The following is a 564,299-nucleotide window of genomic DNA, read 5'->3' as shown; positions in this document are numbered from 1 at the left end:
AAGGAAGAATGCAGATGGGACCAGAGCCGGTGATCCTTGGTAAGGATTAGCACCATGTCATGATGAGGAGAAACTGAGACCCAGCATATGGCTTCTCTAGTCTGTTGCACATGGCGGGTAAAGCACACCCCACAGAGTCCTGGGGAACATTCTTCGTCTCACATGCCACCAACACTTTCCTAAATTCTCCAGGTCACACATTATTGCTATCACTTTTCAACTCTCATGATGTGTTATTTTTACATCTGCTGTGGCAGTTGGTGTGTCCTGCCTTGGAGATCTGCTTATTTGTGCACTTTGTCTTATTCACCCTACTAGACTTCTAAGGATGGGGACCACAAGCCCTGAGGCATGAGAAAAGGAGATTAATAAAGTATTTGCAGACTTCAATACAGAGAAATTTCTTCCACTGTAGTAGAAAGCAGAAATTATATTCTATTCTTAGTAATCCCAAGGTGACTCACAGGGTGATTTACACACGTGTGCATGCACATGTTCTCAAGAAATACTGCTGATTGTTGAAGCCAACCCTTGAAGGAATTATATAGTCCCTTCCATAATATTTCAGTTTAAGAGGAAATTCCAAACCAAATGGAAATTCAAACCACAAAAATAAAATCAAGATTGAAAAAAAAAATCAAGCATTAGGTACCTGACACATAAAAACTCCTAGGTCAGTGTCTGACGTGTAGTAGATGTGTTGAATAAATGTTAATATTATTCCATGTTTCCACGTTCACAGGGCAGCCAACAGAGTAATGTGTTCTGAGATAGTGCATCTGGAAGAGACTGGTTAGATACCTTTCTTTAATTAGATGTTACTTGGGGTAACAGGCAGGAATGGTTTGTCCTTGTGGCCAGGTGGGCAGGTCCTTGTGGTATTGGGTTGCCAGATGGGCATTCTTGAACTTAGCAGATACTGAGTGTAATCCCCACACATTGTGCTGAAATGCCACAGGCAGCCAGGGAATGCTTCATTCCCCAGTGGTGTGGGGGCTGGGGAGCAAAATAAATGTTGCAGTTTTTCTGGGCATTTCTGTGATAATCTCTCACCCAGGGTCATTATTTTGAGGGAGTCAAGAGCACAGATTTGGAGGATCTTTCTTTTTAAGAGATACAAACTGATCTATTAACTGATAAGATGGCATGAGTTCTAATGTTTGCTTCTAAATAATCCAATAAATAAGGATGGGTGAGCATACAGCGGCAGCAGGGCCCCGTGTTGATGACTGTTATAACCGGTGTCTGGTATGTGGCCAATCATGGCACTTGTTTGTGGTGCTCTTTTTTTTTTTTTTTTGTATGTTAGAAATGTCCCATAATAAAAATTTGCTTTTGTTTTTTACAGCACAGATTTTATAGCATGGCAGACCTGGGTTCAAACCCCCTCTCTGCTATTTTTTTGGCTGGGTAATCTTGTCATTTAACTCTTCTCAGCCCACTTGTCACATTTCTAAAGTGTAAATAAGAATAATTCCTGGTTCATAAATTTGTTGCAAGTATACAAAGCATTTAGGGCAAAGCCTGGGACGTGGCTGGCAATCAGCAATGCTACTAGGGGTTTACTGGAGCCTAAATGTGCTAGTTACACGAACTCTTAGAGACAGTCGTGGCTAGAACTTGCAACCCTAGCTGCTGGCAGATGGCAGGCCTGCCATCTTGACCTCACTGGGCCTGCCACGGCTTTGATACTTGATCTGGGGGTCTGGGGATCAAATGATAGGCTCCAGGCTCTTTACTAAAACCCCTAAAGTGCATTTCTTTTATTTTTTTGATTTTGAAAGTGACAAGGAGAGGAGGGAAGAGGCAGCGGTAAGGTCTGGTGATGCCAGTTCTCTTGGCTGTAAATGTACTGGGTTCACAGCTCTGTTGTCAGTGTGAGCGGGTGGGTGGGTGGGGGGTGCAGACTAGGAAAGCAGATCCCTAAAGTACAATATCAAGGGAGTGGGGGATCCCTTTTGATCCATCCTCTTGTTTTCTATACTCCACTTTCAGCCATTAGCAGGCAGCTGGTATTTCACAGGCTGTCCTAGGATCCGGGGTTCTGTCTACCTGGGCACATTTCAGGCTTGGGCTGGCAAAGCAGCCCCATCAATTTTTTTGCAGAGGAGCATGTGCTGGAATAAAGAGAGTGAGATCACAAGGAATTCATTAGCATCCCAGATTCTTCTTCTTCTTCTCTTTATGCCTCTTCCCTACCCTGATCTCCAGGCCCTACCCCCCAGCAATGTCTTTTTACCCTGTTGAGTAGCTGAGGGAGTCTGTCAAAGCCAGGTCAGAAGCTTGCCTTTTCTAAAGACACAGCGTTCAGCCCTCACCAGATGGGAACCTGTCAGCACCACAGGCAGATAATTATCCTTTCAGCAGTGGGAGGCCTTACCATGAATGGAAATTCAGACACTTGCTGCAGCTGTGGCCTCACAGCCAATCGGGGAGGCTGTCCGTGCACGTCAAGCAAGTGAGCACTACCTGGGTCAGTCTGTAGGATGGGTTGCGCAGTGGAGGTGGCAGGAGTGGGGTGTAGGGCAGATGAGGGCTCCTTCCCCATGAAGCAGTGATGAACCTGCCGGACCCGCATCTGAGATCCCTCCTTGGAGATCAGCATAAGCCAGCCCATCCTTTTGGCCAAAACTCAACTTGGCTACCTCCTCTCTGAGTATCCAGAACTCAAGGACAGAACTTAGGATGGACTGATTTTTCCTCATTTAGTGGAGGAAAATCCTAATAAGCAGGTGGCCAACGATGGGGGCACACTGCCAAGAAAAGTAATGAACTCCCCATTACCAAATAGGTATTCAAGCAGATGCTAGCTGTCTGCCTTCCAGGAATACTGCAGAGAGATGGCCTGACATGAGTGGGAGTTCAGCTCCTATGCCCTCTGTCAAAGATTCAAAATAGCCAAAGTAAAACCAATGAAGCACTGAAGCAGTAAATAGGAAAAATTTATTGTGCACACACCAAAAAGGCACTTTGCAAACTGGGAGCACTCGAACCAGAACATGGAATGAGGCTCAGGAGTATATTACTGTAAAGCAGCTTATTATAGTGACCAAGCAGTGACTGTTCATTCTTCACGCCAATTGGTTACAATACTACAACTGTCAGTGGTTCCCTCATATCAATCTGGGAAACAGTTCAAGTTTTGCTTATCATTTCCAGAGGCACAAGCAAGAAATAATCCAGGTCAAGTTAGCCTTGCAAAATAAGCTAAATTAAGCTTTGCCTGCATGACTAAACTGGTTTTGTCTGCTCAGGGAGCCTTCTAGGCTGGTCTATCCTTGATTTTAACACCTCCCAAAGTCTTCTTATCTCTGTAGGTTCTCATGGGGACATGAATATGAATTTGGAGTTGTCACAGGTCCAGGGTTCAAAAACTGGCTCCATGGTTAGTTGAATGAATATGGGTAAGACACTTAATGCCTTTATTTAAGATTAATTATATAGGCATATTTTATTTTTCTGATGATGATCATTGTAAAAAAAAAACCACCTAATTTATTATGGATACTTTCCATCACAATACATAGTCTTTTCCTTTCTTTTTTTAAGATTTTATTTATTTGAGAGAGAGCACAAGCAGGGGGAGCTGCAGGCAGAGGGAGAAGGAGAAGCAGGCTCCCCATAGAGCAGGGATGCAGGGCTCGATCCCAGGACCCTGAGATCATAACCTGAACCGAAGGCAGACACTTAACCAAGTGAGCCACGCAGGCACCCCCGGTATTAAATTTTTTAAATCCAGAGTGTAGGTTACACTTAACAGCACTTCCCTGTTGGGACCAGCTATGTTTTAAGTGCTCAGGGGTCATGTGTCACTAGTGGCTACCAGATAGAAGAGGGCAACTCAAAATCTACCTTGGTTCTCCTTTGACTTGCTGTAACTCTGAGAGTTTAGTCTGCTTACCAATTTCGGCCGTCATTGCAGACTGGACTCTCTTGTCGTGTTTTATGCAATCTCCTCTTTCTCATAGATGTCACCCTAAGTACCATAAATGCAACTAGCTCTGATTTTCTGCATTTACCACAGCTCTGGTTTTGCGGGGCCTGGGGTAAGGTACCCAAGAAGTGTGTTTTGGTTTTTGTTGTTGTTGTTAAAGATTTTATTTATTTCTTCATGAGAGACACACACACAGAGAGAGAGAGGCAGAGACACAGGCAGAGGGAGAAGCAGGCTCCATGCAGGGAGCTCAATGCTCCTGGGACTCAATGCTGGGACTTCAAGATCACGCCCTGGGCCGAAGGCAGCCGCTCAACCACTGAGCCACCCAGGCATCCCAAAAGAAGTGTGTTTTGATTGACATCCTTGGGAATCCAACCATGAATAAAGATGATGGGCTTCCTTCTTCTGGTTGAAATGCCCGTGAGAGGCTTAGTACCTCAGGACCACAAAGGACACTCCAGAACCTCAGCTGTCCTTGCCATATTATTGGCAGTGGGCGAAGTGGAAGTGCTAATGCAGAGTTCTGGTCTGAGGCAGTGGGGCCTGGGAAAACCATTTCCAGTGCTAGGAGTTCATCCTTTATCCTTACAATGAGATGTTAGTTTCTGATGAGGGAGCAGAAGGCAAGCTGAGGATAAAGCACCAGCTGACACCCTGCAACCTTCCCAAACTCCCCTGCTCATGGGTGGGATCTGTATGGCATTCCTCTGGGAAACTTCCAATTCTCTTAATGTTAATGCTTTGCTAGAGGGAAAAACAAACCTAGCCTGATAATAGCAAGGCTTCCAGTGTCTTAAGGTCTTCTTTGGCTGATGAAAGTCCTTTTGGACACCTCCCGTTTTCTTGCCTCATATTCTATAATCAGCCATTCCTCACAGTCCCAGTGCAGCTTCTCTTCCTGCCTCTGTGCTTTAATAAAATCACCTTTTTGCACCAAAGATGTCTCAAGAATTCTTTTTTTTTTAATTTTTTTTATTTGTTTATGAAAGTTACAGAGAGAGAGAGAGAGGCAGAGACATAGGCAGAGAGAGAAGCAGGCTCCATGCACCAGGAGCCTGACGTGGGATTCGATCCCGGGTCTCCAGGATCGCGCCCCGGGCCAATGGCAGGCGCCAAACCACTGCGCCACCCAGGGATCCCCAGGTGTCTCAAGAATTCTTTCTTGGCCATTGGCTCCAGACCTCACCTACATTCCGTAACTACATCAGTTTCCACCCTGGCAACCTGGAAGCACTATAAAACTCAGATGAAAAAAAAAAAGCAGATGATAACTGAGATATTGAGAAAGTGTTTTTGAAAACTAAGATCAATCAATAAGAAGTATGGTGTTACTTGTAGTGAACTCCACATCACGTTCGGGCTGGAGCTGGGGCAGGGGCAGGAACAGCCAGCAGCGTGTCCCTAAGGCCCCCACGGGTATGAGCCCAGCTGGCCCTGCCTTTGAGACCTGAACGTGTGAGAGTGTTTTGAAACCTGTAAAACCCTCTACAAGGGATCCTTTTGTTCTGAGCGAGTGTGGAGGTGGGAGAGGAGCCACGTACATGCCACACGGATGAGACGCTTTGTCTTACGGGGGTGTAGGAAGTCCACCTGGCACGGGAGACCTGCTCTCTGTTCAGCTCCCTGTAATTGCTACCTGTCAGATCTGTACGGTTGCCTGAAAGGAAGGAACAGTCAGATGGAAGGAACAGAAAGGGCCACTGTGGTGGATATTTCTTTAACCATCAGATCCCAGTAGCAGAACAAGCAGAAAACCTGGAGAAGGCCCGTGGGAGCTGCTTTGCTCCTCTGAGGTCTCAGAGGCAGTTCCTTCCTCCAAGGGCCTTGTGGGTAAATCATCACTAACAAAGGAAAGGAGAAATTCTGTAGCTTTCAGGCACTTGATTCTAATCCGCCCTGGGCTATGATCCCACCCCACCCACTCCCCTGGAGTGTTTATATTACAGAAAGTGATTTTCCCCAGGAACTGAGAATCTGAATTAGGAAGGCCAGGCCAGGAAGGAATTCATTCAAGAAATGCTCCCAGAAAAAAAAAAAAAAAAATAAAGAAAAAAAATAAAAGAAATGCTCCCAGAGCCTCTGGCACTCTGCTCTGCATTTCTTCATCTTGTGTCCTTTCTTTGTGCAGTGGGCTGACTATGAGTCATGTATTTGGGTGCTGAGCACTGAGAATTAATTTATGCCTGTTTTTGTTTTTGTTTTTGTTTTTTTGCCAAATAACCAAAAACCAGCAGACCCAGCCATGGGGCCTGCATGAGTGAGAAATGCTTCCGTGTCTAAACATCCAGTGTCCTACTTCTGGAAGCTGCCGAACATCACCCTTCTTCCCCGAAGGAGAGGAAGCTGAAAATGGGAGAAATGAGGATTCTAAATTTGGGGTTTTCTGGTTATTCTGAGATCCCCTCTTGAGCCAAGCATGGAGGCTATCCCACCTTCCCTGGGGCCCGTTAGCTTGCAGCCCACTTGAGCTCATGGCCTACAAGGGAGCCACAGCTGGACTCGGCTTTATGTGCCTTTGAAAGACAAGGAAGGCTTTTCACCTTTTTGTTAAGAGTCTGTTTTTTTGGTTTGTCTCTTTTTTGCTTTATTCCTTTGTTTTGTTTCTTAAATTCCACAGGTAAGTGAAATCATGTGTTGTCTTTCTCTGACATTTTACTTAGCATTATACCCTCCAGATGCATCCATATTGTTGCAGATGGCAAGATTGCATTCTTATTATGGCTGAGTAATCTTCCATTGTATGCCTATACCACATCTTCTTGATTCACTCATCTATCAATGAATACTTGAGTTGCTTTCATATTTTGACTATTGTAAATAATGCTGCAATAAACATAGGAGAGTGCATGTGTCTTTTGGAATTAGTATTTTTGTATTCTTTGGGCAAATTATTACTGAATCCTATGGTAGTCCTATTTTTAATTTTTTTAAAAAGATTTTATTTATTTATTCATGAGACAGAGAGAGAGAGAGGCAGAGACACAGGCAGAGGGAGAAGCAGGCCGCATGCAAGGAGCCCGACATGGAACTCGATCCTGGGACTCCAAGATCATGCCCTGGGCTGAAGGAGGCACTAAACTGCTGAGCCACCCAGGCTGCCCTCTATTTTTAATTTTTAAAAAACATTTTGTTCATTTATTCATGATAGACACAGAGAGAGAGAGGCAGAAGCTCAGGCAGAGGGAGAAGCAGGCCCCCCATAAGAAGCCCGATGTGGGACTCAATCCTGGACCCCAGGATCATGCCCTGAGCCAAAAGCAGATGCTCAACTGCTGAGCCACCCAGGCATCCGCTTTTTAATTTTTTGAGGAACCTCCATACTGTTTTCCATACTGACTGCACCAGTTTGCATTCCCATCAACAGTGCATGAGGTTTCCTTTTTCTCCACATCCTTGCCAACAGTTGTTTCTGGTATTTTTTATTTTAGCCATTTTGACAGGTGTGAAGTGATACTTCATTGTGGTTTTGATTTACGTTTCCCTAATGATGAGTGATATGTCTGTTGACCATTGTATGTCTTCTTTAAAGAAATGTCTCTTCATGTCTTCTGCCCATCTTTTAATTGGATTATTTGTGGTTTTTTGGTGTTGAGTTGTACAAGTTCTTTATATATTTTGTATACGAAGCCTTTATCAGATATGTCATTTGCAAATATCTTCGCCCATTCAGTAGGTTGTCTTCTGGTTTTGTTGATTATTTCCTTTGCTGTGCAGAAGCTTTTCGTTGTAGTCCCAATAGTTTATTTTTGCTTTTGTTTTCCTTGCAAAAGCAAGGAAATATCTAGAAAAATGTTCCTATGGCCAATGTCAGGGACATTACTACCTATGGTTTTTTATGGTTTTAGGCCTCACATTTAGGTCTTTAATCCATTTTGAGTTTATTTGTTTATATTGTGTAAGAAAGTATGTCTAGTTTCATACTTTTGCATGTAACTGTCCAGTTTTCTCAACACCGTTTGTTGAAGAGACTATCTTTTTCCAATTGCATATTCTTACCTCCTTTGTTGAAGATTAATTGGCCATATAATCATGGATTTATTTCTGGGCTCTCTATTCTGTTCTATTGATATATGTGTCTATTTTTGTGGTAGTACCGTGCTGTTTTGATTACTACAACTTTATAGTAGATCTTGATATCTGGGATTGTGATACCTCCACGTTTGTTTAGTGTAATCTGTTTTCAATTTAGGTTTAAAGGGAGCTAGAGCAATAAACTCAGTGTGTCAGCTAATCTCTTACAAAACAGTCAGGCTTGGGTATTGAAACTTTCAAAACTAATCACTCAAGGAAGTTTTTAGGGGTTGATTTCTGCAGGTTGAATATCCCTTTCTCATATTCCTTCCCCACCCCCATAAAGAACATGAAAATAAGTTAGTGTTGAAAATAAATATAGAAAACTAAGAATGAAGAGTGACAAGAAGTTTCAGTGCCTGTTTTGGTCATAGTCATGAGAGCCTCTGTTGCAAGGATGCCTGTCAACGCCTGTCCCCATCCTGGGGTAAGTGGGAGTCTTCCTGAGAGGAAGACGCTGCCTTCTGAAGAGGCCAACCAGCAGAGCACCTCCTTCTGGTGGAAACCATACCCAAACATAAAGGTAGCAGAAAGCACCAGAAAATCCTCAATCCCCCAACTTCTCCCAGCCCCTCTCATAGTATGTCCCACTAAAGTTAGTAATTAACAAGGAAAAAAGAAGCAAAGGTCTTCAGAGCACTCACTATTTGTCTCCAAGTGCTGGAATGTTTAACCCTCACAAAGCCTGATGAGGCAGGTGCTACTATTTTTTCTTTCTTTCTTTCTTTTTTAAAGATTTATTTATTTGAGTGAGAGAGCACTTGCACATGTACAAGTAGGGGGAGGGGCAGAGGGAGAGACAGAGGGAGAGAATCTCAAGCCGACTCTCACTGATGGGGAGGGTGATATAGGGCTTGATCCCACAACCCTGAGATCACGACCTGAGCCGAAACCAAGAGTCAGATGCTCAACCAAATGAGCTGCCCAAGTGCTGTCAGGTGCTACTATTTTCCCCACTTCATTTAACTGATGCTGTAAGCGAGCAGAGACATGGAGTAAGCTCACAGAAGAGGCATGTAGCATCACCAGCATTCAACTCGGGCTCAGTGGCATCAGAGCCCTGTGCTTACCCACCACAGGTGCTAGCTCTGAGAACCAGCAGCCTGGGCTCTCCTGCTTTCTGTGTGGTTGTGGGTCAGTGAGTCATTCTCAGCCTTCGTGGCCTTCACAGGCCTCGGTTTTTCCCTCTGTGAAACTAAGCGATTGGGGAAGTGGACAAAGCCATTCTTGTAGCCTGGGCTCCTATACACAAGAAGACATCAGGTACTGTCTCTAAGTTGTGTGGCCCAACTTGGGGAGAAGCATCCCAAGAGGGTGCATTTCTAAAGGGCTATTAGCTAGTGAACTGGGGGTCAGTCACTCCATCTGTGGGGCCTCAGAGATTTAAAACTTCCACTTGAAACCAAGGCAGTATTGCCTCTTCTGACCCAATTCCACTTCTTGGCTGGGCTTTGAAGTTTCCATGGAGGACAGGCTCCATAGGGTCTTTGATAGAGGGCAGGTCAAGATGTGGAAGGTAGGAGAGTGGGCCAGCCCTGGCTGCAGGAGGAACCCAAGCTGAGGAACCCAACAAAAGGCCAACTGACTTCTACTGACCTCTGCCAAGTTTTAATGACCTTGCCTGAGTGACCTAGTTAATGACCCTGAGTGAATTCCCTCATGTACTTTGCACCACTGTGGTTTCCTTAAAGGTTAGAGCTAACAACAGACCTGCCTTATAGGTGGATGATCCAGATAAAACTCATAACAGGTTGCCTGGAACATACCACTTAGTAAATGTGAACTGCTACTTAGTAAACGTGAACCCTTTGTCACCTCAGAGGACTAAGGTCAATAGATTGGGGCTTTTGTAAGAAAGCTTTGCTAATGCCCCATTTCATTGGTTTGGGTTCCTTCTTCACAACGAAGAGGGTTGAGTCCTTGTCTCTGGAAGCAGAAAGAAAAGCAAAATGACCTGGGGAGATTTTGCTCAGTCCATAGGGGACTTGGGAGAGAAGAGCCCCAAGGAACAGATAGGGGTGTAGGCAGCTCTAGAGAAGGGACAAGGTGCCTGGAGGCAAAGTACCCTTTCGGCCTTGAGGAGAGGCTCATGGAATGACTTTCTGTTCCTTGGGAGAGGGAGTCAAGGTAAAGGGCTCTCTCCATGAGGCACTTGATTGACCATATTGGAGTTTGTTGAGAGCTGCCCCTCTGTGAATTCAAAATGGGATCTAAATGAGGGGACTGGGACACCTGGGTGGCTCAGTAGTTGAATGTCTGCCTTCAGCTCAGGTGGTGATCCTGTGATCCTGGGGTCTTAGGATCAAGTCCCACATCAGGCTTCTCACAAGGAGTCTGCTTTTCCCTCTGCCTATGTCTCTCATGAATAAATAAATAAAATATTTTTAAAAATAAATAAATAAACTGAGAAGACCGTAGGGCAGGGTCAGTGGAAGAGAGACAGGATTTGTTACTTCTGAGGATTTTCAGACTTTCCTCAGCTGGACACAGTGAGCCTGATATTATCCCATGGTGGTGAGTCAATCTCTGAATAAAAATCTTTGAAGAGAACAGACTAAAGCTGGAAGGGAAGATTGTATTGTATGACTAGGAGTGTATGATGAAACACGATTGGCCTGCATTTAGGTATTTCTTTTTCAGTGCTTTTAACTTGTTGGAAAACTGTGGGTATGATTTTAGCTATCTTTAGGGACCAAATGTAAAAGTGTCCTCCAAACATCCGAAACACCATCCCCCAAAGACTTTCTCTTTGGTATCAGCCGTTCAAGTGAGGATTCGGCCTTCCACCTTTCCTTCTGTCAAGCCTCATTGTGGCAAATGAAGTCATTGGTTGTCCTCCATTCAAGAAGAAAAATAGCACAGAGGCAGGGCCTTGGGTTCTGTAAAGCCTTATGGAGATCACTTCCAAGTCGCGCTGAGGGGGGTTCCCCAGTGGGGGGGCAGGGAGCCAATGAGGGGGAGGCAGGAGCAGTGAGGACATTTGCAAGCTCTTGGGACTATGTAAATAAACACCTGAGATGCTCAGAGTTTCAGGAACCAAGGATGAGGATCTGAAATCATTGTTTTTCCTCTTTTTGAGGCTCTCTACAGGCCTAGGGAGGACTCTGTTTACCCCATGGTCAGCTTCCATATTTAGCTATGGTCATGTGGTTCTGGTGCTGCTCTATGCTCCACAGAGAACAGCCTCAGATGGAAATCCAAAGCCCTGGTTTTGGGGATCATCTAGGCAACTTCTTAGCTATGTGACCTTAGGCAAGGCACTTAATGGTGCCTGGCACATGGTAGGTACTTAATGAGTATGGATTCAATTAATTAATAAACAATAGGGACACCTGGGTGGCTCAGTGGTTAAGTGTCTGCCTTTGGTTCAGGTCATGATCCAAGGATCCTGGGATGGAATCCTGCATCAGGCTTCCCGCAGGGAGCCTGCTTCTCCCTCTGCCTATGTTCCTGCCTCTCTCTGTGTCTCTCATGAATAAATAAAATCTTAAAAAAAAAAAATAAACAAACCAGTAAACCACCTGTTTGAACCTCAGTTTCCTTATCTGGGAAATGGGGTAATAATGCTTCCCCATAGGCTATGATCATGGAGGTAAAATTGCTTCCTAGAAGTGTTTTTCCAGACTTCCTTGGGCTTCACACGAATCACCTGAGGAACTACTCCGAGTGCAGATTCTGACTCAGTAAGTCTCGGTTGGGTGGGCCTGACGTCTGCATTTCTAGCTATTCCTTAGGGGATGCCTATATAGACCACACTTAGAGTAGCTAGGCCCAAGATTTTAAAGTCCTTGAAATTATTAACCTTACTTACCTTCTCAGCCCATAGAGCCTGGACAGACTCTAAGGCTAGACTAACCAATTGATCCAGTGTGCCCATCCTGGAGGGGTGTCCTGAGACATGGGATGCTCTGTGTTAGAACCAAGAAAGTCCCAGACTAGAGCAAGATGGTAACCTAGCAGGATAATGGAAAGGAAGGGCTGCTTTGGTCTGAGCTGCTTATGTGAACTGGGGGGAGAGGGGGGTAGATAAGGCTGTTTGCTAAGGAGAGGAGCATATTCCCTATTCATCCAGGGAAGTTGGATGACTTGGCCCACATCACAAAGCTTCTTGGGGACACAAGGCTGGGATTACAGCTCCCACCTTCCGACCAGCTCCGTAGTGCTTTGTCCAGTAGTCCTTGCTGCCTTCTCCAGCACATTCCTTCTTATTTGGTGAATGCAGCATGTTTATTTATAAATAAGTTTGTTTGGAGCCTAAAATCTGGCAGAGCTGATTTAGCTGTGAAGAGTTCAAATCTTTCCTCTCTTTGTTTTAGTGTGCTTAACTGTGTTTTGTGAACGAAAAAAATGCCAAGTAATAAAAGCACAATGAGGCCGCTAACGTGGTTTGCAACGCATCAATGCAGCAGCCTCATCATATGCAGGTTTATTTTGTATCTCTAGATACTAGATTGGAAACCCACGAAGTTTACTTCCAGGGATTTACAAATCCCAAATAAACAAATAGCTGGGATCTCTTTCCAGACTTTCTCCTGGAAGTAGGATGGAGGTTGGGAGATGGACCCCTGATGGACAGGTTGCTCCTGTGCTCTTTAATGCAGGTCCTTAAAGGAGATACTAGTCATCGGACCAAGGCAGGAGTGGCGATTTGCAGAATGTACTAAAAACTCTTGGCACTTTATTTTGCACACTGCGGAAATCGTAGAAGAAAGTTGCTTTTTATTATTAACACTGAGTGTGAGTTCAGGTGGGTTTTTGTTGAGAGGTGGAATGGGGGATAAAGGAAGTGGAGACAGAGGTAGAGAGAGACAGAGAGAGGTTGGCTACATTTTCTCTGTGACTCTACCTGGTGTGGGTTCCCAATGCCAAGGAGTCTGCCCACAACCAGAGAAGTGATCAACTCAAGTGTTGAACACTGTGGTTCAGTGTGGTTGGCTGGCAGCTTTTGCCACTGCCTTAAGCCTGAGCACAGCAACAGCTTTATCTGATGTTCTTAGCAATAAAATGCACACATGTGTGCACATACATGGATGCATGCCTAAATGTATATATACACACACAGGGATACTGTACACACACAGGGAGCCCTGTACACAAATGTAAAAGCTTGCCTCCAGTGGGCCATATAGAACTTTGAATAGGGATCCCTGGGTGGCGCAGCGGTTTGGCGCCTGCCTTTGGCCCAGGGCGCGATCCTGGAGACCCGGGATCGAATCCCACGTCGGGCTCCCGGTGCATGGAGCCTGCTTCTCCCTCTGCCTGTGTCTCTGCCTCTCTCTCTCTCTCTGTGTGACTATCATAAAATAAATAAAAATTTAAAAAAAAAAAAAAAAAAAAAAAAAAAAAGAACTTTGAATAGTGACCAAAGGACATTTTCAACCTTGTGCTCCTGGCTGAGACCTGAAGAAGTGGCCTCCAGCGTCACAGGCCTGTAGGGGTTGATGGCTGGGCTCATATGCATTCATGTTCTAGAATCAGAAACCCTGGGACTTCACTGGACAGGTCCATGCATCTGAGGGCAGTGGATTAAAGGTGGTGCTCTCAGCCTGACCTCAGGCCCTCCTCATCCCTGGCCTCTGTGTTCCTCTTCTTTCTCTCACGCTGACTCTCTTAAGAGTTGGCCTTGCTGGACTGTCAGCCAAACAGTGGAAGGTTGATCACAAGACCTCTGGGTCTCCTTCTGGTCACTCATTCTCCAAGTAAGCCCCTTTCTCTGGCTACCCAGCTAACCTGCTCTAAACCTTGGAGTAAAAGTCCTGCATCCATGAGACACTTATTTTATCACAGATCCTAAGGGTAGCTGGGAACCAGCATTAACTCTGTGAGATGCCTGGCTCTGTATCTCGGGAGCACTGGACTGTGTTTTGGCTTGAGAAGTCCAAAGACTTTAAATATCCAGTGACACATCCTTAGCTCTTTTTGCTGTAAACAAACCAGGCCACCTGCTGCCCTTACCACTGTCATCGCTGGGGTCAGTCAGGCTTGCTCTGACCTGGCCAGAGGCATCTCGAACTTTCTCCAGCTATAGTGGTTACTGCAGAGGCCTCACCAAATCCCTATACCTTTCTTCACTCACAGTGCTCTTTCCTTTTAGGAATCCAGAACAGTGGGCAGAGCTCCCACTGGGAAGAAGCTTGCTGGAGTTTGGGAGCCAAGCAAATAAATGGTGCTGTGCCCTACATTTGGCCATGATAGGAACTGCCTTGCTGGCCCTTTTAGACACATAAAGGTCATAGATGCTTTGCTCGTCAGGCAAGGGCAAAAATCACCCTCCTGCCGGGCCGGGAGTGCTGGGAGCCCAGATCATTTTAGCGCCTGGCTGCTCTTCTCTCATTAAGACAGTTCAGTTACAGACCTTTCTGTCCTTTAGAAGCTTGGAAAGAACCCTATTCTCTTGGCTGCACTGTCTTTTTTCTTTCTCACATTCTGACCCTCCCCATAGCTCTTCCTTGTCTGGTTTATGTATATATATATATATATATATATATATATATATATATATATATCAAGTGTTTGGAAATGTCTGGTTATTCGCAGACTCCCTACCCCCCACCTCAGGAGGCCTTGTACTGAAACCAACTTCTTTCTTTTGCAATGTCACCCGGCGACGTGCATAAAAGGACGTGACTACGACGTAGAGACAGATTTAACATTTATTTGCTGCTGATATTCTTTACTTTGAATGAGGTTGAGCTATAGATTTTAATTTTAAATGCTCTTCAGAAGCAGCCCCAACTCATCCCTGGGACAGAATTCCCTTAAAACCAAGGTTAAGTTTGGGAGCCTAAAACACTTTTTTCCAAAAGCTTCCGGCAGAGCTGGGGAGATAGAAGCCACCTTCTAGGTCAAGGTTTTCCATAGAAAGTCTCTCCTTCCCACGCCAGCTTCCTCTTTCCCATCCATTCCAGCAACTTTGCTCCTCAACAGAATCCAGCTGAAGTCCCCTGCTGAGTTTGTCTCCAGAAGCCCTCCTGGTACCCGGCTTCTTCTCTTTAATGGCTATAAAAATCTAGCTCAGAGGAGGAAAAGTACAAGTCTGGCAGGCCCTGCCTTTGAAGGTACTTCCTGGTGCTGACAGCAGGACGAGCCAGGGAACATGATGGACACCAAATGTGCCTCAGAATCTAGAGCCCCCACAGCCGTGGATGCAGCCGTGGCCAGCACAGCTCGCCAGGCCAAGGCTGGGCCGCAGTTGGGGTGAAGCCCATGATGCGGGCTGCACACACGTTCGATGCAGACGGACTGGTTCTCAGCAGAAAGGGTAATTCTAGGGAGTAAAGCCTAAAAATGCAACTCCTCCCCACACCAGTTCTTTCCTCTCCTCCCATTTGGCTTTCCTCGATGACGACACACCAGCCAAAGCCATGGCTGTGTTTCACAGATGGCCAGAACTTCTTCAGACTTCCAGAGCCACCGAGGCTGGGGCAAAATATACTGCATCCATAGCCATGAGGACCAGCTCTGGAGTCTATGGACCCTGCAAGGCTGTGGCCCCAATCTAGAGTCTTGTTCTCTGTGTCATAGGGAAAGGCCTTAGGTGACTGGAGCAGGGCATCTGGCCACCTCCAGGTGGGAGGGGCCTCTGGGATCCACGGAGGAGACCATTGAGAGACCCAGAAGGGGAGACTGCTCCCATCAAAATGGGATGAAATTAGTTGTTGTCCCTTAAAAACCTCTTGTGGTTGCTTTTTTGCCCCTTGCTCCAGGACGTGGTATGTGAAGGCCACACTGTGGCTCTGGCACCATAAGCCACGGTTTCATCTCCATCTTCACAGGGGATGTTCAGAGGAAGCCAAGAAAAGTCACTTCTTTGCTTTGACTGGTCTTTTTTTGGGGGGGTCCTGGGGTCTTCTTTCCTATCCTTCCATGGAGAGACCTGGTGCTCTCAGCACTGCTCAGCCTCCACAAAGCCCTCCTTTTCATGGCCCGAGGGCTCGACCTCCGTGTAGGTGGAGTGGTTGGGGTGGTTGCGGAATTTCACTGCTGGCCAGCGGTGAGGTCTCCGCTGTGGGGGGCATGACACAGAGTCAGCAGGCATGGCCTCACCCACCTGGGACCCCCCCCCACTCCCATCCCAGGGACAGTGCTGAGCACCAAGACTCTCTTTACAAGGTCTGAGGTGAGGGGGCTACTGTGAGCCAGTGGAGTTAAACCCCACTCTGCAGAAGCTTCCCTCCTACCGTGATCCCTCAACTGCTGGGAGCCTTGCTGCGTGCCCAAGGAATTTGGGAGGAGATCATTTTACCCCTCACAGCATGGACTGCAGGACACAGGTAATAAGAGCCTTAGCAACATCCCAAGTGGAACCCTGAGACTGTGAAAAGTGAGGCAGTGGGTAAGAGAAGGAATGATCTGGGAGGTTCTGGAAATGGCAAGATAACCCTCCAGACAGTGCAGGCCCTGCAGCAGAGTCAGCTGAGGAGCTGAGTTGGCTGGGGAGCTGATGAACATGCACATTCCTGGGCCCATTTCAGACCTGCTCCATCAGCATCTCTGTGGCTGGGGATCTGCAGTCGTCTGGGTGATACCCAGTGGGGCTAAAACTCAAGGCTGACGGGTGAGGCCTTACAAGAAACAGGGGTTTCTAACCAAAGAGGAGGAGGCTACCTGTGCCTGAGTGAGGCACTCAGTGGGCCTGTGATCCTCATGTGGGAGGCTGCAGGCACAGAGGCAGCAGCACTGGACCACAAGCCAAGCTGGATCATGGGCTCAGAGCAGGGGATGGGAGCAGGTGCTTGAGAGAAATGTGGCCAGGAGCATGGCCCAGAGAGAAAGGAGCTGATGGGATGCCTTTGTAGCTCAGTGGTTGAGAGTTTGCCTTTGGCTCAGGTTGTGACCCTACGGTCCTGGAATCGAGTCCCACATTGGGCTCTCCACAGGGAGCCTGCTTCTCCCTCTTCCTGTGTCTCTCCCTCTCTCTGTGTCTCTCATGAATAAATAAATAAAATCTTAAAGAAATAAAATAACAAAATAAAATTTAAAGAGAAAGGGGCTGGCTTTTACTCCCCAGGCTATACTTGAACTGGCTCGTCCAAATTCTGAGACATTCCAAACCATAGCATCCTCAGTGAAAGCTCCCAGAGAGCAACTCTTATGATTACCAAGTCTCAACAGTTCTAACCTAAAAACCCACACAGCAGGCAAAGAAGCAGAGATCTGAGTTCCACTATGGCTTTGAATGAGCACCAGGCCTGGAATTTGGGGGTTGAGAGACCACCAAGCATTAAAGATTGGCTGCACAATTCCTAGTGATTTCTTTCTTTCCTCTGGAGAATCTTCTGATTTTCACAAATGGGGGTGGGGGGCAAAAGGCAGATGGACAGGCTGTTCAACAGGATGAAAGGGGTGCACCCTCCTGGGGGAGTCCTGGGGGCTACAAGGACACCAGCCAGTGCACAGTGTGCCAGGGTGGAGTCAATGAAGGTCCCTCAGGAAGGAACAGGAGTCAGGCATGTGGGCATGAGGGATGAGGTGGGGCCAGGCAAGCACCCCGTGGCCGGGGGAATGCTGATGGCAGAGCTATGGCCAAATGCTACACTGACCTCAATGAAGAAGAGCGCAGCATTGGAGGTGGGGTGGCCGTTGATGTAAATCCCAGCTAGGATGATGGCTGCCACCAGGAGGACCGCCAGCACGATGCCTACGATGGTGCCCAGATGCACAGGAGGGCCCTTTGTCTTAGGGGACAGGTTGTTCTGAAGGCCTGTGGAGAGACCAGCAGGGTTGGGGGTGGCTACAGGGGAGCAGGGGAGGTGGGAACACAAAGTCCCAGGTTGTGACAAAATCTCTGAGGGGAAGACCAGCAGAACCTTTGGGTCTGCTTATGAAACATGTACATAGGTAGAGTGGGAGTGAGTAGAATCATGAGTATGTCATTAATGTTGGACTTGGCAAGGTGCCGGTGGTTTTCCAAGATCACTTAAAAGTTGCCCAAATGTTTAATAAGGATCATAAGAGAAGTTCTATCCAATACCCATGCTACTTAAGTGCTTTTGGGGAGTTCTCAAAGGTTATGTGATGGTGAAGAGTTTTGGATCTGGAGTATGGCTACCTGGTTCAAATCTAGGCTCTGGTACTTACTAGCTGTGTGACCTTGGACAAATTACATAACCTCCCTGTGCCTCTGCTTTCACTTCTGTAAAACAAGGATAATAATGACCACCTAATAGGGTTAGTGTTAAAACCCTAAGGTTTAAAACCAGATCATTCAACTGCTGAAGACCAGGGCTGGTATCTCGGATGACCTCAATAAGTATTAGCTATTTTGATAACAAAGTGACAATATTTTCATCTGTCACTGTCTCCTATCAGGCTGTGGCCTCCTGGAAGGCAAGGACAGTGTCTTACTCACCTCTCTGTCCTTAACTCTTAGAAAAAATGGCGGGCCCCATGGTAGGAGCTCAATAAAAGAGTGAACCAGGTCCTCTGAGGGCTAATAAACCAGCAGGCAATCTCTGAGAACATCCTGAGCATTTGAAATATATCCCACAGAGGACACTGAGTATTGCCATAGACTATCAAGCTGGAAGGTCATCCAGTACTACCCCTTTCTTGTATGACCAGAAATACAGAGAGTTGAATTGATTTGCTCCAAGGACAGAATCGGCCAGTCACTAAGAAACTATATTGCCATATTACCTCGAGTGGCTACTTGCTTTTTCTCCCTACCCTAAAGGGATGTGGAGACAATAAAGCAGAAAAGATAGAGGAGCATATAAGTAAAAGAAATATCAAATACTTTTTTACATGGCTAACGGGTAGAATGGTAATCAACAGGAAGTGGGGACTTTTAATAGGACATTGCATGCATCCCAATCAGTGTTCTCCCCTTCCCTTCTTCTCTGCAAGCAGAAGAAACCCAAGAGAGAAACTGCTGGGGCACTCCAGCACATGGTTAGTGCCACTATCTACCAACAGGTGGGACAGGTGAGGTGACACGCCCTGAGCTAGCCGCTCTATAGTCAGCCCACAGTGACCCTGGAGATCTGATGATCAGTATTTGGGCTGAGTGCATGTACAGAGCGAGAGGAATGTGGCCCAGCCCCTACTCCTCACTGCCGCCCTAGACACAATGCACACTCACACCTGCTGCCCACAGAGCGGTAATGGCTTCATCTCTGGTGGAAGACTGCATCAAACCCTGCTGTCTCAATGGCCTCTTCTCCTCTGCAGGAACCCAAGATAACAATCCCCAGTCCCTAGAGTTGGAAGGTATTTTCATCTCCACTGTGCAGCGGTTGTAGCAAAGGCCCGAGCTGGCTCTGGATGAGGGGCAGGAGCATGGGGCCATGTCACATCATCAGAGAGGAGACTGTTCCTCACAGTTAATCTTGGGAGCAAAGGACCCCAACTTCTGGTACCCTATAAAAAGTGGGGTGGATGGACAACTTTTGCGTATGTTTTGCCAACCTGGGCAGGGAATCAAAGGAAACTGGATGTGGGAGAAACTGGTCTCTAGTCCTCATTGACTGGGAGGCCCATGGGGACAAGAGTTGAGGCCAATGGTGACAGGCCCCACGCTGCCGTGCCTACTAAGCCCTTCCTTCCTCCTCTCACTTCTTTCAGGGCAGTGACCAGTCCAGACAGATCTCTGGAGGTTCCTGGCTGATAAAAACTGTCTAGAGGTAAACTGTTCCTTCAATCTCATGGGCCCAGGAGCCCAGCCCAGGGTCTGGAAGCTCAGGTTGCTGTTGTTGCAGTCCTCCCCACCTCAGAACAGTAACAAAAAGGCCAGGTGACTGCTGCACCCTCTTCTGGGGGTGGCAGGGGGCTTCCAAGAGGCAGTGGGTCTGATGCGGAGTGGCAGGTAGCTCTGTACTCACCGTCGTCTCCTCCTGCATAGGGATTCAACTTGGTATCATCTTCAAAGAGAAAGAGAAGGTGTAAGATTAGTGGAATCATTATGGCTTTGGTTGCTGTAGGTAGACAGGACTTGAGGGAGATTTAGTCCAACCTTGCATTTTATGTTTGTTCTTTTTTACTTTTTAAAGATTTTATGTTTAAGTCATCTGTACACCCAATGTGGGGCTCAAGCCCATAACCTTGAGATCAAGAGTCTCACGCTCTATCAGCTGAACCACCCAGGCACCCTTAATCCTTCATTTTAGAGGCAAAGAAAGGGAAGCACAGAGAGGGGAAGGTGACTTGCTTGAAGTCACACAGCAGTGTAATTGTAGAAGTCTCCAAACAAGCCAACTTTTCCTAGTCTCCTGTTCTTTCATTCAAGCAATATTTATTGGATGTTTACTACTGAGTTGAGCACCTGGAGTAAGCACTGGGGGGAGACATGGTTTCTGCCCTCAGGGAATTAACAAAGGAGGGAGATGGAGTGAAAATTAAAACTCAGCATAATGAAGCTCTGATTGGGGGCCTCACCCAGACAATGGGTGTCAAGACAGAGGGGTGAAATACGGGGCTGGGGTAAAGGGTTCCAAACAGAGGAAAAAACATGAGCAAAGGCCCCAAGTCAGCAGTTGGGAATAAAAAGCACTGCAGTGTAGTTGGAAGGCAGAGAGGGTGTGAGTGGGGCACGGTGAGAGATGAGGCTGGGGGTGGGGTGGGTGCCTGCAAAGCCAAGGTGAGGACCTTGCCCGTTTTCCTAAGGGGAACCAGGAAGCTGAGGAAGGACTGGGAGGGGTAGGGTGGTACCACAAGTGCGAATCCGCTTGAAGACCTCCTCTGGTGCACAACTTGGAGAAAAGATTTCATGCCTGTAACTCTTTCTACACCACCAGGTGTGTGTCCTGTGGCTTCCTCAAGAAGTTCCACTGGCTGACCCTTCCTGTGAGTCTTCCCCACAGATTCTTGTGGGGAACAGCAAGCAAGAGTTCCATGTCAGGAAAATGCTCTAAAGGACTGAGGCTTACTGCTTCAAAGCCCCAAAACACGAAACAAATGGAACAATCCACAATTTATAGCTTGTACATTTTGTGCCTCTTCCCCTCCTGCACCTCCACCACCCATTTTAAAGGCCTTTACTGGGGGCACCTGGGTGGCTCAGTTGGTTAAGTGTCTGCCTTTGGCTCAGGTCATGATTCCAGGGTTCTGGAAACATGATTCCTTATGCTTCTCCCTTTGCCCCCTCACCCTTCTCATGCTCTCTCTCACTTTCAAATAAATTAAAATATTTTTTTTTTTAAAAAGGCTTTTTTCTGGCTTCCCTTTTGCTCACAGATGTTCAAAGCTCTTCACAATTTGTTCCCAGTCTTCTTTCCTCTTGTTCTTCTCCATGACTCAACACCGTGGCAGTGGCCATAACGAAGCTGCCCAAGGCTCCCCAGAACTTGGAGACCTCTCAGACCTCTGAACTATTGAATAAACTTTTCCTCCTGGAGGGGATGCCCTTCCTCTCCTTCACTATTCCTTCTTCAAAAGTCCCACCCCTGAGGGGAGCCTGGGTGGCTCAGTCTGTTAAATGTCTAACTCTTGGTTAACTTGGTCTAACTCTCAGGTCTGAGATCTTGAGATGGAGCCCTGTGTGTTCCTTGCTCAGTGGGGAGTCTGCTTCTCCTTCTCCCTCTGCCCCTCCCTCCACTGTGCTCTCTCTGTCTCTCAATAGATAAAAGCTTAAAAAAAAAAAAAAAAAACCTCGAAGAAATATATTTTTTGTTCAGTAAAAACAGGATAGAATTCCAGTGTTCCTAGCCACAAGGGACCAATTCCCCCTGAGAAGTGAACAGTGGGGATTCAAAAATTTGAAAACATTTGGGGAAAGGGGAAAATTGGCTTTCTGCTAATTGGCAAATGTTCCGGGGGGACTCTGTTTTCATTGTAATGAGTTGTATTATATGTACACGTGTGTGGACCAGAGTCTCTGCTGAGTTTATAAGGCTCAGAAAAGATGGCTGATAAAATCTTGGTTTTTGTTAATTTACCTCAGTAAAAGCCCATTGGAACTAAAAAAAAAAAAAAAAAAAAAAAAAAAAAAAAAAAAAAAAATCCCCCTCTAGGGGAAAGAAAACCAGGTGGAGGGAAGAAAATTAGAAAGTAGACTTCTTTGAATACATCTGCTTCTATAGATTTTACTTTGGAACCATGTAAAGCAAAATTTAATTACTAAATAATTATTTTAAAATCCAATGTAAAAAACACCTCTAAAAAGCCAAAGTAAAATGAAACGAATTTGTAGACTTATAACAGAAAGACGTTTTCTTTTGGAATTTCAACAAACAGGGACTAAAAACAACTCTGAGTCTATTTTGTTACTGCAAGATGAAAATAATGAACTGGCTAATCAAACTGGCCAACATCACCCTCAGCATCATTGGAAAATTAACTTGATTCAAATCCATCTGTTCCACATCTAGACCACTGAAAATCCACCATAGCCCCAGTCCACATCTACCACTGGCAGACAAAAAGACTTAGTGCCACCTACAGCCAGTCCCTCCCACAGTGACTGAAGGTGACGCTGTGCCCACAGCAGCTTTTCTCCCACCCACCCAGGGCTGGTTCCCAGCTGCCATCTTGTTGGGGGTCCATGGAATGCAAACTGGCTCCCTAATCAATGGATTGCAGTCATAGCCCAGAAAGACTCACACAGTGAAGAAATGAGTGTGACAGGTACTGAAAGAGTGGCTATTTTTTCTGAGTTAGTTGTCAGCTTCTATTTTTTCTGAGTTAGTTGTCACTTCTTGCTGTTGTCATTGTGTTCTACTCTGTTCAGCTGCTCATCACATGAGCCCTTGTGCTGCACACAGTTCCTCTGGGTGAGGGCCTGGCTCTCCTTGTAAAAAACACACAGGCTCTGTGGCAGCTGCTGCCACCCAGAGATCACGCTGGTTCTCTTCAGTGGGTGGCGCTCAATTGCAAGTGAACAAGGTTTAAAATCCAGCCCCCCTACCTCCTGCCCCCTTGGCCCTCTCTGCTCCTGTGCTTGGCTGGTGCCAGAGGAGTCCGTGTACCCTCTAGCAGCCTGCTCCCACTAACTCCTCTGCTCTCTGGCTCTGCCCTGGCAAGGCGGGTCACTTTTGGCTGTATCCCTTTCGTTCACATCTCCCTGTACCCCAAGACAGGCCATGTGAGATAGCCTTTAACTCCTGGGCTGGATTACCAACTTCCCATCTCTTCTTTTTCCTTTTTCATTTAATTCATTTGAGAATATATGCTCTAAATACCTGCACCGTATCCTGCTCCTTGTTAATCCTGGACAATATCAGAATAATGGAAGCTACCCTATCTGCCTTGCATTTCACCCCTTCACTATTTTTTCCAGTCCCCCGGATCCACAAAGACCTTTAAAATTTTTTTTCAGCACCAAGAAAAGCAGTCAAGGGGCAAGATCGCTGCTTTAAGCCAGGTGAGACCTGATTCCATCTTTTCCTGGCAGTGTGACCCTGGGCAAGTCACTGACCTCCCTGAACCATAGTGGCTCCTCTATAAAATGAGGTATGACAGTATCAGCATGAGGATTGTTAGAAGGACCAAGTGAGTGCTGATGCCTGCATAATGTTAGCACCCTACCTGGCACATGGTCAGGACCCTCAAAATGTCAGCTCGCCTATCATTTGCTCCCTCCTCTAGGACTTCCCTCGGCCAGACCCATGGGTCTGGTTCTCCGGGTCTCTAGGCTGCAGTGAGAAAGGTAGGAAAGAATATTCCACCGTGGAAAGAATATTCCACCACTTATTTCTCAGGTAACCCCGAATAACTGACTTTGCCCCTATGGGCCCATTTCCATATATCTCTGATGGGCTGAATAATATCTTAAAATATTTGCCTTGGGATACCTGAGTGGCTCAGTGGTTGAGCATCTGCCTTTGGCTCAGGTTGTGATCCCGGGGTCCTGGGATCGAGTCCCACATCGGGTTCCCGTGGAGAGCCTGCTTCTGCCTCTGCCTCTCTCTCGCTATCTCTCATGAATAAATAAATAAAATCTTTTTTAAAAAGAAAGAGAAAGAAAGAAAGACGGACAGACAGACCAGGCAAACTTTGGCTCACATCTGAGTGTGGACTGAGTTCATACCTGCTACAGGGCTGATAAGACCTCACAGGCTCTGTGAGGACTGCTATTACGATTACCTGAGGTGGCCTACAAAGAACAGCTGGCCCTGGGCGGGGATGTTAGCTTTCCCCTTGCCACGGTGAATCCCATCCCACAGTCCTGCCGTGGGCCAGCACTCTGGCTGGAGTCTGGGTATGGAGTCCACTTGCTCCAAACCCGGCCTTGCCTCTCACTAGCAAGTGACTCCAGCTCTCCAGGCCCCTGGTCCCTCATCTGTGAAAGTCGAGGCAATTCCTGTTCCCTGAGAGAATCCCTGTCCAGGCAGCTGTGATGCTCCAGGGTGGTAGCCCTGCCCCATAGCTACTCTCCCTTGTTGCTCCCCACCCAGGCTCTGGCCTCACCTTCAGTGGTGAGGCTATCGATGAAGAGGGAGGAGGAGGTGGTGGTGAGGTCGCCGTCAAATGGACTGAAGGAGCTGTTGGGGGAGGCTGAGTCGTGGCCCTCGTCCTGGAAGTCCTCACACGTCCTGCCCTCCGCCTGCAAGAGAGACCCAGCCCTGCAGCCCCTCACCGGCAGGCAGGCTACACACAAAATAGCCCTCAAATGGGAGGATGGAAGGAGCACCTCCATCCCTCAGGTGCCAGAAAACTTAAGATTCCAGTGCATGGTTCAAGTGTGGCAAATGAACCGGGGAGAGGCCCTGAGTGCATCTGAGCTTTCCACTTTATCCTGAAAACGTCTTATCTTCCAAGGCAATTTATCTGTCAGCTGCTTCGAATCCTTCCTCGAGGAAGGAGCCGAGATGCCAATCTTAAACAAATAAAGCAAAACCGTACATCCACCACAGCCAATGTCAGAAGTGGGCTGCTAGACAAGATTTCTTTTCGGGCCAGAGAAAGCTCATCCAGCCTTACTAATAACAGCAGTGCTGAGCACACAGTGTGGGGTCTGGGGGCTTATGTTTTGAAACTTTCATATCCCACCAGTTGTGAGAGGCAGGTCAAGTCATTAAATCTTTCTCTGCTCCAGTTTTCCTGCTCTGAGCAGGGGTGCAGTGGGTGGGGTGGGAGGTGGGGAGGGCACTGGCCCCCAACTCTTGGGGCTGTTCGGATTAAATCAGAGCAGGTGTAGGGCAGCATGCAGTGAAGTGCTGGGCATACCAATGTGCTCCTATGGCAAGAAGGGAGGGAAGGGGAAAGGACGCATGGGTGAATGGACCTGTCTTTGCTGGTACAAGGTGTAAGAAGAATAGGATGCTCCCCACCCAGAATCAAAATATTGAGCATTCTAGAAGACTCCATCAATGAGAAGGAACCTGTATGGGATTCTAAATGGGAGGAGGTGCCTGGAACAATCCTCCTCACTCCCAGGAAAACCTGCCTCCCTGAAAAGCCTGAGGGCTGGAGCCACGGCAGCTGCTCCGAGAATGTCACCAGCCTCCCAGAGGATCCAGCTGTGGCCAACACCATGCCCAACGTACCTCTGCAAGCACCAAAAGCGCTCCCAGAGAGCTGCCTGCCCAAGACCAAGTCACCAGAAGTGCTTTTCTTAGGAACCCAGAGAACTCTCTAAAATCTCCCAAGTCTGATCTAACTGGCTCAGAGCAGTCTGAGAAACAAGTCCCAGATGGAGAGGAGAATTTCACCAAGAGCCAAAGATGCCTTGGGAAGAGCTACTGGGGGAGGGGCCTGCTGGCAGCCCTATCTGTTCCCCACAGCTGGACTCACTGAAGCTTCTTACCTCCTGGGCACAGCCATAGGCCAGCCACTCCTGGCGGTAGCGGTCAAAACCACTGGAGCATCTGCAAGGGGACCAAAAGGTAAGAAGTGTGATGGATTGACAGAGAAGCCCTCCCCTTCATTCCACTCTGCCCCCCCCCACCCCAGTTCATTAACAGCTCTCCGATGATGATGGCAAGGAGGGGGCCGATCTCCCAGGGCTGCAGTGATCAAGACCACTGGGCAGGTGCCCTCCTCAGCACCAGGCAGCTCTGGGATCGCAAGCCAGGCCCCCTTCCCCAAATACTCCTTCCTCAGAAGGAAGGGAGGCTGTCTGTGGCATCTCCACTCACCCCCCACCCACCTCCCCAGGACCAGGGCCACATCTGTCCAGATGCGTGTATAGGGAGCTAGAAGGACTGCACAACCTCAAATGAACTTTAAGATCCTCTTGGCTCTAGGCTGCTATGAAACTGCTGAGAATCCAGGGAATTCACACAAATGTCTTCTGGGGAAAGTCTCGCTTATTCACAGATAATCCTTGTCTTTCTTGGGGGAGAGACCTAAACTTGACAAGCAGAGGCTGGGCTGAAGGTGGACATCTGCAGATTTAGCCCATACCTCCTTGTGTGATCATTAAAGGGCAGAAATGAGGGTCTTGTCAGAGGCTAGGAGAGATGAAAACCTGGCTGGCCAGCATCCCAGGAAAGGACACTGTGCAGCTCCGCTGGGCTGGAAGATGCCAAGAACTTCCCTAGGGAAGGGGTGGGGGTATGAGAATGAACCAGAGAATGTTCTCCATGCTCAAATTTCCATTCTTCACTCTGGTGCCAAGGGAATCCACTAAGCCCTACTTAAGCTCTGGGACATCTGCATGGGAGGGATAATATCATGAGCCACCAGTGCTGAGAAAGGATTCATGGCTAGTTAATTTTCTTCACCAGCAACCGCCCACCCATCTGCCGGAGACCTGGTGAGGCGGAGGATTTCTGAGCACTGTCAGTGTTTTCTTCTGAAGATGCCTCCTCAGGGTCTGAGATGCTTCTCCTGCAGCTGGGACAGCTGAACTAAGCCATCCTCCTCCCCTGACACCCCCCGGTCCTTTGTGCCCACTACTTTGGAGCACAGAGGATTAGGGGGTCTATTGGGGGCTGGAAACTAAAGTTTCTTTTCAAGCCAAAGTAACTGCTTCTTTCAAGGACTGAGTCTTTTTTTTTTTTAATTTTTTATTTATTTATGATAGTCACACAGAGAGAGAGAGAGGCAGAGACACAGGCAGAGGGAGAAGCAGGCTCCATGCACTGGGAGCCCGACGTGGGATTCGATCCCGGGTCTCCAGGATCGCGCCCTGGGCCAAAGGCAGGCGCTAAACTGCTGCGCCACCCAGGGATCCCAAGGACTGAGTCTTTGATATAGGTCTAAGAGCATCACATTCTAAGCCCTGAGCCAACCAACCCAGATGCAGAGAAAGGCATGAGACATGGCCTCTATTGAGTGCCTCCTGAATGCCAGGTGCTGCCCCAGCCATATGCTACTCCTGTACTATATCATGGGACCCTCACGGTGATGCTGTAAAGCAAAGATTAGGGCCTTCATTCCCTCAGCCAAATCCTGGAGTTAAGGCCATGCTGAGACTCCGGAGTGGGCCCTTGGGGTTGGGGCTGGGGATGCAATGTGGGATGAAAGGAAGATACCATTACCGTAAGTGAAATTGTCTAAACCAGATCCAGCCCCTGGGTAAGGAGGGGAAGCTCTGGGAGGCTGCGGAAGGCAGAGTGGGTGGCGAGGAAGGGGAAGCTGAGAACCCACAGGGTGATTGCAAGCAGCTGTTGGTGGGAGACACCCCGGTGGCCAGCCCCTCAGCATCAGCCCTGCCCGCTGGCTCTTTAGGGACCTGGGGTCAGCTCTCAGTTGGTGCCGAGGCTGCAGAGAGCTGGCAAAGAGAGGGCCGTGCTAGGGTGAGCCCAGGCCCATGGGCATTGGGGGACAGGATTTCAGCCCCACATCAACCTCACTTGCTCCCTGCCGGAGCTTCTCTGTCCCAGAGCTGACATGACCACAGCAAAGGCAATGTCCACACTCAAGGCCTTGCCCTCCCCCACCCCTTGCCCTCTCCCTCCTTCATTAAACTGTCATGGTCTCTGGCTTTGGGCGTATGTTTTAAATGGGGATGTGTCAGTGTGAGGGTTCTGCTTTCATCTGACCCATTTTAAAGTTCTCATGGCTCAGCTCTGGCTGGACGCTGAGTCATGTGGTGGCAGCCAGCCCCAGGATCCCAGGGCTCATCTGAGGTCATCTGGGCTATCTCTCCATGCTGAGACAGTGGCTCGGAAACGTGAGAGTGCATTAGAAGGACCACGCTGCAAAGCTGCGCTCCAGGAAGAAACAACGTGGGTTCTACCCTAGGTATTCTCTCTGAGGTTCCATGCCTTTTGAGCACAGAGCCTTGGACACTTTGCAAAAATACTCTTTGGTAGGTTGAGAAATTAAAATGATGGCATATTCCTCACCCATCTTTCCCCAGGTCACATACCCACAGGCCATTTTACAGGGAAAATAAACTAAGGCCCCAGGAGAGTGAATAAGAGCACAGCTGGTGGGAAGAACACTCAGGAGCCCCTCTCCTCCTGGCCTGGGCTGTGTCCTGTGCTGGGCAGGCCGCCTGTGAAGGCAGAAGCTTCTATTTCTGCACCGGGATATTTGAAAGCAGCGAAGGAAACGCTGACAGATGCACCACAGCTGCAAGGAATGCGGAGACTCTGTAATTTGCAATTTGCAAGATTGCCCTGGTAGGCTCTCGGAGTTCATAGGGCTTCCCACTCTCATGAGAGCTCGAGTCCCCACAGAAATGGTTTTTTTCCCCCTCCTGCTATTTATCTTGGATGGATGAACAGGGCTCAAATTGTGAGTCTAATCTGTAAGGAAATGATTTCAGAACAAGGAGTGAAAGATGAGTTGGATTTAAGAACTTTATCCTTGAACCCAAATCACATCCAGAATTTCCCGTTTCCAGAACCAAGCTAACACAGCTTTGTGGCCTGCCCTAACCTTCCACAGATGCCCACAATTTCCATACCCCCGGTTTTCAGGAAATCCCATTACAGCCTGACAAAGATCTTAAGGTGATGTATGAGGGTCACAGGGCTCTCCTCCAATGGCAATGGGACTCTGGAACTGGCAGGTCTCACACTGGTTTGCAGATGAGGTGCCATGTTGAAATCCAGGCTCCTGGGCTCCCCTCCCAGAGATCCTGATACTGGGGGTCTGGGGTGGGCCCCAGGAATCTGCATATTTAACACGAGACCCAGCTGATACTGGGATCCTCCCAGCTATGGACCATTCTTCGAGAAGTGGTGCTGAGGGATGAACCAACCCTTCCAGCATGTGAGGAGAAGCTGCAGTAGATGGGATCTCTGAATGGTCTTCCAGAAACTTAGAAACTGGGACCCTGTAGTATAGTCCCCTTGATTGGTCACAGGCCTCAGGGAAAAATTCACTCCTGTGACATTCTAGTCCTCGGGGGCACAGCAGACTAGCTAGAGAGACTCTCATGTTGGCAGCTAGGCCTGAGGCACTGGGAGGGGGCGGGGCCTCCCTCTGTCCCTCCCCCACAGCCCACTCGTGGGAACACACCTCTGCAGGACATGGCACCAGCTGCAGTTGAAGGTCAGGTCCGAGGACACACAGGCGTCACAGCTCCGATGCTGCAGGCAGGCTGCAAGAGAGAAGGCGGTTGTTATCCCTCAGCAGCACACCCTCCCCCATGGACCTCCATGGACCTCTGAAAGGCACAACTCTCCCAAATGCTGGGCCCTTACAGGGCTACGAAGTCTTTGTGTAGCAGGGACCCTCGTGGTCATTAATGTCACCCTCACTTGAGCCCAGCCCTGATTCTTCCATCTTTTTCTCCCTCCTCCCCTGTCCTCCTCCCTCCTTCCATAACCGGGGGGTCGGGCCCTGAGCTGATGCTGAGGATTGCGCAGTGAGTCCCGGTACCTGCCTTCTTGGGCCTTACAGTCCTAGGGGCAGACAGACACCAAACAGATCATCAAACAGACAGAACTACGTAATTATCATTGTGATGAGGCTTGTGAAGGAAACTTACAGGGGCCTCGAAGCATGGACCAAGGGATCTCACCTAGTTTGGGAAGTTATTCTGCTGGGCTGTTGCCCGCAATTACAGGGGTGAAAGGATTCTTTGTCTTGAGATATGTGTGACATAAACATCGTGTACGTTAAGGGTGTATGACACACTGATTTGATACCTTTATAATGCAATATGATTGCCATTGTAGGGTTAGCTACCAGGCTGCTACCTCACATGAGTATTATTTCCTCTTGTGGTAGGAACAAGTAAGAGCTAGTCTTCTAGCAAGTTTAATGTTTATAATATGCTTTTGTTGGCTATAATCACAGAAAACGATGTTTAAGATGTTCTGGTTTGCCCCCTCCCCAACCAGTGCTAGCTGGGAGCACCCCCATTCCCTCACATTTGGCCCATGTTGGGGGGATTGGCGCCAGAAATCCTCGCCTGGCCTGTCTCTTCCTCCTCACTCACCTCCTCACTCACCTCCTCCCAGGGAAGCCTGAGCACTGCTGTTTGTGGGGGTAAACCAGGCATTCATAATTCCATTCCTTTCTTCTCCCTCTCCTCTTGGAAGTGACCTACCCTGGGATGGGAGGTGGGGGACCATGTGGATCTCTCTGCTCACTTGGGTTCACATGTCACTTGGGGAGTTCCCGAACCTCACTGTGCCTCAGTTCCTCATTTATAAAACAGGGATCCTGATGCTCTCTGCTTGGTACATGTGCAGTGAGGATGAAATGAAGTAACACTGGAGAGGGTCTGTGACAGTGTGGGCCATATGCTGAGCCCAGTAAGTGCTGCTAGTGATTGACTGTGTGATCTTACTCGTTCTCTGCAGTGTACCTACCAGGTATTCATCCACTCATTCATTCATGCATGCCTTCATTCATTCTTCCTCTTTTTAAAAAAAGATTTATTTATTTCAGAGAGAGAGAGAGAGAGAAAGAGAGTGCGAGCCTAGGGAGGGGCAGAGGGAGAAGGAGAGGATCCTCAAGCAGACTCCTTGCTGAGTGCAGAGCCCAACAGGGGCTCAATCCCTAGACCCGGAGATCATGACCTGAGCTGAAATGAAGAGTGGGACCCTTATCCAACTGAGCCACCCAGGCACCCGCCGATTCATTCTTTCAACAAATATTTATTGAGTGCCTGCCACAGGCAGACACTGTCCCAGCTGCTGGAGATGCACGGATGAACAGGGAAAGACAGACAGACCAGCTGTCTGGGTGGATTCTGCAGTCTAGCACAGGAGATGGCCAACAACACACAGACAACAGAATCTAGACTAGGGTTTCTGGCAGTGGGCTGTGAAAAAAGTGGCACAGGATGGGGAGGCAGGATGGCCATGGAGGTATGTTCTATTTGGGGAGGTTGGCGAAGGCCTCTGAGGAGAAATCATTTGGGCAGAGATTGAGAAAAGGGAAGAAGCAAGCCTGGAAGAGGAGAATTCCAAGCAGAAAAGACGTTGAACGTAGAGGTTCAGGAGGAGCATGTTCTAGCCATGTTCCCAACAGCAGCCATAATGCTAATGGGCTGGGCAGAGTGGACAAGCTCTGGAGCATAGGCATGAGGAGGAGCCACAGCTGGGGCCTGGCCTGGAGCAGGGCTGGAGAGCAGAGGAGTTAGTGGGAGCGGGCTGCTAGAGGGTACACGGACTCCTCTGGCACCAGCCAAGCACAGGAGCAGAGAGGGCCAAGGGGGCAGGAGGTAGGGGGGCTGGATTTTAAACCTTGTTCACTTGCAATTGAGCGCCACCCACTGAAGAGAACCAGCGTGATCTCTGGGTGGCAGCAGCTGCCACAGAGCCTGTGTGTTTTATTACAAGGAGAGCCAGGCCCTCACCCAGAGGAACTGTGTGCAGCACAAGGGCTCATGTGATGAGCAGCTGAACAGAGTAGAACACAATGACAACAGCAAGAAGTGACAACTAACTCAGAAAAAATAGCCACTCTTTCAGTACCTGTCACACCCATTTCTTCACTGTGTGAGTCTTTCTGGGCTATGACTGCAATCCATTGATTAGGGAGCCAGTTTGCATTCCATGGACCCCCAACAAGATGGCAGCTGGGAACCAGCCCTGGGTAAGTGGGAGAAAAGCTGCTGTGGGCACAGCGTCACCTTCAGTCACTGTGGGAGGGACTGGCTGTAGGTGGCACTGTGTCCTTTCAGTAGAAGAAGAGCTCTCCAGCTGTTTGTGTGCTGCTGTATCCAGGGCACCTAGAACAGCACCCGGCACGTGGTAGGCAGTTTACAAATGTTTGTAGAATTGATGGATTGGCAGTTTGCTAGCCCTGTTTTACAGGAGACGGAACTGAGAAGACTTAGAGAGTCAGGGAGCTAGGGGCGGCAGGTCTGGGTTTGAACTGAGGTCTGCGGGAGCCAAAAGCCTGAGCTCTTAGCCTTGAGGTCCCAGTGGGGGCTTCCCTGCCCCAGCGCCCACCCTGAGTCTGTGTCACCTTTTCATGTGTCTTCCAGAAGAGTGACCAGGAGGAATCAGCCACAGAGTGCAATGGCTTGGAGAAGGACCATCCATATTTCTGGAAGAATCTGGCTAAGTCCTGCCCTACCCAAAGGTAAGGGAGAAATCCTGCATGGGGGTGGGGGAGATGCAGAGTTTTCTCAGGCCCAAGTTAACCGGCCTTCCAGGGGTTCAAATCATAGCTTTGACCCTGCATAGGTCCCATAGCGCTGACCCTGCCCCATCTACTGTACCCACATAGGCAACCACATGGGAGCCCACAGCCTGCTCATTCCCAGTGGCTCTGGAGGCTCCTTAAAAGGCTCTAGGCAAACTGGCCCTGAGAAAAAAGCCTGGGAGCCTCGGTGGGGTATGAATACAACCCACTGACCTTTATTTCTCATCTGAATTTCAGATGTCCTAAGTGCTATTAAATGCTCACAAAATTCACTGGAGGGGTGGGAAGTGGCTGAAATGTACAGACAGTGTCCCAGAAATGATTCCCACGACGCTTCACTTCCGCCCAGGCAGCTACCCTGCCCTTGGATGTCCTTGCTCCTAAGTGCAGTTTATTCGAGTTCTAGAACTTGAGGTTTGCCCTTAGCAGTCCTTGAGGAACCCCTGCTTCTCAGGCCTGGGTCTCTTCTGCATAGAAAGAGGACAGCTGGGGTAGGGATGGGGCTGTGACCATCAGGGGGTCCTAGTTGTGTGACCCCATGGTGTGTGTGTCCTTCTTCTTTCCCAGGGGAAGACACCTGCTGAGTTCTGCTGAGACAGACCTAGTGTTCAAGAACTTTCCTCCTCCCCTTTTTCTTTCTCCACCCACCCTGCTTCCAGAATCTCCAGGGAAGAAGAAGGGAAGGCAAGGCAAGAAATGCCCCAGAAGGCAAGGAGAAGGGGTCCCTGGAATGGAGTGCCACATGGAGTGCCCTGGGAGAATACCTGAAGGGAGCCTGCTTCTCCCTCTGCCTATGTCTCTGCCTCTCTCTGTCTCTCATGAATAAATGCATAAAATCTTTTAAAAAAATAAAAATGCAAGAACAGGGGACACCTGGCTGGCTCAGTCTGGACAGCATGTGGCTCTTGATCTCAGGGTCATAAGTCTGAGTCCCAAGTTGTGCATAGAGATTACTTAAATAAATAAATAAACTTTAAAAAATAATAAGAAAATAAAAATGCAAGAACAGGAGTGTTGTTCTCCTTTCCCTCGCTCTCCCCAGCTGCCCTGACCACATCTTGAATAGCATCCAAATCCGATCCTGTGGGGTCCAGGGCAGCAGCTGGGGCCTCGGCCATGGTGTGCCCTAAACTATAGGTGAGTGGGGGGGAGAGGTGGGGCAGAGGGCCAGAGCCATGGTTCTTGGAGGACTGCTGGCTAAATTGCCTTATTCCCTCCTGCCTCTGGACTCTGGCATTACTCCTCATCTAAGGAAAATGTAACCAAAAAAATGTAAGGACCATTTCATTCAGTTCCTGGATTATCTTTCCTGGGGGCTCAGTCTAAAAATTTTCAGAGGTACATTTATCTTGGGTTTTAATTGTGTGTTAATAACAATAGCTGTCACATGTCAAGTACAAACCACACCTCTGGACATGCCAGTTAGTGGCAGAGTTGCCATTAATGTCCTCAACTCTACCTACTGTGGTTCTGACTCTTACCACAGCTCTGGGAGGGAAGTGGTGTAAGGCTCATGTGACAAATAAGAAATGGCAGCCCAGAGAAATTAGGTGGCCGTACCCACACGGGGGTCGGTTGTGGGCCCGGGAATGGAATCCAGATTGTTTGACTATGAAGCTCGTTCCAGGACAGTGGAATGCCCTCCCTCGGTGGGAGCACACTCTACTCACTTGGCAGTGGGGTGAACTCCACGGCTGATGTGCTGGTGACCTTGCTGGGGTCCAGCTCCACACGGTGGTATTCGAAGATGGTCCTTCGCCGAGATTCTGAAACAGAGGCAGAGCCTGTCGTCAGGAGCATCTCACAGCCAGAGGCCTCCGAGGCTTGTACCTGGAGCCTGACAGGTGGGCAAGAGATTGCATCGAATGGATGGGGGAGTCAATATGCAGTACTGAGGGTGGGAAGTAAACTCATCAACCTGGGACAATGATCTTGAAGCTGAAGGGAGTCAAGAGGACACGAGTTGACCCTGGGAGAGCGCTCTGTATTGTAAACAGGTTAAACTACTCAACACAGAGGCCTGGCTACTCCTGGGGTCAGGGCGTAGGAGCTCTCATGCTTCTGCGTGGCTCTCTGCCTTTGCAGATGCTGTTCCCTTGGCCCATTATGTTCTTCTACCCCTTCTCTCCTTGTCTAGCTTATGCTTCCTGATCCAGCTCAGGGCCACTTCCTCTGAGCAGCCTTCCTTAGCTCCTTCCTCTTCTTTACTTAGGCCGGGAACCCTGCTCCCACTGCACTCCCCATATGTGTGGTCATGAGGGTCTATCTGGGTGGTGGGGCCATTAGGCTGTGAGCATCTTGTCTTGAACCTGACCCACAGCAAATGCTCCGCAAATGTCTGCAGATGCACAGGCTGAACTTGGAGAAACTTTTCCTTCATAGGTGGAAGCCAGAGCGAGGTTCAGAGCCTGGGGCTGGGCTTCTGTTCTTCCTCAGTCCCTGCAGGAACTCCCTACAGGACATCAGTTTCAAGAGATCTGAGTTCTGATTTGAGTTCCGCTCCCAATCTTAGGGCCCCAGTTTCTCTTCTGTGATGTGGAAAGACAGAAACCCCTGTTCCAACACACTTGGGAGGAAAAAAGTGTATTATCAATGAAAAGACTTCTAAAATGACAGTCTGAGATGCTTTGATATTTCCCACTGCACCCCCACACCCACCCAAGAACCAGGACTTAGGGTTGGTTTCTTTAGGCTCTGGAAGGCTGACAGCCAGCCGTTGAGCTTTGTGAATGAATTTCCCTACAAGGAGGAGGGGTCATGTAGTGCTTGGCCTGCCCAGTACCCCATCTTCCTTTTGGAAACAGCATTCCCTTTGGGGGAACCGCCCCTAGCCCACTCCTACAAGTGATCTGCACTGGAGCTACCATCTTCCTCCATGACCCTGCCTCCCTGGCTACCCAGTGATTGGTCCAGGGCTGCGTATCTGATGTAAGCTGGACCAATCAGAGACCTTCCCTCGGACTTTTCAACTGTAACCAAAAGGTCCTTTGCTTCCTAGTAATGAAGCTGAGAAAAATGCAAGCTCCAAGTCCATGGATGGCCATAGGTCCAAGCTCATACGCGAGCCTCATGAAGTAGGACATACTGGTGGCTTTCCAGGCTCTGGTGTCCCAGGACCTGCCCTGGTCCCTGTCTCCCTAGCTATCAGTTCTTCCTTTGATTCTTTGGGCTACTTCGTATCACTTTTTCCACTTAAGCTAGTTTTAGTTGGGTTTTTGTTACAGGAAGCCCAGAGTAGTAAGGACATAACTCTCTCTCAGCTGAAGATGGTTTGGAAGAAGCTTCCCCAGGGTGCCAGCAGAACTCTTCAGGCCCAGTTGTGAAAGGGAAGGCATCGTGTGCAATAGCTGGGTGGCCCATCCCCCAGCCCTCCTCCTGAATGAAGAATCTGCTTAAAAGAACATCTCATCTACATTTCTATCATTTATTTATCCTCAATCTTGGAATCAATGCCTCCTATTAACCCAAGATTGAACCCCAGTTGGTCTGGTGTTAAAAAGTTCCTGTGCTGCGTGATGGAAGTGTCAGCCCCTGAAACATTCTCAAACACAGAATGTCCTGGAAACATTCTATGCAATGAATGAGTCCTGACTGTGGAATTTGCTGATTTCCATGCTGTAAATACTTCCTGCGCTGATCTCAAGCTACCAATTTGGAGTCACTGAACACAGCATTGGGAAGAGACGTGGTCACTCTACTCTTGTGACTGCACAAGGGTCCCTGGCACACCGTATTTCTTCCCGGTTTCCTTACAGTAGTACTCCATATCCGCGACTTCACTTTCCTGGTTTGTGACCCATGGTCAACCACGCCACTCACCTCCCTCCATCTCATGTAAGCATTTTATCATCTCACATCAGCACAAAAGAAGGGTGAGGATGGTACAATAAGATATTTTGAGAGAGAGAGACTGCATTCACTTAACTTTTATTATATTATGTTGTTATGATTTTATTATTGCTTTGTTTTATTGCTAGTTATTGTTAATCTCTTACTGTGCCTACTTTATAAATTAAATTTTATCATAGGTATGTCTGTATGGGAAGAAACATAGTATATATAAGGTTCAGTACTACCCATGGTTTCAGGCATCCATTGGGGGTCATGGAACGTGTCCCCACGGATCAGAGTGGGGGCGGGGGACTACTGTATTTGTGTTTCTAAAAGGGTAGAAGAGAAATATTTACAATGTTTCTGTAAAAACAAATAATTAAGCCAAATGCCGAGTAATTGTGTGCTTTTTTTTTTTTCCTAAGCAACCCTAAGTCTGAAAAGGAAAGGGCTGAGAGGCAAGCCTCATAAATATCAGACAGTCACTGCCCAATGTCTACAGGATTACCAGGGTCCTAGGGAGGAGAGACTCCTCCATCAAAAGCTGAAGGAAAAAAAAAAAAAAAAGCTGAAGGAATGAGTTCACAGAGCCCTGTACACACACACACACACACACACACACACACACACACACCCTTTTTTTTTTTTTTTTTTTGTATAAGAAAGGCCTGTAGCCAAGCAGGAGTGGGGTCTGGAAGAGATTGGGGTGAGGAAGGTCACCCTTCTGCAATTCATCTGCTCCATTTCTAATCCAAACAAAGGCCCATATGCACTGCAGGCCCCTCCCTATGTGACACCAACTGCTATGGGAAGGTGGCCTGGGCTTTGAGTGAGCCTAGGGAATGTGGGACATGTAGATAGAGGATACCTGGGCAGTCTTCAACAGCTCTGTCCCACCCACCACCCTCAAGGGCCATCCCTCTTTCTGAAAAATTACTTTTTTAGCACTACAATGTAAGAGTAAGAAAACAAAGTGAAATTCCAGGTCTTCCAAGGGGCCTAAGACCATGGGGTCTAGAGTCTATGTAAACCTTTCTTCCTTTCTCTGCTTCCTCCTTCAAGACCCTGCTCAAGGGACACACCCTTGTTAAAGGCTTCTCCACCCTCCTTGGGCTCAGTTAGTGGCCTTTCCTCTGAGCTTCACAGCCTCCTGCAGGATGTCTAGTGTCACCTGTTACACCACTCCATCAATATTGACTTTGCTGGCCACCTACCCTACCAGGCTGTGAGCTCCTCCAGGGTGGAGCCTGCAAGTTATCTGTGTCCATCTCCCAGCCCCTAGCACCAGGCCCTGCATATAACAGGACCTCAAGGAATGACTGAATGAAGGAGTGTTCTGTAGATAGTCACAAAACCTCAGCAACTTATTACAGCTTTAGCCTACAGCCTAAAGCTAGAACACCCTTCTGCCTCAGCCCACCAGACTATGGTCTTTCTCAAAAGGTCAGCCCCCAATGGGCTCTGCAGCCAGACATGCCCTTTTCTACCTTAGAGCTCAAAGTAGGGGAGAACCAGCTTTCCAGATTTCTCCACCTGCAAGGAGGTAGAGAAGAGCTTACTCCTGGGATCGGAAGGAAGGTGAAATGCGAGGGACAAGTGGAGTCAAGGTTGGGCATGAATGGAGACATGAATTTGTCAAGGAGGCTGATTTCAGGGATGGAGAAACATGAGGAGCAGCCAGAGAAGGCAAGACTCCCAGCAAACCTCACACCAGAATCTAGTGATGGGCCTCCCCACCACCTGGGCTGGGGAACTGGAGTTGGGGGTGTAATTCAAGTGAGAATGCAGCCTGACAGGGCCAGATGCACTCCAAAGACCATTATCTCCCTACCTCAGGGCAGAGGAGAAGACTATAGTTGGAAGGGGGATGAGGGTGGGTGTACGGAAATAGACCTCTGATTAAAAATATTTGCTCACTTCAACTGCCAACTTGTACTTGTTTAAGTGTACAGCTTTGGCAATATTTTTATTTCTCTATAAACAGAACTCTTCATATCCCTGCCGGAGTTATTTGCTTTTGGATTATCTCGCCAACATCTGGGGCTCACCCAAGGATGATGACGTCCATCTGCATGACCAACAGATCTCTCCGGAACCAAGACAGAGGCCGCCCCAAAGCCACATTTCTGGCATCTTGAGACATTCTCTTTTGATCTCTGCCTCCATTCGTCAAAGATTCGGAAATACTAAGGTCCAGACACAGAAAGCCCTGATGCCCAAACAAGAAATGTTAACAGCTCAAAACAGAGGTTTGCATGTCCCATTTTGTTTCAAAACCAGACATCAGTGGGGAAGAGTTGGATTGGTCAGAAGAAATCAGACTGACGAGCCCTACCACGAACTGCCTCCAAAATGGGTGGTTATGGTATAAAAAAAATATAAGATAGTAGTTTCAGGATAAGTTTTCAATTTTCTCGTTCATGTCTTTCTTTGCTCATTTGACTATTCATTCAATAATCATAAGTTGAGCCCCAGCAGGGGACCTCAGAGGTGGGCACAATGAGGGTCCTGTACCCCAAGGGGCAGGCCACAGTCTGAAGCCCTGAGAAATTAAATACTCATTAACTGGTTTCACTGATTCAGAACCTCTGTCAGTTTTGACATTGGCCACACTAAAATTGCTTTTATACTGTCCATGAAAGAAGGAGGTTTTTTTTTGTTTTTGTTTTTTTAATTTTTATTTATTTATGATAGTCACAGAGAGAGAGAGAGGGAGGCAGAGGGAGAAACAGGCTCCATGCACCGGTAGCCCGATGTGGGATTCGATCCCGGGTCTCCAGGATCACGCCCTGGGCCAAAGGCAGGCGCCAAACCGCTGCACCACCCAGGAATCCCAAGACGGAGGTTTTTAAAAGATAAGATTTGATTTATTTATTAGAGAGAGAGAGAGATAGCAAGAGAGAGCACAAGCAGGAGAGAAGGAGAAGCAGGCTCCCTACTAAGTAGGGAGCAACATGGGGCGCCTTTCCAGGAGCCCAGGATCATGACTTGAGCCAAAGGCAAATGCTTAATCAGCTGAGCCATCCAGGTATCCCTGGATGACTTCGTTTTGTTTTGTTTTTTTAAGATTTTATTTATTCATGAGAGATACAGAAAGAGAGGCAGAGATATAGAGGGAGAAGCAGGCTCCCTGTGAGGAGCCTGATGTGGGACTCAATTCTGGGATCCCAGGATCACACCCTGAGCTGAAGGCAGATGCTTAACTGCTGAGCCACCCAGGTGTCCCCAAGAAAGAGTTTCTTAAACAAATGAATAAAGAAAATTATATTGACTTTTGGGGGCCCTATGGCCAAATAAAGAGTGTATAAGCTACCCTTGTGTGTTTTGCCTGCCTCTGCAAAAAGCTGCTGCTAATTGCACATAGATCTTTTCTCTGCATCAAGCATGCTCTGCAGACGCTCTGCTGCAAAGCTGGTATAACAGTTCATGTAAGGAAATAATAGCAAGGAAAACTCTGGCTGTTTGCAGCATCTCCTTCTCTCAATCCCAAAAGAGAGACTGCGATGAACTCCCCCTACCTTTCAACAAGGGTGGGAATAAAATGTTTGGAGCCTGGGGAAGGACACAGTCCCGCAGACCAGACTGGGTTCAGTAGCTCAGGGATTCTGGAATAGTGGGAAACCAACCTGTACTTCTCCTAGCATTCCAGGCAGGGAGGAGCTTGGGTACAGAGACAATGATACCATCCATTCTGGTGGCAGTGTCCCAGAGAGGCTTGGACAATGGGAATATCTTGGTAATAATAGGAGCTGCAGACCAAAGAGCTGCCTCTGAATTTGTGTCTCATTTAAGCCATAGTTATTTGGGATTTCCTGTTATTTGCAGCTCAATCTAATCCGAACCAATACCCTACTTGTGGGTTGAATAGCAGACCCAGAGGAATCTGACCTCCCAGCCACATAAAATCCATCACTCCCCAAAGCAGAGGTGGTGGCCCATTTAAAAACCCAATGAAGGCCATGGATGCTGTCCCAGAAAAATGCATGCATATGAATATGCTCCACCCACACTCCAATACTCTTCTTAAAGTCTATGCCAGGAGCCAGGCTTAAAAACCTCTGACAAAGAGAGATGCAATTAATTACCAAAGTATTCCCTCCACCTCAAGCAGCATCAGGCCCCTATTCTCACTTGGTGATCACCAGAGAGCAGAAGTCAAGGTCCAGTGGCACCCACTCTTGCACTATTCCTCATTTTTTGACCACCTGCTCTTTTTCAGGCACTGAGCTCAGCGCTGGGGCCATGGTGAGCCCCCAAGGAGCTCTCACGACCAGCTGGGGAGAAGGTGCCCAAGGAAACCATGAGTTCTGCTGCATAGAGGAGACAACATCTGAGCTAGACTAATGGATTAAAATTTTGCCAAGTGTCAAAAGGGCTGAAATGGGTGCCATTTTATACAAGAACCATGTCATAGAGATGTGGACAGCCCTTGGCATGGTCTGGGGAACAGGGCATGCAGGCCAGTGATGCCCGGATAGAGAGTGGTGGACAGAGAGTGGATAGGCTGTGCCAGCTGCACAGGACCTTGAAAGCCACACAAAGGATTTTGACTTCATGCTGCAGGCAACAAAGAGCCAGAGAATGACATGATCAGATCTTACAATGACAAGAAGACATGGGGGTAGGAGGAAGGAGATGAGAGACTGGGAGCTGCGGGGCTGTGTCTGGGGGTCATATGCTGGCATTCCCTGGCAGGCAGAGCCAACACCTCAGCAAACAGCACCTGGAGTCCTGAATCCAGCAGCTCCCACAACAGAGCCCTGCTTCACGGAGCAGGAGGGACTGCCCTCCTGTTATTGCAGGTGGGCTTTGCTTCCTCCCCGCCCTTCTTCCCGCCTCCCCACATCTCCCTGGCTGGCTCTAAAACAGCCTTTTATTCCAGAATCATAGAGAAACCTCATATGCAGACAGTCCCTGGGGGATCTGGCTTCCTCTAATTCACCCTTGTACCGCAGCTGGATCCAACACACATTTCCTGAGACTCCGCCAGGCCGCAAAACCCTGTGAGAGAGGCACCAATGAGACCGCCACAGGGCTCAATAATCCACCTGGGCGGGGGAACTTGGCCACTCAGAACAACCTGGGATGTGTCACACAGGGCTGTGGGGGTTTGAGGAGCTGAAGAGGAAAGGATTCACCCCTCCAACTGGAATGGGGCAGGTTAGATTTAGAAAATCTCAATGGTCAACCCCAGGTTTAAAAAAACTGGAAGATCTGGGTTTCAGTTCTGTCTCGGAGCTGTGTGATCACAAGTAAGTCACACTTCACAAGCCTCTGAGCCTCTGTGTCCTCTTTTAGAAAGTAAAGACTTCACTTGCAGTGTTGGGAGGATGACCAAGGAAGATACTGTAAAGCTCAGAGCCTGGGGATGGGATCATAATCAGTGTGGTAATCAAGCCTCTAAAATGGTCCCCAGTGACCCCACCTCCAAGGTATTGACACCCTGTGGAATCCAGTCTTGAGTGTGGGCTGGACCTAGTGATTCGCTTCTAACCAGTAGAATATGACAAACATGATGGGATGGCACTTCTAAAATTAGGTTACAAAACGACTGACCTCTGTCTTGCCCACCCTCTACTGCTGTCCTGCTTGCCTGCTCTGGTGGAAGCCAGGGACAGTGTTTCGAGCTGTCCTTATGAGGAGGTCCACATTGAAGGAACCGAAGTGGGGCCTCCGCAAGGAAGTGACTCCTGCCAACACCCATGTGAGAACTCTTGGAAGCACATCCCCACCCCAATCAGTGGTTGAGATGACCATAACCTGGCAAGCACCTTGAGAGCAGCCTGGGCAAGATCCTGAACGAGGGGACCTGTGCTTTGCTTCCTGATCCACAGAAACTCTGGGCGAAACTCTGGGCTGATAATATGTTTGCTGTTTTGTTTTTTTAAAGGTTTTATTTATTTATTTCAGAAAAAGAGAGTGCTTGTGCACGTGCAAGCATGAGTGAGGGGAGGGGCAGAGGGAGAAGCAGGCTCCCCACCCTGAAATCATGACCTGAGCTGCAGGCAGATGTTTGAGCCACCCAAGTGCCCCTATGTTTGCTGTTTTAAGCTGCTAAGTTTCAGGATACTTTGTTATGTAGCAATAGCTAACTAATACAATCAGAGAGATTGAGACTATGTAGCAGCCGGCTCAGTACAGGCCTTAACCAGCCAGTTAAGAGCAGATGCTGTCTGTAGAGCAATGGATCAGGGTCTTGCCAGAGCACAAAGTGTTCATGAAGGTCAGGGAGGGGCAGGTGGAGTGGTGGGAATTTATCTTGCAAGCTCCTTGCAAGAGTAGTCACTGCAGCATTATTTGTTGTAGTAAAATGGAAAACAGCTGTAAAGCCTATGTTCAGGGGTTTGGTTAAATTAAGGTACATCTGGGGCAGTCCCGGTGGCTTAGCGGTTTGGCGCCCCCTTCAGTTCAGGGCGTGATCCTGGAGACCCAGGATCGAGTCCGGCATTGGGCTCCCTGTATGGAGCCTGCTTCTCTCTCTGCCTGTGTCTCTGCCTCTCTCTCTCTGTCTCTATGAACAAATAAACAAAATCTAAAAAAAAAAATTAAGGTACATCTGTGCGACAGACTATCTAGTAGCCATTAAAAAGAATCAAGTATGGGCTGATATGGAAAGATGGGCAGGATATACTTCGTTCAAGTGCAGAACAGTGGCATCCTATGCCAGCATTTGTGTTAAATATCCAAACGTATGCTTATAGCTCTAGAAATAACCTGGTAGCCAGGTTGCCTCCAAGAAGGGAAACTGAGGACAGGGGTCAGGTATGGGAGAGAAACCTAATTTTTCTTTTCTTTTTTTTTTTACCCATTGCCCCCCCAAACCTAACTGTTTCAATACAAACTTTTGTATCTTTTGAGTTTTAGGCCAGGCACATTTATTTGTGTAAAAATATCATTTTATAGATTAGGATAAAGAAGAGCATTCATTATGTAGCAGGAGAGTAATTCATGTTAATGGCAAAAATCTCAAAGATGATGTGCACAAGGGTGACGTTTGGGAAACTGCTACTACAGCATGTGATTTCTTCCTCACTAGCTACAAAAATCACATGAAAGTATTGTGGTCCTGGCATCTGACCTATGACACACAGGAACCGGATATCACGTGCCCCTATTTCTACACTGTTTGCTACTGTACCAGATGTCTTGCTGGATTATAAAACACTGCATCGTCGTGTGCTGAAGACTAACATAGTAAGATTCTAGTACAGGACTCAGACTCGATGTGCCAGACATTGGACCAAACACTTCATGCACAGCATTGAGTTCATCTTCACAGTAACTGTAGAAGGCAAGGACCACTTATATCCCCAACTACAGATGAAGAAATGAACTTAAAGAGGATAAGTGACCTGCCAGAAGTCAGATGCTTAGGGAGAGTTTGGACTCCACTCCACGCTTCCGATTCCAGAGCCAAGCCCCTAACACTGTACTGATGGAAGTGTGCTGGATAAAGGCTTATAAAGTGAGCCCTGGTCCTTTCTCTCAGAGTTCTGTTAAGGACAGAGGCTCCGCTCAGATGATGAATCCCTCCATGACTTCTTCATTGTATCTCAGTAGCACCCAGAATATAGTGTATAGGGGTGCCTGAGTGGCTCAGTCCATTACGCATCGCCTTCAACTTAGGTCATGATCCCGCAGTCCCATCGAGAGCCCGGCATCTGGCTCCCTGCTCAGCAGGGAGTCTGCTTCTCCCTCTGTCACTCACCCCACTCACGCACGTGCACTTGCTCTCTCTCTCTCAAATAAATAAAATCTTAAAAAAGAAAAGAAAGCATAGTGCAAAGTAGGAACTCAGAACACATGTGCTGATTGAATTCAACCAACAGATGTAAGAAAGTTCCTTTGCCTGGAAGCCCTAGAGTTCCCAGAATGGTGGGGCCTTGCCTCTCTATAGGAAAGCACTTGGTGACTCTGCACACATCCTCTCATCCAGCCTGGTATGGCCAGAGTGGAGTTCAGAATATCCCCCAGTCCCATCCCCCAGTAGACAGAGGACTACTGCATACACAGCACAGCAGAAGAGGTCAGGTTCAAAAGTATCTGAGCCAGGGCTCTAAAAACAGTGGATGGCATGCCTGCAGGGCCTTCCCCAGAAATGTGAAGCCAAGACTCTGGTGGGGGTGAGCAGCAGGTTGGAAGCAGGAGAGAAAGATCTGTGACCCTCCAAAATATCAGAACTGGAGAAGGACCAGGAAGGAAAAAGCACCATTCCAGCTGTACCTCCACTTTACAGAAGAAGCAACTGAGGCTAGAGAGATCTGATCTGCTGAAGGACAGTTAACTATGTGGCTCAGACTGGCTTCCTTTCCCTGAAGCCCTCTGTGATGCTCCTATCACCTGGGATGGGGATGCAATTATGGTTGTGTTCTGGGAGCCCTCAAAAATCCTAATTTGGTGTCTTTGGAGACTTTCTAAATGGACTGGGTGCTGAGTGGCTCCCCTCCCCATCCAACAGAGCAGTACTTTCCACTGGTGGTTTCACTGGGGGGAAAATGGTACCTCGGCTTTAATGAAAAACTATTAGAACTCATTATGCTCCATCTTCCCTTGGTTCCTGCTCAGCTCTCTGCCCTCCATCCACCCCCTCCATTGCCAATTCCCACCCACCCACAGCCTGGGGCAGTTGGAGCTCAGTCCAAGCCCTTTGAGAGCTCTGCTGGATCCCTGGGGACTCACCTGGTACATCCGGGGATGGGTTGAGAATCATGAAGGCGTCTGATAGTCCTGCTTTGACGGGGTGCTGGGAGGAGCTGATTTCCAAGACGGACATAGGGATCTGTAGCGGGGGGGGGGGGGGGGGGGGGAAGAGGCTCTATCTATCCCTGCCAGCCTATACCTCCCCTCTGAGCTCCAGATGCATCCGCCTGCTCATGGCACCTCTCAGAGGACTCAGAGACATCCCAAATCCAATGGGCCCGCATCCAAATTGCAAGTCTCCCCCATTCCATCTCCAGTAGATTTCCTTTTCTTCTTTGCTTTTAGTGGATGGCATCTCCATGCAGGCCAGAAACTTGGGAGTCACTCCCTTTCTTCCATCCATGCCCCCCTCCTCCTAACACATCTCCAAAGCCTATTAATTCACTTGCTCCCTGGCTCTTAAATCTGTCTAGTTGTCTCCGTCTCACCCCATCCTACTCCAAGCTGGCAACATCTCTCTCTCCAAAATATCTCCCAGCCTTCCCTCCGGGCCCCCAACAATCTGTTCTCCACTCTGAAGCCAGAGTGACCTTTCCCATAGGCAAAGGGCCCTATCTTGCCCCCTACTCTCTCCCCTCCAGCCTTGCTATCTTTTTTCAATGCTTTGTACCAGCCATGCTCTGTCCTGCTACAGGACCTTTGAACGTGATTTTCCCCCTCTCTCCTCTTTGCTTCCTTAACTCCCATGAATCCTGCAGGTCTCAACTCTTTTCCTTAGGGAAGCCTCCTTGATCTCTGCTGAGATAAAAGGCCTCATGAAAAAAAAAAAAAAGCTTCATGAAAGGCTCTCCTGGCTCTACTTAGGAACACTTGTCTTAGAGGTGATTCTACATTTGTCCGTTACTGTCTATCTCCCCAACCAGGCCTACATCTCCACAAGGGTCAGGCCTATGGCCCTCTCATTAACTGCTGTATTCCCCACACTGAGGCCAGTGGCTGGCACATTGCAGGTTCTCCACAGATAGTTGCTGAATGAAGACCCCAAGACCCAGCCATCTCTGCGGCTACGCTCACTCACCTCTTTGTAGCCAAATACAATGCGGCCGTCATGGTGCAGAGCTGCTTGGAAAGTGAAGCCGCCCTTGTCTTCCCGGCCTTGGAGGTACACGTGGTCCCACTGAACAATAAAGACTGTCCCTGGGGAGAAGGCAGAGACCTGGCTGGACAGGGAGGCAGTGCAGGGAGGAGGGCCTGCAGAATGGGGATGGTTGGGTGAGGGTTGGGTGCTCAAGGGACAATCTGGTGAGAGTGAGACAATACAAGCCTATCATGTTTGTCACCTCTGCTAAGAGCCAAGCACTTTTCTTTTGTTATCTCATCAGACCCTGCTAGGTCGCAGGCCTCTTGTTCCCAACATACAGAAGAACCGAATGCAGGGAGGTGGGGTGGCTGCCTGGCTATGTGACTGTGGGCAAATACCTTGTCCTCTCTAGACTTTGGGCTCCTCTAAAGGCAGGGGGACAAGCGAGCCCTGGAGCCAGGTGACTTAAACTCTGAGATCTGGTCTCACCATTGTCAAAGTAAGCGACTGTCGAATTATCGGAGTAGCCAGGGTTGAAATTGGCCATCAGAGGCGCCACATACTGAGTAGCTGTGAGCATCCGATGGATCGTGTCGCCCATGAAGATGAAGCCTGGGGTGGGGATAAATGCGGAGAGGTCACCAGAGAAGGCCTAGAGAGCAACTTGCATTCTTGTGCAAGGAGGGAGAGCACAGAGGGAACTGGAAGCAAGTCTCCTCTGTTCTCCATTTCCACCTGCTAGGCTCTGGGTCTGGTGTGTATGCAGCAAAGGGGCTCCCAAGCAGAGAAGGCTCTCCCTGCCCCTCTAGGGGGCCACAGACTCCCACCTCTCCCAGTCCCTGGGAAAGTACACGGGAATCAAAGATGGGCTCCTCATAGCAGCAAAGAGTCTGGTCCCAAGAATCAGGCTCTCAGGGAAGTCTCCTCCTCTCTCTCATTCATAGGCTCAGAAGCATAGGGACCACAGGGATTGCCCACGCCGGCCTGAATTAGCCCTGGGACACACACACACACACACACACACACACACACACAAGCAAGTCAGCCAACATCAGGGAGGTGGCCCAACACACACACTGATCTCCCTCCTGAGATAGGGGTCCCAACATAGCCCAGTGTGGGATGTGGGACCCTCTACTGTCTGTCTGTGTACCCCTGCCTCCAATGAACCTTCCCAGGTAGGCCCCTGGGGTTCTGGCTGAGATCTCCAAACCTCCCCCAGTCCCACCGACAGACACAGCCTTACCTCCAGTTGCTATGGTGATCTGCCGCAGAGGATGCCCATAGAAAGGAAAATCAAAAGACAAGACCACTCTCTGCAGGCATAAGAGAGAATCAGCATGGGCAAGCTGTAGGCCAGGAGGTTGGACACCCACACTGCTGCACGCTTGTTTGCACAGGATCAGGGACAGGCAGGTCCCAGACAGGCCCCCAGGACCACAGGTTGGCACCTTAACTCTGGCCAGGCCCCCCAGGGGCCCCTGAAAGGCACTTCCCAGATCATGGACCTTAGGCCACAGTCATGCCCACTATTGGGCACAGGGCCTTGGCCCCCAGCCTCCCGGCCCAAGGCAGTGCTGCCAGGGACTGGCATACTCACCGAAGCCTGCCGGTGGGTGTTGGAGAGGATTCTGTGGACCTTCACTTGGCTCTGGTTGGCCTTGGCCACGTCCACCCACAGCTCCCGGCTTCGGGGCTCGCTGGGGCCATACAGACGGGACACATAGTAGTTATGGTTGTCCTCCTGCCACCACCCAAGACAGAGACCACAGCAGCTATGAAGACTCAGCCTGGCCAAGAGCCATCCTCTGCCCCTCCCCTGCATGGACTTCTGATTCGAAGTCCCAGCCCTCCCTGGATCTGGGGCCTCCAGGACTCCTTTAGGCCTGGATGTCCTGGGCTCCCCTTGGCCCCAGACCATAGCTCAGTACCAGGCCCATAGTCAGACCCCAACAGCTCTGGCTCCAGCCAAATTCACACCTGCTATACCCATGCTCAGCCCTTCCATTCCCAGATATGCCAGGGGGCTTTTCCTGCAGCCCCTGAGTATGCACAGAGCATGCCCAAGGCAGAGCTGAGCTTGGAGCATCAGCAAGAAACAGACAGGGCAACCCCAAACAGAGCTCTCGTCTTCAGGGAGCTCCCAGACTGAAGGGAGACACAGTCACTGCCCTGAGGTTACCCTGCTTAAGGGGAAAAAAAAAACAAAAAAAACCTGGATCTTAGAAGCCACCAGTATAAAGATGGAGGCAGAGGGGTGTCTGGGACAGTCAGTCGGTTAAGCATCCAATACTTGGTTTCAGCTCAGGTCAGGATCTCAGGGTTGCAAGATTGAGCCCCAAGTCGGGCTCTGTGCTGAGCAGGGAGCCTGCTTAAGATTCCCTCTCTCTCTCTCTCTCTCTCTCTCTTTCTCTCCCAACCTCCCTTCCTTTGTCCCTACCCACTCACCCTCAAAAATAACTAAATAGATAAACGAAAAATAAAGATGGAGGCAGATCCTTGATCTTGGGGTCATCCTGTTAGTCTGATGGAGGAAGCAGGCCTTATGCAAGTAGAACACACAGACATAGGCCCTTAAGCAGAGGGAGAATTCGGGGCCCACGCGACAGTCGCCAGAGGGCTGAGAAAAGGAAGAGAAGCAGCCGTGGTTCCTTCAAGACATTTTTAACCTCTACCATGAGCTCGACGTGGATAAAATAAAGAACAAGCTGAACACAGCAGGCTGGGAGTTAATTCTGTAAAGTCTCTCCTGCACAGGAGGCATTTAGGGCCAGGACTTAAAAGAGGACAGGAATTAGTGAGCAGAAAGGGTGGCAGAGCCAGGGAGGAGGCGATGTCATAGCATTTTGCCCATCTGGGAGCACCAGCCATAAGGGGGCAGGAGGCAGAGAAGGCTGGTTCACTTGGCTGCGGCTGCAGAGATGGGGCTGCTGACCCGTGAGGAGGCCCGGACGCAGTGGGTCATTAATCAGGCTGTCCAGTGACAGTGGCTGCAGACACAGCAGAGCAGACCATGTTCTTCCTGCCAACCTGCCAGCTGCCCAGCCGGCCCTTGCCCTGGGCCCAGCATGAACAGGGACGAGGGATGCCTGTTCCCTGCACCCGCCAAGAGGCAGACTCTGCTCTTTTGACAAGTGACACGCTCTGGGGACCTGGGGTCAGGGCAGGGTCGGGAGAAGATGAGCAGAAGGATGGTGTGGCGGGGGAGGGGGATCTCCCCACCGCCACTGCCTGGTTCCTCCCCTCCAGCCTCCAGACAGCCCACACTTCCACCTACCCTCGGTGCAGCTGTCAAACAAATCTAAAGCACGTGCAAGGCCACATCACTGTGCTCACAAGCCATCTGGGGCTCCCACTGTCCTCCAGACAAAACCCAAACCGTAGTCTCATCAGGAGTCAGCTCCAATTTCTCCAGCTTCACTGCTCTCGCCTTCTCTCATTACCCTGTACATCCTTGTGCACCCACTCATCAGCCCAGACTCCCCTCAGGCCACCAGTGGTCACACATGCTGATCCTCCTGCCTGGAATGACCTCCTTGCCTTCCTCCCCAGGCAGATCCCCACTTTGTCAATGCTCCACTTAAACATCACCTTCTTTTTTTTTTTTTTAAGATTTTATTTATTTATTCATGAGACACACCACACACACACACACACACACAGAGGCAAAGACACAGGCAGAGGGAGAAGCAGGCTCCATGCAGGGAGCTCAACGTGGGACTCGATCCCAGGTCTCCAGGATCACGCCCTGGACTGAAGGCAGCGCCAAACCGCTGAGCCACTGGGGCTGCCCTAAACATCACCTTCTTATTGATCTTCTCCCACTACTTGCCCTATGAGGACGTCTATCCTTTGCAAATAGCCCCCACCATCTGTGGGGGATGGGAGTTCTCAACCTCTCTCTCTCTCTCTCTTTTTAAATGTAGGCTCCAGGTCCAGGTGGGACCTAATGCAGGACTTGAACTCACAATCCTGAGATTGTGAGTATGGCCGTCCCAAATTCCTGGGCTGTCTCTATGGGTGAGGGGGAAATGAATGGCCCCACAGAACAGAGCAGGGGCTAGCTGGTTCTTTAGTCCTTATGCATGCCCTGCAGGTTTGTGTCCACAAAAAAGTATGTTCAAAGGGCACCTGGGTGGTTCAGTCAGTTAAGGGTCTGCCTTCTGCTCAGGTCATGATCCCAGGGTCCTGGGATCCAGCCCCACACCTGCTCAACAAGGATCCTGCTTCTCCCCCTCTCTCTGCCCCTTCTCCCCGCTTGTACACATTCTCTCGCTCGCTCTCTCAAATAAATAAAATCTAAAAAAAAAAAAAAAAAAGATATGCTCAAGTCTTAATGCCTATGAATAAGACCTTATTTGGAAGTAGAATCTTTGCAAGTATAGTCAAGGTGAGGTCAAATTGGATTAGGGTGGGCCTTAAATCCAATGGTGGGTGCTCACATTGTTTTTGTTTGTTTGTTTGTTTGTTTGTTTAAGATTTTATTTATTTGAGAGAGAGAGAGAGGCGGGGAGGGGCAGAGGGAAAGGGAGAAAGAGTCCTGAGCAGACTCCCTGCTGACTGCAGCGCCTCATGTGTGGCTCAATCTCGTGACCCTAAGATCAGGACCTGAGCTGAAACCAAGAGTTGGATGCTTAACCAACTATGCCACCTTATAAGAGAAAGAGAGATTTGGATACAGACACAAAGGGGTCACGGGGAAGAAGGCCATGTGATGACAGAGGCAGAGATTGGAGTGATGTAGCTTACAAGCCAAGGAACACCAAGGAAAGCCAGGAGCCACCAGAATAGGCAAGGCAGGATTCTCCCCTTGAGCCTTCAGAGGGAGTATGGCTTTGATGACACTTTGATTTCAGACTCCCAGCACCCAAAACTGTGAGAATAAATTTCTATTGTTTTAAAACACCAAGTTTGTGGTGATGTGTTATAGGATCTCTAGGAAACTAACATATAGGCTCAAATCTACGTGTTGCTGTGGCTCAAGGAGGGCACCTCTGAATTGTCTCCCCCTTCCATATCATCACCCTGCATAGAACATTCTATGGCTCCCCAGCTGCCTCAGAACAAAGACCACACTCCTTACCATGACCTACAAAGCTCTGTGCGGCAGACTCCTGACGTACCTATCCAATATCCACCACCACGACCACCCCGACTTCTTTGTTAACAGAACATTGGACCTATAGCAAGCAGCAAAGTAACCAGCTAAAAATCCTCATTCCCTGGATGTCTTAAGGGTTACCATGTGATATAGGCTGGCTAATAAGATAAAATGAAGACTCTCCTGCAGGTCACGTTTGACTCTTTGTCCCTCTTACCTTTGCTCTTCTCCTTATTCCTGCCTGGAATGCAGATACGATGGCTGGAACTTCAACAGCCATATTGTGAGGATAAGAACAAGAGCCACAAGAACAAGACAGAACCTGGGTTCCTGATGATATGTTGGAGAGATGCTCAGTAAGTCCTTGGATTCAGCTGTCTATTACACAAAAACACATAGTCTGGCTTCCACCTACCACCTCTTGTGCCCCTGACACATAGTCTGGCTTCCACCTACCACCTCTTGTGCCCCTGCTCTCTGTGCTCCAGCCCTGCTGGGCTTCTTCAGCTTCTGAAATTACCAAGACTGGTCTGCCTCAGGGCCTTGTACCTTCTGCACCTCAAAACCTCTTTCCCACTCCATTCAGGAGCTGACTCCTTCTCATCCTTTCAGTTCAGCACTCACTAGCTCAGGAGAACCTCCCCTCATCACACCCTGGGTTTCTCCCTCTCAATATGTTGCATACTTGTGATGATTTAGTTGTTTAGACTTATTACCTCCACCCCTGCCTTTCCTGTGAGACCATACATTCTTCACAGGTGAGATTTGCCTTTACCTATGATGGTTAAGCACAGAATATTGCTCAATTGGAGGATCTGTTGATGAATGAATGGTCACAAAGCCTAGTCCATCAAATGCCTGTTTATCCTCTCTCTGTTTTACTGCTACCACCACACATCCTGGTGACCTGAATGGGATCGTATTACCAAACAAAGCAGGACAGCAGCCAAGAACAGACACTGGCAGGTATGTTGGGAGTCAACCAAATGCAGCTCCCTCCTAGGAACCTGAGCAGACCTGTGTTTAAAACAGCTGCTTGGAAGCTTGGAGAAGGGTCTGGTTTCTATCACCTGGTTCCTGGGACTCACCTGGTGAGAGCTTTCACCAAACCTCTAGGCATGAGAAATGAGGGCCCCGGGCAGAAGCCACGCTCTGCAGTTGGGAAGCCCAAACAGATGCTAACATGTGTCTGCTGCCTCAGCTAAGATGGCAAAGGGTGGGGTGACTGGGGACCCATCTCACTGGCCCCAGCTGAAACCAGGCCAGTCTTACTCAAAGGCAATGGCCTCTCCTCCCTCTGTTGTTTCTTAGGTTTTTAAGTAGCTGGCCCCACTGGAAGGTGACGTGGGCCACTCTTTAGTCATTGGTTAAAATCTCTTGCATCAGAAGAACCAGCGTGGGTCTTTTTTGGGGCACAGGGCTAAGGGGACTGTTTCATGTTCATCTTCTCACCTGCAGAACCTACCTAGTGTAAGGCTTGGCACCTGGCATATGGTAAGTGTTAGGATCTGCCTGCTGAATTAGTTCAGTCACAAGGATCCCGCGGCTGAGGGGGCCCGAGGCTGTGCTGAGAACATGTGGGGTGGTGACCAGGACATCTTCCCTCAGTGCTGACAGAAGGTGATACACAAGCCACTTAGGAAGGACCAGCTGCCTCCTCTGGGAATCCAAGTCTACGGAAAGCATTCCAAAGCTGGCACGTCCTGCACACAGGAGGAAGTCCCCTGACTCCTCAAGCTCTTCCCTGAGGAATTGAAGCTAGCTAGGGAGACGCTTTCCAAGCAAGGAAGAGAAACCCTGGCTCCCCCTGGCAGCAAGTGTAGGACATGGGTGACTCTGGGTCACCAGGGCATTGTCCTAAATGTGACTGCTTGTCCACAGAGAGGAGAAGGAAGACCTTACATGCATCTGGCTTCAATAAATATACACTGGATGGGTGAAAAGGAGACAAGAATGGAAGTGGGTGTGGAGAGAAGGAAAGCAGCCCTGGTTTCTGACTGCCAGGTCCCTGAGGGCAGGCCATCTGTCATCTCTATCGCATGGTAGGTCTCTAACTCCTCATTATAAACCTTTCTCCTGACACAATTCAAACAGCTCCTCAGAACCAAAAGGACACTAACTAGAGGAGTCTTGTTCATGGGGTGATCTGAGCACCTTCCAGGGAGACCCTAGGCAGTTCTTTACCAGCATAGACGGTGAGAATCTGAATGGGAAGAGAGAAGTGGGAAACCCAATTTCTGGGAGAATTTTCCCTGACAACACCCAGGCTGCCGTGGTTTTCTTCTATAAAGTCAATCACTGCCAGCTTCTTCTTCTTCTTTTTTTTTTTTTTTAAGATTTTATTTATTTAGTAGAGAGAGAGTGAGTGAGCACAAACAGGAGGGGGAGAAGGAGAAGCAGGCTCCCTACTACACGGGGAGTTGGATGTGGGGCTCGATCCCAGGACCTCAGGATCATGACCTGAGCCAAAGGCAGAAACTTAACCCACTGAACCACCCCGATGGCCCCACCTCCAGCTTCTTGACTGACTGTGGGGGCACTTCCCATTTGTTACTGCAGGTCCTGCTCCCGCTGCTGCCAACATCATCAATTTTGATATACGAAGTCCACCCATGACAGAGATGGATAAATGCTTCCCCCAACCACTCTCTCTTTCTTCCTTTAGTTTCCATTAGGTACATGGCCATCCAGCTAAGACTACGTGTCCCAGCCCTCCAACAGCTAAGTGGGGCTACGAGACTACGGCCAGCCAATGGAAGACCAGCAAAACAGTTGTCCTCAGTAGGAATGGGCTGCCATCGTGGACCACAACTGAGAAGGCACATGTTGCAGAGCAGCAGGTAGCAAGATAGAGGGAAGCTGAGTTCCCAGCACCATGGAGACACTACATCGATCCCTGCTTACTTATACTCACACTATTACATGTAGAAGAATAAACTCTCACACCCCTGTCCCTCATCAATTTAACATTTATTACAAGAACTGAATCTGTATCCTAACTAATACAAGCAAAGTCCCAAGAGGAGACCTCCTTAGGCCTGTCAATCTGAGGGCTTCTTCACTGTAATCCATATACATGCGACTCCTAAAGGGATTTAGGGGCCATGCCTGGGCTGTGAACTCATCCCAGGAATTCACCATCACTGCGTCACACCTGCTGTCTTTGGGGCAGTCCTGTTACCCCTGAGGCTGGCCCTCCAGACCCTGCGGACCTGGAGGCCAGAAGCTACGACAGGGATAGCCTAACATTACAGAGGGTCAGGGGGCGTAGCCTGAGCCAGACTATTTGGCAAGTCCACCAAAGGGAATTGTGTTTCCTTGAAATGCGTGCAAGAAGCCCTGGTCAATAATCCATATTCATTCTGGGAGGCAGCACGATGTGGATTTCAAACATTTTTGCTCATGGAATCCTTTCTTCCAATTAATCTTCTGTGGAAGCTCAGGACATAAATCACATCCAAGTATGGCCATTCCGGGGGAAGGAAAGAAGGGCCTGGAGCCCAGCCTGCTGTTACTTCCTTCTCCACCACCCTCCAACCCACAGCAGCTTGTGTAAGAAGCGCCTCTGTGAACCCTTAGGGTTCCATGGGGTGCACTTTGAAAACCACTGCTCTAGGATCAAGGGCAAGGGCTGTGGAGTCAGACCCAAGTTCAAACACTGGCTCCGCTACATAGTAGTTAGTGCCAAACATTACTCTCCTCTCAGCTTCAGTCCCTCGTCAGTAACCTCCTGCACAGAGTTCTTGAAAGGATTAGACAAAACAGAGCAATGTAAAGCTCTTAGCCCAGTGCCTGGTCCACAGTAGGTGTTCGCTAAGTAGGAGCTATTACAATGATTTTGTTGGACCTTTCCAAAAAAGGTTTTGATTGTGGAGGCTGTCTCCTCCAAACCAACCCCAGCTCCGTCCTAAACGTCTGCTGTTACAATGTCTCTTCTGCCTCAATTATTCATGCCTGGAGCCCGCCAGGCACTTCATTTCTGACAGCGGGGCAGCATTTACCTTGGCTGAGCTCAAGACGTTTCTGGACAGGAGCTCAGGCTAAGCTGTCACCATCGACCCATCAACTGCCAGCCAACTGGCAGGTGAAAATGCTGGGGCAGGCAACCAAGGGCACTCTGCAGGGCCTGCTGGAGAGATCTGGCCAGCCAGGCTTTTCGGGACAGTGTTCCAGGCAGCTGGGCCCAACCCAGGAGGTGCTGATGGGATTGCTAGGGGAGGGGGCATCCCATTCTCTGACTCCACCAAGCCATGGAGACTTACAAGACCCATAGGAATGTTCTCAGATCCCTGTTCCCCAAAAAGTGTCCCAGGGACCAGCAGCATCTGCATTACCTGGGAGCTCACTGGACATGCAGAATCCCGAGCCCAATCCCAAACCTGCTGGATCAAAATCCAAATTTGAACAGGCTCCCCAAGGGATTATTTTGCACAATAAGCTTTGGAAAGCACTGGTCTAGAAACACCCCCTGTCTGGACCAATGTGCCAGGCATTCTCATCCATGATGAGACAGTGCTCCAACCCCTGGGCTCTTGTCCTGCCTGTGCCATTCACTAGCTGTGCAACTTGAGGCAAGTACTTCACCTCTCTGTTCCAAGACAGTATCAGAAATATTTACCCCCTCAGGTAGGTGGGTGAATTAAATGTAAGGCCATAGGATGAGGTCTGCACTGAGGAAGGGCTCCTGTAACACTGCCTTTTATTATTATTTTCCCTTACCTCATATATCCACATAATAACCTCCATCTGCCCTCTGGAAGTATTCAAGCCTCAGGTTAAAATAAACCCACACAGAATACCTGTCATCACGAAGTACAGAAAGCAGGTCCATCCTGGAAAGGGAGGGACCCAGGCCAGAGAAAGGGGTATTGGCATCAGTGCTGAGGGCCTAGCATAAAGAGGTGTCAGGATGGATGGGACTGACCTATGAAAGCCCTGGAAGTGGGGGGTTGGACCAGGCTCAGGAAGAGAGTGAAGAGCAGCTTTCTTTTTTTTTTTTTAATTTTTATTTATTTATGATAGTCACAGAGAGAGAGAGAGGCAGAGACACAGGCAGAGGGAGAAGCAGGCTCCATGCACCGGGAGCCCGACGTGGGACTCGATCCCGGGTCTCCAGGATAGCGCCCTGGGCCAAAGGCAGGCGCCAAACCGCTGCGCCACCCAGGGATCCCGAAGAGCAGCTTTCTAGACAAAGCATTTCTCAATGTCCTCAACAGGAAACGGAAGAATCATCTTATCCTGACACTGATTCAACATGAGGAGGAATATCAGCCAACAGGGATTTTTAACAGCATAAATATATATCATATCACCACACAGAATCAGGACCAGGCAAACCAAAAACAAAAACAGACCTCCCCCATCCCTCATCCAGTCCCATGATGGCATATTTCCTTCTAGCCTTTTCCATATGTGTAGAACTTCACATGGTTATAATACTGCTGATCATCCAGTTGTGTGGACTACTTCTGTCAGGTTTCATGATATCTAAACATGGTCTTTTAACCATCACTTCTGGGATGCCTGGGTGGCTCAGTGGTTGAGCATCTGCCTTCGGCTCAGGGCATGATCCTGGAGTCCTGGGGTCGAGTCCCACGTTGGGCTCCCTGCGTGGAGCCTGCTTCTCCCTCTGCCTCTGCCTCTCTGTGTCTCTCATGAATACATAAATAAATAAAATTTTTAAAAACCCATCACTTCTAATGGCTTCCTGGCCATCCACTCAGAAGGAATCCCACAATTTTCTTAACTAATTCCCTATTTTTGGGCATTCAGATAGCTTCTAATTTTTATGCTCTCATAAATATTCCTGTAATGAATTTATTGATGTACTTTCCACCTCCAGGATGGTTTCCACTGCTTTAAAACTTTAGTTATAAAGCTTCTCAAACCTTACTCAGCATCCAAATCATCCGAGAATCAGATTCTGATTCAGCAAAGCCTGGGTTTCTGCATTTCTTTATTTTTTATTTTTTTAAGTTATCTCTACACCCATTGTAGGGCTGGAACTCACAACCTTGAGATCAAGAGTCGCACGTTCTGTGGACTGAGCCAGTGAGGTGCCCCTGAGCATCTGCATTTTATTTATTTATTTATTTATTTATTTATTTATTTATTTATTTATTTTAAGATTGTATTTATTTATTAAAGAGAGAGAGCACAAGAGGAGAGGGAGAAGCAGGCTCCCTGCTCAGCAGGGAGACCAACACGGGGCTCAATCCCAGGATTCCTGAACTGAAGGCAGATGCTTAGCCACCCAGGCACCCCGAGGTTCTGCATTTCTAATACATTCCCAGGTGTTGCCGAGCCTGATGTTCCCCCACCAAACTTGGAGTAGTGAGGCTATGAAGCACAGCACCTGAAGTGCCAAGGCCAGGAAGACATCTGTGGCTGCTAGCATACTCTTTTTACACTTCCAGGTAAGATCTAGGGGAAAAGTACTACCTTCCCCTGCCTGCCTTTCTGGTTAACTTTCAACCAATTAATTCATCTGATTTCTTTTTAAGATTTTACTTATTTATTCATGAGAGACACAGAAAGAGAGGCAGAGACATAGGCAGAGGGAGAAGCAGCCTCCCCGCAGGGAGCCCCATGCAGGACTTGATCCCCAGACCCGAGATCATGCCCTGAGTTGAAGGCAGACACACAACCCCTGAGCCACCCAGGCGTCCCTCACCTGATTTTTAGAACAACTCCACGAGCCATTCTCAGTTCCATCTTACCTCAGATGAGGCATGTGAGGTTTGGAGCAAAGATGTGGCAAGGACACCTAGTATCTACTGTACCTGGGACCACAGTAGGGTGACCAGCTGTCCTAGTTTGCCTGCTACTGCAATTTCCCAGGATGCTGGATGTTCACTGTGAAACCCAGGACCATTCTGGGAAAACCAAGATGACTGGCCGCCTAATTAGACCAGAGCCTAATTCAGAGTCAGCTAATGTTTATCATTCCTGACCCTGTGCCAGGCCTTTGTTATAGACTCCTATAGGACATCTTTCCAATTACATTTAGACAATAGCATCCCCATTTGACAATGAAGAGAGGTTAAGAAATTTGCCCAACACAAAAAAGACAAATGACCCAATTAGAAAATGGGCAAAGCAGCAAAGGACTTAAGTAGACATTTCTCTGAAGATATACAAATGACCAACAAGCCCATGAAAAGATGCTTAACATCATTAGTCATTCAGGAAATGCAAAGCAAAACCACAATGAATACCATATTAGATCTACTGGGATGTTATGATTTATATAAAGAAAGACAATAACAAGTGTTGGCAAGGATGTGGAGAATTCTAAATCTTCAATATGTTGCTGATAAGAGTGTAAGGTGGTTTGGCTATCATGGAAAACAGTTTGGAAGTTCCTCAAAATGTTAAACATAGAGTAGCCATATGACACAGCAATTCCACTCCTAGGTATATGGCCCAAATAGTTGAAAACAGGTCCTCAAACAAATACATGTACATACATTCACTGCAGCACTATTCACAGTAGCCAAAAGGCAGAAATACCCTATCAACAAATGAATGAATCAGCAAATTGTGGTATATCTGTACGATGGAATAGTATTCAGCCATAAATAGCTGATGAGACTTGAAAACATCATGTTAGGTGGAAGAAACCAGCCACAAAAGATCATATATCATGTGATTTCATTTATATGTGAGACATCCAGAATAGGTAACGAAATAGAACACAGATTGGTGGGTGCTAGGAGATGAAGAGGGGTAGGTAGGGAACAACTGTTTAAAGGTACAGCATTTCCTTCTGGGGTGATGAAAATGTTCTGGAACTAGGGGCACCTCCATGGCTCAGCCAGTTAAGCATCTGCCTTCAGCTCAGGTCATGATCCCAGGGTCCTGGGATGGAGCCCCACATCGGGCTCCTGCTCAGTGAGGAGTCTGCTTCTCCCTCTGCTCCTCCCTTCACTTGTGCTCTCTCTTGCTCACTCAAATAAATAAAAATAAAATCTTTTAAAAAATGTTCTAGAACTAGATAGAGGTGATGGTTGCACAACATTGTGAATGTATTAAATGTACTTCACTTTAAAATGGTTAACTTTATGTGGGCACTAAGGCGGCGCCGCCAGTTAAGTATCCAACTTATGATTTTGGCTCAGGTCATGACTCCATGGGTTGTGGGATTGAGCCTGCTTCGGACTCCATACTCAGCAGGGAGTCTGCTTGGGGTTCTCTCTTTCCGTCTCCCTCTGGCCCTACCCCCATTGTGCGTTCTCTCTCTCTCTCTCTCTGTCTCTCTCTCTCTCTCAAATAAATAAATCTTTAAAAAATAAAATGGTTAACTTTATGTTATGTAAGTCTCACTTCAACACAAAAAAAGAAAGAAAAAAGCCAACCAACCAACCAACCAATGAACCTGCCCAAGGGAAAGGAAAAGGATCAACAAGAACTGTAGGAGGTGGACGTCCTAGGGCTGCGCAGCCGGGGGGGTCTTCAGCACCCTTACTGAGCCAGGAGGGGGCAAATGGGGAAAGGATAAGATCAAAGAACTCATCACATGCCTCGCATTTTGCTTCTGAATATCAACCCCGTGAGATCAGTATTTCCCCCTCCATTTGGGAAATTCGAAGCTACCAGGGGCTTGCAGGGATTCCCAATGCTGGGTTCATTAATCGAGGGGCTAAGCATCCAGCTCAGGGTCATACCAGGGCCAAGACCAGGACTGCTGGGCTGTTTCCACAGTGCTGGAGACTGGACACCTGCACTCCACCTCCCACCTCCCCAAACACCCCTTCTTCTTCTTCTTCTTCTTTTAAAAGATTTTATTTATTTATTCATGAGATATACCGAGAGAGAGAGGCAGAGGCAAAGACACAGACAGAGGGAGAAGCAGGCTCCTCGCAGGGAGCCCAATGTGGGACTCGATCCTGAACCCCAGGATCACGACCTAAGCCAAAGACACATGCTCAACCGCTGAGCCACCCAGGTGTCCCCCAAACACCTCTTCTTCTTACAAAATCTCTTATCTTCTCTCTTCTCTCTTCTCTCTTCCTGGCCTTCCCCTCCCTCCATCCACCTCACACACCACACACAGGATTCTCCAGGTGCGGCCTCCCCACCTCATCCCTTCCCCTGAGCCCACTGGCATGATCCTTCCATGAGCACTGCTTGCTCTTTGGCTGTCTGTGCTATTAGTCTGTCTGTGCCATCTTGCCCAGGCCCCTCGATCTGGGGAGGCGACCTTCTAGAAGTCTCCTTTTAGGAACTGCAAACTTTGGGAGGTTGTAGAAACCAGGCAGGTATTGCACTCATTTGTCCCTCTTGCTGTCCATCATCTTGGACCCCATGGGGCCAGGGTCCCTCAGCATTCCTGGGCCCACCATGGGGGGAAAGAGCGGGTAAGTTTTGCTTGGCCAGAGAGGAGAGGAACTTAGGGAAGCGGGACCCTAGGGAAGACTGGAGGTGGGAGGAGGGAGTCTTTCTTACCATGGAGAAAATATTCTACTAAAGGGGAACCTCCAAATGTGAACATTCTCAAGCTTGGTTCCTCCCAAACTCTGGCCTAGATCTGAAACACAGAACCAAGAAAACCTTGGACTATGATTGGCAATCCAGGATGGAAGGATGGAAGAACTTTCTCCAAGTCTTCCTTCCCCTTTCCATCTTCTCGGAATAAACTGAGCCACAACCCAGGGTCTCTGACCTAGCACTGTAGTTCCCCCCAAGCCCCAACCCACCCCTCAAAAAAGTTCCCAGTGTTCCAGGGCCTCAGAATTGGTCTTTGTGGAAAATCTCTGGAAAGCCTGGTCCAGACAAGAGTCTTATTTTCACTGGGGCATGGTGGTAGAGTGGGCATGAGATTATAATCTAAGGAGAAGACTCTGGCCAGGGCCTCAGAGCTGTCAGCTCACCCTGGGAGTGTGGGCTGGATGCCTCAAGGTCTCAAAACAAGATCTGAGTTGGACAGAGCATCGTGGCAAGGTGGCCAGCCTAGGCTGCTGGGCAGAAGGGGCTGAGCAGAGGATGCCGGTCAGGGAGGCTGGGCAGAGGGGCCAGGTGGGAGGGCTGGATAGGGAGTCTGGGCAGGGATCTAGGAAGAAGAGACCATGAAGAAAGGCTTGGGCCAGAGGGGGCAAGACAGGAAGATGGTCAGAGGGACTGGGCAGGGAAGGTCTAGGATCAGGGCTGGGCAGAGGGCCCGAGCCAGAAGGGAAGCCCACAGCCAGGAGGGTGTACTGAAGAACAAAAAGGAAGATGAGAGGACTCTGGGGTAGGTGTATGGGGCAGCAAAGGGAATGGAACCCCAGCTGCCAGGCCCTCAGCCCCTCAGTATGGCCCTAGAGCAGAGGCGTGAATCAGGCTGTGATAGATAAGTAGCAGAAACGTTTTCCTGGTGATGCTCAAAAAAACCTTCTGAAACAGACCAAACCAAATATGCTGAAATATCCTCTTCCCATCACTCCCCTCTTGCCTAGTCCAATGCCACCAAGTCTTGGTCTAGATCGCCTTTCCTCTGCTCAAATAGACCCCAGCTCTCAGAGACACTGAGCAGAGACTCAGGAGAAGCAGGTGTCTCCAGGGCCCTTTACTGGGCTCCTGAGTGGCTGAGGCTACCTACTGTCCTGGGCAGAGTGGGCACACAGCCTGGATGTCAATTGGGCAGGGGGTGGGGCTTGAGGCCCAGCTGTGAGGTGATCATCAGTGTCCCCCACTGAACACTGCTCAGTGCAAGGTCTAGGGGGTTCCAGGAAGGAATGGAGCACAGGCCTCCCTGAGGCCCTGGACATGAGACCACTTGGGTCACAGACAAGCACACACATGTGGCATGTGTAAGCACTGCTGTTCTCTCTCTCTCTCTCTCTCTCTCTCTCTCTCTTTAAGATCTTATTTATTTATTCATGAGAGACACAGAGAGAGAGAGGCAGAGACACAGGCAGAGAGAGAAGGAGGCTCCATGCAGGGAGCCCAATGTGGGACTCCATCCTGGGACTCCAGGATCACGCCCTGGGCTGAAGGCAACGCTAAACCGCTGAGCCACCCAGGGATCCCTGCCGTTCTCTTATGTGTGTGGGAACCCAAGAGTCAGTTGAGTTGGAGTCCTTGGAGGCACTGAGTCCAAGGATAAACCCCAGCACTACGTCTTCTCTTCAACAACCCAGTCTTCCAAGGCTTCTGGGGATGAGGAAATCCCTGCTTCCTATGCTCCTTCAAAGGAGGTGCTCCTACTGTGTGCCAGGCCCTGGGGGCAGAGTCATAAAAGTCTTGGGTCTCAGGGGGCTTCCATTCCAGGGAGGAGGACAGGCAATATAAACACAGAAATAAATAATTTGGTGCAGGAAGTGATAAGTTCTATGGAGAAAAAGTCTATTCCCTCTGCAGCAGTCACAGCCCTGCAGCTACGAGAAAACAGCTGTATCTAGAGCCTTCTCTATATCAGGCTAAATGCCCGCAAGCTCCTTCAACCATTCTGGATTCCTCTGGTTTCCAGATAACCATCTAACTGTCTAACCATCTAGATAACCATCTAAAACCATCTAAAAGAGCTTCAGCTTATGGTCAGGCCAAGAAATACCCCATATGGTCTCTAGCGCCCTAGCACTGGTTCCCAGGTTTCTGTGGGTTTCCATCAGTTTCCATTAACGCAGTCAGCTTTCCCACCTCCGTCCTTGGCAGCCACTTCACACTCCTGACTCATCTCCAGCCCACGAGCGGTGAGGAGCCCCACATCTTTTCCTCATGAACTGTCGCTAAGCCACATCTCTCCCACCTTATTTTAAACCTAAGTGCCAAGATTTATATTTATCCTGGTAGTTTCATCTGGCACGAAGCCGACTATCACTCAGCCTGCCAAGGCAGTCTTCTGGATCCCAATCTGACATCTGAACTCTCTTTCAGCTAAGGTAGACATCTGATCCTCCTGTCTCACAGGCAGAGCTGGGCACAGAGGTGTCTCCTGCCAGGTGGGGGCTTGCTCCCTCACGTGGACTCTAGATGTGTGGCTGTGGAGGGGGCCACGATGCTCCAGGGATGGCGGAAGTCATGTAGTCAAGTACAGCCACGTGGCATCTGAGAAAACTTCATGTTATGCTGATCATTCTAGTAACTGATTTTAAAATTGGTTTGAAATAATACAGATCAGAAGTTCCCACACTTAGGTGACCATCAGAATCACACAGGAACTTTTATTTTTTTATTTATTTTTAAAGATTTTGTTTATTCATGAGAGAGACAGAGACTTAGGCAGAGGGAGAGGCAGGCTCCCTGCAGGGAGCTCAATGTGGGACTTGATCCCAGGACCCCAGGATCACGACCTGAACCAAAGGCAGATGCTCAACCACTGAGCCACCTAGGAGCCCACATGGGAATTTTTAAAGAAATTAACTCCCATGTTCCATCTCCAACATTTCTGAACTAGTCATCCCAGGGTGGAGCCCAAGAATTTATGTGTTCCTTTATTTTATTTTATTTCATTTATTAGAGAGGGAGCACAAGGACGGGGAGGGGCAGAGGGAGTGGGAGAAAAAGCAAGGAGCCCAGTGCGGGGCTCCATCCTAGGACCCCAGGATCATGACCTGAGCGAAGGCAGACACTTAACCAACCAAGCCACTCAGGCGCCCCTGTATTGTTTTTTAAGTTCTGGGAGAATTATTAAGTCTATACTGGCTCTTAATGATCCCCATTGCCCTTTCTGGATGTCCACAGACAATTGCTTCCAGAAGTCCACATTTCTGTGGCTCTCTTCTGCAAGATCCTCTTTGCATGGACTGACTGGGACATGGCCCTTTGACCATGGGATCTGGCCCAGAGCAAGTACCAATTCTTTAACTGATGCCCCAATAAAGCTGGGGGGAGGGAAGTGTGTCTGGCGGCTCCCTTACCCAGGATTTCTCTCCTGCCCAGGCCTTCTATGGCTCCCTGGTTCTCCAGGATGGAGAAAACAGGGCAGAATGGGAAGAGAGTTGGGGTTTCATTCTCTGAGGTGCTACCAGGTTCCTTCTCAGAGAGAGATTAGGTGAGGCAGGGGGGCTCTGACCTCAGGTACAACATTTAAAGTGGCACCAACAAACTCAGCCATCAAGCCAGAGAATATCTAAATGCATTCTTTTTTTTTTTTTAATTTTATGATAGTCACACAGAGAGAGAGAGAGGCAGAGACACAGGCAGAGGGAGAAGCAGGCTCCATGCAGGGAGCCCAACGTGGGACTCGATCCCAGGTCTCCAGGATCATGCCCTGGGCTGAAGGCGGTGCTAAACCGCTGAGCCACCGGGCTGCCCACATTCTTTTTTTAAAGGTTTTATTTATTTATTTATTCATGAGAGACACACAGAGAGAAACAGAGACACAGGCAGAGTGTCAACCACTGAGCCACCCGGGTGTCCTAAATGCAATATTTTAAAATAGAATAGAAATGAATGCAAGAAAATCCATAATGAACCAAATATCAAAATTGTAAATAAAGACAGGATCAGTAATAGTGCCAAGCCATGTCAGAGCCTGAGGTAAAAAGAAAAAGAAGTCATTGAAATGAAGCAGAAAGAGGGAGAGTTCAAAGCATTTATGACCCTGCTCCCTCCCTATGCCTATGTCTCTGCCTCTGTGTGTGTGTGTCTCATGAATAAATAAAAATAAATAAAATCTTTTTTAACTAACTAACTAAATAAATAAAATATCCTAAGACAGGGGCACCTGGGCGACTCAGTCATTTCAGCATCTGCCTTGGCTCAGGGCATGATCCCAGGGTCCTGGGATCCAGCCAGGTGTCTGACTCCTTGCTCAGTGGAGAGGCTGCTTCTCCCTCTCCCTCTGCTATTCCTCCTCCTCCTCCACTCCTGCTTGTGGTTCTCTAACTCTAGCTTTCTGTCAGATAAATAAATAAACTCTTTGGAAAAAATATCCTAGGACAGAAAAGATATCACTTCCATGATACAAGAACACAATGCTTTTTTTCCCTTAAAATGAGAAGAAATCAGAAAATAATAAAGAGCTCTTGGAGATTAAAAATATGAAAGTAGGAAAAAAGATCAGTAACATTAAGAAAATAAGGTTGAGGGAGGCACCTGAGTGGCTCAGTGGTTGAGCGTCTGCCTTTGGCTCAGGTCATGATCCCGGGATCCTGGGATGGAGTCCCACATTGGGCTCCCAAAAGGGAGCCTGCTTCTCCCTCTGCCTATGTCTCTGCCTCTCTCTGTGTCTCTCATAATAAATAAATAAATAAATAAATAAATAAATAAATAAATAAAATCTTTAAAAAAAATGGTTGAGAAAATCTCCCAGAAAAATGGACCACCACCACAAAGGCAAAAGGATGGACAATAGAAGACAGAAGGAAGTTCAAGGGTCAATCCCTCAGATGGACATTTAATCAAAGGGAATTAATAGAAAAAGAAGGATAGTCAGAGAGAAGAATTTCAAAGAAATAAAACAAGAGGACTTTCCAGAACTGGTGAATGCAAGTCCTAGGTTGCAATACTGCATCACACATCCAGCACAGCAGGAGAAAAAAAGAGCTAGAGGCAGGACAAATCACTGCACCTTCAGAATGCTGGGGTTCTACCCTCAAAAGCTTCCAGAATGGGGGGAAAGCAGTTATAAACAAAGAACTAGAGTAGGAATGACATCAAACCTCTCAACAGTGACACTGGAAGCCAGAAGATAATGCCTGCAAACTTCTGAAGGAAAATTATTTTTAATCTAGAATTCTCTATTCAGCCAGACCATCAATCGGTGTGAACATAGAATAAAGGCATCTTCAGACATACGAGCTCTCTAAAGAATTTTCCATGTAACCTTTTTCAAGAAGCTAAACAAACAAGGGGGAGAAGCAGGAAAGAGAAGGCACAGAGTTTCAACCGGAGAGAAAATAGGGCACCCAACAGGAGATAGATATGGGGGTTCCAACCTCAGAGGAGAGAGGGGTCCCATGGTGGACAGGTGGGCGAGTGAGCCAGCAGCCAGCCCAGGTCGGGGCAGGGCCACAGGAGGGAGGTTTCCAAGGCTGGGGGAGGGAAGCAGACAGGTTGGACCACACTAAAAATTCTATTTGAGGCCAGTGGATATATAAAAATATATAGCCAAGGTAAGTAATTAAGAAAATTAAGCAAACGGGGGTTGGGGCAAGGATCCAACTTTTGGAAAACCAAAAATTATACAGGAAAGTAAACAATGATATTTTCCTGCTTGGATGAGTGGCGAACAATATTTACATGATTATCATGATATAAAGCAGAGCATATGGATTTAACAAAAATATTGAGAGTAGGATGACACTCGAGGGAGTATATAAAAGACAAATCTTCATCTACACAACAGTTAGTCAACAGATAATGTCTAAATGAGTTAATCAAAAGGCAACAGCATAAGTAAATTACTTAGAAATATGGTGGTAACCACCAGGAGAAGCAGCCCCCAGGGGCGCCTCCAGAGCAAGGGGCGGGCAGGTGCGGGGGGGGGGGGGGGGGGGGGGGCCGAGGGGCCGGGCTTTCTGCAGAGCTTTGTTCTCCGTCCTCAGCACGATTTGACCTTTTTGACTATCTGCATGCACTTCCTTGAAGTAAAAAGATCGTTCTTGAACATAAAATAAAGGAATGTATGCCAAGAAGCACATCCTGTTGTTGCCTCTTATGTCATAATTTTTCTGCATCCTAGGAATTCAGTCTCAGCTATCGATGCCTACACGTGTGGCCAGGGGCACGCTCACACTTGTGCGGTCACATGCATTCATCACACATACTCAGAGACAGCCCACGGTGACAGACACACAGGCAAGCGTACATAATACACAAAAATTCTCAGACACACGTGCAAACACACGCACACATGGTGACAGATTCACCTACAGACACAGAGGCCCCCATCAGCCTCCTCTAAAGAAAGCCGGTTGGGGGGGCGGGGGCGGGTAGACAACGCTCCTCTGAGCCTTGACCCTGCTGGCCTCCCTTCACCACCACCTCACTACTGCCCCAGGCAGAGGAGACTCTCCCTAATTGCCTTCTCTATTCTGTGCCCTGCCTGGAGGCTAAGCAGCCTGAGCCTCTGCAGCTGTTAACCCTTTGGGGCTACGCAGTTTGTAAATGATGCAGAAATGGGAAGGGGGGGAAGCCCCGGTGGCCCAGCAGTTTAGCGCTGCCTTCGGCCCAGGGTGTGATCCTGGAGACCCAGGATCGAGTCCCATGTTGCATGGAGCCTGCTTCTCCCTCTGCCCGTGTCTCTGCCTCTGTGTGTGTGTGTGTGTGTTTCATGAATAAATAAATAAATAAAATCTTTTGTTTTTAAATAAAATCTTTAAAAACAAAAAAGAAATGGGAAGGGGAGAAGGATCTGAGCTGGCAGCTGGATGTGACTCATAAGGCCACCTTCATCTTAGCAGAGGCCTCAGGCAGTGTCAGGAACCCTGTGCACATGGTGTGCATCCTCAGGCGAGTCACTTTACCTCTCTGGGTTCACAAAAGGGTAGGCAATCTATGAAGCTCAGAGATGCAAAGATTTTATGCTCCAAGGCTGGGCCCTGCTCTCATCCCCTCCCCTGGGATCCACCTCTCCATGCTGACATCCAAGGACTATCCCAAAGGATATGTGATTTATGCCTCTGGCAAGTACACATAGGGCACCTGGGGGGTCCCCCACCGCCACTTCCCTCCCCTTCCACGTTCCCCCAGCACTCACCACCACCCTGGTCCTGTTATCTGGCAGTGTGTCAATGGCCAGGGTGCCCCCACCCGGGTCTTGGCTCAGCTGGGTCCTGTCCAACTCCGACACCTGCCCAGGGCTCTCCCGGGCTCTCCGACTCCAGCCCTGTGTGGACCCCTTGGCAGCCGATCCAGAGCCTCGGCCTGCATCCTGACCTGGGAAAAGGAGACAGAAAACCGAGTGCCAGCAGTCAGACCAGAGGTCCAAGGAGAGGACCGGCCCACTTACTCAGCAGAGGCCCCAACACTGTGCCATCACTGAATACCTGCCCGGGCAGGAGATACCCCGCAGGCACTGAGAGCCACGGCTAGCTCCATGCCACACACTCTGCACACAGCACACCTTTCGTCCCTCACCCCACCCTTCGCAGCAGATATGATACTTCCATTTTGCAGACGGGAATCAGAGGCTCACAGAGGTTACAGAACCTCACACACGTTAAGGATGGAGATAACTTCTGAACCTCCAAAGGGGTAATTCTTCTCAACCTCTGCTGCACACTAAAATCACTGGCGGAACTGTAAAAATTCCTTGTCTGGGTCCCACCCCAAAGGTTCTGATATAATTGTTCTGTGGTGTGGCCCGGGCATTAGGAGGCTTAAATGATCCCCAGGGGAGCTTTTGAGAAGCCCTGAACCAAACTCTGTAGACAAGGGTGAGAACCACTTGCTCTGGAACATTCCTAACCAGTTCCTTATTTCTTAACCAGAAATGGCACATAATCTCACCTTCCAGGGGACTCCAGGGACTAGAAGCCAGAAAGTAGAGTTCTTTTTAGTTCAGGGCTTCCCAACATTAGCACTATCAACATTCTGGACTGGAGAGTTCTTTGTTGTGGGGGCTATTCTGAGCATCACAGTCATGTCCAGCAGCACCCTGGCCTCTGCCCACTAGATGCTAATAGCATCTCTTCCCAGATTGTGACAGTCGAAGATGTCTCCATTGATGCGGACCACTGTTTAGCCCTGTGACTACCTGCAAGCCCTTGGGTGAGTCCCTTTCTCCATAAAATATGGAACTTAGCCACCATCAAGGATGGCAAATAGGTTTCATCTCAAAAGTCATCTCCAATCGATTAGTGACAGCTAGGAGCACTCTAATTGAGACAAACTCGGAAGCTCCATCTGTGTGCAGCAGGAAAGATTGTCATGATCAATTAACAATGTCTGCCAGGGCAGGGGATTGGAAAACGGCTGCACACAGGCCATTTAGCAGCCATTCCTAGACTCACTGTTCTCTTCTGTCTCCTTTAGGTCATTAAATATATTCTAAATGTCAGAGAACCAGGCTTTGCCTTTTGAGAAAGATTTGTGTCTCAAAAGATGTGTCTTATATCGTCACTGCAATTGTCACCACTATGATGGACATGTATATGGGACATAGATCACCAGAGATATGGATCTGATATTTCCTGTGATATTCATCAGCTTCAGGCCCACCCTGGGTCACATGTCCTTCTCCACTTCTGCCTGTGCCAACCCCTCCCCAGAGCTCCTGGATGTAACCCTCTCTCCTAGATCCCCCAATGGTATAACTACATGCCTGTCTCCCTGGTAGACCAGTTCCCCCAGGACCCTCCCCACCTTCTGCAAAGGTGTATCCTCAGTGTCTAGCAAACAGTAGATGCTCAATCACTGTACAGTTGAGGACATAATACTGGAGGTAACTCTTGGGAGCCAGCAAGGACAGAGGTTGAGACAAGGCTTGGCCAGCACCAGGCCTGGGGCTGGGGCCAGGACTCTGCTGTGGGGCCCTGGTTTGTCATTAGACATTTTATCCAATTAAGTCATTCTTGGCTGCTGGTGCCTACTGGGCCCTTGCCGGCCCCTTCTCCCTTCTCTGCCCCTAATCGCAACCAGATGCTCTGGAGAAGGTGGGGAGAGGAGCGGTCCTGGGGCCGCTATCCCTAGTTGCCCACTGGCTGAGATGGGCCTGATCCCAGAACTGGGAAGGCAGTTTGCCCACGGCTCAGACCCCAAGCCAGGGCTCTCCTGCCCCTCTTGGGTGGGGCCCACAGCTACCTCTGGAGATTGAACTGCTTGTGCTGGGCTGCAAGCAAGCAGCCCTCGGGCCTGGGCCAGAGCCAGAACAGGAAAGGAACGTGTGCAGAGCAAGTGGAGGAGCTTAACTGGTCTGCAAAGGGATGCCGGGGATTGGCAGGCATCATGATCCTGCAGCTGAGACAGCAGGGTACTTGCAAAGTGGGAGTCCTGGGTCTGAGAAGAGGGCTGGGAAGTGGGGGGCCAACCAGATGTGGGGTCAGGGAAGGTCCACCTGCACCCACAGGCTGTGTGACCTTGGACCCATCCATTTACCTCTCACCCTCCATTTCCTCATCACTAAAATGGGGATGCCAGTCATGCCTATCGCACAGGCTGCCATGACCATGCAGTACAAAACTCAAAATGAGAAGGCTTTATAATCAGAGAGCTCAGGGCCTAGGCCCATGAAGGCAGGCAGGGAAGGGGATGGAGAGGATGGGAGGCTGCCCGGGAATCTGCCCTGCCCTGCCCTAGCCCTGAGTCTGACCCTCTCAAGCCCCACCACATCTGTCTCCCTGCCACCCTTCCCCCTCCCAGTTAGCTACAGGATATCACCCCCTCAGCCTGTGGCAGGAGCCAACACAGCTGCTTGCTCACATGTGTGTGTAGCAGCCCACGTGCCTGTGCACACGGACTTGCCTAAAAGGTCCCAGCCCTCCTCTCCATGTGCGCAAGCGCTCACGCGTGTGTCGCAAAGCCATCCAACCCGCGGCCACTCTGCTCTACTTTCTGTCCTGGGTTAGAGAGCTTCACTTGCTCCGCACCCATTTCACGTCCCCGCAGGTGAGTACACCTGCCTGTGAGTGATGGCCAGAAGTGCCCAAAGCGCTCTCTTGTTCATCTGTCTGCTTGTTCATTCACTCATGGCCCCACGTCGCCTGCCGTCTAGTGGGCCATCACAATAGCAATAGGGAGAATAAAAAATTACAGCTAACTTTTCAAGAATGCTTGCTTGGTGCTAGCACTCTTCCAAATGTTTGAAATCCATTAACTCATTTACTCCCCACAGGAACCCCATGGGATTGGGGTGGGGTTTAGATCTATTGTACAAATTGGGAACTAAGGCGTGAAGGTGTTAAAGAATCTCCCAAGGTCATGCAACTAGGCCATGGCAAGATGTGCACAGGGCACGCTGACTTCAGAGTCTGCTCAGGCCATGGCAAATGCAACACGAGGTGACCGGCAGTCCTAGGCTGTTTCCTAAGGAGCAGGGAAAGCCCAGGGAGGGACTGGAATATAAGATGGGACCACTGGGCCAATCTTGGGAGCTGTACTAGGAGACTATGTCCCCTGGCACGTGGAGGGGCATCCCAGCAGTACGGCCCAGACCCCTCCTTGTGCCACTGCCCTGCTCTAATGCAAGAAGCCACAGGTTGCCTTCAGGAGGTCATGTCGTGCCTGGCCAAACCAGCTTCATCCCACCCACCACCCAAGCTTGTCATTCCTGCCCCACAGCCACCACTCAGTCCAGTAGCTACTGTGGCCTCCACTTTTAACGACCTTGAGACTAGCCCTTGAGCTAGTCTCCCACATACCTGCCAGGGCATCCTTTCTAGAGGACGAACTTGATTCCATCTCTCCAGTGCTTCCAGCTCACCACAGCCCTCGAGACTGGATCTCTGCCCTCTCCTCCAGCCTCCGGTCTCCCTAGAGTCCTCCCCGGGACCTAGTCCTGCTCCCTCTGGCCACAGGGCCTCACACATAGGGCTTTTCCAGCCAGGACCATTCTGCTCCAAAATGAACCCTTCTGATGAGTTTTTGCTCATCCCTCAAGTCCCATGAGATGGTACCTCTTCCCAAAGCATCCCCTGACATCTCTCCCCTGTCACCCCAAATGCTACGTGCACCATCCCAGCCCTGATCCTAACATGTAGTTGCTGCCTGCAAATCTGTAGACTCCAGGTACCTGACACAGCACAAATGCTTAGTCAGCACATATGGAGGACAGAGAGAAAGAAGGGAGGGAGGGAGGGAGGGAGGGAAGGGAAAGAGGGAGTCAAAAAGGGGAAAGGAAGGAGGGAGGAGGAGGGAAGGGAAGGAGGAAAGGAAGACAGAGAGGGATGTAGGGAGGGAGGGAGGGAGGGAAGGGAAAGAGGGACTCAAAAAGGGGAGAGGAAGGAGAGAGGAGGAGGGAAGGGAAGGAGGAAAGGAAGACAGAGAGGGATGTAGGGAGGGAGGGGGGGAATCTTCAAAAGCTCAGAGTACTTGAGATCCACAGGCTGAGAAAACCCTTCCCCTGGAGCACAGGCCCGCTAGAAACTGCACTGCAATACCACAGCAATTAAAGAACAGAGGTTTGGAATCATACAAGCTCGAGGATGAACCCTGAATCTACTACTTACTGACTGTGACATTGGACAAATTATGTAATCTCTCTAAGCCTCAGTTTCCTTACCTGTAAAATGGGGGGTCTTTAATAAAATAACATATGCAAAGCACCCAGCAAAGCCCCCCTTCCTTCCCCAGGATTTACATGAGGACTGACTTCCCTAGGGGCTTGAGAGTCCCCAGAGCCTCAGCTGAAATCTTGCATCCCAGTTACAAAGCCCCCAATGGCATCCTCTTGCTGGGGAAACCCACAGAGGTTCCCACCAAGGACACTTCCCTGGGGAGAGCGAGGGAGTCACAGGGAAATGGCAGGAAGGGACACCAAGCAGTCAGAGGAGAAGAGGAGTGGAGAGAAGAGCTTGGCTCTCTATGAGTTTCCCTTCAAGGGAGAGGGAGAGCCCAGGGTTCGTGACCACCTTGGATTCACTCATTCATTCAACACATTCACTGAGACCCTACTGTGTGCCAGGCATTGTGCTGGGTGCTGAGGTAACAACAGTGAACAGGCAGACACAACCCCTGTGCCCATGAAGATTCTAATTGGAAAAGACATGTGAATGAATGAGTGAATGAATGCACTTGATCTTAGCCAAAAGTCCGAGAAGCGATTGAATGAATGAAGAATGTGGCAAATAAGACAAGGCGACACGGTGATGAGTGCTCTAAGGCAAACCAAAGGGTTGGGCTTTGTGGCTACACTGGGCAGAGCCATCAGGGTGGGCCTCTCAGAGGAGGTGGCCCTTGAGCTAACCGAGACCTGGAGGAAGAGAAGCCAGGTACTTGAAGCCTGGGAGGGCTGGGCCTGAGGAGAGTGAGAGCAGGTGCAGGGATGGCGGGAGACATCTGATGGCCACTGTAAAGAGTTCAGATTTTTGTCTCCGTTTGCTTGGAAGTGCCTGGTGGGCAAGAAGGAGGCTGAAAGCAGAATCGTGACTAGAGGGGCCCTGGACACAAGCTGGTCCAAACTCCATTTTATAGAGGAGGAAACCAAGATACCGAGAAAGGAAGAAGCTGCCAGGGTCACCAGGGATTAGTGGTGGGCCTGATCTCCGGCCTCCCAGACCAAAGACATGGCCTCCAGCTGCCTCTTTCTGTCTGTTCCAGGCAGCCCTGGTTCCTCTCGGGCCAGACCTTGCTGCCCCTGCCATACCCATACCCCGTGCATCCTAAGGCCAACTTCCTGTGTGTCTACTTGTCAGCCTCTCAGTGGCCTGTCCTCACCTCCCGACTGTATCTTTGGGTCATTCATCTTTCTCCTGCTCCCATTCTAAAGATGGATGAAGTTTCAAGGCTCCACCAAACCAACCAACCCATCAAGAGGGAGGGGAGACCTCACTTGCGATCCTGAGGCCCTGCAGCCCAGAGAGCTTGGAGCCTTGGGGTTGGATGGCACCCCGTCATATCCTGCTCCCCACTGCGCTTTCACCACCAGGCTCAAGGGCTCCCCCACTGATCTGAGCCAGGCTGTCCCTCCTTAATGGCCTCCCACAGAATGTCCTACTCCCCCATCTCTTCCCAGAAGACACCCCCTCGCCCCCCCCTGCCCCCACCCCCTCCATCCCCCCCCCCTCCACACACACTCTTCCTCCAAACCAGCCAGACCCGGTGAAAAACACCACTGGACTGAGAGTTAGCAGCTGCCCCCTCCACCCCCACCCCCTGCTTCCTAGAGCTTCCCTAAGTCCAACCCATCTCTCCTGCTGCAGAGAAAGTCCTTTTTTTCCTGGCTGAGTCTCTGGCAAAGCTGAGAAGACACGGTGTCCTCTACTTAGAGATTTGATTCAAGTCTCTGCCTGCCCCTTCACTTTCTGGCCTCCCCAGGTGTCTACTACCCCAACCTAATTCTGAAGAGGCAGTCCTAAGCCAGGCCCCAGGCTGGCCACCCACCCACCCCCATGGACACAGGCTCCTGACCTCCCAATTCCCCTTCCCCAAACCTCTCCGTGGTTCTTCCAATTTAGTCTGGGGCCCAGAGCCCTCCCTCATCATCCCAGTCACATTCTGAGTTCAAAAGATCTCACCAGGTTTGGGGCTGCAAAGGACCTCAAAAACTGACCTGTCCCACCTCTTCCTTTATATATATATATTTTTGAATGACCAGTTACCCACATATATTAACACAAATCTGAAAAGGAAAGACAACCAAAAAAATCTCTCATAATCTCACCACCAAGAGTCAAAGATTTTGCTCACAGCCTCACTTTCTAAGTAGAGAAATAGGCCCAGAGAAGGAAAGTAACTTGCTCAAGGTCACACAGCAAGTGAGATGCCGGGACAGGAAGCTAAGTCTCCAGCCCTTCTCTGTGTGGTCTACCTGAAAACTGGTGCTTCTGTACCAGCAGCCTCTTGCCACACCAACTTCCATTGCTCTCTGCCCACATTTCCACCCTCAGCACTCTTCCCTACCCTCCTCCTCGACAGGGACTCAGGCCTGTCTCAGCTGCATCCATGGACCATTAAAGTCAAGAACGCTGTCACTGATGCTGTGTCTGATGCTAGCACACCCCAGAGACACAGCAGCCCAACTACAGCATCTCCCTGAACAACCCCGTGCCCCTGCTCTATCCCATTTAAAGGACACTTATGTCAGTGAGGCATAATGCTCTATCTTCCCAATTCTGTCAAGAGGCTAGACTGCAAATTACCCACCTCTCCAACCCCTGAGAAGGTCTGGGTGTTTGAGGAGAAAGGAAGGGAATGCAAAATTGCATGCTGAAAAATGGTTCTTTTATGAGAGACTCAAGGTAGACCTAAGAAAGGACTTCCAGGCAGGAGAGATGACTGTGAACGGGTATAGGGGAGAGGAGTGTGCAAATAGGAGCCCTCCGCTTTCCAGAACCAGGGCAGCTAACGGCCAAAGTCCACCAGGAGAGCAGAGCAGTAGTGACAGGAGGAGGTTCCTGGAGACTGGGGAATGGGGGAGCTGCAAGTTGCTTCTTCCTGAGCCCAGGACTATTCTCCAGGCTCCAAACAGGGAGAGGAAGGCAGTAGGACGGCTGCTACAGAGCTTCCTCTGGGAGAGATGCTGGGTCTCCACCACCCCCTGGCTGCTCCCACCCAGCCCCTAAATCAGAAACGGACTCAGATCCAACCTGGGTCAGCTTGGGGCTGGGGTGGAGAGCCGGATGGAAGGGAAGAGGAGGCAAAGCTGGGGCAGGGGGCACCCCAGATTCCCCATCTCATCAGAATTCAGCCTCCCTCAGTGCGGCCAGGGGTCCCTATGACTCCCCCACCGTCCTGTCTGGAGCCAGAGCCCACTGCCATGTGTAGCCCCCTCTACTGGGGTCCCTCCAGTGTCCTTCCAGGAGGAAAGGAGGAGTGGGGGGCGTCAGGGACCCATGCCTCCAGCCTCACTCGCACACCCCATGTGTTTAAGAAAGTGGGTCCCTGTCCACCTGCCACAGCCCACGGAGCTCCTGGCCCTCGGCGGAGTCCCCGCGGCCCCCCCACCCGGCCGGACATCGCCAGCCCGCGGGGACTTGCCCTGTGCCCACGCCCGCCCCGGCCCGCCCCGACCCACCCGGCCGGTCCTACCTGCTCCGGGCGGGGGGCTCAGCGCCCGGGCCGCCTCCCTGAGCACCAGCACCGCGAGCCACAGCTCTGCCCGCATGGTGGGCGCCAGGACGCCCCGGCCGCTGCGGCCCCGGCCCCCGCCAGGCAGGCGCCCGGCTCGGGCGGCGCGGTCCCCGGGGCTGGCGCGCCGAGGGCTGGGCGGCGAGGAGGCGGCGAGCGAGCGGAGCGGCGGCCTCCCGGAGCGCGGACGGGGACGGGGACGGGGACGGGGACGGAGACGGGGACCGGGACCGGGAGGGGGCGGGGCGGGGCGGGGGCGCGGCGCCTCCCGAGCGCTCCCCGAGTCTTCCCCGGCCCTCCCAGCCCTCCCGGAGCGCTCCCCCGGGCGGGAGTGGTGCAGGGGGGGGGGAGCTGGGGGCGGAGTAGGGCAGCGGGCGGGTGGCCCCCACCCCGCACCTCAGCTCCTGCCTCCCTTCCCTTCCCCTCCCCTCCCCTCCCCTCCCCTCCCCTCCCCCACCCCCTGGGAAACCGCGGACTCGAGACGCGGGTGGGAGGGGAGAGCCTCCCCCGGTCCAGGCAGGCGCCCTTTCCCGGGGCGCTGGACTCCCGCCCTACCGCACCCCTGCCCCCCGGGTCTCCCCGGCTTCCCGACTTTCTGGGCTGTTCCTCAGAGTTCTGGGGGCTTGTGATGCCCATCCTCACCCCTGGAACGTCCCCTAGCCGCAGAGACACCCCACCACCGCCCAGCTTCTCTCGCCGACAGAGGCCCGAATTCCACTCTCCTCCCCAGGACTCTTCTCCCTTTTTCCCCGTCACGCCCCCCCAGCCCCCCACTCCCCGTTTCCAGCACCATCTTGCCCACCAGCCTAACGGGGGGGGGAGGGGGCCTGGCTTACCCCTACTTTAAAACAGCCCGGACCTCCCCTCACCCCCAGAAGGTAACGGAGACCACCCTTCTCTCTGGGGACCCCAGGCCTGCTCAGGGTCCCAATCAATCCTCAAAACCAGCTCCAGAACAAGAAGCCGTCTCACCCCACCTGCCACCACCTTATGACAGCCTCTGGGGAGAGATCACCTTTTTTTTTTTTTTTTTCCCTTTTCTTCCAGGACAGAATAAAAATACCCGCAATTTAGATTTAATAGACGGCAGGGAATCAGGTCAGGACACAGAGGTGCCTGTTCCCCGCCGCTCCCCACCACCACCACCCCTCCCGCCCCCGACCTACTTCGTGCGATGACAAGGAGCTGGGAGCCCTGGAGGGTGGGAGTGTGAGGGGTGAGGGGCACTTGGTTTCTCAGGGGCTGGGGCCTAAGGACTGGACAGTTGCAGGCAGGTAGCGGATGGACGCTGAGAGCCCTCGAGGGAATTCCCCAGGAAGAGGGACCCGGGCGGGTACAGAAGAAGGAACAGTGTGGGCTGGGTGGGTGGGTGGGGGGGTGGGGAGTTCCCTGACACTGGGGACAAAGACAGGACCTGAGAAGGGAAACAAGAACTAAAGACTCCTCAATCTCTCAGAATCCCAGCTCCTCCTTCCTCTAGATCCAGGAACGACATCCTCCAGCCCTAAACGCTAAGTCCTTTACAACGGGACAAGGCAAGGCCGGTCTGTAAGTTCTTCCTGGTGTCTAATTCAAATCCCGATTTTGCCGACTCTCTACTAGGAAGAGGCCTCCGCCTCCAGCTGCGGCTTCTTGCTGCCCTCTAGCGGCCACGTGGCGAGCCGCGGGCTGGTTTGCAAGGTCTCTTTAAGGGCTCAGATTGAAAACAGCAGCTTGGAAATAATTCGAAGAGAGTGACGTGTGAATTTTTTTTTTTTAACGTGAGCCTCTAGAACTTGAGTGTACATCAGAATCACCTGGATGGCTTATACACATTTCTAGGCGTCACCCCCGAGTCTGATTCAATACTTCTAGGAAGAAGCCGAGAATCTGCATTTCTAACACGTTCCCAGGTGGTGGTGCTCGTCCTGGGATCACATTTCAAGAGCCATTGCTTGAGAATTCCTGCTTCTTGCACTCTCGTCTTTCGTGCACCAGTTGTCGTCTGCCCAAAAGAGAGGTGGCGAAGGCAGCGTCTACATAAAGTATTGGAGGGGGGAAAATTTCACGGAGACAAAGAACGTGTAGCCCAGGCAGGGAAAACTGAAAAACTCTTGCCAAGGGGGCACCCGGATTTGAACCGGGGACCTCTTGATCTGCAGTCAAATGCTCTACCACTGAGCTATACCCCCTCCGCTGACGTCTGGCTGTAGTAGCTTCTTAGTGCTATAGCGCGCAGGCGCCGTGCCCGAGCTTCTCAAAAGAAAGGTTTGATGTTTACAAAAGCTGGAAATTATATGAATCTCAAAACATTACTCGCCGGGACACAGAACTTGTTTCCCGAAGCTCTGGACTACAGATCTCTACTGACGGTGTAAGCAAAACGCAGTTTGGAAATGTGGGAGGGGAAATCCCTCGAGATCCTTCGCGATCCCTGGTTTCGGGGACATTCCCTGTGCCGAGGTCCCCCTCTCCTGCCCCGTCGGAGCCCCGGTATTGCTTCTTGGCGCCCCTCTCTCCGTCCTGCACTCTCAGGCAGGCTTCTCTGCGCCTTCCTTCCCCGGCCCTCGGCCCCAGCGCTGCCGGAGTCCACCCGGGCTTAACCCGGAGCTCCTCGCTCTCGCGCTGCTTCCCACCTGGAAACACACACGCGGGCGGAGCGCGTGGTTCTGCGGGGCCAAGACTCCATCCTCGCCTGTCTGCAAAAGGGGGTAGCAGGGCCCGAGGTGACACCCCCTCGTCCCTGCCAGGGCACTTTGAGAGATGGACCGAAGGACAAAGAAAAACAGGAAAAGGCCAACAAGGAGAGGGGGCACCCGGATTTGAACCGGGGACCTCTTGATCTGCAGTCAAATGCTCTACCACTGAGCTATACCCCCAGCACGCTGACTGCTCCTTATTAGAATGAATTTCTGTAGTGTAAGGGAATATTAAATTGCATTTTTATCTGAGGTCTGTATCAAAGCGACCTAATGAAAAGAACCAAGAATCTGAATAGAAATGGCTAGAATTGCAGAGTTCTTTCTCCACCCTGATGCCTCCGGAAAACCACAGGATTGAGAAATCCTGGGCCTTCTACAACCGTGTCCAGACTGTCCCCAAGATATCTACCGCCTGACTTGGGAAGGAGAGAAACCCATGGACTCCAGGACCATCTCAGGTCTAATGGGGTAACAGCACTGCTCCATGTGTACAGATGGACAGCCTGGGTTTCCATCCTGTCTCCAGCTCTACCTAGATTGGACTCCTGGGTCTCTAATTCCTAAGGGCTCCTCCTCCCCTCCTCCAGGAGTCCGCATCAAACCACTCGCACCCTTGGACCCAGGTGGAGCCAAAAGATCCCAGCCTGGCAAACCAGCAGTCAATTACCTGGCAGAGGGTGGTAAAGCCCAGGACCGAAGAGCCAGCCAGTCCCCTGGCCAGATGGACTCTTGAGGCGCTACCCCCTCCATTTCCAAGGAGGATTTCCCCTTACCTGAGAGCCCTGTACAAAAACCAAAAGCCAGTTTGAAGCACAGATAGAAGAAGCAGGCAGAAATAAGAAGTGAGCAGTTTTCAATGGCATTTATTACACTTGTATTAAAAAACTCTAAAACAATGAAAAAATCATTACAAAAGACCATCGAGACAGGCACACTGTGGAAATTGAAGACGTTTGGGAGGCGTGGGATTCACACTGGAAGGACTGGAGGGCATAGGATGGGACGGCTCACCACTCAAAAGCTGTGGTCAGAGCCAGCATCTCAGAGGGAACAGAAAGGCAAGGAAGAGTGGAACTCCCCAAAGTGCAAGGGACTATTCTGCCTGGGATGTCCCATCCTTCTCCTTCTCCCTTCCCACCAGTGTTTGGCTCTCCCCTCCTTCCCCTGAGCCTGTCCTTTCACCTTTCTGGAATCTCCTTTGCTCAAAGATGGCTAAGGGGCCAGAAAGCTGGGGCAGGAATCAAGGGATGGCGGGGGGTGGTCCCAGGAAATAAAGACCAATTCCAGGTGTCTCTTAACTCTGTCACCCATTTTTTGCCTCGAAGGGGTTGGGGGCTGAGGGGATGGGGCTTCACTTCCCGAACCCTTGATGTGCCCAACAGCTTGCCTGTGCCTCCAAGGACACCTGTTTCCACTGAGTGAAGAGCAGCTCTTCTGCTGTCCCATCTGCAGCAATTCAGGGTGGGCAGCCTAGCCACTCAGTGGCAGGATTGGTTGGACTGTGGCAATCTCACTATCCATTGCTGTCCCAGCAGCCTTCAGAGAATTGTAGAAAAATAATAGTCACTTGGGTCTTCCACCCATGAAGGCCAAGCAAAACCCCCAAAGTTTTTGGTTAGCCTCAGGTCAGGACATCAGTTGGCGGTGGCCTGAGAGTGCATCCACTGGAGCCCCGCAGGCAGCCTGCAGAGAGGAGGGAACACGACAAGGATCAATATATCCTGTGAGGATGATGGCCTCCAAGGCCCAGCCCCAACTCAGAGCTGATTGAGGGGACCACCAAAGTTTCACCCAATCTCCCAATCAACAAATATAAACCGACTGAGTACCCACTATGCATCAGGTCCTATGCTAGGAGCTGGGGTTACTGGTGAAAACACAGACATACCCTCTGGGGCTTACAGTCTAGCAGAGGAGATGGATATAGGTTGGGGCAGGGAATGGCGAGGACACTACGAGAAATGTGTGGGTCCTTGGGCAGACCTGCCTAAAGTCTCCAGACACCTAGGTCCCCAGCCTGCTGTGATCCCACTTGAGAGAGAAGAGGAAAGAGATTTTTTTTTTTTTCCAGGCCTGATTCGAAGCTCTTTCTATGTGATCGTGACCTCACTCCATCACGTCCTTCAGCAGCTACTTTCTTGGTGGCCCCTTCCTGGTACCTTATCTAAAATTGCAACATTTGTCCACATACTTTCAATCTCCCTTTCCTACTTGATCTTTTCCAAGCCTCACCACTTTTTAACTTACTACCAATTCTTCTTAATTGTTTATTGTCTGCTCCCTCCCACTGGCGAGTAAGCTCCATGAGGGCAGGGAGGTTTGTGTTTTGTTTGCTGCTGTTTCTCCAGTGCCTAGAAAAGTTCTTAGCACAAAGTTGGTGCTAGATACATGTTGAATAAATGATACCATTTGCTCTCTCTACAGAAACTCGAAGAGGGAGTAGGATAATCATTTTCCTCCTTACAGATGAGAAAACTCAAGGTTGGAAACAATCAGTGACTTCTGTCTGGAAGACTTGTCCTTCAGGTCTTTCCATGACTGCTCCTCTCCATTCCGGTCTCGGCCCAAAGGTCACCTCCTAATAGAGGTTGTCCCTGACCACCAGGGCTAAATCAGACCCAACCCTGCCCCATCTATCACTTTTAATCCAATCTCACTTCCTTCATGGCACCTCTCAGCACCTAAAATGTTTGTGCTTAGAGAGAGGTGACTCTCCCCCTACTAGAATAAGCCTCCTGAGAGCAGCCACGCTATCTCGCTCACTGCTTACCCACAGTACCTCAGCTGTTAAGTGAGTGCTCAACTGACTTGGCCCAGGAGCTAACAGTGAGCTAGATTCTGACAGGAGAGAAACAGGAGAAGGTTCTGATGGTCAGCTGTTCATTGGTTGGGCCAGACCCTGGAGGTCCAGGTGGGGCAGACACTAACCCTTCCCCGGTGAGGGCACAGCAGCCCTGTATGTGCCATGGGTGGTCTTTTATTGCGCTAAGAGTGAGGAATTGAGAGATCTCCACGGTGGTCATGGAGTTCTTCATATCCTGCTTGTTGGCAAAGATCAGGACCGAAGCGTCTCGCAGAGCCTGTGGACAGAGGAGCCCAGCCCTGGTCAGCCTGCCAGGCCTAGCCTCCCTCCGCCTCCCCCCCACCCCCATGAGTCCTCCCTAGCTCCTCTGCTGTCTCTGCAAGAGAGGCCCATGTCCAGGTAGGAGCGGGATGGGGCAACCACATCCACCAACATCAACACCTCATGGAATGCCTCCCCACCAGCTCATGTGATCTTTACAACAGTCCTATGAGGCAAGAATTTGGTGATCCTCCTCATGTTATACTTGGGGAAACTGAGAGAAGTGAAGGGACTTGTCTGGGGGCCCCAGGGTGGGTGAGAAGTGGGATCACACCTGAACCAGCAGTTCTGGCTTCTGCAATCAACTGTGCTGAGGGCATTATGGCCCTTCATCTAGGATAAACTAGCTGGGGTAGCAGCTCACAGACACTGGGGGATCAGGAAGGAACCTCAGAGAGGCCAAGTGAGTAGGCTGAGGTCACACGGCTAGTCCATCAGGGTCTCTCCCAACCTCAGGGGCCTTACCTCATGGGCCAGCATCTTATGCAGCTCCTCTCGAGTGGTCAGCAGCCGGTCCCGGTCCGTGCTGTCAATCACAAGGATGATGAACTAGCCAGCAGAAGGGAACTGTGAGTGAGTGGTGGGCTTTCTCTCAGATGAAAGGGTCTCCAGCTCGCTGTGATCCCTGACCTCTCATGTTAATTACTTCCTCCATCCAGACAGTGGGGGAACATAGAACAACTCAGATCATGTACGCTAAGCCCTGGGCGTTCATGACTGCATTCAGGTCCCACCACAACCTTGTGCAACTGGGACCAGTATTAACCCCATTTATAAATAAGGAGACGGGGGTGCAGGGCTGTGTGGCTCCCTCAGTTAAGTGTCTGCCTTCAGCTCAGGTCATGAGACCAGGGTCCTGGCATCACCATAAGACCAGGGTCCTGGGATCAAGTCCCGTGTGTCAGGCTCCCTGCTCAATGGAAAGTCTGTTCTCCTTCCAACCTTCCTCCTGCTAGTGATCTCTCTCTCAAATAAATAAAATCTTAAAAAAAAAAAAACTATAAGGAGATGGATTCAGCAAGATGATAGATCTCGCTCTAGGACACACAGGTGGTGAGTAGCAGTGCTGGAATTCACACTCAATCTCCATCTCACTCTAGGAAGAAAACCACTGCAATCTACTGCTGCCCTGGAGACCCAGGACCTACCCCATGCAGCACATCACACAGAAAGCTGCCAGCAAGCAGACAACGCTGCCAAGAGGTATTCAAAAATTTTAACAAAACATTGTGCTGCATTGAGTACTTGAAACATATGCATTAGCTATTGTTTTATTATTTAATATTCACAACAGTTCAGGGAAGTCACTCTTAGAGTCTCTACCTCACAAAGTGGGAGAACCAAGGCTCAGAGAGGTTAAGTGATTGGCTCATGCCACACAGCTACCCTTGAGGCCCCTGTGGCCCCAGTGCTGCACTCACCTCCGTGTTGGAGTAGTATGAGTTCCAGGTAGAGCGCAGAGCCTCCTGTCCCCCTATGTCCCACACGAGGAAGTGTGTCTTTTGCAGAACAATCTCCTCCACGTTGCTACCGATGGTGGGAGATGTATGGATCACTTCATTCATCAGGCTGGGATGGGGGAGAAGACACCAAACACTCAGCTCACCCAGCTCCCAGCTCTGGCCCCTCACCCCTACGCTCTAGAGAGTCAGGCTGCCTCTAACTCAGAACAACTTGGCCAAGGTTGGCCAAGGCTCTGGGCACAGGGAAATGCAGGCAAGAGTGAAACCAAGTCCTAGCCTGGTGTGGAAACCCACCCCCCAGAGGGGAGGCACATTAGAGCAAGTGTCCTCAAACTTTCATATGCAGTTGAATCCCCTGGGAGTCTTGTTAAAATGCAGATTTGGATCTAGTGAGTCTAGGCTGGGGCCCAGTGTCCTGCCTTTCCTACAAGCTTCTGGATGATGCCAGTGCTGTTGGTCTGTGGACCATGCTTGAGTAGCAAAGGATTGGGAAAAGAAGGCAGATACAAGCGAAGGTTATTGGAGAGGTGCTTTCTTTAAAAGAGAAAGCACTCACATATTTATATGTAGGGAGTGCCTCTGGGAGACCTGGGCATCAGGGGGTGGGCGGGAAACTTTTCACTGTATGTGCCTGTAATGTCCAATGTTCTCTGCTTTTCTGGTTTAAAATAAACATTTACATATATTTCTTTTTCAGGAGAAGATTTTCCTAAGTCATCACTTTCTGGAAGCTCCAAGGGGGGAGAGATGCCATCCAGATGGCTATTGAGAAAAACTCCGATGGATAATTACTCAGCCAGATTCTGCTAGATTGGGAGCTACAGAGCTCAGCCAGACTCAAAACTGGCCCTCCCCTTTGGGTTTGAAGAAAGGGAGAAAGTTAAGAGGCAAAGATGGGGTGCAGGAGTCAGAAGGGAGGGACCTGCCGCTAGAGGGAGCCAAGAGCAGGGAGGCAGGAAGAGAAGTCAAGTTTCTGAAAGCTTGGCCTGCAACCGGGTCTGAAAGGGTCCGGGGTGGTGTAGGGTGGATGACAGGGAGCATTGGGGTTGCCCATACCGAGCAGGATTCGAATGCCAGGCGAGGGGCCACAGAACTGAAGGACCATTATGCCAGGAAGATCACACCAGCTTTCCACCCCCATCACTACTCCTGGCTACTGGAAAACCAGGGAACCCAGGGAAGGGCTCCAGTGATTGGTCCAAATGTCTGTCAGTCTGGTGGGAAGATCCAACCGACGCCCCCCACCCCACCCCTTCCATCAGAGAGTCACTTACAACTGGTAGAGAATGGTGGTCTTTCCTGCATTGTCCAGTCCCACGATGATAACCTTGTGTTCTGGAGGCATCCAGGGCGGAAGGGCAAGGTCAGGGCCAAACTCAGTGTCCAAGGGACTGAGTGCCCCACCGGGCTTCCCAGGAAGGAGATGGGTGTTTCCAGAGAGCTAGGAGACCTCTGCCCACTGGACCACATCTGCTGCCCTGCACCCCTCCCCGACAAAACTCCACCAGGACAGGTTTCCTTCCCCGGGGGCGCCGGACGCCCGCGCCACTCCCGGACAGTGGAAATGAGAGCTGCCCCCGCCTCCCTCGCTCCACATTTCCAGAAAAGCGGCTGTCCGAAAGATCCGGGGCGCCCTGGGCTTGCCAAGAGAAGGGGCCCTGGAGGAAGAGCCGAGCGCGAGGTCGCAATCGCAGGAAACCGGCGGCAGCTTTCAGCCAGGAGGACGGAGGCTCGCCCAGCCCTGCGCCCCGGGGTGCCCCGAAGCGCGCCACCGCGAGGAACCGGCGAGGAGTGGACGGGGAGGGGGGCAGGCGAGGGGCAGAGGAGACCGCGGAGTCTGCAAGGAATGTCCACGCAGGACCCTCGGAGCCCGAGGTCCCCCAGCGCATCCGCCCCAACCCCAGATCCGGGGAGCCCCAGGTGGCAGCCGGATGAAAGCGGTCGCTTGAACGCACTGTGCGCCCTTTACCCTGGTTCCCGAAGATGCCCATCAACTTGGCGATCAGTTGTCCCATGGTGCGTCTCAGGCCAGAGAAGGGAAAGACTCAGCGACCCTGGGGGGACCCCGCTCGAGCCAGGGTGCTTGGAACCCCGCCCCCGGGGAGGGCCGAGCGAGTTTTGCCTACCAGATCACAGAAGCCCAGCGAGTCACCTGAGGAACCTGGGAATCCCCTGGGACCCTGGCCCCTCGCAAGTGCTATGAATGTCACAATGACAACGAACTGGCTATTTGTCTAGAGGCCTGGAGGTGCATGGAAAATGGGGTCCAGACTCCACATCTCCTCTTTGCTTGGAGAAAACTCCAGAGGTTCTCTGGGTGAACTGCTCCCACCCCATTACCCCCCATCAAGGAGGCCTAGCACAACGACCCACTCCCAGGGCCCAGCTCTCCCTTCTCCTAGTGTCATGTCTGAGGCACTAGACTGAAGCAAAACTCTACCTTCTGCACTTGCCAGCTGTGTGGAGTAGACGGCTCACTGATCCTCTCTGAACTGAGAGAATGCTCCTACCCGCAACAGGTCTCTAGTGGTTTCACTAGTAGGGGTCTTGTAGGCCACTTCACTCAAGGTGAGTTCCCTTAGGGAAGGGCAGGGTCTCCCTTTGTCTGGTAGGTCCCTTGGTGACAGGCAACTCCTAGGAATAAATCAGTACTGCTTCTATGACTCATTGGCAAACCGACTGCTCAGGCGCAGCTCCCAGACCCCGGGGACGGACAACTGAAGGTATGGATGCAGCCAAAAGAGAGATCTCAACCAGAGACCCTACAGAGGGGGTACCGGATGCCATGAGCCAGCAGAAGAGAACATGAGCCAAGAGAGAGCCAGGCTGGAGGAGGGGACTCTCGTGAATTTCCTTCTTTGTTTAAACTGGGAAAAAACCAGAAAACGAAAAGAGAAGTGAAAAGGCAAGCCAACCTCAGGCTGAAGGGGCAGTTTAGGAGAAGCCAGTTATCACATGGAACAATCAACTCCTTCTGCCCCACTGCCATGGCCCACCTACTGTGCTCCTCTCCACCAAGGGAACAACACCTACTCATCTCCGTGCTTCTGCCTCCCTGACTCAGCACAGCCCTATTCACCTTTGTAAAACACAGTCTGTCACTCCACAGCTCACAAACCTTCAATGGTTCCCTAATGCCCACTGGATTCAGATCAGCCACACACACCCCCTTGACATTCAAGAGTTGGTGAACAGCCCCACCTGCCTTTACACGTGATCTTCCACATTCTGCAGCTACTGGTCCTTACCCACAGACGTCCAGCTCCTTCCAATGGTGCTTTTGCTTCTGTGTTTCCTCCACCTGAATGTCTTTCACCTTTTCAGAAAGGATTCCTAAAAGCCTTTAACTCCCTGCCATAAAAGCCACCCACTTCCCCAAGCCCTGGCCTGGTTCTCCAGACAGGTAGGTGGGGCTTTGCTCTACCCTGAGATTGTAGACTGGCCTGCTTCGGCCAATCAGCTGTGAGGCCTGGAGGGTGGGGTTCATGTCTTGTTCGCTTGTGTTCTCCCCTGCACATTCCTGGCCTGGTCCAGTGCCTGGCACACAGTAGGAACGTGTTGCTATTGGGGAGAAGTACAAGGAGTTATGCCATAGCCTGAGAAGTGGTGTTTGGAACATTAAAAAAGAAGTGTGAGCACACGTTGAAGAGGAATGAGGAAGGCTGGGAAGTGAATGGAGAGAAGAGGGAAAACAGTTGGCTAAATAAGGAATTCTCATCCCAACCGCCTTGGTGCTTGGAGTTAGAGGGAAGAAGAATTGTCTACCAGAGCCCATTTCAGCCCAGGGAAGGAGTGCCGGGTGCGATAGGGTGGGGGCACAGAAGGGTGCTGGGGAAGCAGCAATATTTTAAGCACTTTTACCATCTGTTTCCGGGGTGGGGGGAGGAACCCCCTAGTGCATCCTGCACCCCCCCTCCCCCGAACTATCACTACGAATTGCAGAATTGAAAGTGACATTCTGCTTTCTGGAACATATTCAGTAAATAGACAAGAGCTGCCTCTGCTGCCAGGCCTGGTGCCTGGGTCCTAGGGGGCACTCATTCATTTATTTAACAAATATGAGTTAGGAAATAGGCCAAGGAGACAAAACAGACCCAGTCTGGGTCTTTTGGAGCCTACGGTCTAGTGGGAGAGAGAAATATACACGTCAAAAAATAAAACCAAAACAAACCCCTGAGAGACAGTAGGTAGGAAGGCCTGATTTAGAAGGGAGTCAAGGCACATTTTTCTGAGGATGTGATTATTGGAGCTAAGACAAGATTTTTCTGTAGGGTACCAGCTGGAACACCCATTCCTCCTGGGCTATAGAGGTCACACCCAGGACTGAGGCCTCTCAGACCTCAGCTCAGAAGCTGGGCAGAAGCTACTAGGCAAGGAAGGAGATGAGGGGTCCCAGATAAGAGGGGTCCCCAGTGCCTCAGTTCCCAACTCCCTGAGGTGGCTGTGATGGTAGTACCAGCCTCTCCAGACCTAATCCCAGTCAACTTCATGGTTGTTGAAATCCTCACATGCTGGGACACTTGGGTGGCTCAGTGGTTGAGCATCTGCCCTCAGCTCAGGGCATGATCCCAGGGTCCTATGAGTAAGTCCCACATTGGGCACCCCGTGGGGAGCCTGCTTCTTCCTCTGCCTGCATCTCTGCCTCTCTCAGTGTCTCTCATGAATAAATAAAATCTAAAAAAAAAAAATCCTCACATGCTGACAACCACCAACGTGCTAAATGCACATCAGTTGAGGGCTTGTGGTTACCAAAAGACAAGAATCTTCTTGCTTCATCTCTCAAGATCTCCAAGCCACCTAGAAATGCCCCCGCCTGCGAGTTCCGGGCAAATGCAATTTCAGGCAGAAGGCACACGAAGAGGAGACAAACATATATTCAGACACCTGCTTCTTCCTCCCCAAGCCTCCTCCCCTTGCAGATGCTGCAGCAGGGCCATTAGCACGAGACCCGAGGCTCACAGGCACCACAGAACCTGAACCCCAAAGACTGGAGTTCAGGTCCTTGCTCCATAGCCATGTAACTATGGACAAGTTGCTTAGCCTCACTGAGCTTTATCTGAAGTTAATAATCCCTGCCTTTGATTCCAAATATCAGGCTCCACCCCCAGTGGAGCTCTCTGCAGTTCCCTGATTCTCCAGACCAAGCACCCAGCTGTCTTCTGCTCTTCTCTTGGGTGTCCTCCCACAGGCACCATAAACACTCTGTGTCTAAAAGCTAGACATTGTTTCTGCCTCTAACCTGGGTTTTCCACCTGCTTCCTCTATGTCCAGGAAGACCATCACCCACAGCCATCCCCAGACACCTCCCTGTCTCTCACTGGCCGCCTCCAATTGCTCTCCAAAAGCTCTGGATTCTAACTGCTCAATGTTTCTGGCAGCCACTGCCTCCTTTCCCATCCCACAGCTGTGGCCTAGCGAAGCCCCCCTTATTTCTTACCCAGAGTATTTCAGTTGGGTCCAGGCTAAGCCCTCCCAATCTGTGCTTCCATCCGCAACTGAGGCAACTTTGCCATTGCTGCTTACAATCCTTCAGTCTCTGCACACCAGCTTCAGGACAAAGCCCAAACTCAACACGACAGTGATCTGCTCTTGCCGACCCTTCTCGGACCACCACCTGGAGAGCACACTTTGCTGGTGAAGTGCCAGGAACATGCCATGCATGTCACCTGCTTCCTTTGTCTTCAACACTTCCCCCCAGGTTAACTACTAACCAGCCTTCCAGACTCCACTCAAGCCTCACCTCCTCCAAGAAGCCTCTCCTGGCCTCCTCAGGTTAAGGGAATTACCCTTCTTCCAGGCTCCTGCAGGACCCAGGACTGCTCACAGCAGGAGAGCTCTCTGTGCTGTCCTAAGTTGTCTGTGGCTGCCTTTTGGACTTATGCCTAGTACGTGGTAGGTGCTCAATAAATGCTCAACGAGTAAACACGGGATTAAAGGGTTGATTCTACTGAAAGGCAGTGGGCTAAGAGTGCTAGACTGGGAGGCAGAGACTGGACTCCAATTCCAGTAGTCTTTGCCATCAAATGCCTGAGGCCTTGGGCCTACCTAGTTCCTTTTCTTGGGTCTGCTAACCCCTCACCTGGAAGGTCTAGATGTCTGGTGCCCTTTACACACCACACCACACCCACACCCTTTTGGCAGAAGCATTCAGGTGAGGGACCCAGGAGCTCTAGTCATCCAGGTCCACCACCCCAGAAACAATAACCAGGAGAGTAATGGTTTGAGTGCCCTGTGAGGCATTATAGAGGTGACAGCAGTTGACAACTGCCAGGGGTCCACATCCTGCCAGCTGGTGATGACAGGAATTGACATAGTCACCGGCTGACTTTCTCACTCTTGATGTTCTTAGGCTGGGGCTGGGGGATCCCACATTCTCTGACCGTCCCCCTAGTAGACCTCTTGGGTTCCATAAAGCTAGCTATCAGGGGCATCAGTGGAAGGAGCCAGGAGCTCAGCCACTCTCTTAGGAGGTATCAGGCACCAGCAGGGCCACAGGAGCCAAAAAACAAGCACACGTCTTTAAGACATTGTGCCAGTGAGTCTGGATCTCACCCACTGAATAATGCCTGTGACACCCCATTTCTCCACGTTGGCTGTCTTTTCTGGCTTAACTTCTGGGGAAACGGGGAGGACTTGGGGCTGAATGGGAAGCTGCAGCTGAAACTGGCCACACAGCTCCCATCAAGCGTGACCGCAATGCATCAGAGAGCTGCAAAACAAAGCACTGTTTCTCCTGTTGAATAAGCAACTCGGAGCCCAGCTTCTCTGTGCACCCACCCCTTCACACTCCCCCACACGGAGGCAGCTCCCACATGCCCAGGCTGGCAACCGGGTGGCAGGAACAAGGAACCAGGCTCAGGAGGCGGCTGCAAAGGACAGGACGGCGGTTTTATATGTGGCAAAATACTTCTGGGGGGTACAGACGGACAGACAGACAGGTAGGGGCACAGGACACCCGACAGGGATGGGGAAAGGTTGGGCAGTGGTGTCTTCTAACCGGTAAGTGGAAGCTGCACCCCACCCCAGGTGGGGGGTGGGACAACATTGGCACAGGAGGTGGCGAGACGGGCATGAGGTGCCCGTCCCTGAGGCGGGCAGCTGGGCAGGGCCCAGTCCTCGTTGGCACAGTCGGCTCTCTCTGGCCCAGCTGGGTGCTGGGGAGGGGCAGGGCTGCTGGGCTGTAAGGATGCTAGGCAGAGGAACACTCAGGAGGGAGGTGGGCAGAGGAGGGACCAAAGCCTCTCCTGGGGGGAGTGGACAGGGGTAAAGGATGGGATCACAAGAGGCAAATACAGAGTAGCAGCAGCAGCCAAGCCCCCCAGGGGAGATCCGAGGTCCCAAGGCAACCCCCCGGGGTGTTGATCCCCTCTTGGGCACCAACCCGCAGGGCCTCTCCCCCGGGGCCTCCCAGTGACAGTGAAGGGGCAGTTTTTTGGTTTCAAAATGAGGCGGAGAGTGTTCCATGGGTGCCACACCCAAGTGAAAAGGGGTGGGGGGCTCAGACACAGAGGGGCCCCCTCTTCTGATGGCAGTAGGCAAGGGACATCATAGGCAAAGCTCATTCCTGGGGTAGGCGAAGGCCGAGGCATGAAAGTGGTGGGGTGGGTAGCAGTACCTCCAGAGAGCAGGCACTCCATTTGATGCCTGCCGCTGTCCATTCAGACTGCTCCCCAAGACAATCCCCATGGGGCTTCCAGTCTACACCTTTCACCCACCAGACAATGCTGCCAGAAAGCTGGGAGAGGGATAGGCATGGTGAAGGAGCCTGGATCTGGGGTTTGGGGAAGAGAGCCCTCATGGGAAAGAGTCTGTGGTCTCCCTCTCCAGGAAAAGCCCCCTCACCCTTCCCAAATACTCCAGGTGGGGAAAAGAAAGGGCTACCCCATTTAGGACCCTTATTTAGAGCCCCAAGTAGAAAGAGTTAAGGAAGTGCACCTTTTCTCTGGGAGTGAGGGGAGAGCGCCCCCTGACGTGGGAGAAAGGGACACTGCAGAAAGGTGGGTATCCCCTGATCCATCCACAGCAGGTTAAGTGAAAACCTACAGCGAGGCTTAAGGGAATCCCAGGAGCTGGGATGCTACCACCAAAGAAAACCCCCAACAACGAGCAAAGGCATCTGAGAGGGAGACAGTGCCCCCTGGAGGAAAGATACATCCCTGGTGGTGAGCCCCTTGGTCCCTCCCCTCCCAGGGCTCAGAGCCCTTCCCCCCACTGCGTGGACCCTGCTTCTCAGCGGATATAGACACCTCGCCCCCAGCCTTCCAGCTCATTCTTGTTGCGCCCCAAAACTGGACCCCCGCCCTCTGCGCAGTAGCGGGCCTTATTCCGGCCACGGTTCCGGTTGTCGGTCAGCTCTTCTTCGTAGTCTTCTTCCTCATCCTCCCAGGATCCCTGTCGGGCGGGCGGGGTGCTGCCCCCTGCAGGGTCTCCAAGCCCTGGCCCCTCGGAGGGGTCAGTTTCCATGTCCACACATGAGTCTCCCAGCTCCGTGTAGGCAGAGTTTCGGTTGCCAGGGGTGTCGGCATCAAACGTGTCTTGGCGAGACAGTGCCCGCAGGGTGCCCACCCGGCCTGGTGGGTGGCTGCTGGGGTAAAGGCCTGGGGGCTGGCCCAGCTCCCCGGGGTACTCGTGCACGCTGGCGTGCTCCCCGGTGGCCCGCTCCAGCGACTGGTCCCCGGAAGCAAGGTAGGGTCCCTGGTTAGCAGACGGACAGCACACACCATGCAGGTCAGGCAGGGGTGAGAGAGACACAACAAAGCAAGGCAGGTTAGTGATGGCACCAAGACACCCAGTCTGGCTAAAGGAGTTGGGTGCTGGCTCTAGGGGATGGGCAGCCTGCCAAATGGCTCTATGGCCCAGCCAGAGGACAGACCTCAGGGCATTTGCTCCTCTACTGGGACAGGAGGCACCCATCCTTCATAAGGCATGAGGAGGCATGAACTCTTCCAGTAATCATGGCAGAGAGCCCATGAATAATTAGTCACTGCTTCCTCAATGCATGTCATTAATGCTGTCTTGGGCACTATAATCATTAACACCTCATTAGCATCCCCACTCGTTAGTGGTTGATTGGGTTAGTCACTGCCCCAGTTTTCCAAATATACTAGGGGGATTTCAGCTTGAGCTCACTAACCCCCACTCCTTCAACCCAAACCAGACCCTATCATAGGTTTCCAGAGCCCCATACTTCCCCCATCCATTCCCCAGGTTGATAAGATTCCTCTCCTGCCCCCAGCAAAAAATCAAAGCAGCAGGCTGGGGAAAGCTGATGGGTCTCCACCCCCATCACCACCACCCTCTCCCCAGAGACAATGAGGTGGCCCAACATTCTTAGCACCGAATGCCACATAAAGCTGATCTGATGGTCACTGCCATCGTGGGGAGGCTGGGTGGGGTGCCAGAAGGCCTGAGTTCAAGTCCCATCCCCTGCCACTTCAAGCTGTCTGACCCTGAGCAATGACTATCCTCTCTATGGCCCAGTTTCTCTGTGGTGGTATGATGAGGATTAAACCAGCAGTTTCCAAGCTGTTCCCTGGAGACCTGAGGTGGCGGAAAGGGCACAAAAGTGCTTCAGGGGTCCCTATGGAGGTGAAATGGAAGCCAAGCCACCAGCTCCCTCTGAGCAGAGCAAGGACACTTTATATACTGGGATTCCTTAGAGGTTTCAATGAACAAATGAGCTGTTACTGAAAACAAACCTGAAAAGCAACGGTCTTAGAATGACTTCATGGCTTTCTCCCGGCTCTTATCTAGAACCAAATACTTAATGGTGTGAACTCAGAGATGGGAAGCAGCTGCCAGGGCAGGCACCCATAGAAGGGCCTTTCCTGGAATCTGTTTCACTGGGAGAGAGATGGAAGGTAGGGCATCAATTCATAGAAGATGCTTCATCCTGGGTACCCTCTGAGGGAAACTCCCAGGATTAGGGCTCTAAGAGAAGGGACAGTCTCTCTGGGTTTAATGGCCCTGCTCTGTGGGATTGCCTGGGTCAGACAGCCCTTGCTCTGTTGAGTCTAAAATGTTGGGTAAGGGGGCACGTGGCTGGCTCAGTTGGTAGAGCATGCAACTCTTGATCCTGAGGTCACGAGTTCCAGCCCCACATCAGGTACAGAGATTACTTTAAAGAAAATGAACATAAAAAAGTAAATAAATTAATGGGTGTGGAGTCCAGTGCATGAAAATATCAGTCTTCCTTATGTTTTCTTCCTAATTATTTGTCTTATAAGGCCGGAATCAGGCCTCATAGCCAAAAGCCCCTAAGGCAGCAGGTATAGTCCTATGAGACCAGGCCCAGGAAGGCACCACCAGCCAGCCCCAATCCCATCAAAAACCACAGACACCAAAGGCTGCCACTCACCACATTTTTTACAAAATAAAGCTCTTCCCTTCCTTCCCCGTGTTCCCTGAGCTCCAGTTCCGAGCCTTGGGCAGGAGGGGAAACAGGTAGGACACCTACATGGCGTGCTCCTGCTGCTGGGGCACCGACCTGGCCCGCTGCGAGGCCTCCAGCCCGCCCCAGAAGCTGAGATTTCTCCTGAGGGAGGTGAGCACCTGTACCTGGAGGTTGGAGACAGGGGCAGGGCTGGAGGCCAAAGCTGCAGTAGCCATGGTACGATTCAGCAGCGGATTGGGCGGAGTGCTGCTGGGCGGGTGTGTGGCCTTCCAATAGGCTTCCAAGTATTCGGCCAAGTGCTCGCAGGCATCCTCCAATTGGTTCTCGTCCAGAATGATGTCAAACATTTCCTGCGGAGGCGGGGTTAGGGGCAGGGCTGGGATGAGCTGGGCGTGATCAAGGGGGTAAGGGTGTGGCCTGGGTGCAGTGGGTGGAGTCAAAGGGTTGAAGGACAAAGTTAAAAAGAAAACCTCTAGACTTCCAGAAAGAGGAGGACTCTCAGATATGTACATTGGCAGAACTACAAAAGGTCTTGGCACCCAGACAGTCTGAGTCTCCAGGGCTGGAGGCCGCCTTGACTCCCCACCGGGAAGCAGGCCTTCCGGGACTCTTTTCCCAGAAGAACAGTTGGCACCCATTGACCCCACCCCGGTGCTCCTGGCCACTCTGTCTCTCATGCAAGTCAGAGGAAACAGGAGAAGCCAAAATTCCTCCCTTTCCCAGGGTCTGAGCACTCACGGGGGGACACTGCGCCAGCTTCTCTGAGGCCGCTATTTGGACGTTGAGGTGTTTGGACTGAGACTTCCCTCGGGATTTGATGAGCCTCTGAAGTACCTAGTTTGGGGGGAGAGGGGAGGAGCTGGAGGGACTGTGCGATGTTCCAAGTCAGACAAGTAGGGCCTGGTTGGAGCCAGATGACTCTCAGGCCCGGCCACGTCTTCTGAAATGACCTACCAGTCCTGCGTCCATCCTTCCACAATGCTCAGGCTCTCTCCAAGACTCATGCCAGCCTTTCCTGTGAAGTGGCTATTTGAAAAGCAGTGATTTGCCTTCCTGATCTCTCTCACCTTCTTTATAGGCTTCACTCTCCAGGCTGGCAGCCCCATGTGAACAGCAACAGCCATCTTTGATAGGACACTTGCTGCCAACAGCCACTATTCTGTGGTTTCCACATGATCAGATCATTTAGTCCTGACAATAACCTCATGAGGTCACCACTATTATTATTTTCATCTCTATAGCAATAATGACAATGGTAATAATAGCTAAACAGAAAGCCATGACCTTAACTAAATGATCAAAGGTAACATTACCAACAACACAACAGACACCGCATGTCTCCTGATGCAACACCCTCAGAAAGATACCGTCGCTTTGGTGATATTTCCACCAACAACAAAAAGCCTCAGCCTCACACAAGGAAACATCAAGCAAATCCAGCTTGAGGAACAGTCTACAAAATCAGTGGTCTGTACTCTTAAAAAACATCAGTGTCAGAAAAATCCAAGAAAGAAGTAAGAATCCTAAAAAGAAGGGTACCTGGGAGGCTCACTTGGTTAAGCGTCTGCCTTGGGCTCAGGTCATGATCTCAGGGTCCTGGGACGAGCACCCCCCCCCTCAGGCTCCCTGCTCAGCGGCGAGTCGGCTTCTCCCTCTCTCTCAGCCCCTCCCCCTACTCATGTGCTCACAATACTCTCTCAAATAAATATTTAAAAAAAAAAGGAATGCTAAAGAGATAAAGCAATTAAATGTAACACTGATCCTGGATTGAGGGAGAAATTGCCATAAAGGCCATCATTGGGACAACTGATGAAAAATGAAGGACTATTGAGTTTGGCAACTCTATGGTCATTATATAGCTAAATGTCCTCGTTCTTAAGACGTTGAAGTATTTAGCAATCAAGACATGATATCTACAACCTACTCTCAAATGATTCAGAAAAAAAAAAAGTACATATACACATATACATAATACAAGAAGATAAAATAAATGTGGCAAAATACTCAAAATTAGTGAATCTGAAGAAAACTGAATAAACTTTAAGTGGCTGCATTGAATGGTGTGTGAATTATCTCAATAAAGCTGCTAAAAATTAGTGAATCTGGGCAGCCCGGGTGGCTCAGCGGTTTAACGCCACCTTCGGCCCAGAATGTAATCCTGGAGACCCAAGATTGAGTCCTGCGTTGGGCTCCCTACATGGAGCCTGCTTCTCCTTCTGCCTGTGTCTCTGCCTCTTTCTCTCTCTCTCTCTCTCCTGTTTCTCATGAATAAATAAAATCATCATAAATAAATAAATAAATAAATAAATACATAAATAAAATTTAGTGGATCTGAGTGAAGGGCATTCAAAGAATGGTAGTTCTTGGTACCATTCTGGGAACTCTTCTCTAGATTTGGAACTATTTCAAAACAAAAATCTTAAAAAAAAAAAAAGTCTATATTGCTTAGTAGGTCCTAGGCACTTTGCACGATTAATTCATCTATTTAACCCTCACAACCACCATGTGAGGACCTCTATTTTGCAGGTTTGGAAATGGGCACAGAAGAGTTAGGTGACTTGCCAAAGGAGCACAGAGCTGGGGAGTAGCAGTACTGCTGCATTAACTCTGCAGACACTCCAGCTTCAGAGTCCCCACCCCGTACCTCAGCCAGTGCCCCTGGGAGAAACAGAAGTATCTGTTACTTTCCAGCTCACAAAGTGTTTTCATATCCATTATCTCCTTTGATCCTTTCAACCACCCCCAGGAAGTACTTCCATCCTATCATCCTCTTTCCACTCATTAGAAACTCAGGACTCAGAAACGTTAGGGTAACTGGGTGCTCTGCTCATAGGGTATGTCCACGAAGTGGTAACAGTTACCACCCTCAGTTGTCCGTCATGAATTAGAGAGAACTCTGGGCTCTTTACATCATTACCTCAAATCCTTTCAACAATAACAAGGGAGGGATCTGGATGCCCATTTTATTTATTTGTTTGTTTATTCATGAGAGACACAGAGAAAGAGGTAGAGACATAGGCAGAGGGAGAAGCAGGCTCCCTGCAGGGATCATGACCTGAGCCAAAGGCAAACGCTCAACCACTGAGCCACCCACAGGTGCCCCTGGATGCCCATTTTATAGATGAAGACATTGAGGCTCAGAGGCTAAATAAATCCTGCAAATATCCCAAGCTCAATAACAAAACCACCATCAAACAAAATTTAATGAATGACTAAGTCAACCAAAGCAAACACTGGAACCCAGGGCTGTCTTCTCACTTTATTTATTTTTATTTTTATTTTTTAAGATTTATTTATTTATGATAGACATAAAGAGAGAAGCAGAGACACAGGAGGAGGGAGAAGCAGGCTCCATGCTGGGAGCCCGACGTGGGACTCGATCCCAGGACTCCAGGATTGCGCCCTGGGCCAAAGGCAAGCGCCAAACCGCCGAGCCACCCAGGGATCCCTGTCTTCTCACTTTAAATCCTTCCCCTAAACTCACCCTCCATATTCCTCAAACCTCCACTAACGTCAAGGAGGGAAAACTCATAGAGCTGTGTGTAAAAAAGAAGTAAATCAGTCTTCCTACCGATTCGTCTCTGTCAAGGTCCAAGCGAGGACAGTGCAGCAAAAAGGGACAAAATCAAATGACAGAAAAGACCTCCCAACTGCCAAGTAGTTGGGTGACACTGCGACAAAAAAAGCACAGAATTATTTCACTTTTCTGGACCAAGGGATAGGAGGTCAAGCAGAGCAGAGCCAGGGGGCTGGCCTGCATGACCCTAATAATGATATTTATACTAGCTAAGACATGATGAGACACATGATACCAGACCTTTGGCTAAGTGCTAAGCATTCACATTAGGTTCAATCTTCACAATGTCCATTTGATAGAGTTTTACAGAGAAGGAAAATGAGACTCAGGGAGATTCGGTCACACAGTTAATAAGCAGTTGCTAAGATTAAATACAGATTAAACCACCCAACTCCAGCACTCCTGTCCCCACTAGGGTCAGGCTCCTGCACCCACCTTTGGAGAGGTGATCTTGATGTAAACAATGATGGGAGCCAGGGAGGTCTTGGAGAGCTGGGCTGGGTGGTTGATGGTGTCAGCATCCAGGGCAACCAACTGAAGGGTTCGGGCCAGCTCGAAGATTCGCTCGATCTCGCTCTGCACCTCAGCTGGGGGACACGGAGTCATGGGGAAGGAGGAACGTGGGGAGTCTCCCCAAGAGGCAGTGGGCAATCACACACTTCTGGAGATGCTCCCCCCCCACACACACACACACACACACACACACACACACACACACACACACGACTGGGCCCGGAAGTGGGGTGGGGGTGGGGGGATGAAGGGTGGGCTCACCCAGGCTGGAGCGTGTGTTGGAGCGCTCAATGATGATGTGTTTGCTGGGGTTATTGAGGACTGAGCGCTTAGCCAGAGAAATGTCTGCCGTCACACGAGTGATAGAAATCCTGAGGGATGGGGCAAGGGGATTGAGGGGTGGGCTTGAATGCTCTGTCCACTCCCCAGGCTCCAGACCTGCCTCCTAGCCCTAGGTCCATGGAGGCCCAGGATCATCATTCAGGCCACCCAGCCCATCCCCAGCAGCAGAGGATCACAGTGGGATTGGGGAGCCAGCTCCCAAGGTCTCACCTGCCATCAAATCGATGCTTCAGGAAGTCAAATAAAGCTTTCTGCATCATGTCTGTAACCTGAGGTTGAGGGTTGGGGATGGGGGTGGGGGTGAACAGTCAGATATTTAAAGCCACTCAAGAAGGGTAGGTTGCCAAGTATTTACATCCTTATATTCCATTTTCTTTAATTCCCGAGATAAATGGGCCCCTAGAAGAGGTACAGTGTTCCTTCTGGGTCTGAGGAGCCTCCAATGGGGTCTCTGATTCCAAAAATAGATTCTCTGGGAGGACCCTTCTGGGGGGTATCTTGGGGGAGGGGGACTGGACCCTTCTGAGTAAGTCTCCCTGTGGGTCAGGCTCCTCTGGGGGGCTTCTCTGAAGGTCTGCAGCCCTCTAGGGAGATACTCTGTGAATCTGGGCCCTTCCAGGAGATCTCCCTGGGGTCTGAAACTTTCCGTAGCATCTGTCTAGAGGCCTGGGCCCCTCTGGGTCCACTCCCCTCTAGGGGCTCCTACCTCATAGCCCTTGAGCGACGGTCCCACCAGGATGATGGGCCTCATGGAAGGTACCACGTCATAGGGGGGCACATGCTCTGTCTGAGGGGGAAGCAGGGAGGGGAAACCCCAGAGTGGAGATGGCATTAGCTCCTCTTCTGCAGCCTCCAGGCTCCCCCATGCACCCTTTCCTCCCTTGCTCCCAGAGCCCAGATGTGGGGGTCGAGGTCAGGGTGGGGAGGGATGGCCAAGGAGAACCAGGAAGGGTGAGGGAAGTGGGGGATGGGTGGGGAGGGCACAAGAATGGGTGTTAGAAGGTCCCACTAGCTCATCCCAGGGGGTGCAGAGGGGGACACAGAAAGCTGTGATACTCACCGACTTCTGCTTCTGTTTGGCTGGGTCCAGAGATTGCCAAGAGTGGGGAGGCAGGGGAGAGAGGGGAGGGCACCCAGGCAGGGGCAGAGGGCAAGGAAGGAGCCAGGACAAGAGAGGGAGGGAGAGCGGACGGACGAGGAGAGATAACAGGGCATGCGTGTTAGTGACAGACAGAGCCAGAGAGAAGGGACGGGACCCCATGCCAAGGGAGAGCCAGAGATGGCCCTAGACCAGGCCTGGGAGGACTGTCAGTCCAGTGAACTTGGGACTATTTGGACATACCCTTCTCCTTTCTGGGTCTTGGGAAAGATCTGAGTAGGGTGACAGCCCCTAATTTGGTGCCCATCTCCTGCCCCTAGTGCAGTCCAACCTGCTGGTTTGAAGGGCTCCTTACACTGTCCTACAGTGCAGCCAGTAGACCCCGTGCCCACCCTAGCCCCATGGAGTCCAAGAAGGACAAAGAAGGGTCTCCATTCCACTCTTCCCATCATAGGCAGGGGTGGAGGGCAAACATGGATTATCTCAGCTTCATCATCACCAGACCCTGCTTCCAGGGGTGGTGGGGTAAGGTGGTATGACCTTCCAAGGGAAGGGGTGCTTCAATTGCAAGAAACATCCCTTCCTGGGGGTGGGCCAGAGCGCGGCTGTGTGCAGAGCTGGATGTGCCCATTCTTGCCATTCCACCCTCCCCGCTCCTTGGCAGGAGGCCCTACTCCCCATGGAATCTGGCCGGTACCGCATCCGAATCCTTTCCAGCCCCTCCCCCTGCCAAAAAGCTGGGCCCTGACCCTCTGCCCTCTTGCCAGAGCCCAGCAAGAATTACCTTCTTGAAGAAGGGGATGCGTTTGCCATGGGGTGGCGGGGTGGTGACACTGCTAACACTAGTCTTGGCAGAGCCGCTCTGCTCCCCGAGCTCTGCCTCCTCGTCGTCTAGCTCTAGGGGGTCTAGTTCAAAGGCTAAGTTAGTCATCTCATTACCTGGACCGCAGTCAGGAGAGAGGAGGGAGGCGAGGTGGGGAGGAGTGGGATGGACATGGAGACACAAGTACAGAAGGCAGGGATGGGATGGGGGAAAAAGAAAGAAGAAGAGGTGAATGGAACAGAGCCAGGAGAAATGAATGGGGGTGGGGCAGGGGAGTCAGGCAGAGAGATGGAGCTACCAAAGAAACGGGAAGGAGAGACATGAGAGAATGGGCGCTGACAGGCCCAGCTTGTGGGGTATCCTACTCTTCACGGAGGGGGTACCGTTGGATGTGTTTGGAGGACTCAGGACTGGGGTGCCCCCTACTGCAGGGAAAGGAGGGGACAGACAGTGGGGAGACGACCCCACCCAGGAGCCACCCCCCCACCCCCACCCCACGATTCCCTAAGGTGGCAGCAGCTCTTACCACTGGCAGGGGGTGTGGGGCGGCGGGTGCCAGTCACCACGTCTCCTAGGCTGGAGCTGGAGTTGTCACCTGATTTGCTGTGTGGGCAGAGAGGCAAATGGAGCTGTGAGCAGAGGGGTGGGCGTGAGGTGGGGGAAGCCTGTTCTCTCACTTGCTGCCTGCCCCCCACTCCCCTGGAAATTCTCCAGCCCCACTGGTGACATCACAGGAGGCTGGGCCCTCAGGGCAACGGGTCAATCCTTGAGGCCCAGTCCCAACTGGATGGTCTGTCGGCGTTCCCCAGCTAGACACCTGGAGCTGAGGCGGTTCTGGCGCAGCTTCTGTTCCTGCAGGAGGCGCAGGCTGTCCAGCTTGACAGGGCTGGGGATGAAGCCAACCTCACAGCCCTCCTTCACCAGTCGCCCAATCCACCAGTCATTATTATATTTCTGCAAACAGCAATAGCAGGTGAGGTGGAAGAGAGCAAGAGAGAGGTTGGAGGGGCAAGCCAGCAGTCGCCCTTGGGAGAAACCACCAGGGACCTGCCAAGCTGCCCAGGGGGTGGCACCTTCAAAGAGCCAGCCCCTGGCACAGCACCCAGTTCTCAGAACAACTCCATGACCTGAGTTCTCTTGGGCCATGGACCACCCCAGCCCCAGCACATCCCTGTCCCACCATACACCCACCCTCCTCTGGAAAGATAGCAAGAGGAAAGGAAGCTGACACCCACATGTGCCCACACACTGCCGCTCCACTGACACATCTCATCACAAACGCTCTCAACAACCGTGTGACCTAGGCATTGCCACCGCATTTACCAACACAAATCAGAGGCTCAGGGAGGTAGAGATTTGTCTAAGGTCATACAGCAGATTCAGCCAAGCTCTGTTGGGTTCAGAAGTCTTTTTCCACTAGAGCTCTGGCTGTCCCTCTCCTGATACCCACTACCCTGCCCTCCTTCCAGATATGAAGCGCTCACTCCACCTCTTTGATGTGCAAAAAGTCCTTGGGCTCAAAGGTGATGGCCACTCCCTGCACTGGCACTTCATCCCCTGGAGATGGGTTGTAGCCGACATTTGTCCGCACAGCAAATGCCACCGGCTTGGTCTAGAGGTGAACAGGGAGAATGACAACCAGAGGGTTAAGTCAAGATGTACCATCCTGGGGTAAGGATGATGTGAAGGTTTGTTTTGTTGATCATTAACAAGTATACTGAATGATTTAAGTAGTTTTCCTGTATGTGCATTAAATTTTACAATAAAAAACAATAGAATTCAGCCTTCTTAAGATGGAGGGGGCCACTGAGGATGGTAGGTATTAGCCTGGAGTGACACCCAGAAAGAATATTAGTAATAATAATAATAATAACAATAATGACAGCAGAGCGTCTGGGTGGCTCAGTTAAGTGCTGCCTTTGACTCAGGTCATGATCCCAGGGTCCTGGGTTCGAGCCTCATTTTGGGGTTCCCTGCTCAGTGAGGAGTCTGCTTCTCCCTCTCCCTCTGCCTCTCCCCCTGCTCATGCTCTCTCTCTCTCTTGCTATGTCTCAAATAAATATAATCTTAAAAAAAAATAACAGCAGCTATGGTTTACTGTGCTAAGTACCATGTGACATATTTTACAAACATTACCTCATTTATTCATCACAAAAATCTTAGGAAGTTAACTACTAGGGGCATCTGGCAGGATCAGTTGGTGGAGCATGCGACTCTTGATCCCAGGGCTGGGAGTTCAAGCCCCATGTTGAGTGTAGCAATTACTTAAAAAAAATTTTTAAATAAAATCTTAAAAAATAAAAAAATTTAACTACTATTACTATCTTCATTTTAATGAATGACGAGACTAAAGTTCAAAAAGGTTAAGTGGCTCTCCTGAAATCAGACGGCTAATGAGGGTTAGCCCAGGACATTTGATTCCAGAAAGAAGTAGAGTCTCAAGTTCCTATTAAGTGTGGCAACACTATTAAGCACTTATTACACTATATAAGAAGGCAAATAGTATAGCCCGCATTTTACAGCTATAAGACAGAGGCGCATCGAGGCCCTGGGGTACACCAGCTGAGGAGTGCCTGGGTCAAGACTAGTCCCTGGGTCTGTCCAGGCCATCTCTAAGGCCTGGGAATGGGGGGAAATAGTGCCAGCACAGCCCCTCGACTCTCTATTTCTCACCTTAGCTTTCTCGAGCTGGGCTAATGCTTGGCGCTCTGCCTCTTTCCTTAGGGCTTCCCGGTCCTCCTCCAGAGACACGTCAGAGTCCGATGGTCGGCTGGTGTAGGACTCCGCCGAGCCCTGAAAATGAACCAGGCTGGCTCAGGGCCTGCACTGCCTCTCAGTTCCTGGGCCTCGGAAGGCACAGAGGTACCACCCATCATGGATGTCTCGAGCCCCAGCCAGCCTAGTGTGATGCCACACAGGCTAGGAAAAGGTGGTATGAGATGAGAGGAGCCAGGGACTGAGATTGGCAGGCCCCTGGGAAAACTGTGGCCCTAGGAAGGGTGACAGCAGCAAGCAGGGGGTTAAAGTAGGTCCAAGGACAGCTGCCTGGGGCCCGAGGGAGGGGTGTGTGTGGGGGGGGAACCTGATAGGGGCACAACGCAGGGGAGGAGTGCCAGGGGACGAGGCTCCACTCCCTGTTCCTCCTTCCCTCCCTGCCCCCAGCACCAGCTGAGATAGATTCAGAAGAAGCCCAGAGTCCTTCCGGGGATGGCAGTCACCAGCAGAGGCCTGAGTTCTCTGTGCTGTTGGCAGTGGGCAGCCTGCTCTGCATGATGCGGCCACCAAAAGTTTTGCTATCTTTTGCTCAAAGGTGAGGGAAGATAGAATACTACTTCCTTGGCCAGAATCAGAGGAGCCCCAACCCTCAGGCTCTCACAAGATCCTAAAGAGAACAGAAGATTCCTAGGGTAGTGCAGGCAAAAGAGGCAAGTTAAGAGCAGGACATGGGGCAGGCCTCTCTCCATGCCAGGGCTGCTGGCTGCGAGGGTCTAAGCAGGCCCAGGAGTCTGGCTATGCCAGGAAGCTGGCCTTGACCACACTGACCATCCCAGAGCACAAGAACTCCTTCAGGGATGCAGGCATATGTGTAAGACCCAAAGTGTCAATTAACATGCTTATTCACGGACGTGCTTGGATGTGCAACTTCAAGTGAGTTTAGGAGGGTGTGTTCTCTGGTATGTGTTGGGTATGCATGACTACATGCATAAAGGTGCACACAGGCACAGACGGGGGGCACCCTCGGTGTCAGTATTCCTGACAATGTGCGGCACATGAGGACAGAAGCCAGGAGGTGTGAAATTGTGTGACTACACAAATGTGGTGGTGTTGCTATAAGGGCAGGAGATGATAGGGAGAAGGAGCAGGACTACAGACATGTGGGGGTTCTTTCCTGAGGCCCTGCAAGGGTCACTTGGCCAGGAATGCCCATTAGCTTGGTATGGAGAAGACATAGGAAAAGAGGGAAAACAAAGTCCCACCTCCCCCAGAGGGCCCCATCATTAGCTAGCGAGGTTGCTCACTCCTTTCCCAGCCAAATCACAAAAAATGGGAGGCTTGTGAAGGTGCAAGCCTGGGGTAGGGGTGGGATCACTAATGGAAGATGGAAAAGAGACGAGAGTAAAAACCAGCTAATTCACTACTCTCCACTCCTCCTGACGAGAATACTAAGAATCAGGAAGACAGATGCCCAGAGAGCCAGAGAAACAGACCCAGAGACAGAATGGCGGAGAGGCATTTACTGATCCTTACGGACCCATGGGCGCACGCACTCACAGGCGTGTGCGCATATACACACAGACATGCACAGACATGGACATATCAGAAATGGCAGGAGCAGGGAAAGAGTGAGGAGGCAAAGAGACAGGCTGGAGTGAGGGCCCCCCCATGAGCTTTCCCTTTGGGGCTACTCCCACCCACCCCGACTCCCACCCCATCCCTAGCTCACCACTACGAGGGTCCGGCTGGGCGCCTCCATCACAGCGCCCTCAGTGCCTGGCCCTGCTGGCCTAGGGGGTGGCCCAAACTGCCTGTTCCCCCAGGGGGCTCAGGTTACAAGCAGAGTTGCTACATGTGCAAACTGCTAGGGTATATTTAGCTCAGAGATGTGGCAAGGCCTGCTCCCCCACTCCCTGCCACCTACGGGGGTCAGAACTCAGAACTGAGAGGAGGAAGGACTGGAGGCTGGGGTCTGACCCCCTGGGGTGGCAAACAATGGAGGAACCAAGGCTCTTTCCTGTCAAGAAGAGTTACACGGAGCACAGCAGCACAGCGTCATTCCTCCCAGCACTGGCCCTGGCCCAGCCCTGCAACAGGAGGGATGAGGAAAAGACTGAAGAAAGATCTTCTTGTCTATGTACTTAGAAGATGCTGGGATGAAGGGCTCCTTGTCTGACCCTCTCAAGTCAGGCCTGGGCTCACATATGCCAAGTGTTGTGGAGATAGAAGAATCAAAAAGGGCCTCACTCCACAATCTGCCGTGGATCTGCCGGGAACCACCCTCATTCTCCAGCCCAAGGGGGGCTGACCTCCCTACTGCCCTATGCTCTCATATGCCCTACCCATTTCCTCTTCAGCATCCGCCCTTTCCTTGTCTGATCCCAAGCCTCCCTCGCCTTTTTTGGGTACCAGGTTTTGTTGAGATGCTCTGTAGTCATAGCAACCACATGCCTCTCTGGCTGCCTCTCCCTGAGCCTGAGATGGCCTGGGGTTGACAGTAAGAACAGAGAGGAGAATGGCATCTTCCTGACTGGGAAAAGAAGACCCCAGAAAGCTATTCAGCCTCCTTCAGCCAGGGGTGCTACTCTTTAAAACCCCCTCCTGCCCTGGCCTCCTCCAACCAGCGTACCTTCTCTCAGCATATTCAAGAACAGTTAGCTGGACGTGAGGAGGGCGTTTCCCTGACCCATACCTCACCAAAGCTCCAGGGACCCAAAGGATGTGGTTCCTCATTTCTTAGGCTCTGCCTCTACCCCACGCTGTCACAGGTTCTGGGGGAGGACATGGAAGCAGACAGCCGGCAGGGGGAGTGGGTGACAGCCTGAAGCAAGCTAGGAGGAGGCAGGCCAGGCTGTCCCTGAATGAGATGACGCAGGCAGGCAGGCAGCAGGGGCTGGTGCCTGAAGCTGGGGGAGGGGCAGGGCGGGGGCTGAGGGAGTGGGTGCAGGCTGACAGTTTGTGCAGGAGAGGTCACGGGCTAAGGGTGAAGGGATGGTTCCAGGCGGGGGACAAATGACACAGGGGAGGGTACCTGGAGAAAGCCTCAGACTCAGCTACCAATGCTGGTCTCCACCAACCAGCCACCTCCTTCATCTCAGCCCAGCCTCCCCATTACCTGGCGGACAAAACTGTTGGATGTCGTATCCGAGGACGTGCTCCCATCTGACCTTTTGAACCGCCCTTTCCTCTTGCTGTATTTGCCCTGGAAAAGCCAGAAAGGGACAAGAGTGGAATCAGAAAGGGCCGTTCCCAACCCTCATCCCATCAGGCCCCGAGCTACAGCCAGGCCTTGGGAATATCATTCCCTGATCCGAAGAGCCCACCCCCCATCTTCTTCTAGAGATGGTACAGCCCGAGGGGGAGGAAGGGCCCAGACCACAGCCCTGGGGTGGGGGACAGTGGGAGAGAGCCTTAGGAAACACACATGAAACCCCCAAACCAAGCCAGAGAGTCTGGGAACAGGGAGGCGCTGAGAAGCTGGAAGCTCATTAGGCAGCAAAGCTAATTAAGATGCCGGGCAGGCTGCAGAGGCCTCCGGGGAAGGGAGAGGCTGCCTGCAGTGTGAGGCAGAGGGAGCTGGGGAAAGACCCCTCCTTCTCCCCATCAGCTGGAGCAGAGGGGGGCTGAGTGTGCCTGTGGCCCCCAGAGTGAAGGGGAATCACCAACCCGAGCCCCAGCTTGGCTTTCCCTGAGCCCGAATCTTGTCTTCATTTTTCCGCAGAGTGGGGAGGGGAGTGGCAGCTCTCAGTTCTTGGGAGACCCGAAACTACATTTCAGGGGAGGGGATTGTGGGGGGGAGGGGCATGGAACTGTATTTGGAAAGGAAACATCTAACCTCAACCCAGCCCAGTGTCACAGGGAAGGGGTGGAATTAACAGCACCCCCCCCCAACCCTGGCAAGACTGTTTCTCAGCCCCCTCTTCATCATCACAGTGGTCACACCTCTCCTCAAAGGGGGAGAAGGATCAAGCTTCCACTCTCTAACCCTTAGCTGCCACTGCCCATGCCTGGTGCCCATGGTACCCACCGAGCTGCATCAGTCATAACGCCCCTTGGCTCTGCCCCAAGACAAGCTTAGGACACAGCCCCCAAAGTCCCTGGGGTAGGCCCACTCAGTCACACTGGGCTCCTGGCTTGGGTAGAGTGAACACTACCTGACCTCTGGAGCAGCCACACATTCAGGTGTTCCCAGGCCACCTATCAAGGGGGCTGCTTCCTCGCCCTCCCTAACTCACATACACACTTGGCCCAGGCCAGTCCAGAGTTTCTCTGCCAGAGAAGCTAGATGGGGTGGGAGATGAGGGTTCAGGCCCTCCACGCTCTTGTCCCCAGACTCAATCCTAGAGTTTCTTTGCCAGAGAAGCTAGATAAGACATGATCAGACTGGGGACTCTGGTTCCTCAGACCTGAGTACAAGGAGCATGGATAGATGGGAGAGAAGGGTACCCAGGAACCCTTCAAAAACCCACCCTCTCATCCCCTTCTCTCAAACCAGACATATCTCCAACCTCTAGGATTGAGGATCCCTACAAACTTAAAAGGATCCTCCTCCACCACCACCACCACCACCACCACCCCAGGATGGGAAAAGGGAGTGGCACCCAGAGAGACAAGGGACAGCTGAAAGGAAGGCCCCAGTCAGCTGCCTCCCAGGCTCCAAGGGGCCTGGGGTGGAGAAAGGAGGTATTTTTAGGTCTAACCTGACCCCCCCACACACCAAGCTCATCAACCACATTATCATGGTGGTTACAGTTGCTCCAGGCTGGTCACAGCAAGAAAAGAGTTAATGGTATCCCAGCCTTGGGGTGCTGCCAGATTGGAGAATGGCCTTGTCCCAGATAAATCCCTTGACATGACCACCCCAGACCCTGACCAGTCACCCCCAGACTCTGCTTGTCACTCCGTGGGCATGCACCATATCCAAGAATGCCCCTTCCTGGGGATAAGTCCAGGAAAAGTGTGACTGGGGGAGGGGCGGCAGACACCCTCTCCCCCCAAACCCCAGGTAACACAGCCTCCTCCCTTCCAGGACAGTGAGTTGGCATCCATCCAACTTTCCAAACTTTGGAGGCGTTTTCTAAGGCTGGGGGGGGGGGGGGGAAGATAACGTGGGTGTTGGGAGAGGGAAGGTGGTCCAAAAGGATGTAGCTGAGGTGCTACATAGCCCGGGGCCTAGCCCGGGGCCGACCCCTTCCCCACCCTCGAAGGCCAGCGTCTGCGGCTCCGAAGGCCTGCTGGCACCGCCCTGACCCCCGCCTCGAGCCAGCTCCCAGGGCCACCCCCGCCTGGCGCCCCCGAGCGTGCTCTGCGTCGCCCCCTCTGCCCGAGCTCGCTCTCTAGCCTCCGTCAGCCCCCGGATTCCCCGCCAGCACCCCCACTCTCAATCCCTGCAGCAGGTACCCCGAGCAGCGAGGACCCTGCCGCGGGGGAGCCGAGGCGTGGTGACAGGCGGCCCGACCGCCCCCTCCCCGCTCCGAGAAACCGCAGCCCAACTCCCGGCCAGGCGCCCATCGATCATTAGCCGGCAGGGACCGGGGGTGCGCAGGCGCCCCTCGCCCCTCGCCGCCGGGCGCATAACTCCTTCTTGCCGGCGTCCCCCGAGCCGACCCCCCGGGGTCCGCGGGAGCGGCCCCTGCCCTCGGGCCCGGCCGCCACACCTCACCTGCGGGCTGGGGTCGAAGACCTCCATGGGGATCTCCTGGGAGGGCGGGTAAGGGCTCCGGGACATGCTGGTCTTCTGGACCATGGAGAGGAGCCTCTCCTCCGGCCGCCGGCCCGGCCCAGCCGGGCGCCCTCAGCGCATGAGAGAGGCCGTCGGGACCGAGAGCCGCGCAGCGCAGCCGGCGCCCGCTCCAGACACCTGGCCCGGCGTCCGGCTGCCCTCTTGCTGCCTCCCGTCCCTCCTCCGGCTCCCTCCGCTGCCGCCGCCGCCTCCTCCGCCCCTGAGGGCTCAGCATCTCCCCCCGCCCCCTCCGCTCCCACCTGCCCCGCCCTCCGCCCGCCCTCCCGCCGCCGCCGCGGCCCCGCCCCTCGTAGCCCCTCCGGCGGCTCCGCGCAGACAATGGGAGGGCGGCCGGAGGGAGGCACGCCCCTCCCGGCCCTGGAAGGGGGTGAGCGGGGCCTCGGACTGGCCCCGGGCGAGAGCGGCCTGCGGCGGGGCTGGGGGGGGGGGGAGTGAAGCCCGGCCTTGGGGCTGGGGGCGGGGGCTGCGGTTTACCAGTGGAGGCTGAGCAATGATGGAGGTGAAGCGCGGATTGGCGCCCCCCCCCACCCCGTTCCGTCCCAAACCGCTCTCCCTTCACAGGTCGGCCCATTCCACTCCAGTTTGGGCCGCCGGAACTTCCCGATCCCGTTGATCCTGGGACCCGGCTTTAACTCCTTTCTCCCCGGTGTGGGCCCAGGCTGCCTTGAACCAAACAGAAAGGCCCCTCTCCCGCAGGACGCTGCCTTGGGAGGCTGAAGCTCACGCTGATGCTGGGGTGATGAGAATGTCCAAAGGCAGTTCCAACACAGACAGCAACCAGAAATCCCAGGGACCCAGGAGTCCTTCTGCCTTTGTCCCTCATATTCCCCCCAGACACTTCCAGAAGGCAAGGTCCCTGTTTCTTGGAAGAGAGAGGAAAGAAGAAGAAATGTGGGAGCTGAGAGAGTGGCTAAAATCAGATCTAGTGACTTTTGACCTAGAACTGCCCCCCCCCCTTCATCCTTAATTTGGGGACAAATATCCAAAGCCTGGACCCCACTCACCACAACCTATGGAGAGAAAAGTAGGGCATTCTGTCAAAAACTGGTATTGGGGCACCTGCCTGGCTCAGTCCATAGAGCATGTGGCTCTTGATCTCAGGGTGGTGAGTTTGAGCTCCACCCTGGATACAGAGATAACTGAAAAGAAAAGAAAAGAAAAGAAAAGGAAAGGAAAGGAAAGAAAGAAAGAAAGAAAGAAAGAAAGAAAGAAAGAAAGAAAGAAAAGAAAGAAAGAAAGGAACTCTGGTGTCAATTTGGTTCAGGCTCTTTCTGGTCACATGGTCCTGGACAAGTCACTACACTCCTATAAAATGGGGTTGCCGGTACTGTAGTCTTTGTCACCTGGGATTCTTAGGGAGATGAGGGAGAATGAAATCAAATGATGGACTGCTTAGGTGTTTGGAGATGCTGCAAGCTGCTGAGCAGAGGTCTCTCATGGCAGGAGGAATTGTTATCTCTCTACCCTACCCCTTACCCTGCTCCTCAAACAGGAGGTGAGAAGTAAAATGAAGATTTGCCCAGGTTCAGTGACCCTAATATAAAGGCCAGCCTCCTGTCTCCTCCTGCTAGAGGAGAGACTGTGGGATGGATACACTGACTCCTTTTCCTCACCCTGGGTTCTACAAATGGATGGGCAGCTTAAGCTGTTTCTCTGATCACATTGAGGGAGAGTAAGAATAAAGCACATCAGCTTTGTTCTATGAACAGATCCAACCCTGAGCGGGGTTTTGATCTGTCCCTTGGGCACTAGAAAGCTTGGTACGACAGAGAAGTCATGGATATTGAAGTCAGAAAGACCTGGAGTTTCAACTTCTGCCACCTCACTCAGCTATAAAATGAGGATCACACTAACTGTAGTTTTGAAAAAGTGGCAAGTTTTGCTTCCCCTCCTCTCTTTCCTCAGCTGCATTTAGCACCCAAGAAAGTTCAGATGATAGAGATAGGTACTCAGCTAGAGCCAAGCAGAGTTAGACCCAGAACTCAGATCTAGGTCTCTTGAACCCTAGAATATTCTCTTTGTTTTTTGTTTTTTTTTGTTTTTTGTTTTTTTGTTTGTTTGTTTGCATTGGGTGTTTCAGAGCAGGAGAAAAGAACTATGGATGACCCTGTCATTCCATTTTTTTTGTTTGTTGTTTAACTTTGACAGCTATTCATTTACTCGGCCAATGCACTATTTCTCAAGTGTTTATTATATATGCAAAGCTCCATGTGAGCCCAACGAGACTGGTTCCTGTCACCTAGAAGCTTGTCTTAATGCCCGCTTTTGCAAGTTAATACATATGGTTTTCACGACGGATTACAGAAATGAGGATTAGGTACACTTTACAAAGGAGCAAACTGAATCGCCATGAGATTAAGGACCACAGTGGCGCAAAAACATAAATATCTTTGGTGGGCGCCTGTGTGGCTCAGGTCGTGATCCCATGGTCCTGGGATGGAGTTCCACATTGGGCTCTCCACACTGAGCCTGCTTCTCCCTCTGCCTGTGTCTCTGCCTCTCTCTGTGTGTGTCTCTCATGAACAAGTAAAATCTTAAAAAATATATATATGTATATATATATATATACACACACATTATGTATACACATATATACATATATATATATATCTTTGGTGATCTATCCTGTGCTGCAGCGGTTTCCCAATGTACTGGAAGAATGAATAAAAGGTTGCTCTTGACTGATATCTCCCCTCGTTATCTTCTCTCACTCCACTAATTTTTTTTTTCCGCTAAGAAAACATCATTCCTAAGAACCCAGAACGCCCGCAAACAGGCCGCTCTAGCCCGACTACGTCCCGCCTGCGCCATCCAGCCGTGACTTCCGGCTTCCAGTACCCACGTGACCGGCCCCCTTGCTGCGCATGCCTCTTAGGAAGTCGGACTATACCACTTTGCCTCACCGAAAGGATACATTTTCTGTGTTTTTAGGTTTAAAACCGACTCCCGAAACTAGACTTCTGCTGTCTCGGTCTTCACAGAGGATAGGATTGAGTTTAGAGCGTCAGAGGATGAGAGGACCGGCGGGGAGTAGGGGCTCAAGCGGAACAGGGGATGGGCTCTCCCCCTCGCAGATAGTGGGAGGAGCCCGGCCAGGGGGAGTTCTTTCCTTTCGGCGCTGCGGCCGCAGCCATGAGGTGAGGCCGCGCGGGCCCCTGATTTTGGTTGATCCTTAGTGTCGGCGGGCGGCGGGGTTTGCTCCCCTGGCCCTGGGTGGGAGAGATGAAGTGGAGGCAGCCCTGAGGCAGCCGGTCCCGGAGCTTGGGGCTGGCCCGAGCGCACTAGGCCCCGGCCTCGGCCGGCGGGGGATGGGGGCGGGGGGGTGCTTCCCGAGAACGCTAGGCCGCGGGAAGGGTGGGCCCCGCACCCCGTGTGGGTTGCGAGCGACTTGCCGGGACAGTGGAAGGGCCGCCGCAGGCCGCAGGGACTAGGCTGTGGCCCCCTTACTCGTTGGGCGCCCGGGATCGGGCCGAGCTCTGCTTCCATGTGACGTAGGACAGGTCTCGTCCAGGCCTCGGGCCTCAGACTACTTAAGAGTGAGGCGATGCCTTCCACCCCGTGGGCGATTCATAAGAAAACTCTTAGGCTAGCGGGACGTAAGTTTATTAGTGTGATAAGACGAGGGAAACAGGCCCAAGAACCCAAGGGCTAGACGAGCAAATCAGACCCTCCGAACCCAGCCTCGGGTTCTTAAACGCCTGTTCTAGAGCTCATTACCAGAAAGAGCATAAGCCCCCTCTTCATCCCACTTTTATCCATAAATCTCCTTTCCCAGAGGAGAAAACCGAGGCAGAGGAGTTAAGGCATAGCTTGGTCTATGTGTTCGTTCCAGGGCGGCCAGTTGCCCCTGCAGGAATGCACAGCCCAAAAATCTTGCTATGGGAAAGATTTCTTAATATGGGGGTGGAGGGAGGGATGTTGTCTTAAATACTGAATGCCTGTACACATCCACCTCCCGTGTTTTATCCTCAGGACGTTAAAAGATTGGAAGGCAGGTTTTGCCAGGGAATGGCTTTCCAGGGGCTTGATCATGTTTTCTGTTTGTCACAGTATGCTCAGGCTTCAGAAGAGGCTTGCCTCCAGTGTCCTCCGCTGTGGCAAAAAGAAGGTCTGGTTGGACCCCAATGAGACCAATGAAATCGCCAATGCAAACTCCCGTGAGTTCTTGGGATCTTCACTCTGCCCCTCTCATCCTTCATGAAATGGAAGCTGTCACGTTTTTTTTTAAGAAATATTTTATTTATTCATGAGAGACCGGCAAAGGGAGAAGCAGGCTCCCTGCAGGGAGCCCAATGAGGGACCTAGGACCCTGGGATCACAACCAGAACCAAAGGCAGAGGCTCAACCACTGAGCTACCCAGGTGTCCCAAGATGTCATAGTTTTGTTGACGAACTGTGGAAAGCTCATAGTCTGGAGTCTTCAAAAATGAGGATCCCAGAGATAAAGAGGTGTCAGTCATGCAGATAGCAACATAGCCCTGTTACTTCCATGTAATACTGTTACAGAAAAATATGTTCAGTGATCTTCGTTAAAGATAGGCTTTATTCAGGACCGTTGCTGCAAGTGTAGGGACTGCTGCAGTGGGATTTTACAGTGGGGGATGAAAGTTGCAATCAAGTCTGAACATAGCACAGCCAAGTAGAAATTTTTGGCCAAGGAGAGTGGTACGAGGGTCAGCGGGTGGAAGATTAGTAAGAGGAAACTCTAATGGTAAGGGGGTGGTTGTTGCTAAAGACAGGCCAGGGGGATCTGACCTCACCTGGGCAATGCTGGTGGATGAAGAACCTGATCTTGTTTCAAGGGTATCTGCTTAAATGGACTTAAACAATGACCTTACAAAACGCAGAATTTACAAGGAAGTGCACTGGCGGGCCTGGGAAGTGGTTCCAGGACCCTGATGAAAGTTTGGTCAAGCAAAGAATGTTGGTCGGTACCAGGGAATTTCTTAACCAGTTTGAATTTATGGCATTGTGACATGTGTTCAGAATATCCTAATCTTGTCTTAGCCCAGTAGCTACTAGGGGAGTCTGGATCTGAAGGACCAGGCCGTATCTGTACACTGTTGATCACATATCCCCAAATACATATAATTTGAGTGTGCTGTAAAACATTTAGAAAAAAATAGAACAAAAGTGCAGTTTTTTTGTTTTTTAACAAAAGAGAAATAAGCAGAAGTTACAGTATTTGTATCATTTTGAGACCACTGGGCCAGGAATGTGAGCGATGTCTCTGCACTGTCCTGTTTGGACACTGGGTTGTGACTGGTATTTGGGGGGCCAGCTCACTGACTAGATACATTGTTTTCCCAGGTCAGCAGATACGAAAACTGATCAAAGATGGGCTGATAATCCGGAAGCCTGTGACTGTCCATTCCCGAGCTCGGTGCCGGAAAAACACTCTGGCCCGCCGGAAGGGCAGGCATATGGGCATTGGTAAGCGTGTTCTTCCCTTTTCTCTGAGACTTAAATTAGAGTTGCATGAGTCTAGACTGGGTTATATCCAGGATCTTTTTCACTTCCATTTTGTCTCCCCTCGAGTCCTTTTCTTAACTCCATGATACCTGCTGTGTTTTCTCTGTACAAATCAGAAAGTTGACACTAGTGTTGGATTTGAAGGTGTTGGTAGAAAGAGGTCACATTTATTGATCAACTACACTATGCCAGGGATTCTTCTGGGTACTTGAAAATGTTATTCAGTAAATCCTAAAAGCATTTTCTAGGGTTAGGATGATTTAGGGAGACGAAGGTCACACCCCCTTTAAAGCCCCCTCCAGCTAACCATACTGCCTTTGTGTATGCCCTGTAGAGCACACATTACTCAAGGGAGTAATTGCCTTGTTGGTGCTTCCTTAAAAATGGATAAATGAAAAATGCTTAGGGTCGTCTTCTGTAAAGTGAAAATGAGATGAAGTGCTTGGCAAATGACTTGAGTGAATTGTGAAGTGTTTTGGAAATCGGCAGCTATCGTTGTGACCAAGCAGCTGGCTCTAGTAAGGGCCTTGAGACCCAGGAGCACTGCAGTGGGCTTAACTCCCCTTCCCTGCAGGTAAGAGAAAAGGTACTGCCAATGCTCGAATGCCTGAGAAGGTAACGTGGATGAGGAGGATGAGAATTCTACGCAGGCTGCTCAGAAGATACCGTGAATCTAAGAAGATTGACCGCCACATGTAAGCACGCCCTCTCAGGCCCACTGAGAACCATGTAGTGCTTTGACAGCGTGTTCTCTGCTCTCTGCTCAGGCCCACAATCTGTCTCGTTGGCCTGGGAGAGGGAGCCACATGTCATAGGCCTTTCTAAGAAAGGTTTTCCGTTCTGTTGTGTTGGTGTCCGTGTCCCACCCATCTCCCTACAACATCAAGATAGCCCTAGAATTGAACCTAACTTTCCAGGCAAGCTCTTCCGTCTGGAAATTGCACAAAAAGTTTTGATTTGGGGGAGACAGTCCTTGTGGAATAGAGAGGAAAGGAACCCTGTGTACTTAGGGACTTTGTGTAGATGATTCCGTGCCTGACCAGAGCCTCTGCTTTCTACCCTGCAGGTATCATAGCCTGTACCTGAAAGTGAAGGGTAACGTGTTCAAGAACAAGCGGATTCTCATGGAACACATCCACAAGCTGAAGGCAGACAAGGCTCGCAAGAAGCTTCTGGCGTAAGTTTTTTTTAGCAATTGGCCTCTGTCGTGGGGGTGGGTTCTTCTAAGACCTTTAAAATACGCTAATGCCTAATTTTGACTTGCACATAGTGTGTCCAGAGTACAGCCATTGAGTAAGAAATGTGTGCTCCTGTTCTGTCCGGACCTGCCATCATTGTGGGGCAGGGACTGTGGCTTCGTTGTGAAGCAAGAGCTTTTGGTGGCCCCTGGTACTCATTCTTCAAGCTGACTAGGCTCAAAGGGAGAGATCTGGGCATGTGCTCCTGTCTCCCCAGCAACTCATTTATTCTCAGACTGACCTGTCTTTCCTCTTCCATCACCCAGTGACCAGGCTGAGGCCCGCAGATCTAAGACCAAGGAGGCCCGCAAGCGCCGTGAAGAGCGGCTCCAGGCCAAGAAGGAGGAAATCATCAAGACTCTGTCCAAGGAGGAAGAGACCAAGAAATAATAAAACTCCCTCTCTCTTGTCTGTACATAGTGGCCTCAGCATGAATCAGATCAGTTATTCAATAAAACAAACCTTTATCTGCCTGTCTCTTTTCAAAGTTTCTGGCTGCTTGGTGGATCTTCACCATTGAGAGGGTCAGAACTAATCACATGAGGATTGGGGTGCAGGCCCTTCCCAGGGTGCCTATTCATTTCTTCCTTGGCTACTGGCCTCAGGTTTCTTTGTGCCCGTCCATGGGAGAGATGGGATTTCTTCCTTTCTTTTAAGTTGGGTTTAGGACCTAATCTAAAGGGAGGGAAAGAATGGCTATTACTCTGACCTCAAATACTGTGCTTCAAAACTGGGTGGGTGACATGTCAGAAGTGGTCCCAAATGTTGACTGGGAACCAACATAAGTTGTCACATTGTTTAAGAAGTGTCAAGATGGTGGGATGTGTGGGTGGCTCAGCAGTTGAGCGTCTACCTTTGGCTCAGGACATGATCCCAGATTCCTGGAATCAAGTCCCTCATTGGGCTCCTTGTATGGAGCTTGCTTCTCCCTCTGCCTGTGTCTCTGCCTTTCTGTGTCTCTGAATAAATAAAATATTAAAAAAATCAAGATCGTAAGCATGGGGACACCTGGGTGGTTCAGTGGTTGACCATCTGCCTTCAGTTGAGGGTGTGATCCTGGGATCCAGAATCAACTCCCACATTGGGCTCCTTACAGGGAGCCTGCTTTTCCCTCTGCCTATGTCTGCTTCTCTGTCATAAATAGACAAATAGTAAGAATGTATTTCTCAACTGTCCCCTGGTGTCCGCAGTCGAAGTCTTTTCCTACCAAGAGGGGTTTTAAAAAGATTTAATTCACAGGAAACAGGCAGACCCCAGGATCACACCCTGAACCAAAGGTAACTGTTCAACTGCTGAGCCACCCAGGTGTCCCCCCAAGAAGGATTTTTGGGAAGTGTGGCTGGCTGGCTCAGTCAGAACATGCAACTCGATCTTGGGGTTGTGAGTTTGAGCTCCAGGTTGGGTGTAGAGATTACTGAAAATATTAACCGTTTTTTGGTTGATACCCATCACATGGGGCACAAAGGAAAAGGTTTTTCTCAGCAGAAATTGGAATGAACACTTGTCAGAGTGGTTGTGAGTTGCTTAATGAATTTGTATCCCTGTTTACTGACCAGGAGTAAGTTCTATTTTGCCACTTAGCTGGTAGTAATAATAAATGCTTCAGTGAAGGGACGCCTGGGTGGCTCAGTGGTTGAGTGCCTTCTGCTTGTGATCCCGGAGTTCTAGGATCAAGTCCCACATTGAGCTCTCTGCAGGGAGCCTGCTTCTCCCTCTCCCTATGTCTCTGCCTCCCTGCATCTCTCATGAATAAATAAATAAAATCATAAATGCTTCAGTGAAGTATCTGCTCTGAGCCACGGGCTGTGAGGCACTTGACACTAACATTGATTCTCTAATCCTAACTTTTTTTTTTTTTTTTATTTATGATAGAGAGAGAGAGAGAGACATAGGCAGAGGGAGAAGCAGGCTCCATGCACCGGGAGCCTGACGTGGGATTCGATCCCGGGTCTCCAGGATCGCGCCCTGGGCCAAAGGCAGGCGCTAAACCGCTGCACCACCCAGGGATCCCTAATCCTAACTTTTTTTAAAAGAACTTTTTATTATTTATTTATTCATGAGAGACATGGAGAGAGACAGAGACACAGGCAGAGAGAGCAGGCTCCATGCAGGGAGTCCAATGTGGAACTCCAGGATCACACCCTGAGCCGAAAGGGGATGCTCAACCACTGAGCCACCCAGGTGTCCCTAATCCTCCTAACATTGTAAAGTAAGAGTACTCTCCATTTTGCAGATGAAGAAGGCAGTGATGTGCTGGGTTCACACAGCCTGCTGTTTTGGGGATGGGGAAATGGATTCAAGATGTTTAGGATGTAAAGAGGACTTGGTAGACATTGTGGGGACTGAGGGAGAAGTGGCTTTGTCCCAGGCCTCAAGCTTTGGGAAACTGGGCTGGTGATGCCTTCGGAGGAAGGCATGGAAGGAGGTTGGAGGAACCAACTGGGTTAGGGAGAATGGCTAGAAGAGCTTTAGATATATTGAGTGGGCAGCAGTTTGAAGGACAGATGTCCAGGTGGGAGGTGTCAGCCAGTCAAATAGGAGTGCCAGAGGTCTAGGTTGGGGGAAAAAGTTGCAGAGAAGGGGCCACCTCCTTTAGTTGTCGGCACAGCTAGGACTGGCATCCTGTCCTGGCTTCCTCCCTGCCCTCCACCCCTCTCCTAGGAGCAATGTGAAGGCCAGCTAGGGACTTGAAGGAATGTGCTAGACAGATGTTCTTATCTGCACTTGCAGAGGAAAGAGGGAACTAGCATGTTCTTGGGGATACCAGACCCCTCCTACTCCTCCTTTAGTGTCCTGTCCAGTGAGGACACTGTGGGTCAGGTGGGTAACCCAAGGCAGGGCAGCCCAGACTCAGTAAGAAATATTCAGAGAAATTTCACCACCACCCATGTGCATCAGAACCTGAGTTTTGGGTTTCCTGTCACCACTGTAGCAGCCTGTGTGAACTTTATCCTTTAACTCTTGCTGTCATCCTTTGCCATTCCACATGGGGGGAGGCTGTGGCCTAGAAGGGGGAGGACCTTGGCCAAGTTCCCAGCTTGGAAAATGGGACAACCTTCCCAAGCTGGCTGGACCACGAGAGAAAGAGCATTGAAGGCCACCCCCCTTCCACCCCTCCACCATGCCCCCAACACCCACACCCACCCCCTGCATCCGGACAGTGGAGGGATGACAGGAAGAAGAAAGAGGTTACCAAAGCATGAGACCCTCCCCACCAGGCTTCCTGAGCTCGCAACATGAAGCCGGTTCCCCCAGGGACCAGGAGATGGCGCTGTTCTCTTACAGGTTGCTGCAGGGGTAGGAAACTGCCTTACTTTCGGGGTTGTTTTGGAAGGAGTTGGGGTGGGAGAGAAGGGTGCTGGGTTGTAGGAGCCTATCTCTTGGGAAACCTTGGGTTTAGTCACTTCCTTCTGAAGTTCACCTCAGACCTGGAGGATACATCTTTTTACCGTGGGCCTCCAATCCCTTCCCAGGGGAGGGCCAGGGAGGGCCCCCTTAGCAGGCAGATCCCCTAAAGTAAGCACTGGAGGATCTCTTCCAGGTTCTGAGCCTAAGGAAATTCTGATGGGAAGATAGATCTATTCTCTCAAGATCATACAACTGATCCCACCACGTAGTAGTTTTGCATATCATTTTTTAAAGGGGCTCATGGCCCTCAGGTAAAGACTCCCTAAGCAAGTCCAGTTCTATTTCTGGGAGAAGAAACAGGCCTGGAGAAGCCAATGACTCCCCAGAATCTCAGCATGGAGTGAACACTAGCACCTGCCTTTGATCCTCCCAACGTGGGAGGGTGTGATTCAGAGTAGGCAGCCGTGGAGGTAGTGCTTGCAGATGCTCTAGGGCCACGAGCAGCAGAAGGGGGACAGGGTCCTTAGCCCCCTGCCCTGTGCTCTCTCTAAGGCTAAGAGAGAGACCCAGGCTAGCTTCCTGCAGGCCTAGGGAGAGCAGAGGCTGGAAGTCCACTGCTGCCCTACTGTGCTCCTCAGCAGATGGCCCCAGCCCATCCCAAGCACTTGGGTGGACGGTGTCAAGGATGAGAGGTGAAAAAGGCTGACAAGGCCAAATAGGGTGGTGCTAGCAAGACGGGTGAGGTTGCACAGGGGTCTCACTCTGTGCATCCACCCCCTCTCTTATATCTGTCTCTCTGCCTCTTGTCTCTGGCTGCCAGACTCCCTGTCTTTTTGCATCTCCCCAGTCTATCCACAGACCATCCATGCCAGGTTAGTCTCAGGCTGAGGTGGAGGGAGGGAGGGCACGCGTGGGTCAGACAATAGAGCCAAATGGTGAGCTGGCACCTACAGGTTCCTGGGCATCCTCTGCCTCAGGCTGGTGGTGTTGCTGGCCCAGCCACCCCGAGAGTGGGCACAGAGGAGGGCAGAGGCTATCGTGGGGGCACCAGCTGTTCCCAGCCCCCAGGCTGTGAGCATGTTGTTAGTGGTTCAGCCACCCGAAAAAGCTGCTGTACTCAGCAGTGCGGCAAATGGGCCAGGGAGGAGGGGGGGTCCAGGCCAGCTGCTGGCTGGTGGCAGGCACAAGTGGAGTGTGCAGACTTGGCTGAAAGGCTCTCACTCTCTCCAATGGGGTGGGCTTTCGATCTCTAGACCCCTGAGCCCAGCATCTTGGGGTGTCTCCGTTTCCATCTTGTGGGGTTAAGGTACTGAGGGACCCAGGTGGGCTCTCTGGGGGGGGTGGGAGTAGATCCCATGAGGGTACTGGGCACGGCGGCAAGCTCAGGGCATCAGTGGACGTGGAGTAGCTCTTTGCCAACCTGGGAGGCAAGAGACATGATTTCTGAGACCGACTTGGTCACCAGTTTGCTGGGTGATCTTGGGCAAGTTACTGGTCCACTCTCGGCCTCAGTGTCCCCACGTAAAGAGGCAGGTTTGGGAGGGATAAGCTGGATAACCTTGAATATGCTGCCTAATAGCTCTGTGCCTCAGTTTCTTCATCTGTGCAAAGGGGAGAGTACCACTTTCCTCACTAGGTCATGGAGAGGATTACATAAAGTTCCTGGCCTGGCTCTTCAGGCACGGCAGGTGCCTATTTAGGTGAGTTCCCCTCTCTTTAAGCCACTGGACTGGGTTTGTGACCCCTTTTCTCCTTCTCCCATCAGAGGTCCTAGGAAGAAGTCCTCCTCCTCCTCCCGCTGCTCACCCACCAAGCTCTAGAGCCTTCCCTGGGTGAAGGCACCCAATGAAAGCTAGGGTGTCTGGCTCTACCTGGCCAATCTTGCTTTGGGGGTGGGGGGCTGGAGGGCGGAACACTGGGGGGCCCATCAGGAGGGGCGGTACCCCCACCCCGCATTTTGGCGTTGCCCTGGCACCCCCGCAGCCCGCCTCTCTCTCCCTCTGCGGTCTGCTCAGCCTATAAATAGCGCAGGACGTGCTCGCCTTGGCGATGACGCGGCCAGGCGGGTGGAGGGGAACGAGGGATCTCTGCGGAGCAGGTGGGCGGCGGGCACTGCTGCGGGAGGGGGGCCCTACAGGCCCCTTCGTGCCAGGCTCTCGATGACGGCCGTGATTGAGTCATCTCAGGGCCCCACTGGCGGCGACTGTCCCCGCCGCCAGCCTTTCTGCCTGCGGCTTGGCGGGTGGCGGGGGCGAGGCTGATCTCGGATGGTCTTGGAGGGCACCCTGGGTGGGCAGAGCTGTGTGGATGCATAGTTGGGTGCCTGGCCCCTGCCGACGCAGATGTGCCTCGAGCCACAATGTGACTGTGACCGCGGCCCTACCCTCTCCCCTTCCAGCGTCTGGCGACATCCCACTCCACCCCACCCCTGCCAAGCTTTTCTTTTAAACTCCTCCCCAGATCCCCATCTCAGGCTGCTGAGGTGGGAGGGGGTGGGAAGGCATGGGGACCCCTGCGAGTGCGGGCCAACCCCAGCACCCCTCCCCTCAGAGATCCACAAATTCTTCCCCCTCCAGGCTAGTCTCCTTTTGGCACCTCCAGCCCCCGCCCCAGTCCTTGCACCTTTCCATCCTCTCTCCCAAGCAGACACACAGAGCACACAGATTGGGACAAGAAACATTTATTTAAGGGTCTGGGGGCTCAGCAATGCCCCAGCAGACCCATCATGCAGCCTCATGTACAGTGGGCATCGGGCCCGCCCCTGGGATATTGCTGGGGTGGGGCCTCATGGCAGCAAACAGGGCAGTGTGGCTTGAGCCCCCCTCCGAGGGGGGAGAAGTGGAGCAGGGGCCAGTGGGTAGGAGGATGTGTCCCTCCCACTGTATGGGAGGGTGTGACTGTGCCCAGGGTGGGGGCTGGCATTGGCTGGCACGATCAAGGGCACAAGAGGAGGCTCTGAGCTTGGAAGGGGAGAGGGAGGTTGGCACCAGAGAAAAACAACCTGTAAGGGAGGGGTCCTCTTTGTGTGCGCCCCCTCCCCAGGGTGCCTACCCCCTCCTTTCCTGGTGGTCAAACAGAACTGTTGGCCTGCCTTAACCATCTTGCACTCCCTCTTCCTCCCAGGACTCTCTGTCCAGGATAAGGGTGCAAATTCGGTCAGAAGGGTCCCCTGCACTGAAGGAGGGGTCCCAGTGCTTCCTGAAAAGCCCAGAGGGAGAGGGCGAGGAAGAGCAGTGGCCTGGTCAGCCTTGAGGCAGGACTCCTGGGGTGGGCCTTGTGATACCCAGGACAGGAAGAAGCACAGGCTCCCCTGGGTGGCCAGCCCTGCCTCCTGCCACCAGGGACTTCTAGAGTCCTGACAGTGAAATGGGGGTCCTAAGCATGGGCTAGTTTTTTGTTCTCAGTCAGGTTTCTGGGTGCAAGTCATTCTGGAGTGTCCCTCTCCAATGGATAAGGGTACCATGAGGCTGCTCTGTGGTGACTGTTCTCCTTGAGGAGACAGTCTCTGATCTACCACACTTTCCCCAGAACTCGGCCCTCCCCTCCTTTGTCCGCCCGTGGTTTCAAGTAATGGGAGAGATTCCCACAGAACTTTCCTGAGAATTGATGGAGTGACAGAGGTGGTGAAACCAGCAGGTGGACTCAGGATCCTCCTGCAGTCCTAAATCCCCTCCCACCGCCCCCTAACCCCCCTGGGGCGGAGGGCTGAGGCACTCGGCCCCACTTCCTTCCAAAGGGACAGCCGCAGGGTCACAGGCACATAGACCCAAGCAGGGGCTCCGCGGGGAGAGGGCAGTGGTGTCAGGCATGCAAAGGTGGTGTGGACATGGGAAGTGGAAAGGCCCTCTGGACAAAGCAGCAGGAGAGTTCCCCAGGAACACCCCCGTCCCCAGGGCTGCACTCAGCATGGCAACTGGGGAGTGGGGTCTGGGCAGTGGCTGGACCTACCTGGAGCTTCCCTGTTCCCTCCCACTGTCCCCTCCTCCCTCACCCTTAAGTCCAGGGGAGCAAGCCCCTCGGGGTACCTTGGGATCCCAAAAATAAAACCTTCCTCCGTGCAGAAGGCTCCCGAGTCATGGGGAGTGGCCCCTAGGAAAGGTGGAGGGAGGAAGAGTGTGGGCTGATGCCTGTTCCTGTTCCCGGGGCCAGAAGCAAGGGCCAGGCATGGGCAGGGGTGGCAGCTGGGTTCTCTGGGCTCCGCTCAGATCTCGGTCAGGGCGTCGGCTGGCACCAGGCCCCGCTTCTTGCCGCTGCTGACGCGAATGAAACCGTCAGCATCCTTGCTCCTGCCCACGCCCACACAGATCTGAGTGGGAGAGATGCGAGCTGAGTCCTGGCTCTGCCTACAGCCCTGGCCCTGAGTCCTGCTGAGGGCTCCCAGGGGGCCACCCCAGGGGATGATGGGACCAGGAGCAGATGAAATTGGAGATATCAGCTGGGGGGAAGGGAGTAGATCTTATCAGGGTACTGGGCACGGTGGCAAGATCAGTGGACTTGGAGCAGCACTCTGGGGCTGACCTTTGAGACCAGCTGGCCTAATGCCCCGGCCGAACACCCATGTCACAGGGGAGGTTAAGGGGAGGAAAAGGGCTTATCGGGGGGTTTACACAAGCCAGAGGCACAGCCAACATTCAAACCCAAGCCTCTGGACTCCTAATCTAGTGCTCTTCTCCTCCCCCAGGCTGTGTCTAACCAAACTCAGCCCCAATTCCCAGCGGGGGATGAGAGGGGGGCCCTGCAGTCCACCTCTCTGACCTGCCTTCCCTCCTGCTGTCAGGCTACAAGTGTCCTCCTCCAGGGCATTCACCTGTGCCCCTGCTGCCTCTCTCCCTCGCCCACCTCTCCGGCTGCTGCAGGGCCCAGGCACTCACCTGGTTCTCCTTGAGGCTCATGTACCCCTGTTCCTTGTTCCCAGAGAAGGGCTGGCAGCAGCGCCAAACGTTCTCACCTGGCCTTACTCGCTGCACAAAATTGGCTGGGAAGAAGCCAACCCGGTCGCCAATCTTGCCCTGGGGATGAGGCTGGCAATGAGCACCAGTGCCACCCCCTCCCATGTTGCTTCTTCTAGACTTGATGCCCATTCCGAGTCAATGCCATCAAACACCAGATCCTGGACTTCCTGTATCTGAACCCCCAGTAAGGTGGCTTCTGCACTTGGAAGGGCATGAGGTGAGCAGAGGGACAGGCTGAGGCAGGGAGGGTCCAAGGGAGAGCAAGTCCCAAGTGCTGGTCCTAGGCTTGGCTAGGGCCCAAGGCTGAAGGAGGGGAGGTCTTTGGGCCTGGAAAGAAGGTGAGGCAGTGCCCATTGAAGGTGGGGAATGGGGGAGTGCCTACCAGGGTCCCTCTGCTCCCCACCCAGCCAAGTCACCTTCCACCAGTCCTCGTTAGAGTCATCCACCAGCATGATCCGGTCCCCAGGCCTGGGAGGACAGAGCTGGGGTCGCAAATGGGCAGGAGGGATCTGCCCTTTCCACATTTTAACCCTCTGGGGCCCCCAGATCCCCAGCACACTCCCACCCACCCCCTGCAGCTGGGGGAGCTGTTCTTGACACCCTCGGAGGACACTGTGACCACAGGTATAGCAGACAATCTCTAGGGCAGATCCTGGGCAGGGGGGCAGGAGATATGACATCGGCACCAATCCCTTTTGGACTCTGAGCATTCCAGTTCCTCTCTGGCCTCAGCTGCCTCAAGCATGCCAGGAGAAGGTTCCCGAAGGTCCCCCTCACATTCATGTTCCAAAGTCTGGGAGCAGCGCCCTGAGGTTGGAGCCAGGTGGCTGCCCAGTGGGGCCAGACCACAAAGAGGACTTACTGTAGAGCCAGGTCATTGTTCTCTTGGGGCAGAAACTTGTAGAGCGCGACGTAGGAGTACATGGGCCCCACGTCCTTTCGCAGAGGGGGTTTGGGGGGCTGCGGAAAAGCTCTGGGTCAGTGGTGGGAGGGTGACACTCTCCTCACTCCACCCCCCCTTCACTTGCCCTGACCTTGCCTACCCTGGGCGGGGGAGCTAAGAGGTGGGACACAGGGCACCTGGGTCCATGACAAGGAGAGGTCAGGTTCTATCTTCTGTGTTCATCCTTGGGGGACTGGGTCAAGGAGGGAGAAAGGGAATACTCCTCTGCCTGCTACTCCCTGGAACTGCCCACTCTTGGGGAGTTAGCACAGGACTGGGCACACCAGGCACCGGCTCAATGCGGGGAGGGGTCATACCCCCTGCCTTCCTTGCGTACTCACCCTGGCATTGCCCATCCCCGTAGACGTAGGATAAATGAAGGAGCAGATACTCCCACTCACCATGCTCTCACCCACCTAGGGGTCAACGACAAGGAGACGTGACATCCCCTTCCCGTCTGGCCTACCAGGGCTCAGTCCCAGCATAACCTCACCTGCTGTCCGGGGCTCTTCTCCTCTGGTCCTGACCCTTCACTCTCGGCCGGGGCTGTGAATACTAGAGATGCCAGGGCAGGGCCAGCGTGTGAGGCAGCAGGGAGTGGCCAGCCTGTGCTCCATTCCTGCCCCTGGGCCCGCCTCCACTCACCACTGTCTCCAGGGCCCTCCTCTGAGCTGCGGATGCTGCCTTCCCCATCCTCAGTCAGCTCATCCCGCTCACTCTGGGGACAAGTCAGGGGTGGGGGGAGGGCTCAGCCCCTGGAGCCTTGCCCTCAGAGACCCCTGCCCCCCCAGGCTCGCCTTTGGTGCCTGACATACCAGGCTCCGCGTGGGGGACTCAGAGGTACTGCTGAAGCTGGAGCGATTCATCAGTGCCAAGGAGGTGCCATAGCGCAGGGTCTCGTAGACGGGGTCTACCTTCCCGCTGGCCCCTGCCAAGGAGCCACCCTCAAGGCCGGGCACCCGGCTGCCACCCTTGCTCTGCCCGGAAGCCCTGTATCACTTTCATTCCCTGCCCCGTCCCACCCCCAGACCCTCTCTGCCTGCACTAGTCTTCTCCAGATCCCCTTGGAATAACTCGCCATCCTGCGCATCTCTGGACACTTTCACTATCCCTGCAGATGGGGACGGTGCCTACTTTTTTCTTAGTCCCTATCCTTGCGGGTTCGGGCATTCATGAGAACAGTAATGAATCGATGACTTGTGTGATTATCCATTTCATGTCCAGCTCCCTTACTAGACCATGAACTCCACCTTCTTCCGTGCCTTGTCCCCATGTCTAGCACAATGACTAACACTTAGTAAGTGTTCAATAAACTGTCTGTTGAAGGATGAATGAATGAATGAATGAATGCACCCTCCATTCAGGACAAGGGCATTCAGAAAAGGGAAGTGCCAAGAACTAGAGGTGCCCATCTAAGGAATGTGTGGGTTTCTCATCACACCACAGCGGGATGAGGGGCAGTGAGGGGTGGGGGACTCACCAGTGGGTGGGGACTCTTTGCTTGTGACACAGGCGGGGGGTGGCTCATGCACAAGGAGCGGAGAGCTGAAGTTGCGACGGAAGGAGGAGGACTATGGCAAGATGGGCAGAAAGAGGGCATGAGGCTGTCACAGCCCACCAAGGACTTGTCCTTCCCCCAGCCCAAGGACCACCCCACGAGTGAAACCAGCCTGGATCAGGGGAGGCACTCATTCCCCCCACATGCCGGTGCTGGGGGGCACCCACAGCCAGCCACCCCTGCATGAACCCCACTCACCGCCTTGCCTGGGCATTGCTGGCGGGAGATCTCCTCGGAGCACCAGAGGTGGACGCTGACTTTGCACGTCTTACACCGCAGACCCTGCTTGGAGTTTCCTGAGAAGAATTTGGGTTCAGCAAGAAGGATTAGGCAAAGGAGGATACATCCAGGGGCATGGGGCCAAGGGGGCAGGCTAGGGCATCGGACAGAGGAAGTGAGGGCATCCACACATGTCAGCCTCGAGGCCCAGGGCTTACCCTTCAGACACCCGCCATGTCAACTAGCACTGAAGCCTGCATTGCTAGTAAACAGTGACCCTGGGCACCCACCCACCCCAAGGTTGCTCATGTGTCCGCACAGGGTGAGGGGCTCAGTTAGGATCAAGGGCCCTGCATAGCAAGAGCCCGACATGGGGCTGTTCCCTGGCCTCCTCCTCCCCGCCCCCACCTGGGCCCCTCTCCTTGGCACCTCAGGCACCTACCCACAATGAGCTGGTGGCAGAGCTCACAGGGGCTGGCTCTCTTGAAGATGTGTTCCTGGAAGCTGTGCAGTCTGACCGGTTTGAGCGGTGCCAGGGGCCGCGGGATGGGGCAGGGGGAGGGGGCTGGGGGAGGGAGGCCCCCATCTGTAGATGCCGGTGGTGGGGAGGGAGGGGGCAGCGGGGTTGGGGGGGTCAGCAGCACCTCAGTGGGGCACTTGAGCTCAGAGCCTGAGCGAAGGAAGAAGTTCTCCACGCTCTTACTTCGGAGGATGGTCTTGAGGGAAAGTGAGCGCTTGAACCGCTGGAGCTGAGAGAGGAAGCGAGGCTGTAAGTGGAAGCCAGAGGGGACTGGCTGGGAGCCAGGATATGTCCTTGGTCAGAGGCAGCCTGGAAGTACTAAGAGAGAGGCTGCCATGTTCCAGAAGGTGGTCATGATTCCGGATACCTACAGGAGCCAGGTGGGAACCTCCATGAGCAAAGGAGTCCTGGCTGGGCAGGCCCACCAGCCACACAGCAGCTGCTGGGGTTCTCTGGACAACTGGGCTACTCTACATGCCAGCCTAGTGGGGCCAGGTTTGCCAGCTTTTCAAAAGAAATCTAGACTTTTCTGCATATTTGGGTAGAAACAAATTCAGGAGGTTGTAGTTCCTTTTTTTTTTTTTTCATTGCAGAAATGGTAGTGTACTATTTTTCCTACGCCTTGCTTTTTTTACTTAACAGTAAATCTTGGAAATCATTCCATACCAACATATAAAGAGTTTCATCATTCTTGTTTATGGCTACACTGGCTATCACTATATGGGTGTACCATTTACTCAAGTTTAAAAAAATAATACTTTGGGGGCCAAACAGATGCTGCGGGTCCCCAGTTTTTCCACCTGTGTTCTTGAACAGGCTGGGAGGGGGGGAGGGGTCATCTTGGGCCCTCATCCTCAGAGCTGATTCCCTGTCCAAAGTCTCTCTCCAGGGCAGCCCAGGTAGCTCAGTGGTTTAATGCTAGCCTTCGGCCCAGGGCTTGATCCTGGGGTCCCGGGATCGAGTCCCACGTTGGGCTCCCTGCATGGAGCCTGCTTCTCCCTCTGCCCGTGTCTCTGCCTCTGTGTGTGTGTGTGTGTGTCTCTCATGAATAAATAAAATCATAAAAAAATTTTTAAAAGAAATCTCTCTCCAGCCCCTCCCCCATGCCCACCACATCATCTCCACAGCCCTGTCCCAGTTCAGCGCCACAACCCCTTGCCTCCCCTTGCCCATCTTCCCCTGCTCTCCATACAGCTGCTGGCGAGGTGATCCCTGGCCTTGCTCAAAACTTTTCCTGGCTCCTCAGGACACAGCCAAGGCCCTTGCCCCGGTCATGAGATTCAGCAGCTTGGCCAGGCCTTCCCTTCCGACCCACACCATCCACCTGCAGCCCAGACACGGGGATTCTTGAACTCATCCGTGTTTATTTCTCTGAGCTTTTTTGATGTGTTTGTCCTCTTCTTTGCCTGATCCACTTAATACCCTCTTTATCCTTCAGGGTTTCCAGTGATTTCCTCCTCTGGGAAGCTGTCTCTTCTTCAGCAGGAACTCCATTTAGCATAACCACTCCCTCCTCTGGGGCCCACTGCACCTAGTACTCACTTCCGCTATAGATCCAATCTGGTTTACATTGTCATTGTCATTGACTTCTTACTTCCCCAGGAGACTGGAACCCCTTAACGTCAGGGACAGTTGAATCAAATCCCCACTTATTTTTTTTTTTATTCATTTATTCATGAGAGACACAGGAAGAGAGGCAGAGACCTAGACAGAGGGAGGAGAAGTAAGGCTCCATGCAGGAAGCCCGATGCGGGACTAGATCCCGGAAATCCAGGATCATGCCCTGAGCCAAAGGCAGACGCTAAACCACCAAGCCACCCAGGTGTCCTGTGGCTGCAGTCTTAAGCGGAGCCCATGTTCTATAACACAGGGTCAATTCTGCAGGGAGGCCAGAGTTACTTCCATTGCTCACTCCAACCCAGAGTGAGGTCTGGAAACATCTCTACCCAGATCCTTGAACCTCTTCCCTCGCCTCTCGTGAGAGCCCCCTTACCCCTGCCCACTCCTTCCCACAAGTAATGGGTAAAGGGGGCCAGAGGCCTGGCTTCGGGCAGGGAGACTCGGTCATGGTTCTCAGCTGGCACATGGAGCAGCCTGTGTGGCCCCAGGGAGTCCAGCAGGCAGCAAAACAGAAGAAGAAGCAGAGAGGGAGAGGGAGACGTTTGGGCAAGAGGCAGGCCCCTGTGTGCCAGCTGGGAGGCCAGAGCCTTGAGGTGTCTGGCACACTGAGTTGCCCAGCTCCTTCCAAACTCGGCTTCCTGCACAGCACTGTGGGCTTCTTTGTGTGTCTGCGAGAAGTGGGGCCCTGGGCCCCAGACATCTGGGTGTTAGGGCAGAGGTGGAGAGCCAGAGGGAGGATTCATTAGAACATAAATGTATTCTATGGGCCAGTGTGGCTCTGGGGGCTCTCACAGGCCCAGAGAGGTGGGAGAAGCACCCACTGTTCTGCCCCAGGGCCAGAGCTTGGAGCACGGAGGGATCTGGGAGGAAGTGCAGGGCGTGGACGCAAAGCTACGCCTACCGCCTGAGGGCAAGTCACTGCACTTCCACTCTCTGAGCCTCAGTTCCTCCACATCCAAGAAGAAAGAGACTGGACTAGAGGCCCTCTAGGCAATACATGGTTCTGGGTCCGAAAAGAAAAAAGGTAAACTTCACACTATAATGAGGGGCTGTCATTGCCAGAATATTGGGATGGAGCTAATGCTTCAGATGCAGCACCTCATCAATCCTGGCACTACCCTCGGAGACAGTGATGACCGATGACCATTGCCCCACTTTGCAGATGAGCTCACGTGCACATAGGAGTTAAGTCACCCACACAGGATGAGTCCTCAGCTGGTAAGTGGCAGAGCCACAACCTGAACCAGTGGCTCTGACTGTTGAGCCCAAATAACCAAGAAAGTCCTGCTGCTCTGGGCTCTGCCTTAGCCCTGACCCCCATCCCTCCGCTACGCCGTGGGCTTGTCCACCAGGTCAATCAGGACATTTAGGGTTGGCAGGAACCTGCAAGACTGGCCATCCAGAGTAGTCCCCAGCCCATACTATCATCCCACAACGCCTCTGCCATGTCCCCTCTAGATAGTTGTCTGACTCTGTTGGTCACCTCTTGTGGCAGGAAGCGCACCCTCTCCTGGGACAGTCACTCCATCTTTGGGCAGCTGCAATTGCTGAAAAGTGCTTCCCTATATAGACCTGAAACCTGCCTCCCTGAGATCTTTCTGCCTATCGGCTCTGTTCCTACCTTGGCTCTGTTCCTCCCTTGACGACTCCTTATATACAGCAGTCCTTCAAACACTTGAAGACATCAGTCATGTTCCCCCCACCCCCCAAGGCTGTTATTTCTATAGTAATTCCCACAGGATGAGATTTTAAGCCTCCTTACTCTCCAGCCTCTGCCCTTTCCTGGTCTTCCCCTGGCCTCAGTGCCAAGAGCCACCTCTGCAGGGTACAGAGATCCCTGGAACAGAATGTTCCCCAGCACTGGGGCAGCCCCACTTCTGCTCACCGACTGCTGGGCTCTGCTGTGCACCCCAGATCCCAGGAGGGCAGAGAGGCAAGAAGGAACAACCTATCACCTGGGATGGCTGGCAGATGTCAAGGGTTGTGGCTAGACAGCAAGATGGGGGCACCTCTGCCAAATGGCTTGATGCCTGTCCACTCAAGAGACATCTGGCTTGGCTATTCGAACCTCATTTCGGCTCAGCCTGGCCAGGTATTCGTACCCTTGGGACTCCTCCCAGGGAGGAGAGGGTCCTCCTCCTCTCTTCCCACGGAGGGTTTTTCCCTATCTGCCATCAGCTATCTTTTCAGTGCCCCCAGTAACCATGGAGAGAAGTTGCCATGGACCCTGGTAAGCTGCCCCACCTGGATCCTGTTCTCTCCAGATGTACCAGGAGCTTGTCTGGCTTGGAACCTGGACCACCAGGCCTGTTCTTCTGAATCCCCTCCCAGAGGCTGGGCCTGGCCTGCCTGTCTCCTCCCCACCTCCCCATATACTGGATGGTCCCTTCATTTCCTCAACTCCCCACAGCATCTCCTCACTTCCCTCCAGCTCCTGAAAGGGCACTAGGCAGCTGGCAGTGGGTGGTGGCGGATGTGGCACAAGCTGACTCAGATGGCAGAGTTGGCATGGCAGGGTCTTCCCAAGGATGGCACCAAAGGGAATGATGGTACCACCCGGTGGTAGGATGGCATGGGGACGCAGAGATGGCAGTAATGACACCAAGGCGGTCACTGAGTAGCTTGGGTGCAGGGATATGATCCAATCTTGGTGTGGGCAGGAGGCTGGACTTAGGCTGGCAAGAAGGGCCCCCTCCAGGGGGCCCCAAACACTGATTAATAAGCCTGGAATGTTGGCTTCACTATCTAAAAGACACCAGCCCCCTCTGTTGTACCTGCCTCAAACTGAGTTTGGTAGGCCATCATCACTCCCCCTTCCCCCTCCCCAAGCCCTATAGTCTGGAGACCAAAGCTTCCTTGGGACAGGTTAAGGTGTGGAGAGCTAATGAGGCTGGCAGGGCCCTGAATCTTCTCCCTGCCCACCTCTGCCTTCCTGGGTACTCGCACTACCTGCACCCAGAATCCCCAGCCCAGCCTCTGTTGTTAAAACAGTCCTTCACAAGGGTGAGATTTAGGGGAGGAGGGTGAAGGGGCAAGGCAAGGTATGCAGTCCCCCTCCAGTGGCCTGCTCTTGTGATCTCCATGGCTCAGGGTCAGAGGTGATAGCACTGGACAGTCCTTGGGCTGGGAGGAGGGAGGTACAGATCTGCCAGGCCTGACCTCCCCCTGCCCACACAGCTGAGCTTGCAGCCTGTGGGTTTGCTGAGGCAGCACTGCCCTGGCTCCTGACTGCTCTTAGAAAGCTCTTAAGAAGGGGGTGGGGGGGCGGGCAGCCAGACCTCCTGTGGGAAGCAAGGCAGGGGCCTGGGAGACCCCCATGCTCTTAGGAAGCAAGCAGGGAAATGTGTCTGTCTGTCCCGGGGGACTAGAAGGCAACTGGGAAGGCCAGGGATATTGGCGCTCAGGATGGGGCTCGGCTCCTGAGACCCTCTGCTTTAAAAAAAGCCAACACAAATATTCCAGGTAATATCCTCCCACCCCAAGACCTCACTCCTAGTTGAGATGTGGATCTTTGAGAGGGGGAGTTAACTCTGTGCTCTGAGAGAACCAGAGTCTCATTCTCAGAAGGGAGCAGAAGAAGGTCAAGTTCAGATCTGAAGACCGACATGGAGACCAGTGGGTCCTTCTAGTTTAGGGGTGAGGAGCTCCCTGGGGTGCCTCCGCCAGGCCCCATCTTGTACCTACTGATCTACTCCTGGTCACTCTCTAGATGACCTTGACCTTGAATTAACCTCATATCCTGAGGGGTGGCCTGGACAGAATTAGGAGCAAGAGGGGTATTGGAAAGAGCTATAGATGAGCACTCCACACCAGGAAGGAGCCAAAGACCCAACCCATTTTTTTGGTCTTCAGTGCCCCCCTCCTTACAGGAGCAGGTGGGAACAAAAAACACCAGGGTGCAAGGGAGAGGGAAGGAGGCCTCGGCCTGGAGTCTGGGGAGGAGGCAGGGAGTGCCCTTGACACAGCCTCTTTTTTTCTCTCCCCATCCCCAGCCAGCTCAGCTCAGGTTGCTCCCCGCAGAACTTCTTGCGGGTCAGCCTTGAGCGTTTAGAACTTGAGGAGGAAGTGGACAGATTAGAGGTTGGGTGGGCGTTAAATTTAATCGGTGGCCTCCCCGAACCCCTAAAGCGCTGGGAGTCTGGGCTCTGCCTGCCTTCACTGGGGAATAATTTATTCATTGTGACTCCCGCAGGAGTAACAATCATACATAATTAGGGTTAATTATGACATTCATTAATTACGATGACTTCTCTTTTTCCTTCCACCCACCCAACCCCCCCGCCCCGCCCCCTGTCCCGCTCCCGAGGTGGGGGTGGGGCTGCCCGTCCTGCTCGGGAGCCGCAGCACCGTGCCCCGGGGCCCGCCCGCGGTGGCCAGCCTGCCGCAGCCCCCAGCGCTCACCGGGAAGCTGCGCACCCCCGGCCGCGGCCTCCCGGCCCCGAGCCTAGCCTGGCGGGGCGGGGGGAATGCAGGGCTGCGGCGGGGCCGAGAGAGTCATCCGGAGAGACTCGGGGTAAACACACATAGACGCCGAAAGGAAGCGGAGAGACCCCCGGACAGACAAACAGGTTGTGGAGACATTTTCCGAGAGACCGGCGGAGAGCGAGCTACGGGCCGAGCTGCAGACAGGGGCTGGGCGGGCGCGGAGGGGTGCGCCTCGCACGCACACACCAGCGCGTACACCGGCCCACACCCGCTACACACCGCTACACACTCCCTCCGCCTTCGCTGCGCCGATTCCCTCCAACAAAGCCGAGTTACAACCTCCCCGGAGGGTCGCGGCAGGCGTCCGCTCCTCGCGCGCAAGGGCGTGTCGTGCCTGCGTGCCGGGGGCTCCCCGTGGCCCCTCGTCGCGGACCCACTCGCCCCGGGCGCCGCGCAGAGCCTTAGGGATCGCGCGGGTCCCTTTGGCGGGTCCCGTTGCCGTGACCCCAGGGCACCCGAGCCCACGGTGGTGACCGCGTCGGGGAGGAGGCAACCAGGGCTGGGGGCGCACCGGGCAGGGGTCCGGGCCGCTCGCTTCCTGAGTTACCTTGGTTTCCTGGAGGGCTGAGACGGTCCCCGGGGGCGTGTGGGTGGCCGCGTCATCCGGTTCGTTCTCCTTCTCGCTCATTTCGGTCATGGTTGGGGGAGAGGGGAAGAGAGGGTGCCAAGACCCGACGGGGGCAGGTGGCAGATGGCAGATGTCTCCCTGGGACCCTGAGGCCCTTCTCCAGAGACTGCCCCCCAGTGAACCCCAGGAAAAATCCGCCCAGGCAAAGCGACCCCCCCACTCCCGGGAGCGGGCGGAGAAAGTTGCCGGGCTGGCCAGTGAAGAGGGGTAGTTACACGGAGCCGCGGGAGCCCGACGACCCCGGGAATGAGGACCGAGGGTCTGCAGAGGATGCTGCTCGGAGCGAGGGGAGGAGGGAAGTGGGGACGCGGGGATGAGCTGAGGGAGGGAGCGACGGAGCAGTCCGTGTCCGGCCGGCCCCGCCGTCCTCTGCGCCCGCCCCCCATCCCCTTCCCCTCCCCCCGCCGGCCCCGGCCCCGCACCCGGAGGCCCCTCCGCCCAGTCCTCGCCTTCCAACTTTGATTTAGGAGGTCGCCTGGTCCCTCCCCCTGCCCTCGGCGGCTCCCCCGCGCCGCTATGCAAATCAGGTTCTCCGCTATTGGCTGCCGTGGTGGCCAGGAGGGCGAGTTGGGCGGAGCCTGGGGGGGGCTCGACCAGATGGGGAGGAGCCTGAAAGGGAAAGATGTGGGGAGGGGGTAGTTTTACACCAAAAGACCCGGAACGGGTCCGAGGGGGGGTGGCGGGGGGGGGGGTTGGGGCGTGACAAAGTCGTGGAGAGACTTGGGAGATCAGAGTCCGTATGGGATTGAGACGCACAGGAAAAGGTCGGATCTGCAGAAGGATAGTTGAGAGTCAGATCCAAGTTAGGACTTTCTGAGAGCGAAGTAGTGGAAGAATGTGGACCCTTCTGCCCCATTAACTGGATCGCCTCTGCCTTGAGGACTCCAAGTATACACATCCCTGGACTATAAGGGGATGTCCTCATAGTCCTCAAGGAGGGGACTCTGCTCCTCAAGCAGAGAGAGGACAATTGAACACCAAACGTCAAAGGCCAAGCCTGACAGTCCCTCCTTTGTGGATGGAAAGCAAGACAACTGTCTTCCTTTCCAGGCTTGGTGTTTGGAATTCAGCAGAGAAGTGGCCTCAGTCTCCATACCTAAGGTCCCCAAAACTCTTCAAGACACATTCTCCTCCTAGAGATCCTACTACAAATAGAGTTAGATGGGGAGGGGGGAGGTTGGGAGAGGTGGAGGGAAGACGGTTCTTACTCTCCAGGTTGCCCTCTGTCCACTTGGCCCAAAGGTACCTCTTTATGCATGTTGCTTACCTGCCATTTCCCCGAGTCCTCCCTTACCGCCAGCCTTCTCCCTGCCCCTTTTGGCCCTGACCAAAAGTCTAGCTTTATCTCTTGGCCTGTCCAAAGAAAGGAAGGTAGGTTGGAGGTTGAAGGAATCCTTCCTTTGCTGTGGTTGAAGAAACTTCTGGATTGAAGTCTGGGTGATACGATGGCAGGGGGTGGGGGTGCGGTGGCACTCGAGAAGGTTCTGCCTTTATGGCAGCTCTAGGGAACAGAGGCTGAGCCCTGTGGCCTCTCTCCTGCCGGCCCTTGCACATAGCCATTCATGCCATCTCTGTCCTCCCAAAGTGAGCTCACCATTGGAGCACTGCTCAGGTTACTGTGTGCAGGAGTAGAGATTTATTTGCCAGTAGCAGAAGTAGGACACGGGCAGAAGTGAGGGTTTGTGGTTGTGGGGGCTTAGTCCCCTCCCCCTCCGGATCCACTCACATCAGCTGCAGACTGACTCTGAGCACCAGCTTTCCTGAAAGGAGATTCGAAGGATCCTGGCCTCAGCCCTCAGACCAGTCTCCCCAAAGGCCCATTCATTAGCCAGCCTTCTGCCAATGCCCTCTGAGGTGAGGGCTGCCATCTTCCCTCTGGCCCAGCCCAGATTAGCCCAACATCCCTCCCTGGGCACTCAGACATAGGAGTGCTTGATGCACCCTGAGGTAGGGTCATCAGGCCCTCCATCTAGCCTGGGCGGGAGCGAACAGGGGCCTTTTCTGTGCTGGAGACCTCCTGAGGGGAGGTATGCCTGTTTCCCCCCAAAGAGCAGAGATTCTGAGTTTCTTAGACTCTAATACCCGTATAATCATGAATTAATTGTGTGATCTTGGGTAGGGAGCAAACCATTTAAAGCCTTGAATTTTTCATTAGCAACACAGAGGTAATGTCTACCTTACCATGAGAAGAATGGCTGAGGTAGCTCCCCTTCGCCCAGGGAAGATGACAGGGCAAGTTGTTTTCTTTCTTTCCTACTTTCTTCTGAGAGATCCGTCCCTTCCCAGGGCTTTCCCTGGGGTAGAGAGAAGAAACGGCTTCCTCTTTCACTTTCCTGTTAATTCATGTGGGAACCACCTCCAAAGGAGATTCTGACTAGACTTAGGGGAAAATTTCCAGGGGAAGCAGCGCTCCTGGTGACCCAGGAAAGCCAGGGAAGTTGGTGGGCCCTGGGGCCCATCTGGCTTAGGCATCAATAGCTCAAGATGGGGCAGATGTGGAGGAGACAGGGGGCTGCATCTCATGACCTCTGGATGTCCTTTCTGGCCTGCAGCCTTCGTGTTTCAGAGCAGTCTTTCATGAACTAAGTCTGAGTCATTGCTTCAGTGCTGACAACTCCCACTGCAGTGACTGGGGACAGGGCAGGAGTTAGCCAGGCTAGCTTCTGGAGAAGGAACATGATCCCATCTCAGAGTCAGAGGGCAGAGATGAGGAGTGGGCAGAACCAAGGGCAAGATGCTATAAAAGGGTAGGTAACAGTCACACCCAGGAGGGCTCCCTAGACCTGAAGTCATAATAGAACTTGCTGGTGCCTCTTAATGGGACTGCGGAATGAGTGAAAGTGGGTGCTAGGCTCTTGGGAGCTTGGGGACAGAGGGAGGGACCGGATGACTCCAGATCTGCAGGCAACACAATATCCAGCACATGAAGAAAGACTGGTTCTCATCCTGGTCTGAACTTTTCTTCCTGTCCTGAGACCTTGGGCAGAGACCTATCAGTCTCTGAAGGGACTTTGTTTTCCTTCTTTTTCTTTTTTTTTTTTTAAATGTTTATTTATTTATGATAGTCACACAGAGAGAGAGAGGCAGAGACACAGGCAGAGGGAGAAGCAGGCTCCATGCACCGGGAGCCCGACGTGGGACTCGATCCGGGGTCTCCAGGATCGCGCCCTGGGGCAAAGGCAGGCGCCAAACCGCTGCGCCACCCAGGGATCCCTCCTTCTTTTTCGATTAGCACAATTGGAGTAGTAGATTAGGTTGAAATAGGGAGTTGGAGTAGAATGGGGGCAATAATTGTATATCTCTTAGTGTTCTTTTGAGAACTAAATGAGTTAACATATGTAAAGAGGTGGACAGAGTAAGGACATAATAGTTTTTATCTATCATCTATCTATCCATCTATCTATCATCTATCCTATTTATTTATTTAGAGATACTTAATCTTGAGCTTGTAGGTGAGCTTCAGGGAGTTCATGAATCCCCTGAAGCTATGTAAAATGTTGGAGAATAAGCATTTTCTGGGGGGTAGTCTAGAGCTTTCACCTTCTCCTCAGAGAATCTAAGATCCCCAAAAGACTAAGAACCCCTGGCCTGAATGACTCCCAGGGATTCCTCTACTCAGATTCTCTGATGGCAGGGATTGCTTCTCCTTCCATAAGGACCGACCTATTTTCTCCCATCTTCAGTTCAAGCCTCTGCCCCCACGGGTTGCCAAGGACAGCCCAAGCTGAAGCCATGAGAGGCTGGTCTCTCTCTCCAGTTTTAGAATTGGAGCTCCTAGGGTAAAGGAGTCTGTCATGGTTGAGCTCAAGTCCGGTTCTCATCTCCCAGCTGGGGAGAGGAAGAGGGCCCAGGCTCGGTGGGGCTGGGGATGCAGGGAACACGGTAAGAGGCCTGGCCTTGCCCAGTCTCTCCTACCTCACCCTGCTGGCCCACCGGGGCCCCAGAGACAGATACTGCTCTAATGAACAAAGGCCTATGGCAGGCATCGGTAATTATGATTTTATGGAAATATAGAAGGCTCTTACGCAAGTGCCTGACACACTTCCTGGCTGTGGCATCTGGGACAGCCAGGTCCCCAGGGGCTGGAGGAGAGCCCTTCCACTACTCCCTGCTGCCACCAACCCCTGGAACTCAGGACACTGGCATAGAGCCGCCCTCCCACTGCCCGTGGCACTGTCCCTAACACACTCTGGGTGAGCTGTTCCCTCTCTCTGTGCCCCAGGCTCCCTGGAGGGGAACAACATGGGCTCCAGTGTGTGCATTCCCTACCCCCCCCCCCCCAGCCAAGCTGAGGCTGTCCAGGAGACATGTTCTCATGTGAGTGGGATAGTGGCATTGGGGTTATTTCCCTCTCTTCCATGAAGACATCTTCTTGAAAGAGATCTCCTATTTTCTTTCTTTCTTTCTTTCTTTCTTTCTTTCTTTCTTTCTTTCTTTCTTTCTTTCTTTTTCTTTCTTTCTTTCTTTCTTTCTCTTTCTTTCTCCTTTCTTTCTTCTTTCTTTCTTTCTTTCTTTCTTTCTTTCTTTCTTTCTTTCTTTCTTTCTTTCTTTCTTTCTTTCTTTCTTTCTTTCTTCTTTCTTTGATTTTATTTGTTTATTTGAGAGAGAGACAGCCCAAGTACAGGGAGAGGCAGAGGAAGAGGGAGAAGCAGACTCCTCACTGAGCAAGGAGCCCAAAGTGGGACTTGATCCCAGGACCCCAGGATCATGACCTGAGCCACCCAGGGGCCCCTTCTATTCTGTTTTTTTTTTTTTTTTTCTTCTTGGGGCTGGGGCCATAGGGTGGACAAGAGTCATGGGGTCAGGAGTCACAGCCCCTGGCTGCACCCTCCCAGGGCCCTGTACCAGTTTGTCCCCACCCCCCACCTCACTACCTCCCAGGGCTCTGATGGTGTCCTGAAGCCACAGCTTGCTTTCACTAGTCCATTCCCCCTACCCACTCACAAAGCATCTGTTACCAAGGTAACAGCAATGTCATCACTTTGGGGTGAGCCAAGGAGGTGGAACCCAGTAGACTGGTAGAGGAGGGTGCTGTTAGGGGTTAGAATTTTGGAGAGGTAAACAATGAAGGGCCCCCAGACTCTTAAGGAGGATCTTTGGTGCAGAGTGGCCCAGGCACAGACTGGGGCGGAAGGTTGTAGAGAACTGATGGAAAAAGAGGGAGGATGAAGTCTGGAAGCAGCAGGATCCAGATATTAGAGGTGAGGGTGACTCTGGCTTGCGATGCTGGAGAAGCGTGAGGGTGGTGATGCCAAGGCCGAGTTGAGGCAGAGACAATGGAGACTGCCTTTAACTTCTCCCTCAGGGTCCAGCTTGCTAACTTGTCCTCGGGAGAGGGAGAGGGAGAGGCGAGCTGGGAGTGTCTAGACCCAGCTGAAGCAACCCTGGAGAGCCTGGGACCAGCCTGAGTCCACACTGCCCCCTACAGATTGCACAGAAAGCAGCGCAGGGTGGCCTTCAGGGAGGGGCGTCTAGGTGGCGTCTTTGAAGGCCTACGTTTGACACATCTATTTTTTTAAAAGATTTTATTTAATTGGGATGCCTGGATGACTCAGTGGTTGAGCATCTGCTTTTGGCTCAGGTCATGATCCCAGGGACCTGGGATTGGGTCCCTTGTCAGGTTCCCTGCATGGAGCCTGCTTCTCCCTCTGCCTGTGTCTCTCTCTATGTCTCTAATGAATAAATAAATAAAATCTTAAAAAAAGATTTTATATAATTATTTGAGAGAGAGCGCACTAGCAGAGGCAGTGGGAAAGGGAGAAGAAGCAGGCTCCCCGCTGAGCAGGGAGCCCAACTCCATCCAGAGACCCTGAGATCAGCACCTGAGCCAAAGATGCTTAACTGACTGAGCTACCCAGGTACCCCTACATTTGACACATCTACACCATGAGGTCCTATGAGGAGCCTCAAGTGGCTCTGGGCACCAGGGGCACCTGAGCCTTGCACTGAAAGCCTTCATGTAAATCCTGATCCATGCGACACCTGGGTGGTTCAGTGGTTGAGCATCTGCCTTCAGCTCAGGGTGTAATCCTGGAGTCCGGAGATCCAGATCGAGTCCCACATCAGGTTCCCTGCATGGAGCCTGCTTCTCACTCTGTCTATGTCTCTGCCTCTCTCTGTATCTCTCTTAAAAAAAAAAATAAAAATCTTAAAAAGAAATGGATGAGAGTGGACAGACAGCCCTGAGTGCTGAACCTGGAATGGATTTTCCTGTGAAAAGTGGCTTCTCAAGCACGCTCACTGGAGCCCAGCTGAGCAATCCAGCAGTCCACTGGAGGCATGGGGGTGAGGTTGGGGGTTGGAGGAAGGGGCGGGAGAGGAGGCAAAGTGGTTCAGTCAGAACTCCAAAGGAATTTAGATACATGGCTCTATATTAAATGTTTCTGCAAGCCTTGCATTTGACTCCAAGAATATCCATGCTGGTTTTCCTGCCAGAAAAACTGATTTTAAGCACTAACTGTTCTGTGCTAATGATACCCTGGAAGATGGACCATGGTTCCCCAGGGGTTTCCATGGCCCAGCTTGAGAATGGTGCTGAGAACAATGGGGGCCGCGGAGGTTCTCCCCTGGGGAGTGGCTCAGTCATTCCTGTGTCTTAGGGAGACTCCGCTGGATCCCAAAGGCAGCAAAATGGAAACAAAAAGCTGGAATAGTGAGCTTTTGGGGTCCTCTGGCCAAAGGCTTCACCATGCGGATGGACAGGAAGCAGTCCTGTGTCTTGGCCTGGGTGGACGGCAGGTGTGAGGTGACTCAGGTTCCAGCTCATTCTTTACTAGTTCATTAACTTGGACAACCTGCATCCCTCTGGTTTCCTAGTCCATAAATGGGGATCATCTTACTTCATGGGATGGATAGAGTGGGTAGCGGGACTGGGCCTCCTCCTCCCTGGATCAGACATCACTAAATCCTCAGGGAAAGCTGCTTCTCTGGTCAGTAATGCCTTTCTTTCCCTCTTTGCTGCAGCCTCCGCAGGCTACAGGCTAAGCAACCCAAGGGAATTCCCAAATCAGGCAGGACCCCTGAGGCTGGCACTCCTGCTGAGACCACAGGTCCTGCTTCCTGCCCCCCTATTTCCATCATTAGCACACCCTGCCCGCCCCACCCCTCATCTATGAAAACCACTGCAGCCCCACTACTGTCATTCCTATTACTCATCCTCAGGGTTCATGGCCCAGGAGTGGAGTGGGAAGTATTTTGTCCCCATATTGGAGCTGGAGAGCCAGGGCTCAGAAAAGCTCCAGGTCACTGCCATGCCTGGAATCCAGGTTGCTGGGTGGGATACTTCTTTGGGACTTGTTGAATGAGTGAATGAATGAATTCATAAATGAGGAACGCTTCCCCCATCAGCCCTCTTTCTTAGGGGGAGGGGTAGACTTCATTCTTTAGCTCTCCAGGTTGGAATGTTGCCTGGAGATTCATTTTTAAAATTCCATACATATTTATCGAGCAGAGTGGGGCATAGTACCATGATTAAGAGCAGGGATTGTGACCCAGAGGGCCAGGGTTCAAATCCTGACTCTATCCTCTATCCTCTCCTGTCAGCTGTGTGACCTTGAGATAGCTACTTAACCTCTCTGAGCCTCAGTATCTCCATCTGTATACTGAAGGGAAGATGATAAGGGAATAACAGAAAAAAAACCCCTGCAAACTACCTTAGAAGGTAGATCTGTTGAAAAGCACTCTATGGTTGTACTGAGCAGTTTATTAAATAAAGACTCTCTTTACTTATAAATGTTAAATAAGTGTTAAATAAATAAACCCATATGATGTACTAGGCACTGGGGATGCGTAGAGAAAGAGATAGCTACATTTAGTAAGGGCTCAATTGTTATCTCCATCGGTTTTCACTCTAGCCATATGGCTTAGAGGTTCTCATCAGCCCCTTTTTAGAAAGTTGCCAGCCACATGAAGCTCAGAAAGGTTCTTATTTGCCCAAAGCCACACAGCAGTGCTTGAACTCAGAGTCTATCTCAAGACACATACTTTTTTTTTTTTTTAAGATTTTATTTATTTGACAAGGAGAGAGAGAGCACAAATAGGGGAGCAGGAAAGGGAGAAGCAGAGTCTCAGCTGGGCAGGGAGCCCCACTGGGTTGCATCCCAGGGCCCTGGGATCATGACCCAAGCTGATGGCAGATGGGCAACTGACTGAACCACCCAGGCGCCCAAGACACATACTCGTAACCCCAACGTCGGCTTGCTTTTTAGTCCCTACCCTCAAGGGGCTTCCTGCTCTGATGGGAAAACAGACATTGGACCAAGTGCTCAAAGAATAAACAGCATGTCAGATGCCCACTCTGAGGGATTTGGAGAAGGGCAGAGAAAGGACATGGAGAACATAAGCACCGGGTGGCTGGGCTGCAAGAAAGCTAAGAAGCAAACAGTCCGTTTGCAGTGAACAGAACGTACTTTTTCCAAGGTGAGACTCCTGGTGACAGAGGGGGAGGCTCGGGAGCAAAGGATGGGGGCTCAGAGTCACGCCCGGGCACTGTCTTAACTCTAGGGGGCGCTCTTCCGCGCGGAGCGGGGCTCCAGGACCCCGCGGCCTCGCCAGGTGGGGGCGTTCGTGTACACAGGCTCGCAGACCACACGGGGACTGCCACGTTCCTGTTTATTTATTTATTTATTTAGTAAATTTTTTAAAAAGCTTATTTATTTATTCATGAAAGACAGAAAGAGAGAGGCAGAGACACAGGCAGAGGGAGAAGCAGGCTCCACACAGGGAGCCCGACGTGGGGGACTCGATCCGGGGTGTCTAGGATCAGGCCCCGGGCTGAAGGCGGCACTAAACCGCTGAGCCAGCCAGGGTGCCCAGGTTCCTTTTTAAAATCATTTAGCTGACAGCTTATGACCAAGACCTTTTTTTTTTTTTTTTAAAGATTTTATTTATTCATGAGAGACACACAGAGAGAGGCAGAGGCATAGCAGAGGGAGACCAGACTCCCGGGCACGGAGCCCGAACGCGGGACTCGATCCCAGACCCTGGATCAGGTCCTGAGCCAAAGGCAGATGCTCAACCACTGAGCCACCCAGGTGCCTCTAGGACCCGGGACTCTTTCGGGGTAGTGGAGGTAGCAGGAGGTGCCTGAGCCCTGGATGGGGCAGGATTCCGTCCACCGAGGACTCTGCCCCGGGTCCCTGCACCGAGCCTGCGTCTCCCTAGTGAGAGAGAGAGAGAGAGAGAGAGAGAGAGAGAGAGAGAGAGGCAGGCTCCAGCCTTGTAGGCACTCCATAACATTTGTTGGGTGACCGCATGGATGGATAGATGAGGAACACGTCTCCCAGCCCCTCTTCCTTCGCTCCAACTCTCCAGGTTGGAATGTTGCCTGGGGATAGAAAACAAAACAGAACAAAACATTTTGGTCCCAGGAGAAGGACGCTCAATTGTTATTTCTCAGCAATTTTTACAGCTAAAAATTTGCTTCCTCACTTTAGGGAACCCAAAGGGTATTATTATTAGGGTTGGGTTATCCGTGGCATAGAAAATGACAGAGCGATTGGGGTGGGGAAAAATCCATTAAAAAAAAAAATCTCCCTCACAAATTCTCTCTGAAATGATCTGTGTGTGTGTGGGGGGGGGGAGTTTCTGTGACAGTTATGTCTGTATCTCCCAGGACTGGGCTCTTGTGGGAACACTGAGGGTCCTTGGTGGTGTCTGCCACCCCCCCCCCCCAATGGAGCCTCTGAGGATTAAGCCCTGGGATCAGGGATTAGGGGCTCCCAGGTGGCTCAGTAGGTTAAACGTCTGTCTTCTGCTCAGGTCGTGATCCGGGAGTCCTGGGATTGAGTCTCTCATCAGACTCTCCCCAGGGAGCCTGCTTCTCCCTCTGCCTGTGTCTCTGCCTCTATCTGTGTCTCTCATGAATTAAAAAAAAAAAAAATCTTTAAAAAAAAAAAACAACCCTGGGATCAGATGCAACTGCACAGAATTTCCTTTAATCCTCGCTACCACACTGAATAGGAGAGAGGCCTCCTCACTATTTTACAGAGGAAGAAAGTGGGTTCAGGAAGGTAACATGCTGAAAGTGCCCCTGCGTTGAGGGGCCTCACACCTTGCACCTCCTAGGGCCTGAGACTTCTCTGAGAGTGGGGGACCTGGGCCAGAAGTTTCTTAAGGCCCCTCTGGCCCGAGGATGGGTCATTCGACCCTGTGCTGTGCTGGCACACAGGGCACAGTGAGAGTGAGGTGGGGGCTGTGACTGGCCAGGCTCCATCTGCCTCGAGCCTGGCTTTTTTTGCCTTAGAGAGAGAGCCAAAGAAAACCAGGAACAGGCCCAACACCATCTGGATGGGGACAGAGCACAGAGACTCTGAGATGGGTGGCAGGAGGGAGTAGCCAAGAGAGCTGGGGAGAGGCAGCCTCAGGGGGGAAGGGGGAAATACAGAGAGCTTTGGGGGTAGAGGCCGAGTGGTGGGGGATTGGGTTCTGGAACTGGAGTCGCACCTACTCCCCTGACCAGCTCTTCACAGTGTCCTCATAGGAGGCCCATACCAGCCTCTACCTTTTCTACCTCTGCCCCTATAACAAGCCTCCACTCACCTGCTCATCTCTTCTGCCCACCCCTACTGCCCCTACTCCCTGCTCACTTTAGGCCAGGGCCAAGCCCTTTTGGATCTCCTCCTACTGCTCTTCCCCTGGCCTTCCTGGAATCCTGCTCTGTCCAACCTTGGAGGGTTTTGTGGGGGCCTTCTGGCCTTGAATCCAACTCTGGGCAATGGGTAGGTTCTCAAAGTCTTGGGGATCTTATCATGGGGATCTTGGGGCTTCAGGCTTCTTTGGTCCCTATTGGCAGGCATGTTCCCAACCCCCTTTTCTCCCCCCTTCCATTTTGTCTGGCTTCATGGGAGGAGAAAGCATGTAGAGGACCAAGAGCCAGGTACCTGGATTGGAGGTGCCCTGCCTAGTGTTGGGGGGGGGTACTCTTTGGCTTTCTTTCTCCCCCAGAATCACAAAGCCTAGTTAGCTAGGGTCACATGAGGTCAGGCCACATCATTTCTATCTTTTTCTTTCTTTCTTTCTTTCTTTCTTTCTTTCTTTCTTTCTTTGTTTGTTTCTTTCTTTCTTCTTTCTTTCTTTTTTTTTTGTCACATCTTTAGAGGCTGTGTCTGCTTTTTGCAAGACCTTCACATCTTTAGAGGCTGTGTCTGCTTTTTGCAAGACCTTGGTCTGTTTATACCAAACACAGTAGTGTGGGTGGGGTGGGCATAGGGGGCCTGGGCTGTCTGTGTACAGTGACAACAGAGGCTGAGTGTGGGGAAGAAGCCGTCCCCCAGGCAGACCTTATTTGTCCATAAACACAGTCTGCCTCAAGCCACCAGGCAGAGGAGGAGCAAAGCCATCACCAGATTGGGACTTCTGTCCTTCTACTGCCCTGGGAGGGGGCATTCCCAGGCACAGCCCTCCTCCCTACACACGAGCTCCCCCTCCAAGCACCACCCGGAGTTGTTTCCACAGCAAGCTGGACTGTTCTGTAAACCATAGTCCCCTAGCCATGCAGCCCTCAGAAAAAGGACAGGTGTCCTGCTTTCTCACACCTGTGGCGGGGGGATGGGGGGAAGGGGAGGCCAGTGAGAGTAAAGGCCCTTTGTAGTTCCATGTGATTCCGTGTGTCTACTTGTCCTGTCCCCTGGAGCAGTCAGGCTCCTCTCACAGGGTCGTGAGAGGGCCCAGGCCTGTGGGGCTCCAGGACTCTACATGGCTTATGGATCTGGGGCCAGTCTCGAAGCCCAAGCCTGCCCCTCCTTGTCCCTAAGCCTCTTGGGGAGTGGTGGGGAGTGGTTGTCCATCCCTGGGACTTTGTTTTGTGGCACCACCACTTCTCCTTTGAGTTAACGATTGGTGGAGAGCTCTGGGGATGCCATTTCTTGGTTCCCCTTGCCTGGGCTGCCTGATAGGTCCTGTGGTTTCTAAAGCCCTGGGTGCTTAGCCAATAGAAGGTTCCTGGCCTTGCCCCACCCTTTTGTGAGTTTGCTTCTGTGTATAAAGGCTGGGGCCCCAAGTGGACAGTCCAGTGGGTCCAGCCCAACCCAGGCTGAGCTCTCTGTCACACAGCTGGCCCTTCTCCCTCTCCCAAGATGCTGTTTTGGCACAACCAGCCAGATCACCTGTGGCCCAGTCCCGGGGAACTGTACCCAGGGCCACCAAGTGGCTTGCTCAGGTAAGGGCCAGAACCCCTTCCCCCAGCCTCCAGGGAAGGTCCTGGTCTGAGTTGCATGGACAGATAGAGGAGGGAGATGGGCTTCCTGTGCCTGGGTTCCTTTTGGAGAAGAGAAGTGGTCATATGGTTAGTGGATCCTGGAACATCTCAAAACACCCTGACCACCCACCCTCTTGAGGTACTTTTCTTGGGCATTTACTTGGTATCAGACAAGCCCTGAGATTGCAAACAAGTAATTGATGGCTGATTCTTGGAGATGTTTAGTAGGATCTGGAATTTGCCCCTTAAAGGAGGTCTCCCAGAAGCCAGAGAGTTGAACCAGGGACTCTGAGGCCCTGGCTGCTTCTGGAGTGGCTGCTACAGAAGCCTTTGGTTCCCCAGAAGGTCTGGCTGAGAGCAGCAGAGCCCCATAGGGGATGAGGTGGATGGGGCAGAAAGACACCAGTGCTCTCCTATTCCCGGCAGGGAGTCCCTGCCCTTGCCATACCTGAAGCAGGAAGAGCTGCACAACATCCCCAGCTCTGAGCCTCCCTGCCCCACATTCCAGTATGTGCTCTGTGCAGCTACGTCCCCAGCTGTGAAGCAGCAGGAAGAGACCCTCACCTACCTGAATCAGGGTACGTGGGGCCTAGGGAAGGGAAGGGCTCAGCGGGGCAGCAAGCTCTGGAGCTGGGCCGCAGTGCGAGATGGGGGTGGACAGGCTCCATCTCTACCCCAATGGGGCTCACACATCCCCTTGACCTCTCTCAGGCCAGTCCTATGAGGTGCGGATGCTCTGCAGTCCCAAGCTGAGCGATGCCACCCAGTGGGCCCAGCTCTTGAAGGTAAATGCATCCCCTTCCTGAACTGGCAAGGGCTTGGTGTGACTGTCCCTCTGGGCAGGAAGCCAGTGTCATTGCTGTGATGTCACTGTCAAGTTAGAACCCTCTCCATCCACCTTGTAACTTGACCTTCACAGTGGCACGGTGGTAGGGAGGAATTGCTGAGGAGAGGCGCAGAGAGGTTAATCTCAAGGACATATAAGTAGCAGATCTGGGATTTAGAAATACATTTACATAGCATTATTCACATACAGTATTCCTTCTCTCAAAAAAAATTATATATTTAGCTCCCATGCATTGCCAGAAACCGTTCTGTGAGCTAGGGATGCAACAGTAAAGAAACAGATGTGGTTCCCTTCCTCAGGGAGCTTGCATTCTACTGAGACAAACATGTGATTACACAAATTTTATGCAATGACAAATTGATTTACCAATTGCAATTTGAAAAGTGCAGCAAGAAAAAAAATAAGTAGAGTGACAAGGAGTGGGAAGGGATTCACTCCCCCATCTTACAGATAAGGAAACTGAGGCTCAGGACCTCTAAGTTACTTCCCTAGTTTCACAGCTTGAGGGTGGGAGGTGGGCCTCTGGACACAGACCTAGTGATCTAAGTTCTTCTGTCCCCGGATGGCAGGAAGCAAGGTGGGGTGAGGAGGGCAGGATGGTTGGCCTGCCCCAGCTGTGGGAACTGGTTCCCAAATGTCCAGGCACCCTCTGACCTGTGAGCCATGCTCTTCTGTGCCCACAGAGTGTGGTACGTGTGGTTTTCCATGACCGACGCCTGCAGTACACAGAGCAGCAACAGCTGGATGGGTGGAGGTGGAGCCGGCCAGGGGACTGCATCCTGGACATTGGTGAATGGGGAGGGACCAGAAACTCTTCAGGGCTACTTTCTGGCTCAGAAGGCCTTGTGGATGGGGAGGGCTGAGCCTTGTTCCCCACTTGCCACCTTGTGCCTGCAGATGTGCCGCTGTCTGTGGGAGTGATAGAACCCCGAGTGCTGCCCTCACAACTCAACATGGTGGAGTTTAATTGGAACCCAACCAAGAGGACCTCCCTCTTTTTGCAAGTGAGTCTGAAGCTGGGACTGGGAGGAGGCCGGAAGTCAGATGGGGGTGGTAGTTGGGAAAGGAAGATGAGTTCGAGTTGGGGTGAGGGAACAGTAAGAACAAATTGCTTACAGAAAGCACCTTGAAGATCAGATATGGCTAAATGTTTATTTTTACTTTTAAGATTTTATTTATTTATTCATGATAGACACACACACAGAGAGAAAGGCAGAGGCACAGGCAGAGGAAGAAGCAGGCTCCATGCAGGGAGCCAGGCGTGGGACTTGATCCCAGGACTCTAGGATCACGCCTTGGGCCAAAGGCAGTGCTAAACCGCTGAGCCACCCGGGCTGCCCCAGATATGGCTAAATGTTTATTGAATCTCATCGCAGGGAAGGATTTGTTAAACCTTAAAGCAATGAAAGAAGCTAGGAAACTCAGAACAGAACTTAGCTTCATAAAAAGTAATGGTCTGCAATACATAGGCAAAATTAAAAGAAGACATCAAATGGGAAAAAATAATTGCCATATGTGACATATAATGCATATATCCTCAATATATAAAAAGTTCTAATGTATCAATAAGAAAAAATAGATGAGGGGCATCCCTGGTGGCTCTGTGGTTTAGCGCCTGCCTTTGGCCCGGGGCATGATCCTGGAGTCCCAGGATCGAGACCCACATCAGGCTCCCTGCATGGAGCCTGCTTCTCCCTCTGCTCGTGTCTCTGCCTCTCTCTCTGTGTCTCTCATGAATGAATAAGTAAAATCTTAAAAAAAAAAAAAAGAAAGAAAAAAATAGATGAAAGCTCAATAGAAAAATAGGCCAAGGATATAAGCAGACATTTTATACACGAAGGATATAAACTGCCAATCATTGTAGAGAGTTCAACCTCAGAAAATGCTAATTAAAATTACATATAAAAAAGGTTCTTATTGGTGAAGTTTGGGGAAACAGACACCCTCATATCCTGAGAATGCAGATTAGTGTGTACTCATTCTGTGGGTAGAGTGGCACTTGGGCAAAATTCATTAAAGTTTGGGTTCCTAGTCTTTTACCTAGTCATTCCATTTCTTTTCTTTCTTTTTTATACATACAATTTTTTAAAAGATTTTATGCAGGGAGCCTGACATGGGACTTCATCCCTGGTCTCCGGGACCACACCCTGGGCTGAAGGTGGCACTAAACCGCTGAGCCACCCGGGCTGCCCATAAATAAATAAAATCTTAAAAAAAAAAAAAAAAAGAAGACCCTGAGATCATGACCTGAACTGAAACCAAGAGTCAGACGTCTAACCCACTGAGCCACCCAGGCACCCACCCCCTAGTGGTTCCATATCAAGAAATTTATCTGAAAAAAAAAAAAAAGAAATTTATCTGACAGCAGTGTTCAATAAGTACACAAAGATAGCTCTAGTACAAAGATGTACTCTTTGACTAGCTCTTCATAGCAGCGTTCTTTCTCATGTTCAAAGATTTTAAACAATCAAAGCATCCATTGGAAGAAGATTGACTTTTACCTAAGTTTGACTACAGATGTATACAGGAAATTATGTAGCCAGAACATGATAAAAGAAACTGCTTTCCTATAAGTAAAGAGAAAGTAGAAGACAAACTTGCATTTAAAGTTTGATTTCCATTGGATAAAAACAACATGTGTATGTATACATCTTACTGTACTTTTTCCCTTTTTTCTTGCCCAGAGAAAAGGGAGAAAGAAAGGATCCTTCAGTGTTAACAGGGATGTATTCCTTACTCTGAGTCAGAGTCCTCCATCTTTTCTAGGTTGAATAGGTTTCCCTTTATAATCCAACAGTATTGTCAAAAGTTACCTGTGTGTCCCTCTTTTGAGTGTTCATCATGGTCTAAGCACCTGGACTGGAGTGGAGGTCAGGTGGATGTGGTACAATTTCACTTCCCCCCTTCCTAGTGGGACCTTGCCCAGGTCACATGATCTTTTTCTCCCCACCTGTCAAGTAAGATCCTTTAACTGTTCTTCGCAAGATTGTGGGAGAGCTGGGGCACCTGGGTGGCTCAGTGGTTGAGCATCTGCCTTTGGCTCAGGGCGTGATCCCAGGGTCCCAGGATCGAGTCCTGCATTGGGCTCCCCACAGGAAGTCTGCTTCTCCCTCTGCCTATGTCTCTGCTTCTCTCTGTGTCTTCATGAATAAATAAATAAAATCTTAAAAAAAAAAGATTGTCGGAGGACTATAGTGGGCAGTGAAGGTAAACAGAGGGGAAGATCTGCCAGGCAGTACACAGAGGCCACAAGCTGTGTGGAGTGGCAGGGTGGGAAGGCTTCCTGGAGTAGACTGTTCTATTTAGCAAATAAAATACAGGACACTCAGTGAAATTTGAATTTTAGATAAAAAACTTTTTAGTATAAGAATGACCCATGGGGTGGGGAAAAGAATATCGCATGAAATATTTGGGACATATATATATACGAAAAAATTATTTGTTTATCTGAAATTCAAATTTAACTGAGTAGCCTGTATTTTAACTGGCAACTCCACCCTGGAATGGGATATTTTGGCTTAGATGAGAGAAGGCATTGCTTTCCAGGTAGAAGATTCTAGGGAGCACTGTACAAGTGTATTGGGGTCCATAATTAGGCTGGCTAGGTGGGTCAGTGTGTTCATTGATGGGTGAGAGAGAGCAGCCTCACAGAAAGGCTTGACTTGACTTTTTAACATGCTCAAATGCGAGAGTCAGGAACTTTGCTTCTCGGCCCAGAACCGTGGGGAGCTACTGAAGAATTTTGAGCAAGGGAAAGAACCTAATAAAGTCATGCATTCAGAAGAAATTCTAGTTGGGGATGGAAAGTTGCTGCAGTAAAAGGCTGACAAGTGACAAGCAGGTTGACAAGCAGGTAACAGGTTTTTTTTTTCTTTTTAATATTTATTTACTCATTCATGAGTGACAGAGAGAGACAGAGGCCAAGGGAGAAGCAGGCTCCATGCAGGGAGCCCAACATGGGACTCGATCCCGGGTCTCCAGGATCACACCCTGGGCTGAAGGCGGCACTAAACCGCCGAGCCACCTGGTTTGCCCCAGGTAACAGGGTTTTTTTTTTTTTTTTTTTTAATTTTTATTTATTTATGATAGTCACACACACACACACACACACAGAGAGAGAGAGAGAGAGAGAGAGAGAGAGAGAGAGAGAGGCAGAGACACAGGCAGAGACACAGGCAGAGGGAGAAGCAGGCTCCATGCACCGGGAGCCCGACGTGGGATTCAATCCCGGGTCTCCAGGATAGCGCCCTGGGCCAAAGGCAGGCGCCAAACCGCTGCGCCACCCAGGGATCCCTAGGTAACAGGTTTTATGTGGACTTTCTTGATTGTGGGTGGGACCTGCAGTCACCCTGCTTTCTCTTTTCTTCTTCACTTCAGGTTCACTGTATCAGCACTGAGTTCACTCCTCGGAAAAAAGGTGGGGAGAAAGGCGTCCCCTTCCGCCTCCAGATTGACACTTTCAAGCCCAGGGACAAGGAACTTCCCCCTGAGCACCTGCACTCAGCTGGCTGCCTCATCAAGGTGTTCAAGGTACAGGCAGGTCCCTTCCCATCCTTCTCAGGACTATCACCCTTGCTTGGCTGGCTGGGTGGATGCCAGCCTGCAGTCCCCTTCTCTCTCTACACGGAGGGATGGGGCTGGAGCTCGTTCTAGAGCCTCTTCTGTAATGAGCAGTGGGCAGGTGAAGGGGGTGCCGCTGAGTTTTCCTTGTCACTCTCCTGTAGCCCAAAGGAGCTGACCGCAAACTGAAAACGGACCGGGAGAAGATAGAGAAGCAGCCCCTGCAGGAGAGAGACAAGTATCAGGCCGCCTGTGAGAGGACGGTGTTTGTGCAGGTGCCACGAGGTGGTGGGGGCCAGAGAGGGGTTTGGAGGAGAGATCCTTATTGTACACGTGGGGAAATTGAGGCCCGAGGGCTGTGGCTGCTCCAGGATCATCACAGTGCCCTGTGACTCCACCTGTTTCCTTGCAAGGAGGAGCTGCACAGTCTGCTGGGGACTCCGGCGCTAACGCCTTCCAGCCTGGGCTGTCTCTCCCGCACCTGCACCTGCCGTGGCCCCACCTACCTGCTGCCCCCTCTGCCGGGCCACCCCGCTCCGCCCCGCTCCCTGCCGCGCTGCTGCTGGCCAGCTGCTCCTGGAAGCTTTGCGGCTCCCGCAGCCAGGCCTCGGCTAGTGTTCTCTCCTGCTTCCAGGGGAGTCTGGTCTGCTTGTCAGGGACTCCTGGGGCAGGGACCACGCCTGGCCCAGCGCAGGCCCCTGTCCGCTCTCGCCGAAGGGCTGAGGGAACGCCGAGGCTGACCCCGGTGGCTTGTTCCCCACAGTGCTCGCCGTGGCCAGATCCCGGCACTGGGCCCTACTCGCCTCTCACCCCTCTTGCTCTGACCTCTCCCCACTCCTGCAAGCTCCTGTCCCCGGAGAGGTGAGGTGGGAGGGCACCTCCCAGCCCCCCGGGGGGGGGCGAGCATGACGCGGAGAGCGCCTCAGCTCAGCGGTCCGGGGAGGGGCAGGATTGGGGGTGCGGCGGAGGGCAGGAGGCTCGGCCCTGTGCCCTTCGGGTTATACGCGGGGTGACCCAACAAGCTCTGCAGCCCAGGGAAGGAGGGGGCGGGGGGAGCGGGGCTGGCCGCGTTGCCGACTCTCTGCTCCCCCACAGGCTCTGCTCCTCCCCACCGTTCGCCTTGGACGCCTTGGGGGGCAGCCCGGCTGAGGTGCGTCTTGCTTTTCCGATCCCCCCCACCTCTATCCCAGAGCCTTCTCGGGCTTCACCCTCCAGAGTGGGGTGGCCCTGCCCCCTGGCGGACAGAGCTTGTATGGCCACAGAGGACTGGGCACTTGCCACCGGTAGGCTGAGCCTCCTGAGTGCTTTCAGACCTGCGGCCCCCAAGGGCAGGGCTGCGTTTCTCCTACCCCTGTTCTCAGTCCCTAGGCCCACGGTGATACCAGGATTGCCCTCTTTATGCCTCAGGATCTGAACTCTGGAGCCTCCATCCTGGAGACGCAGCAGTGGTTGCACCAGCACCGGTTCTCCAGCTACTGCCGGGTGCTGGCCAATTTCACTGGTGAGGCTGGGGTCTGGCAGGGACCTTACCTGTAGGGGACTGAGGGCAGGACACTCACACAGGGATCTGCCTATGGCCTGGCTTGCTGTGTGTTCTTCAGCTGACTTCTATTTAGGACTGAAAGTTGCCAGGCACTATGCCTGCAAGGCTCTCTTCTCCTGTATTATCCCATGTAATTTATATAGTACCCATGAGGATAGGGCTCAGAGAGGTTAAGTAAGTTGCCCCAAGACACACAGCTAAGAAGCAAATGGCAAAACTGGGATTTGAATCCAAGTTTGATCCCCATGTCTGCACATACTTAAGGCTATTTGTAGACTGATGTTGGATTGTGTCCTTTGCCACCCTTGATCCCAGGCCTCTTTCCCCCAATCTGGTCCTGTCTGACTCCGCAGGCACTGATCTGCTGAAGCTTACCCGCCAGGACCTTATCCAGATCTGCGGGGCTGCCGATGGGATCCGCCTTTTCAATGCTCTTAGAGCCAGGTGCTGGGTACTGCCAACCAGGAGCCCTTTTCCTCTGTAGTGGCGTTTACCAACTCAGCTAATGGTTGTGTCTCATGGCATGTTCAAGCTGGAAGGTACCTTAAGGACCACTTAGTCCCACACCCTCTTTTTAAAGAGGAAGGAACTCAGGCCCAAGGACAGTGACCTGAGGTCACAGAGCAAGGCTGGCAGGGATGCGCTGAAAACTTAGGTCCTGTGATCTTTTTCTGTAGCCACCTCACTTGCATTACTCGGAGGATAGAGATGAATTTTTCTCATCCTCTCTTCCCCCAGGGCCCAGCATTCATTAAATTCGTGGTGACCTCCCTGGAGACCTGGGGAGTGGGATTCCCCTCCTCCCCGCTAGGGAGGGGGGCTGTTAATTTAGGTAGGAAGTGTTGATATGTAAACTGCTTTTCTGACCCAGACCCATTCGTCACCGGCTGACTTTGTATGTGACGCAGGAGGCCTCGAGGCGAGAGAATGAGGTTCCTAAGAACCATGACTCAGGTGAGGGTCTGGCCTCTGTTTCCAGAAGGCAAGAGATCCAGGTGTAGCTGCATTAAACCTTTTCTGGCCTGAGGAGAGGATGATACTCCATCATTCTTGGGATCCAAGGATGCCCTCCTTGGCATTCCCGTGTCTTCCACGACCAGATTAGTCCTCTCCTTCCAAGATGTATCCTAGGTTTATTCTTTCATGTTCTACTCCCCAACCCTGTCTGACTTTGTCATTCTGTTAATATGTAGGATGAGAACATTGTAATCTTATTGTATTTGGGTTTCAGCCATTCATATGTAGGTGTCTCACCTTTTTAAATTGGGGCTCCCTACAGTCTGAGGCCTCCCCAAAGCTGAGGAATAGGTGAGGATTAAGTGGATTTATAAGCCTCTTTCCTTCTTTATTCCTTCCTGAGCCTGTCCCCCAAGAGGCTATCACCTTGCACTCTCCTTCCCAGTAAAGGGCACCCCACTGATCCCTGCCCTGTGCTGCCCACACCCCCAGGCTTTTATCAAGAGATCTCTCTAGATGAACTCAGTGCTGTGGAGCTGATGGGGAAACTGGCTGAGCTCTTGGCCCTCCCAGCCAATCAGATCCACCACCTCTTCCACCAGGGCCCTGGGGGCATCCTCATTCTCCTCAGCGACCAGGTAAATAAGTCATGATTCTCAGTCAGGCCCCACAAGGGCCTTCATCACTCTTCCACCTCCAGCCCAGTTTCCCTCTTCCTGCCCTGGCTTATTCTGTTTGGCTCTGAGAACAGAATTGTCTTTAGTGACAATTTCCCTCCTCCCTTGCAGGTGGTTCAGAATCTCAAGGATGAATCATACTTTGTGGCTGTGGTGAAAAAAGGTAGGGGTTTTAGAGAGAGAGAATTGTGTCTGGCAGAACCTAGAAAGATTAAGATTCCTCGAAGGTATGTATATGCTGGCAGTGGGGTGCAGTGTGTGCTGTGTCCCAATCAACTGGTAAACATCTGAGTGCCAGCTTTGTTGATGTCAAAGGGACAGATTCATATAGCTGCAAGGCAACTATTTACCGCTCAGGAATAAAACCCATCTGAATAAATGCATCTTCACGAGGGAAGAAATGTTCCAGTTTCTATGTCCGGGGATTTATTATTTTTTTAAAAAGATTTTTGTTTATTCATGAGAGACAGAGAGGCAGAGACACAGGCAGAGGGAGAAGCAGGCTCCATGCAGGGAGCTTGATGCGGAACTCGATCCGGGGACCCGGGGAATCACACCCTGAGCCAAAGGCAGACGCTCAACTGCTGAGCCACCCAGGGATCCCTGTCAGGGCATTTATTAAGAGGGTCTTTTCTGCCCCCGCCCCAATCCTATAAGGCAGAAGATGCTTCTGGGCATCACCTGGCACAGAGCACCAGACCAGTTGGCTTGTGGTTCTGGTTATTCAGATGCTTGCCCTCTATCCCTCCTACAGGATAGAGGTTTCCTCAAGACGGAGATTCAGTTGGGGGAGGAACACTTGGGTGTGGCCGATGCCCTGCAGGCTGCTTGGTTTGGGAGTGGCAGAGGTGGTAGCTGGCCAGTCTTATCCCAGTGGTGCTCTTTTCACTGCTTGCAGTGCAGAATCCAGATGGCTACTACCTGGTTCTCACCTAGGCCCAGGGACATCCCACTGCAAGAGTTGGAGACTGATGCCAGCCTGGTTCTCTGGGGCCCCATGTTCACCAGAAGCCTGGTTTAAATCCTCAGCTGCTTCATCAGGCTCCAGGTGGTGTCATATCCTACCCCTAGAGAGGCAGGGAGCCGCCCTCAGGCTCACATCTCTTTCTGCTCAGCTGGTCAAGCCTGTGAGGCATGAAACCTGCCAATATGGAAAAGGCACCTTTGCCCCAAGCAGTGCTGCCTAAACACTGGGTGCATCGACTCCTGTTTATTTAAAATTGTATTCACCTCTTTTTCTTGAAATTAAAAGTTAATTTTTAAAGGCACATATATATTTAATGTATTGTTCAATGCTTATTAAACTTTCTGGGTGTTTTGGTCCTCTTGGGGAAATGTTCTCTCCTTAAACTATAGACTAGAGCAAGGGATGGAGTCTCAGAGGAATAGATTAATCTGGCTGGATTTTTTCTTTTCTCCAACTAGTGTGGGCACCGAGCCTCTAAAAAGCCCATTCAACTATCAAATTACTATGCTTATTTAAAACTTCTAGAGACTTAGAGCTCCAGGGTGGCTTAGTCAGGTTAAGCATCTGCTTTCTGCTTGGGTTATAATCCTGGGGTCCTGGAATCGAGCCCTGCATGGGGATCCCTGATCAGTGGGGAGTCTACTTCTCTCTCCCCCTCTGCCCCTCCTGCTCATGCTCTCTAAAATAAATAAATCTTAAAATAATGTAGTGGTATTTTAGGTCTTAAGAAATCTTTCCCTATGTTAAAGTCATAATTTCCTATGCATATTTTGCAAAATTAAAATTTTAATTTTGCATTTCACTTTTAGGTCAATAATTGACCTGAAACTGATTTTTTTTTTGTGTGTATCCTTTTCCATGTAGAAAACCAATTTTATATTAAATTAACTGTTTTAAAAAGTGAAAATGCAGGGGCATCTGGCTGGCTTAGTTGGTGGAGCATGCGACTCTTAATCTCGAGTCATAGTTCCAGCCCCACGTTGAATGTTGCGATTACTTAAAAATAAAATCTTTTTTCTTTTTTAAAGGGATGAAGTAAAGAGAGAACTATTTAGGGTAGGGAATTTTATTTTATTTATTTATTTTTTTAAAATTTTTTTTTAAATTTTTATTTATTTATGAAAGTCACACAGAGAGAGAGAGAGAGAGAGAGGCAGAGACACAGGTAGAGGGAGAAGTAGGCTCCATGCACCGGGAGCCCGATGTGGGATTCGATCCCAGGTCTCCAGGATTGCGCCCTGGGCCAAAGGCAGGCGCCAAACCGCTGCGCCACCCAGGGATCCCTGGGAATTTTATTTTATTAAGATCTTATTTATTTGAGAGAGAGCGAGGAGTGAGCATGAGTGGGCATGGGGGGACAGGGGGAGCAGAAGACTCCCTGCTGAGTAGGGAGTCTAATGTGGGCTCCATCCCAGGACCCTGGGATCATGACCTGAGCCAAAGGCAGACACTCAACCGACTTGAGCCACCAGGTGCACCCCCTCGGAATATTATTAAAAATCTCAAACACTGAGGAGCACCAGGGTGGCTCAGTTGGTTGGGTCTCCAACTCTTGATTTTGGCTCAGGTCATAATCACAGGGTTGTGAGACTGAGCCCCAGGTTGGTGCTCTGCATTCAGTGGGAGTCTGCTGGAGATTTTCTCTCTCTAAAAAAAAAAAAAAAAAAAAAAATTAAGTAAGTCTTAAATTTCAAACACGAAAACAGAAAACTCACATGTATGGAGTGGAAGACAAGCCAAGATGCCCTCTTAAAAAGATCTGTTTAATTCCTCATTGATCATTTATCTCAGCACTGATCACATGTGGCCTATACTTCCATAGGGCTCCCCATGGGTGTTTCACGACAGGGTGGTTAACTTCAGACTGAAGTTCAGGTTGCTGTTTTGGCTCCACTGCTCATCTCCACCAAAAGGACAGGAACCCTACTGGATTAACCTTTGTGTATGTGTCTCAACCCAGGAGCCTCTTGCACAGACTAGATACTGAACTTTGTTGACACGAAGGGCAAAAAAGCAGGTAACAAGTATCTACCATGTTGTCATTATCTTTTTAATCTTCATTCTCTAAAAAAGTAGGTACTGTTATCCTCATTTTACCAATGAAGAACGGAGACAGAAGGGTCAACTGGCCAAGGTTATTTGGATGGAAGTCAGGCAATCTGGCTTGGAGTTGTTTTAGCCATTATACTACTCTATTTATTCCTTCCTAGTCAAGGTGAGGGCATGCTCTCACAGGGGACTCAGTTGAACTGCTGCTGTCAAATGAATTAAAACAAAGGTTTTTAGAAACTCTGACTTAAAAAAAAAAAAGAAACTGATTTATATTATGTCTTCTGTTTTTCTTAGATACAGCTGTTCAGGGTATTAAAGGCTATTAAAAAGGTTATTAAGCCTATTAAAATAATTAATAAGGGTATTGGTTAAAGAATATTTTAAAAATATAAGGATGCTGGGCAGCCCCGATGGCTCAGCGGTTTAGCGCTGCCTTCAGTCCAGGGCATGATTCTGGAGACCGGGGATCGAGTCCCACGTAGGGCTCCCTGTGTGGAGCCTGCTTCTCCCTCTGCCTGTGTCTCTGTCTCTCTCTCTCTCTGTGTCTCTCATGAATAAATAAATAAATCTTTAAAAAAATATAAGGATGCCAAAAAGAAGTGCCTTCATTCGGCCTCAGGAGCCTCTGTAGTTCTAGGGTTCAAGGAAGTTAAGAATCACAGCTCCGAGTCAGGCTATTTCCACAGCAAAATGAAAAGTCTTCACAGCTTATTTCCTTTAATTACATCATAAACAAAATTAGAACATACAGGAAACAGTAATAGTTACATAACAATTTACTTTATATATTTATATATAAAAAACATTTTTCTTTTAGTCCAAAGATTTTAAAGCAAAAGGAATCCTCTACTGCCACCTTGGATTTTAAATAACCCTCCCTCCCCCCCCATCCTCAAGCGCCAAAAGTATTGGGTGGAAGCAGTCACTTGGACAGCTAATGGAACCTGGTGTTCAGTCACCAAGTCGGGGACTGTGTGTCAGCCGCAGGGACCAGCTGAGTGCTGGTGCAGGCCTAGTGGAGAAACAAGAAAGCAGCAGTTCTCACGCACTGAAGCACTCCAAAGCAGAGCTGAAGGAGGCTTAGGCCACAGCAAGTCTGGGATCAGACCCTGCCATTCAACCATCCTCTGCCTTCTGTCCCCTCAGGGGAAGAGGCGTCAGAGGGGGTCAGTGCAGGGATGAAACAGCCTGGTTTGAAGGTAAGAATTTCTCTCCCAGCACCATTTGCCCACCCATCTGTGTCCTCAGGCAGAGTCCAATGGGCAGGGGTTGTCCTCCCTGCTGTCTGAACTCTGCACAGGTCTGTGCTCTCAGTGTCACCAGAAGGTGGGCAAGGCTGGGGAGAGCGGCCAGGAACTGCACTAGGCAGGTAACCTGGAAACAGTTCCAGGTAGGAAAAAGGAGGCAGCTAGGGTGGGAGGAGGCTAAAGGCTGAGTCATTAAACAGGAACGGAGAAAGGCAGATGCAGAAGGTCTTTTTCTCCCCTACCAACAGTAGCTTGCAACCCTTCGTCCTGGGAAGTCACAGGCCCTCAGGGGCCAGCTCCCACAGCAACAGTGGCAGCATATGAGAAAACACCCACACAGCTTCTGCTGAGTCCCGGCCCCCGGTCTTGTGTGTGTTAGAGGTTAGCATGTAGTTTGGGGGTAGGGTGAGGAGGGGAGTCAGAGAAACAATCTCAGGCTCACCTCCTTCCTGCACTTATTAGAAAGTAACAGTCATCAGAGAAGCACAGGTAAGAAATTATTAAGGGCAGGAAAAAAATATGTAAACCCAGAAAAGCAGCAGCAAAGGTTTCACTTTTTACAGGTCTATCATATAGCATTAGGAAAGAAAATCATTCAAGTCTTTGGGGGGTGTGGGGGGAGAGGGGGTGGGCAGGTAAAGTATTAATCAAACCATGCCAGTTAAAGACTCCTTTTCAGGTTAGGATTTCCTAAGACTTTCGGTTGTCATTTACTAGTGCCATTAAAAAAAAAAAAAAAAAAAAAGAAAAAGAAAGGAGAAAGAAAGAAAGAAAGAAAGAAAAGAAAGAAAAACAAAACAGAAGTAATGACTCCAGGGGCTTAGAAGGGTTAGGCTAAGGTAAGAAACACATGTATATGTGTGAGCAGCAGTGTGACACAGATTTGAATTAGTGAAAGTTAGTAGTAAGCAATAGTGACAAGCAAAACTTAGTGGGGCAAAGATTTCTTCTACTTTAATAAAAAAGTCATCGCTTCAAAGATTTCCCTGGGTTCTTTGGGTATGGCAGAAGAGAAAGGGTATGTGTCTGGACACCTCTCTTGTCCCATCTCTTCATGGGGTAGGGATTCTCATTTACTGCCTTCCAGCCCTTGCCCTGGTGAAAGCCATGCCCAGAAGCACTGGTGGTTCTGTGAGGGGTGCCAATCCCCATCTGGGTGACTCTGGGTAGGTGCCTGGTAGGCAGAAGCCCTCCTTGCAGTGAGGAAGGTGTGGAGTTTACTGGATGGAGAGGAAAAGTGAACCTACTCACATATGTGAGGGAGGTGTTGCTACATATTTGGGACAGATACCTGTACTTGAAGCAAAGTGCCCCACTTCTAGAACTGATTCTTTCCTTTACTTTGAATCTCATCTACCATTTTCCCACCCCAATTCTTCAAAACAAGATGCTGAAAAACAGAAAATAGACTTGATTGACACAGTTCTGGCTGTTCATGCCCTAAAAGGGCAGTGAGACACCTTGGCTGAGGAAGCAGATACTCAACACTATGAACCAAACTCCACCGAGGCCTTACTCAACCAATGAGGCAGAGTCAGAAGCAGCACAATATGGAATTTCTCTTAATACCTCACATGTGAGCTTATCCAACACATTTTTCTCTTACAGAAAATTAAGTGTAACTCTGTTGGGCTCCAAAGATTCACTCAGACTCAGCTGAGAGGTTCTTACTGACCTTCTTAAGGGTCAAAGCCTTCAGAGATGCAGATCTGATGTTCCTAATAAAAATGGACAAACAGGTAGACTTGCCTCGTGAAGAGGAGCTGCAGAAGCTCTTCATGCAGAAAACTCACTTGCCTCAAATGGTAGTTTCTGGCAGGCAGAGTTTGTCTCGAGTGAGACGGCAAGTTTAGAGAAGCATGTTCTTTGCTGGAGAACCAAGCTGTTAAGTTAGGGCACCTGGATATATCAAATACAGCCAAATGTTATTCCCAAATTACCTGGGTTCATTATATCCTACCAGCATGGTCTTATATAGTTTCCTGTATCTTCCAATATTACAATTAAAATTTATGATAGATAGGTGACGAGGGGTTTAGACTCCATATTTCCCCTCACCCTCCTGCTGCTTTAGGGTTCTTTGTTCGAAGGGAGGGTTTGCTTCAAGACTTCCAATCAAACATCTTCCTCCTCTTATCAAACAAGACTCGGCTAATTCACACTGCCTGGGCATGAGGCAGTTAAAGATCCTAGAACTGGTGGGCAGATAGGAAGGCAATCTTAAAAAAAAAAAAAAAAGGTATTGGAAGCTCAAAGCATACCACTGAAGAGTCCAGTGCACAATGCCAGGATGCACAATGGAGATGGTTAATCTTAAACCATGCACTCAAAGAGGGGAAGGCAGGATGGGCCCATTTCCTTTAAACCCTTCCTCTCGCATTGGTAGCACCTGTCACAAGCAGCCTGTGACTTTCAGCCGAATAAACATTAAATGGCCAAGGGTCAACCATGATCCACAAGTGTTCCTCTTCTTCAAAACCACAGTCACCTAAAGATATACTGCCCACACAAGTAGGCAGGCAATACTCTCTTCCTTCTGGTGCCACACTCATACTTCCCTACAACTTCAGACCAGGATAAGTTCCACTGCACATTTTGTTTAACCCCCCATGGCATGAATGGGCTATCAAAAAGGTAACAAAGCATTTTAAAAGGCAATAAGGAGAAATAAAGGAACCCGACTGCTGTAGCATTAGAGCTGTATTGAACAGTTCAAAAGGCCTATAAAGCCCAAAATAAAGCATCATGAAAATATATGCCAAATGTCCCTATAAATATGTGCTATAAAGAATACATAAAGTTTCTGACTTATAGGTCTGCTATGTCAACCTGATGTGGAAACAAAAAAAAAAAAATTTAAGAAATACTCTTACATCCACTAAAGAGCAGAATAGGAGGATTTTTTTTTTTTTTTTTTTTTTACATAGAGCACAATGTGCTTTCATATTCCAAATATTGGGGAAAAAAGGATGAAGCCAAATCCCCTTATTCTTCATACCCAACAGCTTGATTTCAAATTTGGTAAGCAAACATTTAAGACCACTCACTGAAAAATGGCCCAAGCCATACTATAGCTACTATATTCAAGGTTGCCCACAGACTTTGCTTAGATTAGGAAAGGACCCAAAGAATAAATCAGTAGCACCACTGGGAGTGAGATGGAGGCTTTAAATAGAAAGCAAGGATGAATATAGGAAGAAAATGGGAGTAGTGCAAAAAAAAAAAAAAAAAAAAAAGCTGGAATCACCTTGATGGAGCCAACGTAGAGGTCAGAAAAGATACTCACATAGCAAATGATGCTGTAAAATGTAGAGGGAAAGGCTGCTTAGAAAGAGGTAATCTGGATGTTTAATAATGTCCTCCACAGACACAGCAATAACCCCTCCTGGCTACCTGCAGGTCTATGCAATAGCTCTGAGGGTATCTTTTGACTTCTCTCAAATCTCTTCATTCACCCTGTATTCATCATAGAAGGCAGAGTCCTGGGACTCTGGAGTCAGATGAATGGACCAAGGAGTTTTTCCTAAACCTCTGAAGCCTTACTGAATTTTCAAAAGTGTCCTTGATAGTAAGAGAGGAAGCATTATGTTCAGATGGCAGAGCCCTTTCCACCTAACCAAAACTTACCATGTTCTGGGTTCTTAAGGTCCTGGTACATTTCATCAGCTGGCGTAGATTGCAGACTGGCATAAAATCGTATTTCCTTCCATGCTTGATGGGCCTGAAATTTTCTTGCAAAAAGAACAAGGCCTGACCACATACAAGCCAGTGCCACACGCTCCTTTTCTCTCTCACTGGACTCTGTTCTTGACCCAGACAGGAGTGGGTATGCTCTTTGAGTTGAGAAATGGCATTTCCAAGATGTTCATGTCCTCGTGAATAGGGTCTTTTACATTTATGTACCTTTTAAGTAAAGAAGTGCCTTACTAGCCTCAACTGTGGGCAATTTAAATCCATACTCGCTAATCAATCAGTTTTATGGTTAATTTGTTCAGGCAATACTAAAAAAAAAACTTAGTATGTTAGAACAGATGGCCCCTAAATATTTCTCTTCTTAGTTTTGTTTGAATGAGTGACCTGGGGATCTGAATATTATTAACCACATCTGGAAGTGTGTGTATGCATGTATCTTTGTATAGGTAGAGTATAATCAGGAGAATGAATCTCACTTTTAAAAAGTATATTCCTAGGGCAGCCTGGGGGGCTCAGCAGTTTGGCGGTGCCTTCGGCCTGGGGCCTGATCCTGGAGACCCAGGATCAAGTCCCGCGTTGGGCTCCCTGCATGGAGCCTGCTTCTCCCTCTGCCTATGTCTCTGCCTCCTCTCTCTCTCTGTGTCTCTCATGAACAAATAAATAAAATCTTTAAAAAAAGTATATTCCTATGTCAACTATACTCAGAAAATTCTTTTAAGTATATTCCTCATGTGATAATTTAGAAAGAGGGTAAGGAGAAGGGGGAAGGAAAAATAAAAGTAATTTGAGCTTTTACAAGGGAATAATAAAATTGATTTGGATTTAAAATAAATTTAACATGCGAAATAATCCTGGATAGTACAGATTTCTAGCACTCTTTCATCAAATTGCTTGTGGAGACAGAAGTCATACTTTATTCCTACATATGCTGGTAGAGCCAGCATCTGCAGTGTTATAACAAGCCTTTTAACAGCCTGGATCATGTAGAAGATCATGAGGGACTGCACAATAAGGTCCTAAAATACCCCCCTCATCCAAAAGAAGAAAGTTGTCCTATTAAATATCACACAAAGTTTCTAACTTTGGGGTTTAGATTTAAATCTACTTCTTGCTCTTCAGAAACTCATTTTATTTCCCTCATCCTTTATGACTTTTTTGGGCATAAGATAAGGAAGCCTCTTCTTTGACTCTGAGTCATGGTCACTGAATACCTGCCTTCAGCTCTGCTGAACATGCTCAGCAGAGACACTGAACACCCTTCTCCTTTTCAATGTTTTCTTTCTCCAGCCCCAAAGTGTTCACCTGGTTATCCCTGCATTTCATTCATGGGAAGTCTGGAGCACAAGAGAGAGAAGGTTGACAGGTTTTGAAATGGTTCTGGTCCTTCATGGTGCCAACATTCGAGATAGACCATCAACACCGACATACGGTTGACCAGCTGTTCTAGGGTCATTCTTCTATCCCTGGTAGGCTGGAACAGGGGGAAAAAAGAGAAACTGACCAACTAGACTGCATAGCAACTCTAGTAGCATTCCTGCTATAGCAAAACCACCTCACAGACACAAATCAGAGATGCTACTGCTCACACTCAGATTCCAGTGAACATACGACCTGTCTGAACTTGGGTTGGGGGGCTTTCAGCTCAGTTTTGGGATTCACCATTCCACTGTTTACTAGTAACACATTTCTCTTCCCTTATTAAGTTAGTGGCGTCTGATGGAAGGAAAAATGTGCAGGGAGAATACTGGGCCTATCATGCGTATTATTATATATCACAAAGTAGAACAGAAACCAAAAGGCAACGTTTGTTTTCATCAAAATAGTTTTAGCTCAATTTCTTCTTATAACATTTCTTGTTTTTATTATGGTTTCCCTTCAGACTGGCAAAGATTCAGGCAGGGTCCCCTAATGATAAAATTTAGAATTAAAAAAATATTTATTGATAATGTCTCTTTTAAAAATGTTTGGTAACCCCAACTAATCATCCCAAATGCATACTGTAAACACAACAACGGCAAAAGAGTAACAACTGAGTGTGAGTAAGCAGACAATGAACAGGTGAACAGATGGAGCCAGAATGCAGGAGGGAGCGACAAAGAATGGAAGACAGGTGTGCAAAGTGTGCTACAGACAGTGACAATTTGAGTAAGTCATCACATTTGGACCACAGCGATTTCGGGGCAACCACTTGGGAAACCTCTGGGCCAAATACTGAGAACATAGGAGGAGGAATGGATGAGCCTTCTTGGTGAGCATGCTCGGCATGTTGGCTTAGGGACAAGGAAGCACAGAAGCTCTGTAGTCATCTCCTGATGGACGGCTACCATTTAGAGGATGCAAAGAAATTTTCTTTCTGGTCCCTGGATACAACAGATATTGTTTTTCTATGCTTTCCTTGACCCTGGAGGACTGCAGCTGCTGTTCCAAAACCACCATAGAAACCCCTTCACAAAATGAAGAAACTGCAGGAGCAGTAACGCTGGGTTTGCTGGAATGCCCCCTTCCCTCCACCTTGCCTACTATTTTCTTCTTGGCATGTCCACTGGGAATGGTTAAGTTTTACCAAACCACGTGATAAAGCCAGCATGGGCTTCAGTCCCCTGGTCACAGAACTTGAATGGGTGGAGGTGAGGGTGGGTATGCATGTTATGTGTGGCTCTGGGGATCTGGACGCTGCCCTCACTTGATAACCCTTGCCCAGAACACTGGGGTTGCTTCCACTGGAGACTCCATTGTAACTCTAGAAGTGTCATTAAATACTCAGTTCACCAAGGTTGACCACCTCCATTGTCATAGGATGATGCAGCATCTGCAGAATCGCTGTCTGCTGCCCCCTACTGATGGGGGTGGAGTGACAGGTGCGAAGTAGGCGTGGACTTTAATATTGGGCAAATGGGTCTGAAACAAGACAGAAACATTACTGAGAGAGAGGGCTTAAACAGAAAGAGCAATGTTGCTTTTCAGGAAAAAAAACAAACAAACTAAAAAATCCCCAACAAACCACAGGGGCTGAGTGAACATGAGAGCGAGGCAGAGGCTGAGTACCAGTCAGGATGTTGAGAGGCCTGGGTTCTGCTTTGTAGCATTTCAGGTTATTCTAAATTACTAAGTAGCTCACATAAACTTTGGTATCTGCTTTTTAATAATAAAACTGGGGAAAAACTTCAAACTAATCTCTTAACCTGTCCCAAAGGGATTGCTAATTGGATTCCCAAAGTTGAAAGAAATTATTCAAGCTTAAAATAATTTTTTCCAAGTCATTGTGGACAATGTTTCTTCTGATATTTCTTTAAAAACCTCATTATCCTCTTTTAACAACACACTGCTAGTTTTTACTACATAAATAGCTTCTGAATTCCTACAATACTCAAGGCACTGTGCTAGTTATCTAGGGGGTATAAAGATGGTCAACATGGAGATCCCATTCTTACGGAACTTAATAGTCCAGACATAAATGGCTAAATTAAAATGGAAAAGTACTAAGTGATTATTTGAAGAACAGATAAAAAGTCTTGAGGACTCTAAGATGGAAGAGATTCTGCACAACCAGGCAAGTCTAGGAACCCTACTGTAAGGAGTCCACGGAAGAGGCTTTGGTTGGCCTGTGGTTCTCCTCTTTCAGTGTAAAGGGAATATGGCTGCAAGGCCTCCCCACTGCAGTTATGCTCTCAGTCTTCTAGGTCAGAAGGAAGAGGAAGAACAAAGGTCAACTGGAACTCAAGATGAGATTTGGTGTTCCTTTATGAGTCAGATGCCATATGGTCAACATGAATGTTTGTAGACACTGGTTGTAAGGGCCTCACTAAGCACAGTGCCTTTCCCACAGCAGGTATGAAGCAGATGTTCCAATAAATCTGTTCTGTTGAAGTGAATAACCTAACATAGAGATTCATCCATCCTTTTATAACCTCCTTGCTGGCAACCTGCCTTCTGTTTGACTATCCATGGGTCTCTTTAGTATGGAGGATGGGGGCTAAAAGAAAAGGTAAAAAAAAAAAAACAAAAAAAAACCTACTTAATACACTTGTTGTCTTAAAAAAAATAAGAAGCCCAGCAAAAGGGTTTGATGTGAAAGGAAATACAAATTAAATTCTTTTTTTTTCAAATTAAATTCTTAAATCCCATTTAACTCAATATTTTGTTATTCCTTTCTTTCCTGAATCTGGCATGTGTTTTTGACTCTGGGTATGTTAGTAAGCCCTGGACATTACAGGAGAGACTCTGCTGGGAGGAGACCTACTTTCTTCCCCTCAGTGAACATTTTCACACTAAATTTCCATCTGGAACAACAGGTAAAAACTATCTATCCTACCCTTAGGTTTGCTCTCCATTTTTTTTTTCCTCTTTGCTAAATGTCCAAGTAAATATAAAAATCACAGAAATCTAAATCTAAAACAAAGGCAAACACAAAAAGGAAATGGAGGACAGGAAAAAATAAAGGAAAGGTGCTAAGAGCACAGAGATGGAGAGTGTGCAGCCATCTTTACCCTGAGTCTCTTGATCCCAGCCCGTGTGATTTGCTGGCAGTCATAGAGTTCTATCCGCTCAAGGCTGTGACAACTCTTCAAGTGCTCGAGGGAAGCATCTGTGATTAGTGGGCAGTTGTCCAGTTCAATCACCTCCAGCTGGTCATGGGCGCAGGCCCCATTCCCCAGGTGACGAATTCCATCGTCTGTGATCAGCTCACAGTGAGACAGACTCTGCAGCCAAATAGAGCAAGGAAGGACAATGAAACATCTCGTGTCTTTCTTCTAGCCACTGGCCTGTGTACAGCCAGAAAGGAAACCTTCTGGGTTGGACTGTGATGTATACAAAGCCATCACAAGATCTATATGGTGAAATGAAGAAAGCAAACTAGAGTTGCTGGGTTTCTGCTTTTGACAATCAATACTGACATTTTTGCGTGTGATTCTTTTTTTGTGGGGGAGAAGGGGCAGAGGGAGAGGGAGAAACAGAATCTTAAGTAGGCTCCATGCCTGGTGTGGAGCCTGATGCAGGGCTCGATCCTACAACTTTGAGATCATGGCCTGAGTCGAAATCGAGTTGGACATTCAACCACTGAGCCACCCAGATGTCCCTCTGTGTGTGATTCTTTTTTTTTTTTTTAAGATTTTATTTATTTATTCATAGACACAGAGAGAGAGGCAGAGACACAGGCAGAGGGAGAAGCAGGCTCTATGCAGGGAGCCCAATGTGGGACTCGATCCCGGGTCTCCAGGATCACACCCCAGACTGCAGGAGGCGCCAAACCGCTGCGCCACCGGGGCTGCCCCCTCTGTGTGTGATTCTAAACATACTGTGTGAATTCATGCAATGACTGAAAACAGTTCCTGAACAAGATACGATATCCACCCCCACATACAAATTAACACTTTTCTACAGGGACAAGAGGGGTTCAAGCTTTTCTTGAACACAATTTTCTGGAATTTGGACTAAACACTGAATACCTGATACAGAGAAATTCCAAAATAGTTAACTAACTGAAGATGATTCCTACACCTGTTAAGTGTGGTCATCTCTTCACATAAACCTCTTTATCAATTTTCCTTAAAACCCTGGTTCCTCCACGTGAAACTCAGAACCCCTTGTCCCAATTCTGGGTAGTAATATGTCATCAAATACACACAAAAAATGAGCCTGGACACAAAATAGTTAAGCAGAATGTTTTCCCACAGTGTTACTGGAAACAGTAACAGAGAACACCCCCAGTAAAGCCATGACTAATTCTGTTTTACAGTACCATTTAATGTCAGGCTGAAGTAAACTGTATTTTGGGCCACCTTGTCTCCTGGATCTTTGAAATTTATTTAAATTTTTATTTACTTATTCGACAGGAGAGAGGGAATGCATAAGCAGGGGGAGCGGGAGAGGAAGCAGCAGACTCTCCACTGAGCAGGGAGCCCAATTCCGGGCTCGATCCCAGGACCCTGGGATCATGACCCAAGCTGAAGGCAGGTGCCCCCTGGATCTCTGAAGTTTAACATCCTTCAGGGTTAAGTGTAATTCATGTGGGAGAGAGAACTCATATTCTCCATGTCACTTTTCAATCTCCAAGTACATAATCCTTGGTCCTCTATAAGTTGGCAACTTGTAGAAATATGTTTTACCGGGATCCCTGGGTGGCGCAGCGGTTTGGCGCCTGCCTTTGGCCCAGGGCGCGATCCTGGAGACCCGGGATCGAATCCCACGTCAGGCTCCTGGCGCATGGAGCCTGCTTCTCCCTCTGCCTGTGTCTCTGCCTCTCTCTCTCTCTCTCTCTCTCTCTCTCTGTGTGTGACTATCATAAAAAAAATAAAAAAGAAATTTAAAAAAAAAAAAAAAAAAAAGAAATATGTTTTACCCAAAATGGTAGCCAGACACCAAGAAGAAAATAAGAGCTAGGTTTTGACTAAATCCAATGAACACATAAAACTTTTAAAAAGTCAAACTTACCAATACTTGAAGTCGAGGACAGTGTATAGAAAGTTGGATTAATGTGCTATCTGTTATCTGAAAGAAACACATAAGTTTATTATAGATATAATTCCAGAAAAGCTTCACGGCTGTACCTCATTCTTGAATACATTGTATTCTAAACTGGTATCCTGATATTAATCGTAAAATAAAAGAATCTTAAGATTGAAATTTTATTTGCTACTTGAACCTGTTCTTTGAGAACCTATCCAGGCAGGTTTGAACATATCTAGTCATCTGTAGTCTTCATCTTTGAACAAGTCTGTTGAAAAATCTTTTGTTTTGAAATGAATGAAAATCTGTCCCCTTTTAACTTCTACCCACTGGACTTTGTTTTACCGCCTTAGAACCACCACACAGAAAAGAATAAGAAGACACTGCTCCATAAAAAAAATTAATGTGGGAATATCCTCAAATTTTTAAGAATATATATTTATCCTATATTTTATAAGCCATGTCACAACTCTGATTTGATAACCTGGGAGTCAGGTATTTTCCTGAAGGTGGCAGAAAAGGGGCTGCTGGAATCTGAGTCAACTATGAACATAGTTCATAGAAGGAGGAACTCTTTTTTTTTTTTTAGAAGGAGGAACTCTTGAAAGAAGAACAGTCTTTTATAGTTATCTTAGGCTGGAAAGTAAATCAGTGCTTCTTTACAAATGCTTCTCTTACTCTGAAATGATGATGATGATTATACTGTACATAGCTTCACAGGGGCTAAGAAATGGTGGAAGATGCAAGGCACATGCATATCACTCAGGAGTAACACCAGAGAGGACACAGAGGACACTCAGGCATGTGCAAGAGATAGATGGATGTCAGTAAGTTTTAATTTATTATTATTTTTATTTTAAAAAGATTTTATTTATTTATTCATGAGAGACACTGAAAGAGATAGGCAAAGACATAGGCAAAGGGAGAAGCAGGCTCCATGCAGGGAGCCTGATGTGGGACTCCATCCCAGAACCCCAGGATCATGCCCCGAGCCAAAGGCAGACACTCAACTGCTGAGCCATTCAGGCGTCCCAGTAAGTTTTAATTTAGTAAGAACAGTTGCTAAGTGGTGTCTGGATAATAAGTAATTTAGAAAAAATTAACTTCTATAGGTACTAGGAATATCTTTATTTTTATCATTTTTTAAAAAAAGGGCAGTGCCATATTATCAATGTGATGGGGCTTTAATTATTTCTTAGTATTATAACCCTATAGGTCTAAGGAAACATTTTAATATCTTTATGGTCTCAATGCTTGGGCTTGCTTTCTTTCCACTGGTAACCTTACCGATGGCATGTATTTCCCTACTTCCTTACCACATATACCATGAGTACTTCTGCCTAGGAAGCCTGGAGGACACCTCAATAAATGGAGCCAGCAGTGCTGCCAGATACTACATTAGGGTAGGGAACTGAACGTTCTCATGTACCTGTATTATGTAAGTTTTTTCTTTTCTGTAAGTTTCTACCATATTGTATCTCTCTCTCTCTCTCCTTTTTTTTTAAGATTTATTTATTTGAAAGAGAGAGAAAGAGAGAGTGCAAGTGGGGTGGGGGTGGGGGCAAAGGGGGAGAGAGAGAATCTCAAGCAGATTCCCTGCTGAGCAAGGAGACCAAGCAGGACTTGATATCATGACTCTAAGCCAAATCCAAGAGTCCAATGCTTAACCAACTGAGCCACCCAGGTGCCCTATCAAATAGTATTTCTGAGTAAAAATCCACACTCTTACCTGAACACACTCTTCCAGGTCCATCTTTTCAAGCTCATGGCAATTCTACAGAATATAAAACGAAACATTATAGCACCAACACTTAAAACACGGGAAAAGGGATGCCTGGGTGGCTCAGCAGTTGATTGTCTGCCTTTGGCTCGGGGCGTGATCCTGGGGTCTCCCATTCATGTCTCCCATGAATGAATGCAAAAATCTTACGTTTCAGAGTTGGTGTCACTCTAATGTCACTTTCTGCCTTAGTCCATTAACACATTTTATTTATTTATTTATTATTACATTATTTTTAAAAGATCTGATTTATTTTATTCATGAGAGACAAATAGAGAGGGGCAGAGACATAGGCCGAGGGAGAAGCAGGGTCCTTATAAGGAGTCCGATGTAGGACTTGATCTCCGGACCCAGGATCACACCCTGACCCTGACCCGAAGGCAGATGCTCAACTGCTAAGCTACCCAGGCGTCCCCCATTAACACATTTTAAAAGGCCTTGATCACAGTGGAAATTTCTCAGTTATTCTACATTTGAAATATCTATCTAATCTCTTACAAGTCCAAGGGAATAAATTTTCTGAATATTAATACCAAGCTAATACAGATCCTTCCAACCGTAAATAATTTAATGAAAACTATTCCTTTGGAAGAATGGAAGGTAAGCTTTGTGTCCTCATTTAGTTATGCCACATGCTGCCCCTCACCCATTAGTATTCCACCAATCTGCATGAAAGCAAATGTTCCTTCTTATATTCCATTATACTGCTTAAAGACAGCATAATTTTATTTTTTATTCACTTTCTAAAGTTTTCATTTATTTGATAGAGAGAGAGAGAGAACATAAGCAGGGGCAGTGGGAGAGGGAAAAGCAGGTTTCTCCCTGAGCAGGGAGCCCGATGCAGGGCTCGATCCCATGACCTGAGTGGAAGGCAGACACAACCAACTGAGCCACCCAGATGCCTCAAACAATCTCCATTTAAACTCAGGCTTCTATGTTTCTTTCAACGTTACTCTCACCCACCAGTCGCATACCAAATAACCAAGAAATATTTTTTTTCATGAAGCATTAGGAAGGCCCTGTGTAATTTACCATTTAATGAAAATGTGGCAAATCAAGTCTCATGAAGGAGCATCATGTTCTCCAAAGCATGGCTATGTTTCCAGAGTAGTTTGTGTTATACAGGCTTATAGCTGCAGCACAAGAATGCTCAGGCACACCTGCGAGAGAAGTTCCCTCATATCCCACACCCTCAATTCTACTGTCATTCCAATTTTCCCTCATTGCTCACTGTTCTGGGGGAAAAAAAAAATCCCACACCAAACCTACAGGACCAGGAGAAAATACTTACCCTGGCCAGAGTGGTAAAGCCTACATCTGTTAATTGAGAACACCTTGCCACTTCTAATATTCTGTTAAAAAAATACAACACAAAAGTGAAAGTCAATCCTGTGTTCCCTGAAAACTGGGTTTATTAAAACAGCAAGAAATTAAGAAAACAACCTCCTGTTCCCTAAGCACTGCATGATATAGTGACATTAACAGCCAAGTGTATACAGATCTTGCCATTCATTTTCATGGAGTCATCATAAAGTGGTCCTGTAAATAACACATTTCAGGGTGATGCAATCAGAATAATATAATAGAAGCTTGTATTTAATGCCAAAATGCATGAAAAACGCACTTAAAAGCCTTCTTGATGGCATACTGCTAACCCCCAGAGGGCAGCCTGCTCCTAGAAACCAAAGGAAATGGAGATAAATACTCTGTTTCAATTAATCTGTTGCTCAAGTAAATTATTCTCTTTCCCTATTTTACATGTAGGTTCACTCAGATTTAAATAGCTTTTAAAAATGTATGACGGGACTGTTAATTACAGTCCTGTCCCAAGTATGAAATTCCATACTTATGAAAAAATGCCCTTAAGCTTCCTGCCTCCGCCCACAGGCTCTCAGGGAGGCCCAGGGCAGAGCAGGGCTGAGCTGGCAGCCTCTTTCCTCCTCAGGGACTGCTGAACACCAACCGAAAGCCCAACCACAGGAAGAGGATCAAAAGTAGCTCTTTTCTGTGAAAAGTTTGGTGGCGTCTGCATGATAGTACCAAAGAACATTTTTATGTTTGCTTACAAATTGCTTACTACGTGAGCTGAAACAAAGTTACAGTAAAAGAAATCATTAACAATCAATTAGAAACGGATATTTAATGGGAAAGCGTGATCTGACTGAAACCTAACTTTTGATGTTTGAGAATCGTTGTGTTCAAACAATAAAATAAACCATGAAGGAGTAAGGAGCTGAACACTCCTCTCTTTAAAAGAGAAAAAGGTAATGTGTAATATTCTTAGTGAGGAGTCTGGCTACCTCCTCAGCTCCAAGCCTCTGATATTATTAATTTTGACCAAGTCTATGATCAATCAAGGTGTTTTGATAATCTAGGCAAATTAAATTTTCTTTTAATAATTATGGTTAGGCCCCTAGCCAGGTGATAATCAAAAACTTTAATAAAGTTATATGGGTTTACAATGATTATTATATGTGGTTTCCTGGGTTCTGGAGCCAGACTGCCTGGGTTTGAATCCTTGCTCCTGAACTCACTAGCTGTGAGACCTTGAACAGGTTACCTGACTGCTCTGTGCTTTAGTTTTCTCATCTGTAATGGAGATAGTAACAGTGCTTACATGCTATTTTGAGGACTGAATGAATTAATATTTGCAAATGACTTAAAACAATGGTTAACATATCTAACATGTTAAGTACAATAAAGGTTCTGTTATAAAAACAAAAAAGGTATATGGGGATCATGCCTATTTATTACAAAACAGCATGTTATGTGCTTTTATAAAACCAATATGGGTTTGAAACCATATGCATGGTAATATGGCATTCTTGGTAAATATTCAGCCAATCCTATATTTAGACAAAGAGGAGGAAACATAGAGAAATAAGGCTTGCTCTAAAAGACTATAAGCACAAAGGAAGTTTTCTTGCAGGGCTGTTTTTTCTTTTTAAATACTTAACTATGTATCTGGCATCATTACCACAACAAATAACCACAGGGTAGGTAGGCCCTTAAGAACTTTCTCCAGAAAAAAAAAAAAAAGAACTTTCTCCAGAAAGGAATTATATGAAAGTATTAAGAGAAAATAAAATGCCTTCATTTCATTTCTCAAGTAGTGAAATAAAATGTTAATTTTATTCTACTATGGATAGCAAGAAATAGGAAATGGGGGCTATCACCCCTTGGTTTAAGCCAATTACATGTAATTAAATGAGGTACAAAGCAAGCAGGTGAGCATCTAAAAGGGCAGCAGCCTTGTAGTGTCTACCTTAAAAATATCAAAGTTCCAAGAGATAAATTTGGGTGAAGAATGCCTTTGTTCCTTTCCCCAGATTTTTTGAGCTAAACAAGAAATGTTTACCTAAGCCGTGGACAGTTCTGACCTAGAGCATTCAGGATGGCATCTGTGATGTTGGAGCAGCCGGAGGCACAGAGGGACTGTAACTTATGGCACCCTCTGCATATAGTAATGAGACCTTCATCTGTGATTTGCTAAAAAATAAGAGCAAAAAACCCCCCATAGATATTAGTAACTCAGCAGAAGAAAAATAAGGAAAAAAAATGTTATCTCTGAAAATAAGCACGAAAAAGAAAAAAACAGATCTAATATTAATCAAGCAGCAGACCTAAAAGAAAATGAACACACTTTGTTCCTCATTTTCAGTTCCTTTTGATTTACTTTGTGAGAGAATCTGCTCATTTTTTTCCCCTTCTTTTTTTAAGTAGACTCCATGCCCAACATGGGTCTTGAACTCACGACCCTGAGATCAGGAGTCACACGAGACTGAGACCGCCACGCACCCCTGTGCTCATTTTTGGTGTAAACGGAAGAAGCGCTAATGAGGTTCTTTTAACCTAATGAGACTGGGAACAGCATGAGGTACATCATAGGGTAGATTCAATTAAATTACTTTAAAACCTAGAAAATAGATAAAAACAGCAGTACAAACATATTTGTAAGTCCAAAATTGACACTGATATTAACTTACTGAAAAAATAAAACTGTGGATGACAGTTGCAACTTTGTATCAACCACAGATCATTTCATTTTTTCCATTTATCTATCTTAGTTGTATAATATAAAGAACACCCTAATTTATGGAGATAAACATCTGTATCCAACTCAAATATAATTTTATATGTTTTATATTATTCTAAAAAAAGAAGGTCACACCAATATGTTATGCTAAAAAAAAAGATGCCACTTATAAACACCTTAACATGTTGGATATGATTAGTACTTCAATTTGTCCTGCTAGATTCACAAATTTTGTGTAAGCCTCAGAATAAAGCTCACTTGTCATCTCTGCTTAATAAGTGTCCTTAGGTTGCCAGGACAACTGGGAAAAAAAAAATCAAGCTTTAAATATTCACTGTTTAAATCAGTATATTCTCAATATTGTATAACTGAAGCAAGATACAGATTTAAAAAAAGGATGCTAAGGCAGATACAAGATTTATCCATGAGGATAAATTAACAAGGATCAACACATGTGGAAGTAACTAAAAAAGTGCCATGCAAGTATGATGTACAGTTATTACTAAATGAGGATAATTGAAATGTAAAAGGGGAGGCAGCAATCAATAAACATGCATATGTATCAGGTCAACGAGAATTTGTGTCACATAATATTGGGAAAATATTGTAGGGCTGTGTTGCTCTTTGCCTCTTAATGTTTTCAAGTCTATAAGGGATTACTGAAGAAGAAAGTCCTATGTAACAATTCTTCAGATTCTAAAATAAAACTTACCAAACTTTTATGTTTTCAAATTAGACAAGAAAAAGAGAATGACCAAGAATGTACTTCGGTCATGTCAACAGTTTTGGGCAGAAACGTGAAGTCTTAGGAATAAGAATCATTGCATCACATTCTACAGAAGGAATGACTTATGTCCTAAGATCTGGGTGAAGGGAAAGAGTAAAATAGATGATAGAACTGGTTCTTTATGATTACTGGCTGTGATTTCTGTCTGCTGGAAGGATCAAGGAAACGAAACTAAAACAGAAAAGGTTAGGTATGGTATGTATGTATTTATATAGTTGTGCAAATGTGTATTTAACATATATCCACACAAATATATACAGTCTATCTATGTGTGTGTGTAAAATCCAAAGATGCCTGAGAACAATTTTTTTCCTATCACTGTAAGATGATGGTTTCATGTGTATAACAGTTGTGTAAGCTCTTCCTGTCAGGCCAAATATTTCAGTTTCATAAATGAAATTAGGCAAATTCTGAGAGCAATGATGGCAATCAGAATTAGAAGTAAGCAGTGATGAGAATTAAAAGGAATGTCATTCCTTTAAACTCAGTCTTCAGGAGGCCTCCCAAGCAGATCATTTATCAGTACCATCCCTTAATAAGGGCTGGATGGGGAGGTTGCTTCAATTGCACAAAACGTGGCCTTTTATGTGTCACCTTTAAACAACCGCTATGCTCTTAAGTTTCAGGTGATCATACAAGAAGGGGAGGGTATAATGAACAGAAGTTTAGCAAAAACAAGGAAAACCCTCATCAATTTTTTTTATTGCTATGAGAGGCTCTCATTCCAAGGCAACAGATATTTGTAATTTTTAAGACAAGAGAGAAAAGCTAAAAGTGTATTTGTTGTCAATGTTCTAGGACCCTGAATAGTTTCAGCAAATTCTATGTACAAAATGCAGGGCTTTGGGGATAGACCACCAAAAGTTGACAGTCTAAACAAGCCAAATGTGAACTACAAATACTACTTGGAAATTAATTTAGAGAGTACATTTTGCTTGTCATCTGTTTAGATCAGTGGTTCCCAATAGTTATGACTGAGATCTTATTGGCATGACTGCAATTAATTTACCAAAAATATTCTAAGTACTAAAGTCTGTGAATAATTCACTTCTAAAAGTAGAAAAGAAAAGGAGTGGAGTTATAGTTTGCTTATTTGGAATTCTGCATGAGGTATCTTTATTACCTATGTCAAAACCCTCAGGAGTGAGTATCATTAAGCATGCAAAGAATCATCTGTGTGTTTACTGTGTCCCCAGGGCTGAGGGGGAAAAACCACTGATCTCGATGACTGAAGCTCTTACAAAATATTACTGAAATGAATTACTGAATATAAAAGAATTGTGGGAAGTGCTGCTTACTAAGCAAGTCTGCAAGTTCAAAGTCACCAGTTCAGGACAGTGTGCACCTATGTACTTGAGAGCTTCATCTTCTAGCTACAAAAATTAAAAAGAGAAAAATTATTACAAACATCATTTCAAGGGATAAAGATTTAGGACTATATATATACATTCTAAATACAGCCAACCAAGTTTCAAAGGAACAATGAACCAGAAGCTGTGATCACATAAAGGTGTAATTCATATCATTAGTATGGCTATTAGTATTTTTCATCAGTTCCAACCACATCAAATTCATACAATCACTAAATCAAGAAAAAGATAAACACTGCCTAATGTTTATGGATTTTTCTTCTGATAAATATGCCTCATAGCATTTTGCTCAGGGATTATGAAGCTAAAATAATTTTCACACTTCTATACTTCCTATATAAAGTTTTTTAAAAAGAAACTTTTGGGAGCATGAGCTGAGAAAGGAATCCGGTTTATCTCCTGCTGGAAGATCAGTGCCATGCATACAGTGCTGAGAACAGATGGCAAGTAATTGATTATAATGGTGCATCCCAATCAATATTTTTCAGGATTCCATAAATAACCAGAAGCTCAAGCTGTTGTTTTAAGGCAATTTTACTTCCAAAGCTCTGTCTCAAACAATGGAACTCCTCCCACCATGGTGAAGGAATAAAGGCCCTTTTAACAAAATCCAAGGAATGGTTTCAGTAATCATTAATAAAATAATGTTACAAGAGCCTAGCCCTACTTTGTGTCACTTCTAAACTCATTTTTGATTTTTCCTTCAAATGCTGCAATGTCAACTCCTCTCTCTCTCTCTCTTTATTTTTATCACAGTAAAATAGGAAAACAGTAAACTTTTTAATGACAAAATATGTTGGAATTTGTAATGTGACTGGCAGGAAGTAAACATCAACACTATGAATTGTAGGATCTGTACACCTGGCACATTTAACCTGGTAGTTAAACCACTAGCGAAAACTGCTAACTAAGACTGCCTTCCTTGTCTCTCCAGTTCACAGTCTCAGGCAGTGACAACATGGCAAGTTTTCTTTTCAGATTAAATTGTGTAATATGCTTCCTGCCCATGGAGCATGCTCAGTGAGATTTTATCTCCCCACCTCGCCTACCCTTAGAAATTATCTTCCATCAGATGTTAATTCTTTTCATACATATTTTTTACTCTATGGAAGACACTTTAATTTTTGGTAACCATGGTTTTTTTTTAATTTTATTTATTTATTCATGATAGAGAGAGAGAGACAGAGACACAGGCAGAGGGAGGAGCAGGCTCCATGCAGGGAGTCTGATGTGGGACTGGATCCTGGGACTCTGGGATCACGCCCTGGGCCGAAGGCAGGCGCTTAAACTGCTGAGCCACCCAGGCTGCCCGGTAACCATGTATTTTTGATTAATAATATAGAACTACATATTTCTTCAGCCAACATCTTTGGGCTGCCTACAAAGTTCCTGGTTCTTCTAAAATTTACAGGCATGACATGGAGTATTACCTGTGTGCAGCCTTTTAAGAATAAAGCCTTCAGACCCCCACAGCCTCTCACTAGTGCTTGGATGCCATCCTTGGTTACTTGGTCACACCAGGAAATGTTTAATTGCTCCAACAGTGGACATCCCTCACTGAGGACAAAACAAAATGAAACAATCTTATGACTAAATTCAGTTCCAAAGGCACCAAAGTCTCATTTTATTGGCTATTTAGGTCAGGGAAAGGCTACAGCTCCATGCTTTCCCACAAGAATAATTACATTTACTTAACATAGATTTATAATATAGGCAATTCAACAACAACAAAAAAGCATATTTATCAAGGCTGGTGGAGTTCATGTGGGACTTTATCACTATGGCAATCAGAATTAAAAGGAAGTGGTGATTAGAATTGAAAGGAATGTCATCTCAAATCAGCTAAACAAGCATAAAGCACAATATTGTTTTTCAGATGTATTAGACTGTTATGGAGATTTATCCTTTGCAAATGTATTCTTTTTGCACATATCACACGTTTAAAACATCTCTGGGAAAGAAATAGGAATTAAGTGACCTGTCAAGTTAACAGAGTAATTAGTGAAGTTTAGATTCATATTCCTTATCAAATAATTCTATTACTTGTCAAAGTAATAATGAAGACGTTTAAATTATTTAAAAAATTATACAGGATCCATAAATTTTCCTTATCTCTGAAGTCTCTAGGGTACTGTCTCCATAGACTAAATTTAGGATATATTGTGTTTGATCTCTGCCTTCTATCAAATACCAGTTTCATCTTTGATTTCACATTTGAGCTATGCAAGAATCCCAAGCGCAAGGTGGAAAATATTGCTTTAATTGTTTTATAGAATGATGGTGGGGGATCTTGTTCAAGTCCATTCTTCAACATTAACAGTGTGACTTCAGGCAAGTCCCTTTAGGATCCTGCCTGAACTTCTCTTAATCTAAGATCAGCCATAGCCTATATTCTCCCCAAATGGATGCACTCACTTCTATAATAGCACTTATCACTATGATATAACAACATGTTTATTATTTTTTCTCCTACTAGACTCTGAGCAGCTCCTAGGCAGTAACAATACCTTATTTAGTGACATCCCGAGGTTAATCACATTACCTGGCATTCAAAAATGTTTTAGATTTTCTTTTTTTTGTTGTTGTTTTAGATTTTCTTATCTATTACATGTCTGTCCTATATGCCTCACATAGTTTTTAAATACATGAAATTATTTATGTGAAAATATTTTATAAGCTATAAATGTTGTATTATCCTACTTATTATCCTACATGGCAAATGGCCTTTGATACACATGTACTCAATATTCATAGGAAGGTCTAGAAAAAGCCACATTTCTAGGTTACTTACACTTAACTAAACCTACATTTCTTCTTTTAATAGCTTAATTTTTATTACTCATGAAACATAACCAATACATGGGACTATAGTAACTTATAAAAGACTGATAAAAAAGTAAAGGTACAAAGAGAATGGACATTTCACCTTCCTTAAGGCACACCTTCCGTAATGTACTTTAAAAAGCTGTCATTTTTATAAGACAAAAGTTGTTATTAAACACTGGCAACTTTGTATGGTTTGGCCTAATATTATCAAACAATGATAATACTGTTTAATCCTAACAACAGCACAATGAGATGATAAGGAAAAGTTCACAAGGGTTACATTTGTCAATCACCTGACTCCACAGAGTGCTGCTTTCATCACTAGCTATAATGATATGTGGCGTTTTGGGGAGTGGGGGAGAATCAAACCTTCATAGAAATCTAATCATTTATGGATACACTGTACCAGTCTGTTCAGAATCCTAGTTACCTCTAGTCATTTTACCCTGAATGTGTCCTGTAATTTGGGCAAATGATAAAACAGAAGATCTATTCTGAACTATAGTACATACCCATAAAACAGTTTTCTTCAATTCCAACTTTATTTCAGTTATTTGAAATGAAAAAAAAAATCAGTATTCTGATTACTGGACATTCTTGTTATAAGAAATTTACCTCAGAGCTTTAAGAGACATGTTTGTTATTGATGTACAGGAAGCCAAGTCAAGGTGCCTGAGTTTGGAACAGAACTTGCTAAGGCTAGTACATGTACTGAAAAATGGAAAAAGGAAAAAATAATGAATAAGCAAACAGGAACACATCTTCAGTAAATCATACACCATTCTTATTAAACATATGTGTGTACATAAGAACTGTAAAATTTCCATACCCCAAATAAAAGCAGTTATAAATTCTGAGACCTTTCTTGCTGAGAAACAGGCAGATGCCATTCACAAAGAAGAAAGGCTGTACTGCATAGGAGAATCTGCATGAGGGGATGATGGTGCTTGATTCTCATTTGGAAATGTTTAACAGCAAACTACCTATGTCCTCACAGGAGACCTATGTGCATTTTGCAAATACAAAAATACCAGAAAGCTAGCTAGTACTTGCTAGCACGTGGTGCAACATGAAGATGAAAGCTCTATCTCTATTCTTTATTATTATTTTTAAAGATTTTATTCATCCATTCATGAGAGACAGAGAGAGAGAGAGAGAGAGACGAGACATAGGCAGAAGGAGAAGCAGGTTCCCCACAGGGAGCCCGATGTGGAACTTGACAGGGGACTCGGGAAGACACCCTGAGCGGAAGGCAGACACTCAACCGCCACCGAGTCACCAAGGCGCCCCTCTACTCTTTTTTTTAGATTATTTATTTATTCATGAGAGACACACACATCAGGGAGCCTGATGCTGGAGTCTATCCCGAGACCCCGGGATCACGCCCTGAGCCACAGGCAGACACTCAACCCCTGTGCCACCCAGGTGCCCATCTCTGCTTTTTCACTTAAATCTCTGCTCAAGATAACTTTTTGCATGGCAGTAACGAAATGGCTGGATTTTTGCAAGGTATACTGAGGATGGACCAGCATCAAGGCTCAAACAAGCTAAGTTATGTAATATTACTACCTGTCTTTATGACTTTTTTAAAAAAAAAAAAGATTTTTGAGAGTGAGCAAGCAAGAACAAAGGGGAAGGGCAAAAGGAGGCAGAGAGAGAGAATCTTTAAGCAGACTCCCAGCTAAGCGCAGAGTCCAACATGGGGCTTGATCCCAGAAACTTGAGATCCTGACCTAAGCTGAAATCAAGAGTTAGCCACTTAACCAACTGAGCCTCCCAGGCCCTCCCCTCCCCCTTTTGCATTGGCTACAATCTCCAACAGAATGTGATAGAAATGGTGACATATAACATCCTCACCTTGCTTCTGATGTTAGGGTAAAGGACTTAGTCTTTCATTGAGAAGTATGATGTTGGTAGTAAGTTTCTTCATAAATGCTTTTGATCAGATTGAGTAAACTCCCTTCTATTTCTAGTTTGTTGAGAATTTTTAAATTATGAATGAGTGTTGGATTTTGTCATGTATTTTTTCTGTATCTGCTGATGTAGTAATGATCTACTGTTACTTAAAACAAATTACCCCAAAACTGAGCAGCTTAAAACAAGAAAACATTTACTATCATAGTTTTTGAGGGTCAGGAATACAGGCACAGGCAGCTTTAGTAGAGTGCCTCTGACTCAGGCTCTCTCACAAGGCTGTAATTAAGCTATTGGTCATAGTTGCATTCATCTAAAGGTTAACTAGGTGTCAATTCCTTTCCAATCTTATTTAGGTGGCTACTGGCAGACCTTAGAAGATCCAATTCTAAGCCCACTCATTTGGTTTTTTTTTTTTTAATTTTTATTTATTTATGATAGTCACAGAGAGAGAGAGAGAGAGAGAGGCAGAGACACAGGCAGAGGGAGAAGCAGGCTCCATGCACCGGGAGCCCGACGTGGGATTCGATCCTGGGTCTCCAGGATCGCGCCCTGGGTCAAAGGCAGGCGCTAAACCGCTGCGCCACCCAGGGATCCCTGTTTTTTGGTAGGTTTCAGGTCCTTGCTGGCTGTTGGCCAGACCTGAGTTCCTTGCCATGTGGCCCTCTCCACAGGGCTACTCAAAACAGGGCAGCTTGCTCCCCCGAGAGCCAGAGTCCTGAGAAAGCACAGCAAGATAGAATCACAGTCTTCTGGTAACCTAATCTCCAAAGTGACATCCAATCTCTTTTGCAGTCTTCTATTGTTAGAAATGAGTCACTAGGTCCAGCCCACGTTCAAGGGAAAAGATTACACAAGGTTGTGAGTAGTAGGAGGTAGGGGTTACTTGGGGGCCATTTAGAGGCCACCAATTGCACTGAGATGATCATGTGGTTTTGTCCTTTATTCCAGGCAGCAGTAAATCTCACCAGCTGCCTATTTTTATATGGCTCACAAGTTAAGAATGGTTTTGGTGTTTTAAATGGTTGAAAAAACATTTTTTTTTTTTAAAAGATATAGTTTGGGGCAGGCCCGGTGGCGCAGCGGTTTAGCACCGCCTGCAGCCCAGGGCGTGATCCTGGGGACCCTGGATGGAGTCCCACGTCGGGCTCTCTGCATGATGCCTGCTTCTCCCTCTGCCTGTGTCTCTGCCTCTCTCTCTCTGTGTGTCTCTATGAATGAATAAATAAAAAGATATAGTTTGCAACATGTGAAAATCATATGAAATTCAAATCTCACTGTCCAGAAATAAAGTTTTATGGGAGTACACTTATGCCTATTTGTTTGTGTATAATCTATGGCTGCCTTTGTAAAACACTGACAGGGTTGAGTAGCTGTGACAGATTAACTGTTTGGCCTACAAAGTCCTAAAAATATTTACTTATCTGGCCCTGTACAGAAGGTCTGCTGACCTCTACTTCATTCTACTAATTACTGAGATATTATATTAATTGATTTTTAGATATTAAGGCACACTTGTATTTCTGGGATAAATCTTACTTGGTTATGATTCAAAATCCTTTCATATATTACTGGATTCAGTTTTCTAACACTTTGTCAAGTATTTTTGCAGTTCTGTTTCTGAGGGATAACAATCAGTAGATCCCCCTTTATTGTAATGTCTTTGGTATGAGAAAAACATTGGCCTCATAGAATGAGTTATAAAGTACTTATTTCATTTTATGAATCAGTTTGAAGATTGGTATTATTTCGTCTTTTAAATATTTGATGGAATTCACCAGTGAACCCATCTTGGCCTGGGCTTTTCTTTATGGGATGCTTTTGAATTATGCACTGAACTTGTTATGGATCTGTTTAGATTGCCTTTTTTTTTTTTAATACGTCAAATTTGGTAATTTGTGCCTTCCCAGGGACTTGTCTCTTTCATCTCGATTGTCTAATTTGTTAGTATAAAGTCTACCAACTGAGCCAGTCACACACCAGTCCCTGATTTTAAACCTTTCTTTTCTAACATACACATCTGAAACTGTATTTTTCTCTAAAGTATTGCCTTTGGTACAGTCCACAAGTTTCAAATGTTGTATTTTCATTTTTACACAGCAATACATATTTTATAGTGTTCTTAGTAACCTATTCTTTGACCCATATTATTCTGAAGGGTGATATTTAACCTTCAAATTTTCCATATATGTTATTGATTTCTACTTTAATTCACTCACTATTATTTCAATCTAAGTTCGTTGAAAGCATATTTTAGTGTGTCTCACTGAATACTCTAGGGGCACTTGAAAAGAATGTTTATTCTGGTACTCTCTGGTATAGCATTTTGTTAAGTATCAATTAGGACAAGTTCATTGACAATACTGCTCAAGTACAGAACTTTACTGGTTTGTCTACTTATCATTTACTATTTAATATCTTTCATGTACATTTTTTCCTGAAGTTTATATCATCTCCTATTTATAATAACTACCCCAAGTTTCCTATGATTAGTGATTATAATAGTATCTCCTTTTTCATCCTTCAATGTCTATATTATCTTTAGGTTTTCTTAAATTCTAGAGCATATTTGTACTTGCTATGTTTAAAATTTATTGGTCGGGCAGCCCAGGTGGCTCAGCAGTTTAGTGCTGCCTTCAGCCCAGGGCCTGATCCTGGAGACCCAGGATCGAGTCCCATGTCAGCCTCCCTGCATGGAGCCTACTTCTCCCTCTGCCTGTGTCTCTGCCTCTGCCTCTCTCTCTCATGAATAAATAAAATCTTTAAAAAAATAATAATAAAAATAAAATTTATTGGTCAATTTTATAATCGCTATCATAATTTCTGGGTCTATTTCTTTCTTTTTTTAAGATGTTATTTATTTATTCATGAGAGACACAGAGAGAGAGGCAGAGACATAGGGAGAAGCAGGCTCCATGCAGGAAGCCTAATGTGGGACTCGATCCCAGGACTCCAGCATCACGCCCTGAGCTGAAGGCAGACACTTAACCACTGAACCACCCAGGTGTCCCATCTGGGTCTGTTTCTACTGACTAGTTTTTCTTCTGGTATCATTTAATGCCTTTTTGCATGCCTTGTAATTTTCACTGAATGCTAGAAATTCTGTATGCTGAGTGTCTAGGTTTTGTTGCCTTCTGTAAAAAAAAGAATGTTGAATTTCACCTTAGCAGACAGCTGAATTAGTTATGGATCAATTTGACCCTAATTTTTTTCTTTTAACCTTTATTGGGACAGGTCTAGTCTAGTTTTACTATCAAGGTGTGATGTTTCTGAAGTTGCTTATTAAATGTCCCAAGGTATTCTCCATTGAGGGTAGTCAGAACTTCTCCCAGCCTTATTTTAGCTCTTGCCAGAGAGCTAATTTTTCAGTTTACAGTTTTCCAGTAATTGTTCTTTCCTTATTAGATGTTCTTTGACGGACTTTGTGGGGTCTCAATATGTGCATTTACAGTTTACTATTCAGCTAAATTGATGCAGATTTCCTTTTTTTCTTTTCTTTTTTTTTTTTTTTTAAGATTTTTTTGATTTGAGAGAAAGCATAAGCAGAGAGGGAAGGGCAGAGGCAGAGTAACAAGTAGACTCCCTGCTCAGCAGTGAGCCTGGACATAGGACTCAAACCCAGGACCCAGGGATCATGATCTGAGCCAAAGGCATATGTTTAACTGACTGAGTCACCCAGGCACCCTCAATGTATATTTCTTTTTTTTTTCTTTATTTATTTATGATAGTCACAGAGAGAGAGAGAGAGAGAGAGAGAGAGAGAGAGAGAGAGAGGCAGAGACACAGGCAGAGGGAGAAGCAGGCTCCATGCACCAGGAGCCCGACGTGGGATTCGATCCCGGGTCTCCAGGATCGCGCCCTGGGCCAAAGGCAGGCGCCAAACCACTGCGCCACCCAGGGATCCCTCAATGTATATTTCTATGCCCTTTTTGAGTAGCTCCCCTGTCTCAAGACAAAAATTCCAGTTACTTCTGTCTCCCGGAGCTCTGATCTCTGACTCTTCAAATCAGCCAGAATTTAGTTCTCTGCTTGGGCTCCTTCTCCTTATACCATCATCTGGAAAATACCACCAGGCAGAAAGAGTGGTCATAGGGTTCACCTGATTTGTTTCTCAGTCCTGTGCTGCATATTGTCCAACATCTCCAACTGGTTCTTTGCTATGATTTGTATAGTTTTATAGTTGTTGATGGCACGAGGACAGTTACTATCATGGCAGAAGCAGACGTCTCCACCTTTTATTGAAGTTTGTGTCATTTTTCTTTTATATTGTGCTTAAAACGCTGTGTGTGTGTTTTTTTTAAAAGATTTATTTATTCATTCGTAAGAGACACTGAGAGAGAGGGAGACACAGGCAGAGGGAGGAGCAGGCTCCCTGAGGGAGAGCCCAACATGGGACTTAATCCCCGAACCCTGGGATCACGCCCTGAGCCAAAGGCAGATGCTCAAACACTGAGCCACCCAGGCATCCCTAAAATATCGTGCTTCTAAAGTCACTAGAACAAGTAAAAATCTGAACTGACCAGTGGTTATTTGATGATTTTAAGAGATTAAGTTTTTTTATAGGAGTGATGAAGTTAACATTCATATATTAAAAGCTTTTATCTTTTAGAAATATATATTTACAGATTAAATAATATAATGTTCAGGCTTTTTTCAAAATACAAAAAGTTTGGGGATACAGATGAAACAAGATTGGCCATAAAGTGGTAATTTCTCAGTTTTATCAACCTGAAGCTGGGTGATGGGTTCATTATACTATTTTGTCTACCTTGGTATATGTTTAAAACATTTTGTAAGAAACCAAAAGTCAGGGACGCCTGCGTGGCTTAGCGGTTAAGTATCTGCCTTTGGCTCGGGGCATGATCTGGAGTCCCGGGATTGAGTCCCACATTAGGCTCCCTGCATGGAGCCTTCGTCTCCTGCCTATGTCTCTGCCTCTCTCTCTGTGTCTCTCATGAATAAATAAATAAAATCTTAAAAAAAAAAAAAAGAGGAAATCAAAGGCAGCACAAGTAACTTCTCTGTGTAGTTATAGCTCCATTTGGTATGATTGGGTTCATGTGTTTTATTTTGTTTTCAGTGTTTAGGGACTGCTTTGATTTCTTTTTGACTTAATTTATATTTTAATTACGTAAAACATTTACACAGCTAATAAAGTAAAACCATAACACATGATATTTCAGAGTCTCCCTTTCATCCCTGTTTTCTCTCTCCCATAAATCACCTTTTGATTCATTCTTTATCTTTCCATTCTTTTTAAAAATATAAAAAGAGTAATATTTGTTTACATTGTCTCCTGGCCCTATAAAAAGCATATTTTTAAAAAAGATTTTATTTATTTGAGAGAGAGAGAGAGAACATGTGCAAGTGGGAGCATGGGCTGGGTGTGGGTGCAGAGGGAAAAGAGAAGCAGACACCCTGCTGAGCAGGGCTTGATCCCAGGACTCCAAGATCATGACCTAAGCTAAAGGCAGACACTTAACCTACTGAGCCACACAGGTGCCCCTACAAAAAGTATCTTATAAAACTTCTTTGCAGTTTGCTTTCTTAATAGTATGTTAAGATCACAGAATACTACAGATCACTTCAGAATACTATATATTCTTTTCATTCCGTTTAACAGTCTCCTTCCTATGGAATGACATTTGGATTGTTTCCTGTCTTTTGCTACTTCTTATTAGAAACAGCAAAAATGAATAGCCTTGTAATAAATTACATTACATTTTTGTCAATTTATCTTTGGTATATAGGATAGCTAGAAAAAAGTGTAAATTTTATGTCACTTGTCTAGATATCAAAGTGGTCAAATTCTTAATTTCTGTAACATTAAATATTCAAAAGCAAAAAATAAACAGGTAATTTATCTAAAATAAACGTAGGCTACTGGTAAAAAGTCATAGTTAGGGGAGGCGTTAGATTCATTTCTCATGTTAAAGGTCAAATCAATTCACAGAAATAATACTTGTTAGAATTAATAACCACAGTAGAATTAACAACCACAGTTGTCTTTCAGACACTTTCTTGTATTAAAAGTTAACAATGCTGTGAGCTCAAAGAAAGGAATGAAATAAACTGTACCCTGTGTCTGGAGTGTCTTCCACTTGCCTTCATTAAGCAATTCTAAAGATCCCATCTCCTTCCGGAGGCCTTTTTGAACAGGAACATTCACTGAATAATCCTAGCCCCACCCTGTATAAACAAGCTTCCTCAATGGCTTCACTTCATAATAGGCAACAATTTCCCTATGTAATTTTAAATGTTATTTGATACATATTATTACCAATAGATACCCTGGATTGAATGGGTTTTATGTTTACCTTCCTTGTCTATTTGTCTGTGATAGTAAGCTTTCAAGGATAAAAGATTGCTTTCATTTATATTGTAACTGACACAGACACAATATATTTAAAAGGTCATTTAATAAATGCTCTCAATATTGATTATTACAAGCTGTTTAGTATGTGTTTAAGATTTTATAACTTTTTGTAGAATTATCTGTTTACCCTGTGTGTTTCTTTCTTAAGATTTTATTTGAGAGAGAGAGTTTCAGAGAGTGAGCCAGCATGGTTGGGGGAGGGGCAGAGGGACAAGCAGACTCCCTGCTGAGCTGGAAGCCCAACAAAGTGTGGTTAGATCCTAGGATCTTAAGATCTTGACCAAAGCCAAAGTCAGACACCCAACTAAATGAGCCACCCAGGCACTCCTGTTTACCATGTCTTTTGACACGGTAAAGCTACTAGTGTCTTCTTGAAATATAAGTAGTCCTAGTAATTTATATCATTAATATCCCTACTATAAAAAAAAAATCCCTACTTCATATCCATGGTCTTTAAGTTTCACTTTAAGTATCAAGAAAGAATTTGGGTCAGATTCCAAAACACATTTCTTATGCCATTTCTATTTTAATGTTTTTTCCTTTTAATATATCTTTCTTCTGTAAGACTAAAATGAAATTTACTAAATATATTTAATAGCCCACATTTAAAGCTAATACAGACAGGACACAAGAAGCTATGACTTACCCTTCTAAAACACAAAATACTTACGCATCTGTAGTCTTTGTACAACCATTTAGATTCAGTACTTCAATGTTCCTACAATTTTGCGCAAAAGTCCTTTACAGGAAAGAAAGACAGTTAAAGGTTTGAAATGAAATGGGCATAATTCTAGGCATTACAAAAAATAATAAAAGACATTACTGTCTGTAATATTGGATACTGGTACAAAATTAGCTCACATTTACAAATAAATTCATTTTTAACCATAAACTTTTAAACATTGATCTTTGTTCCAACCAAGGTTAAAATTACCCTAACTTTGAGCCAACAAATTAAAAAAAAATTTTTATTCAAAGCTCCAAAGAGCCATTTATGATATGGGGCTTTGTTTTATTCTCAATACATCCCAGTATTGGATCTTTTTGTGTTATAAGCTATGTATGTGTGTTTGGGTTCTGAATAGCTTCAGAACATGAAAATCATTTATATTCAGTTAAGAAGACCAGTTAACCAATAGTGATGTTCTTACCTTAATGCATTGTCTCCTACTCCAAGACACCCACGAAGACTTAACTTTCGTAAAAAGCCCCCACATCTTTTTGAAATATTCTCCACTACCCGGCCCTGTAAAAAAAGACAGGTAAACAAAACAAAACAAAAAAGTAAGGCACAATATTGTTTTTGAAGAGAACACATCCTCATTTTTTTCTTTTCTTTTAAATTTTATTTATTTATTCATGAGAGATACACACAGAGTGAGGCAGAGACATAGGCAAAGGCAGGTCCATGCAGGGAGACTGACATGGGACTCCAGGATCCTGTGCTGAGCCAAAGGCAGACGCTTAACCGCTGAGCCACCCAGTGTCCCACATCCTCGTTTTTCAATAATTTATAAACAAAGAAGAGGCTTCTTGTTTTCAAAACCTAGTTAATTCAATAAAGAAATTTATTTTTTTTAAAGATTTTATTTATTTATTCATGAGAGACACAGAGAAAGAGCCAGAGAGAAGCAGGCTCCATGAAGGGAGCCTGATGCAGGACCCGATCCCAGGACTCCAGGATCACACCCGGAGCCGAAAGCAGATGCTCAACTGCTGAGCCATCCAGGCATCCCACAATAAAGAAATTTCAACTTACTTTGAGAAAGCTTTACTGATCAACTCATCTACCTGAAAAAGGCTTAAACCCTACATTGTTTATTTTGTTCAATTTGGAAGATACTCTGTAGTTGAGGAAATGGTGTTCTGTACTTCTCATGCCATTACAAACATATTTTAAAAAGATTTTTTTTTAAAGATTTTACTTATTTATTCATGAGAGACAGAGAGGGAGAGAGACAGAGAGAGAAGCAGGCTCCATGCAGGGAGCCTGATGCGGGACTCAATCCAAGGACTCTGCGATCACGCCCTGAGCCAAAGGCAGGCATTCAACCGCTGAGCCACCCAGGTGTCCCTAAAAAGATTTTATTTATTTACTTGACAGAGAGACAGAGCATGAGTAGGGGGAGTGGCAGAGGGAGAAGCAGGTTCCCCGCTGAGCAGGGAGCCAGACATGATCCCAGGACCCTGAGATGATTTGAGCCAAAGGCAGACACCTAACCGACTGAACCACTCAGGCACCCCACTCACACCACTATATTAATGCAGACTGTCCTCTTGATTAAACTGCAGCTACTGAAGGATATTAGCTATCTTTATTACTGCTGAATCCTTGCCAAAGTGTTTACTATATCATTCTAAACACAGCAGAGACAAAATGGACACTTAACAGAAGCTTGCAGAATGATTTTGTGGGTCATGATTCTTTAAACATTTATATCCATGAAGATTAGACAACTGTGAAAAACTAAGAATCCAGCATAATGTCAGTGGGTATTACTTTAAAAGCACTTTGTGTAGGGATTCCTGGGTGGATCAGTGGTTGAGCACCTGCCTTTGGCTCAGGTCATGATCCCAGGGTCCTGGGATCAAGTCCCACATCAGGCTCCCCACAGGAAGCCACCTTCTTCCTCTGCCTATGTCTCTGCCTCTCTGTGTCTCTCATGAATAAATAAATAAAGCTTAAAAAGAAAAAAGCACTTTCTGTAGAAAGGAAAGTTTTCTTTCTTTCTTTCTTTCTTTCTTTCTTTCTTTCTTTCTTTCTTTCTTTCTTTCTACCACAAAAATAAAAACAAAAATTTTTAGCCTAAAAATGCTAAATAATTTAGTATTCCATCAGTAAAGTATTTCTGCTTATCCTCAAAACATTGCAGGTTCCCAAGAAGTTCAGATACACTGAAATTAATACTTTCTCTCTCCAGGGAAAGGAGATTTATATGGTTGGGGCTAATCTGTTCCATGCTGTAATTACATCCTAACATGAGAAATGGGGCCACACACCACATAATTATACCTCAATATCCCTCTGGAAATCAAACAGGTCAATTCGCTGCCAGTTACTGCCATCCAGAGCCAGAACATTCCAGGCCTGTTTTGAAGAAAAAGAGACAAAATGAGCAGTCACTCAAGGGAGAAACCCAGCACTATTCAAGTTTACAATTCAAACTAAAGATTAAAATAGACTAAAAAATTTCTCAACTCCCCGCCATTAACTCCCAAAAGGTCTGCTTTGTTTCTGATTCCTACTTTATCCAATTAGATTATCTTATAAATTAGTGGATACAGAAACAAGCAGCTGGGGGGCGGGGTTGGGAAAGGACAGGTTGTGTGAAGCATCCTAGCCAGAAACTCCTTTCTAACTGGAAGATTTAGTTTCTAATCACCAAATAAGATACTTCTGCTGATGAAAAACAAGTCTCTTACTCCATCGTTCAACTAGGAGCAAGATGAGGTGAAACCACAGAAAGAGTAAAGTACTCTAAATATTGCTATGTTCAGTACACATATTTGCTATCCATAGCATCACCTGGTCGGACTTGACACTGATATGCTGACCTGGGACTTATAAAAGAAACTCTCATTTCTCCACATACACAACAGAATCTTATTGCTCTCTTCAGTTACCAATTTGCTCACTGAGGCATGTTTTTCAATTGGTCATCCCTCCCTCTAACTCAATTCAGCAGAAATTTTGTAACAGTGAACGTTTAAGACTTCTCACACATTTCTTCCTTCAGTTAAGCTAAAGAGAGTCAAGAATTTCAACTTTTCAGGATTAGAAAAAATGACTCCAATAAGTCTGAATTTGTTATGTATCATATTTTAATGATAAAGCCTGTAAAAGTTTTCCCTATTAAAGTGTAAACAAAAGTCTTATTGTAGAGGTACAAACTTAGAATATTATTTCTTTTTTTTTATTTTATTTATTATTATTTTTTTTAATTTTTATTTATTTATGATAGTCACAGAGAGAGAGAGAGAGAGAGAGAGAGAGAGAGAGAGAGAGGCAGAGACACAGGCAAAGGGAGAAGCAGGCTCCATGCACTGGGAGCCCGACGGGGATTCGATCCCGGGTCTCCAGGATCGCGCCCTGGGCCAAAGGCAGGTGCCAAACCGCTGCGCCACCAAGGGATCCCCAGAATATTATTTCTTACTACAACATATCAAAATGGAGCCAAGACTGAGATACTAAAAAGGAAACTGTGGATACATTCATAAGCCCCAGGGTAAGTATCACACAGCCAGAAATAGACCAGGGGTATGAGGGTAAATATAGTTATCATTCTGGAAATCTTTAAGGTTTTCTCAAGAGCTCAATGTTGCTTTTCTTTCTGTGGTCCTAATGGTTCCTTAAATGGCTACCTGTGGGAGATAAAACTTTCAAAGATTATATGTTTACTAGATTCTTAGGCTAAGTATACTTCTGGTTTGATTTGATATTTTTCACCTCCTTACTTTCCCCCATAAGGAGGAAACACACACCAAACTAAGACTAAAGTTAGGAATGACAGGTTCCTTTCTGGAGTTTTTTTTTTTTTTCTTTTAAAAGCTAATTCAAGGATCCCTGGGTGGCGCAGCGGTTTGGCGCCTGCCTTTGGCCCAGGGCGCGATCCTGGAGACCCGGGATCGAATCCCACGTCGGGCTCCCGGCGCATGGAGCCTGCTTCTCCCTCTGCCTGTGTCTCTGCCTCTCTCTCTCCCTCTCTCTGTGACTATCATAAATAAATAAAAATTAAAAAAATATTTAAAAAAAAATAAAAGCTAATTCATTACATACTTCAAATACAGAGAACAATAGCATAACTATTGATGTACTAATTCTCCAGATTTAATGAAAATTGGTGTTGTGCTCTCCTTTAAGTTAAAATATTAATGGGGAAAAATATTAATGGGGAAGAGGAACTTGAAGTGAAAACAAGTAAAATTCACTAAAATCAACATCCATGAGATGAGACTGCACCTAAACAAACAGATTTAGACACTAGTCTGGGCATTTTGTTTCTCAATGAAGACCTCAGCTTCATGTGGCGATATAAAGAAAACCCTATTCATTTGTACCAGCCATGTCTACAGCAACCATTCATGTACAAGGGTCAGGAAGTCATGAAGAGAAATCATCAAAATACTACTGATGGTTTCCAAAGTAGCTGATATACTGATTTGGTATGGCTGTGGGATGCAGAAATTATGTTAAAGTTAGTAAGACAGTGAATTTTCTACGGCAAGTTTTGTGGGGTTTTTTTTTTAGAGGAGTAGTGTTGGTTATTTGAAATCTGGACACACCTACAAAGATAAATACAATATGGTATAACCATGTTACAGATCCAGCACTTAGGACTGTATCTCATATACAGCAGCTTTTCAATAAATGTTTCTTAAATGAACAAGCAAAAAACCATTTTTTAAGTTTATTAAAAAATGATTACATGTGCTCATTCACTGTAAGTAAATCATTATATATCTGTATTACAAAAGAGAGTAGGAATGGTTCATAAGGCACTTTTCTCACAACACAGAACCCATTCTTCATATTAGTGGCAGCCAATAAGTTTATGATGCTCCAGTTTTGTCACAACAATGTCAACTGACAAAAATAGATAATAAAAGTGAAATTAAAAACTGACTTTGAGAATGGAATCTGGTTTGTCCTATAATTAAGTAAATTATATTCTAGCTATTACATTTTGAAGAAAGCAATATGGGGAAATAATAGAATTAGAGCCTTCAGCCTTTTGTGTGTAGGTGCATATAAAATGAACTAGGAAAACATAATGAACACTATTTTATTACAATTCTGAGTAGAGTCTAACCCTTTGATTTTAATACTTATTCCTTTAAAATGTTTCTTCTGTTAGCATTATACAAATAGTTAAGATTTCCAAAAAAAATTAGAGACAGTATATATTATAGAATCCCACTGTAGAATTGCATGGGTTTGGGAATGTCATGCACAAAATACCATCTTCTGAAATGTAACATACAACTAACATCTGAAGTAAATGGTTTGCCTCCCACAGAGACATAGCAGCATCATCAGCATCAGGAAGGGGTCCCCCTATAATCATCTCAACCATTCTTACCCTGGAGACCTGAGCACAGCGACACAAAGTAACAACATCCAGAAAAGAAAATATCCTAAAAGAGAAGGAGACAAACTTGATTATATGATAAGGTACTTTCTCTTGATTTTTACCTATAAATAACTGTGTTAATACATGCATAAAAAGGGAGACATTCTTTTAAACAAACACAAAAAGCTGGAGCAACTTACAACATAACACGGCTCATATAAAGCATCGAGGGAAAAAGTAATCTTATTTGAAAATGTATGTGTCTGCTTCGGCAGTGCATATACTAAAATTACTTGAAAATGTACATATAAGTACCAAACAAGTTCAATTACTTACATCAAGGGATAATAAAATACTTCTCATTGATACAATTTGTTAAAAGTAAAAAAAACAACTTTCAGATTTCTGGTAATCAAAAGAAGACTAGGAGAGGGATAACTTTATAAAGAATTTTACAGGGGCCCCTGGGTGGCTCAGTTGGTTAAGCATCTGCCTTGGGCTCAGATCATGATGGGATGAAGCCCGGAGACTCCCTGCTCAGCGGGGAAGCCTGCTTCACTCTCTCCCTCTGCCTGCAGCCCCGCCTACTTGTGCACACGCTCTCTCTGTAAATAAATAAATAATCTTACAGGATTTTATAGTTATGAAGAAAAAAATTAAATAAATAATATAATAATACCTAAAAATTAGTAACTGTTAAATCTTTACGTATTTAATTCTAATTTAGGAAATTATAAAAACTCATCTAATCACTGCTGGGAAACACTGCCTAGAATTTTTCTCAGTCTTACAGAAGTGTTTATTTTGAAGCATTGTTATTTGAAATAATTGATTTGCTTAAAGCATGATAACTCTCTACACTTAAGCCACCTGTAAAAAAAAGGTCACTTCTGTTTAAAGCCCTTTTTACTTATGAGCACCCTTTAAAGGTCATTTTGATCTGAATAATAAGCTAAACTCTTCTGCAAGTGTCAACAAGTGTGATATAGCATGTGATTCAAAGATTTAAGTAAATTAAAGTTAATTTTGCCTTAAGAATTTTATAAACTCCGGGACGCCTGGGTGGCTCAGCGGTTGAGCCTTTGGTTCAGGGTGTGATCCCGGATTCCAGGGATCGAGTCCCACATCAGGCTCCTTGCATGGAGCCTACTTCTCCTCCCTCTGCCTGTGTCTCTGCCTCTCTTTTTGTGTCTCTCATAACTAACTAACTAAATCAATAGAATTTTATAAATTCTTTGAGATTGGGCAGCCTGGGGCTCCGCGGTTTAGTGCTATCTTCAGCCTGGGGCCTGATCCTGGAGACCTGGGATCGAGTCCCACGTTGGGCTCCCTGCATGGAGCCTGCTTCTCCCTATGCCTGTGTCTCTGCCTCTCTCTCATGAATAAATAAAATCTTAAAAAAAAAAATTCCTTGAGATAACTGGAGATACCTAGAATGTTACAAAATGGAGGTCAGGAATCTCTCCCTCCCCCTCTGCTTCTCAACCCCCTCATGCTCCCTCTCTCTCTCTCTCTCTCTCTCTAAAACAAATAAATAGTATCTTGGGGCGCCTGGGTGGTGCAGTCAGTTAAGTGGCCAACTCTGGTTTTGGCTCAGGTCATGGGATCCGGCCCACCTCGGACTCCATGTTCAGTAAGAAGTCCACTTGAGAGTCTCTTTCCTCTACCCCTTCATGCTTTCCCTCTAAAATAAATAAATCTTTAAAATAAGTAAATAAAATCTTTAAAATAAAAAATATTCCACTGTATCTGTATATATTTTGTACATGTGTCCATAGAGGGAAACGCTGGATGCCTTTCATGTTCCCATGAGGTGGCCTTGCTAACCACCCTGATGACTGTTTTTTATAGAATAAATCTCCCATCTTCTTCAATATAGATTACTAACCACTCCCAAATAAATATAGATATCCCCAACTTAGGTACCTCAATTCCTAAAACAAAACATTTTGAAAAACAATTAAAAAAAACATTTTTCTAATGCAACAAACATTTCTGAGTTGCTGAAATGCCCTTGCTTATTCCTCTCATCAGCTATGTAAGTACCTTTATGTGGAGTTTCATAATCTAAAGATCCTGTTTCTGCAAATTCATCACTAATCCCTGAGTAATTTGTATAAATATAGTATTACACCTCTGGGGACATAGGTAAGCAGCTTTATAGGTGAAACAGCAGGCTGGAAGCCAAATGCAGACCTAGGAGACTCTCTGAAGCGCACATCTCAGTAATCCGAATTCCATTCTTAGAATGTACTGACTGGGGTTCTGAATATCAAGATCCCAAATGAGTTAGGTTTTCACCCGGATTTTGACATTACAGTACATTAAAATGAGAGAAAGACAGAAGTCACAAATAGTCACTATGCTTCTGTGTATTCAAGTAAAAAGAGCTTGGTCTCTCCAGTCCTGATTTGGCTCCCCAGTAAGAAAAATGATAAGCCTCAGTGCTGAAGTCCCTTCTACCACTCCATAGTAGTCCATCTAAATGTCTGCTATTATTTTGTAAACTTTGACTTCTACTTAAGAGAAAAGAAAAGCCTAATATAATTGGTGGGATAAGCTGCCAGGGCTTTAGCCAGAGTGATGGTTTTTTTATGTTGGACTGGGAGGCTCACAATGAGCATTTATTCTTCCAAATATCATAATCTTAAATTTAAAAAATCAATACATGTATAAATGTATATCTATAGCATTTATATAATAAGCCAACATAATAAACCACATTATGGGATGCCTGAGTGGCTCAGCGGTTGGGCATCTGCTTGATCTCGGGATCAAGTCCCACACCGGGCTCCTTTTGGGGAGCCTGCTTCTCCCTCTGTCTGTGTCTCTGCCTCTCTGTGTGTCTCTCATGAATAAATAAAATCTTAAAAAAGAACAAAACTACATTATACTGAGCACCTTCCTGCTTTTCAACTTCAGTCTAAGTACCTGAGATCACGCTGGTGGTGGTCCTTTTCTCTACATTATAACCCTTTACATAATTCCTCCTAACATACCCATGTCTATAACCAGAATGGTTAAGTGATGCATGATAACAACACTTCTTGTGGTGGGCATTTAGTAATATGTGCAATTGTCAAATCACTGTTATATATTTTTTTAATTTTTATTCATTTATGATAGTCACAGAGAGAGAGAGAGGCAGAGACACAGGCAGAGGGAGAAGCAGGCTCCATGCACCGGGAGCCCAATGTGGGATTCGATCCCGGGTCTCCAGGATCGCGCCCTGGGCCAAAGGCAGGCGCCAAACCGCTGCGCCACCCAGGGATCCCTACTGTTATATTTTTTAAAAAAGATTTTATTTATTTATTCATGAGAGACACAGAGAGACAGGCAGAGACACAGGCAGAGGGAGAAGTAGGCTCCATGCAAAGAGCCCGACTCGATCCGAGGAATCCAGGATCATGCACTGAGCCAAAGGCAGGTGTTCAACTGCTGAGCCACCCTTTTTCTTTTTTTAAAAGTAGGCTCCATGTCCACTGTAGGGCTCCAACTCTTAACCCTGAGACACAGAGTTGCATGTTCTACCAACTGAGCCAGTCAGGCACCCCGCCCTGATAACCAGAATGGTTAAGATCAAAGAGACAGAAAACTAAGATGAAATGAAGGGTCTGCTATTGTCTAAGGATCCTCTTGATTGCTTCAATAAGTCTTTCCCTATCTCTTATCAAGAGACTATTAAAAAACTGGACTGGCTTTAGACTGCCCAAGTTTAAGCAAAATAGACCTTGCCTTCCCCACCCTTGATAAAGAAATAAAGAAAACCTGGAAGAGGGGATCCCTGGGTGGCTCAGCAGTTTGGCACCTGCCTTTGGCCCGAGGTGCAATCCTGGAGTCCCGGGATCGAGTCCTGCATCGGGCTCCCTGCATGGAGCCTGCTTCTCCCTCTGCCTCTCTCTCTCTCTCTCTGTGTGTGTGTCTGTGTCTATCATAAATAAATAAATGTTAAAAAGAAAAAAGAAAACCTGGAAGAAAAAGACACTGAGACGTTATGTGGAAGAAAATAGGGTCTAATCATATGTAAAACTCATTGCTGTACAAAAAAAGAAAACAAACAAACAAACCCAAAACCTTACTAAATCCCTGGAGGAGAAAACGGGGGCCGGCTGTTCAAATCAATACTGAAAATAAATTTTAGGATATGGTTACCTATAGTATGTTTCTCTAAAAAGCCAACTTTCTTTGGCTACACAGTCTTATGACAAATATCCCAAACCTTCTTGAACAACACCTAATAAAATTCTTATTTAAAAAGTTAGGGCAGCCCGGGTGGCTCAGTGGTTTAGTGCCACCTTCAGCTCAGGGTGTGATCCTGGGGACCCGGGATCAAGTCCCATGTCAGGCTCTCTGCATGGAGCCTGCTTCTCCCTCTGCCTGTGTCTCTGCCTCTCTCTCTCTCTCTCTCTCTGTGTCTCTCATGAATAAATAAAATCTTTAAATAAATAAATAAATAAATAAATAAATAAATAAATAAATAAATAAATAAATAAAATAAAATAAAATAAAACAAAATAAAATAAAAGTTAAAAAGCATAGGGGCACCTGGGTGGCTCAGTCAGTTCAGCGTCTGGCTCTTGATTTCAGCTTAGGTCATGATCTCAGGGTTTTGAGATCGAGCCCTGTGTTGGGCTCCACACTGGGCATGGAGCCTGCTTAAGATTCTCTCTCCCTCTACACCCTCTTCCCTCTCTTAAAAAAAGAAGAAAATCACCTGTGCCCACCAAATTACCTAGATAACCTTCAAACCATCCTGAAAATTTACGAATTCGGCCTGAGATGTAAAGAGAGACCAGCTGGAACGCTACAGTGAGAAAAGTTCGCGCTTCTATCAAGGTAGGAAGACGGGGGAAAAAGAAATAAAGAAACAAAAGGCCTCCGAGGGGGAGGGGCCCCGCGAGGAGCCGGGCTGAGGCCGGGGCGAGTGTCCCCAGGACAGGAGAGCCCCGACCCGGAGAAGCAGGAGCTGCACCAACCTTCCCGGGCGGAAAGGGGCTCGCAGGGAGTCGGAGCAGGACCCAGGAGGGCGGGGATGCCCTCGGGCTCCCGGGGACACTAACAGACACCTGCGAGCGCAGGAGAGTGCCCCGAGCTCCCTAAGGGCTGCAGCGCGCACGGCGGGGACCGACCGGAGCAGCTCGGAGGGGCTCGGGAGCGGCTCCAGGGAGGGAGCTGCGGGGCGGGAGCGCGAATCCACCAGCGCAGGCCCCGGAGCACAGGGCGCCGGGACACAGCCCAGGATCCGGCCTCCCCCGGGACAGGCAGAGGCCGGGAGGGCCCAAGACAGCGAGGACGCTCCTGCCTCGAGCTGAGCAGATCAGTGGCCCCGCCCGGGAGCCTCCAGGCCCTGCGGACGGAGAACCGAGAGCCCCGAGCCCGAGCCCCGTAGTTCCTGCGGAGGCTGAATCCAGGCTTCCAGAGTTGCCATAGCAACTGCGACTGTTCCTCCTGGGGCCCCACGGGGTAAACAACCCCCGCTGAGCCCGGCAGCAGGCAGGGGCAGAGCAGCTCCCCCAAGTGCTAACACCTGAAAATCAGCGCAACAGGCCCCTCCCCCAGAAGACCAGCTAGAGGGACCAGTGATACTCCCCCGTGTTCCAATACAACTTGTTTTTGGCCACTCTGCACTGAGCAAAATGACTAGAAGGAAAACCTCACTTCAAAAGAAAGAATCAGAAACAGCCCTCTTTCCCACAGAGTTACAAAATCTGGATTACACTTCAATGTCAGAAAGCCAATTCAGAAGCACCATTATACAGCTACTGGTGGCTGGATAAAAAAACAGGACCCATCTATTTGCTGTCTACAAGAGACTCATTTTAGACAGAAGGACACCTACAACCTGAAAATAAAAGGTTGGAGAACCATTTACCATTCAAATGGTTCTCAAAATATACCCTAAAAACTACAGAACACTTCTGAAAGAAATTGAGGAAGACACAAAGAGATGGAAAAATATTCCATGCTCATGGATTGGCAGAATTAATATTGTGAAAATGTCAATGTTACCCAGGGCAATTTACACGTATAATGCAATCCCTATCAAAATACCATGGACTTTCTTCAGAGACTTAGAACAAATTATTTTAAGATTTGTGTGGAATCAGAAAAGACCCCAAACAGCCAGGGGAATTTTAAAAAAAGAAAACCATATCTGGGGGCATCACAATGCCAGATTTCAGGTTGTACTACAAAGCTGTGTTCATCAAGACAGTGTGGTACTGGCACAAAAACAGACATATAGATCAATGGAACAGAACAGAGAACCCAGAAGTGGACCCTGAACTTTATGCTCAACTAATATACGATAAAGGAGGAAAGACGATCCACTAGAAGAAAGACAGTCTCTTCAATAAATGGTGCTGGGAAAATTGGACATCCACACGCAGAAGAATGAAACTGGACCACTCTCTTGCACCATACACAAAGATAAACTCAAAATAGATGAAAGATCTAAATGTGAGACAAGATTCCATCAAAATCCCAGAGAAGAACTCAGGCAACACCCTTTTTGAACTTGGCCACAGTAACCGGAGAAAGACAAACAGTGTATGTTCTCATTCATTTGGGGAATATGAATAATAGCGAAAGGGAATATAAGGGAAGGGAGAAGAAATGTGTGAGAAATATCAGAAAGGGAGACAGAACATAAAGACTTCTAACTCTGGGAAATGAACTAGGGGTGGTGGAGGGAGAGGAGGGTGGGGGGTGGGGGTGAATGGGTGACGGGCACTGAGGGGTACACTTGACGGGATGAGCACTGGGTGTTATTCTGTATGTTGGTAAATTGAACACCAATAAAAATTAATTTATAAAAAAATAAAAAAAAAAAAGAAGAAGAAGAAGTTAGAAAGCATACAATGGTCCTGGAGAGGTTTTAACTGGATAGTTCTATTCATATAATGGGGATATCTATAGGTATAACTTTTTTGGAGTACTTTGACAGTGTCCATTAAAATAAAAGACATATATTACAACCTGTAGAAGCAAAAGGAATAAAACTGGTTTATAGAATGCTCATGGCAGCATTATTTGAAATAATGAAAAGTTAGAAAAAACCTTAATATAAATAAAAATGCTTAAATTATGGTACAGTCCATGAACTACTGTACATAGCTGCCTTTTGAAAGAATGGGATACATGAACTGACCTAAAAAGAAGTCAATGATTATTAAATGACAGAAACAAAAACAAGTTGTAGAAAAGTATTTATACCATGTTTTCATTTTTGAAAAATATAAAATATGGATAAATGAAGATGCACATTTAAGTATTATACATATAATGTATCTGGATATAAGTGGATATATCTACCTTTGGAGGGGGAGAGGAGGCTTTTGTGTGTGTGTGTGGGGGGGATATTGAAAGAACAGGGATTAAAGAAGCCAGCTGTTTACCACTTTGTATTTTTCAAAGTGTTGGGTTAGTGAGTAATTTTTTAAAAAAGATTTTATTTATTCATTCATGAGACACACAGAAAAAGAGGGGCAGAGACATAGGCAGAGGGAGAGGGAGAGGGAGAAGCAGGCTCCATGCAGGAAGCCCGATGTAGGACTCGATCCTGTTACTCCAGGATCACACCCTGAACCGAAGACAGATGCTCAACCTCTGAGCCACCCACGCATCCCAGTAGTTAGCGAGTAATTTGTATTTTATTTGTTAAATAATGTTTAAAGGCCCTGGACAAAGATCTCTGGCCACATGATGTGTTAATAAGGCCTGCTCTGAATTTAAAGTTTTTTTTTTTTTTTTTTTTTAAGATTTATTCATTCATGAGAGACACAGAGAGAAGCAGAGACACAGGCAGAGGGAGAAGCAGGCTCCCTGTAGGGAGCCCAATGTGGGACTCAATCCTGGGACCCCAGGATCACGCCCTGAGCAAAAGGCAGACGCTTAACCGCTGAGCCACCCAGGTATCCCTTAAAGTTCTTTTTTTAAAAAATGTTTTATTTATTTGAGAAAGAGAACACTAGGGCAGCCCCAGTGGTGCAGCGGTTTAGAGCCACCTGCAGCCGGGGGTGTGATCCTGGGGACCCGGGACTGAGTCCCATGTCAGGCTCCCTGCATGGGGCCTGCTTCTCCCTCTGCCTGTGTCTCTGCCTCTCTCTCTATGAATAAATAAATAAAATCTTAAAAAAAAAGAGAAAGAGAACACGAGAGAATACAAACAGGGGAAGCAGCAGAGGGAAAGGGAGAGGGAGAAGCAGGGGGCTGGATCCCAGGACACTGGGCTCATAACTCGAGCCAAAGGCAGATGCTTAACCAACAGAGCCACTCAGGGGCCCCTGAACTTGAGGGTTCTGATACTTGTCTACTGTCTGGCAGAAACTACACCACATTTTCATTTTTTAAAAATATTTTATTTATTCATGAGAGACACAGAGAGAGAGGCAGAGTCACAGGCAGAGGAAAAAGAAGGCTCCATGCAGGGAGCCCGGTATGGGACTCAATCCCAGATTCTGGGATCACGCCCTGAGCTGAAGGTAGATGCTCACCGCTGAGCCACCCAGGCGTCCCATACACATTTTCAAAATTAAAAACTTCTTATTTCTCACAAGAGACTATTAGTTACAGGAATTGTTCATTAAAACTGCATGCTAGTGTCTTTACTATCAAACTATACATGCAGGTTTACCAGGCCCCTGTTTTAAGTGATAGGACTTCAGGGATAATTATAACATTATGGTTATTATCCATCGTCTTGTGGAGAATTCTGCTAAAAGCAATGTATGTTACTTGTAAGATTTTTGACTCTTTAGACAAGAATCTGTTGTAGATTAAATTTTAGGAGCTCACTATACATATTTGGTTATTAATGTGTACATAAGGACCATAGCTTCACATTAGAAATGAATCAGAGCTGGCAGATATCACCATGAGATCAGATCATCTTCAGAATCTTAAATTAGGGCTGTGCTTTTTGGCCTCCTTTTTAACCTGAATCTCAATGCAAAACTGCTCTTAAATAAACCAGATGCACAGTCCTGGCCATGAAGAATAGAAAAGTAAGTATCCTGTGTGTTTTTTAAATAATTGATTGTTACAAATCTGGACACATGAGACAACTGGTCTTTTATCCAGCTACTCACAGTTAACTATTTAAACAAGAGTATATTGATCAGAAATTTATGCAAATCTAATCTACTCATATGTGGTAACCCCATGTAGCTGACTAAATCATTTAGTTCCTCAGGTGTACAAGTAACAACTACTTCATTATTAACTAGACCAAGTTGACAAGGACGTTCTGTCTCTCTAAATGAGAAGCTCTATAGGAATGTTAATGAGGGGTTACTGTGTTGAGCAACTGGCAATACCACCTTCTATGAACACTTTCTAGACAAAAATCACCTTAGCTATGCTCTGTGGTACAGAATTTTAAGCAATTCATTAACCATTTGTTGACATGCTGGAAAAAGTATATAATACCCTCTTTTTTTTTTAATATCCTCTTGAGGAAATAAAACTCAATGCGAAAGTAAGGTAATGCCTTATTGGGGTGAAGTCATGGTTAGGACTTTTATTTTCCATCAAAGGATGACAAATCTACTTGTTTACCTGAAGTACAGGAACAACCATCAATCCACAACTAAGGATATTTTGACTCCAGGATCTCATAAGAAATATAATCCTTGTACTATCCTAATCTTATGAAAATTCCATATAATAGAAGTGATATTTATAGGAGACTATTTGAATGGCATCATGATTCCTTTAAGTATGCTATATTCTATCTGTGGTTGGCACTGTAACTAACTCTCCAGTATCCCTTCAGCCCATTTTATTAGTCTAAACCTATCTCAGTGATTAGTTCAGGCCTAAAGACAACTTGGGCTAATGAGATCTGAGAAAGGGCTTTACTGGAATATAAATGCCTATCTCTCCCCTCAGAGTGAACGAAGACACATGTTGATCCAACACTGCTGGCATCCATCTTGTGCCCATAAAGAAAAGAGCTTTTAGGACCAAGCTGATGATATTCCTAGCAGAACAGACAGAAAATTACTGATGACACTGTGGATCCTCTAAATCAATTAACCTTAGGATGCAGGCAGCCTAATTTTGTACTTCCTTTTGTATGAAATAACTTCCCTTACTGTTTAAGCCCATCTCAGTTAGAATTTCTATTACCTGCAGCCAAAAGCAGTCTTGGATCAAGTGGACTGTCAGAAGCATGCATTCATTTTTCCACGTTATTATTTTGTTTTTAACTATTACAAAGGTAATACAAGACATGACCATATGAAATCTAAGATTGAATTTGCTATAGAACTTATCCACCAAATCTAAGTAGACTCTCATTGGAGAAATTTTTCTTAGAAAGTAATGCTAGGGGGATCCCTGGGAGGCGCAGCAGTTTAGCGCCTGCCTTTGGCCCAGGTCGCGATCCTGGAGACCCGGGATCGAATCCCACGTCAGGATCCCGGTGCATGGAGCCTGCTTCTCCCTCTGCCTATGTCTCTGCTTCTCTCTCTCTGTCTCTGTGTGTGACTATCATAAATAAAAATAAATAAATAAATAAATAAATAAATAAATAAATAAATAAATAAATAGAAAGCAGTGCTAGAAAGAGCTCTGATTTTATGGTATAATATATATTTCTCTTTTTCTGTTAAGAATATTATTTTGTTTATGCCACCAAGAAATTTAAAGCTATATGTGAAACCCTTCTAAAGCAGTTATGTAAGGTCTTACAAGGGTACATGTGTTTCCTTTCTGGCTTTGGTTTTCTACTTTAAAAAATATTTGTCATGGTCCTCATAGTTTATTTGTATTGATTATACTTGCTCCTGAGCCAAGCCGTCTCAAGTACTCTGGAGACAAATTAAATAAATAAAAGGATATATATATATATATATATATATTAGGATATGCATAAATATTGCTAACTCATAAGACTTCAACTATCTTAATATAGAACATTTAAGCCAAAAGAGAATGCTTGAGTAAAATTATCCGAATATATGGCCAAACCTCAACATCTGCCATACACAGCTCTTTTCTAGAGTTCTTACCACATCAATCACCAGGTAATGACACCAAGTTGGTATCTGACTGAGTCTACTTGGAAACCTGACCCAAAGGTTGCCAATCTATAGGATGCTCACTAGGCTGTATGTTCTGGTCCCAAAGCTCTTCATTTCAGTGTTTGAGAGGGCTTGTATTTCTTCCTGTTTTATTTCCCACAGGTACCAGTAAATCCAAAAAGAGCTAAATTTATATAATTTCTTACTTTTTCATGTGTTTATATATATATACTTTTAAATCATGCTGCTAAGCTTGAGAATTGTATATACATCTGCCTGGATATCCATAGGTACCAAAACTGAACTAATTTTCATTATTTTCTTTCAATTAACCCTGTTCTTCCTATTTTCTTTATCTTAGTGAGTGTTCTGACCATCTACTTGGCAGAAAGTAAAAAATTGGGGCACTATTCTTGCCTCCTTCCCAATACCCTCATTAGTGATCACATCAAATTAATAAGCAAATACACTGTCAATTCCAACTCATAAAAATCTCTTGATAGAGTCCATTTTCTCTCTAGCCCATCACTATGATGGAGTTTAGGCCATCATTTCCCCCCAGTAAAGATTACTGTAACAACTTTCTATTTGCTGCTCTTGCCTTCAGCATGCCTGCATGCATGAATAAATAAATATTTTTTTATTTGATACACTGGGAGAGAACATAAGCAGGGGGAGCGGCAGGCAGAGGGAGAGGGAGAAGCAGGCTTCCTATAGAGCAGGGAGCCCAACATGCGGCTTGATTCCAGGACCCTAAGATCATGACCTGAGCTTAACCTAACTTGATGCTTAACTGACTGAGCTACCCAGATGCTCTGCAAAAAAAATGTTTTTGTTAAATAAACAAGTATGGACTCAAATACCTGCTTCTTCAATACCATTTTATCAGAGGTAACCACTAGCAACCTAACGGCTATGAAGAAATCTCTAAAGTGGGGTATTCTTAACAGAAGACTACAAATCACCCACTTAAGAAGTCACCTATTATTAGTCTACCCTTCATGCTGTCTTTGGGACTGACTGCATCTAAGGAAGAGATGCCAGCATCAAAGAAAATTCCCAGGGGTGCCTGAGTGGCTCAGTCAGTTAAGCGGCTGCCTTAGACTCAGGATGTGGTCTCGGGGTCCTGGGATCGAGGTTGGCTTCTCCCTCACCCTCTGCTGTTCCCCCCCACTTGTGCTCCCTGCCTCGCTCTGTCAAATAATTAAAATGAAAAATTTTTAAAGTCTAAAAAATAAAAGAAAAAAAGAAAATATCCACAAAACCTTTGCTAAAATGAGTCACCAAAAGTGGGATATGGCTGAAGAATCAGTAAACATAAACAGCATAAAATAAAGCAATACACTGTGTTTGTCATATAAGCTGATTTTTTTAAAGCTTTTATTTATTTATTCATGAGAGACACAGAGAGAAAGAGACAGAGACATAGGCAGAGGGAGAAGCAAGCTCCATGCAGGAAGCCCGATGTGGGACTCGATCCTGGAACTTCGGGATCACATCCTGAGCCAAAGATAGACGACGCTCAACCGCTGAGCCACCCAGGTGTCCCAAGCTGATTTTTTTTTAAAATTTATTTTATGATAGTCACACACACAGAGAGAGAGAGAGAGAGAGAGAGAAAGAGGCAGAGACATAGGCAGAGGGAGAAGCAGGCTCCATGCACCGGGAGCCCGACGTGGGATTCGATCCGGGGTCTCCAGAATCACGCCCTGGGCCAAAGACAGGCGCCAAACTGCTGCGCCACCCAGGGATCCACAAGCTGATTTTTTAAAAAGATTTTATTTATTTATTTATTTGGGAGGGTAGCACAAGTGGGAGGAGGGGCAGAGGGACAAGCAGACTCCCCGCTGAGCACAGAACTCAATGTGGGGCTCTATCCCAGGACCCTGGAACATGACCTGAACCAAAGTCAGATGCGTAACCAACTGAGCAACCCAGGCGCCCCTGAATTTTTATTTTAAATTATATAATAGGGCAGCCCAGGTGGCTCAGCGGTTTAGCGCCGCCTTCATTCCGGGGCGTGATCCCAGAGACCTGGGATTGAGTCCCATGTCGGGCTCCCTGTATTGGGCCTGCTTCTCCCTCTGTCTGTCTGTCTGTCTGTCTGTCTCTCTCTCTCTCTCTGTGTCTCTATGAATAAATAAATAAAATCTTAAAAAAATAAATTATATAATAAATACTTATTATATAATTGCATATTTTATTACAACTGTATTATTGAGGGGCGCCTGGGTGGCTCAGCGGTTGAGTATCTGCCTTCAGCTCAGGATGTGATCTTGGAGTTCCGGGATGAAGTCCCGCATCAGGCTCCCTCCATGGGGCCTGCTTCTTCCTCTGCATTGTCTCTGCCTCTCTCTTTCTGTGTCTCTCATGAATAAATAAATGAAATCTTTAAAAAAAAAAAAGCAACTGTATTATTGAAATTTTTATTATAAATTGTATTATAAAATTGAAAATATAAAAATTACATACATATTACAGAGAATCCATATTCCATAAAATTTACCTCCCCCGCCTTTAAAATTTTTTTTAAATTTATTTTTATTTATTCTCTAGAGACAGAGAGAGAGGCAGAGATAGGCAGTGGGAGAAGCAGGTTCCCTACAGGGAGCCCAATGTGGGACTCAATCCTAGGACCCTGGGCTCATACCCTAAGTTGAAGGCAGATGCTCAATCACTGAGCCACCCAGGCATTCCAAAATTTACTGTTTTAAAGTACACAATTCAGTGGTTTTTAGTATCCACAATCACTAATTTCAGATCATTTCATCACTCCCAAAAGAAACCCTATTAGCAGTCACCCATTAGCAGTCACTCCCTATCATCTCTCACCACAGCCCCTGGCAACCCCTATTTCCATGGATCTGTCTATCCTGGATATGTCATATAAGTGGAATTATACAGTATGTGGCCTTTATGTCTGTCTTCCGTGAAGAAAAACTCTAATAAAACATAAAAATGTATACCATAACAGGGGGCAGCCAATTACCAAAGAATCAAATAATTTCCCTGAATCTTAGTGAGTCTTTAGGTAAACTACTATAGTACGAATTAACTGTCATTATTTAAAAAAAAAAATTGAAGTATGTCTTAGTGTACTCAGTTTATAGTAACAGTAAAGAACATAACCCATTTAAAAATATTTATCTTTTCAATGGCTAAAATTTTGCTGAAATTTGAGGGATATTCAAGATACCCAGGATACATTCTCCATAGCCCTGTAGCTTAGGGTGTATTGCTATGATTTCAATTATAGTCAACCAGCATGTACAAAAGCATTACTTCCATGAAAAAAATTCATCCCAAGTTCAATGTCGTTATTTTTTTTCTTAGTATCTCCAATGTATAAGGTATTATATAAAGATTTATAAGAAAACAGTCTCTGCAAAAAAAAAAAAAAAAAGAAAGAAAGAAAGAAAGAAAGAAAGAAAGAAAGAAAGAAAGAAAACAGTCCCTGCTTACAAGGTACTTGCAATATAGTGAAGGACTCAGACATGCAAATCCTTAGAAATGCCAGAAATACTCTTCTTCACCAGCACTAGCATGAAATTATTATCCACCTTGAGTAGGAATTGGGCTGGTTATGGCTGGGCTGCAGTAGCAGCTAAGAATAAGAGTTAGATGCCCCCAAGTACAACTTGTTTAAATTTTAACATTTGCAAATGACAATATACCTTTCTAAGTTATGATTTTCTACATAAGTGAACAAAGAATAGCACGATTAAGTGCCCAAATAATGGGCGCTGAAAATAACCCCCTTAGTTTTTCCCTAGGTAATTTCTAGGTCAGATGTATATAAATTGGAGGCTGTGTGTTTTATGTTGTGGGTGATCCCAAATGTAATTTCTACTTGTTAAAAATAAGGAGGATAAAATTACAACCGTAATACAAGAAAGAGTTTCAAATAACTTTTACCTTTTTATTTTTTTCAAGATTTTATTTTCAAGTAATCTCTACACCCAATTTACAATCCTGACATCAAGAGTCTCATGTTCCACCAACTGAGCCAGTCAGGCACTCCTACCTTTTTACCTTTAAAATAAAGGGCTGTAACTCTTCTATATAGGGCCTCAGTATACGTAATATTTTGTCTCAAACACAAGTCATTTTATGGACATATTTGATATTGGGAATGGGAAGTGGGGGGGTGAGTTAGAATCACTTAAAAATCAGCATTATAATAAAATAAAATATATCTTTCATATTATATACAAGAATAGAGCAAGGGAAAACTAGTAAACAAAATCATATAGGTACAAATCAGGTAGGAGAAAACTGTTTTGAAATGAAACATTTGAAATTTTGATCCATATCTAAAAAATACAGTCAAGACTATTTAACAAAAGAATTAATAAATTTACAAATTCAGATAATCCAGTTCCTGTAAATACACAAAAATTAGCAGTAAGTCTAAAAATTTTTAAATAGCCAAATAGGATACACACACACACACACACACACACACACACACACACACACACACAAACTAAAATTAGCATTCAGACTTACCGTAATAGGAGTTCTTTGGGAAGTTTTTTATTGATTACAGCTTCATCACTATTTGAGAACATCTGCAAAAACAAAATAATTTAGTATTACTCAACATTTTATTCTGTTCAACTCAAAGCTTAGAGGCAATCATCTAAAGAGAGACATAAATAAATACAGTGATTATTATAAACCAAAGTCATATTTTTAGGGACTCTTTAGGCTAAAAAACATCTTTTTCAAAATATTTATTTGACACAGAAAGAGAATGAGAGAGCATAAGTGAGATGGGGGAGCAAAGGGAGAGGGAGAAGCAGGCTCCCCTCTGAACTGGAAGCTCGATGCGAGGCTCGATCCCAGGACCCTGAGATCATGACCTGAGCCGAAGGCAGAAAGCTTAACTGACTGAAGCACCCACATACCCCTAAAAAACATCTTTGAGACATTTAATTTGTTTTGTAGCTTTAGAAACAATCAATTACAATCAGAAGGATGACATTATGTGGCAGGTATTATGTTAAGTGCTTTTCATGTACTAATGTACTGAATCTTCATATTATCGTTAATCTTCATTTTCTATGTAAGGAAACTGAATTGGAAAAGATTTATTTGCTTAAAAATCGTATCACTGCACAGTGACCATTTAAAAATGCCATTAAGGGATCCCTGGGTGGCGCAGTGGTTTGGTACCTGCCTTTGGCCCAGGGTGCGATCCTGGAGACCCGGGATCGAATCCCACGTCAGGCTCCCGGTGCATGGAGCCTGCTTCTCCCTCTGCCTGTGTCTCTGCCTCTCTCTCTCTCTCTCTCTCTGGCTATCATAAATAAAAAAAATTTAAAAAAAATAAAAAAATAAAAATGCCATTAAGTTAAGGTGATTCTCCAAATCTAAGTCACATTTACTTGTTCAAGGAGGTGCTCAGAAACCTAGGATAGGGAACATTCTGAGTTTTATATAATATGGAGAAAATTGGTAATGCTTCATAACCATTACCATATGCAATCTTGATGTACACAAGTGATCATTTAACAAAAAATTTTTAAAAGATTTTATTTATTTATTCATGACAGACACAGAGAGAGAGGGAGGCAGAGACACAGGCAGAGGGAGAAGCAGGCTCCATGCAGGGAGCCTGACATGGGACTCAATCCCAGGTCTCCAGGATCATACCCCAGGCTGAAGGCGGTGCCAAACTGCTGGGCCATCGTGGCTGCCCTCCATCATTTAACAAATTAATCAAATAACCCATAATGGATTTTTTAATTTTTAATTTTTATTTATTTTTTTTTAAATTTCATTTTTTATTTACTCATGAGAGATACAGAGTGAGAGAGAGGCAGAGACACAGGCAGAGGAAGAAGCAGGCTCCATGCAGGGAGCCCCACGTGGGACTCGATCCCTGGTCTCCAGGATCACGCCCCGGGCTGCAGGTGGCGCTAAACCGCTGCACCACCGGGGCTGCCCCATAATGGATATTTTTAAACAGTCATCCTTTGTCCCACAGAGGAGATCACGACTATAAAGCTTGTGTAGTTAAGCTACATAAAAAAACAAATATCTATACTTAATAAAAAGCAGAGTAAAAACAGCAAACATACATGTCATTGAAGCTGAGGAAAATATGCTCGGTCCCTGATATTAAGTATTACAAGAGATACCTCTTGACTTCATGCAATGAAATTTACTGAACACCCTCTCAAATCAGGCACTTTTATAGGCAGTGAGATACAAACAGGAGATGTCTCTTTATATTTCAGGAACTCTTGTTCTACAATGAACACACATAAGTAAATATTAAGTATTAGAAATAAATCACAAGAGGTATACAAGAGCAAGGCAAGAAATAACTAATTCTGCCCACAGGTGACATCTAAACTGGGTCTTAAAGGAAGGCCAGAAACTAATAAACTAGGAAAAATGGGGAAGGTAGTATGTATAAAACCATGGAGTCATATATGAAGGCCTTAGCATTTCACGATTCAAAGTAGAAAAAGTAATGGAAGGGAAGTAGAGATAGGAAAGTAGTGGAGAGAATGTACCTCCCCCCTCAATCTCAGACATTCAAAGAGTAATTACGATAAATATTTTCTGATAACTATAACAACGTACCTTCCAGCTAAATGGAAAGCTCTGTGAAGGCAGGGACTGTGGCTTTCATGTTTGCCATCATATTTCCAGGATTGAGCACAGGGCCACACACATGCTAGGAACTCAACCAATTTAACTGTTAAGTGGATGGGGGGGGGGTTGCTCATGAAGGAAACTTGTATATCAGGCTAGAGATTTGAAATAATCCTGTAGAGAAGAGACACCTTAAGAAATTAAACTCCAGATTGGTGGCAAAGAGATAAACTAAGAATATACTGAAATTATAGTTCAAGTAAAAAATGACGCAGGTCTCTGTGAGATTATAGGGTTGGTGAAAATTAAAAAAAAAAGAAATTGGAGAAAAGGAAGATTTTTGAAGAAGCAAATGGACTTGATGATGGAAAGTGCGACTATCCAGTTTCAGTGCAACAGACAATCTTATAATAATAAAAGTAATGCTGTTGACTGACAATGACATATTTTAGTAAAGTATATGACATCAAAGAATAATCTGCTTTCCTATAATTTCTACTCATTAGTGGAAGCTATTAAAAATCATACCCTTGGGATCCCTGGGTGGCGCAGCGGTTTGGCGCCTGCCTTTGGCCCAGGGCGCGATCCTGGAGACCCGGGATCGAGTCCCACATCGGGCTCCCGGTGCATGGAGCCTGCTTCTCCCTCTGCCTGTGTCTCTGCCTCTCTCTCTCTCTCACTGTGTGCCTATCATGAATAAAAAAAAAAAAAAAAAAAAAAAAAAAAAAAAAAAATCATACCCTTCTTCTATAAGGCAGTCTTTCAAAATGAAGCCATCATATTTCCTCCTAAACAAGCTTAAGTTTTTCTCAAATTATATGGTTTCTAAGATGCTACATTATAATGATCATTACTCTCTGGGTACACTTACAGAAAATAATGCATTGTAACCCATTTAAAAAGCCAAATAATCAAGGGTTGATGACATAAATAACAATGTCTTGTAAAGAAAGATAAAGTATCAAAAATGGAAACCTGGAAGATTTTCAGAGTTAGATAGCACATAACATTTATCTTAAGCTTAAGACCTTTTTTTTTTTAAATTTTTATTTATTTATGATAGTCACACAGAGAGAGAGAGAGGCAGAGACACAGGCAGAGGGAGAAGCAGGCTCCATGCACCGGGAGCCCGATGTGGGATTCGATCCCGGGTCTCCAGGATCGCGCCCTGGGCCAAAGGCAGGCGCCAAACCGCTGCGCCACCCAGGGATCCCTTAAGCTTAAGATCTTTTGGGGGAAAAGTTTTTAAGTACCAAACAGACTCCCCAATCTACTAGACTCTGCCCCACTAAAATTCACAAAAGGACAATCATTTATATACTAAAAATGCTAACCTCCGTATCTCATGTACTCAAACTATTTTTTAAAAAAGATTTTATTTATTTATCCATAAGAGACACAGAGAGAAAGAGGCAGAGACATAGGCAGAGGGGAAGCAGGCTCCATGCAGGAAGCCTGATGTGGAACTCAATCCTGGAACTCCAGGATCATGCCCTGAGCCAAAGGCAGATGAGCCACCCAGGCATCCCTCAAACTATTTTTTTAAGTGCTACACATCTCACCTAGTAAGGCACTTTGCTCACTTGAATATACACAGTAACTAAACTGATTAAAGATATAAACCTGCCATAGGTCATTCATATGTCTTCTAAACTCTATATATAAAAAGGAACAAAAATCACACCCAATAATTAATTTCTTTCCTCACATCAGTCCACATAGATTGAATGGTCTTGTCCCCTGTGGGAGCATGAAGGTAAGTGAAGGGAAAAAGGAACAACGTCCCAGGGGGATTTGGGAAACACCAAGCTAATAGGACATCTGTTCAGATTTACATATTCCTCCTCTTCCTTCTGCACATTTATAGTTTACTCCAAAGTCCCAAGAAAGTATAAGATCAATGGTTCACAACCTGTGGTTATCTGACCAGTAGCATCAGTATCAAGTGTGACTTCATTAGAAATGCAAATTCTTGGGCTGTACCCAGACCTATAGTATCAGAAATGAGGCGGGGAGCAGGTGGAAAGAAAGAATGGCGATCCATATTTTAACAGATCCATATTTTAACAAGTCGTTCAGGGACGCCTGGGTGGCTCAGCGTTAAGTGACTGTCTTCAGCTCGGGGCATGATCCTGGAGTCCCAGGATTGAGTCCCGCATCAGGCTCCCCGCATGGAGCCTGCTTCTCCCTCTGCCTACGTCTCTGCCTCTCTGTGTCTCTCATGAATAAATAAAGTCTTGAAAAAAAATAACAAAAAACACACAAAAAATCTGACTCTTGATTTCAGCTCAGGTGTTGATCTCAGGGTCATGACTAGAGCCCCATTTTGGGTTCCATGTTGGATATATAGCCTACTTAAAAAAAAAAAAAAGAAAAAGAAATGTGTGGGCAGCCAGGGTGACTCAGCGGTTTGGCGCCTACCTTCGGCCCAGGGTGTGATCCTGGAAACCCAGGATCGAGTCCCACATCAGGCTCCTTGCGTGGAGCCTGCTTCTCCCTCTGCCTGTGTCTGTGCCTCTCTCTCTCTCTGTGTCTCTCTCATGAATAAATAAAGAAAATCCTTAAAAAAAATAAAAAAGAAAGGGAAAGAAATTACAGTTCTAAGAAATAACCCGAATATTTCATTATTTGGAGTGATATAACAATGGAGCTTAGAAAATAATCCTAGAGGTAGACACAATAATTTTAAATATTTTCTAGGAAGCCCATATAGCTTCTGCCTCAGTTCATGGCATTGCTGGTAAAATAAATGTTTCACAGAAGCAACAGAATATGTTTTAGGTATTCTACTATTTCAGCTGAATCAAACTTTGGTTTCTCATGCAAAATATAAAGGTTGCCAAAACCGGTTAGGTCCAGGATATGATGAATTACAACAAATTTGTCAAAGATTTTGGATATAATTGTTGTAAGAGGAAGCTGACTATTCAAACATCTGACATTCTTAGGTAATCTGGTTTTATATTAACAGGAATATATCATTTCATTATGTATATTTATAATCTATCTACAGTACAAGGACAGGGTAATGGGTAAAACATGAGAGCAACTAGGTTGTTCTCTATTAATTGTTTCAAGGTAGGACATCATCCTCTGAACAAGCAAATAGATATTGCAACAGTATTTATCTAGGATAAGACATTCTTAAATATTCAGGCTTTAAAAAATCCAATTGAGGTGTCTTGTTATACACTAGCATTTACTGCTGCTTTGTATAAAACTATAATTGTTTTTATTTTTTGCATTCATTAAAAATTTTTTGAATTCAAGCACAACAGCGTTTTATTATTTTCAGGTGTACAGTACAATGATTAAATATTTCTGTGCATTACTCAGTGTTCATAACGATAAATGTACTTTTTTCTCCCGTATCTCTTACCAAGTTTTTTTTTTTTAAGATTTTATTTATTTTTTAATGAGAGACAGATAAAGAGAGAGAGAGGCAGAGACACAGAGGAGAAGCAGGCTCCATGCAGGAGGCCCGAAGAGGACTCGATCCCCGGATGCCAGGATCACGCCCTGGCCAAAGGCAGGCGCCAAACTGCCGAACCACCCAGGGATTTCCCCCACTACCACCAAGTTTTATTGGTGAGCAAAGTACAAAAATGTGGGATACACATTTCAGTTCTCTGAAGGTATATTCTTAATTTTTAAAAAAATTTAATTAACTAGCATATAGTGTGTTATTGGCTTCTACAATTATAATTAGTTTCTATAAATTATATAAGAAATGTAATGGCACGTAGGTTTAACAAAGGAAATAGCAAAGAATGTACTTGCTCAACAGTGACCCCTGCTGGTTGAATTAGAGTATAGTTCCTGACTTAAAAAATTAAAGATCTCTTTCAGCTTTATAGAACACAAAATTTAGTGGGTACTTTGGTAGAGAATATTAGTTATCCATTCTCCTAGCGTAACAGAATTCCCAACATTTAGCTAGCACATGGCTGTATGTAAAGAAAACTTCATTTCTCCTGCAGCTATATAAAGCCAAGTCACTGAGTTCTGGCCAATGGGTTAGAAGAGAAAATTATGTGTGCGATTTCATAAGTGTCATTTAAATTTTTTTTTTAATTTATTCATGAGAGACACACAGAGAGAGAGGAAGAGACACAGAGGGAGAAGCAGACTCCATGCAGGAAGCCTGACGTGGGACTCAATCCCAGGACCCCAGGATCACGCCTTGAGCCAAAGGCAGACACTCAACCACTGAGCCACCTAGGGGCCATATTAAATTTCTTGTTAAAGAAATCTGTAATTACTAGGTTTTCACCATCATGCAATTTTATCTGTATATATATCGTATTTTTTTAAACAGCTTTAAATGGTATAACTCACTAACCATAAAATTCACTGGTTTTAAGTGTACATTCAATAATTTTTAGTAAACCTAAAAATTATTTTTTACTGTACAACCATCACCTCATTTTTAAATTTTCATCACCCCAAAAATATCCTTCATGCCTGTTTGCTATCCATCCATTTGCTTATACCCAACCTTAAGCAACCACTAATTGCCTTTCTGTTTGTACAGATTTTCCTTTTCTGGACATTAAAAAAAATGGAAACATAAAACATGTCATCTTTTATATCTGGCTTCCTTTATTCTGCATATTTTTAAAACTCATCATGTTGTAGCATGCACCAGTCATTCCTTTTATACTGTCGAATAGTATTCCAGTTTATGAAATGCCATATTTTGTTTATTCATTCCCAGCTGGCAAGCATCTAGATTGCTATATATTTTTTACTATCATGAATAATGCTTCTATAATTATTCTAAATAAGTCTTGGTTGAAATAAGTTTTCAGTTTTTTTTTTTAAAGATTTATTTATTCATGAGAGACACAGAGAGAGAAAGGAAGAGACAAAGGCAGAAGGAGAAGCAGGCTCCTCGCAGAGAGCGTGATGTGACTTGATCCTGGATCCTGGGATCAGGCCCTGAGCCAAAGGCAGACACTTAACCACTGAGCCACCCAGGCATCCCAAGTTTTCATTTCTTTTTTTTTTTTTTAAGATTTTATTTATTTATTCATAGAGACACAGAGAGAGAGGCAGAGACACAGGCAGAGGGAGAAGCAGGCTCCATGCAGGGAGCCCGATGAGGAACTCGATTCAGGGTCTCTAGGATCACGCCCTGGGCTGCAGGCGGTGCTAAACCGCTGTGCCACCGGGGCTGCCCCCAGGTTTTCATTTCTTATGTACAGAATCTAAGATAGTTGCTGGGTTTTGTTATAGGTTGTTTATTTTACACTTTTTTTTGTTATTTAAAAAAGATTTTATTTATTTGAGCAAGAGCGCATGTGCACATGTGTGGCAGAAAGAGGCAAGAGGGAGTGGGAGAGAGAATCTCCAGCAGACTCCCTGCTGACAGTGGAGACGCTGACCTCAGTCTCAAGATCCTGAGATCATGACCCCCGGCGAAACCATGAGCCAGACACTTAACCAACCTAGCCACACAGAAGCCCCAAGATTTAAGTAAATTCTACATCCAACATAGGGCTCGAACTCACAACCCTGAGATCAAGAGTTGTGTGATCTACCAACTGGGCCAGTCAAGCACCTGTTTATTTTAAACTTTTAAAGAAACCAATAAATTGTTTTCCACTTTACATTCCCACCAGCAATGTATGAGAGTTCCAGTGTGTCCATATTTTACCATCACTTGTTTTTGTCTAGCTGTTTAACTTTGGCCAATTGGTATACCATGGTTTCAATTTGCTTTTCTGTAATTACTAATGTTAATGAGCACCTTTTAATGTTAGTCAAATGACTTCTTTGGTGAAATACGTATTCAAATCACTTGTCCATTTATGTGGGTTGTCTTCTTACCATTGAGATTTAGCAGTTCTTTATATATTCAAGGACTTTGAATATATATACAGACCCATCATGGATTATATGATCTGCAAATATTTTCTCCCATTCTGTGGGTTGTGTCTTCTACTTCTTGATGGTATCTTTTGAAGGACAAATGTTTTTAATTTTGATAAAGTTCAATTCACCTTTAAAAAATCAATCATGCTTTTGATGTTACATACACATAATCTCTACTTTTTGAAAGTCTGTGTTATGCCACTTTCCTTTTTTTTTTTTTTTTTAAAGATTTTATTTATTTATTCATGAGAGACACAGAGAGAGAGGCAGAGACACAGGCAGAGGGAGATGTAGGCTCCGTGCAGGGAGCCCGACGCGGCACTCGATCCCAGGGCTCCAGGATCACGCCCTGGGCCAAAGGCAGGCGCTAAACCGCTGAGCCACCCAGGAATCCCCTAATACACTGGTACTGTTTTTTAACTGAAAACCAAATGATATCTGAAGAGGATTTTCACTTTTATGAAAAAAGGTAAGAAGCAAAAATAGTGTTCAGGGTTTTACAAGTGAGCCATTAGAGAGGCAGAGTAAACCGAGAGCAGTGAGAGTAGCACTACCAAGCTCCCTTCCCATGAACCATGCTCAGCATCTCAGTATCAAGCTACCACAGCCTTTAATTGTGTCTGTGAGCATTTGTGCTTTATCTTGATTTATTTTGTGGATCTATCAGCAAGATGTATCCCAAGGTATAAGGAAAGCTGAAGAGACATTACTTTTTGGTTCTAGGAATGGTCAAGAAAAAATTTTTTTAAAAGATTACTTCTTATAGAGAGATCAAGCAGAGTAAGAAAGAGTACAAGCAGGGGGAGAGAGAAGCTGACTCCCTGATGAGCAGGGAGCCTGACCAGGACCCTGGGATCATGACCTGAGCCAAAGGCAGACGCTTAACCAACTGAGCCACCCAGGTAGGTGCACCTCAAGTTTCCATATAGATTAACAGAACTGCTTCTTCGCTTTGCACCATTTCAGCTTACAAAGTTTCACAGGGATACTCTACTTTCAGATAGCAGGGTAAAACCTGTATATGAATCTGCCTAACCAATGGTCATAAAGCTTATCTGCTATGTTTCATTCCAGAAGTTTTATAGTTTTAGTTCTTACATTTAAGTATATGATCCATTTTGAGTTATTTTTCATACATATGGTTGGAAGTAAAGACCAAAGTTCATCTTCTACCCTGCAGATATCCAATTGTTTCAATACCATTTGTTTAAAAGACTATTCTTTTCCCACTGAATTGCCGTTATTGAAACCTTTATCAAAAATCAACTGGCCACAAAAAAAAAAAAAATCAACTGGCCACAAATGTAAACATTTATTCTTAGATTCTCAATACTGTTCCATTACTTTGTAGGTCTATCTTTATGCCAATAACTGTCTTGATTACCATAGCATAATGTTATTTTGAAATCAGTAAGTGAATTCTTCTGTGTTCATTTTGCAGCATTTCCATATAAATTTTTTTATTTATTATTTTTTAAAGATTTTAATTTATTTATTCACAAAGACACACACACACACACAGAGAGAGAGAGAGAGAGAGAGAGAGAGAGAGAGAGAGAGAGGCAGAGACACAGGCAGAGGGAGAAGCAGGCACCACACAGGGAGCCCGACGTGGGACTCGATCCTGGGTCTCCAGGATCACACCCTGGGCTGCAGGCAGCGCTAAACCGCCGCGCCACCGGGGCTGCCCCCATATAAATTTTAGAACCACCTTGCCAATTTCTACAAAAAAGCCTGCTGGGGCAGCCCGGGTGGCTCGGCGGTTTAGCACCACCTTCAGCCCTGGGCATGATCCTAGAGACCCAGGATCGAGTCCCACATCGAGCTCCCTACATGGAGCCTGCTTTGCCCTCTGCCCATGTCTCTGCCTCTCTCTCTCTGTCTCTCATGAATAAATAAAATCTTTAAAAGAAAAAAAAAAGCCTGCTGAGATTTTGAGAGATTGCATTGATTCCATAGATCAATTTGGAGAAAACTGCCATCTTAATATTGGGTCTTCCAAACCATGAACTTGGAATATCTAATTATCTTTTAGGTCTTCTTTAATTTCTCTTGGCAATGTTTCATAATTTTCAGTGTATAAGTCTTATATTTTCCCTAAGTATTTTATTATTTTTAATACTATGAATCAAAATGTATTTTTTAAGATTTGAGAAAGCACGTGCTCAAACCAAGGAGAGCACAAGCAGGGGGAGAGGCAGAGGGAGAGGAAGAGAATCTCAAGCAGATGAGTGCAATCCCATGCCCCTAAGATCATGACCTGAGCCGAAACCAAGAGTTTGACACTTTAACTGAGCTATCTAGGTGCCCCAAACTGAATTCTTAATTTTATTCTAGATGGTTCAAGGCTAGTACATATGTAGTATATCTTCTATTCATTTATGTTCAACCTATCTGTGACTTTGAATTTAAAGTGTGCCTCTTCTACACAGCATAAAGTTGAATCTTGTTTTTTAAAAAAATCTAGTCTGACAATCTATGCCTTTTAAGTATACAAGTCATTCACATTCTATTGTAATTATTTAGTGGGATATGTCTCATTTTGCTGTTTGTTTTATGTATGTCTCATGTCTTTTTTTTTTTAAGATTTTTATTTATTTATTCATGAGAGATACAGAGACATAGGCAGAGGGAGAAGCAGGCTCCATGCAGGGAGCCTGAAGTGGGACCCGATCCTGGGACTCCAGGATCATGCCCTGAGCCAAAGGCAGATGCTCAACCGCTGAGCCACCCAGGCGTCCCTTGTCTCATGTCTTTTGTTCTTCTTTTACTATCTTCTTTTAAGTTGGTATTCTCTAGTGTATCACTGTAATTTTTTTGTTTAAAAAAATATCACAATCTATTTTAGATTAGTACTAATTCTGGTAACATATAAAAACTTTGCTCCAAAAGAAATCTATTTCCCTCCTCCTCCTTTTTGCTATTATCATCCTGCATATTTATCTTTTTTTAAAGACTCATTTTACAGACAGCGAGTGAGAGAGAGAGAACGCATGTACACATGCACGGAGAGGCTGAGGGAAAAGGAAAGAGAAACCAGCAGACTCTGCTGAGCTCAGAGCCTGATGCAGAGCTTGATCTCATGACCTGAGCCAAAACCAAGAGTCGGACGAACGCTTAACTGACTGTGCCAGCCAGGGGCCCACTATATATTAATCTTAAAAGCCCAATGATTTAAAAAAAAAAAAAAAAGCCCAATGATAGAGTTTTATGATTGTGTCACACAAGTGTCTTTGAATTCAGTTGAACTAATATAAGAGAAAATTTTATTTATAGCCTTCAATATTTACTCTGGTAATTAACTTTTACAGTGCTCTTCCTTCAAGTTACCATTTGGAACCGTATCCTTTCAGGTTGAAGGACTGCCTTTAGGATTTCATGCAAAGCTGTATTTCATGTCTGCTAACAACAAATTCTCTGTGTTTGCTATTCTGGGTCTCTATTTTGCCTGTATTTTTCAGTAATAGCTTTGCTGGATACAGAATTCACTTAAATTATTTTTGAAGGGAAATTCACATAAAATGCACCATTTTAAGGTACAATTCAATGGCATTTAGTATTTGCAATGTTATGCAAACTGCCACAGTTATTTCAAAGTTCTTGTTCCCCTAGAAGACTCAGTCTTCATTAAGTAATCATTCTCAAGACCTACCACCCCATATCCTCCCATTCACAGATTTAGCCAACTGTTATTCTCCTGTCACTGCAGGTTCCCCTATTCTGGATATTTCACATAAACAGAATCATTCAATGTGACCATTTATGTTTGGCTTATTTCATTTTTTATAACATTTTTGAGGTTTATCTATATAGTACCATACTTCAGTAATCCATTCCATTTTGACTGAATAATCTTCTGTTGTATGGATATACCAAATGTTGTTTATCCATTCATCTGTTAATGAACACTTGGATTGCTTCTACATTTGCCCATTGTGAATATTGCTTCTATAAACATTATTTGTGCACAAATACTTTTATGAATTTTTTAAAAAGATTTTATTTATTCATGAGAGACAGAGAGAGGCAGAGACATAGGCAGAGGGAGAAGTAGACTCCCTGCAGGGAGCCTGATGTGGAACTCAATCCCAGAACCCCAGGATCATGCCCCGAGCCAAAGGCAGACCAATCTCTGAGTCACCCAGGCGTCTCTGAATATTTGTTTTCAATTCTTTTGGTATCTAAACATCTAGGAGTGGAATTTCTGGATTGTACGGTACTTCTAACTTTTTAAGGAACTACCAAAGTGCTTTCCACCAACTAACTGCACCAATTTACATTGCCACCAACAAGGTAAAAGTTTCCAATTTCTCCACATCAGGGGCACTTGGGCGGCAAAATCAGTGAGAAGCATGTGACTCTTGATCTCGGGCTCATGAGTTTGAGCCCCATGCTGGGTGGAGTTTACTTAAAAAGAAACACAAATTTCTCCACATCATAGCTAATATTTATTTTCCCATTTTTGCTATTTTTAATTATACTCATCCTAGTGGGTATAAAGTGCTATTTCATTAGTTTTGATTTGCCTTTCTCTAAGGGCTAATGATTTTTTTTTAGGGCTAATGATTTTGAGCATATTTTCATATGTGTTGGCCTTTCATATATCTTCTTCAAGGAAATGTCTGTTCAAGTCCTTTGACTTTTGTAAAAAAACTGGGTTGTTTCATTGTAATGGCTCTGTAAGGGTTCTTTAAATATTCTGGATATAAATATATCTGTTCTCAGGTATGATTTACAAATAATTTCTCTCATTCTTCAGGTTTTTTCAGTTTCTTGAGTGTCCTTTGATGTGAAAATAAAATTCTTTTTTTTAAAAAAGATTTTATTTATTTATTCATGGGGGGGGGGGGCAGGCAGAGACACAGGCAGAGGGAGAAGCTGGCTCCATGCAGGGAGCCCAATGTGGGACTCAATCCTGGGACTCCAGAATCATGCCCTGGGCATGAAGGCAGGCGTTAAACCACTGAGCCATCTTGGGATCCCCTGAATATAAATTTTTTTTTCTTTAAAGATTTTTATTTATTTATTCATGACAGATGCACACAGAGAGAGAGGCAGAGACACAGGCAGAGGGAGAAGCAGGCCCCATGCAGGGAGCCTGATGTGGGACTTGATCTCGGGACTCCAGGATCACGCTCTGGGCCAAAGGCAGGTGCTAAACCGCTGAGCCACCCAGGGATCCCCTGAATATAAAATTCTTAAAAATTTTTACTCTCTATACTTTGACTTGTTACCCAACTGCTTTCTTGCTTCCATGGCTTCTGGTGAAAAGTCACCTGCTAATCATATCGCTGTTCCCTCATATACACCATGAATTTTTACTTCCCAGATTTTTTCTTTGTATCTTGATTTTTTTTTTAATTTATTTATGATAGTCACAGAGAGAGAGAGAGAGAGAGAGAGAGAGAGAGAGAGAGGCAGAGACATAGGCAGAGGGAGAAGCAGGCTCCATGCACCGGGAGCCCGACGTGGGATTCGATCCCGGATCTCCAGGATCGCGCCCTGGGCCAAAGGCAGGCGCTAAACTGCTGCGCCACCCAGGGATCCCTGTATCTTGATTTAAACAGTTCAACTAAAATGTGCCCAGGTGTAGATTTCTTTGTATTAGTCCTACTCACTCAGATTTTTGGATGTGTAGATACATGCTTTTCATCAAATTTGGGAAATTTTCAGCTATTATTTCTTCAAATATTTTTTTCCGACTCTCTCATCTCCAGTCTCCAACTATATGTATTGTTGGTACAGCTGATGTCCCATGATTCCTGAGGTTCCGTTCATTTTGTTTCATTCTTTTCTTCAAGTTGGATCATTTCTTTTTTTTTTTTAATTTATTATTTTTTTTATAGATTCTTTTTTTTTTATTTTATTATTTATGATAGTCACAGCGAGAGAGAGAGAGAGGCAGAGACACAGGCAGAGGGAGAAGCAGGCTCCATGCATCGGGAGCCCGACGTGGGATTCGATCCGGGGTCTTCAGGATCGCGCCCTGGGCCAAAGGCAGGCGCTAAACCACTACACCACCCAGGGATCCCAGTTGGATCATTTCTACTGCTCTGTCTTTAAATTCAGGGATTCTCATTCTGTGTGATCTCCAATTTGATTTTGAGTTCCTCCACTAGTAATTTTTTCAGTTATTCTACTTTTCAACTTCAGAATTTCCATTTGATTCTTTTTTATAATTTTTATTTCTTTATTGACATTCTCTATTTGAGTCACTGTCATCATACTCTCCTTTAATTACTTAAATCTGATTTCCTCTAATCTTTTAAATCTTTTCCTCACCTGGGCTGCCAGTATGGAGCTCAACACAGGGCTTCAACTCATGATCTTAAAATTAAGACCTGAGCTGAGACCAAGAGTCAGATGCTTAACCAAGACATCCAGGCATTGCTCCTTTAGTCTTTAAACGTGTTTATATCAGCTGCTTTGAAAGTGGTAATTAGTCTCTTTTAGCTGCTTATGATAAAATATGGTAAGAAATACACTACAGAAAGAACTGTTTAGGGGCACCTGGGTGGCTCAGTGGTTGAGCATCTGCCTTTGGCTCAGGTCCTGATCCCAGGATCCTGGGATTGAGTCCCACATCAGGCTCCTTATGGGGAGCCTGCTTCTCCCTCTGCCTATGTCTCTTTCCCTGTGTGTGTGTCTCATAAATAAATAAAATCTTAAAAAAGAAAAAAAAGAAAGAACTGTTTAGTTTTCAAGAAAAAAAATTAGAAGACATATAGAGGGCCTAGATCTTACTATACTGGAAAATAAAACTATTTCTCATCTTCTGTCTCTCAAGCCGTAAGATTCTCAAAATGAGAACTACCTACAGGGTAAATACCAGATAAAATAATGTGGCTGTTAAGTTGCTTTGAGAAACCTCAGAAAATTTTAAAGCCATGCCTAGTTGACTCTCTCAATTAGACAAGAATTCCTCTAAGAAACTTAAGGGAATTATGTCACAACAGCCTGACACAACCAAACTAGAGAGAGGCCTGTCTTAAAATGAGTTATAATACAGCTTTTGGGATGGAGAATAACAAATCAGATTCATAGAAAAATCCTAGAAATTTTATTATTTATTTTAAGATTTTATTTATTTTAGAAAATGTGTGCATGAGTGAGGGGAGGAGAAGGAGAGGGACAAGCAGACTCTGCGCTGAGCATGTACCCCAAAACAGGGATCCATCTTACGACTGATCTGAGAGCATGACCCAAGCCAAAACCAAGAGTCAGATGCCCAACCAACTGAGCCACCCAGGTGTCCCAAAAATCCTAGAAATTTTAAAGGAAGATGTTCCAGCTGGATTAAAAGGGACAGAGGTTTTTCAAAAAAGAAGAGCGGCCTCTGGGATTCCAAATTTCTCTAGGAAGGAAGTACACTAAGAAAGATATTTAGCTTCATAAGACATTGCTAAGTAGGTAGAAGGAGAGACCTCTCAGAAAGCAGCATTAATAGCCCAGAATGAGGGATCCCAGGGTGGCGCAGTGGTTTGGCGCCTGCCTTTGGCCCAGGGCGCAATCCTGGAGACCCGGGATCGAATTCCACATCGGGCTCCCGGTGCATGGAGCCTGCTTCTTCCTCTGCCTATGTCTCTGCATCTCTCTCTCTCTCTCTCTCTCTCTCTCTCTGTAACTATCATAAATAAATAAAAATAAAAATTAAAAAAAAAATAGCCCAGAATGTGGTACCAAGAATCACAGAGAAAAACGGATTCAGGAACCATTCCCAGGAAGCAGAATTGGGCCCAAGTCCAGCCACATTTCCTGCTTCTGGAGTAGATGACCCTGACATATGCTCATCTAGATTTTAGAACTGATGGGAATCAACAACTGCTATGTGCCTCCTGTTAGCTCCCCATTATTATTATTTTTCTTTTTTTTTTTTTTTTTTTTTTTAGGGAGAATGTCTATTGCCATTATTCTATCCCTGTGACAACAATGTATATTGTGTGCATGGTGTAAATAACTTTTCTTTTTAGTTCATAGGTCTCTGGATCAAGGGGAACTGCACATGAGGACCACTGGGAGCGGATATTTTGCATGTGATAAGAATGTGAATCACTGGAGTCAAAGTGGAAACCATGGTAGAAACTCATAATCACAGCTTTCTTTTTTTTTCGATTTTATTTATTCATGAGAGACAGAGAGAGAGAGAGAGAGAGAGAGAGAGAGAGAGAGAGAGAGAGAGAGAGGCAGAGACACTGGCAGAGGGAGAAGCAGGCTCCATGCAGGGAGCCCAACATGGAACTTGATCCCAGGTCTCCAGGATCACACCCCGGGCCAAAGGTGGCACTAAACCGCTGAGCTACCTGGGCTGCCCATAATGACACCTTTCAATAAATCTTAACTCCTTCTGGCAATGACCTTTTGCAATGGGATTTTGCTATACCTCCCTTCATAAGGTAGTCTGGTTTCCCACCCTCTGCATCTGAGTTGACATGGTGACTTAATTTTACCAAAACAATGTGATGGAAGTAACACTGTTTGATTCCCAAGGTTAAGCCTTACAAAACACTGAAGCTTTATCCTCTTGAAACACTCATGCCACCATGTAAGAAAAAGTCCAGGCTAGGTTTCCGAATGATGATATACCATGTGGAAAAATAAGAACCAGCTGACAGTGATACCCAGACGTCCGACTGTGAGGCTCTTAGACACTCAAGCCCCAGTCAAGCCACCATATAGCTGCAGTCTCATAAATAACTTTTCCAGCAACCAGCAGAAGTCCTGCCAAGCTGAATAATTGTTTTAATTTTAGAGTGGTTGATAACAGCAAAAGCTATAAAAACAGGCTCTTTAATGTTTACAACTCATGATCATAGATGAGGGTAAAACTTGAGACATACAAAGGTAGTCCAACACAGACCAAATATTTTGGTGAGAGGAAAATTTTAGGGAGAGATTAAGAATGAAATTTCAGGGGGTGCCTGGGTGGCTCTGTCTGTTGAGCATCTGACTCTTGGTTTTGGCTCAGGTTATAATCTTATGGTCATGGATGGAGACCCACATCAGGCTCTGTGCTGAGCACAGAGTCTGCTTCAGATCCTCTCTGTCCCTCCCACTCACTCTCTCTCTCAAATAAATAAATAAATGGTTTGAAAAAAAGAGAAATTTGAAGCTGGTTCAGTCAGTAGAGCATGCAACTCCTGATCTTGGACTCGAGTTCAAGCTCCATGTTGGGAGCAGAGATTACTTAAAAATAAACATATTTTAAAAAATAATAAAGAACTCTTCCTCTCCTTAAAAAAAAGAATTTTCATAAAGAAATCCAGAGTTAAAGCTACATAAAATTTTCTCTTCACTATTTTTTTCCTATAAGTAATTTTTACTGATTATGCCATTTCTTCGTTCAACTACCACCAGATGTTTTTCCGACTGGCTTTCTTTCCAGAACCTAAGAGGAAAAACATTTTTGTATGGCTAAATAAATCTAAAATAAAATAAGTTTGCAATCCTTCCGCCTAACATCTCATCCCTATTTGGAATATAATTGCATTTTAAATGAAAACTACTGTCAGTGCATTACCATCTCATGAGTAAATTTATCATAAGAAAGAAATTCCTAGATTAAAAATACTAAGGAAGGGATACACTTAGAAAACAGACACATTACTTAATAGGTCAAACTTTCTGCTTTGGATACCTTTTAATATCTGACTCAACATTCTGAGCTTTCTTTTATCCTGATTTCTATCCTAATTACTAACCAAAATCTATATCCACTAACAATTCATTGCTCTCAGTATAAAAGAAGTAGGCACCTTTATTCTGTTTTCTGTTGATTATTACTTTCATTTACTCAGTTTTAACTATCACAAGCAACATTTTTGAGCCCTGAGGACTCCATGAATTTTGATGACCCACTGGGTAGGACTGGAAATCATTTTGGATGCTGCTCAATCCAGGAAATCTTCCATGTCCTACTGAAAACTTTTTTTTTTTGAGGTTATAAAGTAAAAGGAAAGAACTAAAAACTCAAAGTAGCAATAAAATTACTTGTCCCTCACTCCCCTCCTCCTTCACTTTCCCTAGCACCACCTCATCTCTGTAAACACTAAGAAACTAAGAGCAGGGCAGCCCCGGTGGCTCAGCGGTTTAGTGCTGCCTTCAGTCCAGGGCCTGATCCTGGAGACCCCGGATCAAGTCCCACATCGGGCTCCCTGCATGGGGCCTGCTTCTCCCTCTGCCTGTGTCTCTGCCTCTCTTTCTGTCTCTTATGAATAAATAAATAAATATCTTAAAAAAGAAAAATAAAAACAAATAAAAAAATAAAAAACTAAGAACAGATACAGCTGGCAATAACGGGATTTGATTCAGGATTAGCAAATATTTACCTCTAATCTTGTATTCCAATGCCCAGGGGTTGGTAAATCAAGGGAAAGTAGAGTTTGATATCCTCATTTACAAATTCTAGTCAATGTGCCAGAAACTGAAAACTGGCAGAAGCTGTGGAATTTTCCAAGACATATGTCAGATAGTAATTTTACAATTCACTCACAAACACACATTCTAAATCATCTTACTGTTATGGAAATATTTCCAAAGCAGTATTTTAACATAGCCATGGTATTTATTTGTAGAAAAAGCATTCCCTTGTTTTAGGTAACATAAGAAACAAATAAAGTACACAGTATCCTAGATATTCTGACTGCATGTCAGAAACTATATTTAAATTTAAAAGGAACCGGGATCCCTGGGTGGCGCAGCGGTTTAGCGCCTGCCTTTGGCCCAGGGCGCGATCCTGGAGACCCAGGATCGAATCCCACGTCAGGCTCCCAGTGCACGGAGCCTGCTTCTCCCTCTGCCTATGTCTCTGCCTCTCTCTCTCATTCTGTGTGACTATCATAAATAAATAAATTAATTAATTAAAAAAAAAGTTTAAAAGGAACCAAGAGAAACAATGTTAAATTAGAACAAAGACTCTTTAAAGCAGAAGTGAAGAAATAACTTTGTAAGAAAGTCATTAAGGGAAAGTGATACCAAGTTAATAGACCAAAGAAATCTATTAGACTTCCTACGCCATGATATGAGTAAGACAATGGTGCTATTATGAACAAGACAACTAAACAAAGAATGCATGATACAGCTAGATATTTGGCTAGAATTAATTAACTGATAAATATCTGGAAAGAGGTCTCTACAATATGCTATATAATTTCACTGAATTTTTATATTGAAAGAACAATGAAAAAAATGAAAAAAAAAAAACAATGAAGACAAAGGGCTTTGGAAAAACAGCAGAGTCCTCCTTATCCCTACATCCTACAGAATCTTCTAGTAGGTTCTGGTATTTGCCTTTCTTTTTCTAAATATGCTTGACTTGTCAAATTTAGATATTATTTACTGACACCCTTCTGTGAAATACAAGTATTTAGCTTCAGCATCTACCCCCCCATCCTCCACATCCCATGTAATTTTATCAGTCTTTGTTTAAATCAAGAGGAATTATGAAAGGATTGGAGAGATACTAGTCAGTACTCAGTCAAGTAGAACAGTTAAGATCATGCACTTCTTCTCTACAAATCAATGACTACCTCTTTTTTTTTTCGTTTTCTATGTATTTTTAGCTTTCCCTCAAAAGCTCCAACATCTGTTATATGTCTATCAATATTTTCCATATGCTCAAATATATCAGATTCTTTTTCCTGCATCTGTATCTTTCCCAAACTGTTCTTTCTTCTGCTTCACTCTGTTGGGGGATGCTCTGAACTGGCTACACAGCTGTCATCTTGGACTCATCCTTAGCTCTTCTCTTTGAATCCTACTTCTTGAACCTGATTTCTTCTCCCTTTCTATTTAAGGGCAACTTATGAACAAAAAAGAGTTCATGGGAACTACAATTTTGGAGTCACTTGCAGGTCTAAAAATATCTTTATTCTAAATTCACATTTGATTGATAATTTAGCTGGCAATAAAATTATAGGTAGGAAATCTTTCCCGATGAAGACATATGAAGACACAGCTTGATCCTGTTTCTATCTCCCTATGCTACTACTATGTAAATGCCATTCTATGGGTCCTTTGAATGTAACCTCTAGCTACTCTTTCTGGATGCTTTTAGTAAAGTCTCTCTATCTCCAGTTTACTAAATTTCATAATCAAGCTTCTTGGGTCTTTGTCTTTTTTTACTATTCTAAAGCTTTTTCAATTTACAAATCTATTGACTTGGAAAATGCTTTCTTTGGAGGGACGCCTGGGTGGCTCAGTGGTTGAGCACCTCCCTTAGGCCCAGGGCGTGATCCTGGAGTCCTGGGATCCAGTCCCCATCGGGCTCTCTGCAGGGAACCTGCTTCTCTCTCTGCCTGTGTCTCTGCCTTTCTCTAGGTGTCTCATGAATAAATAAATAAAATCTTTAAAAAAAATGCTTTGGAGATTTTTTTGGCATCATTTCTCACTATTTTCTCTGTCCTCTAATATTTGGATTTCTATTAGTCAATTATTGGACCTCCTGGTCTATCTTTAATTTTAAAATGTATTTTTCGGGCAGCCCCCGTGGTGCAGCATTTCGCGCCACCTGCAGCCTGGGGTGTGATCCTGGAGACCTGGGATGGAGTCCCACATCGGGCTCCCTGCATGGAGCCTGCTTCTCTCTCTTCCTGTGTCTCTGCCTCTCTCTCTCTCTCTGTGTCTCTATGAATAAATAAAATTTTTTTAAAAAATGTATTTTTCTCTGGAGGCACATGGGTGGCTCAGTCAGTTAAGCATCTGCCTTTGGCTCAGGTCATGATCCCAGGATCCTGGGCTCCCTGCTTTTCGGGGAGCCTGCTTCTCCCTCTGCCCTTCTCCCTCATGCATGCATGCACATATGTTCTCTCTCTCACATGCTCTTTCTCTCTCAAAATCTTTAAAAAAATTATTTTCTATTTCCCTCATTTAATCTTTTTGTTCTAATTCCTAGGAAATTGCTTCAACTTTACCTACAATCCTTCCACTATTGGTGGGGGTACAATTATATTTTATTTATAAAGGTTTTTTATTTGTTGAAAGATTTTTCAAAATAACATCCTGTTCTTTTGAAGACACAACATTTCATTTCTTAGAGATTCCCCTTCCACCCCAGTTTTCTACCCTTGCTCTCTCTGCCTTTTGTCTTATTTGTTTGGCTTCTCATTTTATTTTAAAATATTTACTTATTTATTTTGAGGGAGAGAGCACACATGCACGGGGAGGGGCAGAGGAAGAGTCGTAGCATAGTCTGTGCTGAGCATAGTGGCCAATGTGGGGCTTGATCTCACGACCCTGAGTTTACAATCTGAACCAAAAACCAAGAGTTGGCTGCTCGACCGACTGTGCTACCCAGGCACTCTTGGCTTCTTATTTTAGAGGCTTTCCTCAACTGTTTTGTTATTCCTTGGCTGTCCATTCCTATTCATGACCTTAAGAAGCTAAATGGAAGCTCATTTTTATTTCAAAGACCCACCAGTCTGTATGCAGATTTTCATTTAATTCCTTGGCTCCAAACCCCTATCCTCTTCATGCATCTGATGTTCCTGGATCCAGAACCCTCAGCTTCCATTTTCTTGGAGAAAAAAATCCCCAGTTTCCTAGAGGAGGAAGAGGTAGTTTGTATGATTCAATCACTTCATAAGATTTTCAAATGTTACCTATTTTTTTTAACATTATCTACTTTTAATCTCAAGTCTCATCCTTATCTTTTCAGAGATATTTTGCTACCACATGTTGAGTCTCTGGGGAGGTTGTGTTGGGTAAATTCATTTGCTTGTCCCTGCAGACAATGCAGGGTGTACTTCCTCCATTTGGCTGAATCACTTAACACTCTTCTGTGTGTTTTTTGTTTTTTTCTAAAAAATAGTTGAAATTTTGTATCTATGGTGGTTTCTAATTCTTCCACTCATTTTTGTCACTGGGGTCTAATGCCTCTTTGTATTCCTTTATGGTAATTTTAGTGCTATTTGAAGAGTAAAGGAAATACACGTACTCTCAAACCCCATGTTTGATAAAAATTTTCATACTAATTTTAGACATTGTGGATAAAATCATTAAGAATATTTACTAAACTGGTGGAGACCACAAAACTCACTAGGATAAATAGTATCTTTGTTAACAGAATCAGGATTCAATGATTTCTAAAGTACAGTAGTATCAGGAAGAAACTCCTAAGGGATAAGTTAAAAAATCTTTCATTTAAAAAAAATCTTTCATTTAGATTAAGCAATTACCATTTACATAAATACAAAGCAGGAAACCTAGTTTCACAAAAACTTAGTTTCAGTTTATTATGAGTCATTTATGTGACTTGTTATATAACAAATTTTAAAAGAAAAACTATAATCTTAGGATACATTAATGGGAAGCATAAAGACTAGATCAAGCGAGAAAACTACCCTACTGTATATATTAAATGGTTGTCAAGAACTTTAATGTCACAGTTGAGAAAGAAAACTGACTAAATACCATTTAGAATTTGGATTCTAGGATATTGAGAGGTTCCAAACTAAGTCTTAGGGAAAATGGTAACAATAAGAGGAATATTCAAAGTCTTGAATGGAAGAACATTAGTTGCTATCGAATATCTGAAGAATTGTCCTTCAGAATCAAGTAGTTCTATTATTACTCCAGATAGCCAGCCTAGAAGAATGAAGGCAGTTTGTATTAAGACAAACATGAGGACACCTGGGTGGCTCAGTGGTTGAGCATCTGCCTTTGGCTCAGGTCGTGGTCCTGGGATCGAGTCCCCATGGGGAGCCTGCTTCTCCCTCTGTGTCTCTGCCTCTCTGTGTCTCTCATGAATAAATAAATAAAAATCTTTTAAAAAGACAAATATGGTTTAAGTGGCACCAGGGTGGCTCAGTCACTTAAGCATCAGACTTGATTTCAGCTCAGATCATGATCTCAGGGTCCTGAGATTGAGCCCCCTACCCTTACCCCACTGGGCTCTGCCCTTAGCACCAGAGTCTGCTTAAAATTCTCCCCCTCTCTCATCCCCTTCCCCATGCATGCATGTGTGCTCATATACATGTGCTCTCTCAAAATAAATGAGGAAGGAAGGAAGAAGGAAAGAAGGAAAGAAAGAAAAAAAAATTCTCTAGGACAGAACATTAGGGGCACAAAACAAACCTCAATAAATTCAGTAAGATACACATTACTAAGTATCTTCCTTGATCACAATGGTATTCCGGCATGTGTTTTCCAACACCATCAAGCAAATCCCCAATCCTAAACTGACACTAACTGGGTATCCTACAAATTTAACTCAATTCTGACACTACCAGGAGACCATATCATATCCTACAGGTTGAGGGATTAGTCCCACAAGAATCCCCACTTGAGATGCCAACTGCAAACCTAGGCTATTACCTGTGCTTTAGACCAACTAGCTATAAATTGGTAGTTTGCATGATCCCCTCCTCAGGTTCAATTTATTTGCTCAATAGGCTCACAGAACCCAGAGAAACATTAGCTTGCATTTGCCAATTTATTATAAGGATACAGATGAACAGTCAGATGAAAAGGTACATAGGATGGGGTCCAAAAGGGTTCTGAGCACAGGAGCTACCCTCCCCATAAAAAATGGGGTGTGCCACCCTCCTTGTATTTGATGCCATCAACATGGAAGATTTCTGAACCTCATCATTTTGAGTTTTATGGAGGCTTCATTACATAGGTATGACTGCTTAAATTACTGGCCATCCGTGAGTGATTCAACTTCCAGCCCCTCGACCCTCCTCCCCATAGGTGGGGTTAGGGGAGTAGAGGAATGGGACTGAAAGTTCCAACCCTCTAGTCATGGTTGGTTTCCTTGGCAACCAGCCTACATCCTTAGAGGCTCACTAGAGGCTTTCCGAAAGTCACTTTATTAACACAAATTCAGGTGTGGTTGAAAGGGGTTTGTTATGAGTAACAAGATGCCATTTTATGTTTATGGCTCTAAACTGAGGACAAAAGATCAAATACTATAACAAAAGAAATCTCTCTCTCTCTCTTTTTTTAAGATTTTATTTATTTACTTGACAGAGAGTGAGAACACAGTAGGGGGAACAGCAGAGGGAGAGGGAAAAGCATGCTCCCCACTGAGCAAAAAGCCCAATGTGGGGCTTGATCCCAAGATCCTGGGATCATGACCTGAGCTGAAGGCAGAACCTTAACAGACTCAGCCACCCAGGCACCCAACAAAGGAAGTTTCCATTGTTCTTATCATTTAGGAAATTCCAAGTTTTGGGAGTTGTGAGCTGAGAACTGTGGACAAAGACCAAAATACTTATTAATAAATAAGTAATCACACAGAGAGAGGCAGAGACATAGAAGGAAAAGCAGGCTCCCCATGGGGAGCCTGATGCAGGACTCAATCCCAGGATTCCAGGATCATGACCTGAGCCAAATGCAGATGCTCAACCACTGAGCCACCCAGGCACCCTTCAAATAAAAAAAATTATAAATGAAAAGGAAACATTACAAATGATACCAAAGATATACAAAGTATCATGAGACTACTATGAATTATACCTTGACAACCTGGACTACCTAAAAGAAATGAGTAAATTCCTAGAAAGGTAACAACCTACTGCTAAAGTAATTAAACAAGGCTCTAATGCTTTGGTATGGAAATTACAATCTGGGGAGCCTCTCTAGGCAAACCAAACTTTAAGCAGGGAGTCAAAGCACTGGAATCTGAAAAAAAAAAATCAAAATACAAGAACGATCTCAAATAAGGCAACCATTTAAAAGACAGCCAATTAGGGATTCCCTGGGTGGCTCAGTGGTTTAGCACTCGCCTTAGGACCAAGGCGTGATCCTGGAGTCCCAGAATCAAGTCCTGCATCAGGCTCCCAGCATGGAGCCTGCTTCTCCCTCTGCTTGTGTCTCTGCCTCTCTCTCTGTCTCTCATGAATAAATAAATAAAATCTTAAAAAAAAAAGATAGCCAATCAAGTAATTTATTTACTTTTCTTCTACATCTTATCTACAAAAACCTTGCTGCTAGTCTTGTGGGTGGAGTACTCCTAAAATATCATCTGGGTTGGCACTCTGTGATTTGAGTCAGTTTGCTCAAATAAACTACTTAAAATTTTAATGTGCATCAGTTTTTTTTTTTTACCATTTCCACGACTGAATCATAAAAAAGTAGAAAATCTGAACATACCAGTAACTAGTAAGGAGACTGAATTGGTAACTGAAAACCTCCTCCAAAATAAAAGCCCCAAACCAGATGGTTTCACTGGTAAATTCCAGGAAGCATTTTTTTTTTTAAGATTTTTATTTATTGGGCAGCCCCGGTGGCACAGCAGTTTAGTGCCGCCTGCAGCCCAGGGCATGATCCTGGAGACCCTGGATCGAGTCCTGCTTCGGGACGGTTTTATTTATTTATTCATAGAGACAGAGACAGAGACAGAGACAGAGAGAGAGAGAGAGAGAGAGAGAGAGAGAGGCAGAGACACAGGCAGAGGAAGAAGCAGGCTCCATGCAGGGAGCCCGACACGGGACTCAATCCCAGTACTCCAGGATCGAGCCCTGGACCAAAGGTGGGCGCCAAATCACTGAGCCACCCAGGGATCCCTCCAGGAAGCATTTAAAGAATTAATGCAAATCATTCTCAAACTCTTCCCAAAAAACTAAAGAGGAGAAAACACTCCCAAAACTATTTCATGAAGCCTATATTATCCAGTTACCAAAGCCAGATATGCAAACTACAAGAAAACTATAGGCCAATAACCCTGATGAGTAGATACAAAAATTCAACAAAATAATTGCAAACCAAATTCAATAGCACACTAAAAGAATCATATACCATAATCAAGTAGGATTTATCCCTGGGATGCAATGATAATTCAACATACCAGTCACTGTGATATACCACATTAATATGCCACATTAATAGAATGAAAGATAAAATTACAAGTTGTCTGGGTGGCTCAGTCGGTTAGGTAGATAACTCTTGATTTTGGCTCAGCTCATGGTCTCAAGGTCCTGGGATCAAGCCATGTGCCAGGCTCCGTACTCAGCAGGGAGTTGGCCTGAGGATTCTCTCTGCCCCTCCCCCTAGTTGCTCACTCTCTCTCTCTCTCTACAATAAATAAATCTTTTTAAAAAAGATAAAAATATGATTAGCCTCAACAAATATAGAAAAAACACTGGACAAAATTCAACATCCTTTCATAATAAAAACTCAACAAATCAGATATAGACAGAATATGCTTCAACACAATGAAGAACACATATGACAAGCCCACAGCTAATACCACAATCAATAATGAATAGTTGAAAGGTTTTCCTCTAAAATAAAAAGACAAGGGCCTCCACTCTCACCACTCCTATTCTGCATAGTACTACAAGTCCTAACCAGAGTAACTAAGCAAGAAAAAGAAATAAAAGACATACAAAACAAAAGGAAGTAAAAGTGTCTCTGCAGATGACATGATCTTACATATAGAAAATCTTAAAAACTCCAATGTAACCCTAACCCTGTTAGAACTAAATAAACAAATTCACTGAAGCTGTAGTTACAAAATCAACATACAAAAATCAATTGCATTTCTATACACTAACAAAGTAGCTGAAAAATAATCCCATTTACAACATCAAAAATAATACTTAGCAATAAATTTAACCACAGAGGTGAAAGATCTGTAGGCTAAAAACTAAAAGACACTGATGAAAAAAAATGAAGAACACAAATAGAAAGAAAACCCATGTTCATGAATTGTAAGAATTTCAGAGTTAAAATGTCCATACTACCCAAAGTGATCTATAGATTGAATACGATCCCTATCAAAATTCCAATGGCATTCGTTCACAGAAATAGAAAAAATAATCCTAAAATATATATGGAACTACAAATGATTCCAAATAGCCAAAGCAATCTTGAGAAAGAACAAAGCTAGAGTCATCACCTTTCCTGATTTGAAACCATATTACTAAGTTAAGTAATCAAAACAGTATGGCACTGGCATAAAATCAGACACATATACCAATGGAACAGAATCAAGTGCCTAGAAATAAACATGCATATATGATGTTCAACTAATACTTGAAAAGGACTCAAGGATATGTGAAGGGGGATAAGATAGTCTCTTTAATAAATGGTGTTAGGGAAACTGGATATTCACATGCAAAAAATGAAGCTGGACCTCTAACTTACAATGCTGGGAAAAATTAACTCAAAATAGATTAAAGACTGAAACAAATAATACCCAAAACTACAAAACTCCAACAAGAAAATATAGTCAAGATGCTCCTTAATATTGGTCTTGGCAATGATTTTTTGGATAGGACACCAAAAGCATAAGCAAGGAAGGTAAAAATTAACACATGGGGCTCATCAGGGTACCTGGGTGGCTTAGTTAAGTTTGACTCTTGATTTCCACTCTGGTCATGATCTCAGGGTTGTGAGCCTCGCACTGGGTCCCAGGCTGGGTGTGGAATCTGCTTAAGTTTCTCTCTTTCAAAAAAAAAAAAAATTCTCTCTTTTCCCTCTCCCTCTGCGACACATCTCCCTCCCCGCCCCTGCTCAGGTACACATGCTCTCTCTCTCTCAAAATCAAAACAAAGGAAAAACAAAAATAGGTGGGACTACATCAAACTAAAAAGCTTCCAGGGGCACCTGGCTGGCTCAGTCAGTAGAGCATACAACTCTTGATCTCAGGGTCATGAGTTCAAGCCCTACATTAGGCATAAAGCTTACTTATTAAAAAAAAAAAAAACTTTTTAAAATAAAAAAAGCTTCTATACTGCAAAGGAATGATCAGCAAAATGAAAAGGCAACCTACAGAACAAGAAAAATTTTTGCAAACTATTTATCTGATAAAGGGTAATAACCAAAATATAAGGAACTCACACAATAGCAAAAAACACATACTTTAAAAATGGGCACAGGGGGGATCCCTGGGTGGCTCAGCAGTTCGGCGCCTGCCTTTGGCCGCGATCCTGGAGTCCTGGGATTGAGTCCCACGTCGGGCTCTCGGCATGGGGCCTGCTTCTCCCTCTGCCTGCGTCTCTGCCTCTCTCTCTCTCTCTATCAATCAATCAATCAATCTTTAAAAAAAATAAAATAAAAATGGGCACAGGACCCTAACAGACATTTTTCCAAAGAAGGTATATAAATGACCAACAGGTGTATGAAAAGGTGTTCAACATCACTAATTGTTCAGGAAATGCAAATTAAAACTACAATGAGGGACTCCTGGGTGGCTCAGCGAGCGGTTGAGCAGCTGCCTTTGGCTCAGGGCATGATCCCAGAGTTCCGGGACCGAGTCCCACATCGGGCTCCCCACATGGAGCCTGCTTCTCTCCTCTGCCTCTCTCTCTGTATCTCTCATGAATAATAAACAAAATCTTAGAAAAAAAAAAAACTACAATGATATAACCCTCACATCTGTTAGAATGGCTATTATTAAAAAGACATGAGATAGTAAGGTCTGGAGAGGATGTGGAGAAAAGGAAATCCTTGTGTACTCTTGGTAAGAATGTAAATTGGTGCAGCCACTAACAGTATGAAAAAACAGTATGGAGGTTTCTCAAAAACTTAAAAATGGAACCACCATAGCAATCCTACTTCTGGGTACACACACAGAGAAATATTATTTAACCATAAAAAAGAAGGAAATCCTGTCTCTTATAACAAAATGGATCAGTGCATTTTTCTAAGTAAAATGAGTCAGAGAAAGATAAATACTGTATAATCTCATTTAAATGTGGTGGTTGTCAGAGTCTTGAGGGGTGGGGGAAATTGGTGAAGGTGATCAAAGGGTACAAACTTCCAGCTACAAGATGAGTAAGTTCTGCAAATCTAATGTACAGCATAGGGATCCCTGGGTGGCGCAGCGGTTTAGCACCTGCCTTTGGCCTGGGGCGCGATACTGGAGACCTGGGATCGAATCCCACGTCAGGCTCCCGGTGCATGGAGCCTGCTTCTCTCTCTGCCTGTGTCTCTGCCTCTCTCTCTCTCTGTGTGTGACTATCATAAATAAATAAAAAAATTAAGAAAAAATAATGTACAGCATAGTGACCACAGTTAATATTACAGTACTGCATACTTGTAAAAGTTGAGAGAGTACATCTTTTTTTAAAAAAAGATTTTTTTTTTTTTAAATTTTATTTATTTAGGACAGTCACACAGATAGAGAGAGAGAGAGGCAGAGACACAAGCAGAGGGAGAAGCAGGCTCCATGCACCGGGAGCCCGACGTGGGATTCGATCCCAGGTCTCCAGAATCGCGCCCTGGACCAAAGGCGGGCGCCAAACCGCTGCGCCACCCAGGGATCCCTAAAAAAAGATTTTATTTATTCATGAGAGACATAGAGAGGCAGAGACAGGGCAGCCCCGGTGGCGCAGCAGTTTAGCGCGGCCTGCAGCCCAGGGTGTGATCCTGGAGACCCTGGATCGAGTCCCACGTCAGGCTCTCTTCATGGAGCCTGCTTCTCCCTCTGCCTGTGTCTCTGCCTCTCTCTCTCTCTCTGCATCTCTATGAATAAATAAATAATCTTTTTTTTTAATTTTTATTTATTTACGATAGTCACACAGAGAGAGAGAGAGAGGCAGAGACACAGGCAGAGGGAGAAGCAGGCTCCACGCACCGGGAGCCCGACGTGGGATTCGATCCCAGGTCTCCAGGATCGCGACCTGGGCCAAAGGCAGGCGCCAAACCGCTGCGCCACCCAGGGATCCCAAATAAATAATCTTTAAAAAAAAAAAAGAGAGAGAGGCAGAGACATAGGCCGAGGGGGAAGCAGGCTCCTCGCAGAGAGCCTGATGCAGGACTTGATCCCCAGACCCGGGATCACACCCCCAGCTGAAGGCAGACCCTCAACCGCTGAGCCACCCAGGTGTCCCAAGAGAGTAGATCTTAAATGTTTTCACCACACACAAAAATTAACTCTGTGACAGATGTGTAAACTAACCTTATTGTGGTAATCATTTTGCAAAATATACATATACCAATCATCACGTTGTAAGCCTGAAACTTACACGTTTATATGTTAATTGTATCTCAATAAAGCTGTTTTTTTTTAAAAAATAAAGAAACCAAAAAGAGAACCAACAGAAATAAAGAAATGTAATTTACCTAAGGATTATAGAATGTACTAAGATAGGTTTACATTTACAGTTATTTTTCTTAAGCAAAGAAAATTTTAAATCAATACAGACTGAGGGAAAAAACAGGCCAGGCATTACTGTATGTATGATCAAAGTAGGACTTAACCTACATCATAAGCATGATAACTGTTCTTTGGCAGTATGCTTGATCCTATCTCCCCAAACCAGTGGCAATTCTAACGCAAAATGAAAAAAGTTAGGACAATGAGATTTTTCACAAATCTACATGTATTGTTAAAGGCTGGGATTATATCCTTCATATTTGGTGTAAATTAATCTGTATTTTATTTTTCAAATTAAAAAAATTTTTTTAAGATTTTATTTATTCATGAGAAACACAGAGAGAGAGAGAGAGGCAGAGACACAGGCAGAGAGAGAAGCAGGCTCCATGCAGGGAGCCCAACGTGGACTAGATCCCGGGACTCCAGGACCATGCCCTGGGCCAAAGGCAGATGCTCAACTGCTGAGCCATCCAGGGATCCCCTGTACTTTATTTTAAAATATCAATGGTATATGATATGTTTAAAAAAATAATATTGGCAACCTTTTATTAGAGCCTTCTCTAATTTTTTTTTCCATTTTAGGGGCGCTTGGCTGGCTTAGTCAGCAGAATACGGGACTCTTGATCTCAGAGTTGAGAGTTCAAGCCCCGCATTGGGCATGGAGCCTACTTTAAAACATTTTTTTTCCATTTTACTAATCCAAGGCTTTTGTAGATCTCCTATAACTTTTGTTCTATGGGGCCGTTCTTTTTTAAGATTTTATTTACTTAACAGAGAGCAGAAGCACGGGAAGTGGCAGGCAGAGGGAGAGAGGGAAACAGGCTCCTCTGCTGAGCAGAGAACCCGATTCAGGGCTGGATCCCAGGACCCTAGACAGAAGCTTAACCTTAACCAACTGAGCCACCCAGGTGTCTATGGGGCAGTTCTATAAATAATTTGGTCATGAAGGACTTCATGCAGTGTCTGTCATCAACCATAAAGAATGAACAAAAACAGGCTTATAGATTTTTTAAAAAATCAACACTGGTAGGTACGAGCCTGTTGATACATAAGCAAAATTATTAAATTCAGCTACCTTTGCTTTTCAGGCCATTCTCTTAATAGGAGGAAGATTCTCTAATCTTTTACCTAGGTGACAGAATTCAGGAAATAGGTGAAGGAAGGAGACTTGGAACTTCCAAGATTCAGTGTGGTAGATAAGCCCCAACGTCCTCTGGGCTTGGGGTCCTAGGTCCTGAAGTTCTCAAATTCAATTCATCCAAATAATCTCCTGACTTCTATAAGGTTGATCACAGTTGCCCAACTGCTAAGGATTAAGGAAAGAAATACTGGGAGGAGTGTAGGGAGCAGGGAGGAATCCATCTTCCATTACAGACTTTCAGACAACCCCCCTGTTCTCAACCTCCATCTGCGGTATATAGTACTTCCATGCTCTGAGTTTCTCAGGGAGGCATCCTGCAGACAAATCATGATATGCCTCTTGTTAGTATTCTCCTCTATAGGCATTTGAGTTTGACCTTCCTCTCCTCTGCTAAGTTACTATTTCATTCCGCTTTTCGTCCTCTTGGACAAGCAGGATTACAGACATCTTATAGTTTCAAATACAGAAGTTTATACATTCCTGTTTTTATGGGATTTTTCAAAAGAGCCTGGAAATAATTTTACTCTGCTGTCTTTTTTTTTTTTTAAGATTTTATTTATTTATTCATGAGAGACACACAGACAGAAAGGTTAGGCAGAGGGAGAAGCAGGCTCCCTGAGGGGAGCCCGATGCGGGATCCGAGGACCCAGGGATCACAACCCTGAGCCGAAGGCAGATGCTCAACCATTGAGCCACCAAGGCACCCCTCTGCTGTCTTAAAACCAGAAAGAGGTGATATTTGTAATCTTTCAAGTCAAATAACCTTGAAAAAGAGCCAACTACTGTTCAAGGGCTTAATGTTTATGCTTGATAATCAACTCCCAAAGGGTAACACAATTGAAATCAAGAACTCAAATGCTTAAATTAGACTACTACTTGTTTTTAAAGAGAGCCTATATTTTCTCATCTCTATGGCTTTTCATCTTCTACTTAGAAGTCTATCAATTTAATGCTCTGCTCCAGCAGTGCCTAGGTGGCAAAGCTGGTTGGGCATCTGCCTTCAGCTCAGGTCACAATCTCAGGTCCTGGGATCGAACCCCACATTGGGTTCCCTGATCCGTAGGGAGTCTGCTTCTCCCTCTCCCTTGCCCCTCCTCCTGCTCCTTCTTTCACTCATTCTCGCTCAAATGAATACATAAAATCTCAAAAAATTCTCTCTCCCTTTTCTTTGCCACTCCATTGCTGGTGAGCTCTCTCTAAAATAAATAAATAGGAGCACCTGCGTCAGTTAAGCCTCTGTTTTTGGCTCAGGTCATGATCTCAGGGTCCTGGGATGGAGCCCCACATTGGAATCTCTGCTAAATGGGAAGTCTGCTTCTCTGTCTCTCTTTGACCCTCCTCCCAGCTTGTGCTCTGTCTCAAATAAATAAAATTTTTTAAAATAAAAAAAAATAATAAATAAACCTATCTTTTAAAAAAATGCTCTGTTCCAATTTCATATCCTTCATGAAAGCTTCTCTGATCCTCTGTTATGGAGGAAGGTCTCTCACTTCAGGTTTCCATAAGGAAGAACTTATTCCTTTTTTTTTAAGGTTTTTTTATTCATTTATTCATGAGAGACAGACAGGCAGAGACACAGGCAGAAGGAGAAGCAGGCCCCCTGCAGGGAGGGGGGGTGGACAAGGAGGGGGCTTGACCCAGTGACTCTGGGATCATGCCCTGAGCCAAAGGCAGATGCCCAACCACTGAGCCACTCAGGTGCCTCAGGAAGAATTTTTTTCTAAACCCACACCTGGCTTCTCTGTACTTCTTGACAGATGCAGATGGAATAACTTATCTGAACCTACCTGATTAGCTAATCTTAGAAGCATGAAGAACAAGGTTGGCTTATCTCTGTGTTTCTACCTTTTCAAGGTCTGGACCAAACATTCTCAACTTCTTTAGGGACAGACTCTCTCCTGTGTAGGAAGGTTTAATCCAGTACAGCACTGCTTGGAACCAGGAAGTCTACCTAAAGAACTTAAATTAAAAGGCAAAATTTGATTAACATACTGAAAGCTGTATCCTTCAACTTGGTCTCTGTTAGTAATACAAGTGATATTTTGGCCCCTATCTGCCGCTCCTGTTTTCTCCACTTGTCTGGAACTTTGGCAAGGATAAGGGGGATGTTTTATTTCAGACTACTTCAGAAATCTCAATATTTCCTAAGTAGATAAGTTCTCTTGCTTTCCTATAATCCATAGCACATTGCTTATTGTAATTATTTTCTTGACCTGTCTGCTTGCTCCTTGGAAGACTGTCTCAAAAGGTCTGTCCTTATTTTGCTAGACTCAAAAGGAATCTAGTGCTAAAGAAACTATCCTACTTTGTATGCAACATTTATAGGCAAATGTTTTAGTCACTGCTGTCTGAGGGACAGATAACAGAGCAAAGAGCAGACTAACCAAAGAGCTAGGGAGGAACGGGCCAGAGAAGGAGATGTCCATAAGGGGGCTGAAAAGCCCCAACAAATTCTTGTGAATCCAAAGGCCCCATGCATGCCCAATGTTGTCCACACGCTCAAGAAAGATCTGAGAAGTCCCTAAGTTGTCACTTCTAGCTGATCTTAAGGGTGTGTAGAAGCAGGAAGTGAAGGCTAAGGCCTAACTGTGAATTATCTGGCTGAGTGCTGAAGGCATGTCCCAACATGTACAAAGAGCCTCTCAGCAAAGACTGAAAATTTCTGGCTGCAGGTGTTAAGGAAATCTCTGTAAAATCATTAGCTGACTACTACACTAATGGAACAGACATTTTGGTGGCTACACACGACAAAGAATGCAGAGTTGACAGAAATTAGTTCAGAAGAGACACTTAACAAACAATACTACAATAAGTAGTACCAACAAACCCTGGAGGGGAGAGAAAGTGATATCTAGAGCTACCACATTTTAAAATTCGAGATGTTCTGTTTTCGGCCGAAAACTAAAAAGCATGCAAAGAAACTATTTATGATAAAGGTTTAGTATCCAAAACTCTTGAGGTGCCTGGGTGGCTTAGTCAGCTAAGCATCCAACTCTTGATCTCAGCTCAGGTCTTTATCTCAGGGTCATGAGTTCAAGCCCTGCACTGGGCTCCACACCAGGTATGGGGAGGAGAGGGGAAGGGAGAGGAGGGGAGGGGAGGGGAATCACAAAATCACTAAGAGATACTACTTCATCCCCACTAGAATGTTATAAATTTAAAAAAAGTGGGGAAATGGAAAAAGGAAAGAATAATTATTAGCAAAGATATGGAGAAATGTGAACCCCTGTACATGGTTGGTGGGAATGTAAAATAGTGCAGCTGCTGTGGAAAAATTTGGCAGTTCCTCAATATATTAAACATAGAATTACCCGAAGATATAGCAATTCCACTCCTAACTGCAAACCCATAAGAACTACAAACAGATTTCTTTTTTTTTTTTAATTTATTTATTTATTCATGAGAGACACAGAGAGAGAGAGAGGCAGAGACACAGGCAGAGGGAGAAGCAGGCTCCATGCAGGAAGCCTGATGTGGGACTCGATCCCAGGTCTCCAGGATCACGTGCTGGGCTGAAGGCAGCGCTAAACCGCTGAGCTACCCAGGCTGCCCTGCAAACAGATTTCAAACGCATATTTGTTCATAGGAATACTCATACCAACTGGGGTACCTGGGTGGCTTGGCTGGTTAAGCCACTGGGCTCTTGATTTTGGCTCAGGTAATGATCTCAAACTCATGAGATCAAGCACGGAGATAGGCCCCAAGTCTCAGCGGCAAGTCTACTTGAGATTCTCTCTCCCCCTGCTCCTTCCCCTGCTCATTCAAGCACTCATGCATGTGCTCATTCTCTCTCTCAAAAAAAGAATATTCAGAGCAGCACTATTTCAATAGCCAAAAGGTAGAAATAAGCCAAATATCTGTTAAGACATGAATGGATAAACAAAATGTGTATATCAATACAATTAATTATTCTGTCATAAAAACGAATGAAGTATGGATACATGCTGCAACATGGATTAACCTTGAAAGCATCATGCTGGGATCCCTGGGTGGCGCAGCGGTTTGGCGCCTGCCTTTGGCCCAGGGCGCGATCCTGGAGACCCCGGATCGAATCCCACGTCCGGCTCCCGGCGCATGGAGCCTGCTTCTCCCTCTGCCTGTGTCTCTGCCTCTCTCTCTCTCTCTCTCTGTGACTATCATAAAAAATTAAAAAAAAAAAAGAATCTTTAAAAAAAAAAAAGAAAGAAAGAAAGCATCATGCTAAGAAGCCAGTCACAAAATCTATGTACAATATGAAATCGATTCATATGTAAGTTCAGAAAAGAGAAATCTACCGAGACAGAAAATAGATTAGTTGCTTAGAACAAAGGGGTTGTACAGGGGGTAGGGGGGACAAGTTTCTTTCTAAAGTATAGAAAATGGGGTGCCTGGGTGGTTCAGTCAGTTAAGTGGCTGACTCTTGATCTCAGCTCAGGCCTTGACCTCAGGGTTGTGAGTTCAAGTCCTTCACTGGGCTCCACATCCAATTTACTTAAAAAATATAGAAGATGTTCCTGAATTAACTGTAGTGATGAGTTTGCACTATCTGTGAATACAACAAAAACCATTACATTGCATACTAAAAAAAAAAAAGGTGAACTTTTTTGTAATATGAATATCAATAAAAAAACTAAAATGTGTACTCAAAGAGCTCTTTGAAGAAGAAAGAAAAATAAATTTGTAGTAGACTTCTGAGCTTCAGTAGGGTTAAAAAGAAAAAAAAACAGTTCAAAAGATAACAAAGGAGGGGCACTTGGGTGGGTCAGTCGATGAAGCCTCTGCGTTCAGTTCAGGTCATGATCTCAGGGTCCTGGGATCGAGCCCCATGTCAAGCTTCTGGCTCAGCAGTGAGTCTGTTTCTCCCTTTTCCTCTACCCCTCTGCCTTGCTCATGCTTTCTCTCTCTCTAATAAATAAACAAAATCTTTTTTTTAAAAATTTATTTATGATAGTCAGAGAGAGAGAGAGAGAGAGAGAGAGAGAGAGAGAGAGGCAGAGGGAGAAGCAGGCTCCATGTACCGGGAGCCCGACGTGGGATTCGATCCCGGGTCTCCAGGATTGCGCCCTGGGCCAAAGGCAGGCACCAAACCACTGCGCCACCCAGGGATCCCTAAATAAACAAAATTTAAAAAAAAAAATAGAGGAGTATCTTTAGGGTGCTGAGGGAAAATAAGTGCAACTGAGGGCTCTTTGCCCAGCTAACCTAAGGGGACTCCAGCAATGAGGAGAAAAGAAAGATGTCTCCACATATATAATAGAGGTCACCACCTGTAAGTCCACCATACAAAGAACTTTTAAAAAGGATCTATCTCTGGGGATCCCTGGGTGGCTCAGCAGTTTAGCATCCGCCTTCGGCCTAGGGCGTGACCCTGGAGTCCTGGAATCAAGTCCCACATCCGGCTCCCTGCATAGAGCCTGCTTCTCCCTCTGCCTGTGTCTCTGCCTCTCTCTGTGTGTCTCTCATGAATGAATAAATAAAATATTCTTTAAAAAAAGGATCTATCTTCAAAGAAGAAAAATGTACCAGGTACTTCTGCCTCTGCTTATAGTACTGATGGACCAGATTATTCTCATGAACCTCTTACCAAGGACCACTAAAAGGCTGGGTGAAATGTTAAAAATGACAATAATAGTAGACTTTTTTAAAGCAGGGATTAGCAAAAAATAGTATAAATAACTATCGATCCAAAATCTAGAATTTGAAAGCCCAAAGTTCAGTACTCAAGAATAAAACTGTCAATATAATTAGATGAATTTTTTTTAAGATTTTATTTATTCATGAGAGACACACAGAGAGAGGCAGAGACATAGGCAGAGGGAGAAGCAGGCTCCCTTCGGGGAGCCTGATGTGGGACTTTATCCCAGGACCTCGGGATCACACCCTGAGCTGAAGGCAGACGCTCAACTGCTGAGCCACCCAGGCATCCCAGATAAAATTTAATTGAAGGACAAAATCATATAAAGTCAAAAGAGGTTTTCCTTATAGAAACAATTCACAAAGAAAAATTTAAAATTCTTTGAAGTTTATATATCTGACAACAGATCTACAAAATACATGAAGCAAGGACTGCACTATAAGAAGAAATAGATAGAGGTGTCTGGGTGGTATAGTTCATTAAGAGGCCAACAGCTGGTTTCGACTCAGGTCATGATCTCAGGGCTCAGCAGAGTCTGCTTCTGTCTGTCTCTCCCTCTGCCCTTCTCCCTACTTGCTCATCACTCTCAAATAAATACATCTTTAAAAAAAGAAGAAAAAAAAAACAAATTTTGACATGGCGAAGAATTTTAATATTCTTAAAGAAACTAACAGACAAAATAGGCAAAAAGTTAATAAAGACTTATGGGATCTGAATAACACATAGAACAAGCTTGATGGAGGAGATGTTTAATGAACTCAAATAACAATAACTTAAACTCACTGATGCACATTATGTGCCCAGCACCCTTGTAAGCACTTTTTATGTATTACACCATTTAACTCTTAAACTCTGGAAAGAAGGATTCTATGGCTAGCTCCATTTCCTAAGTAAGAAAACTGAGGTGGAGAGATTAAATGTATTCCAAGGTCACAGAATTTTAAATAGTGATCTCAGCCAAAATACGAACTGGTGAAAAAATCAGCTTTGCCATAATTAGACAGTGTGCTGCATGTTAGCAATTAGAAAACAGGGTGCCTGGGTGGCTCAGTTGGTGAAGTGTTTGTCCCAGTATTCTGGGATCGAGCCTCCATCAGGGCTCCCTGCTCAGCGGGGAGTCTGCTTCTCCCTCTCCCTACCTCTCCCCCTGTTTGTGTGCTCTCTGTCACACATAAATAATACCTTAAAATAAAAAGAAAAGATCTTAAGAAAAAACAGATACTAAAGTAAAATGTTTTATTGGACAACCACTATGATCCCTCTCAAAACTATCATCAGCCCTCTTGAAGTTTTCTAAGTTTAAATAGACTTCTAAAATTTTTCTAAGTTAGAAATACAAGGTCTACTTTCCCTTCCCCTAGGAGGGGACAATCAGTATGCTTTTCCTCCTCCATCTAAAAGTCTTCTGTTTCCTCTACTTAAGGGTCCTGAAACTTTCCTCTTCTGCTGATCCATCATGACTTCATATTCAGATATAAATAGAATGACACAATTTTGAGAAATGTTAAGAAAATGGGGTATTCTGGTCTCCAGCCTCTGACTGGTAAGCACTTCTACCTTCTTGAAATTCAGTTCTTTAAAAAGACAGTCTCGTTTTAAAATTTTGTGTCTGTGATCTTTTTTTTCCCCAAATCAAACCCAAGCATTCAGTAAACAGAAAATCCTTTCTTCCAACAGAGTATTTACAAAAATTGATGATGCCATAAAGAAATTTCAAACACCTATTATCATAAGTAACTATTATACATATGTTATACATAATAAATTAAAATTAGAAACGATCAAGAAAACAGCCTCTTAAGATCAATATACCTGAAATTTTAATATACAGACCGGAAACAGTAGAGCTAAGATATGAACCCAGGTAGTCTGGTTCCACAGTTTTGCTCAAATACTGAACACTAACTTACTGTACTAATTATTATGCTCCAAGTCAGTATTATCCAAAGTGTGCTACTCACTTAGGCATCACCTTTATATTTCCTAGAAATGCAATTTTATGGGTCCAGGTGATGTGCCAGTTTTCCAGGTGACTGTTAAGGAAATTGAATCGGAAAACCTCCTCTCTAAACCGTGATTCATAATCCTGGAAAAAAGCTCTGCTTTGGATTCCTTATAATGTGAGATAATAATCACATTGTTTAAGCTAACTAAACACGTTTTCTATTACTTGTAGCTGAGAGCATCCTAACTGCATACAAAAATGAGTATACAAAAATCAACAAACTTCATAGCTTTCTAATGACAGTAAATCTGCTTTCAGAATATATCCAGAATCCAATTACTTTTTAAACCTCCACCACAATCAACTTCATACAAGATACAACAGTTAACTTTTCTTAATCCACAAAGCAAGAATGGTTCTTTCAAAACTTTAATTATATCACATTTCTCTTCTGCCCAAAAATCTTTCTAGCTTCCCGTGTCAGAATAAAATTCAGGGGGCAGCCCCGGTGGCGCAGCAGTTTGGTGCTGCCTGCAGCCCGGGGTGTGATCCTGGAGATCCAGAATCGGGTCCCGCGTCGGGTTCCCTGCGTGGAGCCTGCTTCTCCCTCTGCCTGTGTCTCTGCCTCTCTCTCTCTCTCTCTCTCTCAATAAATAAATAAAATCTTTAAAAATTAAAAAAAAAAAGAATAAAATTCAGGGCCTTAAAATGGCCAATGAGGCCATTCATGATAGGCTCTGGTTTCCATCAATCCCCTCCCATTCTCACTCCTGACTCCCTCTCTCCATCTCTCCCACAGTAACCCAACTTCATCATGATCTGGCCACAGTGACCAACCTGGTGGCCATTCCTAGAATACATCAAGCACACTCTCCCACCTTCATTTTTGCATTCCGTGGCCTTAATGGTCTTTCCTTGATCCATCATTTCTTTTTTCTTCTTCTTCTTTTTTTTTTTTCTAAGATTTTTTTTTCTTTAGGGACACCTGGGTGGCTCAGAGGTAAAGCGTCTGCCTTTGGCTCAGGACATGATCCCCAGGTCCTGCTTTTGACTCCTGCATCAGGCTCCCCACAGGGAGCCTACTTCTCCTTCTGCCTATGTCTCTGTGTCTCTCATGAATAAATAAATAATGTCTTTAAAAACCAAAAATAAAATACAACTTTTCATCTGTCACCAAAAAATTTTAAAGTTGGGAAACATGTGTTAGTGAAGATATGAAGAAACAAGTTCACTCATATACTATGGGCCAAAACATAAATTTGGAAGCCAGTCTGACAATATCTAATAAACCTAAAAAACATATATTCCCTGTGACCCCAAAATCCCTCTTTGGTATTTGCCATAAAGGAACATGTACACGTATATACCAGAAGGCATGTATGGGTACCAGAACATTTGTTGCATTTGTTTGCAATGTCAAGGAGAAAACCTAAAGGTCCATTAACAGCTAGCTTTATATACTAGAATATTCACAGAATATTATGTAGACACAATACAAAACTGATTTGTTAAATATACACACATAAAAATAAGGCTATATAAAAGCAAAATAAAAGACTGACAAGGATACTCTCAATATTTGAAACTGGCTCTTAGTTCTTTAGGTAGACAGGATTTGGATTATGGGCAGTCTAAGGGGGAACTTTTATCATACTTATAGTTTTTTTAAAGATTTTATTTATTCATAAGAGACACAGAGAGAAAGGCAGAGACATATGCAGAGGGAGAAGCAGGCTCCCTCTGAGGAGCCTGATACAGGACTTGATCCCAGGCCCCCAAGATCACAACCTAATCCAAAGGCAGACACTCAACCACTAAGCCACCCAGGCGTCCCCATACTTAGAATGCTTTAATTTTACTCATGTATGGTCTATGTAAATTATGTAAAATTTATTTACTTAAAAAAGGGAAAGATCAAGATGCTAAAAACCTTATGTCCAGTATAATCTTGTTTGTTCCTAAAATACGAACATAACCATACATAATAATAGATACATAATTCATAAAATATATAATAAACAGTTAACAATTATTACCTCTGGAGATGGGACGGGGGTAGAGGAATTACTTTTCACTCCCGCCCTGAACCAAAGGAAGACACTCAACTGCTGAGCCACCCCGGTGCCCCTAAATAAACAATTTAATTTAACCTCCATTTTCATTCCCAAATTAGACCACAAGCCTCTAAGACAGAAAGAAGTGGGCAGAAGACATGACCCTGAAACACACTGAACTGAGGGACCTGAAGATAGTTTAGGACACCCAACAAAGGTGATGCTAGCTTCACTTGGCTTAAATAATGGTAACATTTCACAGAGCACACCACTTAATCAGCCATAGTCCAACTCAGCATTTTTTTTTAAGAGCACTACTAGCAGCATTAAGCATAACAACTACCTACAAATACTATTTGGCTGCATCTTTAACATGAATGTGTATCCAGGCTGAATTCCACAGAGGAAAAACCCGGAGTCCAATTACGATAATGTGGAGCATATATATATTCTCCCCTAGATCTCAGACTAATGCTGTATTGAATCCTGTGGTTTATCATTTTCATGTTAATTCAGCTCTGAAACAATATGTGCTACTGGTAATACCAACAAAACGCCAGCCACTTGACAACAGCTAGAACATGTGAAACACAGAAGAACAAAACTGGATCCTAAGTGTAGAGTTTACTTAAAAAAAAAAAAAAAGACTAAAAAGGTAATGTAATGAGTTAATTACATATTTCATTTTTAAATTATTTATTTATTCATGAGAGAGACACAGAGAGAGAAAAGCAGAGACACAGGCAGAGGGAGAAGCAGGCTCTATGTAGGGAGCCTGATGTGGGACTCGATCCCGGGTCTCCAGGATCACACCCTGGGCTGAAGGTGGCGCTAAACCGCTGAGCCACCCGGGCTGCCCACACATTTCTTTTTTTTTTTTTCCTCCACACATTTCACTTTAACATGTATTCGACAGTGGTTAGAAGGGACAGATCTTGGCCATAGTTCTAGAATACCTTGTATTTTTATGAATGGGATCATTTTTAATGTAAATTTTACATCATTAAATAATGTAAATACTTTAGAAAATGATGTTTGTTTCTTAGTACTCTCTCTGATATTAAAAATATATGGGGCAGCCCTGGTGGCTCAGAGGTTTGGCACCACCTATGTATATGTATATGTATATGTACATACATATACATATTTTTAAAGATTTTATTTATTTGAGAGAGAGGGAGAGCAAGAGGGAGAAGCAGACTCCCTGCTGAGCAGAGGGCCCAACATGGGACTGGATCCCAGGCCCTGGGATCATGACCTGAGCCAAAGGCAGCCACTTAACTGCCTGAGCCACCATGCCCTGTTATTAAAAATAGTTTGATTATACTAGACCTACTTGATTTTTTTCCTACTTGATTTTTTATCTAGAAATGTTTGTTCATAAATTCATATATTCCTAAAATATCCAAAATCATTATTATTTTAACTCAATGGTAGCATATTGCTACTTTTAATTTTTAATAATACATTATGTGAAACTGAGTAAAATGCTGCCCAGGCTAAGTCAAACCTAAGAAAACCCATGAAGCTTCACAATCTTATATTCAAGGTTCTACAAATACTTATTAAATTGTTTTAATATCTTATTCCTGGTCTTTACGAAGAATAATAAAGAAGGTAATGAGATTAGTTTTACTAGACCACATGGATTATATACTAACAGCTTTTGGTCCAACTGTAATTTACACATACCTTGGTATTCTTTACCCAAAATATTTGTTCACAGCTGTTTAAGAGAATTAACTTGGCTAGTTAAGTATGGCTAATAAGCCAAAGTACAGATTCTATTCCCATACTTTGCAATCTCCCCACACAATTAACTTTGCTCAATTCTACAGCCACAAACTCATGTTAAATCAGTTCTAACCAACAACTTAAAAATATATAAATGCCTGTTATGGATCAAAAGAGGAATAATGAATAAATTGTTCAAAGCAACTCATTCTCAGCATACCCTAGAGACACTATAAGAGACTTCAAGTTAACTGTATTAAAGTTTTGGCTTTTATACTTAGCTATTTAATGTTGGGAAAATAACAGCCTTTCATAGCATCTACTTTCTTATCTATAAAATAGCAGAGAAATATCTTCCATCTAACATGCAAGTTTTAAGTTCAAATGAAATCATAAATGGGAACATGTTCTTTAATATGTAAAACACTATATTAATTTGTTACTTGAGAAGTTCAAATATCTCTCCTATTGAAGGGGGGTGGTGAGCAGGAGGTCCTATATATATGAGTCAGTACTAAACAGAATCATTCATAAATTCTTTAACAAGACTTATTTATTGACGGAAAAAACAATGGAGCACCAGTGTATAGCTATATATAATGAATTCCTGCAACTATTGGTCAAAGAGTGACTTTCCTATTACTCTTTTTTTAACCTTGTTCAATTTGTTTAAATCTCAGAGGAAATGTCCAGCTTTAGGGAGGTCATTAGAGGTGCTACTGTTTTGTTTCCCTAAAGATGGATCCAGAAACCCAAAGAAATGACTAATAAAAACCCACTATCTTTTCCCTAGGTCCTCTCTAATAAATATGCAGAGAACATCACAGAGAAGGATTATAATATGCAAGGATAATACTTGCATTTTTTAAGAGTTTACACCTGACAGTAAAGTGCTAATGTTTTTTAAAAGCAGGGTCAGTGGGTTTTTTCTTTTAAAAGCACTGAATGAAAACTAAAATAAAATAAAATAAAAATAATAAAAGCACTAAATGCTTTTCATGAAATTAAAGATCTCCCATGACTGTAACACTGCATTTACCAGAACCCACTAATTATATTTCTTCCTAACTAGACCACAATGTGGCTCTGAGGCAGAGACAATGTTTTGGAGCAGATTTGTACCTTTAACGTCTATCAATATCTGACACACAGTTGGAAATTAAAATTTTTTTAAAAATTTTATTTATTTATTTGGGGGGTGGGGAGAGCACACAAGCAGGAGTAGTGGCCAAGGGAGAACCAGGTTCCTCGCTGAGCAGGGAGCCTGATGGGAGCTTGATCCCAGGGTCCTGGGATCATGACCTGAGCTGAAGGCAGATGCCTGACTGACTGAGCCACCCAGGCACCCTTGTAGTTAAGTAAATTTTGACTAGTACTGAACTCCTACCAACAGTATACCTTGGTTTTCTATACTGAAATTTTCTGAGCCCTAGACAAGGTCAAGATAAGCTTTCCTGAACTCCCAGATGTTTTTCGGAACTGGAGAGGCTGTATAGTGTGTTCTGGTGAAACTGAATGTAACTGATCATGTAAAACATACAAGCCATAAAATAACCATTTCAGATACTGTATATTAGATACTGCATCTTGTTTCTAGGGCTAAAACATCTAAGATAGGATAGAAACCTGATAGAAGGGATCCCTGGGTGGTGCAGAGGTTTAGCGCCTGCCTTTGGCCCAGGGCACAATCCTGGAGACCTGGGATCAAATCCCATGTCAGGCTTCTGGTGCATGGAGCCTGCTTCTCCCTCTGCCTATGTCTCTGCCTCTCTGCCTCTGCCTCTGCCTCTCTCTCTCTCTCTCTATCATAAAAAAAAAGAAAGAAAAAAGACAAAAAGAAACCTGATAGAAGGTGTACTGATCATAAGATGTCAAATTCATGGTATGTAAATCTATTTCTTTATGGAGTTCATGTTGCAAATACAAGTTACCTTTGTATCCCTTACCCCTGGATTTCTTTAAAAGAAATTTACATCATTATCTATAAGAGAACATCTAGGAAACTTGCATGCCAGATCCTATGGTTTCAAGGGATCAGTATTGGGCAAAAACTTCACTGGTGATTGTAATAGACATTCAGATCCTTCCTTATTTATTTCCACTATGACATCCAGTTTCTATAAATTAATTTAATTTCATTTATTACTCCTTAATAATGTCCACTTAATTCAAGGAGTACTATTAGTAAGAGTTTTAGGTTTATTTTTTTTAACTGAGCTATAACTGACAACATTATATTAGGTTTAATCTTTAAGATTACTCTAGTTTGTATTAAGTTAGGGAAATTCCATTGGGGGGCTCAGTGTATAAGTTCACAATAGTGCCAACATTAGGTCTCTTGAGATCTTGATTCCTCTATTTAGCCAAATTTCTTCTGTCTGGACCAGACACTGATGAGCTCAGATGAAATTTATGTCACTTAGGGCCTATAATCCATCTTTTGACTCATATAATCTAATCCTTTCCTTAAAGAATAATTATAAATGATGAGACAGCATTTTTTGTTGTTGCAGAGATCTAGATTTAGGAAACTTCTTTTGTGTGTACCCATCAGCTGTGACTATGAATACTGAATATGAGGTCCATTATCTTCCTGAAGTTACCATTCATGAGACTATGTTAGGAAAGTTACAGTAGTAAATAAATGTTTTAACTTCTCCACAGAGAATTCCAAAATAAGTCAGGTTTCTTTCTTTCTTTCTTTCTTTCTTTCTTTCTTTCTTTCTTTCTTTCTTTCTTTCTTTCTTCTCTTTCTTTCTTTCTTTCTTTCTTTCTTTCTTTCTTTCTTTCTCTTTTTTTAAGATTTTATTGATTTATTCATGAGAGACACAGAGAGACAGAGACACAGGCAGAGGGGAAGCAGGTTTCTTGCAGGGAGCCCAATGTGGGACTCGATCGCCAGACCCAGATCACACCCTGAGCCAAAGACAGACGACAGACGACAGATCCTCAACCGATGAGCCACCCAGGCATCCCAGGTCAGGTTTCTTTCCCACAAATAAGTTGCAGAAATTATGATGTGATTTTTTTCAATATGGGCTTGCTTGCTTGCTTATTTATTTATTTATTTATTTATTTATTTATATTTATGATAGTCACACAGAGAGAGAGAGAGAGAGAGAGAGAGAGAGAGAGAGGCAGAGACACAGGCAGAGGGAGAAGCAGGCTCCATGCACCGGAAGCCCAACATGGAATTGGATCCCGGGTCTCCAGGATCGCGCCCTGGGCCAAAGGCAGGCGCCAAACCGCTGTGCCACCCAGGGATCCCTCAATATGGGCTTTTTTACATGAAGGACATGTAATCAATTTTCAAAAAGCTGATAAGGATGAGTGTGGGGAAAAGATATTAGCAATGCAGAGGTTTTTTTCAAAAATAAATGCATCTCTATTTGTGTGCAGTCACACCACAGCTTTATTTTCCACATTATCAGGGAAGGAAGAATGACCAGTTTCTGGGTAAAAGCTGACTGATTTAGTGTTTTAAATGCCAACTTACGGGATCCCTGGGTGGCTCAGTAGTTTAGCGCCTGCCTTCACCCGGGGAGTGATCTGGGAGTCCCGGGATCTAGTCCCACATCAGGCTCCCTGCAGGGAGCCTGCTTCTCCCTCTGCCTATGTCTCTGCCTCTCTCTCTCTCTCTCTTTCATGAATAAATAAATAAAATCTTTTAAAATAAATAAATAAATAAATGCCAACTTACAATTTGGTGCCAGATTTTCATCTTAGGAGACATTTACCCACATCTGCCTAACAACGAATACAATAATGGTTGCGTATAAACTCCAAATTGAAACACTGCTAAATTAGTACTCTTCAACTAGACTGATTAAAATTCATAGGTGTTCCTGTTTAATAAACCCAATATGTAAAACTGAATCAGACGAATAAAGAGAGAGTTACATTATTTCCTTTGTAATAGAATTTTTCTGTTAAATAGTAAATTCTTTTAATTCATTTAAAATGATTTACAAAAAAACACTTCTCCACAAAGTAATATAATAAGAGTCATAATTTACTGAGTGCTTATTGTGTGGTAGATTCCACAGAGTAATCTAATAGGCATTATTTACCCAGCCCTTATTGTTCAGTAGACAACTTGCTAAATGCTAACATTATAGAATTAAATCCTCACAATCCAGTGAAGTAGGCATTACACCCATTTTAGATATTGAAAAATTGAGACTCAGAGACATTAAATAACTTGCCCAAGCTAACAGACAGTAGGTGGCAAAGTCAGAGATCAAAATCAGTCTTCAGAGTTTGACTCAGAGCTCAGACAAAGCTAATGCTCTTAAATAGATTCTCTTTATATAAATATATAAATTTCATACATTCTAAGAAACTGAATCACAGTATGCTTAACTCCAGGATATCATACAATCATTATATTCATTCCTCAAATCGTTTGGCAAAGGTGTTCATTTGGACAGATATATGACGACAGTTTTTGTTTTCTTTAAGGGTCTACCTCCATTCTTAATCAGAATTTAGGGCAGGGCAGCCCGGGTGGCTCAGCAGTTTAGCGCCACCTTCAGCCCAGGGCCTGATCCTGGAGACCTGGGATCAAGTCCCACATCAGGCTCCCTGCATGGAGCCTGCTTCTCCCTCTGCCTGTGTCTCTGTCTCTCTCTCTCTGTGTATCTCAATAATAAATAAATAAATAATATTAGGGATCCCTGGGTGGCGCAGCGGTTTGGCGCCTGCCTTTGCCCAGGGCGCGATCCTGGAGACACGGGATCGAATCCCACGTCGGGCTCCTGGTGCATGGAGCCTGCTTCTCCCTCTGCCTGTGTCTCTGCCTCTCTCTCTCTCTCTCTCTCTCTCTGTGACTATCATAAATAAAAATTAAAAAAAAATTATAAAAAAAATAAAAAAATAAATAATATTAGGGGAAAAAAATAATTCAGGGCAAAAACAAGCAGGAATCCAAAGTAGAATATGGGTTAAGATCACACAGGCTATTTTGTCTTTGCTAGCAGTTGTAAGCAAAGAAATATAAGAATACTGGCAATAAACTGAAAATCTAATCTCTAACCAGCAGCACGTTGGGGGATTTTATACTCATAGAGAATCACAGAATTTTTTTAAAAGATTTTATTTATTTATTCAGGAGAGACAGAGACATAAGCAGAGGGAGAAGCAGGCTCCCTGCAAGAAGCCTGATGCAGGACTCAATCCCAGGACCCCAGGATCTGGACCTGAGCCAAAGGCAGACCCTCAACCACTGAGCTACCCAGGCACCCCAAGAATCACAGAATTTCTATGCTAGAAAGGAACTTAGAGTTGCAGCAATGGAAGTCCAGAAAGGACATACAGATACCAGAACACACATATACATTATTATATACAAATACTCATATATACATATAATGCATATTTATAAAACATGAGTACTTATTTCATAGTTCCTAACTGTATTATTTCCATTTGTAAAATCTTAAGACATCACCTTAACACTTTCATCTCCTTTTAACTCAAATTGATGTCAAAATTAGATCATTAAAATATATAAATGATCTAGTTCAAAAAATAAAATGACAAAGAATGATTTAAAAAAACAAACATCAGGTGACAAGGATGACATTCTAACAGAGAACTCTGGAAAACTCTGCAGCTATCATTTACAGTTAACATTAAATTGTTAATTTGTAGGCAACTGCAAATCCTTTCTTTTTCTTTTCCCCACCCACCTTGAAGGAGGAAAAAAGAAAACAAAAAAACATAACAAAATTGGCTTCTTGTTGGTAAACTGGGATTCAGTATGCACAGAGTTGGCAATGATCTTCCCTGGGCCTAAACTGTCAACCAAGGGTGACATACGCATAAGAATAGGTACTCTATATTTAAAAACATGACTAATCTAGAAATTTTACTGTTTTCTTTTTGCCAGTCTTTCCTGTCACATAAATCACCTCATTCTGCAGATAGTAAAGCAAACTCAAGGACACAGAATAGCTATACTAGAGCTTCTTCTTATTATTGCAAATTATAAGTAAAACTGAAAATGCTTTTCCATTTTTTACTTTTAAATGATTATGAAATATATCTGCCTCCACCCTCTAGTTGATCAGGAAGTCACACTAACCAACAAATACCATAATAGTCGGTATATCTGATTATGTAAAATAGGGCAGGCATTTGATTTATTGCTAGCCTTCATCCCTATTTTGTCAGGATTTCTGTCTTAGCACCAGAGTAACACATATGATCAATTTGCTACTTGCTTTCATGGTATTCTATTTCCTTTTTTGTTTTTACTAGAAATTCCTGGGACAAAATTCAAGGACAAAAATGAGAGAAGACATTGCCAATATGTTTCATAATTGACTAAAATTCTTGTCTACTATGATTTAATTGGTGATTTTAACCTCATAGCAACTCAAGAGACTGAGCAAAAATGATTGAAATTACACTTCCACCCAACTGTCAGCTATGAGGCTTATTAAATCCAAGAGAGGGCACCTGGGTGGCTCAGTCAGTTCAGCATCTGCCTTCAGCTGAGGTCATGATCTTATGGTCCTGGGATCAAGCCCCGCACCGGGCTCCCTGCTCAGAAGGGAGTCTGCTTTTCCCTCTCCCTCTGCTCCCCACCCCCACTCATACACGCTCTCTCTCTCAAAAATAAATAAATAAAATCTTTTTTAAAAATCCAAGAGAGGGGGAATCCCTGGGTGGCGCAGCGGTTCAGCGCCTGCCTTTGGCCCAGGGTGCGATCCTGGAGACCCGGGATCAAATCCCACGTCGGGCTCCCGGTGCACGGAGCCTGCTTCTCCCTCTGCCTATGTCTCTGCCTCTCTGTGTGTGTGTGTGTGACTATCATAAAAAAAAAAAAAAATCTAAGAGAGGGGCACCTGGTGGCTCAGTGGTTGAGCGTCTGCCTTCGGCTCAAGGCATGATCCCAAGTCTGGAGATGAGTCCCACATTGGGCTCCCTGCAGGGAGCCTACTTCTCCCTCTGCCTATGTCTCTGTCTTTCTCTGTGTCTCTCTCATGAATTAACAAATAAAATATTTTTTTAAAATCCAAGAGAATATCATAAAATCAAAGTGGAGGGAAAATGATTAGGGAATAGAAGTTACTTAACCTATAGCTGTAACTCATATGCCTGCTAAATAGTTATTAGATATGTGCTAAAAATAACTACTTAGCAAATCTATTCTTTTAACAGAAAGTCTCCAAAAGCTAATGCAAACGCTTTGGATTTATTTACATTTGAATACATATCTTCAATTTTAAAAGTTACATAATTAAGCAAGATGAATCAACCACAAATACTATTGCACAGTTCAATACCACCACCTATTGTTAGTTGCTATTAGGTTAAAATCTTTTATCAAATGGGCCCAAGTGCACTAAAACATAAAACTGTAAAACCAAGTTGTATGCCTTCATCTTTCTGAGTCAGTTTTCTGGTAGGGGGTCTGATCTAAGAATCCAAGTCTGGAAGGCCAAGTAGGAAAACAGTATAAAGACAACTATGCACAAGCAGCTAAATTTGGTCAGTTTAAGGGCATTCTTTCTTCTTCCTCCCTCCCTTGGATTTTCCTGGTGTAACGGAATATTTTATTTTGAGCATCTAAAAATACCCTTCCAAAACCGCAGTACTAGTTAGATTACTGAAAATTTTAATTCAGTTCCCAACCTGTCACCAGTTGGGAAACAGTAATCTAAGGGCTGGGAATGGAATCTGTGGTCTGTAATAAAAATACTTAATAATTTGCAAGAAAAACAAGACCAAGATTTGAAAAAAACACACTCTGGAGATAAAAATAGAAGGATTTTATAAATTAAGATTAGGGTGGTTGGATGGCTCAGGTCATGAACCTGGGATCCTGGGATCAAGTCCCACATCAGGCTCCCCTCAGGTAGCCTACTTCTCCCTCTGCCTGTCTCTGCCCCTCTCTCTGTCTCTCATGAATAAATAAATAAAATCTTAAAAAAAAAAAAAAAGAAAAGAAAAAAGAAAAAAGAAAGAAAGAAAGAAATTGGGATGCCTGGGTGGCTCAGCAGTTGAGCGCCTGCCTTTAGCCCAGGGCGTGATCCTGGAGTCACGGGATCGAGTAGCACATTGGACTCCCTGCATGGAGCCTGCTTCTGTCTCTGCCTATGTCTGCCTCTCTATGTCGGTCATGAATAAATAAATAAAATCTTAAAAAAAAAGAAAAATTAAAAAGTGACATCAACACTAACAGCAAAAACTGACAAATGGCCTAAAACATAAGAATATAAGAATTTAAAAGTGTAAATACTTCTAAACACTTCTAATACCAATTAATAAATGAAAATCTTCAATGTAGAAATAGCTTACATCTGGGACACCTGGGCGGCTCAGTGGTTGAGCATCTGCCTTTGGCTCAGGTGGTGATCCTGGGGCCTCAGGATTGAGTCCCACATCAGGCTCCCCACAGGGAGCCTGCTTTTCCCTCTGCCTCTTTGTGTATCTCATGAATAAATAAATAAAATCTTTATTTTTTTTAAAGATTTATTTATTTATTTATTTATTTATTTATTTATTTATTTATTTATTTATTTATTCATGAGAGACACAGAGAGAGAGGCAGAGACATAGGCAGAGGGAGAAGCAGGCTTCCTGCTGAGCAGAGAGCCTGATATGGGACTTGATCCCAGGTCTCCAGGATCACGACCTGAGCTGAAGGCAGACGCTCAACCACTGAGCCACCCAGGTGCCCAAATAAAATCTTTAAAAAATAAAAAAAGAAATAGACTACATTTAAAAATGTATGACTTAAATATCAAGAGCACTTTGTAAAGTTTATGCCAAGTTAAAAAAAATTTTTTTTAAGATTTTATTTATTCATGAGAGACACAGAGAGAGACAGAGATACAAGCAGGCTCCATGCAAGGAGACAGACATGGGACTTGATCCCAGGTCTCTAGGATCACACCTTGGGCCAAAGGTGGCACTAAACCGGTGAGCCACCGGGGCTGCCCAAGTTAAAAATTTTTAACAACAGAAAACTAATTTTTAAAAATATTTTATTTATTTATTCATGAGAGACACACAGAGAGAGACTGAGACATAGGCAGAGGGAGAAGCAGGCTCCCTGTAGGGACCCCAATGCAGGACTTGAACCCAAGACCCCAGGATCACCACCTGAGCCAAACGCAGATGCTCAACCCTGAGCCACCCAGGTGCCCCAGAAAACATAATTTTCAATGTGTAATGATTTATCTTATGTAGACTGTAGAAAGAAAGAAACATGTTGATTTTTAGATAATGAATTACTACAGTAAGTACATGACACAACATACCATGCTTCAAAAGGTTAAAAGGACCTATAATTATAGAATAAACACCAATAACACTATTTAAAAACCAAAACCAAAAACACACAGATTGTCTGAATGGGCCCAAAAAGCCTAGACCTCTAATTTGGACCTTGGATTATGTTAAATAATTGCTTTCAAACCAGTGTCTAAAGTGTTAAAAACAAAATCCCTCACTTGTACTAGTATTCTTTCCCCTTGCAAAGCTTTTCAAACCGAATGAAACAAATGGCTGTTAACGCACTGGAAAAATGTATAACATTTTCAGTGTGCACCAACTAGGAAAATATGGTCATTTACTATGCAGAATGTTCTTTAGATCAGAAGATAAAACCTTACAGGAGAAAAAAGATAATTACTGCAGCCTTAGTAGTACTGTGCAACTCTGCCTACAAACTCTAACAATGCACTAGAGAGGCTGTTTTAGAAAAAAATAGCCAAGAAAACGTGGTCCTCTGCTTTTATTTTAAAATTTACAGATTCAAAAAAAAAATTTACAGATTCAGGGACACCTGGGTGGCTCAGCAGTTGGGTGCCTGCCTTCGGCGCAGGTCGTGATCCCAGGATCTGGGATCGAGTCCCACATCAGGCTCCCTGCGATGAGCCTGCTTCTCCCTCTGCCTATGCCTCTCTCTCTCAGTCTGTGTCTCTCATGAATAAATAAATAAATCTTGGGATCCTTGGGTGGCTCAGCAGTTTAGCGCCTGCCTTGGGCCCAGGGCATGATCCTGGGGTCCCGGGATCAAGTCCCATATCGGGCTCCCTGCATGGAGCCTGCTTCTCCCTCTGCCTGTGTCTCTGCCTCTCCGTGTGTGTGTCTCTCATGAATAAATAAATAAAATCTTTTAAAAAAATAAGTAAATCTTAAAAAAATAAAATAAAAATTACAGATTCATAGGATTCTGTAACAAAAGGAATCTTAACAATTGATTCTAACGTCTTTGTTTTGCAAAGGAGAAAAATGACCAAACTGGAGAAATTAAGAAAAATGACCAAAATTATAGTTAGTTGGTGGGAAAAATCAAGATTAATTAACATCCTATTCTTTTTTTTTTTTATGATAGTCACAGAGAGAGAGAGAGAGAGAGAGAGAGAGAGAGAGAGGCAGAGACACAGGCAGAGGGAGAAGCAGGCTCCATGCACCAGGAGCCCGACGTGGGATTCGATCCCGGGTCTCCAGGATTGCACCCTGGGCCAAAGGCAGGCGCCAAACCGCTGCGCCACCCAGGGATCCCAACATCCTATTCTCTTGACTCCCAATGCAGTTATGTTCTTTTGGCCATACCACATTTTATGATTTTTTGTTTTTATTTTTTTAAAGACTTTATCTATTTACTTGAGTGAGAGAGCAAGCAGAACACACAAGCAGTGGGGAAAGGCAGAGGAAGAAGCAGGCTCCCAGCTAGCTGAGCAGGGAGCCTGATGCAGGGCTCGATCCATGGACCCTGGGACCATGACCGAGTGCCTGGTGCCCCATGATTTTTCTTATTTTGGACAAACTGACTTGATAAAATGAAGCAGGCAAATAAGTATTACAATTTAATCTTACAGGCTGCAATATTATACATTTATCAAAGAGGCGGTGAGGTAGAATGAAAAAACAATAATGAACAGAGATTTAAAGTACCCAAATTGGAGCTTATCATATCCTAACTATGTGACTCTTTAACATTTCCAGGCACTGATTAAACTGTAAATAGTATCTGTGATGTCAGTTAATGTTGTCACTATAGATAATGCTAGACTTTTTAATGAACCCAAATAAGATATTTTCCTCCAACGGCACCTATCATCTTATAATGGAGCTACTAAGAAAATGATGAAACAGAGAGGCTTTACTGAAAAAAATCTAACCTTAGATTCAAGGCCTAGCTTAGATATTTATACATGTCTGTCACTAATTGCACTGAGTATTAAGATAACACATTATAGGCGTGCCTGAGTAACTCAGCTGGTTAAGCATCCAACGCTTGATTTCAGCTCAGATCATGATCTCAGGGTTGTGAGATTGGGCCCCATGTAAGGCTCTGCACCGGGCATGGAGCCTGCTCCTGCTAAAGATTGATTCATTCTTTTTCTCTCTCTCTCTCTCTCTCTCTCTCTCTCTCTCTCTCTCTCTCTCCCTTTGCCATTCCCCCTCTCTAAAAAAAATTTTTTTAAAAGATAACACACATTATAGTACTTCAAATGAACAGCTTAATTCTTGAAAGCAAAGACAAAATAAAATATACTGGATGAAGAAATTTAGAAAAGTTCTTTTCCACACGTTTTTATGGGGTTTTATTATGCCATGTTATTCTAAAAACAGAGCAGAATGGCAGAGTGAAGTTAAAAAATGCAGGTTGGAATCTTGGCTCCCCACTTACTAGCTGTGCAACTTGAGCACTTCTTATGCCCTAGCTTATTCCTCAACTGTAAAACAGAACTGTGACTAGAAGAAACTGAGGTAAAGCATCCAGCTCAGTGCCTGGCATGTAGGATTCAGTAACAATTATTAAATGTGAAAGGAAATTATGAAGATTTGTCACAAAACAATGTATACTATAAGCAATGTAATAAAAAGTATTTAGATGAAGAATTTCAATTGAGAGATACATTAGTCAGCACCCATTAGGTTAGCTTATAAATGTTATTTTTGTAGAAATTTAATGCCAAAGTGATACAACGAAGAACAACAATAATTTTCACATCTCTGTATCTTTTAAAATCTTTTACCCAACTGTCATCTACTTTGGCTATTCTACAGAATAGCACCATATTCTGATGCTATTCTACAGAGTACTAAGAAGTACTCCCCCCTTCATTTGTTTGTTTTATTATTATTATTTTTTTTTAATTTTTATTTATTTATGATAGGCACACAGTGAGAGAGAGAGAGAGGCAGAGACACAGGCAGAGGGAGAAGCAGGCTCCATGCACCGGGAGCCCGACGTGGGATTCGATCCCGGGTCTCCAGGATCGCGCCCTGGGCCAAAGGCAGGCGCCAAACCACTGCGCCACCCAGGGATCCCCATTTGTTTGTTTTTACTCCCTTCGTTTTAACTTAAAATTTTTTTCTACAGCTCTAACCCTGAGCATGAGATTTAATGGGGCCTGTGGTTACAAAATCCAAAAGCATAATTCACCTAATATTCCTTATAATAAGATTTTAATGAGCCAACTATAAAAAGATAAACTTCAGTTATCTTCCACCCAGAAAAAAATAAGTGACCAAGAAGAAAAAAACAATCTCACTTTCTGTATTAAGCACAATTAATTTGAAATCAGTTATTATTGTCTACAAAAATTTCCTACCCTCACAAAAATGCTTAGGGACAGGCTATCTGCTTACAATCATAAAATTATGAGTCCTTTAAAAACCATTCTATAATTTTGAGAATCAAAAAAATAACTTGATGTAAGTATTTTAGATATAAAAAGCATGCTTTATTTTGTCTACATGTTTTATCCACTCAAACTAAATATTTTAAATGTTTTCAATGAATTAGTAAGTTTACTACTTCATAAGAGGCCTAACAGTTTATTGTTTTACCACCTGTAAATTAGATCAGTAAAGAAGTAAATGGAAAAAAAAGGGGGGGTGGTGGTAAATGACTTTAAGAAATATTCTGATAGGGCAGCCCAGGTGGCTCACTGGTTTGGCACCACCTTCCGACCCGGGCGTGATCCTGGAGACCCAGGATAGAGTCCCACATGGGGCTCCCTGCATGGAGCCTGCTTCTCCCTCTACCGGTGTCTCTGCCTCTCTCTGTGTGTGTTTCTCGTGAATAAATAAATAAAATATATTAAAAAAAAGAAATATTCTGATAATGAAACTCATTAACACATATCATTTCCAGCCTTTCCCATTTGTGTTCTGGCATGGACCACTTTACATCACAATAAAAGACCAGAATTTTTATTTATAAACCAAAAGCCAATCATGACTCTAGAAGGGTTTTTTTAATCCCCTCGTATTCTTTATCTTATCAGACACCTTTAGAAAGCTTCAATTGAGGGATCCTTGGGTGGCGCAGCGGTTTGGCGCCTGCCTTTGGCCCAGGGCGCGATCCTGGAGACCCGGGATCGAATTCCATGTCAGGCTCCCGGTGCATGGAGCCTGCTTCTCTCTCTGCCTATGTCTCTGCCTCTGCCTCTCTCTCTCTCTCTCTCTGTGTGTGTGTGTGTGTGACTATCATAAATAAATTTTAAAAAAAAGAAAGCTTCAATTGATTTAGTTTAATGTAAATAGACATACTTAATATACCTGATAAGGTGATAAATCTTATTATCATAGTACTACCGCTACAGGTAAACTACAAAGTAAAATATAAGCTAATTATAAAAATAGGATGCAGCGGGGCAATTTTAAAAACACATACTACAAAAGAACTCCTCCCAACAATAACTCACTCAACCTAAAGAAAATAGCAAAATGATAAAGAGCGGACTTCAACGGCAAAAGGCTAGCTCCCACTCAGATCTCAGTATTTGGTTTCTCTTTCAAGGTTTCTGTTAACTGCTAAAAGTCCACTCCAGTAATTTTAAAGATGGTCTCGCCTTTTAAAGTACAGTAATAGTGAATATGAAACCACCGTAAGTTAAGCTTATTGAATCTACTCTAAGGCAATCTAAAGTTCTGTTAAACACCAAGTCACATCTACTATAATATTTTCTTCCTACGATTAAATATGAAAAGTCTGAAGAGGCCAGTTTCTTGATTTTCTCCACTCCTCATCTCCAACAGTAATACTGTAGAGCTCTGAATTTAAACTCCTCCCAAAGACTTCCTACCTCGCTCTCTGAGGATATATGAAAACATATTCCCCATAAGCATAAACAGAAACCAACGAACAGACTAAAACTGAAGACCCTTAGGTGATTTCACCCTCCGCACCTAGCGGGCAAGTTTCCTGCAACTTTTGTCTCATCGTCTTACAGTTTCACCCTGCAAAAGGAAATGAAGAGAAAAACACCCAAGCTAAGCTGTGAGTGATCCCGGGTCAGTCTGATCTCTGCCAGAAAGGGCCAGGTAACATTTACTCTTCCCGTTGTCTAAGTTTCTTTCTCTTCTCCCCTCGGTAAACCTGGTGGTATACTACCCACACCACCGCAATTCATCTGCAGTTAGGACACTTCACTTCCCAAAGGAATCACTTCCTTAACACGATGACTATTCACTGAAGACGCTTGCAGCCGTTTTCCCACTTTCCTCATCCATTCCTCAATTCCACAGCTACAAACCTCTCTCGCCAAAGGAGCAAAAGTTCTTAAAGAACGGATTTTCTCAGGGCTCTTCGACCTTCGTCCCAGTCTCAAAGCCCGCATACATCTAAGAGTTCCCAGAAACAATGAGCTGCAAAAGTACAGACTAAACGGGAGAGAAGAGGAAGTATCAGAACAATACCGAACAATACGCAAACCAAACACGGCACCGAAAACCCGTGGTCGTCTCTCTCATCCACTCTACCACCCCCACCACTTCCCTAGTTTAACCGAGGTCTCGCCAACTCCGAGAAATGGCCTCCTGGCCCGTAATTTCCCCCACCCCACCCCCCTTTCACGAAGGGTAGAAAGAAAAGCCAGCTCCGGTTGATCGGAGCTGTGATGCTTTTTCTGCCGGGCGGAGGGAGGCGAGGCAAGCCAAGGGTTGTGTAAAGAATGGAAAGCTGAGTGATACTGGGGGGAGGGGGAGAACTAGGGCGCCAGAGCTAATCCCTTGCCGGGGCCCGCTGGTGGAACAGGCAGGAGGCGACCAGCCCGGAGGACTAGGGAAGCTGGGCTGCAACCGGGCTTTCGGGGCGCGAGAAAGGGGGAAAGAAGTCCGGCAGCCCCGGCGGTCGGTGGGTGACGGCGCCAGGCAAGGGAGGAGGCTCCGTGCGGAGAGTCATTTTCGGGGCAAACAAGGGCGGGAATCGCCTTGCTCACGCCGCCCCGGCACCCCCAGGCTCACACCTCAAACCTGCTCTTGGTCACTCCGTTCACGTCCCTCCTCATGGGGCCGGCGGGTGCGGCCGCGGCCCGGCGCTGCGGCGTGCGGAGTGCAAAGACTGGGGGCCCGGGGCAGGCCCCGGAGTTCCGGGAGCGGGAGGAGGCGGAGGAGCTGCGGGCGGGGGCCGTCGGCGGGGAGGAGAAATCTCTCGGCTCCGGCGGGGCCTCCTCCGCCTCCCGCAGAGCCCGCGGCGGCGGCGACTGCTCGTCGCTAGCTCTTCTCTCCCCTCAGCCTCAACTTCAACCCAAAACAAAAACACTCCCCACCTGCCAGCAACGCCGCTCCTCATTGGGCAGAGCAGCCCGGGCCTCGGAACGGCGTGGGGAGGGGGGGAGGAGGAGGAGGAGCGCGCGGCGGCGGCGGCTGCGGCCGCGGCCGCGGCGGCGCGGGACCGCCCCTCCCCCACTCCCGGGCTCAGCCCGCGACGGTCCGCCCGGGAGCAGCCGGAGCGTGGCGGCGGCGGCGGCGGCGGCGGCGGCGCGAGCCCGCTCTTGCCTCCGAGGCGCGCAAGCCCACCGCAGGAAGGAGAAGGAGAGGCAGGGAAGTGCCTATCTGTCTGTGTGTATTTGTGTATGGGAGGGGCAGTGGGGAGGGAGCGAGTGCGCGCGTGCTCGCGGACTCGCGAGTGAGCAAAGCAGGACTACTGCACACAGCACCGGAGCCTATCTAATCCCCTTCGCGGGGAGACGGCACGCACCCACCCAGCAAGCACCTGAGCTTTCGGTCTAGTCCGTCCAGCCTCCTAAGTCTGGTCGCTTCTTCCCCGGTAGCCTGTGCAGCCACATAGATCCTTCCCTGCCACCCAACTCCCTTCCCCTTTCCCCTATCACTCACTGTCGCCTTGAACCCAAAGTGCAGCAGGCGGTCCCTGCTCGGAGCCATTTTCCTCCTCTTTCTGGTAGTCTCTAGATTGAGGCAGTGCTGCTGCTGCCGCCGCCGCTGCCGCCGCCGTTGCTGTCGCTGCCGCCGCCTCCCCCGCCCCCGTGGATTTCATTACCGGGTGTTGCAAGGAGGCCTGGGGGGCCGCCGTAGGGCGTGGGTCTCCCTGTGCATGGATCAGGAGACTGGGGGGGGGGCGGGCTGGTTGCGCTACCCTCTGCTCCAGGAATATGCAGCGAGGCCGCGCCTCGCGTCTTGGGGTCAGGGGGTGCAGCGCAGGAGCTGGGCGTCCATTCCTTTTAGCTGGGGGAGGGGCGCGCTTGGGAGGTTGGGGGGGCCAGTGAGGCTGAAGGGCCTTTGGCTTCCCCGCCCCTCCGCCACCAGACCGCTGCTGGCGCCCAATGAGCTCTAGCGCCTGCTCGTCCTCCAATCAGGGCTTTGGTTGGTGAGAACCTGATCCTGACGCCATTTTGGCGGGAGAAACAAGCGTGTCTTAACGAGTAGGCGGGGGCGCTGGCCTAGTGGAAATTACGATATTCATCTGACTCCTTGGCTCCTTCCATAGAAGCTAGTTTGTGTCCTCATATTATTATACTTAGCAACACCAGCCCTCAAGGTCTCGGAATTTATGAACAAATTTCCAGGATTAAAGAATGACTTTACCCTCTTTTAGAATGACAAACTGCAGAATCATGTACCAAAGATGAAATATTAGAAACTGTATCATAAATTCCAGCAGTCCTGGCAGGATCATTGCCCCTAGTTGTATTCCAAAGTATATTTGTCTTCATAACTGTTTTAATTCGCAGTTTTAGGGACAGGATTGTTATGAATCTGATTTAAGATTGCAGCGCCTGGCTGGCTGAGTTGGTGGAGCCTGCTACTCTTCTCGGGTTGTGGGTTCAAGTCCTGTTGGGTATAGAGATTACTTAAAATATTTTAGAAAGAGAGAGGAACTTATTTAAGAGCAACTTGTGCTGGAGATCTTTTTAAAATAGGCACATTCTGGAGCACCTGCACGACTCCTCAGTTAAGGATCCAACTCATGATGTTCCCTCAGGTCATAATCTTAAAGTGGTTAGATCTAGTCCCTTCTTAGGCTCCCTGCTGGTCGTGGAGCCTGCTTAAGATTCTCTCTCTCTCTCTGCCCCTCCTGGTCCTCCACCCCTGCTCCTGCTCTTTAAAAAATAACATTATTTAAGGGAAAAAAACCACATTCAAGTTGGAAGCTTTTTACTCAACTCTTCAAGCATATTTATTTAAATGTGTCTCGTGTTTGTCCTAGAAAGGGCTACTTAAGCAAGGAACCTAGCTTCAAAAACTCATTCTCAGGCCCACAAACCCAGGTCTAGATGTTATACTCTCTCCTTCCTCTTTTAATGTTATTGTTTCACTTCAGCGATATAAACACAGCTTTTTAGTCCTGTTGGATTTAATAGCAATTTTCTCCCAACTATTGATGAATTTGGTGAATAAGACCTAAAAAGATGGTAAAACTGGCTCAAACAGATAAATCAAATGAAAACTTTCACAAATCTGCTTCTGGGTTTCAGTTATCCTTTTCTGTTAACCTATTTTGAATAAACTTAGGGGGATCCCTGGGTGGCACAGCGGTTTAGCGCCTGCCTTTGGCCCAGGGCGCAATCCTGGAGACCCGGGATCGAGTCCCACGTCGGGCTCCCGGTGCATGGAGCCTGCTTCTCCCTCTGCCTGTCTCTGCCTCTCTCTCTCTGTGACTATCATAAATAAATAAATAAAATAAAAAATAAAAAACTTGGGAAGACTTTTATTTCCTGATTAAATTTTTGTATTGGACTTTTTAAAAGCTGAAGAGGCACCTGGGTGCCTCAGTCAGTTGCGGTTGCACTGCTGACTCTTGATTTCCTCTTAGTTCTGGATCTTAGGGTCCAGCCACCCCTCAGTTTCCCTGCTCAGCTTAAGTCTGCTTATCCTTCTCCCTTTGCCCCTCCCCCCACTTCTCTCCTTCCCACCCCCCTCTGGGCCAGTAGGTGCTCTCTAAAAATAAATAAAATCTTTTGTTTTTTGAAGATTTTATTTATTCATGAAAGTCACAGAGAGAGAGAAGCAGAGACACAGGCAGAGGGAGAAGCAGGCCCCATGCAAGATCGACGCGGGACTCGATCCCGGGATTCCAGGATCATGCCCTGGGCCGAAGGCAGGCACCAAACGGCTGAGCCACCTAGGGATTCCCCCAATAAAATCTTTTAAAAAGCTGAACGAAAATTACTCAAAGGTTAAAAATTTACTACACAAAGGCATATTGCTTTTTATCAAAGAAATTTATTTGCATGTAAATAAACAGATTCTTTTGTAATGTTTCGGGGGAAAAAATCCCAGATTTTGTCTACTTTCAAAAAATGAAAAATCCCAAAGTATTTACAGAACGGCCGTACGCACAGAAAATCAAATTTGAAAGTTTTTTAGAAAAGACCCTCCCCAACTGCTCCTGATGTACACTTCTAAAACAAAATTTATAAAGCCCAGCTTTTACAGCTGAGCAGGTTTCCCAACCTAGGTTGAGATGGTAGGTAGTTCCTACCCCTCAAAAATCTAATTCAAGGGTAGAAATAAAGGGGCAGAGGGATTGAAAAGAAAAAAAAAAGGAAAAAGAATAGGAGATTGCCCAGGGATTGTGAAAGTTTCCTATACTGGTATCTGCTTTAAGTGACTTGACTGGATACTGTATGACTGGCTCCCTTGAAAGGGTTGCTTCTGAGAATTCATGGTATTGCTGCACTAAACTTTCAGACCTCGGCCTTAAGGAAAATCTTTACAAGAGTCACTAACCTCAAGGCCGGTTTTGGCAAGTATATCCTGCTTCATTTTTCCCCCATCTATAAAATACCTGTTTTAAAACACATGGATTTTGAACCTGAAATCTTCATGTACATCAGAGCAGGTTTTGACCAAGAACCCCTAACATGAAGCCAAAGACAGAAGAGGAATCAGGTCAAACTAAGAATACATTAAGACACCAGCAGCAGAAGACAGGTAGAAGTTGACTTCATGTCCTTGCAGTCTTTTGAAACAGGAGAATGAGTACACCTAGACAGGAGGGAGGTGTCCCAGGCTTGGTTTATTCTGCCTCTTCTCCTCCACCCTGTGGAGAAATGCAGTGCTCCCTGGTTCTCAGGCAGGGTGAAGCAGGTTAGCCCCGGCTCCCTGTTAAGCAAGTTCAGATGCTGGGTCAGTGTGTGGGGTGTGCCCATCGACAATTCAGGGGCTTATCCTTCATCCAGATCCTAACTCGGGATTCTTTGATCTGGGATGAAGACAGAAAGAGAGAAAAAGCTTCCCAGTTTACTCATTTTGGTATCTGTTGGCTCTGCTTGGGGAAGCTGAGCCCCTGATATGTAGTACATTCCCCATAAGATTTTCCCCACCCAGAACAAACTTTAAAACCACATAACATTTTTTTTTTCTCTGCAGAAACCAATGGGATAGGATTCAAAGCTAGGTGAGAAACTTGTGAGAAATCCAACCTGGTTATATGTCTGGGAGGCTGCTACTGTATCAGCATCACAAGATAAAGCACTCTGGTATCACCTTGCCCATGTCCTCCTTAGTGTCACCCAAGACATTTGACTCTGATACGGTAACCGATAACTTTTCTTGCTCCACTTTGCAATGTTTCGTTTCCTACTTCTTATTACCTTGGGATACAAAAGTGGCAGAGTTGTTGAGAGCTGATGACCAGAAAAGGGAGAACACTAGAGGAAATCAGAGACAGTCAGGAAAGAACGCCAAAGCTGATTTTCCAACTCTATGCTAACTCCAACCTGCAGAAAAAGCTGAATATAGAAATCTTCTTCAATATCTGATGAAGCCACTCCATTTATTACACACACACACAAATGAATCACCTGGCTTTTTTTTTTTTTTTTTTTTTTTAATCCAGAAGAGTTGTGCTGGGGACTGTGCCCCATCCTGCTGATACAGATCCTGAATGGAATCATCAGGAATGGCACAGTGCAGGTGTCAAAATCAAAGTAAGGCCGCAGAATTTCAAGAGGACCTTCCAAATACTGAGAACTTGTGTTGCACTCAAATGGTCTCCTGGATTTCTTATTTATGAGAAGGGCTTCTTATTGATGTCCCCCAGAATCCAGACTCAGACCTGTTCCTCCAAAAAGGTCCAATTTGGTTGCTACATAGTAGCAAGGGTTTATCTTCATGCCCACCTAGCATTCCAGGCCCCCATTACTTCAAGTGAGCTTGAAATTGTTTTAAGTGAACTATGGCTGCAAATTTTTACTATTTTATCTAAGGGAGCATACAGTGGAGTGATTGGAAGTCTGGACTCTTTCTCCATGCGATGCAGAGAAACAAGGAGCCCAGCTCTCAGGAATGGCATTAATTCTCCTACAAACAAAATGCTGGGATGTGGACTTTTGGCACATTGTGGAAATAGGAGAACTATTAATTCTGTAATGGTTTTCATGCCACTGGGTTAGGGAGGCTGTACATTAAACCTTACTGCATCTGAAAAGATGTTTATACCCCTAAAAAGCCAGCCCAGCCTTTTTTAAAGGACAAAGAGACTATAAATCAGTACCTCCCCAGGGAGGGGACTCCTAATATTCCTATGATGTCTGAACCCTATGATAAACCTCCTAAAACGAAAAATACCATTTTGGTTTTTTTACTTAACTCCAAAGGTGGGCTCTGACTAATCTGCTTGGGCTTAATGCTACAGTACCTGCACAAGCTACAGGCTCCCTACCGCCAAATAAGCCTTGCTCTTTCACCTCCCATCACTTTGAACCCTGAACCTTATAGAATTAGAAACACTGTATAAAGACAAACAGATAAAGGGTTAAAATATTACAAATAAATAGCTAAGATTATCTTCCCTCCCCCAATCACTCCTAAGAAACAGACACCAAACATTACTTAAGTGTCCAAAATGACCAAAGTCCTTCATTTGCCCATGCCTCAAATGGACAACTATCCAAACAAAGTGAACAACCTTCATGCAAATGCATCAAGGAATGTATTGCTTTTTCATTTGCTGCCCAGCCCTTCAAATACATGCACTAAAATGAGTTGAAACATGGCCTAAAAATGGAAAAAGGGAGAAAAAAATATATATGAATATTTCCCACAAAACTGTTTCCCACCCTTCCCTCTCCCTATGCCCGACCCACCCCCTCCCTTTCATAAGCAAGTATTTTAACTTTTTTTTTTTTTCTTTTTTCTGTGGCTAAGGAAAAAGTGATTCTTGGTAACCAGAATCAAACCCTATGGTCTCTTTAGTAGGGTCTGGCTATGCCTTTCTAAATTCACCCAGCTCGGTGTCAAAGCTATGCCATTTAAGATTCCTAGCAGATTCTTAAACACAAAATCAGACCTGTCTGACTCACCCCTTAATGGTGGTTTGCCTATAAACTTATTAGTTTTTCTCTGGCCATTTGTGTCTTAAAAAGTTAGGTTCCTAATTGCCAATTAGGGCCACATCCATAAGATCATCATCTTCCTCCCCAATCATAAAGTCAGGGCTGAGCCTTGAGGGCCTGTCTGTAGATAAAATTGTGTTGCTTGTCATAGACAAGGACTGGTCTGAAGAAATGGGTGATTTAGACCAACTCTCTGGCTTGATGCTATGAGATTTTTTCTTGTCCCGGTCTTTGTCCCGGTCCCGGTCTCGATCTTTGTCTTTTACTTTCTTCTTTTCTTTTTTGTGCTTCTTATGCTTTTCTGTGCTATATTCTGGAAGAGGTCGGATACCATCATCTGAGCTGGGACTGTTCTGATAAGATTTCTCTGCTATGGAGGAGCCTGACTCACTTTCACTGTCCAGATTCTGGGGGGTATATGCTGGTGACTTACTATGGCTAGGAGAGCCACGCTCATGCTTTGGAGTGGAACCACTGATGAGTGGAGAGCCATAGTTTTTGGAAGAGGCCATCTGAGGTCTGAGCCCTTCTCCACTACTTTCCCCAGGTTTCTGCAAAGTCACTTTGGCTTTAATGCTGGGGGAACCCCCATCATGCTTGCTGATGATAATTTTTGCCACACCTGTGCTCCCCACATTTTTTGACTCTGAGGTCTTCTTAGACGAATCCACTGAACCCCCCGAGGTGGAAACCTTGGATTTTTCTTTATCACTTTTCTCACGCTTACCCTGGAACTCTCCTCCTGACATGTTATGTTTGGAGGACATAGGATGGCTAGAAGAATTTGTGCTCACTCCCATCTGGCCATCCATCGGGTCTTCACCTCCAGGGCCACTGGTGACAACCCCATGCTTCAGTTTATCTATGACGGCTGTTAAGGACGGCTTCTTATTTCTGCTGGGGGATTTCCCTTTGGAACTCCCGTGCTGGTTCTGAGAGGATGACATGGAAGAGCCACTTGAGGAAAAGGAAGAGGAAGATGCTGTACAAGAATTAGATGATGGGGGAGTTTTCTGAGACAATGAGCCTGAGGATCCTAACCCTGAAGATGACTTCATGCCAGTGCTTGAACTAGTTCCAGACATATGAGAACCACCAGAACCTGAACTGATGGGGGACTTGGCTTTAGAAGATGGGGGAGTCCCAGGAACAGGCTTCATTGGAGAGGCAAGCTTATCAGAGCCTCCAGGTGGTCTTGAATGAGATGGAGATATGTTTGGTTTACTTAAAGAAGGATTCATAAGTGATGATGGCTTCCCTTGAGGTTTCATCTTGGTGCTGCCAGAGCCACTGCTCAGTCCATGCTTGGTAATGGGAGAGGAGCCTGGCTTCCCCCCAGACTGGGATGAATTTTTGGACTGACTAGATCCAGATCCTTGGCTAGAATATACACTGCTACTTAACTTGGAACTTGATGAACCTTCTGATTTACTGCTTTTCATCTTGCCTGAGTTGGAAGCAGAAGATGAGGAAGAAGAGGAGGAAGAATGGCTATGGTGGCTTTTACTGCCTGAGGAAGACACAGAACCACTGCTGGTATACTGACTGTGGGATGAGGGCTTGCCCACCATCACGGTGCCTTTAGGAATCTGAATAGTGATTTTGGGAATAGGTGGTGTGGCAACACCTGGGGGAGTCTGTGATCTTCCTGAACTGCCTGGTGATTTGGATCCACCCGTACTGGTAGGTGGAGTGAAAGGTCGGTTAGAAGAACTGTGAGATGGAGACTTTCCTTCAGTGTCTGCCTTCTTCCGCTTTGGAGGCTTATCTTTGCTTTTGCCATCATTAGAAGGGGTCCGACTACGCTTCCCTGGTTTGCTATCTAATCCTGGCCCTGACAGACTACTGTTACTGGTGCCATTGCCTTCCTTTACTCGTTTTTGAGTCTTTTCTTTCCCTAAGTCCCCAGTAGTCAATAAAGGACTCTGGCTACCACTGTGATGCTCCATAAGATCTGCAGGACCTAAAGCCTTACCAGCCACTGCTATAATACTGAAATCAACTGTGTCAGCTTGGCTATTGCCTTTAAACTTAGTCTCCCCATTATCACCTCCAAGCATTGGCACCCCCAAAGTATTTAGTGCCTGAGACGCAAATCCTTTGAAATCATCATTATCTCCGCTTTGGCTGCTTTCATCAAAATATTCTTCTCCAAAACCACTTTGGCTCTGGCTGTTCAACAAATCAGGATTAAAATCTACTCCATCAGGAAAAAAATGATTGGTAGGAGAGTCACTACTAGGGCTACCAGCAGCATCTGCAATTAGGTCAGCTGGATCTGTGTATGGATTTTCATTATTATTGGTTTGAAAGACATCAGGGTCAAAGAGAGCACTCTGAGAATGCCCAGAGCTTGAAGAATCTCGAACAGGGGTGCCAATGGGTGGACAATCGTCATTAGTGCTGGGAAGCTTAGAGGCTTCTTCTGCAATGTCTGAAAGGATATCAGTTACATCTGGGCCAATGCTGTCTGAACTGGATAATCGGACCATCCTTTGAATACTGGGTTGGGGGTGAGGTACTGGTTGCGGGTAAGTTGTTGGGGGAGTACTACACTGGCTTGGAGCTGGAGTGATGTGTGGCGTATCCAGCGTGTCTGCTGTCATGTTGACATCAAAGATAGGGTTCTGTGAGTCAACATCCATTGAAAATAGCTCCCTCTGAAAGTCATCTTCAGTCTGGTGCTTGGGTTTGTCAGGTGGTAATCTTGATGACTTCTTCTTCTTTGTCTTGTTGCTTCCCGGGCATATTTCCATCCGGGGTGAGCCGGAAGAAGAGTTCTGCCTTTCTAAAGGGCTGCTTCCATAAAGGGTTGAGAAATCCTGGGCAGGGTTATCTTTAAGAAGGTTCATGAGCATCGGGTGGTTCTTGGTGTTGCCGGCCATCGAAGAGACAGGTGGCGGCGTGTGATGAGGAGGGGTCGGACTCGAGCCAATGGTAGACCCCCCGTTCCCTGTGATTTGCAACAAACTGGTAAGAATTGGGTTCTGAGACACCTTGCTGAAGTCCTCCCCATGGCCCACCGACTCATGCCGATCTTTGATGCTCATGCTCATATTAAACAAGGTGGTAATGGGACCCCCCGGAAAGGTGTTGGTTGGTGTAGTGGTACCACTCATTGGGTTGTTGCCTGTGGTCATGCCATACCCTGGGCTGCTAGCCGGGGGCAGGTTCTTTTTCACCATGTCTTCAACTGTCTCTGCAATGAGGGACAGTGCTGGGGTGTCGGCCTGAATGGTTTCAGCTTTCCTCCGAATAGCCCTCATCGTCACAGGGATGGACATACATCTGTAAGATAAGATAGAAAAAACAAAATCAGCCATGTATTAGCTGCTGAAAGAAAACAATTTTTATTTGGGAAAACAGGCTTTAATTCTGCCTGAAATTCAGATATGCCCTCAGAGGTTTACAGTAAGGAATTTTCAGGTAAGGCAAGTAACCTGTAAGACAGAAATAGTTCTATAAAATGCTGGAGCATTGGGCAAATTCATTCTAAAAGGAATCTGTACCAGTAGGCAATCTTAACCTCTTTTAAAGCACTACCAAAAACAAACCAACCACAAAGTCCAAATTACATGTCATACTAAACCAAAAGAAAACTGGTAATAATGAACTCAGTAAGAAAATGCCCTCCTGGGGCGCCTGGGTGGCTCAGGTGGTTAAGCATCTGCCTTCACCTCAGGTCATGATCCCAGGGTCCTGGGATAGAGCCCCGCATCAGCTCCCTGCTCAGAGGGGAGTCCGCTTCTCCCTCTCCCTCTGCCCATCCCCCACCACCTTGTTCATGCTTGCTCTGTCACTCTCTCAAATAAATAAAATCTTAAAAAAAAAAAAAAAGTCTTCCTTTTAGGACTTCACATGTGATTAATGGGATATAATATTTACCTTAATTAATGAACCACTAGAAAAAGCTCTTGAACCATCAAGTTCTAAACCTTAATGGCAAAAAAAATAATAATAATAATAAAAAGAAACCTTAATGGCAGGACACCTGGGTGGCTCAGCAGTTTAGCGCCTGCCTTTGGCCCAGGGCATGATCCTGGAGTCCCGGGATCGAGTCCCACATTGGGCTCCCTGCATGGAGCCTGCTTCTCCTCTGTGTCTCTGCCTCTCTTTCTGTGTGTCTCATGAATAAATAAACTCTTTAAAAAATAAAATAAAATAAAACAAAAATAAACCTTAATGGCTTAGAGCATCCCAAAGCTATATTGTGAAAGATGCTATTATTGCTCTAAAATCTTTATTATTTTAAATGATTTATTTATTTACATATGATACATAGAGAGAGAGAGAGGCAGAGACACAGGAGGAGGGAGAAGCAGGCTCCATGCCGGGAGCCCGACGCAAAACTCGATCCCGGGACTCCAGGATCGCGCCTGGGCCAAAGACAAGCGCTAAACCACTGAGCCACCCAAGAATCCCCTACAATCTTTATTATTTTAAAGCAAAGCACTTTTTATCTTATAGATAAGGTTAAAAACGTATTTTCGAAAACACTTTGCTCTAGAACATTTTAGCAACTTTTCTTAAAGAGACCAAAATAGTAGTATTTTAGGATTTTGAAGATCACATGGTTTTTGTCCAACTATTCTGCCATTTTAGCTCGAAAGGCACCACAGACAATATATAGGGGTGCCTGAGTGGCTTGGTTAAGTGTCCCAATTCTTGATTTTAGTGTACTGAGATCAAGCCCCACATCAGGCTTCCCACTCAGTAGAGAGTCTGCTTAGGATTCTCTTTCCTTCTAACCCCCACCCCACCCCTCAAACTCTCTCTAAAAAATAAATCTTTAAAAAAAAAAAGGAGACAACATATAAATGAACAAACATAGCTGTGTTCCAATAAAATTTATTTACAAAACAGGCCACAAGCATCAGCTCTAGAAAAATCTCAAAATTATATATTAATGTTTCTGGGAAGCTGACTAGCTTAAAGTATCTTCCAACATGCCACCATTTGATATATTACATATGTTAAAAAGTGATGCAGTAGACAAGTAAAAAAAAAAAAATCTAGGGGCACCTGGGTGGCTCAGTAGGCTAAGCATCAGTCTTTAGCTCAGGTCATGATCCCAGACTCCCGGGATCAATACCCATGTCAGGCTCTCTGCTCAGCGGGTAGTCTGCTTCTCCCCCCCTCCTTCTGGCTGTCCCCCTGGCTCCTTCTCTTTCTGCCTCTCTATCTCACTCTCTTTCTCAAATAAATAAATAAAATCTTAAAAAAAAAAATCTACATCTTATTTCAGGTATTTCCCTCCTAAAAGAATCCTAATACCAACCTAAAGTTACTCTACCTTACTTCCTATTACTCTCATGATGGTATTTAAAAAACTAAAGCTTGGGCAGCCCAGGTGGCTCAGGGGTTTAGCACCGCCTTCAGCCCAGAGCCTGATCCTAGAGACCCAGGATCGAGTCCCACATCAGGCTCCCTGCATGGAGCCTGCTTCTCCCTCCGCCTGTGTCTCTGCCTCTCTGTCTCTCATGAATAAATAAATAAAAACCTTAAAAAAAATAAAAAATAAAAAACTAAAGCTCACATTGCTTTTGAACCCCAAAACAGAGAAAGGTGAATTCAAAACAGTGACTACATGCTTCCCTCCTGGGCAGCCCCAGTGGCGCAGCGGTTTGGCGCCGCCTGCAGCCTGGGGTGTGATCCTGGAGAGCCGGGATCGAGTCCCACATCGGGTTCCCAGCGTGGAGCCTGCTTCTCCCTCTGCCTGTGTCTCTGCCTCTCTCTCTGTGTCTATGAATAAATAAAATCTTTAAAAAAATAAAAAATAAAAAATAAATAAATGCTTCCCTCCTAAATTTCCATTCACTTTAATACTGAAAACAGTGTTTCTTATACCCCTCTAAATGGGACTCTGATGGAAAAGAGCCAGTGCTACCTTTGAACAACTTTGGCAATGAAGTCATCTGTGCAGATGAGTGCATCTGACAGCCCCTTGTACAGTTTACAGCTCACATGTGTTGAGTCCTGCACATCCATTACCACTGAAAGACAAAAAATATAGAAGTTGAGAGAAATTCAGCTTCTGACTTTTCAAAAAGAAGATAAAGAGCCCAAACTACTGCCCTAAGAAAAGAGCTAGCCCCCTCAAAACTCACCACACACCAGGGAGTCATTCACAGGGTGCTGAAAAGATATGCTAAAACGGGACTCTGAGAGAGGACACACTTCAAATTGGAGGAGCCCAGGAGAATCTAAAAGGCAAAGAAAGAGATCATAAAATAATCAAATATAAGACTAAATCCTAATAAATAATAATCCCTAAGTATACAGAACGTCATTCTCAGTCTCCTTAGAAACTAAATCCTATACATTTTTTACATGCAAAACTACTGTATCATTCACAGGTGATAGAATGAATCCGATTCCAAAAAATATGTCAGCTTGTTATAAATATTCCAAACAAATAAGTAACTAAGCTTCCACTTTCTAAAATGAAGGCCATTTAATCCCTAAATTGTTAAAGACCTTGACAGATATAAATGTCTTGCCTTGAAAGTGAATTCTGAAAATAAACGTGGCCAAGAATTTTTTATTCTATTTGATAAGACGACCTCCAGAATCACTGCCATAAACCCTGCTTTCTATCAGTGTTTGCAGAGGTTAGTTATGTGGCCCATAGTTTAGTAAATATGGATGTAGGGGCTATAATCTAAAGTGATATCCTTGAAGCAACTGGGTGACTCAGTTGGTTAAGCAGCTGACTCTTGATTTCAGCTCAGGTCATGATCTCAGAGTCCTAGGATCAAGCCCCGAGTCAGGCTCCATCCTCAGCAGGAAGTCCTGCTTGAGGAGTCTCTTCCCCTCTCACCCTGCTTGCATTCTCTCTAAAATAAATATATAAATCTTTAAATAAATAAAATTATATCCTGATGTCAATACACATATATCTATCATCATAGGTTCCTAAGCCAAATACACTGGCAGCCCCGAGACAAGGATCACATACTTTCTTGCGGGAAAGCACACATCTCTGCAGGACTAACTCTGTGACTATCTTACAAAAACTAATTTTCAGGGATGCCTGGGTGGCTCAAAGGTTGAGCTTCTGACTTGGGCTCAGGGCGTGATCCTGGAATCCTGGGATCAAGTCCCACACTGGGCTCCCTGCATGGAGCCTGCTTCTCCCTCTGCCTGTGTCTCTGCTTCTCTGTGTCTCGAATGAATGAATGAATGAATGATCTTAAAAAAAAAAAAACTAATTTTCAGATGCTCTGAAACTACTTGGAAAATTCTCCCAGGATTCAAATACACGAAATAGAAGGGCCATAGGCACACTTGCACATACTCTGTCATTACTCTAACTCTAAAATTTCTCATTTCTAAAGCAGTTCTTATTCCAAAAAAGGTATCTTGTTTCATTTACCTTCCTTGTTTCATTTTGCCTGCCATTCATACATCTCTATTACTGAAGTGTTTTACGATTAAGGTAAAAAAATTAACTGCAGTTAATTAGAGTTGCCAAAATTCTCATCAGGATTTTAACAGCAAACTGTGTTTGAAAAATATCAGCATTCCAGAATCCAGGGAGAAAAAAAAAGGTCATGGGTCTTACTCCCTTTTAAGCTACAGGCTTAAGTTCCCCAAAGAATGGGGACAGGAAACATACTCAGGCAAGACTAAAAGCTAGGAAGCATTGTCCTAACAACCTAAAATGTAGATCTCAAGAAATAGTCTCTGGGACACATGGCAGAGCATATAACTCTTGGTCTCAGGGTTGTGAATTACAGCTGCACTGCGTGTAGAGATTATTAAAAAAAAAAAAAAATCTCTTCCCACAGCATCCCTTCTACCTTCTAGAAGGCTCAGGCACTTAGATACCTAATTATATCACCGTATGCAGAAAAAGAGTAAGTCCATTGCAAAAAACAGTGGTTTCCAAATCCCAATTTATGGATTGGTTCCATCATAATTATATGTGGAGCTTAAACTAGATTCCCAACTCCTCCCCACTGAGATTCTAATTCAGTTCACTTGTGAATGGAAACCAGTTATAAAAGTTCTACAGGTTAAAAGAAAAAAAAACACAGACACACAAAAAACAAAACTCTACAGGTGATATGCTAAGCCACCCAATTAGAGAACCAGGAGAGCAAACAGTTTCCATTTGCCAGTAAGTATATCAAGAGGAAAGGCAGTACCTTCTTTCAGAATAGTTCTTTTGACACAACTTCCTATTAGGGTGTTATAGGCCACTTGATGTCTGATCAGATTTAGGATAAGAGGAACTCGGCCAGGGTGCTGAAAGGTGATTTTGCTAACTAGGGTTCCCTGTAGACTTCGGCCATCTGGAAGAGGAGCATCCTTGTTGAGGAAATAGCAGTGCTGCTGACCTGGAAGAGCCTGGGCAAAAAGAACAAAGCAAATGAACACTATCAACTCACCCAACATACTCCAACCACAAAATAACCTGGGAAAAACCCCTACTCCTCAAAAATCAGCAGCAGTTTCTCATTGGAGAATAAAATTCCACAGTGAATTCTTTGGTCAGCTAATGTTATAAATGCCAATTACTCACTTGGCAGAAAAGACCCCTCTTCTATAAATGTTCTATTAGTGGTTTCTTAACATAGCTAACAAAAATTACCTCAGAAATCTGTATAAAAGAGGTTCCTGAACCCAAATGCAAAATCCGTATTTTTTAAAAACTTTTTATTTATTTTTATTTATTTATTCATCATGAGAGACAGAAAGAGACACAGACACAAGCAGAGGGAGAAGCAAGCTCCATGCAGGGAGCCTGATGTGGGACCCGATCCCAGGACTCCAGGATCACGCCCTGAACTGAAGGCAGACGCTCAACCGCTGAGCCACGCAGGGATCCCCCAAAATCCGTATTTTTAATAAAACACTCTGTATAATATAATTGCAATACAGAATTTGGGAACTACTACTTCAGTCTAGACCATCCTCAAACATTCAAATAAATTCAAGTCCAGATGAGGTTTTAGACCTTCCTTAATTTATCCATTCTAGCACTTTTTTCTTTGTATGTACTTAAAGGATCTTGTCAGATTATAAGCTCATTACACTTGAAAGAATGAAACATTAATGGGCAGCCCTGGTGGCTCAGCGGTTTAGCACTGCCTTCAGCCCAAGGCGAGATCCTGGAGACCCGGATTGAGTCTCACGTCAGGCTCCCTGCATGGAGCCTACTTCTCCCTCTGCCTGGGTCTCTTTCTCTCTCTCATGAATAAATAAAATCTTTAAAAAAAAAAAAAAAGAAAAAAAAAAACATTAAGAATTCTTAACATTGGGCAACCCAGGTGGCTCAGCAGTTTAACGCCACCTTTGGCCCAGGGTGTGATCCTAGAGACACGGGATCGGGTCCCACATCGGGCTCCCTGCATGGAGCCTGCTTCTCCCCTTGACTATGTCTCTGCCTCTTTCTCTGTCTCTCATGAATAAATAAATAAAATCTTAAAAAAAAAAAAAAAAAAACCCTTAACGTCTGGGACGCCTGGGTGGCTCAGTGGTTGAGTGTCTGCCTTGGCTCAGGACGTGATCTGGGATCAAGTTCCACATTGGGCTCCCTGCAGGGAACCTGCTTCTCCCTCTGCCTATGTCTCTATGTCTCTGCCTCTCTGCCTCTCTCTCTCTCTCTGTCTCATGAATAAATAAAATCTTTTATTTAAAAAAAAAAAAAAAAGGAAAAAAAATGGGAAAAAAAAATTCTTAACATCTACTTAGAAGCTTATCAAAGTTCAGGATACCATTAAGAGACTTCATCTGAAATTTTGGCAATGAAAATTTATACATGGTTAATTCCTGACTTGGAAGCTCATGCTCTTTTTCTTTAGTATGTTTCAGAAATTTCTGTAATTTCCTGCCTGAATGAGAAACTAGGATATGATCCAGTAGTCCAAAAGAATGTTCCTGACCTCAGTAATCCCAGAAAGGAAGATTCTGATCTCGGGTTCAAATATAACCTACGACAATCTATGGGGCCTTACTTACAGCATAAAATCGCATGTTGTGATTCAAAGGTATGGGGTCAGGGTCCTTTGACAGCTCAAACTGAGTGATCAGTTCATAGAGGGGTACATAAGTTGGTTGAGTTTCAAACAATGGAATTCCTGGAAAAATAAGAACCAACATAATGATCACAATAACATCAAAATGTTGACAGCTCAGTTTTCCCTTCATGACTTCTATTTCTTTCACCCATTTATTGAAAAAGTACTTACTAAGCACTTACTAATACAAAACATCATGACATTTATACCCATCAGTACTTTTTCGAGGCCTGCAACTGAAGAGGTCTAAGATCTTCTGAATTTGAAGTTTGTTTTTCACATTTTTAACAAGAATTAATGCTTGATGCTTAAAACTCACCTGTGCAGTTCTGAAGTTTCTGAACAAATGCTCTAGATACTGGGATTGGCTGGGGAAATTTCAAGAAGAAACAGGCAGGAAGATCAACACTGTTGGCACTGGTGATTGAGGAGAAGGAGGGGGTCCTTCAAAAAAAAAAAAAGAAGGGGGTGGGTTGGATTTTGACTTGATATAAAAATGAAAAATCTAAACATTCATTCTAAGACATGTCCATAACATTTAGCAAAAGCCTATCAAAAGTTTACTCTTTTGGGGCACCTGGTTGACTCAGTAGAGCATTCAACTTTTTTTTTTTTTTTTTTTTTTAATGATAGTCACACAGGGAGAGAGAGAGGCAGAGACACAGGCAGAGGGAAAAGCAGGCTCCATGCACCGGGAGCCCGACGTGGGATTCGATGCTGGGTCTCCAGGATCGCGCCCTGGGCCAAAGGCAGGCGCCAAACCGCTGCGCCACCCAGGGATCCCAAGCATTCAACTCTTGATCTTGGGGTTGAGTTTGAGCCCCATATTAGGTGTAGAGATTAAATGTTTTTTAAAAAGTTCACTTTTGGGGAGCTTAGGTGGCTTAATCGGTTGAGCATCTGACTCCGGATGGCTCACTTAAGCAACTGACTCTTGATTTCAGCTCAGGTCATGATCTCAGGATTGTGGATCAATCTCCATATTCAGTGCAGTCTACTTGTCCCTCTTCCTTTGTTCCTCTCTCCTGCTCTCATACACATGTGCACTCTCTCAAATAAATAAATGGGGATCCCTGGGTGGCGCAGTGGTTTGGCGCCTGCCTTTGGCCCAGGGCGCGATCCTGGAGACCCGGGATCGAATCCCACGTCGGGCTCCCGGTGCATGGAGCCTGCTTCTCCCTCTGCCTGTGTCTCTGCCTCTCTCTCTCTCACTGTGTGCCTATCATAAATAAAAAAAACAAAAAACAAAAAACTGCTTAAAAAGTTCATTCTTTCAACTTTCTTCCCGCAGTTTCAAAACATCCTATTTATTAACCCTTAAGTATTTAATCAAGCATCTGTCTTGAGCTTGAGCTATTATCTGGAACACCAAATCAATACAAGTCCCATGATCAACATAAGAAAAAAAAAAAAAGAACCAGTCAATAACCAGTGGATTTAGTATAGTTCTTCTCTTTCTCTCTCAGGATAGACAATGTGTTCTATATGTTCAGAGAAGAACATTCAAATTGATATTGAAGATAGAAATTAAATGAATTTTTTAAAAAAGCCAATCTCCAAAAAGTCAAGTGAGAAAAGTGGCAAGTGAAAGTAATAACTTGTTTCATACTGGCTTAAAGCTGAAAAAAATGAACTTTGCTATGCTAGAATTGTATTTAACTTACCATTTGTTGTCAACTGGATGTGACCCCATAATTAATGGTGCAATTGGGAGTTTATACATAGCAGACGTTCCTTCAATTGTCACTGATGCGTTCATGCCCAATGATCGAGGAACTGAGAAAAGGAAAGAAAAAAGGTATTCTCTCCAAAGTAACACAAATTAATAAGGATCTTAACATTTAAAAACAAAAAACAGGCTTAACTTCTGCATAATTTGTCTGCCATAATTTGTCAGATACTGTAATACCTATATAACTTAGAAATGCGAGAAGCTATCTTCTACAACCTATATTTCTGTCAGTAAGTAAAGCAAAATATAAGAAACAATGCAGTCCAAAGAAAAAAAAAATTTAAAGACTCATTACCAACATTTATTTTCTCCAATTCCAGAATACATTTAAATAGAATTATGATTATAGAACAGTCAATGACTAAAGTTATAAGGGGACCAAATGAGGTATTAGGCCATTTCCCACTGTTTTAGTGTATTAAAATGCAAATAGAGGGGCTTGTGGGTGGCTCAGATTCTTGATCTCATCTAAGGTCTTGATCTCAGGGTTGTGAGTTCAAACTTCATGTTGGGCTTTCTCATTCTTCTAATGAGAAAAAAAATTTTTTTAAAATGCAAACAGAAGGGACGTCTGGGTGGCTCAGCAGTTTAGGACCTGCCTTTAGCCCAGGGCATGATCTTGGAGTCCCAGGATCAAGTCCCACATCAGGCTCCCTGCATGGAGCCTGCATCTCCCTCTGCCTGTGTCTCTGCCTCTCATTCTCCATGTCTCTCAAGAATAAACAGATAAAGGGATCCCTGGGTGGCGCAGCGGTTTAGTGCCTGCCTTTGGCCCAGGGCGCGATCCTGGAGACCCAGGATCAAATCCTACGTCGTGCTCCCGGTGCATGGAGCCTGCTTCTCCCTCTGCCTGTGTATCTGCCCCCCCACCTCTCATTAAAAAAAAAAAAAAAATATATATATATATATATATATGTATGAATAAACAGATAAAATCTTAAAAAAATGCAAATAGAAAATAACATCCGTTATTGTATTCTTTAGTAAGTTGGCTAATCTCTTCACCTTTAAAGTAATAATTAAAGGGGATTATTTTAGGTCAAATGGTTTATACCTTTTCATTAATTCATTTACTCCAGTATAACACCAAATCAATACAAGTCCCATGATCAACATAAGAAAAAAAAAAAAAAGAACCAGTCAATAAACCAGTGGATTTAGTATAGTTCTTCTCTTTCTCTCTCAGGATAGACAATGTGTTCAAAAGCACCTATTAAGCTTTATATTATTATGTATGTGTATGTACACATGTATATGTACTTAAGAGTATTTGTGTGTGTGTGTCTCATATTCAAACTCTTGATAGAAGCAGCAAACTTTCGGGGCAGCCTGGGTGGCTCAGTGGTTTAGCGCTGCCTTCAGCCCAGGGCCTGATTGTGAAGACCCGGGATCGAGTCCCATGTCAGGCTCCCTGCATGGAGCCTGCTTCTCCCTCTGCCTGTCTCTCTGCCTCTCTCTCTCTCTCATGAATAAATAAATAAAATCTTAAAACAAACAAACAATCAAACAAACAAAAAAACCCAGCAAACTTTGGTAGAAAGTAGCAAATCAGGAAATACACAACCAGGCTTGGACATTCAAATTATTTTAAATATTCTTAAAACATTGAAGAAAACCTTCAATTGCTTTTCAGTTAGTCTTACCATTATTCTCATGCAAAATGATGGGAGATGTAGTCTTATCATCCAGCAGGTCAGAAGGAGAGGCATAGTACTTCAAGTTCATTAAATGACCTATGAAAAATAAAACATGACTATTTTTATCAAATAAAGAAAAACATTCCAATTTCTACAAAACTATATACAAGAAAATAGTTTCACAGATTAGAGGACTTATGCTCCAAAACAATTTATGAAATATGATGGAAGAAGAAAAACTGATTCTAGTAGCAACAATTTACTTTGCAATTTAAAAATGTAAGTGGGGGTAAAAAAAAAATGTAAGTGGGGGAAGGCAGGTATTAACACTTTAGAAACCATTTAAAAATACACAAGTAACTAATTTTCTCCCTCTGCCTCTAAATCCAAGGTAAAAAAATTAATGATTTGACCCCTTAACTAAAACAAAACATTTTTCCGGATGCCTAGATGGCTCAGTCAGTTAAGCAACTGACTCTTGATTTCAGCTCAGCTCATGATCTTGGCTCCGTGCTCCACAGGGAGTCTGCTGAAGATTCTCTCTCTCCCTCTGCCCCTTCCCCTGCATACATGCACTGCCAGACTCGCTGGCTCACTCTCTCTCTCTCTCTCAAATAGATAAATCTTTTTAAAAACAAAATAAATAAATGGGGTGCCTGGGTGGCTCAGATGGTTAAGTGTCTGCCTTCAGCTCAGGTCATGATCCCCAGGTCCTGAGATCAAGCCCCACATCAGACTCCCTGCTCAGCAGGGAGTCTGCTTCTCCGTCTCCCTCTACCTGCCCCCTGCTTGCACATGCACTCTCTCTAATGAATAAAATCTTTAAAAATAAATAAAATAAAAATTTTTCTAAGTAAGCAAAGTAGGATCACATACCCCCACTTCTTGGAGTAAGATAGCCAACACTTCCATGAAGAATCTTATCCAAGGGACCAGCATTGGTTGCTTTCCTGTGAGACAAATAATCTATGTTTGCTTGTATTAAAGCCCTGAAGGTATCAGTGCACAATGTGCTAAAGAGAAGCTGTTAAAAGTCTTAGAATAGTATTGTAATGACTTGTATTATAACTGGGCATATAACAATTGTATTTCACTTCCAAGGTAGAGATTTTTTTTTTTTAAAGATTTTATTTATTTATTCATGATAGTCACACAGAGAGAGACAGAGAGGCAGAGACACAGGCAGAGGGAGAAGCAGGCTCCATGCAGGGAGCCTGACGTGGGATTCGACCCCGGGTCTCCAGGATCGCGCCCTGGGCCAAAGGCAGGCGCCAAACCACTGCGCCACCCAGGGATCCTAAGGTAGAGATTTTTTACAAGTATAAACCAGTAATATGGTGAACAAAAATTACAACTAGACTATTATTTATCAGATATAAGGCCAGGTTTGACAAGTTTTCCAATAAAACTGATGGAATAGGGGATCCCTGGGTGGCTCAGCGGTTTGGCGCCTGCCTTTGGCCCAGGGCGGGCGTGATCCTGGAGTCCCGGGATCGAGTCCCACATCGGGCTCCTGGCATGGAGCCTGCTTCTCCCTCCTCCTGTGTCTCTATGCCTCTCTGTCTCTCTCTCTATGTCTATCATAAATAAATAAATAAATCTTTAAAAAAATAAATAAATAAAACTGATGGAATACCAACCAACGACTCAGACATATTAAGAAAATGGAATGGAGGGATCCCTGGGTGGCGCAGCGGTTTGGCGCCTGCCTTTGGCCCAGGGCGCAATCCTGGAGACCCAGGATCGAATTCCGCGTCGGGCTCCCGGTGCATGGAGCCTGCTTCTCCCTCTGCCTATGTCTCTGCCTCTCTCTCTCTCTCTCTGTGACTATCATAAATAATAAATAAAAATTAAAAAAAAAAAAAAAGAAAGAAAATGGAATGCAATCATTTGGGAAGTAAAAGGAGATGGATAAGATATATGATATAGATAAAATACATAAAAATATGCACCTTAAATATAATACAGAACTCTAGTAACCCCCTAGATGAAAAGCTTTAAGAACAAAGTATCCAGAAGGCTCATATAGAATTGATACCTTAGCCAGTCTTACCAATACATAACTGCCATTTTAGATAGATCCTGTTCTAAGGATTGGAGAGCCAAGTACATTTTAGTCTTCAGTTTGCTAGAAAGTAGATGAAGAGAACAAGAGTTAAAAAGGTGAAAAATACACACATACAAAAATTAACACAGCCTAGTGGGCAATTCTGTTTGAAAGAGCCAAGCTAATTAACAGAATCCCAGGTAGGTTAAAAATAAAAATAATGAGCCAGTTCCACAACAGCTAATTTTTTTTTCAGCTTAAAAATCAATGTGTTGAAGACATCTCAAGGATTATAGTCTCATTTAGCATTATATCCATTAACATAGATATTATTTATTTAAAATACCTTCAAAAGATATAAATTGGAAGCTATAGGTTGTCATTATAAGAAGAAATCACAAACAAGATAGGGCAGAAGACTTGGCAACTTTCTAAGCACAAGACGGTTTACAACTATACTGATTTTTCCAACAAAAGCAAAAAAATTTAAAAAATACTTACTTGTCCCCTGGAAGGTTATAAAGATTAACAAGACCCTTAAGGTGCTTAGAAAATTCATCAAAATTTTTTTCCCTATAAGGAGTTCAGGGGAGAGGGAAGAGAATAAAACATACAATTATTACTCAGCTTAATGCAAAGTACCAAAAATCATGGCAATATAAAACTAATTTTAATAATTTGCTTTACTCTTTTTTTCCCCCAAAGTTTTCTAGAATCAGTCAAAAGTAGCAAAAGAAAATGTTTTCCTAGGGCAGCCCTGGTGGCTCAGCAGTTTAGCACCGCCTTCAGCCCAGGGCCTGATCCTGGAGACCTGGGATCGAGTCCCACTTCGGGCTCCCTGCATGGTGCCTACTTCTCCCACTGCCTGTGTCTCTGCCTCTCCCCGCCTCTCTCTTTCTCTCATGAATAAATAAATAAAATTAAAAAAAAAATGTTTTCCTTTCTCTACCCCATTTATCTGGAGAAGGTGCTCATAAGCATGATAAAAGATAGTCAAAAAAAGACCTAATAATTCATATACTCCAGTAATTTGATCCTAAGTGATAAGACTTGGCTTAAATAAAAACACTTTATTTTCCTCTTAATATGTAACTGAGATGACTGGATGTCATGAGGAAAATAAACTTTTGATTGGAGAGGAAATGCAAGTAAATAAATTGGGAATATAAAACACTTCCATGTATGTATATGACAACCTAAGAGCAGAGAGGAAAATGAACACTGGGAGACAGAGGGGAGACCTAGAGAAAGTAAGAGGAGTACTGTGGAGGCAAACAACAATTCTACAATGTTCCTATGACTGGACTTGCCCCAGAAAAAAGAAACTACTACCTAGACCCCTTGCTTCCTAAAACCCATTATTCAGGCTTGGATTCTTGGTCAACTGAGTTATGTGGGCTGGCTCAAGAATCCAACACAACTCAACAATTCTAATTATCTTTATCTTTTTTCAAACTTAAAAAAAAAAAAAAAGTCTCTTGAAAGCTAAATTGCCCTAACAATGTCAGATATTTGGTCAGGCATATACTAAGCAGATATTGAACACTTACTGCCCAAAATGCCATGAAGACAGTAAAAAGGGCAGCCCCAGTGGCCCAGCGGTTTAGCACCGCCTTCAGCCCAGGGCGTGATCCTGGAGACCCGGGATCGAGTCCCGCGTCGGGCTCCCTGCATGGAGCCTGCTTCTCCCTATGCCTGTGTCTCTGCCTGCCTCTCTCTCTCTCTCTCTCTCTCGTGAATAAGTAAATAAATATATATTAAAAAAAAACACACACAAGAGCAACAACCAAAATACCCCTTACCTTAAGATCACCATCTATACAAAGCGACTACAAATAGCATGTAAAGGCTAATATTCTTTCTGAGCTTCTCACTTCAAAGTAAGCTTACAAGTTAACTTTAAAACACCACCGGTTTGTAAATTGGTGGTCTCCTACTCTAGATTAGAACCAGAAATACTGGCTTTCTGGACTATTCTAGCAACACACTTTTGCTAGACTTAACTGATTCAATTAAGTCATAAAAAATGCTATTTTCATATTGCATTGCAGTTTTTAAAAGGTGGTTCAAATTTGGTGCTTTTGGTTATGAATACATTAAAATGATCACTGCAAAGTCTGAGTATAAAACTTTCCTCAACATTAACATCTTAAGACACTTCCATGAAGTATCTGAGAACTTTGCTATATTTAAGACGTAAAATTAATGTAATGACTTTCTCAAAATCCCAGAAAGTAAATTTTCACTCAATTTAAAAGGAAAGGATAATCCAGAGGGAAATGCCATCAACTGCTAAGAAACTCTTTTTAAGTCTAGCATTTTTACTATGATGGGAGTTTATTACATAAATACCTTAAATGTAAAACAATTTTTCTCAAAGTGAATAAAAGTTCTTTCCATGTATAGACTCAAGTTTCTCAACCCTTACCTGATTTATTAATTAAGTTCTATTTATTTTTGTTGCACACAGAATTCTTGAAGCTAGGTCAGTAGTTTTCAACCAGGAATGATTTTGCCCTCCAGGGAACATGTGATGATATCTAGAGATATTTTTAATTGTCATGGGTCAGGAAATACTGACTAGTGGGGAGAGATCAAGGATGCAGTTAAATATCCTACAGTGCACAGGGCAGTCCCCTAGAGCAAAGGATTTTCCAATCCAAACTGTCAATACTACTAAGATTGAGAAATCCTGGGATAGATGGAGTAGGTTAAAAAGCCAAGCTAAGTCAATTCTGGAACAAATACAGATGCTGAAAATCCTGATCCAAGAAAACTATGTTCCTCAGAAGAGTAACTTTTTTTTTTAATGATTTTATTTATTTATTCATGAGATACAGAAGCAGAGATACAGGCAGAGGGACAAGCAGGCTCGCCACAGAGAGCCTGATGCGGGACTCAATCCTAGGACCCCAGGACATGACTTGAGCCAAACAGCCACTCAACCACTAAGCCACTCAGGCATCCTCAGGAGAGTAACTTCTGACCAACCTCAAGGACTGGGGTGGCCCAGTCGGCTAATCGTCTGCCTTCGGCTCAGGTCGTGATCTCAGGGTCCTGGAATCAAGCCCCACATCAGGCTCCCCATTTAGTGGGGAGCCCACTTCTCCCTCTGCCAATCCCCCTACTTGTGCTGTCAAGTAAATAAAATCTTAAAAAAAAAAAAAAAAAACAAGCCTAGCTATAAAGAATTGTGTGCCAGTATCAGGGTATATAAATGTCATTTGCTTACCTTAGCTGCTGTACAAGTTCTGGACAGCTCTGAAATTAAAGAAATCACATTAAAACTTTAAACTACTTTAAGGCCTCTGAAAACATCAAAAATTTTTCTCTTTTATTAAGAGCACATGCTTTATAACAAAAACATTAAAACTACAAAAAAATCCTTACATTAAAATATCAAAAAGCATCTTCTTCCTACTTAATAAACCATGGGGTTGAGGTGGGAAATTAAATCTCAAAATATATGAAATAATTTATAAAGGAATCAACTTTCAGGTGCTTGTTTGAAACATTAGAACCTCTCTTTAATGCCATCTGTGGAGTCCATATTCAATTGTCTGTTTACAAATATTAAATGTTCATCTCTATTACAGGATTTTTCAGAGACGTTAGCTATGTATAAGATTATCTGTCCTTGATTATTAGCTCTTTGAGGATACGAACTTTAAATTATTTATTTCTGTATCCCCAGCACCTATCGTTCAATTGCGGCTCATGTTTGTTGATATGAAATGGAAAGTGTTCCTCTAGTGTCTCCACTTGTCGAAGCCTTTGGATGATGTCAGAGATGGACCCATGTTATTCTAAATTCTAGCGCTATTGATAGTATAGCCCATCACATCATCTCTACAGTGGCTCATGAAAAAACCTAAACCCAAGCTATTTCAAACCCCAACAATTCATTTTAAAATTAATGTCCCTAAGTAAACCCCACAGATTCCAGTGAAATATCAACACATACCACAGGATTCTCCCCATGGTGAGCCACTTTTACATCACAAAGCTGTCCTGCAGGATCTAACTGCACTTCCACATAGAACATATCTGACGTGATGTAACATTCAGTGCCACTGGCACTGAGATGAGAGCCCAGTCTAGCAGGAACAAATCAAAACAAAAATTAATAGAAGACACATAAATAAAGCCACCCAAAGTCAACACTAAGTTAAATACTCCTGCCTGAGATAGACTACTTACCCATTCTGTCTTGCTATGGACTCCAAGCGGTCAGTCATTGCTGGTAAAGATGTTACTAGGAAAGGGTAAAAAAAAAAAAAAAAGAAAAAGAAAAAAGAAAGAAATCACAAAATGCTCCAAACACTTAAATTTTAGTCTTCAAACACTGAAATATCCTAAAGAGTATATCCATCCTTCCAAGTCATTACATTCAATAGTTCAAATGCTTGTTAATTTGAACAAGTTCATTAGTAAGACTTAGCTGTGACCTAGGCAGTAGTAAGGGTCCAAAAAAAGATATATTTAGGGGTGGGGCACCTGGCTTGCTCAGTTAGTAGAGCATGCAACTCTTGATTTTGGGGTCATGAGTTGGAGCCTCATGTTGAGGGGAAGGGGCCTTACTTTAAAAATCTATTTTTAAAAATTGTTGGACCTTTCTCCTCTTCCTTTTGCGTTTCTCAATTAGGACAAGTTATCTTTAACTTCAAAAAGACACCTGTATCTGCTAATGCTAGAATAAAGAAGATTAATATCAAAACCAAACCAACATAAAAACAAATATTCAATATTCACAGCAGCATTATTATTTCCAAAGGTGGAAACCAAATGTCCATTCATGGGTGAATGTAGAAATAAAATGTGGTATGTACATACAATTATTTAGCTTTTTTAAAAAAGGAAATTCAGATACATGCTACAACATAGATAAACCCTGAAGACAGTAGGCTATGTGAAAAGCTAGTCACAAAAAGAATACTATTTGATTCCACTTATATGAAGTATCTGGAGTAGACAAATTCTTACAGACAGAAAGCAGAATGATGGTTACCAGCAGTTGAGGAGAGGGAGAAAGAAGTTATTGTTTAATAAGTACAGAGCTTCAGCTTAGAAAGATGAAAAGGTTCTGAAGATGGATAGTGGTGGTGATGGTTACACAACAATGTGAATGGACTTAACGCCACAATTTTTTTTAAAAAGTACCATCTTCTGTCTCTACATATTTCCAGATTGGGAAGGGCTACCAGAGTTTTTCAATATGCAGACTCTATGTTGAGTTGGAAGAAGCAAAAGTAGGATCTTCTACATTTTAATGAACTAAACAAGGATTCTTAACCATCAGAGAAGAAAATGTTAGGAGGGGCGATGAAGGTTGTAGGGGCCCACTCTCAAACTTGAGATCTCAAAGGACACCCAAGGGAGAAAAAAAAAAAAACAGTATTCAACTGAATGAGGCTCATTTGTGATGGATCAGAGTCAAATCTGTTTTTCTTTCATTCTCCCACAAAACACACAGAACTAGTCATTATAAGCATGGATATTCAAACTCATGATTTAAATTTTATTTGCTTTCCTGACCTGAAAACACTGTCCATAAACAATGTAAAAATCTTTTATTAAAGTTAAAATGTCGATCTTCTCATTACAAGTTCATTAGAAGAGAACATATGAAGAAAAAAAAAGAACTTTCCCTTGCTAACTTATGGTTACCTTCCATCAATTATCTTTTGAATTTCTACCAGCCTCCAAAATAGATAAAAAATATATGTTTCGGGGATCCCTGGGTGGCTCAGCAGTTTACCACCTGCCTTTGGCCCAGGGCGTGATCCTGGAGTCCTGGGATCGGGTCCCACATCGGGCTCCCTGCATGGAGCCTGCTTCTCCTTCTGCCTGTGTCTGTCTGTCTGTCTCTCTCTCTCTCTCTCATAAATAAATAAATAAATAAATAAATAAATAAATAAATAAATAAATAAATAAATAAATCTTTAAAAATATATATATGTTTCGGGGATCCCCAAGTGGCTCAGCAGTTTAGCACCTGCCTTCGGCCCAGGACATGATCCTGGAGTCCTGGGATCAAGTCCCGCATCGGGCTCCCTGCATGAAGCCTGCTTCTCCCTCTGCCTATGTCTCTGCCTCTCTCTCTCTCATGAATGAATAAATAAAATCTTAAAAAATATATATATATGCATATATATATATATTTATTTCAAGAGTTCAGGTAGGAGCTCATCTCAACTCCATAGTAAAAGCAAGAGCATGCCTCGAATAGAAAGTTGATCTATCCCAATTTACATTACTTATGTAAGTATAAAATAAGTCTTTTTAAAAAATTGGGCATTCTAAAAAAGCATATTTTAAACATGTTTACAAACCTTTGAGAGCTTTCTGCAAAGTCTCCAAACAGCTGACCAAATGTTGGTGCCCTCCAGAACTCATCACAACTCTCTTCTCCTGTATTAAGTAGGAAAACATAAGGTAAAACTGACCAAGCCAACATTGTTTCAAGTAAAGGTACTTATTCTAGTAGCACTATTTCAGGATAATCTACACACTACATGCTATAGTCTGTATACTCTATATTCTCTATATACTCTAGATAATCTATAGACGCCTGTTACTCTGTCCATTCAGCCACAGGAGGAAAAGTTCATAAACATGGATACATCTATATCCATATACATGAAGATAGAAAAAGGTATGCCCTAATCTTATTTTAATTAGGAAGATCAAGTACAATAAATAAGTACAATAAGATCAGCCTCCTGCATCCTAAGTTTAGTCAGTTAAACGAGGTGGCTCAGGTGATTTGGCAGTTCCCAAATCTAACAAGGTGATTCGCATGTAATCTAAGAAATAAAATCAAGCCTTAGTAAAATAAGATTGACTCTAAGAGGGCAGCCCTGGTGGCACAGTGGTTTAGCGCCGCCTGCAGCCCAGGGCGTGATCCTGGAGACCCAGGATTGAGTCCCACGTCGGGCTCCCTGCATGGAGCCTGCTTCTCCCTTGGCCTGTGTCTCTGCCCCTCTCTCTCTCTCTGTCTCTATGAATAAATAAATAAAATCTTAAAAAAAAAAAAAAGATTGACTCTAAGAAACAAAGTGTAGTCCAGAAAAAGGGACTCCCAAAGAACAAAAGATTTGACATAGTTTTTCTAACCCTATCCAAAGAAGTTTCTCTCTCCAAAGGATTCCATTTCCTAGAAGTGTGAATAGTTTTAAGATACAAGGATAGCTTTTCAGGCTTTTCCATGGCCTAAATCCATCTCTATTTGTTCTAATTCCACCTCACAAAACAAACATCTGATTAATTAATAATCTGGGTTCCCTTGTACCTTGAATAGATAAGGGGTTGCTCTGGACAGTGGATACCAATATTTTGGTAAGTGGAAAGATAAACTCTCTGTGGTAAATTAATAAATTGGCAGTCTGATTTACATTTTAATCTACTGAGATTTTGTTACTATGGCAGTTGTTGAAAATTCTTATAAGTCTTAATATATTAATAAAATTAGGTTTCTGATTCTGCAAAGTGAGAAGTAGACAGTGGAAGCTATGGTAACCAAACCAAGACTCCGGTTCCCCATGAGAGGTTCTTAGTAGCCACCTGGAATTTTTCTATCTCACAATGTCTCTTTAATGACAATATCATTTACAGAACAAATTTCAAACTAGAATATGGCTACTCTGTAACGTAAAATGAAAACCTCTGAATCCCCAGACTGCAAAAATTGCCATTCTTTTACTAAGACATTAAATAAAAAAATACAAAACAAAACCCCACATTCTATGTATGTAATCCTCAGCCAGAAAACATTCACACATTTGTCAAATTTGCAGTTACAGAAATCTTTTAGCAACACACAATTTAATATGCATTATCTCACTTGATTCTTACAAAACTAGTGGAAAAGTAAACTGATACTATGTGCCTCTGCATTCCAGATGAGGAAACTCAGAGTCAATAATTTGTCCAAAGTAAGTCTTTTGATAGCAAATTTAGTTCTTTTACTAGGGCTATACAGATATGATCATTTTATTATTTTTATTTTTATTTTTTTTAGATATGATCAGTTTTAACACTAATAAATCTACTAAACCGAACTTACTCTGTACTCAAAGTAAGATTTGGTGGGGAGGAGTGGAACTTTCATTGAAATATAAATAACATATACAAAAAAGGTATATGGCTCTTAAGTGAAAAGATCTATGAATTATTACAAAGTGAACACACCCATATAACACTGCCCAGGTCAAATCATTGAAGTTAAATTTTCCTACATCATTTGACTACCACTGGAATCATGGATGAACTTTAAATAGCCAGTTCCTATGCCCTGTCTTCACTTAAGGGCTCCTGATACTGGCAAATGATTCAAAAAACAGTACTATAGAGGAAAAGGTAGACAGAGTGAACAGGTGAAGCTAATTAAGAATCAATCACAAACTCCAGGGAGGCCTGTGTGACGCAGTTTAGCATCCAACTCTTCATTTTGGCTCAGGCCGTGATCTCAGCCCAAGCACAGAGCCTGCTTGAGTCCTTCTCCCTCTCCTTCTGCCCCTCCCCCCTGCGCTCATGCTCTCTTGAGCTCTCTAAAATAAATAAATTTTTTAAAAAAATCAATTGTGGGATCCCAGAGTGGCTCAGCAGTTTGGCGCCTACCTTCGGCCCAGGGCATGATCCTGGAGTCCCGGGACTGAATCCCACAACGGGCTCCCTGCATGGAGCCTACTTCTCCTTCTGCCTATGTCTCTGCCTCTCTCTCTCTCTCTCTCATGAAAAATAAATAAAATCTTAAAAAAAAAAATCAATCGCAAACTCTATTAGTAGTATATATACAATGAAAATACTATTTCGTTAGAATCAAGTGGCTTGAGGTGCCTGGGTGGCTCAGTTGGTCTGACTCTTGATTTCGGCTCAGGTCATGATCTCAGGGTCCTTTAAGGGTCTCTCTTTCCTTCTCCCTCTGACCGACCCCCCAAGCTACTCCCTGCCCACCTCTCTCTCTCTCAAAAAAACTGAGGAGATACCCTATAATAACTAGTTTGAAAAAAATTTACACAGGGAGCTTAGCTTATTAAATAATTATCTAAGCATAACACTTTATCCACTACATTAATCCTCACCATGACTTGACGCACAAGCTTAATGGTTTCACTCCAAGGTCTATTTTGGTTAAATTTTGCATGGAGCCGTTCCAAGAGAGAACTCATCTTACTCAGCTTCTCCGATTCTACGATATAAATCAGAAAACATTATTAGAAACTTTCCTTTCCAGACCTTCCACAATCTTTCTTGCAAAAGAAACTCCCACACTTCAACCTGGTAAGAACTCAGTTGAAATATTTTTCAATACCATTTACTTCAAAACATACAAATTATTTACTTTTAATAACAAAATGACACAGAAATTGGGTTCTAAACTAATGAGCACCACAGAACGTAACTGATTTCTATCCAGTCTTTTAATGAAAACCAAAAAAAGAACCACCTCTAACCATGTTTTGGGGTCAAGACTACAAGACTGTTTTGGGGTTAGTGACAAAATCATTTCATGATATGCATGAATCTCTTGCATGATATATGAAAAGCATACATTTGAACATGGCCTTACTTTGGTTAGTTGGTTTTCAATGTGAAATGCAGACTTTCATGTAATTCTAAGAGAACAATATAGAAGTATTATCAAGAAAATAGGCTATATTTGCCATTTTCATTTTTCCTGTTTGAATTCAAACTAAAACTATATGGATAGGAAATATGTCAATGACTAAAGGATGAGCTTCTAGCAGAGCTAAGAGAAAGGTGGAAAAGTTCTCAGTTTCCTGGGCTATGAGTGAACAAAGATCTTATGCTCTCCAGCCTTCCTAATTTTTATTACTGAATTATAATTTTTATTTTTGAATTTTTGTTATTTTACTACTGAACTATAGCTTTATTTCTATTAAATTTTTTACTTTTGAAATATAGGTGATCCTTCCTCTAATTCTTACACTTCTTAGGACCTGTTCTAGAGACCACTGGCAATGCAAAAACTCAATACACCTGAGATGGTATCTGTGAAGGGGTGTGCATAAGTTAACGTGGAAATAACCATCACAGAAAGCAAAATGAGATATGCTGTTAAAAACAGACACATTACAATTGAAACACAAAAAAGGAAAATCTCATTATTAATTGTGGGGAGATTACAGAAAAGGTGACAGTTGATATTGGCATTGAAAGATGAATAATCTCAGCAATCAGAGTTAAGGCAGTGACATTTTCTAAATCAAAATTCAAATTCCTTCCTCCAATGTCCTCATCTTCTGGAAAACCGGTTTGGGGACTGTTTCAGCCAGCTTACAGTTCTGGACACATTGTTAGCAATTTCCACCTTCAAGACTCATTCACACATGATTTTATGTGCTGGGGATATAGAAATGAGCAAACTAGACAAAATTCCTGCCTCATCAAGTTTCCATTTTACATTCACCAATCCTCTGCACCCAAGGAGTATACCTTTCTTCTCCCTCTCCTTTAAAATACACTCCCCTCCCTTTTCCTTGAGAAGCCTGATGATAAATACTTAACACGAATGATCAAACACTTTTTGTGCCAGGTACTACACAACGATGCGTAAGACAAGGTGCTCAAAGTGGAGAAGATGGGTAAACATTAGTACAGTGATCCTTATTAACAAAACTATATCCAAAATGCTAAGGAAGCATTTAAGAGTGTAGAACTTTAGAGAATCTAAGTAAGGTTCCACAGAAAAGTTGTTTTTCAGCAGTTGTAAGTTAGTCCAGCCATTGAAAGGATGAAATTCAACGCATTTTATAAACATACAATAGTGCAAGTCTGGACATTGTAACGTTCCATGCAACTACTAGCTTTTAAAATCATAAGGTCCTAATCATTTCATTCACGCCAAAACATTCTCCGATATTTGACACACAGCTCTGTATTTTTTTAATGTCATTATTCAGATATCTCTTCTGAAACGAGGTGTAAGCAGGTTTTAGATTCACTCGCCTGGTCTTCCATTAACTTTAGGCTAAAAACGTTCCGAGGCCCAACTGATTGTCCCTAGCTAGGCAGGAAACAAACCTTCATAGAAGTTGAGAGCCCCCATCACCCGAGACTCAGATCCTTGCATCACCAACGAAGGCACAGTCAGAAGCTATCCCGCCTCCTGGACTCCACCACCTCAGGAGCGTTGCCCCTGCAGAGGCATCGGGCCACCACCACCCCCCCCCCCAGCTCCTCTCACAGATTGGCTCCCCCAAGCTGCGTCCCGCCCCCTGCATTCCCCCTCAAGTCACTCACCCTCGGTTTCCCCCTGAGCCTTCATCCTGACGGTGGGGAGGTCCTGAGTCCTACACAAGAGGATAAACCCTTCCCCACCACTAACGAGGGAACCAAGTTGGTTCGGGCTCCCGGGACACAGGGGACCAACCGTCCCCACTCTTCCCGGGAAGGCTCAGTCTAAAGTCCCCGGCGGCAAGAAGAGAAGGGTGCTCCCGGCCGCCGCCATCTTCCCAACGGAACTTCCCAAATATCGCGAGATTAACCGTGATCCTGCGAGAGATAGGAAAAAGGCTGGGCACCAAAATATCGCGAAAAATAGTGAATGCAGTGATTCTCGCGAGATTCTTCTAATCACGCCTTCCCTTAGCTTTCGGTCATCTTAAGGTTTACTTACTGCTCTCGAGTACCGTGTTTGCCGTCTGCTAGCGCTCAACCTCGCTTCCGAGTGGCAAAGGAGTTCGTAAATTAAAATCCTGGAATCTCTTTACTGACTAGCATTTCAAAGAATATAGGTACCAGAAATATTTTGTTGAAGATAATACGCTGGGCAGCCCGGGTGGCTCAGCGGTTTAGCGCCGCCTTCCGCCCGGGGTGTGATCCTGGAGACCCGGGTATCGAGTCCCATGTCGGGCTCCCTGCATGGAGCCGGCTTCTCCCTCTGCCTGTGTCTCTGTCTCTCTGTCTCTGTCTCTCTCTCTCGTGAATAAATAAAATAAAAGATAATACGCTTTATTGAGATACTAGGTAGAAACATGAAAATGGTATTGGGTCTTTGTAACACAGCGTTCCAAGCCAGCCCAATTCACTTAATTCCCATTTCCCAATTTTTTCCTCAAATTTCAGAAATATTTCTCACCCAATAACGGTTTTTTTGGTTTTTGGGTTTGTTTGTTTTTTTTAAGATCTGGGAGGTTTTAAATTAAGGTAAACTTGTAGCAGTCAGAGCATCGGATGCTTTTAATTATATACTAAGGTGTATGACTACTAGTGTTCCTATCTGGTAATCATAGTAAAACAAGCAGTTTAGCTTGTACTCCACAATAGAAAGAATGCGCAGTCCTGTCTCCTCACGTGGAGAAATTTGGAGTAATGATAAGAAGTTTATGGCCACTGGAACTGAAGGACCAGGCTAAAATACAAAACTAGCATTTGGTGGAAGTTCTCAACGTAGTTAAGGCCTGGTTTTGTTTTGTTTTGTTTTTAATGTTCTTTTTCCAAACAAATCTTTGAAAATAGCCGCTGTAAAGTTGGATTTTACCTAGTTCACTGTAAGGATACTAAGTAGTGGATTTCTACTGGCTTTTCGGTCTCAGAATTTCTCCATATTTCAAAAATGCTATTCAAACATCCTCCAAAGCCATTCCAGCAGACAACTGCAGTTCAGGTGAGCGGGCACAGCAGTGTAAATTTAATAAGAACAAATCTTTGTGGGGTTTTTTAAATTTATTTATGATAGTCACACAGAGAGGCAGGCTCCATGCACCGGGAGCCCGGCGTGTGACTCGATCCCGGGTCTCCAGGATCGCGCCCTGGGCCAAAGGCAGGCGCCAAACCGCTGCGCCACCCAGGGATCCCAAGAATAAATCTTTGGAAACATCTGGGAACACGTTTACTACCACAAAGATATCTATAACTATGCTCTCGGAAGTAGAATTCAAATTTTATTTTTTATCTTTTCCTCTTTACCCTCATTCCTTTAGTCACTACATAGGGAGTTTCTTGGGGCAGGATTTTGCCTTCATTTCTGAATTTCCACCACTTACCTACTACTGTACTAGAGCCCAGTAGACAAATGTTTTACTGGGTCTACAAAACCTTCCTAGGGGAAAAAAAAAAAACAACCCTTCCTAGACCCACCTCACCCATTGCCAATCCCCAGCCATGCTAGCCTTCTTCCTCATGCAGAAAATTGCTGCACTCTCCTCCCAAGTTCCTCGAACAGGCCTTTTTTAACTGCTGGGAGAGGCCTTCCTCTACTTGACTCCTTCACCTCACTAAGGCCTTCTTTCAGATGTCAATTTAATTGTCTTCTTCTAGACTATAAAGAAGTCTTCTCTAACCCCTGACTTGATCAAGTCCTCTGGTACATTATTTCAAATTTCTCTCTTTTTTTAAGATTTTATTTTTATTTTCGAGAGAGTGTGTGTGCGTGCATGCTCAATGTTGGGAGGAGAGGCAGAGAGAGAGGAAGAAAGAATCTGCAACAGACCCCAAGCTGAGCACAGAGTCCAGCACTGGGCTGGATGTCCCGACCCTGAGCTCATGACCTGAGCCAAAATCAAAAGTCCAATGCTTAATCAACTAAACCACTCAGGTGTTCCTCCAACTTCTCTTTAATAGCACTTTCAGGGCAGCCCGGGTGGCTGAGCGGTTTAGGGCTGCCTTCAGCCCAGGGTGTGATCCTGGAGACCCATGATCAAGTCCCATGTCAGGCTCCCTGCATGGAATGGAGCCTGCTTCTCCCTCTGCCTTTGTCTTTGCCTCTCTGTCTCTCTGTTTCTCATGAATACATAAATAAAATCTAAAAAAAAAAAAACACTTTCATTGCTATTACTTAATAGTAATTAAAAGTATTAATGCGTAATACTTTGAAATGTATTAAGTACATGATGGTTCAATGCCCGTCTTCGTTGTTAGTTTGCTATCTCCAGGAAGGTTGTACTGGGTCTACTTCTTTCACTACTGCCTAGTGACATTGCCTAGACCAACCCCTAACACACGTTAGAGACTCATTACATATTGCTGGTATAAACTGATAGGGTTGCCAGATAAAATACAGAACACTCAGTTAAATTTGAATTTCAGATAATCAATTAATATTTTTAATATAAAAAAGTGTTTCGGGGCATCTAGGTGGCTCAGTCAGTTGAGCATCTACCTTTGGCTCAGTCCCAGATCCAGCTCTATAACTGGCTTCCTGCTCAGCAGGGAGTCTGCTTTTCCTTCTCTCTCTGCCCCTCCCCCTGTTTGTACTCTCTCTCAAATAGATAAATAAAAAAAATCTTTAAAAAAAAAGAAAATAGGGCAGCCAGGGTGGCTCAGCGGTTTGGCGCCACCTTCGGCCCAGGCGTGATCCTGGAGACCCCGGATCAAGTCCCACGTCAGGCTCCCTGCATGGAGCCTGCTTCTCCCTCTGCCTGTGTCTCTGCCTCTCTCTCTTTCTCCCTTTCTGTGTCTCTCATTAATAAATAAACAAACAAAAAATAAATAAATAAACAATAAATAAATAAATAAATAAAATATATAATGTAAATCTAGCAACCTTAAAATTGATGAGGTACAGAGAGCATTTTATCCAAGTGAAAATTATTCAAAGATAATATTTACTTTTTTTAAGATTTATGTATTTGAGAGAACAAGTGCATGTGCATGAATGAGGGAGGCACAGAGGGAAAGGGAGAGAGAATCTTCAAGCAGCCTTTCTGCTGAGTGCAGAACCTGCCACAAGACTCGACCCAGGAATCTGGGTTCATGACCTGAGCTGAAATCAAGAGCCAGATATTCAACAGATTGAGCCACCCAGGCACCCCCTCAAAGATAATTAATATTTAAAATGCTGACAAGCGTCTAAGGAATCCTAATACTTGTGTAATAACTAGGAGCTGGTAATATAAACACGAAAACAGAGCCCCAAACTTTGATGCACTCACTTGATAATAAGGTTCTGAAAACATGATTGGTCACAAAAATCAGTTACTCAAAAATTTTTTGTTAACTTATAATTGTGCCCCAAATATCAATATTAGATATACAGCTACATTTTCTCATGGAAACTATACACAATAATGTCTATATCAACTATAGCTAGGTAATTTTAAACCTTATAAGCTTGAAAATAAAATAAATTTTATCAAATTCTGGTCACAGAATAGAATAAGAAGTTATTTCTCATTTGAAAATACAGATAAGGGGCGCCTGGGTGGTTCAGTGGTTGGCGTCTGCCTTTGGTTCAGAGCAAGATCCAGGGTCCTGGGATCAAGTCCCACATTGGGCTCCCCCTGAGGAGCCGCTTCTCCCTCTGCCTATGTCTCTGCCTCTCTCTGTGTCTCCCATGAATAAATAAATAATCTTTTTTAAAATGCAGGTAAAATGACATTATTGAAAAATTTGTACTCCAAAAGTAAAGATAGGGAGAGACATGTCATTAAACAAGAAAATCATCTAAGATGCACATAGGAGCGATCTTTGTATATGGCAAAAAGGAACACTGGTCAAATTTTATTTTATTTTATTTTATTTTGGTCAAATTTTAAATGACTAAGCTTTGAGGGGGATTTCAGAGGACTCTTCAAAACCTAAAATCTAAACTAATAAATTGATCTAGGGCAGGGTTGGGGGAGTTATTGACTTTAGTTAAATATTTCCTCTTGAGTACAGCCTAAAGAGAAGCTTTCTGACTTGCTGAGGGATTTACAGGGAAAGTATAGTGTTCATCTGACTGATTACCTTGAGGTTCATAAAGTTGCCCTGACTCCCTGCCCTGGGAGGTCATGCAAATAAAGCAAATTGTGTAGTCCTGGAATTTCTGAGTTCAAAGTTTTTCTGTAGAGTGAAGCAACCCTTATTTTATAAAAGTGCTATTTTCACAAATTCTTGGACAAATTTCTGCAGTTTACACTTAATTTTGTATTTAAACACTTGAGCAAAACTATATTTCCTAGAGTAGACATTTTTTCCAGCTTTGTTGAGATATTATTGACCTTAGAGTAGAATTGCATCCACCAAAAAGAGAAAGTGTGCTAGAACAGAAAGAGTACTGGTCTAAGATTAAAGAAAGAGCTATCCCTGATCCTGGCACTTCTTAACACTTAATGGGAATGTATTCCAACTCCTGAGTCTCAGTTTCAACCTTTAGATGCATATGGTAATACCCATCTTGGCCACCTCCCGGGGTTATTTGTTAAACTAATATCTATTGACAGACTTAAAAGAGTTTGTGGAAAATTGAACAGTGCTACAGAAATAAGTCATAAAAATTCAGGAAAATCTTCATTCACTCATTCATTTATCCATTACAAGTCTACAGTCTTCAGTAGGAGCCCGCAGATAATTTAAAAAGTTTCAAATAGGGCCCAGTGGCTGTTCACAGAGGAAGTGAAGATGAATGCCAGAGGACTTGGATCTCACATGAAGGACAGTATTCCAGTTACTGAACTTTCAGTAAGTGGACCTTTTGAACAGCATGATCTTCGAAAAGGTCTCCCTTGTGTGAAAAATGAACTTTTGCCCAGTCATCCTCTTGAATTATCAGAAAAAAATTTCCAGCTCAACCAAGATAAAATGGATTTTTCTACACTAAGAAACATTCAGGTTCTGTTTGTTCCACTAAAATTACAAATGGAATTCAAGGCCGTGCAGCAGGTTCAGCGTCTTCCATTTCTTCCAAGTCCAAACCATTCACTGGATATTGGAGGGGTAATAATGAGACTACTGGATTTGAAGATATTCTTAATGACCCTTCACAAAGTGAACTAATGGGAGAACCACACTTGATGGTGGCATATAAACTCGGTTTACTGTAATCTGTTGTGCTGTTTATGAATATAGAGGGGCTGCATGTTGTTTATAGTCATCTTTTTACTATAATTTGATGTATACAGCATTAAAAGAATGGACACATGAGAATTTTTGCCTAAATAGTATTTGTGATCATTTGAAATTATTTGGTCTTTGGTTTATGGCCATGTGACAATTGAAGCACTAAAGGGAGATGATTTTAAAACACCCAATTTGGGATCCCTGGGTGGCGCAGCGGTTTGGCGCCTGCCTTTGGCCCAGGGCGCGATCCTGGAGACCCGGGATCGAATCCCACGTCGAGCTCCCAGTGCATGGAGCCTGCTTCTCCCTCTGCCTATGCCTATGTCTCTGCCTCTCTCTCTCTCTCTCTCTCCCTGTGTGACTATCATAAATAAATAAATAAATAAATAAATAAATTAAAAAAAAATAAAACACCCAATTTATATGAAAACAATAGCCTTTTAAATAATTTTTATTTATTCATGAGAGAGAGAGAGAGAGAGAGGCAGAGACACAGGCAGAGGGAGAAGAAGGCTCCGTGCAGGAAGTCCGATGTGGGATTCGATCCCGGGACTCCAGGACCACACCCTGGGCCGAAGGCAGACGCCAAACCGCCGAGCTACCCAGGTATCCCTGAAAACAATAGCCTTCTATATGTCTTTCAAAATTTGTTGTTAATGAGTATTTTAAAATTGTACAGATTTCAATTCAGCCTGTTTTCTGGGTATCCCATAAATTTAACTTTGATTACCATTATCAGCATTTGAGTCTACAGTCTTCATAGTAGCATCTCAGAATAAACATCTGTAATTGATTTCAGTGGTAAACACTACCAATTAAGCACAGTGTAGGGTATTATATACTATATTTTACCTTGTTTCAGTATAGCCTGTTGATATTTACAAGGAAAATACTGGATTTATTGATGCTATTTTAGAATTGTAGCTATTTGAATCTTTCAGTTTGAAAAGTATGATAAGTTCAAAGGTTTTGATTTTGGTCTTGTCTTTTTTTTGAGAGGCAGAGACACAGGCAGAGGGAGAAGCAGGCTCCATGCAGGGAGCCCATCCTGGGACTCCATCCCGGATCTCCAGGATCACGCCCTGGACTGAAGGTGGCGCTAAACAGCTGAGCCACCCGTGGTGCCCTTGCTCTTGTCTTTAAAATGAAAAATCAACCAGCATATGTTGATTACACTGTTGTAATGCATAAATTTATATATCACAAAATGATTAAATTGAAAAAAATTAGAATACTCATGTACATACACCGTATCCCTGAACAAATTCCATAATTATTTAAAAATAAATCTTCAAAAAAATAAAAAATAAATCTTCATTATAAAAAAAAAAGAAAGTTTCAACTGCTCTTTAAATTACATGATGAATGTTATTCAAGATTTTGACACATTGCCATAATTCCTTCTTCTGTCCCCACTTTTCCATTTTACCATGAGTATGGGTACATCCTGGGTCAAAAATTTAATATCATTTAGGGATGCCTGGGTGGCTCAGTGGTTGAGCATCTGCCTTTGGCTCAGGTCATGATCTCAAGATCCTGAGATTGAATCCTGCATCAGGCTCCCTGCTGGGGCACCTGCTTCTCCCTCTGCCTATGTCTCTGCCTCTCTCTCTGTTTCTCTCATTTTTTTAAAGATTTATTTATTTTATTTATTCATGATAGACAGACAGAGAGGGAGAGAGAGAGAGAGAGAGAGAGAGAGAGAGAGAGAGAGAGAGAGAGAGAGGCAGAGACACAGGCAGAGGAAGCAGGCTCCATGCAGGGAGCCCGATTCGGACTCGATCCCGGAACTCCAGGATCGCGCCCCGGGACTCCAGGATCGCGCCCCGGGTCAAAGGCAGGCACCAACCGCTAAGCCACCCGAGGATCCCCTGTTTCTCTCATTAATAAATAAATAAAATCAGGGCGTGTGGGTGGCTCAGCGGTTGAACGCCCGCCTTCAGCTCAGGGTGTGATCCTGGAGACCCAGGATCGAATCCCACATCGGGCTCCCTGCATGGAGCCTTCTTCTCCCTCTGCCTGTGTCTCTGCCTGCCTCTCTCTCTCTCTCTCTCTCTCTCTCTCTCTCTCTCTCGTGAATAAATAAATAAAATCTTAAAAAAACCCAACTTGATCTCATTTAATAGATATAAAAAAACAGAGTACTTTGGCCAAACTCATGCCAGTATTTGATTGGTGGCTCAGTCATTTCATCTAATGGGCCATTAAGTCTCACGCCATATCATTATATCAAACACTGGTGGGAACTTTTTTATATCCAGGCTCTCTTGCAGCAATGAATAAGGCGTTACCATACCTGAGTCCCAGTACTTAATTCTATCCTTTTATTTTTTTCTTGATGTCATTAAATCTTTTTCCACGGTTGGGATGCCTGGGTGGCTCAGCAGTTGGGCAACTGCCTTTGGTTCAGGTCGTGATCCCAGGATCCAGGGTTCCTGTGAGGAGCCTGCTTCTCCCTCTGCCTGTGTCTCTGCCTCCATCTCTCTGTGTCTCTCCTGAATAGATAAATCTTTTTTAAAAAAATAAAAATAAATTTTCTTCCATGGTTAATTAAAAAGTTTATCTTTTTTCATTTTTAGCCAGCATTTATGGACTCAAACATTTATGTTAAAAAAATTTTTTTTGGTACCCATGTGACCGAAAGTAACAAGAACATTTTTAGGAAGTGATTTTTTTAAAATATTTTATTTATTTATTTATTTATTTATTTATTTATTTATTTATTTATTTGACAGAGCACTAGAGAGATACAGCAAGCACTAATGGGGGGCAGAGGGAGAGGGAGAAGCAGGTTCCCCACGGAGCAGGGAGCCCAAATCTGGGCTCAATTGCAGGACCCTGGGATCATGAGCCAAAGGCAGATGCTTAACAAACTGAGCCACCCGGGGACCCGCAGGGAGTGATTTTGAGAGTAGATTCTTCTGCATTTGTTCAAGGTGTTTTCTCATCCCTAATTTATTGGCTGACCTTCCCATCTTTGCATATATGTATCCTACTTAATCTTCATGGCCCAACTCAATTGCCCTACATTTATAGAATTTTTTAACACTCCCAGCCTTCTTTATTATTTTTTTCCCAGCCTTCTTTAGAACCTTTGCAGTGCTCTGTGTTATTCTTATGACATTTATCATCTTATATCTTTTGGTATGAATATTTTCTCTATATTGGCTTGATGGCCTTATGAGAAAGGACATTATTTCACAGAGAAGGGCCTTAAAGTATCATAGGTAATTTTTAAAAAGTTTTTATTTATTTTTTCATGAGGGACACAGAGACATATGCAGAGGGGGAAGCAGACTCCAGGGACCATGTGAGACTATTCCAGGCCCCCAGGATCACAACCTGAACTGAAGGCAGACGCTCAACCATGGAGCCACCCAGGCGCCCTTCATAGATAAATTTGATGAAGAAAACAATAATTTTTTAAAAATATTTATTTACTTATTTATGACAGAGATAGAGAGAGAGAGAGGCAGAGACACAGGCAGAGGGAGAAGCAGGCTCCATGCAGGGAGCCCGATGTGGGATTCCATCCTGGGTCTCCAGGATCACACCCTGAGCTGAAGGCGGGCGCTAAACCGCTGAGCCACCCAGGGATCCCCGAAAACAAGAATTTTGGATGTCATTTAACCTCTCAGTACCTTAGTTTCCTCACATATACAATCCTATTTCAGATGATTGTTGTGAAGATGGAATGGGCTAATGTGGGCAGAGTTTTGAAAAGTAAAAAAAAAAAGGGCAGGGATATTTTATTTTTTCTTGCTCATGAATACTTTTACTTGTTCAATAATTTAATTTTCTGTGTGAAGATAAAAGGCTAAATTATTCCAGAAAAGCCACAGATGATCCCAAGAGGTGATGGGTTTTCGGGTTAAGATTTTAAACAGAGTAGTGAGAGGAATGCCACACTATACAAGAGCTATGCTTTGGTGATAGACGTTAATTTGAATCTCGTTTTTGGCAGTTGCTGGACTAGCTTTGTTACCTTGAGTAAGTTATTTAACTTCTGTGACTCTGAGTTTCCTATCTGTAAAATAGGGAAGAGGATACCGCGTTTTGCAGGATAGTGAGAATTAGACATAACGCGCGTGATACACGCTTATTTAAGTGGGAAGAATTATTAATACTTAGGGACTGGGGTTGAAATGTCCCCACATTCGCCCTTTGTCCTGTTGACAATATTTCCATCCTGGTAGTTAAAAGAGTTGTTATAAAGCATGCAAAGCTAGTTTTGTGCCGGAGCCTGCCGCTATTTGTTCAATGAGTTACCAATAAAGTTTTGAATAAAAAAAAAAATCCTGCCACCGTTTCAATAAAGCTTTGCTCAAATGGAGAGCGGGAGCTTATCGCGAGAATCTGGCGGAACGCGTTTCTTGTTCAGGACCTACTCTCGCGTTGTTTAAGCAAGCCGTGGTGAGAGGTGAAAGGGAAGCACGAAATACCGCGAGAGCCCAGGGATTCTCGCGGTATTTCCTGGGATTCCCCCTCCCCCCCCAAGTGCCGTTTCGGTTTAACCTAGTGTGTGACTGAGTCTGTGTGAGGGAGCGAGTGAGTGTGTGAGGTGTTGAGGTGAGGCGGAGGCAAGAAGAGGGGCTCCCTCAGGAGCGAGGGACAAAGAGGGCGTGAGGCACTTAGGCCGCGGGACCCCAGCGACAGGAAGCCGCCCCGAGCCGGGCTACCGGGTAGGGGAAGGGCCCGCGCAGTCTTCACAGGGCCCCAGAGCCGGAGTCGGCCCCACTGCCCAGGGCCGTCGGCTTCCTACTTCCTCGACCTCCCCGGCGCCGGGGCCTGAGGATTGGCTCGGCGGGGGGAGGAGGGGAAACAGACTTGAGCAGCTACCCGTTGTCTCGCAACTCTACTGCTGAGGAACTCTCATTAATTTCCTGGCTCCTTCACCCCCTACCTCATGTAGGAGGGTGCTGAGGAGTCGGGAGGGAGGAGGAGCCTGGGCTACTGTCCCTTCCCTCCCCACCCCCTTCTAGGGGCTCTTTGGTAGGCGTGGGGTTGGGGGGGAGGGTGGGGGTTACTTTTGGGAGTGCTGGGGAACTTTTTCCCCTTTTTGAGGGTAGGGGAAAGGGAATGCCCAATCCAGAGAGACATGGGGGCAAGAAGGACGGGAGTGGAGGAGCTTCTGGAACTTTGCAGCCGTCATCGGGAGGTGGCAGCTCCAACAGCAGAGAGCGTCACCGCTTGGTGTCGAAGCACAAGCGGCATAAATCCAAGCACTCCAAAGACATGGGGTTGGTGACCCCCGAAGCAGCACCTTTGGGTACAATTATCAAACCTCTGGTGGAGTATGATGACATCAGCTCTGATTCAGATACCTTCTCTGACGACATGGCCTTCAAACTAGACAGGAGGGAGAATGATGAACGTCGTGGGACTGATAGGAGTGACCGTCTGCACAAACATCGTCACCACCAGCACAGACGTTCCCGGGACTTACTAAAAACTAAACAAACAGAAAAAGAGAAAAACCAGGAAGTCTCCAGCAAATCGGGATCGATGAAGGACCGGATATCAGGAAGTTCAAAGCGTTCAAATGAGGAGAATGAGGACTATGGGAAGGCACAGATATCCAAAAGCAGCAGCAACAAGGAATCCAGGTCATCCAAACTTCATAAGGAGAAGACACGGAAAGAACGTGAGTTGAAGTCTGGGCACAAAGACCGGAGTAAAAGTCATCGGAAGAGGGAAACACCCAAAAGCTACAAAACAGTAGACAGCCCCAAACGGAGATCCAGGAGTCCCCATAGAAAATGGTCTGACAGCCCCAAGCAAGATGATAGCCCCTCGGGAGCTTCCTATGGCCAAGATTATGACCTTAGTCCCCCAAGATCTCACACCTCTAGCAATTATGACTCCTACAAGAAAAGTCCTGGAAGTACCTCAAGAAGGCAGTCAATTAGCCCTCCTTACAAGGAGCCTTCGGCCTACCAGTCAAGCACCCGGTCACCCAGTCCCTACAGTAGACGACAAAGGTCTGTGAGTCCCTATAGTCGGAGACGTTCTTCCAGCTATGAAAGGAGTGGCTCTTACAGTGGGAGATCACCTAGTCCCTATGGTCGAAGACGGTCTAGCAGCCCTTTCATGAGCAAACGGTCTCTGAGTCGGAGTCCACTCCCCAGGTGAGTTATTTGTCTAACAGCCCTTTCTTACTTAGGCTGGGTCATGAGGAACTGGCAATTAGTCATGTTAACGTTTTGTTGAAGCCCCCAGTCTTCCTCGTTAACTAGAACAATTTGCTATTGACTAGTTATTCAAGTAGTTGAATCTGGTCTTCTCTTAACCCAGAATTTGAGAAGTGGAGAGTTCACATGTCTAAAACCACTAAAGGTAGGTACTTCAGTGGTGAGATCGTCAATTGTAAGCTCCTGTGAGAAAAACCATAGGCTCCTGCTTCTTGAGTACACAGAGTTGATAACTGAGTTTATCTCATAGCTTGTCTAGCAATTTCTGTTGCATTGTTTTGAATGTTTTAAAATCACCTTGGTATTCGTGCTTTAGACCTTACTGGACCTCACTGAAGATGTAAGAAACTATAAATTTTCATTTGTATAATTTTGAGGCCATTTGCCTAAGTCATTTATCATTTGTGTGTGTGTTGTCCACTGAGTCTCCAGGGCTGTAAGTTTATTTCTTAATTGACAGTGTTTTGATAACTCTGGTTTTAACTGATGTTTTTACTGGAGTTCAGCTGTTTCGTCCTTTTTCTTTTTGTTGGTGTATAGCCTAGCAGAAATTGGTTCTAAGGATAAATTTGATTTTCTTTACATCATCACCATTGACCTACCCTGTGACCACTGGCAATTTTCAAAATCTTTCTCTAAAAAACTAGTGGTAGTGCCTTTACCATGATATTTTAACAAGAAAGGCATGTTAGTTTGAAATTTAATTGTTGAAATGAATTACTACTGAAAACTATGTTCTTATTCCTAGATGATATGTACCTTCCTCTTTGTGGACTCACCTTTGTCCACAAAGAACATGGGCTTTGAGGTTATACCTGAACGGAATCCTAATCTTGGCTTTGTGAACTTTGACAAATAATTTAATTTCTCCTTACCCATGTTTCTTCGTAGTAAAATGGGAATAATAGCTACCTACTTCTAGCATAGTTGTGAGAATTAAATTAGCTAATAAATGTGAAGTGTATAGCACAGTTCCTGGTTACCTGGAGGAAGACAGTATATTCCATCTATGAGCAAGGAAATGTGTACAATGCTAGTGGAGAAATTATGCTATTTGTAAAAATCCATGCACGTCTTTTGTATGTCAATGTGAGTAATTTTTGCTGACTAAAAATTATAATTATTCATAAGGCAGTTTGAATTAAACTGCAGAGTTCCTAGTTGTCAGAGGCTAAAAGTTCCTTAGTCCTCCTCCTCCCTCCCAACCCCCTCACTCCCATTTTATCACAATTTATCAAACAGAAAAGTTGTAAGAATTATAGTGAGGATCCATATATGTACTACCTAGGTTCAACAATTAATATATGCTGTATATTTTATCATATCCATCCATCCCTCCAGCAGTCCATCTTTTGTGGGGTTTTTTTATTTTTTTTATTTTTTTGGTTTTTTAAATTTTTTTTTTTAAGATTTTATTTATTTATTCATGAGACACAGAGAGAGAGGAAGATACACAGGCAGAGGGAGAAGCAGGCGCCATGCAGGAAGCCCAATGTGGGACTCGATCCTGGGTCTCCAGGGTCAGGCCCTGGACTGAAGGTGGCGCTAAACCGCTGAGCCACCCGGGCCGCCCCTCATCTTTTGTTTTGATTCCTCTCAAAGTTACAGACATTAGTATACTTCACTATAAGCATTTTAGTGTTCTGTATAGCATTAGCTAGAGTTGATTTTTTTTTTTGAAGACGTGAGTAAAATTTATATACAGTGAAATGGATGTCTTAAGTGTACCATTTATAAAGTAGCTTACTTGTTTTAAGGACACATTCTCAGATTACTTGTTTTCTTGAGGGGGTAATTTCATTAAGGCTGTTTTGAGAATTTTTACTGTAGTGAGTTTTGGGATTATGGAATTGCACTTGAGGCTGAAAGACTAAAACGACTTTTGGAAAGGTCTTGCTTTGCAGTGATTCCTTTTGAATTCATATCTCAAGTTCTGTCTTCTCAGTTAATTGGAACTGTGCAGTAATGGTAAAAAATAAGCCAGGAAAGAATCAGAGACACAATATGATAGCATAGGACACAAATATAAACATTATATAATTTTAAAGTCACATGCATATTTTTAGTTGGGTTTTAGAGAGCATTATGTGTTTTTATGTGTGCACTACAGATTTTTCCTCATTTGGAATTCCAGACAGTAAGTACAAAATTTTCTTAGAGTAGAACATGCATATCCTTCTGTGATATCTCTGTGGTTTTTCCTTGGGAGACACAGTCAAAATTAAACAAGCAACATCGTTTTAAAAGACTAAAAATGCTTTGCCAGAAATGCAAGGTCTTTGCATCCTTCAAATTAGTAGTGATTGATAGTAGCAATTTCATTTCACATTAATAGAACCTAACTCAATTCAGGGGAAAAATACATTTGTTTTTTGAGAACAGTTTGTATTGTTGCTCGCATTTACCTATTGGTTGTCTCCTCTTGCCACCTCTCTCCTCCATCACTTTTACTATTGAAATCTGGACCTCAAATATAGCATCTGTATCACTAAAAATGCCATAAGTATATGGCCATCAGGATGTTACTATTAACAATAAGCTTCTGTTCAGAAGTTGAAGGGTTTGTAACAGAGTTCCTTAGAAAGATTTAGTAATGCTGAATGATTAAAGAAACTAGTTTTTAGGGATGCCTGGATGGCTCAGCGGTTTAGTGCCTGCCTTCGTGATCCTGGGGTCCTGGGATCGAGTCCCACATCAGGCTTCCTGCATGGAGCCTGCTTCTCCTTCTGCCTGTGTCTCTGCCACTCTCTCTCTGTCTCTTGTGAATAAATAAATAACATCTTTTAATAAAAAAAACAAACAAACTAGTTTTTAGAGCATGTGGTCCTTAGAAGTTTGTCCTGGGATAATAGAGATGGTAGTTTTATCCCAGCTCTAATTCAGTCAGAGAAAACTGTCAGCCAGTTATTTAGAAGTGTTCATTTTCTGAAGAATGTTTAGTAAATCCATTTAACCACTTTCAGTATTCTATATCATGTACATATACATGTTGTTATTGCTGTTCTGAGTACTTTGATTTCAATAAAGACTTGTATTTTAACTAACTTTTGGGAGCAAATTTCCAAAAAGCAGTGTAGGTATAAGAAAACCATGGCTAATATCATATGAATTACTGTATATATATACACACACACTATTTGTTTTGAAAAATTTTGAATTATGTCAGTATTACCAATGACCAAAGATAAAGGGAGATATTGAAGTTCTGGAATGGGAACAATTTATTTAGACTACTGGGCAAATTGTTTTTTCAGTCACGTTTTTAGTGCTATTTTTTTTACCCCTCATGTAGAGGGGGAAAGCACATTAGGTTTTATGAAAAAGGCAAAAAGAATTAATGAGGGTTGGGTTTCAATTTAGAATAATCTGCCTCATAGATTTCTAGATTCTTTTTTTTTTAATTTTTTTTTAATTTATTTATGATAGCCAGAGAGAGAGAGAGAGAGAGGCAGAGACATAGGCAGAGGGAGAAGCAGGCTCCATGCACCGGGAACCCGACGTGGGATTCGATCCCGGGTCTCCAGGATCACACCCTGGGCCAAAGGCAGGCGCCAAACCCCTGCGCCACCCAGGGATCCCGATTTCTAGATTCTTAATGATGAAGAAAATAAATTGAACATGCAACAGTACCTTGCTTTATGAGTTCCTAAAAAGTTGATTTGAAATCATTTTATGTATGAAATACCAGAAGTCTTTATAGTTTTGAGAACTTATAAATCATTTGGTAAGACAATTTTTTCAGCTTATCTATTTTGCAAATTCTAATAATTCTTGTGTCTTAGGGGTTGTTTAGTATGGGCACAACTTAATTATTGACTGAGGATACAAGGAACAATCTTCTTGGGATCTGTCAATTAAATAGCTCTCTAGTTGAAACAGGGTTTGGTGAAGCATGCTAGTTACTTTTAATTTCCTGACTGGTATAACTCACCTTTAGTATAAAGTATGATTTTTTTTATCATGTTTTTATTTTATCAGAGGTTTTTTTTGTTTTTTGTTTTTTTAAGATTTTGTTTCTTAAAATTGAGATGGAGAGTGAGAGAGAGCATGAGAGCACCAGGGCTGGGAGAGGCAGACTCCTTGCTGAGTGAGGAGCCTGAAAGGGCTGAATTCCAGAACCCCCTGGGATGGTGACCTAAACCGAAGGCAGATGCTTAACCAACTGAGCCACCCAAGGGCCCCAACTTTTTCACAGACTTAAACCAAAACTCTAAAAAAGTAATCATTGTGAATATGGGTGTTTTTCAACATGGGTAAAAAACACTCACCCACCTTCCGTGAGTTGTATAAGTAATGGATAATTTTAGTATTGTATGATTGAAACATGATATGTCCTGCAGGATTTAGTTCCTTGTAATCTATTTTTTAAGTAAACTTTAAAAAAAAAAAAGATTTTATTTATTTATTCATGAGAGAGAGAGAGAGAGAGAGGCAGAGACACAGGCAGAGGGAGAAATGCTCCATGCAGGGAGCCTGATGTGGGACTCTATCCTGGGCGGCGCTAAACTGCTAAGCCACCTGGGCTGCCCAACTTTGTTTTTTAGACCAGTTTGAGATGCACCAAAAAGTTGTGAAGATAGTACAAAGAATTCTTATATGTCCTCGCACCCTATTTCCCCTATTATTATACATTAGTACGGTACATTTGTTACAGTTAATGAACCAATTCTGATATATTATTATTATCTGATAGTACCTAATTCATTTTTAAGATTGTTAAATTACTCAAAATGAGTTAAGTTACAGTGCTCTGTAGTTTAACTGATGTATTTTCCTCCCTATTGCTGTAGGCTACCCATTTTAAACTGCTTTTCTTTTTCCACTAGGAAATCCATGAAGTCTAGAAGTAGAAGTCCCGCATATTCAAGACACTCATCTTCTCATAGTAAAAAGAAGAGATCCGGGTCACGCAGTCGACATTCCAGCATCTCACCTGTCAGGCTTCCATTGAACTCCAGCTTGGGAGCTGAACTCAGTAGGAAAAAGAAGGAAAGAGCAGCTGCTGCTGCAGCAGCAAAAATGGATGGAAAGGAATCCAAGGGTTCACCTATATTTTTGCCTAGAAAAGAGAACAGTTTAGTAGAGGCTAAAGATTCAGGCTTGGAGTCTAAAAAGTTAACCAGAGGTGTAAAATTGGAAAAATCTGCCCCAGATACTGAACTGGTGAATGTACCACATCTAAATACAGAAGTCAAAAATTCTTTAGATACAGGGAAAGTAAAGTTGGATGAGAACTCTGAGAAGCATCCTATTAAAGATTTGAAAGCACAGGGATCAAGAGACTCTAAACCCATAGTATTGAAAGAGGAAATTGTTACTCCAAAAGAGACAGAGACATCAGAAAAGGAGACCCCTCCACCCGTCCCCACAGTTACTTCTCCTGCACCTCCTTTACCAACAACTACCCCTCCACCTCAGACACCCCCTTTGCCACCTTTGCCTCCACTACCAGCTATTCCACAGCAACCACCTCTGCCTCCTCCCCAACCAGCATTTAGTCAGGTTCTTACTTCTAGTACTTCAACTTTGCCCCCTTCTACTCACCCAAGGACATCTACCTTGTCCTCTCAGGCAAATTCTCAGCCCCTTGCACAGGTTTCTGTGAAGACTCAAGTGTCTGTAACAGCTGCTATTCCACACCTAAAAACTTCAACGTTGCCTCCTCTGCCCCTCCCACCCTTATTACCAGGAGACGATGACATGGATAGGTAAGTCCTATAGTTAACTAGGAAACCTTTATCCTCTTGATCTAAATGTAATTCATTTTCTCAAACTGTCAAAACTAATATATGGATGTTTAAAATACTTCTATGAATAGAAAATGCTTTTGGTATTTGGTTGTCAGTATAAAAGATTTTATTTATAACATTATTACTTAGAAGGAGAAAATTAGGGGCACCTCGGTAGCTCAGTGGTTGAGCATCTGCCTTTGGCTCCGGTCATGATCCAATGGTCCTGGGATCAAGTCCCACATTGGGCTCCCCATAGGGAGCCTGCTTCTTCTGCTTATGTCTCTGCCTCTCTGTCTCTGTCTCTAATGAATAAATAAATATTTTTTAAAAAGGAGAAAATTACAGTTTGAGGCCTAGTAACCCTTTTTTTCATAAGTTTTTTTTTCATAAGTTTATTTGATAAACTTTTGATTCAAGTTTTTAAAAATCAATGGTGTTTTTCTCCCTAAATTTTTATGTTGAAGAAAATTTTTTTTTCTTTTTGGATTGTTTTTTCTTTTTTTAAAGATTTTATTTATTTGAGAGAGCAAGAGAGAGAAAGCACAAGCAAGGGAGGGGCAGAGGGAGAAGGAAAAGCAAATTCTCTGCTGAGCAGGGAGTCTGCTGCAGGCCTCAATCACAGGACCCTGGATCATGGCCTGAACCAAAGACAGCCTTTAACTGAGTGAGCCACTCAGGTACCCCCAAGATTTTTTTTTATTTTTATTTTTAAGTAATACCTACACCCAATGTGGGGCTCGGATTTCTGATTCCAAGATCAAGAGTTGCATACTCTTCTCTAACTGAGCCAGCCAGGCATCCCCCCCGCCCCCGCCATTTTTAAAAAAATAATCTCTACACCCAGTATGGGGCTCTCAAACTCACGACCCTGAGATCAAGAGTTAGATGCTCCACTAACTGAACCAGCCAGGCACCCCTATATTGAAAACTTAAATAGCTGTAGAAAAATTTAAAGAATAATACAATTAATTCCTTTATACTCTTGACCAAGATTCATCACTTGTTAACTTTTTACATTTGCTTTAACTTTAGATATGATGCTTTACTTCAGAATACTTTAGCGTGTCTCTTCTAAGAACATTGTCCTTAAGAAAAATCTAAAAAACTTAACTTATTTAATGGTAAAATATCAATAATAATATTAAATATCCTTTGTGGTCCCCCAAAATGTCTTTTATAGCTGGATTCTTTTTTTCCTAATCTAGGAAAAGAATAAACCAGGTTTATTTTGAAAGGCACTGATTAAAAAAAAAAAAAAGTTATCCTATAAGAAGTGGAAGAACAATATGTAGAATATTTACTAATTAGAATATAAATTCACAATGGGATGATGGGAAGAGCTTTAATTTTGATGGGTCCTCTGAATAATGAGAAGTGAAATTCTTCTGAAGCATGAATCTGATTTTATGGAAGGCATTAGGAAATACATTCTATATCTTGACAGGACTAGCTAGGCAAGTACCATCAAACAAATATGATTTATCAGTGACATATGCCATGGTAGTATGTGTCACTGGTGTTTTCTAAGGTGATCCTAGGCTCTTGTTCTCTAGGATATGTTACACTTTATTGCAACAAACTTTCATTGTAAGCATTGAAAGTAAGTACCATGGATCTTGCATTCCAGACTAATTCCTAAACCTCCATAATTTTCCAGTGATGTCAGTAATTTATTTATTTGAGAGGGAGAGTGAGAAAGCATGAGTGGGGACAAGAGGACAAGCAGGCTTCCCACGTAAACAACTTGAAATATGATCAGTTATCCCTTTCTCCTTAAAGCAGGTTGTTTAAAAAGTGATTTACTTTTACAAACTTCTATTAAAAATTTGCGTTAATACATTAAAAATGAGAACTAAACATTCCATTAGCAAAATACTAAATTCTGAATGCTCCAAAGATCTTTTTATAAGGGCTTAGTACTTTAAAGATAAAGCCTTTAAAAGTGGTATAGACTCTGCTAAAGTCTGGTAAACTCTAGCTGAACCAGGTTTCCAAAAAAATTGATTGGAAATGAAGACTTTACTTTTTTTAGTAAGCTCTATGCCCAATGTGTGGCTTGAACTCACGACCCTAAGATCAAGAGTTTCATGCTCTACTAATTGAGCCAGCTAGGTGCCTGGAAAGGAAGATTTTAAAAACCTTATGTGGTTAAAGATTTTATTTATTCATTTGACAGAGAGAGTGCGCCACGAGCGCTTGTGCACAAGCAGGGGGGGGGGGGAGTGGCAGGCAGAGGGGGAGGGAGAAGCAGGCTCCCTGTGGAGCAGGGAGTCCTATGTGGGGCTTGATCCCAGGACCCAGGATCATGACCTGAGCCAAAGACAGATGCTTAACTGACTGAGCCACCCGGGTTTCCCCCGACATCAGTAATTTAAATGATGATGCGTTTCAGCTCTTTATATTTTTCAAGATTATATACTCTGCCTTTTAAGAAGGTGCAAATGCAATTAAATTATTTTTAAAGAATGACTCTATTACTATTCATAGTGGTAAATCTGATTTTATTTTAATTTTTTAAGAAGATTTTATTTATTTATTCATGAGAGAGAGAGAGAGAGAGAGAGAGAGAGGCAGAGACACAGGCAGAGGAAGAAACAGGCTCCATGCAGGGATCCTGATATGGGACTCAATCCCAGGACTCCAGGATTACGCCTTGGGCCGAAGGCAGGCGCCAAACTGCTGAGCCACCCAGGGATCCCAGTAAATCGGATTTATTTTATTTATTTTATTTTTTTAGTAAATCTGATTTTAAAGAAAAATCCTACATGCTTTAATATTATCAATTCTGCTATATCCTGAGAATTGCAAAGGAGAAATATAAAACCTGAAATTTATGTAAAAAAAATCTATTTAGGTATACAATATATTTCTTTTTTAAATTTTTTTATTATTTATTCATGATAGTCATAGAGAGAAGAGAGAGAGGCAGAGGCACAGGCAGAGGGAGAAGCAGGCTCCACGCCGGGAGCCCGACTCAGGACTCGATCCCGGAACTCCGGGATCGCACCCTGGGCCAAAGGCAGGTGCTAAGCCGCTGAGCCACCTAGGGATCCCCTGTATACAATATATTTCTCATAGATAATGACCTATGCATTTCTATAGTTTTTATTGGAAAAGAAAATAGCAGTTGAGCATTATCCAGTGGGACTCTGGGCCATGATCTAGCTACAGGAGCCTTGTTTAAATATTAGTTTACATAGTGGCTAGAACAATATCGGTGTGGCTGAGGATCTTCATTTTGAAATGTTTACTTGGCTAACCAAATAATTATTGAACTTACCTACTATGTGTCACTGTAGAATGCAGATTTCCAGAGGTGGAATAATTTTGATAGGCACATAGGAATTTCTATCTTTTAGGTTGAAGATGAAAGGTAAAGTAAGACCATTCAGTACTTAATTTGAGTATATGTGGCTATCTTTAAGAATGTGTATGAGAAAATGAAGTGAACAGAAGCATTTTTTGTTATATATCAATTCTGATTCTGAAAATATGACTTTCACCTCATAGTCCAATGTAATTTTATTTTTATTTTTATTTTTTTTAAAGATTTTATTTATTTGTTCATGAGAAACACACACAGAGAGAGACAGAGAGAGAGAGAGAGAGAGAGGCAGAGGGAGAAGCAGGCTCCATGCAGGGAGCCTGACGTGGGACTTGATCCTGGGTCTCCAGGATCACACCCTGGGCTGAAGGCAGCGCTAAACCCCTGAGTCACCCAGGCTGCCCTGTAATTTTAATAGTATGATAATTATGTAAAAACCCTTACACAGGGGATTCCTGGGTGGCTCAGCGGTTTGGTGCCTGCCTTCGGCCCAGGGCTTGATCCTGAAGTCCTGGGATTGAGTCCCACATTGGGCTCCCTGCATGGAGCCTGCTTCTCTCTCTGCCTCTCTCTCTCTCACGAATGAATAAATAAAATCTTACAAAACAAAACAAAACCCATACACAAGAACAAAACATCTATTTTCTGTGGATACATATGTCTGTGTATATATCCATATAAATTCACATCAGAAAATCCAGAAAGATATATATTAAGCTGATAAAATGATTATCTCTGTGGATGGGACTTATAATGAGGATCAAAGGTAAAGGGACCTTATCTCCAAAGTTTTAATATTTTAAAAGTATGGAATGCTTCATAGATTTGCTTGTCATCTTTGTGCAGGAGCCATGCTAATCTCTATTGTTCCAGTTTTAGTATATGTGCTGCTGAAGTGAGCACCAATGTAATTACTTTTAAATGTATGATTATTATTAGCTTTCCACATAAATACAAATGAATTATTAAAGGTAGAAAAATGGAAATGAAGATATCTTCCACAATCTATTTTTTCATTTTGTATTTTAAATTCAAGATGGCTTTTGTTTTCATCTTTATTTTTTGGTGCCATGTTACATATATATCATACCAGTGGTACCTGTCTTTCGCATGAAAAATAATTTTTTGGCAGCCCCTGTGGCGCAGCGGTTTAGCGCCGCCTGCAGCTTGGGGTGTGATCCTGGAGGCCCGGGATCGAGTCCCATGTTGGGCTCCCTGCATGGAGCCAGCTTCTACCTCTGCCTGTGTTTCTGCCTCTCTCTCTCTCTGTGTGTCTCTATGGATAAATAAATAATAATCTTTAAAAAAAATTTTTTTTTAAATTTATGTTAGAGAGGCAGAGACACAGGCACAGGGAGAAACAGGCTCCATGCGCCGGGAGCCCAACGTGGGACTCGATCCTGGGTCTCCAGGATCGCGCCCTGGGCCAAAGGCAGGCGCTAAACCGCTGCGCCACCCAGGGATCCCTAAAAAAGTAATTTTTATGTAAGAAAACTTTTCAGAAAGAAATCTGAAAGTTGCATACAGAATTCATTTATCTTCTTGATCTCACATAAGATTGCAGCAGCTTCATTGTTGAGAATGTGATTTATATATTTTTGTTTCCTTCAATGCTTTAAACATAAAAACACAGAATACAATTAGTAAATATTGCTTATTTGAATAAGATTACCGAAGGAGCCAGGATCAAGACTTGTGTGAAATGACACTGGGCACGTAGTTAAGAATTCACTTGGCACATGGATGACATTAGGTTTATATCAGAGGATGTGTCGTCGTCGTCTTTTTTTTTTTTTTTTTAAGATTTTATTTATTCATGAGAAGCAGAGATGTAGGCAGAGGAAGGAGAAGCAGGCTCCTTGCAGGAGCTCAATGTGGGACTTGATCCCTAAACTCCGGGATCACATCCTGAGACAAAGGCAGATGCTCAACTGCTGAGCCACCCAGATATTCCATAGGTGTGTCTTCTTTTATTTTTTAAAGGTTTTTTTTTTTATTCATGAAAGACACAGAGAGAGAGGCAGAGACACAGGCAGAGGGAGAAGCAGCTCCACGCAGGGAGCCCAATGTGGAACTCCATCTTGTGTCTCCAGGACCACACCCTGGGCTGAAGGCAGCACTAAACCGCTGAGCCCCCCGGGCTGCCCGCTGTGTCTTCTTTTAAAGCCCCTTTGGGAATAGAATGAAACTTTTCTTTCAAACTTATGTATTGGACCGAGTGTATTTTGTTTTTTGTTTTTAAGATTTTATTCACTTATTCATGAGAAATGTAGAGAGAGAGGCAGAGACATAGGCAGAGGGAGAAGTGGGCTCTCTGTGGGGAGCCTGATGTGGGACTCCAACCCAGGACCCTGGGATCTTGACCTGAGCCAAAGGCAGATGCTCAACCACTGAGCTACCCAAGTACCTCTGGGCCAGGAGTATATTAATCCAGGTATCAAATGCGGGAATGAATTTAACATGGTATTGCAAAAGCCTTTCTAATTCATGGTCTGCAATTCTTAGTTTCAAGAAATGAGGACTGCTAAACACCCATTCTTCATGAAACAGTACATTCTTCATGAACATAATTATTCATGGGGATCACCTGCTGGTTTGCTTTTTAAGAGTTTACTTAGAGCACAAATGAGAGGAGGGGCAGAGAGAGACAAGTAGACTCCCTGCTGAGCGAGGCTCCTGAGATCATGACCTGAGGCAAAGTCAGACACTTAACTGACTGAGCCACCCAAGTGCTCCAGGGATCACCTGCTCTTTTTTTTTTTTTTTTAATTTTTTATTTATTTATGATAGTCACAGAGAGAGAGAGAGAGAGAGAGAGAGAGGCAGGCTCCATGCACCGGGAGCCTGACGTGGGATTCGATCCAGGGTCTCCAGAATCGCGCCCTGGGCCAAAGGCAGGCGCCAAACCGCTGCGCCACCCAGGGATCCCGGGATCACCTGCTCTTAAGGAGATCATCTGTATACTGTTTTTAAAATTTTAGTTAACTGAGGTGCCTGGCTAGCTCAGTCAGTAAAGCATACAACTCTCAATCTCAGGAGTCGTGAGTTCAAGCCCCAGGTTGGACATGGAGCCTACTTCAGATAATAGAATTTCGGTTAACCACATAGGGTTTTTATTTAAAGAAATTTTTTTTTTTTTTTAAAGATTCTATTCAAGGGACACCTTATGGCTCAGTGGTTGAGCGCCTGCCTTTGGCCCAGGGTTTGATCCTGGAGTCCTGGGATCAAGCCCCCCAGGGGGCTCTCTGAGTGGAGCCTGCTTCTCTCTCTCTGCCTGTGTGTGTGTGTGTGTGTGTGTGCGTGTGTGTGTGTATCTCAAATAAATAAAATCTTTATTAAAAATAAAGTTTAAAAAAAATAAAGATTCTAATCATTCATTCATGAGAGACACAGAGAAAGAGGCAGAGACATAGGTAGAGAAGCAAGCTCCATGCAGGGAGCCCGATGAGGCACTTGATCCTGGAACCGTGGGACCATGGACCCGAGACAAAGGCAGACGCTCAACCACTGAGCCACCCAGGCATCCCCACATGGGTTTTTAAAATCTTCCTTTCCAGGGTACCTGGCTGGCTCAGTTGGTAAAGCATGAAAATCTTGATCTTAGGGTCATGAGTTCAAGCCACACGTTGGGCAAAAAGCTTACTAAAGATAGTAACAAAAATAATAAAATCTTCATTTCCCAATCAATTTTTTGGTAGCCTGGTTCAGTTGGAGTTTATCAGACTTTAGCAGAGTCTACATTATTCTTAAAGACTTTATCTTTAAAGTACTGAGCTCTTATGGAAAAGTTTTGTGTGAGCTTCAGAATTTAGAATTTGTTAATGGAATGCTCAGTTCCCTTTTTTTTTTTTTTTTAATTTTTATTTATGATAGTCACACAGGGAGAGAGAGAGAGGCAGAAACACAGGCAGAGGGAGAAGCAGGCTCCATGCACCGGGAGCCCGATGTGGGATTCGATCCCGGGTCTCCAGGATCGCGCCCTGGGCCAAAGGCAGGCGCCAAACCGCTGCGCCACCCAGGGATCCCCTCAGTTCCCATTTTTAATGTACTCACCTCAAAAATTTTTTTAAAAGATATTTATTAAGGATGCCTGGGTGGCTCAGCGGTTTAGCTCCTGCCTTCGGCCCAGCACATGATCCTGGGGTCTCGGGACTGAGTCCTACCTACATCAGGCTCCCTGCGTGGAGCCTGCTTCTCCCTCTTCCTGTGTCTCTGCCCCTCTCTCTCTCTCTCTCTCTCTCTCTGTCCCTTGTGAATAAATAAATAAAATCTTTAAGAAAATATTTTGTTAGAGAGGAGGAGTTTGGGGGGGCGGACAGAAGGAGAGGTTGAGGCAGATTTCCCACTGAGCAGGGAGCCCAACGCGAGATTGATCACAGGACCCTGGGACCATGACCTGAGTTGAAGGCAGATGCTTCACTGACTGGGCCACCCAGGTGCCCTCGACTCAAATTTTTAATAGAAGAATCTAAAAGTAAATCAGTTTTTAAACCTGCTTTAAGGAGAAAGGGATAGATGATCATATTTAAAGTCATTTATGCGGGGGTACCTGGGTGGCTCAGTCAGTTACATGTCTGCCTTTGGCTTGAGTTGTAATTCCAGGGCCTAGGATTGAGACTGCTCCTCAGGGATCCTGCTTCTCCCTCTCCCTGCCATTCCCCTGTTTGTTTTCACGCTTTCTTTCTCTCTCTCTCTCTCTCTCTCTCTCTCTCTCTCTCTATCTCTGTCAATGGATAAATAAAATCTTTAAAGTCGTTTATACTATAAAATTATGAAAAATATTAAGTTAATCTTTTTAAATAATTGATATGTAAATTTTCTTTATTAATAATGAGTTCTTATAAATGATATTGACATTGTACTACAGATTAAATTCCATCATTATAAATTCCAAGAGATTATACAGATTTAAAAATTTGAGCAGTCATGGAGCTTTGCAACTTTTTTTTCTTGTTTTTTTTTTCCACAACTTTTTTTGAAAGAAAATTATATGTGAGCATTTATGCAACTACTCACCATTTGTGGGCCCAACTACAGTCATAAACAGGGAACCAGGAAATACTGGTATTGGTAGGATCAGCACTTCCTAGTACTGAATCTTCATAGTAATGACTTAGATGTTCAATATCTGCTCTCCAGTGTTAGACCCTCTCTGTACCTACCATATATCCTCTGCACTGTACAGAGCTGTGTTTTACTGAGTGCTGAATACTGAAGGCTATAGGCTGTGATGTTAAGCATTGCAATTTTATAAGTCATCATTATTCCACAATTTTTGGTACATTGGAATTTGTTGAAATAGGATTTGACCTGCATTCAACTTATGTGCTCTGAATGGATAGTACATATCAAACACATGCTTGATGAATTAAACATGCTAATCATACAATTTTTCAGAAGCAATGTACATTTTCATAGTAGCAAATTGAATATGAACCTATAAAGCCAACCTTGGAGAAAGCAGGACTTAAGTTTAAAAATAGACTGAATTTAGGGATCCCTGGGTGGCGCAGCAGTTTGGCGCCTGCCTTTGGCCCAGGGCGCGATCCTGGAGACCTGGGATCGAATCCCACGTCAGGCTCCCGGTGTATGGAGCCTGCTTCTCCCTCTCCCTGTGTCTCTGCCTCTCTCTCTCTCACTGTGTGCCTATCATAAATAAATAAAACAAAAAAAATTTAAAAAAAATAGACTGAATTTATATGAAGTGATGGTGAGAGAATTCAGATACTTCTAGTGAAGCATAACCAAGAAGTAATTTATTTCTGAGTCATGAGGAATTAAAATTTATAAAGAATATTCTGACAATAGTTGAAAAATTAGGAATTTTTATTCCTTGAATGTCTTAAACATTGGAGAAATTTAAAAATCTGTATTACGTCCTGCCTGAAGAGTTTTCTGGTAATAGGCTTCGTTCCCAGGGTAGAAAAATCTTAGTGTAAATTATAATAATCATGTGCATTCGTCTCTATCAGTAATTTAACAGAAAGTTTCAAATGATCATTTTGCAATCTATTGACTACCCTAGTTCTGTCTGATATACACAAACTAATCTAGATTCTATTCTGCCTGATTTGCAGGAGATTAAAATGATGAAAATTGGTATGAAGTTACACTTTTTGAGATTGTGTTTCACATGCAATCTTTAAAAAGACACATTGCAAGGGATCTTCATTGGTTCTATGGATGACGTATTCATGAAAGAATACATGTTTTATAACCACTTGTAAAAAAAAAAAAGGAGAAGAGGCTCCTGTGGTTAGGAGGATTCTCAGCTTGTTTTCAAGCTTCTGATACTGTGATATTATCTTTTCTGAGGGTGTACATAGCACAAAATCCTTTCTTTTTTTTAATATTTTATTTATTCATAGACACAGAGAGAGAGAGAGGCAGAGATACAGGCAGAGGGAGAAGCAGGCTCCACGCAGGGAACCCGACACGGGACTCGATCCCGGGTCTCCAGGATCACACCCAGGCCGCAGGCGGCGCCAAACCGCTGTGCCACCGGAGTTGCCCACAAAATCCTTTCTTATAAATAAATTGAGATCGTTAAAAAATTGGATCTGAACAGTGACTTTTCTAATCTATTCCAAAAAAGACATCCTTTCTTCCCATTCTTCCCCCCTACTACCACCATTTTGTTGATTATCATGAGAGGCCTGCTACCAACTGCTTTAATGATTCTGAAATAGTTTCCTGGACTCTCTGCTTAGATTACTTTGAGAATTATTTATATATTTTGGCTAGTCATATATGGTTGCCTTTTGCTTCTAAACCAATAGAATAGGTCAGTATATTCACTAATTTTGATGTCCAATTTAACTATATTTTTTACAAAACACTCAAATACTATTTCCTTTTCCAAATTCTGTCAACATCTACACAGTAGTGTGACATTGTTGAACTTTCATTTCTTTGGAATTTCTTATTTATTTATTTATTTATTTATTTATTTATTTATTTATTTATGAGAGAGAGAGAGAGAGAGAGAGAGAGAGAGAGAGAGAGAGAGAGAGGAGGGAGAGGCAGAGACATAGGCAGAGGGAGAAGCAGGGAGCACCGGGAGCCTGACATGGGATTCAATCCCGGGTCTCCAGGATCGCGCCCTGGGCCAAAGGCAGGCGCCAAACCGCTGCGCCACCCAGGGATCCCCCCCTTCTTTGGAATTTCATTCCAAAATATGTAGAATATGTTTGGTGACTCCCATGAGTTGCTGTGATACTTTTTGAATTTAAGGTGATTACTTCTTATATTTTATTTCATCTCAGTAAAATTCCATATAGAATCTTAGGAAGAACATTAAAGAGTTTGTTAAAGGACCTACAAGTAATACCCCAAATTTTTATTTTTTATTGTTTTCTTTTATGTACTATAGATTTCTTTTTGTGAAATCCAAGAATCTTTGTGATAAACTCTAGTTGCATATATTACATTACTTTTAAGTAAAATCTTTATAATCTTTTAATAGCCAGACATAAGCTTTGAAAAGTTTTATTTGCATATTTCTTAATTATGATCTTTTTCTTTTCTTCATCTATGGTTTAGTCCAAAAGAAACTCTACCTTCAAAACCTGTAAAGAAAGAGAAGGAACAAAGGCCACGTCACTTACTGACAGACCTCCCCCTCCCTCCAGAACTTCCTGGTGGGGATCCATCTCCTCCAGACTCTCCAGAACCAAAGGCAGTTACACCACCTCAGCAACCATATAAAAAGAGACCAAAGTGAGTTTTTTGGAGGGGCCTGTTCTTTTATTATTTATTTAAGAGAGAATGAGCTGGGGGGAGGGCAGGGAGGAGCAGAGGGGAAAGGAGAGGGTGATGGGACACCTGGGTGGCTTACCGGTTGAGTGCCTGCCTTTGGCCCAGGGCGTGATCCTGGAGTCCCGGGATCAAGCCCCACATCAGGCTCCCTGCATGGAGCCTACTTCTCCCTCTGCCTGTGTCTCTGCCTCTCTCTCTGTCTCTCTCATGAATAAATAAATAAAATCTTTAAAAAAGAGAGAGAGAAAGAGGGAGAGAACTTCCAACAAGACTCTGCACTGAATATGGAGCCTAACTTGGGATGGTATCCTATGACCTGTGAGTTCATGACCTGAGCCAAAACCGAGCCTGACTTTTAACCTACTGAGCCACCGAGGCTCCCCTGGAGGGACTTTTTTTTTTTTTTTTTTAAGATTTTATTTAGGGATCCCTGGGTGGCGCAGCGGTTTGGCACCTGCCTTTGGCCCAGGGCGCGATCCTGGAGACCTGGGATGGAATCCCATGTCGGGCTCCCTGCATGAAGCCTGCTTCTCCTTCTGCCTGTGTCTCTGCCTCTCTCTCTGTGTGTGTGACTATCATGAATAAATAAATAAAATCTTTAAAAAAATAAGATTTTATTTATTTATTCATGAGAGACATAGAAGCAGAGACAACCAGGCAGAGGGAGAAGCAGGCTCCATGCAGGGAGTCTTAATTGGGACTTGATCCTGAGACTCCAGGATCACGCCCTGGGCTGAAGGCAGGGGCTAAACCGCTGAGCCACCCAGGGATCCCCAGAGGGACCTATTCTTAATTACAACTTCCTTCCTTACTGGTGGGCCTAAATCTCACACTTTCATCCACAACCTACACTGTAGGATTATAAAAGATTGGGCCTAATGTGTATCTTTTATTTTATATTAGTGGATAAAAGCCTTTCTGGGATCTGTACCCTCAGATACCTAGAGTTTTTAGAAAAGCAGTGATTTCCCAAATCCAGATACACCATGAACATTGGTATGAACATTGTATCTTTTGAGTTTGATACTTAGAATATTAAAAAAGAAAAAAGCTCTTTTATTCAGGGTGTATCAACATGTATAAATTAATGAAAAATTAATAGATGTGGTATGTTTTTTCTTAAACCACATAAATTGCCATGCTATAAATGTAATAGAATCTGGATTTGATCTTTTCGTTGTTAGCATTCCTCAAGTAGGCTCCATGCGCACCTTAGAGCTTAAACTCATGACCTTGAGATCCAGAACTGCATACTTTACCAACTGGGGCAGCCAGGCACTCCAGCGTTCCTCTCTTAAATAGTAAAAATAGTTACCATTTATTGAGTACGTATTATTGCCCAATTTTTATATTTTACTTTAATGGTAGCTCTATGATGTAGGGATTCTTTGCCATTCAATAGATGAGGAAGCCAATACTAAAGAGAGGCTAGAAAGTAGGCAGCAAATCTATTATTTGATCTTATGTCATCCTGAAGCAAGAAATCTGTCTTACCCACTGTAAGAGACCATTTATTTCATGTCATTTGATTTCTGCCTTTTTTAATAAAGAAATTCATAAAAGATTCATGGGCCAGAGAATCATCATAAAAGAGCTCTGTTTTCTTCTTTGAACAGACTTAAGTTTTTAAAATAACTTTTTGGTTTGTTTTGGGGTTTTTTTGTTTTGCCTTTTTTTTTTTTAGAATTTGTTGTCCTCGTTATGGAGAAAGAAGACAAACAGAAAGTGACTGGGGGAAACGCTGTGTAGACAAGTTTGACATTATCGGGATTATTGGAGAGGGAACCTATGGCCAAGTATATAAAGCCAAGGACAAAGACACAGGTAAATATTGCCACAAAATTCTAAATGTCAGAAGTTTAAAAACGTAGCAATACTAATGCTAAAGTAGACTTAACAAAAGTAAATTTCGAGTTCTGATTTGATTTCCAAATATTACTAAAAGACTAAAATTTTCCAAAGGACTAGTATAATTATTACTGTTTAAAAACCTTCCTCTTTATTAGTTGTTGGTTATAAATATTTTATAATAAGCTTGCTAGGAATTTAAGAGTAAAATAAAATTTATAGGTTGTTCTTTGGTAAGGATTTAGTCCTTAAAGATAAAATGAAGTAGTTGGATTATTGGCATATTTTAATAATTCAAAATTTTTAGGCCTAACTGAATACTGAATTAAGAAATACAAGTCTTAAAAATATCAAAGGCAAGAAAGGGAACATGGAGTTTAGTTTAGTTTTTTAAGGTATAAAAGTATCTGGCATATAGCATTAAAGTAAGCTAAATCTGTCTTTCAGAGCAACTCTGGACATTTATTGGCTGGTTCATGATGGTGGCCAAAAAATTCTAATGTAATGGTTTGAATTTGTTTTAACAGGAGAGCTAGTGGCTCTGAAGAAGGTGAGACTGGACAATGAGAAGGAGGGCTTTCCAATCACAGCCATTCGTGAGATCAAAATCCTTCGTCAGCTAATCCACCGAAGTGTTGTTAACATGAAGGAAATTGTTACAGATAAACAAGATGCACTGGATTTCAAGAAGGACAAAGGTACACAAGGAATCATGTTTCTGCAGAGTAGATTGGTGCATCTTATTTTCTTTTTTTAGCTTGTTTGCCTGTTTGAATTTTTTCTGAAGCACAGAAGTCCAACTTCTTGAATCCATACCAGAGTTAAGATACTAGTTTTGAAGTCTCTTTTTTTTTTTTTTGTTTTTCTTTTTCTTTTACACATTATAACAATAATGGAAATTAAACCCAGATTTATCAGTTACTCTTTTTTTTTTTTTTTTCTAAAGTAGGCTCCACACCCAGGATGGAGCCCAAACAGGCCATGAAATCATGACTCTGACATCAAGACCTGAGCTGAGGTCAGGAGTTGAACACTTAACTGAGCCACCCTGGTGCCCCTATTATTATTATTTTTAAAGTAAGCTCTATGACCAATGTGGGGCTTGAACTCAAGACACCAAGATCAAGAGTCACATGTTCTACTGACTGAGCCAGCCTGGCATCAATTAGTTATCAGCTTAAAAAATATACTAGCTCTGCATTGAGCATCTTTGTTCATAAATCTTTGCATTTTGATTTCATTCTTTTTTTTTTTTAAGATTTTATTTATTTATTTATGAAAGAGACATAGACAGAGGGAGAAGCAGTCTCCATGCAGGAAGCCTGATGTGGGACTTGATCTCGGGACTCTGGGATCACACCCTGAGCCAAAGGCAGATGCTCAACCACTGAACCACCCAGGCATTTTGGTTTGTTTCCTTCCTTCCTTCCTTCCTTCCTTCCTTCCTTCCTTCCTTCCTTCCTTCCTTCCTTTCTTCCTTCTTCCTTCTTCCTTTTTCCTTTCTCTTTCTTGTTTATTTCTTAATGTAGTTTCTTAGAAGTAGAATTATTTGGTTAAAAGGATTTTTATATTTAATGTTAGATTGCTTTTAAGATAGTAATTATGTCCACCTGTGAGTACCATTCCACTTTATCCTAAAATTGAGTACATCTTTAAAAAAAAAAAAAGATTTTATTTATCTATCTATTTGAGAGGGACAGTGAGAACACAACTAGTGAGATAGAGTGGAGGGACAGAGGGAGAGGGAGAAGCTGACTCTCTACTGAGCAAGGAGCATAATGCAGGGCTCAGTCCCAGGACCCTGGGATCATGACCTGAGCCAAAGGCAGATGCTTAACCGACTGACCCAACCACGCACCTTTTAGGTTCAGTACATCTTTTTTAAGATTGTCATTTTGATAGATAAAGTATGACATTATTTTGGATTGCATTCTTTGTTACTTTTGAGTTCTTTTCCATGTTTGCCAGTTTTACTTATTTTCTTTGAGTTGTGTTTTTGTGTCCTTTGCTTATCTTTTGCAGTTTTGAGGTTTTTCTTGTTAATTTATATGAGCTCTTAGCTAAATCTAAGGTACTCCATTAATGCAATGGCCCTTAACTTTGGGGTGTTAGGGACCTCTTTAAACATCTTATGGATCAGGATCCCTGGGTGGCGCAGCGGTTTGGCGCCTGCCTTTGGCCCAGGGCGCGATCCTGGAGACCCGGGATCGAATCCCACGTCCGGCTTCCGGTGCATGGAGCCTGCTTCTCCCTCTGCCTGTGTCTCTGCCTCTCTCTCCCTCCCTCCCTGTGTGTGACTATCATAAATAAATAAAAATTAAAAAAAACATCTTAGGGATCTATGCTTTAAAAAAATAAGTTCAAAATGTTGCATATTGTGTGTTTAAAATGTTACATTGCCATTTCAGGGAGTTCAAGGAATCCTTGAAGCATACTCTCTAAATTAAGAATCCTTGCCTTTATGTTGATAGGAGACAGAATTCTAGACTGGAGAGAGAATTGTCTAACCTAGGTCTAGTATTGCTTATGTTACAATATTTGCTTTTGTCATACACCTTGTTGAGGTGGAAAGGTAGCATGGATTTCAAGTCTTTTACAATTCTCTTAGCATAGTTACCTTTTATCTACTTCTAAATTTAGGGAGTTTCTTTAGATGGTTCACCTTTCTTTCAATTCTTAAATACTATGAATTTCACCAATAATTTATACTAATTTGCCAACTGACTTAGATTGTAAAAGAATAGTAATACAACTTGATCAGAGCAGTTGTTCTCCTTAAGAAGTAAATAGTCCGGGGATCCCTGGGTGGCACAGCGGTTTAGCACCTGCCTTTGGCCCAGGGCGCGATCCTGGAGACCCGGGATCGAATCCCACGTCGGGCTCCCAGTGCATGGAGCCTGCTTCTCCCTCTGCCTATGTCTCTGCCTCTCTCTCTCCCTCACTGTGTGCCTATCATAAATAAATTAAATTTAAAAAAAAAAGAAGTAAATAGTCCAAAGAGCATTGGGTTAAGAGTGAGAAGATTAATTAACATAGTTCTGTTATTTATTATTAGAAAGGGCAAGTTCTTCAAGTACTCTGAGTTTTAACTTCCTCGTCTATAGAATTAAGCAGTTGTTTAAGAAAGCCTTATGGCCCACTCCAAAATTACATTAAAATCTGAGGCATGGTCATTTCAGCATCCTTTTCCTCTTGTTTTTAATTTTTTCTTTCATTTTTATTTAGGTGCCTTTTACCTTGTATTTGAATATATGGACCATGACTTAATGGGACTGCTAGAATCTGGTTTGGTGCACTTTTCTGAGGACCATATCAAGTCGTTCATGAAACAGCTAATGGAAGGATTGGATTACTGTCACAAAAAGAATTTCCTGCATCGGGATATTAAGTGTTCTAACATTTTGCTGAACAACAGGTAACATAGTAACCAAATGAGGTTAAGCATTTTCTCTCTCTCTTCTGACCCAGTTAGTTTCAGCTATTTAATTGAAGTTACAGGTAGACCCAATGATGCAATTTTTTGTATTTACATATATCTGATATTTGTCCTGTGGGAACAGCTTATGATGGGGTACTCTGATGCACAGAGTCTTCAGTCTCTGTGTTGGTAAGGAATTAACAGAGGTAGAATTGTAAAGGTATTTTATTTTATTTTATTTTTTAATTTATTTTTCTAAGATTTTATTTATTCATGAGAGACAGAGGCAGAGGGAGAAGCAGGCTCCAGGTAGGGAGCCCAATGTGGGACTTGATCCCTGGACTCTAGGATCACACCCTGAACCAAAGGCAGAAGCTCAACCACTGAGCCACCCAGGCGTCCCTGTAAAGGTTTTTTAACTGCAAACATTTTAGGGAATCACATCCCACAGGAATATTCATAGAGTTTTTTGCCATAGTTGGTAAATATTATTGTGGTCCTTGACAAATTAAAACACACATTGAATTCTAAGTGAAATTCTCCCTTGTTTAGTGGCGAGAAACATGCCTGCTCTTACAGCTGCTCTTTTTTTTTTTTTTTTTTTTAATTTACGATAGTCATACAGAGAGAGAGAGAGGCAGAGACACAGGCAGAGGGAGAAGCAGGCTCCATGCACCGGGAGCCCGACGTGGGACTCGATCCCAGGTCTCCAGGATCGCGCCCTGGGCCAAAGGCAGGCGCCAAACCGCTGCGCCACCCAGGGATCCCTCTTACAGCTGCTCTTGAGAATTTGATAAAGTTATCAAATTTCAGAGTAAACACAGGTGTAGCTGGTGGTTGACCTTTCTGCCAAGCATTTACTCCCTGGTTTTTTTTTTTTTTTTTCCTCCCTGGTTTTGATAGTGTAAACAGACGAGTTTGGTGATGAGCAGTGTTAAATCTTCAGAAGTTTTTAACTATTTTCTTCTTCTCTGGCTGTTTACCTAAACTACATTGATGATATCAAGTGTATTATGTACACTAGTCTTTGGTAAATAGCCCTACCTGTTGAGGAATAAAAAGAAAGTCTTATGCTATTAAAGTCATACCAGTATTTGGTTCTTTAGATAACTAGGCTGTTTATAGCCACCTTTGTCTGATTCACCCATTGTTTTGTACATTTCTGTTCAGTTAATTTAACAAATACTATCTAGATAGAGCTATAGAATGATTATGACATTTTTCCATCTTTGTAGAGTGAGGTAGCCAGCCATCCAGAGTTGCCCAGGGACTGTCCCACTTATTTAACCCACTTATTTAAGTGGGTTTTGTGTGTGTGTGTGTGTGTGTGTGTGTGTGTGTGTGTGTGTGCGCGCTTTTGTTTTGTTTTGTTTTATTTTTTGAGGAAGAGCAAGCAGGGAGGGGAAGGGGCAGAGAGAGATTCCATGGGCAGGCTCCATGCACAGCGCTGAGCCCAATACAGGGCTCAATCTCACACACTGAGATCATGACCCAAGCTGAAATCAAGAGTTAGACACTTAGTTAATTGAGTAGCCACGCAGGTGCCCCCAAAGATTTTTTATTTTAATTTATTTTATTTTTATTTTATTTTATTTTATTTTTTAAAGATTTTATTTATTTATTCATGAGAGACACAGAGAGTGAGAGGCAGAGACACAGGCAGAGGGAGAAGCAGGCTCCATGCAGGGAGCCCGACGTGAGACTCGATCCCGGGTCTCCAGGATCATGCCCTGGGCCAAAGGCAGGCGCTAAACCGCTGAGCCACCCAGGGATCCCCAGATTTTTTATTTTAACTAATCTCTACAACCATTGTGAGGCTCAAACCCAAGAGTTGGCATGCTCTACCAACTGAGCCAACCAGGAAGGTGTCCTTGTCCTGATTTTAGCCCTGAAAGTCCCACATGGGATAGTTGGTCACTAGAAAGCTGAGTTTAATAGGGCAAACAAACAAATCACTCAACCCAGTAAATATTTATTAAACACTAGGCCCCTGACACTACTTTTTAAGTATTCTGTACCCCCATCGTGCGGCCCAAACTCACAACCCTAAGATTGACAGTTGCATGCTCTATCCACTGAGCCAGTAAGTGCCCCTAAGCTCCCCCTGGCCTCCTGCCTTTCTTCCCCCCCCCCCTTGAATCTGGGAGCATCTGAGAAGATGCAGTTTTGATGAATGGATAAGAATTTATCAGAAAGACTGACAACAGAGGGTTAAATTTCTAAGCAAAAGAAATTACTGGGCAAAAGCACATAAATATAAAAATTAACATGTTATATTGGGGAAAATGTAAACAGGTCGGTATTAGCTGGACAAGAAGAATGAAGCATAAAATGATGAGACTGGGCAGCCAATTTAAGGATCTTGTATATCTTGCTAAGGAGCTTACACTATCTATTGATGATAGCCATTGAACGGCGCTAATTTGATTAATTTTTTGTTTTTAAATTATATAGTTGGGGCACCTGGATGACTCGGTTCAATGTCCAACTCTTGATTTCAACTCAGATCATGATCTCAGAGTCATGAGATTGAGCCCTGCATCTGGCTCTGTGCTCCATGTGGAGTCAGCTTGAGATTCTCTCTCCCTCTGCACCCCACCCCCCACCCCACTCTCAACAAAAATAAAAAAATAAAAAATAATTTATACAGTTAATTTGGTAATATTTTAAGTTACATAGTTAATGCATTTTAAATTATAGGATGTATCTAATTATATGTATTTTATACTTAAATAGTTTTGTTGAGACAGGACATTATGTTAAAAGATTATTCTTGTCGCTGTTAAAAGATTATTCTTGTCGCTGTCTCTGTTATCCACAATTTTTGTTAAAGCTGGGCTTGGTTAATCTACATCCATAGTAATAATGCTTCAAGAACTTAATAATGGCTATCTGCTTAAAGGTTTCTGGACTAGAGCATATACTTTCTTTGGATCCTTTTGCTTCCCCAAGGAGGATGTCTCAGACCAGGGAATAACTGCAATCCTACTTGGTGTCCTTTTTGGCGGGTCAGGCCACTCCCTGTCTCTGACTTCCCATATTCAGGAAGCTGATGAGGTTCTAGACTAAACTGAACTTCCTCCTCAGGTTGCTAAGCAGGATTCAGGAGTCTTATGATCTAATCTGATCCATCCAGCCACTGCTCTTGCCTATTTAGTTCTGTCTACACAGAGAATACTGGGTGAGATGGCCTGGAGAAATGGTAAGGATACCTCAGCTGGACAAGGAAGCAAAAGCAGTTGAGTAGAGAGGGAGGAGAGCAGGGCTGGGCTCCCTGATATTCATTATATCTTCATTACATAAATATAAATGAGACCAAGTCATTTTAGATGGTGGAGAGACACAATTAGTCTTCTCTTTTAGAAAAATCACTAAATGTCACTCTAATAGGTTGTAGACTAGAGGCAGGGAAACCTATTACTACCATAAGAAATTGCCAGTGCTTAAACTAACCAAGGCATTACTAGTAGAGATGGACAGGATCAACTTGTGAATCAATAGACTTTGGTGAGTGAATGAATGGTAGAGAATGAATGAAAGTACTTTCAGATAACTCACAGATTTCCTTGTTTGTTTGTTTTTTTGTTTCGTTTTTAAGATTTCATTTATTCATGAGAGACACAGAGAGAGGCAGAGACATAGGCAGGAGGAAAAGCAGGCTCCATGCAGGAGCCTGATGTGGGACTTGATCCCGGAACTCCAGGATCATTTCCTGAGCTGAAGGCAGAGGCTCAACCTCTAAGCCACCCAGGCGACCCTCACAGATTTCCTACTTAAAAACTAACTAGCGGGCAGCCCCGGTGGCGTAGCAGTTTGGCGCCGCCTGCAGCCTGGGGTGTGATCCTGGAGACCAGGGATCAAGTCCCACATCGGGCTCCCTGCATGGAGCCTGCCTCTCCCTCTGCCTGTGTCTCTGCCTCTCTCTCTCTCTCTCTCTGTGTCTATGAATAAATAAATGAAATCTTAAAAAAAAATTATAAAAAAAAACTAGCTGGGTAACATAATGGTCAATATAGGTAATATAAAAGGAAAAGCAGGGTAGGCAAGTAAAGAATAAATCCCTTTTGGATATGGCTATTGCATATCCAAGGTAGTGATATCTAATAGGCATATGGTCACATTGAAGTTCCAAACTAGCAGTATAGTTTAGGAGTTACCAAGCAGAGAAAAGGTGTCAGAAGATGGAACTCAAGGGAATGGTCAGAAAGATACAGAGAAAATAGGAAAATATCATGACTCTAAAATAGGCGGATTTAGGGGTACCTGCATGGCTCAGTCAGTTGAGTGTCTTAACTCTTGGTTTTGGCTCAGGTCATGATCTCAGGCTCCCGAGATGGAAGCCAGCGTCTGGTTCTCCACTTCATTGCAGAGTCAGCTTGAGATTCTCACCCTCTCTGCCCTTCCCTCTGCTCACACTCCCTCTCTCTAAATGAAGAAATTATTATTTTTTTAAGATTTTATTTATTCATAAGAGACACACAGAGAGAGGCAAAGACATAGGCAGGGAGAAGCAGGCTCTTCGAAGGGAGCCTGATCCGGGACTCGATCCTTGGACTGGGATCATGCCCTGAGCCAAAGGCAGACGCTCAAATTGCTGAGCTACCCAGGCATCCCTGAAGAAATAAAATCTTAAAAAATAAAAAAGGTTTAAAAATGGTCATAGATGTCAGGTGATGCGGACAGATTATGAGATGTGAGAAGGAATCTGAAAATTAAAAGGTCAGCATTGACAGGGCATGACAAGTTGTTGGGTAGCACATTTAATGGGAAGGTGGTGGTAGGTGTGTCTTTAATTTTTATTTTTTATTTAAGGACACAGAAGTTTGAGTATATTTAAAAACTAAGGGAAAAGAAAATCAATAGGGAGAAGTTGAAGATTCAAAAAAGTATAAAATAATTTAAAGGACAGGCAGCCTGGGTGGCTCAGCGGTTTAGTGCTGCCTTCAGCCCAGGGTGGCATGATCCTGGAGACCCAGGATCGAGTCCCATGTCCAGCTCCCTGCATGAAGCCTGCTTCTCCCTCTGCTGTGCCGCCTTGTTCTTTCTCTGTCTCTCATGAATAAATAAATAAAATCTTAAAAAAAAAATTTAAAAAACCAAAATAATTTAAAGGAGCAAGGTTCTAGAGGAGATGGAATCAAGGCCACAGGTGGTAGTGGCCACAATTATAAATATTGATTATCCTTGAACAAGAGAGATTGACACTCTTTTTCTGTAATTGAAAGAAGAAAGGAAGATTATAGGTGCAATTAAGGTTATATAGGTAAAAGGGTGTTAAGTAGCTTCCACCTGATGATTTTTTTTTTTTTAATTTGAGAGAGAGAGGGAGACAGAGCACAAGTGGGGAAGAGAGGGAAAAAACAGCAGGGAGCCTGACATGGGGCTCGATTCCAGGACCCTGGGATCATAACCTGAGCCGAAGGCAGACACTTTACTGACTGAGCCACTCAGGCACCCCATGATTTCTTTTTTCAATGAAGAAGGCCATTTACTGAGAGGCGAGAGAGTGGATTAGAAAATTTGCTCAGTGCTTGGTGATGTTGAGGTCTGGCCTAATTTTCCATAACTGCGTATTTGTTGCCATTTTAACTTTCAGTCCTATGTGCCTTCATTCTTGGATCTTCACAAATTCTCAGAGTAAGGATGCTGAAAATTTGAGGATTGATTTATGTTTCATTATAGGGCTCAAGTCAGCTAGTCCTTTCCTTTTTCCTTTTTCTTAGAATTAGTTTGTAAATTGAAGTTAAAAATGTAATGGGGCAAGTAGATAAGGTGCCCATAATCTTTACTAGGAATGGTAAGGGTAGATTTAAAGTAAGATTTTGTTGCCAGTACTTATTTTGTTTTAATATTCTGTCCCATTGCTCATACTTTGAGGAGCACCTCCTAGCATAGCCACTTTTTTCTACTATCTCACTTTTCTGTCTGATCTCAGCTATCAGGTACAAGAGCTATCCCCAGTATCTTCAAAAAGAGAGGGTAGGCTTTTCATTCCCCAAGAAGTAATGAAAACGGTAAATGTGAATGAAATAGGCTACTTAAGAATTTAGATAAAAATGATTAATCTAAAATAGTTAATAGTTTAAAAAGTTTTCTGACATGTTATAGTTTATTAAAATATTACTTGACATCACTGTCAAGGATAGAATACTTAACAGAGCGACACTTGGGTGTAATCCCTTTAAGGTAGTGGTTCTCACAAGTATGGTTCTCAGACCAACAGCATTGGCATAATCTATAGGCTTGTTAGACATGCAACTTCAGAGGGATTCCTGGGTGGCTCAGTGGTTAAGTTTCTGCCTTTGGCTCATGGCGTGGTCCCGAGTTCAGGTATCGAGTCCCACATGGGACTCCCTGAGAGGAGCCTACTTCTCCCTCAGTCTAATGTCTCTGCCTCTCTCTGTGTCTCTTATGAATAAATAAAATCTTAAAAGAGAAAATAAAATAAATGCAAGTTCAGGGATGCCTGGGTGGCTCAGTCAATTAAGGATCCCACTCTTAATATTAGCTCAGGTTTTGATCTCACAGTCATGAGTTCAGTCCCTGTCTTGGGCTCCATGTGGGACATGGAGCCTACTTAAAGAAAAGAAATGCAAGTTCATGATCCATGACCTACTAAATTTCATCTCTAGGAATGAGGCCCAGGAAACTTGTAGTAAACTTTCCAAGTGATTCTTTTTCATATAAAGTTTGAGAACCCATCTAAGATCATGGTTGTATATCTTTATGGTATGGGAAGTGAGGGCCATATGTTGGTAAAGGGGACCTCATTCATCTTAAAAATCGTGTGCTCAGTTCAAAGCCGTGTTCCCTGTTTGAAAAGTCTGCTATGCCATGGTATTGTTGTTTACTTTTTATTATGAAAAATTAAGTTAAATTGTAAGAAAAATTTAGACACTAATGTAATTAATACATATGCAGTTAACATTTTACTATATATTTTTAATTTTTCTGCTTGAGTTATTTATTTTTTAGATTATTTATTTATTTATTCATTAGAGACACACAGAGAGAGGCAGAGGGAGACACAGGCAGAGGGAGAAGCAGGCTTCTCTCAGGAGCCCGATGTGGGACTTAATCCCAGAACTCTGGGATCATGCCCTGAGCTGAAGGCAGACATTCAACTGCTGAGCCACCCAGGCATCCCTGCTTGAGTTATTTTAAAGTAAATTACACAGGACGCCTGGGTGGCTCAGAAGGTTAAGCATCTGCCTTTGCCTCAGGTTGTGATCCCAGGCTGGGATCGAGCTCCACATCAGGCTCCTTGCTCAAAGGGAGCCTTTTTCTGCAACTCTGCTTGCTGCTTTCCATGCTTGTGTCCGTCCACTCTCTCCCTTTCCCTCTCTCTCTTTGCCAAATAAATAAGTAAATAAACTCTTTATTAAAAATGAATAAATCGGGATCCCTGGATGGCGCAGCAGTTTGGTGCCTGACTTTGGCCCAGGGCGCGATCCTGGAGACCCGGGATCGAATCCCACGTCGGGCTTCCGGTGCATGGAGCCTGCTTCTCCCTCTGCCTGTGTCTTTGCCTCTCTCTCTCTCTCTCTCTCTCTCTCTCTCTCTCTCTCTCTCTCTGTGACTATCATAAATAAAATTTAAAAAAAATAAAAAAAATGAATAAATTACTGACATCATTACGTTTAACCGTAAATGCTCAAGATTATTACCTATTATCTTCTAACAATTCATACTTTTATATATATATTTTACTTTTATATTTTTTCACTTGTGTTATAAGTCTTTTGTATAGCTAGTCTGTTCAAACCACTATTAAAGTTTATGAACTGGATTTGATTTTTAGGCTTCTTAAATCTCTCTTAATCTAGAACAGTTTATTCCTTTTTTCCCCAATAACAAGGATTTAATCTAGCAGGTTTTAGTGACTGTTGTTTGCCAAGAAATAAAAAATATTTAGTTAAGGAGTCAAATCAAAAAACACCAAGAAAAAGAAAACCATAAGGCTTTGTAAACCAAAGTATTCAAAAGAGGCTTAATCTGGGAGAGTAACCATTAAGAACAGAACTAAGCATAGGTTAAAATTTGCATTTGTAATTCAGATTTTTGTGATTTTGTTTAACTCGTAAATTCATGGATTGCTGTGTAGGTATAATTATGAAGCCACTGCTGTTATTTTTATAAAAATATTTTTTTGTTTGTTTTACAGTGGGCAAATCAAACTAGCGGATTTTGGACTTGCTCGGCTCTATAACTCTGAAGAGAGGTGAGGCATTCATCAAAATTACATGTGGGGGGAAAAGAAAAGAATTCTTTCTATTCTTGCATAATCTAGTATTCTATAAGTTGTAATAATTTTCAGACTTTCCTAATTTTTTTTTTGAGATTTTATTTATTTATTCATAAGAGACACACACAGGGATCCCTGGGTGGCGCAGCGGTTTGGCGCCTGCCTTTGGCCCAGGGCGCGATCCTGGAGACCCAGGATCGAGTCCCACGTCGGGCTCCCAGTGCATGGAGCCTGCTTCTCCCTCTGCCTGTGTCTCTGTCTCTCTCTCTCTCTCTGTGTGACTATCATAAATAAATAAAAATTAAAAAAAAAAGACACACACAGAGAGAGAGAGGCAGAAACATAGGCAGAGGGAGAAGCAGGCTCCATGCAGGAAGCCCAATGTGGGACTCGATCCCAGAACCCTGGGGATCATGCCCCGACCAAAGGCAGATGCTCAACCCCTGAGCCACCCAGGTGTCCCAGAGTTTCCTAATTTTCTAAATGTGTTAATTCTATCTAAATTCTTGAATCAGCCTTAGACTGAGTTAAATCAACCCAGATTGGTATGCAAGTTATTTTTTCATCTCCTACTTCTGTCCAGTTTACTTTTGAACTGTTAGATTGCTATATAGCTATTTTGACAATCCCATTTTCTTTCTTTCTTTCTTTCTTTCTTTCTTTCTTTCTTTCTTTCTTTCTTTCTTTCTTTCTTTTTTGAAAACCCTATTTTCAGTTGGCTACTATTTTTAATTTTACAAGGTTCTTTTTTTTTCTTTTTTTGGATCAGAAGCCATTTATGTCATGGTTAATGTTTTACATTTCAGTCGCCCTTACACAAACAAAGTCATCACTCTGTGGTACCGACCTCCAGAACTTCTGCTTGGAGAGGAGCGTTACACACCAGCCATTGACGTTTGGAGCTGTGGGTAAGCCTCTCTGAGCTTTTTCTTTTGTTTGTCATTCACATGTTGAACATGTATCTGTTTTCTCTCTGCATGGCTTTTTGTAGCTTTTCTTTAGGTTCAAAAGAATGGGGATAAACTTTTAGCCAGAATTCAGAGAAATCTGTTGAATATCTCCTAATATCAGAGACATACTTTTTTAAAAAACATTTCCTTGAATGCCTTTTTTCTTTTAACTTTTTTTTTTTTAATTTAACTTAGTTTGAATTGGGATCCAAATACATTCAAATAGGGTACATAGATTACAATTGATTATCTCAAGTCCTTTTTTTTTTTTTTTAAGATATTTATTCATTTATTTATTTGAGAGTGGAGGGTGAAAGAGCATGAGCACAGGGGAGGAGCAGAGAGAGAAGGAGAAGCAGACTCCCCACTAAGCAGGGAGCCCAGTGTGGAGCTTGATCCCAGGACCCCAAAATCACAACCCGAGCCAAAGGCAGACACTTAGCAACTGAGCCACCCAGGTACCCCTTAAGTCTTCTAATTATAGCTTCTCCCTCCGTCTTTCTTGGGTTCCTCTCCCCACCTTATAATTTCCTTAGAAGAAACTGGATCATTTGTCTTATAGTTTCCTCAGTCTGAATTTTGCTGATTGCATCCTCACTGTGTTTTTTGTTGTTTTTCAATGTTTTAGCATGGTTCTCTATCCCTTTTATTTCCTATAAGTTGTAGGTGAATTCAAGTGTGATTTCCAATCGCCTACTGAGCCCGAAACTACTTTACAGGTGGTTTTGAGTACTTCTGGAAGATTATTGCCAATGATACATCAAGTTTGGGGGTTTGAGGCAGTGGGACTGCCCAGAGTATAGCCAATAACTGGATACATCATCTGTAGGGAATTTAAAAGGAGTAAAATAGTACCTTATAATCTGCCTTTTAATAAAGGCATTATACAGGCGATTCTAAACAATGTTTGATAAAATATTCATCCCTAACAGAGCAGATTTACACACATACACACACCCAACTTTACATAATATACAATTATCAATATTTGAAATGTTATTAGCCGTATTAATGATCTACCTTCATTAATCCATTTGTGGTGGCTTTGTGATGATGATGATATATTATTCCTTCCTGGATAAAGATAACATCTATTTTACTAACCTTACATACAAGTCATAGGGTAAAAGCAGAGAGCTTTAAGTCTTTCATTTTATTTACCAGTTTTGAAGATAATGAGGTTTCCTAGTATCCTTCAAAGGTGACTAAAGAGAGGGTTTGGGGTTTTTGTTTTGTTTTATTTTGCTTTGTTTTTTAGTTTCATTGTGAACTTGTAGATTTAAACTTTTTTTTTTTAACATCCATCTATTTAGAGTGTGTGTGTGTGTGTGTGTGCGTGCGTGTGTGCGCGTGCACGTGCGCAGTGGGGGGTGGGGCAGAGGGAGAGGGAGAGAGAATCCCAAACAGACTCCCCACTGAGTGTGGAGCTTTATGTAGGGCTCAGTCTCACAATTCTGGGACCATAATCTGCCAGAATCAGGAGTCAGGTACTCAGCTGACTGAGCCACCCAAGTGCCCCAACATTTTTGATGTGTTTTAATCTGTTATGGTTATCATCTTAGTCCTATTCACATTTTCCTGGTCTTAGGTCATTAGAAGTCTAGTGGGTCCTTCTGACACAACCATAGTATTAGATAGCCTTCCTTGTTTTCTGGTTCCAAGCTCATCCTATTTTACTTCCTGTGCCAGACCTGGAATCAGTCACTCTCTAAAGAGTGTTAGTTTTTTTTAGTGGAAAATTATATTTAGAGATCACAATTTGTGTTAGGAATATAGACATTTTGGGGGCGCCTGGGTAGCTCAGTGAGTTAAGCATCTGACTCTTGATGTCTGCCCAGGTCATGATCTCAAGGTTGTGAGATTGAGCCCTACAGCGGACTCCACATTCAGCGTGGGAGTCTGCTGGAGATTCTCTCTCTCTCTCTCTCTCTCTCTCTCTCTCTCTCTCTCTCTCTCTCTCCCTCTGCCCCTCCCTGCACTTGCACTAGAGCACGTGCTTTCTATCTCTTTCTCTCTTTCTCTCAAATAAATAAAATGTTTATTTTTAAAATTTTTTTAAATTTTAAAAATTTTTTAAGATTTAAAAAAATTTTTAGACATATTTTATTTTTTAAGATTTTATTTATTTATTTATTTGAGAAAGAGAGCATGAGCGAAGGGAGAAGGAGACGCAGACTCCCACTGAGTAGAAAGCCTGATGCAGGGCTTGAGATCCTGAGATCGTGACCTGAGCCAAAGGCAGACACTTTTGTGCTGCCCCACAGCAGATGCCACCCAGCTGCCCCAGAAATAGATGTTTCAAATGGACCATGTTGTTTCTGATAGTGTATGATTTATGCATATGCACTCTGTCCTTGACCTGCATACCTTAAGAGTTCTGACATTTATTTATAAGTGGAGCATATCCTACCCCCCACCCCCCATTTTCTCCTATATTAATGTCAGTCTTTAAAAGGAGCACTGCAGGGGTTTTATTTCAAAATTCAAAAGGGTGATAGAGAAAGAGCATAATTTCTCTCCCAACTCAAATAAAGCTTTAGTTAAATTTTACTGACTCAAGCTGGGTGTGTTTGTGTTCTGGACTATTTGTTTTATCAGTATTAGCATTTAAATTGTCACAACTAGGCTCTAAAGTTAACACCCCATTAAGATACACAGGGAAAGTTCATAGCTCTGTTGGTACTATTATTTCAGTGTGTGCAACCTGCCACCTCAGTGTAGTAGCAAAAGTGTTACATAATAATGTCTTCCCCACCAAAGAACTAGAAACTGAAATAAAACACCAAAACATATCTTGGAAATTAAAATTATAGAAGATTAGACTTTAATTAAAGCCTAGTAACTTCACTGAAGTGAGATTTTGCTAGATGTTTGATGTGAGCTTACTACTTTGGTGATCCACAGAAGTCTCTCTGAAGGAGAAACTTGTAAGACGAGTACAACGAATTACACCCATATTCTGAAGCCTCACCTGGGTTAGTTGTGACAACACTATTTGGAATTTGATTTAGTGGTTAATGTTGGAAACAGTTAAATTTTACTTCTAATTTTTTTAATTTTAAAGACTTACTTATTTTAGAGAGAGAGAGTAGAAGAAGGGGCATAAGGAGAGAAACTCAAGCAGACTCCATGGTGAGTATGGAGTCTTAATCCCACTATACTGAGATCATGACCTCAGCCAAAATCCAGAGTCAGGCACATAACCAACTGAGCCACCAGGAGCCCCTACTCAAAAAAGTTTGAGTGCATAGGAAGTAAGAATTTGTCATTTGAGGTTAACAAATGCTAATAACCTTGAAAACTAGTAGATTTATTTTGCTTTCAAATTTAGTCAAGCTAAAGAATTTCAAAGCAAAACTGTACATACTGCTTTTGTGTGTATTTGAAAAACTAATTTCAAAGCACAGGCTGGAGAAGAGATTCTTTGTCCATTTTCTTTTTCCACATTTCAAAAAATGAGATATTTTAGGAATACAAAAAAGTATATTCATGTAGTCTTTTTCATTTATTTTAAATTTATATTGATATGAGGGGATAGGTTAAATAGGTGAAGGAAATTAAGGAGTGCATTTATTTTGATGAGCACTGGGTGATATTTGGAACTGTTGAATTACTATTTGTTCACCTGAAACTACTGTAACACTATATGTTTACTAACTGGAATTAAAATGAAAACTAAGTAGGTTGATTTTGATATAATTTCAAATTGCAGAAAAGTTCCTAGAAAACTACAAAGAATTTTAGTATATAGCCTTTATCCAGATTCACTAAAATTTTTTTAACCTTTTGAGGTATATAATAACTGCATTTGTTCAAAATATACAATTTAAGTTTTGGCATACCGTATACACCAGTGAAACCATCACCACAACAAAGATAATGATAACTTCCAAAAGTTTCCATGTGTTCCTTTGTTATCTCTCCTGTCCACACTATCCCATTCCTAGCAACAACTGTTGTGCTTTCTTTCTTTTTTATTTTTTAAGATTTTATTTATTGGGCAGCCCGGGTGGCTCAGCGGTTTGGTGCCGCCTTCAGCCCAGGGCCTATCCTGGAGACCCAGGATCGAGTCCCACATCAGGCTCCCTGCATGGAACCTGCTTCTCCCTCTGCTTGTCTGTCTCTCTCTCTCTCTCTCTCTCTCTCTCTCTCTCTCTCTCTCTCTGTCTCTCATTAATAAATAAATAAAATCTTTAAAAAAAAAGATTTTATTTATTTATTCATGAAAGACACAGAGAGAGAGGCAGAGACATAAGCAGAGAAGCAGAGGGAGAACATGGTGCCTAATGTGGGACTCCATCCCAGACCCTGGGATCACAGCCTGAGCCGAAGGCAGACCCTCAACTGTTGAGTCAAGCAGGCATCCCTACTCTTGTGCTTTCTATCACTCTAGATTGATTTCCATTTCTAAAATTTTATGTAGATGGAATCATGCAGTATATGTTCTTTTTCCCTCTTGCATTTTTTACTCAGCATATTTTGAGATTTATTCATGCTAGATTCACTAATTGTTAGCATCTTGCCACATTTGCTTTTATATTCATGTGTGTATGTGTGTGTACATGTATCCTACAACATAAAATATATACATAGAATAAAATGCATGTGTGTGTGTATGCATACCACATCTTTTTTCTAGAACTATTTGAAAATAGTTGTATATCATGCTCTTTCCCCTCTTAATATTTAATGTATGTTTTTATTTTAAGATTCTATTTATTTTTTTAGAGAGAGCACAAGTATGGGGAGAGGGGCCAGAGAGAGAGGGAGAAGCAAACTCCCTGCAGAGTAGAGAGCCTGTTGTGGGGCTTGACCCCAGGACCCTGGGATTATGACCTGACCCAAAGGTACCCGCTTAACCAACTGAGCCACCCAGGCACCCCTTAATGTACATTTCTTAAGAACAAAGATACTCTCGGGACGCCTGGGTGGCTCAGCGGTTGAGGGTCTGCCTTCAGCTCAGGTGTGATCCCAGGATCCAGGATCGAGTCCCACATTGGGCTTCTTGCAGGGAGCCTGCTTCTCCCTCTGCTTGTGTCTCTGCCTCTCTCTCTCATGAATAAATAAATAAAAACTTAAAGAAAAAAAAGAACAAAGATACTCTCGTATATAATTATAGTACCATCATCAAATTCAGGAAATTTAACATTGATACACTATCTTTTAAATAGGTTAGCTTACATTCCATTTTCTTAGTTTTTCAATACCCTGATAATGTCCTGGAAACAATACTTCACCTAATAGAAGATTCAATCTAGTATCATGTACTACATTTGGTTCTCATTTTTCTTTTGTTTTGTTTTTTTGAGTTTATTTATTTATCTTAGAGTGTGCATGAGTGGGAGAGGGAGAGAGAGTCTCAAGTAGACCCTATGCTAAGCGAGCAGAGCCCAATGCAGGCCCAATCCCAGGACCCCAAGATCATGACCTGAGCTGAAACCCAAGAGTCTGATGTTTAACTGTGCTGCCCAGGTGCCCCTAGTTCTCATTCTTTACTCTGGAACAGTCCTTAACCTTTGTCTTTCATGACATTTACATTTTTGAAGGACAGACCAGCTATTGTATAGATTCAGGTTGTGAAGTTTTAGGTGGAGTATTCCGTAAGTGTTTAAGGTACAGCATTTATATTTACATGAACCCGGTTTCCCTCTTATTGATGATGTTAATTTTGGACACTTAGGTATAGGTGTTGTCTTTTTCCTCACTAAATAGTTACTAGTTTTCCTTTTGTAATTAAGTAATTTGTGGGGACATGTTTGGGGACTTTGTAAATATATCAGTATTATTTTGGAAGGTATTTTCAAAATGGAAAAGGAGGGATCCCTGGGTGGCTCAGCGGTTTAGCTCCTGCCTTTGGCCTGGGGTGTGATCCTGGGGTCCCAGGATGGAGTCCCGCATTGGGCTCCCTGCACGGAGCCTGCTTCTCCCTCTGCCTGTGTCTCTGCCTCTGTTTCTCTCTGTGTCTCTCATGAATAAATAAATTAATAAAATCTTTTTTAAAAAAATGGGAAGGGTGTTTAAACATAAGGTATTTGAGGGGATCCCTGGGTGGCTCGGCGGTTTAGCGCCTGCCTTCGGCCCAGGGTCTGCTCCTGGAGTCCCAGGATCGAGTCCCACATCGGGCTCCTTGCGTGGAGCCTGCTTTTCCCTCTGCCTGTGTGTCTCTGCCTCTCTCTCTCTGTGTCTCTCATGAATAAATAAATAAAATCTTAAAAATAAATAAACTAAATAAATAAACATAAGGTATGAAAGTCCTGTTAAAACTGATGTCTGATGACAGTAAACATTTCTTAACAAATACAGTGCTAAGAGGGCTGTAGTATATTGTGTATTCTACAGAGCAAATAAATAGAAAAGCTAATCGCTTTACAGGAGCTGCTGAGCATCCTTATAAAATTGGAGTATAGGTTTTTAGTCTTCCTTAATTTATAATGGAATTGATGGAAAAGGACTGACTCATTTTTTCTGTTTATAGACTTTATAGGTGGCAAAAGTTTGATCTCCTGTCAAATCTTTTTTTTTTTTTTAATTTTTATTTATTTATGATAGTTACACACAGAGAGAGAGAGGCAGAGACATAGGCAGAGGGAGAAGCAGGCTCCATGCACCAGGAGCCCGATGTGGGATTCGATCCTGGGTCTCCAGGATTGCGCCCTGGGCCAAAGGCAGGCGCCAAACCACTGCGCCACCCAGGGATCCCTCTCCTGTCAAATCTAAACTCTTTATGCTGTCCATCTCACAAGAAATATTTTCTTTTACAAAACTCAGACACTTAAAAAGTAAAACAAAAAACAACCAAAAAAACCCCACAAACCTCAGACACTGCAGTTTGGGGCTTATATACAAAAGTTTATTGAGACACAGGTTAGGCTCCAGGGATTTCTCTCCTGACCTCTTAATTTTACTCTTTGTAGATGCATCCTCGGGGAACTGTTCACAAAGAAGCCTATATTCCAAGCCAATCTGGAACTAGCTCAACTAGAACTGATCAGGTACAGCTGTGCATGCACTCTGAGTGCCCAGGTGTAATAGGTGATCTCATCTTCTGATTTCTAATACTTTTCAGTAATTCTACTAAATGAGTTTATACTCTTCAGGTCCAAGTAAGTGTCTCAGTCAGATTTACCACATACTTTGCCACGGTCTCTATATGTAAAGAAGTTGTAGTCCCCTTTTTTAGGTCTTACTAAAGGTCTTACTTTTTAGGTTCCCCCCCCTTTTAGACTTTTGAAATCTTTGCATTTTTTAAATAGGTTCTTCATATAAAAAGCATGCCATTTTCAGTATGGCTGTTTCATTCCTCGGTTAGATTAAGATCAAATTTATTCAGCAAACATTTATTGAGCCTGTTCTAAAATTCCTTTCTTTGTTACTTTAGGATTCAGAGATCTATGTAAGATAGGTCCTTGTCTTCAGAGAGCTCAGTTTAGTAAGCGATACAGCATGTAAACAGATAATTATAAAATAGAACCTATATTAGAGGATTTGGGGAAGGCATGGGGTTGGGATAGAATTTGGGTTTTTTTTATCAATAAGAATAAAGGAAAGAATACAACAGGCTAATGTAGGCTTTTTTAAAGGTGGTATATAATTCATCATTTGTTATGCATTAAATTCAGTTTTCCAACAAAATTTCTTAGGCTCCCCTCTGCCCATTCTCCCTATAAGAACATTACAGGACCAGCTTATCATTGAATAGAAGAAAATTGATAATGAAAACTTTTATGGAAGTTTAAAAACATGTTTTACAAAACCAAATGTATAGATCATTTTGGACTCTTTTGCCAGTATTTTCTCTTCACTATCTTGTGACCAGTTAGTTCTGTCCTATTCCTTCTGCCCTTAAAGCAGTGAGGTCAGGTTTTACCTTTTTGTATGCCATGTAATTTAATAGCTAAGATTCCACAGAAGTCAGGGAGTAATAATTTCTGCTTCTATAATCTTCACAATTCACAATGCTGACTCACTTCTTGTTCTGGCTTTTTGCTTTGTTTTCAGTCGACTCTGTGGTAGCCCTTGTCCAGCTGTGTGGCCTGATGTTATCAAGCTGCCCTACTTCAATACCATGAAACCGAAGAAGCAATATAGAAGGCGTCTACGAGAAGAATTCTCTTTGTGAGTTTGGCAGAAATGTGCATCTGGTTTCTGTGTTTAGGGGGTGTTTAGACTTGACTTTTGGCCTAGAGAGTTTGTGTTATCCCAACTTCTTATAGCAGCACAGCACAGGAAAACATTTTTTCTTTGAACATATGTGTATTTTATCATAGTGCTGTTGTAATTTTCTCTTAAGGCCTTTTATTTTTTTTAATTTAATTAATAACCACACCCAATATGGGGCTGGTACTCAGGACACTGAGATCAAGAGTTGCACGCTCTTCTGACTGAGCCAGCCAGGCTGGCTTTAGATGATAGAAAATCATTTTATTATGCACAATATGTAAATATTCTCCTAGTCCTTTTGATCTTCCCATGATAGAATGGAACTGCTGGCTCCATGTTTTCTACCTGTATTCTAGCATTGCATAAATCCTGTTTGGTAGCAAATCTGTTTGCTTGTTTAGCCAGCTTCTAGCTCCCTTTCCACAGTTTTACATGGAGCTGGAAATTCAGAGACCTTTGACACAAGGTTACAGGTTTAAGAACTCTGGGGTCATTGTGAACTTGTTCTTTCCACAGCATTCCCTCAGCAGCACTTGATTTACTGGACCACATGCTGACTCTAGATCCTAGCAAACGTTGCACAGCTGAACAGACTTTACAGAGTGACTTCCTTAAAGATGTTGAGCTCAGCAAAATGGATCCTCCAGAGTAAGTGCTGCTGGTCAAGTAGTGGCCCTAAACCTTCCACTAAGCCTCAGGAGTTGAGAAACTCAATATAATAATAGGTTTGTAGAAGGGACTGCAAATGGCTAAGTCCAGAATGGAGTGGTGCCCTTGAGTATTATGGTTGATAAGAGGTTTGTTTAATTGCTTTATGTTTTCCTTTTAAACAAGGAATAGATTCAGAAGTGATGTTTTTCTAATTTGACTCAAGCTGTCTTTTGTCCCTGCATATTGCCCTATACAAGCTCTTTGAAAGTATTCCTTCTAGTGTTTGCTCTTACCCATTTCATTTGCTCAAATCTCCTTCTGTGTTGACCATATACATCCCACACTTGTAAAGACAGTCCTAATTTTAAATAGTATGCATCACTGTCAGGTCACATAACCCTAATTTTAATGTTGAAAATAGGGTCTTTGACTGTGCCTCTCTCCGGTCAGCATCTTATTTATTTTCTGTATTCTGTAGGATCTTCTGAGGTTCTACGCTCAGTGTTTCACAATTGGCAGATAAAAAATCTTCTGTCATTGAATTTATCATTGACAATGTTATAGCTTTCATGTCAGAGTTTTTGTGTGTTTTTTCTTATATGAAGAAACTCTTTTTTAAAAAAATTATTAATGAGAGACAGAGAGAGTGAGAGAGAGAAGCAAAGACATAGGCAGAGGGAATGGCAGGCTCCCCGGGGGAAGCCTGATGCAGAACTCGATCCTGGAACTTCAGGATCACGCCTGGAGCAGAAGGCAGACCAGACTCTCAACCACTGAGCCACCCAGGCGTCCCAAGATACTGTATGTATCTTAGAGAAATATACAGTATTTATTTATTTTTAAAAATATTTTATTTTTATTTTATTTTTATTTTTTTTAAATTTATTTATGATAGTCACACAGAGAAAGAGAGAGAGGCAGAGACATAGGCAGAGGGAGAAGCAGGCCCCATGCACTGGGAGCCCGACGTGGGATTCGATCCTGGGTCTCCAGGATCGCGCCCTGGGCCAAAGGCAGGCGCTAAACCACTGTGCCACTCAGGGTTCCCGGGAGCTCTTATTATTATAGAGAGATTTTGGCTTGGGTAATCTTTATTATAATAAGATTTGAGTTGCCAGGACTCTTTACATTATTGAATATGAGGAAATCTGGAAATAGATGAAATATATTAAAATATACTAATAAACCCCACAAATGAAAATACCAAGTCATGGAAATTCAGTGTGTTGAAAGAAGGAAAGAATCCATTTTTTGGTCCTCACAGACCAAATAACATAAATTTATTTTACACAAATGTGATTTAATCATACTGTATTTCAGTGAATTTTTTTTTTTTTAAGAGAGAGATTTTATTTACTCATGAGAGACACAGAGAGGGAGATAGCAGAGACACAGGCAGAGGGAGAAGCAGGCTCCACGCAGGGAGCCCCATGTGGGACTCAATCTCGGATGCCAGGATCACACCCTGAGCTGAAGGCAGATGCTCCACTGCTGAGCCACCTAGGTGTCCCTCAGTGGACTTTTTGTAGTTGCTAATAAACCAATCATCTCTATCCTATTCCCAATTGAAACTTAACCAATAGGGCAGCCCAGGTGGCTCAGCGGTTTAGCGCCACCTTCAGCCCAGAGCCTGATCCTGGAACCCCGGGATCGAGTCCCACGTCGGTCTCCCTGCATGGAGCCTGCTTCTCCGTCTGCCTGTGTCTCTGCCCCTCTCTATCTCTGTCTCTCATGAATAAATAAATAAAATCTTTAAAAAAAAAAAAAGAAACAAGAAACTTAACCAATAAAGTTCTCCTTTATATTTGTTATGCAAAGCAAGAACATAGTAGGTATAGTAGGTATGTCTCTGATATTAGAAAGATCCTTATTTCTCACTACAGAAATCTCTTGGGCTTTTGGACTTTTATTTCCTCGGGCTACCATATGCCATGATCCCTTTTACACTGCTACTATTTATTAATATTTCTGGCTATTTTTATGTTATTCTTTCCGTTTCCCTCTGTTCTTTGCCTTTAATCTCTTGTTCCTCTATTCACTCACTATTGCAGTCCCACACACATTTCCCCTTTGCTTTGTCTTTTTGTAGCCTCCCCCACTGGCAGGATTGCCATGAATTATGGAGTAAGAAACGGCGACGACAGCGACAGAGTGGTGTTGTGATAGAAGAGCCACCTCCATCCAAATCCTCTCGGAAAGAAACTACCTCAGGGACAAGTGTTGAGCCTGTGAAGAACAGCAGCCCAGCACCACCTCAGCCTGCTCCTGTCAAGGCGGAGCCTGGGACTGGGGATGCAATAGGTCAGTTCTAGGATGGAGTTTTTGTGCTTTTATTAAGGTCATTTGGACAGGTTTTAATGGTCAAGTACAAGGATATGTGTGTGTGAGCTTTTAGCCACTGAAGCATTAATATTAATAAAAAGGTGTCCTGGGGATCCCTGGGTGGCTCAGTGGTTTGGCGCCTGCCTTCACCCCAGGGCATGATCCTGGGTCCCAGGATGAGTCCCGACCACATCGGGCTCCCTGCATGGGGCCTGCTTCTGCCTCTGCCTGTGTCTCCGCCTCTCTCTCTCTCTCTCTCTCTCTCTCTCTCTCTCGCTCGCTCACTCGCTTGCTCGCTCCCTCTCCCCCCCGCCATGAATAAATGAATAAAATCTTTTTAAAAAAAATAAAGAGGTGTCCTCATTGTGAGGAAAAGGAGCTAAACCAAATTTTGTATATGTGGTCTAAAAAGCCTACAATATAGATTATTGTCTTTTCAAGAAAGAATACCGTATCAATTAGATGTATAGCATAAATCAGTAAGTTAAGTAAGCCAAAATTTTTTTTTTTTTAAGTAAGCGAAATTTAAGGTTTGGTTACCCATGGTACATGTAATTTGGAGCCCTGTTTATGTTAGATTTGATAAGACGTTCTTAGAATCTAATCATTTAAATCACAATTGCTATTAAATGTAATTAGTTCTATAGAGGGCTATTTGATCTACATATATCCAGAACTGTGTAATAGTGAACTATTATAATAAAGTAGTTCTCCTGTGGTACCATCAGTTTTTCTGAACTACAGGTATTCTTTCCATGGTTCATTTACCCTTCCCCATCCACATACAACAGTGGTTTTTAACAGTGGCTGCACATTAGAATCATCTAAGAAGCTTGAAAAGTAAACACTCCTGAACAATTGCCAGATCTCTGAGGATGGAAACTGAGGCATCTGAATTTTACAATCTCTCCTAGTAATTCTGATGTACAATAAGGGTTGTAAGTCACTGGCCTTGAAGAATACAGATAAAATGAAATCACTTTTACTCACAGTACAGAGATATTTTAGTTTCTGTATTTCTAAGTGAATATACAATTTGTCATGACAATTTGAGGTATGAAAAATGAGATATTCAAATAAAATTTCCTTTTTTGAATATTGTTAAGTTGCTATTGCCAGTTGAAGGCCAAGGTCCTTACCCTGCCTCATTCTATCCTATTGGCTCCACTGTCTGTCCACAGGCCTCGGTGACATCACACAGCAGTTGAATCAAAGTGAATTGGCAGTGTTACTGAATCTGCTGCAGAGCCAGACCGACCTGAGCATCCCTCAAATGGCACAGCTGCTTAACATCCACTCCAACCCAGAGATGCAGCAGCAGCTGGAGGCCCTGAACCAATCCATCAGTGCCCTAACTGAAGCCACTTCCCAGCAGCAGGACTCAGAGCCCATGGCCCCAGAGGAGTCTTTGAAGGAGGCACCTCCTGCCCTAGTGGTCCAGCCTTCAGCAGAACAGACAACCTCTGAAGCTTCAAGCACACCAGCTGACATGCAGAATATGCTGGCAGTTCTTTTGAGTCAGCTGATGAAAACCCAGGAGCCAGCAGGCAGCCTGGAGGAAAACAACAGTGACAAGAACAGTGGGCCACAGGGGCCCCGAAGAACTCCCACAATGCCACAGGAGGAGGCAGCAGGTAAACAGACCGGTCATGAATCTCATTGAGCTCAGGTGCTGTTGATCCTCTTAAAAATCTCTTTAACATTTTCTTTTTCACATCAATGGCCTCAGTTTCAGTTTTCTGTAACCTAGCCTACAGGAGAACATAGCATCCAGTGATGTATTTCTTGCCCTGCCCAGCTTCTGTTTAAGTCTCACAGCTTCTCAAAGCACCTTTCATGTACTGATTGTTTTTCCATTTCCTGGGAGGTAGGTAAGTAAAGCCTCTGTGTTCTAATCCAAGAAAACGACAACCATTGCTAGTGATACACCTTGAACCACTGTGTGAATGGTGGCCACCTAGTATTGGCACTTGAAAATCTGCCTTCCAAATAAACCATCATCAGATTGTACAAATAATCAGCTTTACTCTAGTGTAGTGAATATTCGATACCAGTCTTACCTGAAGGATATAGCCAAGAAAACTCTAATAAAATGCCATTGTTAATCTCCTGAAGAGTAATTTGGAAATGTTTCTAAGTAGATAACTAACACCAACATTTCTTTTCACCAAAAATAATAGTATATGAATATAAACATGCTTTTTAAAAATCTGTGTTCCTAAAAGAGACAATTGAATTAGTAAGTGAGCATTACATAAAGAAAAATCTGAGAAATGGAAATATGTTATACCTTGATCTGGTATGACAACAGCACACAATTTTATTAGAGGAAAAAAAAGTGTAAATTTTCTAATTCTGATTCACATTCTATTTGCAAAATGCTTACTTACCTCAAAGTGTTTTCAACTTGGAAATTTTCGCTGTCCGTGAAGACCCCATGAATTGGGGAATGAGAAGAACCACAAGGGCTGATGAGGTACACTAACCTTCAACTTTAGATTGTCCTACATTCACACTTCATATGGGATGGTGCAGAAAGTATATGCCTTTTTTCTTCTGGTATACAAATATATAAGCTATTTTTCACATGCAAAGCTTTTTAAAACTGGAAGATAACGTAAATAAAATTAACCCCTTTACTTTACAGATGGGGAAACTGAAATCCAGGGAGTTTAAATAAGCCTACCTATGGTCCCAGTGCTGGAACCATATTATTCGCAGAGGCAGAGATAGGACTGTGTACTTTTCTTAATGTTTCTTTTTTTAACGTGTTTTTTAATTCACTTTGTTACTCTGTCATATTGATTCCAATTGCTTTTAAGGGATTCTAGGACATGGAATAACAGAGAAAGCTAATCTAGAATTAAAGCAGGCCTCTTTGTGTATCTCTCATACCTTCCTTCTCCTCCCTACACCAGCAGAAAAATGTAACTATAACCAAAATACCTGGAGTCATTCGAATTAAATAGTATTGTGATTGAAAGAAATTCACCCAATAATTGAACCAACAAGCTATGAGCCAAATGGTGAGATTGAACTAAAATTAAGGCCTGGCCTGTGACCAGAAATTGCTAGATTTACTTTTCAAAGGGAGTAAAAATACCACTCCTAATTATTAGTCACCCTTTGATTATCCAGTTATCTCTGTCTCTGCTATGTTTGTTCCTCCCCTGCTGCCTCTTTTTTGGTCATTTTACTGTTCATTAGCACTTCCACCAGAGGGCAGACTGAGTAAGCCAGAGAAGGTGAAAATCTATCACTGGCTATGTTTCACTACTCTTTACTTGTCTGAGGAAAGGATTATGATTGAAATCTAATGAGTCATTTGAAGTTTTTAAGTTATTTGTACATTTCATTAATACCTCCCTCCATTAGTACAGACTATTAAGAATTGCCAATATTGTTAACATTAAATCTTAAAATAGTATGACTTCTGAAATGTGATCTTTATTTTTAACTCCTATAAGAAGTTTTATTTAATAGTTGTTTACAATCTGTGTGCTTTTCTACTTTGAGGTAGTTTTCATCCTCTCCTACATGTGAACTTGAACTCAACAATTAGTTCTACTGAAACACAGCTGGACTATTTATATAAAAGACAAAGTTTATGAAAAGTAGTAGAGCTGGAAGAATAAATTTAGCTTTGCTCACTTTTGCAGTTAGGCATTTTTAAAGTTGTTTGCCATTGGTATTAAAAAAAAAAAACAAACTAGTGTTTCATGTGTAGTCCAAAAATACTTTTAAATATAATTGGTACTGAGATATTGGTAGCCCAACACTCTGAAATCTGTAGATGTTTGTGGTCCAATTAGCTCTCCTTTTTCAGTATGTCTTTTTTTCGATTGTAAGTTTTCTATAGCTAATTTTTTGTCCTTAAATTCATTTTTACCTACCACCTAGTCAACCAACCAACTAGTCAGCAAGCAACTTGGGTGGGTACTATATACAGGGTGACCAACTCATCTCTGTACTATCCTGGTTTTAAAACTGAAAGTCAGCAACCCGAGAACCTGCTCAGTCCCAGGCAAATTGGGACTGTTGGCCACCCTACTTGTATGTTACATACAGCACCTGACCTCATCCTTCCAGGGCACAACGTTACAATACTGTGTTTTCAGAGTACTTTCATCTGCATGTTAAGTGAATGCATACTTTACTAATTGTCTTTGCAAAATATAATTGTGATAAATATGCTACCAAAATACTTTATAACTAAAAAACTATTTTCGGCTTGTCTGAGTAATGACTTTTATATCACTAGCTCAGATAATAAAGAATTGATTATATGGACATTTAAAAATATTCCATAGGGAACAGGAAAATCAGTCATTTGGAAGATATCCCAAAACATTAAACCTTTTCTTCAGCAGGGTGACTGCCAACTCTTTAAAAATCACTGTTCTGATTGTACTTGGTTTTGTATGTCCTCAAACTCACACCATTTTACATCTCTACTCTCCGGCCTTGGCAGGAGTTATCGGACAATGATTGCCATGCTTGGGCAAATTTAGCCAGCAGTTGGGTGGGGGTTGGGGGTGGGAATATGGGGAGTAGTTCAAGAAAGACAAAGATCTTTGGAAGACAGTGTAGTGTATAAGTTCAATACATTTCTAAATACTCAGTTCTTGTCACGGTCTCCAAGATAAACAGATGTTTATCAACAGCCCATTCATTTTGCATGACATTAGTAATTTTTTTCATAGCATGGAAAAAATGAAGGAGGTTGGGAAACAAAATGGAAAATTATGATAATTAGTCTTTATAATTACTGTAACATAGGAAGCTGAACGACAGAATGGTGGTTAATATCCCTTTCTTCAGAATGTGGTTATGGGAAGAGGGAACTAAAGTTTGGAGAAGCAAGTGTGTATTTATACATGATGGTAATGAAAGGTTTTTACTTAATTTCATTTCTCCTGTATATTCTTTAAGTTCTATTTTAGGTGTTAACCGTATATCATTAAAATGTTCTGTAAAATGTATTAGCTAAGTCTATGCAAGGTCTCCTATTGTACAGCAAGATTATGTGCTAGAAATGTGACCACAACATGTGTATTATTTCCTCTCATCTTCCTTCTTTCTATTTTATTTTCATTAATATTTTGATCCAACAGCAAAAAGGGGCAGGGAGGCTGCCAGCAGCCTACATATTAGAACAGTTCCTTAAGGAAGGAAATGGAGGAAATCTCAGACAAAAATCAGGACAATCATTTGAAACATGATCTTTTTTACACCAGCTGTTAGATTCAGAATGCAACTGTTTTATTTTAATCACTTGATTTTATTTATAAATTGCAATTTCCTGGTCCCAAGATTTTATTCTTTATATATATATTTGGTTACTTGTATTGACATTTGTTTATGTTGGGCAGTGTGTGTGTGTGTGTGTGTGTGTGTGTGTGTGTTTATAATCACATGTGATTTTTAAGATGGTGTTTAAAAGAAGTAACCCTTCCACAGCATGTCCTCCTCACATTCTTCCACCAGAGAAGAGGCCCCCTGAGCCCCCCGGACCTCCACCGCCGCCACCTCCACCCCCTCTGGTTGAAGGCGATCTTTCCAGCGCCCCCCAGGAGTTGAACCCAGCCGTGACAGCCGCCTTGCTGCAACTTTTATCCCAGCCTGAAGCAGAGCCTCCTGGCCACCTGCCACATGAGCACCAGGCCTTGAGACCAATGGAATACTCCACCCGACCCCATCCCAACAGGACTTACGGAAACACTGATGGGCCTGAAACAGGGTTCAGTGCCACTGACACTGATGAACGCAACTCTGGTCCAGCTTTGACAGAATCCTTGACCCAGACCCTGGTGAAGAACAGGACCTTCTCAGGCTCTGTGAGCCACCTTGGGGAGTCCAGCAGTTACCAGGGCACAGGGTCAGTGCAGTTCCCAGGGGACCAGGACCTCCGTTTTGCCAGGGTCCCCTTGCCATTACACTCAGTGGTCGGGCAACCATTCCTGAAAGCTGAAGGAAGCAGCAACTCTGTAGTACATGCAGAGACCAAATTGCAGAACTATGGGGAGCTGGGGCCAGGAACCACTGGGGCCAGTAGTTCAGGAGCAGGCCTTAACTGGGGGGGCCCAGCTCAGTCTTCTGCTTATGGAAAGCTCTATCGGGGGCCTACAAGAGTCCCGCCAAGAGGGGGAAGAGGGAGAGGAGTTCCTTACTAACCCAGAGACTTCAATGTCCTGAAAAATTCCTTCCCTATTCATCCTTCCATCCAGTCCTCTGAAATATTAATGAAATCATTTGCCAGAGCAAGGTAATCATCTGCATTTGGCCTCTGCAAAGCTGTCTGTTGTATTCCTTGCTCACTTGCTACTAGCAGGCGACTTATAAAATAATGGTGTTGGCACCAGTTCCCCCTGGATGGGCTACAACTAGAACAATTACTTCAACTCTACCTAGTAGTTATAAGTAGAGAATGTGGAGAGGGTCATTAAATTGAAAAGTAAATGTATTAGTTCATTTGCCTGCACTTCTTGAGCAGAAGAAAAGGAGAACAGTTTCAATTTTGAGATGGCTCAGGAGAGGCTCTCTTTAGGTTTTTAAATTTTGGGGATTTTTTTAATGATTTCTTTTGAATTTTGTTTTTTGTTTTTTTGTTTTGTTTTCCTTTAAAGATAATAGTGTTCACAAAATTTGAGCTACTCTTAGGCTTTTGCTGTAAGGGAAACAGAGATCCTGGCTGATTTAAATAAATGTTTCCTTCCTCTCCACCATCTCACAATTTTGCTTTCAAGTGAACTCTTTTTTTCCCCCATTGAGCATCTTGAACATCCCTTTTTTCCAAATAAATTACTCACTCTTAAAATTTGCTCTGCTTTGACAAAGACATGCCCCTCTCCCTGCACATGAAGCAGGTTGTAGAAAGAGGCGCTCTTGGGCATGTAGGTAGATTTACCCCATCTCATCCCTTTTCTATCCCTTCTTTATAGAGTTTCTCATTCTCTCTCTCTCTCTCTCTCTCTCTCTCTCTCTCTCTCTCCCGCTCCATCTCTCTCTCTCTCTCTCTCTCTCTCTCTCTCTCTCTCTCTCTCTCTCTCTGTCTCGAGGCATTTGTTTGGAAAAAATTAATCGTTGAGATGCCCAAGAACCTGGGATAATTCTTTACTTTTTTTTGAAATAAAGGAAAGGAAATTCAAACTCCTATATTGTTCTCTGTAACTTTTCAATTCTAAAATGTTTTTGTTTTTTTAAAACCATATTCTGATGGTGAAGTTGTTTCATAAATGCAGACAGCCTAGGACATTGCTGTTGAGCTGGGGTTAGAGATGATGCCTCCATAATTAGAGGGCTAGTAAGAGCAGTTAGCATACTGTTTACACATATATTTTTATGTAAAAAAAAAAAACTTTGAAACAGAGGATTGTATTATTGTCAAAGAGAAAAGAAATACATCCTGAAAATACATGGAAATGTAAGTTAGTTTAGGGTGCATATTTTTCTGAAGATCTATTCAATATGAGACCTTTTTTAAAAAATAATTTTAAAAGAACAGACCATGAGAAAGAACAGTATTGACATATACACATCTCAGCATGTATATCCTGCTAGTTCTTTTAGGGAGTTTCCTCTAGAGAGATTTGATTTTGGTTTTGTTTTTGGTAAAAGGGGTTAAATTATGACTTCATGGCAAGAATTTTGCCTTATTATATAAGCAGGAAATGGAAAAGGGAAGGGCTTTCAGGGTGGGATAACTTGGGAGGCTTTTCATTCTGGCTTCCATTTCTATGTGAATACCAGCATATAATGTGTTTTAAAAACATACACATTCATATAAATTATCTGCACAGACTTAGACCTTTGTGAAACGTAGATTAGGGCCCTTTTACAGAGAAAAGGCAAACATGCTTCAGCATCTTGGAGGATAGTTTTCAGAACTCAAGTGAAGTTTCATGTTTCAATGCCAAGTTCTTATATTAAAAAATAAAAACTACTTGTAAGAGAAAGGTGCACTAATAAAAAAAAAAAAGAACTTTAAAGAAATGAAGAATCCTCTTCAGATACTTAACATGAAGACTATTTTTCCCTGTTTACTGAAATAGGCAGATATCCGGTGTGTGTATTTCTTTATTATTCTCTGGGTTTTGGTCTGGCCTTGCCCTCATGGGCAAACATTAGAGGAAGAACCTTCTAGCCATTTTGGCATTGATGGCTTTTTATACCAGTATGTCCAATTAGATTTGCTAGGCTCACTGACATGCTATTGGAAAATTCCATTAAAGTTCATCTGAACCTTTGTCTGTTGACTTCTTAGTCCTCAGACATGGGCCTTTGTATTTTAGAATATTTGAATTTGAGGCATTGGGCCCTGATGATTAAAGACCTTAAGCCTGGGATACTTTCAAATTACCTATCCAGTAAAAATAATTGGTCTCCCATCAACTATAAATAAAATTCACTCTATATTTTAATTGCATTTTGGTTATCAGCAGTCATCAATAATGTTTTTCCTTCCCCCTTCCCACCCCTTATTTTTAATTATGCCAAATATTCTAAGTAATATACTAAGTCTCCATTCCCCCATCCCTACTACTAGGGAAGGGGGTGAGTGTATGTATGGGTGTGTGTATGTGTGTGTGTGTGTGTGTATGATCCCATCTCACTCCCTACCCCCTTTTGGGGAGTCTAGCCTTTACAAGAAAAAAGTTTGGTAACTTTGATTATTTTAAAACCAGAGGAAAAAAGAAACTCAAATAACCTGGAATCTGTGTGGAGGAAGAAAAGGTATTTGTTAATTTTTCAACTATGTTATCTATAAATGTGATAGAAGTAAAGTTTTGACAACTTCAACTTGACTGTTAGAAAATTTCAAACTGAATTATATTCAAAAGCAGTTTTTGTTTTGTTTTAGTTACTGTACCACGGGAGGTAATAAGTCCATTAAATACATTATTTTGAACAGATGAAAAAATCTGATTCTGTTCATGAATGAGAGGCAAAACTAGTTTGGCCATGATCATTTTTGTGGTTTTGAAAACAATTTTGTTTGACCCAGTTTCCTTAGTTTTTTCTTCAACTGTCCATAGTAGTGATAAAATGACATCAATCTATACTTTTAAAAGCAGGGCAGTAGCACAAATTTGTAAGTAGGACTTTTTTTGTTAACTTATGCCATAGACATCACCCAGCCACTTGTGTGTGTGTGTGTATGTGTAATATGCATATATAGTTACAGTACTAAAATGGTTACCAGCAGGTTTTGAGAGAGAATGCTGCAACAGAAAAGTGTCAGTTGCCACCTCATTCTCCCTGATTTAGGTTCCTGACACTGTATTCCTTCTCTCTCTTGTTTTTGCCCCACATCGGGTGTACTTTGTCTATGTACAGATATTTTGTAATATATTAAATTTTTTCTTTCAGTTTATAAAAATGGAAAGTGGAGATTGGAAAATTAAATATTTCCTGTTACTATACCACTTTTGCTCCATTGCATTTACTTCTTTACCTGTAGCCTCTGAGCAAATCTAATAGTGTGTAAAAGGCTTTTTCCTCCACTTTATCTTAAGAATTATTTGTCTCAGATTCTCTGTAGTCTCATAAAATATATTTAAAAAAAAAAGTTCTCAGGGTTTGAAGAGGTGCTTCAGAACACTAGACTAGGAACTAGAGAAACAAAAACGTTGGGGAAACCGTAAGGTAACTCTTTTTTTAAGTAGAAATAGTTACACAAATGATGGTGCCAAGCCATCAAAAGAGTTGAGCCTCATGTACCCCAACTCCTGAAAGGAGAGGTAAGTGGGTTTGGGCTCAACTTGGCAATGAAAATTGGTAAGAGGCTCTTTAAACCAAAGAATAGTCTCAAAAATAACCACCCCCGCCCCCACCTGTTCTTATGTTACCATGAGTAGGGTAGGCAAGGAGATTAAGATTAGTCTTCTAGCTGTTGAGATTTCCTCATCTGTTACTAAGCCAGGAAATGAGTCAAAGTTGTTTTTAAGGGTAAAAATCCTATTATCTTCAAAATCTTTCCTATTTTCACCTGAGGAGAGAATTTTATTCCCTTTTCTTTCATGGTTTAGAACACTGAGAACTAAATTTTCCCTTGGGTCTGCTGCAGTCCTGCTAGTTATAAGTAGACAGCAGATAAAGCCCATTAGAAGACAGAAAGGAAGTAGGAAAGGAAGGAAGATAGGTTATCAGGAAGTTGGTGGTGGGGTGAGCAGTCATACAGGTTAAAGGGTACACCAGAACAAGGAAATTAGGAAGATAAATTCAAATACTGGTGGTGAGGGTTGCTGACCTGTTTTTGACTCCCCAAAGTTTATGATGGTTCCTTACCTGTGGGCTGTCTTTACCCAGAAGGAAAATGGAGAGCTCAAGATTGTTCCAATTCCTGGAATCCTGTATTCCTGGTTAGCCTCCAGAGAAAAAGAATTTGGTTTTGGGCCTTATATACTGCAGGTTCATGCCTAGGAGTGTGAACTTCAACCTACTATAGAATATTGTTTCCACTTCATAGGAGTGGCTTCTTTTTCATTCTGGGCCTAAAAGCTGAGGACCTAACTTAACTAACATGGACTTTTTTCTCACAGCCTAGACTATTTCTAATTAGAAACCATGCTGCTTCAATATCTACATTTCTTAAGCACTCTTTTTAAGATACCAGACAGGTATCCTTAACTGTATGGTAAAGTTAATGCCTCAAGGTTTAACAGTTAATTCTCTTTGTGCTGGGATTTCTTTTGTTATTAAAGATTGCCCCATAGTTTGACTGTGTTTCAGGTATGGAGTTACTTTTCTGTTCACAACTTAGTCATCCTGAAGGGCTAGGTGGAAAGGAGGAAGTGGGGAGTTCCTCAAGTGAGTAAATATTCTACCATTCCAAGGGAGTGGTGGAACTGCTAATAAGTCTTTTGGTTGTCCTGAGAGGCAAGGTGAGCATTTCTGGACACGTTGTTTAATTTTACTGTCCAGGTGTGGCATTTATCCTCTGTAGAAATACTTTTAATGTTCCTGTAACTTTAAGAATACTCTCAAGTGAAAATTTACGCCAAGCTAGGGTTGAAAGACTTTCAGGACACCTGGAGGAATTGCTGGTGGTACTCTACCACTCCTCCCCATATGCAGCCATCTCTCCATCTCTTGTCCACCCACTTTTCGTTTCCTATTTTTCACTCACTGCCCACCTTGCATGCATTAGACCTACCAGAGGTATTGATTACTTAATCCTACAGGATATTTAGAGTTACTGCTGCTTCATAGTTTTGAAGGGTAATGCGAAACAACTCAGAAGACAAATGTCTATTCCAGATCCTCCACTTACTGGATAAGAGGTGAGGGAGGAAGCAAAATAACCATGCTTTCTTACTGCTAAGGAGATTTTAATTTATGTTGTGTGGGGGTACAAGAGATTCCTTTACTGGTCTAGGAAGGGCAGGGAGTCTCAACACTTCACTTCATCCTCTTCCCTCATGTCCTGAGATATGCTTTTGGTGATGACATTTCTGAGCTCAGTTGCAGATGGTGTCTGTGGGAAGCAAACCTTGGTGAGTGAGAAGAGGGCCCTGCTATCCATAAGAAAGCAGATGAGGATTGCTTCGATGCCCTGGTGATTAATCACCAGAGTGCCAAAAAGCTTTGACCACTGAATTGCTCTCATATCTACCTAAAAAATTAGTGGTCCAAGGCTGAGAGAAAGGGGCTGATAGGAAGTTAGTCTTTAACACTCTAGATGGGTGATTGTTAGTGAAGCCATAGTATGTAGCCCATAGCCACACCATACTTCTCTGGAATAAGAGAATGTAGCTATAAAGTAAATCCACTTAGACATAGGTTTCCTAGGACCTGGAAATAGATGGATTTTTAGATGTTTTGCTTTGGCATGGTTGTAAACTACAGATAATGTTGATAGTTCCAAAGGAATGAAGGGCATTTTATCCAAGCCAAATCATCTCTTGAGGGAGGCAGCATGGAGAAAGGCAGATGTAGCAGTCAGAGCTAAATGAAAAAATAAAGTCTGAGTCTTGGAGGATGTTTTTTCTTTTACCTCCTGTGTCTCAGAACTACAATACCTTCCTTGTAGGTAAGGTAAGGATCAGCTTGTAGACAGACAACCCTCCCCACCAAAGCTCATGCAATTTTGAATGCTTTTGGCCCTGGAGAAAAGAGGCTGAATTCAAAGACTTAGAGCTTAGAAGTCTGATCCTTTTTATAAATCCAGGAACTTCTGAGTTTGGCCTTGTTACCAGCATTTGCATTTTATGTTAGGGGACCAAAGGTCCATATAAAATGAAGCAGTATGAGGAGATGTAAATAAGGGAAGCAGAACTAGAGTGGTCTTGATAGCTGGGCTGCAGAAAGAGACTAAGAAGAGATAGAAATACAAGAAGGAAAGATAATGGTTTGACTAGTGAAAAGGGATAATTGCCTTAAAGGTTCACAGTTCATTTAAAGGAGACCCATTGAAGCACCACTGTGAGTAAAGAGTTGCCCTTGAGTATAGTAGTATTACCTTTATGGTTGGAGGATGGGCCTAGAACTCTTAGGTTGGGAGAGGCTTTGAAGACTTTTTCACTAGGAAAGCTTGATTGATTATATTAAGCAAGTAGCATACACAGAAATTTTGCTTCCTACTGCTATCTACATATTTCAAGAGAATAATTCAGAAATAAGGAAGGAAGGGATGATATGGATGCATCACGTTAAAAAAGTGACTTGTATTTTTGGAGTTTTAAAACTCCTGAAAGTGGTTTTGTGTATTTTAGGCCAACTAGCATTGGAACTAGTGTTATTCCTCTCTCCTTTGTTTCTAGATCCAAGTGAAGGCAGTGTGTAGGAGAGTAAACAAAAAGTGAATTAGAGTCACAGACTTAGAACTAGAAAAGGACATTAGTTTGTCTAGTTCAATGCTGTCTTCAGCCAGTAAACAAATAGGCCCAGAAAGGTTGAGAACCTATGGTTTTTCGAGGAAGGAGAGAGAGAATAGGAACTAATGTTGTCGGGAATCTACTATGTGTCAGGCACTGTGCTAAATGCTTTGATTTTATTATCTTGATCCAAGCACCTGGAGGCTGAAGAATGGAAAGAGTAAAAGGCAAATTCCTCTTGTTATCCTGAGCAGTACATAGGTGGCGATAAAGTGGCAGATCACTTTTTTCTGTCTAACCACATAGGGCTAAACTATAGGAAGTGAAGAGTCAGGGTTTGAGAGTGAGGTTAATCTAAGGAAGTACTTGCTAAATAGTTGAGACTCAAAAAAAATACTCAAAAAAAAATAGTTGAGACTCTGAATAACTTCTCTATTGCTGGAGACCTTCCAAAAATGTGATGGTCAAAGGTAGGCTAGAGGCAGAGCTGGTAGAGAACAAGATTACTGTTGGCTCTGGGATTGATTTGCATTCTAGAAAATCAGCTCATGACTGAGAATATAGGTTAATCTTGGAAATAGGGAACAAAATGGGGCTTCTCATCCTAAGGGAACTTCAAAGAATATAGTGTTTGTATACTAAGAATCAAGGAGATAAACAAATGCCTTCGGTGACCATGCTTGTTTTTTGGGTTTTTGTTTTGTAACACGTTGGGGTCATGAAAGAATTTATAATTTTGGAAAGACTCAGTGCCAATTTCAATGTTGATAGGAGCAGGTGGCAGCTTGAACATTGCTATTGAGAATAAGAGTTTATTCCTCATGGTTGTTTGATATGATATCCCAAGTGTTATGAGGGCTGCTTCAATGGGGAGCAGTAATATTATTAGCCGAGTCACGTCCTGGGTACAGGACAACTTCTGAGGAAGATTAAGGGAAGATCTCACTTTTTAAAGAAGCTTCTGGATCAGGGCACCTGGGTGGCTCAGTTGGGTAAGCATCTGCCTTCAGCTTGGGTCATGATCTCAGGGTTCCGGGATGGAGACTTATATCAGGCTCCCCGCTCAGCAGGGGTCTGTATCTCCCTCCATCTGCTATCTCAAGTAAATAAAATCTTAAAAAAAAAAAAAAAAAGAAAAGAAAAGCTTCTGGATCTAGGAGATGAGTCTTATACTTGAGTGGAAAGTAAGGAATCAGCATTTGTAAGTCAGCACATTAATGCAGGCTATTGAAATAAAATAGTAACCTGGTACAGAAATAGCCATAGCCAAGAAATAATTCATCAAGTTAGAGTTAACCAGAAAAGATTCTTTGAGGTAATGAAGATAGAGGAATAGAAGAGAAGGTATTCAGACAAAACTTAAGTTTTTTGTTTTTTTTATAAATTTTTTTAATTTATTTATTTATGATAGTCACAGAGAGAGAGAGAGAGAGAGGCAGAGACACAGGCAGAGGGATAAGCAGGCTCCATGCACCGGGAGCCCGATATGGGATTCAATCCCGGGTCTCCAGGATCGGGCCCTGGGCCAAAGGCAGGCGCCAAACCGCTGCGCCACCCAGGGATCCCCAAAACTTAAGTTTTATGTGTGTTTTGTGCAGAAGGCTGTGAATGGGCTAGTCAGGGTGGTAAACGAGAGAAATATTAAAGTTAGAGGAGCAGCCTTGTGGGCCTGAATGAGTTCAGATTTGATTTAGTAAGCATTAACAGGAAGCAGAGCATGGTGGACCGAATATGATGTTGAGGATCTCATACTGGGTCAAGGAAGCAAGAAAGCTTGCTAGGATATTTTTTGTTCTTGTCCAGATGTGAGGCCCTGAGGGCCTGCACTAGAATGGGACAAAGAGAATGAGAAGAAAGGAAGGGGGTCCATAGGAATTAGCAAGGCTAGATGATAGTTTGGATGTAAGAGGAGAGATGATCCCAGGACACATTTATGCTGTTGATGGTAATGAGAGCTTGGAAAGAGGTATCTGCTTTGTTTTTAAGAAGTAGGAAGTGTTTACTTGATTATCGAATTGATGGGATATGTCTTTGTTCAGTATTGTGGGGTCAGTATTGCTGGAGGCAGTGCACCTAGGAAATAGTGAAGTATGTGGTGTGTGCCCAGTCATTTGCACTCTGCCCTTTGCAGGTGAGAAATCCAGATGAAAGATTATTGCTGGGGTGTTCTCACAGACTTCAAGAATGCTATTCCTCTCTGGATCTAGGAAAGAAAATACAGTTTTTGCCAGTTTCTTCTCCTTTAATGCTTTGAAAATGGAATATGACTAGCCTGTGGCAGCATGTGCCTGTGGATGCACAATTCTCTGGCTTGTTTCTTGGAAGGCCTTTTTCTGTCCCTCCCTGGGGGTCATTTGTATCTCTGGTTCCTGCTCCCAGAGCCATAAAGTGGGAGCCCCCATTTATTAATTGGGTTGGGATTGGGGAGGGGGTCCGCGGGGGACTCTTTAGTGCAGCAGGCGGGGGTCTTCCCGAATGAGCCCATTAGCCAGCCCCAATGGCAGCTGAAACGGGGCCGCAGCCAAGTCCTCTCCGTTTCAAAAACCCTCCATCGCCTGCAGCAGATCAGAACAAGGCCTGCGGGAGCCCTTAGCTTCTGATTGCAGCTGTGAGGAAGGACAAAACAATTTATAGGAAGCCAAGTAGCTCCTGTCTCACTATCTCTTCCTTTCTGACTTTGGGGAGGGGCAAGACTAGGATTTGGTAGCCCCCACACACCCTTGCGTCTTACAAGGCATGCATAGGCCTAAAGTAGGAGTGAACAGTAGTGAGTGTGTTTGCACTGGTTGGACATTTATATCAATGCTCTGGGTGTTTACACATGTCCTTGCTTTCTTATTCCATCCACATACAGTTGTATTTGACACATGGTCCTCCCTAGGGCAAAGCCAAGTGTGTGCTCAGACAGTCTGAGTTGTATGTTGGGGGGGCTTGCTTTTCACCTCTTTCCTGCCCCATACCTGCCTTGTGTTTTCTCTACTTTGTAAATATTCAGGGTTAGAGTTAGATCACCTTCTTAACATCTCTTCAGGAGAGAAGGAGTTTGGCACTGAAAGGAAGACCTCCTACTGGGACTCCCTCATTTGTCCCTTTGGTTAAGCCAGTATGAGAAAGACAGGCTTCTCTAGGGGACCTTCTTTCTGCAGTGGCCCAGAGAGAAGGTGTGAAGGGCAGGAATGTTCACTTCCTGATAAAAGGAACTGTCTCCTTGTAGAATCGTGGCCAGCGAGAGCTTAGAGATCACCTAATTGACTCTTCCAGTGTACAGAGCAGGGGAAACAGATTTGGGGAACGGAAGTGCCTTGCCCACTATCTCATAGTGAGTGAGTTGGTGGCAGCCAGCCAAGACTGGAATCCAAGAGGCCAGAATCTTAACCTGCTTGAGTATAGAGCTCCCCCAACCTTAAGATTGCCAACTCCTGTGAGTGTTGAACTTCCTCAGTAGGGCTGTGAGGTTTTGAGGGGTAAAGGTGGATTTGAAAAACAGTAGAAAAACTGAGGAGCTTTTTGTGTTTTTACCTCAAAGACTAATCTCTCTATGACATACAGATTGTACGAAGTGTAATCTTTTTATGTAGTCAGAGAGATCGGTTCATTGGGAAAGCAAGCTGCAGGCACCACCAAAGACCCTGATGTGCCCGGAGTTACCCCCAAAGTTCCAGGAGCACTTTGCTACCAGCTCTCAGGTTTGGAACGCAGGGGGAAAAAACCCTCTGAGGCCCAGTGAAGAATTTACCCTAAATCTCAACTCAGGCTCTTTTGCATTACCATACAGCTGTAGAAAAGCAAAATCCAAAAAAAAAAAGGAGAAAGAAGAAACACCTCAGCTGGGAAGCTAAGGGGCTCCCTGAATGAGAAAAGGGATTATAGAACTCGGAGTGAAATGAGATATTCTCTGAGATTGCTGGGAAACAGGCCTGGAGGGGGGAACCCCTTACTCTCCCTTATTACGTTTTGAGTTGTTGGTTTTCTCCTTTGATAAGGCAGAAGGAAGGTGGTGTGCTCCACAGTGAGCTAAGCCCTAAATAGTGTGCTCATTGAACTGACCTGCACAGCAGGTTCTGAAATCCTCTCACTCTAGTGCTGAGACTACCCTACCCCTCTTTGGACCTCTCTGAGGTATCTATAGTCCCTTCCAATGCTTAATTTCTGAGCATATGAGTCTGAGAGCCAATGATGTGCATAGAGGGAAATGCTAGAGTCCCTAAACTGGAATCAAATCTTAGAGGAAGAAAGGTACCCCTGAACAGCTTAGAGATAAGAGTTGTGAGTCTAGGTCAGAGGAACGGCAGGTCTGCAAAATGAACATTCTGTGCTGATGACAAAGAAACATCCTAGTACATAACCTTTACATTTTCTCCATCACACCCCAATTCATAATATAGGGAGAACATGATTCCTCCCTACATAAGACAGCCTCCAATACAAGGCAATGATCTGATCTAAAACTAGCTGGTCTCCTCTTGAGTCACCTTCTTGCATTAACTTTTCATTAACCTTGAACCTTCATCACCCTTTATAATTCTGGGCTTCACAGTTTCTGGTTCTGTTGAATTCCTAATTTACGTCTTAAATATAGAAATCACTGTTTTTACTTTATTGAACTGGGAGCTGGTTCCCAGGAGGTAGGAATCTTAGAGCAGTTATAACTCTCTCTGGAAGCATATAAGGTTCATCTTCATCCTTTTGGGCTTTGTGAGTTCATGTTTGAGGGTATTGGAAGAGTGGTGACCATCACCATCGCTGTTAACTACTAAAGCCATACTCCCTGGGGAAAGACCAAATTTTTCTTTGATGTCTAGTCCCTTGTCTCATGTCTAATGTAACCTGTCATTTTCCTTTACAGGTGGCAGCAGCAGAAGAAAGGATAGCCTTTGAGGAATTTGGTGAAGTCCATCAGTCACCTGGCATCTGGAGCCCTGAAAAGTTCAGTCTTTCATTGACTTTAAAGCCAGGTAGGAACCTAAGGCCAGTCAGGGGTTTGAGGCCTGCTTTTGTAAGGGATTTCTCACCCCCACGCCCACTCAGGGTAGTTTCTTATTCCTTACTCTCCAGAAGAGTTTTCCTGGCTTTTCATTTGACCCTATTATGGTATCCTACCTTCTCATGAAGAATTTTTCCCCAGTTAGAGTAGATGACTCTCTTTATTAACATTGACAAGTCATTTCATCCCTCTTCTTTCCTCTTGGCCCATTTCACTAGTGGATATTCCTCTTTGGTGGGATACTCTCAGCCTCTCTACAGCACTTGTCCTACTCACACACCACCACCACCACCACCACCACCACCACCACCACCACCACCACCATCACCACACACACACACACACACACACACACACACACACACACACACAACCCTGTCTTCTCTAAGAAGCTGTTTTCTCTCTTTTTCTTTTGAGTGGGATTGAGCATGCTTTCCCTTCTTACTACTTCTCATCAGCTTTTCTACCTCCTTTCCAGAGTTGATGGAACCCTTTCTCACCTGTCCAGACATTGGGCAAGATACCAGAAGTAGAGGCCCACAAGCCTGCTTCCCTCTATCCTCATTGCCCAGAACCAGGCAGGTCATGGGCTTCCAGTGCCCACCCCCACCCTTCTTGCTGCCAGGTAGGCTCTTCTCTCTACCCACCAACCCCAAACAGGGTCATATTTCTCTCTGGAAGTATTTCTCTCTGTTATTTAATATCTCCAACAAGGGGAAGCCTTAATGACTCAGCTCTCTGCCTGCAACTTCCAGTTTTAATCTTTAGCAGGACCTTGCTGATATTAAATATCCACCCCTTTTCTATAGTTCAGAACCATTTTCCTCTTTTGGTAGATGAGGAAATAGGGATCAGTAAACAGACACTTCACCCTGGAGTATAGGGGTCCAACAATAGGCAACAAGCACTTCTCTTGGGGCTGGAAGTCTAAAGCCATAGATGTGCATTTTGCCCAGTGGCCTGGCATCCTTGGAAAATACCTGGGTCTTTTGAGGGAAAGGTGTGTTTCTCTGGTGTCTACTCCCAAGGACAAGGATCTCAAGGCTCTGAGAATCTGTCCTTATTCATTCCTAGACCTCCCCAGGGAGTAAGAATGGATTGCTGTATAGCAGAAACCCACCACCAGGTGACAGTGTCTGTAGTTCAGGTGGCATAGTTCAGGTGGCAGCTCTTGACTGGCACCTGTAAAGTTGGCAGAGGTGCCAGAGCCTCTCCTGCCATTGTGTGACATCAACTTACCTTTTGCTCTTAGGCCTTCTCTCTCAGCAGCTCCTCTCTCACCCCTGTAAGCCAGACAGCACAAACATCAGCCATGGTAAGTGCCAACTCTGGGTCAGGTTCTCCCTTCCTGATTGACACATATCTTGAGTTGGAATTAGGATGCAGTGGATGAAAGAATAAAGAAGCAGGAAATATCCCTGGAAGTGGTCAAACAGTAAGTATGCATGGGTACCTTGATGACTCAAAGATCATCAACATTTATAATTCTGTCCATCTGGATATCAGCCTGGATGTCTGATCTCTCAAAGCTGCTGGGCCACTTGGGCAGCTGCAGTCTTGGTTTCTGCCACACGAGGGTGCTGCTGACCAATTAAAACTCCTGCCCCTTAGGCAGAGTTTGGGTGGCAGAGGCAGGCACCCTTTCCTCCAGACAGGGATCAGAAACAATCTGAGAGAATCTGGGAGCCAGGCCCCAAGAAGTCAAAAGAATAATTAGTACCACTTGCTCTTCCTTAAAAATGGCCTGATACCCTGAACACTCCACCCTAGTGGCCTGACACCTCCATATGTTTCCATCTGAATTCAGGAAGCCCCCAGCGCTAGACACCACACATCTTGCATAGGTGCTTTTCTCCCTCAGGGTGTAGCAGGTTTCAGCTGCCCTTCCCTCCTACCCCCATTGTCTCCCTGCCTCTTAAACAATCACTTTCTAGTCTAGAGAGTAGGGGTTCCTGTGGGTTTCAGAGAAAAAAATCTCACAGTCCTAAGAGAAGTATCTTTGTTAGCGATAGAGTGTTGGGAAGAGGAAAGTAAAGAAGCTCAGCTTTCTGTGCCCCTACCACCTCCGCCAGCATAGACCTGCCAAACTCAAGATGGTCCAATGGATGTTTGCAGCTTGCATGGCAGGGGGACACCCAAAAAAAGGTGTCACGAAGCTGGATAGGGAGGGGGGATGCTTTGGCCCTTGAGCTTCAAACTGACCCCATATGGTGTACTGGTTCTGCCAAGGATCCAAGTGGCCATGGGGCCCTTATGAGGGTGAGATATCCCACAATTGATCCTCAGTTTCCATGAAGCCCTTCCAGGCTGAACAGACTAAGGGAGATGGCAGAGGTTCTCCTCCTCCCTCCTACCCCCATGCCCGAGGGCCCCTCCCCAGGAGGACAGCTTGATTAAACAGTCGGTGCTGCTGGAATTACTGCACAGCTGGCGCTCCCCCCAGCACCCCGAGCAGAGCAGCAGCGCAGATTAAAATCTCCAATTAGCGTTAAAGTGAAGTGAGGAGGTACTGAGGCTGCCAAGGAGGCCAGGCGGGGGCCCTGGGTCTACAGACACCCCCACTGGTGCCTAGATTCTGAGTACCACCTTCAGACACCCCTTCTTTTCTTGCTTCTCTCCCAACAGCTCTCAGTGGCCATTAGCTTTGCATTGCTTGGGGCCAGAGGGCTTTCTGAGGGGCAGAGGGTGAAGCAGATGCCTTACCTGACAAAATGCTGGGGACACCATAAGTGTGGAGAAGAATGAATGATCAGTGCTTGTCAGGGGAGACACCCTGCTCACAGCCTGCCAGGCGACCTGGTTGAGGGGACTTCACACTACTGCTGCTTCTTTTTGCCTAGAGAAAGGGCAAATAGGACAAGTCCCTCTGGACCCTCTTACCTATAAGGTGCTGGGTGTTGTGGTGCCCATACAAACATCCATCCTTGTATATTTTATCCCATCTGACCCATCTGCTCCCACCCAAATTATGGCTCTGTTCTTCCCTCCCTCTGTTATTTTTCTCAGCTTTCCTATGGGTAGGGGTAGGCACAGCCTAGCTTGGGAGCATCGCCATGCCCTGCCACCTGGGTCCCAGCCGGCTTCTCATTACCTTCTTTGCAGTCTGGGAAGGAGCAGAGATATGCCAAGAATGGAGGCCTTAGACTCTTGCAACCTCTGAACATCACACCCTCTACCATTTATACTTTTACCTTTCACTCACCAAGCCCAGAAGGAGGGCAGCACAGCTAGCCACACCCTTTGACTTCCTTCTGCCCCTTTAAGGGAAATGGAGGTTCATACCCAGCTGACTGAACCTACTCACACCTCCAGAAATTAGACACCAGGGCACAGTGCCACCCTCCCAGGCTGGCACATGCTACTCTGGCAGAGGTTCAAATAACACCCCCCTTCATCCTCCCACCCCTATGTCTTCCTCTTCTCTCTCCCTCTTTCTTCCTCTCTCTCTCTCTCTCTCTCTCTCTCTCTCTCTCTCTCTCTCTCTTTTTTTTCTCAGCTCAAAGCACAGCTGAGCCTTAAAAGGAGGGGGGGAGACCAAGCTGGGGCAGGGGGTGGAGAGCTCCAATAGCACGTTTTCACCTGCCATTTAATTGGATGTATTTTTAATTAATGGGACCTTAGGGACCAACATGAGACAATCTGATCTCTGAATAGGGACAGGGGAGGGATTGGGTTAGGGAGGAGGATTGGGCCACTGGGTGCGGTTACTGGGAACCCAGGCCCATCAATCACTGGCCACTTTGCTCTCTGGCATGGGGAATAGTGAGGTAGAGGAGGAGGGGAGGTGCTGGGGAGAATTGCCAGGATTTCCCCCCAACTGCCAGGACCTCTAAAAAAGGAAGAACTGTACCAATTGACTTGGGTTTGAGGCCCAAAATTGCAGCCAGGATATTAGGTAAGGCAATTTTCTTGCTCCTAGGATTTTGTCCAGCTGGGCTTGTCCAGTGAGATGTAAAACTGAAATGAAAGTGGGACAGAGTTTTGAGGTCCTTGAAGAGAGGGAGCAAGAGCTAGGGACCATAGAACCTGAGACGGTGTATGAGGAAAGAGGAAGGCAGAGTTTAAAGATATTTCTGAATGTTTAGACGTAAGAGAAGTGCCCTGGAGCTTACTTACATGCAAAGCAGCATACATGTGAGGACTGATGATTTTGGGATGTGAATCATAGAACCTTACTGCTGTAAAGGAGAAAACTTGGAGTTCATCTTACTGAATCTTCACTTTACAGATGTGGAAATGGAAACCCAGAGAGGAAAAATCAGTTGAGTCCTGTCCTGGAATTGCTTTGTGTTCCTGGCTTTGGAGACTTCCTGGGAACCCAAGGAAAGGATGGTAGGTAGGTAGGTTGGTTGGTTGATTGGTAGGTATACAGGGTGTGGGGAGGAAAGTCGAGGGAAGAGGATTGGCAGGATTATTATTGGACTCTCATTTCTCTGGCCTCCAAGTCTTAGAAGCAACTGAGGGGAGTCAGGCAGGTGCATTATTTGAGGACTGTTTCCCTCATATAGCTAGTTCCAGAGGTCATTGCATACATTTCCCTGCTTCCAAGCCAACAGATCCCCAGAGGTCCCCAACTCTCATGGAGACTTTGCTATACTCTGTAAAGTCCACAGATAATTCAATGTACCAACTACTCCAGTTCCTGAACCAAGAAATAAATCTCCCAAAGGTGACTAAATATTGAGCTTTTTTTTTTTTAATTTTTTGTTTATTTATGATAGTCACAGAGAGAGAGAGAGAGAGGCAAAGACACAACACAGGCAAAGGGAGAAGCAGGCTCCATGCACCGGAAGCCCGATGTGGGATTCGATCCCGGGTCTCTAGGATCGCGCCCTGGGCCAAAGGCAGGCGCCAAACCGCTGCGCCACCCAGGGATCCCAATATTGAGCTTTTTTAAAGATATTATCACAAGTTTCCCGGTCATAGTATAAATTGCTAGAGAAAATTATGCCCAAAAATGTAGGGAGGAGTGGTCTTATACCTCTTATCCCATGTCTAGGCCTAAAACAGAGACAGGGTTAAAACTCAAGGCTCTGAAGGCCAAGTCAGAAATGCCCGTGTATTCATGCGGTGTGATGACCCTAGAACACTTACTCAAGCCCTATCTGGCTTCATGTGATGTTGGTGCACAGTGGAGAGGAGGGCATGTTTCCAGCCATCCACATCCCCACTCCCGCCTTCCTTTGCTATTCAGACACTAGAGTTAAGGAGGGAAAGAATGAAGGAGAAAGGGACTTTCCCACCAGGTTGCCAAAGATGGCATTTCCTGGCATCTTCTTCCTCCCTTAAAAAATTCAAGATTCTTTGTTCTGTGCTTCATGAGACTAAGTTGAAGTCAGGGCAAAGATGGACACAGAGCTTGGAAAGCAGTGTGGATAGAAACTTCATCACATTCTCCAAGCCCCCGACACCTTCCCCCGACTCCCAAAATTGTCTTCTCTCTTAGTATCCCATTTTATATCCCCAAAGTCCCTGAGGAAGAGCAGGATATGCCTCTTTAAGTGGCCTAGATTCACCCTGCTTTATCTTTAGACCTTCAGGGTCATTTCCTTGCTTTCTCTACAAATAATACCTATTAGAAGGACCCCTCACATCCCCCACACCCCCAGACAGTCTAAAAAGAACCCATCTAGCTCTTCCTTCACTTCGAAGGGCCGATAGTAGTGGAAACTGGTAGGAGAACTATGCCAGGGAATTGAAAAGGAAGATTCTCTTGCTTCTCTTGTCCAGGAAAGTCAGGGAGGAGCCTAAAAAGTGGGAGAAGACAGAGGGGATATTTGGGAGCTGAGGTCTGTAGTCCCATCTGTGGGACTGGCTGCCTAACCTATAGTAGGCCGTTCATAGTATTATTCACAGGATTTATCAGAGGCTCCTGTTTACAGAGCTGCTGTTTCTCCTTTGAAACACAGAGCAGTGGAGATGAACAGGAAAGAAGGAGGGGAGAAAGTGTCAGGCTTTTAGTAGGCCCTTTCTCACCCCTTGTCCACTCCTGCTCCAACATTGGTGGCATACTGGAGTGTCCAAAAGGCCCATAAAGCATTCAGTCTATATTCTGAATGTTTCTCTAAGGAATGGGGCTTCCCTCCAAGCAGTCCCCACCAGCCCTGCCTCACACTCCCAAGATTTAGGCAAGCTCTACAGCCCTGGAGTCAGAGCCTGGAGCCTGGAGGCCAGAAGGAATGCTGAGCCTTTGCTGGGAAAGAGGAACAGACTTGAAGTAAGTGGGAGGCAGAGGTAGCAGCACCCAGGATGCCCTGCCCTTTGGAGAAAAAGGAGCTCAGCATTGGCCTAGGGTTTAGCTTTCACTCTGATGGGATTCTTCCTTTCCTCCTTCTCCCTCTGTGTGTCCCATTGGTTGGGAAGAGATTTGGATGTCTGAACCTCCCACCTGACACCTCGAAGGTTGTTATACATATCCCCTCTCTAGTTTCCAAAGCCACCACGGAGGAAGGGAAGAAAGGCATCTCAGAGGTGGCAGTGCTATGATATCTAACACCACCTAGGAAATGAGGCCAAGGAGGAGAAGAAACAGTGACCAGAGAGGGAGCCAGGAGATGCCTGCTCTTGAAACAGCCTCTTTATCCCATCCTCTCCAGAGCCCCCTCTCACATGCTGACAAGACTGTGTGCCCAAGTGTGCCAGCTCTCCTGGCTGGCAATCCTGCTCTGCCGTTCAGGCAGCCGGCTCTCTGCTCTGGCACAGAGCACATGCTGGGGTCTCTCACACTCTCTTTGCTCACTCATCTCAGTGTGTCTGTGTTGCAGATTCCTAGGGATGAAAGAGGAAGCTATGGCCCTGTGAGTAGGAAGATGGTGGGTTTGGGTGCTTTGGGTGCATATTTGCCTCACTAGAGGTCAAAGAGGGAGAAGGCTGCTGGCAGCTCAGCTAAGCTCAAGGTTCTGGTGACTCATAGCAATGGGGGCAACTCATGAAAACAACAGAGAGGAAGGGGGTCCTGGATTGTTAGAGCTCTCTTTTGCCCCAATTTTCCCCCACTCTGAACTGTGTGGATGAGTCTCTCATCTGGACTGTGGGGCAAAGAGAGGCTCAGCTATGAAAGAATAGAGGGAAATGGGAGAGAAGAGATTAGGAGAAGTTGAACATTCCCAGGAAGAGGCTTCCCACTGAGGAAAGGATAGCAGAGGCCAGTAGTATCCTATTGTATCCATTGGCTGCCAGAGGGAACTGAGCATTCACATGTGCAGGTAGACACAGCTACTCCTCCCTGGAAGGATTTTCACTTGGTCTCAGTACTCTCTACCCTGCAAACAGACACCATAGATCTTCAAAGGTACTGATTCTCTCTTCCCGTACAAGCCAGATGGGCAGTGTGCATCTTCTCCATCCTTTCTGAATCTGGGATGATAGGATATTGTGTTTGAGATCACATCAGCAGAAAAGGGCCAGAAGGTGGACCAAGAGAACCATTCATGCCTCTGACCGCAGTCCCAGTGTCTGACACCCACAGTCCTCCTTGTTTCAGCAAAAGGAAACAGGGATCTTTGATACTAGTGTATCCAGATAATAGTACTCTCCCTCTAACCTCAGTGAAGGATGGGCTAAGAGGAGGAGAGTTCTCTGACAGAGCCCTTCATTTGCCTATTTTGTTGCTGGCAGCTCTGCTGTCCAGGTTGGGGGGGCGGACTGGGCAGGGAGTGCACTCTGCTGGGCTGCTTCTGGAGATCCAGCTGGGGTCTGGAGAAAGTGATAGACCAGCCACTTTTCACTCTTCACTTTTCCTGTAGGAAGATAAGACCATTTCTACTCCTGCAGCTCTCCCTGGCAGCATTGGGATTTTAGGGCCCCCTGCTGGAATACCCATAATAAAGCTCAGTCCTGAACTGAACCAACACATCACCTAGCTCTGGTATAAAAATGGTGCTGTGAGGGGGAGCCTGGGTGCACCAGGTGGGTGTAGGCAGGTGTGGGGAGTTTAGACCCAGGAGAGAGATTAGAATCACTCCTCAATAACACATGCTCCTCCTCTTTCTCAAACTTTCTTCTTGGGCTCCCTTTTCTTCTACTTCACTCCAGCTAGCCCCATTCCTGGCCACCTCATCCCCTCTAGCTTGAGAAGGTATGGTAAGTAGTTTTCTGTTCCTTATACTTTTCTCTCTCCCACTCTCTTCCTCTACTCCCAACTCCCAACCAAAAGGTCCCCCATTTGAACTCTTTGCACCAGTAAATGCCATCAGAGACTGAACCCAAAATCCCCAGCCTCTGCCACCACCCCCCCCCCCCCGACTCTGAGAATGCCACTCTGATTCTGAGACTGACTCTTTAGTGTTCATCCTCCCCACAAGGATAGCCAGGCCAAGACTAGTATGTCCACTGACAGCAAGGGCCCTGACCTGAGGCAGAGGGCAGCTCTAAGGGTATACAGTGGGGCCTGGCCCTAAATGTGTGTATGCCTGTGCATTGGGCACACTGGTTTATTAGTGTTATTTCAGCATTGTGATGCAGAGAGAGTAAGTGTAACAGCTGCTCCTTGCTTGCAGTGTTTATTGTTACCTAGAGACAACCTCCTGGCTTTTTCCCAGCTCCCCCTCCCCCCCAGCCCAACCCCCTCCCTGCCAACAGTCCTACTCTCCCCACACTGATGGGAAATTTATAGCTTGCCCATACTATGCCTTTAACCCTCTCCTGTCCATAGGGTAGGTGGGGTGAGGGAAGCCAAAGAGAGCAGTGGGCATGCTTGGGCCCCAGCAAGGTAGAATGGCGTGCAGAGGGAAGTAGGAGGGAGGACCCTCCCTTCCCCAGTCATTGTGTCCAGACTCAGGCTCCGGTTGCCCTCCTGACTCTCATGTTGAGAGAAAACAGCTTTGGATCCAGCCTTGAAATCCCAGCATCCTCCTCACAAGATGATTCTCTTCCCTGGGCGTCTCTAAGCCCCCCAGTTGGGCTGCCTGGTCCTGAGGAAGTAAAGTGAGGTAGTATTGAAACAGGAATAAGTGTGGAGTGACAGAGCTCCCAGCCCCCTCCTTTCTGCAGAGATGTCATGTCAAGACTAACAAGAGACTCTGGCATTAGGGATGCTGGCCAGATCTCCCCAACTAGGTGAATGTTAAACATGAAACTGGCTGCTGAGTCTAATGGGAAAAACTGCCCACCCTAACTTTACCCCAAGCCCAGCACTAGGGTCCCCAGAGACTCCCGGACCTTTCTCTAACCTGGTCTCCTTGGTCTGGTTAGGCTACTCCTTTATGCTCTTCTTCCTGGCCCAATTTTCTCCTGCTTATCTTTTGGTTTGATACCTTGGACAAATCCAAGAGACCAAGGAGACTGAAACATCTTAGTCATGGCCTCAACAGAACTGGGAAAAGAGAAGCTCCTCCAACCCCTCCCAGCCTAGGGCCTTGGAAGAGTACCCTGTCATATATTCACTGTCCCCACTGAAAACAAGAGAAATTGAAGAGGTCAGATTTTAGCAAAAAAGAAGATAGACATATGGAAAAACTTATTCATGGGATATAAAACTTAAGAATGGGCCAATTTCAGAAACTTTCTTTCTGCCTGGGATGGGTTTGTCTGTGCCTACCCAGGCAGAATTGAAAAAATAGCATTACTTTTCTGTGGCTTCTCCAGGTGTGGGCCTCAGTGCAATTTCTACGCTAGCTCTGAGAGTGCACCCCTTCATGGCCCTTCTAAATGTAGTATGTGATGGTTAGATCACAAGTTTGGGAGGCAGGAAGCCTTGGGTTCCAGCATCAGCACTACCATTAGCCAACTATGCTACCTTAGTAAGTCACTTAACCTTTCTGACCCCTAGTTTCCTTATCTGTAAAATTCAGATTAACAACCTCTTAAGGTTGTGGAGAGCATTTAGTGAAGTAATGTGTGTAAAGCACCTAGAACACTGCCTGATACTCAGTAGGTGCTCAGTGCTTGATATAATAGTCTGTTACTTTTATGGAGTCACCAGGGCTGACATTGCTTCATAGACTCCATGAATCCTCTGAAGTTATAGGCCAAATATGTGAATGTATGTATGCTAGGAAGAATGTCTATGATTGTCTTCATGATGAGAGCAAGGGGTGGCAGTCTCCGGGAAAGGAAGTACCAATCCCTTGACTCAGACTCTGCCATTCCCATGCCTCAAGCCAGTAGCACATTAGACAGTGTTCTGCCTGGAAGTATAGCTTCATCATCTAAGATGGAGCTGTGAGAGATAGCCATTAGGATACCAATGTCTAACAATTGCCAGGCACTTTACATTAGCTCTTTTAATACCCAGCATATTCCAGTAAAGTGAAAAGAACTACCATTTTTTGAGTGCCTACCTTGTGCCAGATTTTTTTTTTAAGGATGTTTGAAGTCTATAAAGTATTTCATCACCTAAATATGTTATGACTTACAAAGCTCATCCCCTATTTTTAATCATTTAAATATTTTACTGTTGTAAATAATACCACAATGAACATTCTAACACATTATAAACTTTACTCAATTTTTCTAGTAAATTTTAAAAAGTAGATTTATTAGGTCAACAGATACAATGTCCGTTCTTCCCTGGGTTATGGTCATTTTACTGATATACCCTAATGAGAATAATGTTTTTTTAAGTCATCCTCTTTAGAATTCTTCAATGGAAACACAAGGGCAGCTCCTTTCTCTCCTAGACCCAACAGAGACATTATTAATCAAGCATAGCTTTTTTAAATTGAGATAATCGTAGATTCACATGCAGTTTTAAGAAATGATACAAAGGGATGCCTGGGTGCCTCAGCGGTTGAGCATCTCCCTTTGGCTAAATAGAACAGTCTAGGGCAGCCTGGGTGGCTCAGGGTTTAGCACCGCCTTTGGCTCATGGCGTGATCCCGGAGTCCCACATTGGGCTTCCTGCGTGGAGCCTGCTTCTCCCTCTGCCTGTATCTCTGCCTCTGTCTCTCTCTGTGTGTCTCTCATGAATAAATAAATAAAATTAAAAAAAAAAAGAAATGATACAGAGATCCCTTGTACATTTTTCTACTTTTATCCAATGCTAATATTTTGCAGAACTATAATACCACAACCAGAATGTTGACATTGATATAGTCCACCAATATAGTCTTATTCCCATTTCCCCATTTTATTTGTTCATGTGTGTGTGTGTTCTATGCAATTTTATTGCCTTTGTAAATTTGTATATCTACCACTAGAGTCAAGGCACTGAGCAGTTCCAACACCATAAGGATTCCTCATGTGTCCTTTTATAATCACACCTACCTCACACCCTCCTTACCCCTTAATAACCACCTATGTCCTCCACTTCTGAAATGTTGTCATTTCAAAAATGGAGCCATATATTATGTAAGTTTTTAGGATTGGCTTCTTTTGCTCAGCATAATTCCCTAGAGATCCATCCAAGGATTTTGTATGTATCCTAGTTTGTTCCTTTTGTTTATTCCGTGGCATACCATGGACCACAGTTTGTTTAACCATTCACCTGTTAAAGGACACTTTGTACTCTCACTTTGTACTCACTACAATTAATGAAGTAGCTCATTTTACTTGGTGTGCTGACTCTTTTATACTCACAATTATTAAGCTTCTTTAGCCCCTCAGGCATGGCACTATTATTATTTTCATTTCATAGATGAGGAAAATTGAGGCTCCCAGTAAATGATTTTCCAATGATCACATGTTAAATGGCAAAGAAGAGCCTGGAACCCAAGGTAATAGGGCTCTTTCTACTGCACCAGGCTTTCTCAGACCTTGACTAATGTTGCTGGGAATAGGGTGTGGGCAGAACCAAAAGAGCTATGTTGGAAGCAAGAGAACATTGGAGCAGCATGGGTCAGTTCAGGTCTTCATAGCTAACTTTGGTTCATAGGTTAGAAGAGCAGCAGTGTCATAGAGCAAGGAGCAATATGGCATGTGCCTTTGAAATTGTTTCCCCTTTGCCAGGGAAGAACAAGGATGAAGTGGATAGAGCCGACCAGCAATCTGCCCACAGACCTGGAACCTGCAATCAGAAAGGAAGCCTTTGGGTGTCTATGAGAGGATGCATGGCTAAGGTCCTCCATGGAAGCTGAATGTGTCTCTGATAAGGTCTGAGGAAACAGGCCATGATAAGTGAACTCTATTCTGGAGGGGTAAGGGTAATTATAGCATTTGTTTGGTGTTGGGGGTGGGACCTACAGGTTATTTGTGCATATGCGCATGTACATACACAGACACACACTTTGGGCAGGTTCAGTGTCTGGGATGTGGTAAAGGGGGCAATCAGCGTGGAAGAAAACTGCCAGTCTGGCGCTTAGTCCTCGCTTTACAACTGTTCTTTACCTACAACTGAAGTCATGGACAACAAAATCAGAAGGAGCTGGAGAAATCATTTGGTCTGTCCTTCAGCCTATGGGCACTGGTCGAAGCTGACAGGTGGAAACCTAGAGTTGGCCCAGACATGATGGGTGGTAGAGATGCCAACTTGTGGGAGAGAAGGTTTGGCTCCTCTCCTGGGAGCTATGTCTGGCCAAAGGCTGCTTCTTATCACCTCCTGCTGGAACTAGCTCTTTTATAGCTAATGTTATCATTGCTCTATTGGCCTATCCCAGTGGCTGTGAACTCAGCAATTTTCCCTATGTACTTATGGCTCTTGAACCAGGCCGTAAGCACATATCACTCTTCTCCATCCCCTGGCCCATCAGAAATAGCACATCTCCCAGTCACATGCACCACCCTTGCCCAGTAATTCCAGGCATGAGGATAAACACTGAGGCCTTCAGAATCTGTAGGGACCTCATTCTATCATTGAAACAACAAGAGATCTCCATTCTGAACTTGTGTCTTTTGGCTGGAAGTTCTTAGACAAAGGGATAGCACTCTTTACTGAATCTTACTCCCAGTGAGATTTCCTGATTGTCAGAGGTCCTGAATGTGGCTGTGAGACAGCTCCTTTTTCTCAAAGCCAAGATGGCTCCTAACCAGGAAATCTCAGGACTCCTGCTTATTTCCTTCCCTTGGCTGCCCCTCTACTCCAGGCCCCCTTCTCTCCTACCACCACTGCCTTCCCATTCCTTCTCTTCTCCTCTCTCTCTCTTTCTCAGCAAGTTTTTTATGTGATTACAGGCACTGCATGGTAATTAGTGCTAAACTCATTTGCACAACTACAGTTAATTGGCTACAACAATTAATTAATGTGTTGGAAATTTGGCACTGGAAAAAAAAAGTTTGTCATCAAAAAAGGGCAAAAAATTGTAGAGTGAGATACCCATAAAAATCGAGGGCAGGCTTCAAAAGCCCAGCTGGGCCTCAAACTTCAGGCCAGCCTCCGATGCCTTTCCACTCTCAACTCCAATACATTTTCCTCTTTCCTCTTTCATTTTTTTCCTCTTCCTTTCTTTCTCTATTTCTCTTCTTGCTCCATTTTTTTTTTTTTTACAACTTAAGCAAACTCATTTCCCTGATAAAATATAGCATGACTAATGGCTAGAGCATGTAAAAATCATTGGGAAAATGTCCTTGGAAGACGAATGCATTTTCAGCAGAATAATTAACTTAATTAACAAATTCACATGCATATTCATCAGGCTATTAATGTCTTCTCGGCTCAGCTTGATGAACATTGCGGTAATAACCATCTCATTTACATACTGCATTCTACTGCGATCCAAAACAGAGACAACATACAGGCGTATACACACACACACACACACACACAGACTCTTGCACGAATACACACAACATGTCTGGGCCGCTTTGACTTCCAGGTTGGCTGGAACTGTGTGTATGTCTGTGTGTGTGCGTGTGCACGCATGCCTGTGTTTGGTGGGTGGCTGGGAACTCCGGCTGGGTGGTGTGATCTTTAGAGGGTCATGAGTTGAGGTGGGCTAGAGATGCCACATGTGAATGTCTGAGAACTTTAATCATCTCTCTCTCTCTCTGCCTTTTTCCTTGTTTCTTTTTCTCTGTGTCATTTTCTCTCTTCTCTCACCACCCCCCCACCATGTCTCTCTAGGGAAAAACTTGGTATCTGTGCCAACTTTTTCCCCCCTCCCCTCCTCCCTCCCTCTCCTCCTTCCCCTCTCCCAACTGCTGCCAGCCGGCATCAGCGCCGAATTGCCATCTCCTTGAGCTCTCTGTGGAGCAATCTCAGAGAGCAGTAAGGTGTGACGCGGGGCTCTGCCGGCTTCGCAGCACCGCCTGCGGAAAGAGCGCAGGATGGCGGAGGAAGATTAAGAGAAATCTCGAGCAGGGCTTGGCTGCCATTGGTGTGTGCAAACGCCGAGGAGGAAGGGAGAGGGAGAGCGAGGGGGGGGGTAGAAGGGGGGGGCACCAGCAGCTGTCGGCCTAATTCTCCTAACACTCTGCTTGTGGTCATATTAGAAAAACAGATTATGCCCCTTGGTGCCACTCACTTATACTTGACATACGTTAATGTTCTATATCTCCATTCTCTGGTCTTGTCGACAGTGGACTTCAGGTCAAAGAAGATAGGGGTCTGGGTGGCCAAGAGGCACAAAAGACCCTGCCCCCTCATTCTCCCCTAACCTTCAAACCCAGCCTGTAGTTGCTCTTTAGAAAGCAAGCCTGTACACAGAATTTGCATCTGATGCCACTATTTGCCCGTGCTTTTTGCAGCCCCTTAGGAGATGCAGAGGTCAGAGGACATTTGAAAGCCCTTTCCCCTAAAAGTCACTCCCTCTTTAGAGTCTTATTGGGTCACTTCAGGGCCCAGTGAGGCCAGCTCAATGGCATTCCCTCCCACCCTTAATCTTTCTATGGGCCCTCCCCCTCAAATCAGAAGTTGGGGGTCAGAGAAAGGAGACCATGATAGTTGGTGCTCCATGAGGGGGTTACAAAAAAGCCATAAGCAAAATAAGGCCAGGATTGTTTCTGGGTTTCTGTGGAAACCAGGTTCCCTCCTAGTAGGAAGGGAGGAGTGCCTGAGGCCTTCCTCCTTCCACCAATTGGGAAGGCTGTAAAGGCGGAGTTTCCTAAGGCCTGGGGGAATGGTGCTGTTCTTGGAAGACAAACCAATCATTCCTGAGGCCCTGCCTGCCAGTCCAGAGCCTTTTGACCCCCACCTTTCCTACCCTCTCACCTCACTATTCAAAAGAGGCTTTTTCCTCTGTGCCTTGTCCTCTATGGAGACCTGTTGCTTAGCAACCACTAGTGCCTTCTTCCCAATAACTTGCAGGGACTGAGAGATAAAATATCTGTCTATATTCAGTTCCCCTCCCCTGTCTATTTATATTTAATAACCCAAGTCCTGTCTTAGGTTCCCTTGGCACCTGTTTTAGAGGGCTTTTAGAAGGATTAAGCTGCAGCCTGAAGAAATAAAGTTACATCCGAGGAAGAACTTCTAAACAGGGAAGAGTGGGAGAAAAGACTGGAGTAGGTAGGGAAGCTGTGGAATCACATTCTCTTAAATATAGGCAGAGGGGGGGAAAGTACTTAGAACTTGGAATGTGGGAAAAGGATGTCCACAGGGATCCCCAAGGGTCTACTTAGGACCTGGAGTGGACTCTTAACAGAACCACTAACTGGGCTGGCAGTTTTCACCCCCCACTCCCTGCCTTGCCTGCTTTTCCTGACCATTCATTTCTGTATGTGAGAGGCCCGTCCTTCTGGGGATGTCCAGTTTCCTAGTGTCTGGATGTGGGTTTCCAGGAGTGGGGGCTGCATAGGTGTGTGTCCACTAGACCTGGGTTATCTCCCAAAGTTTGTCAATCACAGGGAAAGAATTCTGAGTTATCTACTAGGAAACCCCAACCTGACCCAGCAGTGGGGGCAAAAATGAGGGGGAAGGAAGGCCTAAGGATAGCCTAGTGTCTGCATATCAGAACACATGGATTAGGGATGCCTGGGTGGCTCAGAGGTTGAGTGTCTGCCTTGGGCTCAGGGTGTGATCCTGGAGTTCTGGGATTGAGTCCCACATTAGGCTCCCTGCGTGGAGCCTGCTTCTCCCTCTGCCTGTGTCTCTGCCACTCTCTCTGTGTGTCTCTCTTAAAAAAAAAAAAAAAAAAAAAAAAAAACAAACATGGATTAAGGCCCCCTCTTCTTACTCTCCTGTGATCCAAGTTATTCATTTAATCTCTTAAACCCCTTGTTGGGTTGCCTGGGTGGCCTCAGTTAAGCATCCACTTCTTGATTTCAGCTCAGGTCATGATCTCAGGGTCCTGAGATCGCCCCACCTCCAAGCCAGGCATGGAACCTGCTTAAGATTCTCTGTCTCCCTCTGCTGCTCCCCCCACTCCCCATATCCAGCTTGCACATATGTACTCTTTCTAAAAAAGAATAAAAACAAAATAAACTCCTTGTTGCTTCCCCTATAGATCAAGAATAATGTTTACCTCCCTAGACTTCAGTAGGACCAATTAAAACAATATGGAGGGGTGCCTGGGTGGCTCAGTCAGTTGAACATCTACCTTTGGCTTAGGGTCTCCCCTCTGTCTGGGGTCCTGGGATTGAGCCCCACATTGGGTTCCCTGCTCAGGGAGAGCCTGCTTCTCCCTCTCCCTCTGTCGCTCCCCCTGCTTGTGCTCTCTCACTCTCAGTCTCTCTCAAATAAATAAGTAAATACAATTTTTTAAAAAAGATAAACTGAGGGATCCCTGGGTGGCGCAGCGGTTTAGCGCCTGCCTTTGGCCCAGGGCGCGATCCTGGAGACCCGGGATCGAATCCCACATCAGGCATCCCGGTGCATGGAGCCTGCTTCTCCCTCTGCCTATGTCTCTGCCTCTCTCTCTCTCTCACTGTGTGCCTATCATAAATAAATAAAAAAAAAAAAAAATTTAAAAAAAAAAAAAAAGATAAACTGATATGTGAAAGGAAACACTCTGGAAACTGCCAGATTTAAATAAATATTATTGTAAGGTCTGGAAAAGGTCTGACTGCTGGGAGGGGGAGGCATCATGAATCCAGCCCTGGCCTTGGCTTAGGAACACCAGTAGTTTGTTGGCCAGAGGGGTGTGAGTCTTTGCCCTGTGGCCAGTCGGGTGAGAAGCTATAAATCAAAATCAAACACAGGGCTTTATAGAGAAAGTAGCACAGAGTATTCCTGTCATCTTCCCTACCTCCAGTCCCAGCTTCTGACCTCTAGTTCTCCCAGCCAACACCCCACCCTGACCCTCCCAGTCAGCAGCACCTTCACTGTCGTCATGCTAGATCACAGACTGTACAGTTTCACCCTCCATACCCCCCTTTTCGGCACCTCCTCCAACCCGAGCCTTCTGTGGGAGACAGATGGGGTGTCTGCGATGGAAAAGGCTCTGGGCTCTACGCCGCCTTGGGTGGGTAGCCCCCCTTCCCATCTCCCCAGTACTCCCGCTCCCTACCTAAGACACTCAGATTCACCCCGGGCAGCTTTAGGAGCTGCTGAGGATTCCAACACCCTTACCTTCTCAGACTCAGCCCAGAAGCAGAGCCAGAATGACATCTTTCTCTGACACCTAGACCCCAGCCCCTCTTCATGGAAGAACAATGCAAAGGAGGACATAGGGAATGGTAGGGCTCCATGTGAAGGCACCAATGTGGAGAGGCAGGGAGCAGCCCAGAATCCCTCACTGAGGACTGGATGGCTGGAACTTGGGGCCTGAATTGACAGAGGACGCCGAGACTAGGCAGCTCCTTTGTTCCAGAAATCTGGGGTCCCTAGAGGGAGGCTCAGCTTGAGGGGGGATGGAGGGAGCTAATATTACAGAGCACCAACTGTGAGCCAGGCACAATGCCAGAGCCTTTTCATACCTGTACTCACAACTAGCAGGTGAAGAGTTAGGGTGAATAGGTGTCTCATGAGCTCTCAGCATCTCTCAGCACAGTTGACCAACTTCTTTGATTCTGTGATTTCACTGCCAGTTCTCCTACCACTCTGGCTGCTCTTTCTCTGTCTCCTCTGCAAGCTTATCCTCAACTCCTTGGACTCAGCCAAGTCCCCCGATTATACACTTTCATGGTACTATATATTCTTCTTTCAGAGCATTTAGCACAGTGATGTTACTTATTTGTGCAGTCATTTGAATAATAATCCTGTTTCCCCCACCAGATGGAAGGTTCCATGAGGACATTGACCACGTCTGTTGATACTCACCAATGGGCTCCAGTGCCCAGCACAGTGCCTCACATAAAACAGCTATTTGGTAAATATTTCTTGAATGAATAAATAAATGATGAAAGGACATCACTCTGGCCTAAACTCAGCTTCTTAGCCACTTCCTCACCCTAGAGCTGGCCTACCCTTGATGTGTGGACCAGAGAAAAAACAGGGTGCCTGGGAAGTCAGCCATCTCATTCTCCTTGGGGAAGAAATAAAAACATCAGGACAGGAGTAAACTAAGTTCCAGGATATGGGGCCTTGCCTTTCCAGCACCTGGAACTGCATATATGCTCTCCAGCTCCTCCAGGCGTGGAGAGAATTCAAAGTCCCAATAACTTCTCTCCATTTGGGGCCTGCAATCACTAGTGAGCTGGAGGAGAGGAGTTCTATTAGGAAAGGGTGCTCTGCAGGAAACTCCTCTTTTCTGCCTTAGCTGAGACTACAGAGACCATCTGTTACCACTCCTCTGTTTGCTTCTGTCCTCTTCCCCTGGACTTCAGGGAAAGAGATTGTTTGACCAAGTGGGAGGGATACATGGTGAGAGCAAGACAAACAAGACATCTGCTTGTTCCTTGAAATGTCTGGCGTGATGTTGATGAGCCTCAGCCAGGTGATTGAAGCAGAGGAACCCAGGAGCCTGCAGCCTCACATCCTTTGGAGCTATACTCTCTAGACCCTGGGAAGCAGAGAGTGGACAAAATGACCTCTGGGAGGTGCCCAGCATTCAGCCCAGGGGCTTTATCTGACTTCTTTGCTGCCCTTGTCATCTGACCTGAAACAATACCTAAACCTGCAGGAAGTTAATGTTAGACCAGGCTTGGCAGCCCCTTACTCTCCCTGACCATTTCCCATTCTAGCCAACTGCCCATCCCAGAGCATCTTTCCAGCCCAGCACAGCATCAATACCCAGTCCTCACAATGTCTTCTAACCCAGCCTCCTTGTCCTGAGAGTGCACCTTAGCACCCAAGTACTCAGCACTCACGGATCTGGAAGCCACCCTAGGCAGTGTTGCTCTCTCTGACCCCACCTGTTCTTTGGGCCCGTAATGAAGTAGGACAACTCAGGCTCTGGGCCAAGTTCCTATGTCCTCATCAAAGGCAACATCTGTCTCCTTGAAGAAGATAAGCCTGGAGGGAGGGAGGTGAGACAGGCACAAGGGAAAACCCCCAATCCTGCCTGGGACCTCACCCCAGATTCCACTGCAGGCACAGATTGAGGGTGAGGGGGGCAAGACAGCTACAGAGGCCTACCCTCACCGTGCCCCTGCACAAGCCTTCATGCCTCTGAGCCCCCAAATATGAGGGCCCCTACTGGGCTCACCCAGCTACCTGGGCTGCTGCTGCTGCCAAGCTGGCCTTCTTTTATTCATGCGTTGTTTTATTGCTGGCAAATGCTGCTGCTTGCTGCTGTTGGAGGCGTTCCTGCCAAATCCATCCCAACATCTTGGCCTGGCATCAGGGCGGCATGCTAATGTGGAAATTTAAAGAGCCGCTCGGCTTTAAATCGGAATTTTAAATGAGCAGCAGTGCTCCAGAGGGACCCAGGCAAAATCGAGCAGTATCTGATCCACCCTTCCTACTCCCACTCCTGTAACATCACCCTACTTTCTCCCACTTCTCCCCTTGATTTGGACACTAGATGCAGACGAGGCATGGGACACACTAGGGGATGAGGGAGTTACCAGGGCAGAGGAATTGATGCAAGATGGTCATATAAGCCAATAAGGAGCTGGGATCCCTCAGCTCAGAACCAAGAAGGAATCCACCAGTTGCTGTCATGGGCAAATGGAGGTAGGGACCTTCAACACAAAGGAGCAGGGTTGGGGATGGTGAAATTGACATTCGTACCTCACTTCCCATTTTACCAGGAAATGAGAAGACCCAGAGCAGAGAAGAGGGAAGATGGGATTCAATAAAGACACTCATGCATTGTACATTTGCGCTTGCCGGCATATGTGCATGCAGGTCAGGATGCTTGCTGAGGCCCCCTGGAGCACGTGTACAGACAGCTCACTTATCACCCATGCATGGAGAAGAATGATTCACACATACAGGGCAGTCTTCCCACATCCAGACCATTGTCCTAACCAGGTTGGTTTCTGAAAGTTGTTAGCTTAAGCTGTGCCCCAGCTTTTCCCATGAATCCTAATGCACCAATGTTTCCCAGCTCCTGGTAGCTAGCTTGAGTCAGCCATGTGGTGACAGCCCCACAGCAACTCTGCCAGGATAGGGGTTTGGGTACCTGTGCTCATGCTATGCACCTTCCCGGCTATAGTGTGTTTCCTTCTCTGGTGGCCATCAGATGACAGGCTCAGACATCTCATTTGGGAGAGGTGCTGGGCATAGACTTGATTTCAGAGGGAAGAGGAAGCTAATGGGAGGTGAGAGAGGCAGAATCTGTGCCTCTCTGTGACCCACTTTCCTCCTTACCTGCGTCCCTCATTATCAGAAAACATTTACTGAGTGGCTACCCACAAGGAAACACTGCTTAGGTTAGTAGAGTGCTTCACAACTTCCTGAGCTGGGTTGATGACAGCCTCAAGAATCTGGATGTGCTGTCCCCATTGGAGGATCCACAGTAACTCTCGTAACCTCAGCCTTACCCATGTTAGACTGCCAGGCCAAGGATGCTTCCTGAGCTTCCTCCAGGAATCCGCCTCCCTCAAAGAAGCCAGCTCCTTCACAGACTGGTATGGCTGCCAGCCAAGAGGCTTGGGGCAGGCCTGGGGCATGCAGCTGGCACCTGCCCACTAGATCCCCAAGGAGGACCCTCCTCCCCCACTCCATAGCCCCATTCAGATGGCCCCTGGACTACAGGGAGACAAAGCTCACCATTCCCCACTCCCAGAGAAAATCTTAAGCTGGAACACCCACCACCTCCATAACCTGCTCCAAGAAACTCCACCTAGGCTAGATATACCAAAGACCCAGCAGGTACTTTTTCCATGCAGGATCAAGCACTAAATACAGTTGGGATTGTGCTGGGGCTGCGTAAAAGTCCTTGAGGGGTGAGGCTTGGGCTGGAATTATGGGAGAAATTTCTGAGGTTAAGAGATGGATGAGGAAGGCCAGGGGTGTCTGGGTGGCTCAATCAGTTAAGCATCTGGCTCTTGATCTCAGGGTTGTGAGTTCAAGCTCCCCAGTGGGCTCCATGCTGGGCATGATACCTGTTAAAAAAAAAAAAAAAAGCAATGGGATGAAGAAGGACTCAATGAGAGTGACATAGGACAGAGGGGTATGAAGGGAGAAGGCTAAGTGAATCTGCCTCTCTCATTTAATTAGCAACATGCAAATAATATGCAAATCACTCCCTCTTTGTTTAGAGACCACCAGGCTTGTGTTTTTTGGATGTGGGCTACAGAGGACCACAGGCAACATCCCTGAGATCCTAAGACATGGGACACTCAGGCTCAAGAGAGAGGTCAGAATGTAACCATCTTGTTATAGCTTATTCCCTGGATGGACTCTCTGTGGACCTCAATTTCCCTGTGTGTGAAATGGGAGGACTGGATTGGATGGTCTCTAAGCCTCTGACCAGTACTGATAGTTTAGGGTCTTCTGATTTGGGGCCCAGTGCAGCATGAGATGGAGGGGTTGGTTCCAGTCTGGGGTGGAGGCTACTTGGCCCTCTTGTCTATGCCACCCACCTCAGCAGTCCTATCATGCCATGCCCCATATGCCAACTCACCTGTCATCCCAAATGTGGAGTCTCCTGAAGACAATGTTCTCTCCTACTCCTTTACCTGTTTCTTCTGCTTGGAATGCCCTTCCTGCTTTAGCCCCTACCTTACTCTTCTACCTTCTGGGCATCCCTATGCACTGTTTACTTCTCTCCTCCCTTAAGACTGTGAATTCCTAGAGGGAAGGTACTGGGTTTTGTTCAAGATGGAATCTCCACTGTAAATGTATTAGCTTTCCAAGGCTGTTGTAACAAATGACCACAACCTTGGTTGCTTAAAAAAAACAGAAATTTATTCTCTTACATTTCTGGAAGCCAGTAGTTAAACATCAGTTTCACTGAGACAAAAATCAAGGTGTCGGCAGGACTGTGCTCTCCCTGAAGAACCTAAGGGAAAATCTGTTCTTTCAGTTTCTAGTGGCTGTTGGTAGTTTTTGCTTGTGACCACAGCACTCCAATTTCTGCCTCTGTCTTCACATTACCTTTACTCTTCTCTGTGTGTATAATCTTCCTTGGCCTCTCTTACAGGGACACTTGTGGTGGCATTTAGAGCCCACTGAGATGATCCAGGATAATCTCTGCATCTCAAGATTCTTAATCACATCTGCAAAGATCTTTTTTTCCAGTTAAGGTAACATTCATAGGTTCCAGGAATTAAGAGGTGGACATCTCTTTGGGAGCCATTGTCAAACTATCAAAATAAACAAAGACATCTTTAAAATTACCATTTGTTGGGATGCCTGGGTAACTCAGTAGTTGGGCATCTGCCTTTAGCTCGGGGCATAATCCTGGAGTCCTGGGATCGAGTCCTGCATTGGGCTTCCTGCATGGAGCCTGCTTCTCCCTCTGCCTGTGTCTCTGCCTCTCTCTCTCTGTGTGTGTCTCTCATGAATAAATAAATAAAATCTTAAAAAAATAAATTAAATTAAAAAATAAAATTACCATTTGTTAAGCATCTACCATGTGTTAGACACCATACGTACATTTTTCTCAACACATTTAAATCTTGCAATAGCCCTGAAAAGTAGTTTTTTTAAAAGATTTATTTATTTATTTATTTTAGAGAGAGCAAGTGGGTAAGGGGCAGAGGGAGAGACTATCCAAGCAGACTCCTGCTGAGTACAGAGCCCGATGTAGGGCTGGATCTCATGACCCATGAGATCAGGACCTAAGCCCAAACCAAGAGTTGGATGCTTAACCTGAGCAACCCAGGTGTCCTGAAAAGTAGGTATTAATGCCTCTAGTTTATAGATGAGGAAACTGAATGAGGCTCAGGGAGATTGAATCACTTGCCCAAACTCATATAGCTGATAAGTGACAGAGCCAGGATTTGAAACCAGATAAGTCTAGCTATAAAACCAGCATGATTTTTGCCTTCCAATGGTCTCTGAGCCTATCCCAGGCCCTGGCACAAATTTCTTACTTGAATGGATGTGCAGAAAAAGAAAGATAGGTGGACAAGAGAAGGGAGGGTGAAGCCCAGTCTTCCTAATGATACTGATTCAGGCTTTCTTTTGCCAAAGCCCCTTCCCACCCCTTTAATCCTCCCCCATCACCCCTGACCTCTTGTTTCAGAAGCCTGGAATCTCCCCCAGTTTGCAGCCCCCTGCCAACTACTGGTGCCCAGAAGGGTGGCACAGTGCCTGGACTTCAGGCAGGAGACATCAAATTGCAGAACCAGAGGGGCCTCTGGAGGTCACCTCTTCTGTCTTTGCTCACATACAGGTCTGCCTGTGAGGACAGGGCAGACAGAGTCCAACTAGTGGGCAGCAGAAGGGAGAAGTACCCATCTCTTCCTTCAGCTACCTTTTTCCTCACTTCCTATGTGATTTGTATTGGGAAGTCCTCACTCAGGTCTAACGTTCCAGTTATCATGCTGTAATGAAAACTGGCCAGAGTCAGAAGCATAAAATCAGATTTTGGGTAAGTCCCTTTACCTCTCTGGGCCTTGATTCTTCATCTTTAAAATGGGATTGAGAATGACAGTGATGGCAATAATACCCATCTCACAGGGCCTATGGGAAGATAATAGCACAGTCTAGGCCTAGAGTAAAGCAGGTGCTGCAGGATTATTTTGTTGCAGCCCCTCGGCCCTCCAGCCGAAACCTTTTCATCCTGGGTAATATAGGGGTTTGCTCACCTCAGCCAGTCTGGTCTGCCTTGCGCGCTAGACTGTGAACTCCTCTTGGCAGGACTTTGTTCATTTTTTATCACAGCCCCCTTCTCCTCCCCAGTGTCTAATCCGTGCCTGGGCACGTAGGCTCAATCTACATTTAATAAATAAAGAAGTGAGGGCATGAGTTGGACCCCAAGTCCCGAGAGGCACAGGGCCTGACTCCCATCACTGACCCTCTGGGCACGACCCTTCGGCCTGAGATCCAGGAGGCGGCGGCGGCGGCGGCGTTGGCGGCGGCGGCGGCGGCGAGGAAAGGAGATGCTGCAGCTTTAAGATTCCTCTCGGGCGTCCCGGTTGCCAAGGCGCGGTTGCCAAGGACCTGCGCGGAGCTGCGTCCGGACTCCGCGCGCGGTCCCGGGTTTCCTCTGCCGCAGTCACTGCCGCCGCCGCCGCCGCCGCCACCGCCACCGCCACCGCCGGGCCACGCCGGGCTCGGCTCCTCCGAACCGTCTGGCGGACTTGGCACCGGCCCCGGCTCTTCAGTGCCCCCGCGGTGCGTGGCAGGCTGCGGCTTCATTATCCTGATTGATTCCTCCTGCTCCCCGACACCGTGGGGGCCCCCGGACAGGGAAGGGGGGCCGAGGCGGCATCTGCAGGCCCTTGCACCGGCCCGCGCCCCCAGCCGCTCCTCGGGCTGCCGGCCCCTCGGTGCCCCGCTGCGGCCAGACCAAGGAAAGAGGGCCGGGCCAGCCTTTGCCCCCGTTGGTGGGCGGGGAGAGACCCAGGGAGGAGCCGAGCGGTGTCCGGCTGGGTCCCCTGCAATGGCCCACGGCGCCCGCCCTGAGCCTTGAACGCTGCGGGCCTTGGGGTCTGCCCTCAGCAAAGGTTTTGCACCTTCCCCAAAAGGGTATGGAGGATTCGGGATGGGGAGAGAATAGAGTGATGGACTGAGAACTTGAGAACAAGCCTTGGCAAAATGAGAAAGGTGGCATCTTCGAGGAGCATTGATTGCGTGGGCCAAACCCGGGTGGCTCGTGTATTATCCCGTGCCGCCCTAGGGAAGCAGGGACGGGGCCTGCCCACACAGCACAGGACACGACAAGGATCTGAGCTCGAAGAAAGGCCCGGGGCCTCTGTGAGTTAGAGAACCTGTGCCCAAATCTAGCAGCGGGTGGTCTGGCCACAGAATCATGGCTCCCTAAGAAACCAAGTGTTGAGGTGAGGCCTCAGTGGAGAGTGCCTGTAGATTGGAGGGTCTTCCTGGTTCTGCCATTTAGTTTGTGACTTGGGCAAGTAACTTTACCTTTTGTAGCCTTCGTTTATTAATCTGTAAAATGGGGTTAAGACCTTGACAATTATCAATAGCTAAATGGGATAATATGTTGATGGCAGGACTCTAAGTTCTCTGGCAAGGAGAAGAAAGGGAGATGGGGGGGCTGCCTTCCATCCCTGCTGCTGTGTTGGATGAATCCCTCCTCTCTCCTTGAAGGAGGTAAGTCTCCTCCATAAATCCCTTCTTAACTGGAAGATGACCTGGAACCTTCCAGTCAGATCTGCTTCCATGTCAAAGTAGAAGGGCAAAACTGCTCTTCACCTCATTGGCATGGCATGGATTTAATTTCTAAATTCACATCAGGCTCTCCACCACCCCATCCCTCTCTGGTGGAGCCTCTCTACCAGACCTGACAGTCTCCCTCTACTGCCTCAGTGCTTTTCTGTCCAAGGACCAGACCTAGGGAATTTCTTCTGTAGGCTTGTCCTTTGTGGCTAACTCCAACTCTTAGCTCCCCTTTAGCCCTGGGAAAGAGGGAGCTGGTGGAGAATTTGAAGCCAATTTTTAAAAAAGATTTATTTATTTATTCATGAGAGACACACAGAGAGAGGGGCAGAGGCATAGGCAGAGGGAGAAGCAGGCTCCTCGCAGGGAGCCCGATGTGGGGACTCGATCCCAGATCCTGGGATCACACCCTGAGCAGAAGGCAGATGCTCAACTACTGAGCCACCCAGGCGTCCCTGAAGCCAGTTTTTTTTTTTTGTTTGTTTGTTTGTTTTTTGTTTTTTCCAGAGCTGTGGCAATCGTTGTGAACATGATCTGGGTCACACTGGCTACTCAGTGTCTATCTCTGGGTCTGTTCCTTATCTGTAAGTTCATCAATTTATTTTTTCAACCCATATTTCTTGGGTGACCACACTGGGGCAGCATGGTGCACCCAGAAGGTAGAAGAGTGGGAATAACAACAGAGTAAGAACTCCACTCTGAAACTGCTGATCTTCTGAGGGGAAAACAGACAGATACATATGTCAGTCTCTCCAATACAAGGATATTTGCTTCAGGAGGACCTCTAAAAGTCTAGAACTTTCCACAATGTCATGATACCTTTCCCCTCCTTCCTGAACAGAGCAGACTCTTTCTTTTTCTTTCTTTCCTTCTTTCTTTCTTTCTTTCTTTCTTTCTTTCTTTCTTTCTTTCTTTCTTTTTCTTTCTTTCTTTCAGATTTATTTATTTATTCATGAGAGACACACACACAGAGAGGCAGAGACATAGGCAGAGGGAGAAGCAGGCTCCCCACAGGGAGCCCAATGCAGGACTCTGTCCTGAATCCGGGAATCGCACCCTGAGCCAAAGGCAGACACTCAACCACTGAGCCATCTAGGCATCCCAGCTAATTTCTTTCTTATGGGAAAAGACAGATCCTAAAATATAAGTCTGGAGCTTTTGTTCATTCTGTTTTGTTGGAATTATCTATTTTTGTAACAATCATGTATTAATTTTATATTCAAGATAAAAACACAAAACATTCCCAGTTTGGGAAAAAAGATGTTAGGGAAGATTGTTTTTTCCTCTGGTGACCAGAGGCCGGTCAGCACATGTATCTAGGCATGCCAGACTGCCCAGGGCCCTTGATCAATGTGACCCTGAGAGAGGCTGCCTCAGTCTACACACTGGCCTGGCTGCTCATCCACCCCTGGCTGGCCTGCTCCATCCTCAGCACTTATAGGCCTGGTCTCCACTTCCTATTAATACAAACCACGTGGGACCCTTGCTGTGGCGTCTCTAGGCAGAAAAGGGAGCCACAGCCGCCTAGTGGCTGCCAGGGAGGCTGGCAGGAAGGGACATCTCCACCAGGCGTCTCCTGGGAAACAGCAAGCTCCCCAGAGAAGGGCATTTGGAATTAAAATTCCTGCCACTGTGTGTTTGTATGTGTGCTGGGGCGGGAGAGGGAGTTAAGAAACCTCACCAGCCCCCTCTGCTTTTCTCTCTTCAGGGAAAGCCTCTTTCAGCAGCCCCCCGGACTCCCTCACCAAATGCCACCCCATTCCCCAGAAGCCATGTCGGCTCTTCTGGGAGCGGACAAGCGGCCTGAAAATGTCCCTTCAGATTTAAGATGTGGATGGGGAAGAGCACTGGACTGAGAGCTGGAGGCCATGTCCTCAGCTGCCCTGCCTCACCCTGTGGCCTTGGTCCATCAGATCCCTTTACTGAGTCCTGCTTTCCTCTGTAAAATGAGGGTACTCGATGAAATTGCCCCATTATTCTCAGTCTTCACTTGGGGCTCCTCCACAAGGGCCAAGAATACAGTGGTGGCATTATATGCCATTCTTCCTGGCATTTGGAGTGGGTACCTGATTGTAGTTAATGATTGCTTGTGTGACCTTGTTTGGTTACTTAAACCAGCATGGTCTCTTCACCTGACATTCACTCATTCAGGTATTTTCAGGCACTTATCCAGAATGCTGAGAAGGGTAGAGACCACCCTGATTGACATGAAAAAGGCCCTCAGCCCCTCCATGCTGTCCTGTGCCACAAGCCAGCTACATGCCACATCCCTTCCATGATGACCCCTTCATGTGGAGTTAGAGGGCCATGGAAGCTTCTCTTCCCATCGCACCCAAAGCCAACCTTAGGGAGAAGCTGTGGTGCCTCCTAGGGAGTAGAGGTGGGATGATGTCCCTGCATACCCCCCACACACACCTACCTGGTTCTCTTTGCCCTCCCTTGCTCTTGAGGGACAAGCCCCCACTCCCAGCCCAATCCACCCCTCCCTGGTCAAATACAGCATGATCAAAATGGAGACAGGCACCCTTTGGAAACCACATGCAGAGGTCAGAGATTCCTGAGGAAAAGCCAATGACTCTCTTCCAGCTGGAGTGCCCTTCCTCCTGGCGTCAGCGGCTAGAGCTCCCCTTCCTCCAGAGACCCAGGCAGGGCAGGAGGTAGGAAGAGAGCTCTCCATGCAGGAGACAACCCCCTACAACTTTAGGAGGAGACAGAGGAGCTCCAGGAAGGAATGGGGGTGGGGGCTCTCCAGAGACCCTGGGGGCCTCAGCCTCCCTTGGTGTCCACTTGGGAAAGGATATTGGCTCTCACAGACTGGCCTTGTGGCTTCTCAGCCCAGGTCTGCCTGTGGGCCAGGCAGTTGGAGGTAGGAGAGAAGAAGGGGTGGGAAGGGAGGCCAGGAGGTAGAAGTGGTAGGGAGGAGGAGTGTTGATCTGGATTCTGTCACCTTTATTAGGCACCTACTGTGTACCAGGCGAAGGGCTCTGTCCCAGCTTTACCTGGATTATCTCCTGCAGTCCTTGCTTGAGCCCAATGCCAGTGTTATTACCCTCCTCTGACAGAGAAGGAAACTGAGACTCAGAGGCATTATGTAACTTGCCCAAGGTCACACAGCTTGTCAGGAGTGAAGCCAGGATCCCAGCCCAGGTCTGTCAGCCTCCAGTGGGTTCTCTCTGCTGCCAGAAAGGCCTCCTCCTGGAAAGCAGGTCTGGGGTTGGGGTTTTCAGTCAGAGCTCATCAGGATCCCCAGAGGTAAATCTATTGTCATCTGCCCTCCTCCTCCCCACCCATCTGCCAAGCAAGTCGCAGGTGAGGCCCCCACCAAGGCCCCTGCCCCAGCCCCAGGTGCTAGCTCAGCTTTGCCTGGCTCCCAGCCTCTCTCTGGTGCCCCCAAGGTGGCTCTGAGGTCACCCCACACCCAATGCCTTTCATTCTGCATTTCCAGATCTCAGAATACGTAGGAAAATGCAGGAAGAGAGAGGAGGTCACTTGAAGGTTGGAAGCAGGGGCTCTGGTCTTGGGCAAAAGATTGGGGGGCCTAGTTATTCCTTTGATTCAAATGAACCCTTTCCCTAACTCCCACCCCTCACCCCCAGAGACAGCCAGAGCTTTGCTTAGTTAATGAAATACAAAAGAAGGAATCAGGGGGTGGGGGTGGCTGGAGAGCGCTGGAAAGCAAGGGAGAGAGGAAAAGTTGGGTCTCTTCCAAAGAGTTAATGTTCCACAGTATGATCGATTAGGTGTCAGATGTAATTTCAAACCAATACAAGATGAATGGCATAATTTTCCCTCTCTCATTTTAGACAGAATTAAGAATCCATTAGCTAACACAAATTTTTGGCAAGTTTAATAGGAGCTCAAATCTACATTCGGAGGAAACGCTCCCCAAAGCCTGTTTTCAAGCTTTTACTCTTCAGGCCCCTGGCCTCCAGTGTCCTCCCGACCTGCACAAGCCCTCTGCCATACCCACAAGCAGCCCCCTTTCCCTTACCCTAGCCTTCCTACACGCCCCTCCCTGGCCCAGCCTGAGATTAACTGGCCTGACCCCTCTCACAAAGGCCGGGCCTGCCCACCATTGTCTTCCAGGGGCGATGGGTGGGGGGAAGGGGCGGAGGGGCTGGCAATGGGCCCAGGAAAGGAGGGAGGTTGCTGAATTGGCCCCAGGCTGCAGACAAACCCTAGGGAGAGGGGTGAGCTGGGGCTTTGGGCCCGTTTGCATCTCAGCTACTCCCCAATTTCACTCCCAGAAAAGTCCTTGTTTTTGTCCTAGACAAAGCACTACCCAGTTCATAAGGGGAGATACTTATGAAAAACCCCATTCTTCCCTTTACATTCATATGTATTAGTGCACACAGTAAATCTGAGAGATTAGAAGTTACCACCCCCATTCTAGAGATGGGAAAACTGAGGTGGTGAAGTGATTGGAATCAGCTGGGTCCAAGGGTAAAACTTGGCTCTGCTACTTGCTTTCTAGGGTCCTTAGGTATTTCCTCTGGGCCTCAGTTTCCTCATCTATAAAATAGGAAGACCCTTGGTCCCCAGTATTATCCTGAAGGACAAATGAGATAACAAAGTATCCACTCCATATGAGCTTTATGAATCAGCTACAGCCTCTCTTCTCCAATCCCACAGTCTAGCCTGGAAGACCAACATGTAGACTGAGCTCTGTCCTGGAAAGAAAGAGGCTGGAATAATAATTATGACAGCTTCCCCTTACTGGACACTTATTCTGTGTCAAGTGTGGGAACCAAGTCTTTTTATATAGTAGCTCATTTACTCCTCAGACCCTTATCAGATAGATACTATTATCATTGTTTCACTTTCCAGGTCAAGAAACTGAGGCACAGATAAGTGAAGTATCGAGTGAAGTGCTAGGAAGTGGCAGAGCTAGAATTCCAACCCAGGCAGCCTGGTCCTAAGGCCTGTGGCTCTCTACCCAATGCTAAACAGAGGGAAAGGTCTACAGTGGTTGGTGGAGCACCAGGACGTGATCCCAGACCCCAGGTCTGGAAAGGCTTCACAGAGGACTGTAGGCTTGACTTAGGTCTTAACTGATGAGTAGGAGTCTACAAGGTGGGCAAGGAGAGAAAAAATGTTCTAGGCAGTGAGAACAGCAGTGCCAAGGCACCAAAAGAAGTCTCAGCATGGAGATGGTGAGTGACACCCTGTGTCAACCCAAACATGGGATTCATGTGGAAGATGGCAGGAAACAGGTTGGTTGGGCAGGCCAGGTGCTTCATTCTGACAATCCTGGGAATTCTAACTCCTATAGCTAACCTTGCATGTCATACTCAGGAGTTATGAGATTTTCATGTTGTTATAGTAATAGAGCTAGCATCTTCCATATGCCAAATGCTTTATAACAATTGCCATGTTTCTTCATTATAATAACCACACAAAGCAAGCACTGTTATCCTGTTTTTCAGATGAGTAAACTGAGGATCAAAGACACTAAGTAACTTGCCCAAGTTACTAGAAAGTGACACTAGAAAGTGTCACTAGAAAGTGACAGAAGTGACCATCAAAACCAGATTTGACCCCAAAACCCAAACTCTTAATGACTGTGGTTGCTGTGTCCTGGTAGGCAGTGGGAACTGGAGAGGAATTTCGTCAGGGAGTGATGGGTTGGATTGAGTTTTAGGAAAAGGAGAAGTTCAATTGGAGCAGAATGTGATTGAGGCTCCTTCTGGAACCTTCATCTAGCCCGGAATGAAGGCAAATGAGGGAGGGAAAGGCCCTCCCTCATTCATGGGGATGGAAGAGAGGGCCTCCTGGAGCCTAAGTAATAATAATCATAAAAATAGGGCAAAGAAAATAAAAAATAAAATAAAATAAAATAAAAATAAAAATAGGGCAGCCCCGCTGGCACAGCGGTTTAGCGCCACCTGCAGCCCAGGATGTTATCCTGGAGATCTGGGATCAAGTCCTGCATGTAGCCTGCTTCTCCCTCTGCCTATGTCTCTGCCTCTCTCTCTCTCTGGGCCTCTCATGAATAAATAAATAAAATCTTTTTTAAAAAAATCATAAAAATACCAACTCTTAAATATCAACCTGTGCCAGGAACTTTCTTTCTTCTTTTTTTAAAGATTTTTTAAAATTTATTTATGATAGTCACACAGTGAGAGAGAGAGAGAGGCAGAGACATAGGCAGAGGGAGAAGCAGGTTCCATGCACCGGGAGCCCGACGTGGGATTCGATCCCAGGTCTCCAGGATCGCGCCCTGGGCCAAAGGCAAGCGCCAAACCGCTGCGCCACCCAGGGATCCCTTTTTTAAAAGATTTTATTTACTTATTCATGAGAGACACAGAGAGAGAGACAGAGGCAGAGACACAGTCAGAGGGAGAGGCAGCTCCTTGCAGGGAGCCTGATGTGGGACTTGATCCCTGGACCCCAGGATCACGCCCTGAGCTGAAGGCAGACGCTCAACTGCTGAGCCACCTAGGTGTCCCCTGCCAGGAACTTTCCATGAGCCATCTCCTACTCCACAATTCTGTAGGGCAGATATGGTTAGCCCCATTTTACAGATGAGAAAGCAAAGGCTCAGAGAGGTTGACCAATTTCTCTGGACCACACAACTGTGATTTGGCAGAGCTGGTGCTGGCCCCAAGCCTTGGCTTTCCTCACACCTCACTAACAGAAGGTGGTTGGGCTACACATCAGACACCAGCTCTTCCTTCCTGACATGGTTTAATATTTCCTGAGGTACATATGGAGCTGTCCCTCTGTTTGGGCCCCAGCAAGTGGCTTTGAGCTAAGAGAGATGGAAAAGGGATGAGGAAGAGTGGAGAAGAAAAGAAATTGGAGAGGGATGAGCTCTGGAGCTCTGAGAGGAGAGCCGTCAGACATTTTTACCTGTTACTGACCCCTCAGGAAGATGTACAGAACATGGTTAGAGGAAGATGAATGCTTTTAATTATCTTAGCCCTGAAGTGGAGAAGAGGTTTCATACCTTTGCCTCATTTTCTAACTTTTGGGAGGTACTTCCTATTATCTAACTCACATCCCTCCTAATGGCCCCACAAACAATCCTGTTGCCAGTTCCAAGGAAGAGCCCCTGCCCATGCACCCCGCCATAAGGAAATATCTTGTCACCCTTCCTCATGGGGTAAGGAGTCAAGGAGTGGAGGAGTATTGTGCTCACTTATCTTTATGTCACTGCATACTCAGAGGTGGGGTGGAGGTGGCTATGTTCCCAAGTTATCCCACTGAAAGAAGGAAATGACTGGTCCAGCAGATAGGGTAAGGAGTAGCAGGGTGGGGCCACCTAGAGTGCGGGCTGGGGAGTAGCTGCTGGGCCCCCAGCCTGAAAAACAGACCCAGGGTCCTGCCTTGAAGAGAAGAGATCTCTGAGTTTAGGTAAAATTGCTTCAATTCCTAGGTATCATAGCCAAGAGTATACAAAAGGATTCATATCCCTGCCTGGACTAGAAATTGCGTGACCCCATGGCCAGCCTTAAGGGAGAGAACTTGGAGAGGATACTGGAGAGAATATTTAAGAAAACATGACTTTGGGATGCCTGAGTGGCTCAGGGGTTGAGCGTCTGCCTTCAGCTCAGGGTGTGATTCTGGGTCCCAGGATTGAGTCCCACATTGGGCTCCCTACAAGGAGTCTGCTTCTCCCTCTGCCTATGTCTTCTGCCTCTCTCTGTGTGTCTCTCATGAATAAATAAATGAATCTTAAAAAAAAAAACAAAACATGACTTTGAGGGAGAGAATTCAAGCTTTAGAAGCAACAGGGCTTAAGTTTGAATGGGAACCCACCTGCTGCAAAAGCAGAGGTACCTGGTGCAGGCTTGTTCATTTATTTGACACTTTTTAAAAATTTTTTTTTAATTTTTACTTATTTATGATAGTCACAGAGAGAGAGAGAGAGAGAGGCAGAGACACAGGCAGAGGGAGAAGCAGGCTCCATGCACCGGGAGCCCGACGTGGGATTCGATCCCAGGTCTCCAGGATCGCGCCCTGGGCCAAAGGCAGGCGCCAAACCGCTGCGCCATCCAGGGATCCCTATTTGACACATTTTTAAAAAGATTTTATTATTCATGAGAGACACACAGAGAGAGGCAGAGACATAGGTAGAGGGAGAAGCAGGCACTCCACAGGGAACCCTATGTGAGACTCAATCCCAGGGCCCCAGGATCATGACCTGAGCCAAAGGCAGACACTCAACTGCTAAGCCACCCAAGTGCCCCATTTGACACATTTTCATTGATATCCCACCATGTGCCAGGCACTGCTTAAAGCCCTGAAATATTTCAAAGATCCTTGCTTTCAAGGAACTTACATTCTAGCTGAGAGACAGGCATAATACATCAGCAAATTATATTTATGTTAGAAGATAGTAAGTGTTATGGGGGGCAAGTTCATGAAAAGGTGATCTAGATTGGGGAGGTGGCTATCGCCATTTTAAGTAGAGGATCAGGGTCGATCTCATTTGGAAGAACAGCATTTGCACTATGACCTATGGGGGGTGAAGACATTGACAGTGTGGTTATCAGGGAGCAGCCAGCAAAGAGGGAAGCCAGGGCCTAAAGGACCCAAGGGGGCCAGTGGACTGGAGGGATCCAGAGAGAGTAGCAGGTGAGATCTGGGTGGGAACAGAGGAAGGCTCAGATTGCATGGGGCCTCCTAGACCTTTGTACAGACTTTGGTTTTCTCTGGGAATAAAATGGGGAACCTGGCCAAATTTCCAGTGAGGGAAAACATGATCAGACAAATGTTTCAAAGGATCACTGTTGCTCTTTTTTTTTTTTTTAATTTATTTATTTATGATAGTCACAGAGAGAGAGAGAGAGGCAGAGACAGAGGCAGAGGGAGAAGCAGGCTCCATGCACTGGGAGCCCAACGTGGGATTCGATCCCGGGTCTCCAGGATCGCGCCCTGGGCCAAAGGCAGGCGCCAAACCGCTGCGCCACCCAGGGATCCCCACTGTTGCTCTTATAGAGAGAATAGGTTGGGGCTGGGGGAGGGGAGTAGGGGAGAGGTAAGGGAAGAAGCAGAGAGCAGGGAGATCTGGTAGTTGCTGAATCTAGCTGAGTCTCAGTTTTCTCATTCGTCAAATGGGAATAAAAATGTGTCCCAGAAGTATGTGATAAAAGATTTGTAGGTATATCCCCAGCCTTTAGCAGATGCAGTTCAACAAAGTCTCATTGAGGGGATCCCTGGGTGGCTCAGCGGTTTGGCGCCTGCCTTTGGACCAGGATGCGATCCTGGAGTCCCGGGATCGGGTCCCGCGTGAGGCTCCCTGCATGGAGCCTGCTTCTCCCTCCTCCTGTGTCTCTGCCTCTCTCTCTTTCTCTCTCTCTCTCTCTCTCATAAATAAATAAATAAATAAATCTTTAAAAAAACAAACAAAGTCTCATTGAGTAAAAAAAAATCAATGACTTTGTTTCCATGGCCTCCTCACATACATAACTCCTACCCAAGCCCTGAAACAGCTCCTTGGGAAACCAACAAACATGGATTCCCATCCTGATTAGCTACTCTTCATCATCTGTAAAATGGGGATAATATTATCTACTCCCCAAGATAATTGTAAATACAGATTAAATAAATCTGCATTGCCCAATTGGAAGCCACCAGCAGGTAGCTATTTAAGTTAATAAAAATTAAATGGAATTTAAAATTCATTTCCTGGGATCCCTAGGTGGCGCAGAGGTTTGGCGTCTGCCTTTGGCCCAGGGCGCGATCCTGGAGACCCGGGATCGAATCCCATGTCGGGCTCCCGGTGCATGGAGCCTGCTTCTCCCTCTGCCTGTGTCTCTGCCTCTCTCTCTCTCTCTGTGTGTGTGACTATTGTAAATAAATAAAAAATTTTTAAAATAAAATAAAATTCATTTCCTCAGTTACAGTTAGCCATATTTCAAATGCTGAATAACCTTATATTGGCTAGTGACTACCATACTGAACAGATAAGCAATAGGACATTTCTATCACTGCAGAAAGTTCTATCTGACAGTGCTGGTCTGAAGCATTCAACTTATGGCCTGGCCCACATTGTGAGCACAGTAAGTGAATGCCACCATTCTTGGGGGACTCAGGCAGTGAGACTGATTATTCTTCCAATAGCCTGCCAGAGGCAATCCTTTTAATATTCTCCAAGATTTAGTCTGAAAATGAAGGATGGGAATAGTCAGGGGCTGGTCAGAGTAGAAGGAGAGAAGGAGGAGGAACAAGTCCCTTGAATAACACCAGGAGAGTTGGTGTTAAGGATTGCCCAGGGGGGTGGAGGTGAGTGGAACATAGTGTCTGGGGCAGGAAAGAAAAGACCAAAAGAGAAAAAAGAAACAAGAGAGAAATAAATTCAGGCACTTGAGAGCTGGACCCCAGGAATGCAATTTTTGAGATCCTTTTTTTTTAATAATTTTTTTTTATTTATTCATGAGAGACACAGAGAGAGAGGGGCAGAGACACAGGCAGAGGGAAAAGCGGGCTCCATGCAGGGAGCCTGACGTGGGACTCGATCCTGGAGCTCCGGGATCACACCCTGGGCTGCAGGCGGCACTACACTGCTGCACACCAGGGCTGCTCCTAATTTTTGAGATCCTTTTTTTTAAATTTTAATTTTAGTTTATTTATGATAGTCACAGAGAGAGAGAGAGAGAGAGAGAGAGACAGAGAGACAGAGAGAGAGAGACAGAGAGGCAGAGACACAAGCAGGCTCCATGCACCAGGAGCCCGACGTGGGATTCAATCCAGGGTCTCCAGGATCGCGCCCTGGGCCAAAGGCAGGCGCTAAACCGCTGCGCCACCCAGGGATCCCAATTTTTGAGATCTTTGATCTGAGTACCTATTATGTATCTAGTCCTATCCTAGGTGCTAGGAGTGCTACTATAAAAAAAAAAGCCCCCATCCACAGGGAGTTTGTGTGTGAATATAAGGTGGAAAAACTAGAGGAGGAATATTATAAATGTGTAACATACACAGCATATTAGATGGTGATATGTCTAAGGAGAAAAATAAAACAAGGAGAGGGAAAGGAGGTACAGTTTTTGATGGGGTGGTTAGGAAAAGCTTCTCAGAGAAGGTGGTGTTTTATTTTGGTTGCCTAGGGCTGTGGGGGTTGAGACGAGAGGGGTGTTGAAGGGGTGATGAAATGTTCAAAATTGTGGTGATGGTGGTCACACAACCCCATGAATATACTAAGAAACCATCGAATTGTATGCTTTTTTAAAAATGGATTTATTTATTTGAGAGTATGTGTATGTGAGGGGCACAGAAGGGCAGAGGGAGAGAGAGCTTTAAGCAGTCTCCCCACCAAGCACTGAGCCCAACATGGGGACCATGATCTGAATCGAAATCAAGAGTCCACGCTTAACAGACTGAACCCCGCAGGTGCCCCGAATTGTACACTTTAAATGAGTGAATTATAACTTAGCAAAGCTGTCATTAAAAAAAAAAAAAAAAAAACGCTCTGCCTGCTGCACCAAAAATAGACTGAAGGGACCAAGGGTCATCCAGCAAACACCAGAGTGATAAGAGTGGGGTGATAAGTGCTCAGATTCTGGGTTTGTTTTGAAGGCAGAACAGACAGATTTGCTTCTGAATCAGGAATGAGGTGTAGAAGAGTGTTGTCAAAGATGATTCAAGAATTTTGTGCTTCGGAAACCAGAAGAGCTAAGGAACTAAAGGCCATGGAAAGGAAGAGGGGCTGGCCTGAGAATACCAGACACAAGGGCAGGGCTGGGACTCTGAAATAATGCAATATGATTGGTTAGATTTGCAGACCCTGGCCTTTGACTTTGAATTCTAACCCAATCACATTGCAGAACTTCCCCTAGCCCTGGTGTTGCAGCCTGTCTTCTGGGATCTAAGAGACTGATTGGGACAGATCTGACTCATTTAAGGTGGTAGAAAAGCATTTGTTGTTTTCCCCTTCCTTCCTGACCTTCCATGGGCCTGAGACAACTCTGAGCCAGGAGCTCAAGAGAGAATGAGGAGAAGTGTTGCAGACCTTAGGCCCCAGAGGGAGAGTGATGGTTGGAGCCTGGGCATTGCTGCCAGCTGTCTGAATCCCATAATGGAGAGAGAAGAGAGGGAACATGCTCACTGCCCCCCATCTGAGCCTAAAGGGTGGGCAGTCTGTGTCCTGTGCCTCCACCTTCCCTAGAGTCAGGAAGATGGTGCCTACACATTTGGGATTGGCAGAAGATGATCTCTGAGACAATTCTCCCCAAGCTGGTGAGAGACTCTACGAAGCTTTTAATTACCACCTCAGAGTGGATGCTAGGTTAATGCGATGATTCAAAAGGTGTATTTTTCAATTATATTTAACAAAAAGATTTATAGTGAATTAAAATATAATTAGGAGGCTGCCAGCAGACAGGCTTCCTGGGAGGAAGAGAGATGAGACAGGCCCCTAATGGGGTAGGTTGGAGCCCAGGCTACAGGACCTGCTCAGCCCAGCCCCACCCTTCAAGATGTCCAAGCATTCATCAATTCTGCTATTCAAACACACTAAGTACCTACTTCATGCTGAGCTCAGAGTTTACCATGGGGACAGAACAAATATTATGATCCCTGCCCTCAGAGAGCTTACAGAACATGATGACACAAACAGAACAGACACAAACAAACAAAAAGCAAGGCAACGGTTAAGTGCTGCAAAGGAAACAGTAGAAAAGGCATTAGAAAAGGTTTCTCGAGTGGACATGGGGATGGACAAACTGAGTCTCGAAGTATGAAAAGGAGCCAGCCAAGAAGAGTGGGAGAGAGGTGAGAGGATTGGTTAGGCCAAGAAAGCCATCCAGTTCCTCAGGTGGGAAAGTAATCTTAGTATGTGCAGAGTGGAAAGAAAGGCCAGTGAGGCTGGGGCACGGAGAGGCAGAGGCAGAGGTCAATGAACTTTGGATGGGGAGGGAAGTAGGGACCAGATCCAGCTGATAAGGAGTTTGTAGTTTATTCTATGTGCTAAGGAAGCCGCTGGAAAATTTTAAGCCAGAGGGTGAAGGGCATATTTTTAAAAGATTACCCTAGCTGCTATGGGAGAATGGATCAGTGTCTCGAGGTGGGAAGCCAGAGCAGACACCCAGAAGAGAGGTGGTGTGACCTGGCTTAGAGGGAAGCAGGGAGGAAGGAGAGAAGAGCCTGGATTTGGGTGCCTATTGGAGCAAGGATCAGTGGCTCTTGGTGAGAGTCTGTATGGGGAATGAGAGGAAAGGAGAACTCAAGGATAGGTCCAGGTTTTTGGCTTGAGCAACTAACTGGATGCTGCCATTTACTGAAATGAGGAAGCCCAGAGAAGAAATAGGTGGGAAGTCATGTGGATAAAGAGTTCAGATTTGGGGGGGACAGGGGTGGCTCAGTCAGTTAAGCCTCTGCCTTTGGCTCAGTTCATGATCCCAGGGTCCTGGGATCAAGCCCCACATGGGGATCCCTGCTCAGTGGAGAGTCTGCTTTTCCCTCTCCCTCTGTTTGGTGCTTCCCATGCCGTACTCTCTCTCTCTGTCAAATGAATGAATAAAGTCTTAGAGAGAGAATTCATATTTGGGATGTAGACTCTCTAGGGGCTTCCCTGGCCCTGAAGGATGGAGGTCTGGATGCTTCACCCCCGAGGGCTTCCCCTCTCACCACCCCATTCTATTGCTTCCCTCCGTGTCCTTCAGCTTTTTTTTTTGTATGTCTAACTTCTATTCCTCCTGTTTCACTTGAGACTGCATGCTTCTCTCTTTAGAAAGGAAATTCTGTCATTTTCAGCCCCTTTTAACTGCCTAAATTCCTGAAATTCTACCACTAAGTTAGTGCTGTACTCATACTCAATGAGAGCCCACTGTGGGTCAGACACTGTGCTGTAAGTATTGGCTACATTATTTCCATCCAATCTTGCTAACTACTCCTTCCATAGTATTAATATAACAATAATAACAGTGACCATTTAATGACAAATCTCTCCATCTAAGCCCTTTACATGAATTAAATTTAAAATTTTTAAAGTTTTGGGATCCCTGGGTGGCGCAGCAGTTTGGTGCCTGCCTTTGGCCCAGGGCGCGATCCTGGAGACCCGGGATCGAATCCCACATCGGGCTTCCGGGGCATGGAGCCTGCTTCTCCCTCTGCCTGTGTCTCTGCCTCTCTTTCTCTCTCTGTGACTATCATAAATAAATAAAAATTTAAAAAAATATTTAAAAAAAATAAAATTTTTAAAGTTTAAAAAAAAACAAAAAAAAATAAAAATTTTAAAGTTTTATTTATTTATTTATTTATTTTTAAGACCCCATTTATTTATTCATGAGAGGCACAGAGAGAGAGAGAGAGAGAGAGAGAGAGAGAGAGAGGCACAGACACAGGTAGAGGAAGAAGCAGGCTCCATGCAGGGAGCCCGGTCTCCAGGATCACACCCGGACTGCAGGCGGCACTAAACCGCTGAGCCACCAGGCTGCCCTTTTTTTTTTTTTTTTTTTAAGTAATTGCTACACCACATGTGGGGCTCAAACTCACAACCTTGAGACCAAGAGTTGCACATTCCTTTGAATAAACCAGCCAGGTGTCCCTACATGAATTATATTTAAATCTCACTGAGAAATAACCTGTCCGGGGTCACATAGCCAGTTAGCATTGAGAATGGGATGAGAAATCTAGCATTGTCTCCAGTACACCAGACTCTCTGGGGGCATGAAACCGCATGGATGATGAAAGGGAGGAGCCATTTGAACGCCTTTCTTCTCCCCCTTGCTCATTCTTTCTCAGAGGAAGCACAGAAGCAACAGTATTCTCTCAGACTTTCTTCCCTGGGTGCAGAGGGCAGGCATGCCTGATGACAACCCCCAGGCGTGCACTGTGCTGGGCAAATCTGCCCAGTTGTTGTAGGAGCTACCAGATCCTTAGAGGCATTGCCTAAAATCATAGGAGGTGAGTGCCCAACCATGTAATGAGGGGTCCTACTCTGTGATCCAGAGAGCTGATTCTTATATCCACCATCCTCAGAGAATGGCTTAGTTGTTTGTATATGTGTGTGTGCATTTGTGCAGGAATTGGTGTGCACACATGTGTGCAAGGCAGAACAGGCCTGCCTCCTGTGCGTTTCCCTTGGGATATGTATGTGTGACATGATGGTTATCTGGTTGTCTGCGTCCTCTCAAAGGCAACTAACTTGGACATTTTTTCATGCATGTGCCTGAGGTTGAAATTCATGCAGGATTGAAAGGGCCTGGCCCCAGAGTTGAGTTCGGAGCTCAGCTCCCCACCTCTTCTTGCCTGTCCCTAGCTCCCTGCCTCTTCCGCACCTCCCCTCATGCTGGGCAGAATGCCCTCAGCCTGTGCCGGCTGGCACACATGCCAAATGGTGCCTGGCGCACGTCTGGGTAAGGATGACGCCCCCAGGCCCGGCTGGGATACTAAGCCACCCGCTGCCTCCCCCACCTCCAGAACGGAGCGTCCCCATCCCGTCCCCTTTCTCAGCCAGGGACATGGGGAGCAGGTGGGGACACCGCACAGACAGATACAAACGCACAGATGCACCCAGAGACGCCCACAGGCGTGTGCCCTAGAGAGGCACAGGCATTCACACAGCCTTGAGGACACTCACGCACACACATTGCACATTCACACACACCCAGAGAAACTCGTGGGCACTCACCACTTGCACGGATCTCGGATCTCAGTCTGAAGTAAACAAACCCCTCAGGTTCCTGCCCAGCAAGCCCAGGAGACGAACTCACCCGGGGTTTCTGTCCGTGGTGCTGAAACCGGACCTTTCTCCTTAAAGAAGGAGAAGACAGGGAAAAAATGAGAGGAGACCTGGGATGGGTGGTAGAAGACAGGAGAGGAGGAGAGAGAAGAGACAAGAGGGAGAAACTCACGGATAAAGGAGATAGAGAGTTGAAAGGATGCCAGAGGAACCAAGGAATGTCCAAACACTGGGACTGGGAGAGGCAGGGGAGGATGGAAGGTTACTTCAGACTCCACCCATGCTTAAGTGCAGACTCAGGTTGAAGGATGTAGCCATCTTTGCCCTTCAGGGCTAATTATGGGAAGAGTTTGGTAAGGGTACTATGACAGGTGAGTGACCCTGAATGTGTGGTTTCTTTGGCTTCTAGGTGTCCCTTTCCAGGTGCCTCTTTGCCTCCGAAGACCTTAAAGTGGTAGAGGAAGGAGGCAGATACCAAGAAAGTTCTATAATAACCCCACAAAAAGCTTCCCACCTGATTTCTTATCCCAATTTGTGTTGGGCAAGTGGACAGCAATGTGGATCTGGATTTGTTCTGAGGATTGTAGGGATTTAGTGACTGCTTAATGCTTATCCACAAGATTGGATTATGGGTTCCTATATCTCTCTCTTGAGATAAAAACCTCTCTGATGGGATTGCCTAGTAGGGATTATCTCCCACCAACAGCCCCTTAGTTGTGAAATTCTTGGAATATGAGGAATGCCCACTTTCCTGGTGGGGGAGGAGGATTTTCAAGGACCAAGAGGCTTATTATGTAATAACTAGGCAAGTGGTAATGAAGGAAAAGATGAAGAAGGAAAAAAAAGGAAAGGGAGGAGAAAGGATGGATGAAGATGGATGAAAGAAGAAAGGGAAGAGGAAAGAGATTGGAGAAAGAGGAAAGGGGAGGATGGAGGTGCAGATGGCAGAAACGAAAGAGGGCATGAGTCACCCAAACAGACTCCAGTGTCCAGGGAAAGGGCAGGGGAAGTATGCCAGGTGAGGCAAATTGCTTCCCAGGGGCCCAGATTAAGCTGGAAGTCCAGACTGGTCCTGCAGCTGTTCACAATGGCATTCTCCACCCAGAGCTTCAGGCAGAGAGACCCCATGGGCCAGAACTTCAGATGTGAGGAGCAACATGCCCTAACATGGAAGGTAGAATGAAATTCAGTCCAGTCTGTGTGTGGGTTTCCTCATGTGTGGGATGGGGACAGTAAGTGCCTTCTTGGGAGTGTCTCCACCTATTTGCATGTGAGCAGTGGCAGGAAGAGAGAGAGCCACAGGTATGGGCATTCATAGGATAGAGGGTGCTGGGTTGATGGAGGGTGAGAAGCAGGCAGAAGGAGAAGAGAGGCAGAAGGAGAGGGGTGAAAAAGAAAGGATAATGTTCCTAAAAATTTTTGGACCTCCTAATTATTTTCTTTTTCCTGCTAAGAGAGGAGCCAGGCCTAGGATGCAAGTTGGGCATATGTGCCCCATTGTCCTTGTCTGTAGTATGTAGTATGATGACAGTCCCAACCTTATAGGGTGGTTGATATAATTATTAGCTTGTGTATAATGCTTAAGGTAAGTCAGTTGTGGATATAAAATAAGCTCCACATATATGTTAGTTTCCACTGTTATTGTTGTTAGATTTTGGTCTTGCATTGGAATCAGCAGGGAAATTTTTCTTCATGTTTAAATAGACCTTCCTGCTACAAACTGCGGTCCAACCTGAGTCTTCTTTTGGGTGCCACAGAGAGCTGTGATTTCCCAGCTCTTGAATTTTACTCCTAAAAACAGAGAGAGCCAGCAGATTTTCTGGGGCACTGGGGGGGACCCCTATTGTAGGGAAAGTGACAGGGTCTAGGGAACAGGGTACCCACCAAGGACCCTCAAGGATGTTTTCCTGGATTCCTGAAAAAGCTGGATCCTGGACCTACATCAGTGCCTCCCTGCCCAGACTGGGCAGACTCAGCACTCCACCCTATTTTGTGCTAGTGCCTTCCCCACTCAAGCCTGTACAGAACATATGGGTCATTTCTTCCAGATTGCTCTTCCAATCCCAATCCCTTCCCCCCTTTTCACCTACCCTTCTACCCCTTTCTTCTAAGGAATCTAGGTTGGAGGGAAGAAATTCCCTTACTACTTGAAGGGTGGGATTTCCCCACCCTGCACAGGCAAAATAGATGCTCTCATTCTGGAGGTCAAGGAAGCATGTGGGGACTGGCACAAGGAAGGGTGAGGTGTGGCAGGGCAGCCCCCATGTCCTCCCATTCCCCCCAGCTCCTGTCTCATCACTGTCACCATTCAATCATAGCAGATGGGCTGCAGCTGTGAGCGCCAGCCCGGCACACAGGCTGGTCCGTGCCACTTGGGAGAGAAGGAAGAGAAAGGGAGGGAGGGAAGGAGGAGGAATGAAGGGAGGAGGGAGAGAGGAAAGGGAAGAAGAGAAGGAGGAGGAAAAGGAAGAGAGTGGAGGAGAAGAGAGATAGCTTGAAGAGAGAGGGACTTGATACCTTTTATGCCTCTCTCTTCCCAGCAGGAGAGCAGAGGCCAGGGCTGGGCTCACAAGCTGGGCAGTGCCAGGCGAGATGGGCATATGCCCTTGATTACTACCAGGACCGCAGGCCAAGCCTCTGCAGCCGCCACGGCCTCATAAATCAGTTTTTAAGTAGCAACCACATGGACATTTCCCAGCTGAGAGGTCTGGCCTCTGTCGGCTCAGCTAGGGCAGCCCTGGTGGAGGGGCAGGTGCCAGGTCAGGGCATGGAAAAGAGAGAGATGGTCATCAAGGCTTGGTGGGAAGTGGGGTTGGAGCCTGTTCAGGCAAAGTCTGGGGGGAGAGTCTCCTGCCAACAGAGAGTAGGTAAGAAGGTGACCAGTGGCTGGCAGCCAGTTGAGAGCTCCCTGTTGAGGTTCTTAGACCCTGCCCTGGCTTCCCCTGGGGAAACGGCCTACAGACAGGGAGGATGGTGTTGTTACTGGAACTTCCTCCCTCCACATCCCCCTCCCATTTAGAATAGAGTGTGTGAGTGTGAGGACAGTGCGTGGGCTTGTACACTTGGGTATCTGAATGTGCTCACTGCTCCAGATGGGTAGGAAGGCATCTCCCCAATATCTAGCTCAAGCCCAGCAGACCCCTGATTGCTTGAATGAATAAGTGATGAAGTGCGAAGGGGGCCAGTTATGTGTGTTCAAAGGAATGGGAGGATTCATATCTGAGTGTGTATGATGGCCTGGTCTATGTGCATGTGTATATCTGGGGGGGGGGTATTCTGTGGGTGCTCTGAGGAGATTTACTCTGACAGACATCCCTCCACACCCTCCCTTTCAGCCTTCCCCTGAGCCCTGATTCTCCCCTTCCGAGGACCCGCCAGTAAGACAGCAGCTCCCGAATTCCACTCCCCCCAGCCGGATCCCTGGCTTAGCACCCCCTTCAGCCGGCCAGCATTGGTGGTTGGGGGCAGGGGCCTGGGGAGTGCGGGAGTCCCGCCCCTGGAACCGCGGGCAGAGCGGGCGGAGTGGGGGCGCCCAGCCTTCTTGCGCCCAGTGTCTCCTCCCTGGGTGAACAGATGTCTCGGAATTTTAGATGTGCTCTCCGCCCCTCCTCGCAATAACTACCCCCACCCCCAGCTGGCACTGGCTGTGGCGTAGCGCCCTCCCCTCCCCCACCTCCGATAGCAGACCCTGCTGATGGATCGGGGAGCGCGGCCGGAGCCCCGGGCCGAGAGGCGGGGCAGGCCAGCGGGGTCGCGGCCACCGGCTGGCCCGAATCCCGGAGGCTCCCGGCGCGGAGAGAACCCGGTGGGCGCTGCCCCCGCCTCTTGCCTCTTCCTCTCGTTCCTTCCTGTCTTCCGCATCTCCTCTGCGCTATCTCTCCGCCCGCGATCCCGCGTCTCTCTGCCCCTCTTGCTCTCTGCCCCATCTCACAACCCATCATCCCGCGCCAGCCGCGTCTATGCAAACCCTGCACACAGAGCCTCACACTTCGCAACAGAAACTCCTCCTGGCAACTTCGGCCGTGGCATTCTTCCCTCCAGAGACCCCTTTCTCTGCATTCCGTGAGCCACCCCACCCCCAACTGGCCGCCTGCCTGCCCTCCGTGGAAACCCAGAGTTAATCCGGGGAACATGGAGGGAGGGCAGGAGGGGCGCGAGGATCGAGATCAGGGAGGCCAAGGATACCCGGGCTGGCCGGGTTTGAGAGACACCCAAATTTTCTAATCACTGCTAATTAAGGAGCAATCCAATTCCGCGGACCCCCAACTCCGGGAAGGGGGCGGGGCCCGCGGAGGGCAGGAGGGGGCCTTGGCAGGGCTTGGCAGCCGGGGGTGGTGCCAGGCACCCTCCCCCACCCTCCCCCCACCCGCCAGCATTCCGAGGTAACAGGCATTTGTTACCCAGCTCGTGCCAGGAGCGATTGGCAGGTTCGAGTAGGCACAGTCATTCCGCACACAGATGTCCCTGCGCTCGCTCTTCTGATATGAATTCTGTCAGCTTCAAATCTGAGGGAGACGAGCAGACAGCCCCACAGACAGAGCTACAGACACACAGAGCAATTGTCTGGAGGACGCAGAACCCCACAGATATTTTTTTTTCTTCTCTGAGAAAGATTAATGAAAGAAAATTAAGAAAGACCCTCACTGGTTTGGGGGGCCCCATCTGAGCTCCTGAGAGGGGCCCTCACGTTAGCAATCCTCCCCCTGTTGCATGCCCACACTTTTCCAGTCTCCATCCGGCCCCCCTCAACCCCCAGACCCCAGAAACCATCCCTGAACTTCAAATTTGAGTCGTTGCAACCAGAACCCCAGAAGTCTGGGAGGTCTTGTACAGAACCCAGAATTTCCGAATCCCTGAAAGTTCTAGAATGCCACCAACCTGGGGGAGGTTCCAGCATTCTAGAATCTCCTGAAAGTAGACATTCCAGAACTCCCGCTCCTGGGCAAATTGTGCCCAGTGCCCCATAATTGTAGCACTCTCTCTATTAGAGAGGGGGAAGTGGGTGCTGTCCCAAGCACGGGGATGGAGGGCCCCACATGCCTGGTCCTCACCAGCCACCCCCAGCCTTGGCAACCAGCCAAAAATGCAGCCTGCCCCTTGAATGAGGAATGCAGAAAGGTCAAGCCCCCTGACTCCCACCCCTTCCTGGTACTGCCTCCCAGCTCCAGTTACCAACCTGACCCTCCACACCTGACCTGGCCATTCTGCCTCTGCCCGCCCCAGCAGCTGTGGGAGAGTGCTGGTTGGTCACTGGGCATCTGTGAGCAGGCAGGGCATGAAGAGCCTCTGGGGTTTGGTTCTCCCTGGGCAGCTCATGCTGGTGGAAGAAGGGGAAGGCAAAGGGGCCAAAGTAACTCACTGACATCAGAGGAGAGGGGCACAGAAGGATTTGGGTTGTGCTTTGTCGGGTTATGTTTTTTAAATCTTTTTTTTTTTTTTTTAAAGAAAAAGCCCCCATCCTGTGTCATCATTTTTATGGGATCTGCAATTCTGGCAAAAATCTGTCTTTAATTTAGCTGTCCATATAAAAATCCTCACTGTATAATAATGAACAGATGCCATGGAATTTAAGCTGGAGCCTCGGCTCCTCCCCGCCTTCCCCCCGCGCCTGGCACCGGGCACCGGGCACCGGCTGAGTGGCACAGACTGGCACCAACACGGGAGCGAAGGGTGGGCAGGGGGCGACCTGGGCTCAGCGCCAGGGCACTGGGGTGGTGAAGGGGTGTCCAGGCGCTGGACTTGGCCAGGGGGGAGCTTTTCCGTGGTGGTACCAAAGGAGAAGTGTCTGAGGGATTTTTTTTTTTCTACAAAATGATCAGTAGTTAAAGGTTTTGGTTTGGTTTTCCTGGGGGGCTTTGTAGTCCTTCTCAGGTTTTTAAAAAGGCACCGCCCTCCCCCCAATATAAATCCAAGTGTTTTCGAAGTTTTAATTGAGTTGTGTTTAACCCTTCCCCTGCGCAGCGCCCCCGCCTCGGCCTCGGAGCTGAGCCGAGCGCGAGTTCGCTGCAAGCGGGATCCGTGCGGCTTCCCGCCGGCCGAAGCCTCCGAAGTATCCTAGGCGCCATAGCCTCCGGAGGCTCCCGGGCAGCTCCCGCGGGACTGGAGTACCCTGTTGCCCTCCAGGAGTGAGGCCCGATGTGGCATCCGACTGTCCAGAGGCAGAGACGGAGGCAAGAGAGAAAGCCCCACTTACCCCATACCAATTCTCGGGCTTTCCCAAGGGGGAAAGAGAAAACTGTGCGAGTCCGGTGTCTCCCACTGCCTCTGCCTGCGGTCCAGAAAGCAGGCTACGGCTTGGGGTTGAAAGGTTGGTTCGGAGCCCCCCACCCCCACCCCTTGCCTTTAATGCGACTCTGGCGAGAACAGATGTCCCAAGCCGGGCGGACTGCCCAGACCCCGCCCAGCTGTGCCCTTGGCGAAGACTTGGCTGAGGGTAGGAACTGGCACGCGGGTCCCCAAAGGGGCTTGGGGTTCCTTGGGCCCGGCGGGACCTGACCTGCCAGCCCTGGCCTCCTGGCCAGCGCAGCCTCGGGTGAGAGGAGGAAGAGCCTGGGAAAGACCGGTCCTAATTCAATTAATTCCAAAAAGAGGAATGAGATGAATACTGAGGTGGAGACAAGCAGAGAGAAAGGTTTGAATAACCGAACACCAGGCACACACTCCGTGTATGGAAACCTGCAGCCCCAGCCGGCTTGGGGAGTCGATGCTGCGCTCCTGCGCTGGAACAGGCGGGTGAGTTTGCAGTGCCAGAGCCACACCCTGGTGCACATCTGGGCAGTATCTCCACCCAACGCATACCCCAGCTTTCTTGGCACAGCCAGTGTCTAGGGGTTCCCTAGTCCTTTCCTCCTCCGTGAGCGCCCCAGCTTCTCCTCAGAAGTGGGGGGCTAAGGTTCCCCCAGTCCCTGGCATCTCCCTCTGAGAAATTGATTGCCTTCTTGCCTGTGAGCCCAGCCTTCCTCTCAGCCTTCTCCCGCTGGCACTCCCTGGGCAGGCTGCTCCTACCTCAGTGCTCTACGATGGAGAAAGTTTCAAAAGGCAGACCAGCCCTCCGCAGGTGTCTGTGCCCTTTCTTACCACTTTTCACCCAGGACAACTTTGCCCAGAATTTTTAAAGATGAAGGACAGAGAGGCAAGAGGCTGATTCAGTATTTAAGAGGGGAGCAGACTTTCCAGGTTTCTCAAAGTCCAGGTCCTCCCCTCCCCTCTGGTTCTGTGGCCAGTGCTTTTCGTGCCCCAGCCCTGAAGAAAAAAAAAGGTGACAACGTCTTGGACTGTGAGGTGGGAAGTCTGTTGTGACAGCTGAGGCCGGTCTGCCCCCTTCCACATCTCATAAGAAGCAACTTTCTCCTTTGAGCACGTAGGAGCAGGTCAAGTGCAGAGTCCTGGTCTGACCCCTGCTGTAATATGAGGATCCTGGGAATGGAGCTGGAGGCCAGTGCTGGTCAAGCCTGGCCCATGTTGTCCCTTTCTTCGCACCTTCCTTGAGAACTGAACTGTGGAATCTAGAATTATCCCTCAGTCTCAACATCTGCTTAAATCAACAGATTTCTCTAAGGAGCAGGCAACTTCAAGTTTAAGTACTCTGGGGAAGAGGAGAAAGCAAAGGTCATCCAAGAGGGAATGAAATCTCTGCCCTCTGTGGGAGATCCTTGCATTCATGGACTGACTTTCCCATAAAAGAGAGAAAGAGAAGCATACACAACCCGATGGGGTCTGGGGAGTGTCAGGGGTTCCCTGTTGCTGACTCCCATGGGGTTAGTTTTCCTGGACTGTACTCAGTGGTTTATTGGATTGTCCCACTAGGTGATAAAATCAGAGCTGGGGGTTCACTGGCCATCAGGGGCTCATGGTCCAGAATGTGTCTGGTTAAATAGTGAGGAGAAAAGCAGCAAGGCTCATCCTCTCTTTCCCCCCTGATGGACAAATGGCCTGGACTCAGAAATATCTCCATTTTCCTGTCATTTCCAAATGCTTGACTTTGGATGGGGGTGAGAAAATCAAGAGGAGATGCCCTCCTGATTGATCCAGGCTGCACCCTTCAGGTTCTACAGTCCAGGGGTTGAGCTGAGCCTGCTAGCGCGTGCTTGGAGATCCCGCTGTTCCAGCTAGGGCAAGGAGGGCATCCTCTCTATGACTTCTCCCCTTGCCCCCTCCCTCCTACTGCTCTGGCCCCTTTTAGCTTTCTCTACCCCCCCCCACACACACACCTCCTTCTGTTCCTGGAGCTTCTCTGTGTGTACATGCAAGCGGGAGAGCCAGCGAGAGGAAACAACCTGCGAGGGGGAGTTTGGGGCCGCGTGTCCTCGCGCATCTTCTTCTCCTGCTCATCTTGCCATCTCACCAGGGAAGTTGAGTGCTGGGGCGGGGGGGTGATGGGAGGATAGAGCACAGACAGAGTGCAGGGAATGTGGGGGAAGGGTCAGGAATTGGGAAAGGGGTAGCTCTCGTCAGCAGTGGAATTCACAGGAAGCGAAGGTGCAGGCAGGATTCCCACCCCAAAAGGGGGCCAGGCACGCCCCACCCCTGACCAAGGTGACCACTGACGCAGTGGCCTGAGAGTCCTCAACATCTTTCAGAAGGAGCTAGAATCCATCTTCAAAAGCCGAATGATGCTGCGTGGAGTAGCCAGAAGAGTGAAGCGAGTAGGAGTCTGCGGTCTGGCCAGGGAAGCCACGTGGAGGGGTCTTTTGCTTCCGGCCCCAAGCCACCTGGATGCTACCCAGCCCGGGATTTCAGAGCGGGTTCTGGGAAACAGGCTGAATGGGAGAGAAGCCCAATTAACCTTGTTTCCAGGGCAGGATAAGATTCAGGCCTCGGGATAGGTGCCGAGTTCCCTTTCTCTCTAGTTGTCCCTGCCAGGCCTGTCCCATGCCATGAGCATCCCAGACTCCAGATTTGAGTCTGGAATTTATGCCTAGCTTCATACACCAGGCGAGACGTGGGGGAGAAAGGTGGGTCATGTCCTTTCTCCCAGAATAGGGATGGCTCCAAGGCTTATTAAATTCCCTTAGACCACTGAGAGAGGTGAATCCTTGGTGGAAGGGCTCAATTCTTGATCTCAGTTTAGAGAAAATGATCCTGTAAGAATTCTAGATGAAATTTTGAGAAGATTCCAGTGAAATTCTCCGAAAACTACGGCAGAATTCTGCCCAGAATTCCGGCCGCGCGTCGAAAAGGGCCTCTCGCTGTGCCGCGCTCCCCCCACCCCCACCTCCACCCCTCCGTGGGGCCGGGCACAGTCGGCCTCCCTCTGCGTCTGGAAGGCTCAAGACTGGACGAGAGTCAGCACCCGGGGGGCGGACAGCTCCCAGCCCCGGGCCTTGGTCCCCCGCAGCGGTCCTCCGTTGGAGGAGAGAGGGCATCGTCTCCACTGGTGAGACAGTGTTTGGAAGTGGTCACTTAAGGGAGACGCCAAACTGAAGGCCAGACAGTATAATCCGATCGACCCTTTCACATTTAAGGCTTCCTCCTTCAACTACCTTCTCTTTTCCTGATTGTGTCAGGGCACTCTCTTTTGGGGCTCTTGGATCCAATCTTTAAAAACCCTTTAGCTTGCCTGACTGCTAGCTCCAGCCCTAACAGCATGCCCCCTCCCCATTTCAGCCCTAAAACAAGCAACAGTGTTTGTGTGTGTGTTTTAAATAATTTTAGTAAGCAGCGTCAGAAGCAACCCAGTCTCGGTCTTCCTAACCGTGTTCAGACTTCGGGGTGGTGTTTTTTGGGATTTAGACACACACACGCTCCTCCAAATATTCCAGGAGTCCAGTGCCCACTGGAGAGGGTCCTTTCAGGGAAGTCAGTTCAGAGATGCTTGTGCTTGTGAGGCTCAGAGAAAGAGAATTGTGAGGCTGTCTTGTGAGATGGGGAAGCAGCCTGGGCAGAACAAGCTCTTCTGTGATGCTCTTCTTTCACCTCCCTAGACTGAGGGTTCCCTCTCTCTGGAGCTGCACCAGGCCAGAAGGAGACTGTCCAGGTGTAGACCAGGGGTTTCCTGCTGTCCTGTCAGGGGAAACTTATGGTGACCTCAAGCTCCATTCTTCCAGATGAGGATCTAGATTCAGACCCCTCATACAGCTCAGGGAACACCTGCAACCTCATCAATAGTACTACAAATTTCAACATTCCTGAAACTAAAAATGGCTGATTCCCCTGAGTCCACGGAAACATAAATTTTATACTAAAAAGACTTCCTACATTAATATTTCATCCTCATGACCTTAGAATTTTTTTTAATTTAAAAATATCCCTCTCTGGCTCAAATGGTTGTCTCTTTATCTCTATGCACTTGTTTTGTTTGTTTGTTTGTTTGTTTGTTTTTTGCAAGAGTGGGCAGAGTGTTGTAAAATGACCGGCTGTTCCCAACTGGGTCATTTCTTAGCGATGCAAAAATATTTTGTTCTCAAAGGAGGTACAGGTGCATGTTTGGGAACTGAAGGAGTGTAGGGAGATTAGTGCAATGCTTTGTGCTAGGAGTGTGTATGAGTTTGTGTAAGGTCTGGGAGGGGCAGTGTGTGTAGCTGTTTTGGTGCCCAGTGGATGGGTGGGAGCAAGGTTGCAGGGTGGAAATCCCAAGTAGGAAGGTCCAGGGTCACTGTACCTGGCCTCTGTACAGTTACTTGACTCTGTGTCTCCATCCCCCAGAGCCCCAGCTCAATCCCCCAAATGAAATGAGGCCACCGTGAGAAACCGGTCCGGCTTTGCATCTCATTTACATAAATATTTATTAATCGTCATTAAACTGAACAGAAACACGCAATGCACTTCGGGTGTCCGACGGGAGTTTCATCTTCGCTACAAGAGGAAGGTAAAATTGCGTGTGAGTGTGTAGGTAAGTGTGTGGGTGTGTTGCCTGTGGGTTTGCATTTTTGCATCGTGTGTTTGGATGCCTGATCTGCCTCCGGTAGGGAGAGGTTCTCCTTTTGCCCCCTTTTCTGGGAAACTTCCAGAAGGAGCCCTCAGCCCTCTCCCTGCCCACCTGCTAGCCTGAGCCAAGAGGACGCCTCAGACAAAAAAACCTCTCCAGCCACCGGAAATTGCCGGGCGCCTGGCGCCCACCGAGGCACATTCGGGCAGGGGCGGGGCTGTCCCTAGGTCTTGGTCTCCACCCTCAACCCGGGATGAGGATTGCCTGCGGGGAACGAGGGTTCCACGAGCTCTCCTCCCTCTGCCCCTCGATGCCCGCGCCAGGCCTGCGTGTGCGTGCGGTGTGGTGTGCGTGTGTGTCTCTCATGCAAACCCTCCCTCCCCAAACCGACCCCCCCCAACAGTTTGCCATTCCATACAAATTTGGAAACAGGTTTTTAAAAAACAGCATGACGCACAATGGGGACGGGGCGGGGGGAGGGCAGTGGCACTGGGGCCCCAAATCTCCGAGTCTCTGATTGTAAGAACGTGGGGAGGGGAGGGGGCGGCACCGGCCCCCACTTCACCAAAGTGCACAGATCCGCGCTTGGGCGGCGCGACCCGCGGGCCGGGAGGGGCATCCCGGGGCCGGGCCGGGCCGCTAGGCTCTGTCAGAACCTCCTTGCATAGATATTTGTGTCTTTTTATTATTGGTAGTAGTATTTTTTGCCTTTTATTGCTTCTAAAACTTCTTACTGCGTTTTCTCTCCGATCCGGACTCTGCGTTCGGCCTCCGTCGCCTCTTAGCTTTTTTTTTTTTTTTGTACGTTTGTTTGTTTGTTTAAAAAAAGGAAAAGGGAAAAACGGATTCTAGTTACAAATTGTCTTGGCCTCTCTCTTTCCTCTCAATCCACACTTCCTCCCGCCAAAATTAAAATCACAAAACGCTGAGACTAGGGGTTGGGAGAGGGCGTTCCAGGTCCAGGCTCCGGGCGCCCTGACTTTTGCCCTCTTCAAGAAAGAGGGGGCGCCCGGCTCCTTTCTGCCTCGGCAGCTTGGTGTCTGTTATAATAATAATAATAATAATGATAATAATAACAACAACAACAACAATAGAGGGAAAATGGTATCCCACAGCTCAGCTGCCCCCTTGCCAAAGCCTTTGGGCTTGCAGGGGGAGGGGCAGAGGAAACCTAAGTGTAGGGATTGGGAAATGGGGGGTGGTCTCCAGGGAGTGCCCTAAGAGGAGTCCCTGGAGAACTGCCCGTGGGAAAGAGGAGGAAACCCCTTGGGGAGAGAGAAGGCGAGTCCCCTGGGGGAAGCGAGGCCCCTGGGACGGGCCACCCACAGGTAAGAGGACTGCACTGCCCAAGAGAGGGTCAGTACCGGCGGCCCGCTCCCCGCGCCCGGCGCCAGGATAGGTGGGGGTCCCCTTGCGCTCGTGGGGCTGGGAGCAGGGGTGCGGGCAAAGGCAAAAGAAAAAGAAAGGGGCCGGCTCGAGGTCTCAGTTATGGAAAAACGCATTGAGCTCCTCGTACATGGGGCCCCGGTCGTGGTGAAGGTGCATATCGTAAGACAAGAGATTCTCCGAGTGGACGCCCCCGCGCACAGCCGATGAGCCGAAGACCAGCCCGTGGCCCGTGGGCCGCGAGCCGGGCAGCGCCGAGTAGTGCATAGAATAATGGTAGCTCTTCTCGTGGTCGGGCGACGAGTCCTGCTTGAGTGAGAAGTTGCCATTGAGACAGAGCGGGGGGCTGAGCGGGCCCTCGTACTCGGAGCTGTTGTAGTCCGGGCTCGCGCCGCCGCCGCCCGCCGCTGCATACAGCGTCTCGTAGGCGGCGCAGTAGCCGTGGGTCCGCAGGGCGTGCGCCGCGCCGCCGCCCAGGCCGCCCGCCGCCTGGCACTGTGCGCCCGCCAGGCGCGAGCACGGGTACGGGTAGGGATGCATGGCAAACGGGCCCCCCGAGCCGTGGAAGCGGCCCGTGCCGTCGGCGCCCTGCTCCGTGAGGAAGTTGCGCGAGTTGAGCTGCAGGCAGCCGGCCACCAGGTTGGTGGTGGGCTGCGACAGACCCTTGCACAGCGTCTGCACGTAGGACACCAGGTCGGGCCGCTTGCCGGAGCGCAGGATCTCCGAGAGCGCCCAGATGTAGTTCTTGGCTAGGCGCAGCGTCTCGATCTTGGACAGCTTCTGTGTCTTGGAGTAGCAGGGCACCACCTTCCGCAGGTTGTCCAGCGCCGCGTTCAGGTCGTGCATGCGGTTGCGCTCCCGCGCGTTAGCCTTCTGCCGCCGCAGCTTGGAGCGCTCCAGCCGCGCCTTGGTCATCTTGCGCTTCTTGGGCCCGCGCTTCTTGGGCCGCTCGCCCTCTGCCTCGTCCAGCCCTTCCTCCTCCTCCTCTTCCTCTTCCTCCTCGGCCCCCAGCTCGCCTTCCTCCTTCACCTCGGCCAGCGCGGCCTCCGGCACCTCGTCTGCACGGAGAGGGACGGGCTTGGCGGCCCGGGCGGGCCCCGGAGCCCCGGGCCCCGGCGGAGGCGGCGGCGGCGGCGGCGGCGCGTCGCCCTTGTCGCTCCTCGGCTCGTCGTCGTCGCCGTCGCCCCAGCTGGCGAACTTGGGCACGTCCGAGAGGAGACCGGGCTCGCTGAACAGGCGGGTCAGCATGGTGCCTGAGGGCGCCCCGTGGGCGGGAAGGGGAGACAGACAGCACTGAGTGAGGGGCGCGCCGGGGTCACGCCGCCCCCCCCCCACCGCCACCCCCAAGTCCGGGGTGGGTTCCTGCCCCAGGGACTCGGGACGCCCACCTCCTCCGCCTGCCCCGCCCAGAGCCGGCCCAGCCCAGCCCCGGCCGCCCGCCCGGGATCCCCGCCCGGGCCCTCTCCCCCGCGCTGGGCCCCGGCTCCGCCCCTCGCCGGAATGAGGGGCCGCTGCCCGCGCCCCGGGCTTCTCCCGGTCAGGCCGGGGGCCGAGTCGGGGCGCTAGGAGCCGACATCCTCGCCGGGGGGAGGCGGCGCGCTCGCCCTGAACGCCGGCTCTATCCTGGCGGTGGAGGAAGGCAGGGCGGCCTCGGGTGGGGACAGCAGCCCCGCTCGGCGGCTCTGGCGGCCCGGGCCCCTCGGCCCGGCTCCCCCACCCCTCCCGCGGCTCTCACCCCCACGCTCCCTAATCCAATTTGCAACTTGGCCGCGCGCCGCCCTCGGCTCGGCCCCCACCCCCGCAGCCCCAATTCCAGAGGCGGGAGGATAGTCTCTTCTAGCCGTGGCGTCCCCAGCTCCCGGAGCCAGCGCGGGGCGGCGAGGACCGAGGAACCCGGGCGTGGGGAGGAGGTCGAGAGCAGCGAGCCCCGTCCGTCTCCCCTGCGGTCAGGGACCCCTTTGCCCCCTTCGAACTGCCTCCCTCCTTCGCGACTCTTCGGATCTCGTTGTATTTCGGGGTTGATGCGGGGGGGAATCAAATTTGTTTGCTTTTCTTTTTTTCTTTTTTCTTTTCTTTTCTTTTCTTTTTTTTTTTTTTTTTGGTGTAGAGGAAAGGTCGCAGGTTCCTCCGGGACAACCATGGCGGGGGTCACTCATCTCAGCCCCTTCACTCCCCCCCTCCATGATCCTGCTTTTCTCCCCAAACCCATCGCAGGCAGAGACGCCTCCCTCCGCAGCCCCCTGAGCTGCAGCCCCTAGGGGAGAGGGAACCCAGGGCACCTCTGATGCCCACCCGATGAGGGGGCATCGTCCCAGGAAGGGGGGATTTGGGGACCCTGTGGTCGGCCAAAGCAGCCGCCCTCCCCCCACCCCCCACCCGGCGGGTCAGATCTAGCTCCCTTTCGGACAACTTACCTCGGAGAGGAGTCAAGGGGAGAGGGGAGGGGAGGGGGGGGAGGGGGGCAAGAGAGAGAGGGGGGAGAAGAGGAATCTTCTCGCTTATTTCATTGTTCCCCCATCTTCAGGGAGCGGGGGCAGCGGCTCCTCAAGGCGGCGGGCGCCGGCGTCTTCAGAGCGCCATGCGAACCGCGGAGCGAGTGTGGCATCTCTACCAGGCGGGGTACCAGCCTCTATGCCAGGCCATATGGGCTTGGCACGTCACGGGCAGCAGCTATCACATGAGAGACGGTGATTGGCATGCGTCTGCATTGGGGGAGAGCCGGCTCCCCCGGGACCCGCCGCCATCTGTCACTCTCTACTCCAAAAAAAAAAAAAAAATTAAATAAATAAAGGAAATAAATAAATATCTCTGCCGCCCTCCCCTCCCCGCCCAACGCAGGGAAAGCAGGGATTGAGAGGGAGGTGGGAGGAACTGCCCCCCCTCGGGTGGAGAGCCCCCCACATGAGAACAATGGGGTGGCAAGGCTGGAAATTGGGGGGTAGTGGCCCCCAATTCTGTGCTCCCTCCAGGGTCCTGCTCTGTCCATTTCCTCCCTTCCAGGCCCCCAAAGGTGGGTCAGGGACCAAATCCTCAGGTCTGGAGAAGGGACCTCTAGGCTTAGGCTTGCCCCCACTCCCCCAGGAGGATCCCCTCAGCCACAAAGGGACAGCTGAGGCCCCCTCCCAGGGTGGGCATGGGGGGCGTCCCTGGCCCAGCCCCATAGGTAGATGTTGGCACCATGCCATCCCTCATCCCTGTCTACCCCTCCCCCACCCACCCTCACGCACACACAACATATGTGGCTGAACGAAATTCAAACCAAGGGAAAGACAGAGAAAAGGAAAGACTTGCCTGGATGTCTGTGCGTCTGCATGGGCGTGTGTGTGTGTGTCTGTGGGGACATGTGTGTATATCTGTGGAGTCAGCCTATGAGAGAGATTTCCTTGGGTGTTTGGGGGCATATGTGTGTTGTGGTGGGGGTGGAGAAGAACCTCTGGGATCGGCCTATGCACCCACCACTGGGAGTGAGGGAGAGGGTCTCAGTCGGGATTCCTAACCCAGAAATCTCTCACTCATCCCACCACCCCCACCTCCTCCCCCTCCTAGACAAGCAACCATCCCACCAGTGGCTCTCTCTCCTGGCCCTCTGACTTATTTAAGGGAGGGGGTTGGGCTAGAAATTGCCTGAAGTTCCTGGAGAAGACTCAGCATTCTCCTCCCCCTACAAAAAAAATATTGAAAATACTGAAGCCAACTCCAGCAGTCTTGAGAGTGACAAAGGGGAGGAGGGTCAGACAGGCGTCTTGATAAAGAAGGTAGGAAATTGCTATTTTCTCTTACAGCTCACCTTTCAACTCTCTCTCTGGGCCAGACACAGATGCCAATGGCACGAGTTGAGGGCGAGTTGAGGGCGGTAGCTTTAGACACACACACACACACACACACACACACACACACACACACACACCCCTGTTCCTTACCCTGTGATGCAGAAAGTGGAGAGACATCCTGACTCAGATACATGTGTGTGAGCACGCACTCACAACCAGGTGAGAAGAACCCTTGCCCACACCCTGATTCAGCATTTGTATGTTTCAGACCCACACTCCAGTCCCTCCCCTCCTCCAGCTTACACAGACAGCTTCAGTTATATCTTAAGCACACGCATTTTGATGTCAACCATGTGCCAAGCACTGCGATGGCACAATGATGAGCAGGGCAGGGGCTTTGCTCTCAATCTGGACAGATACTGTTTTCTCCTTCAGGGAGCCTCCGAAAGGGACCTTGGGCTGGTAAGACACTGATCTGATGCTTGGTAGAATGAATTAGGTTTCAGCTAGAGGCACATACAATGGGCTAAGGAGGCCTTGGAGAAGGCAGGCTGGTGCCGTCTGAGGCTCTCAGGGTAGTTGGCCAGGAAATGAAAGAGCCTCAAAATGAATAGCCCCAACTTGTTCTTTTCCTGAGGCCCATGGAGGGGGGGCTGTCTTGTCCAGGAACACACCATTGGAGGGTAGAACCAGGCCTAGAACCGAGGGGCTTGACTCCCAGCCAAGTGTTCCTTCCACAACCCCACAGTCTGCCTCAGTGGTCTCCAAGGATGAGAAGCCAGTGCTTGGTTTTCTACCTTTTGTGCATGTATCTTAGGTCTGAGAAGGTAGAGTCCCACCTTGGACAGATGGTCTACGGTGCTCTGGGCATGGCCAGAAGGAGAGGCTAAGGGATAGGCTTCTGGCGGAGCAGAGACTCAGGAATACCAGCTAGCCCGCCATCCTGTCACTAAGTTTGCACACAGCCTCAAAGGCTTTACTGTCCCTTTACTGAGGTTGGGGCCTTCAATCCTGACATGGAACCCTGCTTCTCAAAGCCCCCAGCCATGTGATATTTTGGTTACATTCACATGCTTTGGGCTCTGATTACTGCCCAACCCTACCTACTAGCACCAAAGAATGCTAACTACCTTGAGCAAGTTACATACTATCTCTCAGTCTTGACTTCCCCATCTGGCAAATGGGGATAATTATGCTATACCTCATAGAGCTGCCATTGGGACTAAATTGGATAATACCCATAATGAGGTAGCACAGGGCCAGCGATAATACTGAGCACTCAGTAAATGCCATCTCTCATTTTTATTAAAGCATTTTGTAAACTAACCTACTCCACCATATTAATTTCTTGCACATACCCACACACACACACATTCAGAATGCTTTGTCTATATAGGAATTGAGTTTTTGTTGAATTAATGGGTGAATAAATGGATGAGTAAGTGAATGAACACTTCCCTGTGGGAGAGAGACACCCTCTGCCTTCTCCTCTGGACACTGAGGGATGGGTTAAGCCACCAGGGGTCTCATAAGCCCCTACCAGCTTTGCTTTCTGCTCAGGGCAGGAAGCAATACCTTGCTCAGGATAAGGGAGCCCTTGGGAAGTCTCTCCATCCCTCCTGATCTCCTGTCAAGAACGACCTTCGCCCTCTGGGTCTGAGAAGCCCCTCACAACGCCCCCCCTGCCCTGCCCCTGCCATAGGAAGAGGCCTGGGGGTGGGGGTGGGCACCCCGGAGGGTCTGGGCAACTTCATCCCTCTCAGTCTGTTTCCTGCCCCTGTCTTTTCTTCCTTCAGAAAAATGGAACAAGTTTTTCTCACTCGACACGTTTCAACTTTTTTTTTAGAAGATACAATAAAAAACAGGGGAAAATTGGAACAGAGGGAGGTGTGGGATGGGCCAGCCTCAGACATAGGCTTGGAAGAGGTACAACACACACGTGTCCACATCCACACGAACAAGCACGAACATACAGGGACATACATGCTCCTCTCTGTTCACCCAGAGATGCGGAGATGCAGGGACAGAGAGACAGAAAGAGCCAGAAATGGAAGGAAGGAGACGGAAGGAGAAGGACACCCAGAGATGCCATCTGTTCCTCCCCCTGGCATTGGGGGAAGGGAGTTGGTGAGGGGCCTAGTCCCCTCTGGGTCTCTGAAAGGGAAAGGGGGAATGGTAGGCACCTCAGCCAGGCCTGGAAGACTCCCATTCTGCTGTCCACCCCGGTGGAGGGAGCTGGGAGCCAAGGGTCTGAGGTTCCCATGGAGACATAGCCCCATCCCAAGGGAGGCCACAGTCTGGGCACCTAAAATGGCTGCCTCAGAGGGGTGGCGGCCATTTTGTGCAGGCTTAGGTCCTGATGGGGTGCAGGGGGAGGCAGGAAGAGAGAAAGAGAGGGGGAGGGAGGGGACAGGTCATTCCTGAGCAGTCTAGGGAATCTTGCTCAGGGGACAGGACGGATGTTCTTTAAAACTGCTCTCGTTACACCCCCTGCTCCACCAAGGTAAAGACAGACACATAAATCTGTAAAGGCTCCCCTCCATTCTGACACCCAGAAGGACACCTAGCCTGCCGCTGCCACCACCACTGCTGTGCCCCAAATAAGACTGGTGGGGGCAAGCGTGCCGGAGAGGAGACTTGATTTCCCACCAAAGCACCAAGCCACGGGAGCAGGTGGATTAGAACCCAGGTGTCCCTTCTCTGGCCAAAGCCATCTAAGGCCATGTCCTAGGGCCTCCCCCTGCTGAGGTGGGCAGGCAGGTGAAGAATGAGGGTGGGATCGTGGTAAGGAGGGGCAGCCTGTTCTTCTCCCCCCCACCTCCGATTGGAGGGGAAGGACAGGAATTTGGAGATCCTCTGAGGGCCCGTGCTGCTGGCATTAGCTGTGCTGTGGGGGGAGGAGAGAGGGGAGGGGGCAGGCTGGCACTGCCCAGACGGCGCCTGTTCCATCAGTTCAGGATGCTTGAAGCTTCCTCCTGAAGCATAAGAGCACCTGCCACCCCCTTCCCCAGCTCCCTGCCCCACCTCAAGTCCAAAAGGGCTTTGGGGGGAGGGAGACCTGCTTCTTCTTCCTGGCTCTGGGGTGGGCACCTGCCCCGCTGCCCCCTCCCCCGCCCGCCGCAGTGTTCTGGGGAGCGGCGGGCACGCCAGATGGCGTGGCTGAGAATGCGGCGACGTTGCCGGGAGGTGAGGGCTGGCACGGGTGATATGCGGCTGCGTGCCTTGTGGTGCCACGGGGGAGGGGGAGGGGGAGGACCAGTGAGGTGTAGCCCCCCCTCCTCCGTGCTGACCTCCTGTCCTGACCTCTAGCTCTTGACCAGCATTCTCCTTTGCCTGAAGCCCTGGGCTCCCATTCAGGACCTAGGCCCCACCCAGAGCTGGGCGGGCACACACCCAGGCCGGGATGCTGAGAGGCCTGGGGCAGAACCCTGCCGCACCCAGCCCCCTCCCCGCCCTGCCCCCAACCCAGGACAAAGGGTGATGGAGGGAGACCTTCTCATCCTTCTGAAAAGCCAGCCCCCTCAGGACCCTTCTCTTGCTCCAACACCAGAGTGGCCTTTTGCCCCATCACCTTTGACTTCTGGCTTCTGAGCCCTATTTTTCTAAGTGCTGCTTCCTTGATAGGTGCTGGTCTCTGAGTCTCCCTTTCATCAAACTTGTCCTCATTCCTCACAAGGATGGTTCCTGGATGGACACCTCCTCCTGGGAGCCTTCCTGGAAACTCCCCAGGCAGGGCAGCTTCAATACTTACCACCACCCTCTGTTGGGAGGATCCATTTGCCCATCTGTCTCCTTGACTTGACTGTGGTGTCTACTTGTTTTATATCTCAATATTCTAGTGCTTCATACAGGCTGTACTGATTTGGCGCTCAATCAGTCTGGGGGCACTGAAGCCTTTCTCCAGAAAATCTCCTAAAGCAGTAAGGCCCAGGGTCCCTGGTGAAGCTCAGAACTCCCAGGCCCCCCTCTTGCCTTTTGCACAAATTTCAGTCTGGGGAGCTGGACTTGAGATGGGGGGGTCACAAATTTCCACCAAAGTGGCCCTAAGAGAGGGCCTGGAGGGTGAGGCTGAGCCTGGGAGTGGCTGACTCCCATTCACTGGGCACCAGTGCTCCTCTAATGCTTTCTGCACACTTCTACCTTGACATAGGTATTGACCTTGGCCTTATGGGTTTGTCCCATCAGAGAGCACGTTCCTTGAAGGCAGGAAGTTGGCCCAGAGCCTGGCACCCAGAATGTCCTTAATAGCACCAAAGGCCTCTCTGCCACTGTTGGAGCAGGTGCCAGTTGTAGCCTAGAAATTGAAGGCTTGCAGCAGGGGCAAAACACCCACCCACACCACCCCTTCACACACCCTCCCTCCTTTGCCCTCAGCCTCCCCACCAATCCTGGAATTGATTTAGCATGTCCACCTTCCTCTCTGTAAAATGGGCATGATACTTACTATAAAGCCAGCCTGCTGGGACCGTCATGTCAAATAGGCTAACCAGTGTGACGATGCTGCCTCAGCCCACGGCCTTACCCAGATATGGCTGATTCTACCTCAAGCCCCTGATCTGCTTTATTTTTTTTTAAGATTTTATTTATTTATTCATAGACACACAGAGAGAGAGGCAGAGACACAGGCAGAGGGAGAGGGAGAAGCAGGCTCCATGCAGGGAGCCCGATATGGGACTCATCCCTTGTCTCCAGGATCACACCCCAGGCTGCAGGTGGCGCCAAACGGCTGCGCCACCAGGGCTGCCCTTCCTGATCTGCTTTAGTTTTTAAAATCTTTGTTCCTGGAGCTCTGTTCCTCACCACATCTTTGTTCTACCTATCAGTGCTCCGAGTGAGCAGTCAGGAGGTCCTGACTACTCCAAGGGTCCGCCCAGGAAGGCAGAGGGAGCTAAAGGTGGCTAAAAGAACACTGGGCTTAGCAGGGTCTTGATCTTGGTCAAATCCCACAACTCTCTGCTTCCCCATCTGTAAAATGGGACTCGTGCCACCTGCCCACGTGCTTACCTCCCTCAGGACTAATGGGAGGACAGAAAAGACAGCCAGTTATGAAGTGCACTTGGGAGTGGTTAGGTCCTGATTGATGGTGGATGGCAGTCCCCCATAGGGTAGTGAAGGGTATTGGTAAAGGCAGAGGACAGAGTGTGTGCCTTTCCCCCAGGCTGGCTCTGCTGTGAACTTCCTTGTGACCTGGGCACCTCCTGGTTTCCTCCCCTGGAAATCAGAGCCAGACATCTGGGTTGGGGACTTTTGGGGACCTGATACTGGATAGTTCTCTGATGCCTCTCTTGAGCCTAGCATGGGTGGAAGGGGCACCAGAGGCGGGCAGCGGGCACAAGTGACTCACACCTGCAGAGGTGCTGGTGCTCACAGGAGGACAGCCCCAAGGGGCCATGGGGGGGCATACATTAAGGAAAGTTCCAGGAGGTTTCTATTTAACCAGATACCTTGTGGCTCAGCCCCTGGGAGACTGGAGCCCAGGAAAGTGTGAATGAGACTTACCCTTTGCATTCCTACTTCACTACCCTGCAGGGTGAGGACAAGGAGGGAACAGAAGAGTCTGGGGTAGAGGCCTCAGGGACCAATGCCCCATTTGACAGATAAGGAAACCATAGCACAGACAGGAAGAGTAACTTGCCTGATGTCACACAATGAGTGGCAGAGCTGGAGCTAGAAACTAGGACCCCAGTTCCTGTTCTGGGGTCCTACTACCCCTGGGGGCTCAGAGCTCTCTGTAATAATGTAATACATAAACCAGAATAGTGTAATAATGACAACGCTGAGCATTATCTGTACCAGACACTGGGCTTCGCATGCATCATCCTGCTTCATTCTCACCAGGACCTCGGAGACAGAATTACTATTAACCCCACTTAAAGACAGGGACGCTGAAGCACAGAAAGGTTGGGGTCGAGGTTGCTGTGCCAACATCACACAGCTAGCATGTTGCAGATGTGGGATTTGAACCCAGCTCCAACTCTCAATCCGTGCTCTTTCACTATTACAAATTGCCCTGCTTTCTCTGAAAGCCCCACTATTGCCACACTGTGGGACCAGCAGTCTCTGTGACAGAAAGGGGAAAAGAGGGTGCCCTGGGAAGGACTGGTGTCTGGGGTTCACCCTTCGTCCAGGCCCCCACGTCACAGGAAGCCAATGCCATGGGGGGTGTCTCCACAGTCTGCTCATGAGTAGGTGGGGGCTCCTTCCACACACAGGTTGGGGCTGTCACATTAAATACGCTTCCCTCTACCCTCAGCTCCTGCAGAAGCCGCCCTCCTTGCCCTTGCAGGTTCAGTGAGAAGCTTCTTCCTCCCGGAAGCCCTCCCTGATGTCGTGTCGCTCCCTCTTCTGGCCCTTAGCACCACGTTGCGCGCGTGGGGATGGACCAACCAGCTGGATGGGCTTTGCTCTTGGTCCCCGGCCACCGGCCACACCATTCTGTTCTGGCCTGTAAAATGGGAATAAACCCCCTACCTCCCAGAATCTGCGAGAGGAGAAGCGAAGCGGCATTCTATGAGGAAGCCCCTGGCACCCAGAGGGACCCTGCCACTCGCTCCCTCTCCTCCTTGTCCTTCTCCTCCCGGCTTTCTCCCGGTTCTCTCCGCACCGCCCCCGCCCGGCGCCTGGCACGGGGCCCGGCGCGCCCCAGCCGCCCAATCCCGCTCGCAGCCTGACTTCCTGCCCGCCGGGCTCCCTCGGCACGTGCCCCGCGCCCCCCACCCCCCACCCCCCGGGAAGCGCCACCTCCTGAGAGGCCCCGCGCGTGCGCGCCCTCGCGTCTCCGCCGGGCTCCGGCCGCGGGTCACCTCCCGGAAGGGGGTCCGCGGGGCAGCTCGCAGGTGGGGGCGGGGGGGCGGAGGCGGGCCGGCGGGGGCGGCGGCGGCGGCGGCGGGAAGGGGACGCTGCCCCTTTAAGGTGCCACCGCCGCGTGGCAGGGAAACAGCTTGTGCCAGCCCCATTCCGCCCGGCTCCGCTCGCTACAAGAAACACAATGCATAACAATCAGGCGCGCGCTTGGAGCCGTGCCACGCGGCGGGGGCGGGCGGGGCCGCGGGCGGGGCGGGGGCGCTCGGGTCGCGACCCCCGACCGGCGCCCCGCGACCGCGGGCGGGCCCGGGCCTGGCGCTCTCCTGCGCCGCCGCCCTGCGCCCCCCGCCCCCCGCCTGGCCCCCGCCCGCCTCCGCTCGCCTCCCCCTCCCTCCCGCCTTCGCGCTCCCTACAAAGTTCATTCCCACTAACTCTTTTCCAGGCCACTTCCCCTCACATCTGACAATCCGGGGCCCCTCATTCTCCCAGTAATCACTCCACTGCACTAATTGCACATGCAAATATGCAAATGCGTATTAATTAATTACTATACTAATTAGTTCTGTGGTATTTGCGAGTAATAAATCATTGGATGGGAGCGAGGAAGCTGGAGACCTGGCCCATTTTCATTCTGCATAAAATTTTAATGGTCTCTCTGGCTGATCCGGGACGGCAGCGCGCGGAGAGGCTCTTAAAGGGCCAGTGGCGGCGGGAAGGGGCAGGGGCGGGGAGCGCGGGGCGACCCGGGCGGGGCCGGTGCCCAGGGCGGTCCTGGAGAGGCGGCCCGCGCCCTGCAGAGGCGTCCAGCCGCGGCTCGGCTTTTCCCCTCCCCTCCCGGGCTGAGGGTCCTCCCGGGGGGCCTCTAAGGAGAGAATCCAGACGGGGAAGGAGGAGGCTGAGCTCGTTTTCTTTAAGAAAGGAAAGAGGGCAAGGAGCTGTGAGAGACCAATGCCAAGGCCTTGGGGGGGGGGGGGGCCCAGGGAGACAGAAATGAAGACTCCATCCCCAGGATGGCTGAGGAAACTGAGGCACTGGAAAGGCCAAGGTTAGCTCTCACCTCTGCCTGTCCCCAGGGGAAAGGAGCTACTAGGAAGGCCTGGGTGCCCCAGTCTTTCCATGTCTCTGGTGGGGGCCACACAGGACAAGGGGCCACCCAGGAAAGCCTCCAGCTTTCCCTTTCCACATGATCAAACTGCTGCCCCGCCCCCGTGGGCACCAGCTGGCACCCTGGCAGAGCAGTCCTGAGCTTGAGTGGGCCCCCGGGACCCTGCTTTATTTCCAGGAGGTAGTAAGGACCTGGGCACAGGGAGGGTTCTGGATGCTCTGCAGGACCATTGACTCCGGGAGGCAGTGGGTTGTGCCTCGGGATTGTGCCCAAGCCAGGGAATGCCAGAAGAGGGAACACTGAAGTGGAGGCTTCAGGCCTGCCCTGAGCTGGGGTCCTGGGTACCAGGGCCTTTCGTCTGTCAACCTTCTGCTGTCAACAGCCCCCCATGAGAGGCCAAGACCCAAGGGGGTCAGTGCTCTGGTGGGGGCGCTAATAATAACGGCAACTGACAAAGCTATGAATCCAGGCGAACATTTATTGAGATGGAGAACTTTCTGAGAGCTCTAGATGTCTCACAAACCACCCAGTGACATAGGTTCTGTTACAGTCCCCATTTTATGGATGGACAAACAGAGGCACCAAAAGGTCAAGCGACCTGCCCAAGGTCACTTGGTCATGAGTAGCAAAGTGGAATTTTTTTAAAAAGATTTATTATTTATTTATTTATTTATTTATTTATTTATTTATTTATTTATTCATGAGAGACATACAGAGAGAGGCAGAGACATAAGCAGAGGGAGAAGCAGGCTCCATGCAGAGAGCCCGATGCGGGACTCCATCCCGGGAGCCTGGGATCACAGCCTGAGCTGAAGGCAGACACACAACCAATGACCCACCTAGGCATCCCGCGGAGTGGAATTTGAATCCAGACAGCCCAGCAATGGCATCTAGGTTCTTTCCACTATACTCTGGCACCTCTCTCTACTGCCATGCCCTCAGCACCTGCTGGGGTGGGGTAGAGGTTCCTTCTTTCCCAAAAAGCAAGCTGGGGAAGGGCTCTGGCTACTGGAGGTGTCAGGAGGAGGTGAAGGGTAGAGGGATGGGCCCTCACACCTGGGCCCTGTGCTGAGAACTTCATAAACAGTGTCCTATCCAACCCTCACAACCACCCAGGAGGTAGGTTCTGGGATTTTCCTCATTTTAGAGCCGGGGAACCCATGGCTCAGAGAGGTTGACTAAGTTGCTCTGGCCACACAGGGAGGATGTAGCAAGGCCTGGTTTACACCCAGCCTGTGTGACAGCAGTTGAGCAGCTCTCTGATGCACCCCTCCATCCTGCTGGTGAGGCAGGAAAGGGTCATGGCAGTCCCTGCTGAGTAGAGAAAAGAGAAGAAATGGAAGGGATCTCTGACTGTGGGGAGGACTTTCTTCCAGAGGTGGGGGCTCTGGAGTTGGAGTAGGGTGGGGTGGAGGTTCCTTCTTTCCCAAAAAGCAAGCTGGGGAAAGGCTCTGGCTACTGGAGGAGTCAGGAGGAGGTGAAGGGTAGAGGGATGGGAGAACAGAATGAGAAAACCCAGTCACAACCATATTACTCCAGAATCCTAGTGGTTGTTTTTTTTTCTTAATGTTAGCCCTAGCACTCCTACCTGCCCCCACCTCCCCATTCTGGAAATCTGAACACCTCCACTCCAAGATTTGCTATGTGAGGGGACCCAAGAAATCTGGTCTCTCTGTTCTTTCCAGCAGGGGGAGGGGAATATAGTACTGTCACTCCAGAAGCACTAAGTGCCAGGCACTTGATGTGCATCAACTTGTTTAATTTTCACAATTCTATGATTGGTATTCCTAATTTTATTAGTGGAGACAGGGAGGAAGAAAAGAGAGGTTAAAAACTACTTGCTCAAGGTCACACAGCTAGTAAATGGGAGAGTGGGACTTGAACTCCGGACCTTGTGTGCTTTACCACTCTGCTCCCTCTTCCCTGCTCAGCTTCTGTGGCTGCAGGGGCATGGCCAGATTGATCCCTTTGCCCAGTGGAGTCAGGGATCACTGTAGCAGTGGGCCTTTGGGTGGGTGCCTTTAGAACTGGCAGATACAAAGATAAAGAACAAGCCTTGCGCTAATCACTTATATGGTCCTCACCCTGCCTGGACTTTCATGGTGCCCTTTACATGCTAGTAGAAGTTGGGTAAAGTGAATGTTCAGGCAGCTGAAATCCCTCCTCTCGTTATCCTGAGGATGGGCATCCCCCCAGAGTGGGATGCTTTCCCAGCATTCCCCTTTGAGCCCACCCTTGACAGAACAGCAGGGTCAGGGAGTCAGTTAGCTGCTGTCAGGGGGACCACCCTGATCCAGGGAATTGAGATTCCAGTGCTCTCAGGGATGAGCCCAGGGTCCTTTTACCTCCCAGTGTCTCAGGGGAATTCCCTTAGGGAATCTGGACACCCTCACTCCCCAGCCCTAAGAAGACCTTTGACACCTACCTTCTGAGCCCAGGAGTCCTAGGGGAGGAGGGCATTGCGAGGAATGGCCTTTGGGCTGCTGCCCACCAGGGAAAAAAGATGCATCCTCACCTCTTCACTCCACCAAAGCCCAGAGAAGCTGGGTTCATCAGGGTTTCCCCCACACACGCTCAGTTCCTAGGAGAATGGGGGGCAAGTCGGGGAATTGAGGGAAGGAGGCAGGAGGGGCAGGCTGGCGGCTCTGAGCTTCTCCACGCAGCCCTCAGGGCCGGGTGCCTGGGCAGGAGGAGGGGGCAGAGCAGCTGCTGGCGATTTATTAAGCAGTCACGGAAAAATTGGTTTATAAATTAACAGCTGTTTTAACTTTAGGGCCTCTTCTTCAGGGAATGGAAGCAGCCGACTGGACCGGGATCGGAGTGTGTGTGAGGGCTGGTGGAGGGGGCGGCGGGCTCCGGCAGCTGGCATTCTTCGGGGGCAGCCTCAGCTGGCACCTCGGGGGGCACCAGGCAGTGGCCAGAGCAGGGGGTCTCCAGGTGCCCAGGGCGGAGGCTGCCCCCACTGTGGGCTGTCCGCTCGCTCACTCTTCTCAGCGGCAGCCTACCTGAGGGCGCCAGAGGGCAGGGACACCGCTGTACTCAGGTCTGCCACCAGAGGGCAGCAGCCTCCACACGTTGATTTCTGCTCCCCAATCCTATCGCGCCCCCCTCCCGCCCCCCACACTCCCCTGCCCCCCCCACCCCCGCAGTGTGGGTCCAAACCCGGTCCGACGCTGAGCAAGAGAAGAGCTGGTCCAATGCATGCAAGCAGTCTTCTACTCGCCTATCCTGATTGCAATAAAGGCGGCAGTACAGAGCGAGAACTCTGGAGTCAGACTGTCTCCTGTGAATCCAGTGAACCCTCTGGGCAAAAGTTCTGAGTCTCAGTTGCCTAATCTGTAAAATGGAATGATACTAATGAGGATTAAATGAGATAATACATATAAAAGGCCTAGATCAGTGCCCAACACAGAGTAAATGCTCCATATATGTCACCCATTGACAATCTCTATGACTTTGTATTCACCCATCCATTCCTCAGTCCATCCCCCTACAGCACGTAGTGCCTCCTGTATTCTGGGCGCTATGGCAGGCAGGTGATGATGCAAAGACAGATGGTGGGAGGGACACTTCTCAAAATAGTGTGTTAAGAGTTATGCAAAGGAGAATGTTTTGGGGTGATGAAAATGTTATCTGTGTTGACAGTGGTTATGTTGTTTAGAAATTTCAAAAACTCATAGAAATGCATATTTTAGGGGCTCCTGGGTGGCTCAGTTGGTTAAGTAGCCGACTCTTGATATGGCCTCAGGTCTTGTCTCAAGGTCCTAGTTCAAACCCTGTGTTGGGCTCTGTGCTGGAAGTGGAGCCTACTTAAGAAAGAAAAAGAAAGAAGGGGGGGTGGTGGATGAATGAATGAACGCATGTGTGAATATGTGTGAATGACTGTCTCAGATGATTGCCCACCTGTCCTGATACCACTGCTGTCCTGGCTGAGACGGTGCCCTTGCCCTCTCCTCTTCGTGTCCAAGGGTTTCTCCAGAGGCGGGCCTTGGAATTCGTCCCTCCTCCCTCTCCTGTCTCCCCACTACCAGCTTGGGCAGGAAAAGATGCCCCAGTGTGCCCAGCTAGGGCTCCCCGGCTGCTCGAAGGTTGGTTCCCAGGGCTTCCGGGACCTCCCTTCCAGCTGTCACATGCCAACCCGGCCAGCTCTGCTCAGCTCCGTGGTGCCAAGGTCACGGGTGTGATGCCCAGCTACAGACCCACAGTGCCAGCCGCTCAGCTGCCCAAACCCTGGCCGACTCCGCCACCTGCTGGCCCTTTATGGAACCGCACCCCTGAACTTCAGGGAAGCTGGACCGGCCTGCAGACCTACCAGGAGTACAGCACCCAGCACCGGGCTGGGGGCTTTACTCGTTTTACCTTATCCAATCGTCACAGCTACCACGTGAGGTGGGCTTTGAAACACGAGGAAGATTAGGCACAGAGAGGGTAAGAATTTTATCTAAGGTCACACAGCAAACTATAGATGCAAGTTTCCTACCCAGGTCTGTCCAACTCCCAGTGTATGTTCTGTCCACCTGACAGTGTCTTGCTTGGGGGAAGGGAGGGAATATTCTTGATCATCCGCTCTCCCCAACTCCCAGAAGGGAGGCAAAGGCCTCACACTTCCCTTCCAGATTCACCTTCCAGAAAAGGGGAATGTAGTGCCTCTTGTATGCTTTGTATGTGGGGCACCGTGGCAGCAACCAGGCAATGATGTGAAGAGACACCATGAGAAGGACATGTCTCAAAATAGTGTGTTTAGACCTATGACACATTAATAGACACACTACAATTTTTTCTTAAAGATTTATTTATTTATTCAGAGAGAGTGAAAGAGAGGCAGAGACACAGGCAGAGAGAGAAGCAGGCTCCATGCAGGGAGCCCGACGTGGGACTCGATCCCTGGTCTCCAGGATCACACCCCGGGCTGCAGGCAGCACTAAACCGCTGCGCCACTAGGGCTGCCCTACACTACAATTTTTATTTCCGTCTGTCCAAGCAGAAAGACCCGTAGTTCAATCAGAGTTAAGTCAAACAAGGTCTTGATTTTGTTTCTTGGACCCAACTGCCTGTGCTTCTAACTCAAGAATAATAACCGAGGAGTGGCACATTATTTTTACATCTCATTTGCATATGATTAATTCTAAGTCAAAGAGAATGGAGGTCACCCTGGCCCCTTGCTTCTCAGCGCCCCCTCCACCATGCGCCAGACCCTGGCCACAGCTTCCAGATCCCACGGGGCTCCCCCACCCTCACTAGTCCTACCCCCCTCCCCTTGCCCCTGACCACATCCCCCCAGCTCCCAGAAGTCCCATTCCCTTCCTCCTCTGTCACCCACGCAGCCCCCGCCACCTGGCCGCCCACCTGAAAAACTTTTCCCCAAGTTCTTGAGAAGTCGCGTAGGATCCAGGAGAGAAAAATCAAAGTAATAAAACCTCATTTAATTCCTCACGGAGGGCAGAGCTGTGAGCTGCAATTATCTTAATGCTGAGCTATTTTTACTCTCTTTCCATCTCTGTCTCCTGCCTCTCTCCATGGTGAGGCTTTCTTTCTCCCTTTGTCTCTCTATCTCTCTCCCATGTGTTTTCTCTGTCTCTTTTCACTTTTTCCTGCCTCCCCACCTTCTCTCTCTCACCTCTCTTCTCTGCCATCCTTCTTCCCTTCCTCCTCCTTCCTGTCTGTCCCCTATGCTTGTTCCTCTGTCAGCCAGGCTTCCCCACCCCTCCTGGCCCAGGTTTTGCAGCCAGAGCTGTGCAGACCTGGACAAAGGCTGGGGGAAGAGGGTACAGACCCTCCCCTTCACTCCAAGCTCATCCCCATCGTCCAGGCCTACTCTGAGGGGGAGCCTGGATCAGGGGAACTTTTCCCTCATGGCCTCCCAGAGTGAGTGCCAATCCTTTTGGCAGCACCTTCATAGAGGAGTCCTCCCTGGTCACATGAGTCTAGTCGAGGGCCTTTTCACCCTGAGGGGCTCGGAGTTGTGGCTGGTGGTGATGCCTCTCTGTCCCTGGCCTCTTGTCCTCTGTCCCCTTCACCCCGCTCCAGGACTTTCCTGCTTCCCCGGGCACTGGAAACCACAGGCCATTCCCCCTCACCTTGGCTGAGCAGCTTGGCTCAGGGCTGTACCTTTCCTTTTCCGGTGCCACTTCTGACTTTCAGGACCTCCTTATTTACCCCCTAAAGGCACTGTCAAAGCTGCTCTTTGCCACTCCCCAGCACGCTCCACCTGGAAAAGGGGTCTAGGCCACGCCAGGGGCTGCCACAGATGCCCACACCCTGGGGTCACAACCTGGCATCTGGCTGTTTGCCTGACAAGCATCTAAGTCAACAAACACGGTGGGTTTTGAACCAGGCCTGGGATGGGTGTGGGGGGGAATGGATCTGAGTGGCCAGGACTCCCAGCTGCTAGAAGCAAAGCTTGGTTCTCCTACCCCCCTCTGGGTGACACATCACGCCCTTGACCCCATTTTCACAAGACTCCTCTGGTCTCTTGCTCCCTTCTGCCAAGGACCCAGCATGCCAGGGCTAGGAGTGGAAAAGTTGCTGGAGGGGGCGGGGCGGGGGAGTGGTCCTGCCCGTTCCAGGTCTGAGTGTGACCAGGAGAAAAGGCAGCCAACACAAACAGAGCCCCAGGAAGACACACGCTTATGTACACGTCTACTACACATGCACCCTCTCGGCGCTACAGAGAAGTATTCAGATGCTCACCCAGAGGCCTGCAACGATACTCAGGGCCTGGACAGATAAACAGGGACACTCTAACCTATAGGGCCAGCTCCTCCCTTTTCCCTTCCAGAGACACACAAACGCCTCTGCAGAAAGAGAGAGGCTCACACCTCAGAAACGAGCACACACACCTCTCCCCCTAGCTCTGCTCCTGAATGCACCAAACTCACACACACGTGATGGCACGTGTACTGGTACAGGCAGCCCCCCAACTCTGTCCCCCTGGGCTGGCTCTGTCTCCCCCGCTTTAGATCCTGGGAGAAAAGACAGGAGACACGTGAGCCCAGGGTACATCAGGGCAGGGACACATCACACACCCCCCACCCCCCAGGATCACAACCTCATCCTCCTCTTCTGCACAGGCTAGAGCTGTGGATACAGCCCCTCCACCCCCTGCAAGCTGCCACACACCAGCCCATCACCTTGACAGCCTCTGACATCCTCCCCCACACCCACACCCTCCCCCAGCACACAGTCTTCCCACACCCTGCCACTCACACCCGCATCTTTGACACTCTGACACACTTACTCACATAGACTCACACACACTCATGCCACACGGAGCCCCCCCACACACACACACTCCCTAGCTACAGGCACCACAGGACCCTGGCACTCACACACACTCCCTGCCATGATGACTGACACTGTCCTCCCACACACACCCGCTCTTTCACACTCGCTGACTCTCCAGGACACCCCCATTCACAGCGTGACATGCTGGTGGTAGTTTCTCTCGAGGACCTTCCAGGCCTCCTCGTGAAACTCCAAGGACCCAGGCCACGAAGGGTTAAAGCCAGAGTCCCGTCTCCCCGCGGCTCCTCTGCCCCCCACCCCCCTCGGCCTCCCCCCATTATCCTCCCTGCTGGACTCCATCAATAATGCAGCTTCAAGTTCTCGGGAGACGGCAGGGGGCCCCCAGCCGGCTCCCCGGGTCCTGGCTCACACTCCGCACCCTCCTCCCGGCCCCGGGAGAACACGGTTCTCGGTGCTCATTGGCCACTTCCCTCTGGGCCCTCCCACCGAGCCCCGGGCGCCAGTCCCAGGCGGAGGGGACGGGCCGGGGACCCCGAGGCTGGGGCCGGAGGGTGAGACCTGGGAGGACGGCGAGCGGCTGACACAGACCGAATCGCAGCGAGAGGGAGGGAGGGAGAGGGAGGCGGAGACACCGCAGAGACCCTCGGAGAGAGCGAGCGAGGGAAGGAGCGAGACGCGAGACTCCGGGCGAGGGACCGAGCCCGCGAGCGGGAGCCCAGGCTGCAGGCGCCCGGGACCCGCGCAGGGGGCGCGGCGGGGAGCCCGAGGGCCGGGAGCCGGGAGCCGGGAGCCGCGAGCCGGGGGCGCCGCGAGCCGGCGCGACCCCCTCCCGCTCGCCGCCCTCCCCTCGCAGCGCGCGGTATTTTTATCCGAGCGTGAGCCGCTCGCCTCCCCCTCGCCGCGCACAGCCCGCGCGCGCCGCCGCGCCGAGCAGCGCCCGGGAGCCGAGCCGGGACCGCCGCCCGGGACCCCTGTCGCGCGCCCCAGCCGCGCCGGCCACCCCGCCCGCCATGGACCCCAAGGACCGCAAGAAGATCCAGTTCTCGGTGCCCGCGCCCCCCAGCCAGCTCGACCCCCGCCAGGTGGAGATGGTAAGGGGGCCGCGCCTCCCCCCGCGCCCCCGCAGCGCCCCTCCCAACCCCGGCCCCCCGGCTCCTCCCGCGGCGGGGCGCTGCCGGGGCCGGCCCGGCCCGGGGGTGGGGGGAGACGCGGCGTCTCGGGCCACCTCGGACACGCGGGGGCGCGGGGCCGCGCGTGAAGTTAGCTGCGCGCTCGGGCAACTTTTCCCGGCGCCGCAGGAAGCCGGGCGGCGAGCGTCGCGGGCAGGGCCGTCCCGGGCCAACCCCAGGGCGGGGGACGGTGCCCCGGGCCCTGCACGGCGGGTGGCCTCCTGCCCCGGGCGCCCACCGGGACCGCGGCGCCCTGGCCCGGCCGGAGCCGGAGGAGGTGAGACCCGGTGCACTGACCCGCTGCACGGAACCGACCCCCGCCCCGCCGCCCCGCGCTCTGCCCCCCTCGGGTCCCGCGTGTGCGCCGGGACCGGGCCGCCAGGGGCTCGTTCCCACCTCCTCCTGCTGCCAGGCCCTCCGTGGAGCCGCAACATCGGGGTGGGGGCGACCGGTCCTCGCCGAAGCCAGACCTCTTCACAGAGTCCTGAGTTCTCTGCAGAGCCTTCCTGGGGGTCGAGAGGCCTCCAAAGTGGTGGGAGTGGACGGAGGGAAAGAAGAGGGCCCGCCCCCCCCCCTCCCCCCAAGTAGCACGTTCACTTGTTGCTGGGCTGCAGCTGACGCCCAGCAGAGCAGTGAGAGTGGGGCCAAGTCACCTGGGGGAGAGATGGGGGGGTTATGGGGAGGGGGAGGTTGGGTCCTGGGCCTAAGCAGCTTTGGGTCTGCAGGGCAGTTTGGAGAGCTTGGCGGGGGGGGGGTGGGGGGGGTGGCAGTTTCAGCTTCATTCACCTGATTCTCTTTGTGCATTTCCCTGGAGCTCAGAGGGGACCTAATTAACTGACAGTTGATCTGATTGCCAAGCCCCAAGCGGGGGGTGGGGTGGGGGGCAGCTACTGGGAGTGCTCAGTGCCTCCCCTGCCCCACCCTCTCACTGTTCAGTTTGGCTCATGGACCAAGGAGGACAACTTTTTGCTTTTTTTTTTTAATGAGCACTGGGCCAAGAGTTTTACAGCCTGAGAGAAACTGCTAGTGAAGCATAGCCTTCCAGGGACACCTCCAGGACCTGGTGGGTCTGGGGTTCCGGCGCACACCTGAGCCTCCATGTGAGGTTGCAGGTGTCTGCAGAGCCCTGGCTCAGCCTCCCTCTGCAGTGGGATCCAGTTTCTTTGGAGCCCTTGAGCTGACCTTAGGTGGGCAGGGCCACGTGGGTCCCATGGCCTGTGGGGCATCTTCCACAGCCAGCTTCTGCTCCTGAGGTCTGATATCTACAAAAGCAGGAGAGGATGGGCCTCCTTGATAGGGAAAGATAGAAATGGAGATGCCCATTCTGGAGGAGCCATGGAATGGGATAGGCAAGGGCTAGGAGTCAGTGATGGGCTTTTCTCCTCCTTTCTCTGCTGTGATGAGCTGTGTGGCATTGAGCTCTTGGCTGAACCTCTTTGAACCCTGGGTTTTCACCTCTGTAAAATGAGGGGGTTGGGTGATCTATGGAGTTCCTTTCAGCTCTGACAGTCTTTGATTTAAAGGTTCCCTGAGGATTTCAAAGCACTGTTTGTTCCCTGCTGCCTGGGGGATGGGGGTGCAGGTGTCTCTCCTGCTCTCCCCCCCACCCACTTCTTTCTCCATCTCCTTAGATCCGTCGCAGGAGACCAACCCCTGCCATGCTCTTCCGGCTTTCAGAGCACTCCTCTCCAGGTGGGCCCTTCCCTGCCACCCCAGCCCTGGCCCCACCCTAACTCCCATGTCTTCTTGGGGCCCTTGCCAAAGTCCCATGAGTAGGAGACTGAGTGGAAGATGAGGAGGGTGGGTAAGGTCTGGGAGGCCAACTCTGCTGGGTTCATGTATTAACCAGGCACCTTCCAACACCCAGAAGGAAAGGGCACACTTTCCCTTTCCCCAGAGCTTGAGCCTTTGGGGAAAGTAATTCAGATTCTCTTTCTCTCTTCCCTTTCCTCCCCGTCCTCTCTCTTCTTCTCTCGGTTTCCCTTGGTTCATTGGTGGCCTCCCTCAGAGGAGGAGGCCTCCCCTCACCAGGTGAGTTTCCAGGGGCAGCTGGAAGGAGGGATGCTGAGGGCCCTTTGTGGTAGGCTGGACAGGATTATTTCCCACTGGCACAGGGGGCCACCCCCGAGGACACATTAGCATATCAACTGGCACCTTGGTAAGAGTGCCTGGTGCCAGGGTTCCACCAATACCTACGCCTTTGCCCTTGTCTTTCCTCCGCTTGGACTCTGGCTGGGCCTCTGGATTCTGGCCTGAGCCAGGCCACAGCTTCTGGGGGACCCTCCTAGAGCAGGACCTGAGGGGCGGCAGTGCCTGGACCCATCAATGTCATCGGAGGATAGAGCAGTTGGCTTGGGTTGCCAGGGCTGGGGTGGAATGGAGGAAGGGTGAAGGGAGGAGCCTCTGGTGAGCCTATTTAACCTAGCACTTACCCTGGCAGAGAGCTTCAGGAGAGGGGCACCACCTCAAGTCGAAGAGACCCAACCCATGTGCCTACACACCCCCCTCGCTGAAAGGTACTATTCTCCCCCCACCACCACCCCCATTAATCTGGCTGGCCCCTTGACCCCTGGAACTGGGCTGACAGTGGAGGAGGGAGGTGAAGTGTGGAGCATTTGTCAGTGGGGTAGGATTGGCTTCTGTACTCCAACCACTAGTTAGGGACCAGCTCTTTTTAAATTCAGCCTTGTAGAGAAGGGGACTAGGGGCTGAAAGGGGTGGCCCTGGGCCTTATAATCAGGTTGCAGGGTTGAAAGAAAAGAAATGGCTGCCTTAAGTGGCAAGTATCATCAACGCCAAGACATTCAGCTCTGTTCCTCCTCTTTGCAAGTGCGTGGCAGACCACCTTCCCCACTCACCATCCCTCCCCAGCGGGAGCACTTTCCCCAGGTACAGCACTCACTCCCCTCTCCCACTGGCATATATTTGCACAGGTCAGCAAACTGGACACTTCTCGAGTCCTGCTTCTTTCTACATTAAAACACAAGTCTTTCCTATAGTACTCATTTGCTTTGTGTGCCAGGCCTCACTGGTGGCATTGGGCAAAATCGGAGGAGTAAGTTTATGCTGGCCACAAGCCAGGGTTTCTTTTTCCCTTTGGTGTCCCTGATCCCAATCTTCTGAGTACCCATCCCCAGATCCCTTCCAAGGCCCCCAGACCCTGCTCCAGCCAGACCCCTGGCCTCCAGTACAGCCCATGATCAAAACTTGGCATTGGCCTGCACCACATCAGGCAGGGAGTGGGTCACTTTAAGAGATGGCCTCAGAGGGAACCAGGTCTGGATTTGGGACTCTGATGGGCATCAGTTCTGCTGACCTGCTGGCCAGGAGGAGATGGAGTGCTGGGCAGGCTGTCTGCTTTGGAGTCCAAGGCGGCCTGCCTGCATCAGGGGGGTGTGGTGGTGGCACGGGTGGACTTGGCCTGTGGTTCTCCTGCTGCTTCCATCCTTCAGCTTCTCGATGTGATGCTGGCCTGTGAAGGTTCCTCCCAGGAACTGGTTAATTAAACCAGTAAGTTTATGTGCTGCCAAAGTGAGCACAAATTGGAGTAAGATCTAGCCCAGACCCTCTTGGGGCCTTTTGCCTCAGAGGGTCCTCAATGAGTTACAGAGGAGAGGCTGGTTAAGCCTGGATTTGAAGGATGAGGAGGGATTCAACAGGCAGGCAAGGCATGGAAGGGCATTCCAGGAAGAGGAAAGGCCCTGGGCACAGGGAGAGGAGGTATGAAATCACAGAGAGTCTCTTGAGTCAGCCCGGAGACTTGGCTTCCGGCGGGGAGGCAGGCAGTGGAGATGGGGTATGGGAAGGATCTCTAACTAACTAAGCCAAAGGAAGCCTTCCACACACACCCCCAACCTCAGCTCTGGCCTGAGGCTCTTCCTGCCCAGGGTGGGAGGAGATCGGAAGGGCTGCTGTGAGCTCCCAATGGGCTGGGTTTAATGAGTTCCCGGCATGGGCCAAGGTCAACAGGCACACCTGTCAGCCTACCTGTCAGCCTGTCTGCCAGGGTTAGGAGCAGAGAGGAGAGCCTGGGAGAAGAGAGAAGGCCAAGGGCATCCTGTCTCGCCCCAGGAGAGAAAGAGGAAGGGACAGTCTGTGGGCAGCGGGTATGGCATGTAGAAGGACTCCCCACCTGTGGGGATGTGGGGTAAGGCCAGCCCCCAAAGGAGGCACAGGGGGGTGGTGGCATCTTCTCTGAGAGAACAGAAGATCTCCCTCCCCCCTACTCTGGGCTGGGGAGGGCTTAGTGGTGGTGAGGAGCGAGAACAGTCCTTCGAACTCTTGGTCACGAGCTTGGGGCCGAAGGCTGGGGTGAAGAGGCTAGGGCCAAGGTGCTTCCTGGGCACCCTGCAAGGGCTAGAATTTTGCTCCCACTGCCATTGCCCCTTTGGGCAGCACCGTAGCCCGGTCTATGTTGGGAGAGGTGGGGCAGTCTGGGCCTTCTGGCTTCAAAAGAGAGACTTGTACTGGGGAAGTCCAGGGCCCCAGAAATGGGGACAGATAGAGAAGAAGACAGCTGGGAGGGCCAGGGAGAGACCCCAGAGAGCCCAGAGAGGCATGAGGGGAGCACTCAAGGGCACCAGCACACCTATTGTCATAATGCTCAGAAACTAAACTCTCCTCCCCCAACCAGGGGGTGGGCGGGTGCTCTAGCTGCCACCTCCTCTCTTCCCTTCCCCCCAACCCTCAGAGGACCCTTCTGTCTGTCCCTGGAGGGCACTGTTTTGCAGGCTTCAGCCCCTTTCTGGGCAAGGGACAGCTCCTGCTAGGGTTGGGGCTTTGTAAGGGGAACAGCCAATGGCCTCCAGGGGAAAGGTGGACAACACTGAGCCTGAGCTGGGGGGACTCTCCCAGGCCGAGCTCTCTCACACTTGGCTCAAGGTGAAGCTTTGCCGCGTCCCCAAGGCCAGGGCAGGGCGGTTTATTGCATTTTTATTGCCTGGCTAGCTTACCCAAAGCCAGCGGGAGGCACTGGGCTGGGAGCCTGGGGCAGGGCGGGGCAGTGGGCACACACAATGCACCCTCTGTCCCTGTCCCAAGTTGGCAGGAGCGTGGTGCCCTGTTCATTGCACCAGAGGTTTCCAGCCTGGATCTACCCCTCTGGGCTTTCTGAGGCGGGGGGGGGGGGGGGAGTGGGGGTGCCTGCCTACTGAGAAGGAGCAGGAGCAGAAGCAGGAGCAGGAGCAGGAGCAGGAGCAGGAGCAGGAGCAGGAGCAGGAGCAGAAGCAACCCCAGCCACTTGCTTGTCAGCTTCCTGTCTGTGAGCTGTGAGTTCTGTTGCCCAAATGCTCTTAAATCCCACCAGCTCCTGGTGCCCCTGCTGCCTCTGCCCCAGCCACTCCTCAGAGCATCCCCTCTACCCCTGCCATTCTCCCAGAATCCCCCAGCCTTGGCCCCTTTCTCCTAACTCCCTGGGCCTTTCCATCTCTTGGAGACTTCTCCCCAGCTGCCCACACTGTTCCTTTCCTGGGCCCTATCCCAGCAGGCCTTGGTGGTGTTGGGGGGGTGGGTGGTGTTTGCTGCTTTCTAGGTCACCACAGAGGGAGCTGGAAGCTTGGGGATGTGGGTCAAGATTGTGGGGGCTGCGTCTGAGCACAGCACATCCTCAGGCACAACTTCACTGGCTGGAGACCGTTATATTCTCTGTCTCTGAATTGTTCCTGCCTCAGAACCTGGGGCAAAAATGTGTGGAGTGGCATCTCTGACAGGGGCAGAGCCAGGGAGTGGGAACCGAGCCCAGCACAGAGAGGGGGACAGGATTAGGGTAAGCAATGAGCCCTGGGCAGTCTGAGCACCCTGCTAGAAACTAAACCCATACGCCCTGGCCCCATGGGTACTGTGCCTTCTACTGGGGCTGTAGCTGGTGGACACTGTCTCCAGTCCCGGGTCCTTGGCGAAGCAAGCTCCCCAGTCATGGAATGTTAAGCTGCTGCTGCTGTACCTGCCTGGTCTTGTCTGGTTTGGCACCCTATGGTTCGAGGGAGCTGCCTGGTGCCAGCCTCTGAGGAGGTCTGTATCACCGGACAACCTAGGAGCCAAACATGATTAAGGATCTAACCCCTGCTGCTTCTGCCCTGGTATGGCCCCCAGCAGACTGGCCTGTGACATTTTATTTTATTTTATTTTAATTTTATTTTATTTTAGATTTTATTTATTTATTAGAGAGCAAGCACAAGCAGAGGCGGCGGCAGAGGGAGAGGGAGAAAGAGAGGGGGAAGCAGACTTTCCGCTGAGCAGGGAGCCAGATGTGGGGCTCTGTCCCAGGACCCTGGGACCATGACCTGAGCCGAAGGCAGATGGTTAGCCAACTGAGCCACCCAGGTGCCCCTGTTCTGTGACCTTTAGCTTCTGAATTAGACCTCTGAAGGGGTGAACCAATGCCCAGGCTACAAGGAGGTTGGGGCTGGGCCACATGCCTCTCCAACTCCATGGGCTGCTTCTTGGCCTGGCTCACCCTTGCCTTCCGGGGTCCCCCTGTGCCAGCCGTGCAGCGTATTGCTGAGTCTCATCTGCAGTCCATCAGCAACCTGAGTGAGAACCAGGCCTCAGAGGAGGAGGATGAGCTGGGGGAGCTGCGGGAACTGGGCTACCCAAGAGAGGAAGATGAAGAGGAGGAGGAGGAGGATGACGACGATGAAGAGGAGGAGGAGGACAGCCAGGCTGAAGTCCTGAAGGGCAGCAGGGGGTCTGGTAAGCTGAAGGGGCGGGGAAGCCAGGGTGATACCAGCATGGGCTAGGCAGGGTCCTCCTTGAGAGTCCTGGGGCACCCCTCCCAGGTCGTTCTTCACACATGTAAACTACCATCACACAGTAAGGGCCTCCCCATCCTCCCACCCACAGGTGCCTTACCTGATGATACCTGGGCTGCCCCTATCCCAGTCAGGGTGTCCCTAGTAATTCCTCTCCTCCCTAAGAATTCTGGCAAGGCCACATGAGGTTTGAGGCTAGACCGAAGAGAAGACTTCCCATCTATGGCTGTGAAGGGGGTATGAGGAGGTGCAGAGATAGAGAACTAAGAGGCCCCAATGCCCTGTTAAAACCTGTGTTTTTAAACGTAGGATGTGGTTTCTGCTGGGAGGCAAAGAGCTGGTTGCCAAGTCCTCCTCAGGACCCTGTGGCTGGTTCTCCCCAGTTCCCAGTTTATTTCCTTGGCTGGAGGTGAGAGGGTGCCCTCTAGTGTCTAGATGGAGAATCCAGGATTCAAGAACCAACCTGGTCCTCTGCACTTCCAACCCCAAACTGCCTGGGAAGAGAGGGGCCAAAGAGGGGGCCTAAGACCGCTACAGAAGGCCCCAGATCCAGAAATCTCCACAGAGGGTCCCAAGGCCCAGAGAATTCCTAGGCAAAAGATCTCTGCTCTTCCCACGGCTATTTTATCCACACTTAGCTATGGAAGGCTGTCACCATATCCATCCCTTCTGATGCACATAACACTTTTTGGTCTCACTATTTATGGGGACGAAAAACAGTCGACCACCCCTGCCTGTAGACTTCAGCCCCTGCATCCAAACAAAATGCCTTGGACCTCCTCTCTGCATCTCTGGCAGTAGGGTGTCAACCCTGGAGCAAAAGCTCCTGTTGGAAGTTGAGTCAGCTCCCACTGAGACTCTTAGGACAGGTAAAGAGGAAGCAAGAGGAGACTCTTCCTCTGAAAAAGCATCAGGGCAGAGAATCAAATGACAAGACTACCAAGGAGCAATGCCGGTTGCCACCACTCCTGGAGTGCCGCCTCTGGGCTGGTCAGCATATTAACTATTACCTTATTTAAGGCAATCTACAAAAAAAAAAAAAAAAAGGCAGTCTACACGTTTCCTCCTTACCGTCCCCTTCAGAGAGGCAATAACTTATAATAATCTAATAATAATCTATAATAATCTAACTCATATAGCTAGTCACTGGGAGCGCTATCTTGGTCCAGTGTTCTCTCCATTATACCATGATGCCCTCAGAAAACTTAGCCTCGGCCAGCAGGGAGCCTCAGCTCTTGCTCCAGGACGCCTGAATGGTTACTTAGAGGCTATGTTTTAATCCCTTCATCCCCATCCCCAGCTGGGCAGAAGACAACTTGTGGCCAGGGTTTGGAAGGCCCCTGGGAGCGCCCACCCCCTCTGGATGAGCCCCAGAGAGATGGAAGTTCCAAAGAACAAGTGGAAGACCTGGCACTAAATGGTGAGGCTAGGTAGCGAAGGATGGGGAGGCGGGGCTGGGATTCTGTGGGCGTGGCCAAGCCCTGAGTCCCTCTCCTTGCCTTGCAGAGCCTGGGGAGGGGCCACAGCGCCCCACCCACCCCGAGCCTGGCACATAGGCACCCCGCCTTGCATCTCAGAAGGAAGTGGAGGGGGCATTGCTGTTCCCCAGAAACCCACTCTGCCCCCACCCTCTTTTGTACCCTTCCCCCTCATTCGCTAGGGCTGTGGCTTCTGACTTCTAGAAGACTTAAGGCTGGTCTGTGTTCGCTTGTTGCCCACCTTTGGCTGATGCCCAGACTCCCTGGGCACTTGCTGCCTGATGCCTATCCCTGCCAGTCATTCCCCCATTTACCCAGAGGGAGGCGAGATGTGAGAGAGTTTGCATTGGATAATCCAATAAGGGGGGGGGGGGCAAAGGTTTATCTGTCACAATTCTACTCCCCAGACCCTTCTCCTGGGCACAGGAAACCCACAGGGCAGGACCCTAAGATCTGGGGAAGGAGGGTACTGAGAACCTGTATGTGCCCTTAGATCCTTCTCCATCCCCTCTCCAACGGGGGATTCCAAGTTACCACCCCTCTCTCTGGCTTCTACCAGGACCCAGGATTCAGGCATCCTTCTCCTCAACCTCAACATTTTGGAAATCTTCCCCTTATCACCCCTACGCCCCAGCCTGGGTGCCTGGAAGACGGGACTAGCAGAGGCTGCTTTGTTGCGTTTTGTTTGTGCTTTGATGCCAGGAATGCTGCCTAGTATACGTCCTTAGGGGGGCACACGGTGGGGAAGCCAGGTTCTCCCTGTCCTCCAGCTGCTCTGCCCCTTTCCTCTCTTTCCTGATTCCAGGCCTTGAACCACTCCTGTGCCGTAATAAATAAATCTTTGTAAATAACTGTGCTGACACTTCTCTTTCAGGGGGGAGGAGAGGAAAGGGAAAATGGGTCCCCCTGTGTGGAAGACCTGGTTGGTGGCTACCTCAGCCCTAGTGTCTGGTCCTCTGGCCTGGGTCTTTCCTGCAGACAAGTTCAGAGCACAACTTGAAAGGACCACAGGAGTAGTAGATCCTGCTAGGGATGGCTGAAAGAGGCAGGGAGGGAAAAGAACTTTCTTTTTTAAGATTTTATTTATTTATTTATTCATTCATTCATTCATTCATGAGAGACGCAGAGAGACAGAGGTAGAGGGAGGAGAAGCAGGCTCCCTGCAGGGAGCCCGATGTGGGACTCGATCTCAGAACCCCAAAATCACGACCTGAGCCGAAGGCAGATGCTCAACCACTGAGCCACCCAGGTGCCCCAGAAAAGAACTTTCAGGAGTAATTGGATTTCTCCAAAGGGACCCCTCCTCCAGCCCCAAAGGCCTCCCCTCAGCACGTTCTTTTTCTCCCCTACAGTGACAGGCCTCGGTGACCCAACAATGATGATGCCCCTGGGCTTCCTTCCCATTTCCCCCTCCTTAAGACCCTCTCAAGCAGTCCCCACGCCCCGCCCCCGGGTGGGGCCCACGGACTTGGGGGCGGGGACTGAGGCGAAGGGGCGGGGCTGCGCGCTAAGCACATCCCCGTTCGCTCTCGGGGGCGGGCCCAGCGGCGGAAGTGGCGCCGCGGGGAGATCCAGTTCCGCTCCGAGGCTCGGCCGCGGCTGCTGAGCCGGCCTGCGGCTGGGGCAGGAAGACCCCGGGCGGTGGCTGACATGGGACAGGTGGGTCCGGGGGGTCCCTGGGCCGGGTGGTACGAGGGCTGTGTCTTGTCGGCAGATTCCGGCTCCCTGCCCGGTGTCCGTGGTTGGTTCCGTCCGACCCTTCCCGCACCCGCCGCGTCCCAGGTTCCGCCCCCTTCCTCGTCTCGGCCTCGCTCCGCCCCGCCCCGCGCGGAGTTGGGGGGGCGCTCCCGCGCTGACCCTCCGCGCCCTCCCCCCGGGAGCGCCGGGGCAGGGAGTCCGGGATCGCCCCCCCCGAGCCTCGCTCTTCGCTCTTAGGGGAGAGGCGAGGCACGAGATCTGAGTGTTAGGGGGCAGGAGTTGGCGTTGGGCCGGGGTCAGGGTCTGTGAAAGACGAGGAAGCCCATCTACGCGGTCCGGGAGCTCTGCGTCTCGCGGCACCCTGTCTCCCCCAACTTCCTTTGAAAACGGCAGTGGATGACTTTCCTGACATCAAAAGGACCCTTTAAAGAGTCTTTCTTGAGTTTTTAGAGGGGCGTAACACCAGTGACACTGGTTCCTGGTTGACGTAGTTGGCCCGCGCGCGCCCCCACCGCCTCCGCGCACCTGGGCGTCTGCGTCTCCTTGTGTTTTCTTCCACCTGTTCGGACGGTAGAGGTACCGCTTCACGCTCTCGGCTCCCGCCCAGCTCCCGCTCCATACACTGAATTGTGATGGTCTCGTCCCCTCTCATGGCTTCAGCTTTACATCATCCAAATACCCGAAAGGCGCTCAGATCCACCTCTTCCTTCAGCGCAGTCCCCCCGGGAGCCCCAGACTTGGCCAGCCAGCTCCCAGTGGACAGCACCTCGGCTGCAGCTCACTTGAAACTGGCCAACACCCCCCCCCACCTCACCCCCGCCGCAAACGCATTCTCCCTCTGCCATCCCATCCCAGCGTGAGACCAGGAAATTACATTTCCTCTTCTCCCTCGATTCTCCCATCTGTGAGGTGACCGATCCAGCTGACTTCCTGAACGAGCTGCAAACCTGGTCCTATGCCTCCACCTCTTCTGGTACCATCTTGATGTGTTTCTCACCAGGATCAACTGCAGTGGCTTCCCAGCAACTTCCAGTCATGACTGCCTGCAACCTAGTCTCCAAACTACCTCTTGTGATCCTTTTTTTTTTTTAAAGATTTATTTATTTATTCATGATAGACATAGAGAGAGAGAGAGGCAGAGACACAGGCAGAGGAAGAAGCAGGCTCCATGCAGGGAACCCGATGCAGGACTCCATCCCGGGTCTCCAGGATCGTGCCCTGGGCCAAAGGCAGGCACTAAACCGCTGAGCCACCCAGGGATCCCCTGATCCTTTTTTTTTTTTTTTTTAAAGTAAACTCCTGACTGAGCCAGCCAGGTGCCCTTCTTACCCTTTTAAAACTCAGATCTCATAGTGTTACTTCCTCGCTTAAAACCCTTTGTTGGAGTCCCATTGCTTGTGGAAAAAGGCTGAATCTTTAGCACAATTTACAGAGCTCTGTGTTCTGATCTCTCTCCTGCCAGTCGCCTAAGTGCACCCTAAAGTCTAGTAACATGGCACAGAAGTCTATGCTTGCCCACAGCTTGCAATTTTGTGTCTCCATACCATTGCACACCAGCACCTCTGCCTGGGAAGACCCTTCTCTTTATCTGCCAGGCTACCTTCTACTTTTTTTTATTATTATTATTTATGATAGTCACAGAGAGAGGGAGAGAGAGAGGCAGAGACACAGGCAGAGGGAGAAGCAGGCTCCATGCACTGGGAGCCCGACGTGGGATTCGATCCTGGGTCTCCAGGATCGCGCCCTGGGGCCAAAGGCAGGCGCCAAACCGCTGCACCACCCAGGGATCCCTACCTTCTACTTTTCAGTGCTCAGCTCAGGCAGTACCACCTCTGGGTTGAATTCCTTGTTCACCCCATCCCCCCGACTCTCACTCCTTCACCCCCTCCAAGACGTAATACTGCCCCTCTGTGTCCCTGCAACACTATCCATAATAGAGCAGTGGTTGAGAGTACAGACTCCTGATTCAAACTATGTGGGTTCTGATACTGTTTTATGACCCTGATGAATAAAGTGCCTCGGTTTCCTCATTTGTAAAAGGAGGTAGCAACATCCCTACCTCAGAGAGTTACTGTGAGAATCCAATGAAATAATGTATGCATAGGGCTTAAATCACTGAGCGTGTGAATGCTCAAAAATAAATGTTAGTGGTTATTGCTTGTGTAAGAACGTTATAGAGCAGCAATTGTAATTTTTAATTTTGCAAATTGCTTGAGGACAGTTGATGTGTCTGGCTTCTCATTCTGTGCCAGAGCCCCAAAACCTGGCTTTTTGTCAGTAAATAAAATGATGCATTGGAGAGCATGGGGGGCAGGATCTGGATTTATTAAGTGAGGATTCAAGAACGAAAAAGACTCAGTCCTGATGTTAGTCTGCTCAGGAAATGACTCTGGAAATCAATGAATGTTACATGGCAAGCATCAATTCTATGGAAATGTACACAGAGCTCTGGGAATCCAGGGGAGAGAAGGGCCAAGAATGGCTTCCCAGAGGAGCTGACAGTCAGTGAGGGACCTCAGGGCAAGAGAATGAACTTACCAGAGGGAGATAGAAACCAGGGACTCTGAGAATGGGCAGCTGGGTCCTCTGGACAGAGTTCTTGCAGGAAGAGGGCTAAAGTGGGTGGGAGGGCAGAGGCAGCCTCTTCTGCTGAGGTTAGGGGTTCCTTTCCTCACTTGGCCATGAGGAGGTGTCCCCTTGTTTTCAGAGCCTGTGGAGACCATGCCCAGGGGAGGTCTGAAGGCGTGGTGCCTGGTGTTTGGGGTCAAGGCCCCTGGGATAGATAGCCAGCTAGCAGGCCTGTGCTTTAGACCAGAATCTGGGCCTTTGCTCAGGCTATTTTGCCTGCCCAGAATGCTTGACTTCCTTGTCTGTGGTTGATATGGATTCTTCAAGGCCTGGGTCAGATGGCTCCTCCTCTCTGTGGCTTTCCCACCCTCACCCACTGCAGCCTGGGTCAGATGCTCCCTTCTCTGAGAGCCCACGGTCCATTGTTTGTTCCTCCCTGAAAGCGATGATTACAGTGAGGCACTTTGTTTTATTTATGTGTGAGCTTCCCTCACCAGACCAAGAGCCTCTGAATGGCCCCCAGGGACTAGCAAGTGTCTGGCATGCTGTAGGCTCTCAGTTCATATGCGGCATGAAACTGAGCTCTTGTGTACCTAGAACAGGGAGGAAGTGTAGGGGAGACCTCATTTGTCAGCTCATACTTGCTTCCTTGAGTGGTAGAGATTGTTGGCTCCATTTACAGATGAGGAAGCTGAGACTCAAGTAAGGTCAGTGTCACTCAGCATGAAGTTCAGGAACTGTCTCTTGACTCCAGGTCCACAGCTGTCTCTGAGAAACTGCCTCGGTCTCCCAGCCCCCCAAGGGGCGGCTCCCACCTCTGTAAAGACAAGGGACAAATGGGGCATCCCATCTGACCAGTGTGTATCCTCATGAACTTTTTCTGGCCTGGGAGAGGCTGATCCTGGCATTTGTGTGGTCAGATCTGGTGCTGGGAGGGGTCTGTGCTGAACTCCCTTCTGCCCATGGAGCCTTCCCTTGAGTGGGCTGACAGGACTGAGATCTCTCCCGGAAGATTACTGACCCTTTCCAGACTGACCTTGAAAACTTTAGCTCCTTAACTCCCAAGTTTTTTGCAGTAGCACTATGGGCGGGTGGGGCCTGACTCACCAGCCCCTGAGTAGGCAGGAAGTGGGGGGAGGGGTCTTGTCATCCCAGAGATGAGGCACCCCCGGACATTTAGCAGGGCCTGGCATGTGGGGGCGGCAGGAGGGCTGAGGAGATCTTAGTCTGTTAGGGTTTTTCAGTAAACTGTGCTGCCAGAAAGTCTGGGCTGGTGGGGGCACTGTACGGTGATGAATGTAGTTTCCATTTTGGCTTGACTCTTCCCCTTTCCACTCCTCCAGAAGGAAGGGAGAAATGAAGCCTGTCTTGTGTCATCCTCTCCTTAAACTCCTCCTTCTCCAGGGAACTTCTCAAACTCTCTGTCAGTGGGTTAGGGTAGGGGCCAATAAGCCAGCTGTGCCAGGGCTGATGGCATGGGCCACTGAGCCCGGAAGTACACTAGAGCCTGCTCTGTGCTGCCCTGGGTCAGCTCTCTGAGGCCAGGGCCCATTCTTCCATCCAGCAGTGTACGTGGGATCCTTGGTTTGGGCAGAGTGCCGTGTTACACATGCCTGGCCCAGGCCCTGCCTCAAACACTGTACCCATAGCCCCTAATAGTAATCCCATAGCTGCTGTTAATTGAGCATAGACACTTTGCATGTATTCTTTCTTTCTTTTTTTTTTTTTTAAGATTTTATTTATTTATTCATTCATTCATGAGAGACCCAGAGAGAGAGGGGCAGAGACACAGGCAGAGGGAGAAGCAGGCTCCATGCAGGGAGCCCGATGTGGGACTCGATCCCAGGACTCTAGGATCACGCCCAGGGCCAAAGGCAGGCGCTAAACTGCTGAGCCACCCAGGGATTCCCCCGCATGTATTATTTCTAACCTTTAGTGGTTCTGTGAAGTGGTCACTATTCTATCCCCATTTTATAGGATGAGGAGACCGAGGTTTAGAGAGACTCGGTGATTGAATAAAGGGTTCAGAGTCTAATAATGAATGGTCTCGGCTTTTGACTCCAGGTCTGAGGCCCAGTTGCCAAACTCTTGCCTTTTCCCTCATTCCAGGGTGGACATTACAGACCCATAGAACAGTTAACCTCCTAGAGATGTACTGTGGCCATACACTGTGACCCAGGCCTACGGGCTCCAGGAAAGATGACTCTGAGCCTCAAGTCTAGCTGCTCGATGAGGATAGTGCTGAGCCTAAGTCCTGAGAGCTGGGGTTGGGGGAGCCTGGAGGGTGAGGGAGAGCTTTGGCCAGGAGGTGGCATTAGAAATGGACGCTGGAGAGTCGGTGTTCTCTCCTGGGGGAAGAGGTCACTGTAGAATGCAAAAACAGGGAAGTGGAGGCACACAAGGGAGACCTGCCAGCCATGGTGTATCCTGGGAACAGCCAGTGGTCAGGAAAGTATTAGGGGAGGGCAACCCCGGTGGCGTAGCGGTTTAGCACCGCCTGCAGCCAGGGGTGTGATCCTGGAGACCTGGGACCGAGTCCCACGTCAGGCTCCCAGTATGGAGCCTGCTTCTCTCTCTGCCTGTGTCTCTGCCTCTCTCTGTGTGTGTCTCAATAAATAAAATCTTAAAAAAAAAAAAGAAAGTATCAGGGGAGGGGATGGAGGATCAACCCCCATAGCAAGAGAGGAATGCAGGAGGGAGCACGTCTTTCCTCTTGACCTTCCCTATCCAAGGAACTTAGCTTACATCCAGTCTTCTCTCTGTAAGTTGGTGCTCAGGAAAGGGAGGGGAATGGCCCCCATGCCTGAGGTTGTCCAGGAAGCCAGTTCCCCTTGCCTGCTGGTTGGGAAGGTGCCTGGACTCCACATGGGGCAAGACACCAGTGAAGGGTGGATCCAGCTCTGGGAGAGACAGTTTGCACAGAGAGGGGCTGCTCCTTCACGGCTAGGCAGAACTATGTACCCCTGTGCCTGTGCTCATGCTGCTTTAGGGAAGGGTGTAATTAGTTCGACACATTACCTGAGTATCTTCTGTGAGCCTGGTACCACTCTGGGTGCTGGACACACAGCATGGAGCAAAGCAAGAGTGTTCCTGCCCTTGTGAAGTTTGCGTTATAGAAGAAGACAGGCAGTAAATGCGCACTAGTAAACGTATACTATGTCTGGGGTGATAAGCTCTGTGAAAGAGAATAAAGCAGGGTGAGGGGATGAAGAGTGGGAGCCAAATAAGTTCAGGGAAGGCTTATCTAAAGGGACATTTACAGAGACCAGAATAGAGGGAGCACTGCAGAGACCTGAGGGAGGAGCTTCGGACAGGACAGTGGGTGCAAGGGTCATGGGGTGGGAGGCTGCTTGATGTGTCCAATGAGCAGAAAAGGACCAGTGTGGGTGGAGCAGAAGGTTCCAGGGGAAGAGGCCTGGGAAGAGGGGGCTTGTAGGCTATGATGGAGACTCGGCCTTTACTCAGGGTGAATTGGAAGCCATTGGGGGTTTGCGGTACTGGGGAGCTGTGGTCTGACCTACCAGGATCCCTCTGGTTGCTGTGTTGAGAGCAGACTTGATGAGGGCAAGGAGGTGGTCAGGAAGCTGTAGCAGGTAAGAGGTGATGATTTGGACACAGTGACGGCAGTAATGGTGGTGAGCATTGGGCAGATATACTGGCTGGATTTTGAAGGAAGAGCCAGTAGAATTTGGTGATGGTTTGGCTTTGGAGGGCTGGGTGCTGGACTCTCTGCAGTTTCTCACTGGGTGGCCAGAAAGCTCTTTGGGATCTTTTGACATCTGGCTCCTTGGCCAGCAGAGGCCCTGGGGTCAACTCTGCCCCATCCTGCTTGGGGAACTGTGGACAGGCCTCTTCCAACTTTCTGTCTCCTCCACCCCATCCTCATCTCCACAGCTCCTGGTGGGAGTTGTGAGGAGTAAAAGAGAGGTGTCTGCAGAGTGCCAACGCAGGCTACTGCTAGACCAGATTTGCGTCTTGTGTGCTGGCTCCTCAGGATGACCCACAGTCCTTTTTGATCTGCTATCCTACCCTCCCTGATCAGCTCCCTCCCATGCTGATCAGTGGCAGGGCACAGACCAAAGCCACCATCTTCCACACCCAGAGCCTCGTCCTCCTGCCCATCTGTGGATTCTCCACTCACCTGGACTTTGCAGGGGTGGCTTGACCCAGAACTGTCCCAGTCCTGGCCTGAAGCCATGTCCTGGAGGCAGTCAGAGCTCAAAACTATGTCTTCCTCTAAAGAAGAGAAAGGAATGTCACACTAGCCGATCCTTATGCAGTGATCACTCTGTGTCAGGAACTGTTCGAGGCTATTGTATTTACTAAGTTATTTAATCTTTATAATGTCTGGAAGAAGCGGGTGCCATTGTCACCCCCACTTTACAGAGGAGAAAACTAGACACAGAGGGGTTCAGTGAAAGTACAGCGTGAATCCAGGGTTTGAAGTTTCTCTGGGCTTGGAGTCCAGTTCTTTCTCAGCTTTACTGATTTCTCCTGATTTGTACAGAGATAGGGACCCCACTGGGAAGCCTCCCTGGCCAGTAGGGGGCTAGTTGCTCACATTCTTGAGGAATACAGAGTGAGGGAGATGTTGAGAGCCTGTGTCCACTGTCCCATTGGCCTCGAGAGAAGGTTTGGAGAAGCCACACTGCCCAGAAATGTGGGTCATTTGTGGATACAGATGAGACTTGGTCTCCCTACCCTGGGGTCACAGCCTAACTTTGCAGAATAAGCCCTTGCTGGACCTGGTATGGTTTGGCCTGCCTTTTGGAGGTCAGGGGATGGGAAAGGGCAAGGAGCCTCAGAGGCGACAGTGGTAGCAGTGGCTAACATCTGCTAAGCCTTTACTCTGTGGTGCCAGGCCCCGTTGTAGACATTTCAGATGTATCGCTATGGGGCATCCCGGGTAGCTCAGCGGTTTGGTGCCGCCTTCAGCCCAGGGCATGATCCTGGGGACCGGGATCGAGTCCCACGTCAGGCTCCCTGCATGGAGCCTGCTTCTCCCTCTGCCTGTGTCTCTGCCTTTCTCTCTGTTTCTGTGTCTCTCATGAATAAATAAATAAATTAAAAAAACAAACAAACAAACAGATGCATCGCTATGTCCTTCGATGCCCCAGATAGCAGGCTCAAGACTGGTATTCCCAGTTTCCAGATGTAGCCTCTGCAGCTTGTATGGTGAGTACATGGCATAGTTCATATTGTAGGCTTGCCATGGCCAGGTATGAACTGCAGGCAGGCAAGGTGTTGAGCCATAGAGGTGGCTTGAGCTTCTGGTCTGGGCTGTGACAGAGCTGGCGCTGACCCCATCTGTGCACCTGTCCCTTATGAGCTGGGGAAATGGGGAATGGAGGGTGACTGCAGTGGAGCCCGGCCCGGCACTAGTAGGAAGCAGTAGTGTTGGAGGTCGGCCCTGGTGTTTCCCCTGAGAGCCTGTGCAGGGAGCCAGGACAGGACGGCCCCTACATCCTGTTCCCCGCCCCCCCCCCCATTCCCCCTGCAGCCTGGGAACTCACCTGTGCCTGGACCTAGAATGACTTGGTCCATTCTATCCACAGACAGGGAGCCTGGATGCTAGACTTGAGAGAGCTTGCTGGTCACCTGGAGGGGGAATTGTAGAACTCAACATTTGAACTCAGGCCTTTGGATGATTTCATTATATGTCATTGTAGTGTGTAAGCCCCCCAACATACACACACATACACACACACACACACACGCACAATGTCCCCCTTACCTGAATGGCTTTACCAGCTACTTGTTCCATCTCAACCACCACTTACCAAGTACCTACCATAATTCTTCTTGACACATAAATGCCAGCCCTGGGAGGTAGCGGTTGTTGCTTTTTTTTTTTTTTTTTATTGTGGTAAAATATACAGAACATACAATTTATCATTTTAACCTTTTTTTTTTTTTTTTTAAGGATTTTATTTATTTGAGAGAGCCTGAGAAAGCATGAGCGGGGAGTAGGGGGGCAGGGGTAAGGGAGAGGGAGAAGGAGAAACAGACTCCCCACTGAACAGGGACCCTGAGATCATGACCTGAGCCAAAGGCAGGCACTTAACTGACTGAGCCACCCGGGCTTCCCCCTCCACTCCCATTTTAATTATTTTTAAGAGCATAGTTCTAAGGCATTAAGTATATTAACGTTGCCTTTATTTAATGCATCTGAGGAAACTAAGTCTCAGAATGGTTATGTTTGCTCCAGATTGCTCAACTCATAAGGGCAGACTGAGATTTGAACCCTGACCTCAGAGTCCAGCACTCTTGCCATGATGCCAACTGCCTACTGTTGTCTGCCTTGAGTCTGGGACCTACCCGAGAGCTCCTCTTGCAGTCTGGCCAATACTGGCATTTCCTGGGGTAAGAGAAGGCCTGGCAGGCCTGGGGGCCCATGCCCACCCCTCCCCTTTGCCTCAGGAGCTAGCTGAGAGAACAGGTGTAATCCGCTGTGCCCAGAGTGGACTGCTGCCTCCTCCTCACCTCTCTTTTCCTTGCAACCTGGAATGATAAAACCTCCAATTGTCTCACTCCCTTCCCCAAACCTTAGCAGCTCTGCTTCTCCTATAACACACGTCAAGTGAGTATCAAGTCCGCGGACAATCCCACGTGGACTCCTTCACCCCACTTTTGCTGTTCCACTCCTGACACCTATGAAGGTGCTTAGGTGGGGCAGGTGACATCAGGGGCTAGGCTCTGAATGAGGTGCTACTCCCAGGGCACCGGGGGTGGCCCTGCTGTCTCCAGCCCATGACACTCATTCCTGTCTCCTTCTCAGGATGATTTGCACGGTGGGGTGGAGGCCAGGCCTCACTGTTCTGCTAGCAGCTACCACCTTCCTCTGTCAGGGCCAGGGAACCAGAGAATGGGTGCTTTGGGGACCGCTAAGGGCAGTTCCAAACAGATGATTTCCACCTCTTAGACTGGCAGGGGGTCTGATGGAGCTCAGGGACCTTTTGAAGTCATTTAAGCAGAGAGTTTTCAAATGAGGCCCAAGGAGGTGCTTCCGGGGTGACCCTGGGGTTTGAGGAATGGCTGCCCAGTGGGGCTGTCTGTGGCTTCCTTCTGTGGCAGGACCTATAGCAGTCCTGTGTTTTTTTTGTTGTATGTATGTATGTATGTATGTATGTATGTATTTATTTATTTATTTATTTATTTATTTATTTATTTATCAGAGAGAGAGAGCACAAGCAGGGGGAGCAGCAGAGGGAGAGAGAGAAGCAGGCTCTCCGGTGGGCAGGGAGCCTGATGTAGGGCTCAATCCTAGAACCCTGGGATCATGACCTGAACTGAAGGCAGATGCTTAACCGACTGAGCCACTCAGGGGCCCTGACGGGCCTGTTTTTTATCTTTTTTCTATATTAAGGTTCTAAGTAAGGTGTTCTTTTTTTTCTCTATTTTTTTTTATTAAGTTTCTCTTGTTTGATAAAGGGGTTGGAAAAAAACACTGACATTTTCCCCCAGATAAAGAAACAGGGGCTCGGGTAGGATTTGCCCAGTTACTCAGGGTTATGGCTGCCCAAGACTGGGGCTCACGTCTTCATTTCCACTGGTGCTCCTACTCTACAAGCTCTTGCTTCTTTGGATTCTGAGCAGCTTTTGTGGTGGAGGGTGATAGAGAACTGCCATCCTGCTGCCGCTTGGCCAGCTGCCCCCAACCCTGCTTCAGAGGCCCAGTTCCTGGCTCCCACACACTCCTCTGTCTGCAGCTCTCCCGGGCTCCCCCAGCACCTTTGCTCTCAGCCCCCATCTGTGTCTGTCACTTCAGCAAGGATGTCGGCATGTGTGAGTGTCAGTGCTATTGCTGCTCCAGGGGCATCTCACACCAGGCTCCTGCCAGCAGAGTCCTGTCCCCAGGGAGGGAGGGAGAAAGCTAAGGGAAATGCCAGGCAGACTTGGGAGCAGCCTGGGAAGTAGGGAAGCCACGGCATCCTGCAGGCATCCTGCAGTGAGATAGAGAAGAGGGAGAGAAGCAGAGGGGGAGAGAGAAAAAGAGAGAGAGAGACAGACACACACTGGAGGAAGGGAAGGTGAGACTGAGCTGCTGGCACAGGAGACAGACTCACAGATGGGAGAGGCTTGGAGAAGACCCATAGATGGACACGGGAGGGGGGCAAAGAGACACGAAGGTGGAAAGGTGGTTTGTGAGAGAGACAGGAAGGAGGGAGAGAAATGGAGACAGGTCTGGCAGCAGACAAGAGGGCTATTAGAGACAGGGAAATGTCACCTGCCCTGGAGCTGTGGCCCTGTCACAGTGAGAGATGCGCTGAGTGTTCTGTCTGGCACTAGGTCCAGCTGATGGATGTTGGGGAGGTCCTGTTGTCGGCAGCCTGTCACATCTGCTTTCTGACTGCCTCCTTCCAGAACTGGGCTCAGCTTTCCTTCAGTACCCGCCAGATGAGCTAGGCATGGCGACCCCAAGAGTGTGCTTTGTGGGGGTGGCCTTGTGCTGATGCCTCTACTGAGAACAATCAGCACCTGTCTGTTGGGGCTTGCACAGAGGCAGAGGGTTCGACAAACTGGCTTGCTCAGAATCTCCTGCCAGTCACAAATGGGGAGCTTGTTTGGGACCTGAAAGATGGAGGGGCCCCTGAAGGTGGTAGACCTAAAAATGGTATGAGGGGATAGGAGATGGGTGGGGGAGTAGAGATGGATTAGGTCTTACCTTCCTGGGATCAGAAACCAACATCCAAGATTTCCCTCCCACTGGCCCCAAACCTGCCTCCTGGTGATGGCATGAAAGAAGATTCAGGAAGACTCCAACGAAGCCCCAGAAGCACAGGTACCACTACACTGAGCCAGCTCCCCTCTGGCTGTAGGCTGAACCTTTTCTTCCCCCACCCAGGGGACAGGGCCTCTTCAGGCTCCTTGCCAGCACATTGGTGGAGCAGAGACCTTGGGCCTGGGGGCCACATGGCAGGGAGGGAGTCCTCTGGGCCACTTGCCTCTAGAGTTCCTAAGAGTTTTGACCCCATGGTTGCACAGGCAAGGAATGGTTCAGTCTGCTCCCCCTTCAGTCTTTGCTACCTTATCTGTGAAATAGAAGGAGCCATCCTGGGACACCTGGGTGGCTCAGCGGTTGAGTGTCTGCCTTCGGCTCAGGGTGTGATCCCGGTTTTCTGGGATCGAGTCCTGCATCGGGCTCCCTGCTTCTCCCTTTGCCTGTGTCTCTACCTCTGTGTGTGTGTGTGTGTGTCTCTCTCTCATGAATAAATAAATAAAATCAAGGAAGGAAGGAAGGAAGGAAGGAAGGAAGGAAGGAAGGGAGGGAAGGAAGGAGGAAGGAAAGAAGAAAGAGAAAGAAAGAAAGAAAGAAAGAAAGAAAGAAAGAAAGAAAGAAAGAAAGAAAGAGGAAGAAAGTGAGCCATCCTGCCCTTTGTGGGCATGGGTACAGGATTCTGTGGGCAGTGGAGCTCTGGCCTAGCCTCAGGCAGTGGCTAGTTCTCTTCAAGGTTTGCCCCATCTCTCAGCTGCATAGCCTGGAGCTGAGGACCAGGAGAGCCTCTGGAGCACCTATTTACTCAGCAGGCAATTATTCAGCACCTACTAGGTGTTAGGCATTGTGCTGGGCGCTAGGAGACAGCAGTGACTGTCTAGTGAAAGCCCCACATCTGCAGTTTGCAGAACAAGGAGTAAGACCACTGCAGAGAGTGACAAGCTCAGGAAAGCCCCTAATAGAGCAGGACTACTGCAGGAGGGTGGGGGCTCTGAGAAAGGGAGGACTTTGGAGCTGATTTTTGGAAGGACTGAGGAGGGGAGACCTAGGGGCGAGGCCTGGAGGCAGGACCAGGCTGCCATATCGAGAGACCAGGGTGGCTGTGCTGGTGACCCCGCCTGTCTCGTGAGAGGAACCGTCAGAAGAGCTGGCAGGGCCTGGACTGGAGGGCTCAGGCATGGTTAGGTCAGTGTTTGGAAAACCTTTCTCTGGCTGTTGGGAGAGGTGTTGTTGCATTGCAGGGTGAGAGAGACAGCCTGGAGACTAACCCGTTAGGCTGGTTGTAACACCAGGGAGAAGAAGGTGGCTGGGCCCATCATGGGGGTGGTGAGGGTGGAGGTAGAAGGGATTGAGATGTCCTTCCCCTGTAGCTGTCCCAGGCGGAGCACTCAGAGACGCTGCTCTAGGAAGTCCCTCCCAGTTGCCATGGATTAAGGGGTGGGAGGGTAGGGCTGGCTGCTGGGAGGGAATGTGGCTTTGTGCTTGGCAAACAAAGAACAGAGCTTGGGGCCCTCTTCTCCTGGGGGTGGGGGCAGGCCCGAGAGGCTGTTGACAGGGCCAGAGGCTGAACCACGGGGCTGGGCTTGGCAGGAACAGGCGGTGCCCTCGAGCAGCAGGGAGGACCCCAGACCCCTCCAAGGGTGAATTGTGGGGTCGATGAGCTTTGCAGGTGGTGGTGGTGAGGGGGGATGAGGAAGAGGGATTCTCAAACCCTTCCAGCTCAGAAATGGGGCTGCTGGAGAGAATTTGGGCTTACAGGACCCCAGGCTGCCCTGGGGTTGGGATGGGAGAGAAGGCAGATGTGTTTAGGAGCAAACAGGGTCCTGGGGGAAAGAGGTTAACGGGACCTCCAGGCCCTCAACCCCAGAGACCTGACCCCACTACCCCGCCTCCCCCCAGCCTTGCAGCTGAGGCCCCGCCTTCCCCGCCTGGAGGTGGGGGCCCAGCAGGATGAACAAACTGTCTGGGGAACTGGCCCGCGACTTGGAGCGCAGCCTGCCAGCCGTGGCCTCCCTCGGCTCATCGCTGTCCCACAGCCAGGGCCTCTCGTCGCACTTCCTCCCACCACCTCCAGAGAAGCGCCGAGCCATCTCTGATGTCCGCCGCACCTTCTGTCTCTTTGTCACCTTCGACCTGCTTTTCATCTCCCTGCTCTGGATCATTGAACTGAATGTGAGTGGGCCCAAGACTGGGGTGGGAAGGGGTGGGATGGGTGGGGTGGGGGAGTCACCGGGGCCTCACCTACTCTAACTGCCCCCTGGGAGGGTGCCACATGGGCAGGGTGGCTTTCCCAGTAAAAGGGAGAATGGGAACATACAATTAGCTGTTCTCATCTTCCAAAGAAAGTGGAGCTCAGAGGGCTGGAGTCATTTGTCTAGCAAGTATGTGAAGAAGGGTAGAATTTGAACCTAGACCCTCAGGCTGCAGAGTTCACACTCCTGACCTCTGTGCCAAAGTGCCCTCTAGTGGACACTCCTGAGGAAGGAGGAGAGAGCCCAGTGGACTATGGCTGAACTATTGAAACCTTTGCCTTCTTTCTGGCTGATGTTGCTCTCTGGTTTCATTTATTCATTCATTCATTCATTCACCCATTCACTCAGCAGTTTTCGAATCCCTGCTGTATCCCAAGCACCATGCTAAAAGCAGAAGATATGGTGGGAGGGAACCAGTAAAAAAAACCTCCCAGGTCCTGGTGGTGCCTAGCTCTCTCCCTCCCCATTTTGGACAATCATCCAGTGCCCCCCGCAGTTTGGCCTCAACAGTCTTGGTGAGATGCTGCTTAGCAGCCTGGAGATCGAACACCCTCTCAGTGCTGGGTCAGCACCCTGCTCCCCCTGTGCAGTGCTTGGCCAGCTGGTGATGGGACCTGATCTCCAGGGATTGACAGGCTAGAGCAGGACCTGACCACAGAGGCAGGAGCCATGAGAACAGAGCATCCCAGGCTCGTCAAGCCCAGCTTCTAGTCTGTATTCGCTGTGAGATCACAGCAGGGAACTCGGCTTCTCTGAGCCTCCCCTTGTTTTCCTTCTGCAGAATGGGTCAGAGTTCAGGATAGCAGGTGCCCTTCCTGCGAGTCTCAGTCTCAAGCTCGGGTGACAGGAAAACGATGACTTTATGGATAGAACTGAGGAGTTTGGGGGAAGGGCTGGTTTAGAGATGAAGAGGACAAGTTTGATTCTGGACAGGCTGAGCTGGAGGGCTCTGGGGGTGACTGTCCTTTGTGCAGAGATGAACTGGCACCTCGCACTAGGTTGAGCCATGGGGGACCTTAGGGGCCATCTTTACCAATGAAAAAGCTATGGCTCCACAAGGTCCAGGGCTGTTTGAAGAGCTTCTGATGTCTTAGGCATTCTTTTTTAACAACAAATTTTTTTTTTAAGATTTGTGTATTTATTTTAGTGAGAGACACACACACAGAGACAGGGGGAGGGGCAGAGAAAATCTCAAATAGACTCCACGCTGAGTGTGGAGCCCAATGCGTGACTCGATCTCATGACCCTGAAATCACAACCAGAGCCCAAACCAAACAGACACTCAACTGACTGTACCACCCAGTCCCTATCCCCTCACCCCTGAGTTAGTCATTCTTCCTTTTGAAGAGTCCCATCCAGCATCAAAGCAAGCACTAAAATTCACCCACAGCTCTCACTATATATTTTCTTGCCAGCAAACAGCTGGAAAAACTTTGGTAATTTTACTTCTGAAATTATCTGGATGCACTGGCTGTAATAGCTCAGCAGTCATCATGCATACTTGGGAATTCTTGCAAATTGGGAAAAGTCTAGTCTCCAGAAGGTTTTCTTTTCTTTTTTTAAATTTTATTATTTATTTGAGAGCAAGTAGGAGAGAGCAGAGCAAGATAGCACAAGCAAGGGAAGGTACTGCAGAGGGAGAGGGAGAAGCAGACTCCCCTGTGAGCAGGGAGCCTGACTCCAAGGCTGGATCCCAGGATCATGACCTGAGCTGAAGGCAGATGCTTAACCGACCGAGCCACCCAGTTGTCCCTCCATATTGTTTTCAAATGTACTGAAAAGTTTAGAATGCCGGACTTAACCACTAGTGGAGGTAGCCATAATGTTTCACTTGATAGACAATTAATATGTGATCAATTTTCAGTTTTGTGATTTTCTTTTCTTTCTTTCTTTCTTTCTTTCTTTCTTTCTTTCTTTCTTTCTTTCTTTCTTTCTTTCTTTCTTTTTTTTTAAGATTTTACTTATTCATGAGAGACACAGAGAGGCAGAGACATAGACAGAGGGAGAAGCAGGCTCCCTGTGCAGAACCCAATGCAGGACTCGATACCAGGACCCTGGGATCATGCCCTGAGCCGAAGGCAGATGCTCAACCACCGAGCCACCCAGGCATCTCGTGATGTTATTTTCATATTTTGGAGCTATATGTTTTTAGTTCTTGAATAGGCTGGGTGTTGCTCAGTGGATATAAGGGCCCCAGCAGGGTTACAAGAGCGACACAGGGTCTTGCAGCCAGAGGCTGGCAGGGGCTAGAACTTGGCTCCCCTGGGTCAGGACACCGTCAGCAGCTGCACATGCCCAGGCAGAGGGAGACCTCTGTGGGACAGCAATTGGTAGGGGTCAGAGAGGTTGTGGAGCCCAAAAGGGAGCAGTCTGAAGAGTCAGAGGAGGACCAAGCTGGGGTGGGGGGTGGCTCGTGAGACTCCACAGGACTCAGGGTGGTCCTGAGGTTGAGGCAGGGGCATTCAAGCATCGATGAGGGGGCTGCCCAGACTGCTGACTCCTGGGAACTTAATAAAAATTCCAGATGCTCCTGAGATTTGGACTCAGTGGTCTGAACATCTGTATCTTAATAAACCCCACCACCTCAATTTGAATCACCTACCAGAGATTAGAAGCTCTAGTCTAGGTGGTCGTGAAGGGTCTTAACTTTCTAGGCTCCTGGGCTCCATTCCTTGGAGTCCCCTTATGTCCTCCCTTCTCCAGGGGCCTGGCGCCCCCACCTGCAGAAGCTGAGGCCTGCCATCCCATTCCTCCTGAGAAGTCAGGCTGCATTCTGGCTCTCGGTATCCATCCAGATTCTCTCTTTCCCCAGCCAAGGTGTCAGGAGTCCCATGGAAAATGTATGGGTGGCTGGGGCAGGGACAGGGGTGAGGACAAGTCTGCTCAGTCTGTCTCTGTTGCTAGCCATTCTCTCTAGCAACATGATGGATTTTGCCCATTAAGCACAAACCTAATCAATTGATTTGCCACCTGGGGCTCCGTCTGACACCACTGCCCATCCCCGGTCCCCATCACCCCAGATGGATGGTTGGCTGGGAAGATGGAGCACCATAATGGAGAGAGGGAGATGAGATTATGTGAGACACAGGCTCCCGGTACCCAGTCTGCCAGGCCTACCTGCCTGCACAGGGCCTTTCACCTCCCCTGCATGGCCCCGAGGCCCTCCAAGCCTCCCGCTTCCCTGGGCAGTGTGCCCATAAGTGTCAGTGCTGGAGGCAGGCCCTGCCCATCTAGGTTGCTTGGAGGAATGATAGGAGCGCTGGGGCCTCAGGCCTTTGGCTGAGCTCTCTTGGTGTTTGGGGGAAGCCTCCTTGGGCAGTGGCTCATCCTCTCCAGGTTCCACATGCCCCCACCTCATCCCCATTCCCAAAGGTGAAGGCACCCCTGGGGACTTGGTTCTACCTGCAGAGCTGTTCGTATCTCCCTCTTCCAGACCAACACAGGCATCCAGAAGAACCTGGAGCAGGAGATCATCCACTACAACTTTAAAACTTCCTTCTTTGACATCTTCGTGAGTGGCCTTCGGGACTGGGTCCTCTGGGGCAGAGATGGTGCAGGGACGTGACTCTCTGGCTGGATTCTCTTCTTTCTGCATCATACATCCTAGTCTGATCAGGGAGACTTGTTTCCCATCCTTGGGGAGCCCTCAGTATTCAGAAAGTTCTGAAACAAGGACCTCCCTTCAGAAAGCCCCAAGTACAAGGGGGAAAGCATAGACCCTGGTCCATGACGGTCACATCTGAATCATCCCCAAAGAAACACTGATTCAGCCCTTCTCTCCCGAGGCATGCACTCCCACATGGAGGGAACCTAGGGGAACAGGACAGGGGTGGGGGGGGGTCAGCCTTCAGCAGGAGTAGGGGGCATTGGCTTGCCTGTGATGGCTTGTGTGTGCTCCCCTCACCCCCACCAGGTCTTGGCCTTTTTCCGCTTCTCGGGACTGCTCCTGGGCTATGCTGTGCTGCGGCTCCGGCACTGGTGGGTGATTGCGGTAAGACACCCCTCTGCGGGCAGCAGAGGCCTGGGGGCAGGGGTGAGCCCTGGTGGGGCTGGTGCCATGGAGGGTGTGGAAGAGGACTCACTCCCCAGCCCATTTTCCCTCTCCTCTCCCCTGGGCAGGTCACCACACTGGTGTCCAGTGCATTCCTCATTGTCAAGGTCATCCTCTCTGAGGTCAGTGGCTCAGGGTCAGGCTGGTCTAGCCGCCTCTAGTGCAAGGGACCGAGGGACGGGCTTCTCCTAACAAGGGGCCCTTTCTCTGATTGGGGTGAGGGGGGAATCCTGTCCTTTGATATCTCCAAGGAATCCTCTTCACCGGCTTCTTCTTTGTGCCCTTCTGCAACCCCAAAAACAAAAAGTTGTTCCGCTAGCCTCACCTCAGTTTTTCCTGCTGCAAAATTAACCCCATCTCAGACCACTGCCACAGGAGGTCCCTCCAGCTGGTCCCAGGAGCAGGAGGGGAGTGTGTGGCAGGGTCGGTAGTCCTGAAGAGGGGACTCTGTGTTTGGGATGGCCCTCTACTGTAGAGCTCAGCCCCCTCCCTCCACAGCTGCTCAGCAAAGGGGCCTTCGGCTACCTGCTCCCCATCGTTTCCTTTGTCCTTGCCTGGTTGGAGACCTGGTTCCTTGACTTCAAAGTCCTACCACAGGAAGCAGAAGAGGAGAGATGTGAGTGCTGGGGAAGGGGGTGGTGAGGGTCATCACAGCCCCAGAACAGGAGAGTTTCAGGCATGAGAGCAACTTCTGAGCTCTCTTGCCAACTTTGAACAGTCTCCAAGAGCCCCCTCCAAGGGTGAGCTTGGAGTGGGGAGACCCTAGGCTGCTAAGGCTTGACTGCCCTTGCTCTGGGACAGTGGCTGTCCATGTCGACTCCCCCAGGGTATCTTGCTGCCCAGGCTGCTGTCGCCCGTGGACCTCTGCTCTTCTCTGGTGCTCTGTCTGAAGGCCAGTTCTATTCACCCCCAGAATCCTTTGCAGGTGAGGGCTGGCAGGTGGGGAACTCCTTCAGGAAAGGTCATTATGAGGAGTAGGTTGGCTGTGTCTGTTCGTTCTAGTCCTTCTTTCAGCTCCCTGGGGAAAGCGGACAACCCTCTCCCTGTCTATCCCCCTGCAATCTTGTACATGAACCCCACTACCTCCCCACAGTCTATCCCCATGCCTTCCTATTGTCATCTGTGTTTGTTTTCTGCAGGGTCTGACAATGAATCAGATGAAGACGTTGGGAAGAAAAGCTTCTCTGCCCAGGTATTTGGCAGCCCACTCCCACCTGACCTTTGGAGTGGGCACCCCAGGGAAGGTGTTGGTGCTGGGCTCAGCAGGGTGGGCAGGGGCTTCCCCGCAGAGGGTGGACCTCAGGCAGCCTGAAGGCCAGTCAGTGTGCACCTGAGTGTCTGCCCCACCGTCGGTCTAGCCCACCAGGCTGCCTCATACCTGGGCCCCAGAGAGGAGCAATCACGGCCATGGCCCCTGGGGACCCCACGGGCCGAAGAGACCAACCCAGACTCCATGTATGTGGAGTATGTAGAGAAAGAACTGGCCATGAACAAGGGCCCTAGGCTGATCCCTTCCTGCCTCTCCTCCCTGGCCAGGAACGGGAGTACATCCATCAGGGAAAGGAGGCCATGGCAGTGGTGGACCAGATCTTGGCCCAGGAGGAGAACTGGAAGTTTGAGAAGAACAATGTAAGAAATTCCTCTCCCACCTGACCTGCCCACATGTGATGGGAGTTTTTGCTGGCTTTTCTGAGGCCTGAGAAGCCCAAGGATTGCAAGGGTTGGAACCTTATTCCTGTGCCAGGAGAGGGGGCTGGGCCCTGGGGTCATCACTTGGCAAGAGGTGGGGCTGGATGCTGGATTGGATGTTTCCCTGCCTCCCTGTCCCACGCCCAACCCATCCTCCGCCCCCTGCTGTTCTCCTCACTCAGCTTGGCTTTGAAGGGGAAGCCAGGCTTCTGCCCTGTGTCTGGTATTTTGTTTCATAATCAAAACAACATTATCTAAAGAGATGGCAGTGAGCTTGGGGAATGCGGACGTGTCCTGTCCCTCTGTGGCGGTCCCTCTGGGAGCTCTAGCTTGCCTTGTGGTACGCAGTGCTTCTGTCCTCTAACTTGATATCGAAAGCCTTTTCTCTCGTTGCTGGACATTTGTCAGAACCACTTTTTTTTAACGGCTGCCTGAGTATCGCCAAACTCCTAAAGTTTTCTACCCTGAGCTGTGAAAAAGCTGCCCTGTTGGGGCACCCATTCCTCCTCTACCGGCCCACCCCGCCCCCAGCCTCCCCTTGCCCTCTGCCCACCTCCCCGTCACCCTTCTTTTCCTGCCACAGGAATATGGGGACACTGTGTACACCATTGAGGTCCCCTTCCATGGCAAGACATTCATCCTAAAGGTGAGTGAGGGAAGCAGGTGTCCTGAAGCCTCCTGCTCTGAGATTCCAGGAAGGGGCTAAGGGGCCTCCTGGCAAGTTTCTCCCCACCAAGAGGGAAGGGCTGGTATGCCCAAGCACTTGTGGGACCACCCAGGCCTCTGCCCACCCTGCCCCAGACCTTCCTGCCCTGCCCCGCGGAGCTGGTGTACCAGGAGGTGATCCTGCAGCCCGAGAGGATGGTGCTGTGGAACAAGACGGTGACTGCCTGCCAGGTGAGCCGAACCCAGGGGCCCGACCTGGCCACGTCTCAGGGCAGAGGCAGAGCAACACAGCAGATCAAGATGCAGTTGTACCCCAGCAGGACCAGTTACCCCTGGGAACCTGGGTCATATCATTGAACTGCTCTGTGCCTCAGCTTCCCTGTCTATAAAATGGAGATGGTGATAATGGCGCCTGCTGGAGAGGGTCAGGAGATGGAGAGGGAGCATGCACAGCCCAGCCCCGGGCCTGGGAGTGGCTCTCAGTAAAGGGACCTGGGCAGAGAAAGGCTGGTCTGGGGGCTCCCTGAGATGCTGGGACCCTGTCCCTGGGGTGTTCCTGGGTTGGGCTGTCCCCTCACATCTCCCCTGATGCCTTAGATCCTGCAGCGAGTAGAGGACAACACCCTCATCTCCTACGATGTCTCTTCGGGGGCCGCGGGCGGGGTGGTCTCCGCCAGGTGAGTGCCCCTCCTCGCAGGCAGGCCTCCTGCCCTTGGATCACGGGCTTGGCTCTCTGCTCCCCTCTAACCCTCCCACCCCCTAGGGACTTCGTGAATGTGCGGCGCATTGAGCGGCGCAGAGACCGGTATGTGTCATCGGGCATCGCCACCACCCACTGCACCAAGCCCCCAACACACAAATATGTCAGGTGAGCCTCACCTTGCCTGGGGGCATCCCAGCTGGCCCCTTCTCTGGTGGCTATGAGGGCAGGGTAGGGTACGGCATGGACGGCTGGGCGCTTTCTCCTGCTGAGACTGCCTGCCTGTCCCCTGTCCTGCTGGGCTCTGCCCCTCTCAGCCCCTGGCCCTGCTAATCAGCTCTCCCTCCTGGAGACCGTGGGATTAAGGGCTGGAACCACACTGCCCAGGCTGGAGGGCAGCCCTACGAATAGCCTGAAGATAGGGAAGGAGGCTGGGAGCCATGCGGCAGTGCTGCTCCAGGCAACCTGAGCAGAAGGCTCCGTGTTCTGGAGCTTTACTTCCCTGCCTGAGGAGCATTGGTCCCCGCCACCTTGCTTGTCCCAGGGCATCTTCAGGTTCTCCTGATGTCTAACCTTAGATCTCAGTGCTGTAGATGGCTTCCTCCCTGATTGCCCATGCTCCCCATCCTTCCTGAGGTTCCACAGGGAGCAGTGTGCATTGAGTTTGAGATTTGATATACCAGACCCCTGGGTGACGAGCAAGCAGGCCTCTTTCTGGGTGCCAACTTCCTTATCTGTGGAGTGGGCTTGAGGGTGTCTGATGGAACTGTGGGGGAGCTGACTGGTGATGTGCCCTGCCTGCCTCCTGGGAAGGCACCCCCAGGACCGCACTATTCCCCGAGTTAGGCAGGGGTGAGAAATGCATCCACAACCCACCCCTCCCTGGACAGAGGATGCCGGCTGCCACTGGGGGTGCGCAGACATCGGCAGGCTGTAGAAGGGGCAGTTGGGCATCCCGTGGTACAGGTGGGGGGCTATATCCCCCCCGCTGTATCTGGGACACCTGTTCTGGCCCCTACTCAGGCCGACTGGCAGCTGCTAGACCAGTAGCTCCTTTCTCAATTTCACCCCAGGCTAGGATGAGCCAAAAATGGGGTGTGGGGTCAGGTTGGAGGCTTTGCCTGGCTCCAAGGTACCCCGTTAATGATGCTTTTCTCTTAGGGGAGAGAATGGCCCTGGGGGCTTTGTCGTGCTCAAGTCAGCCAGTAACCCCCGAGTCTGCACCTTCGTCTGGATCCTTAATACAGATCTCAAGGTGGGGGTGCTGGGGCAGCAAGGCTGGCTCAGTACAGTAGAGGGGACTTGCTGGGGGACCTTGGGGTAGGGTCTCCTGTCAGGCTTAGGACCTCACCTACTCTGCCTCCTACCTTAGGCTAAAATTTGGGGTTGGGTCAAGATGGTCTCCTGAGTGGCTGGAGGGCCTGTACCTCCACTTACCTCCGACTCTCGAGGCCCCAGGAGCGGTGGCCGACTGCCAAGCCAGCCCCTCCTAGGTCTGTTTGTGTGACGGTGCCAAGAGCCGGCACAGCGTGTTCTTTTCTGCCAGGGCTGAGGGGGAGAGGGGTGGCTCAGGCTATGTTCCAGAGCCGCACCTGCACCTGCTGCTCTGGCCCAGGGTACATACCCCCACCCCCCACCCCTGCTTCTGAGGGCAGGCCATCCGGAAACCGCTTCTCCCCTTCCCGTAGGGCCGCCTGCCCCGGTACCTCATCCACCAGAGCCTCGCGGCCACCATGTTCGAGTTTGCCTTTCACCTGCGGCAGCGCATCACAGAGCTGGGGGCCCGGGTGTAACCATGCCCCCTCGCCACCCTGCAGGCCAGGGTCCTGTCACCACAGCCTTCAGAGCCTGAGCGGGGGCCAGTGGGGCTTCCCGAGGCCCACAGAGGACCTGGCCTCATGCAGTGGGGAGGAAGAAGTGGCCTCCTGTGGCAGCACCTTGGCCCCAAGCTGCCACCCCCACTGTGCTTCGCTGTGCCTGGGAGCCGCGGCTGTGAGCACGTCGTGAGGTCAGGCATCTGGATTTCAGGGCTCGGCCGCTGTTTACACAGGGACTGGCCCTGCCTCGTGGGGGAAGAGATCCACTGGCCCCTCCGTAGCCAGGGGCAGGATCTGGAATGGGAGCGTCAGACTTGGTCGGGGAGGGCCAGATCCCTGAGCCGGACAGGGATCAGGGTGGCCTTGGCATCAGCCTTAAGGTGTAGGAGCCCCTTCGCCTGCCTGCTCTCATTGTGGATTTTTAGGATTATTTAAAGGGTCTGGGACCTTTTTCCACATGCACTTGTAGGGGAGCGGGTGGTAGGTGGGGGTGTTGGGTGCTGGCAGTGAACCTCTGCCACTCCCAGTTTTTCTCCCCTCCTCAGGGTTCCTTGGGGACCTTTGTAATTTGAGCCAATTATTAAAAACAAACTAAAAAAAAAACCATAAAAAAACAAAGCCCCTCCTGTCTAGCTTCTTGAGGGAAGAGGAGGGCAACATTGTGGAGGGGGGGACCGGGCAGGCGAGACATATCCCACACCCTGTCATACCCTCCCAGAGCCAGTGGGAGGGCAGAGCCAGCGGGACCCCATTTCTGGAACCCCCTACTTTCCTGGCTGGTCCAGCTGGACAGATGATTGGTCAGAGAACACCACCCCAGCCCAGCCTCCTGTGAGGGAAGGTCGGTGGAAGGTCTCCTGCCCAGGAACTGGGGGGGAGGCAGGAGAGATCTGGCAGGCTCTGACCGTTCTTGGGGTCCCACAGTCGGCCTGGGGGTAGGGCTGGACTTCTGGGTCACTGAGGCCACGCTGGGATCTCCGTCTCTCTGGCTCCTCACCTGCCCCACCACACTCGCTAGGGGTAGCACAGAGTCAGATCGCCAGCTGGGGCCACCACTCTCCCCACCTCGCCCCCCTCCCTGCCAGCCGGCTTCTGGGGGGAAGACTTGCATAGAGCCAAGGTGGGGCAAGGGTCCTGTCTTGGTCCCGCCTAGATATGTGACCCTGGGCAGATCAACCTCTCTGGGCCTCCGTTTCCGGCTTTGTAAAAATGAGACTCATTATGTTATAGGGCTGTCGGAAGATTAAAACCAGAATCAGGCCTAGTGCTTCAGGAATCAAGAGGACGTAGTTCTGCTCCAGGCGGGCACCCACGGGGCTTACCAGCTGCTGGGTGCTCTGCTGTTTCTGCAGGATCCTCTTCTCAGCTCTTGCACAGCCTCTTCCGGTGCCCTTTGCTGTGTCCACTCAGTGATGCCCTTACTTGTCCTCCCCCCATGCCCAGCACCCTGTGTGCCAGTTCCCTGCACCATGAGCTGCTTCCCTTGAATGCTGGGCTTTCCCAGAAGCTCCCCTGCTCCCCCTGAGTGAGAGCCAGGCCCCTCCGAGGTGGCACAGTAGAGCCGCTCAGGCTGTTGTGAGCAGAAGATGAGGCCCAGAGAGAGGCAGAGGTGGCTTCTTGGTCACCAGACTATTTACAGCTGGTTTGGGGCGAGAGCCAGATCTGACCCTGCCACTTCTTGGAGCCCCTGGATTCCCATCTCACCTGCCTTGGGGTGGAGTTGGGGATAGAGCTGGGGGCCCCCTCCCACACTTGCTGTTTGCACCCTGACTGGCCTGCCCTGGGAAGCCACTTTTCTGACCACTGGCCGTGGGAAGGCTGACAAAGGCTCATGTGCAGGGTCCCGGTGCAGAGTTAACCACATCATTTCATGCCAGTGCGGTGGTGGCAGTCGAGGACCCGGTCTCACTGCAGATACCTGAGAGTGGTTACACTGTCCCTTCCTGTCGCGGGGCATGGCTAGGGGCTATGCCCTTGGTCCCAGGCAGAGGAGAGCAGTGGGGGCAGGACCCGATGGCCTGGTACGGAGCCCAGAGTGGACCTCGATTCCTGCTACTCTCTGCTGTTTTCAGACAGGCCCCTGCCCTCCCTGGGCGAGAGGAAAGGGGCGGGGCAGAGAGCTAGTGCCAAGGTGGCACGAGGCTGGGCATGTGCCTGGCCTCAGTGTCTAAGGAGTGTCAAACACCTGGAGGTGTCACTCTGAGGACCTCTGCCCCCACTGGAGCATCTTGATCTCTTTAGAAGCTGACCGCTGACCCCAGGCGGCAGCTGGAGTCCAGGTACCCCAACCCCCCACCCTGGACCCAGAGTCCCCCATCAGTGAGCCTTGGCTCTGCTTATAGCATCTGACGCCAGAGGGGCTGAAAATAGCCCCTGGAGGAGGTGGAGGAGGGGGGTATTTAAAGGGCCTGGGAGGAGCAGAGCCGAGAGGGAGTGAGGGAGTGAGCACGATCATGGCCACTACAGAGCTGAGCTGCCAGGTGTCCGAGGAGGACCGCGAGCGCCGAGAAGCCTTCTGGGCTGAATGGAAGGATCTGACGCTGTCCACACGGCCTGAGGAGGGGTGAGTGCCAGCCGGCTGGGAGTCCCTCTCCCCCAGAACACCCCTCCTGAGCCTCAGGAGGCCAGAGCACAAAGCCCTGCAGAAGTTTCTGGGGGTAGGGACAAGGAGAGGGTACCCCTTCTGTACCCCAGGTCCTGGAAGCCCCAGGGAGCCCCCTGCCCAGCTCATTAGTAGAGGGTAGCAGATTTCAGGAGCTCAGTGTCCCCTCCCGTCTCCTCCCCAGTTGCTCTCTGCATGAGGAGGATTCTCAGCGGCATGAGACCTACCACCGGCAGGGCCAATGCCAGGCGTTGGTGCAGCGTTCCCCCTGGTTGGTGATGCGTATAGGCATCCTTGGCCGCGGGCTGCAGGAGTACCTGCTGCCCTACCAGCGGGTGCTGCCGCTGCCCATCTTCACCCCCACCAAGATGGGAGCCGCCAAGGAGGAGCGCGAGGACACCCCCATCCAGCTGCGGGAGCTGCTGGCCCTGGAGACAGCCCTGGGTGGCCAGTGTATGGAGCGCCAGGATGTGGCCGAGATCACGAAGCAGCTGCCCCCTGTGGTGCCTGTCAGCAAGCCCGGTGCCCCTCGTCGCTCCCTGTCCCGCTCCATGTCCCAGGAAGCACAGAGAGGCTGAGAGGGACGGTGACCTGGGCTCCACTGCGCCCGCCGCGGGCTGGGCCCTTCCTGGCTAGGACCATGGAGGGGAGCTGCTGGCCATGGATGCTTTGTAGTTTGCCCAGAGTTGGGGGCTAGGGGAGGAGGGAGCCAGAGGCCAGGATGCCTGGGTCCCCTGAGTTCCCAAAGGGAGGGGAGCAAAGACAGTGGCCACGAAGGGTAGGGAGCTGGGGGCCAGCACAGCCAAGTGCCCCCCAGCCTTAGGAGAAGGGACAGAAGATGCCGGGGAGGACAAGTGGTCACACCAGGGGAGTGACCCTGGTCCGGGCCCGGCTTCAGAGAAGATGAGGATGAGTGTAAGGGGATCTGGAATGCTCTAGGAAGAATTGGAGGAGACTGGAGTGAGGGGGACGTGAAGAGGGCAGAGGGGAGAGTGGAGCCCCCAGCATCCTCTGTTAGCGTTAGCGCTGCAATAAACGCTCAATTGTGTTCCAGACTTTCTGTCTCTTTCCTTATGGGGGCCAGCCCCACCGTGTCCAGCCCTCGGTGCTCACTTCTGGGAATAGGCCTTGCATCTGAGCTAAATATGGCAGAGCCGGTGGGTACACTCCATGCTAGGTGGTGGGGGCAGGGGAGACAGGGACGGAGCTGTAAACAGGGTGGCTGGCTCTCCGGTCCCCTTTCTGTGCCCTGGCACTGGGCAGTCCCCGGCGGGCCAGCTGGCACCCAGGGTTTGTTTAAATGATCTCATGGAGTGTTGGGAGGGGGCTGGCAGGAGGACTGTCCTTGGCTGTACCTAAGGGTGTGAGTGGGGTCACTGGCCCCAAGGCTGACCTGAGTTCTGAATCCAGACAGAATCAATCCTTGGCTGGGGTCAGGCACTTGACCCACACCACCCAGGGAGCGCAGGGTGGGTTGTGGGAAGCAGAGGGTCAGGTGCTTGTCTGTGACACCGGTCTCAACCTGGTTGCCTGGTCCAACAAGGAGACATGTTCTCCTTAGGACAAGGTGGGGGCCAGGAAGGGCACAGAGGAGGCTAGGGCCCCCTCTGGACAGGGTCTGAGGAGCAGGGACTGGCCCAGAGGGATCCAACTCCAGGGAGACCAGAGATGGCCCCATGGAATCCACTTCCCATTTAGGGGAACAGGAGGGGAGACGCTGGCATCTTGACCTGGAGTGCCAAGCAGGACCTGCAGGCTGGGCCTGGCACGCTCACCCAAGAGAGGGGAATGTAGTGTGGGCTGGGGGAGGAGAGGGGTCAGAAACCCCAGATTGGTGAAACCCCAATTCCCTTGGCGCTGAAGAAGCCCCAGCCGGCGCCCTCGGGTGACCGGGCAGCCCGGAGAAGGCTTGGCTTGAGCCCTCCAGCCCTCCAGCCCTCACCACGCCCGCGGCCCCGACACGGCCATGGCCAGAACGTCCCGAGCCTCCTGCTCAGAAACCCCCAGATAGGCGGCTCTCGGAGCCCGCGGGGGCCGGCGGGGAGGCCCTGCTGTTGGGCCGGCTAAGCGCATTAGCCCCGCTCGCGTCCCCTATCGCTGCTGCCATCGGCCGGGCGGGGCCGAGCTCTGCCGCGGGGGCCCCGGGCGACCGCCGCGGAGGCCGGAACGGACTGTCCTTTCCGGGGTGGGGGTGGGGGTGGGGGTGCTGGGGGCCGGGGGTTGATAGGAAAGGACGGAAAAGGGCTGGAGGAGGGGCGGGGGGGGCAGCTGGGGTGACCTGACCAAGGGAAGGGGGGGATGTTGGACGGGGTGTCTGGGAGGAGGAGGGCCGGATGGGCTGGGCCCGGGGTCGGGGACTGGGGCGCTGGGAGAGCGCTGACTGGACCCCTGGCCAGAGAACAGGGATGGCTGGGGCGCCGGGAGGCTGGAGGAGAGCGACGGGAAGGGCTGGGGACTGGGGGGCAAGCATCTGAGGGTCACGGGGGCAGGAAGCTGGCTTGGACCAGGCAGGGTGAGGCAAAGGATGGAGGGCTGCTGGAGCAGCTGCGGGTGGGGGGTGCGGAGGGCTGGGGCGGGGGTGGCGGGCGTGCCCGGGCCGCCGCTCGGACACTAAGGGAGATGGATGGCGTGGGGCGCGCAGAGCGCGGAGCCCCGGGCGGCCCCAGGCGCAGCCGCCGCCCCCGCAGCGGAGGGGCGGGCGGGGGACCCGCGGCACATAAAGGGGCGGCGAGGCGCCGGGACAGCGCGGGCGGCGGCGGCATGAGCGCGGCAGCCCCGAGTCCCGCTGCGGGCGCGGCCCCCGACGCGGCCCCGGGCCGGGAGGCTGTCGCCTCCGCCTACCAGCGCTTCGAGCCGCGCGCCTACCTCCGCAACAACTACGCGCCCCCCCGGGGGGACCTGCGCAGCCCCGACGGCGTCGGGCCCTGGAAGCTGCGCTGCTTGGCGCAGACCTTCGCTACCGGTGAGCGCGGGGAAACGGGCCGGAGGACCAGAAGCCATCGGGGAGCTAAGCGGGCACACGCGAGACCCCGATGGGGACCCGGGGACCGAGAAGCAGAGAGGGGTAGCGAGGAGGTGAAAACAGAGGAGGAGAAGCGCTGTCCCTTAGGTGCAGGGCGGAGGGGAGACGCCCGCGGGGAGGGCGTGGGGAAGTGAAGTGGGGAGTGCGGGAAGGAGACCCGGGTGAAGGGAGACCCGGGCAGCCCCACCTACGCCGCACCTACCGGCAGGAATGGCCCCGCAGGTGTGGCCCGTGAATCTCAGAGGGGTTAAGTCCCTCTCCCAAGGCCCGTCAGTGCACGTTCGAGCCAGGACTCTGACCCAGGTTGGCTGAGGCTTTCTCCAGTGGAGTCACACGTACCCAGGAAGAAGGGAGAGAGGCTGCTAGAAGCAGGTAAGGGAGGGAGTGATGGACAGGGCTGGCACCAGGGCCTTCCTCTTCTCCCCCCCCCCCCCAGGTGAGGTGTCTGGACGCACCCTCATCGACATTGGTTCAGGCCCCACCATATACCAGCTGCTCAGCGCCTGCACTCACTTTGAGGACATCACCATGACAGATTTTCTGGAGGTGAACCGCCAGGAGCTGGGGCTCTGGCTGCGGGAGGAACCCGGGGCCTTCGACTGGAGCATGTACAGCCAGCACGTCTGCCTCATTGAAGGCAAGGGGTAAGGGGGCTTCCCATGGAGTGGCGGGGGCGGGGGGCAACAGAGAACTAAGCGTGGAGTGACCCTGAGCCCCGGTCCTGCCCCTGCACAGTGAATCCTGGCAGGAGAAGGAGCACCAGCTGCGAGCCAGGGTGAAGCGGGTCTTGCACATCGATGTGCACCAGCCCCAGCCCCTGGGTGCTGGGAACCTGGCACCCCTGCCTGCCGATGCCCTGGTCTCTGCCTTCTGCCTGGAGGCTGTAAGCCCGGACCTTCCCAGCTTCCAGAGGGCCCTGGACCACATCACCACCCTGCTGAGACCCGGGGGCCACCTCCTCCTCATCGGGGCCCTGGAGGAGTCATGGTACCTGGCTGGGGAGGCCAGGCTGGTAGTGGTACCCGTGTGTAAGGAGGAGGTGATGGAGGCCTTGGTTCGTAGTGGCTACGAGGTGCGGGACCTGCGCACTTACATCATGCCTGCCTGCCTTCAGACAGGTGTAGACGACGTCAAGGGCATCTTCTTCGCCTGGGCCCAAAAGAAGGAGGGGGTGTGATGGCCCAGGGCACCCAGTGCTGAGAGCTAACATACACACAGATTCCCTGTTATGAGAGGTGGCACCTAATAAATAAGTTCCTCTTGCTGGGCGTCAGCTTTGTCTGTGGCTTTCCTGGGAAACAAGGGCCCGGAGCTCTGTTTGGGTTGTGGGGGTGGGGAAGCCACCAACCCTAGCCTTTTTTTTTTTCTCAGAAGCTTCCATGAAGGCAGGTTTCTTTACCACTCGTTCTTCCCAAACTAAAGAAAGTCAAGGCTAGAGGGAGCTCATTCGGCATCTGCTATGTGCCAGGCCTGCTGGGTCCTCATACTCACATGTTGTCCTATTTGCAGGTGATGCTAAGAAAGGTTAAGTAATAGTAGGAGAGCCTACTTTAGACCAGAAGGGGAGGAGAGGAGGATAATCAGGAGACTGGAGTAGACAGTGCAGGGAGAAGGGGTTACAATCCAGGCACCAGTTCCCTCCCCCAGAGACCCCTCATTGGCCCCCCACAGCTGGACTGGAGCTCCACCCAGCTCTGCACCTGCTCCCTGCCATCCTCACCCCCACCTGCCTACTGCCCCCAGCCAGCTGTCTCCTTCCCTCCAGCCCACACCATTCACACAAACAAGCTGAACAAGGGTAGGTGAGGCTCAGAATTGGTTTATTAAGAATGTCCCTTGCTACCCTCCTACCTTAAAATAGTTCTCAATATCAAAAGAAACACAGGCCACCCAAGTCTGAGGCTGAAGTCCTAGCATAGCACTCCTACTCCCCAGGGAGGGACAAGGGCGCAGGGAAAGAACAAGAACCAGGCTCCGATCACAGAGAGTGCCTTTGAATGGAAAGTTTCTGGAGCTCCACATCCTATCCTTGTGGAACAGGAATGTGCCGGGGCTGCTGGCGACTTGCAGGGGTCACCTTTACCAGGGTGCAGATACAGCGCGGCCCCCACGTGCTCTGGGAAGGCAGGAAACCAGACCCAGCCACAGGCTTTCTCCTCTACTCCCTCACATTGTCCCCCACCCCTAGGGTCCAGACCAGGACAAAGGGGGCTTAGCAGGTAGAGCCTTGAGCCTTAGAGAAGAGGGAGGCCAACCAAGTCTAGGTGAGGAGACAGACAGGAAGGCAGGAGAGGCCCAGGAGATCCCTGTGTCCCTTCCTTCCTCTGCTCTAGAGACGCTGGTTCCAGAGGGTGGTTTGAGCTGTGTATGGACCCTCTGACATTTAGAGTAGTATTGTAAAGTGGGGGCAATGGACAGGAACACACCCATGCAGCCTGGATCCTCGTACCCCGCTGGCTCAGATATCCTCCTGGCTCTCTGCCCACCTGGGGCCTTGTGCAGAGCTGGTGCTCAACAGATACTTTTTGGTAGTAACCTGATCCTCCATTTCTCTCCAACCTCCCCTCATGATGTGACGCTCACACTCACCTTACCCAGTCCATGCATATTGCCCTAACCCACACTTACCCACCTGTCCTGCAACACACACTTTAAAACCACTCACACCCACCCCACTCTCCCCACATGCTCACATACATTGTCCCCCCCAGCATCTCATACATGCAGGCCCACACCCACCACCCTGTCACCTATGCACTGTCTAGCTCACACTTCCTTCCACACTCATGGGCAGGCTCTTAACCAGAACCACAGCAGAGGAGCCAGAGGGATTCCCGTCCTGGGCTCTCTGGGGTTCTGGCCCCAGAGAGGGAATGCCATGAGGCCTCCAGGGATTCTGGCTGAGGCAACCCCCAACCCTAGCAGCTGGGTCCCTCAAGATCCCACTGGGAGGAGACCTGCCTTGGGACCTGGCCTGCCAAAGAGCAAGAGTCTAGTGCCACCTAGTGGTGCCATGGAGGAGGGCAAGGGGTAACAGAAGGGGACCCCACTGTGTCCCCAAAAGCCTGTATACCTGGTCTCCCAGCTATACAGACAGCTGTAGGAACCACCTTGGCATTGAGGGGACGTGGGGAAGGGGCTAATGGAGAGGCAGAGGCAGCTCTCCTCTTGGTGGAGCTAAGAACACAGTTCTACTCCAGTTCTCCAGGAACCAGAGGGGCTGTCCATCCTCCAACTCCAGATGCTGAGAAAGCCAAGTCTGAACAGACTCCAAGGCTTGTGAGGGCCAGGTGGGGGCAAGTAAGAGGATGGGCAGTGACATGATTCTGGGCCCATACCCTTTATGTCCAAGTTCAAGATGCTAAAAGGAAGAAAATCATCTCAAGGATTATGGGGAGGAGGGGAACCAGCTGGGAGAGGGCAGGATCCCCAGTGGGGCAGACCCACCCCCAGGCCCTTCAATCCAGCTTGAACTTGGCCTCTGATTCCTTCAGCAGATACAGGCTGTCATCTTCCAGGAAGCTGTGGGCAGAGGGAGGAGCCCACTGAGGTATGGCTCTGAAAGCACCCCGTGGGGGCAAGTGTAGGCAAGCTAGCAGGGGGTGAACCAAGCTAGCAGGGGGTGAGCCGCACAGAGGCCTTAGTTTCCTCAAGGAGCAGGTGAGGATGGACACAAAGAAGGTGCACACGGGGCAGGGAGTAGCACCCACCTGAAGAAGAGGACGTGGACCGGGATGGTGCTGATGTGCCAGATGGCATGGGCATCCAGGACCCAGAAGAAAGGTGGGAAGTCGAGCAGCTCAAGCAGGGACAGCCCCTGTAGCAGCAGGACCACTACCATGCACTTGCGCACATGAGGCAGCCGCCGCAGGTTTCGCAGGCACCAGGCCAGCCACCACACCACGTTCACCAGGCCTGGGTGGGGGTAGGGGTCGGGGTGGGGAGAGGCTCACTCCTGGGACCTCGTCCCCTGCCACTCCCCCCAAGCCTCCCCTATCCTCATGCTCTTTGACCCCAAGACCATCTTCAGACTCTCCTCCCAGCCTCCCCTCTCCCACCCCAAGGGCCTCTCTAGAACCTTCTCCAGGAATACCATCAAATCCCTACCTCCACCCCAGGCCAGCAGTTCTACACATGGTCCAGGTCCCTCCCCTTCCCCGCACCCCCCGCCCTGGTCCTCAGTTCCCCCCTCATGCCTCACCAATAGCCACATTGGCTGCCAGGTTGTAGCCATAGTCGAAATGGACGAGGCTCAGGTAGGAGACATGCGCAGTCAGCATTAGCAGCAGGAGGGCCCGGAAGGCACTGGCCACAGCCGGGTGCTGCAGCCCCACGGTCCTGCCTCGCCAACCAGAGCCGCTCAGATGGAGGGTGGCCCATGCCCAGAACAGCATTCCTTAAGTATCCCTTCATCCTGACGTCAGTATGTGGGGGCCACTGCCCTCCTCCCCTACCCAAACTGGCCAGCCAAGCAGGCCTCCAATCCCCCCAGGGGCCTGGGACCAAGTGCTGCTGCTCCTTGGAAAGAGCCAGGGCCCCCTAGCTCTACCCCAAAGTCCCCATCCAGAACAGCCCAGAGGGTGTGTGCGTGTGTGCCTGTGTGCGGTGCAAGGCCCCAGGGACAACACCCCCAGGGGTGGGCGAGGTGATCATTTCTGCCCCCAGTGCCTGATTTTGCCCCTGCAGGGCCAAAATGGGCTCACCTGACACAGCACAGATAGATTGAGTGTAGGATGACGGTGGAGGCACAGAAGTAATCCATTTTCTGAGGACAGGGAGAGCTGGATGAGGGGCCAGTGTGAAGGGAGGGGGAGGGGGACAGAATTTTGTGTGGGCAGGGCCCTGAGACGACCCTGGGATGGGGCCAGGAGGGGCGTTGGAGGCACAGCTATACTGTGACATGGGAGTCCCCGGGCTACAGGCGGCAGGGTGGAGGTGGGAGTAGGGGTGTCTAGGTCTCTTGCTCCTTGTGCCTATTGCTGTTTCACTCCTGAATTTAACAGTCTGACTCTTGTATTCACATCATACAACTTTTTAAAATGTATTCAGCAGCGAGGTGTTGGAGGCATGGTGGAGGTGCCTGACAGGACACCAGGGCTCCAGGATGCACGAGTGCCGCAGGACTCAGAGCACAGCCTCGAGTCCACGGCTGTAGGCCCAAGTCCAGGCATCGCCCTTACTGGCCGGGTGACCCGGGCAAGCGATTTTGCCATTCCAAGGTTCAGCTGTCTCATCGGTTAAGAGCCAATAATCACATCTACCTCATAAGGGTCAAGGTGGGGCTCAAGTGCACGAATAGGTTAAAGATGCCTAGCACAGAGCAAGTGCTGGGTAAATGGAGTCCCTAGGAAACCCTAGAGGGGCCCCCACCCTTTCTGGGCTCCTCTGGGACTGTCCCAAACAGGAGATGGAGTCAGAGGGCCGCTCACCTCTGTGAGGTCGGTGTCCTTGGTGTGGAAGACTGTGGACCAGAACCAAGCATTGAGGGAAACCTGTAGGGAGGGGCTGGTAAGCATGGGGTCCCGAGGTGGGGAAGGGGCTCTTTGGAGCAGTGAAACACTCTTACCTTTGGCCCTGGAGCCCGCAGAACAAACCCATGCCCTCAGCTTCCCCGAAACCCTGAGCCCCCCAGGCCACGGGGGCTGCAGCCTCCACAGGTTCCGGCCTGGCCTGGGAACCAGTTCCGGCAGAGCCAAGTTCCCTGCTTACTCAATCTCTAAGACAACAGCCCCCAGGGGGCCTCGCCTCCTCCCCCAACTGGCAGGTGATGATAGCCCCACCCGGGCCAGGGGAGCTGGTGACCTCAGCCTCTGGGGGCGGGAATGAAGTGGGTGGAGTGGAGGGGCTCGAGCCAGCTTGGGGTGTGTCCCGAGCAAAGCAAGCCAGAGAGATCTCTCAAGCAGATCCCAATGGGGCCAAGTCTCTAAGGAGAAGCCTGGCCAACTGAGCCCAGCTTCCTCCTGGGTGGGCCGGCCCAACCCGCCAGACCAGTGTCTGCTGCTCCAGAGCTCTGGGAGGAGCAGAAGGCTGAAGGGGCTGTGGCGGGTCAGGGCCCAGGAGCATGTTTGAGGCCTTTTCTCTGGAAATTAACTGCAAAGGGACAGTACAAAACATCTTGTAAATGAATTCTAGATCTTGTGGGAGTTGGTGCTGTGTTCATAGCAGAGGCCCAGATCACTGAAAGATGGTGGGCTAGGGTGGAGGTTCCTTCACTGGGCTGGAAAACCAGTGACAACCAGTCAAAGGAAAAAACAGGCAGCCAGAGGTCTGGCCTGGAATGCACTGGAGATAGGGAGGGCTGCTCTGGGGGGGTGGGGGGAACAAGTCAGCCTGGGATGGGTCAAGGCCAGGAGCTGCTCCTTTGGGTCCAGGACAGCAGGAAACCTGGCCAGGCACGGGCCAGAGGAAGCAGGGAAGAAGCCTCTCCATCCAGTACTGCAGCAGGAAGGCCAGACAGCAGGATGGGTTCCTCATTGCAGGCCCCAAAGGGCTTATGAGAGAATGGGAAAAGCAAAGGTGTGTAGACAGGCAAGGCTCTGTGCAAAGGCAGTCAGCATTAGAAGTGGCCCCATGGAGGCTCAGGTGGCCCCATGCAAGCCTGTCTGGCCTGGGTCCTAGGCTGCATCTCTTGGCTTTTGCTCCTCTGGACAAAGACCCTGCCCTGTGGGTCTTTGCCTCCCCCTGTTACCTTTTTTTTCCCCCTTGTGACTAATCGACTAATCAATCAGGGGCTAGCCTAAGTGATCCTTCCTCCCTTTCCAACCCTGACATCAGGCGATTATTCTAGGTCAGGCTACTCGATCTCTTGAAGACGGCCATCCAGTCCTATCCCAGGCACTGCCCCTTTCTCAAAGATGGCCTAGGGGGCTTGGTCTGGAGGCTGGAAGATGGGTGGCTTCTCAAACATTGCTCCCATAAAGCCTGTGATGCTCCGGGTCAACATGGGGAGCGGAGCAGACTCGGGGTTGGAGGCAGGGCCCAGGAGGCCAGGAATAGGGACACCCTCGGGGAAGAGAGTGGCCCTGGAGCCAGCATGAGAGGGAGGTGGAGGGGAAGGCAGCAGGGACTGGCAGCCAACCAGGCCTCCTTGTCACCCACAGCAGGAAGGAAGAGGTGACAAGAGACCTGAGCTAAGTGGTGGCTCTGGCCCTGAAAGCAGGGGTGGGGAGAAGCATGGGACCAGGGCTCAGCTCTGGGGGGCAGAGTGGGAGCTGCGGGGTCCTCTGTTCAACGGCCTACATGAGGTACCTTCCACTTACAGCGACCCACCTGCAGCCTGGACTCTGCACCCCTAAAAAGCCCCCTCTACCCCAGGCAGTGTCCCATTATGAGGGACTCCTCTTCTGACCCTCTCTGCAGACTTGGGAGACAGTGTCATTAAGTATGCACGCCCTAGGGTCAGATTGCCAGGGTTCAAACTCAGCTCTGCATTTCCTGTGTGTCCTTGGACAAGTTATTTAGCCTTGCTGCGCCTCAGTTTTCTCATCTGTGAAATAGAAATAATCATAGTACTCACAAGGATATAACAAGCAATACAAGTGCAGTGTGTAGCACAGCGCCCAGGACAGGGCAAAACATTAGGTGCTATTTCTTCCCAATTTGTTGACCAGAATGGGACCCTCACATCTCTCCACAGACCCAAGGCCAAAGAGGCCAAGTGTGCCTCCCACTCTCTCCAAAGGCCAAGGAAGTCCAGGCAGAGAAGAGGTAGTCTCCCCACCGCTGCCCAGGCCCACCCCACTATTCATGCTGGGGGCAGAACTTCCACAGCCTTCATAAGAAGATGCACCCTGGGTTCAAGTTCTTAGTCCCTAAATAGCTGTGTGATCTTAAACCAAAAGAAATCTCTGAGTCTCAGCTGTCTCATCTACCAAATTGAGTTAAGAATAATACCCACTGCATCAGAGGGTCCTAAGATGAGGTCTGCAGAATGCCTAGCAAAAAGAAGCCACTCAGTAAATGGTTGCTGCTACGGCCGCCTGGCACACAGTAGGTATCCCATAAATGCCAGTTTTTCCCCAGGATTCACTGGAGAGATACTATTTCTCTTCCCCGGGAGTTTGTAATCAAGACTCAAGCAAAGGGGACAGACAGACGTGGAAGGAAGGGAAAGGCTCCCAGACACAAGAGTATGGCTGCTCCCGGACTCTTCAGCCAAGCTTGAGTAGAATGGGGGGGCCAATGGTAACTGGCCAATGAGGCAGGCCAGGAGGGCGCTGGGCTTTGTGTAAACACAGAGGAAGGGGGGAGGCCAGGGGCAGGATGCCAACAAGGGTGGAAACGGAGGGGGACGGGGGAAGGCTGGGTGAGGGAGAGCAGGAGGCTGTTTCAGTCTGTTGGAAAATAAGAAAATTGAGACAAAAATATCACAGCCGTGAAACTGGTTGGATGCCAAATGAGCCAGATCTGTCAGGAATTCGACCCCAGTGCTAAGCCCCAGTGCTCGGGGCTGTCATTGACACCGTGGCGGTGGGGACATGTGGGGCTTTAAATAGCTCAGTGTCTCAGAAGTGGGGGAGGCAGAATGTTAAATATGAGGCCTGCTGCCATCCTGCCCCCCCCCCCGCCCCAGGCCAGAGTGTCTTACCCCCTGCCTTGGGCAGGGCAACCCTGCCCCACTTCACTCCTGAGACAGAAGAGGGGAAGAGGCAGATGGACATGGGAGGAAGATGGCTTTTTCTACCATCCAAAAGGATCCCTTGATTTCCTGCCATTGTCTGTTCCACTGGCTCTTGTGTGACCAGCAGGAAGTCCTTTCTGAAGTCTCACCATCATTCTGCTGCAGGCTCAACCTGTCTCTTCTCGTGGTTTCCACAGCAGTGGTAGAGCACAATCAGTCCCCACCTCCATCAATCATCCTGTGGGGACAGTATGGGCTTTCCTGGCACCCTCACTCTCTCACCTCTACTTCTGAGGACCTTTCCTTACTGGATGAAGGGGCAGGGAACTGGTTTGGCCTCCTGGCTTTGCAGAGGGCAGGGGCCCCCATGTGCCAGAAGTCAAAGGTCTATGGTGTGCAGAGCTTTGGCAGGCTCCCCCAAAGCCTGGCAGATGCCCAGCCCAGGTCCAAATGTCAAGGCAGAGGCTGCCTTCTTGTGCCAAAGCTTCATTAGCCTTGCTGGGGCAGGGTCTCTTTGTTTCCCAGGGGAAAAGACTGAGCCAACCCTCTCAAGACTTAGCCTGGAAAATGCCTTCCTAACCTATCCCAACAGAAATCAGGAGCCCCACTGGCTCCAGAAGACCCAGCCCAATACAAAGTCCACTGCCACACCCTTCATTCAGCTCAGGAGCCCTCCCTCCTGCAAACACAGGAACACAGAACTAAAGATCAAGTATAAAATCCAAACTGGTCATGAAACAAAGTGTGGGCACCAAGACTCTCTCCCTCCAGGACTTTGTGCCAGCATGAGAGGATTCCGTGTTCCCAAACCCCATATCCCATAGGATGTCCTAAGACACAGCCTCCAGGTATCCACCTTCTCTCAACCAAACATCTCCTGCTCTGTCCCAAAGGGTCCTCAGTAGACTAGATTGCGGGGTACTGGGAAGCCCGACCCTCACCAAGAAGGAAGCTGAGTGGCCGACCAGTGAGACAAAAGACCCAAGAATCAGGGAGATCAAGACAAGAGCTGTGGCATGATAACTGGCAAAGGCTGTGACCCCCTGGGGTCCCCTCAGACCCATGGGTCTGTCCAAGGAGGCGCTAAGCTTTGTTCAGGCTGTTTAGACAGGGGCTGCCCAGTGCTTGCTAGCAGGGGTGGGGGCAGGGGGTGAAGGCCATGGGCCCAGAAAGCAGTGATCCTGGAAGAACCCCCAAGGGAAAGGGGACAGGTGTACCCTCCTCAATTTCTCTGCTTTGTTGGCCAAGACTAAATATCGCATCCATGCTTAGGACAGGGTATGCAGATGCCAGGCCCCCGCCTACACAAGAGCACGTGCCCCTCAGCACTCAGGGCCCTCTCTGTGCTATCTTACCTCCTTCTACTCCTCTTCACTCAGCCACATTGTGGCCAGGCTGACCTATCCAAGGCTGTCCATGTAGGTCCCATATCCTCCACCTTCCACCCCTTTGCTCCTGCTGTGCTACCAGCCAGAAATGCAGAAATCCGATCTCCTCTTCCCTCATCTGTATTGCGTCTAAACCTTATGAAGCCTGCAAGTCCCTGATGGAGCCTCTCCCCGTCTCTGGGCTTCCCCAGCAGACTTCTCCACTAGAGGACATGGTCTCCCCTCCCAACCCTGCTACTCCCAGGGCTCTGCCTACTCTGCCTCCCAGGCCAGCTGGACCCGCCTCTCCCCCTAGACTTAGCTCCTTGGGGCCAGGACCTCAGTTTCCACAAGGACTAACTTCTGTCTCTCCCCACAGCATATGCTCAACAGATGTTTATCAGTATACGGAGACAGCCCAGAGGAGGAGCCAAGTGCTCTTACAGCCCCGGAGTCAGTCCTGGATGCCAACCTGTCTCCACCAGTCACTGACTTGTGAGCTGTTGACTTTGGACAAGGCTTTCCATCTCTGAGCCTTGCTGAGAGTTCACAGTGGTATAATTAGGATTGGATGAGAAAATACATGTAAGGTACTTAGGACATGCCTATTATATAATTCCTAACACTTATTATTAATATTTGTTAAATAGAAACAAATTAGAATCAACATTTTCCAGAGGCTGAATGGCCTCCCCCACTGCCCTCCTGATGATGCCCATCTCTTAAGTCTGAGGCTCGGCCTGGACTTCTCAGCAGCCCCCCTATTACCAGTTTTCCTAAGGTCCTCAGAAACTCTGGTGTAGCCAGACCCTGGGGTGTCCTTCAGTTCTCTTGACTGTCCAGCAGAGTTCCAGAGAACAGCTTCCGCACTCCTCCCTGTTCCTGTCCCAGGGCTCCCCAAGTACACAATATCCTAGTTTTCCACTGAGCCCTCCAGCCACTCCTGTGTCTGCTGCTGGCTCATTCTCCTCTATCTAACCTTCATGGTTTACGGGCCCTTCAGGGCTCCATCCTAGACCCCCTCAGCAACTCCTGGTGATCTCATGCACATGCACAGCTTCTATCTCTCATGAGTGGGAACACTGGGTTGTCCTGGATTGCTCCTTCCTCACCAAACCTACTGCTGCGGCGTGCCAGCACAGTCAAGGTGGCAAGAATGCAGACTCTGGAGCCAGGCGCCTGGGTTCAAACCCTGGCTCCTAGGACAGGTTTTACTTAACCTTTTCAGTCCTTGGTTTCCATCTATAACCTCGGGATGATAATACTGCTAATCTCATAAGCTTGTGATGGGATTAATGAGGTTATAAAATACTTAGAATGGTACCTGACATACAGAAAGAGTTATGCATGTGTTAAATAAATTTTTAAAAATGTTAATCACCTCAAAACATAGCTCAAACATAGTTTTTAACAACCCCCTTCCCAAGATCCATGCTCCCGCCCAGTCTAGCTACTGTGCCCTGTACTAAAACCCACTAGCCCCCTGCATCCACTCCTACCCCTCCAATTTGTTTGCTACACAGTAGCCAGGATGAGTTTTCCAAGCATATCTATCCAGGAAACCTCTTCCCTTTGACCCTCGTTTCTTCCTGACACTTTGAAAATCCATGTGGAAAGTGTTAATGTGCCCCCAAGCTCTCCAGGGCCTGGCCCCATTCACTGCCCACCTGCGCATCTGTCTCTCACCCACTCCCTGGCTTCCTGTATGGCATTTCAGGTTCTCACTCTTTCTTTTATTTATCTTTTAAAGATTTATTTATTTATTTATTTATTTATTTATTTATTTATTTATTTGAGAGAGAGAGAGTGCAAACGAAAGAGCAGGCACAAGCAGGGGGAGCGGCAGGCAGAGGGAAGGGGACAAGCAGGGAGTCGGATGCAGTTCCATCGTGACCTGAGCTGAAGGCAGATGCTCACCCGACTAAGCCACCCAGGAGCCCTTAGTTCTCACTCTCTTCTGTCTGTGCATATTCTGGGTCTCCTGTGTGGATGGCTCCCCCTACTCTCCCTGAACTCATGGAGCTAAGGTTCATTCATCATTCCAATCTTACTTCAAAGGCTCCCTCCTCAGGGAAGCATCCCCGATTGCCTGGCACTGGTCTGGTCTAGTGCCCCATCACACACCCTGCAGCACATCTCTTCCACTGCACTTTTCAAGAGTTGTGCTTTTACATTCAAAAGTGTGCTTGTGTGGTTACTACCAGAGGGCAGGAACCTGGTTTTTGGCTTTGGTCCTTGTTAAGTAAGCGCTACACCCAACGTGGGTATTGAATTTATGACCCTGAGATCAAGAGTTGCACGCTCTATGAACTGAGCCAGGCAGGTGCCTCTTGTCTGTTTTTACATCCTTTTGGATCTCCAGCACTCAGCAAAGTGCCTGGCACACTGTAGGTGCTCAATACATGAATTACTGCTTTGGTGGCAGGCAGGTGAGTGAGCACAGACCATTTCCCTAAGGCTTACAGAGGGAGCTCTGGTTGCAACTTCTTACTCTCACACCCTCCCCAAGGTTGTCACAGCTCAGAGCTGTCCCCTGGCCCATGCTTCTCACACAATCTCAGGCCCTCAATACTGGCTCCACTGACCAGTCACACTGTGAAGCTCAGAACCCTCTCTGGATACCCACATGGAACATTCTTTCAGCTTCTCAGGGATGGTCGAAGACCAGGCTGAGCTCTGCCTGGAGTGCTGCAGCTGCCATACCTCCTGGGCTGGGATGGAGGGGGCTTTAAGTCATCCAGAGGGGTCCCTACCAGCATGCTCCCTACCACTCATCTCCCTTCTGTGCTTATAAATTGCCCTACTGGGTCTCTTAGTGGCTTCTTCCTCCCTTCCTTCCAAACACCCAGCCTAGGACTCTGCTAGAAAGGTAAGGTCTGATTCAATCCCTTCTCTGTTTTCTCCCTAGGCCTAACCACCCACAGCTGCAGTTTCCAATCTGCAGAACAGAGAGGAAGGTACGTGAAGGGAAGCCCTGTTGGGTGAGAACGGGGATCCAAGAGTCCCTCCTTCCTGGACGAGGGTGTAGAGCAGGAGTCCTGCCGAGTTACCTACCCAGGCAAAGGCCACGCAGGTGGGATACATGGGGGAGGAGGCTGGCACAGAAGTGTGGTAGCGGCAGAGCATCACCAGGCTGGCCAAACCGTTGAGGAACGAGGCCATGGCAGAAGCTGGCTCTTGGAAGAACAGGAACCGGGAGAAAGGCCACTGGAAAGGGAGCACATGGAGAGGGCCTCAGGGGCAGGCAACCCCAGCTACCCCAACCTGCTGCTCCTTGACATGCCACATCCACAGGCCTTCAGCTGGTTGCTTCACTCTGGATCTTGGCCAAAGCCTCAGGGACAGTCCCTCTTAGGGTCCATGAGCCCTCCTCCAGTCCCTAGCTAAAGGCCCTCCCTCTGTCCTGGCCAGCATTCACAGCACAGTAAGCCTGGTCTCTAGGAAGGCCAGGTAGGCCAGTGTAGATGGCTCATATGGCCTGGTGGAAACAGCATAGACTTGCCACCCAGAAAATAGGTTCTGATATACTCCTCCTCTACTACCCACAGACCTCTGAGCCTCAGCTTACTCTGACAAACTGGGGAGAATAATTCTTGTCAACCTCAATAGTCTAGAACAAGATCATTCTGGATGAGAAAGCACTAGCGGGGAAGGGTGGGTAACCGGGTGATGGGCATTAAGGAGGGCATGTGATGTGATGAGCACTGGGTCTTACATGCAACTGATGCATAACTGAACTCCACAAGTGAAACTCATGATGTGTTATATATTGGCTAATTGAATTTAAATTAAAAAAGAAAGAAAGAAAAAGTACTAGTAAACCATGACTTGGGCAACCTGAGGGTGTATTACTATTTCAATCCAGACCACTACTGAAGAAGCAAAAGAAAGCATGCTGTGGAGGGTCAGGAAATCTATCCTTGTAGCAAGGTGAACATGCCACCACCCTAAGAAGCCCACCACCACTCTCTGAGATCACACAGCTTCCCAGATTTTGTTACTTCAAATCCAGAGCCAGGACACACTGGTTCTGTCTGATTATATGGAAACCGGCAGATTTTGAAAATAGGAACCTGCCCCAAATACGCATCCATTACCCCACAACTCAGACTGCCTGGACAGTGTGGTCTAACCTAAGGGGTATCTTACCACACTGTCACCATATCCCTACCCTGACCCTCCAACTCACCTTGCCATGGAACTGAGGCACTTTGTGACCTTCCTTGAGGTAGAGGCCAACAGTGACCCACATACACTCATATTTACAGTCGTCCTGACAGGTCCAGCCTGAAACAGAGAAACATGACCTGGTGAACTCCCCATCATGGGAGGCACAGAGAGAGAGCTCAAGTGGGACCCAAAATAAGAGGGTCTGCAGGTTGGAGAGAACCAGAGGAAAGTCTACATTCCCACTTGGATATATGAGAGATGGAAGGACACACACACAAGGGAAAGGTGTTTGTGTATGTGTTTAGGGGATGGGGGTGTACAGTGAGTGAGCAACAGAGACGTGTCTTCTCTTCTCCTTCCACCCAGATGGGAACTTTAGCATCTGCTGAACTCATCAACGGCTAGATGGGTTTATGTTTGCTCTTGATGAACTTAGGCTTTGCTCTCACTGGCCAAGGAGGAACTCTTGGCCTCTGACCTCCCCCTCCTGTGAAAATGAAGCCCAAATTCTTCCACTCTAACTTCTGAGGCCCCAAATTGCTTTCCCAACTTTATTTCCCATACTCCTTTTTTTGTGTACCCTGCACCCTGCTCCCTGAGTAAACCAGGCTTACTGTATATGTGCACATCTGCCCAGGGCCTCCATTCTCTTTGTTCCCTCTGGAATGCAAAGGGATAGTCAAGAGAACAAACTTCTAGTCTGACGGGCTAGAACTGGAAACACCACTTTACCACTTTCTGACTGTGTGACTTTGGGCAGGGCACTTAACCTCTCCGAGTTTCCCCACTGTAAAACTGGGTTAAAGGAAACTGCCTGAGAGGGTTGTGAAAATTACCGGACCTGCCGTGACACCTGTTACCCACCAGGTGACCATTAATGGCCACAGGCCCAAATTCCCAAATTTAACGTATCCATCCTTAAGTCCTTCTAAGATGATCACTGCCCCCACCTTTTTAAAGCCAGAAACGACTCCTTCCTCCCCCATATGCTCCGGTTGCCTGACCTAAGGGTTCTTTAGGGCTCAAAGCATCCTCTACCTTGCACTGGAGGCTAATGTCCCCGCGAGGAGTGTGACCTCAAATGGCTGGGCACTGATCTGATTTCAGTGTCATTCTAGGCCCAGTACCCAGGGGTATTAAATAAATACCTATTTGCCTGAATAAATAAAAAGACTGGCCGATGCCGCTCTAACCACCCTGGGCCTCCGTTCACAGTCATAAGGGACTCCAGGGGAAGCGAAGGTTCAGAGGTTGTTTGGGGGCGCAAGGGGCGGGGCCAAGGCCGAAGGCGGGGCTTGCCGCGGGGTGGGGCTTACCTGCTAGGCTCATGTAGATTGGCTGGCGGGAGCGGAAGTGCCTCAGAGCGCCCCCCGAGCAGTTCCGCTCCTCGCACCGGTGCACGCAGTCGCGATACACCGGCTCCCGGTCGCCCTGAGAGGCGCTTGCTAGCGCGGCTGCGCCAGCCAGCAACACCAGCCGTGCTGTCCGCCCGGCCATCCCTTCAACCTGGCCCTCCGCCGGCGGAGGAGCTTAGGAGTCTTCACTTCCGGAGTAACCGGAAGTTCCGTGTGTTCTTTAGTCTGATCTCCGGTGACGTCCACCCACTTTAAATTAAAGTGCCCGGATTTCTGTGGGCGCCTGCCCCGCCCCTCGTCTTACCATCATCTCCATATATAGAGGCGACAGGGTTAAGGGAAGGGAGACGCCAGGTGGGTTAAGGAGGAAAATAAACTGGTCTGGTATCAACACGCGCCCTCTTTCTTCTCCATGCTGTCTTTATTTGAAGTACAGGTTCTTTTTCTGTCATCAGACCCCAGGAGATTCGCTTCCTAAGATACCTGGAACTGCCCACTTGTCTCCATCTCCATTGGCACAATCCTGGTTAAAGACATCATCATCTGTCGCTGAGACACTCGCGGTTTATGAGTGTCTCTGCCCCTACTTTTGTCCCCATCCAGTCCGTTAACATTTAAATTGGACTGTGTCACTTTTCTTCTTAAGAAAAAAAAAATTTTTTTTTAAAGATTTTATTCATAAGAGATACAGAGACAGGCAGAGGGAGAAGCAGGTTCCTCGCAGGGAGCCTGATGTAGGACTCGATCCCAGGACCGAGGATCACACCCTGAGCCACCCAGATGTCTGTCCCTCTTCTTAAATTCTTTATGGGCTCCCCATTACCTCAGGATAAAATCATAATTCCACAAACTCTGCATGATCTGGCCCCTGCACCAGACCCATGGGGCCATGTCCTCACCCCTACTGGCTCTGTCTTGTCTGTACAATTCGTACTCTCAACACCTGCTTATTCTAGTTTGAATTTAAACTCCATTTTTTTTAAGATTTTATTTATTTATTCATGAGATACACAGAGAGAGAGAGAGGCAGAGACACAGGCAGAGGGAGAAGCAGGCTCCATGCAGGGAGCCCGACGTGGGATTCCATCCTTGGTCTCCAGGATCACGCCCTGGGCTGAAGGCAGACACTCAACTGCTGAGCCACCCCCCATCCCAAAACTCCATTTCTGACGGTGGTAACACCTGGAGGATGATATAAGATACGGGTGATAGGTTTTCCCCAAGCCGGGTGGGGGCCTCCGCTGTCTTGTTTACCACTCTACTTCCAGCACTAATATAGAATCTGGCTCATGTTAGACACTAAGAACTCATTTATTTTTTTTCTTTTTCTTTTTTATTTTATTTTTTTAAGATTTATTTATTTATTTATTTATGGTAGAGAGAGAGGCAGAGACACAGGCAGAGGGAGAAGCAGGCTCCATGCACCAGGAGCCCTACGTGGGACTCGATCCCGGGGCCTCCAGGATCGTGTCCTGGGCCAAAGGCAGGCGCTAAACCGCTGTGCCACCCAGGGATCCCCTAGATTTTATTTTTATTTATTCATGAGAGACATACAAAGAGAGGCAGAGACAAAGGCAGAGGTTGAAGCAGGCTCCCTGTGGGGAGCCCAATGAGGACTCGATCCCAGAACCTAGGATCAACCACTGAGCCACCCAAGTGCCCCTAAGAACTCATTTTTCTTTTCTTTTCTTTTCAATGAATGAACGTTAATCCAACGGAAGGATTTGGGTACTAAATCCAGGGCTGTGGAATCACCAGTGTGATTCAGACCACGCTGAGATGGGAGAGGTGTAATATTTCAAAGAAAATCAAGAGGAGGACCTTTGGGAATAGGATACTTGCTCTAATATCCACCAGCTCCTCCCTACATCACCACCAGGATACATTCACATACCCATCTCATTGAAGCATTGAAGCCTTGTAGCTGGATGCATAATTAGTGTGTGTAAGATTAATGACAGCTTTTCTCCTCTCCTACTCTCCATCCCGGGTCAACTTTTCCTTTTTATTTCAAGAAGTGGAATGAAGAAGAAGTAAAATTGGATTTCATTTACTTACTCATTTAGCAAACATTTCCGGAGTTCTTAGTTCTAGCACCATGTGAGGCAAGGCACAACTCCAGGAGTCACCATTCATATTGTATTTTCTGTGAACGGTGCCTCTTCAAGTTAAATATAATATGAATAGTATCCCCTGGAGTTGAGCACCCAGTTGATAATGATTGGGAAGCTGAAAGGAACAAAACAACCACTCAGCTCTCTAGAAGCTGACCAGAAGCAATCTAGCGCTAATACTACTTTGCATCTGATAGATCAGTCCTTTTCTACTACATTATTTCATTTCGTCCTTACTATAATTCTGGGATCATTTTTTTAAGTGAGCATCCTCATTTGAAGATGAGGAAATTCAGGGGTGCCTGGCTGGCTCAGTCAGTAGAGCATGCGACTCTTTTTTCCCACCCAAAGATTCTATTTTTACATAATCTCTACACCCAACATCAGGCTTAAACTCAGCAACTCTGAGATCAAGAGTCTCAGAGTCTCACTTGATCTCGGGGTTGTAAGTTTGAGCTCCACATTGGGTGTAGAGATTACGTAAAAATAGAATCTTTGAAAAAAAAAAGATGAAGAAATTTAGAATAGAAGAAAATAAAATAGGATAAAATCCTAACAAAGCAGGATTCTCCCTTTGAGAGAACTCTGAGGTAGAGATAAGGCTCTTCTAAAACTTTTAAGTTTCTGATTTTGGAAGCCTATATTACATCAAACATTAAAAACAAAGGGAGGGATCCCTGGGTGGCGCAGCGGTTTGGCGCCTGCCTTTGGCCCAGGGCACGATCCTGGAGACCCGGGATCGAATCCCACGTCGGGCTCCCGGTGCATGAGCCTGCTTCTCCTTCTGCCTGTGTCTCTGCCTCTCTCTCTTTCTCTCTCTGTGACTATCATAAAAAAAAAAAAAAAAAAAAAACACACACAAAGGGAAAACATAAAAAACAATTTCATGTAGCCACACATGTGGAGTTATATAATTGGATAATGTAAATAGGAAGAGGGGGTAAGGGAATGAGGAAGGAGAAGAAGGATACTTTGGGTGGTCAGAGAAGGCCTTTTTGATTTATTTTTTTTTAAGATTTTATTTATTTATTCATGAGAGACACAGAGAGAGAGACAGAGACAGAGACAGAGACACAGGCAGAGGGAGAAGCAGGCTCCATGCAGGAAGCCTGATGTGGGATTCCTGGTCTCCAGGACCACGCCCTGGCGCTCAACCGCTGAGCCACCCAGGGATCCCAAGAAGGCCTTTTTGAGAATGTGACATTTGAGATGAAACCCTATGTGACCAGAAGGAACCAGTCCTGCTAACACCTGGGGGCAGACTGTTCTAGGCTGAGGGAATAGCCAGTGCAAAGGCCCTAAGGCAAGAACATGTTTGGCATCTTTGGAAAACAGAAAAGAAGCTCGTGTGGCTAGAAGGTTATGAGATTGAAGTGACAGCCAAAGACCAGATTCTGTTGGGTCAGTCAAGAGTCTAGGCAAGGCAGCCATCGCAAGGTGTGTTAGCACTCCAACAAATGAGACTTATGTTAAAACACTTACTTTGGCTGCCATGGGGAAAAGAGTGGGGGTAAGATTGAGAGAGGGCAGAAGCAACATGCAAGAGATCACAGGCTAGTGCTTTTATTTTATTTTATTTTCTAAAGATTTATTTATTTATTCATGAAGGACATACAAAGACAGAGAGGCAGAGATACAGGCAGAGGGAGAAGCAGGCTCCATGCAGGGAGCCCGAAGCAGGACTTGAACCCAGCTGAAGGCAGACGCCCAAGCACGGAGCCACCCAGGCGTCCCATAGGCTAGTGCTTTTACCCAGAGAAGACCTGACAGAGGCTTTGACTAGCTGGTGGTGGAGGCAGGAAAAACACAGACGTTTCGAAAGAAGAATCGACAGATCTCAGAGAATGACTTGATGTAAAAGCAAAAAGAAGGGGACGTCTGGGTGGCTCAGTGGTTGAGCCTCTGCCTTTGGCCCAGGGCATAATCCTGGAGTCCCAGGATTGAGTCCCACATCAGGCTCCCTGCATGAAGCCTGCTTCTCTCTCTGCCTCTCTCTCTCTGTGTCTCTCATGAATAAATAAATAAAATATAAAAAAAAGAAAAGAAAAAAAACGTTTAAAAAATAAATTAAAAAAAAAGCAAAAAGAAGAATCATTAACATGGGTTCAGTGAATGAAATCATCTGAAACTGGAACTGTCTTCCCAAATCAGGACCTGGTGACTATGCCAGTTTTATGCTTCTGGAAGCTTCCTAACCTCCTCTTCCCCCATTTTTTTTTTTAAGATTTTATTTACCCATTCATGAGAGAGAGAGAGAGAGAGAGAGAGGCAGAGACACAAACAGAGGGAGAAGCAGGCTCCATGCAAGGAGCCCAATGTAGGACTCGATCCTGGGACCCCAGGATCACACCCTGGGCCAAAGGCAGGCGCTCAACTGCTGAGCCACCCAGGGATCCCCACCCCCCCAATTTCTTTTTAAAGATTTTATTTATTTGTTTGAAAGAGTGAAAGCCAGAGAGATCACAGAGGGAGGGGCAGAGGGAGAAGCAGATTTGCCACAAAGCAAAGTGCCCTATGTGGGGCTCCAACCCAGGACCTTGAGATCCCAGGACCTTGAGATCATGGCCTGAGTGGAAGGCAGGCGCTTAACCAACTGAGCCACTCAAGTGCCCTACCTCTTCCCCAAATTAAAAGTCAGAGGCAAGATTGTCCTCATTCACACCCCAGTAGTCTGGAGCTCCAATAGCAAGCCAGGGGAGCTTGGAGTCCTGAAGGGCTGAGTAGAGCAGGAAAACTCAGTGTTTGTGAAACAAAAAATCTGGAATCTGGAATCTGGCAGAGGGATGGCTCAATGGGGCTTTCAAGGAATAAGCATGGTGTTGCAGGAGTCACTGCTCCCACACTGAAGTCTAAAACACTGTGACCAGAAATTATTCAGTTCAACTCTCTCATATTTCAGACGTGGAAATGAAGTGTTATTCAAGGCCACACAGCCCAGCTACTCTCTGAGGAAAGATGCCGAGGGTGCATATTAAATAATAGCCAGCACAAACACACAGCAACAGGAACAGAAACCATGACAGTCTTGTCTGTGTGGGCCAGGATGGAAGCCACGTGTACCTCCTCCATTAAAGCCAAGGAAGGCTGAAGGCATGAGAATGCTTTTGTCTTGGCAAAGCAGCCTGGAGAGAGAGAAAGGCAAACTCCCCAGGCATTGAGCCTGCATTCCTGAGATGGGGTGAGAAGGACTGAGGGATGTGATCAGCAGGCCCAGGGTCAGCATGTCTGGTATGTCAGTTTGCTACCTAGGGACTTGGGCTAACCCTAGGCCCAGGGAGCAGCCCCCTTGTGGCTAGGGAGCAAGTGTTCTTGAAAGGCCACCTATAGAAGGGCAGATTTTCTTATCAGAAGCTTCCAAATTCCACTCTCCTGTGGCCCCAGGGAGGCCTTGTGCCTCCTCTTGGGGGACTCCTGCCTTGTAACTAATTCACACAGGTGCTTTCCCAGCTACCCATGCCCCAGACTCAAGGCTCTGTGGGGTAGGCCCCAGTTTGTGGCCTGGACCTCGGACTGTGGACCGTCTCCTCCCTTTTTCTGTTTGTTTTCAGTCCTCTGACCCCAGGCTGGCTGGTGAGGTAGGCAGGAGGGAGGAGACTCTGGTGGCAACACACACATACACACGCATATACAGCATATACACACATGCATGCCCCTGCTCCTGGGTCCCCCAAGTCTCAATGGCTGGTCAATGATTGACCAGCATTTCACAGGCTGCTAGTTTTAGACCCCAGCCTGTTGACCCTTAGAGGTCATCTCCCTAAGCCAGAGTCCTGTCTTTCCTGCCTCTTAGGTGCCAGATGACAGGCCCTGTACCTCTTCTGGGGAAGTCTTGCATCTGCCCTCCGCTACTCTGTTGGCTCTCCTCGGCCCTGCAGTTCTCTCTCTCCTCTGAAGCTGGCTCCCTCTCCCCAGGCCCATTACTGGACCCTTCTGGCACACTCTCAGGCTCCTCAAGCAGCCCCCTCACTACCCCCGCTCCACAGGCCCCCCCTCAACTTCTGTCCCTTAGACATCCTCTTCCCTTGGCTCCCCACCCCCCCACCCCCGCTCCAGGCTCTGCTGGAGGGGCAGCGGAGGGGAGAAGCGAATCAGCAGCGCTCACCCCTGCCCCCCTTCCTCTCCTCTTGTCAAACACCAGACAAGGTTTTTTCCCCTTCCTTCCCGGCTCTGAATGGGCTCATTCTCTTTGGAAGACTGGCCCCTCTGGAGCCTCCTCCCCAGGCGTGAGTCCTGACCCTGCTCCTCCCCCATCCCCGCTCCCGTGGGCCCCGCCTTCTCTGGGTAGCCCACTGGTACTGAGCATAGTATCCAGTCCGGGGGCTTTTGTCCTGGGATCTGGGATTCCGAGAGGGTGCGCTTGTTGGCTGGGTGGGAGTGAGGGATGGGAGGACATGGGATCTTTGGTGGGGAAGGACTGGTACTTACCCAGATATCTTGGAGAGCCCTTCTCTGGCTCCCCTACGGGGATCCTGGGGGAGGGTGGGTTCCTGATACCCTTGATTTCCAGCTGTGAAGCAGAACGCATGAAGCTAAAACCCTTCTGGCTCAGTTTCTCTTCATTCCCTTGGAATTCCAGGGTTCCTTTTATGCAAAATGAGGAAAGATAACATCCACCTTCTCTGACAACCCCAGGACTCAGCGATAATAAGCTTGGCTCTAGGACAGACAGGGGCTCAAGAGGACCCTTCTGAGAGGGGTCCAGTAAAGGACGTTCCACAGCAGCTTTCCTGGCTGAACAAGCCCTCTTAACATCAGGGTAGAGGAGGGGAGGACCTAGGGAAGAAGGAACACATCTCTAACACTGATCCTAACACCCTGATGGTCTCTCCAAGAGCAAAGCCTCTAGGTCATGATCAGCAAGTGACTCTTGGAGCTAGGTTCAGTGTCTCCTCTCCCTGAGGGCTTAGAGGCACCTCCACTAGGTCCCTAGGTTTGGGTTTGTGATGGGTGAAGGTGATGGATTGGCTTTGGCTAGCTGTTCTTTTCCCTCATTAGTCCTGAGACAGATGCTCCTGGGTTAATTGGTTAACTCATTTGAGCATCTTTTCCTTGACCCTGCCCTCACCCTAATCAACTCCAACCCTAAGGCTAGAGAAAATAGGGGTACTGATGCCCATCCCAAGGAACTGCTCTGGCGTTCCGTTCCCCCCCACCCCAGCAGTATTTCTTGAACGTTTGTGACTATTATCCAAGGATTAAATCCATTGTATATCATCACCCAGGACACACATACCCTTAACCACACTAACAGGTGATGAGCACTGATCATTTCTATTCCATTCTATTATTAAAAAAAAAAAAAAAGATTTGTCTTGATCGTCTAAATTGGTTTGACGACCACCTTCCAGGACAATCTAGTTTCTCTTTGGAATGTTTGCACATTGCTAGTCAGAGCCAAAGGTGGACTTTTACCATGATGTTTTTTTTTTAAATTTATTTATTTATTTATGATAGACATAGAGAGAGAGAGAAGGGCAGAGACAGGAGGAGGGAGAAGCAGGCTCCATGCCGGGAGCCCGACGTGGGACTCGATCCCCGGACTCCAGGATACCGCCCCCCCCCCCAAAGGCAGTCGCCAAACCGCTGAGCCAGCCAGGGATCCCCCCTACCATGATGTTAAAGAAGGTAAGCCTCAGACCCCTCATTTGCATTCATGTGTCTAATTTTGCACTCATAATTTTGTATTCCTTATCTTGAAGAGAGTCCCCCAAATTTCATAGCTTCAGGCACCACCAAATCTGGATCTGTGGCAGTATAAGTAAACTTGAGACTTTATTGAGTAATTACCTTGTGCTACATACCATTCTGAGGGCTTCAGGAACAATATCTTCCTTAATCCCTAGTGCAGTACACCAGCTGCTATTTTACAAGTGAGCAAAACTGAGACCCAGAGAGTTTTGGTCACTTGCCTAAGGTCATACAGCTAATCTGTGGCAGATTTGAGATTTGAACCCGGGTCACTCTGATTCCAACCCCCCTACTGTGAAAATGCCTGCCTATAACCATGCTAGGAATATGAAAGCAGTTTAAAAAATGCTAGTGTCCTTCATTCTCCCATCCTCTGGAGATGCCTCTGATCCCCTCTTGACCAGCACAGGCATGCTCTGCTCTTGGCTGAGGGATTCCAACTAGTTGCCAGGTGGAGGAAATAAGGATGCCCAGTTAAATTTAAATTTCCGATAAACAATGAATAATTTGTTAATTAAGTAGGTCTCAAGCCTTTTTGTTTCAAATTTCCTAGGGAAACCCAACTTCCTTCCATCACCCCCACACCATCCCCCACTGGGCCTTAAGAAAGCGTCTGGGGCTCTAGACGGAATGCAGGGTGGAGAGGCGAAATCCAACCAACTAGTAAAAAGCAAGGGACAGAAAAGGCACTTCAGATGAGCTGGATGCTGCCTGTCCCCGTAACCCAACAGAGGGATGTTCTTCCCAAGATTGAGTTGCATGTACCTCTGATTTGACTCTCCTCCAAACTTGTAGACACCCCCATCCTCGTATTAAAACCATGCTTTTCAGACCGGAAAAGATACCTAAAAGATTCGAGAAGGTATGCCAGGGAGTCTCGGAAGTCACAAGTTCAACACAACACACCCACCTCCTTTACTATCAGTTTGATTTGAGGATGTGGTGGGAGAGCCATTGGTTGATATTTTTAAAAATAGCTATGGGATGGATGGAGTAGGATGCAAACTTGTCGGGAATCTCTACGGCAAAACCTGTGACTTCAAGGAAAGCTAAGGACGGTAGCCTGAAGCATTCTCCCCAGACTCCCCCCGGTGTGTGCGTGTGTTTGGGGGAGGGGGTCTGGCGATCGCCGTCCCGGCTTTAGGGGTTCCCCGTGCGAAGGCGTGAGAAGTGCGCAGGCAAGCCCGGCGTCCGGGCGCCGGGAGGGGCGCACCCCAGGCCTGCGCGCCGAGGGAGAAAGTGAAGCTGGGAGTTGCCACTCCCAGGGACTCGCTGGAATGCGGTGGAGGGGGTGGGGGGGCGAGCCGGGAGCGCGCGGCTCCCAATCACGGGAGGAGGAGGAGGTGGAGGAGGAGGGCTGCCTTGAGGAAGTCCAAGAATGAAGTTGTGGAGCTGAGAGTCCCCCTGCGTCGCGCCCCGAGAGCCGAGCGGAGCCCCCACCCCCACCCCCGCCACCACCAGGCAGCCGCCGGGTCCAGCCCGAGCCATGGGGCCGGAGCCGCAGTGAGCACCATGGAGCTGGCGGCCTGGTGCCGCTGGGGGCTCCTTCTCGCCCTCCTGCCCTCCGGAGCCGCGGGCACCCAAGGTGGGTCCGGGGCGGGGAGGGCGCCGGGCGGGACGCGCCCCTGCAGCCTGGGGCCGCCGCCGAGGTCCCGGGGGCAGGCGGGGGCGGGGGGGGCCGCACGAGCCGCGGGATCGGGTGTTTCGGACGGTCCCGGCGCCGCGAGCAGCCGGCCTGGGCGGGGAGGGGGCCGGAGGGAGCGGGGGCCGCGGGCCGGGGGCGGGGGCCGGGGCCGGGGGGCGATGACGCCCGAGCGCCCCTCCAGGTCCCCGGCAAGAGGCTGGCGCTTCCCAGACTCCGCGACGGCGCTGGGAACTTGTCAGAAAAAGTTCTCTGAGATTGTTCAGAAAGTTTACCCTCAAAGGGTGCACTGCATGGGGTGTGTGTGTGTGTTTCCCCCCCTTTCTTGAGCCCCTTCAAACTTTCTCAAAGCCTTTCCAGTTGGCAGCCTCCGCCTCCAGACTGGACTGGGCTGGATTCCTCGGGGGTCCCTTCGGCTGCCCCTCCCCCTGCGCCCCCCCCCCGCTCCCCCTCCCCGCAGCCGATTGGGTTTAGTTCCTCCAGCTTCAGGCAGGATCGGGGTGTGGAGGGGGTGGGGGGGGAAGCAACCTGTCCGGCCAGAGCCAGGCAGGAGAGGGTGGCCGGTCGGACTGCAGAGTTGCCTCATGCTGGAGCCTGGGGTGGGGGGAGGGGGAGACGTTTGTTTTGAGCAAGTCTCTTTAGGGCCAGCTCAGGGACTGTGTGCTTTGTGACTTTTGTTGGAGAGCATGGGCCACGGAGGGGTGGTGCTGGGTGTTCTGGTCTGGGACATAGAGTGGGAAACCAACGTGGGGGTTTCCTGGGCAGTTGTGGGGAAGTGGGGGTGGGGAAGGAAAGCTAAAGAAATAAGACCTGATGCGGATAAGCAGAAGGCTGGGTTGTCCTACCTTTTCTGTCAGGTGGTGTGTGGGGAAGCGGGGTGGTGGGGGCAGTGGGGGGTATGCCCCGTTTGCCCATCTAGGTGCACTAACAACGAAAGCGAACGTCTGCTGGAAATCCACTCTGCACCAGGCATGGTGCATGGTGGTTTGCGTGCATTCCCTCCTTTGAACCCTCAGACCAGCCCTACAAGAGAAGTCCTACTGGCATTCCCATTTCCAGGTGAAAACCTGGGCTTAAAGAGGTTAAATAGCATCAAGGAAGTGGGGGGTGCAAGACTGGACCCCTGCCCCCCAACCATGCATTTGCATCACTGTATCGATCTACCTTGAACAGTGGTCAACACTGCTCTTCCTGCATCACTGGGTTGTGGGGAAGACAATATGAGCGCGTTCTGGGAGTAGTGGGTGGTCTCCATTGGTCAGGGAGTCTGGAGAAGGGGTGGGTGTCCTCTTGTCTGTGGGTTGCCAGAGGGCGCCTCTGTCCGACCTTCGCTGTGCTGTCTGAGGGGCGTCTACGCCAGGGTGTTCCTGAGTTGTGTGGTCTGTGTGTTTGTGTGTCTGGGCTTTGTGTTGCCAAACAGCAGTCTCCCTGTTGGCCTCGAGACTTAGCTGAACTCTGCCCTCTCAAGGAACTCCCTCAAGGTGCTGGGCCAGATCTGCTGTAAACAGCGGGAGGTGGCCTCACCCCTTCTCTCTGAGGAAGGAGGCTCCACTTTCCTGGGAGCCCGTCCTTCTCCTTGTTTCCCAGGCGGGTGTCTTCAGCCTTGACCTTCTGCTGAGGTGGGTGAGGCCAGGCTGCGACATCAGAACCAGAACGAGCTGCTGCCTCCCTCAGCTGGGCCTGTGCGAGCAGGTGGGGGTGGCCTGGGTTGCTGCAGGGCTGGGACCTCAGGGATCATTTCTCCCACTGACAACTGGGGCCTCCTCAGGTCTACCTCACCCCTCCATCTGCACTGCTGGGTGCAAAGACAGATGTTGGGCGTGTCTGGCAGAAAATGGTTGCAATGGCAGCGCCCCGCCCAGCTGTCTCTAGCACCCCCATTGTATCCCAGGGCTGAAGGCTAGGGCAGGAATTTGGGGGAAGGGGGAGATGGAGAGGACACCGAGGATCAGGGTTTTGCTAGGATCCATTCTGAAAGATTTTTTTATTTGAGGGAAGAGGGGGAGGGAGAAAGGATGGGGGAGGTTGGGGAGAGGGAGAGAGAGAATCTCAAGCAGACTCTCTGCTGAGCGCCAAACCCCATGTGGGGCCTCAATCTCAGGACCCTGAGATCATGACCTGAGCCGAATTCAAGACTCAGATGCTTCACCGATGGAGGCACCTGAGCCGCCCAGGCACCCCTAGAATCTGTTCTTAGAGGTCAAAGTTTTGTCAAGTGTTAACAAACACATACTCCTTATCTTGCAGAGCTCATATTTTAATTCCCAAACGATTCTTCCAATAACTTCCTTTTTACTATACTTGGGGAAAGGAACTTCATTTTAATATTCAAGTTAAAAAAAGAAAACCCAACTGAAAAGCTAGGATGAAATGCAAAAAGAGAAAATAAGTACATCGCGTTCCAAATACGAAGGCACCTTGTATTTTCTCTTGGTTTGGAATTATCCATACTCCTGCTATATGAACTTCTCTTGCCTTAACTTAAAAAAAAAAAAGTGCAACATGCTTTCTATGTGCCAGGTTCTTTTCCATGGACGGTTTCATTTCATCTCTGCAATAATCCAGTGAAGTAGGTACACACAGTTCAAAGAAGCGAAGTGACTTATCCAAGGCTTCGTAGTGACCCAAATATGTATGTCTAGACCCAATAATAATGTCTAATGAAGAGGCATTAAGAGTTAGTCAAAGTCTTATCCTATTCGACAGGAATGGGGTGAGCAAAGCCTCCGGTGCAGCCGAGTAGCTAGACTGGGGTAGAGGTGCTACTCTGTTATTCAGGTGAGTGACCTTTTTTATCTAGGCTATGGAACGGGGAGTGATCTGGGGCCCACTGAGGGCCTCTCCTTCCCTGTCCAGCCCATGCCTGAGTTCCTCTTGCACCCTCCAGGCAAGGCAAGGGATTGAGGAGAGGGATAGGGCGGATGCAGGAGGACAATGCAGGGGGGCAATGCAGGGGGGCCTGCAGGGCTGTGGGTGAGGGAGACAGCTGGAGTGGAAACATGAGGAAGCAGTAGGGGGCTGGGGTGGGGCGCTGGAGTAGGGCCCAGGTACTTGTGCCTGCCCCTGGGTAGTGAAATGCTCTGGAGAGATCCCCCACCCTGCCTCTGCCTGTGGTGGTAACACCTCCATCTCTTGCTGGGCCACCTTCCCCACCCCTGGGAAGGGAGCCCATGTAGGATGAGGGGTGTGTGCTCTCCAGGAGTAGAATTATTATAGCCAATGTTTGTTTGCCTCAGCTCTGTTTACAAAGCCTTGTCGTGTTTACACACTGCTTTTTGATTCATTCTCTCATTTAACTCTCATTTAACTTCTCTGCAGAAAGTAAGAGTTCTTATTGTTTCATTATTCCCATCCTCACAGTCAAGTTCAGGTCACTAAATATTCATTGAGTGCCTACAAAGTCCTAGGTGCTGCTGGGCATAAAGATGAATGTGATATGGGACCTCTGCCCCAGAGGTCCAAGGTCGTGTTCAAGGTCACATTTGAGCAGCCCAGCTAGAGTTCTGGTTTAATGACCTGGAGCCCAGTCCCTGGTCTGATACTGGCCTTGATATACCAGGTGTGTGGGGTGGGGAGTTCTGGGCATCACTAGAATGGGCATGGGCTCTTACCCTGTGGATCTGGGGGAGGTGACTTTGGGGGTGCAGGTCATGTTCATCAAAACCAAAAGAACTGGGATCCCTGGGTAGCGCAGCGGTTTGGCGCCTGCCTTTGGCCCAGGGCGCGATCCTGGAGACCCGGGATCGAATCCCACGTCGGGCTCCCGGTGCATGGAGCCTGCTTCTCCCTCTGCCTGTGTCTCTGCCTCTCTCTCTCTCTCTGTGACTATCATAAATAAATAAATAAATAAAAATTAAAAAAAAATAAAAATTATAAAAAAAAAACCAAAAGAACTATCTCCTGCTAGTGAGCAAGAGAAGCATGTGGGGGTGAAGTCTAGTGGGGAGGAAAGAACCCTCTTGAGAACACCCCCAGAACTGGGACTGAACACTGACTCTGAAGAATCCTGAACAATCTTTGAGCAGAGGAATGGACACCATGACTTCAATTATCCTTTTTGGTTGGGAAGTTCCTCTTATTGATTCCATCCATCCATCCATCCAACCAACTCTTACTTAGTGTTGGGCTGGTCTCATAGTACTGTGCCAGAGAGCTGGAGGTTGGGCCTCCCAAAGGCCAGGTGTCCCGGATACACGAGCCCCCCCATGTAGAACCAGACTTCCTGCCCTCCTCCCCCCACTGAAATCCATGGGAGCTGGGTGGATGTGGGGATTGTGATGAGGACTGGGGAGGAGGAGGTTAGTGAGGAGATGGGGTAGTAGGTGGGAGGGGCCCAGCTTTTCGGTGAAGGGGACATGGTGAAGGGGATGGAGTGGAGGTAGGGGAGGTGTCAAGAGGCCTTTCTTGGCTTCATGTCAGCTTGCTGGGGGAATTTGCCCGCCAGCCTCCAGCTCCCTGGGAGAGTAGGTACCAATTTTACCACCTGTTGCAAACACTTAAAGAATCTTAGACTCAAATCAGCCACAAACAAACTCGCTGGTGGGGTGGGGCTGCCACTCTATCTGGTCCTCAGCTCAGCCCGGCCACCCTGACCTGCCCAGAGTTTGCAGTGTTTATCGGTGGCATCACTGGAGTTGGTGTGTATTTATTTCCCTTTGCACCAGGCGTGGGGGGAATCTGTATGTGTCCAGTTGAGAATGTAGGATCTAAAGTTGAACTCAAGTTCAAATCCTGCCTCCTCCATGGCTCACAAGCTTTATGGGCTCGGGAGAATAAGCCCTGTTGGCCTCAGCTTCCTATCTTTGCAAGATAGAGGGTTGTAGTCCCAACCTCTGGAGGATGTTATGAGGCTCCACCCAGAGTGCCTGGCTGCGAGCACACAGTAGGTGCTCAGTTAATGTGGCTGCTCTTGGTGTTTCCATCGTTGATGTTTTTGCCATTGCCTGGTTGCCACAGCTGGTGTCCCTTAGAGGTGGCAGTGGGCCACAGGGGGTGGAGACAGCCTGCCCCAGCTCTGCTTGTCCCTGTCCCAGGCTTGGGCCAGAGCTTTGGGGTCTGGGCCTAAAGACAGCTGTGCCTACAAAGCAGCTGAGGCTGCCGAGGCCGCAGGAGGTCCTAGCAGCGGGCGTTATTTTGGGCCTGGCCTGCCACCCCCAGCTCCTGTTTCTCTTGGGAGTCTGGGGGGGAGGGACCCTTGAGTGCTATTTCTGGGCCCTCCCCTTCCTCCCTCTTTGCTTCCTTCCCTGTCTCTCCAAAGGGGTGGGAAAAGAGACCACTCTGGCTTTCACTGGGAGGCTGCCAGCACATGGCTCATTGGTCCTGGCAGGAACCCCAGGGGCTGGCCCTACCAGCCTTTTCCCAGCTTTCTGGAGGCAGAGTGTATCTCTTATCCCCCGCAGGATTTGACTTCAGACCTTGGAGTCAGCCACTCCTGTCCCCCTGAATCTCAGCAAGTAGGCCGTGGGAGGTGGGGTGGTGGCCCAAAAGAAATAGGGGCGACCCAGGCACCTGTGAGCCTGTGTCTCTGGGGGTGCCCTCTGCCCCCCCCACCGCACCCCCCCCCCCGGCACACCCTCCTGGGCAAGACGCGCCAGGTGATTCATCTTCTCACCAGAGCAGAAAAACGAGTTCAACTGGGCACTTTAATCTCCCCCCCTACTGGCAGGCATGGTGCCAGCCGTTGTCCACAGCAGCCCCTCACCAGGGGTGGCTTACCCCGTCAATATCCCTGGGCTTAGTAGGCCCCCCTGGTCTCAGGGACACCCCGCTGAGGTCCAGGTGGGCTGGGGAGGCAGTTCATCTTGATGCCCCTTGGCCGATGGTTGGCACCCGGCACGTACACAGGGCTGAGGTAGTGCCCTTGTGGCAGGAGTTTCGTGGCAGAGATTCCACCAGCTGGTTCTGGAGTCTTGCCCTGAGGAGGTGGCAAGGGAGAAGCACCGGCACAGGAGCCATCAGAGTAGTCATCACTCTGGCCCAGGGTCTGTAGCCTGGGTCCGGATGCCCATTGTTGGGGTCTGATGCTCCTTTTTTCTGCCTGGGGGAATTCCAGAAGTCCCTGCAGTGACCAGGCCCCTAGTGGTCCTCATGCCCCAGCTATGACTCTAGCTGACCCTCCTTCCCTACTTTCTGGGTGGCATTGTGGGGGTGGATATCCCTTGCCAAGAGGTTGGCACGTGGGTGGTATTGGAATGGGGTAGAGAGAATGCCCTGAGTTTGTTTGCTCGGGAGAGGGGCAGGGGGTATCCAGAAGATTCATGATTCATCATGGCCTCTCTCGGGGGATTTTTATCCCTTGGCCATGAGTCGTGCCTTTGGGACAAAGGGAGGCTTTCTTTGCCAGCCAATAGCCTGGGATCGGGTGGGCAAGCTCCCCAGGGGTGGCACAGCAGGGTCCCCTCTGGATGCTCAGGATGCGCCAAGTTCGAAGGAGCCTCTCCTTGGATTTCCCTCCTCTTCCCAAACTTGCGCACTTTCTTTTGCTGTTGTGCCTTCTGCAAGTGCAGGGGACATGGGGAGAGGGGTCCTTCACTTGTGCTTTCTCACTGTCCGAGACGTCCGAGATGGCATGACTCTAGGGAGTGAGTGGAGAGCAGGAGTCAGGTTGGAGAAGCTCACCGGCCAGTGCCCTCTGACCCATGTCTCCCTCCTATCAGTGTGCACCGGCACAGACATGAAGCTCCGGCTCCCGGCCAGTCCCGAGACCCACCTGGATATGCTCCGCCACCTGTACCAGGGCTGTCAAGTGGTACAGGGGAACCTGGAGCTCACTTACCTGCCTGCCAATGCCAGCCTGTCCTTCCTGCAGGTGAGGCTCATGGGTGACCCAGCCAGGCCCTGCCTCCAGCTGCGCTGAGCCCTATGCTTATACATGGGTGGTAAAAGAGGGTGCTGTTTCCTCACTTGCTGTGGTTCCTCAACTCTGAAGTCCTTTCTGATGTCTGCTCCCTGTCTGTTCTACTGCAAGATCAGTTGACTCCCTCCCTATAATGTGGCGGCCCACAGACATCCCTGGGTGGAATGCACCTGTTCCTTTGCTAAATCTTTTTGCTCTTTTGCCAGCATGATCCCCTCTCGCTGTCCCTGTCCTGCTGGCAGTGGTGAACGGGCAGCTGGGAGTTGTGAGTTCTAGGTCCAGTTCTGCTACTGACAACCACGTGAATGTGGTCTCAGCCCTTGGTTCCCCTGTCTGTGTTTGGAAGCAACAAGGACACTTTGACTCCCCTCTGGGAAAATATCAAATAGGGAATATCTGTGAAAGGGTCAGGAGCAGGGGAGAGAGTGGGTACCAGCCTGCTGGATGGTGTCCACCCTGCTCTGGGGTGGAGCCACGTGCGTGATGCCTGATGCCTGGTCAGGTCACGGCCGTGCTCTCATGTGGGTCTCTCCTTTTATGGACGAGGGAGCTGAGATGCAGCCAGGGTGGGGCACTTGCTTATGGTTCACAAAGTGCCCCCCCACCAGTTATCTGTCTTAATCATATAAAAATCTGGTTTGGGAAGGTGGAGATCTCTTCTTGATGTGTGAGAAAGCTGGACTTCTCAGGGCATGGGGGCTTTGCCCAAGATCCCCAAGGACTTGGTGACTCTGAGGGGGATGGGAGTGGTCCAGGGCCCAGGCCTGCCTCAACCCCACCTGACCCTGTTCCCTCCCAGGATATCCAGGAGGTGCAGGGCTATGTGCTCATTGCTCACAGCCAAGTGAGGCAGATCCCACTGCAGAGGCTACGAATTGTGCGAGGCACCCAGCTCTTTGAGGACAACTACGCCCTGGCCGTGCTGGACAATGGAGACCCGCTGGAGGGTGGCATCCCTGCACCAGGGGCGGCCCCAGGAGGGCTGCGGGAGCTGCAGCTTCGAAGCCTCACAGGTGGTCATCACTCACCGAAACCTTCTCCTTGTTCTTAGGAGCTGATCAGGGCCACTGCTAGCCATGGGAGGCTTTGTGTGAATTAGAACTGGCATCCATTCAGGATGGATGCAGGTGGAGCTAGGAAAGATTAGAACAAGATTTCCCTTCTTCCCAGGAAATCACGGCTTGCATGAGCCTGCAGAGTTTGATAATGAGGATACAGGCTGGGGTTTATCCACTTCTTGGCTAGCAACACATGTTCAGTGAACAACCTGTACAACTGTATGTGGCAGTAGCCCAGACTCCGTGGCCATTTACTTTGCATGCATGAGCCTATCTTGGTCATGCCATTATCTTGCAAGGAAGCACGTTAGCTGCTTCTTACAGATGAGAAAACCGTAAACGGTTTACAGAGGCTGAGTGACTTGCTCACAGTTACATAGCTAGTTAGTGGTGAGGCTGGTTTTCAGACTCCAGAGTCTCTTTTAACCACTAAGCAGTATGTACAGAGTGAAGAGGTGGGAGGACAGGAGAGAGTGGCACGGACCTCTGGACCTGGTCATGGACAGCTCACCCCTCCTTGGATCTCAGATTGTTCATGTGTGTGCAGGAGTGGTGGGGGGGTGGGGTTGGGGTGTGGGGTGCTGATAGAGCGAGGAGATGCTGGTGTCTTCTCTAATCCCCGGGGAAAGCTGAGAAGTCAGGAGGGACCCACGGGAGGGCAGAAGGTGACAGGCGGGAAAGGAAGGCCCTGATTATTGCCCACCCCACAGAGATCCTGAAGGGAGGGGTCTTGATTCAGCGGAGCCCGCAGCTCTGCCACCAGGACACGATTTTATGGAAGGACGTCTTCCATAAGAACAACCAGCTGGCCCTCACGCTGATAGACACCAACCGCTCTCGGGCCTGTAAGCCATACTCCTCCCTGCCTGCTGCCTCCTCTCTTTCTTGAGACCCTGCACTCCTGGCTCACTTCCCACCCCCCACCCCCACCCCTGCTCTATCACTACCCATTTCCTCTTCCTGTCCCATTCCCCCTGCCTTCTCTCTGGGTCTCTTCATCTCTGGTCCTGTGTCCTGCCTCCCTCTGCCTCTAGATTGTGCCTAGGGCCCCTGTTTCCCACCGAGCCTCCCCCTCATTGTGCATTCTGTCTCTTGGTCTCTGGTCTCTCTGTTTCTCTCCCCAGGCCCACCCTGTTCTCCAGCTTGTAAAGACGCCCACTGCTGGGGGGCCAGCTCCGGGGACTGTCAGAGCTGTGAGTCCTAGGGAGGCCCAGAATGTGGGGGGCAGGGGGCTGAGTGGAGTAAAGGAGACATGGGGCAGGGACGGGTGTGACCAGGCCTCAGTGTCTTCCTTGGGGCCGGAAGTCACAGAAAGTGATGCCGCTGGTGAGGGCCTGGTGCCTGGGCTACTACTGCCCAGCCCTCATCCTGCCCTTTGTCTCACAGTGACACGGACTGTCTGTGCGGGGGGCTGTGCCCGCTGCAAGGGCCCACAACCCACTGACTGCTGCCACGAGCAGTGTGCTGCTGGCTGCACGGGCCCCAAGCACTCTGACTGTCTGGTATGTCCCCACGGGGTGGGCGCAAGAGGAGGGCCATCCCACCTGCTACTGCCCTGTTGCCCCTGGCACACCGGGGAAGAACGGCCCAGGGACCATCAGCTTCCTGTCCTGCCCCCCTTCTCCCCCCAGGCCTGCCTTCACTTCAACCACAGTGGCATCTGTGAGCTGCACTGCCCAGCCCTGGTCACCTACAACACGGACACCTTCGAATCCATGCCCAACCCTGAGGGCCGATATACCTTCGGGGCCAGCTGTGTGACCTCCTGTCCCTGTGAGTGCCAGGGAGAAATGTAGTTCTAATCATTTTGCTGGAGTGGTGGTGGCGGGTTGGTTTATGTCGGTGGGAGCTTAAGTGAGCGTTGTCTGCCTCTTGCCCCGGAGAGCTGGTCGTGGCACTTCCTGGGGGGCTGCCTGGTCCTTTCAACAGCTGTGGAACAGGTGGCTGCGAGGAGCAGCGGCTAAGAGCCCAGGCTCAGGAGCCAGGCTGCCTGGGTTTGAAACCCGGCTCGCCCATTTTCTAGTCCTGTGACCTGCTTACTGTACCTTAATTTTTTCATCTGTAAAATGGGAGCAATGACAGCCCCGACATCATAGGTGGCTATAAAACGTTTGAATGACTTATTTTGAAGATTTATTTTTGTGTTTTGAGAGAGAGAGAGAGACAGAGCAAGGGGAGGGGCAGAGGGAGAGAATCTTTCTTTTTTTTTTTTTTTTGGTAAAGGGACACAGTTTATTAAGTAAAGATACAGAGAAAGCTCTCAGAAGTGAGAAGGGTCTTAACAGGGTTACCCAGAGGAAGAGAAGAGAATCTTAAGCGCACTACCTGCTGTGTGTGGAGCTCGATGTAGGCTGATCTCACAACCTGAGCAGAAATCAAGAGTCGGATGCTTCACCAACTGAGCCACCCAGGCGCCCCTGAATGAATTAATATTTGTAAAGCTCTTATGACGGTGCTTGGCACATACTAAGCACTAGATAGATCAGAGTTTTATTTAACAACTCCCCTATTTATTGATGTGCATTTAGGGACTGACTTTGGACCTGGGGCCCCTTTCTTCCTGTCATGTGCGACAGGACTGGGTTCTCAGGTCCTGATGGAACCCTCCCCATGGCACATCAGAGTTCAAACTGTAGAGCCAGACTGTGCTCAAATCCCGGCTTCTCCACCCAACAGCACAATGACCCTGAGTAATTTACATAAAACTGCTTTGATTCCGGGATGCCTGGATGGCTCAGTGGTTGAGCATCTGTCTTTGGCTCAGGATGTGATCCTGGAGACCCGGGATCGAGTCCCACATCGGGCTCCCTGAGTGGAGCCTGCCTCCCCCTCTGCCTGTGTCTCTGCCTCTCTCTCTCTCTCTCTCTCTGTGTCTCTCATGAATAAATAAATACAATCTTTAAAAAAAAATAAGTGCTTTGATTCCCTCTTGGCAAAATGAGAATCTTAACTGCCCATTACATAGAGTTGTTGTGAGGCGTAAATGAATGTCAAGTGCACAGACTTGTCGTAAGGGCATTTCAGGATTGAAATGGGCAATTTCAATCAGGGTAAAACCATTCTGTGGTAATAAAATTCAGAATTGTGGTTGTCCTCAGGGGTGGGGGGACTGGAAGGGGACACAAAAGAAATTTCTGGGGCGATAGCAGTGTTCTGTGTCTCAGTTGGGGTAGCATATAATGTTGGGGTAGGTTGATAATGTTGTACCCTGTAGGCCTCGTCACATTGGTGATGGTGGGGCGCACGTGCAGGGCCAGGGCACATGGACACATGGTCTTCATCTCCTCAGACAACTACCTGTCTACGGACGTGGGATCCTGCACCCTGGTCTGTCCCCTGAACAACCAAGAGGTGACGGCTGAGGATGGGACACAGCGGTGCGAGAAATGCAGCAAGCCCTGTGCCCGAGGTAACTTGGCCATGCCCTGAGCTGGGCTGCACACCCAGCTTGGCCTAGCTCCCTGTCCTGTCCTTCTTCAGACCTGCCTGGGACCCAGTCTCTTTCCACTGTCTCTAGCTTGGCCCTCCCTGGATCAGTCCCACACGTTCCCCCATGTCTCCTATAATTGTGTAAGGGGACATGTGGCCCCAGGAGGGGATGGAGCCCTGAAGTTGGAGGTCCTGGTGTTCCATGTGGGGGCTGAGACAGCCCCTTCACACCTGCCCCTCCCCGCAGTGTGCTACGGTCTGGGCATGGAGCACCTGCGGGAGGTGAGGGCGGTCACCAGTGCGAACATCCAGGAGTTTGCCGGCTGCAAGAAGATCTTTGGAAGCCTGGCATTTTTGCCAGAGAGCTTTGAGGGGTAAGGAAATGCGGAGTTAAAGATGGGCATAGTGGTCTGAGCAGCGTCAGGGCAGTCACTGAATCCTGAGCGCCTAGAAGTGCCAGCGTCTCTGGGGGATGATGGGAAACAGAGGTGGGAGGCCAGAAATGCAAAAGAAACAGGTGGGGGACCAGAGGGTACAGGGACTGGGTGGTTGTTTTCATAAATCACATGTTGGCCACGAATGTATTTTTTTTAATTTTTATTTATTTATGATAGTCACACACAGAGTGAGAGAGAGAGTGAGAGAGAGAGAGAGAGAGAGGCAGAGACACAGGCAGAGGGAGAAGCAGGCTCCATGCACTGGGAGCCCGACATGGGATTCAATCCCGGGTCTCAGGATTGCGCCCTGGGCCAAAGGCAGGCCCCAAACCGCTGCGCCACCCAGGGATCCCCCGAATGTATGTTTTTATGGGAGTCAAAACATCCAGATAAAGCAAAATTCTCCTTGAGTTCATAGTGGCTTTATTCACAATATTCCCCAGCTAGGAATAATGCCAATATATATCAGCAGGTGAAGGAGTAAATAGATGATGGTATATCTACCCGATGGAATTCCCAGGGATAAAAAGAAACAAACAGCTCACTAATAGATACAGCATGAATGAGCCTCAAGATATGCCCACGTTCAGTGAAATAAGCCAGGCAAGAGAGTCCACGCGGTACGAGTCCCTCTACATGAGGCTCTGGAATAGGCAAAAACCAATCTGTGGTAATAGAGTTCAGAACCGTGGTTGTCCCCAGGGGTGAGGGGACTGGAAGGGGACACGAAAGAAATTTCTGGGGTGATGGCAGTGTTCTGTGTCTCAGCTGGGGTAGCAGATACATGAGTGAATGCATTTGTCAAAACTCCTCAGACTGTACATTAAAAGTGCATTTTGTTGTATGTGAATTATACTTCAATAAAAGTATGTGTTAAAGAAAGAGAAAATTTCCTTTAACGTTTCCTGTAGTTCTCTTCCCCTTTCCAGAGGGACCCCGTGCTAAGAGCTTGTGTGGGTTCTCCTAGACCATTTGTGCATACGTGGACACAACGCTGAGAAACATAGCCGTAGTAGTTTTGTTGAGGAGATTGACCTGAAGTGGGAGCTTAAGTGAGCGTTGTCTGCCTCTTGCCCCGGAGAGCTGGTCGTGGCACTTCCTGGGGGGCTGCCTTGTCCTTTCAACAGCTGTGGAGCAGGTGGCCGCAAGGAGCAGCGGCTAAGAGCCCAGGCTCAGGAGCCAGGCCTGCCTGGGTTTGAAACCCGGCTCGCCCATTTTCTAGTCCTGTGACCTGCTTACTGTACCTTAATTTTTTCATCTGTAAAATGGGGGCAAAGACGGCCCCGACCTCATAAGGTGGCTAGAACATTTGAATGAGTTAATAATATTCATACGCTCTTGGAACAGTGCCTGGCAGATACTAATTGCTCTTTTTTTTTTTTTAAGTGCTCTTAAATGTTTTTGTCTACAGTCAAGATAGGTGGGGATTATATTTAACAGGTCTCCTATTTACTGATGACTATTTAGGTAGTTTTCAATTTTTGCTCTTACAAACATTTCTGTGCTGTACGTGTCTCTGGGAACAGGAGCCAAAGTCTCTCTAGGCCACATTCCTAGAAGTAGGATTTCTAGATCAAAGGATATAAATATTGTTTTGACAGATCCTGCCAAACTAGGGCCTGGGCTTTGAAACTCAGGATGAAAACAGCCAGGCTTGATGGGCAAAGGGTTTAAGTGAAGTCATTAATAGAGGGGGGTAGGGGAGGGTGGCCGGGCCAGCTCTGGGGGTCGTGCCCACCTGCTTCTCCGCCTTGCTGATTCCTCTCCTAATCCTCCCCCTAGGGACCCAGCCTCCAATACTGCCCCCCTACAGCCTGAGCAGCTCAGAGTGTTTGAGGCTCTGGAGGAGATCACAGGTGGGCTTCACCTCTCTGCATCCTGCTCTGATGAGGTTGGGGTCCTTATCCTGTCCCCACACCCCTAGCTTCACCCTGTGCCTACAGGTTACCTGTACATCTCAGCGTGGCCAGACAGCCTGCCTAACCTCAGTGTCTTCCAGAACCTGCGAGTAATCCGGGGACGAGTTCTGCATGAGTGAGCACGGGGAAGGGGGGGCCCGAGGAACTTCCCAGGCTTTGGGTGTGGTGGGCACTCCTGCTCCCTGGGGACTCCAGCAGTAATGTATCCGTGGGAGTTTGCAGAGTGTACGGGGGATGGGAGGGAGGTGAGGGCGGCCCTTGCCCATGGGAGCAGCTCGATGGTGCAGCCAAACACTCCTCCCACAGTGGTGCCTACTCGCTGACCCTGCAAGGGCTGGGCATCAGCTGGCTGGGGCTGCGCTCGCTGCGGGAACTGGGCAGTGGGCTGGCCCTCATCCACCGCAACGCCCGCCTTTGCTTCGTGCACACGGTGCCCTGGGACCAGCTCTTCCGGAACCCCCACCAGGCCCTGCTCCATAGTGCCAACCGGCCAGAGGAGGAGTGCGGTAAGACAGGGAGCCCAGCACCACACGCTCCCCGTCTGCCGGCACCCAGGAGTGCCCACGGGTCCCTAGCAGCAGCGATCTTGACACCGCTCTGGCTGGCTTGGCCTCTTGGCATGGCTTCCAGCTGGGTCCTGCCACAGTGCCTTGGCGTCCCTGCCTTCCCCCTCTCCTCTCTGCTGTTTTATCCCTGCATTGCCCAGCAGGTATCCCCACCACTCTGGGCCACAGCCACCCCCACAGCCTCCTCCCCTGGGTCACTTGGACCCAGAACCTCCCTTGAGTGTCCCCTCTGACCCCTTCCTCCTCACTGCAGTGGGCAAGGGCCTGGCCTGCTACCCGCTGTGCGCCCATGGGCACTGCTGGGGTCCAGGGCCCACCCAGTGCGTCAACTGCAGCCAATTCCTTCGGGGCCAGGAGTGCGTGGAGGAATGCCGAGTACTGCAGGGGTATGCGGGGCGGAGCAGGGGGGTGGCCAGGGAGAGGGCACAGGGGCTCCTTCCAGACCCTCATCAGCCATTCCCTCTGGCAGGCTGCCCCGAGAGTATGTGAAGGACAGGTACTGTCTGCCGTGCCACTCAGAGTGTCAGCCCCAGAATGGCTCAGTGACCTGCTTTGGATCGGTGAGTTGCTGGTTGGCTCAAGCTAGGTAGACAGAAGCAAGGCCGAGAATATTCCAGGGGAGGGCTCTGAGTTCAGACCTGGACGGCAGGAGAGTGTGAAAGCAGGAGGAAAGATGAAGGCTGGGGTCTGCAAGAGTTGTGTGATAGACCCTGTGACCCTTTGGACTACGCAAAGGTCCTGGGGAGGCCTGTGTTCTTGGCTGTGACTGTGCCAAGGTGGTTAGACCAATGGGCTTAGGCATCAGGGTATCTGGATTCGAATCCAAGTCCTGCTTCCAACCTTGGTTTGTTCATTTGTAAAATGAGTATTATATTAATACTTACCTCATTGGAATGTAGTAAGAATGAACTTCAAATGGGGTTTGGTACAATGCCCAAGCACAAGAGAGACTTGCTACTGGGTACGTGGGTGCCTTAATCTTTTGGGCGTCTGCCTTTGGCTCGGGTCATGATCTCAGGGTCCTGGGATCGAGCCCCACATTGTACTCTGCAGGGAGTCTGCTTCTTTCTCTCCCTCTGTCCCTCCTGCCACCATTGGTATTCTCTCTCTGTCTCAAATAAATAAATATTTTTTTTTAAAGAAAAATCTGCTACATTTTGGTTACTATTACTACTTGCTGTTATATCTTAAGTAATACACTCCCCTGCTAGGCTTCCAGTTCACCTGAAGCCCCTCACCTGGGGCGGCAGACCCAGTAGGTCTGGGCTGTCCCAGCAGCAGGATGAACGTGCTGTTGAGTGGCCATGGGAACACGAAGGGGACGCATGAGCCGGATCCTGCTACCCTGGGGGTGTTGGTCTAGCGCCCTACAAACCCTTCCTCCCCTCTCAGGAGGCTGACCAGTGTGTGGCCTGTGCCCACTACAAGGACCCTCCCTTCTGTGTGGCTCGCTGCCCCAGTGGTGTGAAACCTGACCTGTCCTTCATGCCCATCTGGAAGTTCGCAGATGAGGAGGGCACTTGCCAGCCGTGCCCCATCAACTGCACCCACTCGTGAGTCCGAGGGCCTTTTCTGTGGGAGGGAGAGCTTTGTCCCAGGACCCTTTCTGGGGCTTTTATTATAAAAAGGGGATAACTCTGCCTTTGCTTATCCTAAGACTCTTAGGGTTTGGTTTTTTTTTTTTTTTTCTGATCCTAAAAATAACACATGTGGTTAAAATTTTTTTAATGAAAACATGAAATATAAATGCCGTTAGTAGTTCTAGCCCCACTTAATAATTTGTAATATTTTCTTCCAGATATTACCTGTGCACATGCTAACATGTAATTATTATTGTAACATGTAAAATGGTTTAAATATATATAATTACTCTTAGTTGTTTTTATCTGTGCACATTCTAACATATATTTTTTTAACTAAAATGGGATCATAGACCATTTATTGTTTGCAAAGTGCTTTTTTATTCATTTAACAGAATCTTGCAATATTTTTCCATGTCCTAACATGGTGATCTACTATATTCTTTTTATTATTATTTTTTTAAATTTAGTTGTCTTTACTTACACGTGAGGCACATGAATACAACCTTAGGATGAACATTTTCAGCAGTATAAAAGTATAAATATTGCAAAACAAATATGCCCTTTTGTTTCACCTCCCCAGGGAGAACTATCAGATTCACTCTGGTATTTGCATCCTTCCAGGCTTTTCTCCACACATTTACATAAACACATATTACATTTATATTAGGTCGAGTACTGTAAGATTGCTGTTTTTGTAGGTCAAAAATGGTTGAGAAACAGCAATTTTGTTTAGTTCACCTCATGGGTTTTTTTCATGTATTTTTTTATTGGAGTTCGATTTGCCAACATATAGTATAACACCCAGTGCTCATCTCACCAAGTGTCCCCCTCAGTGCCCATCACCCAGTCACCCCATCCCCATCCCCACCTCCCCTTCCACTACCTTTTGTTCGTTTCCCAGAGTTCGGAGTCTCTCATGTTCTGTCTCCCTTTCTGATATTTTCACTCATTTTCTCTCCTTTCCCCTTTAATCCCTTTCACTATTTTTTATATTCCCCAAATGAATGAGACCATATAATGTTTGTCCTTCTCCAACTGACTTATTTCACTCAGCCTAATACCCTCCAGTTCCATCCATGTCGAAGCAAATGGTGGGTATTTGTCGTTTCTAATGGCTGAGGAATATTCCATTGTATCCATAAACCACATCTTCTTTATCCATTCATCTTTCAATGGACACCAAGGCTCCTTCCACAGTTTGGCTATTGTGGACATTGCTGCTATAAACATCGGGGTGCAGGTGTCCCGGCGTTTCACTGCATCTGTATCTTTGTGGTAAATCCCCAAGTTCACCTCATATGTAGTCAGACTTGTGTCTATGCATTCTTTAATGCAAATGGAATCATACTCTACATATTGTTCTGCACTTTGCTTCCCACCCCCCACTTTATGTATCTTGGGGTCCTTTCTTGCGAATGCACATGAATCTACCTCCTAATTTTTTTAACTACTCAATCTGCAGCACAGATGTGGTATTATTAAACCATGTCCCTGTTTGAGGGATATCTTCTTCCTTCATTTCTTCCTTTTGTTTCTTTCTTTCCTTTTCTCCTTCCCTTTTTCCTTCCTTTTTTCCTTCCTTCCTTCCTTCCTTCCTTCCTTCCTTCCTTCCTTCCTTCCTTCTTTCTTTTCTTTTCTTTCTTTCTTTCTTTCTTTCTTTCTTTCTTTCTTTCTTTCTTTCTTTCTTCTTTCTTCTTCTTTCTTTCTTCTTCTTTCTTTTCCTTCCTTCCTTCCTTCCTTCCTTCCTTCCTTCCTTCCTTCCTTCCTCTCTCTTTCTTTCTATTGTGGCTTTTTGCACTTGAGCTCACCCTGTACAAGTGAGCATCTGTGCATGCTCCCTGGTGTACAGATGTTGGCACTTTTAGGGTATATCCTGAGAGGTGGAACTGCTGGGTCACAGACATGATTTACTGGGTATTGCCAAACTGTCCTCTGCAGAAGCTGAGCCAGTTTACTACCATGGCAATCTTTTACAGAGGAAGTGGCCATGCTTTTGGATTTGATGTTCCTTTTGGAGGCCCCCAATTCCTACCTACCACAGGGAGGTGGAGGGAAGTGGGAAATGCGAGTTCAAGGCTGGAGAAGGAATCCCCATGTGGGGTGGTAGAAATAGCACTGGTGGCCTGGAATCCAGTTTCTGCCTTTGTCAAATGGGGTGATAACCCAGCCACACCCACCCTGAGATGCTTGTGAGGCTAGAGTGAGCCCAGGAGGTGGTTCCCAGTCTCACTGACTGGACTCTCTTTCCTGCAGCTGTGCAGACCTGGACGAGAAGGGCTGTCCCGCCGAGCAGAGAGCCAGGTCAGCCCAATTCCTGGGACATACACTATGCTGCCCCACTGTCTCCTACTAGCCCCTGCGTGGTCACTGCTGCGGGATGGGCTGGAGGGTGGTCTCCTGACATGACATATCTCCCTGCCCAGCCTAGTCTTCCACTATTGAATCACCTTTCAGTTTCCTTCAACTAGTGGATGGAGGACCTCCTTAGGATGCTTAGGAGGTGGGGAACAGGAAAAGATGGTGAAGAAGACTCCCCAGTGCCTCCCCACCCTTGAGTAGCTAGATGTCTTATAAGGGACACAGACAACATTCAATCCCCTGGGACAAAAGGTAGATTGAGAAGAGAGGGCAGCACTGAAGTGGAGTGAATGATGAAGTTTTAAGTGGGTGGTGGGAAGCTTCAAGGAAGAGGTAGCATTTGAGCCAGGCCTTGAAACGGGCAGGTAGGTCACTTGCATTAGGGAGAAAGTAACCAGGTGGCAAATTGGGGGATGGATCAGGAAAATCTAGGATGTTTTTGTTCGATGGTTCTGGCGTGGTGGGCCACTGAGGGAGCACAGAGAAGGGAGCAAGGGGGTGAAGTCTTGAGTCAGGTTAGGGCATAGGCCCTCCCTTGCCACTGGGCCGCAGGGTTAGACTTGCTTTCTGGGCAGTAGGGAACTTTGGGAAAGACTCTGGGGGAAAAAAGAGATTGGAGTATGTCCTAGGCAATTGTCCACGAAACAAGCATTCATGAGAGATCTGTGATGGGCCAGGCTTTGGCCAAGCAAGGACGGAGATGTCGGGTCAACACACAGGAGCTTCATCTATCCCAGGATGAGCTGAGTCTTGAATGATGACCCCATGGAGAAATGGCAATCCAGGCAGAAGTAGCAGAATGCACCAAGGCTGGGAGGTGTGGAAAATCATGACTTATGGGTGAAAAATTTTGCTCAAACATAGGGGGCACATTCCTGGGCCCCAACCCACTCCACAGTCAGAGTTGCCAGGAGTGGGGCTCCAGACTCCTGTATATTAACCAGCTCTCCAGTGATTTTTGTCAGGAAGTTTCAGAGTCCTGGGCTAGAGCCATGGGCAGGCACATAGGTGGTTGGAGCCAAGGGAGGTTTTTGAGTAAGGAAGAGAGGATGGAGCTTACGGGTTAACCCTTCCAACTTCCCTTCTTTTAAAAAAAAAAAAAAAAGATTTTTATTTGAGAGAGAGAGAAGGAGCAAGGGAAGGGCAGAGGGACAAGCAGATTCCCTGCTGAGCTTGGAGCAGGACAGGGGGCTTCATCCCAGGACCCTGAGATCATGACCCAGGCGCCTCCCCCAACCCAGCCCCGCCAACTTCTTTCTAAACACCAGTGACCTGTGGGGCATCTGGGTGGCTCAGTCAGTTAAGCATCTGCCTTCACCTTGGATAGTGATCCCTGGATCTTGAGATCAAGCCCCTCGTGGGGCTCCCTGCTCAGCGGGGAATCTGCTTCTCTCTTTCCCTCTGCCTCTCCCCCCTGCTCATTGTCTCTCTGTCTCATATGAGTAAATAAAAATTAAAAATAAAATAAAATTACAAAACACCAGGGACCTGCCTATCCGTCCATGGGGCCCCTCCATCCCTTCATGCCCAGCCTGGTCCCCCCACTCCCTAATCCTGGCTCCCTCCCCCAGCCCTGTGACATCCATCATTGCCGCTGTGGTGGGCATTCTGCTGGCTGTGGTCGTGGGGCTGGTCCTCGGCATCCTGATCAAGCGAAGGCGGCAGAAGATCCGGAAGTACACTATGCGGAGGCTGCTGCAGGAAACCGAGGTGAGGCCGTCAGAGGGCCTCCCTGTTGTCCTGGGGCGGGGTGTGGGGGGGTGCCTGTGGCTCAGCCTCTGTTACTGAGGCACCACCCCATCACCACAGCTGGTGGAGCCGCTGACGCCTAGTGGAGCGATGCCCAACCAGGCTCAGATGCGGATCCTGAAAGAGACAGAGCTGAGGAAGGTGAAGGTGCTTGGATCTGGAGCTTTTGGCACAGTCTACAAGGTTAGGTGTGGGGCCAAAGATCCGGGGTGGGTGGTCCCAGAGGATGCGTGGGGTGTGGCCAAGCGTTCTGCGGGGAGGGCAGCCTGGAACCGGGTGGGGGTAGTACTGTTGGGGTGGGGAGGTAGTGCTCTTGGGTTATGGTCAGTTTGGTGGGAGAGTGGAACCAGAGGAAAGGGAGTGGAGAGCAGCGCTCCCTAGTGAGGCCAGTGCTAAATAGTGGGGTTGTCCCCAAGGTGGGGAGGGCATTCAGAGCACAAGTAAGGACCTCCTAGATGACTACAGGTTGGATCTGGTGTCCCCTCTTCCTGCTCACGGCCTCCTGTCTGCCCAGGGCATCTGGATCCCTGATGGGGAAAATGTGAAAATCCCAGTGGCCATCAAAGTGTTGAGGGAAAACACATCTCCCAAAGCCAACAAAGAAATCTTGGACGTAAGCCCCTCCAGCTTGGGGTATGGGAGGGACCTCTGGGCTGCAGGTCTGGGCTCTGGTCTCTCTCTTCACTGGGGTTTGGGAGACACTTGGTGATTCCCCAAACCTCAACTCTTAAGCTTCTACCTGTGGGCCATGGTTCTGGTTTGTGACCGATGGGGCTGGATTGAGTGAGAGTCCCTAGCGGCGTCTCAGCCCTCAGGACGGGTGTGTGGTGGTTCTGGTCCCCCACACCCTCTCAGTGCCTACCCTTGCCTCCAGGAAGCATATGTCATGGCTGGAGTGGGCTCCCCGTATGTGTCCCGCCTCCTGGGCATCTGCCTGACATCCACGGTGCAGCTGGTGACACAGCTTATGCCCTACGGCTGCCTCTTAGACCATGTCCGAGAACACCGTGGGCGCCTGGGCTCCCAGGACTTGCTGAACTGGTGTGTGCAGATTGCCAAGGTATGCGCTTCGGGGGCCTGGGGTCTGCAGGTGTCTTTGGGGGCAAGCTGCTGTCTCCACATGGGGCTAGGCTGGGGAGGTTTTCTGGGGGAATGTGGCCAGACTGAGGTCCACATCGATGTCTCTGATCCCAGGGGATGAGCTACTTGGAGGATGTCCGGCTGGTGCACAGGGACCTGGCTGCCCGGAATGTGCTGGTCAAGAGTCCCAACCATGTCAAGATTACAGATTTCGGGCTGGCTCGGTTGCTGGACATTGATGAGACAGAGTACCACGCAGATGGGGGCAAGGTTAGAGGAGGGAGCAGAGTGAGGCAAGGTGGGATGGGGTCGGGTCTGGCCCCTGGGAGAGCTCTAACTAGGGGCAACCATCTCCCCACCACACTGAGTTTGAGGAATTCTTTGCTCTCCCCAGGTGCCCATCAAGTGGATGGCACTGGAGTCCATTCTCCGCCGGCGGTTCACCCACCAGAGTGATGTGTGGAGCTATGGTGTGTGGCGGGGGGGTTGGGAGGAGGGGTGGACACATAGCCATGGCCCTGGGAGGCATGTTGGTGGAAGGAAGAGAGCAGGAGTGGGAGAATGAATGGAGAGATCTTAGCATGAATGTGGGAGGGAAGGAAGGGGCTCCCAGGGTCCATGCACTTCCCTGGGACTACGGAAAGGCTGGGTAGCTCCTGCCCTGTGACATCACACCCCTCCCTTCCCTCGTGGTGCCAGACCCTTGGGCAGAGACTCTAGGGCTCAGTGCACGAAAGTGCCCTCTTGTCCCCCAACCTCTTAACCTCATCTCTGCCCCAGGTGTGACTGTGTGGGAACTGATGACTTTTGGGGCCAAACCTTACGATGGGATCCCAGCCCGGGAGATCCCTGACCTGCTGGAGAAGGGGGAACGGCTGCCCCAGCCCCCCATCTGCACCATTGATGTCTACATGATCATGGTCAAGTGTGCGTGGCTGAGCTGTGTCGGTTGCCTGGAGGAGGGATGGGAGGTTCTGGGTGGAGGGGCCTCTAAGGGGTGTGGGAGGGGACCAAGAGCAGGATGTATGTGGGTCCAGGGTCCCTGCTATGGTTAAAGGAGCCTTAGAAGGGTCTTGCTTCCCTTTTACTGTACCAGCCCAGAGGAGCTCCAGAAGACCAGCTAGGAAAAGACTTCTATGCAAAATAAAAAGGGGAAACTAGTAATGATTCTCAAAGGATCTAGCTCAGGACCTGAATCTGATACCTCTTCTCTACCAGCAAGGGCTTGGACTCTAATAATGGGGGTTGTCTAGACCAGACTGGAAAGGGAAGGAGTGGGGCTGCCTGTGGGATGCAGCCAGAACTGACATACTGGGATTCCCTCCTGCCCCCAGGCTGGATGATAGACTCTGAATGCCGACCCCGGTTCCGGGAGTTGGTGGCCGAATTCTCGCGTATGGCCAGGGACCCCCAGCGCTTTGTGGTCATTCAGGTACGGGGCCTTCCCTGCCCCATCCCTGCCCGTGACTAGAGAGCACCCTCCCATAGAGGGTGTGGAGGGAGAGGACTCAGGTCCCAGGCCTCCCAGCCCAGACCTTGGGCTCCCATCCCTTGTCCTCCCTGAACGTTCCTTGGGAGGCTGTGCACTGGGCAGGGGCGAGGCTGTCACACTGTCTCCCTCGTCCTCAGAATGAAGACTTGGGCCCCGCCAGCCCCTTGGACAGCACCTTCTACCGTTCACTACTGGAAGATGATGACATGGGGGACCTGGTGGATGCTGAGGAGTACCTGGTACCCCAGCAGGGTTTCTTCTGCCCAGAACCTACCCCAGGGGCTGGGGGCACTGCCCACCGCCGGCACCGCAGCTCATCCACCAGGGTCAGTGTCTTCTGTCATACTGAGGTGGGTGGATGTGGTTACCTGCCCCAGGGACTAGGGTCCTTCTCCTGTGTCATCCCTCCCCCAGCAATCACCTCTCATGGCTCATGGAGACCCCTATATCCCTGAGGACTCCTACTGCATTCTCACCCTTGACCTCTTTCCACGGTGACTGTGTCAAATCCCAATGATGACCTGTTTATCTCCTCTGAGTCTTTATCCCATGGGAGAGCCCACGGAGTCTCTATCCCAGATCCAGGAGAGACCCCATCACACTCTTTCCCATGGAATCTCTATCCCAGATCCAGACCATCACAACCTTTTCTCATCTCCAGAGTGGCGGTGGTGAGCTGACTCTAGGACTGGAGCCCTCCGAGGAGGAGCCCCCCAAGTCTCCACTGGCACCCTCAGAGGGCGCTGGCTCTGACGTGTTTGATGGTGACTTGGGAATGGGGGCAGCCAAGGGGCTGCAGAGCCTTCCCTCACAGGACCCCAGCCCTCTCCAGCGATACAGTGAGGACCCTACGGTACCCTTACCCCCTGAGACTGATGGCTACGTCGCCCCCCTGACCTGCAGCCCCCAGCCTGGTATGGAATTCAGGCCCATGCTGAAAGATTGGGAGGGTGGGGAGTTGGGCGTGTGGGGGCAGTGACAATAGTTGGGACACATGGATTCATTCCCCTAACAAGCCCCTCTTCTTGCCCTTTCAGAATATGTGAACCAGCCAGAAGTTTGGCCGCAGCCCCACTCGCCCCTAGAAGGCCCTCTGCCTCCTTCCCGACCGGCTGGTGCCACTCTGGAAAGGCCCAAGACTCTGTCCCCCAAGACTCTCTCCCCTGGCAAGAATGGGGTTGTCAAAGACGTTTTTGCCTTTGGGAGTGCTGTGGAGAACCCGGAGTACCTGGCACCCCGGGGCAGAGCTGCCCCTCAGCCCCACCCTCCTCCAGCCTTCAGCCCAGCCTTTGACAACCTGTATTACTGGGACCAGGATCCATCAGAACGGGGCTCTCCACCCAGCACCTTTGAAGGGACCCCTACAGCAGAGAACCCGGAGTATCTGGGGCTGGACGTGCCAGTGTGAGCCCAGAGGCCAAGTCGGCCGAGGCCCTGCTGAACCTCCAGGGAGTGAGGCCAAGTCGGCCGAGGCCCTGCTGAACCTCCAGGGAGTGGGGAAGGCCTGACTACTGGCCTGTATCGGGATGAGGCAGGAAATGGGTCCTTGGCCCACATCCAGGGGATCCTGCCACACCGGAACCTACCTTCCCCCTCCAAAATCCAGGTGGCCAAGAGGGGCCCAGCCTGGTTGGTAGAAGGGACAGCACTGGGGAGTCTTGACTGACTTTGGAGCCCTGCCCCAGCCAATTCTAGGGTTCCACGGATGCCACCGCCAGTCTCCTCACCTGCGGGAGCAGCTGTACCTGGTTTTCTTATTCCAGATCTTTGACACAGAAGGACTTAGAGGAGCTGGGCCCTGGGGGGAGGAGGCTCCAAGGGAGTGAGTGCCTTAGAACAAGATCACCCATTCAGAGACTGTCCCTGAGGCCCTGAGACCTAGCTCTGCACCCAGGAAGACGGGAGCAGCAAAGCTACCCAGATCCAGCCCTTGTACAGAGTGCTTTTCTGGTTTTGTTTTTACTTTTTTTTTTTTTAAGATGAAATAAGGATTCGGGGAGAGTGGGTACTGTGGAGGGGGGTGGGCTCCCGGTGTTGGGGGAAGAGTGTCCTTTCTACACACCCACTTTCTCCATTTGCAAATATATTTTGGAAAACAGCTGGGTACCAGCCTAAGTCTGGGGTGGCTCTGTGCCAACCTTACCGCTCACCTCCTAACTTACAGTCAAGTCAAATTTTCCTGGAAGGGATGGTTAAGAATAGAGAAAGCTTGAATGAGGAGCCTATTCTTCCAGTTTCCTGGCTTTGGGGTTGGGGGGGAAATCTTTGAGTTGGGATTCTGATCTGAGAGCCCTCTGACAACCAGATCATTCTAGTTAAGAAAAAATGAATTCCTAAGGCCACTCTTAGGGGGAGGGGAAAGGAGAGGCAGTGTCTACTGTGTGACTCATTTTCCTTGCTTTGGCTTTGAAAGAGCTGACTGAACCAGAATAACTATCCAGAAAAAGCCCACCCACCCAGCATAGCCACCCTGGTGGTATAAAGGCTGGGCTGGCCTCTGTGCAACCAACCCTTCCCCCCCACACACACACTGAACATAAAAATACACACTAGTTTGGCACAGGTGTTTGTAGTGCCACTTTATTGCCAATTGCTGACATTGTCCAGGGCTAGTGGAAAGGAGGTTAGAACCCTGGTGGCATCTGATCAGTACAGCTAAGCTGGAGCAGGGAGCAGACTTTCTTGGGCACTGATCCAGGGAAGGGGGTATAAGGCGGCTGTGGAAATGTCCATGGAGGTCTCTCTCTCCCACCCCCAAGACCACAGCAGCTTCTATTCCATCCTGGTACCCAAAGGGACAAAGTGGAGGCCAGAGTCTCTTAGCTTACTGGGACCCAAGTGAGGGGAAAAAGGCAGTGGGGGGCCCTCAGCAGGACCAAAGGGGAGACCGAGGCTTGGGCCCCAGAACAGAGCAGGAACCCAGAATCCCATGTCATTACAGGATGACGCAGGGAGGACGGCTGTTTGTGATCTTCTCTAGGGGTTCTCCGTTACTGGCTCTTCGGATGGCCTCAATGAGCTAGAGGGCAGATATGTGGAATGGCATGATCCAACCCTGGCAGGGGCCGGGTGCACCGGGGGCCTCCCGACATTGTAAATACTTACATCTTTCTCATAAGGAAAGCCCCCGTTCTCCAGCTTGGAGAACACCAGCTGTCCATTGATTTCAATCTCAAAGGCCCCTGGTATTAAATAAATAAATCAATGAGCGAACTGTATGCTGAGAACAGGCAAATCAGGAGAGGCTCTCCTATTCTTTAGACTTCGCACAGGCTCCTTCGTGTCCCCACCGGCCCCACCAGAGACTAGTTCTCTGAGCCATTTCTCAACCCTGACTCGAGGCTAAAGGAACCCCAGGGAGGCGTTACCTGTGTGTCCTTTGGACTCAGGCTTCCTAACTCCGGGAAGGGATCCGTCTCCTCCAACCCTACATTTCTGCAGTCTGACCCGTCTTTCCCTACAGGCTTCATCTGTGCCCCCCCCCACCCCCCACCTTTGGAAAGGGGGCGAGTTGGCTGGACATTTTACTATGTGCCGGACACTGTAAGACAGACAGCCAATTCCAGGGCTAGAAAAGTGGTAGAGTTGAGATTTTTGAACACTGACTCAGCAGGTGTTCTGCGGGCCTCACCTGTGCCCCCCAGGCGCGACTCGATCTCAATGCCAGGATACTGCTCCTTCACGGCACTCGCCAGCTCCAGGTAGGTCGCCTCAAATCCGCAGGGTTCACTAGGAACAAGATGCTTGGGGGTCTGCTTGGGTTTCGGGGGAGGGGCCTCCCGTGGACCCACCCGGTTCAGTCCAGACACCCCACAGGCTGGAGACGCTCACCAGTACTCCACCACGATGCGCACCCCACTACCCGGCTCAATCTCCCCGGGAGGGGGCGCTTCAGACGTCGGCCCCGGCTCCCCGCTCATTGCTCCGGACTCCGCTTCAGCCGCTGCTTCCGGGTGTGACGCGACGCCGCGAGCACGTGACGGGGCGGGGCCGCGGGAGGGGGCGGGCCGAGCGTTACGTCCGGGCGCCCCCTGCAGGCCACGACTGCCGCTGCACTTTTTACTCTGTGCCCAGTTTGAGGGCTCTGGGCTGAGCGGGGCGGTCCGGGCCGCCTTACCTGGACTGCGTTCTCAGAGCGCCGGGCTTGCCTCGCACCTCGGGTCCGCTGGATGTCACGGCCATATATACGCTCGTGAAATATTTTAGGTTGCAAAGCGCCCTCCAGTTTACAAAAGGAAGCGAAAATGATGGGGTAAGCGGATCCAGGGCCTGGGCTTGGCTGATGGTGTGGAATAGTCGCCGTTTCTTGCTAACATGCTGATGGCGTTTTAACCACCCCATCGGTCAACACTCAAGTACCTCTGACTCTTCGGCTCCGAAGCTGTAGGCATAACTGGGGGCAGTGACTGTCTCTCCCCTGCATTCAGGAACCTTAGGCTTTGGGGCTCCCACTCCTCAGGCTCTACACCCCCATCACACTGTTCCTGCACCTTCCCTACCTCATCCTGACCTGCACTGGCATTAGTATCTTTTGCAACTCTGAAGGAGGCTCTCTTGCTACCTTTTTCCTCCCTGGAGTTACACCGTCACATCCTAACAGGTCATCTGCGTTACCATTTCTTCGAATCCTGCATTTTGAGGGCGCAGTCAGTTACAGCGACTGACTTTTGCTTGCATTTCAAGTGGTGATCTCAGGGTCGTGAAATTGAGCCCTGCATCAGGGCTTGAGCTCAAAGCAGCATCTGCTTAAGACTCTCTTTCTCCCTCTGCCCCTCCCCACCTTAAGTAAATAATTTTTTATTTTTATTTTTTAAAGGTTTTATTTATTTATTCATTCATGAGAGACACAGAGAGAGAGACAGAGACACAGGCAGACGGAGAAGCAGGCTCCATGCAGGGAGCCTGTCGGGGGACTCGATTCCAAGTCTCCAGGATCCTGGGTCTCCAGGATCACACCCTGGGCGGAAGGCAGCACTAAACCGCTGAGCCACCTGGGCTGCCCAATTTTTAAAAAGATTTTATTTATTTATTCATGAGAGACAGAGAGAGAGAGGCAAAGACATAGGCAGAGGGAGAAACAGGCTCCTTGCAGGGAGAATGATGCAGGACTCAGGACTCCATGGATCCCAGGACTCCAGGATCATGCACTGAGCCATCCAGGCATCCCAATAAATAAATCTTAAAAAAAAAAAAGGTACATTTTTAAACAGATTCAGTGATTGATGTGCCACCATCACTACAATCCAGTTACAGAAACTTTCCATGAATTTCAGAAGGTCCCTCCTGCTTGTTTGCAGCCCAGCTCCCAGCTCTAGCCCTAGACAACCATCTATCTGCTTTCTGTCTATAAATTTGCCTTTTCTGGGCATTTCTTATAAATGATATGTGGTCTTTTCCTTCTGGCTTTTTTCATTCAGAATAAAGCTTTTGAGGTTCGTCCATGCTGTAGCATGTTCTGGTAGTTTGCTCCTTTTTGCTGCTGAGCAGTATCCCATTGTATAGATATACCACATTTTGTTAATCTAGTCAATACCAGTTGATAGTCAGTTGTTTACAGTTTTTAGCTATTTTGAATAAGGCTGCTATGAATGTTCATGTGTCTTTGTACCTGTGTTGTAATTTCTCTAGGAGTAGAATTGCTAGGTTGCATGGTAAGTTTAACTTTTTGAGAACTGACCAAACTGTTACTCCAAAATGCCCCTACCATTTTACATTCCCATCAGCAGTATATGAGGATTTGTTTACCCATATCCTTGTCAACATTTATTGTCTGTCTCTGATTATAGCTATCTGGTGGGTGTGAGGTGGTATATCATCACCATAGTTTTAATTTGCATTTATCTAATGACTACTGATGTTGAGCACCTTTTCATATGCTTATTAGCCATCCATCTCTCTTGTTTAGAAAAACATCTATTCAAATCTTTTGCCTTGGTCCTCGTGTGGCTCAGTGGTTTAGCGCCGCCTTCAGCCCAGGGAGTGATCCTGGAGACCTGGGATCGAGTCCCACGTTGGGCTCCCTGCATGGAGCCTGCTTCTCCCTCTGCCTGTGTCTCTGCCTCTCTCTCTCATGAGTAAATAAAATAAAATCTTTAAAAAAATCTTTTGCCTTTTTTAAAAGGAGATTTTATTTATTCATTTGACAGAAAGCTAGAGAACACAAGCAGAGGGAGCTACAGAGGGAGAGGGAGAAGCAGGTTCCCCGCTGAGCACGGAAGCTGGAACACCTACGGGCTTGATCCCAGGTCTCTGGGATCATGACCTGAGTCGAGGGCAGAGGCTTAACCAAATTAACCACCCAGGCACCCCACTTTGCCCATTTTTTATTTTATTTTATTATTTTATTTTTTTCTTTGCCCATTTTTAAAAAAGATTTATATATTTGGGAGAGAGAGTGTGGGCACGTGTGAGAGAGTGTGAACAGGGGGAGGGGCTAAGGATGAGGGAGAGAATCTCAAGCAGACTCCCCACGGAACACAGAGCCCACCTGGGGCTCCATCTCACGACCTTTGCACGCCTCCGGATCATGACCTGAACTGAAGCTAAGAGTCAGCCGCTCAACTGACTGAGCCTCCCAGGTGCCCCACTTTTGCCCATTCTTAATTGGTTTGTTTCTTTATTACTGATTTGTAAGAGTTCTTTATATATTCTGGATACAAAGTCCCTAAGCAGATATATGATTTCCAAATGTTTCCTCCCCATCTTTACCAAGTTTTTTTTTTTTTTTTTTTTTAAGATTTTATTTATCTATTCATGAGAGACACACAGAGAGAGAGGCAGAGACACAGGAGGCAGAGGGAGAAGTGGGATCCCTGCAGGGAGCCCGATGTGGGACTGGATCCCGGGACTCCAGGATCAAGCCCTGGGCCAAAGGCAGATGCTCAACCGCTGAGCTACCCAGGGATCCCCTTTAACAAGTTAGTGATGTCTTTTGAAAGTGCAAAAAATTTTAATTTTGATGACATCTAATTTGCTGAATTTTTTCTTTTGTCACTTGTGCTTTTGCTGTTGTATCCAAGATCTCTGCCTAACTTAGGTCACAAAGATTTTTTTCCCCTTGGTTTCTTCAGAAGTTTTAGTTTAGCTTTTACATTTAAGTCTATAATTTATCTTGAGTTAATCTTTGTAGATTGTGTGAGATAAGGATCTAAATTCATCTTCTGGAATGTGGATAGTTGATTGTCTCAGAACCATTTATTGAAAAGACTAATCTTTCTGCCACTGAATTGTCTTGGTATCGCTGTCAAAAATCAATTGACCAGAAATGTCAGGGTTTATATTTGGACTTTTGAATCTGTTCCATTGATCTGTAAACCTATTTGTTGTTGTTGTTTTCTTTAAAAATTTCAGATATAACATACAGACAATAGAATTGGCCCTCTTCAGTGTACCCATCTGTGAGTCCTACTTAACACACTGTTGTATATCTACCACCATGACCAAGGTACAGAACAGCTCTACTACCTTCTCACAAGTCCCTGTGCCCTTTGCTGTCAATTCCTATACTCCTCCCTGACCCTAGATCTGTTTGTTTTTTTTTTAAGATTTTATTTATTTGAGAGAGAGAGAAAGAGAGAGAGAGAGAATGAGGTGAGGGGCAGAGGGAGAGGGAGAAGCAGGCTCCCCACTGAACAGGGAGCCCCATGCAGGGCAAGATCCCAGGACCCTGGGATCATGACCTGAGCTCAAGGCAGATGCTTAATGAACTGAGCCACACAGGTGCTCCTGCTTTCTGTCTTTATAGTTCCACTCCCTTCATTAAAAAAAAGAGAAAGAAAGAAAGAAAAAAGGAAGAAAGAAAGAAAAGAAAGAAAGAAAGAAAGAAAGAAAGAAAGAAAGAAAGAAAGAGAAAAAATATTTTATTTATTTGAGAGAGAGCAGAGAATACAAGCAGGGAGTGGAGAGGGGGAGGGGGCAAAGGGAGAGGAAGAAACACTCCTCACTCAGGGGGGTAGTTCCACCCCTTTTAGAAAGCCATATAAATAGAATCCTATAGCACTCAGCCTTCTGAATCTGGCTTCCCTCTCTAACCCTATCCTTTAACATCTAGAGCGATCTTTTCAAAATAGAAATCCGCCTGCTTCTCTGTGCCTCTACTTAAGCCCAGAGAGACACCACAGGGTCTGGCCTCAGCTCATAGTTCCTGCCTGTCTGGACAGACAGGATGGATGGCTCTCAAACCTGGTTTAACCACCTGAGGGCTTGTCAATACCACACATTCCTGGGTCTGGGCCCCAGAGACTTGAGATTCAGTAGGTGGGGAGGGGCCCAGGGATCTGTTTTTTCTACAAGCCTAAGGAGATATGGCAGCAGGTGGTCATAGGCCACACTCAGAAACATGGCTAGTTCGAAGCACTTGCCTTTCTCCACACCTGCTTGAGTTTGCCTGTGTGGCCTCCTCTCCTTCCTCAACCCCACTCTGCCTCCCTCATGCCATGTCCCCTCCTGCTAAGGGCTTTGGCACTTGTTTCCTCATCATGAAAGGTACCCCCCTCCCCACATTCCCACCCACCCATCTTTACTTTCTCCCTATTCCAGTTTCCCCTCTGCTTGCTCCTCACTTCTACCAAGAAAGCTTTCCCACCTCTCTGGGTGAGTCATTCTCCCAGATACTTGTCACCTGTCATTTCTTATTTTTGTGTGATTTTTTTTTTCTTTTGAGAGAGAGGAAGGGCAGAAGGGGAGAGAGAATGAGAGACTCTGAAGCAGGCTCCACCACCCAGCAGGGAGCCTAACATGGGCTTGATCTCACAACCCTGAGATCATGACCTGAGCCAAAATCAAGAGTCCATCACTTAGCTGAGTGAGTCACCCAGGTGCTCCTCATGGGATTCTTTGATTAACATCAGTCTCCCCAACAGGGCTGCATGAGGATAATGGCAGGGTCGGTTTTTCCTGCTCCTATTTCTCTAGTACCAAGCATGGGGCTGGCATAAAGTAGGTACTTAACAAATATTATCGAATGAAGGAAGGAATAATTGAGTGCATTGTCTCCTGTGCTTTGCACAAGCTGCTCCTTGGCCCAAGTGACCTCACCCCTTCCCACTTTTTTTTTTAAAGATTTTATTTATTTATTATAATAAATAATAAATAAATACACACACACACACACACATACCAAGAGAGAGAGAGAGAGAGAGAGAGAGAGAGAGAGAGGCAGAGACACAGGCAGAGGGAGAAGCAGGCTCCATGCAGGGACCCCAATGTGGGACTCGATTCAGGGACACCAGGATCACTCCCTGAGCCGAAGGCAGGCACTCAACCGCTGAGCCACCCAGCTGTCCCCCCTCTCCCACTTCTTTGCTTGGTCCACTCATACTGGTTTTTCGAGGAAAACCCCATTTGGAGAAAGTGGAGGCTAAAGCCACTCCTTGACGATCCCCCAGGGCAGACCTCTTATCACCCTGAAGACTGTTTGTTTACCCACCTGTTACCCACTTCAGGTTGGGAGGTGGCCACTGCCTTGGATCTCTGGCCTTCCAGGCTTGACCCTTGGGTTTGCCTAATGTTGAAGCAGAGAGCTAAAGTGATCGCTCAAAGGGGAGTCTTCTGGCACCTGGCCAGATCTTTCCCCAGATCACTCCTCTCACCATAAGACCCTGCCGAACCCCTTCGATTTCAGATGAAGCTGAGACCCCTGGACTTTGCAAAGACCAGCAATCATACCCTGGGTGCCTCTGAGGGCCAGGGTGCAAGCTGGGTTGGTAGCACTGTGGCTGGCAGTCAAGGGGCAGACCCTGTTGCTGGACACCCTTCTGGCTGGCTTCCCTCTTTTGCTGAGTGTTCCTTGCCCCATAGGTGGGATCCAGAGGCGTAAGCAGCCCCCCTCGTGTGGCCTACGAGCAGACCCCATTTGGTGAGGAGCATGAGGAAGGATAAGTGCCTTATCCCCTCACCTTCCAGCTCCCAGTCCCTCCTTCCCACGTCACGAGGGCTCTAGATCTTTGCTCTTGAGGCTTCTCAGCTCCACTGTCTTCCCCGCCTCTCCCCTGGCACCTGCTGCCGGGCTGAGAAGGGCAAAAACAATCCCAGCCAGCGTCGAGTGTCAGGGAGTCCCCGCCCCTCCTCCTAGGGTTCCTCCTCCCATGCTTCTCCCCCAGGCCCCGCCCCCACCTGCCCAAGATAATTTTAGTCTCCTTGGGCCAGGAGCCTGGACACACAGGGCTCTCCCTCCCCCAACCCTCACTTCTACTCCAAAGTCGGGACACCCTCCTAGCACCTGTAGAGAAGAGGGAGTGGATTTGAAATCAAGCCCAGGTATCTGGGGTCCCTAGACAGAACCAGACTTCGGACCCCGTGTCCTGCTACTCCTCCTGGGGCTCCTCCAGGTAAGGTGACCAAGATCGGTCCCAGCCGACAGCCTGCCCCCACCCCCAGCCGCAACAGGGCCCCAGGCTGTGCCCGTGTCAGGGCCAGGGGCTGGCAGGTCGCCCAGGTGGGCGGACGGGCGGCCGCCTGGCTCCCCCTCCTGCCCCCCCCCGTGATGTCAGGCCAAGGGCGGGCGCAGGAGGGGGACAGGTAGTTAAGGGCCTGGCGTCTCCCTTCCTAAACCAGTGGCCCCAGCCAAGTGTTCCTACGTCCAGGGTCCAGGTAAGGACCCAAAGAGGGACACTTCATCTTGAGGGTGGGGGGCAGCGGCAGGTCCCGGAGTCGCTATGGAAAGATCCCGCCTCCTGCTGTGTTACTCGGGCCGCCTCGCTTCCTTTCTCCAGTCTCCCACATCCCGCCCCTACCTCACCATCTGCCCTGCCTCTCCCTGTTTTCGTTCCCTGTTCTCATTTCCTCCCCTTTGCCGGCCTCCCTCTGGCCCCCGGACCAAAAGCAGCTGATGGGGATGGGGAGGGAAGATCCGATCCTCTCCTCCGGGAGACGCCGCTTTCCCGCTGAAATTAGCCCCTCCCCACCTGCCCCGGAGGAGAGTTAGGAGCGGGGCCGAAGCCCGAGGGCTGCCCCGAGTCATTCCTTGCTCAGCCTCCTGCTACCCGTTTCCCAAGGCTCCGAAGACTGCCGTCTCCGCGGGGGTGGGAGGGTGGGGGGAGGGGGCGCCCCCAGTGAGGAGGGCAGCGGAGGAGAGGCATCCATCCTCTAAACTGCTAGAGCTCGGCCTCGGGATTGTTTGCCGGCTCAAAACACCGGCTCCCGCCCTAGGAAGGGAAGGTGGGGGCGGGGCAGGCCCGGGGGTCCCTCCTGGAGTCGGGATGAGGCTCGAAGGCCCCAAGGCTGGGGGGCCGCAGCGCCGGGGGGCCTAGGAAGGTGTGTGTGCGCGTGTGGGGGCGGGGGGCAGTGTTTGGAGAAAGCCCCGAGCCTCGGTCTCCCCGACACCCGAAGGGGATGGAGAATGCACCTGTCCGCCCTTGGCGGGCCTCCCCCCGCCCCCGCCAAGAATGGCCCTTCTGGGTGGGCGCGTCCTGGACTCTGCTCCCCCTCTCCCGCCCCCGGTCCTGCCGGGGAGCCCTCCGTGCAGGCCAGCGCCTGTAATGATTAACTCCGCAGACACAATCTAGCATTCTTCCCAAATTAAACTTTAAGAAAGCTCACCCCCCCTCCTTTTCTCATTGGGTGTTTTTTCCCCAGAGTGAGGGAGTGGGCGGGGCCTCGGGGCCCTGGGCCCTCCCCTCGGCTCCGGGTCACCTGGGGGTTTCCCGCCTCCTCGCTTGGGCCCTCCGGCACCCTCAGAACCCCGAAGGCTGAGCCCTCCCTCCCCACTATACCTCCCGCCGGGGGCGGGGCGTGGAGCGCTGGGCCACACGGGGGCTTCCCGCCACCTGCTGGTCCCCAGCCCAGGCCTCGGCCGCGCTGGCCCCTCCCCCTCCCGGTGAGCGACCGAGGTGGCCTTGTTTTCTCTGGGCCCTAATACTGGGCCCTGCCACCCGCCCTTGGGGCCCGCCAGGTGGGGCAGGATTCAGGAAGTAAACAAGGAGACTGCAGGCTGGGAGGGCGGGCCGGAGGGTGGGGCCGCAGCCGTGGGGCCGGACAGGCCGTTGGGGAAGCCTCTGTTTGGAGTTGTAGTGGGGGGGGGGGGGCTGATAGATTTGGGGGGTCGGTTTCTTCAACAGAAGCCGCTGGGCCTAGGGCCGCAGTTTGAAAGGTTCAGGTCTCTTGGGAGGGGGTCCCCGACCCTGACAGCTAGGATCTGGTTCTCTTTCCATCCCCCCATCTATTTGGTCCTGACCGCCCCATTCTCTTGCCTTAGAAGGGTCTGGAGGGCAAGGTGGAGGGATCAGGAGGCCAAACCCAAGTCTTCAGTGGCCCTCCAGCTCTCTAAGGCCAGACTCCCATCTAATGCTGATTTAAATCTACTCCGGTCACCTTGCCCAAACACTGCCCTGATTCCTCTTCCTTCTGGGATGGAGTGGGACCCTACTTTGGTCTCTGGCTTCCCTGCAGCCTCCCCCCGCCAACCCCCCCGTCTTCCTGGAGTGAAGTCATCAGGACTAGTTGCCAGAGGAGAGATGGGATGGGAATGGGGACATTGTGGCTTGTCCATATTCTGGTGTCTGTTGACGCTCACTGGTGGATGTGTCTTGCCCTTCCCCAAAGGACCCTGAGCCCCCTCCCTGCCACTCCCTCCTGGCCTTTCCTTGTCTGCCTGTCTGTGTCTGTCCTGTCAGGTGTCTTGCTCCTCCTGTACCTGTAGTACCCCGCTGGCCAGGACACCAGCAGAGTGTGTTAGGACCCTCATCCCTCAGGGTTGATGTAGATGAGTCTTCTGGGCCCCCTGAGTCCTGGGTGCCAGGGGTGGGGCAACGCAGCAGCAGAATGAAAACCTGGTAGGCCCCAGACGGGATAGGGAGCACTGCGTGGTTTCTTTGGGTGAGTGAGGGCATCACTGGGAGGTCGGCTCTAATCCAGATGGGCCTTTGAATCCAAGCCAGGCCTTTTTCTCTCCTTGGGAGAGGGGGCTCCTGGCTGGGTGGAGACTGAGGGACCCCAGGGCAGGTTGCAGGTCCCACCCAGACTGGAGGCAGGCCAAGGGTGGGGAGGAGAAGATGATGTCAGAGGAGCTGCGGGCCCCACATCTCCACCCCCCCACCTGTCCCTGCCCTGAGCCTCCCCCATTCCTCCCAGGCTGTCAAGGTTGGGGGCGGGAGGGGCCGGAGGTGGGTTGAGGCAGGGCTGTTTGTGTTTCTCCTAAGCCAGGAAGTCGTGCAGATGAGTCAAGGTTGAATAGAGAGCCCCAGGCAGTGCTGTCCCGCCCCACCCTGACTCACCTGTCCCCCAGATCCCCTCACTTCAGGGTCAGGGGCCTTAAGCACAGGACCCTGGAGGGTCATTGCCAGGTGCTGCAGGCTGCCTCAAGGCACTGGCCTAGGTCTCAGGTTCTCCCAGGTCCTCCCAGGTTCTAGCCCTGCCAGAGGGGTCTGTGCTGCCTCTGTCCCCAGTGGGCATCTTTGCCTCTGCTCTCCTGTCCTCACTTGTCCTCCTTTGCAGTACCTGTGGGTGCTAGGATGTGGGTGAGACTCTGGCCCTGCCCGGGAGTGCTGGGTGGCTCCAGACCAGTGGGTGGACAAAACAGGTGCGCCTCATTGGCACAGAGGCCAGTGCAGAGAGGGAGCCCTTCAGTCTGAAGGCGGAAAATCCAGGAAGGCTGCTCAGAGGAGGTGACTCTGGCATTGGGGCTTCAGGAAAGTTGGGCAGGAGGAGGAGTCTGGAGAGGGCACGCAAGGTTTAGGGGCTGCTGGGGCAAGGGTCCCCAGGCTAGTCCTGTCTGAGTCTGCCTCCTGCCCTCCTGGTTCCTGTCCTTTTCCACCTCCTTCTCCCCTTCTGGCCATCACTCAGCACTTGGGCAGGCGTTGCCACAACAGGCTCTGGCAACCAGATCTGGCAACAAAGCACTGGAAAAACCCAGGGCAAAGCCCAGAGGAGTGAGTGTCCCATGCTCGGGGCAAACTCAGAGACAGAGTCAGCCTCGACCGTATGTGGGTCATGGAGTCTGTTGCTGCTGCCCAGCTGGTATGTGCGGGGGGTACCCTCTTAGCTCTTCCCCTGAGCAATGTGGGGCCAACAGAAGAGCACTAGATTTGGAGTCAAAACACCAAAGTTCCACTCATTGACTCACTTGTGATGGGGGCAAGGATGCTTCCTTCTTAGGGACTTGATGTCCCCTTCTTGTAAATGGGCTCATGCTAACCTTCCCCAAGGGTTCCGGGGAAACTCCAGTTAGAGGGGGAGCAGTAAGGTGCTGTGTCAGCTCGGAGGGGTACCTTGACAGCGGTGTGAAGTCTGGAGGTCTGGGTCCACTTGGCCCTTCTCTGCAGGACAAGGGCACATGAGCAGTTGCTTTCAGTCGCCTCTTCTCCCTTAGATGTTATGGAGCTGGGTCTGTCTCCACCTCATCTCAGCAGCTCCCCAGAAGACCTGTACTTGGCTCCTGGGACCCCTCCTAGGACTCCCCCACCTCCCGATGCTCCTCTGCCTGGGGAAGTGAAGAGGTCCCAGCCTCTGCCCATTCCGACCAGCAGGTACAATGGGGTGATGGAGCTGAGGAGGGGCTGGTGGGGGGGGGCAGTCAGTGTTGGGTAAGTCAACAAATTCTCTCCCCATCCCCCACCTCGGCCACAGGAATCTTCTTCGAGAGGAGGAGCTGCGGTCAACCTCTCTGCCTTCCATCCCCAACCCCTTCCCTGAGCTCTGCAGTCCTCCTTCACAGACCCCCATTCTTGGGGGGTCCTCTGGTGCAAGGGGGCTGCTCCCTCGAGATGCCAGCTGCCCCCATGTGAGTTGTCTTGGGAGAGAGAAGGCAGGGATATGGGGGTGCTATGGGACTGAAGCGGGTAGGGTGCCCCCTCCCTGGAGGGGGGAGGGGAATTCAGTCAGGAGTCCCTGAGGATATAGCAGGCAGGGGAAGGGAAATAACCCCCCTTCACCCTTCCTCAAGTCACCTGCAATTCCTGGGGTGCAGGTAGTAAAGGTGTACAGCGAAGATGGGGCCTGCCGGTCTGTGGAGGTGGCGGCAGGTGCTACAGCCCGCTACGTGTGTGAAATGCTGGTGCAGCGAGCTCATGCCCTGAATGATGAAAACTGGGGGCTGGTGGAGTGCCACCCCCATCTAGCACTGGGTGAGTTGGGGTGCCAGGGGCTGTCTGGGCAGGGAGGCAATGCTTCACACTTTGGGCTAGGCAGGTGGCCCCCCTGGGAGGCCTGTCTGGTGTCCGCTGACCACTGCTTTCGGCCCTTGACTCCAGAGCGGGGCTTGGAGGACCATGAGTCCGTGGTGGAAGTGCAGGCTGCCTGGCCCATTGGGGGAGACAGCCGCTTTGTCTTCCGGAAGAACTTCGCTAAGTACGAACTGTTCAAGAGTTCTCCGGTGAGTGTGTGTGAAGGGCGTCTGGGCACTGGGACACCCGGGCCCCCAGCCTGGGCCCATCGTCCCTGACTCCTGACTCTTCCCCCCAGCACTCCCTGTTCCCAGAAAAGATGGTCTCCAGCTGTGTGGACGCACACACAGGCCTATCCCACGAAGACCTTATCCAGGTAAAGGGACACCCCCATTCCATGGCATATTCATGATTCCCCAGGATCGCCTATTGCTTTTTTGGTCCTCAAGCATTGTGCCTCCCTCTATGTGGTGGGGAGCCTCGCACAGTCCCAGGTGACTGGACAAGTCCCTCCTTCCTGGCTGAGTGTCAGTTTCTTGGTCTGTGAAATGGGACAATAAATGCATGTGGAGCACCTTCTCTTCTGAAGCTGTGTGTGTGTGTGTGTGTGTGTGTGTGTGTGTGTGTCTCCCTTGTCTCCCTCTTGGCCTCTCACCCTCTTCCTGCTCTCTTCTGGCCTTAGAACTTCCTGAATGCAGGCAGCTTCCCAGAGATCCAGGGCTTCCTGCAGCTTCGAGGGTCAGGACGGAAGCTTTGGAAACGCTTCTTCTGCTTCCTGCGCCGCTCTGGCCTCTATTACTCCACCAAGGGCACCTCCAAGGTGAGGTCTTGAGGGTTGACAGCCTCTGCCCCTAGGATATCCCCTTCCTGGTCCTTCTAGGAGGACCTCCTGTTGGAACTCCTGGATCTTTCTCCCCTTGGGACCTGAGACCCTCAGCTACTCCTCTTTCCCTCCTGACTCACCTACCCCAGGAAGGTAGTGGGAAAGCCAGGTGGAACCGAATTTGAGTCCTGGCTCTACTTCTATTTGCTGTGTGACCTGGGGCACTTCTCTGCTCCTCTCTGAAATCTCCTCACCTGGCTTATGGGGACAATAGTAAGGGGATAGGGTCTGCCTGTAACAAGTCCTGCCTACTTGTGCCACATAGGACCCGAGGCACCTGCAGTATGTAGCAGACGTGAATGAGTCCAACGTGTATGTGGTGACCGAGGGCCGCAAGCTCTATGGGATGCCCACAGACTTCGGCTTCTGTATCAAGGTAAAGACCATGGCTGGGCCTGGGAGGGAATGGCAGGTACTCAGGGCCCAGGATCCTACCTAGGGCTTCTGATCTCCATCTGGGATACCCAGATTCCTCTCCCTGCACCTTGCCCTGCCCCACAGAGGCAGGCACCTGGTCCTAATGGAAGATATGGGACCAGCCGGTTTCCTCTCCCTACAGCCGAATAAGCTTCGAAACGGCCATAAGGGGCTGCGGGTCTTCTGCAGTGAGGATGAGCAGAGCCGCACCTGCTGGTTAGCAGCATTCCGCCTCTTCAAGGTGGGACTCTGGGAGGGGCATGGGGGGCTGGCCCCACCCCCTGGGTCCTCTGGCATGAAGGAGGAATTATAAGTCTCCTCTCAGGAATGAGGGGGCATTGTAGCCTTGCTCTCTCAGTATGCCTGGTCCAAGGCCAGAGTCCTGGCTTTGACTCCAGAAAGCTCCTTATCCAAGGCAGAGATACAGTCTTGGTCTTGGGAAGTTCTGGCATATGGGGGTTTCACAGCAGTTCCTTGACCTCAGGCTCTCTTTCTCCCTCCACCTGCAGTATGGGGCGCAGCTGTATAAGAATTATCAGCAGGCACAGTCTCGCCACCTGCGTCCATCTTGTGTGGGCTCTCCACCTTTGGTGAGTGCACAGGGGCAGTAGCTGGGAGTGGGCACCCAGGCCCCATCCTGGGGATACATGGGCCCTGTTCTGACTCCTCCCCATCCTATGCCATCTACAGAGGAGTGTCTCTGATAACACCCTGGTGGCCATGGACTTCTCTGGCCATGCTGGGCGTGTCATTGAGAACCCCCGGGAAGCTCTGAGTGCAGCTCTGGAGGAGGCCCAGGCCTGGAGGGTGAGGGGCCTGCACCCATCTGCATGTTTGTACGGGGGACCTCCTCTCCATGTGGTTTGAAGGGGTGGGGGCTGAGGAAGAGGGAGAGAGAGAATCTTAGGCTCCCAGCCTGGGGCTCGATCTCATGACCCTGAGATTATGACCTGAGCCAAAATCAAGAGTCAGATGCTTAACTTGCTGAGCCCCCCAGGTGTGCCTCTCCAAGATGTGGGTTTCCATGGTATGGGAGAAAGAGAGGAGTAAGGCAGGTCCCCAGGTGTGGAAAGGGGCTCTATATTCTTGAGGTGCCAGGTAGCCCTCCAGTCATGTCCTGATTCCCTGTGTTCCCCATTGTTCTACAGAAGAACCATCGTCTCAGCCTGCCCACCCCAGGCTCTGGTACGAGCCTTAGTGCAGGTAGGTGAGCACCCAGCGTCTCCAGGGGTGGGGGCTGCCTTGGCTTCTCTGAGCATTCCTGGTAGGGGTGGCTAGTATGGGGGGGGGTCTCCTCCCCAGAGTGACCACCCTTCTGCCTCCCCCAATTCCAGCCATCCACCGCACCCAACCCTGGTTCCATGGACGCATTTCTCGAGAGGAGAGCCAGCGGCTCATTGGGCAGCAGGGCCTGGTGGACGGGTAAGGGGCCGGGCTGAGCAGGCCAACAGATCCAGAGATAGGAGACACCCTGTGTCAAGGTGGCAGCTGTGTGTCCTCGGGTAATGTTGCCCTGTCTCCCGGCAGCCTGTTCCTGGTCCGAGAGAGTCAAAGGAACCCACAGGGCTTTGTCCTCTCTTTGTGCCACCTGCAGAAGGTCAAGCATTATCTTATTCTCCCGGTGAGTAATCCCCGTCCTCCTCATCAAGAAGCTCTCCAGCCCCCACTGTGTCTGGGGTCTCTTGCTCTCTCTTTTGTCCCTGCATGACCATTGGGGACCTCAGTCCTCCGGCCTCTTCCTGACCTTCCATCCCCTGTGGCTCCCCCCAGAGTGAGGAGGAGGGCCGCCTATACTTCAGCATGGATGATGGCCAGACTCGCTTCACGGACCTGTTGCAGCTCGTGGAGTTCCACCAGCTGAACCGGGGCATCCTGCCGTGTTTGCTACGCCACTGCTGTACTCGTGTGGCCCTCTGACGGCATGTGTCTCAGCCCGTTCCAGGCTGGCCACTGGTCCTTGTGCTCATAAAGTGGACTTGGAGGGTACAGAAGGTACGGACAGGCCCATGAATAACTGGAGGGCAACTCTACTCCAGAGAGTTTTCTACTCAATCCTTTGCCTCCCTCAGGCAGAAAGTGCTCCCCCACCCCCAATCTCTCTCCTTAAGAAAAAGTACTTGGGGTGGCCCTCCCCTCCATGGAGCTCCTGGGCACTGCTCTGGGGCAGGGCATTATGGGAGTAATGGGGCAGCCCAGGTGGTCTTAAGCCCCACACTTTGTACAGACTGAGAGGCCAGTTGATCTGCTCTGTTTTATACTCGTTACAATAAAGACTATTTTTTGATACACCCATGAGTTCTGTCTGGCAAGAGCTGGCTAGCTGGGGTAGAGAAGGGGAGTGGGAGATGAGGGCACCAGGCCTTGGTGAATGTGTCAGGTAGGTCAGGGCCATGTATCCTCCAGCCTGGATGTTTCTTGAAGGCAGGGTGGTCTTGGTCACCTGAGAGTCTCCAGTGTCCAGCAGGGAGCCTGGCCCATAGTGGCTGCCCAGTAACTTCTTGTTTAATGAATGCCATGTTTAAGGGATTGTCATCCAGATGAGATCTCCTGACAGGGCCTAAAGCCACTCTAACAGGCCTGGGAGCAGGAGCTGAGTTCCACAGCAGGGGCCTTCTGCAAGTCCTGGCCCAACTGCTGGGATGAGTCCTGGAACCATGCTGTTATGCATCTACCATCCCCGGACACGTGGCCCACTACCTCTCCCAGGTCCCCATGACCTCCGTTGTCAACCCCACTCCCTCTTGCTTTCTACTTCTATAGTTTCCTCCCTTCAGAAAGCCATATAAATGGAACCCTAGGGGATCCCTGGGTGGCTCAGCAGTTTTCGTGCCTGCCTTTGGCCCAGGGCGCGATCCTGGAGTCCCGGGATCGAGTCCCACGTCTGGCTCCCGGCATGGAGCCTGCTTCTCCCTCTGCCTGTGTCTCTGCCTCTCTCTCTCTCTCTCTCTCTCTATCATAAATAAATAATAAAAAAAAAAAATCTTAAAAAAAACAACAACAAAAAAAAACAGAACCCTACAACACTCAGCCCTAGGAGTCTGGCTCCCTTCTCCAACCCATCTTCCAACATCCAGAGTGATCCTTCCAAAATAAAAGCCCAGATGGGCCCTGCAGGGTCTGGCCTCTCCCCACTGCCCATGCTGGTCTGTTTTTGTCTAAAGAGGTTTTAATCATAGGCAGCCTGGACAGCTCAGCGGTTTAGCATTGCCTTTAGCCCAGGGCATGATCCTGGAGACCCAGGATGGAGTCCCACATTGGGCTCCCTGCATGGAGCCTGCTTCTCCCTCTGCCTGTGTCTCTACCTCTCTGTCTCTCTGTTTCTCATGAGTAAATAAATAAAATCTTTAAAAAAAAAAGTTTTTAATCTAAGAATTTTACAGTTTTAGCTTAGGTGACAGAAGAGCTTTATAATAACTGTATCGGGGGGATCCCTGGATAGCTCAGCGGTTTAGTGCCTGCCTTCAGCCCAGGGTGTGGTCCTGGAGTTCGGGATCGAGTCCCACATCAGGCTCCCTGCGTGGAGCCTGCTTCTCCCTCTGCCTGTGTCTCTGCCTCTCTGCCTCTCTGCCTCTCTCTCTCTGTGTGTCTCTCATGAATAAATAAATAAAATCTTTAAAAAAAATAACTATCAAATTGACAATACCTGGATCTGCCATATGATCTTTAAATAATGAAGAGATAAACCCTCTCTCTAGACACGTGAACTCCAATGAGGCATTATTTCTGCCAAGAAATAAAACCTCAGTGTCATCCCTTGGATCTAGCTGCTAGTTTATTTATTTATTTATTTTTTTTTTTTATTTATTTATGATAGTCACAGAGAGAGAGAGAGGCAGAGACACAGGCAGAGGGAGGAGCAGGCTCCATGCACCGGGAGCCCGACGTGGGACTCGATCCCGGGTCTCCAGGATCGCGCCCTGGGCCAAAGGCAGGCGCCAAACCGCTGCGCCACACAGGGATCCCTCTAGCTGCTAGTTTATCGGAAGTACAGGGGACAGAGGAACATGTGAAATGACACATGCGTGGGGATACAATTACCCAGATCCAGACTAGGAAACTACAGAACAGATGACCCAGCTTCTTTGACAACAAAATTACGAGAAAAGATGAGGAATCTCTAGCTCTCAAGAAATTTAGATATATGTAATGTGCTGACTCATTTGATTCAAATCCAAACTACTAACTGTAAAAAATATTTATGAGCAATTGGGGGAAATTTGAGCACTGATGAGATATTCAATGATATTAAGGAATTATGGTTAACTTTTCAAGGGGTGATAAATGGTACTTGTGTGTGTAAGTCCTCACCTTTGACAGATTGATTCTGAAGTATTTATAGGTGAAATGATGTCTTAGCTTTGTTTTTAAAATAACCCCAAGGGAAAAAAAAAAAAAATAAAATAACCCCGAGGTTAGGGGAGAGAGTCTGAGCATGGTCATGGGTTGCTCATGAGTTGACAATGGTTGAAGCTGCGTAATGGGTATATAGGGATTCATTAAATTCTCTAAATTTGTGTAAGCTTGAAAATGCTATAGTAAAAAAAAATTTTTTTTTTTAATGGAGAACCTCTCCCCAAATCTTTGGGATTGGGCACAAGGTAGTGGGATCCTGTTTGTCAGTGAGAAAACATGGTTCAGTGAGACCTGGCCCAAACTACAGTTAGCGGGAGAGCCAAGATTTCAACCTAGGTCTGAATACAGGTCTGGGCTGTTCTGCTACCCCTACCTGGCTGGCTTCCAGGTGGAATTCCTAAGTGGCCTGTGGGGGTGGGGTGGAGTGGGTGGGGTGATGGGATGGAGGGGTGTGGGGTGTGGGTGTCTTCCCCTGAAGAGCCCCTCCCTTCTCTGCAGCCCTGGTTTCTGGCTTGGGGGTTGTCCTGAGGTGAACTTGAGAAGGACCAGCCACATTAGCCAGTCTTTGAGCCAGGCTTGTCACTCCCAACCTTGGGGCTGGGGAGCCAGGCCTGTCAGACACAGGTGGGCCGAGAGCCTCATCCATCTTCCAGCTAAGAACTGTCTGGGTATTTACCCTGAAAAAAATTACTGCAGCCAGGCATGAGAGGGGTGCAGATTTTGTTTCTTAAGCAGGACTTGAGGAAGCAGGGACCAGAGCAACCTGCTGCCTGCCACTTGCCATGGTTTCCAGAGCCATCCTATCACTGACTTCTCCTGGGGCCTGAGTGGACTGGTGCTGACAGTGTGACTGGCCAGGGATGCCCAGGGCCATTTCTACGGTGTGGGTACTAGGGGTCCATGATGGGGTGGGAGTAAAGGGGCCAGAATGACTCACATCTTAAGCATGTCCAGGGATTTGGGCTGTTAAAAAACAGGACCCAGTGTCTCTTAATAGCCTGAGGTTATTATGATATACAAGGACAATGCCTTGTCAATCAGCTAATCAGAATATGTGGGACAGATACCACTTTCACTTTACAAACAGGAAACTGAGGCTCAAAGAGACTGATCCACCTGAGGTCCTATATGGAGTTGGAGACAGAGATCAGACTGGGCCCAGCTAGTAGGTGGTAGAACATAGCCCTTCTTTGCCCTTTGTTCTCTGGCCCATCTGTTCTTAGTGGTGGTTATTATGAAGGGCCTGGGCCTTTGAGGACCCTTTGAGGTGGCAGCTGGCTTGACCCTGAGCTGGATAATGGACATCAGCAGATGAACATCCTTGCTGGATAGCTGAGATCTCTGGCTTCTTGGAGGAAAGGCAGGAGCTGAGAATGTGGACACAGGGGCCCCTCAAGATCAGCTTGCGGGCAGACCCAGGGCAAGATTCCCCCACTCTCTAGACATGGGAAAGCTGCTGTTTTACTGCCAAAGAGGCTGAAGCATGATCCACAGAGGCCAGACAACAGAGGGGACTTCCAAGGATGGCTGCAGCATGTGTGGCCAGTAGAGGCTTATGGTTATGATGAAATTTGGGCTACTGGGAGGGAGGCAGGGGCATTGTGGAGAAGGTAGAGGCTGGCACCTAACATACTATCTTTTCAGTATCAAGTTATTGGATTTGATTTTAAAAAGTATACAGGCTTTTTTGTTTTTGTTTTTAAAGATTTTATTTATTTGAGAGAGAGAGAGAGAGCAGGAGGAGGGGCAGAGGGAGAGGCAGGGAACTCAGTGCTGAGAACTCAGAGCCTGATGCAGGGCTGTCTCACGACATTGAGATCATGACCTGAGCCGAAATCAAGAGTCAGCCACTTAACCGACTGAGCAACCCAGGTGCCCCAAAAGTATATGTGCTTATTAAAGAACATTTCAGAAATCAGAAGAAGACTTTGGAAAAGAAAAAAGAAAAGAAAAATCCCTCTAATCTCCCTATGCTGAGGAGGACCCAGGCATTGAGAGGGTGACACAGGGCCCACATCCAGGGGGCTAGCCCTACATGTAGTAGTAGATCACAGACACCAGCTGCTAGGGCTAGCGTGACTGGTGGGAGCCTGGTGCCAGGGCACAGAGCTGTCCTTGGCAGCACCACAGGCCTGTAGGAGGATGGGGCCACAGGGTTGACCTCCCTTCCTGCTCAAGTGGAGGGCAGGGATCTTGCTGCCAATTTTATGGACTTTGAGAACAGGTGGGAATGATTCTAGGGAAGCCCCCCTCACCCCCCTGGCCCCTGCCACCTCAGGATGCCCTAGATGGGACATCCAGACAGACAAAGCTCTGGACAACTGACGTTCTCCCTGATTCCAAAATCCTGTTCAATGAAATCTACACAGCCTCCAAGTACCTGGGTGGAGGGCCTGCTGGTGCCAGCAGAGGGTTCAACATTGGGTCAGTGATCCTGCCTGGCTCCTTCCTTGTGCCCAGCGCCAGGCACCCTGAGGAGGGAGAGAGGGAAGAAGAAAAGAAGACAGGCAAGAGAGATCAAGGCCATTTGGAAGGATCCTTTCTTCCAAACTGTCTATATAAGCAGTTTTTTACTGGCATCCTGCAGTCCAAGGGTTCCCGCAGGAGTCGGGGGCAGGTTGCGCTGGGGTTGGGGAGAGCACTACTTTTATACCTGGGAGTTCGGCTTCATGGCACACTTGGAAAAAAAGCTTCCACTACTGTATGACTGACCTGGTCTAGCAGACAGAAGAGAGGGCCCAGAGACGTCAGGGGTTGGTTGGCCCAAGTGGCATCGGGCCTGGGGCAGAGTGCTTTCCTGTCCTGTGCTGTTGGCACAATCTTAGCTTTGGGGCTTGGGAGTGAGGTGCACTCCCAAGTGTGGCCTCTTAGGATGGAGGATTCTGAGCTTCCTTCTGGGGTAGGGAGTGGAGAGAGTAGGGAAAAGACATAGAAGGATCTTGGGGAAGTTGGCTGTTGCTGAGGGGTCTAGAGCCACAGAGGGGGTGATCCTGGGGGCTGAAGCTCCATGACCTCCATACAGGAAGGGGTGTAGGAAGTGGGGGTAATGTGTGAGCAAGATGGGTTGTGCTCTCCGGGGCCTTTAATGAGCTCTGAAATCCAATCCCGTGTGGGGTGAGCTGCGATGGCTCTAGCGTCCTCTTGGCTGCTCCAAGGAAGAGGCGGTTTTTTTTTTTTGGGGGGGGGGGGGCACCTAGGAGGGGGGGGGCAGTTTATTGGAGCTGCGTTTTCATGGGAGGCAGTCTGCTTTTACTAGGACTGGGTTTATCTCGGAGTGGTTTAGGGGAGAATTAGGGAGGCTCCACAGAGCTGGCGCCAAGGCCGGATTCCTCCGCATTTACGGGCACACCCCGCGCCGCGATGAGATCCACGATGTAACATTAGTGGGGATTCTCACCGCCAGCACCTCGACTTTCCGAAGGATTCCCAAAGTCCCACCTCTTGGTTCCCTTCTTCCAGGCCGAGCCACCGCGTCCCACACACGTCGGGGAGGCGCTGGGGGTGGGGAGGGAGGGACGGCGGCCCGCGTCCACGAGGAAGGCAGCAGTCGGGGCGAGGGTCCCGCGGTCGGGCGCGCGGCTGCGGGGCTGCGGGGCTGCGGGGCTGCGGGGCTGCGGGGCGCCGCGCCGTCGGGGTGTCGGCGCGGGAGAGGGTGGGCCCGCCTCGCCAGGGGGCGCGCTTCGCCTCGGGCCGCGGGGAGGGGGCGCGCGGCCTTCGCTCGAGCCGGTGGGCTGCGCGGGGGCCTCCGGCGCCGGGCGGGCAGCGAGGTCCGAGCGCCGGGCCAAGCTCCGCGGGGCCCCGGCGGCGAGGGCCACGGCGGGGCGGCGGCACCTCGCGGGCGCGGCGGGCGGGGCGCTCCTGCTCCCCGAGCCCCGCGCCCCCGCCTCCCGACGGCGCCCGCGCCTCCCAGCCGCGCGGCGGCACTGACACCCAGCGGCCGTGGCGGGGAGTGCAGGCGCCGCCGCGGCTCCGCCGGCAGGGTCGGCGCCTCCCGAGGTTCGCACTCGCGGCGACGGGCGGGCACCCCAGGCGAGAAGGCCGCGCTCTGCAGGCTGCCTCGCGGGGCACTTCCCCTTCCCCTTCCCCTCCCCCAGCTTCCTCCGGGCCAGGCGCCCGAGCGCTGGGAGATCCTGGAGGGCTGCGGTGCCCGGAAGGGCGGGGCGGGGCGCAGCGGCGGCGCTGGGCTGTGACCCCGAGCAGTTTCACTTCTGGAATCCTACCCGGGTGTGATGGGAGAGCATCTGGGGTGGGGGCCGGGGTGGGGGCCGGGGTGGCGGTGATGCGCACAGGCGTGCCGCCGGCCCGCGCTCGGGACCCCGAGGGAGGAATGGCTTGCTCCTCCCGGGGTGTCACGCGCCCCACGCCTCCCCGCATTTTCCAACCGGCCCCCCGCCCCGCCCCGCCCCGCCCCGCCACGGGTTCCACTCGCGGTGCCCGGAGCTGCCTCTCCTCCCCAGCCGCCGCCGCCTCCGCGGGGGCTGCCGACCCCCGGAGAGGCCCCGAGCGGCGTGGGCGGCAGGAGGCGCGAGCTGTGAAGCCGCAGGCAGGGGGTTAGGCTGCGGGCTGCTGAGACAACGAGCTGTTTCTCAGAAGTGCAGCTGCCCCTCCCCTCACACCCCCCTCGGCTCCCACCTCGCTCTGCACCCCCTCCCCCTCCGCCCAGCCTTCGCTCTCTGGGCACCCCCACCCCCCCCAACCCGGGAATCTGGGGTCTGAGTCCACGCAGGATTAAGAGAGCCTGAGAGAGGACGGGGCCGGGGGTTCAGACAGCCTCGGTGCCACCCGCGGTCACCTCCGCGTCCCCCATACTCCTGTGGGCCCCGATGGGAATTTCATGCGATGCTTTAGAAAGTGACCACGTAGGAGAATCGCAGGCGGCTCTAACCGTCGTTCCAAGCGCCCACCTCCTGTCAGTGCCTGAGTGTGGTGGGGAGAGAAGGATGAGGGCACAGTCTCTTTCTCTCCTCTTCGTCTGGACTTAGAGGAAAGGCCTGGCTTGGTCTTAGCCGGAAGGAACTTTATAGAAATCCAGTTCCAGGGAAACATAAAGGCCCAGAGAGGGAAATGAAAGTGCCCACGGTCACCCAGAGAGTGGCAGGGCTGCGACTGGAAGCCAAGAGTCCAAATACTCAGCTGGAATCCGTACCAGCCTTTACTGAGACTTCAGAGCTTTGCTGGATTCATTGATTCTGTCACTCTCCCCCCACCCCCACCCCCCCACTCCCCCCAGACTAGGGAGGGTGGGTAGGGTATGCGACAGGGAGGTGGAGGTGACAGGGGGGTAGACGTGCTGGGACCAATTCCAGTGGGGGTGGGATGGGGATTGACCTCACCCCCAAGGACAAGCCTGGGGAGGAGGTGACATCTGCCCCCCTAGTTCCCACCAGCCGCCCCCAAGGCTGTGGTTTATTTGACTAGGCAGCTCTTCTAGGCCAGGGGGCCTGGTGGGGGGGGTGATGGGAAAAGACTGCTCTAGGGCTTCCTGCCCCATCAGTCCTGGGGAAGGGGGGCAGTTTACATCACCCACAGGCCCTCTAACCTCCATAGTTTCCACTGCAGTGCTCTTTCCTTGGGTATATTCATGTTATTCTGGGGGAAGGCCTGTTATTGGGGGGGAAGGGAGGTAGCTGCCTACTTCACAGGTCAAGACAGAGTTAAAAAAACCGCAGCAAATGCAACACCCCGTGTCCTTCAGGGACTTTCCATGACACCTTCCTTCCCCCTCTCCCCCAAGCCAGGGAGTACCTCCCCAGAGGGCCTCCCCACCCCAGGTGCAGTGGCTTTTGGCTTTTATGCAAACAACTGTCTGACCGGGAATGCTCTGCAGCCAGAGCATTGTGTCCTGGGCCCAATGTGCTCTTCCACCATCCCTCAGTGTTCCTGGCCTTCCCAGAGCTCTCATCTCCACTTTTCCACAAACTCTGGGTGCTAGGGAATGGGAGGTGAGGGAAGAGAAACAGGTCCTTGTCCCCCTCCTTGCCTTTGGATGGCAGTTGCCTGCAGGTGGAGGTTCGGGCACACAGCCTGTGTGAATGGCCTGGTTGTGTTGAGTGATGGGGGAGGGGGAGGAAGAGTGTGCAGGTGTGGGGTGGCCTCCCCTGCCAGGGCCACTACCCTCTAAAGTGTCACATTAGTCCCCAAGAATTAGGAAAAGAAAACTGTCCTTAGGCTGAAAGCCCATCCAGCCCCTCGCCCAGCTCCAGCCAGCCCCAGAGCTCTCTCCACTGCTCACTGGCAAATGGGATCAGGTCTCTGGTCTCCCTTTCTCTCTTAGTTGCTCCTACTTTGCGAAGGGACTGGGGCTGAGGAAGGCCACATACCACTCTCTCTAAGGCTGAGAATCAGCTACGCAGAAGCCACTTTTCAATGTAGTTAGTGTGATAATACAAAGGCAGGCTGCCACACAATTCCTCTCTCCCTGCCCTGAGTGCTGAGACTGCAAAGCCTGCTGGAGAGCCTCCAAATAATCTGATGCTGCAGGGAGGGAGTTGGTGCTGAGTAGAGAGCCAGAGGAAGTTGCCACCAACCAGGTCCCACCTTTGCTAATCCTAAACTTCAGAAATGGCTTTTTCCTGCCTCTCTCACAAAGGAGGGGAAAGGGAAGGTGTTCTGGAGGAGGCTGAGCAGGTCAGATCACCTCCCAGACTCTGGTCTGACATGTTCTAAGAGAGAACAGAAGATACCAAGACAGGGAGAAAGCTAAATAATCTCTATGCCATTCTCCTAGGACTTTCTCCTCAGCACTTTAGGTTTGGGCCCCCAAGTGTCTTAAGACTATATTTAAATGCAGCTGAGGCACCTGAGTAGCTCCATTGGTAGAGCATGTGGCTTTTTGAAAATTATTTATTTATTTAAAGATTTTATTTATTTATTCATGAGAGACACACACAAGACAGGCAGAGACACAGGCAGAGGGAGAAGCAGGCTCCTCCAGGGGAGCCCGATGTGGGAGTCAGTCCCAGTACTCTGGGACCATGCCCTGAGCCGAAAGCACTCAATCGCTGAGCCATCCAGGCACCCTCTTTTTTTTTTTTTTTTTTTTTTTTAAAGATTTATGAGAGAGAGGCAGAGGGAAAAGCAGGCTCCATGCAGGGAGCCCAATGTGGGACTCGATCCTGGAACTCTGGGATCATGCCCTGAGCTGAAGGCAGACACTCAACCGCTGAGCCACCCAGGTGCCTCCAGAGCATGTGACTCTTGACCTTAGGGTTTAATTTTGAGCCCCACGTGCGGTGTAGAGATTACTTAAAATCTTTAAAAAGAAAAAAAAGTAAAAAAGAAAAACGTGTGGCTGCATTTAGTGATTGCATGCACTTGATTTTTCCAAATTCCTAAGAAACTTGGATGTTTCTGAGACCCCAGACATGAAAAAGCCAGGACTTGCCTGTCTTCTAGAAAGAACCCTTGGTGGGAGCAAGGGCAGAGCTGTGTCTTGGAATTGAGAGATACTGCAGGGTTGATCCTGCCAAATCCAGTCCCCAACTTTCTCTGGTCCCCTTAGTGAACTAAGGGCCAGTGGAACCAGTACCTGACTCTAGGAGTATGGGAGCAACAGCAGGATGCCAACGGCAGGCTCAGCAAGGCATCAGAACAGATGTCTTATTCAGTGATAATTTCATTTACCTTGGTACTTGGACTTTAAGAAATAGCCAGAGGGGCTAAATTAAGAAAATAGTCCTAGAGACAGAATTAAACTCTTCCATTTTCTGACAACTACAAAGGATAGGCATGCACAATGACTAATTTTAAACACACCAGTATTTTTTTTTATTTTTCATTGTAAAAATCAAACATGATAAAGAAACCTCGAAAACTATTAGCAGTTTTTTTTTTTTTTAATGTGACGACGCACTCATTATGGTTCTGGCAGGGTTATAGCATTGCTACATTTCAGAAGCTGACTTTCTTTAAAGAGTCTTTACAGAGGAGTAGGATACCTTACGGTACTCCAAATGGTTGGACTGTGGGTAAAATTCAAGAGGAGTTAAGAGGGAAGGTCACTGATGGGCAGGGAGGGCATTTCTGAGAAACCCAGATGAGAATGCTATGAGCATAGGCCGTGTCAAAACCACTCGGTAAGGTCTCCCTCCCTTCCTCTTGGGGAGAAGGCCTCCTGAGCCCCTTTGAACCCCCAAACCAGGTTCCCTTCTTCCCCTGTCATTCTGCAGACAAGGGTCATCCACAGACCACACGTGTGGTGGCTTTGGCAACCAGAAATTAAAAATAAGCTATGGTTTTTCCAGTAGCCAAAATGATCCCTCACCAAAGCTCATAGATGAGAACCTGAGCATGCAAAACCACAGTCTGGGTGAAGGGATGTCTGCTTTTCAAATGATCTGCTAATTCTTTGCAACCCACAGTAATTTGGTTTCTGTGAACCCACAGAAGCAGGCCCACCTAAAAGGGTTTTGTCTGCTAACCTGGAAAAGTCCTTGTGTAAATGAGTCACTGGCAATGGGATCATTTTTAAGGCTGCCCCATTTTCCTAATATGTTAAAATGTTTGTTCTCAGTCTTTTTAGGAGAGGAAGGAGCAAAGTAGCTTCGGAAGCTAGGCCTCACAGATGTGTGGCACAGGCTTGGGAGAAGGGGGTTGGTTGATATTATGGGACTGCACTCCGGGCTTTTTAGAGTAGGGTGGATAGGGAGATGGACAGTGAGGACCATTTGAGGAAACTCTTAAGTTACTTGGGGAGTTAATAATTGAGAGCTGATGAGACAAGGAGGGAGCAAAGCCATTCTACTTCCCTGGCTGCAATGCCGTGAAGGGTCTGTACCATGAGGTTCACTCGTATTGGTTCTAACAGTCAGCAATATTCTTTACTCTTACTCATTAAAATAGCATGATGGAGACTGTGTGTTAGAGATTAGACGCCTCCACTGCCTTCTGAATTACTGAACTGTGATCCTAGTACGGCCTTTGAATATTTCCATGTCTTTAAATCCACATACCATACATATAGTGGAAAATTTGTAACCATCCAAAATACACCTCCCCTCCCCGGCAAGTAACATCATCGCGTAGACAAAATTACATAAAATCTCATGACATCCTTGGGAGGTAGATATTATGTCCTTACATTTTTTAAAATCAAACATTAACATTCCATTTTCAAATGATAACTCAATCAATATCAATGTACACGACAGTCCAGTCTTGTAATATTCAGAGGAAACTTGCATTCAACTTTTTCAAAGTGCGAAGATCTGTTTATCATGTTGACAGCATGTTGGGGTACACACTATCTACAGGTTGGGTGAATGGAGCTACAGTCTTGTGTTCTGAGCTTAGGCAAGTCTAAAGCCTACTCTTTTCCTCTAGGCTCTTCTGAGTCCACACTTAGAGGCAGCAGTGCCCAGTCCTGGGTTCACTGATCATTCACAGAGCCATTCGGTCCTTCAGCTTTAGAGAACAGAATCTTTTTCCTAGGGTGTCCCAGGTCTAGCCTTTAGTTTCAGGCCAAAATTGTCTTCTTGCCAGGCACTTAAGTCCCAAATCCATTCTGTTTTTCTGAACTCTGTCTATAGGGAGAGATTCTCTGATCTATACTCTCTGAGCATAAAAATAACTTCCAATTCTTTAAAAGAGATTATCACTGTATATCTCTTCTCTTCTGCACAGCCTGATAGTATTTTCTAGGACAAAATTTTTCTCACTCTACTTTTTCTCTTCTTGAACTCATAATATCAATTCCAAGTTTTTGTGAAAAGGCTTGCCTGTTTCTGAGGATTCAAATCTTGAGTGGCCTGGAGTTTCCAAATCTCCACTAGAGATAAATGAACCTATTCTCTGTGGGGTACGCTTTAAAGTTAGGACTCTAAGCATTTAAAACATTTCCATTACGGTCTTACTGCCTATGCTTGGATATGTATCAGCAGTAACGCTTTTTCCTTTAAAACATGCTAAATCTCACATTTAGCAGAGAGGAAAAAGCAGAGGAGGAGAATAAGAACAGTGATACAGAGACTACTTGGAAAAACTTTATGTTGGTGTGAGATTTGTTCATAACACAGTGTTTCAACTAAGCAAAATTTTGTGCTTTTTTTCTTTGCAAAAGAAATCTGAGGTCATTTTATATCTGGGCCACTGTGAGTATGGACCTAGCAAAATGTTAAGCACTGCATTTAAAAGGTGAGAAACGTTGTTACTGACAAAGTCAGAAGCTGAGTCAGGAACAGCTCAGAATGGGTAACAAGGCATAAGATTAGTTAGCTTATCTGTGTCAAGGCAAGTATCTTTTAGGGAGAATGACTTAAAGAACCTAAAAGCTAGTGGGTTTATCAATATCTTTTTTGCCCTGGTGGTGGTGGTGGAGGGTAATGGGGAAGACACTTCTGTTTAGTTCTCTGCCAGTAGGAAATACCTGTGCAATGATTCAAGTGAGGTGATAAGGAATATCTGGAGGGCCAGTTCTCTTCCCTTTCTCCCTCACTCCAATTCTGTCACCTTGGCTGCAAGGAACTTCTCCTGGGGTTGGTTGTTCCTTGAATTGTGGCCTCCTGGTGTGTGGTGGGAAATGATGGAGAGCCCAGACCTATGAGGTGCATGTCAGAGGGACTCTGACTGAGAAAGGAAATGTGCTGCCTGAAGCTGCTGCAGGACCTCACTGTCCAACATGGCTGGATGTGAATCCTGACTCTGTCCTTCTTTCTAAGGGATTTTGCTGAGATTCTCCTTCCCCCTGTCCTCTCCTTCCCACCCCCCCAGCAAGGGCGAAGGGCATTTATTGGTATAAGGGGTACCTATAGAAGGAAAGGTTTACCTGTGTGGTGGCAACCACTACATACTACCTGGTTTGACTTTAGGATTTAAAAACATGGAATTTGCACATACAAATTTTCTCTGGACTTGGTGTGCTGCGGTCTAGTCCCAGAATGCTACAGTGAAAGTAGCATTTGTGAGTGGTCACCCCACTTAGAAAACTGACCTCTGAAGAATGGAAATAATCTGTTAGTCACAGGGAAAATGAGGGTCATGTCTGCAAAAAAGTCCCTAGGTTAGCGGGATGGGCCTCTTTCATTATCTTAAGGTGCAAAAGTTGGTTTCTTCAGAAAGACTTTTCCACAGCTCTGTTGGAAATGTTCACTTTCCCTAGCTTTCTCTCCAACTAATACTTGCTTCCAAATTCTCTTTCTTTTGTCCTCTGAAGAGTCAACAGGATGTGTGGCATTTCAAGAGAATAATGAGCAGCTCCTTTGCCACAATGGGTGTCAGCAACCTGGCGTAGCTTGGAGTCTAGGATTACGGAAATACAGTGACATGCTGAAGACTATGCACTGAAATACATCTAGTCTTTTAGCTAAAATCTCAAACATGTTGGGACTGTTACCATGGAATTTCTCAAAATCTTTTTTCCTGAGACAGACACCATGTTACATGGAAGGATAAGCCATTTGTGCAGTGTGAGGTGGAACATTTTAATTACTGGCAGCACATAAATTAGTTGAGTTTGAGTCTAATGCCTAAGCCCTTTCAAAATATCAAGGCAGATACATAAAATGCGAATCTACCAGGAATTGGAGATTCTTATTCTTGGCTTTGGTAGAATTGTGCACAAAATTGACTCTTAATTTGTAAATAGGTTCCATGAAGTTGTCCCTGGAAGCAGAATTTATTTTCACTAACACCAGTTCTTAAAAAGGGGAAAAAAAAAAGGTTTTGGCAAGCAGCTGCAGGTGCCACTGTGTATATACACTTTGGGGCAAGATCAAAATACCTTCCTGTTTTTTGTTCCTCCCACCATCCTCTTCACATTCACAACTCAGTGGTTAAAGGAAAAATTTAACACTACCATTTTCACACCAAAGAAATGTGAAACAGGTATTCATATACATACTCTCCTGCTTAATACCCATACATTAAAAGGCTTAAAAGATAATTAGGGTTATAGCATAATCACATAAATTTAAAGCTGGAAGGGACCTTAGCGAGTGTCTAAGCCCAACTCTTATTTTATGGTTGAAGAAACTCAGTTTTAAGAGTTTAGTGATTTGCCCAAAGTCTTTCAGCTAATTAGCAGCCAATATGGAATGCATAAAGATTTTGGGACCCCTACTGCAGTACTAATTTTACAATTATCCCTGCACTTTTCCTTGATAGCATATCGCATAATTTAATGATACAGCTGGCCAATACATCTGCAGAACCAAGATCTGACTTTCAGGAATCTTTCTGGCATACAGCAGCTCCACTTAAAACAGGGAGAAAAACCCAGTTTGATCAAGGGAGAACATGTCAGCAGAGGTATGTCCCTCTTCACCCCATCAGAAAGCTCAGCACTGACCCAAACAACACTCATGATGTCTGATGTCTGTCCCTGTGGGGAGGGGGAGACTAAGTTATGCTTTTTGGATTGTTTGGTGGTTTTCTGTAAAAAAAAAAAAAATCAGCAAGTTTGCTTTGGGTCTGTACACTAATGCTCCATGGAGACCAAAACCTTTCAAGTAGCTGCCCCCACCTCCGGGGTGCTGCTAAACCATTTCCCCTTCAGAGTCCAGTTCTGCCAATCTTGATCACAGGAAATGGACGCCACCATCCATAGCTGACAACTTCCTGGAGTTTCAGTGATGCTCTATGTTTAAAACCATCAGTTCTTCTGATACAGAATTTCTTCTATAGATGATTGGTTTAACCTAAAGCAGCTTTTAAATTGATATGGGAGGGTAAAGGGTAGAAGCAGAAGGATCATGAAATGGCTTGATTTTTTCCCCCTTCTGTGATAAGAAATGGGTCTGCTGTTTGGAGACTGGAGTCTTCAGTTACTGGTAACAGATACTTATTTTATGGCTGTTCTTTTCCTTACTATTAGACTCTAATTTGGGATGAGGAGATTATGTCCTAGACTTTCAGTCTGTGTTAAGTGCAGAAGAGTGTGGCTTCCCAGGGAGGTTAGCTGGTGAGCTCTTCTTTGTGGCCCCAGGACATATGACCAAAAGGCTTTTCCACATATGGAGGATATATCTCAGGAAGAATGTCTCATTCAGCACAACTGGAGGGCTCTTGTGACTGGCAACAAACTCCAAGGACTGCTTGTTCCATTGCTGCAAAAGATAACGACCAA

General features: G+C 47.7%; 19 protein-coding genes, 3 non-coding genes and 1 pseudogene across 58 annotated transcripts; 10 read left to right on the top strand and 13 right to left on the bottom strand.

Moving 5' to 3' along the window:
* Positions 1–14,643: 14,643 nt before the first annotated feature.
* PLXDC1 (plexin domain containing 1) lies at positions 14,644–75,863 on the bottom strand. Its single transcript, XM_055328980.1, has 14 exons — positions 75,595–75,863; positions 67,667–67,845; positions 47,542–47,685; positions 47,188–47,257; positions 46,431–46,553; positions 45,939–46,057; positions 44,900–44,999; positions 34,060–34,155; positions 29,303–29,384; positions 25,692–25,752; positions 24,353–24,488; positions 19,831–19,869; positions 17,551–17,711; positions 14,644–16,013 (listed from the first exon to the last, which is right to left on the bottom strand). The coding sequence occupies exons 1-14, from the start codon at positions 75,668–75,670 to the stop codon at positions 15,894–15,896; spliced, it is 1,506 nt and encodes a 501-aa protein (XP_055184955.1). The 5' UTR covers positions 75,671–75,863; the 3' UTR covers positions 14,644–15,893.
* Positions 75,864–77,732: 1,869 nt separating this feature from the next.
* On the bottom strand, positions 77,733–77,804 carry TRNAC-GCA (transfer RNA cysteine (anticodon GCA)). The gene has a single exon. It is a non-coding gene; the product is annotated as a tRNA-Cys (tRNA).
* A 615-nt stretch (positions 77,805–78,419) lies between these two features.
* Positions 78,420–78,491, bottom strand: TRNAC-GCA (transfer RNA cysteine (anticodon GCA)). The gene has a single exon. It is a non-coding gene; the product is annotated as a tRNA-Cys (tRNA).
* Positions 78,492–79,160: 669 nt separating this feature from the next.
* On the bottom strand, positions 79,161–86,235 carry ARL5C (ADP ribosylation factor like GTPase 5C). Of its 3 annotated transcripts, XM_055328498.1 has the most exons (6): positions 84,871–84,917; positions 84,176–84,236; positions 82,860–83,007; positions 81,904–81,987; positions 81,243–81,394; positions 79,161–79,997 (listed from the first exon to the last, which is right to left on the bottom strand). In XM_055328498.1, the coding sequence occupies exons 1-6, from the start codon at positions 84,914–84,916 to the stop codon at positions 79,949–79,951; spliced, it is 540 nt and encodes a 179-aa protein (XP_055184473.1). In that variant the 5' UTR covers position 84,917; the 3' UTR covers positions 79,161–79,948. The 3 variants fall into 3 exon arrangements, with proteins under 3 accessions (XP_055184473.1, XP_055184483.1, XP_055184463.1); XM_055328508.1 differs by lacking the exons at positions 79,161–79,997; positions 84,871–84,917 and adding an exon at positions 86,150–86,235 and having other exon boundaries at positions 81,056–81,394; XM_055328488.1 differs by lacking the exon at positions 79,161–79,997 and having other exon boundaries at positions 81,056–81,394.
* Positions 86,236–89,770: 3,535 nt separating this feature from the next.
* CACNB1 (calcium voltage-gated channel auxiliary subunit beta 1) lies at positions 89,771–108,271 on the bottom strand. 4 transcript variants are annotated; one of them, XM_055334291.1, is made up of 14 exons: positions 108,026–108,271; positions 105,479–105,565; positions 102,322–102,441; positions 101,138–101,260; positions 100,466–100,602; positions 100,175–100,251; positions 99,610–99,764; positions 98,433–98,513; positions 97,937–97,995; positions 97,646–97,755; positions 97,307–97,458; positions 94,033–94,128; positions 93,459–93,644; positions 89,771–91,595 (listed from the first exon to the last, which is right to left on the bottom strand). In XM_055334291.1, the coding sequence occupies exons 1-14, from the start codon at positions 108,107–108,109 to the stop codon at positions 91,131–91,133; spliced, it is 1,932 nt and encodes a 643-aa protein (XP_055190266.1). In that variant the 5' UTR covers positions 108,110–108,271; the 3' UTR covers positions 89,771–91,130. The 4 variants fall into 4 exon arrangements, with proteins under 4 accessions (XP_055190266.1, XP_055190273.1, XP_055190281.1 ...); XM_055334298.1 differs by lacking the exon at positions 99,610–99,764 and adding an exon at positions 98,787–98,806; XM_055334306.1 differs by lacking the exons at positions 105,479–105,565; positions 108,026–108,271 and adding an exon at positions 104,093–104,459.
* Positions 108,272–111,223: 2,952 nt separating this feature from the next.
* On the top strand, positions 111,224–115,293 carry RPL19 (ribosomal protein L19). Its single transcript, XM_055328635.1, has 6 exons — positions 111,224–111,243; positions 112,157–112,263; positions 113,417–113,539; positions 114,153–114,273; positions 114,645–114,755; positions 115,083–115,293. The coding sequence occupies exons 1-6, from the start codon at positions 111,239–111,241 to the stop codon at positions 115,204–115,206; spliced, it is 591 nt and encodes a 196-aa protein (XP_055184610.1). The 5' UTR covers positions 111,224–111,238; the 3' UTR covers positions 115,207–115,293.
* A 5,535-nt stretch (positions 115,294–120,828) lies between these two features.
* On the bottom strand, positions 120,829–133,442 carry STAC2 (SH3 and cysteine rich domain 2). 3 transcript variants are annotated; one of them, XM_055328608.1, is made up of 12 exons: positions 133,009–133,442; positions 126,279–126,585; positions 125,816–125,913; positions 125,540–125,630; positions 124,875–124,987; positions 124,705–124,777; positions 124,553–124,614; positions 124,401–124,475; positions 123,979–124,076; positions 123,533–123,584; positions 123,036–123,173; positions 120,829–122,470 (listed from the first exon to the last, which is right to left on the bottom strand). In XM_055328608.1, the coding sequence occupies exons 1-12, from the start codon at positions 133,096–133,098 to the stop codon at positions 122,366–122,368; spliced, it is 1,302 nt and encodes a 433-aa protein (XP_055184583.1). In that variant the 5' UTR covers positions 133,099–133,442; the 3' UTR covers positions 120,829–122,365. The 3 variants fall into 3 exon arrangements, with proteins under 3 accessions (XP_055184583.1, XP_055184591.1, XP_055184600.1); XM_055328616.1 differs by having other exon boundaries at positions 124,461–124,475; XM_055328625.1 differs by lacking the exon at positions 124,401–124,475.
* Positions 133,443–145,109: 11,667 nt separating this feature from the next.
* On the top strand, positions 145,110–155,124 carry LOC129511080 (transcription factor CP2-like protein 1). 3 transcript variants are annotated; one of them, XM_055327560.1, is made up of 15 exons: positions 145,110–145,246; positions 145,712–145,863; positions 145,997–146,070; positions 146,816–146,921; positions 147,030–147,136; positions 150,510–150,662; positions 150,857–150,967; positions 151,456–151,553; positions 151,788–151,842; positions 152,100–152,193; positions 152,589–152,679; positions 153,107–153,189; positions 153,685–153,830; positions 153,981–154,032; positions 154,768–155,124. In XM_055327560.1, the coding sequence occupies exons 1-15, from the start codon at positions 145,164–145,166 to the stop codon at positions 154,803–154,805; spliced, it is 1,443 nt and encodes a 480-aa protein (XP_055183535.1). In that variant the 5' UTR covers positions 145,110–145,163; the 3' UTR covers positions 154,806–155,124. The 3 variants fall into 3 exon arrangements, 2 of the variants coding, with proteins under 2 accessions (XP_055183535.1, XP_055183528.1); XM_055327553.1 differs by having other exon boundaries at positions 153,981–155,124; XR_008664750.1 differs by lacking the exons at positions 153,685–153,830; positions 153,981–154,032; positions 154,768–155,124 and having other exon boundaries at positions 151,788–151,975; positions 153,107–153,137.
* Positions 155,125–163,740: 8,616 nt separating this feature from the next.
* FBXL20 (F-box and leucine rich repeat protein 20) lies at positions 163,741–267,926 on the bottom strand. 5 transcript variants are annotated; one of them, XM_055316171.1, is made up of 16 exons: positions 266,700–266,968; positions 230,360–230,483; positions 208,972–209,033; positions 193,445–193,499; positions 190,378–190,452; positions 188,516–188,610; positions 188,035–188,103; positions 179,690–179,785; positions 177,679–177,805; positions 176,177–176,251; positions 173,414–173,544; positions 171,347–171,407; positions 170,005–170,049; positions 168,261–168,317; positions 166,316–166,528; positions 163,741–164,726 (listed from the first exon to the last, which is right to left on the bottom strand). In XM_055316171.1, exons 3-16 carry the CDS (start codon positions 209,031–209,033, stop codon positions 164,619–164,621), a joined length of 1,269 nt encoding a protein of 422 aa, XP_055172146.1. In that variant the 5' UTR covers positions 230,360–230,483; positions 266,700–266,968; the 3' UTR covers positions 163,741–164,618. The 5 variants fall into 5 exon arrangements, with proteins under 5 accessions (XP_055172146.1, XP_055172128.1, XP_055172137.1 ...); XM_055316153.1 differs by lacking the exons at positions 230,360–230,483; positions 266,700–266,968 and adding an exon at positions 267,571–267,926; XM_055316162.1 differs by lacking the exon at positions 230,360–230,483.
* A 4,603-nt stretch (positions 267,927–272,529) lies between these two features.
* On the bottom strand, positions 272,530–299,958 carry MED1 (mediator complex subunit 1). Of its 2 annotated transcripts, XM_055316128.1 has the most exons (17): positions 299,739–299,958; positions 297,557–297,663; positions 294,806–294,884; positions 292,674–292,728; positions 292,438–292,570; positions 291,706–291,734; positions 288,975–289,046; positions 288,480–288,554; positions 287,303–287,376; positions 286,433–286,522; positions 284,722–284,833; positions 283,377–283,501; positions 282,999–283,117; positions 281,183–281,384; positions 279,140–279,235; positions 278,920–279,025; positions 272,530–276,320 (listed from the first exon to the last, which is right to left on the bottom strand). In XM_055316128.1, exons 1-17 carry the CDS (start codon positions 299,761–299,763, stop codon positions 273,071–273,073), a joined length of 4,749 nt encoding a protein of 1,582 aa, XP_055172103.1. In that variant the 5' UTR covers positions 299,764–299,958; the 3' UTR covers positions 272,530–273,070. The 2 variants fall into 2 exon arrangements, with proteins under 2 accessions (XP_055172103.1, XP_055172113.1); XM_055316138.1 differs by lacking the exons at positions 292,438–292,570; positions 297,557–297,663; positions 299,739–299,958 and having other exon boundaries at positions 294,806–294,885.
* Positions 299,959–304,820: 4,862 nt separating this feature from the next.
* Positions 304,821–305,242, top strand: LOC129503761 (proteasome maturation protein-like; annotated as a pseudogene).
* A 5,052-nt stretch (positions 305,243–310,294) lies between these two features.
* Positions 310,295–389,757, top strand: CDK12 (cyclin dependent kinase 12). Of its 13 annotated transcripts, XR_008663432.1 has the most exons (20): positions 310,295–311,386; positions 316,276–317,157; positions 328,049–328,225; positions 329,949–330,088; positions 330,640–330,810; positions 333,338–333,527; positions 341,695–341,751; positions 342,582–342,683; positions 349,640–349,717; positions 350,724–350,840; positions 351,402–351,533; positions 353,626–353,837; positions 355,040–355,492; positions 359,319–359,736; positions 371,520–371,628; positions 372,136–372,282; positions 372,910–372,972; positions 375,886–375,993; positions 383,544–383,731; positions 389,623–389,757. XR_008663432.1 is itself a non-coding variant. In XM_055317758.1 (14 exons), the coding sequence occupies exons 1-14, from the start codon at positions 310,338–310,340 to the stop codon at positions 360,029–360,031; spliced, it is 4,446 nt and encodes a 1,481-aa protein (XP_055173733.1). In that variant the 5' UTR covers positions 310,295–310,337; the 3' UTR covers positions 360,032–363,280. The 13 variants fall into 13 exon arrangements, 2 of the variants coding, with proteins under 2 accessions (XP_055173733.1, XP_055173727.1); XR_008663427.1 differs by having other exon boundaries at positions 372,910–375,993; XR_008663430.1 differs by having other exon boundaries at positions 372,136–372,972; positions 375,886–375,989.
* LOC129518176 (U6 spliceosomal RNA) lies at positions 321,308–321,409 on the bottom strand. The gene has a single exon (XR_008666136.1). It is a non-coding gene; the product is annotated as a U6 spliceosomal RNA (small nuclear RNA).
* A 33,595-nt stretch (positions 389,758–423,352) lies between the features above and the next one.
* On the bottom strand, positions 423,353–427,434 carry NEUROD2 (neuronal differentiation 2). The gene is made up of 2 exons (XM_055330535.1): positions 427,319–427,434; positions 423,353–426,157 (listed from the first exon to the last, which is right to left on the bottom strand). The coding sequence occupies exon 2, from the start codon at positions 426,150–426,152 to the stop codon at positions 425,001–425,003; it is 1,152 nt and encodes a 383-aa protein (XP_055186510.1). The 5' UTR covers positions 426,153–426,157; positions 427,319–427,434; the 3' UTR covers positions 423,353–425,000.
* A 16,878-nt stretch (positions 427,435–444,312) lies between these two features.
* PPP1R1B (protein phosphatase 1 regulatory inhibitor subunit 1B) lies at positions 444,313–454,069 on the top strand. Of its 3 annotated transcripts, none has more exons than XM_055337380.1 (7): positions 444,354–444,919; positions 446,629–446,689; positions 447,006–447,028; positions 447,438–447,513; positions 451,481–451,687; positions 453,047–453,166; positions 453,253–454,069. In XM_055337380.1, exons 1-7 carry the CDS (start codon positions 444,839–444,841, stop codon positions 453,300–453,302), a joined length of 618 nt encoding a protein of 205 aa, XP_055193355.1. In that variant the 5' UTR covers positions 444,354–444,838; the 3' UTR covers positions 453,303–454,069. The 3 variants fall into 3 exon arrangements, with proteins under 3 accessions (XP_055193363.1, XP_055193355.1, XP_055193368.1); XM_055337393.1 differs by lacking the exon at positions 444,354–444,919 and adding an exon at positions 445,142–445,274; XM_055337388.1 differs by lacking the exons at positions 447,006–447,028; positions 447,438–447,513 and having other exon boundaries at positions 444,313–444,919.
* Positions 454,070–454,770: 701 nt separating this feature from the next.
* Positions 454,771–478,542, top strand: STARD3 (StAR related lipid transfer domain containing 3). 3 transcript variants are annotated; one of them, XM_055322266.1, is made up of 16 exons: positions 454,771–454,883; positions 463,699–463,853; positions 468,106–468,378; positions 471,892–471,969; positions 472,372–472,449; positions 472,578–472,631; positions 473,008–473,125; positions 473,336–473,434; positions 473,649–473,701; positions 474,046–474,138; positions 474,782–474,844; positions 475,000–475,095; positions 475,462–475,541; positions 475,628–475,732; positions 476,726–476,819; positions 477,253–478,542. In XM_055322266.1, exons 3-16 carry the CDS (start codon positions 468,157–468,159, stop codon positions 477,355–477,357), a joined length of 1,338 nt encoding a protein of 445 aa, XP_055178241.1. In that variant the 5' UTR covers positions 454,771–454,883; positions 463,699–463,853; positions 468,106–468,156; the 3' UTR covers positions 477,358–478,542. The 3 variants fall into 3 exon arrangements, with proteins under 3 accessions (XP_055178241.1, XP_055178247.1, XP_055178254.1); XM_055322272.1 differs by lacking the exon at positions 463,699–463,853 and having other exon boundaries at positions 454,782–454,883; XM_055322279.1 differs by lacking the exons at positions 454,771–454,883; positions 463,699–463,853 and adding an exon at positions 470,413–470,564 and having other exon boundaries at positions 468,255–468,378.
* A 1,163-nt stretch (positions 478,543–479,705) lies between these two features.
* On the top strand, positions 479,706–481,038 carry TCAP (titin-cap). Its single transcript, XM_055322292.1, has 2 exons — positions 479,706–479,944; positions 480,168–481,038. Exons 1-2 carry the CDS (start codon positions 479,835–479,837, stop codon positions 480,559–480,561), a joined length of 504 nt encoding a protein of 167 aa, XP_055178267.1. The 5' UTR covers positions 479,706–479,834; the 3' UTR covers positions 480,562–481,038.
* Positions 481,039–482,714: 1,676 nt separating this feature from the next.
* PNMT (phenylethanolamine N-methyltransferase) lies at positions 482,715–484,273 on the top strand. Its single transcript, XM_055327873.1, has 3 exons — positions 482,715–482,945; positions 483,442–483,649; positions 483,741–484,273. The coding sequence occupies exons 1-3, from the start codon at positions 482,744–482,746 to the stop codon at positions 484,180–484,182; spliced, it is 852 nt and encodes a 283-aa protein (XP_055183848.1). The 5' UTR covers positions 482,715–482,743; the 3' UTR covers positions 484,183–484,273.
* A 535-nt stretch (positions 484,274–484,808) lies between these two features.
* Positions 484,809–498,725, bottom strand: PGAP3 (post-GPI attachment to proteins phospholipase 3). 2 transcript variants are annotated; one of them, XM_055334784.1, is made up of 8 exons: positions 498,479–498,725; positions 497,182–497,279; positions 496,047–496,199; positions 488,435–488,497; positions 487,709–487,770; positions 487,207–487,343; positions 486,716–486,920; positions 484,809–486,527 (listed from the first exon to the last, which is right to left on the bottom strand). In XM_055334784.1, the coding sequence occupies exons 1-8, from the start codon at positions 498,657–498,659 to the stop codon at positions 486,464–486,466; spliced, it is 963 nt and encodes a 320-aa protein (XP_055190759.1). In that variant the 5' UTR covers positions 498,660–498,725; the 3' UTR covers positions 484,809–486,463. The 2 variants fall into 2 exon arrangements, with proteins under 2 accessions (XP_055190759.1, XP_055190765.1); XM_055334790.1 differs by lacking the exon at positions 496,047–496,199.
* An 8,907-nt stretch (positions 498,726–507,632) lies between these two features.
* ERBB2 (erb-b2 receptor tyrosine kinase 2) lies at positions 507,633–532,708 on the top strand. Of its 3 annotated transcripts, none has more exons than XM_055319016.1 (27): positions 507,633–507,904; positions 514,618–514,769; positions 515,617–515,830; positions 516,586–516,720; positions 517,000–517,068; positions 517,262–517,377; positions 517,507–517,648; positions 519,165–519,284; positions 519,552–519,678; positions 521,524–521,597; positions 521,685–521,775; positions 521,967–522,166; positions 522,480–522,612; positions 522,696–522,786; positions 523,619–523,779; positions 526,063–526,110; positions 527,739–527,877; positions 527,977–528,099; positions 528,431–528,529; positions 528,791–528,976; positions 529,111–529,266; positions 529,391–529,466; positions 529,777–529,923; positions 530,331–530,428; positions 530,626–530,838; positions 531,150–531,402; positions 531,526–532,708. In XM_055319016.1, exons 1-27 carry the CDS (start codon positions 507,832–507,834, stop codon positions 531,894–531,896), a joined length of 3,807 nt encoding a protein of 1,268 aa, XP_055174991.1. In that variant the 5' UTR covers positions 507,633–507,831; the 3' UTR covers positions 531,897–532,708. The 3 variants fall into 3 exon arrangements, with proteins under 3 accessions (XP_055174991.1, XP_055174992.1, XP_055174996.1); XM_055319017.1 differs by having other exon boundaries at positions 507,634–507,904; positions 530,626–530,814; XM_055319021.1 differs by lacking the exon at positions 507,633–507,904 and adding an exon at positions 510,021–510,739.
* A 344-nt stretch (positions 532,709–533,052) lies between these two features.
* MIEN1 (migration and invasion enhancer 1) lies at positions 533,053–534,468 on the bottom strand. The gene is made up of 4 exons (XM_055319027.1): positions 534,320–534,468; positions 534,120–534,217; positions 533,594–533,670; positions 533,053–533,507 (listed from the first exon to the last, which is right to left on the bottom strand). Exons 1-4 carry the CDS (start codon positions 534,406–534,408, stop codon positions 533,424–533,426), a joined length of 348 nt encoding a protein of 115 aa, XP_055175002.1. The 5' UTR covers positions 534,409–534,468; the 3' UTR covers positions 533,053–533,423.
* A 6,152-nt stretch (positions 534,469–540,620) lies between these two features.
* GRB7 (growth factor receptor bound protein 7) lies at positions 540,621–549,174 on the top strand. Of its 4 annotated transcripts, none has more exons than XM_055335722.1 (15): positions 540,621–540,816; positions 544,794–544,950; positions 545,051–545,204; positions 545,391–545,547; positions 545,674–545,795; positions 545,885–545,962; positions 546,269–546,406; positions 546,735–546,845; positions 547,029–547,127; positions 547,396–547,476; positions 547,577–547,693; positions 548,035–548,089; positions 548,221–548,308; positions 548,414–548,507; positions 548,657–549,174. In XM_055335722.1, exons 2-15 carry the CDS (start codon positions 544,799–544,801, stop codon positions 548,801–548,803), a joined length of 1,593 nt encoding a protein of 530 aa, XP_055191697.1. In that variant the 5' UTR covers positions 540,621–540,816; positions 544,794–544,798; the 3' UTR covers positions 548,804–549,174. The 4 variants fall into 4 exon arrangements, with proteins under 4 accessions (XP_055191697.1, XP_055191722.1, XP_055191703.1 ...); XM_055335728.1 differs by lacking the exon at positions 540,621–540,816 and adding an exon at positions 540,862–541,078; XM_055335739.1 differs by lacking the exon at positions 540,621–540,816 and adding an exon at positions 542,568–544,441.
* A 5,458-nt stretch (positions 549,175–554,632) lies between these two features.
* Positions 554,633–555,613, bottom strand: LOC129511254 (translation initiation factor IF-2-like). The gene has a single exon (XM_055327787.1). It carries the CDS (start codon positions 555,611–555,613, stop codon positions 554,633–554,635), a length of 981 nt encoding a protein of 326 aa, XP_055183762.1.
* Positions 555,614–564,299: the final 8,686 nt, after the last annotated feature.

Source organism: Nyctereutes procyonoides, unplaced genomic scaffold, assembly GCF_905146905.1.
Source record: "Nyctereutes procyonoides isolate TBG_1078 unplaced genomic scaffold, NYPRO_anot_genome, whole genome shotgun sequence".
Classification (NCBI taxonomy): domain Eukaryota; kingdom Metazoa; phylum Chordata; class Mammalia; order Carnivora; family Canidae; genus Nyctereutes; species Nyctereutes procyonoides.
Note: the sequence above shows the minus strand (reverse complement) of the source record. Positions and strands in the feature narration are given on the sequence as shown.

Coding starts and splice junctions, on each gene's coding strand:
- PLXDC1 (XM_055328980.1), bottom strand. CDS start 75,670: ATGCGGGCAGAGCTGTGGCTCGCGGTGCTGGTGCTCAGGGAGGCGGCC. Junction 29,385..34,059: donor GGAGTTCACCCCACTGCCAA/GTGAGTAGAGTG, acceptor TCTCTCTTGCAG/CCTGCCTGCAGCATCGGAGC. Junction 25,753..29,302: donor TGGTGCCATGTCCTGCAGAG/GTGTGTTCCCAC, acceptor GTCCCCTTGCAG/ATGCTCCAGTGGTTTTGACC.
- ARL5C (XM_055328488.1), bottom strand. CDS start 84,916: ATGGGACAACTGATCGCCAAGTTGATGGGCATCTTCGGGAACCAGG. Junction 84,237..84,870: donor GGGCATCTTCGGGAACCAGG/GTAAAGGGCGCA, acceptor GGATGCCTCCAG/AACACAAGGTTATCATCGTG. Junction 83,008..84,175: donor ACCACCATTCTCTACCAGTT/GTAAGTGACTCT, acceptor CCCCCATCCCAG/CCTGATGAATGAAGTGATCC.
- CACNB1 (XM_055334291.1), bottom strand. CDS start 108,109: ATGGTCCAGAAGACCAGCATGTCCCGGAGCCCTTACCCGCCCTCCCAG. Junction 102,442..105,478: donor CCAACAGTTTTGTCCGCCAG/GTAATGGGGAGG, acceptor GTTCATTTTCAG/GGCTCGGCGGAGTCCTACAC. Junction 97,996..98,432: donor CGTCGCTCAAGGGCTATGAG/GTAGGAGCCCCT, acceptor CCTCAACCTCAG/GTTACAGACATGATGCAGAA.
- RPL19 (XM_055328635.1), top strand. Junction 114,274..114,644: donor AAGAAGATTGACCGCCACAT/GTAAGCACGCCC, acceptor TCTACCCTGCAG/GTATCATAGCCTGTACCTGA. Junction 114,756..115,082: donor GCTCGCAAGAAGCTTCTGGC/GTAAGTTTTTTT, acceptor TCCATCACCCAG/TGACCAGGCTGAGGCCCGCA.
- STAC2 (XM_055328608.1), bottom strand. CDS start 133,098: ATGACCGAAATGAGCGAGAAGGAGAACGAACCGGATGACGCGGCCACC. Junction 124,778..124,874: donor AGTCCCCCACGCGGAGCCTG/GTATGTCAGGCA, acceptor ACTTGTCCCCAG/AGTGAGCGGGATGAGCTGAC. Junction 122,471..123,035: donor TGAGCCTCAAGGAGAACCAG/GTGAGTGCCTGG, acceptor TCTCCCACTCAG/ATCTGTGTGGGCGTGGGCAG.
- LOC129511080 (XM_055327553.1), top strand. CDS start 145,164: ATGCTGTTTTGGCACAACCAGCCAGATCACCTGTGGCCCAGTCCCGGG. Junction 145,864..145,996: donor CCTCACCTACCTGAATCAGG/GTACGTGGGGCC, acceptor GACCTCTCTCAG/GCCAGTCCTATGAGGTGCGG. Junction 150,968..151,455: donor AGAGGACGGTGTTTGTGCAG/GTGCCACGAGGT, acceptor TGTTCCCCACAG/TGCTCGCCGTGGCCAGATCC.
- FBXL20 (XM_055316153.1), bottom strand. CDS start 267,618: ATGGCTCCGAGCAGGGACCGCCTGCTGCACTTTGGGTTCAAGGCGACA. Junction 209,034..267,570: donor ACTTTGGGTTCAAGGCGACA/GTGAGTGATAGG, acceptor TTGTTTTTGCAG/ATGTTCTCAAATAGTGATGA. Junction 176,252..177,678: donor TCTTAAAAGGCTGCACACAG/GTAATACTCCAT, acceptor TAATTTTTGTAG/CTAGAAGATGAAGCTCTCAA.
- MED1 (XM_055316128.1), bottom strand. CDS start 299,763: ATGAAGGCTCAGGGGGAAACCGAGG. Junction 286,523..287,302: donor TCTTACTCCAAGAAGTGGGG/GTATGTGATCCT, acceptor TATTTTTCATAG/GTCATTTAATGAACTTGAAG. Junction 279,236..281,182: donor AAGAACTATTCTGAAAGAAG/GTACTGCCTTTC, acceptor TTTGCCTTTTAG/ATTCTCCTGGGCTCCTCCAA.
- CDK12 (XM_055317752.1), top strand. CDS start 310,338: ATGCCCAATCCAGAGAGACATGGGGGCAAGAAGGACGGGAGTGGAGGA. Junction 328,226..329,948: donor CCATATAAAAAGAGACCAAA/GTGAGTTTTTTG, acceptor TTTTTTTTTTAG/AATTTGTTGTCCTCGTTATG. Junction 330,811..333,337: donor GGATTTCAAGAAGGACAAAG/GTACACAAGGAA, acceptor ATTTTTATTTAG/GTGCCTTTTACCTTGTATTT.
- NEUROD2 (XM_055330535.1), bottom strand. CDS start 426,152: ATGCTGACCCGCCTGTTCAGCGAGCCCGGTCTCCTCTCGGACGTGCCC.
- PPP1R1B (XM_055337380.1), top strand. CDS start 444,839: ATGGACCCCAAGGACCGCAAGAAGATCCAGTTCTCGGTGCCCGCGCCC. Junction 446,690..447,005: donor TTCAGAGCACTCCTCTCCAG/GTGGGCCCTTCC, acceptor GGCCTCCCTCAG/AGGAGGAGGCCTCCCCTCAC. Junction 453,167..453,252: donor GGAAGACCTGGCACTAAATG/GTGAGGCTAGGT, acceptor CTTGCCTTGCAG/AGCCTGGGGAGGGGCCACAG.
- STARD3 (XM_055322266.1), top strand. CDS start 468,157: ATGAACAAACTGTCTGGGGAACTGGCCCGCGACTTGGAGCGCAGCCTG. Junction 475,542..475,627: donor GGCGGGGTGGTCTCCGCCAG/GTGAGTGCCCCT, acceptor CCCACCCCCTAG/GGACTTCGTGAATGTGCGGC. Junction 476,820..477,252: donor TCCTTAATACAGATCTCAAG/GTGGGGGTGCTG, acceptor CCCTTCCCGTAG/GGCCGCCTGCCCCGGTACCT.
- TCAP (XM_055322292.1), top strand. CDS start 479,835: ATGGCCACTACAGAGCTGAGCTGCCAGGTGTCCGAGGAGGACCGCGAG. Junction 479,945..480,167: donor TCCACACGGCCTGAGGAGGG/GTGAGTGCCAGC, acceptor TCTCCTCCCCAG/TTGCTCTCTGCATGAGGAGG.
- PNMT (XM_055327873.1), top strand. CDS start 482,744: ATGAGCGCGGCAGCCCCGAGTCCCGCTGCGGGCGCGGCCCCCGACGCG. Junction 482,946..483,441: donor GGCGCAGACCTTCGCTACCG/GTGAGCGCGGGG, acceptor CCCCCCCCCCAG/GTGAGGTGTCTGGACGCACC. Junction 483,650..483,740: donor TGCCTCATTGAAGGCAAGGG/GTAAGGGGGCTT, acceptor GCCCCTGCACAG/TGAATCCTGGCAGGAGAAGG.
- PGAP3 (XM_055334784.1), bottom strand. CDS start 498,659: ATGGCCGGGCGGACAGCACGGCTGGTGTTGCTGGCTGGCGCAGCCGCG. Junction 497,280..498,478: donor AATCTACATGAGCCTAGCAG/GTAAGCCCCACC, acceptor TCTCTGTTTCAG/GCTGGACCTGTCAGGACGAC. Junction 496,200..497,181: donor TGCCTCAGTTCCATGGCAAG/GTGAGTTGGAGG, acceptor CTCCCTTTCCAG/TGGCCTTTCTCCCGGTTCCT.
- ERBB2 (XM_055319016.1), top strand. CDS start 507,832: ATGGAGCTGGCGGCCTGGTGCCGCTGGGGGCTCCTTCTCGCCCTCCTG. Junction 515,831..516,585: donor GCAGCTTCGAAGCCTCACAG/GTGGTCATCACT, acceptor CCCACCCCACAG/AGATCCTGAAGGGAGGGGTC. Junction 529,924..530,330: donor CTACATGATCATGGTCAAGT/GTGCGTGGCTGA, acceptor TCCTGCCCCCAG/GCTGGATGATAGACTCTGAA.
- MIEN1 (XM_055319027.1), bottom strand. CDS start 534,408: ATGAGCGGGGAGCCGGGGCCGACGTCTGAAGCGCCCCCTCCCGGGGAG. Junction 534,218..534,319: donor CGCATCGTGGTGGAGTACTG/GTGAGCGTCTCC, acceptor TCTTGTTCCTAG/TGAACCCTGCGGATTTGAGG. Junction 533,671..534,119: donor GTCGCGCCTGGGGGGCACAG/GTGAGGCCCGCA, acceptor ATTTAATACCAG/GGGCCTTTGAGATTGAAATC.
- GRB7 (XM_055335722.1), top strand. CDS start 544,799: ATGGAGCTGGGTCTGTCTCCACCTCATCTCAGCAGCTCCCCAGAAGAC. Junction 544,951..545,050: donor CTGCCCATTCCGACCAGCAG/GTACAATGGGGT, acceptor CCTCGGCCACAG/GAATCTTCTTCGAGAGGAGG. Junction 548,090..548,220: donor TGGTACGAGCCTTAGTGCAG/GTAGGTGAGCAC, acceptor CCCCAATTCCAG/CCATCCACCGCACCCAACCC.
- LOC129511254 (XM_055327787.1), bottom strand. CDS start 555,613: ATGCGGGGAGGCGTGGGGCGCGTGACACCCCGGGAGGAGCAAGCCATT.